The sequence below is a fragment of the Lissotriton helveticus genome, chromosome 8, assembly GCF_964261635.1.
Source record: "Lissotriton helveticus chromosome 8, aLisHel1.1, whole genome shotgun sequence".
NCBI lineage: Eukaryota > Metazoa > Chordata > Amphibia > Caudata > Salamandridae > Lissotriton > Lissotriton helveticus.
This window is the reverse complement of record NC_136069.1, coordinates 1,171,870,625-1,172,404,862: the sequence shown is the minus strand read 5'-3', so window position 1 is coordinate 1,172,404,862 and position 534,238 is coordinate 1,171,870,625. Positions and strand designations below refer to the sequence as shown.

The 534,238-nt window shown below is 44.8% G+C and overlaps 2 protein-coding genes across 3 annotated transcripts; one reads left to right on the top strand and one right to left on the bottom strand.

Annotated features, from left to right (window-relative positions):
- The first annotated feature begins 52,897 nt into the window (after positions 1-52,897).
- On the top strand, positions 52,898-425,049 carry LOC144773202 (granulocyte-macrophage colony-stimulating factor receptor subunit alpha-like). 2 transcript variants are annotated; one of them, XM_078658091.1, is made up of 14 exons: positions 52,932-53,003; positions 91,594-91,703; positions 92,313-92,436; positions 104,326-104,489; positions 182,850-182,973; positions 243,666-243,786; positions 243,882-244,063; positions 246,133-246,253; positions 246,348-246,529; positions 292,052-292,185; positions 313,526-313,676; positions 395,189-395,279; positions 416,416-416,506; positions 424,481-425,049. In XM_078658091.1, the coding sequence occupies exons 3-14, from the start codon at positions 92,343-92,345 to the stop codon at positions 424,568-424,570; spliced, it is 1,545 nt and encodes a 514-aa protein (XP_078514217.1). In that variant the 5' UTR covers positions 52,932-53,003; positions 91,594-91,703; positions 92,313-92,342; the 3' UTR covers positions 424,571-425,049. The 2 variants fall into 2 exon arrangements, with proteins under 2 accessions (XP_078514216.1, XP_078514217.1); XM_078658090.1 differs by lacking the exon at positions 91,594-91,703 and having other exon boundaries at positions 52,898-53,003.
- A 53,061-nt stretch (positions 425,050-478,110) lies between these two features.
- SLC25A6 (solute carrier family 25 member 6) lies at positions 478,111-516,445 on the bottom strand. The gene is made up of 4 exons (XM_078658089.1): positions 516,215-516,445; positions 508,390-508,876; positions 493,891-494,031; positions 478,111-478,530 (listed from the first exon to the last, which is right to left on the bottom strand). The coding sequence occupies exons 1-4, from the start codon at positions 516,323-516,325 to the stop codon at positions 478,373-478,375; spliced, it is 897 nt and encodes a 298-aa protein (XP_078514215.1). The 5' UTR covers positions 516,326-516,445; the 3' UTR covers positions 478,111-478,372.
- Between the last annotated feature and the right edge of the window lie 17,793 nt (positions 516,446-534,238).

Here is a 534,238-nt window from a genome sequence, read left to right as displayed (position 1 = left end):
AATTGCTACTTAATTAATTGGTAATTGGTAATTAATTTGTATTAATAGGTAATGCATTTTGATAATTTTTATTTGTATTTTTAATTGATTATTATTGTATTATATTAAATTGGTAATTACTTTTAATTAATTTTTTATTGGTATTAATATTTAATTTATTTTTATTAATATATGAAGCATTTACTTTCCCTACTGCTGCACTCACTGGAGTGGGGATAGTCATTTTAACCCCTACGCTATCCAACGCTTTCCCTACTGTTGCACTCTCTGGAGTGGGAATAGTAATTTGTACCCCTACTCTATCCAACACTTTCCTCACTGCTGCACTCTCTGAAGTGGGAATAGTATTTTTTACCCCTACGCTATCCAACACTTTCCCTACTGTTGCACCCTCTGGAGTGGGAATAGTAATTTTTACCCCTACGCTATCCAATGCTTTCCCTACTGTTGCACTCTCTGGAGTGGGAATAGTAATTTTTACCCCTACGCTATCCAACGCTTTCCCTACTGTTGCACTCTCTGGAGTGGGAATAGTAAGTTTTACCCTCCCGTTATCCAAAGCTTTCCCTACTTTTGCACTCTCTGGAGTGGGAATAGTAATTTTTACCCTTACGCTATCCAACGCTTTCCCTACTGTTGCACTCTCTGGAGTGGGAAGAGTAATCCCCCCCCCCCCCAAGCTATTCAACGCTTTCCCTACTGTTCACTGTCTGGAGTGGGAATAGTAATTTTTACCCCTACGCTATCCAACGCTTCACCTACTCTTGCACTCTCTGGAGTGGGAATAGTAATTTTTACCCCTACGCTATCCAACGCTTTCCCTCTGTTTCACTCACTGGAGTGGGAATAGTAATTTTTACCCCCATTCTATCCAACACTTTCCCTACTGTTGCACTCACTGGAGTGGGAATAGTAATGTTTACCCCTGCGCTATCCAACGCTTTCCCTACTGTTGCACTCACTGGAGAGGGAATAGTAATTTTTTCCCCTACGCTATCCAACGTTTACCCTACTGTTGCAGTTGCTAGAATGGTAATAGTAAATGTTACCCTCCCGCTATCCTACAGTAAAAATATTGTATTATTATTATGTTAATATATATATGTGTTAAAAAATTAAATTGTATGTTTATTTTTTAACTTAAATTAATTATTTCATACTTTTAAAGTTATTTAAGTATTTTTAAGTATGTTTTAGTTAATTATAGTTATTATTTCATTAATTTTAAATTACTTTTAAGACATTTAAAAAAAATCGATATTTTGACTAACTATATATTTTTTTCGATATTTTTGATTAGATATTTTTGTACTTACCTGTTTGTAGATAGGACTTTGATATTTTTGTTTTCTATATTTTTACTTCGATATTTTTTGTATTTTATATTTTTGTATTCTATATTTTGTCAGTGATCCTCACAAAAGACTGTCTAACTAATCAATGGCTGCTATGTTACATTGTTGAATGATCAAAATGTGATTATTACTGGCAAAAAATATATTGGCTGAGGGGCCCTTAACTATTTGTCCCAACTCTGTTTATTGATGGTACAAGGCTGCCCTCCTTCTGATAGTGTCAAAAGATAAAGCAACTTCTGTACATCTGTATGTGGTAGACCTAGGCATCTCAGGCTCCACTTGCAGTCGCCTCTTCTTGCAAAAGATAAGGCCCTGATTACGAGTTTGGCGCAGCGGCACCGGCTCAATGCCGGCTCCACTGCTGCAAACCTGCACATGGACCTCCGGCCATATTAAGAGTTGTAATATTGACAGCAATGGGAATGGCCAAAAAGTTCCAGCACGGCATGGACGGTGATGTGCATGCTGAGCTGGAATTGGGAGGAATACAGACAGGGCGGGCACATGTTGTGCCCCCATGAATGTATCCCCTTGGCAGGGTGACTTGGGGGCCCTGTAGGGCCCCCTTTGTTCCAGCACCACTAACCTTATTTATGGCGGGGCTTTGCCATGAAAACTCTGGCGGTCCAGGAACTCAAAATATGTTGAGAGGGACTGTGGACGTCCCTCCACAGCATAATGCGTTGTGGAGGGAGGGAACAACTGTTTCCTGTTGCCGTCGGCGATCCAACGTCAATAGGATTTACAAAGTCATAATTCGCAAAACGGTGGACCCCCACTCATGCGCCACCATGAGTCTGGTGGTCCCTAAGCTCGAGCCCTGCAACTTTTACTCAGTACTCTGAAGATGCTGTAGTGTAGTTCCTATATTCCCAATAGGCTCTGCGCATTGGAATAATATATCCTATAGATGGGATGTAGGACTTATGTCTGGTAGGTCTCTATTGAATATATGAGACTTAATTGTGAGTGCCAGCTAGCTCAGAGGTCACTAGAAACTTTCTCAAATTCACAAGAAGGGATTAGTTTCTGACAACCGCAAAAACATGACAACTTTGTTTCCCCAAGATAAAACTGATCTTCAGGGTAGTGGAAACAATAGATAGATATTTTACTCAGTCATTCGTGCATGCTTCGTTTCACCAGAGGTGCAGAGAAATAGAGAGACAGGCGTTTTCAATAAAAAGTATTTATTGAACAGACTAAAAGTACTCAACTGGTGCTTCTAAAATACGCCTACCCCGATGTACCTAACCTAAGTATAGTACGAGGGAAGAAGTAAGTGTGGTGTAGCATAAGTTTAGTATTCTTTTGCCAATAATCTATCCAAGATTAATCTTAGCGTCTAGTCAGCTCCGTACCTTGGTTTAGAATGAAGGAGGTCTGGTATCTCTCTTGTCTCAGGACTCGATTTCCCAACACCCCGCAAGGGGAGCTTGGAAAGACTGGAGCTGGATGTCTCAGCAAGAGAAAAGACAGTGTCTCTCTCAGTGCGTCTGCTGGAGGGTCGGCTTCCTTCGGCACTTGCTGTAGCGAGATGCGTCAGGCAAGTAGATAGTCGGACTGCTCCAAACCACCGTGCGTTTGCTTGGGCAAGTGTGGGCATATTTATACCTTGAAGGTGCCGAGTTTGACGTAAAGGTGGACATAATAACGTCATCAAAGAGTCTCAGTTCTTTGAAAACTACATGAGTTCTTGGACAAATCAATACTCAAGCAAGGGGAAGTCCCTAACTGCTGAAGCGAGTTTTCCAAGAAATCATTGTGGATTTTCGGAACTAGTGGAAGTATCCATGCCGTATTTGGACTGCCTGGGCTATGTCTAAATATGGTTATGATTTCTATGCCTATATAAGGACAAGGTGATTTATACCTATATAAGGGCATGAATCAGGAAAATTAAACTAGGGTCCTAAAAAGCTATACAACAATGCTACAGGAATGAAGCGGATGAGGGAATGTAAGACCATCAGAGCTTGCCCTCAGGTAAATCTTTTATACCTATCAATGTTATATCATGCTGCAGTTTACCGACACTGCAAGTGACCTGATTCTTCATTTAGATTGTCATTGCTCACTCACCAGTTAATTAATCCTGCTTCCATTCTTACATCTGCTCACTTATTCAATCATCCTCCAAGCACTCACTCATTCATCAAAACATTGACTGGTTCTCATATCTACACCCACGCACACCCACACACATTCACACGCACACACACACACAAACACACCAATTATGAAGAAGAAGCGCTTTCCCTTATTAAAAAAACACAGACTTGTAAGTGTTGTAAATGCTTGTACTGATCATTGTTCATTATTTAACCGTGTCAGTTGTTTTCTCGTCGCCATTAGCACACCATGAGAGACATTGTTTATCTAGGCCCACCCCACCCCACTAAACGTTAGACAAGGATATTTTTAAGCAAACTTTTTTGTTATTTGTTGAAAGTGCTTTCACTTAAGCTGCATGACGTGTTAAAGTTAAGACAAGGGGACCGATTCACAAAGGTAAGCATAGACCTGAAGTCTACGTTTAGACCTGAAGGCTAAAGGCTCGATTAACAAAGGTAAACTTACACTTCAGGTCTAAGTTGACCTTTGTGAATTGGGCCCTGAATGTCTACTGCTACCAAACCAACTAAGGAAAATGTAAACTATAGGCAGGTTTTAGGCGTTTCCTAAATTTCGTAATTGATGGTTGAGGCCGCAACTGCAGGGGAAATACATTCTGCAACCTTACTGCAGAAATTAAGAAAGCTTGATTTCCTACGGGTTGCAGACTCTTCCAGGAACCTAAAGCTGATTTATTTAAAAAGAGAAAGGGTATGCAACACATGGGGATTGATGAATAGCATAAGTTAATAGTGAAACGTTGCCTCATAATGTTGTTTTATTATTGATATACCTTTTGATCTGAACGAACAACCAAATTAAATAAAGTGTAAATGAAACTTTGCCTTATCTTCTAGTATTCTTTTTCAGCGCCTGAAAGTCCTATTTCCCTATCAAACGCTACGTCAGTTCAAAGTGGAAAAGTACATTTATTTTGCTTTAAAAAGCAGGGTAGTGGCAACGTTTTTGATGGTAAAAATTGAAGGGAAACAACCTTTACAACGCAGTCATTACATCGCACTACCTTTACAATGCAGTCATTACAACGCAACATCCTTTACATCGCATGCCATTACAATGCAGCCATTACATTGCATGTCACTACAACGCATGTCATTATAACGCAATATAAGGTAACTAATGGGGAATGGTAATTTTCACCCCTCCCTTATCCAACACTTACCCTATTGTTGCACTTACTGGAGTAGGAATAGTAATTTTTACCCCTACACTATCCAAAACTTACCCTACTGTTGCACTCACTGGAGTGGGAATAGTAATGTTTACCCCTACACTATCCAACACTTGCCCTACTGTTGCCCTAAAAGTAATATGTGTTGTAATGGTATGCGTTTTAATGGTATGCATAGTAATGGAATGCGTTGCAAATGTACTTTCTAAAAATGCTTTGTGATGGCATGTGATGTAAAATCGTGCTTTGTAATGGATGTTGCGATGTAAAAACTGCGTTGTAAAGGCATGCGTGGTAAATATTTGTGTTGTATCATCATACATTCATAATTTAAAGTTGATAGAGATGTTATCTATTAATAGCAGATACAAGGAAGGTGTAAAATAAGGATGTGGCTGCATTAGGCCTTCCATTAAAACTTCTAATTTGGGTTCTAACACGCGACAAACAAAGATCACTCTACAGGAACCCTGGCATTGGACTGAGTTTAGACAAATAATAGACCCTCATGCCCACACATCATTGTGTTCCATGAACAGCACATCAGGCCCTATTTACAGACTGGTGTATGAGTAGGCGTAACTTACTCTTGTAGTACTCCTGGATTACATATGCATTTCAGGACCAGGGGCCAGATGTAGGTAATCCAAATTTACCGATTCTAAAATACCGAATTTTACCGATTCGGTATTTTAGAATCAGTAAATGCTATGTAGAAAAAATTTCGGTAAGTATTACCGAATCGGTACGATTCGGTATTTACCGATTCGGTAATTCCCTTTCATTCCTATGGGCCTGGAGGCCCATAGGAATGAATGTGAATTACTGAATCGGTAAATACTGATTCGGTAAAATAGGGAAACATTCAAGGGTGCCAGGGTGTCACATTGACACCCTGTTGCACCCCTGAATAGTGCTTGAGTGCACATGTGGCACACATACATGCCCTAGGAACATGTTGAAAATGCACAGATTTGCATTTTCAAAGGTATTCGGTATTTACCACCAACTAATAGTTGGTGGTAAATAACGAATCCTTAAAACACATAAGCACTCTTAAAAGTGCTTCCTACATGCCATTTACCGATTCGGTAAATACGGAATCGGTAAATAATAATTCAGTAAATACCGAATCGGTAAATACCGAATCGGTATTTACCGAATCATCCCCTACATCTGATATGGCTCAATACCGTTCGGTAAGCCTGAAATTTACCGAATTTCGGGTTTACCGACCGGTAATGGGCCACCTACATCGGGCCCTAAGTACTTGAAGAGCAGGGTGCAGCATCATGTTTTTGACTTTTGCCCGTCAAGGCTGATTCATAAAGGCATGTAAGAGTGCCGAAAAGTACTCCTGTCGTACTCTTTTACATACTCTTACATGCCTTTGTGCATTGGCCCCCAAACATCTAAAATGAGATTAAAATAGGAACATTTTGGTCATATTCATAAACAGTTTGCACAAATAGAAAGGAGTGTTCTTTTTTGCACTTTTACTAATAGGGAGTTGGACATTTCTGGGCCTATTTACAAATACATGTAAAGGTATGTAAAGGAGTACTATAATTGTGCTCATAAATGCTTTTGTGAACAGGCCCTGAAATGTCCAAGCCCCTATCAGTAAAACCCCACTGTGTTTAAAATCCCTTCTAATTCTATATCACTTAGTCAGAGTCCCGGGTATAGCCGTAATGTGGTGCTGGCCTTCTTACAGCTAAATATATGTGCCAGATAACAAGAAGTGACCATGAGAAGTGCAAATGTAAGGCATTAGTCTATGCCATGGGTTTGGGCTCAATGGTGTCTCAAGTAGCTGAAGAGCTATGGCAGTGGTAAATGGTTACTTTTCACTGAAACTCAAGTGGAATATGCTGGTTTGGGCTGGAAACATAGCAGAATTTATTAACAGCTGTGCATGGACTACCTATGAGAAAAACAACACAATAAAAACATAACTGTACACAATAGAAAAAAAACGCTTCTACAGCAGGAATCACCTGTACAATTGTAACATTATAACAGTAGAACATACTAGCAACACAATACCTAGCATAATATAGCACAAAACAACACATAAAACTGGAAAACCACTATGTAATAACAGAAAAAATTAAAAATAACACAACAGAAAAGCATATCACAGCCAAATACAACAACACAATTTCAAACATAATGCAATACAGCACAAAACATCAAACCATTGCAACTTAAAAGATCACAACTCAATAATAACACACCAAATAACACAGACACACAAAAACAAACATAATAACACAAAACAAAACACACCCATGCAACATAAAAAGTGCAACGTAAAACAGCACAAATCAATAATAAGACAACAAAACAATTGAATACAATACAAAAAAACACAATGGATAAGAACAGAAGAAAAAAATAACCACACCAAATTAATATGACACAACTCTCCCTCCCGTCACCTTTTGACTATATCCTTGTTTTTGTCCCTGTCCAGTGCTCTGCTGCTTTTTGGATAGGTGTGTGCAGCACAAATACCGCACACATAGTTAAAACATATATTCATAGGAACATAAAATGCTACTACTTCTAGTACTTCTACTACAACACACGGACATTGCAACAACAAAATACAGCACTTTATCACACAACACCATAATATATCAAAAGAACACAACAAAGCATCAAAAAATCAACATACAAGAGTAGAGCATACCGAAACACAACGAAAACACAACCACATACAAAAGCATACCAACACCACAGCTACAAAATTGCATCACAATGTACAATTGCACTATTGTTTTTAGTATTGTGTTGTTAATATGTCTTTGTGCTGATATGTAATTCTGCACCTGTGTTGTTGTGCGACCGAAGGTTGCTGTGATGTGATTATTGCTGTGCTGGTATATTGTTTTATAGTGTTCTTGTGTTCTCCATTGTTTTCTATTTTGTTGGAGTGTTCAATGTTGTCATTTCTGTTTGGTGCATTTCTTACTGCTCCATTGTTGTTTCGTTGTGTGTTCATGTTTTATACTGCTGTTGTGGTATTAATGTATTGTGCTATTGCAATGTAGTTTTCTGATGCTGCAATAGCTGCAGTTTGTCTGCTTAAATATACACAAGGATAATCTGTACATGGATTGCCAAAAATCTGTTTCAGGATGCATTTGGTCATATTTCTTGGTATCTAATCATTTCTGTTTCTGGATATCTGCTTAGTTGCATCTTGGAGCTGGAGGTCAAAGGTCCAGCTCAGGCAACAGGGGTGGTTTGAGAAGAGTAAACAAAAGAGAGTCAGATAAATGTAACCATAAGAGTAACAAACCTTGACACATCCAAGTTTGTCACATAAATCTTAATGATCAGGTTTAAGTTTTATAATTTAGCTGTATGTGTTACTATGAGAATTCTTTGTGTACGTACAGTTTTGTAAATTGGGGCTTGAAAACAGAAATAGTGTGGTGTAGCAATTAGGTTGATCATGTGGATATACCGTAATCCTGGCTTCCAAATATGACCAACCTCTTTTCTTCTGGGCAAATCAGGTTATCTCAGAATGCCTCAGACCTTTAGCTGGCAAGACGCGCAGTGATCAGAAGCAGGTTGTTAGACTTGCCATCTTTTGTCGTGTTTCCCCTGTCTTTTTGCTTTCTGACCTTCCGGTTTTTACTCTGTTTTTGCTTGTTTATTGTCTCTGGGCACTTTCTCACTGCTGTTCAGTGTTAATGTGCAAGTGCTCCTGTTGTAAATTGTTGTTATGAATTGGTGATTCCATGATGGGTAATTTGATTTACTAGTCAGTCCCTAGTACAGTGCACTGTATGTGCCCAGGGTTGGTAAATCAAATGTTGCTAGTGGGCTTGCAGCACTGGTTGTGCCACCCACCCAAGCAGCTCTTCAAAGGTAACTTGGATCTGCCACCGCAGTATCTGTGTGCGGTCTAGTACTGCCATGTCGACTTGGCACGTGCACCCACTTGCCAGGCCTTAACCTTCCCTTTCCTTACACAGAAGTCACCCCTAAGGTAGGCCCAGTGTACCCCTGTGGGCAGAGTGCAGTGTATGTGAAAGGTAGGACATGCCCTGGTGTCTGTGGCATGACCTGATAGTGAACTACTGCCAATTTCGTTTTTCACTATTGCAAGGCTACCTGTTCCCATAGGTTAAAATGGGGAGTTTGATTTTAACGTTTTATAACCATAACTACTCCTGGGAACAAGGTAGGAAAATACATTTTAGTATGCTTGGACTCTGAATGCTAAAATGCATCTTTTGGTGAAGGTGATTTTTACATTCTGTGTTTGAAAATACCACTTTTAGAAAGTAGGTATTTTCTTGCTTAGCCCTCCAGTGTGCCTCTGCTGGGTTTGTGGATTGACTGTCTGGCTTTGGAGTTACAGGGGCTGGGGATGTGCCGTGGCTCCAGAGAGTCTAGATGGGTCAGGGCTGGGCTGAATAGACCTGGGCTGCATTTAGAGTAGGGGAGGAGATTTCCTTTCACCTGAATGGGCCTGGTCTGCCTCTGAAAATGCTGTCTCCACCTCCTGCCAGGAAGCTGCACCAGGGAGGACAAGACTGGTTCTGGCTGGGCACAGACTCTCTCTGCCTCTAGAGAACAAAGGATTTTAGGCTATAAAAATTGGGGTCCAAACCCCTAAACTCTAGACCTCTTTTGGCACCAAGAAGATTGCCAAGGAAGCTGTGAGGAGAGACTACCACTTTGCTGTGTGCTTTGCTGTGTTGACCTGCAATGGTTGCTTCTGTCTTGGGCGGTGAAAGGACTGGACTGAGCTTTCTGCAACTTCCTTTTTGTGAGTTTCTCCAAGGGCTTGAGGTAGAGCTTGCCCCCTGTTCAAGAAGTCTCAGGAACAGCAAAGACTTCAAGTTCTTCTTCCATCAGCACTGGGGACTGTGTGCTTTGTGCTGCAACAGAAGAAAAGCAACCAGATGCCGTATATGACGCCATTGCCAACTCTGTGTCCTGAAGGAACCACAGAGGGCACCGCTGCAATGCCGCACCGCAATCCTGGTCTCACTCACAACGCTACCTGATGCCACCACTGAGCCGCTGCTTGCACCGTGACATGTGGTGACCGCACTCTGCACCACCTTGCTTCACGCCGTTGCACTGATATCCCTGATGATGCCGCTCCTTGCACCATGGTTCGAGGGCACCTCTATTAAGTTGCACAACTCACCGTACTCATCCCGCACCGCAGCCTTCGCCTACCGATGCTGGTGCCATAGACTCCAGTTCGTCAGCCGAGGACAGCGCTTCAGCAACGAGGATGCCGCAGCTTGCACCGTGACCTGCCAGCACCGCGACGAGCACTGCATCATTTCGCACCGCAGCTCTGGTCTCACGACTCTGCTGGACGACCGTCACTGAGCGGCTACCAGCACCGATACCTGAAGTTACCGCACTCCGCACCGCTGAACTTTGCACTGCAGCCCCGACGCCTGCCAATGCCGGCGCTCCCAACTTTAACTGTGAGGAGTTCAATTTGCAACTTGTTTGACTTCAAGGGCCAGACGACTCCTGCACCGACCTCCAGAACCGATGACTGCAGACGCCGGCCTTTCGGGGCTCATCGAGAGGTCGCCGATGCCCTGCATTTCTAAAGGTACTGTTTTGCGGGTCTTCCCAACACCATAGCTGGCCCGCGACGCAGCGGTCAGCCGGAACTGTTTGGATTTGTTGTTCATGACGCTGTGATAGGCCCAGACAGAGCTTTCAACTTCAAGGAACTATATTTCAAGTCTATTTTTGATTACTGAAGATTTCTAAGTACTGTATTGTGGATTTTTTTTTATAGTTTTGTTCTTGTTTTGAGTATATACAAATATTGAATATTTTTCTAAACTGGTGTGGTGTCCTTTTGTAGTGCTTTCACTGTGTTAATGTTGGTTATGTGCAAATGCTTTACACACTACCTATAAGATAACCCTGACTGTTCGTGCCAAGTTACCAAGGGGGTGAGCAGGGGTTATTTTCTGAATGTAACTCCCTTATCCTGACTAGAAGGACAGGTCCCTACTTGGACAAGGTGAAAACCATTGCCAACTAGAGACCCCCATTTCTAACATTGGTTGTCAGCGGTGAAAATAGGATTTGCGTTTTCACTTGACTTACAGTGATTGGTGTGCACTACTACCATATCGCAGACCATTACGTATCACATACTGTTTTTTGGTGGTCTATTTTTCCTTTCCATCAGGCTTGAACTTGAACTTTACAGTACAACATGCCTGAATCAATTGCATAATCTGCTGCATCCTTGGAGGTGGCCTTGGAGGAGGAGAGGTTAGAAACCTACAATGTGAAGGAATTGAAGACGATTTGCAAAAACCTCAAAGTACAAATCAGAGGCCTCACCAGAAAAGAGGAGCTATAAATGGCACTGTCGGCCTGGGTAGCAGCCAGACATGCTAGTGAGCTGTCTGGGGATCTTGGCATGGTGGCAGAGGAGCCTATTCCAAGGATGGATGTGCTTTTGGGAGGCGAGGCACCCTTCAAACCAGACAGCAGTGGCTTGTCCCCAGAGGAGCTGGAGGACAGGCGGGAAGCGAGGAGATTTGCGATGGAACTGGAGAAGCTTAAGTTAGCCATGGAGGAGAAAAGGATGATGTTAGACCATGAGATCAGGATAAAGGAGCTAGATCAGAGTTTTAGGCCCGGCTCGGATGGTGGCAGCAATTTGTCAGGGCAGGCAGACAGAATTGTGCACATCCCCAAGATTGTAGGCAAGTAATTCAAGAAGGGGGTTGACATACAAAGGTGGTTCAGGGTTATGAGGCATCTATACAGATGAATGGGGTACCTGAGACGAATTGGGTGGCAGGATTGTGGCATCTTTTCCCAGAAGAAGCAAGGGACACTTTAGTGGCTTCGGGTAAGGGGTGTAACCTCACCTATGCTGACATGAAGGATTCCCTTCTCACCAGGTATTGGCTCACTCTGGAAAAGTACAGGAATCAATTTAGATCCAGTAAGAAAACTGATGCCAACACTTGGCTGGAATGTGTGGATTCTTTCTGCAGGTCACTGGATGGCTGGGTGAAGGGAGTAATGTGATATATTATCAGGGGCTCAACAATTTGATTGCATGGGAGCACTTGTCTTGTCTATGGTTTTCAGAGCTGCGCCAGCACTTGGTTGGCAGAAAGCTCACTGACCCCAGGGAGCTTGCTATGGAGGTGGACTGCTTTTGAGTACCAGGGTCCACAAGAAAGCGTTTGGGAGAGACTCAGCCAAAGGTGGGCAGGGTCCCCAGCAGAAAAATAGGGGGACAAGGGAAAGCACAGGAGCTCTCTAAAGGGCCCAAAACTAATACCTAGGGTAAAGGATAAAAAACAAGGGGTCTCTTCAGGAAAGCCTGCTGATACCAGCCCCCGGACGTGCTTCGCATGTAAGCAGGTGGGTCACATAAGGGTGGTCCCAAGTGCCGGAAGAGGGAGCAGCCACCCACCGGTAGACAGACCAAGGAGTTGGTTAGTGTAGCGCTTGGGGAGGAGGGGTGCCCACAGGAGGGTGGGGATCCCGCAGAAATTACCCTTGTCTTACTAGGGGACAGTGAGATGGTCCCATGAAACTAGGTGCCCCCTAACACAAAGAAATACAGCACCTGGGTGACTATCAATGGGAGAAGGGTAGAGGCTCTCAGAGATACTTCAGCCAGTGTGACCTCAGTCTGGTGTCACCTGGTCTCTGAGGAGCAGGTAGTCCCCGGGGCATTCCACCTAGTAGTTGCTGTAGACAACTCAGAGCACCAGTAAATGGTGGCGCAGGTTCCCTTTGAATGGGAGGGGGTCTCAGGTCCCTTGAGGGTGGTTGTGAGCCCTACCATGCCTGTAGATTGTCTGCTAGATAACAACCTAGAACAGTCCTTGTGGAAGGATGTTGAGCTCAGGTCTCACTTGGAGATGCTTGTGTTGCCAGAGTAGGCATGCGTGACCACTCGGTAAATGGCGGCTGGAAAGGGTGATCAGAAGGACCAGGAGCCTGAAAAAGTGGCCCAGGTTCCTGCCAAGAGAAAGGGCAAGGGGCACAGGAAACCGCCTGAAGGTTCCCACGGTCCGGGAGGAGGCTGACCTTGAGTGGGGACGCCCCGGTACCTACAGGGGAGCAGGTAGCTGAACTGGGGGACTTATCTGAGCTGACCCATTGGTAGCAAGAAGGTGGTCCCATGAGGAAGAAATTCTGCAGGGAGCAGAAAGCATGCAGAAAGCAGAAACATGGCTGGATCAGGCATCTGATCCAGACCTAGTCATCGCCCTTCCCTCTGGGTTCACTATATACAGACTCGACAGGCAAATAAAGAAAAAAGGCGGTGGAATCGGCATTATTGCCCGTGATACCTTTTCGGTAAGAACAAAAATCATCCCCCTTACTTCCTGTGAAGCTCTAGAATTTGTGATTACACTATCCCCATCCTACACCTTTAAAGGGATTCTTTTATATCGACCCCCTGGCTCCAGGAACGAATTTATTATGGATTTTAGGACTACGCTGGAAGCATCCGCCCTTGACAACTCCATCACCATTTTGGGTGATTTTAATTTTCACTTCGATATCCCAGACAACCCTGACTCCACCTTGTTCCTAGCCGACATGTCTACCTTTGGCCTCATCCCCCTGGTACATGCTCCCACACATGACGGAGGTCATATACTAGATGGCATCTTTACTAATGCCCCGGGTCTTCAAGTTACCCAAATCCTCCCCCTTACCTGGTCGGACCACCATTGTATCCTAGCCACCTTGACAGCACAGGACACACTGCTCAATAAAACCAGCACTATATCTCCTCAACCCTATCTGGCATGGGACGATATTGATGCAACTAGGTTACAAACCCTGCTGGATGACACTTCTCCCGCCCTGTCCGCCGACCCAAACACTGCTACCCTTCAATTTTACCAATGGGTCAGCTCTGCAGCCACAGCATTGGTTCAAACTAAAAAACGCTCTCGTAACCGGCAAACCCCCTCGGCCCCATGGTACTCTGAGGCACTTCGCACTCAGAAGCAACTATGCAGGCATAAAGAGAGACTATGGCGGAAAAACTATACTGATGAAACCAAACTTAGTTACAAGGAGTCAGTTGCCATTTATAAAACCATGATTTCTGAGGCAAAGAAAAAATACTACTGTGATAGGATAGAATCAGCTAAAAATTCTAATAAAACCCTTTATGAGACAACTAAACAATTAGCTGGTCTGTCCGTTGATCTTGCCCCTCCTCCCTCCCAGAAGCTTTGTGACGCACTGTCTAACTTTTTCTTTAGCAAAATTGACGACATCTATAGGGTTTTTTCCAACATTTCCCCCACCCCCTCGGCAGCCACTACCTACCACCAGAGTCATACTTTCTCCCAGTTTCACGAGGTTACCTGTTTACAGGTACAGAACACAGTGTCATCTATTAAATCAGGATCAGCTCTAGACCCTTGTCCCCTGAAGGTGCTACGACCAATTATGGAAACAGTCATCCCTGCCATAACTGAAATCTGCAACTCCATGTTCCGTTCCGGCATCTTCCCAGAGACACTGAAAAAGACCTTAATAAAACCTCTTCTTAAGAAGCCCACCCTCGATAAGGACGAGCTGAAAAACTACCGTCCTATCGCTAGTCTCCCAATGATGGCCAAAATAGCTGAGAAAATAATGAACCTCCAACTTTCGTCCTTTATCGAGGAACATAAACTCCTGGACGAATCCCAGTTCGGGTTCCGCCAATTCCACGGCACGGAGACCGCTCTGATCAAAGCGGCGGATGATATAAGAACCATTCGGGATGCCGGAGGTACAGCTGTCCTCATTTTACTGGACCTATCGGCTGCCTTTGACACGGTCGACCACACCACCTTGGTCGACCGTGTCGAGAGCATTGGGATTCAAGGCAAGGCTAGGAGTCTCCTTGCCTCCTTCCTGGCAAATAGATCCCAGGTCGTTACCATCGGACCTTTTGAATCCTCTCCCTTGTCTCTGCCATGTGGAGTTCCCCAAGGCTCATCCCTTAGTCCGACCCTCTTTAACATTTATGTGTCGGACCTTGCCAAAGTCATCAGGGCACATGGGATGAGCCTGACCTCCTATGCAGATGACACTCAATTGGTCCTCGCAGTTAAGAACGACGGCCTCAAAATAGCGAACACCTTTAACTAAGGTATGTTGGCTATCGGAAGTTGGATGGCTCAAAACTGCCTGAAATTGAACTCTGATAAGTCAGAGGTGGTAATTTTTGGCAACCTATCCCCGCAATGGTCCCCCCTTTGGTGGCCATCATCTATGGGCCAACCCCCGGACCCAACAAAAAAAGTGAGGAATTTAGGAGTCCTTTTCGACGACCATCTAAATTTTATGCCACACGCCAACCAAATCTCTTCCTCAGCCTTCCATAAACTGCGGCTTATAAAAAAAATCCTGCCTTTCCTGCCGGAAAGTGCCGGCAAAACACTGGTTAGTTCCCTTGTTTTGTCGACCCTAGATTACTGTAATGCACTGTTTCTAGGTGCCCAGGAGAGAGTGCTTTGGAAAATGCAGGCCATTCAGAATACTGCTGCTAGGCTTTTAGGGCGCATCCCCAAACATCACTCGGCCGCATCCACTATAAGACAGCTGCACTGGCTGCCAGTGAGAAAGAGAGTCATGTTTAAGTCCCTCTGCCTGGTTTACAAGGCTTTGAAAAACGTGGGACCGGCGTTCTTTGTCCAAAACCTTATTCCTTACCGTCCCTCAAGAATGCTACGTTCATCTTCCCAGCATGACTTAGTGGTACCCCGAACCAAACTCGTTTCTTGGGGGGACAGAAGATTCATGGTAGCTGCACCTAAATTGTGGAATACTTTACCAGAATCGATCAGAACTAGCCCCTCCCTCTGGATCTTCCGCAAGCACCTAAAAACATGGCTCTTCAACCAATGATCTCCTGTCTGATGAGGCTCAACACATTGCAGTAACTTTAGCGCCGAGATGCCCAAGGGCCTTCGTTCGCGCTCTATAAATGTTTTTATAAATAAATAAAATAAATAAAGAATGCCCTTCTCTGGAGGGTTTGCAGCAGCAGGCTGCAAGCCAGGCAGCTGGTGATCAATTTGGATCACATTAGATCTATTAGGAGAATGGTCTCCTGTACAGTGAGCCTAAGGTCGCTGAGCCTGGGTCAGCCTGTGTGCAGGTGGTATCACAGCGCTGCAGGACCTTCCTACTGGGTCTGGCTCATGACGTGTCTTTGTCAGGACATTTGGGGTGGGACAAGACCTTTGACAGGCTTGTCACCCACTTCTTCTGGCCCCAAATACGAAGGCAGTCAGATGGACATTGCAGGTCTTGCCAAACTTGCAAGGCAAGTGATAAGAGTGGGAGGAAGGGTAAAGCTCCTCTCCAACCTTTTCCAGTTGTTGAAACCCCTTTTGAAAGGGTCGGGATGGGCAATGTGTTGGCACTGGATCCCAAGACAGCCATGGGCAACTGGTACATCCTGGTCTTGGTGGACCATGCCACCTAGTACCTGGAGGCAATCTCTCTCAGGACAACAACAGCACCAGTGGTGGACCTGGTATTAATGGGGATCTTTTCCCGCATGGCTTTCCCCAGAGAGGTGTACGATATCCCTTTGGAAAGAGTGTGGTGTAACCTACAAGTGCACCACTCCTTACCACCAACATGGTAACGGTTTGGTGGAGAGATTCAGCCAAACCTTGAAGGGCATGATCAATGGTCTAACAGAACCTATCAGGCTTAAGTGTGATGCTCTCTTGCCATGCATACTCCTTGCCTTCAGGGAGGTACCACAGAAGTCTCTAAGGTTCAGTCCCTTTGAGCTTCTATAGGGGCACCCTGTGATAGGATCTCTTAGTTTGGTCATGGAAGGCTGGGAGGCAGCTCCCAGAAAACTCCCAGAATGTATTTAGCTACATGCTGGCCTTCAGAAACCAAAGTGCGCGCTTCAGGAAACTTGTTCAGGTGAACCTGGAAGCAAGCCAGGAGGCGATGAAGCATTCATATGACCAGAATACCACTGTGGTAGACTTTCAGCTTGGCCAAAAAGTGTGGGTCATGGCCCTAGTGGAACCTTGTGCCTTGCAGGATAAGAGGACTGGGCCTTTTGAGGTGGTGGAGCGCAAAAGTGATGTCACTTACATGGTGAATTTGCAGACTTCCAGGAACCCTTTGAAGGTCCTCCATGTGAATCACCTCAAACTGTACTTTGAGAGGTCCGAAGTGAGCATGCTCTTGGTGACAGATAATGGGGTGGAAGAGAAGAGTGAACCTCTCCCTGTCCTCTTGTCCACCAAGGAGCATGATGGGCCAGTGGAAGGGTTGATCCTCTCCCCTACACTGACCCCAGAGCAGCAGGGTGACTGTTACCAGTTGTTAGGACAGTCTGCCCAGTGTTCTCTCTGACCCCAGGTGTTACTTACCGGTGTACCCATGACATGGACACTTGTGACAGCCCTCCTGTAAAACACACGATTTACAGGTTGACTGAATGGGTCAGGGCCAGCATCAAAGAGGAGGTCTCCAAGATGTTGGTGTTAGGAGTGATAGAGCCATCCAACCGTCCTTGGGACAGCCCAGTGTCTTGGTCCCAAAGGCTGCTGCACCCGGTGCCACCCCAGAATTTCAGTTTTGCGTGGACTACCATGGGCTCAATACCCTCACCAGGAGTGAAGCACACCCCATCCCCAGAGCTGATGAGCTCATTGATCAGTTGGGGGCTGCCAAGTTCCTCAGCATGTTTCATTTGACGTCTGGGTACTGGCAGATTGCCTTAACTGATGGGGCCAAGGAGAGGGCAGCGTTCTCAACACCAGAAGGACATTAGCAGTTCCTGCCAGAAAGCTTTTGACGCCCTGAAGGCAGCCATGTGCACGGCGCCCATGCTCAAGGTACCTGACTTCTCCAAGGAATTTGTCGTGCAGACTGACGCTTCAGTGCATGGTGTGGGAGAGGTGCTCTCACAACTGAATGAAGAGGGCATAGACCAGCCTGTAGTCTTCCTTAGCAGGAGACTACTCCCTAGGGAACAGAGATGAAGTGCCATAGAAATAGAAGCTTTTGCTGTGGTCTGGCAATGAAGAAGCTGATGCCCTGTTTGGGCCTCACTTCCGAGTTCAGACAGACCACAGGCCCCTCAGAGGGTTGATGCAAATGAGGGGTGAGAACCCAAAACTGTTAAGGTGGTCCATCTCCCTACAGGGTATGGACTTTATGGTGGAACACCGCCCTGGCACAGAACACACCAACGCAGATGGTCTATCCAGGTTCTTTCGCCTTAGGGAAGAGAACTCCCAGGAGGTTGGGTAGTTCTCCCTACTTTCAGCTGGAGGGGACATATGTTAGACTTGGCATCTTTTGGCGTGTTTCCCCAGTCTTTTTGCTTTCTAACCTCCCGGTTTTTGCTTGTCTAGTGTCTCTGGGCACTTTCTCACTGCTGTTCAGTGTTAAAGTGCAAGTGATCCTGTTGTAAATTGTTGTTATGAATTGGTGATTCCATGATTGGCTATTTAATTTACTATGTTATGTTATGTTATGTTAGCAGTTTGTGTAAGCGCGACAGCTGCCCCAGCAAAGAGGCGTCCCGGCGCCCCGGCGCTATTCAGTCCCTAGTACAGTGCAGTGTGTGTGCCCAGGGCTGGTAAATCAAATGCTGCCAGTGGGCTTGCAGCACTGGTTGTGCCACCCACCCATGCAGCCCTTCAAAGGTAACTCGGATCTGCCACCACACTATCTGTGTGCTGTTTAGTCCTGCCATGTCGACTTGGCAAGTGCACCCACTTGCCAGGCCCTAACCTTCCCTTTCCTTATGGGAGTCACCCATAAGGTAGGCTCAAGGTACCCCTGTGGACAGGGAGCAGTGTATGTGAAAGGTAGGACATGCCCTAGTGTTTATGGCATGTCCTGATAGTGAACTACTGCCAATTTTGTTTTTCACTATTACAAGGTACCTGTTCCCATAGGTTAGAATCGGGAGTTTTCCTATGATATTTTATAATCATAACTAACCCTGGGAACAAGGTAGGAAAATAAAGTTTGGTATGCCTGGACTCAGAATGTTAAAATGCATCTTTTAGTGAGGGTGATCTTTACATTCTGTGTTTGAAAATACCACTTTTAGAAAGTAGGTATTTTCTTGCTTAGCCATCCAGTGTGCTTCTGCTGGGTTTGTGGACTGACTGTCTGGCTTTGGACTGACAGGGGCTGGGGGTGTGCCATGGCTTTAGAGAGTCTAGATCGGGTCAGGGCTGGGCTGAATAGACTTGGGCTGCATTTAGAGTAGGGGGAGGAGATTTCCTTTCACCTGAGTGTGTCCGGTTTGCCTCTGACAATACTGTCTCCTCTTCTGTCATATAGATATGTTTTGCCTACGGACTGTGTTAAGTTAGCATGAGCTTATTAGGAGTTTAAACGCCATTTTACCTTTCTGCTGCTTCCGCACACGGCACATATTGTTATTAGAGCTTTGAGCCTAGTAGAATATTTTGCTTCACACGACAATAATATGTTTTGCTATTGTATCAGCTTTGCTTGGTAAGCTATGTCTGTACAGTGAGTGCGGAGGCCTTCAAGGTTATTTAGTGGTTGGTGTGAGGTCTGATCTTCGCACGTTCTAGACATAACATATATGCAGCTGCAGCCAACTCTGGCTTTAGGCGCGTTTAATATTGCAATGCACCGACACACTTGATGATGCTTCGCATGCAGAGAGCTGGTGGAAGATGATGTGATCCCTTTCCACTAGGATCAGAGGTATGGGGCCACCCTGCTAAAACCCAAAGAGACCTTTTTTAGATATAAAATAATATACTAGCAAGGGAGGGTAAGATTTAGGTGCTATTTAGCCTTCTTCCCTCTAGCATTTTAACATGCTTTCTACCTTTGTATTTTATGGACTAGTAACTATGCTGATTACGTTGTTTCTTATAGTATGTTTGCTTGTATTAGCTAAGATACTGTGCTTGAGAACACTTCATTAGAAATAAACATCTCAAACGTGCTCATGTCTTCATTTACTCCTCGTTCTGGATTGATATGTTGGTATAATGAAAGAGTGTTCATGTGTTCCACAATACCTGAGGTGTTCTAAGCCCATGTTCTGGGTTGTCTAAACATTGGGAGTTTGTAGGAACCAATGAGACACTGATTGCTAGTCTGGTAGGGGATTTTGGGTACTAAGGTGAGTTTTGGCACACCCTAATTCACTGAGGTTCCAAGTCTCTAGGCACAGTTCTGTGTGAGAGCAGGATCCCTGCGACATGGCGCCCAACCGTTGGTGGTCTTATTACATGACACTTGAGTATTTATTTATTTATTTATTTATACAATTTATATAGTGCGCAAATACCCTGAGGTGTCTCGGCGCTGCTCAATTCATATGCTGGAGGGGAGCATTGACTTATTACTGATTAAAAAGCCATGTTTTTAATTGTTTCCGAAATGTCATCAAGGAAGGACTGTTTTTGATATCGAGGGGGAGGGAGTTCCACAATCTGGAAACAGCCACTGTGAAGCGTCTATCTCCCCAAGTCACTTTTTTTGTCCGCGGGATTGGGAGCAAATAGGCTGTGGATGAACGTAAGGTTCTTTTAGGAGTATATATACACAAGGCTTTTTTTAAGAATTCTGGCCCTGTGTTGTGCATGGCTTTATAGGTAATACACAGCGCCTTAAATTTGGTGCGACTTCTGACCGGAAGCCAATGAAGTTGGCGAACAATGGTGGTGATGGAGGAGAATTTTGGAGTACGGGTCAGAATCCTGGCAGCTGCGTTCTGGATTAGTTGCATCTTATTGAGGACTTGCTCTTGGGCATTTAGTAATAGACCATTACAGTAATCGATCCTGGAAAGTACCAGGGTGCATATGAGATTCTTGCCCGCGCTGGGGGGGAGAAAAGGTAAGAGTTTCTTGACCATCCTAAGAGTGTAAAAAGATGCAGAGACTACCGCATTTGCATGGCTCACAAATGATAGTTTATTATCAAATAATACCCCCAAGTTCCTGACTTTGGTGACCGGTATTGGGGGAGAGCCTAGATCAGGGGGCCACCATGCTGGGGACCAAGACGGGGTCAAGCTACCAAAGATCATGACCTCCGTCTTGTCGGAGTTTAATTTTAAGCAGTTATGATCCATCCAGGAACTAATGGCCATCATGCCTTCCTGAAAGTTGGCCGCAACTGCTCCTCCGTTGTTATGAATGGCCAGTACCAGCTGGGTATTGTCGGCGTACGATGCTAGCCCAATTCCATATGATTTAATGACCCTCGCCAAGTCCGACACATAGATGTTAAATAGTGTCGGACTTAACAAGGATCCTTGGGGAACACCGCAGGGTAGAGTAAAAACCGGAGAGTAGAAGCCACCCAGTTTAACAGACTGTTTATGGTGAGACAGAAAAGAAGTCAGAAGCGGTTAAGCTTTATCCTGGATGCCAATAGAGGCTACACGGTCAATCAAGATGGTGTGATCGACCGCGTCGAAGGCTGCAGACAAGTCCAATAGTATCAGGACTGCTGCGCCTCCTTGATCCATAATCATTCTGACTTTATCAGTGCCGTTTCTGTCCCATGACCTTTCCTGAATCCAAATTGGGTGTCATCAAGTAGATTATTCTGATCAATATAGTGAGCCAGCTGACAGTTCATAATTTATTCGAATATTTTGGACGGAAAAGGGAGAGAAGCAATTGGTCGATAACTTTTGGGTTCTGAAGGATCAAGATTTGTTTTTTTCAGTAAGGGTTTAATAATTGCTTTCTTCCAGATCGATGGATAGGAACTTGAAAGAAACATAGAGTTACAAATGTTTGTGAGACCTGGAGCTATAAGGTTAGTCACTGGTTTAAGAATCAAAGGTGGACAAGGATCAAGTGGTGATCCTGATTTAATGATTGTCATAAGTTCAGCTATCTGTGTTAGAGAGGTTAGACTGAATTCACAAAGGATTTACGAGGGGGGCTGTAGCTCTTATTGGAGCTGGTTAGTTCGGCGGCAGCCTTGGAGGAAAAATTGGAGAAGGTGTCATTGACTTTAAGCTTTAAAAAGTCCGCCAGGTCGTTACACAGTTTTTGGGAAGGTTCTATGATAGTGCAAACTGGTGGAATAGATAGCTTTGTGACAACTTGATAGAGTTCTTTAGTAGAATTTTTGGCTGACTCTTTTTGCGCAAGATAACATTTTTGTTTTTCTGTAGCTAGAAGCTTTCTATATGTGGCCAGTGCTTTTTTATAAACATCTCGGTCATTATTGTCATAACCTTTGTGCCATCGCCTTTCTAGGTTTCGGCACCGTTGCCTTTCCAGTCTAAGGGTTTCTGAGAACCAAGGGGCGGAAGGAGTGTTACGATTGGGCAACATATTTTTGGGAGGTGCTAATGTGGTAAAAGCATTGTTAAGCCAAACACTATAGTTATTAGAAGCTATGTGTGGATCTGTTGTGTCACCTGGTTGGGTGGAGGCCAGGATGGTCTGTAGGGTAGAAGCATCCATGTTCTTCCAGTCTCGAAATTGGACATGAGAACGATTTGTGATATGTGAATTTTTATAATTTCTAGTTATGATGGTAAACATTACTGCAGCGTGGTCTGTCCATGTTAATGGTTTCACTGAAGGCGGAGTAATGTGAGGGTTATTAGTAAATAGACCATCAAGGGTGTGTCCAGCCTGGTGGGTGGGAACTGTGATCAGCTGTTTAAGACCTGCTGATGAAAGGTCCGAAATTAGGGCTGAAACATCTCTTTCATTGGTGGTTTCTAAATGAAAGTTGAAATCGCCTAATATCGTGTAATCAGAATTAACTGCCATAGGTTCTAATAAAGTATTGAGGGATGCCAGGAAGGGGTACCGGAGGGTGGGTGGACGATAGAGAAGAGTTCCTTTGAAGGATTGCGAGGGAGAAAGCATAATGGAGAAATGTAATGCTTCGGCGGCCTCAAAGTCAATGGATTCTATCCTTGTTAAAAAGTTTTTTCTATATATAATAGCTATACCACCACCTCTTTTCCCTGAGGATCTGTCCTGCCTGACCACATGATATCCATCCGGAGTGGCTATACAGAAATCTGGGCCTGATGCTTGATCTGCCCAGGTTACTGTGATAAAGAGGAGATCTATATTATGATTCGTTATAAATTCAGAGATTTCATCTTTGTGTTTTATGAGAGAGCGAGCGTTGATATGAGCACAATGGGTGTGTTTGGCATCTGGATCTCCTGGGGATAGATTCTGCACTTGTTGGTAAAATGGTAGTGTCAATTTGTGTAAACAATTTGAGCATTGAGAGGATAATAAGTTAGTAAGGGAGTCTGAGTTAAAATGAGGACAGCGAGGGCTTCCCATGTGATTCCTTATGTCCCTAAGTTGAATACTTGTATAAGTTAATAACTTGCCTCCATGATGAGGTCTGGGGGGGCCAGGGTATATGGCGCTATGCGCGGTCTTAGCGCGGACGGGCGCAGACGGGCACCCCTTTGGCGCTGCTTCAGCACGCTTGCGGCGCACCCGCTGCGCGTCCGGAAGATCATGTGCAAGATATAGTCTAGCCCCTCCTCCAGCTAGACCGCAACCTCTGGTCCTGCGGGCTACGGGACTGACCCAAGATGGCGCCCTGTCCTCCACACAAACGGTAATGCAGCCGCGATGGACCGGGGCAGGGGAAGCACACCTCGCACCAGGTAAGTAAGGGAAATGTCAACTGATGTTGCAGCAGCAATTAGATTAGTGAAACAATGGTTTTAAAAATGCACGTAGGCAATAATAAAAATGAACAGTTAAGGCGATCAGTAAGCAAAGCAGAAGAGTACATAGTAGTATTGGTCATTACATTCGCGTGCCTCGCAGTCTGCCCCTCAGCGTTTTAGCAGAGCCGTAGGAGCTGCCACCACATACCACTACCGCCTCGCGCTTTGACCTGTCAGCCAAGATATAGTCTAGCCCCTCCTCCAGCTAGACCGCAACCTCTGGTCCTGCTTCTATAGGTCCTTAACCCCCTTAGCTATTGTTTCCGGTAGACCGTGGTGTCGGACAAACCTACCTATTGTTGCATAGGTCTTTTCAAGCTTGAATCTTTTCAAACGGTTTCTTTTGAATTACTACCCAGTTGTGCTACGTAGTTTTTCTTGTACCTCTTACTTGCTGTGTCACTATGGCTGCCGTTAATATTCCGCAGCATAGTGGGATTGCGGTTCACAATCATTTGCAGACTTATAATGTCCAGCTGGATGGCATGGCTGTGATCATGGTGGTGAGTGCGGAAGTAGCTTACCCATACGAGATTTTTTATTCGTGGGTGACCTTCCCGGCTGTGAATGCAAATACTAATGTTTACGACGCGTACACTCCCACTGCCATGCCACAGGAATACGTTCCCTATAGGACACAGGAAGTTCCTATTAATGCTTGGCAGCACTGAGTTTGGTTTGATGGCGCCCTACCCCACTCTTTAATAAATCCGAGGTTAGGTCCTTTGTCCATTCCAGGCACAACTTGACCTGTTTTGGCTGGATTTACACCACACCCTCAACAAGGGGCGTGCCCCCTTGCAGATTTAAGACAACTACATCTAGTCGCAATTAGCGTGATTAGGTCGTTAGTGCAGTAAATTACCCGCAATATCCCAGGCGGGGCCCCGGGTGCTGCGGCGCTTCCAGCCGGACAGGGCGGAATGAAGCTCAGGCCTGTGATGGTGAACGCATTTATGGGCAAGCGCTCCCAGAATAAGGATGATTTTCCTTTCTGGCATGCCGAGAAGTTTGACCGGTTGGAAGAAGTATTTCCTAACACGACTCCTGGTGAAAAACACAGGATTCTGACAATTAGCATGCCAAAAGACTTGGTCCCTGAAGCTGGTGACTGTGAGACTTGGGGTAAGATCTTTGCGGCAGTGTATACGAGGTGCTTCGGCACGCCGTCAATGACTGTCCTTCCAACGGTCCTTAAGCGTGTTCAAGATGAGCACGGACCTGAGGCAGCAGTTGAATTGGGTATGCGCCTATGCGGCACTTTTGACGTAGTTTCCGATCTCGTACTTGCGAATGTCAAGGGAGATACAGTGAACTTCCAGGTGTCTAATGCTTTGCAGCCTGTGCCTGATGTTGACAAACCCCGACAGTTAGCGAGAATTATTGTGGCGGCTTATAAGACCATAGGCCATGATAGTTTGGGGCTCAAGCCTTTCTCCACAAAAGAGAAAAAACAACCCCAAGGGCAGAAGTCAGAAACTGACGAACAGCCCAAGGCCAAGAAGCAACATTGAAGAAACAACAAAAACAGGGTAAACAACAACAGCAGAAACAGGAGTCTCGTCCTGCATCTCCAGTGCCTGCACCTACAGAACTTATTTATGACTTGCGCAATCGCGCGACGATAAAATCACCTGATCGTTTTCAGGTTTCTGAACAACGCTCTCCTCGTTCTTTTCAGGAATCATCGGTCTCATCGACCGGTGGTGGAGGAGGCGGCAGAGGTCGGGCGTCCAGCAGGGACGCGCCCAACCCCGCCCGAAAGACGGTAAAGGCAAGCAGGACGATTCAACACTGAAAAGACCCCAGTTTCAGAAAAAGAAAGTTGCCGCTTTAACAGCGAGATATGCCACAGATAGTGAGAATGCAGCTTCGGAATCAGACATGGGCTCTGACCCTGCTGGACAGCGCGGCGGAGATTACCATAATTCGAGAGGCCCTGCGTCCGCTACTGAAGGTGACAGCGACTCACCGTTATGTTGTTGTGGAGACAGCTGACACTAGAGTAGCTCCCCCTGATAGACTTTATGAAATAGTCCTTTTAGTTGAAGGTGACATACAATGTACCATAAAAGGGGTATTTTGGGAAAATCTTACGACTACCTATGACATTTTGTTAGCGGAAGCTGACTGGCCCCCAGCTTTTGTGCTCACAGCTCCGAGACGGGAGGAGGTAATCCTCCCTAGTTTTACGCACACTGTCTCCAAGGAGCATGCGCTGAATTTTGCAGAAGAGTGGGCTAAAGCCCTTGCGCCGGCTCTGTACCGTACACACTGTGGTTGGGATAAATTTTCCCCACACCACGAGATTCCCTTACGTTCTATGCCACAGCCTCAACCTCAATATCCCATCAGACGCTAGGCTAAGGCTTCCGTTGCGGAAATCCTTGAACAATTGGAATATCAAGGTGTAATTGAAACATGTGTGTCACCAATGAATAACCCTCTTTTTACTGTGACCAAGCCTGACGGATCATATCGTTTGGTATTGGATTACCGACATTTGAACTCGCATTGCCGTACCTGTGCAGTACAGAATACTCACGTATCTGCCTTAGTGGATAGTCTCGCGCGTAAGCAGTTTAAAACTACGCTTGACATATCCAACGTTTTTTTTGCCCACCATTTGGATGCTCTAAGTTCCCAATGGACCAGTTTTATGAGCGGCGGGAAACAAAAACAGTTCAAACATTTACCAATGGGCTATAAGAATAGTCCAGGCGTGTTTGCTGCCCGCATAGTCTCTCTCTTGGAGAGAGTAAACCCAGATGCGAGTTCGTATGTGGATGACATTTATCTTACAGACAACGAACTTTGGGTACATCTGTGTCGAGTAGACCGCATAATTTGTAGCTTTGCGGACTTCGGCTACACATTTAACCTTGCAAAGTCTCACATTGCGGAGTACACAGTGTTGTTCCTGGGCTACGAGCTCAACAATGAAGGTCGAGGATTGGCTCCTCACTTCTTGGAGAAATGCGCACAACTGCGCGCTCCGTCAATTACAGTCCTTGCTGGGATTTTTGAATTTTGGGTGAACATACATTCCTGAATATGCCCAGCGTATCAAGCCTTTGTATGCTTTGATACAACCTACTTTTACTAAATCGTGCTGGCTGACAGAACACTCAGCTATTCTGCAATCTTTGCAGGCTGATCTTCTAGAATCTAAATTCTTACTGACTCATAATAACCACACCAACCTGGTGATAAGAATCATCCCTGGGGCGGTGGGTTTCACTTACCTTACTTTTAATGAAGGAGACACAGTACCTATTGCTTACAAGTCACACTTGTACACTTCGTCTGAAATGCGGTTTTCCTCTGTGGAAATTTTTTTAACAGCAGTGCAGATGGCGATTCTTAAGGAACGTGCGCTGTATAGGGAAAACGCATGTTGGTTATTACTCCGTACCCTGCATTGGAAGCAGTTACGAAAGCCAGTGTACCAAATTCTAAAGCTTTGCACCCACGGTGGATACAATGAGCAGCATCATTGACGTCTCCGGATGTCACGTTTATTTTTGATGCCTCCTTACAGTCGCAAGAGTTTTTGCAATATGAATTCGTTCATCCTGCACCTTTGGCTATGCAGCCTTTGGAGGGTTTCCATTGTATCATTTACACTGATGGTTCAGCGAAAGTTGCGCATGGGTCCAAACACGCATACGTTTCTGCATGCGCCATTGTGGTAGGTGCCATGGTGAATGATGAATTCAAGTCCAGAGTCGTGCACACGCGGACTCTAGGGGACTGCACCGCACAATTGGCAGAGCTTCGTGCTCTGGTGCTTGCATTGGAGTACGCTGATCCTAGTGTGACAACTCTTATTGTGAGTGATTCTTACTACTGTGTCCAGTCTCACAATGAAAACCTGTTCTTTTGGATTCAAAATGATTTTCGTGATTCCAAGGGTAGCACAAAAAAAATGAAATGATCTGGGTCTGAGTGGCTGAGCTTAAAGAGCAGTTGCCACTCGTGTTTATAATTCACACTTTAGGTCATCAGCGCGTTGGAGTCCACGCTGTTGGCAATTCGTTGGCAGATGAGGGGGCGAAATCAGCAGTATCGTCATATTTAGTTGCAGCAGTTACACGGTCCAAAAGTAAGATTGATGATGGTATCTTGGCAGCTGTTGCTGTGACTGAGAAGGGAAGTAAATATGCTAAGGAGTTCTCTTCAAAGTATTCATATCACTTAAGTTCTGATAAAGTTCCTTATGTGAAAATACCTGACGATGGCGAGAGATTGATTCCCAACGCAGATCGCTGGCACACATTGCTCACAGCACCCCATAAAGGAGTTGCGTCTGCGCATGCGGTCGTTTCGGCTACAGTGGCTCAGTTACAACAGCGTTTCTGGTGGCGGGGACTGTACAAACAAACATGTGATTATGTCCTTCAATGTGACATTTGCCAGCAGATTAAGCCTTCGACTGCTGCGCGTCCGCCCCAGACACAGTTGTAATAAACCACTAGGCTGTGTTTAATTAGATCACTGCGGTCCTTTTTCTTCTGATACTGCATATAAGTATATCTTAGTAGCAGTTGATTCATGCACGCGCTTTGTGTGGGTGTGGCTGCACCGCAGTGCTGTTTCACGAACTGTCATAAGAGACTTGCGTGTCTTTGTAGGGATTTTTGCCTGTGGTACCTTCCATTCGGATCAGGGTCAGGCTTTCGCCTCTAAGGCGTATAAGGATGCCATGACTTCGTTGGGGTTCCAAGTCAAGTTTTCGTCTCCATACAGACCTGAGGGTATTAATCAATCAATCAATCAATCAATCAAGGACATTTATAGAGCGCACTACCTACCCGGAGGGTCTCAAGGCGCTTGGGGGGGGGGGGGGGGGGTGCTGCTACTGCTCGAACAGCCAGGTCTTGAGCTTCTTCCTGAAGGAGAGGTGGTCTTGGGTCAGGCGCAGGTCGGTCGGGAGGGAGTTCCAGGTCTTGGCGGCCAGGTGGGAGAAGGACCTTCCTCCTGTTGTCGTTCTTCGGATGCGGGGGACGGCGGCGAGGGCGTGGCTGGCTGATCGGAGGTGGCGTTTGGGAGCGTAGAAGTTGATGCGGTTGTTGAGGTAGCTCGGGCCTTGATCGTGTAGGGCTTTGTGTGCGTGGGTGAGGAGACGGAAGGTGATCCTTTTGTTGACGGGGAGCCAGTGCAGGTCTCTCAGATGTCCGGAGATGTGGCTGCGTCGGGGGATGTCGAGGATGAGTCTGGCTGAGGCGTTCTGGATCCGCTGGAGTCTCTTCTGGAGCTTGGCGGTGGTTCCGGCGTAGAGGGCGTTGCCGTAGTCCAGTCGGCTGGTTACGAGGGCCTGGGTGACCGTCTTCCTGGTCTCGATGGGGATCCACCGGAATGTCTTCCGTAGCATGCGCAGGATGTTGAAGCATGACGAGGAGACGGCGTTGACTTGTCTGGTCATGGAGAGGGAGGAGTCCAGGATGAAGCCCAGGTTGCGTGCGTGGTCTGTCGGTGTGGGTGCGGTGCCCAGGGCGGGGGGCCACCAGGAGTCGTCCCAGGCGGAGGGCGAGGAGCCCAGGATGAGGACTTCCGTCTTGTCTGAGTTCAGTTTCAGGCGGCTGGTCGTCATCCACTCGGCTACATCTTTCATCCCTTCGTGAAGGTTGGCTCTGGCAGCGGCGGGGTCGTTGGTCAGGGAGAGGATCAGCTGGGTGTCATCGGCGTAGGAGATGATGTTCAGGTTGTGTTGGCGTGCGATGGGCGCGAGGGGGCTCATGTAGACGTTGAAGAGGGTGGGGCTCAGCGAGGATCCTTGAGGGACACCGCAGATGACTTCGGTGGCCTCTGACTTGTCAGTGGTAGACGGACTCTCTGTGTTCTTCCGTCGAGGAAGGAGACGATCCATTCCAGTGCCTTCTCCTGAATTCCGACGTTGCTGAGGCGCTGCACTAGGGTGCGGTGGCAGACAGTGTCGAATGCCGCGGAGAGGTCTAGGAGGATGAGGGCCGCTGTTTCTCCGTTGTCCATCAGGGCTCGGATGTCATCGGTGGCAGCGATGAGGGCGGTCTCGGTGCTGTGGTTGGCTCGGAAGCCAGACTGTGAGGGGTCGAGGGATCCATTCGTCTCGAGGAAGGCGGCCAGCTGTTTGTTGACGGTCTTCTCGATGACTTTGGCTGGAAACGGGAGGAGCGAGATGGGGCGGTAATTCTTGAGTTCGGTGGGGCCCGCTGTTGGTTTCTTTAGTAGAGCGCTGAGTTCGGCGTGCTTCCAGCTCTCCGGGAAGGTGGCGGTGTCGAAGGAGGTGTTGATGATGTCTCGCAGGTGGGGTGCGATGACGGTGTCGGCCTTGTTGAAGACGTGGTGAGGGCAGGGGTCGGTTGGAGATCCGGAGTGTTGTGGAACGAATGAACCGAGATTTAAAGCAGTCTTTGACAGCTGGAGTTATAGGCACTGGCACGAACTGGCTGGCCCACCTCAATAGCGTGCAGCGTGCCCTAAATAATCTCCCTAGAAGGTCTCTGGGTGGGCGGACCCCATACGAGATGCTCTTTGGTATCAAGATGTATGTACCGGACCTTGACGGTCTAGACTTGGCGGCTGTTGCTGCCCCCTTTGACGTAGATGAACATTTCAATGTTTTACAGAATCTACAAGAGACGAGAGACAGTCTTGCAAAGGAACATTTGCCCTCCACCTCGGATAATGCGTTGCAGATCCCGGAAGTTGGCTGGCTACCCCAAGTTGGAGAACTGGTTTGGGAGAAGATCGAAAACAAGAAAGAATGTGGTCCCTCTTATCGAGCTCCAGTTCCAGTGCTTGGAGTGAAGGGCACAAGAACAGTCATTTTACCACCACTTCCAGGTCGTAAGGAAAACAGGTATATCTCCATTGACAATGTCAAGATACACAGAGTGGCCGATTCTTCTTAGTATGACTCCGGCAGTCTGATGTCCTTCGATTGTGAGAAATTCTGTTTTAGCCCCGGCTTCTAATCCGGTGCTTGAGGTTGCCTTTGAGATGCCTGCAATATCTAGTCCTTTATTGAGTACATTACCTGGTACTCAACTTGATGAAACGGACTACACTTACCCAACTGACTTATCGATGCCTGATTTACAAACTTGCTTGGCCACGGAATCCAGATTTTCATTTGACTCTCTTTCACGCACATCCAGAAAGCCTTCAAGAATTACAGTTTATGCAGGATTGTTTAAAAAACATTTTTTAATTCCCCCTTGGACTTACATTTGGATGGTGCTTTTTTCGATTTACCTTTTTATGTCAATTGGTTTTGTATTTTATTTTTTCCGTCTCTTCGATGGACACTATGTCGAGGAGAGAACATGCATTCGACATATCAATGGAATATTGGCACCCCATTCCTCATCACACAGATTGAAGAGAGACTTGGCTTTTGTTAACATTACTGCCTGGCCTGTCCTTGATGGGATTGTATGGGATGCTGTAGAATTTCAAATCCATGGCCTCACTGAGGTTATAAATGTCCCTAATGTGATTAGAGTTAACATGGGGGATGCAGTTAAACAAAATATACTTTCTGATGATTGGGATGTTCAGGCCATAGAAGCATTGTTTTCTGATTTGAAATATTATGCTGCCTTTGATGCTGAAGATTTGTATTTAGAATCTGCTAATTACGGTGATTTATATTGTTACCAACATTTTGGCAATCACTACCTGCATAAAACTACTACCAGGAAGAACACTGTAAATTATACACAATGGGAGCATTGTCCAGCTCCTATGCAAGGCAGTTCTACTTCCTTTTTGAAAAAGTTCACTTATTTTACTGATTTTGATTAGTCAAATCCCCAATGCATTTTATTTTAAAATGACCGTAAAATGACCGAAAAGTCCACATCCAAAGTTAGACTTACCGATACAACAATAAAGAAGGGGGTTCCCCTGAGGGATTTACGGATGGTCGGCAGGCAATGGGGTACAATAGTAGAGAAAAGAACAAAGGACCCTGCCGAATAAATATATGGAGGTCCTTTTAAAGGATCCTATTATTTACATCAAGAGTGACACTCTAGGGTAGGAGCCAGACACACATGAATGTCTTTCAATTCTTTTTATTCATCAGTAATTTAAATCAGTTCATTGTGATAAAGGGAATTTTTCATAAAAATTACATAATAAATATGGGTCAAGTCTACAATTTCAATAAAGGAATTAGCGGTCCCACACAAATCGTACCACATTCAAATCAAATCACATTCACTTCTACCAGTGATTGAATGTGGTACGGTTTGTGTGGGACCGCTAATTCCTCTATTGCAATTGTTGACTTGACCCATATTTATTATGTAATTTTTATGAAAACCCCATGAAAAATTCCCTTTATCACAATGAACTGATTTAAATTACTGATGAATAAAAAGAATTGAAAGACATTCATGTGTGTCTGGCTCCTACCCTAGAGTGTCACTCTTGATGTAACTAATAGGATCCTTTAAAAGGCCCTCCATATATTTATTCGGCAGGGTCCTTTGTTCTTTTCTCTACTAGACTTACCAATACTAAATTATTGTACTCGAAGTCCTTTCTATACCAGCTAGCTGTTGGAGGCTACGAGTTGTGGAGAAGGAAACAGTTGACCTTAAATCTATTTGGGGTTCTAAAAGTTGGCCGGTGCAAGGCACTGAGGCTTTGCACCGTGCATGTCTCATCCCTAATCATATGTTGTTTTTGATTTCTACAATTTCACAGACAACATACTTTGGATTGGCTACCTATAAAAAATTAAATGTTATGTTATGTTATGTTATGCGTTTTTATTTGGCGCACAGATGCTCCAGCTAAGGAGCGTCCTGGCGCCCGACAAGGCAGCTGCACAACACAACTAAACAAAAGAACAGACATATGTATACACACTAAGGAAATAAAAAGGTTTTCACCGCACGACGAAAGGAAAGCAAATCGCTCATAGCGCGAATCGCTGGGGGCAAAGAGTTCCAGAGGACAGCTGCGCGCACTCGAAACGAGCGTCCACCAGCCCTACTCCGCTTGAAGCGCGGCACCACGGCCAGTTCAAGGTCAGCAGATCTTAAGGGTCGCGCTGGAATGTAGTTGGCCATAAGGACCAAGAGGATCGTTGCTGGGGACCCCTTCAGAATCTTATAGGCGACGCAGAGGAGCTTAAACTGGATCCGCTGGGCCACCGGGAGCCAATGCAGTGACCGCAGGGTACTGGAAGTAGGACAGAATCTTGGGAGGCCTACCACCGCTCTAGCTGCGGCGTTCTGAATCCTCTGTAAGCGCCTGATCTCAGCCTGATTCAACCCGGCCAACAAGGAACTCGCATAATCCAGCCTAGAGATGACAGTAGCTTGGATCATGAGTTGCCTGGTAGGACCGTCGAAGAACTTAAGCACAGGACGGAGCCCGCGCAGGATGCCAAAGCAACATGCGGCCGTGCGTTTGGTGTGACACACAAATGAAAGGGAGGGGTCCAGCCAGACCCCGAGGTTCTTAAGCTCGGCGACTGGGATGGGAGCAGGTCCCAAATCCCCCGGCCACCATCTCTCTCCCCACAGTTCCGGCTGTCTGCCAAAAACCATGACCTCGGTCTTACTAGCGTTCAGCTGGAGACAGTTGGACGTCATCCAGCTGGCGACCGCCCGCAGCCCTTGTTGAAACCTGGGGGCATCAACTTCGGCATCCCCGCTGATCGTGACCGCTAGCTGGGTGTCATCGGCATATGACACCATGGTCATACCCTGTTGTTTGACAACCTCAGCTAGCGGCCTTACGTACAGATTAAACAACGTAGGGCTCAGCGAGGAGCCTTGGGGGACCCCCAGGTTTAACGGATGGAATTTGGACTGATAAGGTGGGACGGTCACGCTAAAGGCCCGGTTGGTTAAAAACGACCGGAACCACTCGAGAGCGATGCCGGTGACACCAGCCTCCTCTAGGCGCAGCAGAAGGATGGGATGCGAGACGGTGTCAAAGGCAGCGCTTAGATCTAATAACACAAGCGCTGCCGTTTGTCCCGCGTCAAGCACGGAGCGAAGATGCTCCACCATATAAAGCAGAGCCGTCTCCGTGCTGTGACCAGCCCTAAACCCATTCTGCGTAGCGTCGAGGATATCTGCGCGGCAGAGGTGTTCCGAGAGGACAGCATTTACGTGCGCCTCCATAACCTTAGCCGGCCACGGCAGGAGTGAAATCGGCCGATAGCTCTCCGGCTTGCTCCCGTCCAGGCTAGGTTTCTTAAGAATAGGCCGAACCATGGCTCGCTTCCACTTCTGTGGGACTTTGCCAGATGTAAGCGACAAATTGATCAGGGAACATAGCGGTGAGATATCATGTGCCGCTAGGTCCTTGAACACCTCAGGGCAGAGTGGATCCTCTGGGGACCCAGACTTCACTCTGCGAGCCAATGTGTCTAGGCTATCAGATGTTAACATAGGTAAGGCATGTAATCCCTCAGATGGTAACGGCTCAGAAGATGGATTAGCCGAGGGAGTGACTAAAGGAAAGGCCCGATAGATGGCATTCACCTTTTCCAGGAAAAACTCTGCCAATTTTTCACAGTGCTCAACGGAGCTCTGGTGTGACGTAGTGACTTTTTTGGCAGTAAGGTCTTTCAATACCTTGAAAATAGCTTTAGACGGGTTCGAGCTATTCCTAAATTGTGCAGCATAAAATGCGGCACGAGTTCTACATACCGCCCGATGGTACACCTTCACGGTCGACAGATATAGAACTTTCTTCGTGCTGTTATAGGCTTTACGCCACGCCCGCTCTGCGCGCCTACAAGAGACCTTCAGAGCCCGCAGTGAGTCGTCGTACCAGGGGCTGGCTTTACCAGCTCCAGTTTTACAGGTTACCAAAGGGATAAGGGTGTCCAAGGCCCTGGAGACCCAATTGCAGAACCTATCGTAGACCTGATCAGGCGATCCCAAGATGTCAAACGGGTCAGCCGATAGGAGGTGGAAAAACTCATCCAGCTTAAGTTTGTTCCAGCGTCGTCTTGGAACCAAGCACACCACTGGCTTAGATTGAATAGCCGCAATAGGGCAGTGGATCTGTATCAAATAATGATCAGTCCAAGCCAGAGGTGTGTAGCTGGTGACGCAGGCTTCCGTAAGATTAGTGAAAAACGGATCAAGGGTATGACCCCCTGAATGGGTGGGCTGTGTCACCAGCTGATGCAGCTGGAGCGCCTCAAGGTCTGCCAAAAAACTGGATACTGAGGGACTGATGGATTTGTCAAAATGAAAATTTAAGTCTCCAATGATGGAGAAATTGGAGCACCCCGTAGCCAATTCACTAATGGCGTCCGGTAGCGCTGCTCTAAAGGCCACTTCACTCCCCGGGGGCCGATATATCAGAAGTCCCGACAGGGTGAAGTTAGATGTAATGGCAACTTTAAACAAAGCGCTTTCGCAGCCCGGGATTTTTTGCCCATGCCACGTGCAGGAATAGCAGGATTTGACCGCGAGAGCTATTCCCCCGCCTCTTGACGTACGGTTCAAGGTGAATACTGAGTATTCCGGCGGGAAGGCCAGATTGACAATGGCCGTGTCAACATCCTGCAACCAGTTCTCTGTCACACAGAATAGATCAGGCAACTCCCCATCTAGCAGATCGAAAATGTCAAGATGGTGCTTAACAAGCGACCTAGCATTAAGATTCCATACACAAATACTAGGCAGTGGGCTAGTGGGCGCACGAGGGGCATCCCGGCAGCTCCAGCGTATGGGGGCGGACAAGGTGAAACATCCGCAACCACACGAAAACGGGCCGCATAAGGGATCCACCCGAGGTGTAGTACAGGTCAGGCAGGAACTGTTGATGGCAACCAGACTGTCTCTGGTATAGCACCGCATGATGTAAAAAAGTACGGCCAGGAAGGGGGTCAGAGCCCAGCCACGTCCAGCGCGTCCTATCGCGGACGGGCGCAGACGGGCAGGACTCTGGCACGACTCCGGCCACGCGAGGACGCGCCCGCTCCGCGATCCCGCTCCGAAAGGGAGGAGCATTTAGTAGGCGTCCCCTCACACACACATGCGCAGTCACGCGCTGTCAAAGGAAGCTGCTCTGCCCCTAACGAGTATGGCGCCCACCCCAGGAACCAAGCCCGCCAAGCGGCGGAGGGGGGCACAATTTACGGTGAGGGTCAGAGGACAGATTTTAAACTACCCACCTGTCTGCGCGCAACACAATTCTATAAACAACTAACAATTTTTAAAACGCGGTAAAAACGTGGTAAAACACGCAGCGCGCTTCAGCAGCACAGCGCTCGCTACCTTGTCAGCAGGGAAACACCAGGGACTCGCCTTTAGTAGGCGTCCCCTCACACACACATGCGCAGTCACGCGCTGTCAAAGGAAGCTGCTCTGCCCCTAACGAGTATGGCGCCCACCCCAGGAACCAAGCCCGCCAAGCGGCGGAGGGGGGCACAATTTACGGTGAGGGTCAGAGGACAGATTTTAAACTACCCACCTGTCTGCGCGCAACACAATTCTATAAACAACTAACAATTTTTAAAACGCGGTAAAAACGCGGTAAAACACGCAGCGCGCTTCAGCAGCACAGCGCTCGCTACCTTGTCTCCTTCTTTCCCTGATTTAGAAGAATATTCAGGTTGGGGTAATACTACAACATTTTCAATCAGAGAGTTGCAAACTCTGTTGCTAAATTCTTCTTTTAACATATCCAGTTTGGATCCCAATGGCTGGTTGCTTTGGCAAAGGAGTGCCGACTCGTGCCAGCATCGTTTTCTGGGTTTGGCTCAAGGCTTTACACAGGTCAGGGTGGATCCCTGTTTTGAAAGTGACCATTCTGTGACTACCTATTCTGTAGGCAAATTATGTCAGAATTGGCTCAAACATTCTACCTTGGCGTCAGTTAAACAGCATTTATCTAGACTGACTGACGATGTTGATCTGAATGATTTCATAAAAGGCCCGGCTAAAGGTAGATCTAAAAGATGGATATATGCTGTTTATAACGAATTCTGGAAAACATCCCAGATTGAGGCGGCTACCCGCCTTAGGGCTATAGATCAAGCTAATTTAGAAAAAGTGCTAGCAGTTGTAGATAATAGCATTAACACGCTTTCTTCCCGCATTTACACAGTGGATAATATTGTGTCATTTGTTGTTGATATTGTGCAAGATGAAGTGTCTGTATTGTACCATGGTCAGAATCAATTGCGTTCGATTATGCAGTTTGCATGGACCCTGAAGACGCTTAAAGCAGGAAAAGTGCCATGGCATTACATGAATACCTCTTCCCTATTTGCCCCATTTAATTTGACTGACAAGCAACGTTTACTTTCAATGAAAGATGCCTCTTTTTCCATGTTACACATTGAGCGGTTAGAGTCCTTACCGTTTTCTGTGGCAGAGCCCACTACTGCAACGTGGCTTATCCACTGATTGATAACTCTCCTGTTTCCTCTGTTCGAGTTTAAAACCTGTATGAAATACTTTTCCATTGGCAGATACGAGCCTCTTGGTAGTTCTTATCTCCATGAAGCATGGTCGCTTCCTTTTACATATAGATGCCTTAGGGAGGGCAAGGAAGTGTATTTGAATGGTGAAGAATGCACTGAAACACCGGATCCCTCATTAATGTGTAGGCATATCCAATTACACGGCTACTGTAATCAAAACGAGCCCAATTTAGCCTGTGTTTTGAAAGGTACCCCCGTGCCTGCTATCGTTCCCACATTCACATTACTGGCAAATGGGAGTTATTTACTATTAAATAACGAGGATTGCTGTGGGTTAATAAAAGGAACTGCTTATGTCGTTACCGTCAGTGAGCGTGTGGTTTGCTGTAAGAATGTAATGTATCCACCCAGGCATGGGAAACTGGATGTTTCCATCTGGCCCAAGATTCCGACCTTGAAAGCAGAGTTCAATAAGATGAGTCGCATAAGAGCTCTATTGTCCCAAAAAGAAGTTGCCCTCACATCTGCTCGTGAAACATTTGTCCTTCACGTAGCTAACACCCGCACAGAGGTGCATGCTTTATTAAATACTGACTTGCCATTGTAATTAATTCACACAATCTTTAATGCATCCTCCACAACTGGGCTGGCGCACTTTTTTAAAGTGGTTAGCAGCGGCCTTGTGACTTGGTTTCAAAGTATATTTGGGGTATTTCCTGCTTTCTTTCATTCGATCTTTTCCAGCCTATTTGGTGGATTTCCCATTCTACTGGCTCTGCTGCAGGCGTTCTTTTGCTGTTTTGTTTTATTCAAAATGGATGCACGTCCTGTGTTTCAAGAGGAGCTGTCGCTTCTGGCACTGTTTCGCAACAGAATGCTTGAGTACTATGGAGCGCTGCCGCTTGCCACCTTAAGTGCAGCTTATGGATTATCGTTTTGATTTTCCTATTTTACATGTGTCCAGCCTGTCTTTCATTGCCTGAGTTACGATTTCGACTGGGCCCTGGATTTGTGTCTCTGAAATACGGTGTCTCCTGATGTGGATTATAACCTGATCATGAGCCCCTTAGTTGCTCATGAATTGCTTTGTTCTGACAGAGGGATTATGGCCTTTGCAGCTATGCATGGAATACTGGGTCGTTGGAATGTATTCGCAGCGGCGCAAGATTTCTTGGCACACAGCTTCGTTGAGAACCCACAGAGTTGCCCTCTGATGGTGCTAGAGGCTCTGGTAATTGAAGAGCATGCATGTTCTTTCCCGTTATTAAATTGGATGGCTGATCTATTTTCGGATGAGAACAGTGACTTCCTATTGGAGGCTGTTGCTGCTTATTTTGCATATTCAATGTTATGAAGTATGTCATCACCATTTATTGGGCATTGAACATTTTTTTATTATTATTTTTTCTGACATATGACAAATTTTCTCTGCCCCAGGCCTATTGACTTTGCTAAAGCCAATGACTAAACTTTCTTGATTATGAGATTTTGTTTTTGGGTGAATTTTTTTTTTATTTTTTCACTTGTGCAAATTTGAGCTGACTGTCGTTCTTGAACTCTGCATTTCAAAATTTTCCCCTTATCTTATCTTATCTTATCCGTGCTCGGATCAAGGGAGGGTGTCATATAGATATGTTTTGCCTTCGGACTGTGTTAAGTTAGCATGAGCTTATTAGGAGTTTAAACGCCATTTTACCTTTCTGCTGCTTCTGCACACGGCACATATTGTTATTAGAGCTTTGAGCCTAGTAGAATATTTTGCTTCACACAAGAATAATATGTTTTGCTATTGTATCAGCTTTGCTTGGTAAGCTATGTCTGTACAGTGAGTGCCGAGGCCTTCAAGGTTATTTCAACACAGTGGTTGTTGTGAGGTCTGATCTTCGCACGTTCTAGACATAACATATATGCAGCTGTGGCCAACTCTGGCTATAGGCGCGTTTAATTTTGCACTGCACAGAGCATGCCGACACACTTGATGATGCTTCTCATGTAGAGAGCTGGTGGAAGATGATGTGATCCCTTTCCACTAGGATCAGAGGTATGGGGCCGCCCTGCTAAAACCCAAAGAGACCTTCTTTAGATATAAAATAATATACTGGCAAGGGAGGGTAAAATTTAGGTGCTATTTAGCCTTCTTCCCTCTAGCATTTTAACATGCTTTCTACCTTTGTATTTTATGGACTAGTAACTATGCTGATTACGTTGTTTCTTATAATATGTTTGCTTGTATTAGCTAAGATACTGCACTTGAGAACACTGCATTAGAAATAAACATTTCAAACGTGCACGTGTCTTCATTTACTCCTCGTTCTGGATTGATATGTTGGTGTAACGAAAGAGTGTTCATGTGTTCCACATTACCTGAGGTGTTCTAAGTCCATGTTCTGGGTTGTCTAAACATTGGGAGTTTGTAAGAACCAATGAGACACTGATTGCTAGTCTGGTAGGGGATTTTGGGTACTAAGGTGAGTTTTGGCACACCCTAATTCACTGAGGTTCCAAGTCTCTATGCACAGTTCTGTCTGAGAGCAGGATCCCTGCGACACCTCCTGCCAGGAAGCTGCACCAGGGAGGCCCACACTGATACTGCCTGGGAACAAACACGCTGCCTCTAGAGAACAAAGGATTTTGGGCTATAAAATGTGGGGCCCAAACCCCTAAGACTGCCAAGAAGAAGAGCCAGAGAAGCTGTGAGGAGAGACTACCACTTTGCTGTGTGCTTTGCTGTGTTGGCCTGCAGTGGCTGCTTCTGTCTTGGGCAGTGAAAGGACTGGACTGAACTTTCTGCAACTTCGTTTTTGTGAGTTTCTCCAAGGGCTTGAGGTAGAGCTTGCCACCTGTTCAAAAAGTCTTTGGAACAGCAAAGACATCAAGTTCTTCTGCCATCAGCACTGCGGAATGTGTGTTTTCTGCTGCAACAGAAGAAAAGCAACCCAACACCGTCTACGATGCCCCTGCTGACTCTGTGTCCTGAAGGCCCCGCAGAAGGCACCACCGCAATGCCGCACCACAACCTTGGTCTCACTGCCGACGCCACCTGACACTGCCACCGAGCCGCTGCTTGCACCGCACTCTGCACCGCCTCGCTTCACACCATCGCCCTGATATCCCTGATGACGCTGCTCCACGCCGATATTGATGCCGTTGCTTGCACTATGGTTCGAGGGCACCGCTTATAAGTTACACGATGCACTGTCCTCATCCCACACCACAGCCTTGGCCTACAGACGCCGGCACGGACGACTCCAGCTCATCAGCCGATGACAGTGCTGCAGCAACGACGAAGCAGCTACTTGGACTGTGACCTGTCAGCACCGCAACGAGCTCCGCATCACTTCGTACCGCAGCTCTGGAGTCACCGACGCCGCTGGACAACCGCCACCAAGCCGCTGCCTGCACTGCGACCTGAGGGCACCGCATGCCGCATCATTTCCCTTTGCACCACAGCCCCGACGCCTGCCGGCGCTCCCGACTTCAACCACAAGGAGTTCAATCTGCAACACGTGTGACTTCGACGGCCCGACGACTCCTGCACCGACCTCCGAAACTGACGCATGCGGACGCCAGCCTTTCGGGCCTCATCGAGAGGTCGCCGATGCCCTGCATTTCTAAAGGTACTGTTTGCTGGTCTTCCCGAAACCGTAGCTGGCCACGACGCCACGGTCATCCAGAACTGTTTGGATTTCTTGTTCATGACACCGTGATAGCCCCAGACGGAGCTATCGTCTTAAAGGAACTATATTTTAAGTCTATTTTTGATTACTGAAGATTTCTAAGTACTGTATTGTGGATTTTTATCATTTTGGTCTTGTTTTGAGTATATAAACATATTGTAAATTCTTCTAAATTGGTGTGGTGTCTTTTTGCAGTTCTTTCACTGTGTTTCTGTTGGTTATGTGCAAATGCTTTACAAGCAGCCTCTAAGGCAGAGGTCTTCAAACATTTTAATGCTGAGGCCCCCTTGTCAAACTTTTTTAGGCGTAAGGACCTCTTTTTGACAAAACTTTCTAGAACCTTGAACTCCTCATCATCTGCAACTATCGACAACCATAAACCCCCCGAAAGCCCACAGCAGATCATTTTTACGGTGGGGAAATAACATTAAACAGTGTTTAGCAAACCAAAAGTCAGTGAGCATGGGGGTGTAGTCATGGGTGTAGCTAAATACAAAGGGCTTAATTTATGAGTAAATGGCGTAGGGCAGCACTGTAAGTCTTCTTGCTGTGCTGCCCTAGACCAATGTGAAGGGGCTAGAATGCACCATGTTTATGAAATTTGGTGCATTCCTGTCCTTTTCCCTTGCGCTGGCGCACAAATTGCTGCGTAGCACCAACATAGACAGGATGTTTTTTGTACAGGAAGGGGCACTTTCCTTCAATCGCATTAGGCGATTGATTGAAGTGGAGAGAGCGCAGATAGTCTTTTTTTACTGCCTACTAGCCTGGCGGTTGGAGGTCTAGTTTCCATCTCGCCACCGCCATAAATCCCAACCCCTGATCGACCGCGCAGCGGGCGCGCCGCTGGCGCGCCAAAGGCGCGCCAAAGGAAAGCCCATCAGCGCCCGTCCGCGCCGGTACGCCGCCAGGCGCCACGAAATGCTGCCAGTCCCGCGTCAGTGCCCCACGGGGAACGGAACATGTTATACCCGAGAGGCCCTCCTGGCCTGCAGACAGCCACTGTCTTGCACTAATGGGATAGAACCTGGGAAATATAACAGTAAGAGGGCCAACAGGATCATTAACTGCATCAACTCTGGGTGGGCCAGGACCACACAACTCCCCTCCCTCGGCGAGCACTATCTGTGTACTCAGACAGAATTAAAACATGAGAGGAGAGACACCGAGGGTTGCGGGGAGACTGGGGAGATTAGGGGGTCAAGGCAGGTGGGTCAAACGTCCGACATCCAGGGACTGTACCTAAATGCCAGATCTATCCCTAAACATGCGACAGAAATATGGGACCTACTTGAGGAAAAAAAGCCAGACATATGCCTCTTTACGGAAACATGGCTTAGTCATGAGGCCACGCCTACACTGGCAATAGCATTCCCTGACGATTATGCGGTCACCAGATTGGATAGGCCTGACAAACGAGGGGATGGACTGGCTATTGCCATACGCCGCCCCTACTATATCAGGACACTAGATAGGGTGTCCTCTGCTAATGTGGAGCTCCTAATATTCAGAGTGGAACAGTCCCAGGTCATCGAATGGACAGGGGCCTTAGTATACCATCCCCCGGGAGGCAGCAACAAGGAATTCCTGACCGCACTCCTGGACAGACTGGTGCCGCATGTCCTGAAGGCCACGAAGTTTCTACTAATAGGTGACTTAAATCACCATTTAGAACTGTCCTCCAATTCGGATGCAGCTAGCCTTATCACCGCAATGGAATCCCTAGAGCTACTGCTAAAGGTCACCAACTCCACTCATATAGCAGGTCATACGCTAGATGCCATCTTTTCCAACGTGGGCGATCTGGCGGTCGAACCTCCCCAATCCCTTCATTGGTCCAACCACATGGCACTAAGTTTCTCTTTACCATCCTCCCACCTAGCAATACGGATGTGTAGCCGAAAAAACGTGCGGCGACCATGGGCAAGAATAACCCCACTAGCCTTTGAGCAGGCGTTTACCGCCCCCGTACTAGACACGGACGTAGATCCCAACTCCGCATGGGAAGGACTAGTTGGAGCCATTCAGGGAGCCCTAGACATTATAGCACAGCTGAAAAGAGCCACAACGCAGGAGAGGTTAGCCCCTGCCCCTCTGTATTCAGATACCGTTAGGAGGGAAAAATCTCTATGCAGGGCTTTAGAGAGGAGGTGGAGGAAAACTAAGGCGATGTCGGATATATTAACATATCGGACCTCCCACAGAGCCTACCTAAACAGCTGTAATACAGCAAGAAGGACATATATGGGTGCACGCATAATGGAGGCGGACAACTCCTCCAGGGAACTTTATAGGACCCTGAAAGAATTTACAAACACCAAGGCCAGCAATGAAGCCCCCCCCCCCACGCAGGACAGGTGTGATGACATCGCCAGGTATTTTTCCAGTAAGATCGATCTGATCTACCAATCCTTTGAGCTGACACCTCACATCCCAGAGGAGGAATATCTGCCCGGAATTAAATCACAAGAACCGGCCCGGCCCTACGTGTTGGAGGGCTTCACCAAGGTAACCAGAGAGCAAGTGGAGCCTCTATTAAGCCATGTAAAATTGGGTTTGCCATTAGATCCGGCCCCTCCAGCCGTTATGGCAGCGCTCAGTCCGGTCCTGGCAGAGGCTCTGGCCAAGATATATATCATCTCACTTGAGGGGGCGTGCTTCCCCAATGAATGGAAGAGCGCACGGGTAAAGCCACTCCTGAAAAAAGTGGCAGTAGACCCGAATGACCTACAGAATTATAGGCCAATCTCTCTTCTCCCTTTCTGCTCGAAGGTACTTGAGACGTTGGTAAACTAACAACTTTCCAACTACCTGGAACAGCATAACCTCCTGGACCCCTCCCAATCGGGATTTCGTGCATTACACAGCACGGAATCTGCACTGTTGGAGGTGACAGACACTCTGAGGATGACCCTGGATAGTGGGACCCCAGTAATCCTAGTCCTCCTCGATCTGTCAGCGGCGTTTGACACCATCTCACACACAAGGCTGCTAGGCAGATTGAGGGGGATAGGAGTGCAGGGTAGGGCACTCAAATGGATCCAGAGTTTCCTTTCAGGGCGTACCCAGAGTATCCAGCTAGATATGTTCATATCACAAACTGTCATGGTAGACAAGGGTGTACCACAGGGATTGGTGCTACGTCCGACCCTGTTTAATGTATACTTAACCCCGCTGTCCGACATCATCAGGGGCCATGGTTTTCATACCATATCATATGCGGACGACACGCAGCTAATCGTCCCGATTGGGGAGGATGTCATCTCCACCCATTCAAGTTTCAGAAGCTGCGTGTCTAGCATTGCCACCTGGATGAGAAAAAAATATCTACAGCTAAACTCATCTGAAACCGAAATACTGCTGTTCGGGAAGGCAGAGGACATTTGGTCCTCAGAATGGTGGCCCACTGAACTTGGGAACGCTCCCGCACCCAGGAGCTGTGCGAAGAACTTGGGCATCAAGATAGACAATAGACTGTCCATGGAGGAACAGGTCAAGTCGGTTTCAGGGGCCTGCTTCGGCACCATGAGAATGCTTAGAAAGGTCTTTCCATGGATTCCTTTGTCTGCAAGGAAGACCCTCATTCAGTCACTCCTGGTGAGCCGGTTGGATAATGAAAATTCGCTGCTGGTAGGAGCAAGGGAGGACCTGCTATCTTGACTTCGGGTAGTGCAGAACAACGCTGCCCGGCTTGCTCTCAACAAACCGTCAAGAACTCCATCAGCTCCTCTGCTGCACCAACTACACTGGCTCCCGGTGAGGAAGAGAGCTATCTTTAAGATGCTCTGCATAACCTTCAGATCTCTACTGGGAAAGGGACCGGCCTACCTCAGGAACAAGATCAGATGGCATCGGCCGGCCAGACAAATGAGATCCAGCAACTCCAACTTTCTGTGTACCCAGAAAATACGGAAGGCACGTATGGGAGGCAGAGCTTTCTCCTACCTGGCAGCTAACTACTGGAACACGCTCCCACAAAACCTCAGGGCCTGCAGGGACCTAACCCATTTTAAAAAACTGCTGAAGACATGGCTCTTTTAAACTCACCCCCTCCTACCTTTCTCCTACAAAGCGCCGAGAGATCCTTCCGGGGATGATTAGTTTGCGCTCTACAAATCCACAAATAAATAAATAAAACAAACCCGAGAGGCGTTTTCCTCTTTCTATGTGAGCTGCAAAATGCAGCACACATGTAAAGAGGAAAGAACGAGGAGAAATGAAACCATTTCTCCTCGTTACGCATTTGCTGGGGAGACGTCCGTTTTTTTAGCTACCCCAGGTTTATTTGATTTTGTAAATACGGGGCTGCATCCAAATCCATGGGTGTTGCATGGGACCCCAATGCAAAGCCCAAAGAACACCTCCTTGATGCAGAGTAAGGCAACGCAGTGACTTGTGCTGCTATGTCGTACTCCATATCTATGTGGCCATGCAAAGCCATGCAGGGTGACTTTGCACTGCCTCATAGGTGTGGTTGAGATGCTTGCACCGCTGAAGCGTCAAAACAAGTGATGCTATGGTGATGTAAGCCTCTCATAAATAAGCCCCAAAATATTCTGTATGTTTTTTAGATTTTTCACCATCAGTTATCTACATATAAAATAAATGAGCAGTGTAATGAAAAATACATGTAAATAGTTGAAATTCAGTGGGAAATGCACTTTAGTACATTATGAAACCTCTTTAGTTAATGCATTGCAGAGGTCTGTGTGTAACCAGAGAGCCACAGAATTAAATCTTGATTGGTGCAGTGGAGAATAGTGACGTGTATTTTTAGTGCTACGAAGTCACAGCCTATGACAGAAAGCATTGTGAATATGTAAGTCAATATTTTATACTTGGATTACACACAGTGTAAGATAGAGTGCTGCAATACGTGCAAATAGTTTTACAATAAAATAGTGCTTCCAAAATGTAGATTTTAGTAATACCAGAGCGTATGTAATGCAATTTTTTTACATAACTGTCCTTTCAACACTTTTTTAGGGGTACTAAGGGCTGTGTTAATGCAGTGAAAATTAAAACCAAAGACTTCACAGCCCCGTTATTAACTCTATGCACTACCACTCAAAAAAAACAAATCTTTGTCATCACAAAGCTTGTAGTGATTTGAGCAATTAAAGACAGTACCGGCTCCCAAGCACCCTTCACACTTGCAGATTAACTAATAGGCACATTTTCATTTTATTCAGGCAAGCAGACACCCTGGCACAAAACTTTTCACAGCACAGGAGACTCAATTGATGAAACTTCAGCTGATAACGATCTAAATCAGACACCCAGAATAGCTGTCTTTTTCCATAACAAAAGAAACATTGTGGATTGCAAGCACAAGTGAAGCTGGGGGAACGCACTACTTACTTCCCAGGACACAACGGTCAAGCCCCATAGATTGAAGACTTCGGCTCTAAGATAAGCCTGGCTGCTCTTGCCAAGCTACCAAAAGGGTGAGCAGGGGTTATTTTTTGAGTATAACTCCCTTATCCTGACTAGAAGGAAGGGTCCCTAATTGGACAAGTTGCACACCATTGCCAACTAGAGACCCCATTTCTAACACAGGTCTGTTACGAAGTGTCTTATAAACAGATTAACATGTCCATGATCATTAGTTGTCGGCTTTCAAGAAGACCACAGATGTATGGTTATATCATCTCAAACTTCCCTACCATCACCTTCCTGAACATGTATGATGAGAATCCAGGAGCAGCATGAGAATCCCACTACACTTGTCAGCAGGATTGATATAAAGTTTAAATAGGGCATTACTAGCACTTGTCAGTTCTGTACTTATAATGTTGATTGGACAGTGGTAGGACACACATCAGCACTTCTCAACAGGAACTGCAACACCCTTTTTCAGCAGGGTTACAATGCCATTGATGGCAATGTGCCAGCATGTCTTAATAGGCCTGTCACACCTTTCAAAGAGAGAGCAACACAGCATCTCTGCTGTACAGTTAATTCTCTGTTACTGCCCAATCGAAATTGCAAGATACGATTTGTCCTAGAATTTGTTTCTTTTTTTTATTCCGGTGAAATCTCCGGCACACGACCAAGTGGGCATGAGAAATGAGGGATCACTGTGGAAATCATGCTCAGTATTCCAGATTCTCCTGGTAATTCCTCATTTCTTTTTGGTACCTCAGGGCCCAACTCATAACTGTCAGATCCTGGTCAGATTCAGAAGAGAAGTCCCCATTGAGAATAGATGTCAATTTAAGATGCTGCTCCACACCTATAAGTCCCTTCACAATTAAGGACCAGCCTACATCAACCACCGCCTGAACTTCCACCAACCCTCCAGATACCTATGCTCGGCTTCCTTCTCCCTCGCACACACACCCTGCTGCCGCCGAAGCAACAGTGGAGGACACTCCTTCTACTACCTCACGGCAAAAGCCTGGAACAACCTTCCCCTCACTTACGGACCTCTGCCTCTCTTCTGGAATTCAGGAAAGGGCTCAAGACCCGGCTGTTCAACAGAACCCTATATTCTCAGAGCCTATATACCCTTGCGGGTGAGTAGCCGGGCTCTATAAATCTTGTTTGATTGATTGATTGATCCTGACCGCCAGAGTTACCAATACCTCTGGTATCAGTAACTTGGAGGGTGCTAAATATCGGCTTATTATTTTCAGGCCCGCTCCTGCTGAGTGTCTTAGTGAATAAGTACAGCACTTTCAGCAGGGTTCAAATACCGGGATAACAATAACAATTCTTAAAAAAGGTTATTCTACTTTTTATGACACAATATCAGCACTTGTTGGCAGTCACAGCAGAGAGCCCTAGTAATGAATGAGCATAGTCTAAACTGCTCATCTCTCATAACTAAGATCAGATCATGCACTGTTTTGCAATGTCCAAAGCATACACTGCTGTACAGAAAGCCGTCCCATGATAGTGCTCTCAATCAAGGACCTTTTATGCCTTCTCTCATGCTTGATAAGTAAATTACTGACACTGTCCAAACCAGCCATTCAGAGGCAATATCAAATTAAGAAATCTCCATACTTACAAATAGTACTGTTCTTTATCATCTGATCGTGCTGAGGCAGCCTTAACCACAAGTCAGGTGAGCCACGTACTTGACTTTGCCTCCTCTGGACAACTTGTGCCTGCTGAAGAATGTGTCATCAATCTTGCCTAGACAGTCTGTTGGGATTAAGTGCCTGCCGCGGAGATCTGCATGGTCCTCGAACTTTAATATGGAAAATGTCAGCTGTTATGCCTTCTCCTCCCATTTCTTATAATGGCTGCTGCAGTGAAGTTGTATAGATTTCTCAGCAGAGCTAAAATAAATGTAAAGGGGCAGTAATACCATTTGGCACATTGGGCCCGGTTGCAAACTACACATGCAAAACTAGCATTATCATTTGGTAACACTCTGCCAGTACTGTACAATTATGAATTAATTCCTCAGCGATGGGGAATGGTTGCAGACTTCGTTTCACCAGGTGAAAAGCTGCATCGTTTTCCAGGTTGTGGGCAGATTTATTGATATTTTAGGCACCATGACTGGAAGCAGGCCGTAAGTTTGGATCGTTGTGGGTGGGGTTGGAGAGAGGCGTGTTGAGAGGGTATCGGGGAGGAGAGAAATGGGCCCTGCCATTGGAGAGCATATGTACCCGTTGCCAAAAACAACTCATCGGGGACAAGACTGTGGGCCCGATTCACAGAACTAACTTAAGACAAAATCCTAAACGTACTACGATTTTGGTATTCACAGAAGGCACTTACTCATTTTGGTATTCACAGAAGGCACTTACTCATTGATGAGTAAGTGCCTTCTGTGAATACCAAAATTAGTAAGTGCCTTCTGTGAATACCAAAATGAGTAAGTGCACTTACTCATGTTGGTATTCACAGAAGGCACTTACTCATCTATGAGTAAGTGCCTTATGTGAATACCAAAATGAGTAAGTGCCTTCTGTGAATACCAAAGTTAGTAAATGCTAGTAAGTTTAGGATTTTGTCTTAAGTTAGTTCTGTGAATCACGCCCAGAGCCTTTGCTGCAGCTGCAGCCCAAAGCCTCAACTAACTTAATGATTTTCCGGCCGGTAAAATCGAGTCCACTGTTTTCGTGACTGGGCAGAGCGGTATTCCCCATAGCAAATCCGCTCCACCCACCTTTTACTCTGGCCCATAATTGTCTCCAGGTCATGATGTCAGGACTACATTTTGCATTAAGCAGGGCAGGCACATCTCAACAGGGTGCTAGGCCGGTAATCAGACAGCAAAGGCACTTTTCAGTGGCGCTATCATTATTTTCATGGAAGAGTGCAGCGCTAGAGAGAGAGCATGGGAGAAAAAGGCAGGAGAGGAAATTCCACCGGTGAGAAATAAAAAAGCACAAACATGAAAGGGAGGAGAGATGGATATAGAAGGAGATAGAGGGGAAACGGGGAGTGAAGAAGGCCAGGGGAGGGAATGAGTGATGAGAAAGAAAGACGGCCTAAAAAGCAAATTATGAGGGAGAGACAGGTGGAGAAATAGGGGCCATACTTAGGTCCATCTCCCCAAAATACTTCCAAATACACTCGTAAGCACTAAATATTGCACTCAAGTTCCTAAAAAATGTAATCTGTTTTTTTACGTTCTTTTGAGGTTTGATCTTGTCACAGCCCCACCACAATTTCACAATGTGTGACTGGCTAAGGCACACCCTTGCTGAGAAGTGTTGGCACGGTGCCAGAAACAGCAGAGCAGATCCTCCAGGGAGTATTGGTCGTTTTTAAGAACGATACTGTAGGTGTTTTGAGAAGTGTTGATCTTCTGAGATAGGTATTATGTGATGTGCTCCTAAAGTTAATTTTAACTTGGTTGACTCATAGCATAAATATTCAGCTTCAGCCCACCTTCAATGTCTTCACCCATTTCTAGGAAGTAAATATGATCCATTTCCGGTACAGGCAAGAGGGTCCAATGCGCTGGCTGGTGCAGAAAAGAGGAACCAATCAGGCTCTGCATGTGTGTCTGTCCAATCAAGGTTGATTGCTTAGGCTCCATAATTAGACTCTCGAATCTCCAGCAGACCGGTAATGACTGTCCATGACAACTTTGGGAGTCCCAGTGTGCATTAAAACTGCAAACTTGGACATCAGTGCTGAAAGCAAGTGAAACCTCTAGGGAAAATTATGGGGTAAATGAGGAATTACCGAGGGAATTGGACATGTAACTACAAATTCCCGGTGTAGAGAGCCATCAGGGCTCCCATATACTTTGTTGCCATGTGTATGCACGCCTCGGGCGGGCTTTTCCCGGGGTGATAAATAAATGACGGGAGACCGATCGTGGTCTTTCCTGCGCACCTATACAACTGAGCGCTGCGCGTAGGCCCCATCCCCCGCCAGAGCAGGCGCTACACCCAGTCCCTCCTTATTTCTTAGTGGACCCTCAGGGTTGAACCTGCAATCCAACAGAAACAACATTTACTGGAGTCACCAATGCCTATAGAATTTGTAACTTCAGGGAAGGATTACCAGGCCCATAGCTGCCAGGTTAACAGCTTACCTATGTGTAACACTTCCATATTCTCAGTGTGCTGATGTGTGACATTTCATTGCCTTATGTGTGACACTTTGACTGACACTTCATCTCATGTAGAACAAAGCAGTCATGACCATGTGGAATACACAATACAGACACATCCAACGTTTGTGCACAATAGTGATAAATAAACAGATTTAACCCTTGGGATTCTTTGATCAACCCCCGAATTGTATAAATTCTAAGCATACAAGATTCGGGATTTTGGGAGGAGCTTCGCGGGCATCCAAGATGGTCGTGTGAGCAGAGGGCTCCCGAGACCCGCGCCGCCCTTCGTACATATCCTTACAACATCCTGATTTTGAAGATGGGCTTTTGAGGACGAACTCTTGCTGATCCCGACGCTCTTTGACGAATTGAAATCGGACGTTGGTATCCACTTTTATGCTGTCTTAAACTTTGTGGCCCGCCCCGAGGCCAGACCGGGGGCTCGGCCACTTTGCCAGCCGGGGAGTAGTTGAATAACATCGGCCGGAGGGGTCTCCCCTCTAGCGGTCTCCTGCCTGACTTTCGGTTTCGTTTTCCTACTCCCGGCAATGATTGGCTGAAACGCAGCTTGGATCTACCCTGGGCCCGGCCAGGTGCTTTCACACCGTGGTGTGTCTTCCTGGCGCTTTGCCATCTACTCAGCACTATTGGCATACTTCGATTTTGGCCGATTTCACTGTTTTTGACCACATCCAGGCCGGCCATTTTCACCAGGTCTGCGTTCTTCCCGGGATGTGCTGGCCCGTCATCTGTCTCAGAATCTGCCCCTTTGCGAGCGGTATTTTTGCATTTGGGATGCATCATCCCAAATGCAAAAATCGCAATTTTAGAAATCGCTAAATTGCGATTATTTGCATTTAAGTAATCTCAAATTGAGATTCCTTAAATGCAATGCATGAAAGTTTTTAAAATAGCGAATTCGCTAATAGGGCGCGCAAAGTACAACTTCATGGTAATATGCAAAAACTTTGAAAAATGCACTAAAGTGCATTTTTCAAAGTTTCATGTTGCAACATATGTGCACATATCAATTTCAGGGGTGCAACAGGGTGTCCTTTGGACACCCCTGCACCCTTGAAATCGCAATCTCAATTTGCGAATCGCTAATTGCAATTCGCAAATTGAGATTGTCTTCCCATTCATTCCTATGGGCCTCTAGGCCCATAGGAATGAGTGGGGAGGTATTCCTTAATTGCGACTCACAATTCATTTGCGACTCGCAATTAAGGAATTCTAAGAAATCACTATTTTTTAAGTGATTTCTTGATGCATTCCATTTTGCTATTCCTTAATAGCGAATCTGTATTTTTCGCTAATAAGGAATCGCAAATTGGGTTGTTGATGCATCTGGGGGTAGGCCCCTGGGCCAGAGGCCACTTTGCCCGTGATTTAAAACGTCTCTGAGCTAAATGTGAACATGGATGTGAATTTTAGTAGCATGAACATTACTTTCTAAAACACAGTAGCTACCTTGCTTAATTATACATCTTAAGAGGCCTTTTCACTGGCCAGTCTCCTGAGAAACAGCTTCCAGTTTACAAGGGGGGTGCTACTGCACCTGTCGCACTGCTACTTCCAGGGCCACTGGATTGCATTTGAACTGACCAGCAGTGGGGAGCTTCTCAGCTGTGAACCAATGAGCGTATACGTAGGATCCCCATTCCAGCAAAGCAGAGATCATCGGCAGACACGTGTGAGGGTCCTGTCGCTGTGTTGAAGCTGCATGCTGCCTGCTTCCACACAAATAGGACCAACGCCTTTCTGAGGCTCCGCCCCTCTGCCCTGCTGCAGCTGGTGACTTTGCCTGTGTGGAGGGCTCCGATGGACTGGAGTCTAGATACTGGGGCACAGAGACCGAAGAAGCTCTATTTATTCCTTCGCTTCACAGAGACTGGCCGAGGCCTGCCCTATATTGACCGTAAAGTGCAGATCTAATGGATGGTGATCCTGCCTGGTGAGCACACTCCCTCTCTGTGTTCACTGTGGTCCTGCAACTTTAAGTATCGGCGAAAAAGCCTGCCAGTGCCTGGTGTCTTAGAGAAGAATCCTAACTTTTTAAGATAAATTAGGATAGTGCCAAACAGAGCTTCAGTCATATTGAAAAGTATCACATTTTTGAATCACCCTGTTATGTTGCTTTCCATTCATTACCAGTGTAAGGCACATTGCTTTCCCTTTGATACATCTGGCATTAGCCAAGACTGTTTAACTTTTTAAGATAAATTGGGATAGTGTCAAACAGAACTTCAGCCATATTGAAAAGTATACATTTTTTTAATCACCCTGTTATGTTGCTTTGCGTTGATTACCAGTGTAAGGCACATTGCTTTCCCTTTGATAAATCTGGCATTAGCCAAGACTGTTTGATTTTATTAAAATTATATATGTAATATACTAACGTATAGGAGCTTTGAGCCATCCCTCTTCGTCCTTTGGTCTATTGTTCTGTGGGTCACCATTTTTCTTCAACCCATTACAGCATGTAACAAGGTGCGTTAGTACAGCCCACTTCAACCATTGGCTAACTTCACTGTGAGTGACGGCATTCTTCTCTTTCACAAGGAGCACATCCTCACACAACACCCCCCTCCCCCACACCAAGTATCAGGGGCTACTATAGTAATGTATACTTTTTTTTAGACCAAAAAGTATTTTTACTTTTGGACAGTTTTGTAAATATATGGTGAGGGCTGGGCAGTTTCCCCAACAATAAAGTTCTACAAAAGCCATGACAAAATAAAACTAGCTTTGACAGAGCCAGAATGCTTAAAGTTTAGGCTAGGCCTATTGTCTTTGCCAGTGTTTGCTTTAATTGTTCTGCTGATCTCAGCAGGCTCTCAATATGGGAGGGTCTATAAAGATATTCCACAATGTGGCACGTAACTTTCAGGAAGCTGTGGAAATGAGTCATTGGAGAAGTGATTCTAGCTCAGATCTCACTATACTCTCTGTTAAAGGAATAACACAACATGCGTGAAGCGTAGCGCTAGGTCAGTGTTGCAGGTAAGGTTTCACTATTAATCTGATTTTTTTGCTACAGTACGATTAGATTTTATTTAACAACGTTTTCTTGAATTATGAGAATATTACAATTAAGTGCTGCTTTGCTTCATATGCAGACTGCTAAAGGCGCCGATTAGTGTTATGAGCGTAAATCAGCAGAGTAAAGGCGATTTATTGCTGCTACTTGCACCAGCCACGTCAATTTTCTGAAAAAGTGCTGAAAGGTCTAATTCTTGTTTTGTATATATAAAAAAGTCCTAAATCATGAAAGTGTTGTGTAAAACCGAAAGTGGTGAATTAAACTGTCAGGGCTATATATACATTAGTGAGCAATAATCAGGCGCACTGCAAGCACGTCATTGTTTCTCTGGTAGACTGCAAGCACTGCATTACACGTTGATCACTGACTGGCTGCATGTACCAAGCTGTGTGTTTCGACAGAACTTTCCCGGCAAGTCACCTCACTAACTTGCCGCGTGACGTCCTACTCCCTCAGGTGTCTTCTGGAAGTTCCGGACGCAGGAAACTGCACTACCCAATTCTGGCGGTGCTCTCACAGCATGAGAGCAGTGCCAGGATTGGATAGAGCAGGCTCTCTCAGCGTTCCTAAGAGCACTGGAGGCCTGCACTTTCTACCACCCAGCTGTCTTAAACAACTAGGTTAGAGAAGTTTAAAATGTGCATGTCTGGCTGGCTTTACCAAGAAGGCCAACCAAGTAGACATGTGCATTATAAAGCACACTTCTCCCTGCTGCTGTCACTTAGCAGTACTGGCCTGCCCTGTCCAGACACTAAGGGGCCCATTAGGATGGCTGGTGGACTTCCGTCCGCCCGCAACCCTAACGGTGCTGGGACCGGCCGCCAGTGGTGCGGCGGTCCCGACCTGGCGATTAGGATGCCACCGCAAACATGCCGGTGGCATCCTCCATTCCCAGCATTGTGGCGGGCGGTGCTCACAGCACCGCCCGCCACAATGCTGGGAATGCACTGCGTGCATTGTCATGCACAAGGTGACAAGCACCGCGAGGTGCCTGCCACCATGTCCATGACAATGCAGGTCGTACCATAGGTACCTCCATGTCCAACCCCCCCTAACCCAATAGTTGGCGCCCTAACCCAATAGTTGGCGATCCGTCCTACATCCTAATGACCCCCCTAGTTCGAGACAGGTTGTTGAAAAATAAAATGGTAATAAATAGACTTTATTACCATTTTACTTTTCAGCACTGGGGCTTGTGAGGCGAGCCATTCCTGCTTTCAAAGCAACAGCAGTTTGTGCAACTGTTCTATAGTGTCTTGGCGAAGAAAATGCTAAGTATTTAGATCTGTCTGAGCACCAAGCAGTAACCTTTTAAGAGTTCAGAACATGGACGCACAATATTTAGTCGAAATTGAACTAGGTTAACACACTGCCCTCCCTCATACCTCTGTAGAGGCTACCAATAAGAACACAGTCTTCAGCAAATCCAATAGGTCTGGCTTTAATGTGGTAACCTTTGCAAACACAGGCATGCAGAAATGCTGTATATGTTTACAAGATTGAAGCTTAACTTATTGTCCTTGCTAATGCTTGTTTTATTATTTATAGAGCTCAAACACCGTCTCTCATTGACATGCCGCATCACATTTTCTCTTACACATGCATACACACAGCACTGTCAAACACACAATGCTTTTAGTTAGAAATAGAGTTTCTGGTCGGCAGAGGTAGTTACCGTGTCCATGCAGGAACCACAATCCTAGTCAGGGTGAGTCAGACATACACCCTAAATTAACCTGTGCTCACCTTCTGGTAGCTGGGCACCAAGCAGTCAGGATTAACTTAAGAGGCAATGTATTTCTGAAACACTTCAAACAGTAAAACAGTGAGAACACCACACAAAAAAGATATCACACCTGGTTAGACAATCAGAGCTTAATTTAATTATCAAAACCAGACCAGATTGACAAAATGTCAATTAGTACAACCAGAGTTATACATTTTTAAACAATAAACTGAAATGTAGTACTTAAAAGCGTAAAGCACCAACAGGGGCTATCTGGTTGCGCTAGACCAGGTCAAATACAAATGTTCATGCCGACCGCGATGGAGCACTAATGGGACTCCGGGACCTGCCTTGGCCCGCTGAAAACAGTACCATGGTTTGGTGTTGCGTTGCCGACGAGATGTGAGGGGCAGTCGAAGGTGATGCATCAGCGTTGATACTGAGGATGTAGGCAATATGTTTGTTCCGAGCCGTGCAAATCGGAGCTGCGTCATCATCAAACCCCTCTGATGTAGGCGATGCATCATCGTTGAGCTGCGCAGCCTGTGATGCGATGTCTTCGCTCCTGGCAGCCAGTGGTGGCTTCCCAGCTAAGGCGGAGGTATGTCGCCCCACTGCCAGGTGCTGCAAAGAAAGGAAAAAATAAAATTATAATAACGGAATGTTATTTTCATTTTATTTTTTCCTCCTGCTGCGGCAGGGCATGAGGGGGCAGGGCGGAGATGCAGGGGAGGAGTGGTAGACACTCCTGTGCGCAATGACTGTTTAGTCGGCTCTCTTGGGCCGCCCAAAACAGTCATGCGCACTCTTCTTGTCTCCTTGCAGGCTGCATTGCAGGAACATGCCCACCCATACAGCCCCTAGCTGAGCGCTGTGTCACGGTGCTCAGACCAATCACAACGCTACATTGGAACGTTGTGATTGGTTTAGGGGTGGGAGCCTGGCTGCCTACTTCCTGTTCCGACCTGGAGTCGGACACAGGTAGCAGGAGACAAACACGGGGTACCCAGCGGCGGCAAGGCAAGTTGAACTCCTTTCTTTATTTTTTTGAAGAACATCCTGTGAGCATCCCGCCTGGTCCCCACCTACCCCCCCCCCCCCCCCCCACCACCCGCGAGCCATGCCAGCTGCCCCTGCTGGGAGCAACGGTGTTACATCAGTGTAGAGGGAGATGCACCTTGTCCGAGTCATGTAACAATGGTGGATTTTGGAGGCTGCAGCACTTTAGACCCACATCCAAGGGCCCAGGATTGGAATGGCACCAATTTGACACGGTAAGACTCTCAAATGACAGAGTCCAGGTGCTGTTGGTGAGTTGAACAAAATGTTTGGTGTCCCTGAGAATTCCAACAGGAGGCAAGCAGACAAGCCCTTTGAGTCAATTTGGTTGAGGGTTGGAAGGATGCAGTCCCAGTCCTTCTCCCTCACAGGCAAGAGGGCAGCAGGCAGCAGGTCAGCAGCACATCAGTGCAGGAGTCCAGCAGAGTAGCAGTCCAGCAGTGTGGCAAAGTGGCAGTCCATGTAACAGCACAGCAGTCCTTCTTCCTGGCAGAGTATCGACAGGTCCAGAAGTGTACTGAGTTGGTGGTGTCAGGAGTCCAGTACTTATACCCAGTTGTGCCTAAGAAGAGGAGGAGACTCCAAAGAATTTCAGACCCCCTGCCCTTTCTGCCATGGCTCCAGACTCACTACAGGGGGTATGCAGCCCTTTGTGTGAGATCAGGACACAGCCCTGTCAGGTTTGTCAGCTCCTCCCTTCCATTCTGCTCAGGATGCCCTTCAGGATGTTGACCACCCATCAGTTATACCTAAGCTCTCTTTGTGTGTGCCTGTCTGGAGGGAATGCACAAAGCCTAGCTGTCACCCACCCAGACATGTATTCAGAGACAGGCAGAAGGCACCACATGACTGAATTAAGAAAATGCCAACTTTCTAAAAGTGGAATTTCAGAATTACAACTCTGACTTCACCATTAGTTAGGATTTTAAATTGTGATTCCAGAGACACCAAACTTGAGGGTCCCATCTCTTCACAACAGGAAATTAAACTTATAAGATATAATAAGGTAATCCCAAAATTAACCTATGGGAGAGAAAGGCCTTGCAGTGGTGAAAAACACATGTAGGAGTTTTTCAATACCAGGACATGTAAAACGAAAAAGAACAACCCCTACCTTTTAAATAAACTGCACCGTGCCATTGGGCTGTCTAGGGCCTACCTTAGGGATGACTTATATGTATTAAAAAGTAGGGTTTGAGCATGGCAAGAGGGTTGACTTGCCAGGTCGATATGGCACTTTAAAAACCGCACACACAGGCTGTGCAGTATTAGGCATGAAACATGTTTAAAGTACTACTTAAGTGTGTGGCACAATCAGTGTGGGCTGACATTTCATTACCGAAACCTGAAAGTGAATTGTTATCACAATGGATTTTAAAACCAGTTGAAGGCCACACACAAGTGTGGCAATTGTGTGGCCTGCAACCATTCAATCAAAGGTACGGAATTCAGCCACCATGGTGTTAAGTGGAAACATTCTGTTTTTTCAAATTGTAAGACCAGAAATGTAATATACGCCATACTATGTCCCTGTATGAAAGTGTACATAGGGAAGACGAATCAACAAGCCAAAACTAGGATTACGCAGCACAGATTGAGGACCAAAAACAAGGTCGCTACTGCCCCAATGGTAGAACATTTTATTGAGAAAGCACATGGGGAGAACGACTTCAAGTGGGCAATTTTAGCTACCATTAATGCAGCAAAACGTCCATTGGATATTGAAAAAGCATTGCTCCAGAAAGAGGCATATTTAATTTTGAAGTTTAATAGTGCCCAAACTGGAGTGAATAATATGTCAGAAGTAACCAGAATATAAAGAAACCTTAGAGGTCTGTACAATTCAACCAACTGCGTTTCCCAGAAAGCATTTTGTTTGATTGAATTGCCGCCAGACTACGTTTCCCAGTATTCATGAAAAAGTCATATAAAAGCCAAGCCCCTCCCTAAAGATGTCTGCCACGACATCGAGTAGCCGGTAGTTAGATACGAAGTGCAGCCCAAGCATAATGATACATTTAGGTAATGATTAGATTAAAATCTAAGTGAACTAAAGTTGCTGCATAAAAATATGCGATTTGTTCATAGTAATGTTCCTTCGTTGTTGTAGGAACAGCAATCAAAAAGACAGTAGAGGTAACCAGAGGCAGCGCTACCCGTCAATATGGTTTAACGTGGTACGCACTTTTTTTTTGTTTGACCGCAAGCCCTCTGAAACAATGTTGCGAGGCAGTATTTAGTAAACGAAGCTCTTTCCCCAGTAGATTTTAGAAGAACGCTGTGACAGAAACGCTCTAGGCGCGAAGGGGACACCGTCTTGAAAAGAAAAAAAGATGTGAGGTATGCGCTTTTTTAAACTTTAAATGCTATGAACATGAAACATTGTCGTGAAGGGGTTTTAAATAAAGCTTTTTCCTCTTCAGGTAATACATATGCTGGGCCACAACCTATTAAGAGAACTGGATGAGTTAAGACATCTCTTTTCCATATATAAGGCGCCACAAAACTGTAATTAAATACATGGATATATATTTACGTCGACCAAGCGACCAGAATAGGTAGGACTCAGTTAAATAATGTGATCATAAAGATGAAGAGTCCTATATAAATATCACTGATAATATTCTCTGTTTTTCAACAGAGACTCCTTGATTAAAAGGAAATCCAGAGCGTAGCCTGGGATTAAATCTATGAGGAAGAAACAATTGCACCTCTTCAGGTACAAGAGAGAGTAGAATGTAGAGTTAGTGGAAATGTGTTAAAAAGAATGAAGCCCCATCTTAAAATGTTATACAGCTTGTACAGAAAATCAGAAAGCCCTGATGAGAATCCAGGCATTGATTTCCTATGATTCAAAACGCGGATTTAAAACCTTACATTTCTAGTTGATGTAGCATGCGATCAATGCTCTTGTGCTCATATGGATGTATAGACATTTTGTCATAAAAAGTCTAGGAGACTGATTTTTCCACTGCAATCTGTGAACAAGTGTATGAGTATTTGTTTATATATTTCTTTGTGTAAAATTGTGTACTGCGATGTAGTATGTAGAGTATGCCTTAATGGATATATGGATTTCAATTTTTTTTCGTAATTCTTTTTGAAATTATTTATATATGTATTGTTAAAAACTGTGGACTATTTCCCTTTTCATACATAAATAATTTAATAAAGATATAAACGTATGAAGTAAAAGGTAAAAATAAAATACTGGTACAAACAAGAAGAAATGTGTTTGGCCATGAAGCATAAACTATAAGAGCTTGCAAATAAAGTGAGGTTCAGGCAATTATTTTTTCATTTATGTATACGGCCTCCCTAGTCCTCGTCCCTAAGGGCCAAACTCCTCAATTCCTTCAAGCAGGCCTATTGGAAGCATTTAATTTACAGGCCATGGGCACATGTAGTGCACTTTACAAAGGACTTATAAGTACATTAAACATGCAAATTGTGGATACAGTGTTCCCATGTTTTGAGTAGAGAGCACATGCACTTTACCACTGGTCTGCAGTGGTAAAGTGCCCAGAGTCCTAAAGCCTGCAAAAACATGCCAGCAAAACATGAGGTCGAAAGGCAAAAAAGTCAGGGGAAACAACGCCAAGGATGCCAGGTCTAAACCTCTTACATACACAAGCAAATGATAACAGTATGGTAATGGTATTGAGGGTAACAGTGGAAGAAGTGGTGATGCTAGTGGTGGTTATAGTAAGAGTGAGAAAGGTTGATAGGATGGTAGTGATAATGGAGGTAGTGGTGGTGTTGGTGGCAATGGTGGAAGGGATATGGTGGTGGTGATGGAGTGATAATAGTGGGGGTAGAAATGGTGGTGATGGTGATGCAGTAATGCTGGTAACAATGAAGTACTATATTGTCAATATCTTAAAAGGTTATGCATTGATACTGTATAATCTTTTGAAAACATATCCCTCAGACCTTGCTGGTCTGCATCAAAGCCAATCTTGTAATCTTGCGTGGGTTGCTGTTGCTGAGGCTTGTTGGGTCCAATCCGGATTCTGGATTCTGACAAGTACTATATTGTCAATATCTTAAAAGGTTATGCATTGATTCTGTATAATCCTTTGAAAAACATGACCATGCAGGGTGGCTGTTGGACATGCTGTGTCCAAAATGAGCAGTCTGGCAAGCAAAGCAGAGGAGTTGCCAAGTACAGGCAAAGCATAACAGAAGCCAAGGGCTCTATGAGCAATTTTAACAAGGATGGCAGGGTAGAATAGGAGCTGGAATCATTGCACTGCAGTGAGGCGATGAAAATAAGGGCAGAGCAGAAGTCTGGACTGCCATGACCCACAGTAACAAAGAGGGAAGGTAGGTGTAGGACTTGAAATCTCGCAAGACATTGGAAATGCTGGATGTCAATTTTGATGTTAAGCCATCCTTACATGTAAACACAAAAAAGCAATTGGGCTCCCATCTTAAGATCAGGCTCACACCTCAGTCCTGACAAAGGCTTGAAAAAGCCATGGCACGAAAAAAGAGGAAAATACAGAAAAGGAATTATTTCTGTGTGCAATGCACGTATGAGGTAAAGAACTGCTTGTGTGACAATTGAGTAAAATATAGCATCATGGATTTTAAAGGAACCGCTTCCTAGGAGAAGGAGTGAAAAATCTTATAGCAAATAGCATCACAGTCAGAGAGAAATACCCCCCTGGGATGATCCAAGATGTAATTGACAATGTTCCAAACCAATGGATGAAGGGGGTTACACAAAGCTCACTCTCTATATATTGGAAACAATAGGTCTTGCAGAGGGCTTTACTGCCAAGGCAGACCTGAAAAGGTGTTTGAACGATCAGCAGCTTGAATAACATGCTTTAATACAGGTTTCTCCCCCCACAATACTGTAGAAACAATTAAACAAAATGCAATGCTCCTTTCTCAACTGAATCAGGTGTCCTATAATGAGTGAAGAGCAAGAGCAATACCTTTTTTTCCCAAGCATCTGTGGCCCCTTCTGTTATACAACAGTGCTTCTGGGGGGCAGAAAACAGATGCAAATGCCCTTCGCACCCCCCTGACTCTGTGTGTAATGTGGCCACTGGATGTGGCAAGGGAGTCCCATGGACACCCTAAATCATCCCTCTACAGGTGGGTATAGTCACTCACTGAACTCACCTGCAGTGGGACCTCTGACCCCTTTGAAAGTGCAGACCAGGTGCCGCCTGCACAATGAACAATGGTGTGGCTGCACGACTGCTTCAAGCAAATGATTGAAGCAGGAGAACATTCACGGCTGCCCTGGGGGCCGTGCATTGAATGTAATAGGGTGCACTGTCCCTGTTTGCACCATGCATACCTGTTTAACAGTGTCATCCTGTCAATCAGGAAATAGTGTGCTTGTCACATAATACGGGCACTTGAGTTTCCACACACTCAGAATACATCAGGAGAACTAAGTCCAAAGTCAAGGAACGCTTGGCATGAAGTTGAAGCTCACATAATAACGAGACCAAACAGTTGGCAGCCTGTTACCGTTAGAAGTAAGTTGTGATTTATTTGAAATATATTTTGATAAAATCATAATTTGTGTCACTGGCTTTCATCAAGTCATCTTGTCTGCAGATTTAACAGTGACAATTCTCAATATTATATGCTATCCTAACATCGGATCACTGACTAAATATCGACGGACACAATATAGACTACCCAAAATATCGACGGACAAAATATCGAATTCCTATCTACAAACAGGTAAGTACCAAAATATCGAGTCCAAAATATCGTTTATATATATATATACATTGTAAAAATATCGAATTTGTAAAAAATAATGTAAAATAAAAAAATTATTAAAAATTAATAGCTAAAATATACTTAAAAATACTTAAATGACCTTAAAATTATTAAATAATGAATTTAACTTATAAAAAAATCATATCTGTTAAAACATATATATATATAAACATAATATTAATAAAAAATACACAATATTATTACCGTAGGATAGCGTAGGGGCAAAAATTACTATTCCCACTCCAGAGAGTGCAATAGTAGGGAAAGCGTTGGATAGCGTAGGGATAAAAATTACTATTCCCACTCCAGAGAGTGCAACACTAGGGAAAGCGTTGGATAGCGTAAGGGTAAAAATTACTATTCCCACTCCAGAGAGTGCAACAGTAGGGAAAGCGTTGGATAGCGTAGGTGTAAAAATTACTATTCCCACTCCAGTGAGTGCAACAGTAAGGAAAGCGTTGGATAGCGTAGGGGTAAAAACTACTATTCCCACTCCAGAGAGTGCAACAGTAGGGAAAGCGTTGGATAGCGTAGGGGTAAAAATTACTATTCCCACTCCAGAGAGTGCAACAGTAGGGAAGGCGTTGGATAGCGTAGGGGTAAAAATTACTATTCCCACTCCAGTGAGTGCAACAGTAGGGAAAGCGTTGGATAGCGTAGGGGTAAAAATTACTATTCCCACTCCAGTGAGTGCAACCGTAGGGAAAGCGTTGGATAGCGTAGGGGTAAAAATTACTATTCCCACTCCAGTGAGTGCAACAGTAGGGAAGGCGTTGGATAGCGTAGGGGTAAAAATTACTATCCCCACTCCAGTGAGTGCAACAGTAGAGAAAGCGTAGGATAGCGTAGGGGTAAAAATTACTATTCCCACTCCAGAGAGTACAACATTAGGGAAGGCGTTGGATAGCGTAGGGGTAAAAATTACTATTCCCACTCCAGAGAGTGCAACAGAAGGGAAGGCGTTGGATAGCGTAGGGGTAAAAATGACTATTCCCACTCCAGTGAGTGCAACAGTAGGGATAGCATTGGATAGCGTAGGGGTAAAAATTACTATTCCCACTCCAGAGAGGGCAACAGTAGGGAAAGCGTTGGATAGCATAGGGGTAAATTTTACTATCCTCACTCTAGTGAAAATAAATTAATGTAAATCACATAATTATAAATTAATCAATTAATACATTTTAATTAGCAATTAAGAATTAATTAATTACCAATTAAAAATTAATTAACAATTTATTAAAAATAAATACCAATTAATTATTTAACATGTTTAAATAATTATAATTAAATTACTTCCCACCCTATTCCCCTATAAACCCACAACCCGCTACTAAAAATAAAATAAAATTATCCACATAATTATCAATTAATCAATTAATAAAAATTAATTATCAATTAACAATTAATTAATTACCAATTCAAAATTAATTGACAATTTATTAAAAATAAATACAAATTCATTCATTAACATGTTTAATTAATTATAATTAAATTACTTCCCACCCTATTCCCCTATAAACCCACAACCCGCTACTACAAATAAAATAATATTATTCACATAATTATCAATTAATCAATTAATAAAACATAATTATTAACTAACAATTAATGAATTACCATTTAAAAATTAATTGACAATATATTCAAAATAAATACCAATTAATTAACATATTTAATTAATTATAATTAAATTACTTCCCACCCTATTCCCCTTTAAACCCACAACCCGCTACAGAAAATAAAATAATATTATTCACATAATTATCAATTAATCAACAATAAAATTAATTACCAATTAGCAATTAATTAATTATCAATTAAAAATGAATTAACAATGTATTCAAAATAAATGCCAATTAATTAATTAACATATTTAATTTATTATAATTAAATTACGTCCCACCCTATTCCCCTATAAACCCACAACCCGCTACAGAATTAAATTACGCAAAAATTAAATAACATAAAATGAATTACTTACAATAAATTACAAATAAATATATACTTTTCACACATATACTAACATACAAAACACTTAAAAAAATTCGATATTATTTAAAAGTTGATATTTATAATGACCTATATTATGTACTTCGATATTTTGACTGTCTATATTTTTAAATTCGACATTACAGTACTTACCTTCAAAACGATATTTTGGATGTCTTTTTTGGACTCGATATTTAGGTTACTCGATATTTTGGAATCGATATTTAGACCGTTTACCCTAACATCACTAGCAAGTCTGCCTGGCTAATGCTCAACAGTGCAAAAATAAACTCCCTAAATCCTTCCCTTGATATCTGGTGGAGTTTCCAGTCTTGACAGATTTCTACTTTGTTGTGTCAGTACAAAGCCCTTTTTGAGATCACACAGGGTGTCAAGATACACAGACTAGCCCACAGGCTGTCATTCAGAAAGAGAAAGATCCCTGCCCGGGAATCGAAAGGCTATCGATGAGTAGGACACAAGCCCATGCCCACGATAACATAATGTGTCAGTAGCACATGGTTTGAAAATCAGATGGGAGCTATGCCCACAGAGATGCTTGGTGTTATTGTGGAAAATTGGATGTCAAGTGCACTGCATGGAGTCAGTGCAGAGGACACATAACCCTACTAAGGGTCAAACAGGTTGTCAGTGCAAAGGAGACGGTGGTATTCCAGGGATGTCCAGGTTACAATGAATGTCACTAGAGACGATATAGGTCCTGATAATTGCCACTCTCAGTGCCTATGAATTATCACACAACTGCTCAAGTTAACTCAGGAGTTCAATCAAGAGGATGCCAAGCCAGCCCTCATGGGGGTCTGTGAGGACACATAGATCAGTTGAGGATGACACAATGTGTGTGTGAGGATGATGCAGAGCCCTAATGAGGAACACACAGGGAGTTGGTGGGACGTAGGTAGGAGCGCCATTGCGGTACTGAGATAATACATTTATAACTAAAAAAACAGGCGGGAGCAAGAGGATTATTTATTGTCCACATCTCCTAAATCTGTCAAATGGTGACATTCCATGTACCGTGCTGAAGCGGGATCTTTCCTTAAGTCGCCAACTTCCTGGTTTTAAGGTTCTCATTTTCTGGATGCAAAGACCCTCACCCAATTAGGTGGCATTCTTCATCATCTGATCGTGGTCCACATTGGGAGGGATGAGCAATTCCCAATGGGCTCCAGAGTGGATCTCCTTTTGCAGAACTTTTTGAGAAATAGGGAGCCAAAGGTTGAGGTTCCTTCAGACCTTTATGTTTTAGATAGGTGTCAATTTGTGATTAAAATTACCATTGGTTAGTTTTGAATAGGTTTTTATTGTTAATTTACAATATTGAGAGTAAGATTAAAAGCAGAGGACGGATTTGCAGGAAATTATAAATAATCCCAAATGTCCATAATTAGGAATTAGTTGGCATGTTTCTGCCTTCTGACAATGGGTCATCGGCAGTCCTCATGACCACCAAATTTACCTTAATCCAAATCTCTTGGGTCTTCAAAATAGTGTTTATGTTAGGTAAAATGTCATGAAATTATATTTGAAACTTCCTAAACATGAATGTCAATTGGAACATTTCCCTGTTTTGTAAGAAATATCTGTCACCACTTGTGGACACAGCAAACGCATGCCTGTGGAGAAGTGTGGCTCAATGGTTAGAGCAGGCAGACCTCGATGCAGAGCTCTGGCCAGGGTTCGATTCCTGCCTCGGCGGGTCTCGGGCTCATTAATTCCCCAGACCGGATATTCTCGCCTCAGCGCCTATTCTGATCATGGGTCCCGCGCTGCAACTCTGGGCAATAGCAGCTTGCTTAGTCTCCACAACGGCCCCCACAACGCGAGGGATGCCTGGTCTGCACCATGGGGGTGCCCAGGAGTGGACACTTCACAGGGAAAGCCAGGAAGGGTTCCCTTGTGGTATTCGTACAAGCGCCGGGAAACCCACTGCGGGTAGCTGTGCGCTATACAATTACAAAAACATTTACATTTACATGCTTCAATACATTTGTGAGAATCCAATCAAGGACCTAGTGAACAAGCTTGTATGAGAGTGGAGGATCTGCTTACCTTAACACTGAGGGTCTTGGGCACCATGGGGAGTAAGACCCCGGTGTCCTCATGGTCACATTCTATAAAGAAGGAAAACCGTGCCGCTTCCTGGAACCTCTTTGTGGCTGATTAACTTTCTCGTGCTTGTTTATCATTTCCCCGACTCAATAGGCAGCTTATCTTGTGTTTATGGCCAAACCTATACGGCAAGTGAAAATAATTAACAGATGTGAACCTTTTCTCAGACACACTGGGTTTCTAGGTGGATTTATAAGTCCCTGTAGAAGGAGCTGATGATGCAGAATCCATAATATTGATATTCATACATTTGTTAACATTGCCTTTTTGTATATGCCTCCAGACCTTCAGTAAGCATCACAGAAATGTAAACATATTTGGATGTTTCTTTCCATCTCCTTCACCTTGACTATGTTTAAGATCTGAACAAAGCCTGGGCTTTCCTGTAGTCACTAGATAGAGTTGAGAGTATCTCTTCCCCACTGACTGACTAGATAGAGTTGAGAGTATCTCTTCCCCACTAGGGCATTCGTATAGGCTGTTGGTTGCATATTGCAGTATTTTGCCAATCTAAATATCACTGCCCCTAGAGTGTATGCACTGCTATACAAATTCCAATAACTTTAGACTTTGTCAATGCTTGTTTTCATGTTTCCTATTCACATCTTGAGGCCATGAAGCCATACAGCCAGTACAGAAAAGGGGCGTGGACATTTCTAACAGAAGCACTGTATTCACAGTTTGACATCGTTCTTCTGTGTCCATTGCTTGCACCCCTCCCTCCAAAGAACTACTGACTTTAGTGAGAGCTTGTGGACTGGTGCTTTAATGATCTTGCATCAGAGAGCTAAGCTCACCGAGCTAGTGACCTGCAGAGTTTGTCGCGCTGCCCCTCGCCAATTGAGAGGTAAGACTGAGCACTCCTTGGCCACTACTTGGCATGGGAAGGGACGCCGTGAGCTGATGGGTGATGGGACGAGAGACCAAAACTGATCCATGAGGCTAGGGACCCTCAGAAATCCGAGGAGAGACAAAAGCAGGACTGAATACAAGTTTGTAATGGGGAGATCCGAATCCATCTAGGGCACTCTACTCCATTAAATCAGTTCCTTAAGGACAAACCCAAGACAAGGTTAGTCCTCCCAACAAACACCCTCAGGACGAAACCTCGCCAGTTTCAAGGAAATGCCTGATTTAAAAAATGTCCTACACAAGGACGCAGTATAAGAAGCCTCCCCTATGCAAGTAAAACATGCTGCACTCCAAGATATGCCCCCAAAAGTGACCTGAGTGCCGCCTCTTCCTTAGAAATCCTACATGCATTCTTTATGAATGGGTGCCGGGCTGCCTCTCCAATATACTTTCTATTTGAGGTCATCTGTACGGGGCTGTGTGTCAAGCACACTCAGGTTTTCAGGAGCAGCAGTGGGTGGCAAGGGTGCTCACTAATCTAGTCATTTTTTATGCACTTATTTATCAAGACACTTAATCATCCAGTCACTTTCCAACCCATTTTTACATTCATCCATGCACTCACCTATTCATTGAACCATGTTTTTATACACCCCTTTACTCATTCATACACTCACTTGCCCATTTATCTTATCACTCATTCTTCTATGCACTCATCCATCCATTCATCAATCCATGCCCTCATTCATCCATTTATTCTTTTATCTATTTACACACACATATTGAGCAATCCACGAAGAAGCTCTTTCACATATATGATAGCAAAACCTATGACTTTATTAAAGATTTTCCTCATATAATGCTTCACCCCACAATGTTTTTGTTGCTAAGCGCTGCAGATAGCCGATTCGTGATTATTAATGGGACTTAGAGCTGAGGTAGAGTTTGGCGGACAAAAGTGGTGCACAAGCATACAAATGTGATGGAGGACCCTATTCAACACACTCTTCGTCTGTTAGTACTATTGTAAGTTGGGCAGCCATCAGCTTTCCACCAGTGGTGCCCCTATTCGCTCCATCAACACGAAGCTTACTCAAATGGCCTGATGGAGTATGGCCGTCAGAGTAAGGTACAACACTGGCCACCCTATTTAGGGCGGACGGTCTAATGTCCTTTTTTTCTGTCCATCACCACTGGGAAAACCAGGCAGTCACGAACAGAAAAACTAAAATAACTACCACACACACACACACACCCAACAACATACTCCCTGAATGTGATGGGCATTAGTTATTTGTTTTTCAAAAATAAACTCCTAGTTTGAGAGTTTGTTTTTGAAAAACAAAATGTTTGGAGGGCAGCGGTCAAAACGGATGGCAGCCATACAGCAGACTTTTGGTAACTTCAGGGAAGCTATTTGTGGCAGCGGTACCTCTGAAGGTATAGAGCTCATCACTGGACCAGTGGTAATCTCTAACTTTAGCAGTCCTGTGTCTGGCAGGTCACCCTTGGCACTACCTGGGAACTATCTGTATGAGGGAACCACGCAGTCCGGCTCCCACTGTAGTTTGCTTTGGCGCATCCAAAGGACTAATACTAATTGCATTTTTATAAAACAAAAACACCAAATGGTGGTTTTTAAGAATTGTATATATATCACTCTATTTTAACTACTTCTTTTATACTGATCGGTCTTTTGTTTTGGTTTTTATTAATCACACAAATAAAGTGTCATTGTCATCGTCAGTCCTGTGTCTGTCAGGGTATCAGGCATAATCTCCTCTTCCTCCTCCTCCTCTTCCTCCCTGACAAACAAGGATAAAACCACCAAGCCCTTAATGAGTCCTAAAGTTTCCTGACTGACTGGGGGCGGACAGAGTCAGAGTGCTCAGTCAGCCTTCTCAGGGTCGGGCAGTGCTGTACACTGGCAGGACACTGTGCTGCTGCATCATCAGAATACAAAATAGAAAAAAGGCTCTGAGGTGGTTGCAAGAGCGAGCAACATGGAGAGGAGAGAGACACACAAGGATGACAGCTGGAAAATACATGCACTTGAGGAGTGCTTATGCTAGAAGTCACAAGAGGAAGCAGCGGGGGGAAATCAGATAGATGGGAGTGATCAACACAGTGCAGAAGGTAGAGAGGCACACAAGGGAGACAGCTGGAAAACACATGCGCTTTTGTGGAGTCCTTAAGGGAAAAGAAAAAAAGTAGTTCCCTGAAAGAGAGCAGTGAAAGGACACAAGTAAAAACACAAGGTGGACAAGCAAACTATTGAATAAGAAACAAGCAACTGAGTGTGACAATGAGCCAACCAATGGTAAACAACGCGCTGGATTTAAGCCCACAGTAAGATCTTGGTAAACTGACAATTGGTGTTTTGCAACCATACAGCTTGCTGTCTGGTAGACTCGCCCTAAAAATAGCCAAATGCCATTTCCTTAATTTAAAGCCACTAGCTCATGCAGCTTTTACATATTACCGTTAGGTTCTTTTTCTTCCAAGTACAGCATGTAAGCCTTTACAATATGACCAACACCTTTCCAAAAGTTGATCAGCAGATCGGAGTAAAAATATGTAGGTGTTAAGGCACCTCCCCGAGTGTTTTCACATAACATTAATTAAGAACTTGTGTAAAAGCTAACCGATACATAGACGCCAAAAGCTAACCCATACATAGACGCCACTGTTGAAAAGATAGTTATGTGAATGAATGAATATATATATATATATATATATATATATATATATATAATTTTTTTTTAGCTATAACCACAACAAACAAGTTCCTCAAACTGTTTGAATTTACAAGATTAAAGTAGGGAGGGGAACTATTCGTGTATTTTATTTGGAAAGCACCTCATGGTGCAGAGTAGGGCATAGGAGTAGATTTTAGAGCATGTGATATCTTATATAGAGAAATCCCCTACAAGACCACAAGTGAAGTTTAGATTGTAAATATTTGCTGTGTGAAAGTCAAATGAAGAAATTGCAACTAGAATACATGAGTATTATGTAGAGTGGCTTTAATTATGCCTGACAAGGAAATACCTGCTAGAGAGAGTGATAGAGGTCCGTAAACAGGGCTTCATGGTGCAAACACTTAATTGACTATATATCACCGTCCCAAAGGCAGAGAGTGAACCGGGCAGACTAGTCCAGTAGGGCATTTATACAATAACATGTACAAATTCAGATGTTCTTGACCAGGCATTAGAAGTCCCCTTCAAATTACTTTTAAATTCTAAAACCATCCACACACCTTTTCAATCCCTTTCTGATTAACTGCAAAGGCAAGAAAATGGAGCACATTGATTTACTATAGGTATCCGACAGCACTATTTACTTCACAACACTAAAGATTTTCCCACTGCAAAAGGGTGTCCTTTCCTTAGTGCACAAAGACCTTTGCTGTCTGCTTTGTGGCGCTTGTGTAGAGAGGGCGTACTCAGGTGGATCAGCTCAAATACTTGTACGTTTTGACGCAAGCCCAGTCTACTAAGATAGCCAGACATGGATTTCCATCGAAATCGAATGCTTTCTTGAAGAAAGGGGAACTGTGTTTATTTCTCAAAAATACATGCATTGCGTGTGTGCTGCAGTAGGATGTATGACGTTACAATGCATACTTTTACAACGCATTCCATTACAACGCATGCCATTACAACAAATTTTCTAAAAACTACCATTATAGCGCATTCCATTACAACTCATACTACCTTTACAACGCATATCATTACATCGCATACCATTACATTGCATGTATGGTAAGTATTGGATAGTATAGGGGTAAAAATTACTATTCTAACTCCAGGGGGTGCAACAGTAGTGTACTATGCGTTGAGATGGTATGCGTTGTAATGGTATGTGTTGTAACGGCTGCGTTGTAATGACATGCGTTGTGATGGTATGCGTTGTAATGGTATGCGTTGTAATGGCATGCGATGTAAGGGATCTTGTGTTGTAAAAGTTTCGTTGTAATGGTAGTGCGTTGTAAAGGTTGTTTCCCGCTGCGGTACACATCACAAATCCAATGTGTAGTATTTGTCTGAGTTTGTCTTGGCATAGAAATTTGTACTGGAAGAGAATGTTTCCGCATGTTCCCGGGAACCCAAAGCAGCTCTGGAATTGTTGCCCGACCAGCCGCCTGGGGGGGGGGAGGTGCGGGGTGCAAGTGTGAGGCACAGCTGCATTTGTTACTGGGGGTCGAGATTGCAGCACCGCTGTAAAACCAACAAAACCAGCCCCCACCACTGCAAAGCCGGCAATACTCCCAGTCACAATTAGGCAATCATACTTCCTTAAAAGCCCCAAGAGAATATATCCATGGTTATCCATTTTTGTTTTAACTGGATATCGCAGTGTGGCTATTGAGAGACTCCTCCTTGCCTATATCCGCGAAAACTCTTAGTGCATGACTGGACAGGTTTGCGTTGAAATCTCTCACCATAACTACATTTTGGAAATTTTCCAAATCAGCAATCTCAAATATATATGTAAATACAGGTTTAACCAAGGGAGTATATGATGCACTGGGGGAATGTATATGTTCACCAAGATCAGAGAATAATCGCTTGCCTCCTGGCCACAACCCCACAAGATCTTCTCACATTGAGCTAAGTTCGAGGGGTGAGTACAGCAACTGTAAGTCCAGATGTAATTGGTAATCAATAAGATTGCTATTCCACCGCTCGCATGACCCTCCAATAGGGAGTTACGGGGCAGCGTAGCACATAATAATTATTAAACTGTAAATCCACAGCCAGCCATTATTCCTGAATGCATATCAGCATTAAGGTTTTTCAACAGATCTGATTTTTTACAATCATGAGAAAAGTGCAATCCACTGTTAACTTCATTCAGATGACGGGATTCCCAGGTGACAATTATTGTTGAGGGAACCTACTAACTAATTCCAGTGTCTAGCATCTTCATCACAAGATGCCCTCCTAGCTTTGCCCCTCCCCTACTAAAGACACAATATATTTTACCTCCCCCAACAGCAGTTTTTCTAATATTATACTCCTCAATCTCATCACAGTACTTGTGACCCTAGGCATTCTGTGGCCAATGATGTAGCATTCTTTTTCCCAGAATATAGGGAACAAATTCAATACCCCAACAGAGGAAATAATCACAGTTTTGCTAAATCAAATTTGCAACTATATTGTCAGTGAAAGTAACTCTTGATCTAATCCCCAAAACTGAATGTAACATTTGGACTAAATGTAGATACCTACTGCGCCCCATTTTTGAAAATTCAATATCAGACAGACAATATAAAAAAAACGGTCTTTGCAATGACATTACCTGATTATCAGAGAAAAAATAATACAATCTAAAATATTTGATACATCGGAAACATTGACGACATTTTGCAGACAAGGATGTTTTTAGAGATTTCAATCGTTTTAACATTCATATTATCGAAGAACACCTTGGTTTATGGATTAAGCATGCTGGAAGAAATCATGTATTTACTTCTGCTGGAAGAGCTCCAGAAATCCAAAGTCGTGGGAAGAATAGGTCCATCCTGACACTCCCCAACCGTCAGGACAGCAATGGTTAAGTCTTGGCAATCCTGGGAAAACAGTGATAGAATAGAATCACTTTATTCCATTTTCACCTGAGAAGCCTCTGGTGTCCCGAAATGGGGTGCACCATAGTTTCCTCTTCCGCTTTTTTGTATCATTCGCCGTTTTTTCAATGACCGCCTTTTCCCCAGTGTTATGCCAGGGACTTCGATTATAGTAATTTTTGGATCCTGTTTTGTTCCCTTTTTGATGGAAAATTGGAAACAAGTCACAGTTGGGCCCTGGATTATCTCTGGCACCATCTATAGAGGGTGCATAATCTCATATTTCAGCAAATAGATTTTCTAGAGTATAAATCTCAGAACCCTCTCACTTATCGGAATGCTTTTCTTTACTTTTCACTTCGTAGGGCTTGCCAACTTGTATCTCTAGCCTTCGAGTGAGGTATTTCCACTTGATCTAGGAAAACCACATTATAACAGTAAGGTTGAAATAAATGATAAAATCCTCTCCAAACATTGCAACTCTTCTGAGTACTGCACATAGTTACCAGGGAGATTACAGGAAGCATGTACATCAATGTCAGAAGTATCACATAGCTCAGAAGGTGTGAATGATTTTAAACTGGGGGTACTACTGAAAAATGTGATTGACTTTTTGGTGAATTGAATGAGTAATATATGGCTGATCAGGATTTTGAACAAATGCAGATTTATTATTGAAGTCATTGTCAATATCTGGTAATGTTTAGTCTGGAATAGAGTCGATAATGGCCCCGCAAACAGACATTGCGGTTTCAGTGACTAGAGACTGCTTATTTAATGCCAACTTTTTAGGTTTATACACTCTCAGGTTTGTATGACTTCTGAAGGCTGCTGGACAAAGATTGGCAATAAAATAGCCCCTGATCCTTCCTGCAATTTTGAGAAATAAGCTGGAATGGGTGCAATTCATTTTAAAACATTTAAATGGGATGCTTGTTTCAGAGAGGATTAGACTTTGTCATCCTGGTTGAAATTAATCTACATACACTAATAATAACTATGGGTCTCGGAAAACTCAAAAGCTCTACATTCAAAACAAGTCCGGTCCACTACATGAAACGTTAGGACCCATCACTACGTGGTATGGATACCCATCAGCTACGTATTCTGGATCGCCCTGTTGGTCATCATTTGGGCCAATCTCACCAAGTGGTACGTCCACAACGTGCCATCAGTGCACACAGAAAATAGTAACTGAATAAGCAGTGCACAACGAAAAATACGTGATAGTGAATTTTAAAAATAGGATAGTGGGTGCAGAATATACTTTAATCAGGCGCAGTCCACTTCCAAAATTAAAAAGGAACAAAAGTGCAAAATATCAGTAGTTTCAACAAATATCTACTGCATGTATGGTAAGGTCGACATGTTTCTGCAGTTATTGATACTATTTGTATCACCTGCTTCTTCAGGACCAAATTTATATTTTGCTACTGCTTAGAACAAGTGTGTGTGTGCATAATAAACATAATCATACGATATCACCTGAAACGGTATTCTCATTGCTCCTGATTAGTAGAAGCTGATGTGTACAGGCAAGAAGAATCATATATAGACGGAACATGTAAAGAAAACAGAGAGCAGGGAAAACGCATTAGTTAGGGTTAACCATCATGAGTTTCAACATTTGGTATTTTTCATGTACTTGTATGTTCCAAATACATAACCCAACCACTTTTGATTTGAATAAGTCTCTCACTCACCTAGAATGTGAGAAACCGGCGCCACACCTCGCCTGGCCACAGCTCAGGAAGAATGGGGGCACCGCTCTATTAGAAAAAATTAGTAAATAAATAAATAAACCACAGAAACCGGTCAGAGGAGCCTCAAAAGCGACCATCTAATCCCAGTTAAAAGACCAAACATATGATATACTGGTCAACAACAATACCCATAGCATATAGCTTCAATAATCTTGCCAACATGCCTACTGGGTGTTGTGCCTTCAGACGAGCTTAGCACAGGACAAAGAACAGTCCATTCAGAAAGTATCAGCAATCGTTTCGCTCCATCACTATTAAAGACAGCCCAGTACAGTTAAAACCCCATCCGGAGTTCAATTAGAAAGGGTGCTTTCTTCCGCGGTTGGTACGCGGCATAATGTGAGTAAAGAGTGGCTAAAAACCTACCTATCCGTTGATACCCCAAATCTGGCATCGGCACTGTACGGGGAGGCATCGCAACTTGTTTGTTGGTTCTACTTGAAGATGCGGAAATGCCGTCTTCCTGGTCACTGAGCCATTGCGCATGTGCAGTCACGCGATTCCCTCGAACTAAAAGTTTGATGGGAAATGTAGTATTAAGGCTCGTGAACCGAAAGATCAGTGTTGGCTTTTGTTAAATATAGAATAAACCCGCATATTGGTAAAGATTATTTACCAGATGGTAAGAAGTCGAGTTTATCCGTGAACGAGGCTATTTTGGATATAAACCCAAAAATAGAAAAATACCATTCCCTGCGTGAAACTGGGTCATGGCCTCGATATAGATCAAAAAAACGACAAACATGTCTAGGACCACTAGTTATTATGACACTCAATTACCAGTAATATCAATGTCCAGATTTCATTAAGGAACTCAAATGAAATCAGTGTAGTGCACCATCAGATGGCAATAGGTATTCGAACAGATTTAAACAAGCATTATTAAGATGATCTTGTAAGGTTATATCGTATTAGCCACTGTGGTATAGGGTGTATAGGCAAATGTGAAATCTATAGACCCTGTATTTCTCAAAGCCCGTAAGCAATTTCTCTTTATTCCTAAGGGTTGTGAATGCATTGGAGTGCTAGTGTGGTCCACATCTCCACAGAAATTCACACCCTATCAGCTCAAAGTGAAGACAAGGTACTGGGGGTCAAATAGTGAACACACTACAGTGTCGTCCAGGGAATGTCCTCGTTGAGGCCATTTTTGTCTGTGTTAAGACGATACACCCATTTTCGTTCCAGTTTGAAAAGGTGTTTCGTAATATCCGTAATATGCGGGGGAATCCATGGCTTCTCCAGCACTGTCCAGGAAAAGTCCGTGTGTGCATGTCCTACCTCTAAGAAATGGTTCGTGAGGCGGGTGGATTGTTTTTTGCACCGGATCATGCTTTTGTGCTCCGATATCCTGACTTTTATTTTTCTTGTCGTCATCCCGACATATTGCAAGGAACAAGGACATCTGATGAGATAGATCAGATTAGAACTGTTGCAATTGGTGAACTGCTTCTGTTCCCAGCGTCTAGAAGTCCCTATGTCGATACTCGTGGAGTGGATCGTTTGAGTACAGGCAGCGCAATTTCCACAGGGGTGGTAACCCTCAACAGGTGGCAGATCCCATAAGGTACCCACTTGATGAGTTTTCTTCGGTCCTGGTCTAGTATGCACTAGACGGTCTTTCAAGCTTGGTCCTCTCTTGTATGCAAACAATGGTATGGGAAGATTGTGCGGACCAGTGTTGAGGATCTTCCAGTGCTGTTTCACTATTTTCTTGATTGCGTTAGATCTTGTATTGAAGGTGTTTACAAACGCTATCCTCTCGTTCTTTGGTTTAGTTCCGGCCACCTCTAATAGTGATTCGCGGTTGTTGTTTGATGCTCTCTTTTTAGAGTCTCGAATCAGTTTTCTTGGATACTTCTTGTCACGAAGGCATTGTTCAGGTTCTTTTGCATGTTTATGAAACCCCTCTTTGGTACTGCAATTACGTTGAATACGCAAAAACTGACCAAAGGGCAAATTGTCCCGAAGTGCCTTTGGATGGCAGCTATCGTATCGGAGCAATGAATTACGCGCCATCGGTTTTTTATACAGTTCCGAGGTCTGGAGGTAGATTGTCCAGCATGGGCAGTGTTTTTGCCACGTCCCTAGCTAATCTTTATGTTCACAAATTTGAAGAAGATTGTGTATTATCACCTACCAATCCCCATTTGTCATCGATAAGGGTTTGGAAACGCTACATAGATGACATCCTTGTAGTATGGCGGGGGACACAGAGTGATTTGAAGGCCTTTCATCTATGGCTGAACGAGCAGAATAGGTTCCTACGTTTCACGATTGAGTTCTCAGAAACGACCTTGGCATTTCTAGATCTCCGGATCATGGCCATAGGAGGAGGTTTGATATCGGAACTGTATAAAAAACCGATGGCGCGAACAATGCCTTCGTGACAAGAAGTATCCAAGAAAACTGATTCGAGACTCTAAAAAGAGAGCATCAAACAACAACCGCGAATCACTATTAGAGGTGGCCGGCCCTAAATCAAAGAACGAGAGGATAGCGTTTGTAAACACCTTCAATACAAGATCTAACGCAATCAAGAAAATAGTGAAACAGCACTGGAAGATCCTCAACACTGGTCCGCACAATCTTCCCATACCATTGTTTGCATACAAGAGAGGACCAAGCTTGAAAGACCGTCTAGTGCATACTAGACCAGGACCGAAGAAAACTCATCAAGTGGGTACCTTATGGGATCTGCCACCTGTTGAGGGTCACCACCCTTGTGGAAATTGCGCTGCCTGTACTCAAACGATCCACTCCACAAGTATCGACATAGGGACTTCTAGACGCTGGGAACAGAAGCAGTTCACCAATTGCAACAGTTCTAATCTGATCTATCTCATCAGATGTCCTTGTTCCTTGCAATATGTCGGGATGACGACAAGAAAAATAAAAGTCAGGATATCGGAGCACAAAAGCACGATCCGGTGCAAAAAACAATCCATCCGCCTCACGAACCATTTCTTAGAGGTAGGACATGCACACACGGACTTTTCCTGGACAGTGCTGGAGAAGCCTTGGATTCCCCCGCATATTACGGATATTACGAAACACCTTTTCAAACTGGAACAAAAATGGGTGTATCGTCTTAACACAGACAAAAATGGCCTCAACGAGGACATTCCCTGGACGACACTGTAGTGTGTTCACTATTTGACCCCCAGTACCTTGTCTTCACTTTGAGCTGATAGGGTGTGAATTTCTGTGGAGATGTGGACCACACTAGCACTCCAATGCATTCACAACCCTTAGGAATAAAGAGAAATTGCTTACGGGCTTTGAGAAATACAGGGTCTATAGATTTCACATTTGCCTATACACCCTATACCACAGTGGCTAATACGATATAACCTTACAAGATCATCTTAATAATGCTTGTTTAAATCTGTTCGAATACCTATTGCCATCTGATGGTGCACTACACTGATTTCGTTTGAGTTCCTTAATGAAATCTGGACATTGATATTACTGGTAATTGAGTGTCATAATAACTAGTGGTCCTAGACATGTTTGTCGTTTTTTTTATCTATATCGAGGCCATGACCCAGTTTCACGCAGGGAATGGTATTTTTCTATTTTTGCGTTTATATCCAAAATAGCCTTGTTCACGGATAAACTCGACTTCTTACCATCTGGTAAATAATCTTTACCAATATGCGGGTTTATTCTATATTTAACAAAAGCCAACACTGATCTTTCGGTTCACGAGCCTTAATACTACATTTCCCATCAAACTTTTAGTTCGAGGGAATCGCGTGACTGCACATGCGCAATGGCTCCGTGACCAGGAAGACGGCATTTCCGCATCTTCAAGTAGAACCAACAAACAAGTTGCGATGCCTCCCCGTACAGTGCAGATGCCAGATTTGGGGTATCGACGGATAGGTAGGTTTTTAGCCACTCTTTACTCACATTATGCCGCGTACCAACCGCGGAAGAAAGCACCCTTTCTAATTGAACTCCGGATGGGGTTTTAACTGTACTGGGCTGTCTTTAATAGTGATGGAGCGAAACGATTGCTGATACTTTCTGAATGGACTGTTCTTTGTCCTGTGCTAAGCTCGTCTGAAGGCACAACACCCAGTAGGCATGTTGGCAAGATTATTGAAGCTATATGCTATGGGTATTGTTGTTGACCAGTATATCAAATGTTTGGTCTTTTAACTGGGATTAGATGGTCGCTTTTGAGGCTCCTCCGACCGGTTTCTGTGGTTTATTTATTTATTTACTAATTTTTTCTAATAGAGCGGTGCCCCCATTCTTCCTGAGCTGTGGCCAGGCGAGGTGTGGCGCCGGTTTCTCACATTCTAGGTGAGTGAGAGACTTATTCAAATCAAAAGTGGTTGGGTTATGTATTTGGAACATACAAGTACATGAAAAATACCAAATGTTGAAACTCATGATGGTTAACCCTAACTAATGCGTTTTCCCTGCTCTCTGTTTTCTTTACATGTTCCGTCTATATATGATTCTTCTTGCCTGTACACATCAGCTTCTACTAATCAGGAGCAATGAGAATACCGTTTCAGGTGATATCGTATGATTTTTTTTGTAAATATTTTTTTATTGCAGCAAGATCAGAAAATCATACAGCATGTTCAAACATCTCTCCTTGGGTCTCATTTGGTGTGTCACCCCTCACCCCAGTGTTACACAGCCATTCAGCTCATAACCCGGAGGTTGAGCTGCAAAATCACGGTGGGAATAACAATTTCACTGGAGCGCTCTGTTCATGCTCATAGCCACCAAGCGGATGAGGAATGACATGGCTGCTATTGGTCCTAACAGTCCCTTCTCCCTGTCCCAAGTCCAGGTAAACCAGGAGTCTCTTTTCACCCAACTCGAACAAACCCCCCCCCTTCCCCCGCAACACCCTCAACCCCAACTACCCCTCCACCCTCGTCCAGGCCCACCCCTAATTGCCCTCCCACCCCCGCCCAGGCCCCCCTCCCCCCCAGGCGTGCCAGAGTGTTACCTAATCATATTCTCAATCCCCTCCATAAGACCAGATCCGGAACTTAGCACCAGGATTTATCAGTGACCATTCGTAAGTCTTCACAATGGAACTCAAAGGCAGGGAAGCAGCAAATCAGGTCTAGACCGTCCCCCCGTCTGATGGGCGCTCCGCCGGAGCCGGACTACGTTCCGGGGAGTCCTCCTCCTCCATGTCCATGAGTGTGAGTCCCAGGACCATCCCCTCCCACGCCCTGGCTCTCTCCAGTGCTGTGTCGTTGCCTGCCCTGAGCGCGGCCCGCAGGCGAACCTCACCCTCACATCTAGCCCATTTATGCAGCTCAGTCCTCCAGCGCCCTAACACGGGGCCCCGGGACGCCTTCCATTGGGACGTGATGGCTCGCTTCGCCAGGATGAGCCCCAAGTCCAGAAACTTGCTAGTGACTTTGTTTTTTGATGTGTGTGGGAACCAGTGTAGTATGCAATGCGCCATGGTGAGTTGCAGGTCCCTTTCCGTCACCTCCCGTAGAACCTCCACTACTTCCTCCCAAAATGGCCCCAGCTCGGGACAGGACCAGAACATGTGTTGGAAGTCGGCGGGATCTGCCGTGCAACGCGGGCAGGATGCCGGGTGGGCCGGGAAGTATTTATGCAATTTATCAGGGGTCAGGTAGGCCCTATGCAGGACATAAAAGTGCACCAGCTGGAACCTCGCGTTGCGTGTGCTATTTCGGGCCCCCTCCAGTATACCCTTCCATGCCTCCACGGGGATCTCAGTCGCCAAATCAGCCTCCCATTTCGCCTTCAAGGCCATCAGTGGAGCGACGGATTCCGAGACCATGCGACGAGACAGGCACGCGACAGCCCTGACCGTCCCCGTCATCATCACGATGTACTGGCAGGCCAGGGACAATGGTGGCTCCGACATGCCCGCTCCCCAGTGTTTGCGGATCGCCGCCGTTAGAGCCGCATGAAGGAGGAAGTCCCCGCCCGCCAACCCAAAGCGGTCCTGGAGGAGATCAAAGGGCAACATCGCCCCGTTTTCGTACAGGTCACCCATGGATGACAGCCCCTGCTGATCCCATCCGTCTAGCCCGCGCCACGAGCCCCCGTGCGGAAGTGCCCCGCAGAGGCCAAGGGGGATCTCAGGTGCGTACGGAATCACAATACCGCATCTCCGGCGATATCTGTTCCAGCATTTTCGGGCCGTCGCAAACTCCTGAGTGAGGTGGAAATCTCCCATCGGTAGTCCCAGGACGATCCGAGACAGCACCTGGACCGGACCCGCCGGTTCTCCCGATCCGTCTGTCCCTCTCCTGGCCCGTGCTACCCATTGCGTCAGCCACTGCAGCTGCGCCGCCAAGTAGTAGAGCTCGTAGTCCGGCACTGCCAGTCCGCCATCTGCTCTAGGGCGGAGGAGTGTGGCGTGGGCCACCCTGCGTCAGCCCGCCCCCCACAGAAAGCCGATGATCATCGATCGCAGCCGCCGAAATTAGCTCGCCGGGATCCAGATCGGGAGGGTCCCGAAGAAGTAAAGCAAACGCGGTAAGGTCACCATCTTGAGCAGCGCCACCCTCCCCATGAGCGATAACGGGAGCGTGCCCCAAAAGTCGAAGTTCCCTTTAGCATGCCTGATCGCCGACCCGATATTCCCCTCAAGGATATCAGCCCTGTCGTGGAAGATCGTGGTGCCAAGGTATCGTAGGCCTCTCTCTACCCAAGTCACGCCCTCCGTTTCCTGCGGGCACACTCTCCGCGGGCGAGTCGGGAATAGGTGGACAGGTGATATCGTATGATTATGTTTATTATGCACACACGCACTTGTTCTAAGCAGTAGCAAAATATAAATTTGGTCCTGAAGAAGCAGGTGATACAAATAGTATCAATAACTGCAGAAACATGTCGACCTTACCATACATGCAGTAGATATTTGTTGAAACTACTGATATTTTGCACTTTTGTTCCTTTTAGGTCTCGCCTGTCGATGCGCATGCGCATCGAGCAAGCGAGACTATAGGGGCTCATCCAGACTTTATCTAACTTGCAAGGAATCGTGGCGATTCCTTGCAGTGCCCGTGACTTTTAAGCTCAATGCGCATGTGCATTGAGCTTAAAAGCGCGTGCACATGCCCCCAGCCGCCTGCCTTGCCTACTCTCTCTCACAGCCTCCCCCAGCTCCGCCCCCTCACTACTTGATTGCACGGCCGCTAGGCCGTGCCTCCCCTACTCTCCTCCCCCCTCCTCCTCTCCTCCCCTGCCTGCCTGCCGCTAGGCCGTGCCTCCCCTACTCTCCTCCCCCCTCCTCCTCCTACTGCCGTGTCGCACCTCTCCCCTCTCCGCCCCCTCCCCTGCCAGCCGTGTTACGGTGAAAGGCTTGTTTGTTTATTTTACCCGCCGTGTCTCTGCTGCTTCCCCCTGTCCTGTCTCTCCTCCTCTCCCTCTCTATACCCTCCCCCTCCCCCCCACCACTCCCATCAAGTCCCTCTGGCCCTTCCCTCCTCCCCGGACCCCTCCTCCCCTGCCCCCTCCTCCCCTGCCCCCTCCACCCTTTCTTGTTGTTACTACGTAAATGGTAGTCTGCCAGCACCGCCCATCCTAGGAACTCCAGCACAAGCTTCTCCTGCCTCCGCCCAGAACTGTAACCAAACACTCAGCACAAGCTTTTCCCAATTCAACTTCAGACCGCCCTCCGCTTCACTGCCCAGAACTGTGTCGGAAGTGCGGGTCGGTTTGTGGCATATTCACCTTCCACCTCTAGCAGTCGCAGCACTTCTTACAGAATTCTGCGAAGTCGCTAATGCATCCAGGTGTTTCTTTTTCTGCTCTTACCTGCACGTTTGTACAAAGTAGGCATAGGACAATTTGGTTTGTATCCAGGTGTTTATTTACGTTGACAACTTCCTGCCGCAGATCTTTCAGTACGTAAAGGAAAGCCCCTTAACCCTAGTTATCGTAAAATGCATATCTCGCCCACCCAGACCTCTCTGCTATTGGTAAGGCGCGTGTCAGGGTTCTCTTTGAGCTCTCTAAAACAAAACATGATAACATGCGCCCAACATAAACAAAGTCTACATGCTTTAACAAACAGGACTCAGGGATCCGGGGTCACACATACTCCAGCTGCCTTTTGTCTCCGGCCAGCATGCGTTTGTGGGGGCGGGGCGATAACCTCCTGTTATCTCACTGGCTGTGTCTTATAAAACATATACACGCACATTAACATTTAGAAACACCTGGTAGGGGCGTAAAACAAGGGATTTTTCATTTGCATGGACCGGCAAGCAGAGTCAGGAATAGAAGGGGTCGAATCAACAGAGAAATCGACACCATGTTTGGCTAAAAGGAATGTCTCTTTCACAAATAGAAAAGACCGTCACTCCTGCTTAGAAAATCGCCTCCAAGCAGTTTAGCCTTGCCTTGTCTGTGTTTTGAGCAAAACAAGTGTCAGCCCTACTTCGTGACTTTTGCACGTCGTAAGTACGAAACCTGTAATCTTCAATGTTTAACGATGTTTTTATTAATTAGCCTCACCAAACCCATCTGCACACAATTGGGACTTGCCATTGTTTTGACCCTTCGCGCAGCCCCATCTCTTCCTTCCAGTTGCTTATTGTCAACTTTTTAAAGTTTAGAAAGTATTCTTTCCAGGTGACTATTTGTCTGCCCACTCTTATTGGGTGGGTGGATGTACAGCCATTTCTCCAACAACCCTTACTTTTTAAATATATTAAAATAAATATTCAGTCTTTCTTTGTAGTGCTGCTTAAGCGGGGCGGACATACGCGGAGATGCAGCTAAATAGGCTCTGCCTCCTGGTTCGAGTTAGTCACTTTTAGCATCCGTCAGATTTGTCCGACTATCTGAAAACAGATTTCTACCAGCAGAAACCCTCAACATCAGACTTGTAATTTCATATCCAGCCGGAAGAAGCCTATTTCTCTTTTTTAATTTGAGATTTCTTTGGGTTTTCCTCCTCTCTCAACGCCACCTCTATTTTAACAACCCCCCACACACACACTTCTTCCTGCATTCCTCCTCCTCTTCTCAGCTCTCTCGCCCCTGCCTCTCCTCTATTTCACTGTGTGCTCTGTGTCTCGACTGCCTTCCCCGCCCATGCCCAGCCTCTTTCATCTTCCCCTCCCACACCGCCTCCCCTCTGCCCATTAATCCATTACCAGCAGCCGGTCCAAGAGAAGCTACTGTCTCCGGAGCTTGGCCGGGAGGGGTGCTGCTGTGCCCGGACCTCCCAGAGCAGCCACTGCACCCCCTCACCATCGACTAACCCTCCCTCTCCTCACCCGCCTCCTGCCGGGGTTATTGGTGGAGAGCCTTCATCCACCGCCTTTGTGCGCTGGGCGGACGCCGCCCCTTTTCTTATCTCTCCTGCAGCAAGCTACCTGATGACTCCAGGGGCCGGAGAGATCTTCAGTGCCACCCTCCCCCACCGGCACCATCCATCATCTTAGCTAGAAAGAGCAGAGAAACCACTGCCCTGCGGCACTTTCCACAACTTCCAGGTTAGAATTGAATCTTGTAGCAGGCGACCACCTACGTTAAAACAATTTATAGAGTACCTACAGAATGGTATCTTAAGGCGCCGAGAGCGGAAGTTAACATTAAAGCACGTTGGTGCTTCGTGGGCCACCGCTGGATGGCAAGTTGGGCCGGATTCCAATCTGCGGTTGCAGCAGCACATCCGCACTTCATTCTTCAAAGCCACACCATTTTGAAAGGTTTTTCAAAAAACTATTCTGATGTGAGACCCCCTCCCACACACACACACGCAACCACTGTTGTTTGTTGATGATCCCCCCAAAACACTTACTTCTGGCTAGGGGCCTGACAGAACACATGCAAGTACAGTTTATTTATATGCCCCCTTATTTAACATATCTCTTGGTGTTGAGTTGAGACACATCAGCCCAATGCTGCTGTTACCCAGGGGTCACTTGTAAAGGACAGGAGGGCCGCTTAGCTCCCTTTGTTAGTTTTTGGAGGGCAGTGTGATGACCCACTTTGTGGGATAGTTCAGAGTCAGGTAGCCTGCACTTCTGCCACGGTCTCACTAATTCAGAACGCATTTTTTTTTTACTGCCTCATTAGTTAACCGCCCCACCTCCACTTTGTTGTCTAGTTGGCAGACTCAGCTGAGAGGCCAACAACTGAATGGGTGCATGCAATAGGTCTCGGAGCATTTGAGTTAGAGCTTTTAGATTTGTTTATGGCTTTTTTTCTTTGTAATTCTTTAGCATTGCCTACAGGAAACAAAAATGCTAAAGATAAAAAAAAAAAACCATAAACAATTCTAAAAGCACAAACTCTAATGCTGCGAGACCTATTGCATTTCCAATGCCACCTCCAGCCACATTTAAAATTACATACTAATATACACATAAGACAGAAGTAATACAAAGGGGACATGTGACACCTTTTGTTACAAACAACACATTACTTAATTATTATTAACATATACACACACTCTTAACATCACCCTCACACAACAAAACTATCACACTCTTTCACACCCGCTCAGTAACGCTAAAACAACATCTCCCTCATACACCATCACACACCTTCAGCCTCACACACACTTACTCACCCTCACACTAACACACTCACACACTCTCTTACGCAAATAACTTCACTCATCCTCCCCCCCTCACACCCCCTAACACTCTACGCGATTGCAGCCTGGAATCCCTGATAACTTTTCTTGTATCCGTGGCTGGCATTCAGTCATCCCAACGTAAACTGGTGCATTTGTCTTTTCTTAGCTGAAAATAATTTTCTATATTTCTATTGCATGATTGATTGAAATACTTTATCGGACAATCGTTCACATTCTAGATAGACAACTTGTACATCACACCCCTCGATGCATTTCGGGTTCGCGCCTTGTCCTTCCTCAAATGGTAAATACTTTTAGGGATGAAAAGGCGCCGGGTCCTGCTGCGTTGTTTTCATTTATATTTCAGACTCGTGCTGTCAATGTCTCAACTACGCTTAAACACACAGGACGAACAATGACAGTTTATTAAATGTATAATTCTGTTTTTATCAGCTCTGAAGTAGCCTCCCTACCGAGCGAGTGCTATTTAATAACAATAAATACAACACATAAGCTCAAAATATTTTTTGTAAAATGTACCTATCGCATTTCATTCTTTTTCACATATAAGAAGATAATTGGGCTTTTCACGGGCAATCAGTAAGACGCTACCTCACCCTCACTGACACTCACTCACACTCAATCACTCTCACCCTCACTCACCAGCAACGCCTCACCCTCAACGCCTCACCCTCAAATCCTCACTCACCCTCACTCTCACTCATCCTCAATCACCCTCAACATCACACACTCACTCACCCTCACTCACCCTCAACACCTCACCCTCACTCACCCTCAACTCCTCACTCACCCTCATTCTCACTCATCCTCACTCAACCACCCTCAACTTCACTGACCCTCAACGCCTCACCCAACACCTCACCTTCACTCACCATCAACATCTCACCCTCACTCACCCACAAAACATCAGCCTCAACACCTCACCCTCAATCACTCACCCTCAACAATTCACCCACACTCACCCTCCCTCACCCTCAATTCCTCACCCACACCCTCAACACTTCACCCTAAACACCTCACTCATCCTCAACGCCTCCCCCTCCCCCTCACTCACCCTCACCCTCACTCACCCTCAACACCTCACCATCACTAACACTCAACACCTCACCCTCACTAACTCACACTCAATCACCCTCAACACCTCACCCTCAACACCTCACCCTCAACACCTCACCCTCAACACCTCACCTTCAAAACCTCAACCTCAACAACTCACCCTCAACACCTCACCCTCACTCACTCTCACTCACCCTCACTCACCCTCACTCACACTCACTCACACTCAGTCACCCTCACTCACCCTCACTCACCCTCACTCACCCTCACTCACCCTCAACTCCTCACTCACCCTCACTCATCCTCACTCACCCTCAACACCTCACCCTCACCATCACCCACCCTCAACCCCTCATCCTAACTCGCAATAACCCTCCCTCACCCTCACCCTCACTCACTCTCACTCTCACTCACCCTCAACACCTCACTCACCCTCAACACCTCACTCACACTCAACTCCTCACTCACCCCCACCCTCACTCACCCTCAACACCTCACCCTCACACAGTGCAATAGGTCTCGTAGGATTTTTAGTTACAGCTTTTACAATTGTTTATTGCTTTTTTGATTTGTAATTCTTTAGCATTGGCAAAAAAAAAAAAAATGCAAAAGATTTACAACAAAAAACCCATAAACAATTCTAAATGCACTAACTCTAATGCTGCGAGACCTATTGCATTTCCAATGCTTGTTTAATTTTGGAAGTGGACTGCGCCTGATTAAAGTATATTCTGCACCCACTATCCTATTTTTAAAATTCACTATCACGTATTTTTCTTTGTGCACTGCTTATTCAGTTACTATTTTCTGTGTGCACTGATGGCACGTTGTGGACGTACCACTTGGTGAGATTGGCCCAAATGATGACCAACAGGGCGATCCAGAATACGTAGCTGATGGGTATCCATACCACGTAGTGATGGGTCCTGACGTTTCATGTAGTGGACCGGACTTGTTTTGAATGTAGAGCTTTTGAGTTTTCCGAGACCCATAGTTATTATTAGTGTATGTAGTGCTTTGTAAGGGATTATAACTGTGCTCAGGTCTTTAAATATTTCCCTTGGACCCTATTCCCTCCGTCTGTATTGTGAAATTAATCTACCACAGCAGAGCTTTTATGCAGCCATTGTGAGATCAGAAGAATAGTTAAAAAAAATTGTTCAACAAGTAATTCGATTGATTCTTCAAGTTAAGGGGAAAATAGCATGACTTGACAGAATGTCACAAGCGCACCCAGAGTCGTCTTCCGAAACCCACTCGCTGGAACTAATGCCACTCCATAACACAAAAGCCCTCCATCCCCAACCTCTTTCTCGCTTTGGCTCACCTGTAGCTTTTGCTATAGAAAGAACCTGCGCCTCACCGGATAATCGGAATCTAGGCTTTCAGAACAGGAAAAAGCACTAAGCCAGTCCATGCCCCTGATGATCTTGTGTCCCAGGCCACTTCCTAGACTATGAATTTAACTCCCAGACTCCTATACAGGCTTCTCGAACTTCACTCCATTGCACCATGCAAAGAGCACAATTCTTCATCACTCCACCTCTTCACTCTCCACATGTGATAAGTGGTGTAACGCAAAATGATGGGGCTCCCCTACAGAATGTGATGAGGGATTCCTGCGTCTCCCAGATCGCACAGACATTCATTGGTCTTGGGCTCAATGGTGGTCCCCTGAACAGTTGGGCGCCCCTAAGCTGTAGTGGGCTGCTCAGGAAACTAGAGTGACTTCCTCAAGAATGTAACTATTCTTATTCCATGCCATTGCACTCATTACTTAAGGCATGCAATGGCATGGCTTAGAGGGTGAGGAGGGCCCCACCAAAACAAAGAAACCCTGGGGGGTTCAGAACCCCGGGGGCTGCAGGGGGCCTCTGTTGCGCCCCTGCACCTGATAGAGCAGCATAAAGGGGGGGGGGGGTGGAGACCACAATTTGGTGTTTATTCAGGTGGGGAAAAGACTTCTTATGACATAACAGTCAAGTCACAGACAACCAAGCTAACCTGAGAGCAAATAACTGTACCTGCTGTCCACAACCATGTTCAGACCATGACTTTCCTGTAGCTTTTCAACTCCTCTTTCAAGCTCTTCAGGCGTAATGGCTGCAAATTCTACCACTGCTGCTACCTCTTGCTCAACCAGGTGTGAAGGCACAGACTTTAAAAGTGCATACTTGCAAATTTTTACTAAAATAAAACATAACACTTCAGGCTTAAAGTTCAGCCACTTTGCCCACAACAGGAGGGAGGGAACAAGCATACCCTGTAGCTAATGGATAGCGGAGATCCTTTGGTCTGAAAAGTGGCACAGCAGCGCACCAATAATAATAATAGGGTAGAAGGAGCACCTGTACGACAAGTCACATCAGCACCTAGGCTGACCACTTCCCTGCAAGGTCGGACTGGCCGTACCAGGCACTGGGCATTTCCCCGTGAGGCTCGAAGGGTGGGGAGCCGGTTTTGTCTGTTGTGGCTGGTTTTGTGGCAGTGCAACAGTTTTAAAAGCGCTGCAAAGTTCCTTGTATATCCAACAGTTATCAAGCAACAATAAAAGTGTCACGATAACTCTGGTGATTAATGTACCTGCTGGAGCGTGATTGGAGTTTTGTCTAGTGGCAGTTTTGACTCATCTAAAGTAGTGTAGAGGGTTAATATGCCTGCTGCAAAGAAGGTGCACCATACATAGCAAAGAACAGTATCTTATGTGCATAGCTGAGTGGGTTACTGCTTTTGTCACATAGATTATTTTGTTACTGGGCAGTTGATAAGTTACAATCGTAATTTGGCACAGTGAGCTATAAACTGCCACGAAAGAGCTGCATGCAAACTGCATGGTACAGATTAGAAAGTTATGTTTTTCCCACTCTTTCATTATATTAAGGTGGCTAAAAAAAGGTTTGTTTGGGTAGAAATAAATTCTCATTATTAAAGTCAACCCTGACCACTGTGTTATGTTCCGAATCCTGAGTTTGAGCTTCTCCAGATCAAACACTCTCACAAAATGACTACCACCATGGATGACATGTATATCCTACAACTTGTAGTCCCCTTTGCCTTATGTAACATTTTCTATACACTGATTTACACATGTATGTTTCATTGTCTCTGTATGTGTGAGTGATGTAAAGTGCTCCAACACCCTAAACTGGTATGGGAGGTGCTGTAAAACAAATTAAATACATGTGACAGAGGGGCTATAGAGAGATGAGAGGCACTGTTGGAGGGTTATAGTGAGGGAATCATTGAAGACCCCCAATCAAGATTGTCGCATCCCGGTGCACAGTAAGGTCCTCATTTACTATGCTTTAAAAGCTAATAAAATTGAATATGTAAAGACAAATATGCTGTAGAATACACAATTTTCCCCCAAATTTTCTTGGTGGAAAAACCCCCAAAGACTCCCTTTGTAGTGGTCAGGCTTGCTCGCTGCAGTCGCTATGCACCGTACAGGAGCGGGTCTCATCAAATTTACCAGCGCTGCTTGAGGTTCCCAGCCCGCCCTGCTTCCATGCATAAGAGCCACCATGTCTTTGCTGGCCACAGTCAAGCCTCAAAGCCATTGAGCCTAACTCTCTGAAGTGTGGCGAGTCCTCCGCCCCACCAGCTGATGCCAATGCTGCATGTGATCGGGGCTCAATTCAGCATCCTAGTCCAGCAATGTTTCTCTATTGTCTGACCTCGTCTCCTGAACAGCACCCCAAAGGCTTGCCAAAGTAACTCGGCTTCAAGCAAAGCTGGAGAGATTTCCCAAAGGTGTACCATAGTAAAAACAATGAATGTTGTGGGATTGAAAATTGGCACAACTTCCCAAATGTAGGGCCTGATTACGATGTTGCATGGACCAACACCGACAGGCTATCCGTGGCCGTCCGCCCAACATCCAGAGCAGCGGTCCGACCGCCAGATTATGGTGCTGGCAGTCCGAGATCTGCGGTTGGAGGGCAAGACCGCTGTCTCTGACAGGATCGGAGATCCCATCGGGGTAGCGGTTGGACTAGTAATCCCTGAATGGAGGCACCGCCATCGGCATTACAATGTCCAAGCAGGTGCCCTGTACCCCTTGGGCCTCCGCTATAGAGCCAGGGGGGCACAGGTAGTGCATTCCCAAACACCCATGCACCCTGTGCCAGGCACCACATGTTGCCCGGCACACAGTGCAGCAATGTTTGTTAACATGCCTTTTGCAATTGGGGCTTGTACTGCTGCCCTTTTCTCGGCTGCAGCAAAAGCCTCAATGGCAAAAGGCATGTTTCTGACTGCCTACATGGCAGTTGGCTCGTATTTCGACCGGCAGGACCACAGCCTGCCTGGTGGCCGGTCCCAATCCCGCAACGGTGGTGGTTGGAGGCTCATCCGACTGCCATTGTAATAAGGCCCTTAGTTTCAAGTTGTCAGATATTCTGGAACCTCTGGTCGCCTGTTAAAGATGTGGGCACCAGGGGTATACAGGGATATGGCTATTCAATAATGGCTGGTGATGCTTGAGGGTTCAATCAAATGGGTACCACACAGTACACAATGGTGTCAGTGAAGTTAACTCGATGATAGTTTTATTCCTGACAGTCAAGATTTTCCCGTACCAGGCAGACCCTTGGGCAACCCACAGAACTAGAAGGACTTTAGGCTCAGGGTCTTTTTCACAGATTTCTTTCTGGCTCTCCCTTGAATCAGCAATGTAATTTCCATTTGGTTACGTTCAAATGTGGCCATAGTCTGTTGAACTGATGTCATCAGAGTAGGAGCAGTGCCTGTGGTCCTTGATGTTCAGCCTCTCTAGTTCATGAAGCATTTGACCTCAGGTGTGCATGCACATTCTCTCCACTCGCCTGTGGAGTCTTTAGAGGAGTCTAGTGTCACTTTAGGAAAACAACCATGAGTGGACAGTCTTAGACTGCACATTGCAGGTATTAGCAAATTGGGGCCCAACAAAAGCAGGTCAATGGTGCCAGCATTGATCTAGGTACCATACCCAATGCTGTCCAATTTGAATTGGCAGTGGTGCAACCAATCTTTTTGGAAGGTCCTACCCTCTCTCTCCTTTAAATACTAGGTGAGCCTCCTGCACACTTCAGAGAGTGACTGGTGACACAGTCACTCTCTGGATGCATGCTGAATGATCTGGGCATAAGTTCATACTCAAGCTGTGTGCATCTGTGACCAAAATCTGAGCACACATTCATTAAAGGAAAGCCCTGGGTAACTGAATCCAAATACACAGGTGTTTCCCATTCTCCTTCCATATGTTACTGAGATGCGCAGCAACGGTAATACAGCACATGTTTGGGTTTATTGGCTCAAGCTAGAAATAAGGCACCTTTTGATAGTCCCCCATTTCAGTTGCAGAAAAAAAAGATAATTTGTCACAAAATAAATATGTATTAATGTAATCACCTGGCTGATGGAGCAAGGACATATACTTGAAAAAAATTATTTGTATTCCAATAGTTTTCATATCCTTGGTTTCTGCTTTCCATGTTACATCAAGCACTTTTTAGGGAAGCAGTAATAAATGCACTCCAGTACGGGCTTGGAGTAAATTCACGCAAGGCCACTCACAAATACTTCAATATACTCCAGTAGAAAAAATGGAGGCAGGGACCTAAAATAATACCCAATAAGAACTAATGTTAAAATAATTAAATCATTTCAATATGTAAAATACACATATATTTTAATGTTAAGAAATTAAATAGAATTAATAATTAATTATTGTATTATTTTAAAATTGTAATTACTGAGTTTAACACAATTAAATATTATTTAAATGAATTAAAATCATAACATTTGAATTAAATTTAATAAATAAAAATGAAAATGTTAGTGAGGCTGGGATGGATTTAAAATTATTGTTCAAAGAATATTGTTTATAAAAGAAAATGTTTTAATCCAATTAATTACTTATTTAGTGCACATTTATTTTGATATGTTATGTGTTGTAGCATTTTATTTTGGTAGTGCTATTTTAATAATGAATATTTTGAATTGATTTATATTTACATTGAAATATTGTTAATAATTTTAATATAAGCTTTAATATATTTTCTATACTTTACAGAGAAAGATCTCAGCCAAGGCGGCAGAAATCTCTACTTATGTGTGAAACATTTCTAGTAACTGCTCTTGTTGTAGAAGGCTACACTCCCTGACTTTTGTGGATGGAAATATGTGAGTCTTCCCCTAGGTGTAAATTTGCACTTGGATAAAGTGTCTGTCAAAAATTTGTAAACCTACATCAGCGATATTTGAAAATAGTATATAGCAAAAAAGTGTAAACGTACAAAAGTGTAGTAGTAGATTTACACAACAGTAAATCTACACATGTAAATTTACCTTTATGAATCGTGCCCTAAATGTCCTCAATCTTTTCACGACTATGAAACTTACGTCCTTTGATTATATATGATACTAAATTGTCCAATGGCTACTGCAAGTTGGGGTTTGGTGCTATACACATGCCTTAAATAAAAAAAATAAAAACATGTTTTTGCACCACTGTCATTCACTAAGTGACAAAGTGAATGTGAACAAGATACTGCTTCTTCACTTTCAGAACCATGATAAAAATCTCACAGGCAGTTAGTAGCATCTCTGCCGCACTTGTGATATTTATATCAAACGATTTCCACCTGCAAAATCAAGATGGATATGTTTAGAGTGTCTAGAGTGTGAAGTCATGAAACAATAAGTTTGGATTGATCTGGTTCTCCATGATTTTTTATGCTAAATATGGGACTAAACAGCTAACTCAATGGCATTTTTGTTTTTGTTTTTCAGAGGTGAACAATCTTAATCGGCTTGAAAAAGATGGACACGATTTTTATCATTATGGGCTCTTTGAAGGTGGTCTGGTTGACATTGCTTTTTACTTCTACATATGTTCGGACTCAAAAAAAAGCATGTAGGTACATAATAAGATAAACAATTTACAATTCCATGAACAATGTGGAAAAATGTTGGAAATGTCTCAAATGGTTTATTAGGTCTAAACTTCCCTATCTATGTTTATGTTTATGTTTTTTGCATTTATAAAGCGCAGCTGTTACCAAAAGAGGTGTCCTGGCGCTTGGGTAAAGTACCTACTGATAAATACTAGAAGAGAGAGCCGAATCCTTTGGTTTGCACCTAATTTATGAAAAGCCAGGTTTTTAAGGCCTTTCTAAAGGCCATTAAATTAGTCTGGTGTCTTAGTTGAGAAGAAAGGGAGTTCCAGGCGGTAGCTGCATTGGCGATGAAGCTTCTACCGCCCCAATTGGCCTTTTTTTAATCCGATGGGTGCCCACCAGTTTAGCCTCGGAGGAGCGGAGAGTTCTTTTAGGTATATACCAATTAAAATATTGCTTCAGAAATCTTGGTCCTACGCCCTGCAGTGCCTTAAAAACTAGACACAAGGCCTTGAATTTGGTCCGCTTCCTCATGGGTAGCCAATGTAGGCCTTTGATTACACCGCTAATCAATGCATGCTTAGGTGTTCCTGAGAGGAGTCTAGCGGCTGCATTCTGCAAGATCTGCAGCTTATTCATTAGGCCTTCTTGTAACTTGAGGTAGAGGCTGTTACAGTAATCCAGTTTGGACAACACTAATGCTGTAACTACTGTTTGTTGTGCTTCTTTTAGAATTAGAGGCATGATTTTTTTGCAAGCTCTAAGGGTAAACGCAGTCGAGGATGCTTTTGAGTTGACTTGGCCCTTGAAGCTGAGAGTGTCGTCTATCCAAATGCCTAGGTTCTTCACTTTCCTAGTTGGGACTGGCAGTTGTCCTAGTGCATTCGGCCAGCAGTTAGGTGACCAAAACACTGGGTTATTCCCAAATAATATAACCTCAGTCTTCCTGGAGTTTAACTTCAAACAGTTGTTAGCCATCCAATTACCTGTAGCGTACATGCAGTCATGGAATTTGGCAGCTGTGTCATGCAGTCTCTCTGGTTCAATGGCAACAACGATTTGAATATCGTCGGCGTAAGATGTTAAACTGAAGCCGTAGGATTCGATAAGTGGCAGAAGGGAGGAGACATACACATTAAATAGAGTCGGGCTCAGTGAAGATCCCTGCGGGACTCCACATGGCAGTGAGAAGGCCTCTGCCTTATATTTATCAAGTTTGACTGTTTGAATTCTTTCCGAGAGAAACAATTTTATGAGTTTTAGGGCAGTGCCTTTTATTCCTTTCCCTCTAATCGGTCAATCATTATTGTGTGGTGTACCGTATCAAATGCGGCCGATAAGTCCAACATAATGAGGGCTGCCCGACCTCCTTGATCCAGAGTAGCTCTGATTTCCTCCATGGACTTAATGAGGGCCGTCTCGGTGCTGTGGCCTTCTCTAAAGCTGTGTTAGGTGGGGTCCAGAGCCTGAGTCTGATTAAGGAACTGGTTAATTTGGTTATTCATGTTCTTTTTTATTAATTTGGCTGGGAGGGGGAGTCTGGATATGGGCCTAAAATTGTTTGGGTCATCTGGGTTTAGATTGGATTTTTTCAACAGGGGCAGTATAGCGGCCCGCTTCCATTCCCTGGGGAAGTACCCTTCGTTGTATATTAGGTTAAAAATGGACGTGAGTTTACTCGCCACTGTATGACCAGCTAGTTTTAGCACTTCTATCGGACAGGGGTCATAGGGGGAGCCTGATTTAGTTTTCGCCAACAATTTGTATGTGTCCCCTTCCGCAAGAGGACTAAAGAAGGTAAGTTCAGGTTTGGCATTTATATTTGGGGTTATACTGGAGCTGGCACCCTGTTTGACTGAAATTTCCTTAGGTAGGTCTGAGAATGTAGAAAAAATTATGTTGACCTTGTCATAAAAACATTTGGCTATTCTATTGCATAGATCTTGGCTTGCCGGAATAGCTGGGGCTTTGGGATGAGCCAGGTCATTTACAGTTTTGAACAGTGTTTTGGAAGAGTTTTTTGCCTCGTGTATTTTCTCCGTATAGTATGTTTTGTTTCGTATTTTGTAACAGTTGTTTGTATTGTGCTTGGCTTATTTTGTATTCTTTTTTATCTTTGTCGTTATAACCCTTCCTCCAGTTTCTTTCCAGCTGTTTACATGCAAGTTTCTGGTCTTTGAGCTCCTGTGAGTACCAGGGCGCAGATGGACGTGTTCTGTGGTGGCGAACTGTTTTTAATGGGGCCAACTTCTTCCCTGCGCCTTTTAGCCAGTTAAAATAAGTTTTAGTGGCCTGATCCAGATCGGTTGGAATGGGGGAGTCTGAGATTGTGAGGAAATCATGAAGGTCCTCTTAGTCTACTATGTTTTTCCATGCTCTCGCTTCAACATATTAATTAGAGGGTTTGTTGACCGAACGATGCGGCATAGTGAGTTTAAAAAGTACTGCTAGATGGTCTGACCACGTAAGAGGAAGTGCTTTTGTAAAGGCGAGTAGGGGGTTGTTAGAAAAAATACCATCCAGAGTGTGCCCCGCTGAGTGTGGGGGTACATTGACCCGTTGTTCCAGGTTGCCACCTGACATAAGGTCCATCAGATTGATTGTGTCTGGGTCCTGGTCTGCCTCAAGGTGAAAGTTAAGATCGCCTAGTATTGTAAATAAAGGAGTGTTTAGCCCAATCTCTAAAATGTCGCCTACTTGGGCAATAAACGGTTTTCGAGGGCCTGGAGGTCTGTAAATAAGGGAGCCTCTAAAGGAGTCCTTTGGGAGATCTGAAGACAGAACTCCAGTGCTTCACAACCCTCGTTTTTTAGTGGGCTAAATGATGATATAATAGAGTTGTGGTGTATCACTGCTAATCCACCTCCTTTTTTTTATTTCTGCTAAGTGAATAACATGTATCTGGAGGTGTCGCTTTCACTAAATCAGGACCTGAGGCTTCGTCTGTCCATGTCTCTGTAATAAAGGCTAGCTTGATATCTTCGCTTTCTAAGAAGGCGGCACACTCTATGCTATGCTTGACCAGTGATCTCGCGTTGATCAGGACACAGTTCCACACGGTGTCCTGCTTGGAGATGCCCTTCTTCCTAGTCAGCCCTGCCACCGGGAGCGATGTCAACTCAGGGATTTTGACGTTACATCCTGAGCAGATCTCTGAAGAGTGGTGGCGCCCGTGTTCAGGTAAATAGATTTTGCAAGATTCCGCGAGTCTAATTGGTTGTAGAGCCCTCAGCTCATCACTAGAGTATGTAAGCTGAGAGGCAATCTCTGATGTCAACCGAGCAGGGGGGCTGGCGCTGAGCGCGGTGCAAGCGCGAACGGGCGCAGACGGGCTTGCCTTTGGCGCGCCGGTGGCGCGCGTCCGCTGCACGCTCGCTTCATTCTCCACTTAAATGGGGTCTCGGGCACAAAGACTAGCCCGCTGAACCCAATCCTCCCCAAGATGGCAGCGAATCCCGCGAGGGAGTCAGTGACTACTGTGCAAATGCGCTATATTTTAAAAAATCCTATTCGATCATTAAAATGCCACAAATGCCTCAGGGTTGATAAAAATAAACAGTTGTGCAAATGCGCTATTTTTAAAAATCCTACTCGATCTTCAAAATGCCACAAATGCCTGAGGGTTACTGAAGATAAACAGTTAATGCAATTCTTATAAAGCAAAGCGTAGCGCCCGTCTTTCCCGGCTGTGCCTCAGGAGGACTTTACCTGGCACGCTCGCTCCTGTGCCCCATTAAGTAGAGTCTCGGGCACAAAGACTAGCCCGCTGAACCCAATCCTCCCCAAGATGGCGGCGAATCCCGCGAGGGAGTCAGTGACTACTGTGCAAATGCGCTATATTTTAAGAAATCCTATTCGATCATTAAAATGCCACAAATGCCTGAGGGTTGATAAAAATAAACAGTTGTGCAAATGCGCTATTTTTAAAAATCCTACTCGATCTTCAAAATGCCACAAATGCCTGAGGGTTGCTGAAGATAAACAGTTAATGCAATTCTTATAAAGCAAAGCGTAGCGCTCGTCTCTCCCGGCTGTGCCTCAGGAGGACTTTACCATCGAAAATATATTACTATCGGAAATATATTCCAAAGCTTTTATTTGATTAGTTGCACAGCATTATGGGTTGGTTATTGGCATCAGTTATATATCCTTTTGAAGATTCCCTTGAATCCACTTTAAATTATGCTGACAATATTAATGTATCTAAATACATTTGTTTTGGGCTAACTCGGTCAGCTAAGACTTGATGTGTTGAATTTTTCACTACCCACCTGATAAAATTAGTTTTTTATTAAGTACACATAGATATCACATGATATGAACAATAAAGAAAGGATAAGCCAAGATTGGCCTATTGAATGATAGCCAATTAGGATCATGGATAACTCCCTCTCATCCTGGGGTCTGCATAGATCTGCAGATGACAGGAAGGATGCAACAGATGGCAATTGACCACATTCCCAGTCTTTTTGCATTTCCCTATCACACTCTGTTCTCAATAGATCCAAGGAGGCATGGAAAGCCAGTTCGACCTCAGACGGTCATCCTTTTATCCACTGCTTATATCTTCGCTCTCTGGAGACCCTGCAAGGTGGGGAAAAACTGAGAAAGCACTTACTGAGTGATGTCTTAACAAACAACTTTATTGTTTCTCAACATAACTTACCAGTAGTGGAAAATCACACTTTGAATCGAGTATTCATACTCAGGATATTATTAATGATTAGGGCTCCCGGTTTTATGGTATTTTTTTTTACATTTCTGTCTGTATTTATCCTTTTGCTCAATTCATCCACTTTCTGCCATATTTATTTTGTGCTTAGTGTAAAAAATGAAGGTGCAATGGATATGATTCCACATTTATTTGACCAATAAATGTTTACTCATCTTTAAACGTCAAATGAGTTGTAGCCATTTACAGTACAATACAGTCATCTGAAATAAATTGCATTGTAGAACAGCTTAAACAGTTTTATTTCTGCAGTCATGTAAGCTTCATTAGGAAAACATTTTTTTTACTCCCTCGCCTATCAGTATGTACAGCTATTAACTTAGCATACATGATTGACAGTAATGAAAATCGTCAAAAAAAACTATTTTCAGTATTTTTCCATATTTAGAAAATAAATACAGACAGGAAAATAGATTGTGTCCTGTCTGTATTAAACTGTAAAAATGCAAACCTGAAAACCTTATTAACCTCTTCGATGCTGATGACGGAACCGCTCCGTCATCAGCCGCGGTGGCGCTGTGCTGATGACGTAGCGGTTCCGTCATGGCCCGCCCGACGCGCCTGCGTGGCGCTGATTTCGCGCCTGCGCGGCACGTTCTATTGAGCGTGCGGCGCTATGACGTTACCCGCTTAGTCATCAGCACAGCTCACCCAAAGCTGGTGACGGAGCGGTTCCGTCACCAGCGTGTGAGCGCCGCGCGGCCCCCCCCGCCCCCTTAGCGCTGCGGCGGAATAGCCGCCGCAGCGAAGGTGTTAATGATTGGTGGGGTAGAGCCCTCTGGAAGCATAGACACAGAGCAGTTAAAACATTATGGGCCTGATTACTATGTCGGATGGACTTTAGTTTGCCTGACACTGTCTCGGTCCTGGGACCGACCGACCTCCATTCGGCAGTCCTGACCGGCTCATTACAAAGCAACCGAACACTGTTCGGTCGCATGCTCCCTTTTTTCAATGGGATCTTGTGTTACGGCCGTAAACCGGCAGTAACACAAGCTCCTATTGGGAAAAGGGAGGTGCAGTTCATTCCTGCACCCCGTGGCAGGCACTGCAAGGTGCTTGCCACAGGGTGCAGGGATCAACAAGGAGGCCCCATGCTGCAAGCATAAGGGGGCCCTGCTGGGGGCCCCCAAGCACGCTTTCCAACATGGTTTTCATGTCAGACGGGCTGGCATGGAAACCATGCATCATAATCTCAAGGGCAGAAAAGCCCGCCCTTGAGATTACTGGCCAGCTTCCGAATGGCCAACGGGTTCCTAGAGCCTGTCGGAAGCCAGTTGGAATGACTGGCCAGTTTAATTTACGACTGTCTAGATTCTAATTAGGCGGTTGGAAAGGAAACCACGGGCCAATTACGATTGGCCCAGAAGGCTCCAACCATTTGTCAGAGCCGTAACGGGCTGCATCGTAATCAACCCCTAAATAGTATGCCATCCTTTACTCGGGGTACCCTTTAATTAAGGACTACTTGGGTCCTTGGGACAATGAGGGGCGTGGTAAGGGAAGATAAACTGAAAAATGCATAAGGTTGCAATGACCATCTCATATATAAGAAGGGATAGCTAAAGAACATTTCAGGATTTGAAAGGGTTGCTTGTCAGTGTTAGAGGTCCACGCAATGAAGAAAAGTTTTGAGCAGCAAACTACAAATCAAAACAAATATCGATTGATCTGAACCATGTTTACTTGAAAGACTGTAGTGATAATACTGTAAAACATATTCAGAAAAGGAAAACAATCTTTTTCAAAGACCAAAAAACGTCAGCTCCACAAGGCCCAGCAATATAATGAAAATATATGAAAAAAAATAAATGACCAAGACACCACCAAGAGGAAGCAGGAGAAATTCAACATTTTAAATAGACCAGAAATCATCCAGTTAAATGATGCTTGTTCACTCTCCCAATGTGGCTAAAATTGGCTTATAAAAAAATGTTTGATATCAAAAGTGCTCCTGAAAAGGAGACCTTTTGATGTGCCTTCTTTCCCAGGGACTGAGATTTAGATGGCTGTATCACCCAATCCCAGACTACTATCTGTATAGGACCATGCAACTATCTGATTTAAAGATGATTACCTAACAAAGATCTTTCACCCCATTGTAATGGACAAGCGGACTGACAGCCCTGAAGAGTGAAACAGTGCTGAGGACACATCTGTGGGACATTGAGGCCATTGCAACAAAAATTGAAAGGCCTGAACTGCAAATGGCTGACTGCAGCTGAACGGGCAGTCAGTGATCCCAGCTGGGCCAGGCAAGAGTGATGCAGCATGGCGGCTAGTTAAATATATTTAGGCGCCAAGAGGAAGGCTGTAGTGGTGTGTGAGCTCAACCTTATAGGCGAGTTGATAAATGTAACTTTGAATAGTCACCCTTCTGATCCCCAGGTGTCACAGAAACGTCACTAGGAACCTTGATCATTAAATACTTAAAATGGGAAAGGTGACACCTGGGATGTGGTGCTAACGGTCATCCATTTTGTGGCTATCCATGTCTGAATCAGGGACCTTGCAGGTAGGAGATACATCTACTCGTCTGGTATCTGTGACGCCCATATTAATTTTAACACACAAACCTATATTTCAAACACACATTGGGTACTCCTAGGCTGACTTTATGTACAAAATACCCAGTGTTATATATAGGAATGCACTAGTACCTTAGCCTTGCTGCACATGAAGTTTGGGGGCATATGTACAAAGCATTTTTGCGGTCGGAAACGGCCCCATTCACAGAATCAGGCTGTTTGCAACCATAATAATGCTTTTTTAAATCTACAAAAGCACGAATTGCAAGTCGGTAACACTTTACTGCAACGCAATTTGTGTTAGCGATTCGGTTTTTTGAACTGGTGTGTTTTGGGTGCTTTTTCCAAATACAATATCGCGGTGGTATTTATGAATGTTTTACAGATGGATTACGGTGGTAAAACATTCATATTTTAACAACACCTCAAAGGAGGTGGTAACCATTCGCAAAGGACCCCTTCCCCTTTGTGAATGTTAAGACAACGGATCCACTGCCCTACTCTTAAAAAATGAAACTTAAACTTTTCACTTTATTTTTTTCAACGCATCCCGTTTTCCTTTAAGGAACCAGGCTGCATTTAAAAAATAAAAAGACTGCTTTATTATAAACCAATCACAGACATGGTTGTCTGTTGACGCTAGTAGGCCACCATCCCTGTGATGGCTGCAATTCCTAATCGGTTACAAACTGCAACCTACCTCATTAATATTCATGAGGTAGGTCGACTTCAAACCCACTAGGAATCGCTATGTTAAACTTGTATGTTTTTGTACATTAGGAATCCAGTAAGAATCAAAAGTAGGAAATCACAATCCCTGAATTCTGTACATATAGCCCTTGGAATGTTATATCACTCAACAAGGTGAAGGTTGAGAAGAAAGACTCCATCTTGTTGAGGTCTACTCTTCACACATACCCTGTTATGGATAGGTTCACACTCACATCCCAAATAACAGACACTGTCATAGGTGCAGTGGCATAGAGGTAGTTTGGGTTCCACTTTACAAACTGTAATACAAGCAGTGGGAGAGGTTAGATTGTTAAGTTGGGGAGAGGTACACGACTAGTATTGGGTTAGCCCTATGAGGACAATGACACCTCACTGCTATTATTTTCTTATTTAATCAGTTTAATCAGAGTGAGGAAGTCATGGGACTGGTTTGAGGAGGTAAGTTCAGAGGTGATGAGATAGAAATGCAAAAAATCCTAATGTTAAAACAGGCCTTTTTCAGATGAACTTCTAATTTGTGATGAGTTCCAACATGACAAAGACCACATCAATGTGTAGATATTCAATAATGACAGAAGAGAATGCAAGCTGCTTGGGGAGCATAGAGAAGAGGCATGTCTTTAGGTCCTTCCTACAGAAAAGGAGAGTCCAACGGGGATATCTCCAAGAGAACTACATTTTCTTCAGGAGTGGCATTTTTCACGAACAGCAGTCAGGGAATGATAATTTGGCCCACACTGAGCATGATCTTTTGCAAAGCACAGGGATTATGGCAGGAATATAGTGTGATATGGATTTTGGATGGGAGTGAGGTGTCTTTAATAGTTTTGTGTATACACTTAATGGTAATGACATTACATTCTTTCAACGGTTACATAGGTACCACAAAAGTATGTGTTAGGAATGAGCATTGTAATGTGATTTGCAACCCTGATCTCAGCAGGTCCAATCCCCTTGACCAGTTTAGGAGGACACTATCAGAATTACTATTATCCATCAGTATAGCCTACAAGACTTATGGAGGGAACGCACAACCGAATAGGACAATTCCTTCTACTCCCCATTCAATAAACGATTCACCAGTTTTTTGGGGGGTCATGATACCGGCTAAAGAGTGGGTTTTTTGTGTGGTTTGGGAATTGGACTACTAAAAAAGGGCAATATCTGACCCCTCTCTCTTGAAAATGGAGTTTGCAGTGACTTCACATGCTCATAAAATCTGAACACTGGCTCCTGAACACAGGACTCCGGTGAGAAGATTTGTGCATCCAACTATGAGATTTAACAGAGGATTTTATTAGAGTAAAACACCTCAGTGAGATACATGCACGTGCCACCTAAAAGATGGAAAGGAGGCACGTCTCATTGCACGAGAGAAAAGGAGGCGATAAGCACAGTAAAATAGACTCAAACTACAGCTAGTGAGGCCAGGAGACCAATTCTGTAAATATGTGTCTGTATACTAGCCCCACCATTATAAGGAAGTCCTGACCAATGGAGAGGTATCCTCAACCGTCCCCCGCAGCCACCCGTTCTCCAGCAAGTCATTGCCATGGGGCTATAAAACCACAAGAACGACACACTCATGACCTCTCACGCCTTCTTCACTGAATAAATATAGGAGCTAATTGATGCCCATGTTACTCCTCAATTTCTGTGGAGAACTGAGTACTTCGTGGGAGGGGCCAAGAATCCTTGGGTCTCTCGTGAAAGCAAGAAAAAGGGAAGAAACAGTGACTTGCAAGTTTTTGTTCTTCAATTACAAATGCCAACAACGAGTCATGAAACCAGCGGAACCAGATGGCGCCGTCTCACTTGAAGACACGTGCCAAGAAGAACTGGGCCTAGCCTTCCGTCTCAAGTCAGTGAGGCAAAGTTCTGTGACCTGACAGGAATTTGAGAATGTACCAAGTTCTGTCTGAAGAACAAGGTGCAATATCTGTGAACTCAGTCCCTGCCTGCTGAAAAGTCCAGCCTTATTCATTCTCTGGCCCTGTCCCTTCAGTTACAAAGATATAAAGAATTTGTGTGTTGAATATATTTCATTACTGGCAAATGGGTGATTTTGTGTTCTGCTTTTTCTTCTACAATGTCTTGCAGGAATGGAATGTATTCACCTGTACAAATATATATGGTCCTACAGTTCTAAGCTTAGAAAACTGTTGTAATATGTGTATTTCAGGTATATATATATGTCCTCTTTAATTATTGTAAACCCTTGGTATAGTCCATCCTGACTTTTGTCTCCCACGAACCCCCTCACCCCCATGCTTCCCGCCTCTTGTGGTGCAACCCAACATCCCATTGTCCGTTGGTATGCGGGTTAGAGTGCTGGTCGTGCTGAAATGAACAGCTGTGGGATAACGGAAGCTGTCACCTAATAAGCACTTTAGGGCGATTATATTTTGAATTCTGGACTAATTTACAATAATAGCACTCATATGTTGTTTGCGCCGCACCCACCAAAAGGAGCAGAGCCAGCACACTGCTACAGCATGGGCTTCACATCACAGGGTCACCTTCCTAATACCAGGGTCCCTTCCTAATACCGATTCTCAGTGGTATGTATGAATGTTTTGCAACCAAATTACAGGTGCAAAGGATACATTTTTTACCGACACCTCAAGGATGGTGGTAACCGTTCGAAAATGGGAAGGGATCCCTATGGGACCACCTTTCTGTTCGTGAACGTTATTATAAATATTTTTTAACAGCAGGCAGTTGTAAAAGGGGCATCTGCCTACTCTTATAAAATGAAACTTAAACATTTCATTTTATTTTGTGAAATGCATCCCATTTTTCTTTAAGTAAAACGGGCTGCATCTAAAAAAAAGAGATTGCTTTATTAACCTCTTGGGTGGCCATGACAAGCTCAGCTCGTCATGCAGCACGGTGGCCCTGTGCTGAAGATGAGCTGAGCTCGTCATGACCGTTACGGAACGCCCACGCGGGGATAATTCCCCTGCTGTGCTGGGCGTTCCATTGGAACGGGCGTGGTCATGACGAGCTCAGCTCGTCATCAGCACAGCGCCACCGTGCTGCATGACGAGCCGAGCTCGTCATCAGCACCGCGGCACTGCATGCGGCCCCCCTCCCCCCGCGGGGGAATTAGCCCAGCGGCGAAGGGGTTAAAAAGCAATCACAGACATGGTGGTCTGCTGACCCCAGCATGCCAACATCTTTGTGATGGCAGCAGTTCCTAATGGGTTGCAAATTGCCACCTACCTAATTAAAATTCAAGAGGTAGGTTGATTGCGACCCCATCACGAATCACAAAATGAAACTCAATGGATTTCATACAATAGGAATTGCGATTTCCTAATTGCGAGCGGTGCGCAAAGAATCGCAATCTCTAAAATGTGTACACATAGCCCTATGACCCATACATATTGCTAGAAAATTGTAAGATCTCCAGAGGGTGGTACGAGCCATCCCTACATTAGAAACACTAGCAATGTTAAGGTTTCATATAAGACTGTGTTGTAAGGGGGGGGGGGGTAAATGGCAAAATGTAATTTTATCATGAACTTTGAAAATCCCAACTCTGGGGCTGAACCTGCCTAAAAGGGGGAAGAACAATTCAATGTTAACTCCACTATTGTGAGGCAGATGAAATTCACTACACAGGGTAACAAATGAACAAAGCTTGCATCTAACTTCTACCAATACTGAACAATGAGGATTTATTTCCTCCACATACATTAATCTCGACGCAGCGCCACCCAGAGGCATACCTTTGGGTAAGAGCAAGAATTGTCTAGCAACAAAGTTGTTTGCTTACTTTGTTATCCTGTTCTTGTACTATTTGTACTACGTATGCACCTTTATTGTTCAAGTCACATAGTCTGAATTACCAATCGCACTTTGTTTGCAGTACAGCATTGTTAAAAAACAAAAATTATAATATCTTTCAGGTATCGAGCACCTGCCACAACCTACAAACCTCCAAGTATCAGTATCAAAACCTGGACAGTACACCCTGACCTGGGACTGCGACTTTGGTGAAGAGCCACAGAAAAAACCCGACTATCGAGTTGAAGTTAAAAAGAACCCAGGGTCAGCTTGGGCGGCAAGACTGGTAAATTGTTTACAAACGTTCTTATGCTATATAGCTACCACTAGAACAACAATAAAACAAAGGAGGCTTTCCTAAGTGTTATACCAATTTTTCTCCTGCATGTGAAAATGTGCTTCTTCTTCAGTACATTTTCCAGCCATTAAATATAACAAAATAGATATAACAAAATAGTAGTAGGCATACAGATGTAAGTAAACCGAGTGAGGCTTGGGTCGTGTCTCAGGAGGTTCTGGCTGTTTGAACCTCCTGTTGATAGACACGAAGTAGGACCACCTTGTGAGATTTGTGTTTTCACGTGAGAATTGAGTTTGATGCTAGGAGACTTCGATTGGATCTTAATAATCCCTCTTTCAACCTCCAAGAAGCACAGAATGGACTGGGACAGTAGTCCAACCATCACCTGGGAACGTCTGAGGTGTACTGCAGGATGTGGGTCTAGAGATAGAAACCAAAATGACCAAGACAATCAGCATACCCCATCTGTTAGTGATACAGAGGAAGAGGCCCTACAACAACTCCCTCATGTTCTCCTCTTAAATGACTATCCTAGCCCCACAAGGAAGAAGCACCGCTCTTGTCCTTTGGCCCCTAGCTGACATAATCAACATTAATAAACATGTCCTCAACATCCAATAGACCACCTACATTTCTGAGAAGAATTGTAATTGGTGTTTGAAGTGTATAAGCCAAATTGGGCAGATGTGAATCATTTCATAAGGAAGGTGGTGCCTAGTGAAGTAAGAGACCGATTGGTGGATAAAAGTGACTGCCACAACGAGGTCTGATGAATCAATAAAACAGACTTTGTAAGCGCAACACTGTCACCTCTAGGAATATCTGGGTACTGTGTCTGCATGGAAGAGCCCGGTCTTGAGTCTCTTTCTGAAGTTGGATGAGGTTGCTTTAGCAGCAGATAAGGACACATTGGTGAATGCAGAAATAGAAGTGTGTCAGGACAGGAGCGAATGGACAAAGATCTCCAATTGTAAGCAAAAGAAGGAGAATAATCAGCGGATCACTTAGACAGGATTAAGGCTGTATTCTACACAGGTATCAAAGAGATTGGCCTGTAACTACTAGATTCTGAGGGATTGAGGCAGGCGAGCAACACCCATTGGACTCAAAGGGCTTCACCCCCCCCTTGCCCCCCCCTCGCCCCCCCTCCCCCCGTCGTGTGTGGCAGCCCGGGCTGAGACAGCTTCCCGGGCGCACACACAGCCGCACCCGAGCACTTCACAGGTCTTTAAATACCATTTTCATGTTAATTAGGCTTTGTCGTTGTTTCACCCCTTCTAAGAGCACCTGCAGCACCATTCTGCCTATTGCTTAAAGTTCCAGCCCCACCTGAAATATTTTCTTTGACCCCCCCCCCCCCTCCCGAAATTTGGCTCAAGTTGCGCCTCTGGGTTGAGGTTTAAATTACTTCATTAGAGGCTTCTTTACTGACACCTGCTGGTTGGACAGGGCCAATCATACCATAAAGGAGCTATTCAAGATAGAGAAATGATTGCTGGTACACAAGCCTTAGAGATATTTAGGGAAAAGTAATTTAGATATCCAAAGGTGAATCTGATTCCTGTCCCAATTGCATCCCTATGGTTGCTCTATGTTTAATCCTATCTTTACCAGTCTGTTGATATATCATTATAATTCGGTCAGAGATTTCCTAGGAAGAGTGATTTTTGTTATGCTAATGACTTTGGTGCTGTTTAACTAATCTTCCTGAAGCGTTCCAAAAAATGGTCCTCCAGCTCAGTTCCTTCCTGCAAAGTTTCAGCAGGGCTGAGAACAAGGGAAGGTCCCAAAGCATATTTTTCCCATGCAATTTCTTAGGAAAGTCATCCATTTAACCTGGTCATACCCATTTTTTGACTGATGCTGATGGTTACTGACTCTGAAGTGTTCTGGGCTCTGCGAACCAGGCCCAATCCCAGTTCTCTTTCCTCTAAAGGTATATGGTAATTGGTATAGTTCTGATTGGCAAAGACAACCTACGTTGAAGTCCCTAGTATAATGTATGGAATGTAGGTTTAGAGACTCAAGTGGACATAATACATTTAAGAGTGCACTTCTGTAGTGTCTGGTGTCATTTTAAAGCCAGGCCTGCCTTGCAGACTGATTTTAAAATAACACTATGACCAAATTCGACCTTGGAATTAAAAGTACTTCTAAAGTCAAAAATGACCTTTTAATTGCTTATAAATCACCCCTAACATCTGCTCAAGGTGCCCCAAGGGTAGGATACATTGTAGCAAAAAGCACCCACTTCCTTGATCCCCTGCCAGATGTGAGCCCCTTCCTAATCAGATTAGGAGAGGGGCTGGAAGGGGAGTGTAGTCGGTTGTTTGCCAAACCTCTGGGTTGGGTTATACAGACACACATACCACTGAACGTTTTTCTCCATTTCAATTTTTCAGAGAATACTACCTTATGATTCAAGAATATGCCACACTTCACTGGAAGTGGTAATAGCAGGGGAAGCAAGCCTTACTCCAATTTTATTGGGGTACCCATCCCCATCCTTCAAGCACAGAATGGAGGATAAATATGGCAGAGCTGCAGGAGTACATAAGATCACTGCCTGAAACATCATAAGAAGGACTGTCCTGCGGACCTTTGGCCTGCACTCTAAAAAACTGCACCTGCTGCACTCATAAAGCACCACCAAGAAAATACTGTGCCTGACTCTAAAGTAAAAGGAGTGGGCTCCCTTATCAGCAACCGGCACGAAAGTGCTGGAAGTCAACTGCAAAAGTCAAAGAGAGGATTATCACCGCTGACCAGTTGCAACTGGATTTTCCTGCACTGCACAGGTGTATTATGGTAAATTGAGTCTCTGCCCCCAGGAGGAAATCCAGAGTCCCTGAACCCTTGGCCAGAGCTATTTGACCCACAAATCTCCCCAAGGATCTCTCCACAAGGAAGACTTGTGGAAAAAGAAACATTCTGCAAAGTTTTGCTGAAAAGCTCCAGGAAGACACCCACTCAACGTCGAGAGTCAAGTCGCCACAGTCGACTTGCGAATCGGCCTGACAGCACTGGTTTGCCCTGCTGAGAGCCCTGGAGGTTCTCGTCATTGACATTGAGGAGAAAGACTTCCAAAGGCTCACCGAGGCATCATGCTGAAGCAGACTGCCATCGTTGATTTGAACTTCAGATCAAACCAGAGGATCCAGCTATGAGCCCAACCAGAGACAAAAAAACAAAGAAAAAGACTAAATCCATAGGTGAACTTTTGACCGGGACCAAGCCTTTTGACTTTGTTCTTGTCCCACGTGACCAGATAGCTGTGAGTGGAGCTTTATGCTTTTTGCCGCTAGAATGCACAATTTATTAATTTAATCTTTTAAAATTCATATCTCATGTTCACTACATCGGAATTTTGTTGTTTTGGTGTCATTTTGAAGATTACAATATCCTCTATCTATATACATTGGTGATGGATTTTGAGTGTGTTGTGTCTTTTATCTATTTACTGTTATGATGGTATTACATTCTTTATACATACCTGTCTCCTAAGTTAAGTCTGAATGCTCGTTTGCTAAGCTACCAAGGGTTGAGCAAGGATTAATACACTGAGTCTTGAATGGACCCATTAGTAATTGTTGTGAATACCCTAACCTACTAATAACCCACTTTCCTATATTTGGTTCACAGTGGTTGTAGGAAAGTAGGATCTGCTTCTTATGGTTACCCCCACTTTTTGCTTGATGTGATGCTGTGTTTGACTAGTCCTACTGGGATCCTGCTAATCAGGACCCCAATCTATCTGCTTTCACCCTAAATTGTTGTGTTCAGTACTTAGGTACATCCCAGATTGGAAACTGGGGTACCCTTGTCAGTCCCTAGTATATGGTACCCATGTACCCAGTGCATAGGTACCCCAGAGGTCTCCCATGGGCTGCAGCATGTATTATGCCACCCATGAGAGACCATTCAAAATGGAACTACAGGCCTGGCATTGCAGCCTGTGTAAGTTGGTGCACACACCACTTACTAAATATATAGGTTTACTATATCTAAGGGTCACTGCATTTAAAACCTATAAGTCACCCCTATAGCAGGCCTTTACCATCCTGAAGGCAGGGTGCTTGGTTCTAAATGAGAGGGTGCCCCTGCATGAGCAAGACACCCCAGCAGCCTATGGAGTCATTTCTCTTGGGTTCTCAATTGCGCTATGACCATCTCAAAAACAGCTGCAACGAATCCTATCATGTTTGGTATCAAACATGTTGGAATCATACTCCCGCTATGATTCCAAGCAGTGGAAGAGCCCTCCAATAGGCTCCCAGTGTTCCCAGTACTAGCCTTCTAAAACCCGGACAAGAATCCACTTTTGGATTATTTCGAACACTTTCTCCTCTTCCAGCAGTGGCACTTTCCTGAAGTCCTGCCCTGGGTTCGACAACGGTTTCTGACGTCACTTCACACCTATGCACCCGGCTTCCCTGACATAGGTAATTTGCGTACCACAGTATCCATGGGTGGGGTGGCTCTCCAACCTTCTGTCTTCCACATGGTTCCTTCAGGGTCCACTAGGAAGGGTTACTAATCTTTAAAATTCCAACTGTGACTTACACATAGAATTGTACGGAGCATACTGTTGTGTTCACACACTGCACATGCTCTCCGTGGGTCCCTATCTACTTACCTTGGGTAGTTCTGTGGGTCCCCAGCAATTCTATGTTCCCTTGATATTGTCTTGACTCGAGTCGTGGTTCTTATACCACTTTCTTAGTATATGGTTTGGTCACCCCTGGGGCCCACTGTGTATTAGTGCTTTGTCCTGTGATTTCTTTGCTAAGGTATTGTGTGCTTTGTGTCTATCTCCCTGTGGGAGGTACTGTAAGATACTAGATAGTGTTATATAATAAATACATATTTTTATTTAATCTATACTATAAGATCGCATTCTTGTAAAACAAGCTGCTTTACATTCCTTCAATACTAAGCCTGAAGGCTGCTCTCCACAGCTACCACTTGTATAGCTTACTGAGGTTGTCTGAGACCTCCAAAATCACCATAAGAGTTCTCTGGACAGTTGCAAGTAGCCCACTTACATTGGTGGACATCATATAATAGGCCAGCTTCTCACAGTGGTGGGATCCAGAACTTGTTTTTACTAACACCATTCAGTATCTAGGTTAAGCAATTTAAAATCCTGTAAATTTACCTGGTGCAACAATTGGTTTTGATTTATAATTCGGACTAATAGTAACTGATTCATTTTTTTATTTTTTTATAAATTACTCTGACCTCTGACTCTTACTCTGAAAATGTTTTTTGTGACTCAAAAGTTTGATCTAGCTGTCCTACCCACTCTCCAAGTAGAGGAACTTAGGGACCTGTGTAGAGATAGGGTATAGCCAGCACCCTCCAATTCGAGGAAGACAGTGCTGATAAAGGCCCTTGCAGCCTGGGCACCACAGCCTTGATGGCCCAGCTTGAGTATCAACACTCTGCCTTAGAGGAGGCTCCAGAGATTAAAGTACAGGAGAGGGGATGACCCCTTAGACCTCACTGATGAGGAAGTTAAACACCTCTACACACACACACACAGTAACCAGAGCCTTGTCTAGAGCTAGTGGGGGAAGAGTATCTACTAGAAATTAGTCAGATATGTTTCTTAGGGAGAGAGAGCAAGGGGCACAGCTAGTTTATATAGCCCTAGAAGCAGAGAAGTCGGTCCTGCATAAGAAGAAGTGGTCATGTGAGGAGAGGCAAACCACAAGGGGTGAAAGAGAGGAGGATGGTGGCAACAAAGGGGAGACAGAAGTGTCCAGAGGTGGTGGGTTGACCCAAGGCTACCCAAATGGATTTTTCATAGGTACCAGGAGAAGGATGACATGGAGAAAGGGCTGACAGCTTTTTAGGGGGCCCCCAAGGTGAGGAGAGTGAGTTCTCAATATTGGGGTTAACTCTTGTGAGAAATGATTCCGGTAGCAGGGAAATATAGGCTTTTGATCTTAGAGGGATAGGAGGCTTATAGAGAGAGAGGAGGATTAATCATATCCTCACATGAAGCAGAGCTTGACCAGAAGGTTTGGTCTAACCCCTGAACAATACAGGATGAAGTTTGGGGTCACCCAGAAAGTTAGTACCCAATACTGGGTTGAATCTATAGACATATCCATCAAGGCACGAGAGAGCTGGTTACAGGGTAACATGGTAAGTACCTATGAGGAGCTGTACAATTATATCATGAAAGAGCAAATATTAGCCAATTGCCCCATAAAGAAGTTACACCTGTATTTAGTTGAATCTAAGCTGTCTAGTCCCAGGGAATTGGGAGAGACAGCTGAGGAGTGGGTTTGCACCAGATTGACTAAGAAGACCCAGGGAAGTGAATGGAAGAATGGAGGACAGGTCCCTTCCAGGGAAAAGCCCAGCATAACTAAGATAAAAATCAGAAAGAGTCCTGTAAAAGTTCCCAAACACCAGCCCTGGGAAGGGGTTTCCAGAGGCGAGCTCCTTACAAGGGGAAGGGAAAGCAGGGAAGGTCATTTGACCATACAAAGGCAGGGTTACGTCTTGACTGCCTGCAGCCAAAACACACAAAAGAGGAGATAAAGTCTTCAGAAATAAGCCCCCCACAGATGGGCAGTCCAAGGGGTTTGCTAGCGTAGGGGTGGGGGTAGAAGATGGCCCAGAGATGGGTGAAGTGTATGCAGAGCTGACCTTAGTTTCTGTGGGTGGGACTGGAAGTTGCAACCCAGGTAGCCTTACCTCCAAGTATGGAAAAGTACAGGTAAAGGCCTAAGATCAACAAGACTGAGGCTGAGGCTCTGAGGGGTACACGAGCCAGTGTGTCCATGGTGTTGGAACCTACCTGATGTATTTCACTAGGTCACCTATGCAGACAACAGAGTCAAGCTTCATGCCATGACAATGGTGAGCTTGGAATGGGGAGGTATGACTGTCCCTAAGAAGGTAATTATGTCTCCTGCTCTCCCATTGTAGTGTCTACTGGGAAATTATCTTGAAGCTCCTGAGAGGTCAAGGGTGGAAAGGCAGGTCCATGGTCAGATGCTAGATCTCTCTGGGTGGATTTGTGCTGTGATGAGGGGACAGGCTGCACATCAAGGGACTAATGGACACTTGGACCCTGGAACAATGGCCCAAGCCTCCAAGAGCAAGAGAAAGGGCAAAGGGTGACCCAGCCCAAGCAGCTCTAGAGGTCCAACCCTGACAAGGGAGAATCTGGCTTCAGAAGGAGGGACTCCACCCCAGAAGGATTTGCCAGACTTGTCAGAGTTGCAAGCAGCCAGTGGACCCACCAGAGAGGAGCTGTGCAAGGGACAAAGATATTTCCCAACTCTTGAGGGCTTAAAGCAAACTGCCTCTAGGCAAGAGAAGGGTGATGTCTGTCATTTCCACAGAGTCAATTGGGAGGATGGGGTTGTCTATACTGAGGCCAGGGTCCCCCACAGGTATAGAGAGTTCCTCCTCATATTGGCTCATGACATCCCCTTAGCTGGACATTTTGGACAGACCTGGAAAGGGCTCATTAATCATTTAAATTGGCCCCTTACATCTGACAAGGAGTTTTGCAGCTCCTGTGTCACCGTTCAAGCCAGTGGCAATACAGGGGACAGTCCAAAGGCTCTTTGATGCCTTTTTCAGTGTTTGGACTCCCTTTGAGAGGGTGGACATTGACATTTTTGGTCCCCCAGACCCGCCAACTGTCTCTGAGAACAGGAGTATCTTGGTGGCAGTAGACAATGCCACCAGGTACCCAGAAGAACTACTGTTGTGAAACTAGGGGCTTGGTGCCTTGACTGATTCCGGACACCCCCGCAGGGTATGTTGGCCTCTAGACCAACTAGCTCACAGTGCCACTGTAAGCCCTCCCCTAACCTTACCAGGGAGCGAATGGTTTCTTGCAACCAGTGAGCATGACAACCCTGACCCCTCAGGGATTGTGGAAACAGTACAGAACCTTTCGCTCAGTCACTCATGCTTATTTATTCTCAAGGAAGTATACAAAGTATACACTGTGGGACATTTTTCAATATGATTACTGGACCAACGTTATTCCTGCATAAAATACGTATGCTGCAATGATCAATAGACAGAAGCAGATACAAGTGATTACAAGCACCAAAAGCGTAAATAGTACATATAGTTCTACCATAGTGCTAAGAAAGTGCATATATTCAGATATATAAAACAAGACAGTAATCAAGCGAACTCCTACTATGTAAACCTACTCTGAGTGTACTTAGAGTGTATGTAGGTGTAGAGCCAAGAATTTCCCCTAGGGATGGTTCAACCCCATCACCTGATGCGAGTGAATATAGGAGCACATCATGGTCACCAACTGGACACCCCTCACGGAGATATCGGACCACTACGTGGAGAAATCTCAGCATGCAGGGACCCTCTGTGTTAGCTGAAGTGCATCCTCTGCTACTGGGATGCTAATTATTTATAGTAGAAAGCAGCCTTGAGATGTACGTGTTGATTAGCAATGTTATGGATATACAGAAAGCCCTGTCGACCCGTGGATGAAGATAGGATGACATTTGTACATCAAGCGTAAAGAGGCCTAGTACATTATGTTTGAGGCATCATGATAATGTTGTGCCAAGGTAGATGTGTAAACAAAGTAGTTTCATAGAAACTAATCCAACATTGTTGTGCATGCAAATGTGTGCACAAGTTCAGAGCCGAAATGTTATTGTGAGGGCAAAGTAAGAAATAAGCTGCTTCGCTACATGGGCCTAACCCAGGAATATGGATCACTGACATAATATCGACAGTCAAAATATCGACTCACCAAAATATCGAGGTAAAAATATAGAATGACAAAATATCGACTTCCTATCTACAAACAGGTAAGTACAAAAATATCGACTCCAAAATATCGATAGGAAAAAATATAGACAGTCAAAATATCTATTTTTTTAAATATCTTAAAAGTGATTTTAAAGTACTATAATAATAAATATAATTAATTAAAACATACATAAAATACTTAAATAAACTTAAAATTAATAAATAATTTTTGTAAATATATATATATATCTATATATACATATTATTAACAAAACATATACAATATTTTTTCCGTTGGATAGCGAGAGGCTTAAATTTACTATTCCCACTCCAGTGAGAGCAATAGTTGGGAAAGCGTTGGATAGCGTAGGGATAAACATTACTATTCCCACTCCAAAGTGTGCAACAGTAGGGAAAGCGTTGGATAGTGTAGGGGTTAAAATTACTATTCCCACTCCAAAGATTGCAACAGTAGGGAAAGCGTTGGATAGCGTAGGGGTAAAAATTACTATTAGTACAAAGGAAGGAACCGGTGTGGACAGTTTTTTACGGGGTCCAGAGTATGTGTCCAGATAACTTGTAACCAAAGAAGGATACTGAGTTCCCCGGGGATCAAAAGGAGGTATGGGAGAATGGAGACAGAACTAAACTATAGTCAGGGAACTGGGAGTTCCCTTGTTGGAACTAAGGGACCTCACACACCCAGTAATCTAGGTGTCATGCTTCATCATTGGTCCCCTGCTCCTCGTCAGACTGGCGCTGCAATGTCTGACGGGCGCCGTAGGCGCGCTTTGTTGGAGATCTTTTGTTCCAGCCAATAGTTTGTATGCGTGTGAGGGGTCTGGTGGTGGTGTAGTCGTGAAGGGAAAGTGAGGTTTAAAAGAAGGTGAGACAGTCCACAACGGATTTTATTCGGGTGGCTGACTCCCTTATTAAAAGGGTGAGAGGGGAGAGAGAAACTGTTTGATTGACAGCGGACTGACTCAACCCTCTAGAAGGTCGACATGTTTCATGCCTGTATGGCAATTCTTCAGGACCTCAAAACAAATGTACTACACAGTGAAAAATAATAAGGAAATATTAAAAAGATACAACCTCACTGGGTCAATCTGGGAGCAAGCCAACAGGTCCTACTCTATGGGGGAACCTGGAAGAAATATATACAGGGATACCACTTTAACATTAGGTGGATACAATCCATATTAAACCTAGGATCCAAAAAAGTGCTCCATAGCCCATACACCAATGATCTATGAGGTCTAAATCCCAATAACACAGTGATAGGCATGATTAAATTAGCATGTCCATTCAATGAATTTGTGGCAGTGTGATGAAGGATTAAACCGATCATAATTGAACGAAAATTAATTAAAAACAGAAGAAGAGGTATTCACAACACTCAGTGATGTTTGACTGGTTTAAATGAGCTTACCCTACAATATAACCCTGGAGGGCCACTGTCAAAATTCTGCGACATATTCTTACAACCCATAGTGAGGAAGATACCATCTTTCCTCCAGGACACTAGGGATGTCCTCCGCCTGATCGAATCCATCGAGGGCAGAGGGAATGTGGACCTCCTCCTGACTTTGGATGTGGAGGCCTTATATACAAACATTCCACAACAGGCCACCCTTGACGCAGTTGAGCAAACTCTCCGGCTGGAGGAGTGGAGCTCACCAACACCCATTTCCTTCATAATGGCATGTGCCAGCATTGCATTAACAGAGAACTTTTTCCAATATGGGTCCCAACTGTACCATCAGATCCAGGGGACCTCGATGGGTTCGACCTTTGCTCCCAGCCTAGCCTGTATCTACATGGCCACCTTTGAGAGTAATCATATTTACTCAGCAAACAACCCCTACATCCAGAACATCACGATGTGGCGTAGGTATATTGACGATATCCTGGTCCTTTGGCATGGTGACCGAGAGAGCTGTGAAGCTTTCTGTTTATGGATCAACCGTCAAAATCAATTCCTCAAATTCACAGCCACAATCTCAGACAATAAGATACCTTTCCTTGATCTCACTATCAGTCTAACTCAGGTGGGACTGAGCACCTCCCTATACAGGAAAGAGACGGATAGAAATAGCTTGTTGCTCTTTGGGAGTAATCACCCAAGATCCTTACGAGAAAACCTCCCTTTCGGACAGTTTCTGAGAATCAGAAGGAACTGTACCTCAGTCTCTGATTACAAGAAAGAGTCTAGGATGCTTCAACACAAATTGCAAGATAGAGGCTATCCGTCTAGACTGGTTAACAATTCACGTAAAAGAGCCTTAAACAATCCTAGAGAGGCCTTGTTGGAGACACGCCCCAAAGAGCACGAAGATGTCATCACGTGTGTAACATGCTTTACAAAGAATTCAAATGCCTTGAAGAAAACAATCAACCAACATTGGGGGTTGCTGAACACGGGGGATCTGGCTATACCACGCCCTCGTTTTGCATTTAAACGCACAGCTAATTTAAAAGATTCCCTGATCCACACACGCCCCAAAAAACAGACTACCACCAACAGCCAGACTACCTTGTGGAAACTTCCACCGGTGGTTGGTCATTATCCCTGTGGCGGCTGTGTTGTATGCCCACAAACAACACAGTGCAAAGAGATCAAACTTTCTGAGACGTTCACCTGGCACTTGAACAAGCACACGAATTGTAACAGCTCACGATGCATCTATCTCCTGACTTGCCCATGCGGCAGTCAGTACATAGGCATGACGATGAGACAAATAAAACTGAGAATTATGGAACATAAGAGCAACATCCGGTGCTCTAAAACCCATACCAGATTGTATGAACATTACGTGCAACATGGCCACCAAGCTGATAGTATTAAGTGGGTGGTCCTTGAGTCCCATACTTCTATCACTAACCAGGCTCTTTTCAGAATTGAACAACGTTGGATACATCGTCTACAGTTAGATACCCGGGGGCTTAATGATTCTGTACCCTGGGCATCACTGGCGAGATGAGTCTTCCCATGACTAGAGATGTTCCCCCTCCAACCTAGTCATTCTCTGTCTTGAAAATGATTTACCGCCACCTTGGTTGGCTAGCTATTCTACACAGATAGTCATTACAGATGTCAGCCTGAATGACGATTGAGGGGAGTTGACCATAGCCCTTCATCATAACATCCAGACATATGAGAACATGACAGGGTAACGTCACAATATACGGCAAATATAGAACACCAGTGTGAACTAGGTCACAACTTAGCCCCATTGAGTTATGCGGCCTTTGGCTACTCAGCAACTCTCCCCGTCTACATCCAACATACATCTGTAGGTTGAAACCCCATTGCCCCATTCCAACCTATCCTCCTTCGAGACACAAGTGTCCTCATCCGTATAGGTCTCAGTCCTTACTGATTACAGGGCATCATAGGTCACTGGTCTACAACTTTATATTCTTCCACGCATTGATTTTCAGACCATGAGATCACTATGTAGAGAGGGGTATATTTCCACCCTCCTACCTTCCTGCAATGTAAATTTGTATTAGATTAATGATGTCATGTTACATTAAGGAGTGGCTAGTGATCTCTTCATCAAGCAAACTGGTCGGTGTAATCACAGCCTCCTGCCTCGAGCTTTGGTATCATTCCCGACTGCTAGATTGCCTGAGACAGTCCTTCCCTGTCCACTCACTAACCCCTATAAGATGGCCGCCACAATAGGGAAGTCATGTCCCTCTACAGTTGCCTGACGCACGCTCAAGCCACTGCGCATGCGCAGCCGAGGATGTCTTGGCCACGCCCACCATGAGAGCGCGACGCGGCAAAGTCGCGGTTCAACAGCATATAGCCCTGCCGATCCCGCTGGGACGGTACCAGCTGTTTCGCGCTACCGGTCGGAGCGCCATTCGTGGGGGGTAGGTCTTTCCACCTCTGCTGTTCGACGCCAAGGTAAGAGCGTGTGTGTGTGTGTGTGTAACCTTGTGGAGCGTCATGATTGGGACATGGTGCTTGCGTGATTGGTCTTACCTCTGAGAGCGTAATCTCGGGTCTCCCCACCGCTCTATGACCAATGGATATTTACTTGAAACATGTCGACCTTCTAGAGGGTTGAGTCAGTCCGCTGTCAATCAAACAGTTTCTCTCTCCCCTCTCACCCTTTTAATAAGGGAGTCAGCCACCCGAATAAAATCCGTTGTGGACTGTCTCACCTTCTTTTAAACCTCACTTTCCCTTCACGACTACACCACCACCAGACCCCTCACACGCATACAAACTATTGGCTGGAACAAAAGATCTCCAACAAAGCGCGCCTACGGCGCCCGTCAGACATTGCAGCGCCAGTCTGACGAGGAGCAGGGGACCAATGATGAAGCATGACACCTAGATTACTGGATGTGTGAGGTCCCTTAGTTCCAACAAGGGAACTCCCAGTTCCCTGACTATAGTTTAGTTCTGTCTCCATTCTCCCATACCTCCTTTTGATCCCCGGGGAACTCAGTATCCTTCTTTGGTTAAAAATTACTATTCCCACTCCAAAGAATGCAACAGTAAGGAAAGCGTTGGATAGCGTAGGGGTTAAAATTACTATTCCATCTCCAGCGAGTGCAACAGTAGGGAAAGTGTTGGATAGCATAGGGGTAAAAATTACTATTCCAACTCCAACGAGTGCAACAGTAGGGAAAGCGTTGGATAGCGTAGGGGTAAAAATTACTATTCCCACTCCAGCGAGTGCAACAGTAGGGAAAGCGTTGGATAGCGGAGGGGTAAAAATTACTATTCCAACTCCAGCAAGTGCAACAGTAGGAAAAGCGTTGGATAGCGTAGGGGTAAAAATTACTATTCCAACTCCAGCGAGTGCAACAGTAGGGAAAACGTTGGATAGCGTAGGGGTAAAAAGGACTATTCCCACTCCAGAGAGTGCAACATTAGGGAAAGCGTTGGATAGCGTAGGGGTAAAAATTACTATTCCAACTCCAGCGAGTGCATCAGCAAGGTAAGCGTTGGATAGCGTAGGGTAAAAATTACTATTCCCACTCCAGAGAGTGCAACAGTAGGGAAAGCGTTGGATAGCGTAGGGGTAAAAATTACTATTCCCACTCCAGCAAGTGCATCAGTAGGGTAAGCGTTGGATAGCGTAGGGGTAAAAATAACTATTCCCACTCCAGAGAGTGCAACAGTAGGGAAAGCGTTGGATAGCGTAGGGGTAAAAATTACTATTCCCACTCCAGCAAGTGCAACAGTAGGGAAAGCATTGGATAGCGTAGGGGTAAAATTTACTATTCCAACTCCAGAGAGTGCAACAGTAGGGAAATCGTTGGATAGCGTAGGGGTAAAAATTACTATTCCAACTCCAGCAAATGCAACAGTAGGGAAAGCGTTGGATAGCGTAGGGGTAAAAATTACTATTCCCACTCCAGCGAGTACAACAGTAGGGAAAGCATTGGATAGCGTAGGGGTAAATTTTAATATCCCCACTGTAGTGAAAATAAATTAATATAAATCACATAATTATAAATTAAACAATTTTTAAATTTTAATTACCAATTAAGAATTAATTTATTACCAATTAAAATTAATAACCAATTTATTTAAAAAAAATACCAATTACTTAATTATCATGTTTAATTAATTATATTAAATTACTTCCCACCCTATTCCCCCATAAACCAACAACCCGCTACTAAAAATAAAATAATATTATTCACATAATTATCAATTAATCATCAATTAATAAAAAATAATTATCAATTGAAAATTAATTATTTACCAATTAAAAATTATTTGACAATTTATTCTAAATAAATACCAATCAATTAATTAATTAACATATTTAATTAATTAAAATTAAATTACTTCCCACCCTATTCCCCTATAAACCCACAACCCGCTACAGAAAAAAAAATATTATTCACATAAATGTCAATTAAACAATTAATTAAAATTAATTATCAATTACAAATTAATTACCAAATAATTCAAAATAATTACCAATTAATTAATTAACATAATTAATTATCAATTACAAATAAAATAATTACCAAATAATTCAAAATAATTACCAATTAATTAATTAACATATTTAATTAATTATAATTAAATTACTTCCCACCCTATTCCCCTATAAACCCACAACCCGCTACAGAAAATAAATTACTAAAATTAAAATATTTATCAATTAATCAATTAAAATCAATTACCAATTTTATTTTAATTAATTACCAATTAATAATTAATTTACAATTAATTCTAAATAAATACCAATAAATAAATTAACATATTTAATTAATTATAATTAAATTACTTCCCACCCTATTCCCCTATAAACCCACAACCCGCTACAGAATTATATTACACAAAAAATAAAAATTAATATTAACTTACCTAAAATTCGATATTTTTGTTGTCTATATTATGTCTAGTCGATATTATGTCCATTCTATAATTTTGATTCAATATTATGTCCATTCTATTCGATATTAAAATTTTCTAGTCGATATTTTGGTAGTCTATATTATGTCTAGTCGATATTATGTCTATTCTATATTTTTGACTCGATATTATGTCTAGTCGATCAAAAAACCTCGATATTTTGACTGGTTACCCAGGAATATAACACTCACTACTCATACTAAGGGTCAATATATAAAAGCTATCTAAAAAGCCAGCACATCATAGGGAAATAAACTTTAAAGAGGTTCAAAACTATTCTTAAAATCATCTAGAAGCATGCTTCCCTTTAAAATATCCATATAAAAGCCTGAAGTCATTATACTATTTGAAATCCCAAGCACTCACAACATTGTTATGCATGCAAATGTGTGCAAAAGTTTGCAGCCAAAATGTTATTGTGACGACAATGTAAGAAATAAGCTGCTTCGCTACATGGGCCTAACCTGGGAATATAAGAGTAACCCTCAGGGTGGTCACTGTTCCCACAGTGGCCAGATCCCTACTTGGCATCTTCACCAGGGTGGTCTTCCCAAAGGAGGTAGTCTCAGATAAGGGGTCTAATTTTGTGTTTGCCTACCTGAAGGCGATGTGGGAAATATGTGGTGTCACCTGCAAGTTCACCACCCCGTATCATCCCCAGGTTTGGTAGAAAGATTCAATAAGTCCCTGAAGAGCATAATCATGGGCTGATCTGACAAGCTCAGGAGGAGATGGGATGTTATTCTCCCAAGCCTGCTGTTTACTTACAGAGAGGTGCCACCAAAGGGGGTTAGTTTTAGCCTCTTTAAGTTACTGTTTGACCACCCTGTAAGAGGGCCATTGATATGTGGTTAGAGAAGATTAGGAGAATTCTCTCAAGGAGCAAAAACTGAATGTGCTAAAATATGTGCTAAGCCTGCGATCCCACATGGCAGAGTACATGAAGAGGGGAAGCAGCAACTTGGAGGCCATCCAGGAGGTTATTAAGCCCTGGTATAGCCAGAAGGCTACCTGCTATGGCAGAGTATCATTCTACAACAGTTGAGGTGGGGTTTGGAGCCTGGGACTCCCAGGGTCCTCCAGGACAAAAGTACCGGGCCCTACCCCATTCTGGAGAACAAGGACGAAGTCGCCTTCTTAGTAGACCATGGCACCCAAAGAGTCCCCACGGGGTACATCATGTCAACAGATTGAAACCCTTCCAAGACAGGACAGACATGACCATGTTGATGGTCACAGATGAAGGAGAGGAAGAGGAAAGAGAGCCTCTGCCAGATCTCCTCTCAACCAATGCACAAGATTGGTCAGTAGAGGGAGTAGTACTCTCTCCCAAGTTGACAGGCCAGCAGCAGAAGGACTGCAAACATGCTGGAGAAGTTGCTGGGCTGATCGCCCTGACTCTTTGACTCACCACTTGGTGTGTCCATGACATTGACACTGGTGACAGCCTACTTGTCAAACACAGACTGTACAGGTTGCCAGAAACTGGTCCCCGGAAGCTTGTTTTCCTTTCCTGTGAAAGAATTGGCTTGGTAGTTTGGTCTGCCCTGTTCCCATGATGCACTGGGCCAGGGACAGACTAATTTGCATATAGCCAGGTTCTGAACTGGGATGGTGCAGTGAGTGAGCTAAAAAACGGTGATGGATCAAGCCCTGATCTGTTGACTGGGTAGGAGTGTTCTGCATTAATTCGGAATACTCTGTCCATCATCACCCCCTTTACTGTATCATTTTGGCCACCATAAGCGTGGAAGGGTATACTCGGATGCGAGTCCCTTGCTCACTGCACCATCAGGATTCAAGCAAGCCGGGCCGAAGACGGCTGTAATGCCAGAAACTGGTCCCCGGAAGCTTGTTTTCCTTTCCTGTGAAAGAATTGGCTTGGTAGTTTGGTCTGCCCTGTTCCCATGATGCACTGGGCCAGGGACAGACTAATTTGCATATAGCCAGGTTCTGAACTGGGATGGTGCAGTGAGCTAAAAAACGGTGATGGATCAAGCCCTGATCTGTTGACTGGGTAGGAGTGTTCTGCATTAATTCGGAATACTCTGTCCATCACCACCCCCTTAACTGTATCATTTTGGCCACCATAAGCGTGGAAGGGTATACTCGGATGCAAGTCCCTTGCTCACTGCACCATCAGGATTCAAGCAAGCCGGGCCGAAGACGGCTGTAATGCCAGAAACTGGTCCCCGGAAGCTTGTTTTCCTTTCCTGTGAAAGAATTGGCTTGGTAGTTTGGTCTGCCCTGTTCCCATGATGCACTGGGCCAGGGACAGACTAATTTGCATATAGCCAGGTTCTGAACTGGGATGGTGCAGTGAGCTAAAAAACGGTGATGGATCAAGCCCTGATCTGTTGACTGGGTAGGAGTGTTCTGCATTAATTCGGAATACTCTGTCCATCACCACCCCCTTTACTGTATCATTTTGGCCACCATAAGCGTGGAAGGGTATACTCGGATGCGAGTCCCTTGCCCACTGCACCATCAGGATTCAAGCAAGCCGGGCCGAAGACGGCTGTAATGCCAGAAACTGGTCCCCGGAAGCTTGTTTTCCTTTCCTGTGAAAGAATTGGCTTGGTAGTTTGGTCTGCCCTGTTCCCATGATGCACTGGGCCAGGGACAGACTAATTTGCATATAGCCAGGTTCTGAACTGGGATGGTGCAGTGAGCTAAAAAACGGTGATGGATCAAGCCCTGATCTGTTGACTGGGTAGGAGTGTTCTGCAATAATTCGGAATACTCTGTCCATCACCACCCCCTTTACTGTATCATTTTGGCCACCATAAGCGTGGAAGGGTATACTCGGATGCGAGTCCCTTGCTCACTGCACCATCAGGATTCAAGCAAGCCGGGCCGAAGACGGCTGTAATGCCAGAAACTGGTCCCCGGAAGCTTGTTTTCCTTTCCTGTGAAAGAATTGGCTTGGTAGTTTGGTCTGCCCTGTTCCCATGATGCACTGGGCCAGGGACAGACTAATTTGCATATAGCCAGGTTCTGAACTGGGATGGTGCAGTGAGCTAAAAAACAGTGATGGATCAAGCCCTGATCTGTTGACTGGGTAGGAGTGTTCTGCATTAATTCGGAATACTCTGTCCATCACCACCCCCCTTTACTGTATCATTTTGGCCACCATAAGCGTGGAAGGGTATACTCGGATGCGAGTCCCTTGCTCACTGCACCATCAGGATTCAAGCAAGACGGCTGTAATGCCAGAAACTGGTCCCCGGAAGCTTGTTTTCCTTTCCTGTGAAAGAATTGGCTTGGTAGTTTGGTCTGCCCTGTTCCCATGATGCACTGGGCCAGGGACAGACTAATTTGCATATAGCCAGGTTCTGAACTGGGATGGTGAAGTGAGCTAAAAAACGGTGATGGATCAAGCCCTGATCTGTTGACTGGGTAGGAGTGTTCTGCATTAATTCGGAATACTCTGTCCATCACCACCCCCTTTACTGTATCATTTTGGCCACCATAAGCGTGGAAGGGTATACTCGGATGCGAGTCCCTTGCTCACTGCACCATCAGGATTCAAGCAAGCCGGGCCGAAGACGGCTGTAATGCCAGAAACTGGTCCCCGGAAGCTTGTTTTCCTTTCCTGTGAAAGAATTGGCTTGGTAGTTTGGTCTGCCCTGTTCCCATGATGCACTGGGCCAGGGACAGACTAATTTGCATATAGCCAGGTTCTGAACTGGGATGGTGCAGTGAGCTAAAAAACGGTGATGGATCAAGCCCTGATCTGTTGACTGGGTAGGAGTGTTCTGCATTAATTCGGAATACTCTGTCCATCACCACCCCCTTTACTGTACAGGTTGTCTGACCAGGTCAAAATCAGCATTAAGGCTGAAGTAACCAAGATACTTGACTTGGGGTTGAGTCCTCTGACATTCCATTGGTCAGTCCAGTGGTACTGGTGCTCAAGCCTAATCCTCAAGAGGGAAAGAAAGAATTAAAGTTTTTTGTGTACTACATAGGTTTGAAGTCAGATTCGGGCCTGTAGAGTACCTTAGTACATTTGATTTACCCTCAGGTTACTGGCAGATTGCCCTATGCCCAGGAGCATGGGAGAGGTCAGTATTTTGTTGATGAACAGAGTCCTGTCGATATTGGAAACTTTAAGTTCCACCTCTGAGGAAAACCTGGTCCACCAGAGAGAAGTGCTTTGGGCCTTGCAGCAGCTGGGCCTGACTATCACCTCATGCAAATGCCAGATAGAGCAAGGATCAGTGGTGTACCTGGGCCACCTGGTAGGTGGAGGACATGTACAACCTCTCCAGCCCAATATCCAGACCACCCTGGATTGGGAAGCTCCTACAACCCAGACCCAGATCAGGGAGTTTCTTGGCCTGATTGGGTACTACACAAGGCTTATGCAGAACTATGGGACCACTGTGGCCCCCTGACTGTGCTTACATCAAAGAAACAGCCCAACAAAATAATTTCAACCATAGAGTTTCAGCAGGTCTTTAAGACTCTGAAGAAGGCTATGTATTCAGCACCAGTCCTACTGGCCCTTAAATACAATAAGTCATTTATTGTCCAGAGAGATGCTTCAGAGGAAGAGATTGGACAGTATTGACACAAGTAAATAAAGAAGGCCAAGATCAACCAGTTGCCTATATCAGCAGGCGACTCCTCCCTAGAGAGCAGCAATGGAGTGCCATTGAGGAGGAAATTTGACTTTAGAATTAAAAGTACCTCCAAAGTTACCTTTTTATGACAAATGAGTCACCCATGAGGTATGACCTAGGTGCTCAAAGGATAGGGTGCAGTCATAAAAAGCTGAGACAATATAAAAGATGTTTTATATGCCCTTATAAGGAAAAACAGCCAAATCATGTTTCCCTATTTAGTGCTGCTTACCCAATTGTCTAACATGGGAAGGCTTTATTAAACTTAAAAAATCCTAACTTTTGATCTAAGCTAGCTAGACATATCATTTAAAGTATCTGAATAATAATTACAAGAAATCCAACAATATGTCAAAGTTGAATTTACTATAAATTTTATAGGTAAGCAGTTTTAGAACTTACTATCCTGAAGTTACCTAAAGCAGCCCTGTAGCAGCCTCTTTCTGACTGGTCAGCCTTTGCCAGCCTGAGCCAGTCTGCTCCCTAAGTATGTGTGAAGAGGCCTGAGGCTGAAACAATATTGCCATTTGGTGGGAGATTTGTTTCCTGGAGAAGCCAAGAAGAGGAAGGGGGCTTGGGAGGTAAGCATGACTTTAAAGGCAGGAGAACAGATGTATAGGTCCAGGCCAGTGCCAACTTCCGTGATCCCCGGCCAGATGGCAGCCCCCCGCCAAATTAGATTAGGAGAGGGGCCGGAAAGGGAGTATAGTGAGTTGTTGGCCACACCTCTGGGTTGAGTTACACAGTCACACACATCACAGAAAGATTTTCTACAATTTGATTTTTGGGAGAATATTGCCTTCTGGGTCAAAAATATGCCACACTTCATAGAAAGTGGTTGTAGCAGGGGGAGGCAGCCTTATACCCATTGGTTGGGGTGTTCCCACTTCTGCAAACCCAGAATGGAATATAAATATGGCAGAGCTAAAGGAGCTCTTCAGATCACTGCCTGGAGCATCATAAGAAGAAGGACTGTCTTGCTGGACCCCTAGACTGCACCATAGAAGTCCTGAACTCTGAAAGACTGCACCTGCTGTACTCATAAGGCTCCATCAAGAAAGGACTGCGCCTGACTCAAAGGAAAAGGAGTGGACTCCCTGATCAGCACCAGGTATAAAAGTGCTGGAAGAAGTCATTGTAAAAGTGAAAAGAGGGGACTAACACAGCTGACCAGTTGCAACTGGATTTTCCTGGACTGCACAGGAGCATTGTGGGAAATTGAGTGTTACTAGGAATACAGAACAATATGGGTATCAGGTCAGGCAGTGTTTCATTTTTATATCTATTTTTTTTTTAGATTTTTATATAGTGCAAACTAGACCTGAACATATCAGGTATCAGAGTGCTTTACATGAGCCCCAGTTTCATTACGGATGGACACATTCATTTTTGTTAGGCACAGGGAGATTAAGGGGTCCATTAGGATGGCGGGTGGATTGCCCCCGCCATGCAGGCGGTAGCCACCGCCGGCCTGGCGGGGGCAATCCGCCCGCCATCCTGACACAAAACACCCCCCGCCATATTAGGATGGCATGTTTGGCCGCGGCGGACGGAAAGACCGTCCGCCGCTTTTCCGCCCCAGTCGCCTTGCGGCCGGGGCGGAAAAGGGTTTATATGGTGGCGGTGTCTATTAGACACCGCCGGCCATATTAGGATAGACATTTGTGAATGCCTTTCCGTGGCGGCAATGCCGCCACGGAAAGGCATGCGGAGTCCCCCTGCGGGGGCCCGTTGCGGGCCCCCAGGGACTCCATGGGCATGGGGGGTGCACATGGGGGGTACCTACGGTACCCCCCTGCATTTCAATGCACAACATGACAGGCACCTCGCGGTGCCTGTCATGTTGTGCATTGAAATGCACAACGTCCATTTTTTGCAATGTGTCGGGCGGTGCTTTCAGCACCGCCCGCTGCAATGCTACAAATGCGGGTGCATCATAATAGGTAGGACGGGACCCCTGCCCTTATGGCGGGTGGTCCCATACACCGGTAGGATGACGGGCGGACAAAGTCCGCCCGTCATCCTAATGGACCCCTAAGTGTTTTAAAGTGGGACTCTGATGTATTGTTGTGTTCGCACATGCTTTTATGATTGGAAAAATCGAATAAAGCTTTATGAACTGGAACTGATTAAGTGATTTGCCCAGAATCACAGGATGTTGAGCGTTGTTGCCGAGAGTCGAACCCAGTTCCCCAGCTCCGAGGTTGACTGCTCTAGTCGTAACGCTACATCCTCTTCCTAATCTATGGCTGTAGTCCACATCTGCATAGCGGCAGCCTGGTTCATTCTGGTCCTCCCTACATTTTAGAAATGGTTAGCACAACTACTCTCAATATATAACCTAGATAGTAACCTATATCTTCGAAAAGGCAAGAACACAAGAAAAAAAGTGTGAACAGATTTGGGCCCTCCTACAGAATTGGGTGGAAAGATGATCTCTCGATCACATGGAATAGACAATATTGTCTCCCTAGGGCCATTTTAAGGTTCTCTGAAATTAAGTTGAATGAATTCTGTCTTTTTTTACAATATGCAAAACACTATATGCACTTTATTTTTAGGATTTTTATTATATGATGTTACAATGGTTTTTTTCCCCAGAAAAGACTGATATATCGATGGATCATGTAAATGTGATATGTTCTGATTTTACTTGTATTTAACTATTCTCAGCTTGTGGTTATAAAGGATATTAGAATAAAAAATATTTTGAAAAATTGAACTCTTCATAAGGAAAATCTTTGGAAAAAGAAATTTTCTGCAAAGTTTTAAAGAAAACTGCCTGCAGGATGAAGCCAGCTCGACGTTGAGAGTGAAGCCTCCGTCATCGACTTGCGATTTGACTCAACAGCGCTGGTTTGTCCCTCAGGTGCTCCTCGCCGTGGACGTCGAGGACAAAGACTTTCAAAGGCTCACTCAGGCATCGAACTGCTGCAGGCTGCTGTTGTCAAAAGCTGCCTGCAGGATGAAGCCAGCTCGACGTTGAGAGTGAAGCCTCCGGAGTGGAGGAGTGTGGCTCAATGGTTAGAGAGGCAGACCCTGATGCAGAGGTCTGGCCAGGGACCAGGGTTCGATTCCCGCCTCGGCGGGGTATCGGGCTCAATTTCCTCGGACCTGTTAATTCTCGCCTCGGTGCCTATTCTAATCACAGGCCCCATGCTGCAACTCTGGGCAATAGCTTGCTTAGCCTCCACACCGGCCCCAACAGCGCTAAGGATGCCTGGCTTCACCCTGGGGGTGCCCAGGAGTGGACACTTCACAGGGAAAGCCAGGAGGGGTTCCACAGCGGTATGAGTATCAGCGCCAGGAAGCCGAATAGGCGACACCGCAAGGTGACCGTCTGGTGACAGTGCTCTCTATAAGTACCATGACATTTACATTTACATTCAATTCGAACTCTGGATCCAGCAGGCCTGAGGACCCGCCCACAAGCCTATCGACGAGACAAAAGAACCAAGAAAATGTCTGAAGGTAAACTATTGACCGGGACCTAGCCTCCAGCCTGTCTATCCAGCGCTTCATCGTGGTCGGCCTAAAACTTTGACTTTGTTCCAATCTGCGTGGCCAGATAGCCACAAGTGGTGCTTTATGCTTTTTGGCTGTAGAACGCACAATGTTTTATTTTAATCTTTAATAATTCTTATCTCTGGTTTGCTACATTGGATTTTTATAGTGTTTGTATCATTTTACATATAGAAATATTCTCTATTTTCATAAATTTGTTTTGGATTTTAATTGTGTCTTGCCTTTTACTAATTTACTGTTTTCGTGGTATTAAATGCTTTACACATTCCTGTCTCCTAGGTTGAGCCTGGCTGCTCATTTGCTAACCTATGAAGGGTTGAACAAGGCTTAATTTCCTGAGACTTGACTAGATCTATTAGTAATTGTGGTATTATTACTAGCTGAGCGTGAATACCCGCAACTATTTATAAGTCACTATCCTACATTTTCACATTGGTATCTTCTGAAGCAATACAGAAATACATGGCTGACCAGGATTACAACAAATATGACTCAGAAAAGGGGGTGGTGATGAACAGAGTGCCTGAATTAAGCAGACCACTCTTACCCAGTCCAAAGATCAGGGCTTGATCCATCACCGTTTTTTAGCTCACTGCACCATCCCAGCTCAGAACTTGGCTATATGCAAATTAGTCTGTTCCTGTGCCAGTGCATGATGGGAACAGGTCAAACCAAACTACCAAGCCAATTCTTATACTGGGAAGGAAACAAGCTACCGGGGACCGGTTTCTGGCATTTCAGCCTCGTCGGCCCGGCTTGCTTGAATCCTGATGGTGCAATGAGCAAGGGACTCACATCTGAGTATACCCTTCCACGCTTATGGTGGACAAAATTATTCAGAAAAGGGGGTGGTGATGAACAGAGTGCCTGAATTAAGCAGACCACTCTTACCCAGTCCAAAGATCAGGGCTTGATCCATCACCGTTTTTTAGCTCACTGCACCATCCCAGCTCAGAACTTGGCTATATGCAAATTAGTCTGTTCCTGTGCCAGTGCATGATGGGAACAGGTCAAACCAAACTACCAAGCCAATTCTTATACTGGGAAGGAAACAAGCTACCGGGGACCGGTTTCTGGCATTTCAGCCTCGTCGGCCCGGCTTGCTTGAATCCTGATGGTGCAATGAGCAAGGGACTCACATCTGAGTATACCCTTCCACGCTTATGGTGGACAAAATGATTCAGAAAAGGGGGTGGTGATGAACAGAGTGCCTGAATTAAGCAGACCACTCTTACCCAGTCCAAAGATCAGGGCTTGATCCATCACCGTTTTTTAGCTCACTGCACCATCCCAGCTCAGAACTTGGCTATATGCAAATTAGTCTGTTCCTGTGCCAGTGCATGATGGGAACAGGTCAAACCAAACTACCAAGCCAATTCTTATACTGGGAAGGAAACAAGCTACCGGGGACCGGTTTCTGGCATTTCAGCCTCGTCGGCCCGGCTTGCTTGAATCCTGATGGTGCAATGAGCAAGGGACTCACATCTGAGTATACCATTCCACGCTTATGGTGGACAAAATGATTCAGAAAAGGGGGTGGTGATGAACAGAGTGCCTGAATTAAGCAGACCACTCTTACCCAGTCCAAAGATCAGGGCTTGATCCATCACCGTTTTTTAGCTCACTGCACCATCCCAGCTCAGAACTTGGCTATATGCAAATTAGTCTGTTCCTGTGCCAGTGCATGATGGGAACAGGTCAAACCAAACTACCAAGCCAATTCTTATACTGGGAAGGAAACAAGCTACCGGGGACCGGTTTCTGGCATTTCAGCCTCGTCGGCCCGGCTTGCTTGAATCCTGATGGTGCAATGAGCAAGGGACTCACATCTGAGTATACCCTTCCACGCTTATGGTGGACAAAATGATTCAGAAAAGGGGGTGGTGATGAACAGAGTGCTTGAATTAAGCAGACCACTCTTACCCAGTCCAAAGATCAGGGCTTGATCCATCACCGTTTTTTAGCTCACTGCACCATCCCAGCTCAGAACTTGGCTATATGCAAATTAGTCTGTTCCTGTGCCAGTGCATGATGGGAACAGGTCAAACCAAACTACCAAGCCAATTCTTATACTGGGAAGGAAACAAGCTACCGGGGACCGGTTTCTGGCATTTCAGCCTCGTCGGCCCGGCTTGCTTGAATCCTGATGGTGCAATGAGCAAGGGACTCACATCTGAGTATACCCTTCCACGCTTATGGTGGACAAAATGATTCAGAAAAGGGGGTGGTGATGAACAGAGTGCCTGAATTAAGCAGACCACTCTTACCCAGTCCAAAGATCAGGGCTTGATCCATCACCGTTTTTTAGCTCACTGCACCATCCCAGCTCAGAACTTGGCTATATGCAAATTAGTCTGTTCCTGTGCCAGTGCATGATGGGAACAGGTCAAACCAAACTACCAAGCCAATTCTTATACTGGGAAGGAAACAAGCTACCGGGGACCGGTTTCTGGCATTTCAGCCTCGTCGGCCCGGCTTGCTTGAATCCTGATGGTGCAATGAGCAAGGGACTCACATCTGAGTATGCCCTTCCACGCTTATGGTGGACAAAATGATTCAGAAAAGGGGGTGGTGATGAACAGAGTGCCTGAATTAAGCAGACCACTCTTACCCAGTCCAAAGATCAGGGCTTGATCCATCACCGTTTTTTAGCTCATTGCACCATCCCAGCTCAGAACTTGGCTATATGCAAATTAGTCTGTTCCTGTGCCAGTGCATGATGGGAACAGGTCAAACCAAACTACCAAGCCAATTCTTATACTGGGAAGGAAACAAGCTACCGGGGACCGGTTTCTGGCATTTCAGCCTCGTCGGCCCGGCTTGCTTGAATCCTGATGGTGCAATGAGCAAGGGACTCACATCTGAGTATACCCTTCCACGCTTATGGTGGACAAAATGATTCAGAAAAGGGGGTGGTGATGAACAGAGTGCCTGAATTAAGCAGACCACTCTTACCTAGTCCAAAGATCAGGGCTTGATCCATCACCGTTTTTTAGCTCACTGCACCATCCCAGCTCAGAACTTGGCTATATGCAAATTAGTCTGTTCCTGTGCCAGTGCATGATGGGAACAGGTCAAACCAAACTACCAAGCCAATTCTTATACTGGGAAGGAAACAAGCTACCGGAAGCGTAGAAGGGTATACTCGGATGCGAGTCCCTTGCTCACTGCTCCATCAGGATTCAAGCAAGCCGGGCCGAAGAGGCTGAAATGCCAGAAACCGGTCCCCGGTAGCTTGTCTCCTTTCTGGTGAAGAATTGGCTTTGTAGTTTGGTCTGCCCTGTTCCCATGATGCACTGGGCCATGGACAGACTAATTTGCATATAGCCAGGTTCTGAGCTGGGATGGGGCAGTGAGATAAATAACGGTGATGGATCAAGCCCTGATCTTTGGACTGGGTAAGAGTGGTCTGCTTAATTCAGACACTCTGTTCATCACCACCCCCTTTTCTGTATCGTTTTTGGCCACTATAGGTGTGGCAGGGTATACTCAGACATGAGTCCCTTTCTCACTGCTCCATCAGGATTCAAGCAAGCCGGGCCGAAGAGGTTGAAATGCCAGAAACCGGTCCCCGGTAGCTTGTCTCCTTTCTGGTGAAGAATTGGCTTTGTAGTTTGGTCTGCCCTGTTCCCATGATGCACTGGGCCAGGGACAGACTAATTTGCATATAGCCAGGTTCTGAGCGGGGATGGGGCAGTGAGATAAATAACGGTGATGGATCAAGCCCTGATCTTTGGACTGGGTAAGAGTGGTCTGCTTAATTCAGACACTCTGTTCATCACCACCCCCTTTTCTGTATCGTACAACAAATATGACAGGAAGCTAGATCTTTACCCAGGAGGCTTAATTTTTGTGGCTAAGTGTAATCTGATCAGTGGTTTTTGAGAAATTAATATTAAAAATATGTTGATCTCTGGATGACAAGACAAATTAAAAAAATAGAGTGATCTGCTTAGTCGAGATGTCTCTTTTCCCATCGGCCATCTCAGTCCCGCAAGACTAGGACTGAGCGATTTCATTGGCTGGCTGCAAGCCAAACAGAGATGTTGCGGCCATCATTACAGGACAAAGGTATTTGGTCCCCATGTCCTGAAACAGCAAACAAATTATGATTTAAAGAGGAGGGTGGTGGTACCTGGAATCCTGTACAGTTATGGGTAAGTCCTTGGGGGAAACCCCTCCCAAAAAAAGTTAATTTTTGCCTGGTGGAATTCGCTGTACTCCCTCTTGGGGCAAGTGTGTGCCTCCATGTGGTCCTGCAGGACTCACACAATATCACATAAGGCGGGTCTGTGGTGGATCCCCCTGGAGAACTACGGGACCAGTGAAAAGCAAAAAACAAAAAACAACGTGTGGAAAAACTGTTTGAATTCTAAACCCCTGTAGACAGCCAGGCCCTGTTATGTGGCTAATTGCCACTCTGCACAGCTTATATCCTATGCCAAACCCTTTGCAGACAGCTAAACCCTTGTGGGCAACCAAGCACACACCGATTGGAACACTCCTTCTGCACACAGCTTTTTCAGCCTGTGCACAAACCCTCACAGAGATCCCACTCCCTCCACACAACCAAGCCTCCTTAGGTGGTCAAGCTTCTTCTATGGACAATCATCACCCTGTACCAAACCACTTGCAGATAGTATGCCCCTCATGGGCAAACAACTGTACACAGGTGTGAGAACCGCTGCTTTCTTTGCTCTGTGCACAATCCCTTACGGAAAACCACCTCCATCTAGACACTCGTGTCCTTGACTGGCAAAACCTCTATGAAGCACAGCCTTTGCTATGTTCTGAACCCTTTGTGGACAGCCAAACCCTTGTGAGCAACCAAGGGTTGGTGAGATCCCGGTGTGTGCAGCCTTTGCCCCATGCACAACCCCTCATAGAAAGTCCACTTCCTACAGACACCAAGACTCCGTAGGAGGTCAGACCTCTACAATGCACCGCTTTCGCTTTGTGGTTAGTCAGCATCTGTGCTCAACTAAGCACACATGGGTGGTCAAGCCCCTCAGTGCATGGTGTTTACCCTTTGCTCGACCCCTTTACGGAGAGCCCTCTCCCTCCAGATACACAAATTCCCCTAGGTGACCATCCTGCTACTAAGCACAGCCTTGGCCCTATATGGAAAACTTCAAGGATGTCCAACCTGAGGAGGAGCTTGGCGGGCATCCGTGATGGCCGCGTGAGCACAGCGCTCTCCGGACCCCCGCCACTCCTGGCATGATATCCTGAACATATCCTGATTCTTCACGAGGATTTATGTAGAGGACGCTGGGCTGATCTTCCTGGGACTTTTGGAATTTGATTTGGACCCGGGGCGCCGAAGTTACGGCGATTCGAACTTTCGGGGTCCGCCCTCGCGGTGCGCCCGGGACTGGGTGAGGCTCTCTGGCCGTCTCGGAGTTGAACAACAGCGGCAGGGGGATTGGACTTGTGGGTCCCCCTCTTAAGTTTCGGTTTCGATTCGGCCTCAGACTGAGACATCTGGCTGGGGAGTCTGGCCTGGGCTGGGTCCGGCGCAGGAGACGGCTGTCGGGCCTTTGGCTGGCTTATTCTCCTTTCAGGCTGGTCCTCTCCTAGTGGTACCCTTGCAGCTGCCTTTTGGTCCCGACGCCCTGCTTTCCTGTGGCCATTTCCATCGGGTCGAGTGAGTCTCCTGGTGACGCGGTTTCCGACATGGCGGGCAGAGGGGACCGAGAGACACGGAAGACCAAGACGCCCCTGCGTGGGGGCCCGGTCCAGTCTAACGTTATGGACCGCTACACCCATGCGAAGGGGTCCCCCGGAGCTGCCCTGCCTGGCCCAAGTGCGGTTGACCACAGTGTGGACGCGTCACTGGAACCGTCCTTGCAGGACATCATGGGCGCCATTTCTGGCATGAAGGAAACGATAGGCCAACAATATGAAGCTTTGGCCCACAAAATCGACACCGTGGCCATTGATGTTTCCTTGATTCGGGCCGACCTATCTATAACCAATGAGAAGGTGAAGTCATTGGATCTCAAGTCATCCAGCCTCACGGCAGACGTCTCGGAGATACAGACGGAGATTGGCAACCTCCGTAGGGTGAACGATTTCATGACCCGGCGCTTGGAGGACTTTGAGAACAGGGCACGTCGCTGTAATGTGCGTGTGGTTGGCGTTCCGGAGAATCCAGAACCGCACTCTGTTGATCTCCTGGTCGAGGACCTGATCCAGAACTACCTCTCTCCGTCTGGGCTGAGTAAATTCTTCGCCGTGGAGCGTGCCCATCGTGTTCCGGGAGGCCAGGGTAAGCCGGGCGCCCCGCCGAGGCCTATTGTTGCGAAACTCTTCCACTATAGGGATCGGGACGCTATCCTGCAGGCATCACGTGTGAAGGGCCCGGTGGCCTTTGAGAATGCCACGGTGAACTTTTATCCGGACTTTTCTCAACAGGTGCAGAAACAGCGTATGGGCTTCCGTGAAGTTAAGAAGCGTCTCCGGGACATGGGATTGCGCTACGCTATGCTTTTTCCGACCAGGCTGCGAGTTGAGTACAATGACCGAACCTTTTTCTTTGATCGGCCTGATTCTGTGAATGACTGGCTGGACTCTCTGCCGGACCGACCTCCTGTGGCTGAGTCCGCCGCCCACCCGGGTGGTGCTGAGGGTGGTGTAGAGAGCTGAACTGTTGGTCTATGCCCGGGTCCTCGTGTAAAATAACTTCTTCTGGGATTCTATGCCTCAGTGCCTCTATTGTCTATGTGTTTTCCTTGTTATTTGTTTTGTGGGGGTGGCGGGTGGGCCAGAGCCTTTCCTCCTCCGGGGTCTTTTTGTAGAATGGGGGTTCTTGGGCGACAGGCACACTGCATGTTGGGGTGGCTTTTTAGCTTCTTGCAGGGGTGCAGGGTGGGGGGTGTTTCCTTTATTGTTGGGGGGTGGGTGGATGGGAAGTTTGATGTTTGTGTGTTGTGTTCTCAAGGCGATACTATCTTGCTAAAGATGTTTTTGATGTCATGCTCATTGGAGGGGGGGTGCGGCGTTGCTGTGTGGGATGGGGGGTAGCGGGTTGAGGTTTATTTCGTGGAATGTTAATGGTCTGGGGGATCGTATTAAGCGGGGTGTGGTGTTGCGATGTCTCCGACGTTTGTCTCCAGATATTGTTTTTCTACAGGAGGCTCATTTGGTGGGCAATACCTGTCGTGCAATGAATAGGTGGGGCTATCGCCTCGCCGCGCATTCGGGGTTTACCACGGGTTCTAGGGGGGTGGGTATCCTTGTTCGGGCTTCCCTCCCCCTAGCTATTGATGATGTGATCCTTGATGATCGGGGACGTTATGCCGTCCTCGTGGGTTGCTATGAGGGTCGGACCCTTTCCTTGTTTGCCGTTTATGTGCCCCCCGGTCTACAGACCTCTACCTTTTCCGATTTGGGCCGTGTGTTGTTGAACCTCCCAGATAGTACTCTCTTCATAGCAGGTGACTTTAATTCGGTGTTTTCCGGTCTACATGATCGTCACCCCCCTAGGGACACCCCTTTGGCCCAACAGTGGCTGGGTGGGTTTCTGGATACGTTCGGCCTGGTGGATTGCTGGAGGCTCATGCATCCTACTCAGCTTCAATACACTTTCCACTCTGGGGCCCATGGGAGTCTGTCTAGACTGGATTATTTCCTGATGCCTGCGGCGCAGTCGCCGGCGGTTCGTGAGATTAGACACCTCCCCCGGGGCATCTCTGATCATTCTCCGCTCTGGCTTTGTTTTGAGGTGGGAGTGGAGGCGGCGGGCCGGGTGGCTCCTGTCAACCCTTGGTATCTCACCTCCCCCGAGACCCGCAATCTCTTGATTAAGTCTTTGGACAATTATTTTTTAGACAACGAGGGTTCCGTCTCCTCTGCGGTATCCCTGTGGGAGGCCTTTAAGACGGTGATTCGTGGGCAGGCCCTTTCCCTTATTACTGAATCCAAAAAGGCGAGGAATCGGGAGGTGGTGGACCTTGAGAGGGAGATTGCTGAGATAGAGGCTGACCTAGAATTGGATGTTACATCTGATAAACTCCACGCCCTGGGTCTGAAACAATTTGCTTATAAGTCTTTGGTCACAGATGCGGCTAAACTGATGTTTCGGGAGCAACAGGGTCGTTTGTATGATGTGGGGGACAAAGCGGGTAAATTACTGGCATGGTTGGATAAGAAGGAGAGGGCGAATCGTGTGGTGCCTGTGATTCAAACTTTGAACGGTGTGAGAGTGACAGACCCGGTTGGAATAGTTGAATGTTTTGCGGATTATTTTCGTGTGGTTTATACCCCTGTGTCTGAACGGGATGTTGATGACTCTCGCCTTTTGTTGCGTGATATAGCTCTGCCCAGTGTTTCCGATTTGGACCGAGTCTCTTTGGAGTCCCCTTTTACTACGGACGAGATAGCGACGGCCATTCACTCACTCCGTTCGGGCAAAGCTTTGGGCCCGAATGGATTGCCAATTGAATTGTACAAGCTACGTCCTGACAGGGTGGCACCCTATCTTCGTACCATGTTTTTGGAATCCCGCGAACGGGGTATTCTCCCATATGATCAGCGTCTGGCTACGATAGTTGTTATTCCCAAAGAAGGTAAACCTCGGGACCTTTGTTCGTCTTACAGGCCCATTTCCCTGTTGAATGTTGAACCCAAGGTCCTGGCTAAGCTCCTGGCTACCCGCCTCTTGACGGTCATTAGTGGCTTGGTTCATCCGGATCAATCCGGATTTATCCCGCATCGCAACACGGCTCTTAACCTACGTCGTCTCCACGGCGCTGTTGCGAGGGCGGGGCTTCTGACGGAGCCGGCAATTTTGGCTTCACTAGACGCCTCGATGGCCTTTGACACGGTAGAGTGGCCCTATCTTTGGGCAGCTCTTGAGAAATTTGGTTTTGGGCCTGAGTTTATTGGTTGGGTGAAGTTGTTATACGTTGAACCCTTGGCACAGGTAGTGGTAAACGGTCGGGTTTCTGCCCCCTTCTGTCTTGGTAGGGGGACCCATCAGGGGTGCCCCTTGTCTCCGTTGCTTTTCGCGCTTGCTCTGGAACCGTTGGCTGCGTGGCTTCGATGGGAACCTTCACTCAAAGGGATCCGTTGGTCACCGGATTTTGAAGACCGCGTCTCGCTTTACGCGGATGACATTCTTCTGTATCTTACTTCCCCGCGTAAATCTTTAAATGTCTTATTTGACGTTCTTACTTCGTTTGGTGCTAATTCGGGTCTGGTTATTAATTGGGCTAAGTCCTGTGTGTATGTTCTCTCGGGTGTTTTGCCCCCTTTACCGGACAGGTTTCCTATCCAGGTTGTCCAATCTGGCTTCAAATATTTGGGGATCTTTATTACGCTGGACTCCTCACTCCGGTTCGAGCGTAACCTCCTCCCCGCGCTTCTTCGACTGCGACTGGATGTGGCCCGTTGGCGTAAGCTACCCCTGTCTCCTCTGGGCAGGGCTGCCCTTTTTAAAATGATGTCTTTGCCGCGATTCCTCTACGCGCTTCAAAATTCTTATGACGACATTCCCGCTACCTATTTCCGAGAGATTGAGAGTCTTCAGAGGCAGCTGATCTGGGACGGGCGTCCACGTATTGCCCTTGCGAAACTTACCATCCCTTGGTATGACGGGGGCATGGCGCTCCCCGATATCAAGAGATATTATTGGGCTGCCCAGCTGTCTGCCATTAACCACGCAATGTATTCCCCGGGTCGAGATCCGGCCTTTGAGATGGATAGACTCCAGCTGCCGGGGAGGGATTTTAATAAAGCGCTTTATTCCAGATCGGCCGGGCGCCATCTTGTGGGCCCGGCCAGGACCGCTGTCAATGTGTGGCGCGCCGCGAATGTGAGTTTGGGATGGGAGACCCGACTGACAATGGCGACTAGGCTTTATGCTTCTGAACGTTTGGGGTGTCTCTGGTCTACTAAGGGCTTTGACCGCTGGGATATGATTGGTATATGTAAGGTGGGTGACGTCTGTGTGGAGGGTAGAGTGAAGTCTTTCCAGGCCCTTAAGGCAGAATATGACTTGAGTGATAGGGAATTTTTTCGGTATTTGCAGGTCCGGCATGCCCTGGCCTCAGTTCTGACTCCTGATGTGACCCTGCCCGAGTCCTCCCCCCTTGAGGATCGCATACTGGATGGACACCTGCCTGATAGCACTATCTCCCTTATTTACAAGAAACTGATTAATAATCGCGCTGACTTATTGGTCCGACTTAGGGAGGTTTGGGTCGGTGACGGATTGGACTTGGATGACGAGGATTGGCAGTCGGCACTCTCTTCTCCGAAAGAGGTCGCCATCCCCGCCCGTCTCCGTTTGGTTCAACTTAAGATCCTCCACCGGGTGTATGTAACTGGTCCGCGTCTGGTTGTGATGGGTTTTTCCCCAGATGGCTTATGCAAGCGTGGTTGTGGGATGAGTGCTACATTTCTGCATATTCTTTGGGAGTGCCCGGTGGTAGCAGCCTATTGGATTGATGTGCTTGCGGTGATGACTGATGTGACTGGTATTACCCTGCGGCCTGAGGCCCGACGATGCCTGTTGAACGTGTGGGAACCCACCGACTATTCTGTGGCCCAGACCAGATGGGCGACCTTGGGATACATGGTCGCGAAGCGGGACATTGCGCAACTTTGGGGCGCATCCCGACCGCCCGAGGTCTCGGTGTGGGAGGATAACATGGACTGGTCCATGTTCCGAGAGAAGACCGTCTATGTGGCTAGGGGCAGACCCAGGGCGTGGACGAAGATTTGGGGTCAGTGGAATGCATATCGTGGAGATATTTGTACCCCTCCCTTGGTTGACACTCCCGATGTTACCTTATCTCCCTAGGCTGACGTTCCCGAATTTTTCTCATGTTGTTTTAGGATTTTCCTGCCCTCCCCGCTGGCCCCCCCCCCCGGCCTTGCCGAGTCCCATTGATTTGCTTTTGTCTTCCTGATTAGTGGCCTTCCCCTCCGCCTTCTGGGCTGACTGGATTAATGTGCATTCGCCTTGTTTAGAGTTTGTTGTTTTTATGATTAATACAGAAATTTTTTATGTCCTGTCCTTTGCTTTGAGCAATAATTGGTATATGATTTGTGCCTGGCCACAAAAGTGATCGTTTGCTTCTTATGTTGTGCGTTGCTATTAGCGGCCAGCCCGTGTGGTTGTGGGCCCATCTTTGTAATTTTTATTTGATTGCTCAATAAAAGTCTTTAACAACAAAAAAAAAAAACAAAAAAAAAAAAGGATGTCCAACCTCTTGTGAGCAACCAACTAGACACAGGTAGGCAAGACCCTCCTGTGCAGGACTCCCTTCTATGCACAACTCCTCCTGGAGAGCCTATTTCTTCCAGACACCTAAGCTTCCTTGGGAGGCCAAACCCCTAGCATGCACAGCTTTTGCCATGATCTGACTCCTTTGCAGCTTGCCAGCCCCTTGTGGACAGCCAAACACACATGGGTGGGAAAGCTCCTGGTGCACACAGTGTACACCCTCTGTACAACCCCTCACAGAGAGCCTTTTCTCTCCAGACACTCAAGTCTTCCTAAGTGGGTAAAGCTCTACTCTGCACAGCTTTTGCTATGGTCCAAACCCTCTGTAGACAGCCAAATCCTTGCGGGCAACCAAACTCACACAGGTGGGAAAGCTCCTTCTGCTCATGATCTTCACCCTATACATAATCCCATATGGAAAGCCCATTTTCCCTTGACACTCAAGCGTTCTTAGGAGGCAAAACCCCTAGTATGCATGGCTTTCGCTCTGTTCTGAAACCTTTGTGGCTAGCCAGTTCCTTGTGGGCAACCAATCGCACACATGTGGGTAAACACCTGGTGCAAACAGTGTACACCCTCTGCACAACCCCTAATGAAAAGCCTACTCTCTCCAGACACTCAAACCTTCTAAGGTTTGACATACGGTTTTCCTCTGTTCCAAACCCTTTTCAGACAGCCAACCCCTTGTGGGCAACCAATCACACATGGGTGGGCAAGCACCTTCTGTGTATGGTCTTCACTGTGTGCACAACCCCTAGTGGGGAAGCCACTCCCTTCAGTCACCTGAGCCTAATTAGATGGCCAAGTCTCTACTATGACCAGCCTTTGCACTGTTTGTGAAAATCTCTGCTTGGGACAAATGGCATAAATGTTTTCACCAAAGCGCATTTCACTGTGATCACATTGCCACCATTTCATGCTCTCAAATTTGCCTTCTGACTTACAACTATTAAGCTTGAAAACCTCCATCAGGATGAGGATGAGAGCTATAGCCAGACAGAACACGCATGCCCTGCTCCGAAGAAGCAGCACACCAGCGCATAGCCTGCTTGATCGACCATGCCCACGTGACCTGCACAGCAAGAAGGATTCGCATTTGCCACCACACTGCTCAAGGTTAGTGCGGGGAGGAGCGACACAAAGCCACACTTAGCGGTGGCTTCGCCACGTGTACCAGCGCCACAGGTGAGAAGGGAAGGACATGCCAAGGAATCCTGTTACTAGACAGCTGGACACGTGGGACTGTCCTCTCACCTCAAGCAAACAAAAAAAGATAGCAGTATGACAATAAAGGCATACTAGGTACTAGAAAAAAGAATAAGTGCAGAAAAGGAATAAGTGCAACCAGAAAAGAGGGCAAAATGGGCTGCAGGTACAAAGCAGGGGGACACATTCGCCAGACACGAGGATAAAGCAGGGCAGCAAGGAGCAGGCCCTTCATCCCCACGCAGAAAGGCAACAGCTCCACTTTTCTGTAGATCCAGGGGCAGCCAAGAATCATGAGAAATCTATCCCAAGCCAGCGCCACTGGACCGCCCGCAGGCATTCCACCTCCCCCACCTCAGCATCATGGCCACACAGCCATATCACCCCTCCTACCGTTTAGTGAGCTTGCTGACCCCGCAATGTTGACCCCTCGCTGGAGTCCGAGGATTAACTGTCTGGACCATTATTTCTAAGAAACAAGGGAAACCGGTGGCACGGTCAAGAGGTCGCTGCTCATGTGCTACAGATGAGGGGAACTGTATGACCTATTTGACACACTCCCAAATACGGGGGACAGTGATGATTATGATGCAGCAGTGGCGATGCTAATCGACTCTTCAACCCTCATTATAATCCCGATTTCGAGACATTCAAGCTTCGCCAAGCCAAACAATCTGATACAGAATCGGTAGCTGTCTTCTATGCCCGCTTAAGGAAGCTAGCAAGCACCTGTACATTTCTCGATCAGCGAGAAGAGATTCGAGCAAAACTTATTCAGGGGTGCCGGTCTGTACTGCTGTGCCAGCTGATCCTGCGACAGCCAGGTATGTCTTTAGATGACATACTCATATTAGTGAGGTCCTACGAACTATCGAACACCAGGGTCGATGGGATGGAAGCAGCCCTGCAGAGATACCCAGCTGTATCTGGGGCACTCCGGACCACAGACATCAAAGAAGAGAGGGAGGATGTCATCCAGAGGCACCCCAGTGCAACTCGACCAGGTCAGAAAGCGCCCAGGCGCGGACCCTGCAGAAACTGCGGCACGGAGCACTTGCCAACCACTCCCTGTTACGTGAGAGGGAAGACCTGCTCTCTGTGCGGCTATCAAAACCACTTTGCAAAGGTCTGCAGGAGTGGGAGGTCCTGAACCAATACAACGAGGCCGCGCAGAGTGTCAGCAGTGGTCAAACAACTGGCCCTCAATGACCCACTGGCACAGGAAGACGTCACCCTGCCTGGCACCAGTTTTGTCAGGGAAGCGGAAGACAAAGACATATTCTTGGTCTCCTTCATCAGCAGGGATGATTGACACGGCTGACCATCTCCCATGTGCTCAATCCTCGTGGCAGGCTCTGCAGTAAAGGCGCTCATTGACAACGGAACATCTGTCAATGTCATGGATCTTGACCAGTACGAGCACCTCTCACCTCGCCCTCTATGGAAAAAATCTACACGTACAGCGGGACTGGGCCACTCCCCCATGCAAGGGATGATCGAGGTTGAAGTGGCCAGTGAGGGACACTGTATCCCGGCAAGATCCCATGTGACAGAGGGGAAAAAAGGCACACTCCTCAGCTGCCACATTGCGTAACATCTGGAACTGGTCTTCTTCGCCAATCAAGTGCATGACTCTCATGGGGACTCCATCCTCTGCGAATACCCGATGTTGTTCGAGGGCCTCGGACGACTCAAGGGCAAGAAGTTCAAGCTGCACATCGACTCCTTGGTCCGTCCGACAGCCCTGAGACACAGAAGAGTGCCTTTCCACCTGCACCCGCATGTCGAAGAAGAGTTGCAGAAGTTAGAAAATCTGGAGGTCACTGGCCCAACCCAATGGATGTTACCGTTGGTCATTGCCCCCAAACCCAAACAGCAGGGGCCATCAGGCTGTGCGTTGGCATGCACCTCCCCAACCAGGAAGTGAAAAGGGAGCGCCATCTGACGCCCATGATAGATGACCTTGAGGCGGAACTCAGTGGAGCGAAGTGGTTCTCCAAGCTCGACTTAAATGCCGGATACCACCAGCTCGAACTCACCCCGGAGAGCAGGGACATCACCACCTTCTCCACACACGTGGGGCTGAGAAGATACAAATGGCTGAGCTTCGGAGTGTCATCGTCCGCTGAAGTTTTCCAAAACACAATTCGTGAGACACTGTCCGGCCTGCAGGGAGTCATACACCTCAGCTATGACATTCTCATCTTCTTGGGGATCTTAGAGGAGCATCACATGCACCTACATAATGCACTCCAAAGCCTCGCCGACAACGGCATCACCCTCAACAAGGCAAAGTGCTCTTTCTACCAGGAGTCAGTCAACTTCTTCAACTACATTTTCTCCATTGAAGGGCTACAAGTCGACCCAAAGAAGGCCGCTGCCATCCGCTCACCGCAAGTGCCCACATCCCCCACGAGGTCTGCAGTTTTCAGGGGATGGCCACGTACTGCAGCCGGTTCATGACGAACCTCGCCTCATTGTCGGAACCCCTGAGAGCTCTCACAAAGAACGGGAACCGTGGAACTGGGCTGCAAAGGCCAACGCATCCTTCCAGGTGGTCAAAGAAGCACTAAGGGACAAGTCTGTGATGGCGTACTTCCACCCAAGATGCCGCACCGAGGTGATCATCGTTGCCAGCCTAGTCGGGCTCGGTGCTGTCCTCCTTCAAGGAACTCCAGCAAGGATTGGGCACCAGTGGCGTATGCCAGCAGAGCGCTGTCAGGAACCGAAACACGGTACGCACAGATCGAGAGGGAGGCTCTTGCCATCAAGAGGGCCTGCCAACACTTTCATCTGTATCTCTTTGGACCTGATTTCCAAGTGGTGACCACAAACTATTGATCCCTCTGTTTGCAGGAATGTCACGGTTAGCTCCTCCCAGATTTTGCGAGATGGGCCGTGAAACTTCTGGCATATCTGAAGAACCGGGCCTTATGGGCCTGACGGCACAGGGCACGCCTTAAATCTCCGAGTTCACCTGCCTTGTCGAACAGAGACACAAGACACTCTGTTAGGCGTAGAGAACCAGGTTTATTAGCTGCAGCTAAGCACAATTGTCCCAGAAGTACAGATTAGGTTCTTAGGAGACTGCCACTTTTACTCCGTGGCGCACAATCTTTTATAACACACATATTTACAACGTATGCTCCCAATACATACAAGGCTAGCCAATAGGAAAAGTTGGAAAACAAGCTATCAAGTGTCCCAAATACGCCCTTCTTTCAGACCCTGTGTGTCACCCCTCCCCACAGGTTAATCATTGCTAGTGCCTGTAATCCAATTTGCAGGTGGCAGGACGTATTTGTGTGCCTCAACGGATAGTTGTGTAACAAGAGAATACAAGGAGAGAATAGCTAAGGCCAGTCGGATAAGATAAAGTAAAGTCATTATACTTTTATTCGACACATGTATCATAAAAAGTACAAACATACAATACAAACATAATTATAAAACAGTTCATTATTTACAAAAATACATCTAAGAGTTATGTGGAAAAATTGACTTGATGAGCATTTTTTAAAATCTTAGTCCTAATAATCCAGGCACATGATAAAAACTTTGCAACCCCACAAACAACAACCATAGAAGAGGTGTCAGAGCTAAGAATACGCAAAGCTAATTTATAATCTCTAATACCAAGATTCTTTAGCACTGGTTTTAACCATTTCTTCCTAGGTAGGATGTATGCCTTACAGGCAAAAAGAAAGTGGCCCAATGATTCCTTGGGATTTATACAACCTGGACACATTGTATCCTCTTCCCTCCTATTGTTCCATCTAGATGTAACAGTTTTGAGGGGCAATGTTCCATGTCTAAATTTAAGATATAAAGTCCTTTCTCGAGGGATCTGAATAAAATCCAAAAACAATTCCAATTTTAGGGTACATTTATGGGACAAAAAGGTCTCAGTCAAATGTCCCCAATTTGGGTTCTGTAGCGCCTTGGCCTCTATCCAATCCCAATATAATTTTTTCACCACTTGTTTTGGTGGAGGTGATTGGGATACCCAAGCGTCGCTTAAACCCACACTTACTACAAGATTTTTTAAAGCATTTAGCCACTTTATTTTGCCTGCAGTGTTTAATTTTAGCATTTCATCCAACACTAGGGCATAATTACCTAATTCGGGGGTCCTCCTCAAACGGACCCAATATAAAAGGGGACGGAGCTGAAGGAAGTCCCGAATAGACTTTCTGCCTAGGTCTAAGAATAAAGGTTTGAGTGGGGTAGAGGATGGAAGCGACACCAAGTCCCTCATAAACTTATTCTCTGATCGGACGTGGTCATTGGTATTCTCGTTGCCCCACAGTTCCGAGCCATAAACAGCTGCGGCAATTGCTTTTCCCTCATAAACTGATAAGGCAGGTGCAACTGGCCTACTTACAGAGAGACGTTGGTTTTTTAAAATAGTGCCGGAAACCCTTTTAAGATTTAAAACCATTTTACATATATGGGGTTCCCATTTCAAATGATTATTAATCCTAACACCCAGGTAATCAAACTCATCGACCACCTCTAAAGGAGATCCATTCAAGGACAAATGGATATTCCTGTATTTCTTCTTGGCGGTCATAACCATTAGTTTAGTTTTAGTTGTGTTTATTGTAAGTCCCCGTTCCTGACAAAAAACACTAAACTGATCAAGAAGGGTTTGAAGGCCTGTGGGGGTTTTAGATAAGAGAAGGGTGTCGTCGGCAAAGAGGAGGGATGGCGTTTTCTCCCCGGCCACGATGGGGGCGTCGGCCGCTGTCTCATTCAGATGTTTCACCACCCCATTTATAAAAAGGGAGAATAAAGTAGGGGCCATCACACACCCCTGCCGCACCCCTCTATTAACAGGTATACTCTTAGTGAGTTGTCCCTGTGTCCCCCATCGTATCTTCGCATAAGTACCCTCATGGAGTTTAATGATAAGATTAAGCAGATAAGAAGGGAACCCCATATCCCGTAGAACACTCCAAAGTTTAACACGGGGTATTACGTCAAAAGCAGTTTTAAGGTCAATAAAAGCCAGGTAAAGGCTCCCTCTGGCTATTGACACTGTTTTCCAAAAAACTGCACAAAATCTGAAAACTTGATCAATGGCCCCAACATTGCTTCTGAATCCAGCTTGGAAGTGGGACAAAATATTTTCTTCCATAAGCCAGCCCTCAATCCTATTTACAATTACCCTACCAACTACTTTTTGAATAACATCAATTAAACTAATTGGTCTGTAGTTGGCAGGGTCCTCTCTCTCACCCTTTTTAAAAACAGTAACAACTTCAGCACCCTTCCATGAATCCGGTACTTGCTGGCCTAACTGAATGAGGTTCAAAACATTTACAATAAAAACAGCCCAAACCAATGGGTTAGACTTCAATAAATCACCCGGTATTCCGTCCGGTCCAGGTGCCTTACCCGGTTTTATTTTAAGGATGGCCTCCTGTACCTCACGAGGCGAAAACAATACGTCTATAGAGTCCTCATACTGATGGGCCAAACAATTGGTACCTATTAAAGGGGATGCTGGCGCAGCTTCTAAGGAGCCTACGCCGTATAGATTCGAGAAGTGGGAATACCATTGGGACTCAGTTATATGGTTTGGAATAGGCTCAGCGCCTCGTCTATCGATGACGTTGATCAGTTTCCAAAATACCATGGCATTTTTCCCAAGAGCCGCTTCTTTTAAAGCCTGCCAATGTTCCTCTTCCCAATCTTTTTTAGCTTTCCTAATACTAATGCGATAGTCATTTCTAGCTAATCTAGCGGCTGGGGCATCCTTGTTTTTAATAGCTAGCGAGATTTCTTTTCTTTTCCCTCTACAGGAGGCAGTATACCAGGGGTTCCCCTTTTTTCCATGCATTTTGACAAGTGGCATCCCTTGTTTTTTTTTAGAAAAAAACATACTGATCTCCCCTATTAGGTCTTTATACTTAGTTGCCAGCACTGACCCCTGATGCTGAGATGAAATTTCATTCATTGGCACCAGGGCGGATGAAGCAGCCGAAACTAGAACCCTGATATTCTCAAGTGTCTCCTCATTGCACCTAACCACATCCCATTTAATCCTACGATTACAGTTAGAAGGGACTAGGTCTTTAGTAATCAACTCATTTTGAACCTCCTCACCAATATTATCTCCCCAGAACATACCCATGCAGAGGGGATTATGGTCGCTATCAATCCTCTGTCTGACCTCCATATCAACCAGATTGGCCCATGACCATACATCCAAAAGGATGTAGTCAATCCTAGACGGGCAGCCAATTCGATTGAAGGTCATGGCGCCCATGCGATCAGATGTAGTGCGGCCATTTAAGGCACATAGGTCATATGCAGACACCAGGGCATTCAACTGAATGGCTCGAGCCGACCACTTCTTGATTGGGGCCAAAGATAAGGATGGAATTGACTGGTTTCCTAACTTGTTAAAAGAGCCCAAGAATTCATCCTCATCAAGAGGCTCAAATGTACAATTAAAATCACCTCCCACTAATACTGAGGATTTAGAGGGGAGGGCTGAAAGCCTGTTGTCTAACAGCTCCAATGTTGGAGACAGTTGTCCCCCTGGGAGCCCCCTGGCATAAATACAAAAAATTTCAAAAGCATTCCTGGCTGACTGCCTTTTAACAGTTATATGGAGAATATCCTTACAGGGGACATAATTAACAGTAGTCTTACAGTTCAAAGTTATCCTGATCCATATAATTAAACCCCCCGATGGGCGCCCCCTCCCAGACTGCGTAGCAGGGACAAAGAATGTAGAATAGCCCTGTTTATGTTCTGGCTCTAAACGTAGAATAGCCCTGTTTATGTTCTGGCTCTAAAAGTAAAGAGAGAATAGGGAGAGCCAAACAGTCAGTCGAGACAGGGATCAATCAGCCAAGACATGCCTTAGTGGACTCGGCCAGACCCTGACATCGGTTTCGTAAACAAGGGCAGGGGGTTACTTTTTAACAGAAAAGACACGTAGCAGCTGGAAAAGGCAAAAACAATCCGTTCAGCGTGCTGCCTGAGTGAGGGCAACACAAAATGGCGACGGGACACAAAATGGCGGCCGAATAAGGGACGAAGTCGAAAACCAAAGAACCTCAGACCCTCCTTTTGCCATTACTCAGGCAAAACACAAAGGACTCAAGTTAGTCTGAGTCGATGTCAATGGCCATGAGGTAGTCGAGCTGTTGCTGCAACATCATTTTAATGTTCTCTGTTTTCTGTGACACAGGCCTTGGGACACACATGGTGGCACAAAGACCGCAAATGGAAGGGCCACACTGTAAACAAAGACAACAAGAGAGAATGATGGCCAAAACCATTCCAAGGAAGGTTAATATCTTCCATCCCCATGTGGATAGTAGTCCCCAAAACCATCCCATCACAGACCAATCTCCTGTGTCCTCGTGAATCGACTCGGAAATTACGTGCAACTTAGAGATGGCTTGGTATACCGTATGGGGCATTATCAGGAATATAAATGCAGCAACTAGACCCGATCAATTTACAGACTCCTCCGCGATCTGCCAGAACAATATCTAGAACCATCCGGGTCTGAAAAGTCATTAGGCGGTCCGCCTGAAGTTCGGCTGTTAGATTACTCAAGGCTCCAGAAGTCACATTTATGGTAGCCTCAACAACACGAACTAACTGTCTAATGTTTCTGCTATTGGCCATTGGGCCCCAGAAAAGAAGGAACCCTTTGAAAAAGTCCCCTCCCTCTTGTCCTGCTGTGTCTTTGGAATCGATAACCCCTCTGCCATATCTATTTCTGTGATGACCTGAAGGAGCAGTGTATGTTGGAGGGAGAAGAAAAGCCACATACCACGTTCCTCAAAAGTTGGTGTGGAGCCACGTGTAAGCTCTGTCGTGGCAGACAAAGTATGTGCCCTGAGATGGTACTAATGGTGAAGAAATCTGGGATGAATAGATGTATGTACGGGAACAAACACTCTTTTCCTGTTGGTTTTTAGTGTTTTGACCATTTATCTGTAAACACAAATTGCCTCGATGAGGTATGGTCCAAATTGGTGCGGATCTCTTTCGTCTAGCCTTATCTGTGAGGCTAGTAACGTAACGAGTCACATTCCAACCATCATACGCTCGTTTCTCATCAACAGGAATCTTACCACTTTCGGCAACTCTAGCCATAGCCACTATTCCCTTTATCACAGAACTATGATTAAAATCTGTTCCACCACCATATGGACCAACAAGAGGATGTCGAAGTTGATTCTGGTATGCATTGGAGAACAAAGCCAAATAGGCCCAAGCGGAACCTTCATAAGAAAACGGAAGGACTAAATATGGCATCCCTTTCTCTGTGTTATGGGGCATGAGTCCACAAACCCAACAGTCAGTAGTATTGACTGCCAGTTGATGCTGATGCAACAGCTGGATGAATGAATTGTTAAAGTATTCTGTTCTCCAAATTTGTTCGTGCTCTGGGAGTGTATGGAACTGATGCGGGGAGGCATTAGTGGAAAAAGGCAAAGAAACAGTAGTAGGAACAGGTGCTTGCTGCATAGTGTGAACAACCCAACCCACACAAGCCAATAAAATACATGAACATATTAAAATGCACAAGGTTACGCCACATGGACTAAAGAACAGTTTCTTATATTTACTTTTCATTTCTTGCTTTTTATCATTCTTTTCCAATTCAATATCCATCCTCTAAGGCGTTGCTCACGGTAATCTTCCTAGATCACTTAGATGTGATTATTAGCCGTCCTATGACACTGCAAGTCCTGCAGACCTACTGCCACTACTTAGGTCACAGCCTAAGACTCCTACTGTGACCCTGCAACTTGATGGATGGTAAAAAGAACGTCTCTTAAAAGTCTAACCAGAAAAAGTTTAATTGTTCTTAACCAGTCTAGGTCTCAGGTTGTACCGGGTCTTGTCAGGTACCGTTTGCTCTCGAAACAAAGTCTCTGGGTTTGTTGTGTTCAATCGCAGATGTGATGGTACAGCTTCTTGCAACACATCGTCATCTTCTTTTTCAGACCTCGTCCAATCCAGACGTGCACTACTGAAAGGTACCAACCAAGGGACCCTTTCGCCCTCACTATCACCTACACCCTTGCGGACCCACTGGTCAAAAGGCAAAGGCAAAGGTACCCTTTTGCAGTGCACGCCATGGATCCAGTTCTTCTTTCCGGCGACCTTTACTGCTGTACATGTCACCAGAAGAACTTGCCGAGGCGGCCCCCAGCGAGGTTCCAGGTTCTTCTTTCGCTGAAAATTCTTCAGACAGACCCAGTATCCAGGTTGGATGGAGTGGCCTGAGTCTGCGGAGGCCTCCGGCAAAGTGTTTCGAACCTGCTGGTGAAGAACACGCAATTTAGTGGTGAGATCATGCAAGTAGTCAATCAACATAGGATACGGAATATTGGAGTACTTTTTAGGTCGAGGGACTCCCCAGACGTTAGCTGGGCGCCCAAAAACAACCTCGTATGGGCTGAGTCCCAACCGAGAGTGTACAGCTGTTCTCGTAGATAGGAGTGCCAAAGGTAAAGCATCGGGCCAAGCAAGACCCGTGCTGGCCTGAATCTTTGCCAGTTTGAGCTTGAGAGTGAAATTATAGCACTCTACCAAGCCTGCTGACTGAGGGTGGTTTGCCGCATGGAATTTCTGCCTAATACCAAGACCCGCACACACCTTCTGCATAATTTGGCCTACAAATTCACTTCCATTGTCACTACAGACAATTTGCGGCAAACCGAACCTCGGGAAGAATTCCTTCAAGAGGGCTTTGGCAGTGGACAAAGCAGTATTATCCTTTAGGGGGTAGGCCTCTATCCATCTGGAAAAGGCACACACCACCACCAGAACATACTTAAGGTTGTTGCAACGTTCCATATGAATGTAATCGATTTGTAATACCTCAAAAGGATGCGTAGGGGGAGCACAATGACCTGCCGGAGTTGGGGTTCCCTTTCCTGGATTATGCATCAAACAAACACATTTTCACCACATTTTCCGCACATTTAGGGATACCTTCATTCTGCCATACTGGAGCCAGAAGTTTGCATATCCCTTTCGCACTGATGTGGGCTGGACCATGCGCCATAGTAACTACAGGCAATACATAGGCGTCTGGTAACAGCCAACGCTGGTGTTCTGACAATTCCGTCCAACATTCTGTCGCGTCCAACATTCCCGAACTTTCTCTCCACTTACTCAATTCCTTCTCTGTAGCCTCTTCTTGAATCATTCTCACACTTTCTATTGTGTCCTCACACATCCCTCCTTCTCTGACCCATCTTGCAGGGCCTGCAACATACATGCGACTTGTAGCATCTCTCGCCGTTTCTTTCGCTACCTCATCCGCAAAAGCATTCCCGCGACCCACATCATCAGTGATCCTTTTATGTGCACTACACTTCACAATTGCTATCTGGGTAGGCAAAGCAAGTGATTCGAGAAGGTCAGTTACCAACTGACCATGCTGTATCTTAGTCCCATGGGAAGTAAAGAATCCTCTTTCCTTCCACAGGCGGCCGAAACTATGAGCCACGCCAAAGGCGTACTGGCTATCGGTGTAAACATTCACTCTCTTTCCTTCAGCCAACACACACGCTCTCGTCAGGGCAATTAGCTCAGCTGCTTGGGCTGAATTCTGTCTAATGCATGCTGTCTCCACTACTGTATACAAGGTGGTAACAGCATAGGGTGAAGTCGTCTCGCCATTGGGAAGTTTGAAACAAGATCCATCCACCCATAAGATCCCATCCGGGTACACGAGTGGTGTATCTTTTAAATCTATTCTGCCTTTCGTTTCCTCCTCTGCACGGAGAAAACAATCATGTTGTTCTTGGGTGTCTTTCCCTTCTGGAATGGGTAACAGTGTTACTGGATTCAAAGTATTACATCGCTTGATGTGTATATGACTAGCCAAGAGCGTCAGCTCGTACCCAGACAAGCGGGCACTCGTGAGATGTTGTGTTTTTGTTCTGTTCAAAAGAGTATGCACTGCATGTGGTACCATAACAACAAGAGTGTTATCCAGTACCAATCCAGCAGATTGACGAATGGAGATCACTGCTGCTGTTGTAGCTTTGAGACAACTAGGCAATGCCTTGGCTACTGGATCCAATGTAGCCGAAAAATAGGCACATGGCCGCTGTTTGTCTCCAAATTGTTGCGTTAAAACTGACAACGCACAACCTTTTCTTTCATGAACATAGAGTGTGAAAGGCTTACTGTAATCCGGAGTACCTAACACAGGGGCAGAACACAAGGCAGTTCGTAAGTTAGAAAAACTCTTCTGACATTTGTCAGTCCAAGGAAGAGGTTGAGGTGTGTCTTTCAGAGTAAGTGCCAGCAGAGGTTTAGCCAACAAAGAAACATTTGGAATCCACTGTCTACAATAAGAGGTAATGCCCAGAAAAGCACGCACCTCCCTTTGTGTGGATGGTACAGACATTTGTGCGATTGCTTGAATACGTTCTGGGGTCAATCCCCTTCCCTCCTTCGACAAGAGATGACCTAAATAGGTAACCTCTTGGCGGCAATATTTTAGTTTTAGAGGGTGACACCTTGTGATGCAGATCAGACAAATGATGCAACAACGAAACAGTCACATTCTTACAAACATCCTCTGAATCAGCAGCAACCAACAAATCATCCACATACTGACTAAGAGTGGCACCTGGGGGCAAAGTAAAAGCATCAACCTGGGGGGCGCTAGAGGGCGCACTGCGGAATGGCTGGCTCCTAAGGCAGCTCCGCCGGACGGGTGCTCAATGTGATCGCTATTGCGCGCTAAATGCATGTGTGCAACCCCAGCGAACACTGATTCTGCCATCGGAAAGCAGCGTGACCAAGATGTGATGGTCTGCGCAGGTTGAGGACGTGAGACCGATCACGAAAACGAACTTAGGACACTCGCTGCCGGTAAGCGCCCAAGATGGCGGCTCCCAGACGCGACGGCTCTATGCGACTTAGGAGCGGACTGTCGGTCCTGGAGCGGAGATGAGAAAGACAACGACACTATTGGCATTGCGCGATACTGGTGAGCGCTGTGGGATGTGTGTCCGTGAGCTTTACATCCCCATCATGCATCTTGAATACAATGCGCCTTTACTGGCTCCAGGAGGGCTGACGGACAAGATGGCGACCGACATGGCTGCTAACGAACCCTGCGAACTTCGGTGATGAGGGAGACGAGTATGCTCCCCTCCCATATATGCTCTTCTGTTTTTGTTTGCGGCTACTGCAAGACCTCGATAGCACGTTGTAAGCTCGAAACTGCCTGCTGACCGGCCTCGTTGCTCCACTGGGCTTCGGGAGATACGGTTTGAATTACGCGACAAAAGGGCGGACGGCATCACCCGTTACGGCGCAGGTACGTCCATCGATGCGAAGTGGAGTTGAGCAGCCTGCATATAACGGCACTCGTCGAGCGCCTGTGTGGGAGTGATGTGATTGTGCATACTTGCAGGGACACAACGCAGCTATATCTACTGGGGCCCCCCTCATCACACGAGCGCGACACCACTGCTGGATGCCAGACGATTTATCCTGCAGCATAAGAAGTGCCCAAGAGTACCAGAGGTGCAGGGGTGTGCCCAGACGCTACTTAAAAGGTGACACAGACGCCGATACTTTCTTGCTCTTGCAATTCTGCACACCGCATTGAGAAAATGGGAAAGCCAGAAAAGCAACAGACAAAGCTGCACTTTTCATCAACAAGGCAAAACAAAAACGCGACGGCGCATTCCGACACCGAACTGGACAATACACAAGCAGAAGGAGGTGGCATGGAAGCAGTTCTGCGAGCCATACAGAACAGCCTTCAAGAGATGAACGGTAAGCTAGATCATCTTACACAAAGAGTGGACAACATGGCGGCCAAACTCGACAAGCATGGAGAACGCCTGGTGGAAGCGGAATACAGGATATCGGCAGTCGAGGATGAATCCAAATCGACCACAAAGGCTTGCACTAAAATGGGGAAGGTGCTGGAAGAACTTCGCGCCAAGGCGGAAGATTTGGAAGCCAGGTCCCGCCGCAATAATGTACGGATCGCGGGCGTACCGGAATCCACAAATGTGGGCAAGATGGAGACGTATGTGGAGGACCTGTTATCGACCTTGTTTGGCAGGGAGGCGTTATCGACGGTTTTCTTGGTGGAACGCGCTCATCGCTCTCTTGCCCCATGTCCCAAACCAGGTGCGCAGCCGCGTCCGATAGTGGCCCGCCTGCTCAATTACAGGGACAGAGACACTGTTTTAAGGTTGGCACGCGAAAAAGGTGAAATACAACATCAAGGTAACAAGCTGGAATTGTACCCAGACCATACTATGGCGGTGCAGCTGGCAAGAAAGGAATACAATCCAGCGAAGAAGAAACTACGAGACCTCGGCATTGAATATGCCATGCTTTACCCTGCAAAACTCAAGGTACTCCACGAAGGCCGCTCCACGATACTCCTCACACCGCAAGCTGCACACGAGTATATTAAAAATGTCGCTCGCAGGCGCAGAGAAAGTAGTGGCGGAGGACACGTCAGGATTCGGACTGAGGAGCATTTGCCGCCTGCGAGTGAATTGTACAGTTGCCCTGCCGTCCTGGTAAGATGTAGCATGCCACTTCCTTGCCGTCATGACTTTATCTTTATTACAGCTACGTGCGATGTGGCATACATATGCGTATGCAGGTGGTAGGGGCGGGAAGTTATGACTCTAATGACTACCACTGCTATATGGGTGAACTTTGGGCTCACCATCTGAACTGCATTTGCTAAACCTAGTACTAAACGGGTGGGTGGTGACGTCTTAATGCTTTGTGTTGGATGCATAGCTGTCGCTGCACGATGTGCTGCAACTCGAAATATAAAGGTTACCAGTGACTGATGCATACGTGAGAGACATGGACTTGGGTTTATGGCATGTTCTGAAGTATCTATTGATCGTACAAGTTAACGTTCACTGTACTCCCATTATTGAGCAGCGTGCTTTGTCTACATATCTATCATGCTCAACCCGCCCGACAGATGTGTGATCTGCACTATGTTACCTTAACCACCAATGTGCGGTGCCCTACTGTCGGGACGGACATGCCGTTGCGCAGAGCAGTTATCCTGCAATTGTTACATGCTAATGGTATCATTTCTTTATATTGCATGACTGATTTGAGCATTTGTCCACATCCATTATGTGGATGCAGACGTGTGTACCGGGCGGACCCCCCCATACGGGTGCTCCCCGACAATTGTTTACACCAATGTTTGGTATGTTGCTGGGGATGGCTTTGGCAAGGTTGGGATGCTGAAGTGGGTGGGGGGAGGCGGGGGGATTTTTGGGGTGTTGTATTACGACTTGTGCACTTGAGAAACATTGCGGACTCCTGGCCTACTATCTGACACATAGACATGGAACGACCTAGAAATGATACTCCATGCTTTGATGCGCTGTGTGCGATGAGATTATATGTCATACCTACCTATTGTAACGCAATTCGCTGACAAATTACAGCCAACACATTTACATTTTTTAACCTGGAACATTAGGGGGCTGAAAGACCCTAAAAAAATGTGTCAGATTTTCGCCTACTTAAATAGACAGCACATTGACGTAGCGCTGTTCCAGGAAACTCACGCAGCGGCTGCTACGACTGTTACGATTGGCCGGAGGTGGGCTGAGGCAGCACATGCCTCAAACTATTCTACGTACTCCAGAGGCGTCCTTATTCTAGTAAAAAAAGGCGTTCACTTTCATATAGACCAAATTCTCAAGGATGATGAGGGTCGCTATGTAATTATGGTGGGAATGCTGCGTAATCAGCGTTTGGCAGTGGTGAACACATATGGCCCTAATGTCGATGAACCTGTTTTTTATACCAAACTATGTCGACTCCTCTCAGATCTACATGATACCCACCTGCTGTGGGGGGGGGGGACTTTAATATCACCTTGCAAGATGGACTGGATAGATGAAACCACACGGTAAAACCACACAAACATGCTCTGGCTGTGCTGCGAGACACCATCTCGGATCTCCAACTTACTGATCTGTGGAGGGCTAGGTACCCTGATAGAACTGAGGCTACCCATATCACTGTTGGTCGCGCCTAGACTACTGGCTGGGGACGGGTGATATTGCACTCTGGACCACTGCAATCAAACATCTGCCCCGCACCCTCTCAGATCATAACCCAGTACTACTGACATTATGCATACCACACTACTCCCCACCTCCTTTCACTTGGCGATTTAACGCCTGAGCGTTGCTGGACTCAGTTTACACTGACACCTTATACACGGCCATTACAGATTATTTTACACTCAATTCTCCGACAACTGATGACCCAGGGCTCCTCTGGGAGGCATTTAAGGCCAAGATAAGGGGGACTTGCATCAGTACCACTGCTGGTATCCTTAAAGACATCAGACAACAACTCAGTACTCGAGAAACAAAACTAGGTGTTCTAGAACAACGGTATGCTATCACACAAGACTCTAAAATACTGGGTGATATAAAAAACGACGCTGCTAGAACACCAATCATATGCTAAGGACGAGCTTAAATACATCTCGAAAAGATACACAGCAAGGGCCTATCGGGAGGGTGGGCGCCCGGGGAAAACTCTCGCACATAGGATATGTAATGAACGAACAGCACAATTCATTCGGACAATCAGAGATTCTAATGACACCCCCAAACATGATATGAAAGGTATAATGGGCGAATTCATGCATACATATGGTCAGCTGTACATGTCGCGTCCCAAGGCCAATGCGGAGGATAATATGGACTACCAAGCTGATGTGGAGATTGCGTGGCTCTCTGATGCTCATAGAGCCTATCTTTCCCAACCTGTCACGGTGGAAGAAGTGACAGATGTCATAAAAGCACTACCAAATGGTAAAGCGCCGGGCCCGGACGGGTTTACGGGAGAGTTCTATAAAGCCTTTGTAGACCTCCTGGCTCCGCACTTAGTGAGGATGTTCAGGGAAGCTCACGAAAAACAAATCTTCCCGCCCACGCTGCGAGAGGCCATGCTAATCGCGCTACTTAAACCTGATAAAAACTCAGAATACTGTGATTCTTACAGGCCCCTTTCCCTCATAAACGTGAACACTAAGATCATTGCTAGTTTGCTAGCTGCATGCCTTAAACCACTAATGCCGCTCCTGATCAGACCTGATCAAGCAGGTTTTATACCGGACGGATCCACGATGCATAACACTAGAACTTTATTTGCATTATCACACTATCTGGTCCCCGATACCAAAGCTGCGGCGGTCTTCCTAGACGCGGCCAAGGCTTTCGACACGATCGAATGGCCATACCTGCAGGCTGTTCTGGGCCGGATGGGTTTTCCCACCGTTTTCATAAAATGGAGATCAATGCTATATAATGCCCTAACTGCCCGTATAAACATTAACAAATATTTTTCGGAACCTATCACGTTTGCCCGAGGCACAAGGCAGGGCTGTCCCCTATCCCCATTACTATTCGCACTGGTGCTGGAGCCCCCGGCTTGTAAGATTCGACAACATCATCATTACTCGTCGCTCCAATTCCCGAACCGCCCATTGCACATTTCGCTATATGCGGATGACATGGTGGTATATGTGCGAGATCCTGCCCAAAACCTCAACCCACTAATTCGTGAGTACAATAAATTTGGCCAACATTCGGGACTAAAAATTAACTGGTCCAAATCCCAAATTATCCCACTCACTGACAGCACTACTCCTTTTACTATGGATTACCCACTAGAGTGGCAAGTGGAACCAACACGGTATTTGGGTGTCTGGTTCCATAGAGAACCAGAGGTTGTCATACGCACGAACTATGGCAGGGTCATTAGTACATTAGATGACAAAATCAAACGGTGGAACAAGCTACCGCTGTCGCTGTCAGACAGGATTGCGATAGTGAAGATGGTGCTTCTTCCCAAATTTCTTTATCTATTTAACAACGTACCCATTAGACCCCCAATGGAAGTCTTTCGCAACATTAAAAAATTGACACTGAATCTAATTTGGGCAGGTAAATAGGCCAGACTCGATTTACAAACATTGACTCTGCCGTTTGAACAAGGTGGGTTCAAAGTCCCGGATTTTTTCCTTTACTACTTGTGTGCACAGGCACAATTTGCACACTACTGGTACCACGAAGTACCATTCATGACACATGTAGCGATAGAGGAGGGCAATGCGCTTCCTATACCACTGTCAGCCATTTTGCCCCATAAGAGATCTCCATTGCATGCCCAGGACATCAACACGATAGATACTACCAACGAGGCTTGGTCCCTACTAGGTAAGATGGCGAATAAACTACCGCTCTATGCAGCTGCCCTTCCTCTGCACCATCATCCAGCGTTGTCAGTCACGCAAGAGCAAGTGGGCATGGATCTACGCAAGCAAGCTGGTATAGACAAAATGGGTGACCTGTAACAAGAGGGACAGTTTAGGACACTAGACTCTCTCACTTACATAAGCAATCCTACCCTACTTTTTAAGTTCACGTATTACCGCCTCCAGAGGGCGATTAGGGAATTGTACCCTTCATATCCTGAAGAACCACAGCAATTATCCTCCTTGCAATTTCTGATCACGGAACCCACAGCGCGTAACATAGTTTCTAAACTTTATGCTAAAATGCAAGGAGACATAGCGCGTACCACCGACAAAGCAATGGCGAGGTGGAATGCAGAACTGTCTGATCCACTAACGCCAGAGGAATGGGCTACTACCTGTTCCTTAACTAGTCTATTAACGCCAAATGGTAATCTTAGAATAATCCATTATAAATATTTGCACCAAATGTATTATACGCCTCGACGCCTCTGTGGATATGGGTTGAGCGAGGACGCCCGGTGCAAACGCTGTAAGGCGGATGATGCTGGCTTTCTCCATCTAGCATGGCACTGCTCACCAGTAACCAAGTATTGGACTGAAGTGACCCGGATGCTGAGTGTTATGCTGGATACTCCCATTGAATGTACCATATGCACATGTTTGCTTGGGTTGGTGCCTACATTGAGAGCACAGAAACGTAAATTTTGTGTCATAGCGCTTTTACTTGCTAAGCGCAGGGTTTCCATGGGTTGGAATGGATCTGGTCCCCCGAACACAAGACACTGGATTACGGACCTCATTTATTGCAAAGACACGCTACTGACCTACGAAGAGGAATTACCGGCTAGATCAAGGCCAAAGGACTATTGGCTGTATCTTGTTGAATACTTACAAACGAATCAGTTAAATTAACGAGCGTGGATTGGATTCTTAATTTGTAGCACAGATGGGTCGTTTTACTCACAGGTTATACTGAAGGGAAGATGAAAGTTGTTGTGCACTGGTCCTTGTTTTATTTACTTACTGGTTGCAGAATGCAAATGAAAAATGTGATGTTATTGTTTTTCACCAATTGATGCTAGAACTTGTATAATATGCTACTATCATATAAGAGTCAAATGCTGCAAACGTGCTCTGCCGCCCGGCCCCCGGGATGTGGGCTGAATGGCTGTGTGAATTTTTTGTGATCACTCTCCCCAATCTTTGACTTCTTATGCAATGTGTTGTAAGTTACCAACTGCTTTAATCACAATAAAAAAAAAAGCATCAAGCTGAGATTTCAAAGCCTGACTATAAATCGAGGGACTCTCACAATAACCTTGGGGTGCACGTTTGAACCGGAAACTTCGGTCTCCGAGAGAGAAGCCAAAAAGATCTCTACTCTCCTCAGCAATAGGAATGCTGAAGAAAGCGTTTTTGAGATCGATAACTGAGAACCAGGCAGCTGAAGCAGGTATCACTGTGAGCAAGGCAGTGATATCTGGGACGACAGGAAACTGGGGTATAACAATCTTGTTAACCTCCCGAAGATCGATCACAAATCGATATACAGGAGGCTGAGAAGAATCAGTGCGTTTAAGAACAGGACTATTGCAAACATTTCCTCTTGTTTCTTCAACCACACCCTTCTGAACTAAATCATAGATTATAGTCAACAGAGCTCTTTCGCCATCGCTGGAAATTTTATACTGAGGAATGCGTGGTAATTTAACATTAGGCTTGACAGTAACCACGTAAGGTGGAATTTGGAGCAGACCAACATCATTCGGACCTGTAGCCCAAAGCGTAGCAGGAAGGGAATGCAATTTGGGTGGGAGTTGGTCCTTAGACAAATACATAGGAGAAACCAATTTCTCACCTAAAGTAAGATGTACACCAGAGGGGGAACAGTGCAATGTTGCATGAAGACGTTTCAATAAGTCCAAACCCAGCAAATACTCGCTGCAACCAGTCGTTAAAATAAGCGGGGCCTCCAAATCATAAGGACCAATTGAGATAGGCAAAGGGCAAGAAACCGGGTTACGGACTGGGGCGCCAGAAAATCCTACAGAAACGTTTGTTAAGCCAGACAAAGGTGCCCCAGGGAGTTTGGAGTGAATGATAGAACTTCTCATTGCACCAGTATCCAAATGAAATGGCTCTGAAACACCCAATGCAACAACTTCAACATAAGGCCCATTCTGATCCACTGGAACTGATACGACTCCCTTGCTTTGTCCATGGCTGTCCTAGCTAGTGTGAAAATCCTGATTCTCACTTTCAACACAATAGTCGTCATATTGTGCAGACTGAGTATTCTGCTGATCAAAATAATTCATAGAGTTCTGAGGGGGAAAGGAACGCTGTGTCTGAGACAACGCACCTCGCCCCCTACCCCTAGGTGCTGACTGAAAACCACCACGGCCTCGTGGCCCTGGCAATCCACCATTATGCTGCAATAAAACCGGACAGCTATTCTTAAAATGACCTTCCTCTTTACAATAGGCACATTGATTAGGACCTAGCAAAGGTCACGGAACAAAGGGTTCAGCGTTCTGTAACAACCTCTGAAACTGGGGAGGCTGTTGAAATTGGCGCTGAGTAGAACGAGGGGGATAAGCCTGTTGCAAAAGTCGCAGGCGAATACCCCATAGCCGGACCTACAGGGTGGAGAGCAGAGGAATACAGAGTAGGGATAGGTCTGCCAAGTGCACAGGTTAGCCAGCACCATGCGAATACGGTTTTCTGGACAGGATGGGGTCTCTGTGCCGACGAGAACAGTGCCTAACCAATGGAGGAGCCAGGAGACGTAAGGGGAGGGGTGGGAGTTGGGTGGGGACAGGGACAAGTTATGAGGCGACAATGTAATGCTAACGCAACACGAACACTGAAGTAATGAAAGATAGTCAATTATTGGACTTACTGTAAAACTGAGAAAGTTTACATGTCAAATAGCCGAAAGTTACAAGGGGAAAAACGAGAAAAGACTGTTTGATGCTACCATGTATAAATGTAACATGTGATACTTGATGCAGTCGCGAATAAAGAGTGTTGCAAAAGAACCTTTGTTTTTAATTCTTTAGTCTTTTTCTCGAGTTTATCCTTTTCCTCCTTATCCCTATTCTCGTAATACTGGGCAATGGCTAATATCTGGGCAGACGAAGAAACAGCCCACCCATCTCTCGGAGTCTTTCAATTTATGAGATAATTCCGGAAGTAAATTAAATATAAATTTATCCACGAATCTTGACCACTGTGGTCGATGAACATCTCCTCGAAACGGGTAAAGAAATCGGAGACACTCTCATCTTTCTTCTGTTGACACGCAGCTAACTTATCCCAGTTAACACGTAAGGCAGGCATCATCGTTTTCATTAAAGTGATGATCCTACCGGGCAATTCTGTAATCAAAGCATCGGGTTTAGCACCTCCTACTTGTACTGCATCCGCGGCAGTTATAGCAGCCCAATTACCACCTAAAGCTTGGTCGTGGTCTTCCCTACGAATCCGAGCCCATAACGCTTGTGGGACTACATTTCCCATCAGCATATCAATATCGGCCAAATTCATGATACACGCATCAACAGTCTGGGACACCTCTTTATAATACCCAGCAGGATTTTTACGAGGGTCTGGTAAAGACTATTTAAGCGCCAAAACTTCAGATCGTTTCCAGGGGACATGTACCCATATACGCTGGAAATGAGCAGGGACACCCAGAATATTGCCTGCCTGTGGAACAGCATCTCTCCATACTGGAGGAACTTCTCTCATAGGATAATGTTTCACCTTCTGTCTAGCTGTAGGATCAGGTTCAAGAAAAGCCTGAGAAGAAAATAAAGACCTGAAAGTGACAAGTGTCATGACGGCGTCCTCAACCTCAGAACCCACAATTAATCCTTTATCAAATTTAGCCTGTACGTCTAACAGACCCTGGGGAGCTAAACCCAAATCCATATCCTCGCATCCTTTGACAAGGGTGTCACACATAACATTAAAAACATATCTCTGTCTGGGCGCATCCCACTGGTGAAAGGTGCTGATGATATCATGCACACTATACTGTGGACCACTCATGATCCATTTGTGAGCAAGATGGTCCAACACAATTCGCTCGTCGGGACCTGGGAGTTGACTACGGGATTGCCTTCGAGAAAGAGCAGGAGTCAGGTTAAAAGACCCAAAGAGGGGGGAGAAAAGGCCAGGAACAGTATCGACCAATCGTTTACGAGCTGTGGGAGAATCTGACAGTAGAACGGGAGACAAGGCATTAAGCAAAGCAGGAGAAGGACTGTCAGTTACAAGAGGAACCGGGAGTAAAGGAGACTGAGGTACAGGAGTCCGAGGGACAAGAGTCGGTGGCAAAGGAGGCGTGGGTGGCAAGACTGGAAGGGGCAATTGTGGAAGAACCGGAATCACTGGATGAACGACAGGTGGCTGGACAAGTGGTAACAATGGGGGTGCATTAGCACCTTGTACATAGGGCGGAGGCAATCTCAACAAATGGGACATTAAGGGATCTTCGTCAAGATCCTTACTCTGAGGAGAAGTAGGCAACACAGGGTAACATCTATCTATTGCCATACGATGCTGTCTTTCTGAGACTTCAATCGCCTGATCAATCTTATTATCTTTAAACTGCTGGGCAGCCTGTATAATCGTCATATCTTTCTCTTTCTTATCTCTTTTTGCCTGCTTAACTTTTCTCTGTTTGGCTTCCTTACGCCAGAGGCGGGAAGAGTCAAACAGTGCCGGCCGGGCTTTTCTTATCTGGTGGAGAAGTGTGGCTCACTGGTTAGAGGAGGCAGACCTGGAAGCAGAGGTCAGCCCGGGACCAGGGTTCAATTCCCGGCTCGGCGGGGTCTTGAGTCCTAAAATGTCCATGGACTCGACAATTCTCGCTCCGGTGCCTACTCGATTCACGGGTTCACACTCTGCAACTCTGGGCAATAGCTTGCTTAATCTCCACAACGGCCCCTCGCGGCGGGATGCCTGGCTTTCACCTTGCGGATACCCTGCCGGGGTTATCTCACAGGGGAATACCAGGACGGGTTCCCTAAGCAAGTGCTTAGAAACCGCTTGGTGATTTGCGCTATATAAATTCCTGTACATTTACATTTACATTTACATTTACATTTCTTTTGAACAAAATTGCTTCTAGATTGTCTAATATGTCAGGCTCAAAGCCACCATTTTGTGGCCACTTCAGAACACCATCTTTCTTTGTGTATCGGATCCATGCCTCATTAAAAGCAATGGGGCCAACACCATGTTTCGAAGAGAGCTCATAAGTGGGAGATCCAACCGGAGGAATTGGACAAGAGTCCTCCAGCCGGGAATCCCTGTTGCAATCGAGACAACAAAACTTCCTAAACTTGCTAAGACCAGGCATCTTTAATTCACTGGTCTACTTACAAACTTCAAGGGGTTAGAGCAAATACTCAGCACAAACGTACTCACCCCTTGGCTTCGGCTATTGCAATGGTCGAATAACAAACCCAAAAACAAAACAAAGAAGTGGGCGCTACCCACGAATACTTAACTAAGTGTTCTCTCACGCCAACAGAGGTCCGTCTAACGTCTCGCAATACCAGTCGAAACCAAAGGGGCCAAGGCAGGGCGGCAGTCAGGGCAGCAGTCGCCAACAGCCGTCGGAAAGGAGTAGCTGCGCTGCAAAAGACCTTCGGTCCACTTCGACATGCAGGGGTCGCTTGACGCGGTTCGCGAATCCTCCGGAATTTTCTTGCGAGGCTCCTCACGACCCTTGGGCTGAACCGCTACCGCTGAAGCCGCCCCACATTGGGCGCCAGTTGAAGAACCGGGCCTTATGGGCCTGAAGGCGCAGGGCACGCCTTAAATCTCCGAGTTCACCTGCCTTGTCGGACAAAGACACGAGACACTCTGTTAGGCGTAGAAAACCAGGTTTATTAGCTGCAGCTAAGCACAGTTGTCCCAGAAGTACAGAGTAGGCTCTTAGGAGACTGCCACTTTTACTCCGTGGTGCACAATCTTTTATAACACACATATTTACAACGTATACTCCCAATACATACAAGGCTAGCCAATAGGAAAAGTTGGAAAACAAGCTATCAAGTGGCCAAAATACGCTCTTCTTTCAGACCCTGTGTGTCACCCCTCCCACAGGTTAATCAGTGTTAGTGCCTGTAATCCAATTTGCAGGTGGCAGGATGTATTTGTGTGCCTCAAAGGATAGTTGTGTAACAAGAGAATACAAGGAGAGAATAGCTAAGGCCAGTCGGATAAGATAAAGTAAAGAGAGAATAGGGAGAGCCAAACAGTCAGTCGAGACAGGTATCAATCAGCCTAGACATGGCTTAGTGGACTCGGCCAGACCCTGACATCGGTTTCGTAAACAAGGGCAGGGGGTTACTTTTTAACAGAAAAGACACATAGCAGCAGGAAAAGGCATGCCCCAAAGCACTGACACTGGAGGAGATAGGTGTTGCGACAACCCTGGAGGAAAATCTGGTAAAGGCAAAGGAAGCGCTAGCTCACTGGGGGTGGCAACAATTCCTGGATGGTGCTTATGAATTGAACAGGGAGGATCAAGCAACCAGACAACAGCTGTGGAGAGCCCGCAGCGAACTCAGCAAAGGCCCCCATGGGGTAGTGCTGAGAGGTCAAGCCATCGTCGGCCCATGCAGACTGCAGCAGCAAGTGGTTAACCTTGCGCATGAGGGGCACCAGGAGATAGCCAAGATGAAGTCCCGGTTCCGCTGCAAAGTGTGGTTCTCCGTGATGGATGTGATGGTGGATGAAACAATTTGCGGATGCCACTCCTGTACTATCACAGTAGGAGACTCAGCACCCACTCCAGTCCTCATGGAAGAGCCATGTTGAAAGCCATGGTCAAATGTCAGTATTGACTTTGGATGTTTCCCCGATGGCCCCAGCACCATTGTACTGATAGACTCTCACTAAAAATTCCCAATTGTGGAAGTCATCTCATCCACAGCATTCTCGCAGGTCAAGGCTGTCCTCAAGCGGACCTTCACAATGATGGGCATGCTGGATGAGATAAAGTCTGACAACGAGCTCCCGTTTCAAGGGAAAGAATTCCAAGACTACCTGGTGGCCCTCACCGCCCGACACCGCAAGAAAACTCTGAAGTAGCCTCAGGCCAACGGAGAGGTAAAGGGCTTCATGCAGACTCTGCATAGGGCATTGCGGATCAGAGTGGAAAGAGGAGAAGATGCAGACGAAAACCTCCACCAGTTCCTAAATGCATGCCGCCAGACCCCACACAGCACCACCCGCTGTGCCCCATCACATGTGTTTTTCTGACACGCTCCGCAAGACAGCATACCAACAGACCCCACCTGGCGCCCTGATGACCTGGACTGTGAGGCCTCTCAGGCAAGGTGGAAGACTACCAACCAAAAAGCAAGCCTGGCACGGAGAGCCCACCATCCTCAGTGAGTGTGGGTGACCATGTCGTCGGTAAGGACAGACACCCGGGTTGTAAGTCTTGGTCGCCCTCTGAAGTCACAGACATGCAAGGGACCATGGTCTCGGCCCGGAGGGGCTTGCATGTAATAACCTGATATGTCTCCTGGTTCAAGAAGGTAGAGGGGCCCGAAGCGAGTGAGGAAGAGATTCTGATCAGTGCATGGAAGAGGAAGAGTTTGCGAACCCCACACCTGCCCCTGTCGTCAGCAGGGACCACCACCTAACAGTGAGAACGGACAATGCCATCCCAACTGAGGGTTCTCCTCGTTCAGCTCAAGGCAACACACCCCTCTCAGACACACCCTGCCTGGGCACGGCCAAGTTCCAGCTCCCGGAGCCAGACGTATGGTCTTCGGCCGAAACCAGCCCCCAGACAGAGTCTCAGAGACTTTGTTTGCTGCATGCCAGGAGGAAAATAAATTGCTGAGCAAGGAAGACGTAAGCAGCTAAAGAAAAGGAGGGATGTAGTGAGGGAGCCATCCGGCCCTCACTATACTTTGTTGCACTTGTAACACTCTGGAAGGCAGGCACGACCGAATGAGATAATTAAACGGGCGCATGACCGCTCGGGGTCTTGGCCCACACCATATTCTTTGTGTGCGGTGTCCCATATTATTGCAGTGAAGGCTTGGACTCTCAGTGTGCCGCAAGGCAAGCCTCTCCGCACCCGGCATGCTACAGAAAGGTGGAAGTCCAATATTGCAGCACTGCTGCAAACTTGGCACCCAGTAACACAACCTGCCTCAAGTTCACAAAACCAGCCCAACACCATTCTAGCCTCCCGGGGAAACACTGGGTGCCTGGTACAACCAGTCTGACCATGGCCAGACAGTAGGACACTCTTCTGAACTTCTCCATGTCCAATCCTCAATGGCAGAATGGATGAACCTTAACTGCCTTAAGCGTAACACAAGTAAAACTGGGGTTTTCATAGTAGGCAAGCAACCACAGTTGTAGGGCCCACATTGGTGGCCTGGCCTGTTGGGAAGGCCTCCCACTCCGCAGAAGATGGGGAGGAGTTTAGGCATCTGGATAGACAGTAATTTATCATTAGACTCACAAATTAAGGCAGTGGCAGCCAGTTGTTTTGGGATGTTCTGAAGACTTAACAAAATTCTCTGAAGCTTCTCCCCTTCCATCCAGAGGACAGTTATTCAGGCTCTTAATATTTCTCATCAGGATTATTTTAACATTTTCTACCTTGGTATTACCAATGCCTCCAGGAAGAAACTTCAACTTATTCCTCTTGCTGCAGTGTGAATGCTTGAAAATCTACCTAAATCTCATTCGATATCCAATAAGTTACGGATCCTCCACTAGCTTCCTACAGTGAAACGTATTCGGTTTAAAGCTCTGTGTGTCATTCATCGAGATTTGAACAGTACTGGACCTCCACCCTCATATCTCTCATACTGACTTATCTCCCTATTAGACCTCTCTGATCCTCTGTTCTCAATTTGGCGACTATAACACACTTTAAATTGCCAAGACAGGGAGGCTGTTCCTTCCATTTTCTTAGGCCCAAACTTTGGAATAAGCGTCCACCTCACATACAATCCAGAACTAACTTTGTGACTTTCCACAAACACCTTAGGACCTGGTTGTTTTAGTTACTGCTGTAGTTTCTCTCTTAGCTTTACATCGTGTGCTGGGAAGCCCCTGATGGGGCAGCCATGTGTGATATAAATCATCATAACACACCATAACATAACATGTTCTAATGTCCCTGGGGTGGAGGCTTCATATTTTACCAAGTGGCTAGTGGTTTGTGATATGACATAACCCTACCCTCAGAACGTTGCCACATTTCTGTTTAGCCCTCTTTGGCTGCAACTCAAGTCTTGTTACTGCAAATAGTCTGAGAATATTGTAACCTATTTTGAGGTGTTTCAAGATGGTAGGACCAAAGGGCCTGGCCACTGTCGGGAACTTCCCCAACCCTCCAGTGATCTCTTCTCGGAGCTTCTTTGTAATTCACTGAGAGACACTTCACACATAACAGAGAAGGGGAAATTAAGTTCTGCCACTGGAAGAGAATGATCTTTCCAGAACCAGCCTGGTGGCTTTTCAGGCTCAAACAGAGATGAACAACGTTTCAATAAGATGTCTCTGTGGCATAATTACTAAAACATTCAGCAATGATATTTGACAAATATCACAAGGGTGTAGGGTGTTTCTAGCTTTTCCCAAACCCACAAAATGACTTTTATTTCCAACCATGGGTTTACAAAGAGACAGAGCTACTACAGCCTATATGATAGCACTTTGCATCGTGTCACTAAAGAGACACTCTAAATCCATAGTTTGCATGTATCACTGGTTTACTTTGACCTGTGTTGCCTGTTGCTTTTAGCAAGAGCAGTTCAACCCTGAATTGGCAATCCTTAAGTCATTCTTTGAAACTCATTTGAGCTGCTGTACACTGTAACCCATATAGAAAATCTGATCTTTATGCAACTGGTTCCTTTTGCACCATATTACTCCAGCTTTAATGAAGAGTATGACTGCCTATTAGCAATAACCACTATTACCAAAGTTTAAGGAGCAGAGTACATGCACTAAAAGGTGTTTAGCCTCTAGGTGCTTAGAGTCAAATATGCTTGTGCATCCAGTGAGAAAAAACAGGCGCTCACATAAAAAGATAGGACTGTCCTATCTATTTTTATGTGCGGAGACTCCACGGTTGTAAAGATACTTGTAGTAGCGCGTGCTTGGTTTTTGTAGGAATGTTCATCGGTGCAGAACCTCACTGTATGAGTGCTCTGTACTGAGCGTTGGGTCGGGACAGTTGGTGGTTGTAGACGCCGCAACTGCTTTGCCCGTGATGGTTCAGCTGCTCAGAATAACCTACTATAGTACTTACCAGTTCCAATGCCCTGGTGTATTCCATCATTACGATAGAGTTTTTCTGGCGACGAGTGCTGGCCATCAACACGGACCTATCATCACATGGCATGGGGTATAATTTCAGGGGTGTTTTAAGGTGCGACAGCCTGCCCCCCCCCCCAATGCATTCTTGGCTTGGTGGTTGGGTCTGGGAGGCTTGTATTGGGTCTACTAAGTCTGTGTTCCTTTTTCTTGACATACTGATTTTTAACTTGTTACTTTTTTGGATCAGAAACTTAAATATATATATCACAATGGCGGTCGGACGAGCGTCTGACCGCCATCATATAGGGCAGGTGTGCGACTGACTACATGTTGGTGGTTCTACCTGCCAGATTACAATGCGACCGCCATGCAGGCGGTCACGAAACTGCTCTTTTGCATTGTGGCTTGTGCTGTGGCCTTAGAAAAGAGCTGCAGTGGAAAAAGGCAATTTACAAACATCCATGCACTGTGTGCCAAAACCAAGTGGTGCTTGGCACACGGTGCATGGATGGATGTTGGGGAGGCACCACATGTGCCCCCCTGGGACCATAGCGGGAGACCATAGGGGCCCTGCTAGGGCCCCCCAAAGTCCAATTCTGTCTCCCTTTACATGGCAGTCAGACCACCATGTAAAGGCAGAGAGAAGAGGGACATCGTAATTCCTACGGTGGTGCCTCCACAAGCACCGCCCCCAGTGTAGGGATTATGGTTGGACCGACCTCTGATGGGCTCCTTCAGCCTGTCTGAGGCATTGATCGGTCGCTCCATCGACTGCGGTCTGACCGACCGTATCGTAAAGCGGCGGTCGGACCACTATGCTGGATGTCGGTGAGCCAACCAACATTGTAATAAGTCCCATAGTCACTAGTTTACCAAAAGAGTACTAAACTAGTACCCATAGTAGTACTCTTGAATGGATGTGGGTTTAAATCTTTTTGGAATTCACAAACATTGGCAGTAATAGGACTGAAAAGCTGCCCCAGTCTCAGGTTTCCAGGCATACTACTGGCAATCAAACACCTAAAATGGGATGGGATGAATTACAGGAAATAGCCTAACCACTGGCAACCGCTCCGGGTAATTTCAGCCCTTTGTTTTTCACACACTGTGCCACTTTAGGCAGAGGGCCTGAAATAGGGTTTTGCAGATGTAGTAAAGGCAGACAGGGTGGCAGAAGACTTTGTTAGCCACCCTGCGGTATTAGAACAGACTTTCCTGATGAACCTCCTTCGACTGAGGTGATGACGGGGGGCCTGATTCACAGAACTAACTTAAGCCAAAATCCTAAACTTACTACCATTTTGGTATTCACGGAAGGCACTTACTCATTTTTGTATTTACAGAAGGCACTTACTCATTTTGGTATTCACAGAAGTTAGGAGTCCTAACTTTAGGACTCCTAAATGCCTTCTGTGAATACCGAAAGTCTTAAAGTTAGGATTTTTCTCAGTTTAGGAGTAGTAAAGTTAGAACTCCTAATTGGAGGACTCCTAAACTGAGAAAAAAAATCCTAACTTTAAGACTTTTGGTATTCACAGAAGGCATTTAGGAGTCCTAAAGTTATGAGTCCTAACTTTACTACTCCAAAACTGAGAAAAATCCTAACTTTAAGACTTTCGGTATTCACAGAAAGTATTTAGGAGTCCTAAAGTTAGGTACTACTCCTAAACTGAGAAAAATCCTAACTTTAAGACTTTTGGCATTCACAGAAGGCATTTAGGAGTCCGCTTCATTACCTGCCACTGATGAAGAGCAATTCATATGCTCGAAACGTGTTTGGCTGCTATCAGGTATGGAGGAAAGGTGGTAACCTGCCACTGTTGCTGCCGGCTGTGGTGTGCTGCAACCCCTTTCTGTGTGATTTTCCTACCGAGGCACCCCTCATCTTTCTGACATTTAGCGGCAGGTCCGGCCGCAGGGAAGTCCCCCCGCTGAACAATAGCGGATCCTGGATGCCCAGCAAACGCGGTCATCACTCGGAGGAAAGGGGGCCTCGCAGCAGGAGTATATTGGCTACATGACAGTGTTGTCCACTCCCCTTCACCCACTTGGGAAGTCATTGGTTTTTAGATTTTAGATTTTTCCACTTGGTGCGCACGAAGCAGCAGTACCCGCTGGGATTTTAATGAAATCCGGAGTCCTGGCACCTATTTCATGGACTATAAGTACCAAGATGCTATGCGCCCATATGGGCGGGACTTTTACAAATAAAATGGTGATTTCAAACAACTGCTGCTTCCGCTTCATTACCTGCCACTGATGAAGAGCAATTCATATGCTCGAAACGCATTTGGCTGCTATCAGGTATGGAGGTGCGGTGGTAACCTGCCACTGTTGCTGCCGGCTGTGGTGTGCTGCAACCCCTTTCTGTGTGATTTCCCTACCGAGGCACTCCTCATCTTTCTGACGATTAGCGGCAGGTCTGGCCGCAGGGACGTCCTGCCGCTGAGCAATAGGGGATCCTGGATGCCCGCAAATGCGGTCATCAAGGGGCGGAATGCCTTGAAACGCGTCGGACATGGTTATTAAATGAAGGAGGGCAAAGTTTGCAAGCTTTACAAGGCACGAAAACCGGATGGTTGGCAGTGCGTCGTGTGACCTCTTGGAGCTCAAGGGCTTTGTTTGTTTGAACAATACATATAAACATATACACATATATGTATGCATGTTTGTATAAGTATATATTTATATATAACATTACATTTTAGTGAGATTTATTTCATTGCCATTATATCAATGGCATATATCAAAATATTTAACAATTACTACTTTAAACTATATATGTGCCATGTGGGGAGTGAAAGAGCCAAAGACTCTATTTACTAGCATCACCCAGGGTCCCAGGAGGCGGTCCTTGCAAGCAGCAGCAGCTGTGCTCCTCAAGCAGTTCTATAAAGCTCGAGTACTCGTACCGCCACGCGGGAGTGAAACAGCCAGGGACTTCATTTGCCAGCATCATCCAGGTCCTACAGCCAGGGACTTCATTTACTTTACCAGCATCGCCCAGGGCCCGATGATGCAGTCCTTGCAAGGACCAGCAGCTGTGTCCATCAAAAGTGCTATATAGCCTGAGCACCACTCACGCGGGATGCGTGCAGGCTTTGCCCGGGACAAGGGCATGTCCGTCCTGCGCCCATCAGAGCCAGGAGGAAGAAGGGTGGGGGCATCTCACTTGGCCCTGTGATGCATGGTCACAGGGCTTTAAGTGGGATGAAACAACTGGGGGGTCTCTCAAAGGGGCGTGGCCAATGTAAATAAGGTCATGGCTTAAAAACACGTAAGCTAAAAATCTGTGTTTAGCATAGTGTGCCGCCGATTTGTATTTTTCTGTTTCTGTCATTGCATCCAGATATATGATGCAACAAGTAACATACCTACAACAAGTCAGGACTATTGGCTTTGCCAATAGTTTTTAGTTCCATAAGATAAATAAGCAGCAACTATGGACTGTATATAATATTGAAAAGCTTCCACTTAAAGCCCTGGTGACACCACAACAATGTTGCTGCTCCTGAGTTTAAAAAAGAGAAGGGAAATCCAGAGAGAAAACTACTCTCTTTAAAGGATTTCCCTCCCCTACAATGCTCAGCTGGCATGACATCATGCCGTAACTTCTCCACTAGTGAGAAGTGTGCAGTGTGAGCAGTGCACATCGATGTGCCTGCTATCATTGCAGTCAGGAAAAAATTGATCACCTGTGCCAGGGCACAAAACAGACCCCGCTAGAGACCCGTTTCGAGACCCTCTTTAAAAAACTGCCGGTGCTCAGCACCAGTGAGTCCCGGGCCACTTAAACACTGCCTGGTCATACATTTATTTAAGCCTGTGAAGGCAATGATATTGCTGATTATCTTCCTAGCCCGCCTGACGTGCACTGCCTGTGGAGAGACTGCTCATAGGTGTGTCGGTTCATCATGTTTGGACTTGGTTCTGGGCTTCGTTTTGGGGCCAGCCCCTGGGGTTTCAGAGAGCGGGGCTATTCCGAACTCACTGAGTTGTTTTCGTCCAGCATTGCCTTGCACACTCACTGCTCCTGTTGTTGAAGAGGCCCTGCCCTTTGGTTACGTTACTACGTTGGTTTATAAGCATTGTTATCTGTGTGTTTATGGGCCTGACCCAAGTGCAGAATGGCAATCTAGAGGCTGATCCCCATAGAGTGCATCCATCTACCTTAATATTTGCTGTAACACAATCCTTTTTTTGGAGCTAGGGCCCCACAGGATATCCAGGTATGGGCAAGTGGAAAGCAGCAAAGTTTCTAGTGGGGAAGAAAAACAAAAGCAGCAACTTTTACCCAGAGCCAATAACTGTGCTGTACCTTGCAATGGTTTTTCATTGTATACCAGTTATACAGTAATTCATTTGGTAAAATATAAAGAGTGAAACATAGGTATTAAGAAAACCTATGTATTGCTGAAATGGGAACAAAATATGGAGTTTAAAAGCAGTGGTTATTTGCACATCTCTGAATGGATGTATGACGTTACGACGCATACTTTTACAACGCCTACCTTTACAACGCAATTTTTACAACGCAGGATCCGTTACAACGAATGTCTTTACAACGCATGTTTTTACATCGCAGATGCCTTTACAACGCATGCCATTACAACGTAAGTATAGGTAAGTATATAATATTTATTTTATATGTAATTAATTAAAATTAATATAATTTAATTTAATTTAATTTTAATTTTACTTTAATTTTCTTTTCTTTTTAAATATATATATATATATTTCTTTTAATAATTTAGGTGTTTTAAAATAATGGGTGTAAAAGTAGGGTAAGTGCTGGATAGTGTAGGGGTAAAAATTACTATTCTAACTCCAGGGGGTGTAATAGTAGGGTAAGTGCTGGATAGTGTAGGGGTAAAAATTACTATTCTAACTCCAGGGGGGTGAAATAGTAGGGTAAGTGCTGGATAGTGTAGGGGTAAAAATTACTATTCTAACTCCAGGGGGGTGAAATAGTAGGGTAAGTGCTGGATAGTGTAGGGGTAAAAATTACTATTCTAACTCCAGAGGGGGTGAAATAGTAGGGTAAGTGCTGGATAGTGTAGGGGTAAAAATTACTATTCTAACTCCAGGGGGGTGAAATAGTAGGGTAAGTGCTGGATAGTGTAGGGGTAAAAATTACTATTCTAACTCCAGGGGGGTGTAATAGTAGGGTAAGTGCTGGATAGTGTAGGGGTAAAAATTACTATTCTAACTCCAGGGGGGTGAAATAGTAGGGTAAGTGCTGGATAGTGTAGGGGTAAAAATTACTATTCTATCTCCAGGGGGGTGAAATAGTAGGGTAAGTGCTGGATAGTGTAGGGGTAAAAATTACTATTCTAACACCAGGGGGGTGAAATAGTAGGGTAAGTGCTGGATAGTGTAGGGGTAAAAATTACTATTCTAACTCCAGGGGGGTGAAATAGTAGGGTAAGTGCTGGATAGTGTAGGGGTAAAAATGACTATTCTAACTCCGGGGGGTGAAATAGTAGGGTAAGTGCTGGATAGTGTAGGGGTAAAAATATTAATTAATAATAGAATTACTTACATTATTTTTTTAAATAAATAATATTTTATTTATAAATATATTAATTAATTAATATTTATTTATTTTAAAAAAAAGTAATTAAATAACATTTTTAATATAATTATATACTTACCAATACTTACGTTGTAATGGCATGCGTTGTAAAGGCATCTGCGATGTAAAAAAATGCGTTGTAAAGACATTCGTTGTAATGGATCCTGCGTTGTAAAAGTTGCGTTGTAAAGGTGGTTCGTCGTAAAAGTTGTGTTGTAAAGGTTGTATACCCTCTGAATTTGTGGGTAGCCATACTAGCATCTGAATTAGGGGGCATTTTTCAAAACCTCTTCTTTTTTACACACTGTCTAGTATTCTGTGTTTCCCTAAGTCTCCCCATAAAAATGGTACCTCACTCGTGAGGGTAGGCCTAGTGCCCATGACAAAAATTGGTCAAAACGCAACATGGACAAATCACATTTTTCCACTGAAAACTGACCCTTTCTTTACAATGTGCCTAGCTGTGGATTTTGAGCCCTAGCTCTACCGTCACCTGGATAAACCTAGCAAAAACGGTACTTTTTAAAAAAAAACTAGACACCCAGGAAACTCCAGGATAGGGTGACTTGTGTGGCTCTCACCAGGTTCTGTTACCCAGATTCCCTTGCAAACCACAAACTTTATTAAAAAAATAATAATAATTTCCTCACATTTCCGTGATGGAAAGTTCTGGAATCTGCAGGGAGCCAGAAACCTCCTCCCATCCAGAATTACACCACGTTTTCTGATAAAAATGGTACCTCACTTGTGTGGGTAGGCCTATTACCCGCAACAGGAAACAGCCCAAAACGCAATGTGGACACATCATTTTTTCCAGTAAAAACGGACCCTTTTTTCGTAATGTGCCACCTGTGGATTTCGGACCCTGAGCAGGCACACAGGGAAACCTAGAAAATCTATAAATAAACTAGACACCCAGGGGAGTCCAGGATGGGGGGACTTGTGTGGCTTTAACTAGGTTTTGTCATACTGAATCCCTTGCAAAACACACACTTTGTAAAAAAAAACATTTTCCTCATATTTCTGTGATGAGAAGTTCTGGAATCTACACAGAGCCACAAACTCCCACTCACCCAACATTCTCCCAAGTCTCTCAATAAAAATGGTACCACACATGTGTGGGTAGACCTATTGCTCGTGACAGGAAACCGCCCAAAACGCAACATGGACACATCACATTATTCCACAGAAAACTGACCCTTTTTTTGCAATGTGCCTAGCTGTGCGTTTTGGGGCCTAGCTCAGCCGGTACCTGAGGAAACCTAGCAAACCTGTACATTTTTTTAAACTAGATACTCAGATGAATCCAGGATGGGGTGACATGTGTGGCTCTAAATAGGTTATGTTACCCAGAATCCCTTACAAACCTCAAACTATGTCCAAAAAATCACAATTTTCCTCACATTTCTGTGATAGAAAGTTCTGGAATCTGAATTGAGCCACAACATTACACCCACCCAGCATTCCCCCCGAGTCTCCTGCTAAAAATGGCACATCACTTGTGTGGGTGGGCCTAGTGCCCGCGACAGGAAATGGCCCAAAACACAACATGGACACATCACATTTTTCCACATACAACTGACCCTTTTTTTGCAATGTGCCTAGCTGTGTATTTTGGGGCCTAGCTCAGCCGGTACCTATGGAAACCTAGCAAACCTGCACATTTTTTAAAACTAGACACCCAGGGAAATCCAGGTTAGGGTGACTTGTGTGGCTCTCACCAGGTTCTTTTACCCAGAATCCCTTGCAAACCTCAAACTTTGTCAAAATAAATACATTTTCCTCAAATTCCTGTGATGGAAAGTTCTGAAATCTATAGGGAGCCACAAACCTCCTCCCACCCAGCACCCCCTCATGTTTTACGATACAGTTGGTATTCCACTTGTGTGGGCAGGCCTATTGCCCGAAATAGGAAACTGCACAAAAGGTAATGTGGACACATCATTTTTCCACTGAAATCTGACCCTTTTTTGCAATGTGCCTAGCTGTGGATTTGGACCCTAGCTCAGCCAGCACGCAGGAAAACCTAAAAAACCTGTATATTTTTTACATTTAGACACCCAGGGGGATCCAGGATGGGGTGCCTTGTGTGGCTCTAACTAGGTTCAGTTATCCAGAATCCCTTGCAAACCTCAAAGTTTGTAAAAAAAAAGAAAATGTCCTCACATTTCGGTGATCGAAAGCCAAGCACCATCCATGTACACCGCCAGCCCAGTGACAGTCCACGCACACCACCAGCCAAGCGACAGTCCACATACACCTCCAAACATGTGCCATCCATGCAGACTGCTAGCCAAGGGACAATCCACGCACACTGCCAGCCAAGCGCTAGTCCACACACCCTGATAGCTAAGCTCAAATCCACACACATCACTAGCAGAATGCAGGCTCACACAAAGCCAGCCAAATGCCAGTGCACACAGACCATTAGTCGAAATCCAGTTCTCAAATGCACACACACAGAAACTTTAGCTAGTGTCTAGCTGTTTTCTGGCCCCTTGGGGGACAGATGAGCCTACAAATATCACTGTTCTGCCCCTAAGGGAAGACAGAAGCAGCCAAAATGGGTTCACAAAAAAAGGGGAGCAACCCTTGCCTAAGGGCCTGCTCTTGGACATGCCCATAAACATATCTCTGGTTCCTAGTGGGCTTTCTGCCCCCCCCCCCGGAGTGGGAAGAAAGACTGGGGCTATTTTTGGGGGGAGGGGGCATTGGCATCTCCCAATGTGGGCAATCCCCAGCTCTCTTTTATTAAAAAATAAATTCCTGGTGTATAGTGAGCTTTCTGCCCCCACCTGGGCAGATTGGGAGTAATAAACCCCATCTGCCCCCTCAAGGCGGACACAAAGAATACAGTCCCTTTTTTGTGTGGGGGTAGGAAGCATTGGCTTGCCTATTTTGGGCTGCCCCCACCTCTACAAATTAAAAAAATTAATCCCTGGTGCCTGATGGGCTTTCTGCCTCCCCAGTGGGATAGTTCAGGGCTAGTAGCTTCAACTGCCCACCAGTCAGAAAGACTTCTGTTGTTATAATTGTGGGTGGGGACATGGCCTTGCCCATTGTAGGCAGCCCCCATCCCTCTTTAATAATAACAAAAATAAACCTGGTGTTTAGTGGGCTCTCTGCCCCCCACAGGGGGTAGATCGGGGGTAAGAACCCCATCTGCCTCTGGGGGGCAGAAAGACTTGATGGCCGTCGCCGCGGTGCGGTCACTGCCGTGAATGATCCACAGGTTGTTGGATGCAGCCGTGGTGAATGCCGGCGTCCCAGATCCTACTGCCGGTGCCAGAAGCCCTCCCCGCCCATCTCCACATTGTTCCCTATTCAGAGTAACAATTCTCCCAAGGATCGGATTTACACCGCCCACGGGTCCTGCAGACGGCAACAAGCAGAGCCGTGAGAAAGTTTTTACTGGAAGCACTCAACGGACCCTCAAATACTACGCCCGAAGAATTCAAACTCATCATTTTGCATTACTCTAAAGCCCCTGCGATGCTGGCAGCTTCGCAACTCGACACCTCCATCCAAGAGGCGACCGTAACCCAGGCAAAACTATTATTGAAGTCCTGAAGATGATCCCCTTTATTAATTGAGCGAGGGATCGAAACGTCCGTCGACACCTATGAGTGGCCATACATGAAAACAATTTGTATTTTAAGTTGTATGTACTACTCCAGGCGATACTGTCAAACTCTCGATTCACAACAGTACCCTGCCTGCTCCTTTCCTTTGCCTGAGACACCCCTTTCACTCTTTTCTATCCTTCCTTTTTTCCCCCCTGGTACGGCACAGGATTGTGTCTTACTGCAATGCTGTAGAAATGTATTGTAACCGATTATCTTTTATCTTTTGTTAAATAAATTCCCTGTCCGGCTGGACAAGGAAGTTAAATATATAGCAGCCTATTGTGTTCTATATAATATTTGCTTTTTATTGTCACGAATGCTAAGGACCTTTGTCTCCTAAAATGTTAGGGTTGAGGGCATGCAATGGCCATACCCCTATGGACCACACTGCGTCCCATTCTTTCAATCTCCCTGGTGCCGTTAGTAGGATAGACTACATAATGCTAGCCCTTCCAACTTGGCACAAGGTAGTCGATATGAGGGTGTTCCCTAGATCTAACAGCATCCATGACGCTCTACATTGCTCCCTGAACATTCTCATTAGCCTGCCTGAGCTGATTTTCTCTTCACTTGCCATAGATCTGATACACTCTAATGATGGGATGAGCTTTAAATGGAAACAAGCATTATAAATGCAATAGGGCTCGCATTAGGAAAGTTTGAGCTATTGGTCTTATAAATGTTTTTTTTTTATTTATGTGTTATTTTTTCAATTAGTTAAATTAACAGCTTTGTCATTTACAATGCCAATAGTGATAACTTTCGCAAATGTGACACCTATAGCATTTGTAATGCAACATGTTTTGTATTTACGTGACTTGGATGTATCTAATCTACCAGTTTCTATAAATTTGATTGAAAGTAATCCGATGTCAGTAAACATTCAACCCTTGTAATAAGTGTTGCAGCTAAAAACGTTCAATGACTTGTTTCCTCGTGCAAGGGACTGCTATAGCTATGTGTGCTTTTTGAGATACAAATGTTTTTTTGCTTGTGAACAATTTGTTTTATTCTATGTTAACGAGGGTTCGCAGCTTCCTCAACAATAACGTTTTATCAAAACAAACGTGGCAAATCCAACATTGGCAAGCCAAAAGGATGCTAACCAATGCCATACCTAATATTGACTTTGTCGAAGCTTTTTTTTTTTAATGAAATTTTTTTTTTACATGAAACTGCACCTGCTTAAGTTTTCTGTTTTTTGACGTATCTCGCTCCTAGGGCTAAAAATATAAACAAAATGCAGCATTTCTTAATAATTGCATATTCCTTGCTGATAGACTGATGGGGCATTGATTTTATTTTTATATCATGTAAAAATTGCTTCCATGCCTGCAAGTACACATATGACCGATTCGAAGGAAGATTATAACCTTCCTTTACAAATGGAAATGTTTATATTGGCTCCTGAGCACATATGTAATATAATTGCAAGGCATCGAGGGTGGTCGGGTCTCTTATTTCATCACGAGAGAATGATCGTATTTAAAAAAAAAAAAAAAAAAGTATTTCTCCTGCTTGTATGGCAATTGACGAGATGTGCAAGTGCTTACAACCCAGTGCACCTTGTTTCATTTTTATATTTCTTGAAGGACATACCATAATCGATAGGTTGGATTTAGCTGATCCTGTTTGAGTTCAACTTTTGAGGTTTTGTTTTTACTTAGAAGTAAGAGGCTAATTATGGATTTGGTGAAAAATGTGTGTTTACTTTTCGAATGCACCTACAAGGTTGAAATTATGCTAATCACGGTCTACATATGCCAGATTGTTCACTAACCTGATAGTTTTTCATAGTCTTTGCCAGTGCCCTCCCAGTTAATGTAGGAGTCCGACTGTCAAGAGCGCATGAAAGGGCTTGTGTTGTGTGACACATTTGTCATTCATGTTTTAAATACGAGTTGTGCTTGATTTTGCTGCTAACGGGAGTGCATGGGGGGTCGCACTGAAAAACGTAAAACCTGTTGCTTCTGTTGATGATCCAGCTCTCTCCTGCAGAGACTATTAAATCCACTACCAACAGTAAACAAAAAGTAACGCGTGCATACTAAAACAAGTCACCAGAAGTCACGAGAAGAGAAATGCAATCTAAAGTAGATGCATAAAAGGAGACACGGCCGGCGGCCGTGAAACTGAAAGTACGGCCGGCCGGCCGTGAATAATTAGGGGAGGAGCGCATGCTGAGAAGCTGCCTTTGATGTGGTAATGCGAGGCAGGCAGGCAGGCGGCTGGTGGCATTGTGCACGCGCTTTTTAGGGCTTGCACTTGCGCAATGGCCTAAAAAGCACATGCACTTGGTGAAATCGCCAGTGGAATCGTGCTTGTTTAAACGCTGTTTAAGCCCCAATAGAGCTTCGCCAGCTGTGCGCACAGCAGACGAGCCCTAAAAAGTGACCCCCCCACCCCCCACCGTGATCTTAGAGGTAAGATTAACAGCTCGCTACTGAAAGCCACTACCAAGCTTACATTCCACAGAAAGTAGATTGCGTGCAATGCCAGTGATACACAATACACTATCTGTTACACTGGGTAAGTGTTTTACATCCAGTCACACTAACACAGGCAGTGCTCCTAAACCTACTCGCATCAAGATTGCAGTAGGGTGAAATCTGAATAGTGGGAGGGCATATACCTGCCATTAGAGTTTTAGGTAACAATATAAGCAGATTCAATGAAAAGTTTAGAACAACTGGCACACCCTGCTCTGGGAAGACTTTCAAGAGGCCGTAGTCAAAAAGGTCTCCATGAAATTTTGGCGACTGGTAGCCAATAAAGGGTAAAGCTCTAGAACTCGCCTAACTAATTCCATTCACCTGGAGACCTGGCATAAATACTTGACAGATCTCTAAGGTCCCACTCCAGTCAAGAGCTTTGGTGAAGAAATCCCACGGATTGCTTCATCTGCCCCTTCATCCTGCTCAATCATTATAGGCATAAGCGAGACAGTGAAGGCAATTAGGTCCATATCCACAGGTAAAGCTGCTGGGCCAGATAGAGTTCCGGGGGACTTGTTCCTATCCAATAGTGAGTGCTGGGCCAGATATATAAACCCACTAACCACCCTTATACTAGCCAGGATGGAAATCTTGCAAAGCTGGAAGGGGGTGTAAATTGTCCCTGTACACAAGATAGGCCAAAGACACTCCCCCGAAACCTATAAACCTATAAGTCCTAATGTAATCCAAAATGTATCCTGTACCAGCTTGAGCAATGGATAAAAGAATATGGGGCTTTGTCTTACCTACAAGTGGCGTTTAGAAGCCAGACGAGCACTATCGTCCAGGTCGTCAGGTTCACAGCTATATATTGGAAGACTGCCTTACTTGAAAGATTGCACCTAGATCTGGTTTTTGTGGGCCTGAAACCCCCTTTTGACTTGGTTCCTCGCCCCAAAACTGTGGGAGGTCTTAAAAGGCAGCTGGATGGTAGCAGACCTCGTATATATTATTAGGCGCCTACACCAGGATACTTAGGCACAGGTCCGCTGGGACCTAGGGGTGAATTAACAGATCAGATAGTAATCCATAAGGGCCAATACCACGGGTGCATCCTCGCCCCCTCTTTGTTCTCCCTATACTTAAATGATGTGGTTGCCTATTTGGAAGTGTATGACTAATGCACCCAAGTTGGCGGGTAGGAAGATCCCCCTCATCTTATTTGCTGATGATAGGCTCCTAATCTCTAAGACCCCAAGAGGTTTACAAACACTGGTTAATAGATTTGGGGCCTTCTGTGCCGAAAGAGGGCTGGTGATCAATCAAGTCAAAACTACATTTATGACCATCAACCCACAAAGGTCCTTCACTGGCTCTATGACTCTTCATGGTGTCCCATTAGAAAAAGTAACAGATTTTAATTACCTAGGATTAACGCTATCCAAAAATATGTCCTGGACCACTCAGGTTAAAAAGCACCCTAAACCAAACACATCACACCACAGACATTCTTAGACCATATAGATCTTCCAAAATCAAGCATGCCTCACCTGTTATAAAACATTACATGGCCAAGGCAGAGACTAGCATGCTCTATTGGGCAGGGATTTGGGGATGCAGAAGCATAACTGAATTCAGTACAGCTGAAAACAACTTCCTGCGTACAATAGTTAATCTTCCTAAGAGACCACACTAGTGCACTTGTTATGAGAATTGGGCCTTGAGCCTGTAGCTTCCAAACGCCCAGATACGGCCTCTTCTCTTTTGGCATAGTCATACGTACACTTGCAATAATTGAATATTATCATGCCCTTAAGGACATAATGGCCGTAGACAAATCCTGCACTGTTAAATGTCTATGGTAATGGAAAGAACGCCTGACAGAACTAGACTTGGGTGAATATTGGCATGATGGTTCTCCACCCCTTTGAAGGGTAGCACTGAAGGGCTCTTCTCGGAAATAGAAGTGGGAGAAAGATATGCTTAGGGTGAACTGTGGTTCTCTCACCAATGCATGCAGAAATTGAGCCCCTCCTTGAATATTTGTTTGCCCCAGGAGCCAGAAATCTATTTCTCAAGTTGTGATATGGTATTCTTCCCCTGTAATCTTTTACATCAAAATGGCATTCCAACATCAGTGCAAACTCGACGAGCCCCGGTATAACTCCAAGCAGAGGAGACCTTACTGCACTTTAATTTTTTATGCCCAGGTTAAATTAGCCCTAGGAAAAATTGGACTTTTTCGATATGCAAACAGATGGGATGCAGGCAGGCTTCTATGCACTGAAGCCAGGGAATCTGTTGTAGTGTTGTGGCCAAATATCTTCAAGGGAGCTGGGCAATTAGGGCTAAAGCTATGAACTAATGCATGTTTGTTCTCTTTCATTTTTTCAAATCCCTATTTTGTATGTGTTTGATTTCAAGGTTTTAATTTTTTCTTCTTTTATTTTGGTGGATGTAAATTCTAATTCTAAGTGAGGATTTTCGGGCTCAACATAACTGTAAACATCATATTTTAATCTGTTTTTTAAATATGTATGTCTAGTATGAATTTTACTCTTGCACGAGCTTCTCCTTCTAGGAATAGTAAGCTGCATAGACGCTTGTCCATTAACGCACTTACGGTATTGCATAGAACTACTCTTCCACTTCGATGCCCCACATCCCCATGGGAAAAGAAACTTACTGACACACTCACCCATAATATTCACTCATGGGAGCGGGCTGTTATCCAAATGACGATAATGACGAAACACCACCGTTGCCAACAGACAAAACCTTATAGGCCTGTTTACTTATTGAGATATGTGGTTTACTGAATGTAAGTGCTGCAAACAACTTTACGCCGCCGAACCTCAGGTTTGTCGACCATACAGCTGTGTTCACCTGACAATATTTTATATGGTTATTGATCCACGCGGCTGGCCCCGAGGGGTTGTAAGCTGGAAGCTGTGTAAGACGCTTTTTGTACAATAAAGGTCTTTAAAAAAAAAAAATAGTATGAATTTTACTCTTTGTTGTGTTACTGCCTGTGGTGAAACACCTGATTTTATGTTTTTACAACCGAATAAAATAATTTTGATATTTATGTTAAGAAACTATATTTTTGTATGTTTTTTAATGATATTAGTGTGAAACGAAATTTTTTTGTGATATTTTTGTACTTACCTGTATAAGAATAGGGAAATAATATTTTTGTAACTAATATTCTTGACTCAATATTTTTGTTACACAATATTGTTGATTAACATATTGGGTCAATGATTCCATGAAAGCAGTCAGATCAAATGGTTGAATTATCCAATCACACACTTTCCCGTATTTTTATTCTCTTATAGGTGACATCTAAGCATATGAGTGATAATGAATCATTATGTAAAGGTCTGTCATTCAGAGTGAAACCTGTAATCCGTGGTAAATGTTCAGGAAACTATTCAGAAGAAATTCATTATATTCCAGAAGGTAAGATGGGCGCAGGTCGATTAACACCCCAATTCAAGTATTGCCACTTTTTAAATGAGTACTGCTACTCTTAATGGTGCTTATGCCGGGAGTCTAAAGATAAAGACTGAGGGCCAGATGTATCAAGTCTTTTTCCTATTCGCAAATTTGCCGATTCTCAGAATCGGCCTGTTTGCGAATGGGAGAAAGCCTTTTGGGATAGATCATCCCAAAAGGCCATAGCAAAATAAGCAATCGCAAAATTTACGATTCCCTATTTTGCGAAAGCATTTAAGGAATCGCAAATTGCGATTCCTTAAATACAATTCTGGGAGCACCCACAATTTGTGATTGGCCCTTAAGGAATCGCAAATTACCACCAACTTCAAGTTGGATGTAATTTGCCATTTCCTGGGAAAATGCACTTTTTTGCATTTTTCAAAGTGCCATGTGGCGCACATATGTTTGCCACATGTGCACACATGCATATTTCAGGGGTGCAACAGGGTGCCCTTTTGGCATCCTTGCAGCCTTGAAATTACATTCTCAATTTGCGAGTACCTATTAGGTACTCGCAAATTGCCAATGTCTTCCCATTAATTCCTATGAACCTCTGGGCCCATAGGAATGAATGGGAATGTATTCCATGATTGCAAATCAAAATTTGCGATTCACAATTAAGGAATATGTAGGAATCGTAATTATTATTGCAAAACCTACATACAATGTATTTTGCGAGTCCTTAATAGCGAATCGGTAAGATTCGCTATTTAAGACCTGCAAAATACAATGGCGATTCATCTGCCCCTGAATTTAGAAAATCTACAAAAAAACAACATGAAATGGTTTTGTCTTGAAGCATGTCTTACTGTTAGACCAGAAGCCCAGAAATATATGCAGTTATAAATATCAGTAGGCATTTATCAAGCAGTCTTTAGGTCTCGCTTATTGACAGCTTTAGCTGTTTGGAGGAGAGGTCATGTCATCAAAACCACACAACATACACATCCATACAGATACAGAGAAGGGCTCTTGGACAGGCCATTTCAGCGACCAACTACTGCGGTTCAGCTTGCTTTAGTCCTTCGCTGACAGGGTTGTCTATCAACCTTGGGATCATCGCACAGGGTTTTGAGATGTGAAGTAGTTTTAAAAATAGTCCACACACCTACATTGGCATTTATTTATTTATTTTCAATATATATATTTTTATTTGGAAGACCCTTACTCTCTTTAAATAGTGCAGTCCCTCTTTCCTACATTCCTTTCTGGCTCACAGTGATGCCCCCATGCACGTTCCTTGTTCATTTTGTTTCTAGTATTATTTTTTTTATTTAATTTTTTATTTCTAAGGTCACAACAGTTCCAAGTGCTACTGAGCAGCCTGCTTCATCATTAAGTGCTCAATGCACTTTTTAAGTTTATCATTTAGACTTGTCAGTCACCCAAATAAGAATGTTAAAAGAAAAGAAAATGGCCTTTATGTGTCATTAGCCATATGTATGCACACGACAAATGCATATTTGTACGCACATGTCGGTCATCTTACAATGGTACCCATGATCGGTGCTACATAGGCTGTGACGCGGTGCAGCCATTTTATTTACTCTTTCATTCCAACATGTGCGAGGTAAACAAAACAAATACAGAGCCAATGCAATGAAGCAGTGGTAAAGCCAATAAGTCGCACTCATCTTCTAAAGGCAAGACCTATGGACTTTGGCAATGATTGTTTAGAATGGTACCCATGTACTTATCCACTTTTATTGAATCCTCCAACTGTCTCGATCCCTCACAGTCAAGATTTCGCCCCAGATACAGTACCGAATCGGTCCTGGTCAATGTGATTGACAACATTTGCATGCAGGCGGACACCGGCCGAGCAGTAATTCTCATACTGCTCGACCTGTCCGCCGCATTCGACACTATCTCACATCAGATTCTGTTAGAAAGACTAGAATCGATAGGCATCCAGGACACTGCTTTAGCCTGGATGAGGGACTTTCTCAAAGGAAGAACCCAAACAGTGCACCTCCGACCCTTCTGATCAAAAACCACCCAGTGACTAAAGGAGTACCGCAGGGCTCTTGTCTTAGCCCGTCACTATTCAATATTTATGTGACCCCAGTAGCAGCTCTCCTCAGGAAGATTGGGTTTACTCCCATTTCCTACGCAGATGACACGCAGCTCCTCCTCACCTTTGATAAAGACACCCCCAACATCAAAAGCATTTTTTCAGAAGGCATGCGAACCATAACATTATGGATGAGCAGCAATTTCTTGCAGTTCAATGCAGGGAAAACTGAAATAATGCTTTTCAAGGATGCAGTCTCCAGCAGGTGGCCGGAAGAAATGGGCCCGGCACCATCTCCTAAGCCAGTTGTCAAAAACCTAGGAGTCCTAATAGACAGCAAACTCAATCTTGATGAGCACACAGCCACAACCAAACGAGCTTGCTTCCACGCACTCAGCCTGTTTCGCTGAGTCTTTCATTTCCTTCCCACCTCCACCCGCAAAACCTTGGTCCATGCCCTACTGCTCTGTCGACTAGATTTCAGTAATGCCCTACTGTTCTCTGCCAAAGAATCTGCCCTTAACAGCTTACAGGTGGTGCAGAACACAGCAGCCCGCCTGGTAACCAGTGCACCTCATCGCGCCCCGTCACTGCCCTTGCTTCGCAAGCTGCACTGGTTACCCATCCGCAAAAGAATCCAGTTCAAAATCTGCTGCCTAGTGTTCAAGGGCCTCAACCAGCTGGGTCCCATTTATCTGACCAACAAACTGTCCAGACACTCATCATCGCGCACTCTCCGCTCCAATGGGAAAGGTCTTCTGGATACCCCTCGCATCATGCGAACAAGATTGGGAGGTAAATCATTCTCCTATCTAGCACCTCAATTCTGGAACCAGCTTCCACTGGACATTCGCCTTTGTACCAACTATTTAAGCTTTTGAAAAAAATTAAAAACCTCACTCTTCTAAACTCCCACTGCCTCACCTGTATGCGCCCTCAGCGCGGAGATACCCCATGTGGGGTGATTCAGGCGCTTTACAAATGACATAAATAAATAAATAAAATACATGTATATTTCAACATATAGTCATAGCAGATTTTGTCACTTTCTTCCTTAATATTGCTAGATCATCACTTCTTGTCCAAGGTATTCCACAGCCTCCAATGCCACATGTCTTGGAGGAAGGCTCTTTCTTCTTCTGTAGGCATGCAGTAGCTCGCTTAGCTACCCCCAGGCAATGCCAAAGCACAGCTCTATCATTTTGTGTAATCCCTCTCCTGCCCTGTGGTCACAGTGCTGGCAATTCTATTCTTGCATATTCTGAAAAGGATATCCCAGAATAATCTTTACAGCTGCTATAACTTTCCAAGATAGAATCAATCCAGGGCAGGCATACCATACTGAGATGGGGGTCGCCATTCTGTCCCAATCCTGACTGATGGCTAAAATTAGGGAATATTTGATTTAGCGTTGTGCAAACATAATACTAGTATTGCAGCAATTTATAATGAATCTCTTTATTTTGGGTATTGATCGTGCTGTTAACCATGTCTTTAGGAAAGGTCTCCCAGTCCTTGCGTGAAATACTTCTCCAAGACATTGCTCCTATTTTAAATCAAATGCCCAAGGGAATGTCTGTCGCGCATCCCACAGGCCCATTATTGTGCTTGGATATCACGCCATTGGGTCTGGAGATGGAGGAAAATAAATTCTCAAATTGTGTTTTTTTCCCTGGTCATTGTTGCCCGTAAATGATGGTGCTGTGACACCCACAGAAGCTACCCTTAAACCTCAGAAGAACTGGTAGAGTACCCACAGGTAAATTAGGATCTACTGTAAGCTCTGCAAAATGATTCTTACCCTGATAATGACCCTCTAAAATTTCTTCTATGGGTGGGTCGCAATATCGTCAACAGTAATGAGCATAAAGACAGCTTATTAAGAAGTTGGTAAAAAAGAAGCTGTTGATTCAAAATAATTGATTTATTCAGCGCTATGGTTAGTTATTCAATGTATTAGCCCTACAACTGACCAACCTACTGTCTACTGCCTAACTCATGACCACATTATTGCCTTTTATCACTGCATTCACTTGCACCATGTGACCACTTTATTTCACAGAGCACCGTTTTGGTTGCTGTAGTTCCTTTTGTATATATTTGGAGATTGAGTTTCTAAATGACTTTGTATATGAAGTATAAGTGCATATTATATAGGTCACATGATATTGTATTTAAATTAGTTTTTTTCATTGGATTATTTTAGAATTATCAATTGTTTTTTAATATTAGGATAAATGAAACCTAGAAGGACCTTTGCTGTTTCCTAATAATAGATGAAGGTGCAGCATCAGTGTTGCACTTACCATTAGTCCAGCTCTTCCCCGTCTCCTATTTTAAACTCTTGTGCCCATCTACAAGGATGTGACAGTGTCCCTGCGAAAAATGTATCATATGATCCTATTTCACCAATTATCAAAAGCCTGCGTACTAAGCCCTGGGGTAAAGTCAAGGTTGAAGTGGTGGGTGTGTGGTGTGATGAATAGGAGGTAAGCCTGCTAACAGCTTCCCAGAGCTTTAATACCATAGACCTGAGGTGCTATGATACAAATCAGGTGGATGCCTATACGTTTGTAGCCATACTATATCTCAGACAAATCAGTCTATAATTTCTCGCTCCATATGGACCCATATAGTGTCTATTGGTTTCTTTCACAGACCAATCGACCAATAGACTTATTGGTAGTACAGTTTTAAATGATGTGGAAATATCCACCCTCCGTACAGCTTAAGTCAATGTAAGTTTTTTAGAAGGACTCTAGTTCCAAACCCCTTCTAGATAAACTGTGAAATAGAGTTTGTCAAAGGCCTCAAAAAACGCCTTATCAACAGTACTTGGCAAGGCCTGAAAAAATTATGTTCATTTTATCTGCGTCCATTCTTCTGAACCAGGCTAGAAAGCGAAGGGTCCATCTTCTCAGATCTCTGCATATGTCAGCTTCTAGAGAATGGTAGTTGGCCTAGAAAAGTAAGTCAATTTGTTGGAGTTGCATCTGAGTTTTCAATAGCATCTCCTCTGTCTAGAGTCAGGGTTAGCATTTCAGATTTCCCTATGTTTATTTTGTACCTCACCACTTTTTCAAAGGACATTAGTTGTAGGGGTTAGTGAAGTCTCATTTTGTAACTGTTTCCACTGGTTTTGCATCTGCTTACCCGAATACAAAAAAAACTTGATATGCAAGCAGAATACCCTGCAGCACAAGAATTCCTCATTCTGTGCAGTCGTAAATGCACGGAATGAGGAATTCTTGTAGCATTCACCAATGTTAGGGGCCGGACATGCATTTACCTTTAGAGTAATTGCAATAAGTTAATTCCATTGACTGGGACTGACTGTGCCTAAAACCAAGTTCCAATGCAGGGGAGCAAATTGCTGACTTCTGCCTCATAGCTCATCAGGAAGGCCCTGAAGGGCAGGTGCTGCACGCAGGGGTCCTTGCTGGGGAATTTATGTTATTGCTATGTTCTGTTATTATTAATATTACTTATAAGTGTGGTATTCACAGAGGGTTCTTGGCTCTAACAATAATTACTGAGAAATAAAGACCAATTTTTTTCATTGATTGAATAAGTGGGATTTAAAAAAGTCTTCTGAACCACACCAGGTCTTCATTCCAAAGATAATTCAGCAGAGAATTCAAAATGTTACAGTTACAAAGTGAACTGGAACCAGGTAAGTGAAGAACTCCTTTATTACGCCCTCCGCTATGTCACCACAAGATGTTGAGCACAGGGCACAGCACACTTCAAACTTCGCCAGTCAGGCTGCTCTTGTCAACATTCCAAGGCAGCCTCTGGCTAAACAAAAGGAATGTACCAATGGGGTAGAAGGGGAAGGGGGGGCAGGGGGAAAGGGACAAACCAACTACAAGGTTCCTAAGGGGTCCCATTATCATCAACCTGGAAAAAGAAAGGGATTACAACACATCTTCCCCCCTAAAATGCAAGGAAGAAAAATAAAAAGTTAAGTTATTTCATCACAAAGTCTTTATGCCACTTAGGTGGAACTATAGATCTTCCGATTCAGCTCCTTTGGTGGGATGTCAAGTTTTCGGGGCGAACAGAGGTCCGGGAGCTGGCATGAGGTGTGACCTCTGGGCTTGGGCTCCTCACCAGGCGGTCCATTCTCCAGTTCTTCCCATTCTCGAGGATCACAGTGTTGTTTTTAATTTCAACAATTCTTTTGGGTTCATAGAACTTGGATTCATGATCCCCTGTGAGTGTGGGATTTTTCACAGCCACCCAGTCCCCCACGACCAACCTCTGGGGCTTGACTCCATGCTTGTAGTGTACTGGTCTTTGTACTTGGCCTGATGAGAAGCTATTTTGGATTTGACACTGTCAAACGAGTGCGCTGTCTTCTCCCCACCCCCCCCAATCCAGTTAGGGAAGGATTTGGTACTACATTTCTCCTCCTGAGGGATGAGAACGGGGAGATACCCATGATAAGGTTTAGAGTTGTGTGGTACGCCCAGAGCATATCTTGCAGGGCACGTTCAACAGGTAGATGGTTGATACATGCTAGTTGTATGTTTTCTTTCACTATTCTGTTTACTCTTTTGACTAGGCCATTGGCCCGGGTACAGTATAGAGAAGTTTTTAGATGGGTAATGGCCAAACTGGACAGAAAGCTGGTCATGGCTGACAAGGTGAACTGAACCTCATTGTCCGTGACCAGGGTGGACGGGATTCCTTCATTAGCAAAAGTATTGCGCAGAAAGTTGATGAGTGATTCACTAGTGATTGGATTCAACATTTTGGTGACGACCCAGTGTGAGTGATAGTCAGTTATGATGAATGTACATCTTTTGATGACACCTCTTTTACTGATAGGGCCGATGATGTCCAATGCGAGTTTCTCCCACGGTTTGTTTGGAATAGAAACCGGGGAGAGAGGTGCCTTCTGGGTGTGCTTAGTCTTGTCACTGTTCGTGCAGATGGTGCAGTTCTTGACTTTGGTTTCGACCATCGAGTCCATGTTTGGAAACCAATAATGCTCCCTAAGTCTAGTTTTAGTAAGGCTTCTCCCTAGGTGACCCTCGTGGACAAGGTCTATTATTCTATCTCTCAACCCTTCGGGGGTATGATCTTGTTGTTTCTCCATATGTAATCGTCATGTAAGTTGATTTCGTACCCTGATTTCCCAAAGTTTGTCAAGTTCTTGACTCACCTCTTTGCGAGTATTTGACCAACCTCATAGAGTGTATTCTTTGAGAAGAGTTAGAGTATCATCTTGGTTTAGGTTCTCGACCCATTCATTCTTGTTTATCCTAGAAGAATGAACCAGTAAAATGGGAAATTCAGGAGTTTCAAAGTTTTCCACCAGTTCTAATGGTGCCCTTGACAGGAAATCAGCCGCAGTGTTGAGGTTGCCTGCAACATATTCCATTTTGAATACAAAACTTTTAAGGCCCAGGATCCATTTCGCCACTCTGGGTGTGCTGTTAGTGGCATCTTTGGGACTGAACATGTAGGTGAGGGGTTTATGGTCGGGGCAGATGGTGAACTTTATCCACCATAAGTAGAACTTGAAGTGGTGTTTTATCGCCCAGAAACAGGATAGGGCTTCTCTCTCCACTACAGAGTAGTTTCTCTCTGAGTCGTTGAGTGTGCGGGAGGCGAAGGCTACTATGCGTTCTTTTCCTACAATTACCTGAGAGAGAGTGGCACCCAGACAAACTTTGTTGCTGGCATCAGTGGTAAGAATTGTCTTATTACCAGGGTCGAAATTGCATAAGTGGGGGGCACTTAGGATACTTTTTTAATGTTATCAAATGCCACTTGGTGCTTCTCTAGCCATTGGTAAGGTGTATGGTTTTTAGTGAGTTCCCTAAGGTCATTGGAGAGGTCAGCAAAGTTCTTAACATATTTGGCCATGTATTCGGCCAGATCTAGGAAGGATAGCAGCTCTTGTTTGTTGGTTGGAGCATGAGCTTTTTCACCGGCATCAAGGAAGCTAAGTTTGGGTTTGAATCCGTCCCTCGATATGGTGTGCCCAAGGTAATCAACAGTTTCCACCCCGTTTTGGCATTTCTCTTCTTTAAGAATGAGACCTGGCTCTTTGAATCTTTCGAGAGCCGTTCTGAGAGATGAGTCTTGTTCTTCAGGTGTAGCACCATATATCAAGACATCGTCTTGGATGCACAAGGTTTTGGGCACTCCTTCCAAAATGTGCTGCATTATTTTTTTAAATACGGCTGCCGCTGAGGCGAGCCCAAATGGCTTCCTGAGGAACATGTATGACTCCAGCACAGTAGTAAAGGCAGTTAATTCTCTGGAGTAGAGGTGTAATTCTACCTGGTGGTAGGCATTTGAAAGGTCTAGTACACTAAAGCAGGTGGCTTCCCCCATGGTACTTAAAACCTTGTGGATACATGGAAATGGGTGTCTTTCAATGATGACGTTATCATTAAGGTCTCTGAGGCCGATGCATAATCTAATGTCATTCCCATGGGCTTTCTTGGCGATGACCACAGGAGCGACCCATTTAAAAAACATATTTTTATTGCAGCATCATAATGTGTACAATCAATTCACCGATCAGGCCAGCATCCTTCAGTCGCATAATACAGGCTCCTAGAAAACAAAAGTCTTACACGGCCAATAAGCTCACACCCCGGAGGTCGAGCGGCATTAGACAGGAGAGCATTAGTCGCTGATAGATGCATTAAGGCACACATATAACTGTTTCTCAGGCTGTACTCAAGGCTGCGTTTCATACCACCCGGTTCTCCTGCACCCGGCTTATCGAGCTCCTAAAAAAATCAAACAACCCCCCCCTTCTTAACTCCCCACCCCAAGCCCCTCCATCCCTTACCCCTCTACCCCCTACCCTCCTACTCCACCCCCCCACTCCCGTCTCCCCCCAGGCGTGTCAGAGTTCCACAAGAGCAAGCCAGAATCCCTCGTGGGCAGTGCAGGTCCGAGACCGACAATCAGGAGTAATCAATAGGAGACTGCAGTCATCACATGGGACGCGGGGTAATCCAAAGGAAAGAACCTGGCCGATCACCAACCTAGGCTAAGGTGCCTAAGGAGCAGGACTACTGGCGGGGGAGCCTTCGCTGTCAGAGGCCGAAAGCGTGAGTTCAAGAACCAATCGCTCCCAGGCCCGGGCCCGCTCCAGAGCAGTATCAGTACCTGCCCTAAGTGCTAGATGCAGGCGTACCTCCCCCTCACAGCGGGCCCATTTAGTGAGCTCCGCCCGCCACTTCTCCACCGTGGGACCCTTATTCGCCTTCCACTGGGATGTTATGGCTCGTTTCGCTGGAATCAGACCCAAGTCTAGGAACTTACTAGTGATTTTGTTTTTTGATGTATGTGGGAACCAGTGTAGGATGCAGTGTGCCATTGTGGGTTGCAAATCCCTCTCAGTGACCTCCCGCAGACTCTCCACTACCCCCTGCCAAAAGGAGCCCAGTGCCGGGCAGGACCAGAACATGTGCTGGAAATCGGCCACCCCTGCCGGGCAGCGCGGGCGGGCCACCGAGTGTGTCGTGGAGTACCTATGGAGCTTGTCAGGGGTCAGGTATGCTCTGTGTAGTATGTAAAAATGCACCAACCGAAACCTCGCGTTGCGCGTTCCTTTCCAGGCCCGTTCTACTATACCAGACCACGCCACCTCTGGGATCTCCGTCATTAAATCCGCCTCCCATTTCGCCTTCAGAGCTAGTAGGGGGGTCAGCGCTTCCGCAGTCATGCGTTTATAGAGGCACATAATAGCCTTAACCGTCCCTGCGGCCATTACCACGTATTGACAGCCCATGGACAGTGGCGGTCCCGTCATACCCGTCCTCCAATGTTTACGGATCGCCGCGGTCAGCGCCGCATGAAGGAGGAAGTCTCCCCCCGGAAGATCAAAGCGATCCTTTAAGAGGTCGAAAGGCAGTAGCACTCCATCATCAAACAGATCCCCAACGGTCGCTAGGCCCTGGTGCTCCCAGTTTTCTAAACGGTGCCATGTGCCCCCATGCGGGAGCGCCCGGCATAGCTTGAGCGGGATCTCTGGTGCGTATGGAGCCGCAATATGACCTCTCCGCAGATATCTATTCCAACACTTCCCAACCGTCGAGAATTCCTGGGTGAGATGGAGGTCCCCCATCGGGAGGCCCAGAATGATCCGGGATATTACCTGCACCGGCCCCGCTGGTTGCCCAGATCAGTTCTGTTCCCTCGTGGCTCTCGCTGCCCACTGTGTTAACCACTGTAGTTGGGCCGCTAGGTAGTACAGCTCGTAGTTCGGCACCGCGAGACCCCCCTCCGCCCGAGGTCTAAGAAGCATGGTATGTGCCACTCTGCGTCTACCCGAGCCCCATAAAAAATCGGTCACCATGGTCCGTAGACGACTAAAGTAGCTCGCCGGGATCCAGACCGGAAGAATTCGAAAAAGATAGAGCAATCGCGGCAGAGTTACCATCTTAAGGAGCGCCACCCTCCCCGCTAGAGACAGTGGAAGCGTACTCCAGAAGTCAAAATTCGTTTTAGTAAGTCTGATCGCCGACCCGATGTTGCCTTCTAGAATGTCTATGCTATTATGGTAGATCCGAGTACCCAGGTAGCGAAGACTCCTCTCCTCCCAGGTCACTCCTTCCGTAGAGTGCGGGCATGTTCTGCGCACGCGAGTCGGGAACAGGTAAGACTTCGCCCAGTTCACTCTGAGGCCAGACACCGTGCTCAGTGATTTAAGGAGGGATTTAGCTCCCCGCAGGGAGGCAGCAGAGTCCGCCAAAAACAGTAGGAGGTAATCAGCGTATAAGGCAATATGATGCATCTGCCCGTAGATGTCCAACCCCTGATATGCCTGCCCCAATCGGGCTCGTGCCGCTAAAGGTTCGATCGCTATGGCAAACAATAAGGGTGAGAGGGGGCACCCCTGACGAGTACCCCTCACTACGGCACAAGCCTCAGATATTACACCTCCTGTTCTGACCCTCGCCGTAGCGTTCCGATATAAAAGTGCCGTCCAATCCACAAAATCCTTGCCCAGACCCATCGCGCGCATAACATGGAAAAGGTAGGGCCATTCCAGGCTGTCAAAGGCCTTCTCCATGTCGATTGCAAACACCGCCGCCTCGTCCACCTCGTAGGTGTCAGCCTCCAGAACGTGGAGAAGCCGTCGTATATTAAGCGCGGTGTTGCGGGTCGGGATAAAGCCAGATTGGTCCACGTGGATCAGTGTGGACATGTGGGGAAGTAGACGCGCCGCCAAGATTTTGCTCAAAATTTTGTGGTCCAGGTTAAGCATGGACAGCGGGCGATACGCCGATCTGTCCCAAGGCAGCTTGCCAGGTTTCAATAGAGGGACAATTAGCGCCTCGCCAGTGGTCTTCGGTAAGCTGCCCAGTCGTTTAGCCTCGTTGTAGAGCCACGCTAGTCGGGGCGCCAGGAGGTCGACGTAGGTGTGATAGAATTCCGTCGGGAGACCATCGGAGCCTGGTGTTTTATTCCGTGCCATACTCTTGATGGCGACTCACCTCCCTCACGTCAATTTTATCCCCCAGAGGTTTTGCGTCCTCTTCTTCCAGTTCCGGCAAACCCAAACCTTCCAGGAATCTCTGTAACTCAACCTCCGACGGAAGGACCCGACTACGGTATAGCTCCGTGTAATAGTTATAGAATAGTTAATTAATTCCCTGTTGGTCGAACCGCGCCATTCCCGCATGATCTCTGAGTTCAAGAATGACCGAACTTCGGCGAGCCGGATTGGCTAACCAGGCCAAGAGCGCCCCCGTTTTATCCCGTTCCGAATGTGCACGCGTGAGGTAGGCTTTGTAGTCGAAGCACCTGAGACGCTCCACCGTCGCCGCTGCCGCTTCCCTCGCCTCAAGTAAGGCCTTCTGAATGTCCGGCTGCCCAGGTCGTTCTTTCTCCAGCGAGCGTAGCCTCTCGTCCTCTCAGCTAATGTCACTGAGCAAGGTTTTCCGCACCCCCGACACCGTTGCAATGCATCGCCCCCGCACCACTGATTTGAAGACATCCCATTCAACCGTTGCTGACCCCGCAGTCCCCGCATTGATCTGGAAATACGTCTCTATACTCGAGGCTATCGCGGTCCGGAAGACCTGATCGTCTAGCGCCTCCGGGCGAAGTTTCCAGGTGGGAATGCGTGGGCGACGCTGCGACCATCGTAGTTGCACCAGCAGCGGGTTATGGTCGGAGATCGTGCGCGTAAGGTATTCACTATGGCACACCTCACCATGTACCTCCGGGGAGCACATGAAGGCGTCTATACGGACGTGAAGTTCGTGAAGGGAGGAAAAGAAGGAGTAGTCCCTGTCTAATGGGTGGTAAGCTCTCCATGAGTCAATCAGCCCCCAACAACGTTGCCAGTCAGAACGAGCAAGCGCCAGTCTGCTCGCCGGTGCACTTAGTAAGGGGGGATGTGAGCGATCCAATGCAGTGTCAGTCACACAATTAAAGTCCCCTCCAAGAAGCAGTGGTCCCACTAAGAACGTAGCCAGTGTGCGGGACAGCAAGGAGAAGAAGGCAGGCTGTTCCACATTCGGTGCATATAGGCAACCCAACGTTAGGTCCCTCCCATCCAGTTTTCCTCTCACCACTGCATACCTACCCTCCGGGTCAATAAGCTGTTGCGTGCATGGAAAGGGTACTCCCGCCCTTATCCAGATGACCACCCCCCTAGCGTAGGCCGAGTAATCAGTGTGGTAGACTTGCCATCTCCGTTGACATGCTTTCCCCTCCTGTGCTAAGAGATGCGTTTCCTGGAGGAAGGCAATATGAATGCCCCGTCGAATTAAGTATGAGTGAATCTTGTGGCGTCTATGCATGGTATGCATCCCCCTCACATTCCGTGTGAGACATTTATAGCCTAAGTCGGGTCCCATGGCAGCCCACATTGCAGTTCACACAGTCCCCCATAGGAGTCTCTGACACGCCCAGATCCCACCCACCACCCCCCAGTAACATAACCAAACAATCCTACCCAACTCCCTCTCCCCAGGACAGACAACCTACGTGGTAACCCCATCCAAACCCAGTAAATCAAGCATAATTCAACCAGAGCAGGCTAGGCTGTATGGAACATCAATTCTATTCAGATCCGGAGCTTCCCCCCCCCCTCCCAAGTATTCAAAAAACCATCCATAACTCACCCCTCAATATCACAGTTATGATCAACAGAAGGCAGCTGCCCCCCGCCTCCCCTGCACCAGTAGGCAGGACCCTCCCCGTGTCCCAGTACCGTACATCAGCGTGTCCAATGTCCTCAGATCCGCCTCAGCCAAAGATGCCCTCTGCCGTTTGCGGGGTTACAACCGGTAAGTCCGCCTCGGAGAGGACATGTGCGCTGCTGGAGCCAGGACTCAAATCAGCATTCTTCGAGCGCTCCGAAGCATTACTGGAGGGGCTGACCTCCCCCTGGCTGATGGCCACCACCGCCATCACCGCTTTGTCCCTCTCCTGTTGCCACCCAGTTGGGGAGCCAGGCCGTCGCGTCGGTGTCAAATCAGTGGAGCTTCGTCTAGGTGTGGTCGCAGGGGGGGTGTCCCCACCAGCTTCCCCCCTGGCTTCTATCCAGTCCCAAGCCACCTGCGGTGTAAGGAAGAAGTGAGTGTTCCCTCCAGCAATGACCTTCAGTCGGGCCGGGAACAGCATAGCATAGGGCAGTTACATAGTTCTCAGCTTTCGCTTGACCGCTAGGAAGGATGATCGTTGTCGCTGGACGTCTCTGGTAAAGTCCGGGAAAATCATGACCTTACTGTTACCAATGCGCAGGTTCAGCAGACCCCTAGCCGCTTGAAGAATGTGATCACGATCCCGGTAGTGCAGCAGGCGCACCACCATTGGGCGAGGTGGCCCTCCAGCTCTAGGCGGACGCGTCGGGACTCTGTGGGCGTGCTCCAGAGCGAAAAATGGGGAGAGCCCCTCCGGTGCCACCTCCGTCCGCAACCAATTTTCCAAGAAGAACACCGCATCCTGGCCCTCCTCCCTCTCTGGGACTCCTACTATGCGGAGGTTGTTATGTCTGGAGCGCCCTTCAATGTCCTCGGCCCTGAGTTCCAGCACCCGAACTTTCTGCGCCACTTCTGCCAATGAGGCCTTCAGGGTAGCCACTTCGCCCGAAATGTCCTTTATGTTCGCTTCCGAGGTCGTTACTCGCTCCTTCAGCTTCCTGTGGTCATCCTTCAAGAGGGACAGGTCAGAACCAATGGTGTCTATTCGCTTCTCCAGGGCCTCGCGTGACGCCACAATGGCCTACATAATGTCACTCAGGGAAGGGTCCCGTGGCGGGGCTGAGCCCCCAGAGCCAAACACCGCCTCGTCTCCCGCCACGGAATGACCCGGGTCATCAAGTCTCAGTACATCAAATCCCTTCTTTTTGGCTCCCCGGACCATCTTGCGGCAGGTTTCGGAGACCGCTCCAAGCGATAGTGCTTGCCGGGTGTTCAGAAACCGCGGGCGTCGCCCACTCAGGTTCAGTGCTCCCGGCCCGTTAGCCCGCTGTCGCCACGATAGGGGAGGCACCAGTGCTGGGCTCACACCCCTCCGTCTTCCGTGGCAGGAAACACCCGCCCCACTGACAGTGGGTGCAGGGGCAAGGTCAGCGCAGGGAAGACGCTCCAACTAGGGCCCTCAGGTAGATCTCCAGGGCCAGCACGAAGCGGTCGTCTGCAGGGGTCAGCAGCAAAGCGGAGTGGACGGTCCGCAGGCAGCAGGGATCACGTTCCGGCTCAGGGAGCAGCCCTCTTCATTCCTAGGTCCTCCCCCCTGCAGGCCCACTATGGGCCTCGCCGATGCCACAGCCCAGGATGAGGAGGAAGTTGGGGTCCCGGGTCCTCGCACCACTGGGGTGCCCAAGAGAAGCAGTGAAAGCGGGCACCGCCGGCCCCCGGGCCACCAGAGCCCCAATATGCAGCTCTCCGGTGTCGTGCCAGAGTCACACGGGCGTCCCGCGAAGGCGCGCCCCAGCCTTTCTGTCATCCTCTCAGGATGATCCCCCGGGCAGCCAGCAGTCTCCAGCCACAGCCAGCGGCCGTCACGCCCCCCCCGGGACAGGGGTCACTGGTGCCCTTGCTCCAGTAGCAGGGTGATACCCACTCAGGGGAAATCTGCAGGCCCTCCAACTTCTCCGATCGGTCGTCCTGGGCAGACTCGATCACGCGGGTGCCGCCATCTTAGGGTCAGGCAGCCCGCGAATTCACCGCTCCCGGGCCGCTCCCGGGCCGCCTCAGAACCGCAATGCCAGTCAGCGCACCCCACCTCAGACAACTCGCAGGACTCTCCGCTTCAGTCCAGGTAGGTCCTGCCTCCTCCGTGAGCCCTCCGCCGTCGGCAGCCCACCTCCATCACGCAGCCCGAACTGCGACTGCGACTTCGGCCGCCATCTTAGAAGCCCACCACTCCAGCCGCTCCGCTCGGGGGAGAAAAGTTGTCTCTGGCGGTCTCGGAGCACCCAGTGCCTCCAGTCTCTCACCTAATGCTCCCCAGACCCTCCGATGTTAAGTGGAGGCCAGGGGTCCGAATTTGGGGGTCAGGATATATGCCGGAGAGGGGCGGTTGCGGAGGAGCTCCGGAGTCCCGCTTCCTCTTACATCGGCGCCCAAGACACGCCCCCTCACCACAGGAGCGACCCATGCGGTGCAATCCACCTGTTGTATAACATTTAGGGACTGTAGTCTGGCCAGTACAGCTTTAAGGGGTTCCCACATAAGGTGAGGTATAGGCCTCATTTTGTGTGCAATGGGTTTGGCATTCAGTTTCAATTTTATTCTGTGTTGGAAATTCTTAAGGAGCCCTAGATCAGAAGAGAACACATCAGGGAACTCTTTGACAAAGATTTTACCCTGGGTGGATGAGTCAATGGGAAGAACTTGCTTTGGGTTGTTAGGGTCCAACTTTATGCCTAATTCTTTTTGATGTTGCCTCGCCAACAATGTAAACTTTTCCAAGGGTGACACGGTCTTTGAATGAAATGTACGTTTTAACCATGCCCTCCAAAGGGATAGATTCTCTGGTGTAGCTGCTGGGAGAAATGTCAGGTTTTATTAATCCACTTTCTTTACAGAAGTTCATGTTGTTGAAATCAGAAATGTTCACAAAAGTAAAGGGGGAACAGGACTCCGCAAACATGTTGACTTTCTTGCCACCCAACCCAATTTTGCATTGTGGGTAATTTACTTGGTTGACAGTGCTGGAGTCTCGAACTTGGAGGATCATTTTGTAACATGACTGAATTTTGGACTCAGGAATAACCACCGCACTGTTCTGTTTACTGTGACAAACTCTAGCGAGGTGGCATTTCTTATTGCACTTCTTGCAAATAGCTGATATGGCTTGGCAATTAGGATTGTTGGCAAGGTGGTTGCTGCTACCAAAACGGTACCATTTAAGTTTGTTAGGGTTGTTGTCACGAGTAAAGTTGGGGTTTTTTGCATTTTTAATTTTGCAAATAGTGTTATCATTGATGGTACCAATAGTTTCTGATTCCACAATTTCCGACACCTGGCTTTGGGCTGAGTGGGAATATTCGGGTAGACCAGGATTGGGTCTGATCTCTTTCATGGAGAGGGTGGTATGTTCAATAGATTTAGTCAACTCAATCGTTTCTTGTAAATTAGGTTGTTTTTGCAGCAATTTTTCTTGGATTTTACCATTATTGGTGCACCTCACCATTTGGTCCCTAATAAGAAAGTCAAAATGCGATGCCTTCCCCAATGAGGAATAACAAGGAGAAATATCTTTATTTCTCCTCGTATTTCCTCTTTTCACATGTGCTCCCTTCTGCAGCACCCAGAGAAATAGGACAATGCCTCTAAAGATTATTTTTGTGCAGGAAGAGACACATTCTCCAAATTGGCATAGTTTGCTTAGAACTCTCAGGACAGCTACGTAGCTGGAAATACTCTCATGTCCTCCTTGGGCCTACAAAAGAATTTGTGGCATTCCAGCACAATGTTGATTTTGTCTCCGAACTGTATTTCCAATTTTATTAAAGATGCTTCATAAGCGTCTCCATCTTCTTCTAGGTCCAGTTCTGGTAGAGTATCAAAGACTTTCCTCCCATGGGTACCCATATTGTGAAGCAAGATGTGTGGTTTTCTTAAGGCACTGATTTCCCTCCCCAATGGTGATCAGGTATGACTCGAAGATCTTGACCCACTCTTTCCAAGGGAGGCTGAGTTCCCCACATTCATTTAGGAAAGGTGGGGGCTGGGTCATGCTTGCAGCAGCCATGTTGGGAAGAACAACACAGAGAGGAAACCCCCGGGGGAAGAGGAACTCGCCAGAAGTGGAGTCCTGGAACCGTCAGTTGTAAAGACTGAAAGAAATGATGCTAGATGCACGCAACCAAAAGGTATACAATGGATAGGTGTGCGTGTCACCGCAAATTGTTGTAGCAGGTAAGGTGAGAGAGCCCAGGAGATGACACACAAAATATTATGAAGTGTGCGTATCACTGCAGAGAGGTTAGCATCAGGGAAGAGCAAGAGTGTGTCACTGAAGAACTTGAGACACGCAAAATGGTGTGCGTGTCACCGGTGGTGTTAATAACTGGATGGGCAGCTGAGCAAAGTAATAGAAGTAAAAAAACAAGGTGTAAGCTGTGCCAGTCACCCGTGAGCACACTGGCAGAGAAACCCAGGTAACATGCATCCAGCACTGGAAGACCAAGGTTGATGAAAAACTCCTTGACAAGCTGTGCCTGTCAGCGTGGATGAGGCTGGGTGATATATATCCAGCAATGGAAGGATGAGGCAGATGAAAATACTTTGTGAAAGCTGTACTCACCACAGGGACTGAGGGGAAAGCAAGAGGGCGGTGCCGTGAAGAATGTGGAGTAGTGGTACAGGCAGGATCAAGTCTAAAGACACGCCTTGGAGTGTCACTGGAGACCAATAGAATACGTGTTTAGGCGGTCCGGAGGAGTGAAGGAAGGACGAGAAGATGATCCGGAGGGCACGGTCCTGTCACCTCAGAGGTGACAGGAACTCCGGAACAAGGAAACGGCAGAGCAGAGCAGTTGTATACTGAGAAATCACCAGTGGCAGAGTCAGAAACAGGAGCGAGGGAAGCCAAAAGGAACCGAAGTAAGAGGCTCAGTTTCACAGCTGGAAGCAAACCCGGTCTCCTACAGATCGTCCAGGAGTAATGGGATAGATAGTACCTTGACCTTGTGGGCCACAAGGTGAAAGCTTGACTCAATGTGGTGGCAGAATGCAGAAGGAAAGGAGAGCCATCCAGCTCCATTACGCAGACCAGTCGTCGCCAGTGGTACAAAGTGAACTGGAACCAGGTAAGTGAAGAACTCCTTTATTACGGCCTCTGCTATGTCACCACAAGATGTTGAGCACAGGGCACAGCACACTTCAAACTTCGCCAGTCAGGCTGCTCTTGTCAAACCAACTACAAGGTTCCTAAGGGGTCCCATTATCATCAACCTGGAAAAAGAAAGGGATTACAACAGTTACCTATGGCAACCAAAATCAATTTGACTCCAGAGCTTACTGTTCTAGTTTTAGGCATGTTTTGAAGAGACTGAGAGGCACATCTACTATTTTTTAGGACAGCAATCTAAGTTGATTTGCTGCATTGCCTAAAAGGCAGACAGCAGATATGTTCTCTATGTACAAAAATATAGAGCTTTTCTTCTCTCTCCCTGCTCTGGTGCACTTGTGACTGCCTAGAGCCAGTGGAGGCACCCATGATCCTTAGTGAAAGGGTCCTGCATCACAGGCAGAACTGTTTTAGTTTTTGTGCAGGAATGTGTCTCTTCCTGCACAAAAATAATCTTTAGAGGCATTGTCCTATTTCTCTGGGTGCTGCAGAAGGGAGCACATGTGAAAAGAGAAAATACGAGGAGAAATAAAGATATTTCTCCTTGTTATTCCTCATTGGGGAAGGCATCGCATTTTGACTCATTCCCAGGTTTACTAGCTTTAGTAAGTCTGGGAATTCACCAAAATACATGGGTGGATGTATGGGAAAACACACTCCACCCATAGAACTCCTCCAAAGTTGAAATGTAACAAAACACAGTGTAAGAGGCTGGTTTGCGTTATATTTCTTTACAAACAGCAAAAGGCAGAGCAAATTGATCCATGCATGGCTCTATAAATATTTCTGAAGCCCTTGAATTGCCCTTGCGTCACCTTGTGCAACTCAAAGACAATGCAAAGCTTTCATAAATCTGGGCCTGAGAGTTGGACCGTAGACTACAGGTTGAACTGTGCCATACAAATGTTTTGACAAGGAATTCAAGTTGTTGTGTATAAAGAAATCTGTGCATGATCACTAAGGATTTAAAAATAATCCCTTATTTAATGGCAATTAGTGGAGATGTCAGAGGATAGGGTGCTGCATGCTCTTTTAGGGGATTTTGTAATGAGACTGGCCACTGCTTCAGGAAAGTTTGATGCATAAACCATTTCCTACGTCATAAACAATCTGCTGAACATATTTATTTGGCATTTCATTCTCTTTGGTCAGTCTGAAGAGGAGCTAAAAGTCATTAGCGTATGCAAGAGGAAGCATAAATGCTGAATAATACTGGCGACAGGCTGGGCCTGTTGGAGACTCCACATTTAAGTTTTCTGGATGGTCCAATATAAAGAGGGAGGGCCTCAACATTACCCGCCCCTTCGAGAGTGCTCCTAAAAGCATCACTGTTGGGCTGTCTGATTATCTCCCCTGGAGAGTAGCACAGAAACTCTGATTTCGCTCCTCAGGTGGGAAAAATCAAGTAAATTTAGCATGTTTCAAAATTATCTGGAATATTTCAGGCACCCCCTACTTAGCTCTTGAATTAAAGTAACTCTGGGCGGTGAACTCCGCTCCGCTTGCTGAGTTTTCCGCACATCAAGTTGGCAAGCGAGGAAAATCCACCTCCCGGCAAGATTTTTCCTCGTTTGCAATTGTCAACGTCAAGTTGGCAAGCGCGAGCATGGAAAATCAACCTCCTGGTGGCATTTCTCAATGAGGGCGATCGGATTGCTCATTGCAAGTGGTCGCGTATACTCGCAACTGCTCGTGTTGAGAAACTGTCTGTTCGCATTGAGAAAACTGCCGCTTGAGTAAAAAATCTACTTGAGCAGCAGAAAGGAAGCAAAGCCCGCTTGCGCTATTCATGGTGCCATTTGTGATGGTTGCATAGTGCGGACGAACACCCGGCTCTGAAAATCACAGTGAACGACAATTATCTAATGCACTCCGCCGCTTACTGAGCTCCACGTGGCGCGGCAGAGGTTTTTTTGCGCAGAACTCCATGAACTCCGCCTCCTGAGTGGGCAGTCATTGGGGAGTTCAACTTGAGGATGACATTGTCTGCAAGGAGTTTAATTTTGTGCTTCTCTGAACCAAATGAGATTTCTCTTCTGTTAACTAACTGATGTGCATGCCATGCTGAGTTCCTATGCTGAAGGCAAATAATAGGGATTAATAAGGGCAGCTCTGACTATTTCCTCTCTGAAGTACGATATCACCTGGCACTTGTACAGTGAGGCTTATATGAGCCATAGGTGCAGGCAGTCAGCCTTCAACATCAAACTATATCTCAGATCCATTCCGATGTCTTCACAGGTCAGTTTAGGAAGACCTATATATCCCAGAACAACTGTCTTGGTAGCAGTGCACAACTATTTGTTGGGAGGCTAACTGCATTTTGTTATATATGCTTTCAAGTAATTACAGTAGTGCTACTTACTTACTACAAAATGCAATTCACAAACCTTAATGTGTAAATATATACCTTCACCTCTCCTCTCTTTTCTATGTGGAGATCTTCACACATCCAGGTTAACTTCAAAGGGCCCGATTCCAATCTTGGTCGGAAGGGCTTTGAACCAGATTCGGCTTTGCCAAAACCGATCCGGAGCCCTTGTTTCTGACTGAATCGTTCACAGTTCCGAACGAATAAGTACGATGCCTGGTAACCTTTAGCGCTGACCGAATTGGTTCCGGAAGGCATTCAGAGAGATAGAGCCTTCTGGAGCCGATTTGTACAGCTCTATGGGCTAGGTTTTCCGGGCGAGCAAGTATGATGAACGATTTGGGCAGCCTTTCCGATTCGGTTTGCCCAGAACAAAAAGGCTGCCAGAATCAGTCTTTGGGAGCCCGTAACTGGCCACCTACACCTGGGGCACTCTTAATTAGGCCCATGGGGGTATCCATGGGTCCCCTCTTCTCAACCATGCACAGTGTGGCAGACACCAAGGGGTGCCCGCCACAGGGTGCACGGTTTTCACCAGTCACCCCCTTCATCAATGCGAACCTGTGTACACGTTTGGTACACAAGCTCCCAATGAAGTCAATGTGAGTCCGACTGAATCGTATTCGGATGCATTCAAATGCACCGTACTCGTTTGGTCGGACTCCCCCGATCCGAGTCATACGGAAAGCATTCCGGAACGAGTCGTTCGGTATGCACTCCGAACGAGATCAGAATTGGACCCATAGTAGTGCATGTGGAAGGGACCAGGGCAAGTGGCTGGAAAAAGGGGCACACTTACTACTAAATGGGAGGGGTTTAGGGTGGAGTATGGAGAGTTTAGGGAGCGATAGGCACCCACCCACAAAAGAGTAACTCATTGCTATTCACCAGCTGCACTTTTAAAGTCACTATTGCTAAAAAGGACACAAAACAGTAGTGAAAATACTCCAGCTCAGAGCTAGAGTAAGTCCAGCACCACACATGGCTGACCACTTGGGGGTTATTCACAAAAGTAAACTTATGCATGCATAAATCTACATGTGCAAGTTTACTCTTACACTTTTGAGTAACTTTACTACTTTTGTCCATTCATCATTTATGAGTGGAAAGTTACTCGAATATGTAGACTTACAGGTCTTCACCACCTGAAGCAGGGGGTGGAGCCAAATTTATGAGTGCAACATTACAACAGCCAAAAGGAGCAGCAGTAAGTCCAGCACCACGAAAGGCCAACCAATTATACTGCAACTCCCTCCCATCGAAAATAATAGAGGCAGGGACTTAAAATAGAACCTAATTAGAAATATTCTTAAATTAAAATAATGTAATTCTACGTTTTAAACATATATATCAATTAATTTGAATGTTAAAAATAAATATACATATTTTACAATCACATAATATTTATTGCAAAAATATTTGAGTAACTTTTTAAATTACAATTTTTTTAATGTAATTTTGTAATGTAAGTAAATACAAATATTTTACTTTAGGTGGAATTTTTCAATAAGTCTTTATATGTAATTTAATATATTTAAATTCATTAAATATTTAATTCAAGATTGACATAATTGTGCTCTAGTACTTTTTTTGCATTACATTTAAAATAAATATATAAAAATAATGCACATTCATATCTAACATAAAACATATTTTCTATTTTTTTTCAAGTTTAATAAACCCCTTTATAATTTTCCCTATGCTTTTACCATAGGGAGATCTCTGCCCCAATTGCTCTAAGTTAAAGTTTAGAGAAAAGTTAAAAAGGCTGAGGGTCTGATTTAGATATTGGTGAATGGGAATCTCTGTCACAAATGTGACGGATATCCCGCCTGCCGTATTACAAGTACATTATATCCTGTGGCACTTGTAATACAGCGGACAATACAGTGGACAGGATATCTGTTGCGGTTGTGATGGAGTATCCCATCCACCAAGATCTAAATCAGGCACTGAGTCTGATAAATCTGTTTTCCAAAGTTGTTGTTGTGCTTATCTAGGAGTACAAGAAGCGGACGAATTGATGTTAAATTAAATACAGAGCAGCCTTGCGCACCTCTTTAAATGAATGGATGCCGTTGGTACTTGTGTTTTTTGAGCTTGAGAGTAGCATTGTTGAATATTTTTCTGTTTGCTCCCACCGGATCCTAATGCCCCAGTCAGAATGTGGTTTGATATCTAAGAACTAATTTGGCTGTCGCAGGAGACCGCCAAGTGAAAAGTGATTTCTCTCTGGCTAGCTGTGTTTCCATTGGTACAAACTGAACCCTTATATATCATCTGACGTGAGATGAGATAAAGAATATGTGAGAGTAGACATAAAATGTTTGATCTATTGCAGGTGTCATCTTGACCATGTCAGTTATATTCAGAAGTTAAGTTAAGCCTATTCTTGCCAGCATGTACTTGGTTAATTTGGATTTCTGTTAATGCTACCCAGGAGATCAGGGACTTGTTTGATGGTGACAGACATGGTGCAGAGGTTGTGTATGGCCAGGACACTACAAACCTATTTATGGAAACAAAACAATCCATAGAGGCGTTTTCCTCTTTCTATGTGTGCTGCCTTATGCATTCTCCTCATTACGCCTCACCTGGGCAAGCGTATCTTTTTGACACATTCTCAGGTTTACCAGGTTTAGTAAATCTGGCAATGCGTCAAAAGCCATGGTATGTGCATGGGAACACCCACCGCAATGCCCTTGGAACGCCTGCCTTGCGCAGACTAAGGCAATGCACTGATATGCACAACGTTGCCTTACTCCAGATTTATGAAGACATTGAAAGCCACACAATGTGGCTTTGTATGGCTTCATAAATCTTACTTAGTGGTTTGCGTCACGCATGTAGCCCTTTGCGTGGCGCAAATGTGACACGAGCCTGTCATAAATATGCCCCTAAGTTGATAACTCCCTCATGTGGTTGGTTGGTACTAACTTTGCTTATGTTTTTTCTTGCCTTAATTATTTTTGTATCAGCTTCTGTCTGTCCGTTTGCATGAGGCTGGCCATCTGGTGTTGCGATAATGCCCTTTGTTGTAGGAGGTCAATGGCTAGCAGACTTTTGGATTGTGTGATTTTCAAAATTGATGTTTGATAAATAGGCATCAGGATTTCTTTCCATGTCAAGCTGGCTGCCCAGAAATGCTAGTGAGGTGTCTAGTGCTCGTGATCTGTTACTGCTTCATGGGTTATTAATGGAAATATCTTTTTGATGTGCGGAGTTGGCCATCGCACAGTGAAATACAGTGGAATATTGGAATACAGTTTTTCTGGGTGAATCAAGCTCTCAAACATATTTTTATTGTCATTTAGGTCAATCTGATGCACATATGACAGCTCATAATTTTGCATTTAGTACAGGTTATAACAGGGGGGCATTATGCACAACACCAAATTTGCTCAAAATACTTTTCTTCATTTTCTCCCCCTTTTCAAGTTGTATCCTTGTACCTATGATATCTGTTGCAGGGGTAATCCCACTCAGGTGAAGTCGGTGAGCTTTAAAGCACCAAGATGTGTAGTGAATATATGCAGTCCATCTAGTGGAAGGGAGCTGCTGGATGTCTGTACCCTAGGAGATTTAAGTCAATAAAGTATTGTAAATTTAAACATAAACCGTAAACTTTGCAGTATGGTGCGTTATTTCCGTCCAGGATGGAGAATAAGAGGAAAGCGGGGAGGGCATGGCTCCAGGTGTGACCATGGCAGAGGGTGGGGGGGGGTCTGTATAGAGCACAAGGGTGGGGAGGTCCAAGCCTTAGGGTGTCCTGTTATCTCAATGCTCAGGTTAGTTATTTTTAATCACTTTCCGATCCTGAGCCTGCTACAGTTTCATCCGTATGGGTTTGGTGACTCTCAGGATGTTCCCAAATTTCCAGTACCTCTTTCAAGAGGTCAGCCAGGGGATGTCTACGAATACCCCATGCATCCTCCCTGGCCAATGCTCTGCCCTCTGCACCCGCCCAGTGTGTCATGTTGCATTTCCAGTCTTCTACTGAGGGGCCCCTTGCCAGTTTCCAAGCTAATGCTATTCTCCTCTTGGCCAGTACTAAGGCTAGATCCACAAATGTTGTGCCCACTTTCTGTGTGGGCGGCCTTGAGAAGAGAACCAAAATACAAATTTCGATTGTATGATCAAGCGTGCGTCCCACTGCCGCCATTGCCGACACCAAAACATCTTCCCAAAATGTATTTACTATGGCACAGTCCCATGTCATGTGTATGAAATCCACAGCTACATGGCCGCACCTCTGGCAGCTCCGTGCGTCTCCCCCTTGAACCAAGCTCTCTTATTTGTAAATTGTCGTGCTGTTTTAAGAAGTTAGATGTTGTTTTCCCAGTTGACTGGGGCTGCCCATGCTGTTGCATGAGTTAAAAAAAGATTTTCTGAATGGTTCTTATTTTTAATCTTTTCTTTTCTTTCCTGGAGAGTTGCCTAATCTTTTTTTGCCCCCTCTTCACTCTGATTTTTGAGCTGTTGTTATGGGAGATAACACCTATGTGGATAGGTGCTACCATGGCCTTGTTCAACTAGCTTGAGTCAAACATGCAAGTCTACTTAGCCTCTGATGGGAAGCACAAAGTAGTACCTATGAGAAGAAATAGAACAGACAATTTTAGCAGGGTATTCTTAACATATATGTCACATATGTATCACAACAACATAATTTGTCACACCAACACACTGACCCTGATCCTGTACACACCATCAGGACAGGCATGGTGCTATCATGCAACATAATCTATATTAATATGAGATTTGACTTTCGAAAATTACAATCCCAAATATGGGCATGCTCAAAACAACAAATATGAGCATGCTGAAATACACATGATGCACAGCACATCAAACTGGTTAAGATGAGTGCACTGCAAACAGAGTAAAACACCATCATAATTAACCGCATGCGTGCTGTGGTCATTTTTGCGCTGTGCGGCTTTTTTCGATTTACCGCGTTACATGACGAGCTGAGCTCGTCATGAGCATGCGAGCGGCGCAACTCATGACGAGCTCAGCTCGTCATGAGCATGGAAGGGGTTAAATGAGCGAACATTTCTCACCTTTTTGATATATAGCAGTTTGCCTTGTATGGACGGTGGGGTGGATATGTCCCTGTAGTCATTCACTATATACAAGAAATATGCAGTCATATAAAAAGATTAAGGGACAATATCCAACTACGGTGGTCCATTGGACCTCTGTAGTCGCAGTTGTGGTCCATGGACTGCCAGACTGGCAATTGGACCACCACAGGACCGCTGTGGCCGCCGGGGATCCATGATCCTGCTGCAGTTGCGTAGCGGTCAGAGGCTGCAATATGCCGGTGGTGCTGCTGCGGCACCGCCAACCATATTACAAGTTGCCTCACTGACATCCTCTCCACGGCGGTGAGGCTGCCATGGAAAGGATGGCAATGAGGCAACTCAGGGGCATCTGTGCATGGGGGTGCATGCAGAGGGGCATATGTTGTGCCCCTTTGTATGTTTGCACCCCCAGTTCCTGCACGGGAAGGAATGCACAACATGGTGCATTCCTTCCTGTGCAGGAACGTGCTGCGGTGGACCCACGGAGGTGCCTGTCCAAGGCTCTTCTATGAGCCTTTAAACAGGCACCGCCGTGGGACCACCGCAGCATGACCACCCGCCAACTATTCAACTGGGAATCCAGCGGGTGGTGTGCAGGGCTTTGGCTGTCCTCCCGCAGAGCACAGGCAAGGCGCTCTGCATGAGGACTGCCAAAGTAATAATAAGACCCTAAGTCATTCACTGGTCACATATTAATTATGTTACCTGTTCGTGAAGATTGTCCCCAAGTCAGGGTACTTACTACTCCAAGAGTACCATGTCACTGGAGAACGTATTAAGGGCACAGGATACTTAAGTAGTCACTTAACAAGCGGGAGACCATATCCTGTTCCTATTCAGAAAAAGTGAGAATATTCTCTCTCTCTATTTCAAACCTGGTAATTTTTTGTGATCTAGGGTGGTTGTGTTTTGGTACATGCCCTGGGAGTTGCACATTCATTATAATACTAGGGCACTCTCCCGGTCTGTATCAGGTGCACCTTTTGAAACTCAGGCCATGATGCAAACATGGACAGCGTGTCCCTTGAATAATAGGGCTCCGGAGCTACAACTTGTGAAACTGCCAGGTGCGAATATGAGTGGCTGCCAGAATAGTGTTGTTGACAGAAGTTAATATTCTATCCCTTAAATTGGTCCTGGTTCACCGATAATCTAACTGAGTGTCTATGAATTTTAGGTCTCTAAAATTATTGATTTGAGCTGATTCATCTACTTGGATGTGCTGTACGTCAGAGTCATACAGGTGGGATGTCCATTGGGCTTTTCTCTCTGCAGGCGCCCTGTTGCATGATGAGCCCTAGTGAACTGTTAGGTGATGGATCATCTGTTATTGACAAAAGTTCAAAAATAGACTGACCAGGGGAGCTCTTGCTGTAATGAAGGATGTGATCTACTGTTTCAAGCGTGTTCAGGCATGTTAACTGATTGAAATGTGGGTTGCTTTCAGCAACTTCAGTGGATTATTTACTGGGAAAGTGTTCTCTTGGTGCGCCGTAGCATTTACTACAGTTCTGTGTTCTTTTTGGTGGTAGTATCTTTAGAAGTGCAGTTTGGGAATACAAATGGGCTCCCTCTTTTGTGTGAATCTGTCCCTCCCTAACTCCCTCCTTAGCTGTCCCTTAAGCCCTCCTCACTCCACCCTAAACCCCATCTATTTTCTAGTAAATATACCCCATTTTTCAACCACTCCCCCAGTTTCCGCCCACACTTACAACTGAGTAGTAAACATACATGTGTGAAGATATCCCCACAGAAAACGTAGGAGAAGTGAAGGCGGAGATTTACACTTGTAGGTTGTAAATAGCATTTTGTAGTACTTTTAGTAGTACTACAAAGTGCAGTTTGTGAGTAGGGCCCTGACATTGCAACACCCTCCCCTTGAAAATAATGGAGGTAAGAATAAAACCCCATAGAAACTTATATTAAATGACATTTTAGAACTAGTTAAAAATATAAATAAATGCAATTTTAATGTTAAATAATCTAATAATAAAACATATGTATGATTTTATTTTACAATATTATAATAAACTTTTCTAATGTAAACATTATTGTCACAATATGTTTAATATATTAAACTGTACATTAGTTTTAATGATTTGTTCATGTAAATTAATCATTTTTTAAACCTAAAAATTATGGAGGCCCTTTAGAATGGGGGGCGGATCGCCCCCGCCGGGCTGGCGGTAGCCCCCGCCAGCCGGGCGGGGGCTATCAACCTGCCTTCCTGCCATGAATGACTCCCTGCCACATTAGGATGGCTGGGGGTCCGGGGAGGACGGAAAGACCGTCCGCCGTTTTTCCGCCAGTCGACTCGTTGACCGGGCAGAAAACGTGTTTAATATGGTGGCGGTGTCACCGCCATCCATATTATGATCATGGCGGTGAGCAGCCTTTACAAGGCGGTGTTGCAGTCATGAAAAGGCATGCGGTTTCTGCTATTGGGGGCCTGTGGCGGGCCCCGGGGTGTTGGGGTGGTGGGGGGTGCACCTGGGGGCTACCTGTGGTACCCCCCGACATTGGCATGGACAAGGTGGCAGTCACGGCGTGGTGCCTGTCACCTTGTGCATGCCAATGCACAACGTGCATTCCCAGCATTGTGGCGGGCGGTGCTGTGAGCAACACCTGCCACAATGCTCGGAATGGGGGATGCCACGGTGGCGCTAGCATCATAATTGCAGGTGGTTGACCGTTACGGCCCGCCATTGTAATGGTACCCATAATTTGTTTACTTTCCATAAGTAGGCTTTTTAATTTAATCTTCAGAAAGAAATTATTTACATTTAACTTACATGAATATTTTATACAACATATTAGTACTTTTTTTTCAAGTTTAGTAAATGTGTTATGTTCTACCATAGGTAGATCTTTGCCATCTACAATCATTGAAATGGAAAGCAGTGATTGACAAGGAAATTACTCAGCAGAAGCCACATAAGATGTGGATCTTATGCTACAGAGAACAGAGTTCTCTCTATCTGCTCTACTGATAAAAGATTGTGCGACTGCTACAGTCCATGCCGTACAGGTACTGGTGTGCATGACACGGGGGGCACATGTTGTGCCCCCCTGTGTGCATCCACATGGTGTGAGGCACAACAGGTGTTAGGGGTGTTACCGGTCGTCTTAATTAGATTCTGACTCAGAACTGGTTCAATTTACTTCTTGTGAATCAGAAGGGTTAATTTAGGTTAGTGGGCACATTTTGTTTATTATTTTAAATGTTTAATTTTAGTTAAAATCCATTTAGTAATGTTATTTTAGATAATTGCTTTTGGCAATGCTTGTTTGTTTATTAACTGAGATATGAGCAAACTCTTTGAATGTGCGCTCTCTTGAGACAGGCTCGCGCCAGCCCTCGTGCCTTGAGTCATGATGAAAGAGACTCGCGCTGGGTCTCGTGGCTGAAGCAATAAATACGTGCTTCTGCCAACGGTCAAACGCTTTGTCTCTCGTTGTGCTTGACGAGAGCTTCTGCTCCCGCGTAGGATCCTTCAGGCCTTGAAATCTCCTGTTTCCTTCACGATTAATCAAAGTCCCTTTATCCCTTCTCTTGCAATCCTGTATTATTAAGTTCCGGAAGCCCTGGCTGTCAGCGCCGCTGATTTATGGTAATTGACGAAGACGACGTGGCCAGACGCCGGTTCTTCTCCGAGGCAGCCGGGAGGTTTGTTTACCCGCTCCCTCTCTGCCGGCTGTTCGAGTCTCCTGACAGCGCAGCGCAGCGTTGCTGAAAAGGGACAGTAAGAAGTTCATTTCTTTTAAAATTGCCACGAACAATCTGACGTTCATGTTAGTGTGGCAAATGTTTATTTAAGGAAAATACTCAAGCCACTTAAAAGGGAAAATGCACGCTGAGTAAAGTAAGTCTAGAAACAAACCTTGACAAAGGCAAGTGACTCAGTAAAGTTAAGTTGGAACAATTAAACCAAAGGATTAGCGCTTGTTTAACTGAAATATTCCAAACAAGCCTTGGAAGAGACTAATGTCTGCAACTGTATAGAGCCAAACATTGTAAAGATTTAAGCGCTCTAAGAGCAGACAGTAGAGACAAAACAAGCCTTGGTAAAGGCAAAAGTGTAAAATATGCAAACTTAATTTGTATGAATAATTCTGTGATATGTTGATTTAATAACGGAGTTATGTAAGGAAGGTTAGCATATTTACAAGGTCAGCCAGGTACTATAACCATAGACAGTAGAGTGAATAGAGATAGGCTGTTATCTCTTGTCTTCCTACTGCAGAATCTCCTAACAGAAGAAGTAATTAAAGACTCAGGTATGGCCCTGCATGAAGTTTCTAAGTTCAGTTTAAACTAACCCAATTAATCAAATTAGCCTGTCTTTTCGGTAAAAGCGTAAAGTTATTCTGACATGCTATGTTTACTTGAAGGTGACAAGATTCAGTGCCAGAGTTAAAACTTCTGTAAAAGTGTGAACAAGGGCCAGACGGATTTATGGTCAGTAAGCACAATGTTTAGTTATTTATCTAAGTTAGTCAAGAAGTCAACAGCTGAGTAATTATTGTTAATATTGCACTACAGCATAGCGTGAAGGCAGCGCAGAACATTCCTTAAGAAAAGGTCCTCGGCCTGGAGCACTTCCTAGAGAGAGACACAACCGAAGATTTAATCTTGTATAATTTGTTGTGAGTCTCTCTGTCCACTTCCCCTTTCCCTGGGGGAGAAGTCAATCCAGTCAGTGTCAAAGTCCTGATTGGGTTGGTAGATCCTTGAGGGAGTTGGGAGTTCGCAGCTCGAGAGGAAACGTCAGAAGAGTCTCGCAGGACTCCTCAACAGTAGACAAAGCCAATCTTCCTAAATTTTAAAATCGTTTCCTCTTGAGTCTGCAAACTCACCCTCATGGATGCTTCACAGTTGTCACAGTTAGTCCAGAAGATGACAGTGGAAATGGAAAATTTACGTTTGGAGAATCAATCGCTTCGTCAGGAGCTAGATGAGACTAAGGCTGGATTCTCGATTTGGAGGGATTCCTCTAAGGAGAGGAAACCAGTTTTAGCGCCAGCTAGATTTGGAGCTGATGTTGTTCAGCCACATACCTCAGAAGATCGGTCCGAAAAACCGCCAGTTCAAGTTACTGTGGTTACTCCAACACCTGTCCCTTTGGCTAACCCAGAAAGGTTTTCTGGAGATAATAGCAGATTTGCAACCTTTTTTAGTCAATGCCAATTGCATTTCATGTGTAAGCCTCAAATTTTTTCTTCTGACTCTGCTAAGGTAGCATTTATAATTTCTTATCTGGGGGGGGTGGCTGCGAATTGGGCCATGCCCTTAGTAGATAATAACGACCCTTTGCTTCATAATTTGCAGAATTTCAAATTGGCCATGTCCAATTTATTCGCCAAACACACTTTAATTCAGTCTTCTGATAATGAGTTATTGAGTCTTCGTCAAGGGACCAAGGATCTTATCTCTTATATTACTACCTTTAATAGACTTTTGTCCGAAACTCATTGGCCTGAGGAGAAGAGAATTTCTTTATTTTATAGAGGTCTAAAAGATGATTTAAAAGATTCTCTTGCACACATAGTGAATTTACCTGATGGGTTTAAGGAATTTCAGGATCTAGTGGTTAGGCTTGATCACAGATTAGGTGAACGTAGAAATGAAAAAACAAGGAGTGATTTTAGAAGTCCACTAGTTAAAGTTGAGAAAAAAGAGTCAGAAGTTAAGAATGTTTTTGTTGAACCTGTTTTACCGAGTGGGTTTAAAGGGCCTTTAACCCCTGAAGAAAAAGAACGGAGACGTAAGGGCAATTTATGTTTGTACTGTGGCAAACCTGGGCACTTTGCCAAGGATTGTTCTGTAAAACCCGCAAAAAAGAAAGTTCTAGCTATTGAAACTCTTCCTATTAAGCCGTCGGAAAACTGAAATTCTCGAGGGAAGCAGAGATCGTTTCCTCGAGCAAAATTTCTTCTAAGATCTCTAAATTTGTCACCAATGTAACTACACATATTCCCAAACATTTTACTATTCGGATGGTCTTTATTTTAACTACTCTTCAAAGACATAGTATTCCTGTACTTTTGGACTCTGGGGCTACTGGGAATTTTTTCGATATTGGGTTTGCCCATAAATTGAATCTGAAATTTGTTACTAAGGAGGAACCTGAGTCTGTGAGAGCGGTGGATGGTTCAGTTTTGTCTTCTGGAATGATTCAATTTAACACTGAACCATTGACTTTAGTAGCAGATAATGGTCATACTGAGAAAGTGGTTTTTGATCTTATTGATGCACCAAATTTTGGTGTCATCTTAGGCATTCCTTGGTTGGAATTACACAATCCCAAAATTGACTGGATTAAAAGAACTGTTACCTTAGAGTCTTCTTTTTGTAAGTTACATTGTTATCAAGAGACCAAAGATCCAGTGATGCCCCTTTTTTGTGCTGCTCTAACTGCTGAAGATAATAAGCTCCCAGTTGAGTATAGAAATTTTTCTAAGGTTTTTGATCCTGTTGAAGCAACTAAATTACCACCGCACAGAATTTTTGATTGCAGAATTGATTTAGTTCCTGGTGCTATTCTACCATGTAGTAGAATTTACGCCTTAACTGAACCTGAAAATGTTTATTTAAGGAACTATTTGGATGAGCTTTTGGAATTAGGTTTCATTCGACATTCTACTTCTCCTGTTTCGTCTCCTCTTTTCTTCGTTGTGAAGAAGTCTGGGGATTTGAGGGCTTGTATTGATTACAGAGCGGTAAATAAAGCAACCATTAAGAATAGGTATCCATTGCCTTTGATTCCTGTGCTTCTTAATCAAATTAAAGGTTCTAGTGTTTACACCAAACTAGATCTTAGAGGAGCATATCATTTGATTAGAGTCAAAGAAGGTGATGAGTGGAAGACCGCTTTTCGTACGAAATTTGGTCTTTTTGAGTATACGGTTATGCCATTTGGTCTTTGCAACGCTCCAGCGGCTTTTCAATATTTTATTAATGAGGTCTTGCATGATCTGTTGGATGTCTGTTGTATCGTTTACATTGACGACATCTTAATTTATTCTAAAAATATGGAAGAGCATGTACAACATGTTCAGTTAGTATTACAGAAGTTGAGAGATCATTCTCTGTATGCTAAATTGGAAAAATGTGTTTTCAATGCTTCTCAAGTGGAATTTCTTGGCTATTGTTTATCACCAAAGGGAATTCATATGGATCCAAAGAAAGTTGAAGCAATTCTAACCTGGCCAATTCCTGCTTCAATAAAAGACACGCAGAGAATTCTTGGATTTGCTAACTTTTATAGGCGATTCATTTCTAAGTTTTCAGAAATTGTTACTCCCATTATCCAGTTATTGAAAAAAGGGAAAGTCTTCTCTTGGACTGAAGAAGCCGATCAAGCATTTTCATTGTTGAAGAAGGCTTTTACCTCTGCTCCCATTTTGGTTCATCCTGATCCTGATAGGCCTTTCTTTGTGGAAGCAGATGCTTCACAGACTGCTATTGGTGGTGTGTTGCTTCAAAAGGATCCAAATACTGGTCATTTTCATCCTATCGCCTTTTTCTCTAGGAAATTACTTTTGGCTGAGCAAAATTATACGATTGCAGAACGAGAATTGTTAGCCATTAAAGATGTGTTTCAAGAATGGAGACATCATCTCTTGGGAGCTAAACACACTATTACTGTTTATTCTGACCATAAAAATTTACAATTTTATTCCACTGTTAAGGCTTTTACTCCTAGACAAATGAGGTGGTTACAATTCTTTAGCGAATTTGACTTTTTAATTATGTATCGACCTGGAAAAAAGCAGCTGTTATCTGACACACTTTCACGGTTAGTTTGTGAAAAAGACTTAAATTCTGTTAAGGATCCCCCCCAGTATTTTGCCTCTAGAAAAAATTGCTGCTGAAATCCATTCAGAAAGTTTCTTAGATTCTGTTAAGAAGGAATTAAAGACCTTTGATGTTCATGAATGGTTATTAAAAAAGGGGAATTCCATTAGAGGTGGTTTTTTCTATCACAATGATAAATTGTTTATTCCCACAAGAGATTTACAGGATAAGGTCATGCAGTGGAATCATGATTTGGCAATTGCTGCACATCCAGGTATTAACAAAACCTTGGATTTATGTCAGCGTCATTTTTGGTGGGAAAAAATGATTCCTATAATTCAACAATTCGTGAAAGCTTGTCCAGTTTGTTCACGTCAAAAGGCTTTACATGAAGTTCCAATGGGTTTACTTCGTCCAATGACTATTCCTCCTCACCCTTGGCATACAATCAGTTTAGATTTTATTACTGATCTTCCTAAGTCTAATGGTTTTACTACAGTTCTTGTGGTGGTGGATTTGTTATCTAAAATGGGACATTTTATTCCTTTACACAAGATTCCATCTGCAACTGAATTCAGTACTGTATTTTTATCTAATATTGTGAAACTTCATGGTCTTCCCTCAAAGATTATTTCAGATAGGGGTCCTCAATTCATTTCGAAATTCTGGTCGCAACTCAGTAAACTTTTAGGAATCGAGTTAGCTCTGTCCTCTTCTTTTCATCCACAGACTGATGGACAGACTGAGAGATTGAATCAGCATGTTGAACAAGGTTTAAGATGTTTGTTACAACTTCCTCTTGCCCTTGGGATGAAGTTTTACCTTGGGCAGAATTTTCTTATAATAACACCACTCATTCGGCTTTGGGTTGTTCTCCTTTTTATTTTCTCACTGGTCAGCACCCAAGATCTATCCCTATACTCTTACCTGACGAACAATTGTCTATGCCAGCAGTTACCGATAGGTTGACACATCTGTTGGATATTCAAGATAAGGCTAGAAAGCAATGGGTCAAAAGTAAGTTAACTATGAAAAAGACTGCTGATTCTCATCGTAAACCTTCTCCTTTGTATAAGGAAGGTCAGTTAGTATGGTTATCTACTAGAAACATTCAGTTGGAGGGTCCCAGGAAGTTGAAACCCAGATATATTGGGCCTTTTGAAATTAAGAAAGTTTTGAATCCTGTGTCTGTGAAATTAGTTTTGCCTGAGGAATATGCTATTCATCCTGTTTTTCATGTTTCTCTATTGAAACCTTTTGAACCTTCTACTCGAGCTGATAACCCACCTCCGCCAGTGATTGTCGGTGATCATGTCGAGTACGAGGTTAAATCTATTCTAGATTCTAAAAGGATACGGGGTACCTTGTTTTATTTGGTTGATTGGAAGGGTTATGATCCTTCTGAGCGATCTTGGGAACCTGAGAAAAATGTTATGGTTTTTTTTTTTTTTTTTTTTGTTTCATCACTGCCCCACTTTAAAAGTGTGCGGTGAGGAAACTCGTAATATGCTGACCGGGATCCCTGGTGGTTGCCGCGATCCCAGGGCATCCTGACCACTCTGGTCTTAATAGGGAAGTCGGGAGACCTCCGTGCCCCGCGAGTCTGGCAGTCTGTGGACCTCCAGACTCATAATAACCGCCTAATAATCAATCATTCTAAATGTACTGTGCATTATTTCCTTGTTATTTTCTCTAATTATTTCTGTAGCTTCTCTTTCAGAGTAGGCCTGCTTTTTTTTTTATCGATACAAAAGAGGATGATGGACGGAGCGTTTGAGCAAATCAAACACTCACCCCCAGTCAACTGATCTGGGTTTAATCCATCACCATTCTTTAGCCCACTCAGCCACCCCAGTTCAGACATGGCCATATGCAAATCAGTCTGACCCTGTGCCTCATGGGAACAGTCCAGCCCGAACTGCCAAGCCATGTCGTCCCTGGACCGGAAACAAGCATCCTGGGACCGGTTTCGGATTCATAATCCTCATCAGCCAGGCTATCTTGAATCCAGTGGCCAAGTGAGCAAGGGACTCACGTCTGAGCATACCCTGCCAACTTAGGGCAAACAAAGCGATACAAAAGGGGATGATGGACGGAGCGTTTGAGCAAATCAAACACTCACCCCAGTCAACTGATCTGGGTTTAATCCATCACCATTCTTTAGCCCACTCAGCCACCAAAGTTCAGACATGGCCATATGCAAATCAGTCTGACCCTGTGCCTCATGGGAACAGTCCAGCCCGAACTGCCAAGCCATGTCTTCCCTGGACCGGAAAGAAGCATCCTGGGACCGGTTTCGGATTCATAATCCTCATCAGCCGGGCTATCTTGAATCCAGTTGCCAAGTGAGCAAGGGACTCACGTCTGAGCATACCCTGCCAACTTAGGGCGAACCAAGCGATACAAAAGGGGATGATGGATGGAGCGTTTGAGCAAATCAAACACTCACCCCCAGTCAACTGATCTGGGTTTAATCCATCACCATTCTTTAGCCCACTCAGCCACCCCAGTTCAGACATGGCCATATGCAATTCAGTCTGACCCTGTGCCTCATGGGAACAGTCCAGCCCGAACTGCCAAGCCATGTCTTCCCTGGACCGGAAACAAGCATCCTGGGACCGGTTTCGGATTCATAATCCTCATCAGCCAGGCTATCTTGAATCCAGTGGCCAAGTGAGCAAGGGACTCACGTCTGAGCATACCCTGCCAACTTAGGGCGAACAAAGCGATACAAAAGGGGATGATGGACGGAGCGTTTGAGCAAATCAAGCACTCACCCCCAGTCAACTGATCTGGGTTTAATCCATCACCATTCTTTAGCCCACTCAGCCACCCCAGTTCAGACATGGCCATATGCAAATCAGTCTGACCCTGTGCCTCATGGGAACAGTCCAGCCCGAACTGCCAAGCCATGTCTTCCCTGGACCGGAAACAAGCATCCTGGGACCGGTTTCGGATTCATAATCCTCATCAGCCAGGCTATCTTGAATCCAGTGGCCAAGTGAGCAAGGGACTCACGTCTGAGCATACCCTGCCAACTTAGGGCGAACAAAGCGATACAAAAGGGGATGATGGACGGAGCGTTTGAGCAAATCAAACACTCACCCCCAGTCAACTGATCTGGGTTTAATCCATTACCATTCTTTAGCCCACTCAGCCACCCCAGTTCAGACATGGCCATATGCAAATCAGTCTGACCCTGTGCCTCATGGGAACAGTCCAGCCCGAACTGCCAAGCCATGTCTTCCCTGGACCGGAAACAAGCATCCTGGGACCGGTTTCGGATTCATAATCCTCATCAGCCAGGCTATCTTGAATCCAGTGGCCAAGTGAGCAAGGAACTCACGTCTGAGCATACCCTGCCAACTTAGGGTGAACAAAGCGATACAAAAAGGGATGATGGACGGAGCGTTTGAGCAAATCAAACACTCACCCCAGTCAACTGATCTGGGTTTAATCCATCACCATTCTTTAGCCCACTCAGCCACCCCAGTTCAGACATGGCCATATGCAAATCAGTCTGACCCTGTGCCTCATGGGAACAGTCCAGCCCGAACTGCCAAGCCATGTCTTCCCTGGACCGGAAACAAGCATCCTGGGACCGGTTTCGGATTCATAATCCTCATCAGCCAGGCTATCTTGAATCCAGTGACCAAGTGAGCAAGGGACTCACGTCTGAGCATACCCTGCCAACTTAGGGCAAACAAAGCGATACAAAAGGGGATGATGGACGGAGCGTTTGAGCAAATCAAACACTCACCCCCAGTCAACTGATCTGGGTTTAATCCATCACCATTCTTTAGCCCACTCAGCCACCCCAGTTCAGACATGGCCATATGCAAATCAGTCTGACCCTGTGCCTCATGGGAACAGTCCATCCCGAACTGCCAAGCCATGTCTTCCCTGGACCGGAAACAAGCATCCTGGGACCGGTTTCGGATTCATAATCCTCATCAGCGAGGCTATCTTGAATCCAGTGGCCAAGTGAGCAAGGGACTCACGTCTGAGCATACCCTGCCAACTTAGGGCGAACAAAGCGATACAAAAGGGGATGATGGACGGAGCGTTTGAGCAAATCAAACACTCACCCCAGTCAACTGATCTGGGTTTAATCCATCACCATTCTTTAGCCCACTCAGCCACCAAAGTTCAGACATGGCCATATGCAAATCAGTCTGACCCTGTGCCTCATGGGAACAGTCCAGCCCGAACTGCCAAGCCATGTCTTCCCTGGACCGGAAAGAAGCATCCTGGGACCGGTTTCGGATTCATAATCCTCATCAGCCAGGCTATCTTGAATCCAGTTGCCAAGTGAGCAAGGGACTCACGTCTGAGCATACCCTGCCAACTTAGGGCGAACCAAGCGATGCAAAAGGGGATGATGGATGGAGCGTTTGAGCAAATCAAACACTCACCCCCAGTCAACTGATCTGGGTTTAATCCATCACCATTCTTTAGCCCACTCAGCCACCCCAGTTCAGACATGGCCATATGCAATTCAGTCTGACCCTGTGCCTCATGGGAACAGTCCAGCCCGAACTGCCAAGCCATGTCTTCCCTGGACCGGAAACAAGCATCCTGGGACCGGTTTCGGATTCATAATCCTCATCAGCCAGGCTATCTTGAATCCAGTGGCCAAGTGAGCAAGGGACTCACGTCTGAGCATACCCTGCCAACTTAGGGCGAACAAAGCGATACAAAAGGGGATGATGGACGGAGCGTTTGAGCAAATCAAGCACTCACCCCCAGTCAACTGATCTGGGTTTAATCCATCACCATTCTTTAGCCCACTCAGCCACCCCAGTTCAGACATGGCCATATGCAAATCAGTCTGACCCTGTGCCTCATGGGAACAGTCCAGCCCGAACTGCCAAGCCATGTCTTCCCTGGACCGGAAACAAGCATCCTGGGACCGGTTTCGGATTCATAATCCTTATCATCCAGGCTGTCTTGAATCCAGTGGCCAAGTGAGCAAGGGACTCACGTCTGAGCATACCCTGCCATCTTAGGGCGAAAAAGCGATACAAAAGGGGATGATGGACGGAGCGTTTGAGCAAATCAAACACTCACCCCCAGTCAACTGATCTGGGTTTAATCCATCACCATTCTTTAGCCCACTCAGCTTCCCCAGTTCAGACATGGCCATATGCAAATCAGTCTGACCCTGTCCCTCATGGCAACAGTCCAGCCCGAACTGCCAAGCCATGTCTTCCCTGGACCGGAAACAAGCATCCTGGGACCGGTTTCGGATTCATAATCCTCATCAGCCAGGCTATCTTGAATCCAGTGGCCAAGTGAGCAAGGAACTCACGTCTGAGCATACCCTGCCAACTTAGGGCGAACAAAGCGATACAAAAAGGGATGATGGACGGAGCGTTTGAGCAAATCAAACACTCACCCCAGTCAACTGATCTGGGTTTAATCCATCACCATTCTTTAGCCCACTCAGCCACCCCAGTTCAGACATGGCCATATGCAAATCAGTCTGACCCTGTGCCTCATGGGAACAGTCCAGCCCGAACTGCCAAGCCATGTCTTCCCTGGACCGGAAACAAGCATCCTGGGACCAGTTTCGGATTCATAATCCTCATCAGCCAGGCTATCTTGAATCCAGTGGCCAAGTGAGCAAGGGACTCACGTCTGAGCATACCCTGCCAACTTAGGGCAAACAAAGCGATACAAAAGGGGATGATGGACGGAGCGTTTGAGCAAATCAAACACTCACCCCCAGTCAACTGATCTGGGTTTAATCCATCACCATTCTTTAGCCCACTCAGCCACCCCAGTTCAGACATGGCCATATGCAAATCAGTCTGACCCTGTGCCTCATGGGAACAGTCCAGCCCGAACTGCCAAGCCATGTCTTCCCTGGACCGGAAACAAGCATCCTGGGACCGGTTTCGGATTCATAATCCTCATCAGCCAGGCTATCTTGAATCCAGTGGCCAAGTGAGCAAGGGACTCACGTCTGAGCATACCCTGCCAACTTAGGGCGAACAAAGCGATACAAAAGGGGATGATGGACGGAGCGTTTGAGCAAATCAAACACTCACCCCAGTCAACTGATCTGGGTTTAATCCATCACCATTCTTTAGCCCACTCAGCCACCAAAGTTCAGACATGGCCATATGCAAATCAGTCTGACCCTGTGCCTCATGGGAACAGTCCAGCCCGAACTGCCAAGCCATGTCTTCCCTGGACCGGAAAGAAGCATCCTGGGACCGGTTTCGGATTCATAATCCTCATCAGCCGGGCTATCTTGAATCCAGTTGCCAAGTGAGCAAGGGACTCACGTCAGAGCATACCCTGCCAACTTAGGGCGAACCAAGCGATACAAAAGGGGATGATGGATGGAGCGTTTGAGCAAATCAAACACTCACCCCCAGTCAACTGATCTGGGTTTAATCCATCACCATTCTTTAGCCCACTCAGCCACCCCAGTTCAGACATGGCCATATGCAATTCAGTCTGACCCTGTGCCTCATGGGAACAGTCCAGCCCGAACTGCCAAGCCATGTCTTCCCTGGACCGGAAACAAGCATCCTGGGACCGGTTTCGGATTCATAATCCTCATCAGCCAGGCTATCTTGAATCCAGTGGCCAAGTGAGCAAGGGACTCACGTCTGAGCATACCCTGCCAACTTAGGGCGAACAAAGCGATACAAAAGGGGATGATGGACGGAGCGTTTGAGCAAATCAAGCACTCACCCCCAGTCAACTGATCTGGGTTTAATCCATCACCATTCTTTAGCCCACTCAGCCACCCCAGTTCAGACATCGCCATATGCAAATCAGTCTGACCCTGTGCCTCATGGGAACAGTCCAGCCCGAACTGCCAAGCCATGTCTTCCCTGGACCGGAAACAAGCATCCTGGGACCGGTTTCGGATTCATAATCCTCATCAGCCAGGCTATCTTGAATCCAGTGGCCAAGTGAGCAAGGGACTCACGTCTGAGCATACCCTGCCAACTTAGGGCGAACAAAGCGATACAAAAGGGGATGATGGACGGAGCGTTTGAGCAAATCAAACACTCACCCCCAGTCAACTGATCTGGGTTTAATCCATCACCATTCTTTAGCCCACTCAGCCACCCCAGTTCAGACATGGCCATATGCAAATCAGTCTGACCCTGTGCCTCATGGGAACAGTCCAGCCCGAACTGCCAAGCCATGTCTTCCCTGGACCGGAAACAAGCATCCTGGGACCGGTTTCGGATTCATAATCCTCATCAGCCAGGCTATCTTGAATCCAGTGGCCAAGTGAGCAAGGAACTCACGTCTGAGCATACCCTGCCAACTTAGGGTGAACAAAGCGATACAAAAAGGGATGATGGACGGAGCGTTTGAGCAAATCAAACACTCACCCCAGTCAACTCATCTGGGTTTAATCCATCACCATTCTTTAGCCCACTCAGCCACCCCAGTTCAGACATGGCCATATGCAAATCAGTCTGACCCTGTGCCTCATGGGAACAGTCCAGCCCGAACTGCCAAGCCATGTCTTCCCTGGACCGGAAACAAGCATCCTGGGACCGGTTTCGGATTCATAATCCTCATCAGCCAGGCTATCTTGAATCCAGTGACCAAGTGAGCAAGGGACTCACGTCTGAGCATACCCTGCCAACTTAGGGCAAACAAAGCGATACAAAAGGGGATGATGGACGGAGCGTTTGAGCAAATCAAACACTCACCCCCAGTCAACTGATCTGGGTTTAATCCATCACCATTCTTTAGCCCACTCAGCCACCCCAGTTCAGACATGGCCATATGCAAATCAGTCTGACCCTGTGCCTCATGGGAACAGTCCATCCCGAACTGCCAAGCCATGTCTTCCCTGGACCGGAAACAAGCATCCTGGGACCGGTTTCGGATTCATAATCCTCATCAGCGAGGCTATCTTGAATCCAGTGGCCAAGTGAGCAAGGGACTCACGTCTGAGCATACCCTGCCAACTTAGGGCGAACAAAGCGATACAAAAGGGGATGATGGACGGAGCGTTTGAGCAAATCAAACACTCACCCCAGTCAACTGATCTGGGTTTAATCCATCACCATTCTTTAGCCCACTCAGCCACCAAAGTTCAGACATGGCCATATGCAAATCAGTCTGACCCTGTGCCTCATGGGAACAGTCCAGCCCGAACTGCCAAGCCATGTCTTCCCTGGACCGGAAAGAAGCATCCTGGGACCGGTTTCGGATTCATAATCCTCATCAGCCAGGCTATCTTGAATCCAGTTGCCAAGTGAGCAAGGGACTCACGTCTGAGCATACCCTGCCAACTTAGGGCGAACCAAGCGATGCAAAAGGGGATGATGGATGGAGCGTTTGAGCAAATCAAACACTCACCCCCAGTCAACTGATCTGGGTTTAATCCATCACCATTCTTTAGCCCACTCAGCCACCCCAGTTCAGACATGGCCATATGCAATTCAGTCTGACCCTGTGCCTCATGGGAACAGTCCAGCCCGAACTGCCAAGCCATGTCTTCCCTGGACCGGAAACAAGCATCCTGGGACCGGTTTCGGATTCATAATCCTCATCAGCCAGGCTATCTTGAATCCAGTGGCCAAGTGAGCAAGGGACTCACGTCTGAGCATACCCTGCCAACTTAGGGCGAACAAAGCGATACAAAAGGGGATGATGGACGGAGCGTTTGAGCAAATCAAGCACTCACCCCCAGTCAACTGATCTGGGTTTAATCCATCACCATTCTTTAGCCCACTCAGCCACCCCAGTTCAGACATGGCCATATGCAAATCAGTCTGACCCTGTGCCTCATGGGAACAGTCCAGCCCGAACTGCCAAGCCATGTCTTCCCTGGACCGGAAACAAGCATCCTGGGACCGGTTTCGGATTCATAATCCTTATCATCCAGGCTGTCTTGAATCCAGTGGCCAAGTGAGCAAGGGACTCACGTCTGAGCATACCCTGCCATCTTAGGGCGAAAAAGCGATACAAAAGGGGATGATGGACGGAGCGTTTGAGCAAATCAAACACTCACCCCCAGTCAACTGATCTGGGTTTAATCCATCACCATTCTTTAGCCCACTCAGCTTCCCCAGTTCAGACATGGCCATATGCAAATCAGTCTGACCCTGTCCCTCATGGCAACAGTCCAGCCCGAACTGCCAAGCCATGTCTTCCCTGGACCGGAAACAAGCATCCTGGGACCGGTTTCGGATTCATAATCCTCATCAGCCAGGCTATCTTGAATCCAGTGGCCAAGTGAGCAAGGAACTCACGTCTGAGCATACCCTGCCAACTTAGGGCGAACAAAGCGATACAAAAAGGGATGATGGACGGAGCGTTTGAGCAAATCAAACACTCACCCCAGTCAACTGATCTGGGTTTAAAGCATCACCATTCTTTAGCCCACTCAGCCACCCCAGTTCAGACATGGCCATATGCAAATCAGTCTGACCCTGTGCCTCATGGGAACAGTCCAGCCCGAACTGCCAAGCCATGTCTTCCCTGGACCGGAAACAAGCATCCTGGGACCAGTTTCGGATTCATAATCCTCATCAGCCAGGCTATCTTGAATCCAGTGGCCAAGTGAGCAAGGGACTCACGTCTGAGCATACCCTGCCAACTTAGGGCAAACAAAGCGATACAAAAGGGGATGATGGACGGAGCGTTTGAGCAAATCAAACACTCACCCCCAGTCAACTGATCTGGGTTTAATCCATCACCATTCTTTAGCCCACTCAGCCACCCCAGTTCAGACATGGCCATATGCAAATCAGTCTGACCCTGTGCCTCATGGGAACAGTCCAGCCCGAACTGCCAAGCCATGTCTTCCCTGGACCGGAAACAAGCATCCTGGGACCGGTTTCGGATTCATAATCCTCATCAGCCAGGCTATCTTGAATCCAGTGGCCAAGTGAGCAAGGGACTCACGTCTGAGCATACCCTGCCAACTTAGGGCGAACAAAGCGATACAAAAGGGGATGATGGACGGAGCGTTTGAGCAAATCAAACACTCACCCCCAGTCAACTGATCTGGGTTTAATCCATCACCATTCTTTAGCCCACTCAGCCACCCCAGTTCAGACATGCTCTCTTTGCCACTGGATTCAAGCAAGCCGGGCTGAAGACGGCTGAAATGCCAGAAACCGGTCCTCGGAAGCTTGTTTCCGGTCCAGGGAAGGCATGGCTTGGCAGTTCAGGCTGGACTGTTCCCATGAGGCACAGGGTCAGACTGATTTGCATATGGCCACGTTTGAACTGGGGTGGCAGAGTGGGCTAAAGAACGGTGATGGATTAAACCCAGATCTGTTGACTGGGTGGGAGTGTTTGATTGGTTCAGATGCTCCGTCCATCACCACCCCCTTTTGTACCGCTTTGTTCGCCATAAGTTGGCAGGGTATGCTCAGACGTGAGTCCCTTGCTCACTTTGCCACTGGATTCAAGCAAGCCGGGCTGAAGACGGCTGAAATGCCAGAAACCGGTCCTCGGAAGCTTGTTTCCGGTCCAGGGAAGGCATGGCTTGGCAGTTCGGGCTGGACTGTTCCCATGAGGCACAGGGTCAGACTGATTTGCATATGGCCATGTCTGAACGGGGGTGGATTAAACCCAGATCTGTTGACTGGGTGTGAGTGTTTGATTGGTTCAGATGCTCCGTCCATCCTCACCCCCTTTTGTACGGCTTTGTTCGCCATAAGTTGGCAGGGTATGCTCAGACGTGAGTCCCTTGCTCACTTTGCCACTGGATTCAAGCAAGCCGGGCTGAAGACTGCTGAAATGCCAGAAACCGGTCCTCGGAAGCTTGTTTCCGGTCCAGGGAAGGCATGGCTTGGCAGTTAGGGCTGGACTGTTCCCATGAGGCACAGGGTCAGACTGATTTGCATATGGCCATGTCTGAACTGGGGGGGCAGTGTGGGCTAAAGAACGGTGATGGATTAAACCCAGATCCGTTGACTGGGTGTGACTGTTTGATTGGTTCAGATGCTCCGTCCATCACCACCCCCTTTTGTACTGCTTTTCTTTTATAGCAGAGCATATATTAGGGTATATACAAAGCTTTTATTTTTTTAGACAATATGGCCACTAGAAAAAAAACACTTAAATCCATGCCTTTGCTAAGTTTTTGAAGGTGCTGTTTCACAGCATTTAAACTAGAATGAGACAACTGCCTCTGACACAATTTGCCAACACTGTATGCATTCCCAGTCATAGGTCTATATATGTTATATTTCTGGGTCCGGTCTGTTTGCTATTTGACCAGCAGCTTTAGACGAAAATCTGTGCATACATACATCGGCATCTATTGGCCCCAAGGCTACTACATCTGAAATAAACATAGTTAAATTATATATTCATTCTGCACCATCCATTTCCTTCCCTCAATTTTTTGTATACTTCAGTTTGATTTCCTAAGTAGGACGGGTATCTGGGTCCTGTGCCTACTGTGCCACTGGTTCCATTCAATGACCAATTGATGAGCCCTAATAAGAGTGAAACTGGCCTTGGGTGGCTTGTGCTCCATGGCAGTTCATGCTGGACTTTCCTATTGCAGCAGAGTCAGGAATGATTTGCATATGGATGGGTCCAAACAGATGTGGTATGGTGTATAAAATAACAATGGATTGGGAGGAGGCCTGCGTAATTACCAGTGTCTAAGATTAATTCAAGCATTCCATCCATCACGTTTTTGTATACCCAATTATTATTAGACACTGAAAGTCTTTTATGACCGCTCGAGCAATGGCAGTTTTTTGTGGCCAAACCCAAAGGAATCAAGATCATGAATGGAATACAACCGCAATGGACTTAAATTGATTGACATTCTTTAATGGACTGACATGGCCGAGGAAGATTACTCTGAAGGGTTTGTCAGAGACAGCAAGGGAAGTGGGAACTGATCTAACAACTGATCTTATAACGTAAAGGGGGACATGGAAAACTGTTAACGCGCCCCAATAATGAATTAGACAAGGAAGAGATTTCAACACCAGTCATGACTTCTGTTAATAACAAAAATTATATTGGAGAACATTTGACCTCAACAAGTAAGAAGTCCTGAGCATTAAAGCCCCCAGATTACTCCCTCAGTGGCGTAAGAAATAAAGAGCCCTCCATGTCAATACAGAATAGCGAAGAGCAAATAAGGATACCATTAAGCCCGGAAATAGTCATCTTAGGAAAGGGGCCAACAATAACGCTGGATACCTTTGCACCTGCAGTAACAACTAGAAAGAAGAAGCCAAAAGAAGATCCGCTAAAAATGCTACCTATAACACGGGCTAGGGAAGGGGAACATCCTTTACAACGCGGATTTTACTCCGCAATGCTTTCACAACCCGTCCGTTACAACGCAAGTCGTAACCACGACTTGCGCTGGAGGGCGCTAGAGGATTAAGAATAGTATATTTACTATTCCAACACCTTCCCTAGTGTCCACGGGGACTGGTGTTAGAATAGTAAATTATACTATTCTCAATCGGCGCCCCCAACGCAAGTCGTGGTAACGACTTGCGTTGTAAGGGACGCGTTGTGAAAGCACGCGTTGTAATAGAACACGTTGTAATGTCGTACATCCGCTAGGGAATGTTTAAAAAAGAAGGGGAATACAAAGGACATGCAACAGGAACAGATGTCCTTAGTGCTTCAGGTAAAACAAATGTCACCTAGACGTTTGAACTCAACCAATTTGATGGCTAGTATAATGGAGATAAAAACAGAAGGTACAATGATGAGAGAACTGGGACAGACTAACATCAGCTACGTATTAGCAAAATGGAAGAGAGTTTAAGACAGGGGTGCGCCGGGGATGGCTGAAATATGACTCTAGAGCACGATCAAAACCCAGTTTCCCAAAAAAACAGCATAGTGGGAGGCAATGAGCCCATTATACTCAAGAGTAAGGAACAAAACAATGATCAAGGAGAAAGATGTGCATTGGCAAGCTGGTGCCCAATTTTTTCTAGTTCATATTTCATTGATCATAACAGCAAAGCCTCAAAAACTATTCACAATGCATTGAATGCAATGGCCAAAGCAACTCTCCTGCACGCTGACAAACTGGACGTGTAAATAAATATACTCCAGACTGTGGCCTCTCTAATTATGGGAATTGATAGTAAGTTGGACCGTTTGAATAGCCTGATATGTAGAGCAAAAGAGGCAGTAGCTGATCCAAAAGCAGGATGCATGCCACTGTAGTCCAATTTTACAAAAATTAGAGACTCTGCCAGAAGTAATGAATTCTTTAATTGAGGGCTTGAAGAAGGAAGTAAGAGGTCAATCAAGCATAAATGGCCCATGCGGCAACAAAAAGAAAATCAGAATATGCCACGCCCAGAAAAAAGGGGCCTCTACCAAAGGCAGGCAGGCTGGCAAAACTGAAACATAGGGAACACAATTGGCCAAAACTTCCTGGAGATATCAAAAGCTGAAAGTTTCAATGGAGGCAGCCAAAGGGGGCAGCTCAGCATGATTTTAAACAAGAAATGGATTTTGAACAAGAAATTGAGCCTAAACGAAAAATGGAAGGACCCCCTCAGAACCAAAGTTAGAACCGGAAGGAATGATTAGCAGTACAAAGGGACTCTCTATGGAAAGTATACCCTTATCTAGGAAAAATAAGCAAAAAAATGAAAAAGATGACTAAGGGCAAGAAAAGCAGAGAAGGGTCCCTGTTCCACTGGCTGCAGAAAGATAGTAATGAACTAAAGGAGAAAACAGAAAACTGTATAATACAACTAAGGAGTCCAGTTACTTTAACCCACATGGGAAATGAGACTGTGCCAATCAACATTCACACAATTGAAGGTTCTCACTTGACCCAAAATGAAGGACAAGGGGTACATCAACAAATGATGGATGTATGACGTTACAACGCATACTTTTACAACGCCTACCTTTACATCGCAAGTTTTACAACGCATACCATTACAACGCATAATGCTTTTGGGCGCTGGATAGTGAATAGTTTAATTTACTATTCCAACTCCAGTCCCCGTGGATAGTAGGGAAGGTGTTGGATAGTACATTAAACCTATTCCCTATCCTAGAGCGCCCCCCAGCGCTATGCGTTGTAATAGTTTGCGTTGTAAAAGGTGCGTTGTAATGGTAGTTCGTTGTAAAAGTTTCGTTGTAAAGGCTGTATACCCCCACAAACGGAACATGAAACTGAACAAGCCCCGATAATTTATCCTAGTATGAAGAAAAAGGTGCGCGAAAAAAATTACAATGGGGACACAAACAGTGGCCGTCCAAGTAAAAATAAGCGATTTAACCACAGCAAACCAAAAACTAAGGGAATGTTAGACCCCTTAGGAAACTGAGGATAGAGCACGACTGCCCCGGAACATCCCAGTGACGATGGCCAAGTGATCCTATAGATCAACCGCGAGAAGTATTGGACAGCTGTACACTGAGAATCAGGGCTGCAAAAAAGGAGTAAAGGGCTCCACTTCTAAACAGTCTGAACAGCAGGATACTGTGTGTTAAAATGAGAAGGCAATAGTGGACCAGCAAGATCTTAAGGTAATACAGTACCCTGAGTACATCTCCCAAGGAAAATGGGACACTCTCAATAGAGGGAACGTGTTGAAGCGCAGTTCCCGCTTGCCAAGCCTAGAAAAAAATCATCTCGGGTGACATTGACGGAGAGGCATTTCTCCCTCCTGACACTGGTGATATAAATTAAACTGCAGAAATAACTTTCTTTAGGTCAGAACTGGCAAGTACCCTGGGAAGGAATAAAAAACAACTAGAAAACTGGGGAATACAGATTAGAGAAGCAGTCCTACCGAAATACCGAGCTGTTTTAATGGAAAATCCCAATGGCACAACCAACACAAGGATCAAGCAAAGGGTAGTAACATTAAGGTAAAATCAACGACCAGTTCCATCCTAAGGGGCACTAGAGAGGGGATTAGATTTAGTCAATCAAAGAGGAAAATTTGCTAATAGCAACAAGCAAAGGAGGGGGCTTTCGCCAATGCACCATGCAAGCACAGAGCTTGTCAGATTAGACATGTCTCCAAACTGCGCTTAGCTCATGTACCTAGCAAACAGGCACGGAACAACATAAAAGAAGCGACAACCACACATTTTAAAATCTGTTCATTGAATATATGAGGGTTTAATGACGGTGAAGCCAAAATGTCAGTCGTTATTGAATTAAAGAGTTTCGATCTCATCGCACTGCAAGAAACTTGGGACCTGCCTCCAACTACCTGACCTGATTTTACAGCTTATAAAGCAATGGCAACAGCCTCACAAATAGGGGGCCATGCCTCAGATGGGGTGACAATTTATGAGAAGAACGATCTGGTGGCAAATGTCACAACACTGTGTAAAGGGCATGGTGATTGCATCTTTGTTAAAATATCGATGATCAATGCTGCTAAGGCAAGATCTGAGTTCTCAACAGTCATCTAGTTTTCATTCATGTGCACACAGTTAGATAAAAAAGAGAGGTAAATATTTCCAGCTATGAAGCAGCTCACAGCACTCTATCCGGGCGATATGTGGATAGTGATGGGTGGTTTCAGTGCAAACCTTATGACCACAGGCCAAATACCCCATTTGAGGCCCTGGATGATCACATTTGGGCCATACCTGCGATATCAAAGACCTGACAAACATGGAGTTACAGTATATTTTCTAAACCAGTTGGCCCTAAGAGTGCTAAATGGGAGATCTCAAACAGATGCGCCAGCAGCCTACCTGCTAGCCTCTTGTCTCAGAATGGCCACTCTGGACTATATTTGGGGGTCAATTCCCCATTTTCAGGATATCCTAAAGTTTGCTGTGATCTCAACCTTGGCCAGCGACCATGTAATGCTCGCCTGTGAAGTTCTAGCTTTGCAATACGCTCGCCCCAAAATAAGAACCATCGGCTCTGAGGAAGAACTCGAGCCTGTAAAAAAAGTAAAGTGGTCCATGATAAATCAAATCTAGCTTGGTGCAAGGTTGAACCAGTTCCTGGATATGCTTCAACAAGAATGCAAGGACATAATGACGGCAAACCTCTGGGGGCTAGTTGTTGACCACCCGAGGGAAAACTTAAGTAGTGCAGCAACGACACCAAGTGATACAGCACCATTAAAATTTCATCAAGTAGCTAAAAGGAAGCAGAAAATCCCAACCCTATAACACAGTTTAATCAATGCAATGTGCAGGATTAGTAAGGACAAGGCTGAAAATTTACAACTATTCCTATCAGTTCCAAAATTCGCCAGGAATATAAAAAAGCCGGACATGCCCTTAAGAAAGAAGAGGAAGGTTGGAGGTGGAAAAACACACTTGAAGTGTTAAAAATCAAAGGATCAGAGAAAATTCTGGATCTGGGTGAATAAATGTTTTAAACCACACATCCAGACAAGTGTCAGAAAGATTGCCCCAGTGGCTGGTAATCTCATATTCAGGCTCTATATGGGAAACCTATGGTGGATGACTGTCAACTTAGATTCAAAGAGAAAGTAATAATGAGCTAACGAAACACCAGGAGCAAGATGGCCGACAATAGGCAAGTGGCATTAGATGAGGAGGAAGCATCTAAAATAACACCAGCCCAAGTAGCACAAGTTATTAAGTCGGTGCAAGTAGGTGGTGCACACGGCCCAAATGCCATTCCTGCTGCAGTGTATTAGAGGGCTTTGCCGAGATGGGCAGCAGTGATGGCGCCTTTGTTCCAGGAATGCTGATTAGGGGGAAGTAGTCCAGAGATGTGGAGAGGCTCATTCCTGGTTCTCATCCATAAAAAAGGTTCCCGATCAAGCCCAGGGAATTACCGATTAATCACACTGTTAGATGTGGAAGGGAAATGTTACTCCAGCATATTACATCAGGATAAATTAGGCTGGCTGGAAGAAAGAAAGTTGATCCCCTTATCCCAATCTTGTTTCCAAAAGGGCAGCCGTATCAAAGACAATTTTATTTGTATCACCCATTTGATTGAAAACACATTAGCAGGGAAGAGAAGAGATCTGTATGTAGGATACATTGATTTCCAGACCGCGTTTGATAGTGTAACACGCCCACGGCTTTGGGAAAAAGTAAACAACTGGAGTTTCCCCAAACGTTATTAAAAGCAATCATTGTCCTCTGCTCAGACACCTGAGTGAAAATAAGAGTCAGCGCCACATGGGCCTCCATGAGTAAATTGAAAAAAATAAAGGATTAAAACAAGGGTGCACTTTGGCACCTTTGTTGTTTAATATGTACCTGGTGGATCCACCGGAGTATGTAGCGTGAGAGAGGGCTTTTCCACCCAAATTTGCAAGAGCCAAAATCCAATCACTACAGTATGCAGAGGACACAGTACTGCTAGACTAAATACCAGTGGTACTGCAGAGGCCCTGTTTGGCACTGACCGCTTACTGCAGAGTAAATCTTTTGAAGGTAAACATAGGAAAAATAAAGGTGATGATAATCTCCATGCAGTGAGCAAGGAAGGGGTCTTGTCTCGTCGAGGGAGCCATAGGAGTTGGTGACCACATATAAATATCTTGGTGTCTAGCTTGATCACAGGGGATGCTTAGCCGCACTTATCACCGCCCAACAGTGGGTAGCTCTTTCTTTAGAAGGGGCCTTTAGTAAGGGGAAAAACACAATGAGTACATCAGACTTATCCTCCCTTCTCAAGGTCAAAGGCTGCAAATGTCTCCCTACTGTGGCCTATGGGGTGATGACATTCAGAGACAGAATGACAACATGGCTGGATAGAGCGTAATTATCCTGTTATCATAGAGTATTCCTGTTGCTAAAACACAGCTCACATGCTCAAATTCGTTTAGAATTTAGCAATGGTTATTAAGATCCAGGTTTGTAGCATAGTGTCTGAAAGCTACGTATGCCCAGGAGTGTACACTAAAATTCACATCTGGACATTAATAAATATTCCTGCAACAAAATGGCACAAGTTTTAATGCATGCTGTGGAGGCCCTGGAAGTACAAACAATATGGGCAAGCAGGTTGCCTATGCCCATGTTGGCTAAACTGTTGATAAAACAAACAAAGCTAATATCGGCAGAAGTTCACTGGCAGAATATCGACACCCAAAATATCCCCATACCACACTATCGAGTTATAAATATCAATGTCAAAAATATCAACATCCTATATTCATAAAGGTAAGTACGAAAATATTGAAATGAAATATTGGTCATTAATATAGTTGTACAAAATATCATTTATATAAATATATATATATTTCAACAATAACAATCCACAAGGAACTGCAAGGGTTGCCCGCAGCCTGTTTTAGAGTTCATTTTAATAAACTAGACAGTCGCGTTTCGGCCCCTGCCTTTTTCAATGTAATGCTTTTGCCAAAGGCTGATTTAAAAATCCTATTGTTCGCTCTTATTGATGAGGTATGTAATGGCCATTGAGAATGGACTGATTTTGTTCCAACGTTCGTAATAGCCACACGCAGCCATCTTTACATGGTCACTATATCCCGGTAAGTCCAGTAATCTCCCATTGTAGTGCCATTGGCTCAGTTGTAACTCAGTAGATCTTATCAATCTCATTGGATACAAGCCCAACATTGCACTCACACACATGGCATTCATGCCTCATGATACCAAGGGAGCCTTCTCTGTATCCCTCCTTCTGCCGTCTGTGGTGTATCAAGTCTCCATATCGGCAGGTGGCGGTTTTGTAACCAGCGTTTCAATTTAGCAATGTTGACTGTGTTGGCCGGTCTGATTCCTCTCTCTCGGCTGCGGCGGCTCTGGGAGCTTTCAATCAATAGTACTCCACCAATTGCCACTGTATGCTTCTGAACTCTAATGAACGTGTGCCACCATTGTGCTAGAGGCCAACATGTAAGTATATATTTCAACAATAACAATCAACAAGGATCTGCAAGGGTGCACTCAGCGGGTTTCAGAGTTAATTTTAAAGAACCAGACAGACGTGTTTCTGCTCCTGCCTTTTTTAATGCTGGTTCATCTATACTGCTTTTGCCAAAGGCTGATTTAAAAATCCCATTGTTCGCTCTAATTGGTGAGGTTTGTAATGGCCATTAGGAACAGACTGATTTTGTTCCAAAGTCCGTTATAGCCACTCGCCACCATCTTTATAATATAAAATAATACATTTTAAATATATTAAATAATAACATTAATTAATTTTTTTTATTAAATATATATTTTAACAAATATAACAAATAAACCTAATTTAAAAAAGGTAAACATACATATATAATAATTTTTATATATATATATATATATATATATATATATATATATATATATATATATATATATATATATATATATATATACTTTAAAACAAATATTAAGCTAATAATTTAAATGTATTTTATCATTTTAAAATTATGTAAAACTAGAACAAATAAATATTTATGTATATACATATACCAATAACATAACATCTATTTAAAAAACATTGTCATTAAATTAAAACATCAAACTATTTAAAGATCTTTAAACTTAGTAAAAATAATTTTCCAATTAATAAATATTAATAAATCAAAATATTATAATTTCAACTGAACAAAACATAATACCTTAAATTATAACAATACAAAATTAATTATAACATTTAATACACATACTATTCCCACTATAACTTAAACAAAACTGCGCAAACTATTAAAGTAAATATATAAACAATTTACCACTCCCTTTTAGCATAACACATATATATTAAGACTGGATAAAAATAAAATTTACAAATCTCCCTCCAATAAATGCAACAGTAGTAAAGGTGATAAATTACACATAGAAAATTCCAGTGAGTGCAACAGTAGGGAAAGTGTTGGATAGTGGAGGGGTAAAAATTACTATTCCCACTTTAGTCAGTGCAACAGTAGAGAAAGTGATGGATAGCGGAGGGGTAAAAATTACTATTCCAACTTCAGGGAGTGCAACAATAGGGAAAATGTTATCTAGCGGAGGGGTAAAAATTACTATTTCCACTCCAATGAGTGCAACAGTAGGGAACGTGTTGGATAGCGGAGGGATAAAATTACTATTTCCACTCCAATGAGTGCAACAGTAGGGAAAGTGATAAATTACACAGCAAATTCCAGTGAGTTCAACAGTAGGGAAAGTGTTGGATAGCGGAGGGGTAAAAATTACTATTCCCACTCCAGTGAGTGCAACAATAGGGAACGTATTGGACAGTAGAGGGGTAGAAATGATATTCCAACTTCAGGGAGTGCAACAATAGGGAAAATGTTGGATAGCGGAGGGGTAATAATTACTATTCCCACTTCAATTAATGCAAAGTAGGGAAAGTGTTGGATAGTGGAGGGATAACATTTACTATTCCTACTCCAGTCAGTACAACAGTAGGGAAAGTGATGGATAACAGAGCGGTAAAAATTACTATTCCCACTCCAATGAGTGCAACAGTAGGGAAAGTGTTGGATTGCGGAGGAGTAGAAATTATTATTCCAGCTCAAATAAGTGCAACAGTAGGGAAAGTGTTGGATAGCGGAGGGGTAATAATTACTATTCCCACTCCAATGAATGCAACAGTAGGGAAAGTGTTGGATAGTGGAGGGATAACATTTACTATTCCTACTCCAGTCAGTGCAACAGTAGGGAAAGTGTTGGATTGCGGAGGAGTAGAAATTATTATTCCCGCTCCAATAAGTGCAACAGTAGGGAAAGTGTTGGATAGCGGAGGGGTATAAATTAATATTCCCACTCCAATGAGTGCAATAGTAGGGAAAGTGTTGTATAGCGGAGGGATAAAATGTACTATTTCAACTCCAGTCACTGCAACAGTAGGGAAAGTGTTGGATTGTGGAGGGGTACAATTTACTATTCCCACACCAGTCGGTTCAAAATTAAAAACAAACAAAATATCAGCAGCAAAATAAAAATATTTATAAAAAAAGAAATAAAAAATATAAATATGTTAAAAATTAAAAAACAGATATATTTATGAAAAAAATAAAGAAATAAAAACATATTATAATTAAGGTTCCCTTTTTTCTGTTTTTATAGATTTTTACAGATAAATACAGACAGAAAACAATGTGTTTTCTGTCTGCATTTAAAAGTGTATAAATATAGAAACTGTGATTCTTTTAAGTGACTCTCTGTGCTGACTTTCATGAATTATAGCCCAACAGCTGAGCAGATGGTCAGCATGGGAAATAAAAAAACTGGTTGAAATTTCTTTAAATAACGGCATGTGTCAATATACATTTGTGGTATAGTGCTAGTATTTACCAGTGGATGTAATGTAATGTGATATTTGGCAGCTTAAATAGCTAAAACACGACAGACATCAAAGTATGATTGCGCGTCTCTCAGTTTCAATAAATATGGAAATATACAATTTTACACCTTCATTTATAGGCAAAACACAAAATAAATATGGATAAAAACAGATAAAATGGCCCAAAACTAAGGGGTCAATTATGATGGCGGTGAATCCGCATCCTCCGGGCCGGTGGAAGCCACCGCCGGCCCGGGGGATGCGGATTCACCGCCCCAGGCCTTGAAAACACCCACCGCCAGATTATGATGGCGGTGGGATCAGCGGCGGATGGCAGGTCCGTCCGCCACTGATCCGCGGGGTGTGTACCACAATATGGTGATGGTGTCTGCAAGACACCGCCAGCCATATTATGATGTGTGCGGAGACATGCTTTTCCGCGGTGGATATTTCGCCGTGGGAAAGCATGTGGACCTTTGCTTCTGGGGGCCCCATGCGGGCCCACAGGGTGCTGGGGGTGGGGGGTGCACATGGGGAGTACCTATGGTACCCCCCTGTATGTGCATGCACGAAGCGGCAGGCACCGCGCGGTGCCTGCCGCTCTGTGCATGCACATGCAAAGCATGCATTTTTAACTTTGCGGCGGGCGCTGCTTGAAGCAGCAACCGCCGCAATGTTAAATATACAGGATGTCACCGCCAGGGTGGCGGTCACATCCTAATTCCTATGGAGGGAACGCCGCTGCCCCTGCGGACGGTCCCTCCACCTCGGGGGTGGCGGACGGACGCAGGTCCATCCGCCATCCTAATCGACACCTAAATATGGATAAATACAGACGGAAATATATTTAAAAAAATACCATATAACCGGGAGCCCTAATTATAATGTTAAATACATGTCTCAAATACCTACAAATATCATATTAAAGAAAATAAAAACAAATTCAAACAAATAAGGGCCTCATTACAATGTTGGTCGGAAAGGCTCCGAATGGCATTCGGTTAGTTCGAATCTCATTTGGAACCCGCAATTAACAAAATTAATTATAAATTATGTATTATTAATTATGAACTTATTATTACTTAATTAAAAATAAACTACTTCCCACCCTTTACACCTATACACCCCACAACCCGCACCAAAACAAAATACACAATTACCATAATTAATTACCAGTTAATATTATTTAACAGCCAATTGACAATGAATTAAAATAAATTACTTCCCACCTTATACCCCGATAAACCCCACAACTCACACATAAAATTTACCCAATTTTTTTTTAAACATAATCAACACTATAAAATCTCAATTAAGTAAATATGAATAAATAAAAAATAATCAATAATTTATTATAATTAAAGTATTTCCCACCCTATTCCCTTATAAACTCACAACGACCTACGGAACTAAAAAAAAGCAAAATGTAATAAAAATAAAAATAAGAACTACTGAAAATTTAACACATATATTAAAAAACAAACAAAAAAATACATCACATGCATTTAAAATATATTCTAAGATGCATAACACTAATTAAAAAATAGATATGTTTAACAACTATGGGGCTCATTAGTATGGCAGGCAGACTTTGACCGCCCCCCATAGCCCCGGGAAACGGGACCGCCCGCAATGCGTGCAGCGGTCCTGCACCAACAATAGGATGTGCCTGCCACACTGGCGGGCGCATCTCGCATTTGTAACATTGCAGTGGGCGGTGCTGAAAGCCCCGCCTGCCGCAATTCCACAAATGCAAGTTGTGAGTTTCAATGCACAACTTGACAGGCACTGCACTGTGCCTGCCACATTGTACATTGCAATGCAGGGGGTACCATAGGTACCCCCATGTGCACCCCCAACCCGCCACGGAAAGGCATTCCACTACAATGATGCTAATGACTCCCTATATGTTTGCAAAAGGATATCAATGACTTCTATATTTTTGAAAACTATATTTCTTACCTTAAATTTGATATTCTTGACCTCGATAGTCTTGCTGTCAATATTTCTATGTCACGATATTTACAACTCAACATTTGTGTGAGCCGACATTTACAACTCAATATTTTGTCTGAATACCATCAGCAAACGTGATGTATAATCAGCTAAAAAACTGGGGCACAGCAGTTGGACCACAACAGTCTATGTTTCCTGGTCTCTGCCATCCTATCTTTCTTTGCCCCTTAATCTGATAATGAAGCACCAGTAAATAGTTTTGCGCTTCGGCCAAGTCCAGCTGAAGGCAAATTGTTACGGGCAGAGGAACCTCGAGGAGAAGGATAGGCAATGTCACCTTTGTACCAATTGGGAGGAATCATTGACCCATGTGCTCTGTACCTGCAGGGCACTGAATCCACTAAGAAAGCTTTGACTTCGGCCAATTTGGTGTATTTTAAACATCCTAACCTGCCAAGGAGCGGTAGAGGCATGTTTGAGAGGAAACTCTGCACAACTGGCGACCCGTTTTATGAAATGTATGAAGGCTGTAGCAGTATTGTTGGAGTCTGATCATCAACACGATATATAGACTGAGAAATCTGAGTCATTATCTAATTTTAACATCTTACAAGCATTCTTACTGAGTTTTTATTGATGAAGTATTTATGAGTGATAATGATTTTTAGCACAAATTCCCTTTTTAACTATGCTCCTTTTTCATGTATGTAACAATTGCAATGATTTTTAGTAATTGTGCGATAAATAAATAAATAAATAAATAATCAACAATAGAACCAATTTTCAGCAAAGAAACAGAAGCTATTGTCCCTGTCTGTGTAAGCAGAGGGAGGGCTGGATGTGCCTTCCCCATAGCCTTCAGCAAAGCAAGGTGATAACAGCTTCTGTATGACACTCTGTCTCGAATCTCTCATATGAAGTACTGCTCTAGCTCATAACACATGGTTCTAATTTACATATTCTGTCTGAATGTTGTTGAATATTTTCAAAATAAACAACATTTAGTGAAGCTATTCCAGATTTTCACATAGATTCTATGAAACCCTGTTTATTGTTTAAAAACAATAAGTGAGTCACAATATATCGATTTCTATGAAAAGTTTTTTTGTTTGTTTGTTTATTTTTGCATTTTCCATTACAGAACAACTCAGCAACATTGCCAGTGATATCGATATCTCATCATTTTTAGATTTCTATAAAACCATGGGGCATATTAGCAAGGGCGTTATTGCCGCTTTAGCGGCACTTTTTGCTGATTATGCAGAGATTTATTTATCGCCCAATTACCAAGCTGTCGCTCACAGCAGTAAGCGACAGCTCCCAGGTGATAGCATGTCAGCGATATTTATCGCTAATGACATGCAAAGTGGGCGTACCCAAACTGGTAGCGACTGAAAGCAGTCGCTAACAGAGCTATCCACTATTAACAATACCCACGACGCGATAAAAAACACGCTCTAACCCCGATTAGCACCAGGATTTTACACATGAAATTGAAAAACGAAAACGTGGACGGCGGCAGAACAATATCAGACAACGGGGAAATTACGGGAGAACGAGACTTTACTATAAGTGGCCAAGAGGCTTGTGTCTTTTATGAGACGGAATAAAATTCTGTATATACGCACCACTCAAGCTACAACAGTGGCGTACTTAACCAGGCCGAACGAATTGTGTGCATTTCCACGGGGAAAAAAAATGTTTTAATTGCTAAACGAAAACGTGGACCTCGGCAGCTTTACATCAGGGAGAAGAAATACAGCAATCCCTAAAGGATTTAAGACAACAACATTTTGCAGTCTTGATAAAGATGGGTAGTATTGTTTGAAAACAATTGAAACGCGTCGACGCTTTAGTTCAGGCACAATCAGAGTATTGATACGTGTATGATTAAATACTGATGCAAACAATGTATTAACTGACGTATCTAGAATTGACTATTTGATGTGCAAACTGTAATTGACAATTAGTTAGGTAATACATGTTGTGTTGTCTTCATTTATGCTGGTCACAAGTGATTGTTTGTAGGAACAAATTTCTGTATAAACTAGAGTTGGGTTTTGAGTAGGTTCTTTTATCCTGTGTCATTTCTGTTTTTAAATCATTTGTATTGTGTATTGTATTTAAATCATGCAGCAGTATGTATCATGAGCTCTAATAACAAATGCTTGTGAAAATAAAGTGTTTTTTTAACCAAGTATCCATACAGTCTGATAGGTGTATTAATGCACGCTAGGACCATTTAAGAGTGTGTCAGGGGAAATTTCAGTTTTTTTGGTCTGAAGTACCTCATTCCCCTGTCTTTGGAAAGGGGTCCCTCTCAGAATTTTTCCCAACAACCTGACTTAGCCATAATAGTCAATGGGAGTTGGATTCTATGGCTAAGTGCCCACCTGCCTATTAGCGAGATTTTCCTTAGCGATAGGATTTTTATTGCTGGAAATCTCGTGTTAAACATGGGATTTGCCGCTATCGCTGGATTTTTTATCGACGTGGAGATAAACGTTGGTAATACTGCATTATCTCCACAATAAAATCCAGCGATAGAAGGCGATAAAAAAACGTGCTAAGCGCGGTTTGCGATAATTTTCGCAAGTTGTTGCTAATATGCCCCCTTGTGCGTAATTTTTTTAAAATTATTTTTATTAACATTGCACGTACGACCAAACAATAGCAGATAATATCCGAAAAGCTTGTTAGGGAATAGCATTGGATATTACAAATTAAAGCATGTGAAGACACAAGTGGATACCCAATTCTCGTTATTACCCCCCCAATTCCTCTTTGGCCCCCCTGTATTTCAACCAAGGTCCCCAGACTTTCTTCCATTTCTTAACGCATACCCTACTCCTGTATATAGTCTCTGCAGCCCTTTGGCACCAATCAAGATCCCGCCTACACTCCTCCCATCTTGTTCGTAATTTTTAATAATCACTGGAAAGGCAATTCAATCTTGTAGAGGAAACATGAACACATTTACACAGGCCAAATTATTATTTGAAATTAACAGCCGCTTAAATAAATGTACACTTATAGTTAAGACATAAACCTAAATAAACAAGCATATATAATTTGAAAGGGGGATACCTAGAAAATATATCATGATTATGACAAGGATAGTGTGAAGTCCCAAGCGACAGAGAAAGATTTGAGAGGTAAAAGGAAAATCATGTGATGCCAAGCCAGTAATGCCAGGGGTATTTATGGAAGAAAGTAAGGTAACAATGTCAAATGCAGTGGATCATTCAAGGAGTGTGGAGGCAATTGAAAGGTAATAATATTACAACAGCTAAAAGATTGATTTGACATGAATGTTGTAGGGAAGTTAACAGATTACAGTATTTGTGTGGCACTGCTCCCTGGACCCAAGACCTACTGAACCTTTACATATTTTTAAATATTTGCATGTTTCACATATACTGTTTTTATCTGATGTTAAAACAGTAAATGTTATGTAAAGATTGCTGTATAAGTTGTAATGAGATTCTATGGCTACAATACAAATGAAATGTTACTTGCCCTGCCGGAACTGAGGATAGTTCTCGCCTAATCTGTGCCTTAGACTAGTTCAGTCCATTTTTTAATCGGACATCAGTTTTCAATCTTTTCATTTTGGTTAATTTATTTTTCATTTTAATTTCTAATTTAAATGCGTGGGCAGATGTAAAACCAACTAATCACCTGCAAAAGATTTGCTTAGAACTAGACCACTTTCTCCTATTGGGCACAAAGCTTTGCAAAACCAGAACTCTAAAAAGTATACTTCTTTATTGCTTGTTTACTTTTGATTTTAAAAAGTTTTACTGCGCCATCAAAGCAACATTTGGACCTATTCATACAAAAAATATACAACAATAACGAACCGAGAAATGACATACAATTTACATATACATATACCATTTAAATATTGCACACAAACAAGTTAATTCACGATTATGGGTGTGTAGACATCTGAGATGACAAGTTATTCTTTGTAGGCATGAATGGAACAGCAGCAGAAAATATATCTTGTGTGGTTTACAGCAAGTCTTCCATGAGATGTATGTGGGCTGCTGGTATCGAAGCACCGGACGACACTCAATATATCCTTTCACTGATGTGAGTAAGTGTTTCACCACAGCAAATTAAAATGATGTGGATATTAAACCCAACAAATCTATTAATGGCTTTTTGAAAATCTTTGGAATATCTAGGCAGAATGGACAGGTGGAAAAATGTCAAGAGTACAAAAAAGATTTCCTTGGAAGAGAAATTGCTTGCCATGTTCATGATCTGAAAATTAATCCAATGAAAGAGATGTACATTTTAATAGAAGGGCACAGCAATAAATCGAAGATCATTTTTTTTGATCAATGGTTTACGCCCTCTCAAACAGGTAAGAACGTTTTTTCCATGTAATTTGTTCTGATTGCATCACGTTCTAATACACATGTTCAACAGATGTCAGAAAGGAAAGCTCTTTTGTAAACTGACTTGAGATGTATCTTATACAAAGCTTATTTAGAATTTTAAATATGGTCTTTTTTTCACCTCAGGTCCTGAATGACATTAAATAATAAAAACATATTGTGTACGTGAAAGGATGGGTCTATACATGATGTGTTTGATGAGTCTATACAACCACATGAATATACATATAGATACAGGACTTGATCATCACCTTCTCTGATTAGGGCTTTCTACAATAAATGAATGTTTGAAATTGGACACTGAATAGATAAGACAGCTGATTTGCTCAGATAAGTACTCTGTCTCATACACCTATCTTTGAACATATTCTCTAACAACCATTTAATCCTCCTAAAACCACACATCGCAACTTTTACTGCAAATATCAACCCATAGTTTTGTGGAACCTATTCATTGTCAGTCACTCCTTCATTATGAATCGTGACTCTGACAACACTATACCTTCTCTTCCCATGACATTCCTCTTCCTGCCACCACAATTCTCAGACCTAGATGCTCCAGGAAAATCCCAGAACAGCCTGCCTTAATATTCTCCCTAATCTTACTTACATGAAACAAACCCAGTTATATGCTAATAAACAGACAATACCTTGTCTTATTCTTGCACTACTAAACCTCATATCAGCTGTCTCTATCCAAATGCCCTCTATGTCCTGATTTTGTAATGCCTGTTTTCTTTTCACCTACTTTTTAGGCCTTATCTACAAACAGTTTTTAGCTGTCTGTTGTTGAAAGATCTATTGTATGTAATGTCTAGTAAACTTTGGCTCAACCCATTGATTACCATTGTTTGGCCTTCTTGCCAATCTTATTTGCTTCTTATTTGATGGATTTCTTTGCTCTTCTTGTGTTTGTCCTTCCCCTGCAGCAAACCTTCCTTACCATGCTTTTGTTTAGATGTTTTTTATCCTTACCTCTCAGCACTCAATGTGAATACATGTATACAGCACTTTCTAACCCTCATGAGGTGCTCAGGTGCTTTGTGGATGAGTACCACGCTTCTCTTTGTGATACAGCATTAGAGCCATTTATTATTCAAATTAATTATAAGTTATCATGCAGTTTATCACACAGTGTCATATAGTTTGTAAGTAGTTTGCCATGTAATTTGTCATGCAATCTATAATGTCAACAAATTGAAAAATGTTATATCATTGTTATATAAATTCTCATGCAGCTATTTACATAACTGCATGCAGTCATGCATGGTTCATGCAGGCAGTCAAGCGTATAGCTACATTGTGGTAACAACTGTGCCAATGTAATAGTATATGCAATCATCCCAGATTTCACAAAACCCCAGGCCCTGTTGGTAGTGCTAAGCCACCAGCAAGTACAACATGGAGTCAACCAGGAGTGACAGAGTCCTGGTCCCTTATGGCAGTATGAAGCCCCCAGGAAATTCTAATTGAGTCAACACAGGAACCACAAAATGCTTTTCCCTGAGGCAGTGCTACGACACAAGGAGAGACCATGAGGTTTAGTTGAGTGAGCAAGATACATTAAGGTAGATGATCTGTGGTTTAACCAGAGGAGTACTGAATTATTAGGTGAATAGGTGGATACAGTAGTTGATTGAGGTGACATCTAATAGCATTTGTAGAAGATGTGTTAGGTTAAGTGAAGAGACAGTGAGAGAGTTAGAGAAGGTAAGCATCTATTTACTTGGTGACGTAATTGCAGACAAAGAAGTGCCATCTATTCTAGAGGGCAGGACAATGTAATGGGATGGTGCTGTAATGCAGACAATATATTGTGGGTGCACTATATATTCTTAGTGTTTGCATGTTTAATGGAATTTGGCAACATCAGGTCCCAATCAGGCTAAGAACAATGTGTAGAACAATAATGTGAAGCCAAATGAGGTATCTCCAACATTTGCACTATAAATATTGAGTTTTCTTGTAATGCATAGAAATAGTGCATAGAATCCATTGTTGCATGGGATTTGACATGTCAAACTATTCTTTGCAGGGATAGATGGAACAGAAGCAGCCAATGTCTCTTGTTTGGTTTACAACACGTCATCAATGAACTGTACATGGGCTCCTGGCGCCAACGCTCCAAAGGACACTCAATATAGTCTTTTACTGAAGTGAGTAGATGTTTCCTTACTACATTCCAAAGAAATGTGTATCTTAAACAAGGCTAAAGGCTTATTGTGTATTTGGACATCTTGTAAAATGCAGGCAAAAAGAAAACATTGAAAGATGTCACCACTACAAAAACGATTCTCTGGGAAGAGAGATTGCATGCCATATTGATGATCTGAAAATAAATCTCCTGGAAGAGACCTCTGTTTTGATTGAAGGACAGAGCAATAAAGTGAACATTCTGACTTTTCATCAAAGGTTTAAACTTTCCAAAACTGGTAAGTTCACTCCATCTCATTATAGTTACTTTCAGCCAGACCTCTTCATCCATTAGTCTGTTGTGTCATTCACATTTTTTTGCACCCACTATAGAATACGGCATGGGGCAATTGGTCAGCCCACTCAGTTACTGGCTAACTTTACTATGAGTGACAGCCTTCTGCCCTTTCGCAAGGAGTCCATCACACATAAGGTAGTTCTGTACAGTGCCCCGACTACTATGGCAATGTGTGGTTTATAAGACTAAAAAATATTTTTGCTTTCAGTCAAGTTTTTTTAACATTGACGAGTGCCTGACAGCTACACCAACTAAGGGGGTCATTATGAAGGCGGGCAATCCGCCCGCCTTCACAACTGTATTTACCCCCGCCATATTATTATGGCAAGGGGTACCGAGGCAAATGGAAAGTCCGTCCGCTGCTTTTCCGCCGGTCGGCAATCGTTACGATGGCAGGCCGGGGGGAGCTGGGGCATAATATGGTGGCGGTGCCTGGAAGGCACCGCCATCCATATGATGATGCCTGTTTTTAAAGGCCTTTCCATGGCGGCGACGCACTATTAAACCTCATATCAGCTGTCTCTATCCAAATGCCCTCCTTGTCCTGATTTTGTAAGCCTTTTTTCTTTTAACCCACTTTTTAGGCCTCATCTAGAAACAGTTTTTATCTGTCTGTTGTTGAAAGATCAATTGTATATAATATCTAGTAAACTTTGGCTCAACCCATTGATTATCATTGTTTGGCTTTCGTGCCAATCTTCTTTGCTCTTCTTGTGTTTGTCCTTCCCCTGCAGCAAACTTTCCTTACCATGCTTTTGTTTAGATGTTTTTTATCCTTACACAACTGAAATTTGGAGAATGCAACTTTTTTCTTTACCTCTCAGCACTCGATGTGAATGCATTTATACAGCACTTTCTAACCCTCATGAGGTGCTCAGATGCCTTGTGGATGCGTACCACCCCTCTCTGTGTGATACAGCATTAGTGACGTTTAATATTCAAATTAATTATAAGTTATCATGCAGTTTATCATATAGTTTGTAAGTAGTTTGCCATGTAATTTTTCATGCAATCTGTAATATCAACAAATTTAATTTTTGTATATCATTGTTATATAAATTGTAATGCAGCTATTTACATAACTGTGCAAGCAGTCATGCATGGGTCATCGAGGCAGTCAAGTGTATAGCTACATTGTAGTAACAACTGTGCCAATGTAATAGTATATGCAATCATCCCAGATTTGACAAAACCCCAGGCCATGCTGGTAGTGCTAAGCCACCAGCAAGTACAACATGGAGTAAACCAGGAGTGACAGAGTCCTAGTCCCTTATGGCAGTATCAAGACCCCAGGAAATGCTAAGTGAGTCAACACAGGAACCACAGAATGCTATCCCCTGGGGCAGTGTTACACCACAAGGAGAGACCATGAGGTTTAGTTGAGTGTGCAAGAGACGTTAAAGTAGATGATCTGTGGTTTAACCAGAGGAGTACTGAATTATTATGTGAATAGGTGGATACAGTAGTTGATTGAGGTGACATCTAATAGCATTTGTAGAAGAAGTGTTAGGTTAAGTGAAGAGACAGTGAGAGAGTAAGAGAAGGTAAGCATCTATTTACTTGGTGACGCAATTGCAGACAAAGAAGTGCTATCTATTGTAGAGGGCAGGACAATGTAATGGGATGGTGCTGAATTGCAGGCAATATATTGGGGGTGCACTATATATTCTTAGTGTTTGCATGTTTAATGGAATTTGGCAACATCAGGGCCTAATCAGGCTAATAACAATGTGTAGAACAATAATGTGAAGCCAAATGAGGTATCTCCAACATTTGCACTATAAATATCGAGTTTTCTTGTAATGCATAGAAATAGTGCATAGAATCCATTGTTGCATGGGATTTGACATGTCAAAGTATTCTTTGCAGGCATAGATGGAACAGAAGCAGCCAATGTCTCTTGTTTGGTTTACAACACATCATCAATGAACTGTACATGGGCTCCTGGCACCAAAGCTCCAAAGGACACTCAATATAGTATTTTACTGAAGTGGGGGTGCATACCCATGGTACCCCCCTGCATTCCCATGCTCAAGGTGGCAGGCACCGCGTTGTGCCTGCCACGTTGTGCATGGGAATGCCTTTTCACCATTGCGGTGGGTGCTGCTTACAGCAGCACCCGCCGCAATGTTGGAAATGTGGAATGCGACCACCAGGGGGCGGTCACATCCTAATCAGTGGTGTGCCCGTCATCCTAATCAGCCCCAATGTTTTGTACAAAAACGATGAAATCGATAGAAATACAGAGTTGATATAAATCTCTTCCGATAGGAATTTGCTCACTTTTTCTACTTTTTCTCTTCTTAATGAAGAACGTCTTCTCTTATTGATGGCTAAGGTGAAGTCTTGTTCACCGAAAGATGCATGTCCCCTGACATTTTTTATACTTTCCCTACCTGAAATTCTGGGAACCATTAAATCTCTATTAAATACTTCTTTGCTACAAAGAATGGATTATGAGATCATTTAAAGAGGCCATTGTAATTCAGCTTCAGAAAAAATAAGGTGAAGACCCTTAACGTCTGAAAAATTACTGTCCTATTTCCTGGTTGCCATTTCTCACTAAACTCTTGGAGGCTCATGTGACACAGATATTCTGCTCTCATCTTGAAACTGCTAGCTTATGAGGCTTTGCTACTAAGTGGTTTAGATCTTATTTGGATGATCACACCCAATCTTTTCAGCTGGGTGCCTTTAAGGCCACAGCTGTAAAGGTGAAATGTGGTGTTCCCCAGAATTACTCCCTATCACCTCACCTATTTAATATTTATATCAGACCACTTATATATAAGTCTTGTCTTAGTTTGTGTTTTCTCGTAATTTGATTTGTTAGGTGCTTTATAGTATTTGCTATGCATTCCAGGTAGTGGAGGCTTTTGTTATTCATGAACAGTTTTACATTTCATTGTAGCATTTCATATATTTCTTTAGTTTTTTTTAGATATTTTAGGTTTAATTTGGGTTACAAATTGTTCTATCCTTAGTTCCTGGTAGCTTTGATCATTTTTTAGTTCTAGGAATTGGTATAGGGTAGGATGAGTGTGGCTTGAAAGGCGTTGTGCCATCCTTTCACTGCACCACGGTATTTGGTACTTGGGTTGGCATCTTTGGTCAGAACGGTGAAGTCTGCCAACCCAACTGTCTTCAAAATAGCCCATTAGGGGATTTAGTTTCTGATTCCGGTTTTGATAGTAGGGGGACTCTTTCGGGAGATTGCAGTAGCAATAAAGTGACTAATACAGATACTACGTCTACTCTTTATTTCAATTTGTAAGCAAATAGGCTATTTGTTGCATATTCTACACTTAGGACCTAATTAAGAGTTTTAGTGGTGTGGAGAAGGTGGCATCACCATGCTCCCGCACTGCCAAAACTCACCGCCACCCACCAGTATGTTCATGGTCTGACGGCATTGTGGTCCAATGGCGATGCAGTTTAAAGGTTCATTTGTAAGCCTTATACTGCACCACCGAAGGACCGCCAGAGCACTTTCCTGCACAGCATAAACTGTGCAGTCCATGCCATGCAGGATTGGGGTACTTGAAGAGAGGGGGGCACAACATGTGCCTCCTGCATGCACCCCAGTGCACAGGGGCAGCACGGGTGCATGTAGGGCCCCCTTTATTTCCTCACCACTAGCAGTTTCATGGAGTGAGAACCTTCATGAGACCCCTGGTGGTGAGGAAAGTTGTAATATGGTTGGCGGTGCTGGAGGGCACCACCAACCATAATGCAGACCTCACACCGTCGTGCCACCGCCAGGGATCTCTGATCCCTGGCGTTTGCAGAGGTGTAATGGCAGTCCGACTGCTGAAGTTGAAATAGGGTTGCCGGACCACCGGTGTGGCAGTGGACAGACTGCCACTGCTGAACCACCATGAGTCTGGCAGTCTGTGGGCCGCCAGTCTCATTAACCGGCCCTTAGTGCAGATTTTTGGAGGTGTCTCCAAAAGCTTAGATTGAAGTGATAATAGCAGCTTTGTATGGGTGTGGGGGTGGATTTTTTAAAATAGTTTGTTTAATTGCCTGCTCAAGGTCAATTTTAATTTTTTGGGGGTAGTAGTAAAAAAAAATAGATTTCTTTTTGAGGTTTCAAGGGACAGTTTATTATGGTTCACAGCATAATAGTCGACCAACATCAGACCGACTGCGGCCACATCCATATATTGAGGGCAAGAAAATCAAGCATTCTGACTACATCCAGCATGATGGTAGACCATATCCATCTAAGTGACAAGGATCTCTGGCCAGGCAGTACTTCGACTACAATATATTAGGTCATGAAAATTGAAAATCCACACAGAAATAGAATCAATTCAACTTCAGAAATAACATATAAAACACCCTCCCTCCCCGAACCCACCCTCCCGAGCTTCCATTCAGACAATCAGTATTTATTAAGAATTTCTTTGTTGCCAACCCACTGACGCATGTTCCCAACATGTAGTGAGTGTGTCGGTCTGTCACTCATGTCCCCGGTAACTTTTACAATTAACCCCTTCGACGCTCATGACGAGCTCAGCTCGTCATGAGGTACACCTCTCGTACGCTCATGACGAGCTCAGCTCGTCATGAACCGCGGGTTTTTAAAAACTTCAGCGCACAGCGGCAAAATGCGCCGCACACATGGTGTTAAGGCATCTCTCTAATCTGCATGGGCTGGGTATCCTTGATGGACTGGTCATCTCCCTCTGGCTCCAAGAGCACCTGGGTCAGGGCAGCCCAGGAGAGCAGGATATCAGCTACCTTGGTACCCCTATGTGTTCTCCCTATATGTGCCTCCTCTGCTGCTGACCACTCTAATGAGTCTCCCACAAGCCTACCTTTTAAGGGGCTTCACTGCCAACCAATTTATAGCTGACCGTCTCCAAGCCACTATGAGGCCTAGCATTGTTAATCTTCTACTCAATTTCAATTAAGGGTTTGCGAAGAAACATGTTAACCAACCACACGGAAGAGCGCCACACCTAAGATATTAACTTAGCATTGCGCCTTTCCTCTTTATTTTAATCAGGGTAGGAGACCCCACAATTAAAATTATTTTTGCAAGTACTTCCAATCCTGTTTTAACTCACATAAACATCACACACTACTTATTCATCTACACTCACTAAATCTCTCACCCCCACAGCACCAAATGGCTATTTGAAAAAAGATTTCCACCAAAGTGCCCCTCATCGGGAGCCCATCAGGCATTGCAGCGCCTACCAGATGAGGAGCAGCCTGATGATGAAGCATAACACCCAACTGGGTGTGTGAGGGCATTACATTCCAAAGAAATGGATTCCCATCTCTTTGACTCTGTAGCCTACTCTTCTTTGTATATTGCTCAATTCTAGATCATTCAGGAATAGCATAACTTTAATTTTCATATTGCATCCAGCTCCAATGTCGGGCCTTGTTCACCTCCTGTAGGTGTGTCATAAAAACATCATTAATTTCTTGTTGTGTATAGACGACCCGACCCAATCGGTCTCTGACGGCCATGATAGGTTGTATCAAAGGACTCAGAGCATATCAAGCCAGCCAATAGGCAACCAGCTTTATCGCCTTCCACATACCCTCCATGCCTGCCAACTCTATGGGTATATTTCTCCAGTTGATCCCATATTTCGATTATTTATTTACGATGTCGGTCCCACTGATACCACAACCTAGGGCTAACAGTCAGCTGTTTCTCCATTGTCTCAAGGGCCTATTCCTAGCGAGTTAAGTCACCGTCCAATGTGCAGCAGATGCTGACTGTAGTAGTCAAGCAGACACCCAGCACCACCACCTTCATGGCATTCCATTCGGAATCCCTACAGCCTATGCTTTCTCAGTTAAGATCAAATTACTGTGTAAGGGTGTCCTGTAATGTGGCCTGAAACACCTGATCTTTAAGCACATCTGAACTTAACCTCCAAAATGGCATACTGGGTATCTGGCGTTCCAGGGAATAAGTTATCAGGAGTGGAGAGAGATTGGACATGTACCTAGCCAAGTATTGTGCAGGTCAATGGAACAAAAAATAGTCTAGCAAGCTATAGGTATTAACTGCTGGTGTAAAGCAAGAATAATTGAGAGTGTTTGGGTGTCACAAGCGTCAAATGTCAATTAGCCCAAGGAAGTCAGCCCCTGTGTAAGTGAAGCAGATAGATGATGTTTAGTGCCCAATCGGGGAGGAGATCTATTGAGTAGGCCATCAAGGACACAATTGAAATCCGCCGCCATGATAACATCTGTCATCTCAGGATTCAGAGCCGTTCCCAGCACCGAACCCATAAAGGCACGGTCATCTGTGTTTGGAGCATATACTTTGCTAAAGCAGATATCGTGGGTGTCAAGTGTCCCCTCCTGTACAACAAATCTTCCCTCTGCGTCTAGTTTGGCCTGAATATGGCTAAATGGAACCCTCCGGACCACCCATATTAGTGCGCCTTGTGCATCCCCCGAATAGGAGGTGGCATATACCTGACCCCTCCAACTTTTTTTCAAACATTTAAGGCAGTCGCCCCATAAGTGTGTCTCTTAGAGACAGGCCACTGCCATCCCATATCGTCGAAGGAACGTGTATACCCTGTTGCGTTTCTGGGGTCATTTAAGCCATGGACATTCCAGGTCATCGTCTTATATTTCATACATAGGCTAGCCATGTAATAAATTGGAAGGGAATATCAACCTTCCCACACATCAGTGAGGCCCAAAGTCTAATATGTTGTACACCACTATTTCTTGAAAAAAAATGTTTTTACTTTTTTAATTTGTTTCAATGTTATTTAAGTTATCAATATTGTTATATTCAATATTTTATATGTTTTCTATATTTGTAATGATTTAACAATATTTTGTTAAGCTATATTTTTGTGCTCGTTATTGTGGTATTTCTAATATTTTTAAAGGCAATTTTTTTGTTATCAATATTTTTGTATTTCCTGTTTGTGTATAAGGGGAAGTTATTTTGGTAAACAATATTTGTTGCCAATATTTTGATGAATTGATAATTAAGTTATGTTATATTAAACGGTACTTGATATAGCGCTAACAATGTGCCCCTGGACTCAGCGCAGCAGCGACAGTCAAATGGAATAGCAGTAGATCAGAATAACCAGGGCTTAAGATTTTTTTTTAAACTTGTGAAATCGGTCCTTGCACGAATTTACACGGGGAGATTATTCCAGTGTAAGGGGGCTAGATGAGAAAATCTTACATTTTTGTCTGGGCAGTGAAAGATAAGTTTCTCCTGTAAGTATTTGGGGCCTTTACTGATCAGGGATTTGTGAGTCAGACAGAGAATTTGAATAATTCTCTTTTCCTGATAGGGAGTCAGTGAAGGGCACTGAGCGAGGGGGCCAATGACACATCTGGCAGCAGTTTGCTAACCAGGCAGTGTTTTGGATAACCTGCATCTTAGAGGGAAGAGATTAGTTGGTCACTAGTATTAGAGCATTTACATTACCAAGGTGGCTGATTATTAATGCTGTAGTAAGAGTCTTTCTTGAACTCAGAGGAAGCCACTGAAAAATTCTCACATAGTTCTGAAACAGGTGCCACATGTGGACATGACCTGGTCTTTCAGCGATAGATTTTCATCCAGAAGTGTACCCAGGTTTCGAACTGTTTTGCTAGAGATGGCGTAGGGCCAAGCTAATCAGGCCACCAGTGCTCTGGCCAGTGGAGCTAATTTTGGCCAAACAGAAGGATCTCTGTTTTTCTCTGTTTAACTGAAGATAATTGAGGGACATCCAAGTGACAATTTTTCTCAAGCAGACAACAAATCTATGTTTTACATTTTCAATGTCAGGCCAAGAAGAGATAACTAATCGGGTATCTTCTGCCTAGGAAGGTGTCTAAAAACTACAGCACTAGATAGACTAGCTGGGCAAGGGGAGTTACATAAAGAGCATGGGGCTCAAGGAGGAACCTTTAGTAACCACTTGCTCAGGGAGAGAGTCTTGAATTGAAAGGTGCCAATAGAAACCATTTGGATCCTGCAAATGAGATCGTTTTTAAACTTACCAAGGGAAGTTCCCTGGATACCTATGTCATGGAAGCAATGAATCAAGATGGAATGTGAGACTGTATCACAATCTGCCGACAGGTCGAGAAGAACCAGCATTTCTGAAATTCTGGCATCCAGAGATAATCTAAGGGAGTCTACTACTTCTAATAACACGTTTACTGTACCATGGGAGGCTCTAAAACCCGATTGTGAGACATCCAAAAGATGGTGGTTGTCTAAATAAGAGAAGAGCTGTTTGTTAACGTATGACTCCAGAACTTTGCCTATCAGGAGTGGAAGAGATATAGGGTGATAGTTAGCAGGCTCCTTGGATCTGCCTTTGGCTTTTTTAGGATGGGTATAACGTGCAGCTTTTCATTCTTGAGGAACAAGAGCTAGGGTCAGTAAACAGTTGCATAGGGATGTAACAGTGGGCACAAGAAGGGTGAACTAGAGTGTCATTACATGAGGGGGACAAGGTGCTGGATATTCTGGATAAGTGCTGGATATTCCGTCATGTAACCAAATGAATGGCTCCTTCCCTTTCTTATACCATTTCCAATAGAAACAAAGAGAAAACCAAGCAGCATGGATAGTTCAATTCCAGCCAGGGCTTGAGTGTGAAAGCAATTAGAAGCAGATACCATTAAAAATAATGATCCACATAATCACAAGGGGATTTTATTACATCTGATTTGTGCCTCATTTAACAACTGATAACAAGGCATAGAATCAAATTATGTCCACTTCGGGTGAGGCTGGCTGCTTTTTGCTAGAGCCACAAGTAACTTCAGGTGAAATTGTCATTATGTTTTATCCAAAGTATGCAGTTTGTGCTCTTAACTATGGCTAGCGTCGAGTACTGCACTCAAATAATGCCTAATGCTCAGTTTGTCTCCATACAAGAAATCAATGTTTTAATTATGCTTCTTTCAATTATGAAATGTGCTGTATTATGTTTTTACTATGCTAGAATTGTTATGGTTTTAATTAACTAACCAATAAAATCACTCATTCATTCATAGTGCCAGAGATGAAGGATCGGTCTAGTCGAATTGTGGCTGTGGCAATACATTACTGGACTGCTGCTCCACACTAGGCTGTGGCTCTGATGCCCATTGTGCAGCTCCCAGCAGTGCGAATGCCATAGTAGGAACTCGAGCCACAGCCATGATGCCTATAGCCCCAACGCAAGTGTAGTAGGTGATGCAGCCATCTTGTAGTTGACTGTTCAGACACCTCAATAAAACCCCTACGTATTGTCAGCCAAAATGATGGCCTTGTTTCCCTCAACAAGATCAAATGCCATTGTGTGGCCAACATTTTAAAAGAAAGGGCTTTACGTCAGCACACTACTGTAACTGAGCTGCTTTAAAAGGTAGTAAAAGATGGGAAGGGATTGCTTTGCTTCCTTAAACCAGGCACTGGCATTTCTTGAACTTTGGGTGCTTGTCAGATGACTAAATCTTTCATAAGGTGAGTTTGCTGGCTTGAAAGAAACTGTAGGTTCTCTAACCAGAGTGAGCATGGATCCTCTGTAAACTGAATTGTACAATACTATTGTTTGAATTTACTGCTATGGGACTGCACTGCAGGTCATTGACCATCTTTGGAATCAGCACAACAGAACTCCAATAGCCCATAGTATAATTTTCACCACAACTGTATGCAGACATGCACTGTTCTCAAACCATCATGTTAAACTTGAAGAGATTCCTCTGGCAGTTTTCTGTAGAGCTCCACAATTCGGCCTGATGGAATCCAAGACACTAAGCCAAAGGCAGAACAAATAGGATACATTCAACATTTACTGCTGTGCAACATGCAAGAATTGCATGGATGTTCAAACAGTGGATCTGTTCCTAAACTTTATGGAAGATGGTATAAAAGAGTTGTTAGGAACATCCCCGTCTGATGACATAAAAATACACAATGTACAGATGAAGTACCTACGTGACTATTTTGACCCACAAAGGAACACTAATTATAAGAGGTATACCTTCAACAAAGAATTTAAAGTTTATGAATAATTCATTGAAGACCTTGTCACAAGGCTGAAGAGGTTTTTAGTTTAAGTAGTTGAAGCAATGCACTGCAGAATACAGAAAGGTTGCACATGATCTGACATGAGAAAGGACTAAAGCCAGGGTGATTTCCATACCCTTAGCATGGAAGCTGTAAAAGAAAAGCAATGCAGACAAATGCTTCGCCTGACCGTTGAGTATTGAGCCATGCACAAGGAGTGGCTTGGAACATCCCAACCAGCCAAACTGCTATTGTTGTGGTCCAGCATTTCTGCATCTGGGATTAGATCCAGTAAACCCAGCTATGCCGTATACCTGGTGCAGGTTTGTGCTTTTACCATCAAAGCCAGAAGCAAGTTAGAATCAGAGAACTCTAATGGTGATGAGATCAAGTGTATGTATACTATGGCATTTGAAAACAACACTACATTAAAGGGTCAGTCTGTGAATCTGGTATCCTTTGACTGCAGCAAGAAAAGTGTCTTGTTTTACCCTAGAATGGGAAGTTCACACAGCAAAATTTGTATTGGAAAGTGGAATCAAGTACACTATAATATGTGTCTCAGAATATGACAAAATTCAAGTTGTCTTGACTGATGTCATCAACTGTTGATAATGTAGACCTGTGTTGCCAAATCTCCAATAGCCCAACCTAGAGACGTTCAATGAAGTTATACAGTATATATGAGTTAATGTGTCATTTCCTCTAAAGAGAACTGCCATCTCTGTGCCTACAGACAATATCACTGCTCAACATACAGACCTAATAGTCATGAACTTCAACATGTGATTCAGGCTAACAACTGTCTAAATTTTCAAACCTGTTGGAAAATCAGCAGGAATTAGAGATACTGTACATCAACAAGGTTGTCAAAGAAGAGGCCTAAAACTATTGCCATTTACCATTCCATGTATAATAGCTAGGTAGAGAAGAAATAAATAGCCACAATATTGTGATGTTTGGAAACTTGTTGGAAGACCATGGTGAAGCCTTATAAGAAACATGCAATGGCCTTCAACAAGTGTGACTCACACCACATCCAGATAAACTAGAGTTTTAAAAACAGGGGCATGTTCTCATGTCATATTAGTCTAGCAAATGGTATGTAATATCATTTAAAGACAGTGGAAGTGCTCAGCAACACCTCTATTCCAGCTGATGTTGAGGAATTAAGATTTTGCCTCCTGGTGACAAGATAATGCTCCCAATATATAATAGACTTTGATTCCATGAGCCCCACAAAAATGTGAATGGCTTGAAGACTGTCAAGCACCTTTTAAGAAGATAAAACTAGATGTTGCGTGAACCTCTTCAATAAAGTGATAGTTGACTCCAGCCCAAAATACTTGGGAGCAACAGTGGCGGCACAGAAGATGACAGAATGTGAGTGACATCTGAATGTAACCTCCAACACCTCACTGGTCGACAACAAATATTCTGTCAACACAGGAATGGACTGACAAGCATGTATAATCATATTTGGTAGTGTGAAAGCCATATGACAAGTAAATTAGATGAATTTACCATTGCCAGTTAATATATAATCGTCAAAATTAGCATGATGCAATCAACATATAAAACATATTCATTCATTTAAATTTTATTCATATAAAACTGATTTTTTTTGTCCTGCGAATATTTGTAAAATATACCATACAGCCCTCGTACTGAAAAGTTGGGAGACCCCTGATATAGAATAATAGCGCTCTGCATGCTAGTATCATATGAAGCTAACGCTTGGCCAATGATAATACGTCTGATATCCTAACAACAAGAAGGCCCCAATTATTTCATTAGGGAGACTGCTCCTCGACAAATACACATATATGGCAATAAATACATTGAGCCTGATTTTGATGCGGTTAGCAAGTCCTCCTAATGGCATTTGCTCTGTCCAAATTGGATCGGGAATGTGCTTTTCCGACTGACTAGGAAAGGTTTTCAACCGACCGAGTATGATGCGAGTTAGGCGTTAGGAATATCCCAATCTGAACCTGATGGCATTTGGAAGGACTGAGCCGTACGGAGCAGAATTTTACGTCTCTACAGGTCACGTTTCTGAATGACCGAGTACGATGCTGGATTTGGACAGCCTTTCCGAGTCATGCCGTCAGACTTGAATCTGCAGTCAGAATAAGACTTTGGGGGCCTGTAGTGGGCCCACCTGCACTCAGAGCCTTACAAATCGGGCCCTTGGGGGTACCCATGGGTCCCCCGTTACAAGCCATGCTGTGTGTCAGGCACTAGGGGGTGCCCGCCACAGTGTGCCTTATTTTCCTCAGCCACCCCTTTCTTCAATGGGAGCTATGCATTCGGTCGGAACAAAGGCTCCCATTGAAGTCAGTGGGAGTCCAACCAAATAGTATCTAGAAGCATCCAGATGCATCGTACGGACTTTCCTGATCCGAGTCGGTCGGAAACCAATCCCAAACCCATTCGGTCGGGAGGATTTCCAAACTGCATCCGAATCAGGCCCTCTGTCGAAAAGACACGTTCCCGATCCGATTCATATGGAGCAAATAGTGTTAGGAGGCCGTCCAAACCGCATCGGAATCGGCCCCTCAGAATACTTCACCTCAGATGCAGACTTCTTAAAATCATCGTGGTTATTATTAATGAACCTAAAGGGGAAAATGGAGGGAGCTAAAGGGCCAACAGTGCATCCTCTCAATCTTATGATCTTCCGACAAAAAGATAGTGTTGTTTATATGTCTGAATGATAATTGGACATAATATTGGATTATTAATATCGAGCCACACGAATATCGAGTTTTTTATATCATGACACATTAATATTGTGATGCAGCAAAATCATGAATAAAATTTTTAGGTAAGTAATATTGTTTAGAAGAATATCTGTGTTTTTACTATAGTTTTGAAGAATATTTGTGTTTTTAATAACATTTACAATAAAACAAGTTGTAAAAATATTGTTTTTTAATTATCTTTCAGTTTTAGTTAATATTTTATTTGTTTATGTTATATATTGTTTGTGTAAGCGTTGTTAATATTTTTTAATTGTCTTTTTAATTTTACGTTATTTATCATTTTTTATTTATTTGTTAATAGTAATTGATAGTGTTGTAGCAGGTTGTGAGGTTTGAAGGGGTACACGGTGGGAAATTAATTAAGTAATAATTATTTATTAATTAATACTAATATTTTGATAATTAATTCTGTAAATTGTGTAATTATTATAATTTTTGTTATAATTTATGTGCATGTTGTTGGGATTGTATGGGTGTAGGGTGGGAAGTTAATTAAGTAACAAATGATTAGCAGGTAATGCATTGTTAATTTATTATTCATTATTTAATGAATCATTATTATGTAAATTGTGTAATTATTTTATTTTTTAAGTTATAATTTAGTTGCGGGTTGTTGGGTTTGTAGGAGTACAGGGTGGGAAGTTAATTAAGTAATAATCAATTACTAATTAATTATTACATTTTATTAAAATATTTAAGTAATTTATAACTATGTAAATTGTTTAATAATTATATTTTTTAGTTATAGGATACAGGTTGCTGTGTTTGTAGGTAAATAGGGTGGGAAGTTATTGAAGTAATAATTAGCAATTCATTATTCATTATTCATTATTATGTTATTGATTATTTATTATGTTAATCCTTATGCTTTTTATTTTAATTATATTTTAATTGTGTGTTGCTATGTTTGTGTGAGTATACTGTGGTAATTTATTTAAAGGATTTTTTAAATTTTATATTAATTGTTAACAACTGTAATAATTCTGTACATTGTGTAATTGTTTTTAAAATGTACATGTACATCATTTTTATATTTTTGGTCAATTAATAGCATTATTAAAATATGTTGTGTTTAAAGTGACCTATGTTCTCTACTGTTGCACAGACTGGAGTGGACCACGAATTTAACCCTCTCTCTACCTCTTACATCCCCATGTGTGTGGTCAGACCATTATATAGTCGATACGACCATCACTCTCAGCGGGCGATCTAAGGCCCCTATGATGGCCGGCGGTTCTGCACGCAAATGGAACAACTATGACTCCAAGGGATTCTTAGCAACCTTGGCTTCCACTTGTCCGATCACTTCCCCTCCTAATAATGTCAATGGGATGGACACTAACATCCGTAGCTGGCTTAAAGAGGCTAGTGATCAATTTGCCCCAATAATCAAGTTCCCCTGCACTAGACATCCTAATGCCAACCGGTGGTTCTCTGACAACCTCAAGGAAAAAAAACTTGAGATACGTCAATTGGAACGTATCTGGAGGCGGGATTACTCCCACTCATCCAGACAGAGATATGTAATAGCTCGGGGAGAATACAAATTGGCTATTCTTTCAGCTAAATCGGAGCATATCTCCGATAGAATTCTCTCAGCGACTAATAAATCCCGCGAGGTATTTAGGATCATGAATGAGCTGACTACGGACGACAGGGGCTCATTGGGGCTTCCTGCATCAAAGAGGGCCTGCGCTCGTTTCTTCCCCTGCCCCGCCCCGTTCCGACGCGGCAACCAGTGCCGTTTGAGCGGAGGGCGGGACAGGAAGAGCCAGTGACCCCACCCAGCCTCTCGCGCTGTTAGCGCTCTAGCTTTTGCATCAGGCAGGGCATTTAAGGCAGCGAGGAGCAGCGGGAGCTCGCGGAAGGGAGGACGGTGGCAGAGTCTCCCCGACCCGCTTTTACTATCGTGCTGTGAGTGCTACAGCGCTCTGCGCTCCCTACTACCTGACACCTGTTTGCGTGCTTCTGCACATTTTAATTTTTAACTGTGATTACTACTTTTAAAAATTGTGTGATATTTACTGTTAGCATTGTGTTGGTGCACCGGGGCTCATTGGGGCTTCCTGCATCAAAGAGGGCCTGCGCTCGTTTCTTCCCCTGCCCTGCCCCGTTCCGACGCGGCAACCAGTGCCGTTTGAGCGGAGGGCGGGACAGGAAGAGCCAGTGACCCCACCCAGCCTCTCGCGCTGTTAGCGCTCTAGCTTTTGCATCAGGCAGGGCATTTAAGCCCCCTCGTCGCCCAAGCGCGCAGCGGTTGCGCGCAGGGGGCGCCTTAGTCGCGCCTGAGACGAGCCAGAGAGGAGCCCGTCTGTGCCCGTCCGTGACCGAACGGGCCAGGGGCCATGACCCCTGCTCCCGTTGCACCCTCCGGTAGCGGAGTGGACAGACTAAGGTATTCTTCTAATGACCTACGCAATTTGTGGCTCCCTCCACCTAAAGGCTGCGCACAGGACTCTGGTCCATGTCCTGGAGGCCCGTTTTCCTGTAAGCACTGCCATTTTCAGTCATACTCCTGTGAACCCCCTTCTGGCACATTGTCTCTTGAGGACCTTAGTCTTAGGTCCCCTAGGGGCAACAGTATACTGTGCAATATAAGATCTCTCCCGAAGCACCACTCTGAGGTTTGGGATTTAATTCACTCTGCCCGCCCTGACTACTGTTTCTGTACGGAGACCTGGCTTAAACCCCATCTGGTTCCTGCTATCACCTTGGGTATCCCTTTGGGGTATAAGATACTTAGGCTGGACCGCCCCGTTAAGACCGGCGGCGGGGTCGCCATTATTTACAGGGACACTCTCTCCGTTACCATTCTTGACCAATGCTGTACTAGTGACATTGAAATTTTGGTTTTTAAAATTGGTTCCAAGTCACAAGCCTGCTGGAAGGGAGCATTGGTGTATCGTCCCCCGGGCCCTTGTGCCGATGCTTCGACTCTCCTTTTGGAGACACTAGCCCCACACATCAGTATAGGGACTAATTTTATACTCCTGAGAGATTTCAATGTCCACAGTGAACTGTCTGACAATGTAGAAGCTCATAACCTGCTGGCTGATTTATCTGCTCTGGGCTTCAAACAGTGCAACCAGGGTCCGACCCATCGTGCCGGTCACACCCTTGACATAATCCTGTCTAACTCGCACTCCCTGACCTGTTATCCTCCAACACAGGTGGAGTGGACCGACCATTTTGTAATTAATTTTTCTCTCCCTACTCTTACTGAGGAACACCCCCAACCTGCTCCCCTCCCGTTATGGCGCAGGCAGTGGCACAAGGTGTCCGCAGATACTTTTAAAACTGCTTTCATTCCTCCGGTTTTTCTTCCCTCTGACTCCCCTGACTTGGCCCTGTCCAAATATAATGCTGCCTTGAACACTGCGGTCAACCTTATTGCCCCTTTAAGACTCTGCAACCAGCGGTCTAACCGCAGGCAGGAACCATGGTACTCTGACTCACTGCGTGCGGAAAAAAAGGCATGCAGGAAGTTGGAGAAGACCTGGAGAAGCTCACACAATGCAGCTGATAAAGCCCGCTACCACTCGGCCCTGAGACTCTATCATAGGAATATTAGAGCTGCTCGTAAAACCCATATTGTCTCCCAACTATCTGAGGCAGGTAATGACTCCAAATTACTGTACCAGGTTCTCTGTACCTTCACTAAGCCCGTCGCTTGCGACAGCCCAGAGACACTGTCCCAAAAACTGTGTGAGGATACTGCTGGGTTTTTTGCCAATAAGATCGATGCAATCTATCGAAATATTGCCCAATCAATCTCTCTCGTTGATATCAAGGACCCCTCTCCCAGCCTTCAGCTCGGAACAGTCAGACCTGGCCCCTCTGTACTGTCCTCTATCCCTGAGATCAGTCTGGATCAAGTCAACTCTCTGATTGGGACTATCAAATCAGGCAGCCCAGTGGACCCTGTACCTGCCCGTGTCATGCACCTTATTGGGAGTGTTCTCAGTCCCACCATTCAGACGGTGATCAATCGCTCCCTTTCCGAAGGATTGGTCCCCCTGGAGTGGAAAAAGGCCATGGTCAAGCCCATCAGAAAAAACACCTCCATCCCCTGGTCGGACATGACCAACTTGAGGCCAATCTCCCTTTTACCGTTTGTCGGCAAATTGATGGAGAAACATGTCAACCACCACCTTTCCAGCTTCATTGAGCAGACCGGCTGTTTGGACCATTCTCAGTCGGGGTTCAGGCCTAGGTATAGCACCGAGACGGCCCTTCTCTCCGTCACGGATGCTATACGCATGTCCCTGGATAGGGGTTTGTCTGTGGTGTTGGTGCTGCTGGACTTGTCCGCAGCATTCGACACCATATCCCATGCCATTCTCCTAACCAGACTAAAGGAGATTGGCATTGACAAATCTGCCCTGGCGTGGTTCACCAGCTTTCTTGAAGAGCGCTCCAGAAGGTAAATATGGGTTCCTTCAGTTCCACTTCTACCCGCATCACCAGAGGAGTTCCGCAGGGCTCCTGTCTCAGCCCTACTTTGTTTAACGTATATGTCTCCTCCCTGGCTGACATCATGAGGTCTTTCGGGTTTTTGCCTATCTCTTACGCTGACGACACCCCGGAGATAAGACAGGCTTTCTCTAACGGCATGACTGCGATCGCCAGCTGGATGGCCAGGAACTTTCTCCAGTGTAATGTGGGAAAGTCGGAGGTCATGCTGTTTGGAGAGGCAAAAATCCTGTGGACCCCTGACTGGTGGCCCACAAGTCTGGGTCAGGCCCCTTCCCCTAAACAGGTGGTGAAAAACCTGGGGGTCCGTCTGGACCACGATCTCACTCTTGCTCACCATGCCAGCACCACGGCGGGATCCTGCTTTCACATTATTAGCCTCCTTCGGAAAGTGTTTCCTCTTCTCCCTGACAGCACAAGGAAGACCTTGGTCCAGGCCCTCGTACTGAGTCGCCTGGACTATTGCAATGGCCTACTTCTAGCAGCCAATGAAGGAGTGCTCAACAAACTTCAGGTTGTTCAGAATACCGCGGCACGCTTGGTGATCAATGCCCCCCCCAGAACGCCATCCTTGCCCCTTCTCAAAGTGCTCCACTGGCTCCCCATCCGGAAACGGGTGGAATTCAAGATCTGCTGTGTGGTGCACAAGAGTCTCCATAACCTAGGGCCGCACTATTTGGCCGAAAAATGTGTCCACCACCGCCCTTCCCGTAACTTGAGGTCCAGCAATCAGCTGTTATTACAGATTCCCAGACACAATAAGACCAGACAGGGAGGTCGTGCCCTCTCTATTATGGGCCCTCGTTTGTGGAATAACCTTCCCCTTCCCCTTAGACAGTGCTCGAGCCATCAAGCCTTCAGGAAACGTCTAAAGACAACTCTGTTCTAGCATGAGCGCATGTCTTGACCTGTTCACCATACAGCACCGCGCGGAGATACACCTTCGGGTGTGAGGCCGGCGTGCTACAAACCCATAAATAAATAAATAAAATAAATAGGACCCTTCCAGCCCAAACCCCGACTAAAGAGACCTGCGAGGCCTGGATACCTATGTCATGGAAGTTATGAATCAAGATGGAATGTGAGACTGTATCACAATCCGCCGACAGGTCGAGAAGAACCAGCATTTCTGAAATTCTGGCACCCTGAGATAATCTAAGGGAGTCTACTACTTCTAATAACACGTTTTCTGTACCATCGGAGGCTCTAAAACCCGATTGTGAGACATCCAAAAGATGGTGGTTGTCTAAATAAGAGAAGAGCTGTTTGTTAACGTATGACTCCAGAACTTTGCCTATCAGGAGTGGAAGAGATATAGGGTGATAGTTAGCAGGCTCCTTGGATCTGCCTTTGGCTTTTTTAGGATGGGTATAACGTGCAGCTTTTCATTCTTGAGGAACAAGAGCTAGGGTCAGTAAACAGTTGCATAGGGATGTAACAGTGGGCACAAGAAGGGTGAACTAGAGTGTCATTACATGAGGGGGACAAGGTGCTGGATATTCTGGATAAGTGCTGGATATTCCGTCATGTAACCAAATGAATGGCTCCTTCCCTTTCTAATACCATTTCCAATAGAAACAAAGAGAAAACCAAGCAGCATGGATAGTTCAATTCCAGCCAGGGCTTGAGTGTGAAAGCAATTAGAAGCAGATACCATTAAAAATAATGATCCACATAATCACAAGGGGATTTTATTACATCTGATTTGTGCCTCATTTAACAACTGATAACAAGGCATAGAATCAAATTATGTCCACTTCGGGTGAGGCTGGCTGCTTTTTGCTAGAGCCACAAGTAACTTCAGGTGAAATTTTCATTATGTTTTATCCAAAGTATGCAGTTTGTGCTCTTAACTATGGCTAGCGTCGAGTACTGCACTCAAATAATGCCTAATGCTCAGTTTGTCTCCATACAAGAAATCAACGTTTTAATTATGCTTCTTTCAATTATGAAATGTGCTGTATTATGTTTTTACTATGCTAGAATTGTTATGGTTTTAATTAACTAAACAATAAAAATCACTCATTCATTCATAGTGCCAGAGATGAAGGATCGGTCTAGTCGAATTGTGGCTGTGGCAATACATTACTGGACTGCTGCTCCACACTAGGCTGTGGCTCTGATGCCCATTGTGCAGCTCCCAGCAGTGCGAATGCCATAGTAGGAACTCGAGCCACAGCCATGATGCCTATAGCCCCAACGCAAGTGTAGTAGGTGATGCAGCCATCTTGTAGTTGACTGTTCAGACACCTCAATAAAACCCCTACGTATTGTCAGCCAAAATGATGGCCTTGTTTCCCTCAACAAGATCAAATGCCATTGTGTGGCCAACATTTTAAAAGAAAGGGCTTTACGTCAGCACACTACTGTAACTGAGCTGCTTTAAAAGGTAGTAAAAGATGGGAAGGGATTGCTTTGCTTCCTTAAACCAGGCACTGGCATTTCTTGAACTTTGGGTGCTTGTCAGATGACTAAATCTTTCATAAGGTGAGTTTGCTGGCTTGAAAGAAACTGTAGGTTCTCTAACCAGAGTGAGCATGGATCCTCTGTAAACTGAATTGTACAATACTATCGTTTGAATTTACTGCTATGGGACTGCACTGCAGGTCATTGACCATCTTTGGAATCAGCACAACAGAACTCCAATAGCCCATAGTATAATTTTCACCACAGCTGTATGCAGACATGCACTGTTCTCAAACCATCATGTTAAACTTGAAGAGATTCCTCGGGCTCCACAATTCGACATGATGGAATCCAAGACACTGGGCCAAAGGCAGAACAAATAGGATACATTCAACATTTACTGCTATGCAACATGCAAGAATTGCATGGATGTTCAAACAGTGGATCTGTTCCTAAACTTTATGGAAGATGGTATAAAAGAGTTGTTAGGAACATCCCCTTCTGATTACATAAAAATACACAATGTACAGATGAAGTACCTACGTGACTATTTTGACCCACAAAGGAACACTAATTATAAGAGGTATACCTTCAACAAAGAATTTAAAGTTTATGAATAATTCATTGAAGACCTTGTCACAAGGCTGAAGAGGTTTTTAGTTTAAGTAGTTGAAGCAATGCACTGCAGAATACAGAAAGGTTGCACATGATCTGACATGAGAAAGGACTAAAGCCAGGGTGATTTCCATACCCTTAGCATGGAAGCTGTAAAAGAAAAGCAATGCAGACAAATGCTTCGCCTGACCGTTGAGTATTGAGCCATGCACAAGGAGTGGCTTGGAACATCCCAACCAGCCAAACTGCTATTGTTGTGGTCCAGCATTTCTGCATCTGGGATTAGATCCAGTAAACCCAGCTATGCCGTATACCTGGTGCAGGTTTGTGCTTTTACCATCAAAGCCAGAAGCAAGTTAGAATCAGAGAACTCTAATGGTGATGAGATCAAGTGTATGTATACTATGGCATTTGAAAACAACACTACATTAAAGGGTCAGTCTGTGAATCTGGTATCCTTTGACTGCAGCAAGAAAAGTGTCTTGTTTTACCCTAGAATGGGAAGTTCACACAGCAAAATTTGTATTGGAAAGTGGAATCAAGTACACTATAATATGTGTCTCAGAATATGACAAAATTCAAGTTGTCTTGACTGATGTCATCAACTGTTGATAATGTAGACCTGTGTTGCCAAATCTCCAATAGCCCAACCTAGAGACGTTCAATGAAGTTATACAGTATATATGAGTTAATGTGTCATTTCCTCTAAAGAGAACTGCCATCTCTGTGCCTACAGACAATATCTCTGCTCAACATACAGACCTAATAGTCATGAACTTCAACATGTGATTCAGGCTAACAACTGTCTAAATTTTCAAACCTGTTGGAATATCAGCAGGAATTAGAGATACTGTACACCTTAATCTCTTTTTCATCGAGAAGATCATTAAAATAAAAGACTCTATCATCCCGGCCTCACAGCCGTCATTACTTCTTGACGCTGCTCTGGATAACCCTTCATCTTTCACTCTGTTTCCTATCCTAGACCCCCCTACCTTAGCGAAATTAGCCACCCGTGTAAAATCAGGTTCTCCGAACGACCATTGTCCTCCCTCGGTACTACGTGACGTTTGTCTTAAATTGCCTGAATGCATACTACCCCTTCTGAATGCATCCTTCACCTCAGGTACAGTCCCTAGCTCCTTCAAGGAAGCTATTCTCGTGCCGCTTCTTAAAAAACCAGGGGCGGACGCTGCTGAACCCTCTAATTATGACCAATATCCTTGCTGCCTTATCTGTCAAAGCTCCTTGAAGCCCATGTCACCTGGTGTCTCTCTAATTTCATCGAGAGCTCCAGCTTCCTTGAGTTTAATCAGGCCGGCTTTAGGCCGGCCCATTCGACGGAAGCTGTTATTCTGGCAGTTATGGACACCTTGAGAGGGAATGCAGATGCCAAGAGACCACAGGCCTTGGTTCTTTTGGACCTGTCTGCCGCGTTCGACACGGTGGACCATGACATCCTTCTCCACCATGTCGGACAGGCCGGCATTCAGGGCTCTGCTCTTAGGTGGGTCGAATCATTCTTGACAGGAAGATCACAAGCTGTACGTCTAGGCCCCTTCACTGCGTCAAAATCCCCCATCACTTGCGGTGTCCCCCAAGGCTCTTCACTTTCCCCGTTATTATTTAATCTCTATCTTCGCCCTTTAATTCGCTCCCTTCATAATTGGGACGTTACCGTCTTCAATTATGCCGATGATTTGCAGCTCGTCTTTCCACTCGATTCTCCTCAGGCAATTAACAACTTCCACGCCGTTATGACTTATATCCAACAATGGATGAATCTGAACCAGTTAAAACTCAACCCTGGAAAGACTGAGCTGCTCCTTCCTGGCTCCAGTGTTGCACACTGGGGCCCGCAGTTTTGGCCCCCCGACTTCGGTCCTCCACCAACACCACTCAAGGCCGTTAGGAGTCTGGGGGTGACGATCGACGCTGAATTGTCGCTTAAAGCTCAAGTGGGTGCCACGATTTCTTCGTGTATGTTCCAACTTCGAAAAATCCGGAAGATCAGGCACCTACTCCCACACGCGGCTCTGTGTCAGGTCGTCATGTCCCTTGTTCTATCGCGCCTTGATTTCTCCAATTCCCTTTACCATGCACTTCCTCGATTCCTCCTGCACCGCCTCCAGGTCGTGCAGAATCAGGCAGCCCGCCTCATCTTTAAGATCCCTAGGTGGCAATCTGCGAAGCCACTGCTCCGCAAGCTCCACTGGCTGCCAGTGAGGGAGAGGGCAGCCTTCAAGATGGGCTGTATGGTATTTAAATCCCTTCATTGCCCCTGTCCTATTTTTTTGAAATCCATCGTCACTTCGTATCTCCCAGCACGTCCCCTCCGCTCAGCTCTCCTTCACCTGCTTGTCACCACCAAATTTAAAATCAATAAATTTGGGGGTCGTCGATTTGCATTTCTTGCCCCTAAACTTTGGATCTCCTTTCCCTTGGTCATCAAATCCAGTAACTCCTTTCTTCAGTTTAGGAAACTCCTTAAGACCTTTCTGTTCACTCTTTCTGGATAACTCTTCTCTGTCTTTTATTTCATATGTCCCTCCAGCAAGCGCCAAGAAACCTTCGGGTGTTAGTGCGCTCAAAAAGTGTCATTTAACATAACATAACATAACATAACAGTAAACTTTACCCCTTCACAGTCCAACGCTTTCCCTGCTGTTGCCAGAGTGTAGTGGGAATAGTTAATTTTATCCCACCGGAATCCAACGATTTCCCTACTGTTGCACAGACTGGAGTGGGAATAGTAAATGTTACCTTTCTGGAGTCCAACACTTTGCCTACTGTTGCACAGACTGGATGGGGAAAAGTACATTTTATGCCTTCCAAGTTTAACGCTTTCCCTACTGTTGCCAGAGAGGACTGAGAATAGTTAATTTTACGTCTCCGGAGTCCAGCGCTCTCCCTACTGTTGCACGGACTGCAGAGGAAATAGTATATATTTTTTTCACAGACTTTACTACTTCTTTAATATTGTTTAAATATATGTAATAATACTATTTGTTTAATTTTATATTATCTGTGTATATATATATATATGTGTGTGTGTGGATATATGTTTTATTGTTTTATTTAATATTTTCAGTAAATGTATTTTTTATTCCTTTATTTGTTTTGGTTTATTAATTTCTTGTTTTATGTACATATATATATGTATATATATATATATATATATATATATATCAAACACACAAAGGTTAGCCCCAAGGAGAGATACCACAGGCAGATAATGTAGTTCGTTTAATATCGTTGAGCAGCCTGCATGCAGAATTTCAGCAAAACCGGCAACACCTCATAAAATGGCCAAACGCGTTTCAGGAACTCTCTTCCCTTCGTCAGTGGCGTAGGTGCAGTGAACAACAAAGCAGGGATACTTGCGCACATAATGTTTTAAAGAACCCGCCCCAGTGGGCGTGGCCATCTTCACGGCCTCCTGGTCCTCGTAGTCCGCCAAGGTTCTCCCATGTGGGTCTGCTTTGTGCACACTCGTTTATGCAATATATATACCCAAGTGGGTTGGTGACAGTCTCTGTTGAAAAGTTCTGTCCTGCTTTAGAGCTGCCCAAACACGAACAGCCTGCCTCCCAAATGCCGATTCCAGGTAGGTTTCAGCGGGGCCCGCAAACAGGCAGTGGGCGTCTCTCCGCGGCTGGCAAAGCCGCTATTTATCAAACACACAAAGGTTAGCCCCAAGGAGAGATACCACAGGCAGATAATGTAGTTCGTTTAATATCGTTGAGCAGCCTGCATGCAGAATTTTAGCAAAACCGGCAACACCTCATAAAATGGCCAAACGCGTTTCAGGAACTCTCTTCCCTTCGTCAGTGGCGTAGGTGCAGTGAACAACAAAGCAGGGATACTTGCGCACATAATGTTTTAAAGAACCCGCCCCAGTGGGCGTGGCCATCTTCACGGCCTCCTGGTCCTCGTAGTCCGCCAAGGTTCTCCCATGTGGGTCTGCTTTGTGCACACTCGTTTATGCAATATATATACCCAAGTGGGTTGGTGACAGTCTCTGTTGAAAAGTTCTGTCCTGCTTTAGAGCTGCCCAAACACGAACAGCCTGCCTCCCAAATGCCGATTCCAGGTAGGTTTCAGCGGGGCCCGCAAACAGGCAGTGGGCGTCTCTCCGCGGCTGGCAAAGCCGCTATTTATCAAACACACAAAGGTTAGCCCCAAGGAGAGATACCACAGGCAGATAATGTAGTTCGTTTAATATCGTTGAGCAGCCTGCATGCAGAATTTCAGCAAAACCGGCAACACCTCATAAAATGGCCAAACGCGTTTCAGGAACTCTCTTCCCTTCGTCAGTGGCGTAGGTGCAGTGAACAACAAAGCAGGGATACTTGCGCACATAATGTTTTAAAGAACCCGCCCCAGTGGGCGTGGCCATCTTCACGGCCTCCTGGTCCTCGTAGTCCGCCAAGGTTCTCCCATGTGGGTCTGCTTTGTGCACACTCGTTTATGCAATATATATACCCAAGTGGGTTGGTGACAGTCTCTGTTGAAAAGTTCTGTCCTGCTTTAGAGCTGCCCAAACACGAACAGCCTGCCTCCCAAATGCCGATTCCAGGTAGGTTTCAGCGGGGCCCGCAAACAGGCAGTGGGCGTCTCTCCGCGGCTGGCAAAGCCGCTATTTATCAAACACACAAAGGTTAGCCCCAAGGAGAGATACCACAGGCAGATAATGTAGTTCGTTTAATATCGTTGAGCAGCCTGCATGCAGAATTTCAGCAAAACCGGCAACACCTCATAAAATGGCCAAACGCGTTTCAGGAACTCTCTTCCCTTCGTCAGTGGCGTAGGTGCAGTGAACAACAAAGCAAGGATACTTGCGCACATAATGTTTTAAAGAACCCGCCCCAGTGGGCGTGGCCATCTTCACGGCCTCCTGGTCCTCGTAGTCCGCCAAGGTTCTCCCATGTGGGTCTGCTTTGTGCACACTCGTTTATGCAATATATATACCCAAGTGGGTTGGTGACAGTCTCTGTTGAAAAGTTCTGTCCTGCTTTAGAGCTGCCCAAACACGAACAGCCTGCCTCCCAAATGCCGATTCCAGGTAGGTTTCAGCGGGGCCCGCAAACAGGCAGTGGGCGTCTCTTCGCGGCTGGCAAAGCCGCTATTTATCAAACACACAAAGGTTAGCCCCAAGGAGAGATACCACAGGCAGATAATGTAGTTCGTTTAATATCGTTGAGCAGCCTGCATGCAGAATTTCAGCAAAACCGGCAACACCTCATAAAATGGCCAAACGCGTTTCAGGAACTCTCTTCCCTTCGTCAGTGGCGTAGGTGCAGTGAACAACAAAGCAGGGATACTTGCGCACATAATGTTTTAAAGAACCCGCCCCAGTGGGCGTGGCCATCTTCACGGCCTCCTGGTCCTCGTAGTCCGCCAAGGTTCTCCCATGTGGGTCTGCTTTGTGCACACTCGTTTATGCAATATATATACCCAAGTGGGTTGGTGACAGTCTCTGTTGAAAAGTTCTGTCCTGCTTTAGAGCTGCCCAAACACGAACAGCCTGCCTCCCAAATGCCGATTCCAGGTAGGTTTCAGCGGGGCCCGCAAACAGGCAGTGGGCGTCTCTCCGCGGCTGGCAAAGCCGCTATTTATCAAACACACAAAGGTTAGCCCCAAGGAGAGATACCACAGGCAGATAATGTAGTTCGTTTAATATCGTTGAGCAGCCTGCATGCAGAATTTCAGCAAAACCGGCAACACCTCATAAAATGGCCAAACGCGTTTCAGGAACTCTCTTCCCTTCGTCAGTGGCGTAGGTGCAGTGAACAACAAAGCAGGGATACTTGCGCACATAATGTTTTAAAGAACCCGCCCCAGTGGGCGTGGCCATCTTCACGGACTCCTGGTCCTCGTAGTCCGCCAAGGTTCTCCCATGTGGGTCTGCTTTGTGCACACTCGTTTATGCAATATATATACCCAAGTGGGTTGGTGACAGTCTCTGTTGAAAAGTTCTGTCCTGCTTTAGAGCTGCCCAAACACGAACAGCCTGCCTCCCAAATGCCGATTCCAGGTAGGTTTCAGCGGGGCCCGCAAACAGGCAGTGGGCGTCTCTCCGCGGCTGGCAAAGCCGCTATTTATCAAACACACAAAGGTTAGCCCCAAGGAGAGATACCACAGGCAGATAATGTAGTTTGTTTAATATCGTTGAGCAGCCTGCATGCAGAATTTCAGCAAAACCGGCAACACCTCATAAAATGGCCAAACGCGTTTCAGGAACTCTCTTCCCTTCGTCAGTGGTGTAGGTGCAGTGAACAACAAAGCAGGGATACTTGCGCACATAATGTTTTAAAGAACCCGCCCCAGTGGGCGTGGCCATCTTCACGGCCTCCTGGTCCTCGTAGTCCGCCAAGGTTCTCCCATGTGGGTCTGCTTTGTGCACACTCGTTTATGCAATATATATACCCAAGTGGGTTGGTGACAGTCTCTGTTGAAAAGTTCTGTCCTGCTTTAGAGCTGCCCAAACACGAACAGCCTGCCTCCCAAATGCCGATTCCAGGTAGGTTTCAGCGGGGCCCGCAAACAGGCAGTGGGCGTCTCTCCGCGGCTGGCAAAGCCGCTATTTATCAAACACACAAAGGTTAGCCCCAAGGAGAGATACCACAGGCAGATAATGTAGTTCGTTTAATATCGTTGAGCAGCCTGCATGCAGAATTTCAGCAAAACCGGCAACACCTCATAAAATGGCCAAACGCGTTTCAGGAACTCTCTTCCCTTCGTCAGTGGCGTAGGTGCAGTGAACAACAAAGCAGGGATACTTGCGCACATAATGTTTTAAAGAACCCGCCCCAGTGGGCGTGGCCATCTTCACGGCCTCCTGGTCCTCGTAGTCCGCCAAGGTTCTTCCATGTGGGTCTGCTTTGTGCACACTCGTTTATGCAATATATATACCCAAGTGGGTTGGTGACAGTCTCTGTTGAAAAGTTCTGTCCTGCTTTAGAGCTGCCCAAACACGAACAGCCTGCCTCCCAAATGCCGATTCCAGGTAGGTTTCAGCGGGGCCCGCAAACAGGCAGTGGGCGTCTCTCCGCGGCTGGCAAAGCCGCTATTTATCAAACACACAAAGGTTAGCCCCAAGGAGAGATACCACAGGCAGATAATGTAGTTCGTTTAATATCGTTGAGCAGCCTGCATGCAGAATTTCAGCAAAACCGGCAACACCTCATAAAATGGCCAAACGCGTTTCAGGAACTCTCTTCCCTTCGTCAGTGGCGTAGGTGCAGTGAACAACAAAGCAGGGATACTTGCGCACATAATGTTTTAAAGAACCCGCCCCAGTGGCCGTGGCCATCTTCACGGCCTCCTGGTCCTCGTAGTCCGCCAAGGTTCTCCCATGTGGGTCTGCTTTGTGCACACTCGTTTATGCAATATATATACCCAAGTGGGTTGGTGACAGTCTCTGTTGAAAAGTTCTGTCCTGCTTTAGAGCTGCCCAAACACGAACAGCCTGCCTCCCAAATGCCGATTCCAGGTAGGTTTCAGCGGGGCCCGCAAACAGGCAGTGGGCGTCTCTCCGCGGCTGGCAAAGCCGCTATTTATCAAACACACAAAGGTTAGCCCCAAGGAGAGATACCACAGGCAGATAATGTAGTTCGTTTGATATCGTTGAGCAGCCTGCATGCAGAATTTCAGCAAAACCGGCAACACCTCATAAAATGGCCAAACGCGTTTCAGGAACTCTCTTCCCTTCGTCAGTGGCGTAGGTGCAGTGAACAACAAAGCAGGGATACTTGCGCACATAATGTTTTAAAGAACCCGCCCCAGTGGGCGTGGCCATCTTCACGGCCTCCTGGTCCTCGTAGTCCGCCAATGTTCTCCCATGTGGGTCTGCTTTGTGCACACTCGTTTATGCAATATATATACCCAAGTGGGTTGGTGACAGTCTCTGTTGAAAAGTTCTGTCCTGCTTTAGAGCTGCCCAAACACGAACAGCCTGCCTCCCAAATGCCGATTCCAGGTAGGTTTCAGCGGGGCCCGCAAACAGGCAGTGGGCGTCTCTCCGCGGCTGGCAAAGCCGCTATTTATCAAACACACAAAGGTTAGCCCCAAGGAGAGATACCACAGGCAGATAATGTAGTTCGTTTAATATCGTTGAGCAGCCTGCATGCAGAATTTCAGCAAAACCGGCAACACCTCATAAAATGGCCAAACGCGTTTCAGGAACTCTCTTCCCTTCGTCAGTGGCGTAGGTGCAGTGAACAACAAAGCAGGGATACTTGCGCACATAATGTTTTAAAGAACCCGCCCCAGTGGGCGTGGCCATCTTCACGGCCTCCTGGTCCTCGTAGTCCGCCAAGGTTCTCCCATGTGGGTCTGCTTTGTGCACACTCGTTTATGCAATATATATACCCAAGTGGGTTGGTGACAGTCTCTGTTGAAAAGTTCTGTCCTGCTTTAGAGCTGCCCAAACACGAACAGCCTGCCTCCCAAATGCCGATTCCAGGTAGGTTTCAGCGGGGCCCGCAAACAGGCAGTGGGCGTCTCTCCGCGGCTGGCAAAGCCGCTATTTATCAAACACACAAAGGTTAGCCCCAAGGAGAGATACCACAGGCAGATAATGTAGTTCGTTTAATATCGTTGAGCAGCCTGCATGCAGAATTTCAGGAAAACCGGCAACACCTCATAAAATGGCCAAACGCGTTTCAGGAACTCTCTTCCCTTCGTCAGTGGCGTAGGTGCAGTGAACAACAAAGCAGGGATACTTGCGCACATAATGTTTTAAAGAACCCGCCCCAGTGGGCGTGGCCATCTTCACGGCCTCCTGGTCCTCGTAGTCCGCCAAGGTTCTCCCATGTGGGTCTGCTTTGTGCACACTCGTTTATGCAATATATATACCCAAGTGGGTTGGTGACAGTCTCTGTTGAAAAGTTCTGTCCTGCTTTAGAGCTGCCCAAACACGAACAGCCTGCCTCCCAAATGCCGATTCCAGGTAGGTTTCAGCGGGGCCCGCAAACAGGCAGTGGGCGTCTCTCCGCGGCTGGCAAAGCCGCTATTTATCAAACACACAAAGGTTAGCCCCAAGGAGAGATACCACAGGCAGATAATGTAGTTCGTTTAATATCGTTGAGCCCACTGGGGCGGGTTCTTTAAAACATTATGTGCGCAAGTATCCCTGCTTTGTTGTTCACTGCACCTACGCCACTGACGAAGGGAAGAGAGTTCCTGAAACGCGTTTGGCCATTTTATGAGGTGTTGCCGGTTTTGCTGAAATTCTGCATGCAGGCTGCTCAACGATATTAAACGAACTACATTATCTGCCTGTGGTATCTCTCCTTGGGGCTAACCTTTGTGTGTTTGATAAATAGCGGCTTTGCCAGCCGCGGAGAGACGCCCACTGCCTGTTTGCGGGCCCCGCTGAAACCTACCTGGAATCGGCATTTGGGAGGCAGGCTGTTCGTGTTTGGGCAGCTCTAAAGCAGGCCAGAACTTTTCAACAGAGACTGTCACCAACCCACTTGGGTATATATATTGCATAAACGAGTGTGCACAAAGCAGACCCACATGGGAGAACCTTGGCGGACTACGAGGACCAGGAGGCCGTGAAGATGGCCACGCCCACTGGGGCGGGTTCTTTAAAACATTATGTGCGCAAGTATCCCTGCTTTGTTGTTCACTGCACCTACGCCACTGACGAAGGGAAGAGAGTTCCTGAAACGCGTTTGGCCATTTTATGAGGTGTTGCCGGTTTTCCTGAAATTCTGCATGCAGGCTGCTCAACGATATTAAACGAACTACATTATCTGCCTGTGGTATCTCTCCTTGGGGCTAACCTTTGTGTGTTTGATAAATAGCGGCTTTGCCAGCCGCGGAGAGACGCCCACTGCCTGTTTGCGGGCCCCGCTGAAACCTACCTGGAATCGGCATTTGGGAGGCAGGCTGTTCGTGTTTGGGCAGCTCTAAAGCAGGACAGAACTTTTCAACAGAGACTGTCACCAACCCACTTGGGTATATATATTGCATAAACGAGTGTGCACAAAGCAGACCCACATGGGAGAACCTTGGCGGACTACGAGGACCAGGAGGCTGTGAAGATGGCCACGCCCACTGGGGCGGGTTCTTTAAAACATTATGTGCGCAAGTATCCCTGTTTTGTTGTTCACTGCACCTATGCCACTGACGAAGGGAAGAGAGTTCCTGAAACGCGTTTGGCCATTTTATGAGGTGTTGCCGGTTTTGCTGAAATTCTGCATGCAGGCTGCTCAACGATATTAAACGAACTACATTATCTGCCTGTGGTATCTCTCCTTGGGGCTAACCTTTGTGTGTTTGATAAATAGCGGCTTTGCCAGCCGCGGAGAGACGCCCACTGCCTGTTTGCGGGCCCCGCTGAAACCTACCTGGAATCGGCATTTGGGAGGCAGGCTGTTCGTGTTTGGGCAGCTCTAAAGCAGGACAGAACTTTTCAACAGAGACTGTCACCAACCCACTTGGGTATATATATTGCATAAACGAGTGTGCACAAAGCAGACCCACATGGGAGAACCTTGGCGGACTACGAGGACCAGGAGGCCGTGAAGATGGCCACGCCCACTGGGGCGGGTTCTTTAAAACATTATGTGCGCAAGTATCCCTGCTTTGTTGTTCACTGCACCTACGCCACTGACGAAGGGAAGAGAGTTCCTGAAACGCGTTTGGCCATTTTATGAGGTGTTGCCGGTTTTGCTGAAATTCTGCATGCAGGCTGCTCAACGATATTAAACGAACTACATTATCTGCCTGTGGTATCTCTCCTTGGGGCTAACCTTTGTGTGTTTGATAAATAGCGGCTTTGCCAGCCGCGGAGAGACGCCCACTGCCTGTTTGCGGGCCCCGCTGAAACCTACCTGGAATCGGCATTTGGGAGGCAGGCTGTTCGTGTTTGGGCAGCTCTAAAGCAGGACAGAACTTTTCAACAGAGACTGTCACCAACCCACTTGGGTATATATATTGCATAAACGAGTGTGCACAAAGCAGACCCACATGGGAGAACCTTGGCGGACTACGAGGACCAGGAGGCCGTGAAGGTGGCCACGCCCACTGGGGCGGGTTCTTTAAAACATTATGTGCGCAAGTATCCCTGCTTTGTTGTTCACTGCACCTACGCCACTGACGAAGGGAAGAGAGTTCCTGAAACGCGTTTGGCCATTTTATGAGGTGTTGCCGGTTTTGCTGAAATTCTGCATGCAGGCTGCTAAACGATATTAAACGAACTACATTATCTGCCTGTGGTATCTCTCCTTGGGGCTAACCTTTGTGTGTTTGATAAATAGCGGCTTTGCCAGCCGCGGAGAGACGCCCACTGCCTGTTTGCGGGCCCCGCTGAAACCTACCTGGAATCGGCATTTGGGAGGCAGGCTGTTCGTGTTTGGGCAGCTCTAAAGCAGGACAGAACTTTTCAACAGAGACTGTCACCAACCCACTTGGGTATATATATTGCATAAACGAGTGTGCACAAAGCAGACCCACATGGGAGAACCTTGGCGGACTACGAGGACCAGGAGGCCGTGAAGATGGCCACGCCCACTGGGGCGGGTTCTTTAAAACATTATGTGCGCAAGTATCCCTGCTTTGTTGTTCACTGCACCTACGCCACTGACGAAGGGAAGAGAGTTCCTGAAACGCGTTTGGCCATTTTATGAGGTGTTGCCGGTTTTGCTGAAATTCTGCATGCAGGCTGCTCAACGATATTAAACGAACTACATTATCTGCCTGTGGTATCTCTCCTTGGGGCTAACCTTTGTGTGTTTGATAAATAGCGGCTTTGCCAGCCGCGGAGAGACGCCCACTGCCTGTTTGCGGGCCCCGCTGAAACCTACCTGGAATCGGCATTTGGGAGGCAGGCTGTTCGTGTTTGGGCAGCTCTAAAGCAGGACAGAACTTTTCAACAGAGACTGTCACCAACCCACTTGGGTATATATATTGCATAAACGAGTGTGCACAAAGCAGACCCACATGGGAGAACCTTGGCGGACTACGAGGACCAGGAGGCCGTGAAGATGGCCACGCCCACTGGGGCGGGTTCTTTAAAACATTATGTGCGCAAGTATCCCTGCTTTGTTGTTCACTGCACCTACGCCACTGACGAAGGGAAGAGAGTTCCTGAAACGCGTTTGGCCATTTTATGAGGTGTTGCCGGTTTTGCTGAAATTCTGCATGCAGGCTGCTAAACTATATTAAACGAACTACATTATCTGCCTGTGGTATCTCTCCTTGGGGCTAACCTTTGTGTGTTTGATAAATAGCGGCTTTGCCAGCCGCGGAGAGACGCCCACTGCCTGTTTGCGGGCCCCGCTGAAACCTACCTGGAATCGGCATTTGGGAGGCAGGCTGTTCGTGTTTGGGCAGCTCTAAAGCAGGACAGAACTTTTCAACAGAGACTGTCACCAACCCACTTGGGTATATATATTGCATAAACGAGTGTGCACAAAGCAGACCCACATGGGAGAACCTTGGCGGACTACGAGGACCAGGAGGCCGTGAAGATGGCCACGCCCACTGGGGCGGGTTCTTTAAAACATTATGTGCGCAAGTATCCCTGCTTTGTTGTTCACTGCACCTACGCCACTGACGAAGGGAAGAGAGTTCCTGAAACGCGTTTGGCCATTTTATGAGGTGTTGCCGGTTTTGCTGAAATTCTGCATGCAGGCTGCTCAACGATATTAAACGAACTACATTATCTGCCTGTGGTATCTCTCCTTGGGGCTAACCTTTGTGTGTTTGATAAATAGCGGCTTTGCCAGCCGCGGAGAGACGCCCACTGCCTGTTTGCGGGCCCCGCTGAAACCTACCTGGAATCGGCATTTGGGAGGCAGGCTGTTCGTGTTTGGGCAGCTCTAAAGCAGGACAGAACTTTTCAACAGAGACTGTCACCAACCCACTTGGGTATATATATTGCATAAACGAGTGTGCACAAAGCAGACCCACATGGGAGAACCTTGGCGGACTACGAGGACCAGGAGGCCGTGAAGATGGCCACGCCCACTGGGGCGGGTTCTTTAAAACATTATGTGCGCAAGTATCCCTGCTTTGTTGTTCACTGCACCTACGCCACTGACGAAGGGAAGAGAGTTCCTGAAACGCGTTTGGCCATTTTATGAGGTGTTGCCGGTTTTGCTGAAATTCTGCATGCAGGCTGCTAAACTATATTAAACGAACTACATTATCTGCCTGTGGTATCTCTCCTTGGGGCTAACCTTTGTGTGTTTGATAAATAGCGGCTTTGCCAGCCGCGGAGAGACGCCCACTGCCTGTTTGCGGGCCCCGCTGAAACCTACCTGGAATCGGCATTTGGGAGGCAGGCTGTTCGTGTTTGGGCAGCTCTAAAGCAGGACAGAACTTTTCAACAGAGACTGTCACCAACCCACTTGGGTATATATATTGCATAAACGAGTGTGCACAAAGCAGACCCACATGGGAGAACCTTGGCGGACTACGAGGACCAGGAGGCCGTGAAGATGGCCACGCCCACTGGGGCGGGTTCTTTAAAACATTATGTGCGCAAGTATCCCTGCTTTGTTGTTCACTGCACCTACGCCACTGACGAAGGGAAGAGAGTTCCTGAAACGCGTTTGGCCATTTTATGAGGTGTTGCCGGTTTTGCTGAAATTCTGCATGCAGGCTGCTCAACGATATTAAACGAACTACATTATCTGCCTGTGGTATCTCTCCTTGGGGCTAACCTTCGTGTGTTTGATATATATATATATATATATATATATATATATATATATATATATATATATATATATAGATATATATATATATATATAGATATATATGCTTTTTATAGTAGTAAATCAAAAAAACAAATAATGAATATAATGTGAAATATATATACTTAATAATAGTGGTATGTTATATACATGTATATGTAAACATACACACACATGTATTTATGTGTGTATGTTTATATAAGTATATATTTGTAATAGTAAATGTTACTTAAATTCATTTAATATACATTACATTACTGTTATGTATTAAAATGTTTAATGTTTGCTATTTTAAACTGTAATTATTGAAAAACAAAAAAAGTTCTTATTGTTTAAGATATTAGTGTAAACAATTTTAAGTATAGAGGAGTGATATTTGTGTGAACAATATTATTGAAGTCGATGTTATGTCAGTGATCCAATTACTTGTATTTAAAAAACTGCTAACCAACAACAGCCTCTACAGTTATGAATCTCAGATTTTTTAATTGAAGAAATACATGTTCTGGGTGTTTGTCACATGAGGTTTAAGATACTGTTTGGAGTTGGTGAGGAGTAGAATGAAGGACAGACACGAGTGGATTTGGAAAAGAACATAATCTTAGGAGGGTGCACTTTCTTTTCCACATCACCCTAAATCAGCCATCCTCCTAACAACAGTCATGCAACAACACACATGTACCTTCACATTACAATGAATGCCAGCAACCACTGCACCCAAAGAAAAGCACTCATTGCTCATGCTTAGCCCGATGTACGTCCTAGAACTGTCAAATGATGCAAGTCTTCATCATTCTTGCTACTACTGCATTTTAGCATCCTGTTACTAGAATGGTTCTCCATCTACAGCCAATGAAACATGTTCATGCTTTGTGCAAGTGCAGCATTTACTCTAAGGACACATTTGCCCTTGATATTTCTGCTGCTTCTTCAAACTAACCATGACTCCAAGTTTAGTGAAATATTTCCAATTTTGGCTTTGCTAATTTGATAAAACCGAGGATATATGTGAGGCTGCTTATGTTTTAGAAAACAAGGATTGGCTTGCACTAGTCCATTGGGTACTGGTGTCAAGTAAACACAGCTTACTGTTGCTGTAAGGGAAGTGTGAAGGCAGCGGTAGTGCAAATGGCATTGCCTAGTTCAAAGGGATGGGGGGATAGGAGATGCCTCAAACTGTTGGCATTAAACCTGCCACCATTTAATCCATACAGTGCTATAGTGTTCAGGATCCACATCTTCTATTTTAAACGTTTTAATTGATTAGAAAACAAGGCAAACTAGTTGTTTTGTATGGATGCAAAACAGTGGCACCACATATTCCTCCGAAGCTAATATATGCCATTCTAGGCTACTGAAAGTCATTATATGACCCAGTGGCCACCTGAGGCCCTCCAAACTCTTTTTTGAGGCCAACCTGGCCAACAGCAGCAATTTTACTCCTTATGAGCCTGTGCACTGCTGTTGTGATTCTGGCTGAGAGTGAAGTCCTTTTTTTGTTATGGAACAGTAAACACTGACACTGCTGAATCAAACAAGTGACGATGTGAGCCTTTTCAAAAGACCCTTAACCCATGGCTGTTTTCCATCTTGCGTTAGACAATCCAGACCTATTTTCTCCTGTACTTTAGCATATACCCACAGTAGACATTTGGTTAGCCCTTCACTCATAACTTGAAAGCTTTGAAAACTTGGCTCTTCGGCCTGCCTTAGTGCTCACTGTCCAGTCGGTTCATTCTTTACAGGTTGGAAGCGCTGCTAGCGCCGGGGCACTTCCGTTGGAGGTAGCTGCGCGCTCTACAAGCTCCAATAATAATAATAATAACTGAATGGCTTTGGCATCTGTTATAGGGATCACTGATAGAATAGCAAAAACACAAATATCATATGGCCAGACTATTGTGTCAAAAATGTCAAATACCAAAATGTCGAGAAGGCAAGTGCAAATATCTAAGTATAGATTTACTATTCTGAACTCCACATCTGTGTACCTTGAAGATATATATATTGTGAAGGTACATATATGTGGAGTTATATATAGTAAAACTTTCCTTACCTTTAGAAACTTACCTTCACAATATTTTAGTTCTCCATATTCTTGACACAATATTTTCTCTGCACGATATTGTTTCTCAAATATTTTATCTGCACGCCCAATTATAGATCGCTGCTGTGGATTTGATGAATTTCCTCCCAATTATTGCCCTTGCCCCTGATCAAGATTTTTTTTTAGACTTGCAGTATTATTCTAAAACTGCATTTTATGGGTCAGAAAGTAGATTACTCAAAACCACCAATGACAATAAAACAACAAAAACATCTTGTTGTTAAACCATTGCATGCTCATGACAGCCCCCGGCCATCATGCGTCACGGTGGGCATGTGTGGAGGACGGCCTGGGACCGTCCCAATCCCGCCCACTTTTAAAAACGCCCTCACAGCGCGAAGATTCGCTGCGCATGCAAGGGGTTAAAGATACAGAAGATTAGTTAGTTCTTGATACAAATGCCTTGGTATTAGCTGCGAATGTTAGAATGACGTTATCTGAAGAAGTCATGCCTCATCTTTGATCTGACATGCGGAACTGCATTAGGTACTACAGCTTGATTACAGGACATTCGTGAGGCCCCATGTACCACTAATAATTATCTAGTTTACTGCAACTTTCTAGGAAAGAGATTTTAGTAACCACCTAAGGCAATCCAGCCTGCCACTGAAAAGAAATTATTCTGACTCCAGTGACCTCTAATAACGATCTACGGTAATGCACACCACCAGGACAAGATTTATTTTCATTGCAAGGATCTCCAGTGACAAACTAAGAAATTGCGGCCTTCTACAGAATATAATTTGTGCCTGCTTCCAGGGACAGTGTTTTGATTGGAATTTTTTTTTATGCAGATTTATATAGCGCGAACTCGACCCGAAGGTATCAGGGCGCTTTACATGAGCACCAGTTACGTTACACAAGGACACATTCAGGGACGGGGACATTAATGGGTCGATTCCGATCCGGTAAAAATCTCGTCCGTACGAATCGCATCCAGAGCCGTCTCCGTACGACTCGTACACACACCGTACGACTCGACGAGTACGATCCGGACCGGGGTATCAGGACGCGATTCGTACGGTCCACGTCAGGTAAGGGCGATTCGTACGGAAAATCGCATATTCACATACACACCGTATGGTGCGTACCCCCCCATGATCTTTGATTTTGGCTAAGCCAAGACAGGTAGTTTGTTGAATAGTGTCGTTCAAAAATATAATTTGTTCTGGGATCATGCAGGCTCTAAACAATGATTCTATACCTTGTACTTGCCAATCTCTTGTACCCCAAACAGTTTTTGCTTCAATATTATTGTTCCAGAAATCAAACCCAAATGTATTCATTTGCTCAAAAAATGAATCGGAATATATCAATTTTGTGTTTGTAAGCATGGTCTTCATACCTGTCTTATTTGACAATTTGAAATAAAATGTTTCTCCATTACTTGTGTTAAACCCTGAAAAGTATGAATATTTATCATAAAATGTTTTCGAGCTATCTTTTGGAGGAGTAGCACAATGTTCCCATTGGTTATAATTTAAAACATTTCTAGGTTGTGCAGATTTATGTAGATAATGGTTACCATAGTGGTTGTAGCAGAACATCTGATCATAATTAGACGAACCCTGCAAATAATCATGTTCTGTGAATTTAGCAGACATCACAAGATCAGACATCATATCATTAATACTTTCAAAGTCCCAATCAGCAGCAAATGTGCTTGGTTTTACAAAGTCACTCAATGAGATCTTGAATTGGTGTAGATACTTCAGGATTTCAACCGGACCATAGATTTCATAATCAGTTTTGTCCCATGCTACACCGCCTGGTATAGGATTGGCTGTGAAGTTCACTGAAGAAAGTTCTCTTTTCTCGATGTGTGAAGATGTGTGTGGTTTAAGGACCAAGTTGATTTTCTGGCTTGCTGTGTCCATTTTAGCATATTTTCCTTCAATGAAATGTCCCAAGCATAGTACCATGATGAGCCAAAGAATGAGGATAAATGCACCTAAGGCCACCCAAAATTCAATCCATGGAGAAATCAGATAGGTTTCTTTCAGCTGTTGAAAAAGTTCCTTTGCTTTGTCTTTAAAAGTTTTTGTTGATGGCTCTACTTCTGTTTCACTTGGATCTTCAGAAAATTCATCGAAGTTGATGAAGTAGCCGGATGCTGTTCTGTCAATTGTTCCAATTGCTTCTGTATTATTTTTTGCTTTTGGATTTTGCTTTGTTTCATTAGAAAAGTCTGTAGTTACATCATTGTAGGTTGTTGTTTCTTGATGAAAAGCTTTGATTTGGGTTTTAAGAGGTTCAAGTTCCATTGCTTTGTTGCATAGTCCTTGTTGTTTCACTGTAGATTTTCCAAATGTGATCAGTCTTTCAGTTTGAACCTCTGCATTCGTAGCAAACATTGGTGTTCTGCTACTTCTTGGGAGTCCACTTGGCCTACTGTTTGTTATCGGCCACATGATTGTGGTTTAACCAGGTCGATGGATATGACTCGGTTCTCCTTTTTACCAGCAAGGGGCGGTAGTACTACTGATCTTGTCCCGTTGATAGACAAGACAGGAACTGCTTTTCTGTAAGAAGGCCCAAATTCCTTCTTTACCGCGATCTTCTCTCTGACTAGATCCCCGACTTTTGGAATCCAGACAGGCCTTGCTGGGACAGGTGGTTTTTCTTCAGTGGTTGTTGGCTGTTGTTTCAACTTTACGTTGCTCAGGTCTTTTCTTGTTTCATTTAAGTCCTGCAAAATAGCCAAACGATCTTTGATATCAAAGTTTTTGTCTTTAACCACTGAAGTCTGACTATCAAGATCTTGGATCATCATTCTAGTCCCGAACAATAGTTCGTACGGACTGAACCCTTTCAGAGAATTCCTTGGCAGGTTATTTAGACTACGTTGGACACTTATTAAATGTTTGACCCACCCAGCTCCCGAACCTAATACCTTTTCCGTTATAGATTGCTTTATGTCTTGGTTTTTTCTTTACACCATCCCGTATCCCTCAGGAAGGAAGTGAGAAGAGTCCCGCTATGCAATGCTCATTTGGCCATGCTTCCCCATAAGCTTGACGGCTAAAGGGAATACATTAGTCAAAACGTAGCATGCTCCTAGCGTATATGCCATTATAGACTTGCAAATCTTTTTATAACAGTCCAGACGTCAGCCAAGCGCTGGGGTCTACATTATAAGTGAAAATTAGTCTTTTTATGTTAATATGACGCTTTTTTCATGATGGGTACTTTCTTATTGTTGTTGTTTATCTGGAGCGCAATGCCATGGCAATAGTCCTCCTCGCTCGCCACTGCGATCTCTATTGCAGTCTGGGCAGTTTTTTACAAAAATGTGATGATGCAGGCTCATGCCTGGCCACCAGTACACTGACTGTAATTCTTCCAGAGAATCTTTTTGCTTAAGGTGTCTGAGACCCTCACCCATATGTGCGTCTGCTATTAACAAGCCTCTCCTGTCCGTGTTTGGAATTACTCTATCCCCCACTCCAGGGATTTGAGCAAAAGGGACTGAGTTTGCATCGATTATGAATGTATAATTGAGTGGGTAATTGATCGGTAGCGCTGAGCAGTCGCCTTTTGATGACGTTTTCACCGCCAGCACAGTTTCACCGTCAATGTGTTTTACTGTACGCTTTTTTGTAGCTACAGAGGCCGGTTTAGTTGCTACCGCTGTGGCTGTCTCAGCCAATGAATTCCCTGCAACGTGAACGCCATCACGCTGATGACTCAGTGAATGTATCACATGAGTTTTTGGTAGTTCTTTCTTTAAAAGAACTAATTGTTCCCAAAGCGCTTTCTGCTTTATTGTGGCACCTGTGTCATCTTTGTAACCGTTTTGAATCCATTTCTGCAAATCGTTATTGTATGATTTGACGCAGTAATACGAATCGCACACAATAAGTGTCGGGAATTCGCGATCGGCATTATCTAGCACCATTTTTAATGCTATTATTTCAGTTTGTTGTTCTGAATTATTTTCCACTGAGTGTGTTTTTGTAAGTAGAGGTCTTAATTTACCTCCGCGCCACACTTCTTTTACAATTTCGCATGTGGCGTTGTAAGCCAGCTCTCCCCAAATTGAGGGTTGAGCATGACCGTCTGTATATATTACACAGGCGTACTGTCGTAAAGGCAGAATGTCGATTGGCAGAGGGTATTCTCTCTCATATTCTAGATATTTTAATTCTTTCATTTCCGGGTCAAAATAGTATTTTACTTTGTCTGTAGCAACAGAATTTACCCATTGTATCCATTCTGGGTTTAGTGCAGTTGTCGGTAAATTACATGGTGTTGTTAATGCCTCAAAAGCTGATTTTGCTGTTCTGACTGTAACCTGTCTACCGTCTGCTTGGTATTTTTCTTTTGCTACAGCTGTTTGAACCGCATGAACAATGTTTTCCTTAATGCTGAACCTTTTTTCAGCTTCTGTGTACAAATGTGATTTGTATGCTATTGGTACCTTCTCTCCCTCATTAGAGGTCAGGTATGTGAATCCGCATCTTCCTGGGATGACTCGAATCACAAGGTTGCGTGTGTTGTCACGTATTTGTAATTTTGTTTTAACTAACATATCTGTTTGTAAAGATCTCAAAATTTCTGTGTGTTTTTGAGTCCAATTGATTCTTTTAAAATCTGGTTTTATTAGATCATAGAGAGGTTTAATTCCCTCTGCATAATTTATAATGTAAGTTCTTCTGAAATTTAGGAAGCCTAGAATTGATTGTAAGTTTTTCAGTGTTCTAGGTGCTTGGATTACAGCACATTTCTCTAGGAAATTGTCGGCCAGGCTTTTGCCTTCACTTGATAGTTCATATCCTAAAAACAGGACTGTTAGATGGGCAATTCTTGACTTGTTAAAGTTGAATTTGTAACCCTCTGCTGCGAACCCAAGTATTATGGTGTTCACTCTCTTCAAGTGAGTATCCAAGTCATCATCTGTTAGATAGATGTCGTCGACATAAGATAATGCCTCGTCATCATATGTTTGTAGTAATTCTGTTACTCTCGCTGAGAATAGTCCTGGGCTGTTCTTGAACCCCTGGGGCAAACGACAGAATTTTTTTTGCGTGCCATTTATTGAGAACGCCGTCAAATATCTGCTCTCTGGTGCTATATTTTGACAAAAGAATCCATTAGAAATGTCTAATGTGGTTTTGTATTTTTTGTGCACTATGTTATTCATTAGTGCAGCACTATGCGAGTTTTGTACTGCAAATGTTTTGCAACATGAGTTAAGGTGTCTGTAGTCCAAAACAAGACGATATGAATTGTCTGGCTTGGAGACAGGAAACAAAGGGTTGTTCATTTGTGAGGTGCAAGTTTCAATCACCCCCTGGTATTCAAGTTGATCTAGGATCTCTTTTACCTGTTTTTTAGCTTCTTGCTTAATCGGGTACTGCCTCTGTGCAGTAGGTTGTGATTTTAACTGGATTTTGTGAGGAGGAGAGTCCTCATCCCATCCCACATGATTTTTATATAAGGCAGGGGCTTGAGCTACTGCCCACTTTCTTGCAAGTGTATATTTTTTATGAATTGGAATATGATTTGAGAAGGCAGGCATAATTATTTCCTCGCCATGAGGGCACTCCCTGACAAACTCTGGTGGCCAGTCTCTTTCAGCTAGAAGGATGTCATAGCCCTTGGAGAGATTATCCCAAAATAGACCCCTTATTTTTCCAGTCTTATCCCCCTCTATACGCAATGTTATTTCATATATTTTATGAGGTTTGCTAACTCTGGTATCTGCAGTTTCCACCTGAATGTATTCATTCGTGTCCACTGTCTCCAGATGATTCATAAGGACTTTGCGAGCTATGCTCACTTCTGCTGCGCTGTCTAGCATTGTCTGAGCCCACTCTCCGTTTTTCAGCTGTGTCCTCAGTATTCTCGGCATTGTTGATTACTTTAATACTGGCTACCTTCTTTTTTGGAAATTGTAATTTTTTATTCAGATGAGCAGGTTCTTTGTCTTTGGACTTGACGTGCTCTTCCCTGTGTTCTGATCGTCCTCTTCTTTCCGATTTCTGCGAGGAAGTCTGAAAAGATTGAGAGGGACGTGTATCAATATCTTGATATCTATCAGGTTTTTTTTATATTATCCCTATTTCTAAGGTTGTATTTTTTCACAGAGGGCTCCCTTTGGGGAGACTTGCATCCTTGATCAGGAGATCTTTCTCTCCGCCGAGGAGACCTTCCTCTGGACTGGAATCTTTTTTCTTTAGGATTGGATTGTTTATTTCCATCCCAGCTCTTTTTTTGAGTGTTTAAATTATTTTTAATAAATACCTTTTCAGGACTTTCAACTAGTTGGGGTTTCACTGGTATTCCACCCAAACTATCTCTTCCTAGTTCTTCATAGGATTTTTCTATGATTCTGGCAATTTCAGATGGTTGGTCTGCTATATTTGTCTCTTTTAACCTCTGGCGAATCGCCACATTTGCTGCTTCTCCCTTTATGTTGGCTAATAATATTGCCGAGACCTGCTTGAAATCTTTCAGTAATTTCATACCGAGAGTTAAAGCGGGTTATGGACCGTATTCATCTTGAATCTGTTTTAGCACATCTGGTATTACTGACATGGATGGTACACCATGTGTTTTTGTGTAAATGGAAGCAAAGACTGTTCCCCAAGTGTCACAGTCCTCCACATGTGGTGTGATTCCCATTGGAAGACAGATAGTCAGAATCCTATGTTTCTCAACAGGGGTGGTATCTGGAAACACCGCCTCTATTTGAGTGATTTTTTGTGCTAGCCAGAAAGGAATTTGTTCCCGTTTTGCGGGTACTTTACCTAGACAGGACTGTATGTTCTGAGGTGTAATTTTATTTGTGTTCCCCTGATGAGTGGTCAGCTGTGGAATTTTAATTGCTGGTTGGACTGTTGAAGTCCGCATTACATATTGGAATAATTGTCTATGTATTTTTATTAATTGTTTTAGCTGTGCTAAAAGATCTGGTGCAGGCATTTCTTCAATGTCTGGATGTGGTGTGTATCCGGCTAGGACCGGCCACGTTGCTCCTGGTCTACCTAGTGGACCGAGCCTGGTGATGTGATTATTATGTTTTAGGGCGCCATTAAACAAGAGCAGGTGCTCTTGGAATTTGAGTGGTATTTCCACCTCCTCGAAAGGAGTGTACTCATTAGGAGGTTCCTCTATTTTGTAATAGTGGAAGTCCTTTGTTACAGCGTTTGCTGCTGGAAAGTTTATCCATGAATAGAATACCTCTGTCTGCCGATATTCGTGTGCCTCAATTACGAATATGACTGTACCACCTCTTGGTGTCAGTCCATTTTCTATAAGTTTTAACATTATAGATTTTCTTATGTTGACCGGGATTAGTATTATATCCGGGTCATTTTGTAGCAGAGTATTGTCAGCTGCTAGGAGTTCAGTTGCTATTCTAGCTGTCTCCCTTTCTTCTTCAGTTTCTGACATACTATTGTCAAGAAGATTATTTTATTTATTTGCAGATCAGGTTTCTATGGAAACAAAGATTAGATGCACACTATTTTGGAACAGTGTATCCTTCAACGTTGAGTAAACCAAGAACCATACATAGGAGTCTCCTCCTGCGAGGTTTGGCGGATATGACCTTTCACCCACTCCAGACGTCTTTGGAGTATTATGGGAAAAAGGGGTCTGTGTGAAAAAGCACGACTGAGTTACTCTAATGTCTTGCGTTAGTTTTATCGCCTATCCAAACCGTTGGGCGCCATGTAGTGTAGTTCCTATTATCCCAATAGGCTCTGCGCATTGGAATAATATCTTCAATAGTATAGACCTAGGGCAGAGGTTAACTAGGTCTTCTACCGACGATATTAGACTTAAAGTTTTGTGTTTGCCAGCTAGCTCACAGTTCACTAGAAACTTTCTCGAATAGGCAAGGAGGATTTTAACCTCCCTGGATAGACAAGAAGGGATTTAGTTTCTGACAACCATAGAACATGACAACTTTGCCCTCCCCTAATCAAGAGTGTATCTCTAGAGTCGTGTGAAAACAAAAGACAACTTATTTTACTCAGTCAGTTCAGTGCATTCTTAGTTTCACCAGATTGTAGAGAAAAGGAAGAGACGGGCGTGTTCAATAAAAGATGTTATTTATTGATCAGTCTCTTTTCTCATACAAGAGAAATGAATCGCTATTATTGCAATACTTATAGTTAAGTAAAGTGCATACAGTAAAGACAGAATTATAAAATAATACTGTAAAAGCATTGATATGGTTTCTGAGCCATATGATACTTTAAAATGGATAAAATAGATACATACATATATACATTTGACTAATCGTACTCAACTGGTGCTTCTAACCACGCCTACCCCAGTGTACCTGACCTAAGCCTAATACGTGGGCGGGAGTAGATAAGTAGCAGTTTAAGTTAAGTTTGTTTTGCCAAGGGACTGACTCAAGAATTCTCTGCAAGGGGTTATTCAGTTCTGTACCTGAGATCTAGAATGGTTGAGGGCTGGTATCTCTTATCCCAGGTCTTGATATTCCAGCTGCCTGCGAGGGCTGCTTGGAAGCGCCGGAGCTGGATTTCTCAGCAGGAGAAAGGCAGCGTCTCGTTCTCAGCGCGTCAGGAAGGAGGGGCAGCGCCTGTGGGCTTCGCTCTCTGCTGGGCTCCTCGGCACGTCTCGCTGCTCCAATCTCGTCACCACCGCATGTGTTTGCTTAAGGCAATGTCGGTAATATTTATACCTGAAAGGTGCCGAGATTGACGTAAGGATGGACATATATACGTCAATAAGGATGTCATATGAACGGGTTCGTTCGCACATTCTTTCACTGAAGTTCTCGGTGAAATCAAAACAATGGCTATGGGAATTTCCCAGGTCGCTGTAGGTTTGATTTGTTTTGAGAACTCCGTATGCCTTATCAGGGGCTGGAGGAATATCGCTTGTTTAATTAGATGGCACGCGTTATGACCTAATCAGATAACGTGCTTCTGTGCCGTGGTGTGGCTTAATCAGATAACGGTTTTTGCACCGTTGGATGGCTGCTAGTTAATTATTAACCAAACCAGGGTTAGGAATAGGGGAATCGATACAGTACCTATAGGAATACATCACAATCGCACACAGCACTCTATTAACATTTCACTGGTTCCTTTTGCACATTACAGATAGTGACACGTTTACACCTTGATATGATTGTCTTACTTTAAAAGGGTGTTTCCAATGTGAATTGTTAAACAAGAAATTGCACATCTGCTCTCGTAGAAATAGATTCCATATCACTGATTCTTGTAAATGATAGCTGTCAATTTATTGGAACAACTTTATGTGAATATTCACTACAAGAGAGAACGAATGTACAAATATGCAGGTTTGAAAATCTATGCATGTGCCCTGTAGAGTTAAAAATAGGATGAAATGGTTTCTAACCAAACACATCTCACATCTTTTTCAGAGATACTAAACCCACCATCCAACATTACAGTGGATCTTAAGGAACAGAATCTAGTGGTGCGGTGGGAAAAACCTCGAACAAGTTATTATGCTGAAGATCACTGCTTTAAATATGAGATTTCCATAATGGAAAAGGTAAAAGTGAAATACAATCAAATTGTGCACATCTGTTGTAGGGTTCGCGTTTAACCTCTGATGGATACAAGCTGGACAGATTCACAGTAAATAGACATGCCATGTTAAATTGTGAAATGGCCCGTCTGAGAGATGCATTTTTGTCTTACATTGTGCTGTCTGTCTGGAGAGGAGATCAACATTTTCAATCCTCTGAACTGAGTGCTTCTTTGGATTGTTTTCCTAAGTGGTCTGAACGTGAAGTTCTTGGACTGAGATGTCAGACTGGGCTTCACTCTCTCCACAACACTGAAGGCAGGCCTACCTCATTTAGAGGTGAGTGGACCTCACTTATGTCAGCGAATGAGCCTACTCCAGCTCCACCGCTGACATACTCCTTCGATGGTCGATGGATGGTCCAACGGAATATGGACCTTCGAGGGTTCACATATATGGCTGTCCGCCGGATTTAGAGTGGATGGTGCTATATGTTTTTTGTTTTTTTTTGCTGTTCGTCATCACCCGGTAAAATTGGGCGGTGAGGGACAGAAAATAGGAAATGATTACCCCCCCACACAATGGGAAGCAAATCCCATGGTGTGGGGGCCATTAGTTTTATGTTTTCCAAAAACAGTGCTTTAGGAGTTGCTTTTGAAAAAAAAAAAAAAACTAAACGTTGTAAAAGTTGACAGCCGTCATGTTGGTTTGGTTGAAAAGTTTTGTTTTTACAAATATTTAAGTTGTCATTTTAAGTTTCATGCTTATGTTTATGTTTTGCACATATATTTATAATGTTTTATTCATTTATTTTTTTAAGTATTTTTGCATTGATATTAAGGTTTTCACATTTATACATTTTTTGTGTTGAGAATTACAATTTTACTTTTAATAATTACTTTATATTTAGTTCCATTAATTAATATATTCTGACTGAAATGATTTTAAAGTCTTAAACTTTTTGTGCTGCTGGTCAGTTTAGATTGAGAATATTAATTGTCATCCCTCTAAAGTTCGACATTTACCTTACTGTTGCTTAGGTTGGGCTGGGAATAGTAAATCCATAACCCACCTAAATCCAGCCCTACTGTTGCTTGATTTGGAGTAGAAATAGTAAATCTGGCCTCTCCAAAACAGAACACTTTTGCTACTCTTTCTCAGGTTAGATTGGGAATAGTACATTTGATTCTTATTGATGTACATGTTTTTATTTAAATTTGTGTTTGAGTGGGGTTATACAGTTATGTTTTTTTGTTTACATGTATTTTTATTGACTATTAGATTGGAGTTAAAATGTTAACAACTGCCCCCTCGTATCTAGGCTGCATTTAATTATATTAAAGTCTGTTGGATTTTTTTTATAGTCATATTTGTGAATAGTTTTATTTTCACCATCATAATTAGAATCTTTATTGTTCAAAAAATGCCATAAAAGCTCACATACATACAGCTCAGTTAAAAATCTTTAAGATCAATAGAAAAGTCGTTAAAACACTAATAAAAAGACCATTTATGGGGGGCGTGGCCTGGTGGTCCAACATGGCGGACACACCTTAGCGAGGCTCCCGTAGCCCTTACTGAATACTCCATTAATCCTGCCACATCGGCCCGTCTTTTATTAAATAAGACTCGGCAGCTCCTGGTGCTGTCTCACTGCAGCCATTTGGAGTTTCTAACAGGTGAGCGACATACAGCCGGCGACCTGTGGGGCTCCAGTGTGGCGAGGACGACATGCTGAAGAGGGAAACGCGTTGCCGGCAGGACCTGGCAGTCGCCCAGCGGGTAGTCCAGGTGGCACCATGTGCCCAAGAGCTGAGGCTATCTGTTGCGGCTTCTGGAGATGTGGGCCCCGCGGCCCACATTAATACCTCTACTGAGGTCTCGGTGGGCGTGTCAAGCCATGGCGTGGGAGTGGTTTGGCCACCCTGGGACCTGCATTGCAGTGGGCAGTGGACTCGCTCTTCCCTGGCCGCTGCGCCAAGTGGCTGAGTCATTTGCTGCAGCGTGATTGTGGCCGGGGAAACCCGCGTGGTAGTTGGAGGTGCACTCTACGCCCCGGGGGTGAAGCTATCCGCTGCAGTGTTGGTGCCGTGGGGCTGCGGCCTACCTTGGCACCTTCCACCGAAGTGGAGTCGGCCGCCTTGGAGCCAGCTTTGCGGTGGGCGACAAAGGTGATTCCTTCTGGACGTTGCTTCACGGTCAGTGGACCGGTTGATGGGGCGGCCCTGAATACTGATGACCCTTAAGGCCTCTGCAGCTGTGTCAGGCTGCGGCGCCCCCATCCTGTGTCCTGCGTGGTTTAGGGGGTTCTGGAGGGAGCCCTGCCTGCAACTCTGATGCTGGCCTGCAGTGGTGGGACTTCTAATGGGGGAACCTGGGCCGGACTCGCATGGATCGGTGTAGCCTAGCAGCTAATTGATCAAGGGCTGGGGGTTAAGGTGTACTGTTTCACCCCTCTAACCCAGCTCCCTCTTCACAGCATCACATCGGTGTGGGAGGGCTGCGTTTCTGCAGCCCTGCCTGGCTTGGGGGATCCCTTGTGGAGGATGAAACCTGGGCCTCTGAAGATATGAACCTCCCTAAAGCTATCCTTTGATAACCCATGGCTGTACTTATTGACCCTCTCGCTGGGGCAGTGAAGGCATGGGGATGTGTGATGGTACCCGCTAAGGGGGTTGGGGGGTACCTGGCTCACCTAAGCGGTCGGACTATGTTTCGGTGCGGCATGTGGGTGCAGTACCCTCGTGCAGCTGCTGTCCCCTGCCACCCTATTGGACTGATCGGGCTGGAGGTATCGGCCCTCAGAGGTCAAGAGGTACTAGACTGTGCTCGGATACACATCTGTGTAGTGTAGTTCCTATATTCCCAATAGGCTCTGCGCATTGGAATAATTTATCCTATAGATGTGACGTAGGACTTATGTCTACTAGGTCTCTATCGAATATATTAGACTTAATTGTGAGTGCCAGCTAGCTCAGAGGTCACTAGAAACTTTCTCGAATAAACAAGAAGGGATTAGTTTCTGACAACCGCATAAACATGACAACTTTGTTTCCCCAAGATAAAACTGATCTTCAGAGTCATGGAAACAATGATAGATATTTCACTCAGTCAATCGTGCATGCTTCGTTTCACCAGAGGTGCATAGAAATAGAGAGACGGGCGTTTTCAATAAAAAGTATTTATTGAACAGTCTTCTTTCTCATGCGGAAGAAATTAACTGCTAGAATCGTAAAACTGGCTGTAAAGTATAATGCGTACAGCAAGAAGAGTATTATAAAATAATACTGTAAAAGCATGGTATGGTTTCTAAGCCATAAAATACATACATTAATAAATAAAGACTAAAAGTACTCAACTGGTGCTTCTAAAATACGCCTACCCCGGTGTACCTAACCTAAGTCTAGAATGAGGGAAGAAGTAAGTGTGGTGTAGCATAAGTTAGTATTCTTTTTGCCAAGAATCTATCCAAGATTTCTCTTAGGGTCTAATCAGCTCCGTACCTTGTTTAGAATGAAGGAGGTCTGGTATCTCTCTGTCTCAGGACTCGATTTCCCAACACCCCGCAAGGGGAGCATGGAAACACTGGAGCTGGATTTCTCGGCAAGAGAAAAGACAGCGTCTCTCTCAGTGCGTCTGCTGGAGGGTCGGCTTCCTTCGGCACTTGCTGCAGCAGGATGCGTCGGGCAAGTAGATAGTTGAACTGCTCCAAACCACTGTGTGTTTGCTTGGGCAAGTGTGGGCATATTTAGACCTTGAAGGTGCCGAGTTTGATGTACAGTTGGACATAATAACGTCATCAAAGAGTCTCAGTTCTTTGAAAACTCCATGAGTTCTTGGACAAATCAATATTCAAGCAAGGGGAAGTCCCTAACTGCTGAAGCCGAGTTTTCCAAGAAATCGTTGTGGATTTTCGGAACTAGTGGAAGTAGCCATGCCATATTTGGACTGCATGAGCTATGTCTAAATATGGTTATGATTTCTATGCCTATATAAGGATATGGTGATTTATACCTATATAAGGGCATGAATTGGGAAAATTACACTAGGTTCCTAAAATGCTGTACAACACCCACTCCACTTTATTATGTTCAACATTACTACATTTAAGCACTAAAACATATCTAAAGCTGTGTCTACTATCCCACCCAAAAATACATAAAATGCATTTGAAAATGGTCGTACACATAAAATGAACATTTGTACAGTACGCATTTAAAAGCAATGATTTCATTGTAAGCATATAGTATGACATTTGAAATGCTAACCAAATCAATCACGAAATTACATTTATGAAATGACTCTTGGTTACAGAAGAAAAATTCGAGACCATTTTAGCAGAATATATAAACTGTTTTGGTATGTAGATAAGGTCAATATTGTTTCTCAGGAAGTATTCAAAGAATTCTTGTTCTCTAAGAATAGTTCTACTTTAAGCAGATTACTATGTGCCAAAGTTCAGTTTTGGAAAAAGTCAAATCAAATCGTAGAAAATAGAGTTCCAAAGTTTTTGAAGGTTTGTTTTTGAAAAGCGAAGGTCGAATTCAGAGTTCATAGAACGCTGTGTGCTAATTAAAAAAATTATTCTCGTTGTCTGGAGAAAACATGAAACCTTCTAAGCTAGCAAAGAAATCGTCTACCACAGTAGGTGAAAGTTGAACCACTTCATTAAGTAGATCAATTGTACACAGATGAGAAGCTTCGCCGTCAGCGTCAGGCGCATTAGCAATGTTCGCAGTAGATGGTACCTGTGTGCCTGTTGGTCCACGTATCTCACCCTCAGCTGGAATTTGCCGGTGAGACCTCAATGAATGCCGTCATCAGGATTGGTAGCCGTTGGGGGCAACACAAAGCATGAGCCGTTACCGAACCAAGCAAAGTATCAACATCCGTTGGCAGTGCTGATGGAAATGTCAGACAGATATCTAACACACATTCCTCTCCACAAAGCAGGCATCGTAGGACAGGTAAGATGCAATCTTGCCAGATTGGTCTGAACAAAAGGAACCATGTGGTATTCAGAGCTCTCAAACAAGCCAAGCCAAGAATCTGTGTTATGCGTTCACGAAACTGCATTGCCAGAAGAGCGTTCTCCATCGTAATCTGGGTATCGCTGGTGATTGGACTTGCCATATCGGAGCAGAAGGAACAAAAATAGTATCCCTCGTACGAGTCCCAAGACGAGAGGCAGGCCGCCGAACACAGAGTGCATGAAGTTTAGAAAAATGCCTAGCACTGCTTCAAAGGGTGCTAACAGTCCCGAAAAAATCGTCTTAAATACATGTACAATACCACTGGTATCAGACATGTTGAAGATACGACCTAACATTTCTGTGAAATGTATTGTGCTGTTTGTCGATAATAGGGCATGTATCTCTGCAGAGAACCCTGCAACTTGCAGATCATACGTCTCTTTGGACGAGGTCAGTGGCACATTTTTTTGTAAAAAAATGGCTTTCATTCTGCTTAAAGTATCAATTCGTATAGAAGAGATGATCAGTGAAGGTCCTAGCGGCGACTCCCCGTCTGTCTTAGTTTTAGTAAACAATACTTTCATACAACAAGTGACCCTGGCTGACACACTAACGAGATAGGCTTCCTGGCATCATTCCACAACAGCTGTGATCATTCAACATTATGTAGCTCCCATTGGAAAGCTGCCTAAAAACTGGATCTATCACTGCTGCCGGGGAACCCTGCAGGTGGCATGATAAGTTGTTTGAAGAACCATCGCAGGCTCCATGCAAAATAATGCCCTGACATAGAAGTGTACCGCTCAGTGTAGTTTTGCATTTCTTACCACTAAGAAATACCTCCTTTTCCCAACTCCAACATTTGTGTGTGTATGATAAATCACAGGTCGACTTTATGCACTCTTTACCCAACCTTTCATACAGGCCTGCTGGTATGTATTTCAAGCAATACTGAAACTGGAAAATCGTCACTGGTATCGTGATGGTGCCATGTATTATCCATTCAACGGCTGGTTTCTCAGAAACGGTTAATGGTAATCTTTCCAGTTTTTTTATGCTCAGCACCATATAGTCTGCTCCCCTCTGTGCCAAAGAGATTTGTTTATCTGTAAGGTGAAATCCAGTAAACAATGACGTGGTGTTCATTAGACGCCAAGGCACATAGCCTGAACAAAGGTTTTGTAACGTCCAGCCTAGCAGCATTACAGAACGTAATTGAAACTGTCCATGTTGTAACATGAGCAAGTCCTGTTCCATTATGTCTATGGCAGAGGATACAATGCTGTCCAAAAAATACATTCTGGATGACAGAGTTGTTAAACTATTGTCAACTACAGAGAGAGCTTTCTCTAAATTAATACAATCAATTTCTCGTATTCGTTCTGCAGTTTCCATTTGCGTGACTTTCCATGCTTCATTATAAGCAGCGTATATACCGGCGTATATGAAACGTTTATGACGTGGTTTAAGAGGCCCTTGTAAGAAGTCTCTCAAATCAACGACATCTTTAAGTAAAGTTAAGTGATGTTTTATATCCGTAAGTGTGGATTTTTGCAGCCACTCAAGGCATAGTTTTCCTACACTGTAAGTTGTTATTATCCCTGGATGTTGTCTCTGGACATATCTTGGATCTGGCCTAGTTACCGTAAACCCTTGTGTCTTGTTCAGGAATCTATCTTGACCGTTATTCGTGTCTGTGGGCCAGATTAACCATTTTTTTCCAATCAGGATTAGTTCTGTTCTGTTGTAAAATATAGTTTACATCTACCTCCTCATCTGTAGTTCCATTACTATCAGGTGTGGGATTAGGTATGGACGGTTTGTTTAAATCTTTTATCTTAGCCAGGCCAAGACAAGATGTCTGTTGAACAGGGGAAACATCCTTTACAACGCAACTTTTACCACGCAGTGCCTTTACGACGCAATTTTTACAACGCAAACCATTACAACGCATTGCGCTGGGGGCGCTCTAGGATAGGGAATAGGTTTAATTTACTATCCAACACCTTCCCTACTATCCACAGGGACTGGAGTTGGAATAGTAAATTAAACTATTCACTATCCAGCGCCCCAAAGCACTATGCGTTGTAAAGGCATGCGTTGTAAAAACAGCGTTGTAAAGGCATGCGTGGTAAAAGCATGCGTTGTAATGTCATACATCCATTGAACAGTGTCATTTAAAAATATTATTTGTTCTGGGATGATGCAGGCTCTGAATAAGGCTTCTAAACCTTGCACCTGCCAGTCTTTTGTACCCCAGACAGTTTTTGTCTCAATGTTGTCTTTCCAGAAGTCGAAACCTAATGTAGACAGCTGAGCATAAAAGGCTGCAGAATAAATTTGCTTAGTATAAGTCAACATACTTTTCATTCCTGTCTTATTAACATTTTTAAAGTAAAATGTTTCTGGATTTGTGACAATAAAACCTGAGAAGTAAGGACATTTTTCATAAAATGTTTTTGAGCTACCCTTTGGTGGCGTTGGACAATGTTCCCATTAATTATAAGTTAAAACATTTCCAGGGTTTGCAGATTTGTGCAAAAAATGATGACCAAAATTATTAATTCAATACATTTCTTCTAATCTGAGGAACCTTCTAAGTATTTATGTTTTGCAAATTTTGCTGACATTTCCAAGTCTGCCATCATGTTATTAACAGTCTCAAAGTCCCAATCATCAGAAAATGTGCTGGGTGAAACAAAGTGACTCAAGGAAACCTTAAACTGGTGTAGAATCTTCAACAGCGCCACCGGACCATAAATGTCATAATCAGTTCTGTCCCATGCTATACCACCAGGTAGGGGAATGGCTGTGATGTTTACTGATGACAGGTCTCTTTGTTCACGATGAGATGATTTGTGTGGCTTCAGGAGCAAGTTGATGTTCTTACTTGCTGTGTCCATTTTACTATATTTTCCATCTATCAGCTCTCCCAAACATAAAACAAGAATGAGCCAAAGTAGGAGAACAAGTACACCTAACACAATCCAAAATTCAACCCATGGTGAAACCAGATATGTATTTTTAAGTTGATGAAAGAGTTCTGTTATTTTTTCTTTGAAAGTTTTATTTGCTGGCGTCGTTTCAGGCTCACTGGGATCCTCAGAAAACGTATCAAAGTTGATGAAATAGCCAGAGGCAGTTCTGTCAGTTGTTGGTATTGCATCCGGATTATTTGAAATCGCTGGAGCTGCTTGGTCCCTTGACATATTAGTATAGTCAGATGCTATATCATTGTAGACTGGAGTTTCTTGACGAACTGTTATTTGGGTTTCAAGAGGCACAAGTTCCATGGCTTTGTTGCATAGTCCTTCTTTTCTTACTGCAGATTCTTCAAATGTGATGAGTCTCTCAGTTTGAACCTCTTGGATTGTAGCAAGATTTGATCTTCTCCTACATCTTTGGAGTCCACTGGGCCTACTACTTATTATTGGCAACATTATGTGGGTTTACCAGGTCGATGGACACAACCCTTTTCTCCTTTCTTCCAGCAAGGGGCGGCAGTAGCACTGACCTTGTTCCGTGGATTGCTAAGACAGGTACTGGTTTTCTGTAAGAAGGCCCAAATTCCTTCTTATCCGCGATCTTTTCTCTGACTAGAGCCCCAATCTTTGGAATCCAGACAGGTCTTGCTGGGACAGGTGTTTTTTCTTCAGTGGTCGTTGGCTTCTGTAATGTGTTGCTTAGACTTCATGTTTCATTGAAGTCCTGCAAAACAGCCAAACGGTCTTTGATATCAAAGGGTTTTTGTTCCACCACTGAAGTGTGACGATCAAGATCCTAGATAAGCATTCTAGTACCAAAAAGTATTTCATATGGAGTGATTCCACCCAGAGAACTACTTGGCAGATTGTTAAGACTACGTGGGACACTTATCAGATGTTTGACCCACCTGTCACCCGAGCCTAATACCCTAGCCGTTATAGATTGCTTTATGTCACTTTTTTTCTTTCCACTACAGAATTTCCCTCAGGATGGAATGGACTCAAAAATCGCAATTCAACATCCATGCTGGCCATGGTCTCTTTGTAAGCTCGAGAGCTAAACGCAGGACCCTGGTCGGAGTGTAGCGTTCCGATTGCGTATGTGCCGATAAAGACTCGCAAATCTTTCAGTTCGGGTGTCAGCCGAGCGCTGAGGCCACATCCAAATGAATCTTGAGCATGAATCCACTGCGACCATGATATATTTATAGTTGCCATCCCTCTGTAAGGGACCACAGTGGTCCAGGTAAACGCACGCCAGTGGTTTATCTGAAATAAGAAGGGGAGTCTGTGCAGGACGTTTCACAGTTGAAACTTTCATTCTCTGGCAGATTTCACATTCCAAAACATAGTTTTGGGTCTGTTTCCTCATGCGTGGCCACCAATATCGCTGTTTTAATAATGACACTGTGGCGGAAACACCTGCATGTGTAGAGGCAAGCCCTTCATGTGCTGTTAAGATTAGTCCTAATCTATGTTCCATGTTTGGAATTACTCTATCCCCCACTCCAGGGCTTCGAGCAAAAGGAACATTATTTGCATCAGTTATATAGGAGTACTTGAGTGGAAAGCCTTTCGGTAACGTTTTACCACTGTCTTTATTGGAAGCGGTGACAGCCTGCATTATTTTGTTGTCTGTTTTTGTTTTTGAACGAGTGATTGCAGCTACGGAAGCCATTTGCACAGCTGTCTTCGCGGCTTCATCAGCCAATGAATTCCCTGCAACGTAAACGTCATCACGCTGATGACTCAGTGTATGGATCACGTGAGTCTTTTGTAGTTCTTTCTGTAATAGAACTACTTGTTCCCAAAGCAATTTATGCTTGATTGTGCCACCTTTTGCATCTTTGAAACCATTCTGAACCCAGTTCTGCAAGTATTCATTGTAAGATTGGACGCAGTAATATGAATCGCACACTATGAGTGTGGGGAATTCGCGATCGGTATTCTCCAGCGCCATCTTGAAAGCCTGTAGTCTAGCTCGCTGAGCTATACAGTCTCCTAGAGATTGAGTTTTTGTGACCATAGGTCTAATTTTTACCATCGCGCCAGCTACCTTTAACAATCGCGCACGCAGCACTTCAGGCTTGTTTACCCCCAATTGCGGGCTGTGCTGATCCGTCTGTGTATATTATACATCCGTAATTTTCTAGAGGCAGAATCTCAGTGGGGGGAGGACATTCTTGTTCGTATTGGAGAAATTCTTGTTTTGGTTTCCTCGGTCTCGTTACTATGCGGACCTACGTGCCACTTCACCGTCTCTAGACCTCTTCGGGGCAACACTGCAGTTCGCTGACATTTTCGCGACGTGGCTTACTTTTTTCACCATCCGGACATCGGATTTTTAACCAAAACTATTTGTGCTGCTTACATTTTTTCTATAGGGCCTCAACTTCACAGTGTTTAGGTCACACCATTTATCTACTGAGCCTGTCATCCATCGTGGTTTAGAACGTGTGACAGGGCATACTGGTCTTGGCGTCACAGACAATTTTTCCAAGCTATCTCAGTGGATTTCAATGACCTTGGATTTCCTTATTTTCCTGCTCGTCTGTAATCCATATTGTTATGATCCTACATTATATTCCATCTTATACCTAACTAGGCTGGATGCACCCTGCCAGCTTTTCGCCTATATAGCCTTGAGAAAGTCACGGTACTGATCAATAGTACTGACGAAACACGTGTCGGCTGTTTCTTGTGAACTCTACTTTTATGATGGATCTTCAAATAAAGAAAATGAAAATATGAACTTTTTGCTCTTTTGTCCAGTCCAAATGTGAATACTACAGGATACTTATAGTTTGATTGTTGCTCAATTACAACATGACTTATTAGTCACTTATGCCTACATATGCTTTAGGAATGTGCTCTCTTTGACCCCTCTTTTGTAGCCATATAAGTGCCAATCTTCGATTGGCAGTAGTCTCTCTTGGTAGTGAGTGACAGCGGGACTATGTAGCACTCTGTCTTAAAAAACTTAGGATTCCATTACTAATCCAGTACTATTGTCTATTTAAAATAATCTGTGCAAGTGTGGTTTTTTTCCATTCTGGAAGCACCACTACCGATCTCCTGTGTTATAAGGGTCAAAAACGTATTCAGCGTCTGTTGCAGCAAGAGAATTAACCCATTGTATCCATCTCGGATGTAAAGTTTTTCCATTTGGAATGCTCGCTTTTGTCACTGCCTCTAAGACAGGTACAGGCGTAATGACTTTTATGTGTTTACCCTGCGCGAGGGCTCTTGCCTTTGCTACTGCAGTTTGAACCGCTGTCAGAATTTTCTCTGTAGAAGTGAATTTCATTTCAGCTTGTGTGTACAAGTGTGATTTGTAAGCTATTGGTACCTTTTCACCTTCATTAAAGGTTAGGTGTGTGAATCCGCATCTTCCTGGAATGATTCAGATTACAAGGTTGCGTACGTTTACGTTTGTCCATAAATGTGTTGTTGCTAACAAGTCTGTTTGCATTGAACGCAAAATGTCTGTGTGTTTTTGAGTCCAATTAGTTGATTTGAAATCAGGTTTGATTAATTCGCAGAGAAGTTTAACCCTTTCTGCGTAATTTAGAATGTAAGTTCTTCCGAAATTCAGGAAACCTAGAATTACCTAAGTTTTTCAGCGATTTTGGAGGTTGGAGCAGCGCACACTTTCCAAAAAAGTTGGCTGCCAGGCTTTTGCCTTCACTTGAGAGTTCGTATCCTAAGAATAGGACGTTGAGGTGGGCAATTCGTGATTTCTTAAAATTGAATTTGAACCCTTCAGATGCGATGCCTAGTATTATGGTGTTCAATCTGTTCAAGTGCCTGTCCAAATCATCGTCTGTTAGATAGATGTCATGACATAAGATAATGCCTCATCATCATACGTTTGTAGTAATTCTGTTACTCTGGCTGAAAAAAAAACAGGACTATTCTTGAATCCCTGAGGGAGACGACAAAAATGACGCTGTGTCCCCATAATTGAGAAAGCGGTCAAATACCTGCTTTGTGGTGCAATGTTTTGACAGAAGAAACTGTTAGAAATATCTAATGTGGTTTTATATTTTTTGCGCACAATGTTATTCATCAGTGCTGCACTGTGTGCATTTTGTAACAAAGGATTGTTCATGGACGAGGTGCATGTTTCAATCACCCCTTGGTATTCAAGTTGATCTAAGATCTCCCTGACCTGTTTTGTAGCTTCTTGCTTAACTGGATACTGCCTCTGGGCAGTAGGTTGAATTTTTAACTGGATCTTATGGTGAGGAGAGTCCTCATCCCATCCCACATGATTTTTATATAATGCTGGAGCCTGGGTGACAGCCCATTTTCTGGCATAGGTGTACTTTTTATGAATAGGAATATGATTGGAGAAGGCTGGCATAATGATGTCTTGGCCATGTGGCCACTCCCTGACAAATTCAGGTGGCCAGTCTTTTTCAGTCAGAAGGATGTCATAACCCTCTGATAGATTCTCCCAAAAGAGTGCTTTTATTTTTCTACTTATGTCCCCCTCTATCCGGAGTGTTACTTCATATAACTTATGGGGTACACTAACCCTGGTATCGGCAGTTTCAACTTGAATGTATTCATTCAGGTCCACTGTCTCCAGATGATCCTTCAGGATCCTGCGAGCTTTGGTAACTTCTGCTCCGCTGTCCAGCATTGTCTGGGCCCACTCCCCGTTCTTGAGTTCTGTCCTGAAGATCCTCAGCATGTCTGATTTTAAGACTTGCTACCTTCTTTTTGGTGAATTGACTTTTCTTATTTTTTGGAACGTGTTGGTCGTCTTTGGACTTCAGGCGTTCTTCCTTGTGTTCTGATCCTCCTCTTCTTCCGGATTTCTGCGAGGAAGTCTGAAAGGTACGAGAGGAACGAGTATCAGTATCTTGATATCTATCAGGTTTTCTCAAATTATCCCTATTTCTGAGGTTATATCTCTTTTCAGAGTACTCCTTTTGAGGAGACCTACCTCTGGATTGAGAACGCTTATCTTTAGGAAGTGTCGGTTTGGTGTTTTCCCACTTCTTTTTAGGAGTAGTGAGAGTGTTTTTAATATAAACTTTTTCAGGATTTTCTGTTAGTTTGGGTTTTACTGGTTTCCCACCCAAACTATCTCTACCTAGTTCGTCATAGGATTTTTCAATAATTCTTGCTAATTCATATGGTTGCTCAGTTATATCAAGTTCTTTTAGTTTTTGGCGGATTGCCACGGATGCTGCTTCACCTTTAATATTAGCTAATATTATAGCTGAGACCTGTCTGAAAACCTTCAGTAATTTCATACCTAGATTGAAAGCAGGCTCTGCCCCGTATTCATTTTGAATCTGTTTCAGGACGTCTGGTATTACCGCCATAGACGGAACACTATGATGTATTTTTTAACCGCCGGAAGACGCCGACAGCCATCTTTTGCTTCGGCGCCCGTTGATTAAATAAGCGGCCGCATTTTGACTGGCGTATTTTGAGTCTTTTCCCATGGCATTGAACCATAGAAAACGAGGCTGTGTGTGAGCATATCAGCTTGTAATCAGCGCATGTTTCCGCTTGACTTGTCGAAACAATCTAAGTCATTTATAATTATATGGGTGACTGTATTGAAACCTCTCTTGATATTACGTGTTAAATATTTTCCAGTTGATTGGTCTGGAATACACGCCACCGGTCATCTTCCGATTGAGCGCTGACAAAAGAGATTATTATTTGGTGATATTTTCAACAATTTAGAAGATACGGCACGTTTAATATTTAGATTACGTTCCCTTGGGGAGATTACATCCACAACCCGCCTTCGATTGCGTCCATGTGGAAGAACCATTACTAGAACATTGCGAGTAGTTTTTAATCGTTAGGCAAAAACTGGAATATTTTTAAGCACAGCTATATTGGATTCAGAAAAAAGTAGATATCGGTCTACTGTTATTGTGACATCGAGTACTAACATTCGAAGACAACCTTTTTTAAACAATTTGTGGCTCCTGAAGAAGGCGTTTTCTCAACGCCGAAACACGCGTCGATACTATTAATTGCCACCGTTGATATTAATTGAGTATTTTAATTTGTTTTTTTGTAATTGCGTTTTTGTAATTGTACCATGTTGAATATGAATCATGTTTTTAATATGAATGTCTAATTAAAGAAAATATAGTTTCATAATAGATTTTGTCTTATATGTTCCCTTCTTGCAATCCTGTTTCCCTAACTGTTGTTGTAATTGCCTAGGATTGATATACACATATTTCATGCCCATTTGAGCCACACAGCATAATATTCGTTGTGTGCATAATGCCATCGTGGCCGTGGACCACCTAGGTGGTCAGGCAGCGCTTCTCCTTGCAGACGTCGAAAAGGCTTTCGATTCGCTCAGCTGGACCTACCTTTTTGCATTGCTGAGTTGCCTGAATATTGGCCCTTGCCTTTTTGCATTTATTCATCTTTTATACACCAAGATTACCACGTCAGACTGTGTGGCCGACTCCACCTCGCAAAACTTTTCTATCGGGCGGGGAACCCGACAGGAGTTCCCCACTTTTCCCCTACCTCTTCGCACTTGCCATGAAGCTGCTTGCAGCTTAGGTAAGGATTGATGCTCAGGTCCATGGCTTCGAGTGGTCACAAGAGGTTTCGGACCGCATATTGCTCCATGTAGCTGATGTGCTTTTCTTTGTCACGCACCCCTATAGAACTGGCCTGCGACTACTAAGGATAATGCAACTGTTTGGCAAGACCTCCGTCTTATATATGAATATGGGTAAATCTTTCCTGTGGCCCCTACGTGGGGGTGACCAACAAGGCGGATGGATGCAGGAGGTGGTCTCTGATGGGTTTAAATATCCAGGGGTGTTTCTGTCGGCTTCCCAGTCCACTTCATGGGACAGAAATCTGGGCCCACTATGGACACAAACCAGGGAACAGGTACTCTCGTGATCACATTTACCATTATCCCCGACACTGCCCACCTGGTTCCGACAAATGAACGCAATCCTTGCCCGCTTTCTCTGGGGGGGTCGGCGGTACAACACGAGTGGTTTAAGGACTTGCTTCCAATCTACTTATTGCGGGGGTATGGCAATTCCTGATATCCAGGCATACCATGCCGCCTCACATCTCCTTATTCTTAATGGCTGGTGGTACAGGGACAGACGAGATCCGGCAAATGCGGTTGAACATTGGCTGATGGGCACCACGCCATGATGGGCACCACGCCATTACATTTGATCCTATACTCTGGCCCGACACTTAGAATGCTACCGCCTACCACCAGGACAGTGTTTCTGACCTGGAGGCGGGCAGTGTGTGGTATGGGATTGGGGGGTAGATTGACAAAGGAAACTCCCCAATGGCATAATGGCCTATTACACAGTTGTCACTGTTGTCTGGGTTCCGGGGCTGGGAGGCCATTGGGATCAACACAGTTGGGGCGGTCTTGCACGGTCAGAACTTAAAATCCTTCCAGGAACTCCAGACAGAATATGACATGCTCCACTCCCAATTGTATAGGTACCTCCAGTTCCGTCATGCCTTCTGCCCCTACATAGCCCATCAAGAAGACATACCTGACTTTAACCCCAATGAGGCCAAAGTCTTTATGGGAGAATCGGGTGACCATAAGATAACTAAGATATATTGTACACTTGTGACCAATGACCCACTACACTGAATAAAACATAGGATGTGTGGCAACTGGATTTGGGCCCCATGGATGATGATGATTGGGTGGAGGCATTGGAGTCCCCACGCAGTGCGGCTATTGCGGCATGCCTCAGACTTATTCAATTTAAATACCTCCATCTGGCCTACTTCACTAGGCATAGGCTCTGGCACGTGGGACTGATCGCTTCCCCCCATTGCGGGGTTTTAGAGGGCACTCTCATACACACGGTTTGGCAGTGCGCGGCGCTGTCGAGGTTTTGGCGAGGGGTGATCACATGCCTATGGGACATTTTGGAATGGGATATTCCACTTTTGCCTCGGCTGACCATGCTGCATATTACTGAGGGAATAGGGGGCAATAGGTACAAGCGTCATTTGCTATTTTTTGGTCTTATGCTAGCTACGAGCTATATCGCAATAGCTTGAAAGGATGTGTCCCCACCGTTAGTTTTAGCCTGGAAGAAGGGCCTAGATTTCGCAATGGGCCTGGAGATACCCATTATTAAGGCGAGGGGGTGCCATCAGCAACATCCCAAAATATAGAGGAGGTGGGCGGATCTGGAATCTGCCCCCCCCTATTTCTTGCTATTGGGGAGATGTCATGATGACATGATTGTGGGGCAGCCTGGACTATGATTATGTTTCTCTTCAATATGGGTGGCTGGGAAATGCAAGACCAGTTATAAATATATATTGATAATTTGTTTATTATTTTATATTTTTTGTAGTAGATTTAGATAATTGTTTCAACTTTACTTTAAAGTGTAGATCTATTTTAATGTTATGTTTCTATTTGATATCTTATAATGTTTTGTGTTTTATTATGTAGCACATTTAATTGTAGTGATGTGTCTTGTATTTTTAATTATAGTGATTTAATGATTACAATGGATAATAAAAAATATTATATAATATATTCATATATAGATTTATATTCATAACATGTACATTATTATTGGTGTATTTGTATTTGATTATTATATTTGTGTTTAATAGTTACATTTATTTTATAATAATTGTTAAATATTTTTACTTTTTGTTTAGATATATTTCTTAACAATACAGTGTTTAGATTCTGCAAGTTATTAAATGTGTCTTTACATTTTTTATGATATATATTTTTTACATTGATATTTTTTAAAGTTATAATGTTAAATACTTTTCAATATATATACTTACCTATGTAATGTTAACATTTTTGTCCACTTTATTTTTGGAGTCAATAATTTTGTACTTTACATAGTATGTATGTAGAATTGATAGTTTTTGTCATCGATATTTCTGTGTGATACTTTTGTATCTGAATTTTTTTGACCTCAATATTATGTCATAGACTAGTTGAAAGAGGTTAACGCACAGTTGGATGTACACACTGAGTGGAATGCAGTTTATTGAGTGCTAAAGAAATCTTCAAGCTTCCAATCTGAGTGCTAAACACATTAAGTCATGCATAACCATAACTCTTGGACAAGAGATCTCGGAAAATGAAAGACAGATAATTCAAACCTTCAAACATGTAGTCTTACAAAGATTCCCACAGCATGGCCCAGGATTATTAATGGCTTGCATTTCCCTTGTATCAAGTAAAGTGACTCAATGGCAACGCAAGTTCTTAAGTGAGATTTACAATGCCACGCAGAGCCAATTTGCAGGCAGAGAAAGTTGCTGCCTTGCGTTACTCTGTCCCGGGAAGACGTTCCTTCGGTGGAGCGTTGGTATTCCCATGCACCCACCCATGGTTTTTGTTACAGTCCCAAATGTACTAACAATATTAAACCTGAGAATGCATCAAAATGTTTCGTCTTCTTAGGGCAGGCCTAACTTGGAGAAATATGTTTATTTCTCCTAGTTTTTTTCCTCTTTCTATATGTGCTGCATTCTGCAGCACACATAGAAAGACGAAAACGCCGCACAGGATTGATCTCGTGCAGGATGGTGTCTGGTGTCCTTCCATGCACAAAAACAATCCTGCCTGCAAAACAGGCACCCTTGCACCATAGTGCAAGGTAGCAGAGAGAGGCCAGGAATGGGCCACATCCTAGCAGATTCCTGCCCTCTCCATTTGACGAGGCCTGTTAGTAAATCTGACCCTCGGGGTGTTGAGTCATTATACCTCTCCCTAAATGTGCACCAACAGAGCTCACTTTCCTTCCCAACTCTTATTGCATAATGCAGGATTTAGGAAGTCTTGCTCGCTAAGTCTGCGTTGACTCTAATGTAAATCATGGACAGGGTTCGCAAAGCAATTTGGAAGAAATGTGTACAACATTTGTAATTTATGCGAGCATTAAACAAAGTGTGTTTTGCTTGATTTTTCAAAAATGCATGATTAAATTCACACTTCATCCTAAACAGATATATAATGTGTACTCTATTTGAGACAATATGGATCTCAGCTCACATTCCGGTGTCTTTATTCAAAGTCCATTGTCAGGCACATGACATGTATAGCCAAGTTGTCTGAACGACACTTTGAAGCTTGCAAAAAAAGAGGACAATATTACTTAATACATCAGAGGTCCTCTGCCCAACTAAATGGCAACAGCAGCATCCAGAGTTGTTTTGCCCCTCAGGAGTGGCAGCAATTCACTGAATTTACACTGAGTGGATTCAGACAACTCCTTACCTAATCCATCTATTTTATGATTAATTCGCCTGAGATTCATCTGCATCTAAGAAACAGGATCCACCAGAGTCATATAAAGAGTCTTGTGCATGCAGCACCCCAGAGAGTTGGGACAAGTTACTCAATGCTTCTGTGAAAAGAGTTCTGTGCAAAAATGCATTGGGTCCTGAAAAAGACTGGGGTCTGTAATATACGAGTGAAATGCAACAAAGCACATTGACCACTTAGCAAGTGTAGACAACTTGGGGACTTTAGCTTTCATAATCTGCCTTCTAGATGTCCCTTGAACAGAGCATCTTGGCCCTAATCAGGATGCATATTTGACTGCTAATTTCCAAATTTTGGCACACTCCCTCCTTTGTTTGTTTGCCAGAAATTAATACGGATTCAAGTTATGTTGTTCATTACAAGCCCCATGATGCAGCAACCAAAGCTTGTCAGCTCATCAGCTCAAAGGAGTCCAAGCAAACAAAGGGGGTAGGTAGCATGCTATGTGACTACCAGCACCCTTACAATGAAGTGTTACTCTCTACTGAAGAACAATTATCCTGAAACACATGTCTAGAGATACACACCACTGGCTGCACCAACCCTGGTGGAAGAATTTTAATTGAAGTGTTGTCATACATCGCATTTACCATAATGCAACTTAGCGAACTGGGTGCTGGGATGTCAGGCAGTGTGCTCTTTACCCTCTTTCCTTGTAGAAATAATATGTAGAAATCTGTGGCAAAAGCATATTGACACTCCACTGTACATCTATTTGAGCATAGACCAGTGATTGTGACCCGGGAAATGCTATTCATGGTGAACACATGAGACAGAGCAGTATTGGGAAATCTGCTAATAAACGTCACATGTTTTGGATGTCCAGCTCTGTGTTGCTACATCTTATTTAGACAGTGGTGGCTGCTCCCATGCAGTATTAGTGGGGCTGGGAGGAGGGGACATGGTGTTTTTTTTTTTTTTAAAAAAGGAAAGACGAAAAAAAGAAAAGATCACTTACTGACCTGCTGCCGCCTCTCGTCTGTCCTCTCCATCTGTGTGAACCAAAAGCAGGAAGCACCCATGCTTCCCTAATCCAATTATGATGCTGCTGTCACCATGACAGCACAAATGCCAATACTGGACTGTAACTTAAAAGATTTACTTGTTACGACCAATATGAATTAAAACATAACGGTCCGTTTTTTTATAACGTCACTAGTTTATTTATTTATTTGTATATATTGTTCTCCTCAGGACCATAAATCTCTTATTTCTAAGGGAATTGGTGTCCCTTGGGAAGTCATGTAGTGTAGTCAAAAATATTCTAATTCACGAAGAGAAAGAGGCGGTGGCACTTAATTGTGCAAACGCAGGGCCCGTAGTGCCCGGTCTCCTGAGCGGCGTATCCGTGCCGGGTTGGATAGATTTCTGCCAACGTTCGTTTTCCTGAGGAGAACCCCGTAATCGGGGGGTTCGAAACGCGTCGACCTTTTCTTTGGCCCTGTGTCAATAAATAAGGCTAGAAGGACTGTGTTAGGGTACCAAGTGATTAGGTTCTAACTAGATAGGTCAATGTAATACAGTCACATTGTGGGATTTAGTAGGGTACATAAACTGTACATCTAACTGTGTTTTGTTGGCAAAAGGGCCATACGTTGTTATTAGTATTTATGTTTGATGTATGTGTATGTTTGAAAATAGGGTGAATGGACTAGTCAAAGTTTTGAATGGTTGAGTTGTACAATTGTAAATATGTATAGTGAATATATGTTATTGTAATTGTTTCTTGATTGTATATTTTGTCTATGCACAAAAAAAGTGGTTCTTAGAAACAAAAAACAAAAAAGTAATAAGAGAAGTGACTAGTGATACAAATAAATAAATAAACTAGTGACGTTATAAAAAAAACGGACGTTATGTTAATTCATATTGATCGTAACAAGTAAATCTTTTAAGTTACAGTCCAGTATTGGCATTTGTGTTGTTTATTTTTTTTATATCAGGCTTAGCCTTGCTGGGTTAGAAGTCAAGACCCTGTTTTGTTTTACCCCGTCACCATGACAGCAGCATCGTGATTGGTCAGAGTGCTATGGTTCTGCTCTCAGACAGGGGCTGGGAGACTGGGCATGTTCTTCACCTAGACTGTGCATCACAGCCCGGTGTAGAACATGTTAAGTGCGCATGACTGTTTGGTCAGCCCAAGAAGACAGGCCAAATCACCATGTGCACTTAGAAATGACCCCAACCACTCCTTCCCCTGTTTTGCGAGCAGCCCAGCTCTGCCCTGCCCTGCCGCGCCCGCAAAACTGCCTCAGCGTAGAAAAAGAATATGATAATAACATTATGTTATTATCATTTTATTTTTCCTTTTTTGAAGTGCCGGAAAGCAGTGGGGCAATGCTCCTCCGCCTTAGTGGAGGAGCCGGCCCTGCATTTAGAGCACGGAAGAAGGCAGTCTTTCTAATAGCAGAGCTATCTGCAAAAAATAGGACATCATTTGGACATTCTGGTTGCTGCCTGGAAAGACATTGGAGGGCACCCCAATCAAGGGTAGCCCCTCCAACTTTAAACCCTCTAGTGGTACTTCTGTCCAGTACCACCATTGAAATAATGTCCATTTCAGTCACAAAAAAATCTTAAAATGCACCCAAGCTCTACAATTCCCAGTGTGTGGGAGGCCTTAATCATGTCACAGATGGACTTGTCTACTTAAAAGTTGTAGCTTCAGGAATAACATGGGCGACAGAACTTTCCCCAGCCTTGGAATTCATGCAGAAGCCGTTTCAGGGAAAGATGTCTGCATGAAAGCCAGACCTCTCTGGATTTGGTGATCAGGCCATTGTAGATGAAGAAAAGGTGCTGTGCTTTTCAATGTATCTGCCACTGCAGCAGTGTGGCTGATGCAAAACCTTAAATAAGGACCATGAAATGAAACATGGGACCTGTTTATCGTTATTGCCATGAGCACATTATTAAAAAAATATATCAATGTTAGCAGACCACATTAACGTGGAATGATCTTTGTTTTTGTTTTTTTACACAAGAAAGGGTGTTAAATATTGTTATTTTTCATTTTAAAGAAGAAATAGTTTTTGCAGTGATTAAACAGGTCATGTGAAAATCCTTTAAATTAAATATTTTTCTTTTACATTTCACAGATATATAGTCCAGCATTCAATGAACAATCATTTACACTTTCAATCCATGGATTTAAAGAAGGAGGACAATACACCGTGAAAATGAGGGCAAGTGGGTTGAACTGTGGTTTCAATTCTGAGTGGGGTGAATGGAGCCGACCAATCAAATTTGGTAAGTTTCAACTCAAATCTCTGCTGTGTCTCAAAGTAGAGTACATAGGCATCAATACGCTAAAATGTCTGGGGTAGCAGAAGTGACATCACACACCCTTTGACCTTAATGACATCACAAAAAGTTACATCATATGACCTTGGATCTCTCATGCCGGTGATGTCATATGATATCTGACTACAGGAGGTAGCACACATACCCTAATGAGACTAGGGCAAACATTTGTAACATACAACAATGTATCAAAAGGGTGTCAATAGAGCGACAATATAACTAGTACCAAAAGTTACTAAAGGATAAATCCAGAAGGGGGAAAAAAAGGGAGGAAACCAAATTTTTTGCAAACAAAAATTGTATATTCACTCATTTGACAAACAGAAAGGTTGTGCTGCGTTACATTAAATGGCATGTAACCTGTTGGATACTGTGCACAAGTGTTCGTGAAGGCTTGTGACGGCGCCAGTGACAACGTGAGGTGGTATGGACAGCGACTGTGGAGGGCGCAACGGCGAGCAAGTGAACTAAAATTGTACAAATTCAAGATACCCTAACAGTCAATGAGAGTGTAATATACAATTAATTTGTGTAGGTATCCTTGAAGAGAGTGCCGGGAATTTCGCTGTGGAGTGGACGGCGTTTCGGCCTTTAGGAATGTTAGGCCATCATCAGGACCAGGTTACATTGGTTTATATCGCAGTGGTCTGGGGCCACACCGACAATGGAAAGCCAGCTCAGGGCTTTCCCTGCGGCCTTGCAGATCCTATCCAAGAGTGTAGTATGGTCAACAGTATCAATAGCCGCACTAAGGTCCAGAAGTGTAATGGCAGTTGTACCCCCTTGATCTACTCACCTTTTAGCATCCTCCACTGCTACAGGTCCATTTTCAGTAATGTGTTTGGGGCGGAAACTGATTTGAGTGTGCTGCAGGAAGGATGGGGCCTCACGATATTCAGAAAGATGCCGATTGACATATTTTCCAGCTACTTTGCTTAAAACGTGAAGAAGGGAAATTGGACAGAAATTCCCCAGTATGAGGAATCAAGATTAGGCATTTTAAGGATGGCTTGAACCATATTATGTTTCCATGGCTGAGAGACCAGCCCTTCTCCAAAGAGAGGATGGCCATCTAAAGCTAGATGGGGAAAATGATTTCTGCTCTAAGGGCAAGAATTCTAGGAGCGCAGCTTCAAGTCGGGTTCCAAATTTGATTTTACTAAAAAGTGCAACAAAGTTTTGCAAAATAAGGAGGGACGGAATTCTGAGAGACTGGATGAGATCATCTGAATACCGTTACTCGAGGGGGAGGAATTAGGAGTTTCATCCACTTCTTGAAAAGAGTGGTAAATGTCCGATATTTTGGTTTCAAAGTAGGTGACCAGAGGATTGCACCTGTCGTTGGAGGGTTCAGAAGTGTGGTCCGTTGGAGGTGGGATCCAGCAGTGCTTTAGTGATTTTAAACATCTCCCTAGGGGAGTTAGCAGCTTTGTTAATTCTTGTTTTAAATTAGGAGGCCTGGACAGATTTGATTTCTAATGGTAAGCTTTTACTGTTTCCTGGTATCTTATTTTTTTTGTGTTCCTCATAATCCTTCCTCCATTCCCTTTATGAAGTCTTGCAGTTTTTTAAGAGCTCTAAGATGAGGGGAGTACCAGGGGGCAAATTGTTTTTTTTGTTCAACTGTATTCTTGGGGATAATTTCTGGCAGTATGCCAGAGGTTCCCCTATGGAAAGAGTTACTTCCAGGATGCCAGGACCAGCATTTTGATATGGTGTCCCATACGCTAAGTATTACCTATAGTATGCCAGTGCCAGTATTTTGCCACCAGTACCTGTAACGTTAAGAACTGTTTCCAGTATGCCAGCATCAGTATTTTGCCATGGGAGGAACTATGAGCCAAGAATTACCTTCAGAATGCCAGGGACAGCTGCAGGCTCGCAAGCATAGCACCACATACTAATTGAAGTTCACTTAGATTTACTCATGCACTCATTCTCACTCACACTCTCATTCATTCTCACTCACACTCACTCAGTCATTCTAGCTCACTCTCTTTCATTTACTCTTACTCTCATTCACTTACACATTCACACTTACTCCTACTACCTCATTTTCACTCATTCATTGACACTAACTGTTGCATATTCATTAATTGTCACTCGTAATCACATTTACTCTTACTCTCACTCACGCATACATTTTTACACACTCACAATCACTCTTGCTCTCATTTACTCATTCTCACTTTTCTCATTTTTACCGGACTCCTTCATCTCACTTATACACCCGCTCATACACACACACACACACACACTGTCTCACACAAACACACACTCATCCGCATGCATGCACACATCATTAATTTCAAACCATTCTACTTTTCTTTACCGCAGGCACCAGAGAAAGTCCTGTTCTAGCCCCTGGCGCTTCTTTTTTTTATTACAAATTTAAAAAATAGGCATAACACAAGGAGTGTGTAGCCTCAGCGGCCCGGTGTTCTTGGCACTTATTTTGCCCCCTTTGAGTATGCGGTTGGAAAGGCAGTTCCAGGGGTCCCTTCACAACCCCTAAATGATGTCCATGGCAGAGTATCAACCAGAATATGCATACTCAAAAGCATGTTTACATCCAATGTTCTAAGTGGGATATAAATAGTTAAGGGCTCTAAAACGTTGCATGAGAAGCATATCTAAGAAATCCCTACAGAGGCATGCCCTGTATAACTAAGAACATAACCTAACACAAGTGAAATAGAATCCCGTGCTTGACAGATTCATAAATAGAGTCTTAGAGGGCAAGGACTACTCAAATTAAGCAAGCAACAAGTTGCATATGCAACAACTCTTATAGGATATTATTATGATTCAACAATAAAATAGTAGACAAGGTAAATGTGGTTATTCAGTTGGAATGAATAGCTCCCAAGGAGAAGCAATTTAACCCAATTATGGAAAGCTCAAGAACTAGCCATGTGTCTATAACTTTCACTATTCTAATGAGCAAAGGCCGGGGTGACCTACTGGAAGTGGAAGAACCAGAGAGTAGACTGCTTTTAAATGTATGAAATCATAGGGCCTGATTTTGAGTTTGGTGAAGAGAGTACGCAGCATCACCATGGTGGAGTACTTTACTCCCACCATGGTGAGGATACTCCGAATGCCAAATTTAGAGCTGTCCGCAGACCCAGCTGACATCTCTTGCATTTCCAAGCACTGCCTTTTGACGGACGGCTCTGTAAACATTTTCAAAAGCAAAATCCCAAAGAGGAATTTTGTTTTGAAAATAAAAAAACATTGACCACCCCTCAACTTGGGAATTTTCTCCCATGAAGGGGTGTAATGATGCATTAAAATAGTGGGCAGTAGGACCTCCAAGGTGGAGGAGGAGGAATGAGGGCGGGAAAAAGGAAGAAGCCCTCAAATTAATTATCCTGGCCATGATCATCTCCCGTCTGGACTATGGGAACTGTCTGTACGTGGGCATTCCTGCCTATGAGCTGCAGCGCCTTCAGTCCATACAGAATCAAGCCGCGCGTCTCATTTACCGGCTTCCCAAGTTCCACCGCACCACTCCTCTGCTCAAGTCACTTCATTGGCTACCCAGCTTCCTGAGATCTCTATTTAAGATGGGTTGCATGATGTTCATGGCCCGTGCTGGTACGGCTCCAGTCTATATTAACTCCATGATCTCCTCCTATGTCCCCAGCCGCAGCCTTCGCTCTTCCACCCAGGCTCTCCTTAGCGTCCCTCGGTTTCGGAGGACCAAGGTGGGCGGCATGAGGTTTTCCACCCTTGCCCCTCGTTTCTGGAATGCCCTCCACCTGTCTATTAGGTCCATGACTGTCTACTTGGATTTTCGTAAAGTCCTAAAAACTCACCTTTTCACTCAAGCTTACCCATCATAGTAACTCTCTGGTGTCCCCCCGTTGTGTCAATCCCGCATCACCAGGAAACCGCTTGGTAACAGAGCGCTTTACAAATCACTTCAACTTCAACTTCAACTTCAAGAGGAGGAGCCACGCCCGGGGAAAAGGCAGTTGTACAGAAGAAGCGAACAGAGCAGGACGTAATAAAAAGATATTGAAGAATCTGAACCCTGAGTCAGTGTCCTCTGTGGACTAGGACACTACAACTGGCGACGAGGGTGGTCACGAGCCATTCGTTGTGGGTGTGCGCCCTGTGAGTCCTGCTGCCAGGAGGTGCTGTGTGAGCGCGTGGAGCGCCTAAAAAAGGATTTGCTCAGCGCGGTTCAGGAGCCTACCCCGACCGCATTCATCTTGGCACCTCGCGGTCTGAGTGCCTACCCCGGCCCGTCTGTCTCATGGTAGGAGTGAGGGGTACCTGAGAGCCCCCCCCAACGTCGGAGCAGCGTAGAGGTCCTTCGTTTGCTGTGCGTAATAGCGATCTGCGTGCCCACCCCAGTCGCGTGCTGATGAGCCTCAGTACCTGTGGGTGAGTGTTTCCCTTCGTTTCCCGGCTGCTGGGGAGGTCCGGTTGATGGAAGGGGCGCTGCCGGTGTAAGAAAGGCCAAATCTTGTGGGGCGTGAGAGTTCGCGGCCGCCATCTTTAAGTCAGGCGCCTGCATCAATCCCCTGCGAGGGAGTCCCGGCGGCCATTTTGAAGTCAGGCGGAGTGCCTAAAAAAGCATCAAACATTGGTAAATTCAACCGGAGAAAGCCTAAAAGACATCAAGCATTGGTAAATTCAACTGAAAAGCCTGAAAATCATCAAGAATTGGTAAAGTCAACTGGAAAAGTTTCCAAATGCAGGTGGAGTGTGTTCTCTTGTGCATTAGTTAAATCAAGCCCTAGCAAGTTCAAATCAGTTACGTCCAGTGGTGACTTGGAGTGTGCTTCGTCCAGATCAACAGAAGGGGCTGTCGTCTCAGTAGGTGGTCAGACTTGATAGAAGGCCGCCTCATCACTATGTCTACTACACCACCTCCTCAAGTGGGTCCGGCGCAAGCCAATGCCGGACATATGGGGGTGCTTGGAGTGTCGTTTCTGCGTCCACCTGAACCTTTGGTCCTCGAAACAGGAGGAGGTATGGGTCTTCGATGGAAAGAGTGGCTTGAAGACTTTGAAGACTTCATGAAGGGTTCGCACGTGACGGAAGCCAGTCAACAGCTGATAGCACAACGTAATTTAATAGGAAAAGACGTCGGCCAAATGATAAAGGAATTACCTGCAGCCGATGTGGCATCTTACGCTGATGTGTGTGAAGCATTGAACCGGAAATTTCTGCACAAAAAGAATATTGATTATGAGAGATACACGTTTAACCTGGTGGCTCAAGAAAAAGAAGAGCCCATGTGTGTCTTCATCACACGCCTTAGACGATTGGCACGTTGTTGCGAGTTTGACTCTTTCTCGACCGAAGATGCCCTTCGTCTGAGAGTTATCGAAGGCTGTCAGTCCGAATCACTGCGGCGGAAACTGTTAAAGAAAAGCTACTCGCTGGATGAAATTGAGGAGATGACACAGGTGCATGATCAGGCTGAAGAACATGCCAAAAAGATGGAAGCAGGGAGAAGTGAAAAGCGGGAACAAGCCTTCAGGCTTCAATCTCGCAACACACGCAGATATTCTCTGGCAAAGCCGAGGTCATCGCGGTCCAAAATGCAACAGCAACATGTGAACCGGCGACGTTGCAGCCAGTCGAAATAACAGACGGCGTGAGCATCATCTCAAATGTTATCGATGTGGCTATGACTTTCCCCACATGGACGGGTGCCCCGCTCTGTGTCAGAAATGCAGGAAGTGTGAGGGGGAGCACCACTTCGAGACGTATGTGGAACCTCCAGGAAAGACAAACAGAGAGATCAAGAAAGGTCATCTCGACCATCGAGCACGCGTCACCTCGCCAAAGCAGTACGGGATCACAGAGAATCGTCAACGGGATCGTCCGGCTCCAGCTGCCAGTCTCGCCGAAGTTACCAATCCCGACGCGCGTCTTCCAAAGATTCGAGGTCACTGTCTCCCATCTCACAGGACAGTGATGAATATGTATGTATGGTTGCTGACCCCGACCGGCTGAAGAAATATCATCGGCTCAGCATCCAAATCGGCACGCACTGAACTAAATTTGTGATGGACAGTGGAGCCTCTTTCAACTATATACCAGTGGCGGAATATCAGAGAATGAAGCCACCTCCAAAACTAAGCCCTGCTCATGTGAGAGTCTACACCTGGATGTCCAAAAAGCCACTCCCTTGCTTGGGAAAATTCTCAACGAACCTCACGTATCAAGATCGCACAATTCCTGCCTACATCCATGTCATTAAAGGGCCAGAGGCTGACTGCCTTATGAGTCTTCCGACTGCTGAGTGACTGAGACTAGTGGACATTTTGTACAAGGTCGATGACGAACTTGATGTGGTTCAGAAATTTCCAAAGTTATTTACTGGCCTGGGAAAGATGGCTCATTGTCAGATTCGACCACACATTAACGAACAAATAACTCCAGTAGCTCAACACCATCGACGGATCCCCTTTTATCTCCAACAAGCAGTGGAACAGGAATTACAGGATCTGCTCAAAGCTGACATAATTGAAAGGACAGATGGACCTACGCCCTGGGTCTCTCCGGTAGTAGTCAGGCCGAAGAAAGGTGAACCTGACAAAGTCCGTCTGTGTGTTGATATGAGGGTGCCCAACACCGCCATTGAAAGAGAAAGACACCCCGGGCCACATATTAGTGACATGATTGATCTCAATAAAGGTTACCACCAATTGGAACTACATGAGCAGTCGTGTTACATTACAACTTTCTCAACTCACATTGGTCTCTTTAGGTACAAGAGACTCAGTTTTGGAGTGTCTTCTGTTGCTGAAATTTTTCCAGAAGCCATAAGAAAAACGATTCATCACATCCCCAATGCCCTAAACTACAGTGATGACATCCTAGTTTATGGGTCCACGACACAAGAACACGACAGCGCCTTAGAACGAGTCTGTCACGCACTAATGGAAGCCAACCTATCGTTAAATAAAGCAAAGTGTGAGTTCCATAAGTCCACATTGAAGTTCTTTGACCATATCTTCTCCCAGGTGGGAATGAGACCAGATCCAGACAAAGTGGCTCCTCTGAATGACACCCCCAGCCCTCGTGGTGCAGGAGATGTTCGCTCTTTCTTAGGGATGGTCAGCTACTGCGTCCATTATATCCAGGACTACCAGGACTATGCAACCATCAGCTATCCCCTGAGACAACTCATAAAACAAGGTCACACGTTCCAGTGGTCGATGGGATGTGAACAAGCATTCAATGAAATCTAAGCGGCTGTGGAGTCAGCCGACAACATGGCTTATTTTGATCCGAAGAAAAAGACAGAAATCACCGTTGACGCCAGTCCCGTGGGGTTGGGAGCCATTCTAGCTCAATATGACTCAGAAAGTGACCAACGATACATAATTGCCTATGCCAGCAGAAGCCTGACTGAGACGGAGAAAGCATATTCACAGCCCGAGAAAGAAAGCTTGGCTGTTGTCTGGGCCTGTGAGCATTTCCACATCTTCATATACGGAAAACATTTCACACTAATCACCAATCATCAGGCCCTCATTACGATCTTTGGCAACCCTCGAGCTAAGATGCCACCGAGAATAGAACGCTGGGGTCTTCGCCTCCAAGAATACACTTATAGAATTGTGCACAAGCCAGGAAAAGCAGAAAACCCTGCTGATTACATGTCAAGGCACCCCGAAGAGACAACCAAGTGCAGACCGTCCGTGGCCGAGGAATACGTATGCTTTGTGGTAGATCAGGCCAACCACCAGCAGTGCCGCTAGAAGCCATCTTGGATGCCACTCTTGAAGATGCCACTCTGCAAGACGTATAGCGCCGCATACAAGACAACGACTGGAGACACTTAGATGTCAACACTCCAAATAGCTCAATTGACAGACATGAACTTGCCGCTTTCAATCACATGAAGGAGGAACTGTCGGTAGCCACCAATGGTGGTCCAAAAACAATAGAAGAATTACAGAGGCAGCAGTGATAGAATCACCCTCCTTGACGCTGTAGATAACCAAAAGGATTCTATCAGTGTGAAAAAAGTGGGTATTTTATTCTTTTTGTTGCTATAAGGGGAAGGCTTAGTGTCTAAAGATAGGGAGAGAAACTCTCTTTGCGAATGGCAAAAGGAGAGCCCTATGTGCTTTTAAAATACCCCTCACACACTATGAATCCCATAGTGTCATGCTTCATCATAGGGGTCTTCCCGTCCCTCTACGGGGCGGTGCGACCTACGAACTACGCGGGAGCACTTAGTTGTTGACGATAGGCTATGTGTGATGTGAGGACAGTGGTTAGTGATGGGGGTAGGGACCTATTTAAGTGTGGTGGTGATATAAAGATAAAAATGAAAATAAAAATTCCCTGGCTAGTAGAAAAAAATATTTATTAACTTCTCTGGCTGGGAACAGTAAAAAGGGGTTTGAAGAAAGTAGAACGAAGTACGTTATCTACTTGGTCGCCACCAATGGCCTGCTCTTACGAGACAATCGAATAGTTATCCCGAAACATTTACGGCAAGGCATTATCAATTTGGCGCATGAAGGCCATCGAGGCATTGTGCCCACCAAGAGAGCACTGAGGGAACGGGTCTGGTTTCCAGTGCTAGACCAAATGGTAGAGCTCACACTGAAGGACTGTCCCCAATGTCAACTGGTCAGTCGACCTGATCCTCCCGCACCACTGCAAATGTCCCGACTGCCGGAGGGTGTGTGGCAGCATGTTGCTGTAGACTTCTTTGGGCCATTTAAATCTGGACAATATATCCTGGTCATCATGGATCAGTACTCACGCTTTCCTATCCCACAACTCATTGCGTCAACGAAAGCGTCCAGCACAATACCTGTCTTGGATGAAGTGTTCGCCGCCTGGGGCATTCCAAACATAGTGAAAACTGATAATGGCCCTCTGTTCAACAGTCAAAACTTCACGGAACTTGCCAAGCATCTCAACTTCAAGCATCGGCAAATTACACCTTTGTTGCCACAGGCCAATGGAATGGTTGAAAGATGTATGTCTACATTAAAGAAAGCCATTCAACAGGCTAAATTGTCGCGGAAAGACACTCAAATAGTTTTAAATGAAGTCTTGCGAGCTTATAAAAACATGCCTCATTCCACCACCGATAAGTGCCCCGCGACTCTAATGCTGGGCCGGCCAGTGCGCACCAGAATACCCATGATTGATTGGGATGATGGAGCAGTATCCCGAGACTCTGAACAAGATGACATAGCTGTCACTGACCAACTCAAGAAGGAGAAAATGAAGACGTATGCGGATCACCGCCGAAGAGCTGCCCCCTCCTTGATTCAAGACGGTGACTGGGTGCTAGTTAAACAAGAACAGCAAAAGAAAACAGACTGTTGTTATCATGAAACTCCACTGGTAGTCACCAAACAAAAGGGAACCATGATCACTGCTGAATCGGATGATAAGAGAATCACCAGGAATGTGGCTCACTTTCAGAAGTGCAGCCCTAAAGTTAAAGAACTGCTTACTGGTCCTGTCAATGGGGAAACGAGACCCAGTGGGACTAAAACCAGTGACCAGCCATCGAGAGTGATCCCTGATGGAAGAGAACCTGACTGTCTAGACGCCCATATCCGTCCCCGCCGAACCATTAAGAGACCGATTCGTCTGATTACAGAACTGTAACTATGTGACACATTGCTTTAGTTATATGTTGAAAGAAGAGGGGGAGATGTAATGATGCATTAAAATAGTGGGCAGTAGGACCTCCGCGGTTGAGAAGGAGGAATGAGGGCGGGATAAGGGAAGAGGAGGAGCCACACCCGGGGAAAGGGCAGTTGTACAGAGGAAGAGAACAGAGCAGGACGTAATAAAAAGATATCAAAGAATCTGAACCCTGAGTCAGTGTCCTCTGTGGCCTAGGACACTACAAGGGGTCCATTATAATGTTGTAGCAGGTTGCTAGGTTTGTAGGGGTATAGGGTGGGAAGTTAATTAAGTATAAATAATTAACAATTAACAATTAATTTACTACTGCTTATTTAATTGATTATTAATTAAGTAAATTGTGTAATATTTATAATTTTAAGGTTCCATATTAGGTGCAGGATGCTGGTTTTGTAGCGGTATAGGATGGGAAGTTAAGTAATAATGAATTAATTATTTCTCTGTTAATAATTATTTAATTGATTATTGATTATGTAAATTGTGTAACAAGTCTAATTTTTAAGTTATAGATTAGGGTTGGGCTGCTGGGTTTGTCGGGGTATATGGTGGGAAATTAAGTAATTAACAAATAATGATTTATTATTAATAATTTATTTGGTTAAAAATTATGTAAAATGTGTAATAAATATATTTTACAGATATTTATTAGGTGTGGCCCACTGGGTTTGTAGGGGTATTGTGTGGGTAGGTAATTAAGTAATAATTATTTAATAATTATTAATTTATTGATAATTATTTAATTGAATATTAACTATGTTAATTGTGTTATACTTATTTATTTTAGTTATATTTTAAGTGCGGGCTGCTAAGTTTGTGGCGGTATAGTGTGGGACGGTAATCAATTAATAAATAAATAAAATAATAAATAATTGTTTAATAATCATGTAAATTATTTAATTGTTTTTTATATAATTGTTTTTGGGTTAATGAGTAATGTTCACGTTTAGAGTTTTATATTTGTTTTATATTTTTTATAAATTAATAGGGTTATTCAAATATGTTATGTGTTTTAAGTAAAGTACTTTCCCTATTGTTGCACAGACTGGAGTGGGAATATTAAATGTAACCCCTCCAAAGTCCAATGTTTGCTAACTGCAGTGGGAATAGTAAATATTTCACCGCAAAAGTCCAGTGTTTTCTGTACTGTTGCACAGACTGGAGTGGGAATAGTAAATTTTCCCCTTTCCTAATTCAATGCTTTTCCTACTGTTTCAAAGACTGGAGAGGGAAGAATACATTTAGGGGCATATTTATATACCTTCAACGCAGTCCAGCGTAGCAAGCCACCTTGCTGTGCTGCATGAAAGGGCAGGAATGTTCTGTGTTTAACATAATACAACACAGTCCTGTCCTTTCCTTTTGCTGGCACATAGCATCTTGAGTTAGAATAGTAAATCTTATACCTTTGAAGACTAACACTTTCCCTTCTTTTGCACAGACTGGAGTGGGAATAGTAAATCTTACCTCTCCAAGACCAATGCTGTCCCTACTGTTGCACACACTGGAGTGGGAATAGTAAATTTAACCAATTTGAAAGCCTACACTTCGACTACTGTAGCATAAACTGGAGCGGGAATAGTATATCTATCATTCCCAGACATCAATACTTTTCTTAATATTGTTTAAATGTATATATTATTATCAGCCGCATATTTGTTACATTTTATATTATGTGTTTATACATTTTGTTTAAATTTATAATACTTTTAGTAAATGTTGTTTTTGAGGATTTTATAATTTTTTATATTTAAAATAATTTGGTAATTTATTTAATGATCTGATAATATTTTTTATGTTTCATATATATATATATATATATATATATATATTCACTGAAAAAACCATAGGTTATAGACCATATATAGTTAGGAATTAGCATTTAAAAAACCTTATTTTACTCACACAAAACCATTGAAATTCCATATATAGTTAGTTGCACTAACTATATATTGCGCACCCGCAATCCACTGCTGATCATGTCACATATTACATCATTCATGACATGGTCAGTGACATCACTGATGACATCACTGATGACATCTCAAATGACATCACTGATGACATCATCCAGTGACTGTGTGTTTCTGTAAAGTTTAAATATGTTTTAGATATTGAAGAATGAGTAGATGTATAACTGTCTGGACGAAGGATTTAGTAGGTGCATGACTGAATGTATGAGTGAGTGATTAAATGTGTCTCACTGAGTGCATGGGTTAGTGACTAAACTGTCTTAATTTGTGCATCATTATGTCTGTTGTTCTGTAAACTACTGCATGTGTTGATCAGTAGCTATATGATTAACTATATGGGTTATTGATTGATTGTCCAAGTATTTGTATGGGAGACTGAGTGTGTGTGTGGCTGGCTGGGAGGTGTGTGACTCTGTGCAGATCAATGTGTACTTGTATCAATGATTGTATAAGAAAGTAAGTATGTGTTACTATATGTTTGAAAATGTAAGGTGCTCTATGTTTAACTGTATAGACAAGAAAATGGAAGTGTGATTGATTCTTTACAGGACTGACTAGGTGTGTGAGTAACTCCATGGATGAGTGGCAGAGTGTGAGTGTCTGTATAGGTGTATGAGTGCATATGATAGTGTTGTAAAGATGAGTGATTGTATGTATGAATGATTGTATGGGTGAATGAGTGAATGTGTGTGTAGACGTAGGAATCAGTGAGTACGTATGTAGTAACTAGTATTGGTGTGTCAATGGTTTCAAAAATTATACTCTGTATTTAACACTGGGTGAAACAGAGGTTATATTAAAATGTGAGGAGATGCATTGTATTGTCACATGAATGATATCATCAGTGATGTGGTCATTGATGTCAAATGAGATGTCATCAGTGATGTCATCAGTGATGTCATTTGAGATGTCATCAGTGATGTCATCAGTGATGTCACTGACCATGTCATGAATGATGTAATATGTGACATGATCAGCAGTGGATTGCGGGTGCGCAATATATAGTTAGTGCAACTAACTATATATGGAATTTCAATGGTTTTGTGTGAGTAAAATAAGGTTTTTTAAATGCTAATTCCTAACTATATATGGTCTATAACCTATGGTTTTTTCAGTGAATTTTCAAGGTTTTGTAAATGCTAATTCCTAACTATATATGGTCTATAACCTATGGTTTTTTCAGTGAATTTCAATGTTTTTTTAATAGCAAATATCATAAGCTGTCGAATGTCAAGTACGTGGTAAGTGAAAACATTTTCGTGTTTATGCACACTGATCTGCTTTGAATGGTGCCCCCCCCCCTCATTTCTATTAGGAGTACTCTCTCTTTGCAGATAGTGAAAGGTAGTTAACGCAGGCCTTTGCCCCCGTTGTAATCCGTCGTGCCTGCTTCTCTCTCCATTTGATTGATTGTTATCCAAGTATTTACTGTTTTAGAATTAGTTCTCTTTGGTTCATTCTCTATTTACAAACAAACACAGAGTCGCAATACTCTGTTTAGTCTTTGCAGATAACGAAAAATCGTGTAAAAAAAAAGAAAAGGAATCGAGCAAAATCAGTAGGCCACTAATGGGATCTCTTTTTGACCTCGCTAAAATAGAAACATTAGGAACAACCCCTCATGACAAATACAAAACTAGTGAGATGAACTGAACTCCACACAATGATGGCTGCAAAACAGCTCGGCTCCGCCACCCACCCCGCCCAAAATAACGATAAAGAGCGGCTGCCATGATTGGTTGCGGAATGGCCACAACGGAGCTACGAAATGGTGCTGCTCTCATGCTAACCCCAGCTTCGGTCTGAAACATCCAGAAACACTGTAGACTACCAATTCGATCAGTTCCGGTAGCGCCCCAATGTAACCCGGTAGAGAAGAACTAGCCCTCCCCTCTTTGACTGATGGTTCTTGTTGCCTGTCCCTTCTGTTGTCATTTAACAGAACTATTTAGCCTGCTGAAAGGGGTTGTGTTTCGACCGCTGGTTGGTGGAGACATTTTGACTATATTCTGGACCTGCGTTGTCGCGTAATGCGTCATATGACGCGCCGCGTTAGCGCATCCGGAAGTCATCCGGGGCGCGCAGCGCGTAACGTAAGCATAACAAGTCATGTGACTTGTTAATAAAACTTTTCATTGGTTCATTTTACTTTTCTTATTCTAATGATGAAAGCCTTGGTCATATCACCTAAAAATTACGCTTTTAATTACTTCCGAACATTATTTTCTCTTAAATATATGTTATAATGTTCCAGGCTAATGTACTTTCCCGGAAATTTTACAACTGTCCTGCAAGTAAAATATATTCTTTTTTCGAGAAAAAGAGCGTTTCTTCGTCCCATGACGGAGCCGTTGAGCAAAAGAGGGTCGACCTGCTGTCTTAGTCGCCGATACGCCTGAATATGAGATTCTTATCGATCACTTTATGTTGCAGGAATAGAAAACACAACAGCCCTTGACCATTTATCTTTACTGCGTTCCTTCGTATTATACCTTTTACCCTTCATGTAATTGGTCTGCTTTATTTCACTTGCCTTTTAATGATTCTAAAACAGTGACTATTATTAAAAACTTTACCAATGTATACACTACTACCATGTTTTCTTTTAAAAACCTTTATTGTGAAAATTTCATTATACAAATACGAGCCTATAACCACGTGGGCCTGCCACGGAGCAAACTGTAATCGTATATGATGAATAGACATTTACACTGTAGAGGAACGTAACGGGCGGGCCATTAGGTTGCAAAAACTAAGGTGTCTAACAGTTACGGAATCGGTGGACGTACATTTTATAATTAAAATACGACAGGGCCAGTTACAATAAAATTATCTAGATATACATTTGCGGGCAAGTACCATGGGTGACGTTAATTCGAATTTTCAACAGTACAGTAATCAATAACACATCAGAACTTAATATCAATAGGGATGTCGAAATATTCAATCAATTCTCGTCCCCGCCCGCCATGTGCTTCAAAACTGCATACGTATCTCGTGATTTCAAGGTTCTGCAACCAGTACACAACAAGGAGTTACGAGTCCCATTTATTCCGGCGCCATTTTGGGCGAGGACGGGCAGGTCCAGGATATAGTCAAAATGTCTCTACCAACCATCGACTATGATGATGTTCATATGCTGTATTTATTAGAGTAACACTCATCTGCCCACATGAAATTAATTTACCACAATCTAAACATGTCATTTTAATCTTTCCAAAGTTCTTCTAAATATTTGGGACCGTTTCCCTTGCCTCTGAAGCTCTCAGTGCCACTTCTTTGATGAATGTACTAGCAGGTCAGGGGTTCTCCTCCAAATCTCTCTTTTATGCAGCACTATAATTAATTGGTGCCACCTCTCCATATGACGATGCATGGTATAGTTACCACAACTATATATTTTTTCGGTTCCTCTGGAGAGTTCATCGTGGCAGATGAAGCGTGTAACATACCGGGCATTTACCTTTTTTTGCATGTACAGGAAAGGAAAAAAAAATCGAGCGTTCGAGTTCTTAGGTGTCCCAGGGCCATTTTAGTGGACCAGGCCCAAATCCAAAGAACAGCTATCTCACAGGCTAATGGGGCGACCCACGCCGAGTTTCAGCATTGTAGGATGACCACACAAGTACAGCAACTTGCTAGACATCACCTCGGTGCCATCCGGATCTCGGCGCCCCACTGCAGATGAAGTGCCTCTCAACTATGAAACCACCACGGTGACATCCGGATCTTGGCGCGTTGTGCTGCCTTCGGCCTATTCGCACATCGGTCCGCTACTGACGCCATCTCACAGGCTAATGGGGTGACCCACGCCGAGTTTCAGCATTGTAGGATGACCACACCAACTTGCTAGACATCACCTCGGTGCCATCCGAATCTTGGCATCTCAACGCCTAGTGGTATCTTCCATACAGAAAATATTGTTACGCTGCCTTTGGCCCCATTCGCACATCAGTCCGCAACTTAGACATCACCTCGATGCCATCCGGATCTTGGCATCTCAGCGCCTTGTGGTGTCAGTCAGAAAATATTGTTGCGCTGCCTTTGGCCCCATTCGCACATCAGTCCGCTACTGACACCATCTCACAGGCCAATAGGGCGCCCCACGTCGACTTTTACCATTGTACGATGGCCACACCAGTGGCACAACTTGCTAGACATCACCTCGGTGCCATCCGAATCTTGGCATCTCAACGCCTAGTGGTATCTTCCATACAGAAAATCTTGTTACGCTACCTTTGGCCCCATTCGCACATCGGTCCGCAACTTAGACATCACCTCGGTGCCATCCGGATCTTGGCATCTCAGCGCCTTGTGGTGTATTCTCTTCAGAAAATATTGTTGAGCTGCCTTTGGCCCCATTCGCACATCGGTCCGCAACTTACACATCACCTCGGTGCCATCCGGATCTTGGCATCTCAGCGCCTTGTGGTGTCTTCTACTCCGAAAATATAGTAGAAAATATTGTTGCGCTGCCTTTGGCCCCATTCACACATCAGTCCGCTACTGACACCATCTCACAGGCCAACAGGGCGCCCCACGCCGACTTTTACCATTGTACGATGGCCACACCAGTGCCACAACTTGCTAGACACCACCTCGGTGCCATCCGGATCTTGGCATCTCAGCGCCTTGTGGTGTCTTCAAATCAGAAAATATTGTTGCGCTGCCTTTGGCCCCATTCGCACATCGGTCCGCTACTGACGCCATCTCACAGGCCAACGGGGCGCCCCACGCCGACTTTCAGCATTGTAGGATGGCCACACCAGTGCGGCAACTTACTAGACACCACCTCGGTGCCATCCGGATCTTGGCGCGTTGTGCTGCCTTCGGCCTATTCGCACATCGGTCCGCTACTGACGCAAACTCACAGGCCAACGGGGCGCCCCACGCCGACTTTCAGCATTGTTGGATAGCCACACCAGTGCGGCAACTTACTAGACACCACCTCGGTGCCATCCGGATCTTGGCGCGTTGTGCTGCCTTCGGCCTATTCGCACATCGGTCCGCTACTGACGCAAACTCACAGGCCAACGGGGCGCCCCACGCCGACTTTCAGCATTGTAGGATGGCCACACCAGTGCTGCAACTTGCTGGACACCACCTCGGTGCCATCCGGATCTTGGCGCGTTGTGTTGCCTTCGGCCTATTCGCACATCGGTCCGCTACTGACGCCGCCTCACGTGCCAACGTATTTTCTCCGCATTTTATACCCTATGCCGCATAACAGGTCATGTGACTTGTTTATAAAACTTTTCATTGGTTCATTTTACTTTTGGTTTCCTAATGATGGAAGGCATGATCATGTGACCTAAAAACAACACTTTTCATAGGATGAAAACTTTTTTTTTTTCCCAAACGATGAAAGCCCCACCTTGTTTCTGGATGTTTCAGACTGAAGCTGGCGTCAGCATGAAAGCACCACCATCTCGTGGCTCCGTCGTGGTCATTCCGCGAGCAATCATGGCAGCCGCTCCCCACCAGAAGCCTGCAGGAGTCGGAGCCCCCAAAACTTTTGATGAATTCTCAAGGCGGAGGGGACGCTTTCGAGAATGGGGTCCAAGACCTAGCAGACAAGCGTCCGATTTCCAAGGTGTCCCAGGGCCATTTCAGTGGACCAGGCCCAAAAAGGAAACAGCCTGCCGCCATTTTGAGAGTCCTGTGACAGCCGCCTATCGCTGCACCGCAAGAGTGGGCGCAACTCAGCTGAATTGCGGCTTTTGACACAGTGGACCAAAAACGGACGGAATGGCAACTGAAACGGTAAAGGGGCGCCCCACTACAACAGATGACACTCCACCTGGAGAGGCCCGTTCACGCCGCCTCCCCCGGGGCGCTCCACGCCGTTATTCGGAGCAGCATTGTAGGATACCAAAACCAGTGCGGCAACTTACTGGACATCACCTTGGTGCCATCGTTCTGCTGCCTTGGAACTATTCGCGCAACAGTTTGCTACTGATGACCCACCCCCCGCGACGCCCCATGCCGTTATTTGCTGGGTGGCAACTTACTAGACATCACTTTCGTGTCATCTAGATTTCGGCGCGTTCTGCTGCCTTGGAACTATTCGCACAACAGTTTGCTACTGATGACCCACCCCCCGCGACGCCCCACGCCGGAAATCTGGACGTTGTGCTGCGTTGGGACTATTCGCACAGCCGACCGCTACTTCGTTGTTTTTCTCTAAAAATGTTTATATGTTATTACTATTTTTGTTTTCTTGTATATATTTATAAATTATTAAAGTTTTATAATCTTACTACTTTGTCGGAGTGCTATATATTTTTAATGTGACACATAATTGTAAAAACTTTGATGTACAAAGAGTCATCCCTGGAATCTTCCGCTTCAGGCTCGGTCCCCTCCCCAATCACAATACAGGATGGTTTTCAGATAATAGCAACGCTTCTGCTGTGACGGATCTCATCGAGTGTGGGCCTTGATCTACTATAACTCCTTTGAAGAGGGGTGATTCTTTACAGCTGTGGCCATAAACTACATCTGCAGGGCTAGCTGATACCCTAGGACCAGCCTGGACAATCGGACACAGAGGAAAAGGAGTGTCAGAGGGTGCGGTAGTGAATAGGGCGAAAGGGAGGTGTCGGGCGGGCACAGGGTGTGATTCTCAGGGAACAGCAGCGCAGATGGGGGAGGTTTATTACCCATGCATAAGACAGAGAGCGGGGGTGACCACTGCCTGGGGGAGATGCTTGCGAGGGTGGGGAGCCATGCTAAGGATCGACAGCGTGCACAGAGTGGGTCTGGTCAAGGCATCTAAAATGGCTGCCGTGCACGACAAAAGTGTGGCATTTGAAAAAAGACAAGATGGCGCAGACAATGTTTTTCAACACTTCCTGATTTCCTTCGAATCGAACGTTAACAGACGTTGGGGCATATTACCAAAGTTAAGCGATATTTATCCCTAACGATGCTTAGCAACGATTTTTTTACCGTCAGAAATTATCGCAGATAAACCTTGCTATTATCAAGGTTTATCGGAAATACGATAAAAAACGACCGCAATGCATTAATATCGCTGAAAACTCAGCGATATTCATGCATTACCGAGCTAATGCTCTTAGCCATGTTATCCACCTCCCATTGGATAACATGGCTAAGAACTGCTCAGGGCAGGTGGTAGCTTTTGGAGATATTCGCCCTTATCTCGAATATTTCCAAAAGTTGATAATAGGAGATAGCGATGTTAGCGACTGTTTCCAGTCGCTAACATCTTGGCATGCCCACTTTGCATGTCATTAGTGATAAATATCACTCACATGCAAAGTGGGGCCCAAGATGGTCGCTATCTTCTACTAGCCGTCGCTAACTGGTGTTAGCAACAGCTAGGTAATACACATATAATTTTATCTCCGCGAAGCGGAGCGCTGTTACAGATATATATCTTGTTTCTGAACGTTAATTTCTCAAAATGCACTGAAGCACATATATTGAGACCTAGCAAAGGCACATCGGGCTACCAGTCCCTACAATTTTGCCAAGTTTCGTGCAAATCCATTCAGCTGTTTGATCCTACCGAGAGACAAGATGGCGGCCGCTACGGACTGTTTGGAATGTTGACAGACGCCGGAGAACCAATCAGCTTCGCTTCACAAAGCTCCGTTGCGCGAAAAGTACGCGTAGCGGAGCGCTGCCCAGTCCGCTGTTACAGATATATACCTTTTTTTGAACATTAATTTCTCAAAATCCACTGAAGCACATATATTGAGATCTAGCAAAGGCACATCGGGCTACCAGTCCCTACAATTTTGCCAAGTTTCGTGCAAATCCATTCAGCTGTTCGATTATTATTATGTTTATTTTTTTTTGCCCCGCGGGGCCCTTTTAAAACCTCCACATCAAACCTAGGGGGTGAGCGACAATGTACTATGCCCCCTTATGGTCATTTGCCCCTTCGCTTTGGCCTCCTCTTGTCTCTCGATCCTACCGAGAGACAAGATGGCGGCCGCTACGGACTGTTTGGAATGTTGACAGACGCCGGAGAACCAATCAGCTTCGCTTCACAAAGCTCCGTTGCGCGAAAAGTACGCGTAGCGGAGCGCTGCCCAGTCCGCTGCTACAGATATATATCTTTTTTTGAACATTAATTTCTCAAAATCCACTGAAGCACATATATTGAGACCTACAAAAGGCACATCGGGCTACCAGTCCCTACAATTTTGCCAAGTTTCGTGCAAATCCATTCAGCCGTTCGGGCTAAAAGTGAGGCCAACCGCCCTATGGAAATTAACATGGGAAAAACGCGTTTTGGGACCCCCCTTTTTTCTCGGCCCCCCCTTGACGAACCCCCCCAAAATTTTCAGGGGCTGCTCAGAAACAAAATGTGCCATTTTCCTGAAAATTTCAGCCAATTCCGTCCACAAACGCCAAAGTTATTAGACATAGAATTTTCAAAAAACCCATAGAGAAAAAATCCTAACTATATATACCTACTGGCGACCGCCAGTAGGTAATATACATATATTTATACACACACACAAAAGCATATACATATTTGTATATGTATGCTTTTTATATGTATGCTTTTTATAGGACTAAATTGAAAAACATAACCTAAAACATTTAATATAATTTGAAATGTATATTTTCAATAATAGTGTTACAATATATATAAACATACACACACACATATGTCTGTGTGTTTATAAAAGTATATATAGCATTAAATATTATCTACACTTATGTAATTCATATTATATCAATGATATACATTTAAATATTGTATTTTTACTATTTGAAACTATATATATATATATATATATATATATATATATATATATATATATATATATATATATATATATATATATATATATATACTCAAAACAAAAGCCAAACTGTAGCCCCAGGGCCGAACAAACGACTCCGATGTGAGGCAGTTGAAATTTTAATGAGCAAAGCTAAGCAGAAGCAAAAAACTGACGCGTTTCGGGCGGGTGCCCTTGATCACAGTCAAATGTTAACCCATCATGCCTGAACTTTTTAAAGTGCTAGTACACACCATGTGATAACAATAGAGATGGAGAAAATACTACTACGTATCATTGGCATAGCTGTGAGAAAGGATGGATTACAATCAAAATACACAATGTAAGTCTCCTAAAAACCAATTGATAAATGAATAAGTTCATTAATGTGTAGTGACAAGATTGTTTCTGCATGAATGCTTATAAAATGGTAAAATACAAATATGTATATTTTTAAGATTTGGACAACTATCAGCTTGCAAGGTGAATACATACTAACTTCCATAAAACTCAATACGGAAAAAACATATGTAAACAAAATGTTGTTACGGAGCACACTCAATATATAACAAAGGAGTATTGTTTTGAACAAATGTTCTAATAAACTCTAAACACCTATACAATATAAATGATATATCATGTGCAAAAAATGCCAATAAATACTATACATGTATTAAAAACCATATACCATATTTACAATCTTGTGGGGACATCTAATATTGATGGCAACCCCAAATTGGTGATGATGTTGAGGGGACATCTAAACATGATGGGAACCCCAACATTCTCAAACATATTTCCTACGTCTGGTAATTAGTCTCCAAATTTCTAAATGTGTGCCCAACATCTAATAATTGAAATGAGAAAAGAAAAAGAGTTTTTCTATATAAATCTATTTTTTTTATATAGTCCAATATATATATATATTAGCTGCACCCGGCCATGCGTTGCTGTGGCTCAGTCTGGTTAAATGGAAGAGAAAGAAAAGAGTAAGCGCACGTTTCTAATATGTTTAATTTCACAATGCTTGTGGGTATACAATATGTTTTTGTCCATCCTAATATATTAGGACTATTGTCTATATGTGTCCCTTGTATTTGTTGCGCATCAACCAAATGGATAGGGTCTGTTCGGGTTGCAAAGTGAACCAACTCCTCCCCCCTCCCTCCACCCACTTCCTGGTCTGCCATCCTGACACCAACTGTCCATCCTAATATATGTAGACTATTGTCTATATGCGTCCCTTGTATATGTTGCGCAGCAACCAAATCGATAGGGTCTGTTCGGCCTTTCGTTTAAAAACATGCGCGTATTGGACACGCACGTATTCGAAACCAACGTTGTGTATATATAAACACGCTCTAATGTTGCAAAGTGAACCAACTCCTCCCCCCTCCCTCCACCCACTTCCCGGTCTGCCATCCTGACACCAACTGTCCATCCTAATATATGTAAACTATTGTCTCTATGCGTCCTTTCTTAATGTTGCCAAGTGAACCAACTCCTCCCCCCTCCCTCCACCCACTTCCCGGTCTGCCATCCTGACACCAACTGTCCATCCTAATATATGTAGACTATTGTCTCTATGTGTCTATTGTAGTTGTTGCGCAGCAACCCAATCAATAGGGTCTGTGCTTCCTTTAGATTAAAAACACGCGCGTATTTGACACTCGCGTATTCAAATCCAACGTTGTGTATATATAAACACGCGCTTATTCGAATTCAACGTTGTGTCCAAATTTCAAATCAATCGGTGAAGAACTTTTGTGATGTTGCCGGATTGTTTGACTTATGCTCATTGTTGGTGTGTTTCATTTTGGCCATTGTTTGTCTATACTTGTGCTGTACTTGATTGTACATGTGTGCCATTGTGCCCATCTCCCTCGTCCTCCCACTCCCTGCTTCTTCCTCTTCCTGCTGGTGTTGTTTCTATAATTTTGCTCTTCCACACATAAATACATGTAAAGAACAAATGAGAAAACGTCCTTGATTCTTTTATGTTTCAAAACTTATCTCTATTAGTTTCTTTTTAATTTTCCATATAAACAGTTTTTTCCTATTCAACGACACATCGAAGTCAGCAGAGCAACGTATTCTATCAACACACTTTATAGAACATTCTACAATACGTGCAGGTTAAAAGTTCATCAATTTTTTTAAACCTAACGATATTTTTTGCAACATTTTCTCAAACATTTAACGGCACGTGCAGGTTAAAAGTTCTTGATTGTTTTAAGTTCGAACAGTGCCTTCCAAATGCAAGCAGCAGTTGTGGTTAAGTTGAGCAAATTGTATCCTATAATATGTACTCCACGCTCAAACGTCTTTTTCTTAACCAATCACACATATGCTTTTCCACAAAACGAATGTGCACCCTACTTTTAAAAAACAATGCTTTTCATCTCCCACTCAGGTATCGTTTTGTATCTGAAAAAAAACTAGTTCTCCATCTTTAAACATATCTCTTATTCTACGAAGAAACTGCATGAGCTACAAACATCTTTCCATACCTTCAGTCATACCTTCAAAATGCTAGTGTGGATCGTAGGACATAGCTATGTTTTCTGGTGCAAGAGGTATGCAGAACAGAGACATATTGACTTAGACCTAGGTTTATAAAATGTGGACATTAAATGGTTTCCACAGAGAGGATTGAAGTCGCACCAATTGTTGCCTTTGGTTAAAACCTGTTTGCATCTCCAACACCCTGACCTCATGATTGTGCACTGTGGTGGAAACGACCTAGGCACATTGGCTGGGGTAGGTTTTGGAATGCTTACGAAGGACACCTTTGGACAATTGATGTTACTTTAGCCTGTCTTTATATATATATATATATATATATATATATATATATATATATATATATATATATATATATATTCACTGAAAAAACCATAGGTTTCAGGAGTTATATAGTTAGGAATTAGCTTTTAAAAAGCCTTTGAAATTCACTCAAAAAACTATAAGTTTTAGTGGTGTTATAGTTAGCTGGACATTTTACTCATACAAAACCATTGAAATTGCTCCTATATAGTTAGTTGTACTAACTATATTTCGCGCACCCGCAATCCACTGCTGATGATGTCACATATTAGATCATTCATGACATGGTCAGTGACATCACTGATGACATCTCAAATGACATCACTGATGACATCATCCAGTGAATGTGGTTTGCTTCGTTATTTAAATATGCATTATATATATAGCAATTTGCATTGAAGAATAAGTGGATATATATAAATAAATATTTGGATGGAGGATTTAGTAGCAGTGTAATTAACTGTTTACTTGACCAATTTATAATGTCTCACTAAATATAGTGGATAGTGACTAAACTGTGTGAATATCTGTATCACTTTGTCAGTTGTTGTGTAAACTGATTCTACAGTTGGTTACTAGCTATGTGAAAGTCTATATTAGTTATTGATTAGTTAACTGAGTATTTGTATGGGAGTGTGAAAGTGTGTGTGGTTCGGTGGGGGGTGTGTGACTGTCCAAAGATGTGTGAATAGTTGATTCAGTAGATATATGAAGTTAAAACTACATGTTCTAACAGTTGTTTGGGTGAGTGAATATCTTTATGGGTGTGGTGATGAGCAAATATATTTCTCAATGGTACAGGTCCAACAAACTAGAAAAATAAAAGGCAGTGTATGTGTCAGTTGTTGTATATAAATAAGTATACATAAGACACAATGATTGTGTGAGTGACTGTATGGATAACTGTATATTTGTAATAATGATTTTATAATTCACTAAGTATGATTACTATCTAAATGAATAGAAGAAGTGGTGTTTGTATAAGTGTTATGCTAAGTAAATATGCAAGTATGATCCATTGTTTGCATAAGTGAGTAGGATGACTTCATATGTGAATAGGATGCGTGCTGTTGTTTAATGTCGATATAGATGTATAAGTATTTTTGATAGTGTTCTATTGTTCATTGACAGCATGTATGAGTGAATCCATAGGTAAGTGATTAGATGTGTGTATACATCTATGAATCACTGAGTGGATTTTTAGATACTTGTATTGCTGTGACAATGGATTTAAATATGATACTCTGTATTTTACAAAGAGTGATGAAAAATTGTAATAGTGTATGAAAAGGTGTATGTGATTGTCACGTGGATGATGTCATCAGTGATGTCATTTGAGATGTCATCAGTGATGTCACTGACCATGTCATGAATGATCTAATATGTGACATCATCAGCAGTGGATTGCGGGTGCGCGAAATATAGTTAGTACAATTAACTATATAGGAGCAATTTCAATGGTTTTGTATGAGTAAAATGTCCAGCTAACTATAACACCACTAAAACTTATAGTTTTTTGAGTGAATTTCAAAGGTTTTTTAAAAGCTAATTCCTAACTATATAACTCCTGAAACCTATGGTTTTTTCAGTGAATTTCAAAGGTTTTTTAAATGCTAATTCCTAACTATATAAGGCCTGAACCCTATGGTTTTTTCAGTGAATTCGCAAGGTTTTTTTAAATGCTAATTCCTAACTATATAAGGCCTGAAACCTATGGTTTTTTCAGTGAATTTCAAAGGTTTTTTAAATGCTAATTCCTAACTATATAAGGCCTGAAACCTATGGTTTTTTCAGTGAATTCGCAAGGTTTTTTAAATGCTAATTCCTAACTATATAAGGCCTGAAACCTATGGTTTTTTCATTGAATTCGCAAGGTTTTTTAAATGCTAATTCTATTAGCGGATAACGTTTTTATATATTAAAACGTTTTTTAAATCTCAAATGCCTGCTTTGCTAACAGAGTTTTTAAGCACAGGCTCTTTTGTCTCTGGTGGCCATCTTGGGAGACTGCATATCAGAATTTTTTTAATGAAATATAAGAGGATTTGAGAAGTCACTCAAAATGTGCCCTAAATTTTCTTTCTTCAGCACTAATCATAATTTCTATGGCAAAATGAACCCCCTCATTTTGTTCCTTTGCAAATTAAATGTTTTAAGTGTTAACACTTTATTCCAATCAAGATGACTTCAGGTGTGCCATACTTTTGTCATAAGTAAGACTGTTAGCGCTCTAGTTGTTCTTTAGAACACTCTGGGACATTCTGTCATTGGGCTATAGTTGGGCTACATCTGGCTGATATTTGGGCTACATTTGGTTTTTTTTGTCTCTGGTGGCCATCTTTGGGCTACATTGGGCTACATTGGGCTACATTGGGCTCTAACATATATATAGCCCAATGTAGCCCAATATATATTTTTCAAAGTTAATTTTCGTAAAAACCACTGGAGCACATATCTTGAGACATAGCAAAGGCACATTGGGCTACCAGTCCCTACAATTTTGTCAAGTTTGGTGGAAAACCATTCAGCCGTTTGGGCTAAAAGTGAGTCCAACCGCCCTATGGAAATTAACATGGGGAAAACACGTTTTGGGACCCCCCTTTTATCTCGGCCCCCGCTTGACGAATCCCCCCCCAAACTTTCAGGGAAGGACCGAAGCGCCGCGAGGCAAAGTTAAGGAAAATTTCAGGAAGATTCCTCAACCGGCGCCAAAGTTATTCCCAATAGAATGTTGCGATTTCCCTATGGAAAACAATCTTAACTATATATACCTACTGGCTATCGCCAGTAGGTAATATACACATATATATATATATATATATATATATATAACGTGGTAGATTCCTTGCTGAAAGAACCGGAGAGCCACAACGGGGAATACCAGGAGGAAATTTATTATCACGGGAGCAGAGGCATGACGCGTTTCGGACTGTGCCTTCATCAGATGCCTACTCCATTACCGCACCCCCCGCCAGGCACCGCAAAAGTAGTCCCATTCGTTCTTCCATTGGTGGACGCTCAGGTGGGTGGAGTGAAGTCACGAACGGCACTGTAGTTGCGTGGGCAAACAGCAAGTACCAGCATGCACCTCTCACGGCTGCCAGGTAGGTTCCTTACATCCAAACCCTGTGTCCTTCTGTGGGCCCTGAACAGGATATGAGCGTGGGTTGCGGTGGCTGACAGGCAAGAGCTGGTGAAATGAATAGCCCCCTTGGGTCCCCAACGCTCCAACCGCATAAAGTCCAAACTCAGGTTGAGCCTGAGACAGCAGATTCAGTGATCCTAGTCCCCCCGTGTAGTCACGGGCTGCATATTGCACAGCGGCTCCTTTCTGAAACTGGATGCGGTGGGTAAATATTACCTACTGGCGGTCGCCAGTAGGTATATATAGTTAGGATTTTTTCTCTATGGGATTTTTGAAAATTCTATGTCTAATAACTTTGGCGTTTGTGGACTGAATTGGCTGAAATTTTCAGGAAAATGGCACATTTTGTTTCTGAGCAGCCCTTGAAAATTTGGGGGGGGTTCGTCAAGGGGGGGCCGAGAAAAAAGGGGGGTCCCAAAACGTGTTTTTAACATTGAGTTTTCCATAGGGCGGTTGGCCTCACTTTTAGCCCGAACGGCTGAATGGATTTGCACGAAACTTGGCAAAATTGTAGGGACTGGTAGCCCGATGTGCCTTTGCTAGGTCTCAATATATGTGCTCCAGTGGATTTTGAGAAATTAACGTTCAAAAAAAGATATATATCTGTAACAGTGGACCGGGCAGCGCTCCGGTTCGCGGACTTTTCGCGGTACGGAGCTTTGTGAAGCGAAGCTGATTGGTTCTCCGGCGTCTGTGAACATTCCAAACAGTCCGTAGCGGCCACCATCTTGTCTCTCGGTAGGATCGAGAGACAAGAGGAGGCCAAAGCGAAGGGGCAAATGACCATAAGGGGGCATAGTAGATCCTCGCTGACCCCCTAGGTTTGATGTGGAGGTTTTAAAAGGGCCACGCGGGGCAAAAAAAATAATAATAATAATAATCGAACGGCTGAATGGATTTGCACGAAACTTGGTAAAATATTAGGGACTGGTAGCCCGATGTGCCTTTGCTAGGTCTAAATATATGTGCTCCAGTGGATTTTGAGAAATTAACGTTCAAAAAAAGATATATATCTGTAACAGCGCTCCGCTTCGCGTAACGGAGGTTTGCGAAGCTGATTGGTTCTCCGGCGTCTGTAAACATTGCAAACAGTCCGTAGCGGCCGCCATCTTGTCTATCGGTAGGATCGAGAGACAAGAGGAGGCCAAAGCGAAGGGGCAAATGACCATAAGGGGGCATAGTAGATCCTCCTTGACCTCTTAGGTTTGATGTGGAGGTTTTAAAAGGGCCCCGCGGGGCAAAAAAAGAAATAATAATAATAATCGAACGGCTGAATGGATTTGCACGAAACTTTGCAAAATTGTAGGGACTGGTAGCTCGATGTGCCTTTGCTAGGTCTCAATATATGTGCTTCAGTGGATTTTGAGAAATTAACGTTCAAAAACAAGATATATATCTGTAACAGCGCTCCGCTTCGCGGAGATAAAATTATATCTGTATTACCTAGCTGTTGCTAACACCAGTTAGCGACGGCTAGTAGGAGATAGCGACCATCTTGGGCCCCACTTTGCATGTGAGTGATATTTATCACTAATGACATGCAAAGTGGGCATGCCAAGATGTTAGCGACTAGAAACAGTCGCTAACATCGCTATCTCCTATTATCAACTTTTGGAAATATTCGGGATAAGCGCGAATATCTCCAAAAGCTAGCACCTGCCCTGAGCAGTTCTTAGTTATGTTATCCAATGGGAGGTGGATAACATGGCTAAGAGCATTAGCTCGGTAATGCATGAATATCGCTGAGTTTTCAGCGATATTAATGCATTGCGGTCGGTTTTTATCGTATTTGCGATAAACCTTGATAATAGCAAGGTTTATCTGCGATAATTTCTGACGATGCTTAGCGGTAAAAAAATCGTTGCTAAGCATCGTTAGGGATAAATATCGCTTAACTTTGGTAATATGCCCCAACGTCTGTTAACGTTCGATTCGAAGGAAATCAGGAAGTGTTGAAAAACATTGTCTGCGCCATCTTGCCTTTTTTCAAATGCCACACTTTTGTCGTGCACGGCAGTCATTTTAGATGCCTTGACCAGACCCACTCTGTGCACGCTGTCGATCCTTAGCATGGCTCCCCACCCTCGCAAGCATCTCCCCCAGGCAGTGGTCACCCCCGCTCTCTGTCTTATGCATGGGTAATAAACCACCCCCCATCTGCGCTGCTCTTCCCTGAGAATCACACCCTGTGCCCGCCCGACACCTCCCTTTCGCCCTATTCACTACCGCACCCTCTGACACTCCTTTTCCTCTGTGTCCGATTGTCCAGGCCGGTCCTAGGGTATCAGCTAGCCCTGCAGATGTAGTTTATGGCCCCAGCTGTAAAGAATCACCCCTCTTCAAAGGAGTTATAGTAGATCAAGGCCCACACTTGATGAGATCCGTCACAGCAGACGCGTTCCTATTATCTGAAAACCATCCTGTATTGTGATTGGGGAGGGGACCGAGCCTGAAGCGGAAGATTCCAGGGATGACTCTTTGTACATCAAAGTTTTTACAATTATGTGTCACATTAAAAATATATAGCACTCCAACAAAGTAGTAAGATTATAAAACTTTAATAACTTATAAATATATACAAGAAAACAAAAACAGTAATAACATATAAACATTTTTAGGGAAAAACAACGAAGTAGCGGTCGGCTGTGCGAATAGTCCCAACGCAGCACAACGTCCAGATTTCTGGCGTGGGGCGTCGCGGGGGGTGGGTCATCAGTAGCAAACTGTTGTGCGAATAGTTCCAAGGCAGCAGAACGATGGCACCAAGGTGATGTCCAGTAAGTTGCCGCACTGGTTTTGGTATCCTACAATGCTGCTCCGAATAACGGCATGGGGCGCCCCGGGGGAGGCGGCGTGAACGGGCCTCTCCAGGTGGAGTCTCGTCTGTTGTAGTGGGGCGCCCCTTTACCGTTTCAGTTGCCATTCCGTCCGCTTTTGGTCCACTGTGTCAAAAGCCGCAATTCAGCTGAGTTGCGCCCACTCTTGCGGTGCAGCGATAGGCGGCTGTCACAGGACTCTCAAAATGGCGGCAGGCTGTTTCCTTTTTGGGCCTGGTCCACTGAAATGGCCCTGGGACACCTTGGAAATCGTACGCTTGTCTGCTAGGTCTTGGACCCCATTCTCGAAAGCGTCCCCTCCGCCTTGAGGATTCATCAAAAGTTTTGGGGGCCCCCGACTCCTGTAGGCTTCTGGTAGGGAGCGGCTGCCATGATTGCTCGCGGAATGACCACGACAGAGCTACGAGATGGTGGTGCTCTCATGCTGATGCCAGCTTCAGTCTGAAACATCCAGAAACAAGGTGGGGCTTTCATCGTTTGGGAAAAAAAAAAAGTTTTCATCCAATGAAAAGTGTTGTTTTTAGGTCATATGATCAAGCCTTCCATCATTAGGAAACCAAAAGTAAAATGAACCAATGAAAAGTTTTATAAACAAGTCACATGACCTGTTATGCGGCATAGGGTATAAAATGCGGAGAAAATACGTTGGCACGTGAGGCGGCGTCAGTAGCGGACCGATGTGCGAATAGGCCGAAGGCAACACAACGCGCCAAGATCCGGATGGCACCGAGGTGGTGTCCAGCAAGTTGCAGCACTGGTGTGGCCATCCTACAATGCTGAAAGTCGGCGTGGGGCGCCCCGTTGGCCTGTGAGTTGGCGTCAGTAGCGGACCGATGTGCGAATAGGCCGAAGGCAGCACAACGCGCCAAGATCCGGATGGCACCGAGGTGGTGTCTAGTAAGTTGCCGCACTGGTGTGGCCATCCTACAATGTTGAAAGTCGGCGTGGGGCGCCCCGTTGGCCTGTGAGATGGCGTCAGTAGCGGACCGATGTGCGAATGGGGCCAAAGGCAGCGCAACAATATTTTCTGACTAGAAGACACCACAAGGCGCTGAGATGCCAAGATTCGGATGGCACCGAGGTGGTGTCTAGCAAGTTGTGGTACTGGTGTGGCCATCATACAATGGTAAAAGTCGGCGTGGGGCGCCCTGTTGGCCTGTGAGATGGTGTCAGTTGCGGACCAATGTGCGAATGGGGCCAAAGGCAGCGCAACAATATTTTCTGTATGGAAGATACCACTAGGCGTTGAGATGCCAAGATCCGGATGGCACCGAGGTGATGTCTAGCAAGTTGCTGTACTGGTGTGGTCATCCTACAATGCTGAAACTCGGCGTGGGGCGCCCCATTATCCTGTGAGATGGCGTCAGTAGCGGACCGATGTGTGAATAGGCTGGAACCAGCACAAGGCGCCAAGATCCGGATGTCACCGTGGTGGTTTCATAGTTGAGAGGCACTTCATCTGCAGTGGGGCGCCGAGATCCGGATGGCACCGAGGTGATGTCTAGCAAGTTGCTGTACTGGTGTGGTCATCCTACAATGCTGAAACTCGGCGTGGGGCGCCCCATTAGCCTGTGAGATGGCGTCAGTAGCGGACCGATGTGTGAATGGGGCAAAGGTAGCGCAAGAATATTTTCTGAAGAGGAGACACCACAAGGCGCTGAGATTCGGTTACCACCGAGGTGATGTCTAGCAAGTTGCCGCACTGGTGTGGCCATCCTACAATACTGCTCCGAATAACGGCGTGGGGTGCCCGAAGGGGGGGAGGGGGAGGCGGCGTGAACGGGCCTTCCTAGGTGGAGGCTCGTCTGCTGTAGTGGGGCGCCCCTTTACCGTTTCAGTTGCCATTCAGCTGAGTTTCGGCTGCTCTTGATGCTACAGCGACAGGCGGCTGCAACAGGACTCTCAAAATGGCGGCCTGTTCTTTGGATTTGGGCCTGGTCCACTAAAATGGCCCTGGGACACCTTAGAACTCGGACGCTCGATTTTTTTTTCCTTTCCTGTACATGCAAAAAAAGGTAATTCCCGGTACGTTACACGCTTCATCTGCCACGATGAACTCTCCAGAGGAACCGAAAAAAAATATAGTTATGGTAACTATACCATGCATCGTCATATGGAGAGGTGGCACCAATTAATTATAGTGCTGCATAAAAGAGAGATTTGGAGGAGAACCCCTGACCTGCTAGTACATTCATCAAAGAAGTGGCACTGACAGCATCAGAGGCAAGGGAAACGGTCCCAAATATTTAGAAGACCTTTGGAAAGATTAAAATGACATGTTTAGATTGTGGCAAATTAATTTCATGTGGACAGATGAGTGTTACTCTAATAAATACAGCATATGAACATCATCATAGTCGATGGTTGGTAGAGACATTTTGACTATATCCTGGACCTGCCCGTCCTCGCCCAAAATGGCGCCGGAATAAATGGGACTCGTAACTCCTTGTTGTGTACTGGTTGCAGAACCTTGAAATCACGAGATACGTATGCAGTTTTGAAGCACATGGCGGGCGGGGACGAGAATTGATTGAATATTTCGACATCCCTATTGATATTAAGTTCTGATGTGTTATTGATTACTGTACTATTGAAAGTTCGAATTAACGTCACCCATGGTACTTGCCCGCAAATGTATATCTAGATAATTTTATTGTAACTGGCCCTGTCGTATTTTAATTATAAAATGTACGTCCACCGATTCCGTAACACCTTAGTTCTTGCAACCTAATGGCCCGCCCGTTACGTTCCTCTACAGTGTAAATGTCTACTCATCATATACGATTACAGTTTGCTCCGTGGCCGGCCCACGTGGTTATAGGCTCGTATTTGTATAATGAAATTTTCACAATAAAGGTTTTTAAAAGAAAACATGGTAGTAGTATATACATTGGTAAAGTTTTTAATAATAGTCACTGTTTTAGAATCATTAAAAGGCAAGTGAAATAAAGCAGACCAATTACATGAAGGGTAAAAGGTATAATACGAAGGAACGCAGTAAAGATAAATGGTCAAGGGCTGTTGTGTTTTCTACTCCTGCAACATAAAGTGATCGATAAGAATCTCATATTCAGGCGTATCGGCGACTAAGACAGCAGGTCGACCCTCTTTTGCTCAACGGCTCCGTCATGGGACGAAGAAACGCTCTTTTTCTCGAAAAAAGAATATATTTTACTTGCAGGACAGTTGTAAATTTTCCGGGAAAGTACATTAGCCTGGAACATTATAACATATATTTAAGAAAAAATAATGTTCGGAAGTAATAAAAAGCGTAATTTTTAGGTCATATGACCAAGCCTTTCATCATTAGAATAAGAAAAGTAAAATGAACCAATGAAAAGTTTTATTAACAAGTCACATGACTTGTTATGCTTACGTTACGCGCTGCGCGCCCCGGATGACTTCCGGATGCGCTAACGCGGCGCGTCATATGACGCATTACGCGACAACGCAGGTCCAGAATATAGTCAAAATGTCTCCACCAACCAGCGGTCGGAACACAACCCCTTTCAGGAGGCTAAATAGTTCTGTTAAATGACAACAGAAGGGACAGGCAACAAGAACCATCAGTCAAAGAGGGGAGGGCTAGTTCTTCTCTACCGGGTTACATTGGGGCGCTACCGGAACTGATCGAATTGGTAGTCTACAGTGTTTCTGGATGTTTCAGACTGAAGCTGGGGTTAGCATGAGAGCAGCACCATTTCGTAGCTCCGTCGTGGCCATTCCGCAACCAATCATGGCAGCCGCTCTTTATCGTTATTTTGGGCGGGGTGGGTGGCGGAGCCGAGCTGTTTTGCAGCCATCATTGTGTGGAGTTCAGTTCATCTCACTAGTTTTGTATTTGTCATGAGGGGTTGTTCCTAATGTTTCTATTTTATTGAGGTCAAAAAGAGATCCCATTAGTGGCCTACTGATTTTGCTCGATTCCTTTTCTTTTTTTTTTACACGATTTTTCGTTATCTGCAAAGACTAAACAGAGTATTGCGACTCTGTGTTTGTTTGTAAATAGAGAATGAACCAAAGAGAACCAATTCTAAAACAGTAAATACTTGGATAACAATCAATCAAAGGGAGAGAGAAGCAGGCACGACGTATTACAACGGGGGCAAAGGCCTGCGTTAACTACCCTTCACTATGTGCAAAGAGAGAGTACTCCTAATAGAAATGAGGGGGGGGGGCACCATTCAAAGCAGATCAGTGTGCATAAACACGAAAATGTTTTCACTTACCACGTACTTGACATTCGACAGCTTATGATATTTGCTATTAAAAACCATTGAAATTCACTGAAAAAACCATAGGTTATAGACCATATATAGTTAGGAATTAGCATTTACAAAACCTTGAAAATTCACTGAAAAAACCATAGGTTATAGACCATATATAGTTAGGAATTAGCATTTAAAAAACCTTATTTTACTCACACAAAACCATTGAAATTCCATATATAGTTAGTTGCACTAACTATATATCGCGCACCCGCAATCCACTGCTGATGATGTCACATATTACATCATTCATGACATGGTCAGTGATATCACTGATGACATCACTGATGACATCTCAAATGACATCACTGATGACATCACTGATGACATCTCATTTGACATCAATGACCACATCACTGATGATATCATTCATGTGACAATACAATGCATCTCCTCACATTTTAATATAACCTCTGTTTCACCCAGTGTTAAATACAGAGTATAATTTTTGAAACCATTGACACACCAATACTAGTTACTACATACGTACTCACTGATTCCTACGTCTACACACACATTCACTCATTCACCCATACAATCATTCATACATACAATCACTCATCTTTACAACACTATCATATGCACTCATACACCTATACAGACACTCACACTCTGCCACTCATCCATGGAGTTACTCACACACCTAGTCAGTCCTGTAAAGAATCAATCACACTTCCATTTTCTTGTCTATACAGTTAAACATAGAGCACCTTACATTTTCAAACATATACTAACACATACTTACTTTCTTATACAATCATTGATACAAGTACACATTGATCTGCACAGAGTCACACACCTCCCAGCCAGCCACACACACACTCAGTCTCCCATACAAATACTTGGACAATCAATCAATAACCCATATAGTTAATCATATAGCTACTGATCAACACATGCAGCAGTTTACAGAACAACAGACATAATGATGCACAAATTAAGACAGTTTAGTCACTAACCCATGCACTCAGTGAGACACATTTAATCACTCACTCATACATTCAGTCATGCACCTACTAAATCCTTCGTCCAGACACTTATACATCTACTCATTCTTCAATATGTAAAACATATTTAAACTTTACAGAAACACACAGTCACTGGATGATGTCATCAGTGATGTCATCAGTGATGTCATTTGAGATGTCATCAGTGATGTCATCAGTGATGTCACTGACCACTGAAAAAACCATAGGTTATAGACCATATATAGTTAGGAATTAGCATTTAAAAAACCTTATTTTACTCACACAAAACCATTGAAATTCCATATATAGTTAGTTGCACTAACTATATATCGCGCACCAGCAATCCACTGCTGATGATGTCACATATTACATCATTCATGACATGGTCAGTGACATCACTGATGACATCACTGATGACATCTCAAATGACATCACTGATGACATCACTGATGACATCTCAAATGACATCACTGATGACATGACTGATAACAACATCCAGTGATTTTTTGTTTCTGTAAAGTTTAAATATGTCTTACATATTGAAGAATGAGTGGATGTGTAAGTGTCTGGACGAAGGATTTAGTAGGTGCATGACTGACTGTATGAGTGAGTGATTAAATGTGTCTCACTGAGTGCATGGGTTAGTGACTAAACTGTCTTAATTTGTGCATCATTATGTCTGTTGTTCTGTAAACTGCTGCATGTGTTGATCATTAGCTATATGAGTAACTATATGGGTTATTGATTGATTGCCCAAGTATTTGCATGGGAGACTGAGTGTGTGTGTGTGGCTGGCTGGGAGGTGTGTGACTCTGTGCAGATCAATGTGTACTTGTATCAATGATTGTATAAGAGAGTAAGTATGTGTTAGTATATGGTTGAAAACGTAAGGTGCTCTATGTTTAACTGTATAGATTAGAAAATGGAAATGTGATTGAATCTTTACAGGACTGACTAGGTGTGTGAGTAACTCCATGGATGAGTGGCAGAGTGTGAGTGTCTGTATAGGTGTATGAGTGCATATGATAGTGTTGTAAAGATGAGTGATTGTATGTATGAATGATTGTATGGGTGAATGAGTGAATGTGTGTGTAGACGTAGGAATCAGTATGTAGTAACTAGTATTGGTGTGTCAATGGCTTCAAAAATTATACTCTGTATTTAACACTGGGTGTAACAGAGGTTATATTAAAATGTGAGGAGATGCATTGTATTCTCACGTGAATAATATCATCAGTGATGTGGTCATTGATGTCAAATGAGATGTCATCAGTGATGTCATCAGTGATGTCATTTGAGATGTCCTCAGTGATGTCATCAGTGATGTCACTGACCATGTCATGAATGATGTAATATGTGACATCATCAGCAGTGGATTGCGGGTGCGCGATATATAGTTAGTGCAACTAACTATATATGGAATTTCAATGGTTTTGTGTGAGTAAAATAAGGTTTTTTAAATGCTAATTCCTAACTATATATGGTCTATAACCTATGTTTTTTTCAGTGAATTTTCAAGGTTTTGTAAATGCTAATTCCTAACTATATATAGTGTATAACCTATAGTTTTTTCAGTGAATTTTCAAGGTTTTGTAAATGCTAATTCCTAACTATATATGGTCTATAACCTATGGTTTTTTCAGTGAATTTCAATGGTTTTTTAATAGCAAATATCATAAGCTGTCGAATGTCAAGTACGTGCTAAGTGAAAACATTTTCGTGTTTATGCACACTGATCTGCTTTGAATGGTGCCCCCCCCCTCATTTCTATTAGGAGTACTCTCTCTTTGCAGATAGTGAAAGGTAGTTAACGCAGGCCTTTGCCCCCGTTGTAATACGTCGTGCCTGCTTCTCTCTCCATTTGATTGATTGTTATCCAAGCATTTACTGTTTTAGAATTGGTTCTCTTTGGTTCATTCTCTATTTACAAACAAACACAGAGTCGCAATACTCTGTTTAGTCTTTGCAGATAACGAAAAATCGTATAAAAAAAAAGAAAAGGAATCGAGCAAAATCAGTAGGCCACTAATGGGATCTCTTTTTGACCTCGCTAAAATAGAAACATTAGGAACAACCCCTCATGACAAATACGAAACTAGTGAGATGAACTGAACTCCACACAATGATGGCTGCAAAACAGCTCGGCTCCGCCACCCACCCCGCCCAAAATAACGATAAAGAGCGGCTGCCATGATTGGTTGCGGAATGGCCACGACGGAGCTACGAAATGGTGGTGCTCTCATGCTAACCCCAGCTTCAGTCTGAAACATCCAGAAACACTGTAGACTACCAATTCGATCAGTTCCGGTAGCGCCCCAATGTAACCCGGTAGAGAAGAACTAGCCCTCCCCTCTTTGACTGATGGTTCTTGTTGCCTGTCCCTTCTGTTGTCATTTAACAGAACTATTTAGCCTGCTGAAAGGGGTTGTGTTCCGACCGCTGGTTGGTGGAGACATTTTGACTATATTCTGGACCTGCGTTGTCGCGTAATGCGTCATATGACGCGCCGCGTTAGCGCATCCGGAAGTCATCCGGGGCGCGACGCGCAGCGCGTAACGTAAGCATAACAAGTCATGTGACTTGTTAATAAAACTTTTCATTGGTTCGTTTTACTTTTCTTATTCTAATGATGAAAGGCTTGGTCATATGACCTAAAAATTACGCTTTTTATTACTTCCGAACATTCTTTTTTCTTAAACATATATGTTATAATGTTCCAGGCTAATGTACTTTCCCGGAAAATTTACAACTGTCCTGCAAGTAAAATATATTCTTTTTTCAAGAAAAAGAGCGTTTCTTCGTCCCATGACGGAGCCGTTGAGCAAAAGAGGGTCGACCTGCTGTCTTAGTCGCCGATACGCCTGAATATGAGATTCTTATCGATCACTTTATGTTGCAGGAGTAGAAAACACAACAGCCCTTGACCATTTATCTTTACTGCGTTCCTGCGTATTATACCTTTTACCCTTCATGTAATTGGTCTGCTTTATTTCACTTGCCTTTTAATGATTCTAAAACAGTGACTATTATTAAAAACTTTACCAATGTATATACTACTACCATGTTTTCTTTTAAAAACCTTTATTTTGAAAATTTCATTATACAAATACGAGCCTATACCCACGTGGGCCGGCCACGGAGCAAACTGTAATCGTATATGATGAGTAGACATTTACACTGTAGAGGAACGTAACGGGCGGGCCATTAGGTTGCAAGAACTAAGGTGTCTAACAGTTGCGGAATCGGTGGACGTACATTTTATAATTAAAATACGACAGGGCCAGTTACAATAAAATTATCTAGATATACATTTGCGGGCAAGTACCATGGGTGACGTTAATTCGAACTTTCAATAGTACAGTAATCAATAACACATCAGAACTTAATATCAATAGGGATGTCGAAATATTCAATCAATTCTCGTCCCCGCCCGCCATGTGCTTCAAAACTGCATACGTATCTCGTGATTTCAAGATTCTGCAACCAGTACACAACAAGGAGTTACGAGTCCCATTTATTCCGGCGCCATTTTGGGCGAGGACGGGCAGGTCCAGGATATAGTCAAAATGTCTCTACCAACCATCGACTATGATGATGTTCATATGCTGTATTTATTAGAGTAACACTCATCTGTCCACATGAAATTAATTTGCCACAATCTAAACATGTCATTTTAATCTTTCCAAAGTTCTTCTAAATATTTGGGACCGTTTCCCTTGCCTCTGATGCTGTCAGTGCCACTTCTTTGATGAATGTACTGGCAGGTCGGGGGTTCTCCTCCAAATCTCTCTTTTATGCAGCACTATAATTAATTGGTGCCACCTCTCCATATGACGATGCATGGTATAGTTACCATAACTATATTTTTTTTCGGTTCCTCTGGAGAGTACATCGTGGCAGATGAAGCGTGTAACGTACCGGGCATTTACCTTTTTTTGCATGTACAGGAAAGGAAAAAAAAATCGAGCGTCCGAGTTCTAAGGTGTCCCAGGGCCATTTTAGTGGACCAGGCCCAAATCCAAAGAACAGGCCACCATTTTGAGAGTCCTGTTGCAGCCGCCTGTCGCTGTAGCATCAAGAGCAGCCGAAACTCAGCTGAATGGCAACTGAAACGGTAAAGGGGCGCCCCACTACAGCAGACCAGCCTCCACCTAGGAAGGCCCATTCACGCCGCCTCCCCCCCCCCTCCTTCGGGCACCCCACGCCGTTATTCGGAGCAGTATTGTAGGATGGCCACACCAGTGCGGCAACTTGCTAGACATCACCTCGGTGGTAACCGAATCTCAGCGCCTTGTAGTGTCTTCTCTTCAGAAAATACTGTTGCGCTGCCTTTGGCCCCATTCGCACATCGGTCCGCTACTGACGCCATCTCACAGGCTAATGGGGCGCCCCACGCCGAGTTTCAGCATTGTAGGATGACCACACCAGTACAGCAACTTGCTAGACATCACCTCGGTGCCATCCGGATCTTGGCATCTCAACGCCTAGTGGTATCTTCCATACAGAAAATATTGTTGCGCTGCCTTTGGCCCCATTCGCACATCGGTCCGCTACTGACACCATCTCACAGGCCAACAGGGCGCCCCACGCCGACTTTTACCATTGTACGATGGCCACACCAGTGCCACAACTTGCTAGACACCACCTCGGTGCCATCCGGATCTTGGCATCTTAGCGCCTTGTGGTGTCTTCTATTCAGAAAATATTGTTGCGCTGCCTTTGGCCCCATTCGCACATCGGTCCGCTACTGACGCCATCTCACAGGCCAACAGGGCGCCCCACGCCGACTTTCAACATTGTAGGATGGCCACACCAGTGCGACAACTTGCTAGACACCACCTCGGTGCCATCCGGATCTTGGCGCGTTGTGCTGCCTTCGGCCTATTCGCACATCGGTCCGCTACTGACGCGAACTCACAGGCCAACAGGGCGCCCCACGCCGACTTTCAGCATTGTAGGATGGCCACACCAGTGCTGCAACTTGCTGGACACCACCTCGGTGCCAACCGGATCTTGGCGCGTTGTGTTGTCTTCGGCCTATTCGCACATCGGTCCGCTACTGACGCCGCCTCACGTGCCAACGTATTTTCTCCGCATTTTATACCCTATGCCGCATAACAGGTCATGTGACTTGTTTATAAAACTTTTCATTGGTTCATTTTACTTTTGGTTTCCTAATGATGGAAGGCTTGATCATATGACCTAAAAACAACACTTTTCATTGGATGAAAACTTTTTTTTTCCCCAACGATGAAAGCCCCACCTTGTTTCTGGATGTTTCAGACTGAAGCTGGCGTCACCATGAAAGCACCACCATCTCGTGGCTCCGTCGTGGTCATTCCGCGAGCAATCATGGCAGCCGCTCCCCACCAGAAGCCTGCAGGAGTCGGGGGCCCCCAAAACTTTTGATGAATCCTCAAGGCGGAGGGGACGCTTTCGAGAATGGGGTCCAAGACCTAGCAGACAAGCGTCCGATTTCCAAAGTGTCCCAGGGCCATTTCAGTGGACCAGGCCCAAAAAGGAAACAGCCTGCCGCCATTTTGAGAGTACTGTGACAGCCGCCTATCGCTGCACCGCAAGAGTGTGCGCAACTCAGCTAAATTGCGGCTTTTGACACAGTGGACCAAAAGCGGACGGAATGGCAACTGAAACGGTAAAGGGGCGCCCCACTACAACAGACGAAACTCCACCTGGAGAGGCCCGTTCACGCCGCCTCCCCCGGGGCGCCCCACGCCGTTATTCGGAGCAGCATTGTAGGATACCAAAACCAGTGCGGCAACTTACTGGACATCACCTTGGTGCCATCGTTCTGCTGCCTTGGAACTATTCGCACAACAGTTTGCTACTGATGACCCACCCCCCGCGACGCCCCACGCCGGATGCCGAAATCAGTGCGGCACCCAGGCAACATCACCTGGGTGCCGTCCAGAAATCTGGACGTTGTGCTGCGTTGGGACTATTCGCACAGCCGACTGCTACTTCGTTGTTTTTCCCTAAAAATGTTTATATGTTATTACTGTTTTTGTTTTCTTGTATATATATATAAGTTATTAAAGTTTTATAATCTTACTACTTTGTTGGAGTGCTATATATTTTTAATGTGACACATAATTGTAAAAACTTTGATGTACAAAGAGTCATCCCTGGAATCTTCCGCTTCAGGCTCGGTCCCCTCCCCAATCACAATACAGGATGGTTTTCAGATAATAGGAACGCGTCTGCTGTGACGGATCTCATCGAGTGTGGGCCTTGATCTACTATAACTCCTTTGAAGAGGGGTGATTCTTTACAGCTGGGGCCATAAACTACATCTGCAGGGCTAGCTGATACCCTAGGACCGGCCTGGACAATCGGACACAGAGGAAAAGGAGTGTCAGAGGGTGCGGTAGTGAATAGGGCGAAAGGGAGGTGTCGGGCGGGCACAGGGTGTGATTCTCAGGGAAGAGCAGCGCAGATGGGGGGTGGTTTATTACCCATGCATAAGACAGAGAGCGGGGGTGACCACTGCCTGGGGGAGATGCTTGCGAGGGTGGGGAGCCATGCTAAGGATCGACAGCTTGCAGAGAGTGGGTCTGATCAAGGCATCTAAAATGACTGCCGTGCACGACAAAAGTGTGGCATTTGAAAAAAGGCAAGATGGCGCAGACAATGTTTTTCAACACTTCCTGATTTCCTTCGAATCGAACGTTAACAGACGTTGGGGCATATTACCAAAGTTAAGCGATATTTATCCCTAACGATGCTTAGCAACGAATTTTTTACCGCTAAGCATCGTCAGAAATTATCGCAGATAAACCTTGCTATTATCAAGGTTTATCGCAAATACGATAAAAACCGACCGCAATGCATTAATATCGCTGAAAACTCAGCGATATTCATGCATTACCGAGCTAATGCTCTTAGCCATGTTATCCACCTCCCATTGGATAACATGGCTAAGAACTGCTCAGGGCAGGTGGTAGCTTTTGGAGATATTCGCGCTTATCGCAAATATTTCCAAAAGTTGGTAATAGGAGATAGCGATGTTAGCGACTGTTTCCAGTCGCTAACATCTTGGCATGCCCACTTTGCATGTCATTAGTGATAAATATCACTCACATGCAAAGTGGGGCCCAAGATGGTCGCTATCTCCTACTAGCAGTCGCTAACTGGTGTTATCAACAGCTAGGTAATACAGAGATAATTTTATCTCCGCGAAGCGGAGCGCTGTTACAGATATATATCTTTTTTTGAACGTTAATTTCTCAAAATCCACTGAAGCACATATATTGAGACCTAGCAAAGGCACATCGAGCTACCAGTCCCTACAATTTTGCCAAGTTTCGTGCAAATCCATTCAGCCGTTCGATTATTATTATTATTTTTTTTTTCGCCCCGCGGGGCCCTTTTAAAACCTCCACATCAAACCTAAGAGGTCAAGGAGGATCTACAGGTCAAGGAGGATCTACTATGCCCCCTTATGGTCATTTGCCCCTTCGCTTTGGCCTCCTCTTGTCTCTCGATCCTACCGAGAGACAAGATGGCGGCCGCTACGGACTGTTTGCAATGTTTACAGACGCCGGAGAACCAATCAGCTTCGCAAGGCTCCATAACGCGAAAAGTACGCGAAGCGGAGCGCTGTTACAGATATATATCTTTTTTTGAACGTTAATTTCTCAAAATCCACTGAAGCACATATATTGAGACCTAGCAAAGGCACATCGGGCTACCAGTCCCTACAATTTTGCCAAGTTTCGTGCAAATCCATTCAGCCGTTCGATTATTATTATTATTTTTTTTTTTGCCCCGCGGGGCCCTTTTAAAACCTCCACATCAAACCTAGAGGGTCAGGGAGGATCTACTATACCCCCTTATGGTTATTTGCCCCTTCGCTTTGGCCTCCTCTTGTCTCTCGATCCTACCGAGAGACAAGATGGCGGCCGCTCCGGACTGTTTGGAATGTTTACAGACGCCGGAGAACCAATCAGCTTCGCTTCACAAAGCTCCGTAACGCGTAAAGTCCGCGAACCGGAGCGCTGCCTGGTCCGCTGTTACAGATATATATCTTTTTTTAACGTTAATTTCTCAAAATCCACTGAAGCACATATATTGAGACCTAGCAAAGGCACATCGGGCTACCAGTCCCTACAATTTTGCCAAGTTTCGTGGAAATCCATTCAGCCGTTCGGCCTAAAAGTGAGGCCAACCGCCCTATGGAAAACTCAATGTTAAAAACACGTTTTGGGACCCCCCTTTTTTCTCGGCCCCCCCTTGACGAACCCCCCCCAAATTTCCAGGGGCTGCTCAGAAACAAAATGTTCCATTTTCCTGAAAATTTCAGCCAATTCCGTCCACAAACGCCAAAGTTATTAGACATAGAATTTTCAAAAATCCCATAGACAAAAAATCCTAACTATATATACCTACTTGCGACCGCCAGTAGGTAATATATATATATATTAATATATATATATATATATATATATATATATATATATATATATATATATATATTACCTACTGGCGGTCGCCAGTAGGTATATATAGTTAGGATTTTTTCTCTATGGGTTTTTTGAAAATTCTATGTCTAATAACTTTGGCGTTTGTGGACGGAATTGGCTGACATTTTCAGGAAAATGGCACATTTTGTTTCTGAGCAGCCCTTGAAAATTTGGGGGGGGTTCGTCCAGTGGGGGCCGAGAAAAAAGGGGGGTCCCAAAACGTGTTTTTAACATTGAGTTTTCCATAGGGCGGTTGGCCTCACTTTTAGCCCGAACGGCTGAATGGATTTGCACGAAACTTGGCAAAATTGTAGGGACTGGTAGCCCGATGTGCCTTTTGTAGGTCTCAATATATGTGCTCCAGTGGATTTTGAGAAATTAACGTTTAAAAAAAGATATATATCTGTAAGCGCGGACCAGGCAGCGCTCTGGTTCGCGGACTTTTCGCGCAACGGAGCTTTGTGAAGCGAAGCTGATTGGTTCTCCGGCGTCTGTCAACATTCCAAACAGTCCGTAGCGGCCGCCATCTTGTCTCTCGGTAGGATCGAGAGACAAGAGGAGGTCAAAACAAAGGGGGAAATAACTATAAGGGGGCATAGTAGATCCTCGCTGACCCCCTAGGTTTGATGTGGAGGTTTTAAAAGGGCCCCGCGGGGCAAAAAAAAATAATAAAAATAATAATTGAACGGCTGAATGGATTTGCACGAAACTTGGCAAAATATTAGGGACTGGTAGCCCGATGTGCCTTTGCTAGGTCTCAATATATGTGCTCCAGTGGATTTTGAGAAATTAACGTTCAAAAAAAGATATATATCTGTAACAGCGCTCCGCTTCGCGTAACGGAGGTTTGCGAAGCTGATTGGTCATTCTGTCACTGGGCTATAGTTGGGCTACATCTGGCTGATATTTGGGCTACATTTGTTTTTTTGTGTGTCTGGCGGCCATCTTTGGGCTACATTGGGCTACATTGGGCTTCATTGGGCTACATTCGGCTAATTAGCAAATAGCTCATCGCAAACTAGGAATGGTAAAGAATCGCTATTTATTCCTTAAAGTTCGCTATTTAGGAAATGCAAATAACTTTGATGATACATATGGCGGTTCATCTCTAACAAGATAAGAAGCATAGGGATACATTTATGATGACTGGCGCATCACCAGGGATGTGTTAGTCATTCTGTGCCGCTGTTCCGTCACCTATGGTGTGCTGCATTTACAATGCGGCGCATCATGGGGCAAAAACAGCACAGATGCGTGATGTATCTGTGCCGTAAAGGTGGCGCATTGCTGGAGTTGTATCGCAAGTGTGATGAAGCTCCAGCAAGGGTCGGGGGTGCCCCTGTCGCAGGGTTTCTGTTCTCACACAGAACTGTGGACAGAGGATTGGAACCTCGGCGAATGCATTGCTGGAGTTGTATCGCAAGTGTGATGAAGCTCCAGCAAGGGTCGGGGGTGCCCCTGTCGCAGGGTTTCTGTTCTCACACAGAACTGTGGACAGAGGATTGGAACCTCGGCGAATTAGGGTGTCCCAAAACTCACGTTAGTAATCAAAAACTATTTAGCAAGCTAGGTACAGTGTCACATTGGATATAACAAACTCTCAATGTTTAGACAATCCAGAATATGAACTTATAGTACCTCAGGATACGTGGAACTCATGAACAGTCGGTCGTTATAGATTTCTTAGAAACCAGAACATGGAGTTAAGAAGAACAGATGTGTATTTGAAATGTTTATTTACTAATGCCGTCTTCTCAGGCGTAGTACCTTAGATAATAAAAGTACACATATTATCAGTAGCAAAATTACCAGCATAGTTACTAGTACATAAAAAGTGAATGGTGATAGTATGTTAACATGCTGTAAATGAATAAGAGTTAGCAACACTTATAAGCAGCCGCGGGCCGTGGAGGGAGTTACGGTGAGGCAGGGAGGCGGGGAGGGGGAGAAGCAGGGTGGAGAATACAAGTACACATATTATCAGTAGCAAAATTACCAGCATAGTTACTAGTACATAAAAAGCGAATGGTGACAGTATGTTAACATGCTGTAAATGAATAAGAGTTAGCAACACTTATAAGCAGCCGCGGGCCGTGGAGGGAGTTACGGTGGGGCAGGGAGGCGGGGAGGGGGAGGGGCAAGGTAGAGAGGGCTCCACCCTGCTTCTCCCCCTCCCCGCCTCCCTGCCCCATCGTAACTCCCTCCACGGCCCGCGGCTGCTTATATCTCACCCTCCCTAATACACATATTATATTATTTGCTAAGAAGGTCTCTTTGTGTTGGTTTAGGGCGTGCCCATACTTTAGTGTCTTAGATTTGAAGGAATCACATCAGCATACACCAGCTCTCTCTTCATGTGAACCGCATCAACTGTTGTGTATGTGTGTTCGGCAAAGCAATATAAAACCCGCCTCATGCCCAGAATTGGCAGAAGTTGCACTTATGTTATGAGTATGAAGTCGTGGAGATCAGACCTCATAACAATTCTGTATCGTGTTGTTCTTGAAACTTTAGCACTCGCTGTACAGATATAGTTTAACAAGTAAAGCAGATAGTAGACCAATAACATATTATTCTCATGTAAACCACGATGAACTACTAGGTGGAAAGCTAAAGCAACAACTAAGTGTCGTGTGCAGAAGTTGCAAAAAAGGAAAAAATGGCGTTTAAACCGGTAATGAGCCCATGCTAACTTAACACGGTGTAAAGATATCCAGGACCTAGATGACACCTCCTCATGATCCGGAAACGAACTGAATAAGATAATAGAAGTGCCATCTCATGAGAGCAGATTGCAAGTTTATATGTGGACGGTCCGCAAGGTAAAGCATTAAAAACTAGGAAAATTCAATGCTAAAGAAAAATAAAACAGCCAAGTACTTTATCGAGTCTTAACCCAATAGGCAAGGTAAATAATAAAAACTTGACAAATAAGTCAATGAATTGTCAATGAAATGCTAGTACTCAGCATATCAAACATGAAAAAGGTCTATGACATAACTGTGTATGCAAAATAAGCTGCAACAGCCTCCAATAGGAAGTCACCGTCTTCATCCGAAAACAGTTCAGCCATCCAATTTAAAAGCGGAAAAGAACATACGTGCTCTCCCAGCACCGGATCCTCTATCACCATCAGAGGACAGCTCGGTGGGTTTTCAAGAAAGCTCTGTTCCAAGAAAGACTGTGCTGCCGCCAGTAAATTCCAGGGACCAAGTAGTCCATGCATCAATGCCACAGCCATAATCCTTTCGCCAGGACAAACCAACTCGTGAGTAATGATAGGAGTCATCAGCTGATTAAAGTCGACGTCAGGAGAAACCGGTCCGCAGAGACACAAATCAATGGCCCAATCGAAATCACAGGTCAGGCAGTGAAATACAGGCTGGACACAGGTGAAGTAGGAGAACCGAAAAGATAATCCATATGCCGTGCTTAATATCGCCAACGGCATTGTGCCATAATATTCTAGCATGCGATTGCGGAACAGTGTCAGCAGCTGCAGGGTCGGAGGTTGCATAGGAGGGACATCCATATTTAAAAATGTAAAAAAGCACAAGAGCGTCCGCTGGTAATGCAAGTAAAAATGCCAATCCACGAACCAGAGTGCAGAAAATACAATGAAAGGAAGCAGGGATGACTCCAAAGATTTTCTCAAATGAAGTCACGAGACCACTGGTAACAACTTTAAAAAAGTGTGCCAGGGATTTTGTGGAGGATGCGTTAAAGATAGTCGGAAACATGTTGCTGAAATTGAAAGGCAAACCTGTGTACGGGTGTTCGCTATGTGAAGTACGAAAGTTTCACGGGCCGAACTCAAGGCCACCTCTCTCTGAGACAAAAGAGCTCTTATTCTTGCCATGCCGTTGAAACGTGTCCCAAGGTTGGTATTTGTGGCCAGATTGAAAACTCCCTATGTTCATGTGTGGGAGGAAATAGAACATTTCTGCAGCAAATAACCCGTTCACTTACTGTTACGATAAAAGGAATACTTTTAATTAACTCAGAACAATCTTCATTATTGAGCATCAAATAACTACCATTTTCCAACAACTTGAACGTGGGGATGATAGCAGGAACTGGCGTGCCTTGCAACACGCAAGCCATATTTGGTCGGTGTTTGTTGCATGAATCGTGTAACTGTATGTGCCTACACATTAGTGAATGATCTGGCGTCTCAGTGCATTCCTCTCCATTCAGATAAACTTCTTGATCATCTTTGAAACATCTGTATGTGTATGGAAGCGACCAGACCTCATGAACAAAAGCACTACCTAAAGGTTCATAACGACCTATTGGTATATATTTCATACAATTTGAAAACTTATATAAAGCAAAAGGCAGCGTTATTAAACCGTGGATAAGGCATGTTGCCAAAAAACCCGCAATCCTCTGCTGATGATGTCACTGAGCATGTCATGAATGATGTAATATGTGACATCATCAGCAGTGGATTATGGGTAATGGTATCTCTAGTTTACTCCCCTATAGCTGTCTTTCTTTTAACATAAGTGTGTGTTTCCTTCCCTTATACTTACTGTTTTTGGTTCGCTTCCAGTTCGCGTACCAGCGAGCGAACTAGGAAGCGAACTAAGTGAAATAGAGGTTGGCACAGTTCCAAATATTGTACCAATTTTTTAATAACGGGGAGGTAGTTCTGAAAAGAACTTTTTTTTTTATTTTTCTGAACATTTTTTTACTGTTTTTGAATTTTTCGGAACAGTTTTATATTTTTTTGGGTTTTTCTTGGAGGGGGCAATGAAAACGATTCATTGTAAAGGGCTCAACAGGAGCAACAAAACAAAACAAGCATTTACAATGCAATAGGTTTCGCAGCATTAAAGTTTGAGTTACTGGCATTGTGAATGACAATGCTTTGCATAATTATTATTTTTTTTTTTTATTTGCAAGTGGTATATAAACATTGTTTGTGAATGGTTAGCTGTTGCTTATGCTAAGCAAAGTTGGCAGTAATATAGAGTGCTAGTCTTGCTTGTTATAAGCATGCTGATTTAAAGCGCTCTGATACCTGCGGGTAAAGTTTGCGCTATATAAAAGTGAAAAGTAATAAATACATTTTAAAAAGCCTACCTGTACCACGTCCGTTCTTATTCTGCGATGCCACATATCTTTGGGTCCCTGTACTTATTAACTGCACCCAGCTGTGGGAAACCTCCATGGCAGGAACAACGTGTTGCGGGGCAGACACGGGCAATGTCGCCACTGTCCTGTGGTAACAGTGTAGGGGCAGGAAGGCAGGCAGTTGGTAGTGCTGTGCCATAGCAGTGTAGTTCTCTGTGTATGCTGGGCATGGGGGTTGCTATTGCTGACAAGAAGTGGTGAGGAGCTGCCTGTTCGGTGTGCCTGCTTCCTGATCTTGGGCAGGCGACAGGTAAAAAAAGACCATGCTGCACCAGCGCACTCCTACTGCCCTATGTCTAGTGAACATGTCTTATTACAAACTGCAGCACTGCTGCCCAGAGATGAGATGCTGCAGGGCAGCTCAACTGTGCAGACTCACTATACACTGCAGCACTGCTGTCGATAGATGACACATTGCACCCCTTCAGCCAACAAACTGCAAGCAGAAGCTCAAGTGCCCTAAACCTACACGCTCCACCCTTGTACACTGAAATGGGCGTGTGCGAAGTGCTTGTTTACGTTATACATGTCTGTGTAACAGAGTCGGTTTGTGCGTGTGTGTTTGTACGTGTGCGCTTGGACGAGTGTTCTTGTGGGACAGAACGTTATTTGTAACTGTGTGGGAGATTTATATACGGCTACTGTCTGTGTGAGAGTGGGTGTGTGTAGGAGCGCTAGGAAGTGTGTATGAGCGATGTGTGAGTCATCGTGTGCTTGTGTATGTTTTCTACCGCCTTTTCTCTTAATGTGGATAGTTCTGAGTAACCAAGCCCCCTGTAGACCTGAACAATGTGGAATTGTTTATGTAAAAAAAAAAACGGTTTAATCCCGAAGTGTCCAGCATTGTAAAATGCGCGCGCGCTCCTGTGATACTCTGCAAGCCACTACCACCTCTGCACGGGGTTTGAAGGAGTCCATCTTTAATCCCCTAACATGTATTGCGCATGTGAGGAGGAGAGGGTTGCAGTAATGTGGCACACAAGAGACATTCTTTGGTACCTTTAGAATCCGGGGTACCCCACCACGGCAGTACAGAAGCCCTCTTTGGGAGGTTCGCCTGTTTACACAATGTGTAAAGACACACATTGGGCTACAGAGGACACATAAAAAAGAGCCACTGGAGTCCACCCCCTCCCCATCTCAGAGCCACGGGTGGTGTGTGTGGGAGAGGCTACATTGTGTCCGAGGCTGGATACATTGTATCTCGGGGGCGCGCGTCGGCCCAGCTGCCCCCGCTGCTCACCTATAAGCACTCGTCCATCTCTCGTCCATGCCCACTTGTCCCCGCGGGGTCCGGCTTGGCGCGGATCTGCCTGCTCCGAGCTCCGCTCCTCCTCCTCTGTGCTTCCCCCGATGGTTAGGAGGGCATCGCCCTCAAATTCACGCCTCTTCCTGGTGGGCGACACGCCATTGCGGTGCGTCTGGACCTGTGCTGGCGGAGAGGGAGTCTGTCCCCACGGGGTCTGACCAGGAGAAAAGGCGAAGCCGGAGTCATCGTGGCAAGGGGCACTTTTCAGGGGTGTCATCGGCGGACACTCACCCGCCATGCTATGCTCGTCTCCGAATTGAAGAGTGTGAATAAAAATCACTGAATTTAAAAAGAGTCAGACTAGCTGCAATGGTGTGATCCTGGGCAAATCGTGAATAGGTCTCGCAAAGGGGACAGATTTATTATTAAAAGCGATAGCAAAATGTCGGATTTACGGGACGGGGCAAATTCTGCCAATGGGTACTCGCTGGGGCCCCTCCCTCAGTGCCAGGTGCCGGTCAGACCCGGGGGTCCTCCGATCGCGCCTCTGCTCGCTGTGGGGTGCGGGGGCTGCGGGTTAGAAGCTGCCGCTCACACGGTCGCTTCCTCCTTTCAGGAGCAGTGCGCAGCTATTGCTTCGGCGATTTCAAAATGCCCGCCACGAATTATTAAAGGTGAGTCAATTGGCGCGTATGTTTTCGTGTCACCAGGAGCATGCGCATGCGCAGAGTGCACGCCCTTCCTTCCAAGCTGCAGCTATTCAGTTTCATTGCTTGTTCATTTCTATGAAAATGGGAACACTTAAGTCCTGATGTTGTTACTTTATTAAGTGTGAGTATATTTGTGATGAGTTTTAAAGAAATGTAGTCACAGTACAAGTAGACAAGAACAATATTGTCTATTTTATTTTATATTGCAAACGTACAAATGACACGAACAGAATGACGTAAATCGCCAAGCATATTCATTGCGTAATTAAATACCTATGTAACTTAAGCAGAGGAACATCGTTGGACAGCTCAAATATGTGAACATTAAAACGAGGATAAACAAGTCAGGTCCCGGGCCGCGCTGTGATTGGCTGACGTCACGGGGGTGTCCCGGGCCGGCAGCCAATCACAGCGCGGCCCGGGAATGACGTCACGGGGGTGTCCCGGGCCGGCAGCCAATCGCAGCGCGGCCCGGGACAAAGGGGCGGGGCTTAAAAAAAGCACCAGAAACGCCCCCGAATCGCGTTTTCGTGAGAAAGCGCGATTGACAGCCTCTGCCTCCAAATGGCTAGCCTCCATTTATGGAGCTAGCCAATTGGAAACAGAGGCTGTCCTAACCTCACTATTAAAAACAATAGATTTCGATCTGGGAGGGGCTTTGCCCCTCGCCAGGTTACGAAACCTAAAAAAGAAGTATTTATTATTTTGGGCGTTTCGGACAAACTTGCATATGATAGTCAATAGCTCTGTTGATCAGAGTGATGCTTTTTTCTCCGTAGGAAATGAATCCATCGCAAAATGCGCAGGTGTGTTTTACATCACCAAATCTCATTTGTATATTTGGCACCATCTCCCTGCCCTCTGGTCCCGTTACTTCCGGTACAACAGATCTTCTGGCCATAATAGGGAGATTATCTAGGTCGTTCCGAAACTGTGCAGCACTGTAGTTGTTAGGATGCCACCTAGTCATATGGCGATGCATTGTGTAGTTTCCGAAACTGTATTTTTTGTCGGTCCCTCTGGACAGTCTATCTTGACATATAAGGCAAGTTACGTATCTTGCATTTACTTTTTTCTGACCTTTGGGAATTTTAAAAAATTGCCAAATTAAGTTTTCTTTCCGGTGAGACGTCTTGGGCTGCTCAGGCAAAAACTGCCTCTCTTCGTGCTCGTCCTCCTGTTCCTCTTCTTCTTCTTCTTGTTGAATTACAACTTGAGCAGGTGGTCCACTCTTCCTTGGATGTGGTGGAGGTGGTGGGGAAGCACCAGCTGAAGCTACTAAAGAAGCCATTGCTCAGTGATCACAAAGGGTCTTTCTCTCACAATGATGAAAGTCAGAGTGAGGAAAGAAGGAGGGATTTTCATCATTTGGGAAAAACAAGAGTTCTCAACCAATCAAAAGTGTTCATTTTAGATTATATGACCTAGTCTTACATCATTAGGAAACCAAAAGTGAAATGAACCAATGAAAAGTGTTATTACCAAGTCACATGACTTGCTGTGTTTACGTTAAGCGCTTTGCAGGGCCTCCCGGTTTGCTTCCAGAAACCTGCGCTTTGCGACTCGCTTCGCGTACCAGTTCGCTAACGTAGCACGTCATATGACGTATCACGCGACAACGTGAAACGTCATGCGGACGGGAGGCGTCACGATGTTGTTTTCTAACGCGGCACTTGCGGTAAAGAAACGTTTACCGGCTCGCGGTCTATTTCGCGGCATCAAGGTCAGCTAACGGGAAGCTTCCCGATTCGCGAAGCGGGAACGAAGAAAAAAAAATATTTTAAAAAAAAAATTATTCATAAACATATAAAATATATTTTTGGATTTAAAGAAGAATACATTTTACAGCTACAGATATTAGCTGTTAAAAAACCAATGAAATTCACAGAAAAAACCATAGGTTATAGACCATATATAGTTAGGAATTAGCATTTACAAAACCTTGAAAATTCACTGAAAAAACCATAGGTTATAGACCATATATAGTTAGGAATTAGCATTTAGAAAACCTTATTTTACTCACACAAAACCATTGAAATTCCATATATAGTTAGTTGCACTAACTATATATCGCGCACCCGCAATCCACTGCTGATGATGTCACATATTACATCATTCATGACATGGTCAGTGACATCACTGATGACATCACTGATGACATCTCAAATGACATCACTGATGACAACATCCAGTGACTGTATGTTTCTGTAAAGTTAAAATATGTCTTAGATATTGAAGAATGAGTGGATGTATAAGTGTCTGGATGAAGGATTTAGTAGGTGCGTGACTGTCTGTATGAGTGAGTGATTAAATGTGTCTCACTGAATGCATGGGTTAGTGACTAAACTGTCTTAATTTGTGCATCATTATGTCTGTTGTGATGTAAACTGCTGCATGTGTTGATCATTAGCTATACGAGAGGCTATATGTGTTATTAATTGGTTGCCCAAGTATTTCTATGGGAGATTGAGTTTGTGTGGGGGTGGCTGGGAGGTGTGTGACTCTGTGCATAGATGTGTGAGCAGTTGATTCACTAGGTGTATGAGTTCAAGAGTGCATGTGGAAAAAGCTACATGGGCGGTTGACTGTGTGCATGAGTGTATTGATGAGTGAATGGATATCTCAATGCTACATGTCATAGTAAGTACATATGTAAAACACAGTACATGTGAGAGTTGGCATATATAAATAACTGTGCATGAGAGCCACTGAATGTGTGAGTGGCTGTATGGATCATTGTGAACTTGTATCAGGGATTGTATAAGAGAGTAAATATGTGTTAGTATATGTTTGAATAAGTAAGGTGTGTATAACTGTATAGTTGAGGAAATGGAGGTGAGATTGTTTCTTTGCATGACTGACTAGGTGTGTGAGTAACTCCATGGATGAGTGACAGTGTGTGAGTGTCTGTATACACTGAGTGTATCTAAGGTTATATTAGAGTCTGAAGAGGTTTATCGTATTAGCACAAGAATGATGTCAAATGAGATGTCATCAGTGATGTCATCAGTGATGTCATTTGAGATGTCATCAGTGATGTCATCAGTGATGTCACTGACCATGTCATGAATGATGTAATATGTGACATCATCAGCAGTGGATTGCGGGTGCGCGATATATAGTTAGTGCAACTAACTATATATGGAATTTCAATGGTTTTGTGTGAGTAAAATAAGGTTTTCTAAATGCTAATTCCTAACTATATATGGTCTATAACCTATGGTTTTTTCAGTGAATTTTCAAGGTTTTGTAAATGCTAATTCCTAACTATATATGGTCTATAACCTATGGTTTTTTCTGTGAATATATATATATACAAACTATATTTTTCTATGCGAATCAGGATATTAGCGTGAAATGATTTTTTTACTATAGTTTTGTAACTACCATTACAAGTATAGAGAAAGAATATTTTTTAAACCAGTATTTTTGACACAATATTTCTGTATCTTGATATTGTTATTTTCAATATTGTGTTAGTGATCCCAAAAAAAATCACTATGTAGCAGTAAGAGCCAGAGGAGCACACAGATGCACCTCAGGATACTTTCAAAGCAAACCAACACCTCCCTCCTGTGTGGAGGTCTGCAGGCAGTTATTTTGTGCGGCTAAAGTCCTGGCAGAGGAGATGTGACGACACAATGACAGTCTCATAGGCCATTGCATGCTAAAGACTCCTTTGAAAACAAGAGCCCAATTATGGAAGTAAACAAATTAATATTGTATTAACATATCAAAGTGACATTGATATCAAAAGGAGATTCTACATAAGCTAGTTGCTAAGCACAAAAGCTTGGCAGCTGAGGCTTTTCACTATCCCAGCTCTACCTAAAGCCATGGGAATCAAACATTATGACCATAATTAATATGCCGCAGTGGAAGGTATCAGTGGGAACAATTTTTAAACTGTGAAAGAACACTGCTCAGACAAGCTGAAAGGATATGGAGACAAAACCCATCGACAAAACACCTAGCATTACTTTGAACGACCAGGGTCTCATACAAGAAACACACCTTTAGAGGAAAAGCCTCCTTCTTCCACAACCAATTGGACCTTGCAAAGAATCGACCCAGGGAGCTCTTTAACATCGTCAAACACCAAACCACGCCTTTGACCCCTCAAGTTATAATCGCCACAAATGAACGCTGTGAAGATATTGCTAGCTTTTTCTCTGACAAAGTCGCCAAAATTGAGCAATCCTTCTTACAAGTCTACACTCTCTCCTACCTCCTCACCATCTGCAGCAACCCACCTCCGTTCACGGCAGCTCCACCACCATATCCCACTTGTGACCAAGCAACCCTTTAAAGATACTAAAGGCTACCTTAGTCAATCCAAACTGAAAAATAGCACCAACTGGGCTGACTTCAAACCCTTGACGGAATCAGAAGTCTCCAATATAATCACAACTTTAAAGCCTTCAGTCCACACCACGGGCACCCCTCCCACCCACAATGGTCAAAAATCTCAACCACATCATTGACCCGTTCTGGACACGGATCATCAACTCTTCTCTCTCCAAGGGCTGTGTTCCAATCTCTCTCCAACTAGAACAAATCACACCCATTTCTAAAAATCCCAAGGCTGACCCTAATGATTTCAACAACCTCAGACCTATCTCCAACCTCCCGTTACTAGCGAAAAACTTTACAAAAATGTGCCTTGCAACAACTTAATCAGCATATATGTAAATTCTCCCTCCTTTACACCTTCCAATCCGGTTTCAGGGAAGGCTGTAAGACTGAAACTGCCTTGCTTAATATTTTGGATGACATCAACAGATCCTTAGAGGAGGAAGATGCTTGCCTTCTTATACTGCTTGACCTATCTGCGTCTTTCGATACCGTTAATCACTCAGCCCTACTCGAATCTCTGAAGTTGCACTTTGGTATCAATGGCAATGTCCTTAAATGGTTCACATCCTTCCTACAACACCGTTCGCAACAGATCAAAATCAATTTGTGTCTATCAAAACCCACATAGCTCTCTCTTGGTGAGCCACAGGGCTCAATTCTCTCGCCCTCCCTTTTAAATCTCTTCATGGAACCCCTTACTGTCATCTTGAAGCAAGTAGGGATCAAATATCACCTTTATGCTGATGACAGTCAATTTTACTACAAAATCAAATCACCCAGTGACATTCAACATCTTAACACCACTCTGAACAAGATACATTCTTGGTTTTACTCTAATTACCTACAGCTAAACCCCAACAAAACAGAAATAATTATATTTCCCCCAGATGCAACGATCTTCCTATTCGCAAATGGATCAGTGACCTGAATGCTCTAAATTGCTCTCTCATTCCAGCCAACTCTGCTACGTCTCTGGACTTCTGCTTAGACAACAACATGTCAATGAAAGGGCACATTAAAACTCTGCTAAAGGAGCGCCATACACACTAAAACACCTCAAGAAACTTAAACCATTCATCCCCTCACATGATTTCAAGATTGTGGTTCAATCTCTGGTCCTCTCCAAACTAAACTATGGAAATACCCTTCTCACTGGGACTCCAAAATCTTACCTCGCCCCCCCTTAGATCAGTTCTAAACATCGCAGCCCGCTCAATATTGAAGTCAAATGGTTTGAACGCATTCACTCCTGCTCTCAAGATCCTCAACTGGGTTCCTATAGAAGGAAGATGTACTTACAAGTCTGCCTGTATCATCTACAAAGCCCCTGACCCTCATTCATCAAACTACTTAGAAAACAAGCTCACAAAAGCAGGGATTTCTAGATCGATGAGAAGCTCCAACACACTCTTGCACGTACCTCCCAATCTAAACAAATCATCTACTAAGTCTCGCTCTTTTTCTGGAAATGCTCTGAGCATATGGAACTCTCTACCTAGCAACCTGCGATGCAACGCCTCCTTCCCTGGCTTCAAAAGAGACATGAAACTCCTCCTCCTCAACAAATACTTTAATTCTTAGACCTCTGATCCTGGTTTACTATTCTAGTGCTCCAGACTGAACCTTATGACATAGATTGCTATTTGCTTGTTTGCTTATGCTGTCTACTGATCCTCTCAGACTGTTTATCATGGTTTCTGTTACTTTATTGTGCTGTTGTTGTGTACTACTATCTATTGAGTCTTGCCTCATTTGTTTACTGTGTTCCTGATTCTCCTGATTTGCTCACGATCATGTAAAGCACTCTGACACCTCCAGATCTAGCTAGTGCTATATAAAACTATCAAATAAATAAGAGGTCTGAGGAACCCATCATAGGAGACATGAGAGGAGCGATAGTGGTGTGTTTGTGCATATGTACATGCATTGCAAATGTGTGAACAGTGAGCAATGTCCAACAATAATGCTCACCAAAATGTGAAAAACATTGAACGACATTCCAACAATTGCAACCCCGTCCCAATTGCATAACTTGCATCACATTTTAGAACAATGATGAAGGGCCTACTGGCGTGTAGAAACAATGTCACATTGTAACAGAGAATTAATTGACGAACATCATGACCTATTGGCTGTGATGAGTGAATTTCACGTTAAAACAATATATTCCGGTGTGTAAGAACGTTGCCCACCTGCCATTAGCCTGAGGGACAGGACAGCCATCAAAGTGTGTGAGCCTGATACATGTGTTCACTGTCACAAATTGAATGAAGAGTTTATTCTGGATATCATTTCCGTCACATTCAGTTGTCTTTGTTGCTGCCGTTAAGGATCATCTTTATCTGTGTTATATCCCCCATCCTTTTATTCTAAGACATCGGTATGTTTCACCTGATTGAAAGGATTTGAAATATGGCACATAGCATCACAATGTTGAAAAACCTACAAAGGGTGTACTGTAGTTCACCTCCAGCACGATGTAGGCATCTAAGCTTCTGCTTTAGGAGACCAAAGGTATGTTCTGTTGTATTCCTGGTCAATGGTTGTGCTTGGATATATATCTCCTCACAGATACTACTGAGCTCCAGAACTGGTGTCATTATCTAAGACATGGGTGTATCTGTCATACCCACAGTGGAAGGCATACATGTATGTGAGAGAGTGCAATTTTAGTAAATGCTTATAGGTATAGTTGACTTGGCTGATAATCCTTATCAATGTGAAGAGCGCTAAAGTGATTTGTTGCGCATATTCACTCTGAGCCATGTATCTGCTTCCATGGGCCAAACAACAGTCTAAATGTCATTGATGAATGTATTGAGGTTGGACTACAACAAGTATATCCCATCGTAGTCTTGATGATGAAGGGTTTGTTGGCTGTATTCACCAACCAAGTACATTGTGGGTGATGTGTCACCATAGTATGACCAATGTTGTTCCTCCACAGGATCATGGCATTGTGGTTTGACCCAGGACTTCTTCCAGCGAATCTAAGACAAAATATCGACTACAAAAATATCGAGGTACCAAAATATCGCAAAAAAATATCAATGACAATAATATCGGGATCCTATCTTTAACAAGGTAAGTACAAAAATATCGAAAAAAATATATCGATGTCAAAAATATCGTTTTTTAGAAAATATCGTTTTTTTATTTTAATTTTTTTTAATATTAACAAAATAATATTTATACATATAATAAACATAGTTAAAAATGTATTATTATTTAAAATTAATAAATAATGTAATAAAAAATAATAATAATAAAAATATAATACAAAGTATATACTTAATTAATATTAACTCTAAAATAATTATTTAATAACTTATAAATAAATGAAAATAATAATAAATTACAAATACATTTATATACATAAAATAATAATATAAATAACAATTAATAACAATGTAAAACTAATAAAAAAAATTAAGTACATTTTGGATAGCGTACGGGTAAAAATGACTATTCCCACTCCAGAGAGTGCAACAGTAGGGAAAGTGTTGGATAGCGTAGGGGTAATAATTACTATTCCAACTCCAGAGAGTGCAACAGTAGAGAAAGTGTTGGATAGCGTAGGGGTAAAAATTACTATTCCCACTCAAGAGAGTGCAACAGTAGGGAAAGAGTTGATTGGCGTAGAGGTAAAAATTACTATTCCCACTCCAGAGAGTGCAACAGTAGGGAAAGTGTTGGATAGCATAGGGGTAACAATTACTATTCCAACTCCAAAGAGCGCAACAGTAGTGAAAGTGTTGGATAGCGTAGGGGTAAAAATTACTATTCCCACTCCAGAGAGTGCACCAGTAGGGAAAGTGTTGGATAGCGTAGGGGTAAAAATTACTATTCCCACGCCAGAGAGTGCAACAGTAGGGGAAGTGTTGGGTAGCGTAGGGGTAATAATTACTATTCCAACTCCAGAGAGTGCAACAGTAGAGAAAGTGTTGGATAGCGTAGGGGTAAAAATTACTATTCCCACTCCAGAGAGTGCAACAGTAGGGAAAGTGTTGGATAGCGTACGGGTAAAAATGACTATTCCCACTCCAGAGAGTGCAACAGTAGGGAAAGTGTTGGATAGCGTAGGGGTAATAATTACTATTCCAACTCCAAAGAGTGCAACAGTAGAGAAAATGTTGGATAGCGTAGGGGTAAAAATTACTATTCCCACTCAAGAGAGTGCAACAGTAGGGAAAGTGTTGGATAGCGTAGAAGTAAAAATTACTATTCCCACTCCAGAGAGTGCAACAGTAGGGAAAGTGTTGGATAGCATAGGGGTAACAATTACTATTCCAACTCCAGAGGGTGCAACAGTAGGGAAAGTGCTGGATAGCGTAGGGGTAACAATTACTATCCCAACTCCAAAGAGCGCATCACTAGGGAAAGTGATGGATAGCGTAGGGGTAAAAATTACTATTCCCACTCCAGAGAGCGCAACAGTAGGGAAAGTGTTGGATAGCGTAGGGGTAAAAATTACTATTCCCACTCCAGAGAGTGCAACAGTAGGTAAAGTGTTGGATAGCGTAGAGGTAAAAATTACTATTCCCACTCCAGAGAGTGCAACAGTAGGGAGAAGTGTTGGATAGCGTAGGGGTAACAATTACTATTCCAACTCCAGAGAGTGCAACAGTAGGGAAAGTGTTGGATAGCGTAGGGGTAAAAATTACTATTCCCACTCCAGAGAGTGCAACAGTAGGGAAAATGTTGGATAGCGTAGGGGTAAAAATAACATATTTATAAATAAATGTTTTATTTTAAATAATACAAATATTAACTATTTAATAGATAAAAACCATTTACAAATACCAATACATAATTATTTAAAACACGATGAGCAAAATATATGTAATTAAAAAAATTAATAAAAATACCATTTTAATAATATTTTATTAACAATTAATAATTAATTAACAATTAGATAATTAACAAAACAATTAATTAAAGAACATTACTTAATTACATTTAAATTACTTCCCACCCTATTCCCCTATAAACCCACAACCCACTACTGAACATAATTATCAATTAATCAATCAAATAAAATTAATTACCAATTAACTACAAATTATCAATTATTAAAAATGTATTTATAATTCCTACTAATTACTAATTAATTTAACATAATTAAATTACTTCCCACCCTATTACCCTATAAACCAACAACCCGCTACAGAACATAATTATCAATTAATCAATTTATTAAAATGAATTACCAATTAATTAAAAATGATTATCAATTATTAAAAATTAATTTATCATTCCTAATTAATTTAACATAATTAAATTACTTCCCACCCTATTCCCCTATAAACCCACAACCCGCTACAGAACATAATTATCAATTAATCTATTGGCTCCCTGTTGCTCAGAGAATCAAGTTTAAGTCTCTCTGTCTTTCGTTCAAAATCCTGAAACACTCTTCCCCTCAGATTCTGGAGCATCTTATTTCTTCATATGTTCCTTCACGGTCTTTGAGGTCCTCCGGACTTCACCTGGCTATAGTACCGCATTTCAAAAGGTCTAGGATTGGCGGCCGCTCCTTTAGAGTGCTTGCTGCCAAGCTATGGAACTCCCTTCCTGTTCATATCCGTGCGATTGGCGGACTTCTGGCGTTCAGGAAGGCTGCTAAAACTTTTCTTTTTCGCTTAGATTTTTAGTGTTGTGTTCTGGTTCCTGTTATTTGCTTCAGTCCGGTTTTCTGTTCTGCTAGCGCCAGGACGCCCCTTCGCTGGGGCATCTGTGCGCTCTATAAATCCGGCTAACATAACATAATATAACATAACAATTAATTAAAATTAATTACAAATTAATTACAAATAATTACCAATTAATAAAAATTAAATTATAATTCCTACTAATTAATAATTAATTTAACATAATTAAATTACTTCCCACCCTATTCCCCTATAAACCCACAAACCGCTACAGAACATAATTATCAATTAATCAAATAATTAAAATGAATTACAAATTAATTAAAAATAATTACCAATTAATAAAAATGTCTTTATAATTCCTACTAATTTATAATTAATTTAACATAATTAAATTACTTCCCACCCTATTCCCCTATGAACCCATAACCCGCTACAGTACTAAAATACAAAATTTAATTAAATCACATAAAACTAAATTAAAAACATAATAAATACATAATAATATACACAAAAATATTTTTAAAATCGATATTAGTAACATCGAAATTATTAACATCGATATTACTTACATCGATATTTTAAACTTCGATATTACTGATATCGATATTAAATATATCGATATTACTTACCTTCTATATTTTGTCCCTTCGATATTAAAACTTCGATATTAGTGTATGTCGATATTAAAATTTCGATATTTTGTCTGCATACCTCTTCCAGCACATACCGTTTGCCAATTGATTGTATGATGCTATTTGCAATTAAGGTACGCTTTTTCCTGTCTATGTGGAGCCACCAAGGGTTCATGAGTGCAGTTAATTGTCCCTTGGATGGTAGAACACTCTACTATGGCATTGAACTTTGATTTCATTGACCGTGTGGTCATCCATGGAAAATTCCATGTGCTGCCCATCCATTCTCAGCAAAGCGTCCATCACTCGGTTGTGTATTTTGCTGTTGACTGAATTCTAGCCGTGCTACCCTTTTCAGAAAATATGAATGACAGATCTCTGGAAATGGGATCTAGGGTATTCCTAGTGATGCAAGTATCTTATGTATGGTGCTCATATTGAGCCTGTATGTCCTCAGGATCTTGGACTGGCTTGCCTTGTGGGGTTCCGCCCTACTCTGTCAATCCCAGTCCTCACCCTTGCTCCTGCATCTTTTGAGGTTGTAGCTTTGTGGCCTGGTTTCCATTCCCACGCTGCATGGCTTCTTGTATGAGATCATGTATCTTGCATAGCATGATGTAGTGGCTTAGCATTGCTGCATCCCTGATGATGTCAAGCGAAGTGGAAGTCTGAGTAGCTGCACAAAATCAACCTATGAGGGCTGCACCTTTGATTGGCTGTCTCAAAAGGTCTGGTCCTGAGTAAAGGTGTGTGATTTGATTTTTTTGTTGTGCTGTAACAGTTCATATACTGTGTTTTGTACATTTGTGTGTCTCTTTGTTAGATTTGTATGTATTGTTTTCCAGCTTTTCCTTATTCTTTCCACTTTATGGAACTTTTATCACCTGCTTTTTGACAGGAGGTGTGTTGAGGTGGTACTCTCCACTGTTTTTCAATTACCTCACATACTTGTAATTGGATTTTATTTATCGCTCGTTATATTTTACATACGGTAAATATTGCATGTGATAAATGACGCATGTGGACCATAAGCATGTGCTGTTTAAGGCATGTGATTTTTTATTTGTGATCAGATAGGTTAGTAAATTCATGTGCTATTTACCCTGGCATGTGGTAATTACCACTATGCCTAACTCATGATCGAGCCTATAAACTGGGTTTTGTTGCTTTTCAAAAATACAGCATTTGGATGTCAAGCATGCTCCTTGCTTCAGTGTGAGACAGAGGGTCTAATTTACAGTTTGATGCATGGGATACTCCATTACAAACGTGATGGATATCCCGTCTGCTGTATTACAAGTGCCATAGGATATAGTGCAATTGTAATTCAGCGAACAGTATATTCGTCACGTTTGTGATGGAGTATCCCATTGACCAAAGTCTAAGGGGCTAATTAGGAGTCAGGCCTTCCATGAACTGCCATATTCGCGGGGGCACGGCAGCGGCGGTGCAGCAGTGGTCTTCCGAGCGCTCCATTACAACCAAGGTGGCTGGGCCACCCTGGGACCGCTGCAACCGCCAGGGATCAGAAATATCTGGTGGTGGTGCACCGGTTTTAAAGGCCACAATATGTTTGGCTGGACCTCCGCGGTCCCGCCGAGCATATTACGGGTTTCCTCTCTGCCGCGGTTCTACCACCATGAAAATCATGGCAGAGAGGAAACAAAGGGGGCCTTACAGGGTCATCGGGTGCATGCAAGGGGTCACATGATGTGCCCCTTGTGCCCTTGCACCCCAGTACCTTTATGGTATAGACTGCAGCATTCCATACCGTGTAGGTACTGATTTTGACGCCATTGCGGTGCCTATTTGATAGGCACAGCCATGGGAACGCCAAAGAACTGTCCGCCAGACCAGGAAAAAACTCCTAATCTGGTGGACGATTCAACCACAGGTTTGGTGGTGCTGGCGGTTCCTTTCCCACGCCAACAAATGTATAATAATGTCCTAAATTATGCACAGAGTCTTCTGTTTAACATGTTTAGTAATGTCAGCGTAATATGGCAGTTGTTTATCTTACAATGCCTTTAATCAGTAAGAGGCCTCCAACTTTAAATTACGCAGACTTCGAATAGTATTATGAATCTCCTGGCGTCAAGAATCAAAATTCACAAAGCTTGCCCGTAAATTTGAAGCCTTTTCCTCACATTCTGGGACTGTCTGTGTTTAAAGTAAACTTTCCACGCCAGCTACAGTTTTTACCAAGGGTAACTAGGCTGAGTGTGATGGTTATTAGCCTGGGAACTCAGATGCAGTAATCACACGACAAAAATACAATGTCCGTTTATAGGTATTACTTTTGAAATTATTCGTTTTTTATATTTGCATATAGGAAAGATTGATCAGTTAAAATGTTGAACAAACAACGTAATTTCCTAGCACTATATAGAGCGAGTTAAGACCTCACAAAGTATTCTTGCACTTAGAAAAATGAAACCCATAGGATGAAGTCTGTAGTGTGCAAACGTATTCAGCAGTTTAAAGTCTTCATAAGGTACCATCGAGGACTACCTCAGATGTCTCAATGTTGCTATAGTAAAAGTTTATCTGCAAAGTCACTGGGCACTTTCAATGTATATTTCCTGCGTCCTCGTTTCTCATGCAGTCTTGTTTTAAGTAGGATAGCAGTCAGTAAGTACTTCAGCAATTATGTCCAACACCCAATAGTGAACCCAACTCAAAAGTAAATTTCGAATCCATGCCACATCCAGAAGGACAGTTAGCTGGCAAAGGGAATCAGGTGGTGTATCTGGTTCTTGGGTGTGCAGAGTACCAGAAATAAGGGATCCTATGTTGGTAAAGAATTGTCATCAGACACAGTTCCAGGGTAATCACAACCTGGTTCCAGTCGAAGGTTAGTGAGCCATCTGATAGTTGGGATTGACTGTACATTTAGGTCAGCAGCAACGACTGCTGTCACTGTTTTGGTCACATCGTGTCACTGTCAAAAGATTAAGATGGAGGGTGTTGCCATGGATCTGGGGGAGCTCACTAAACAGCGGATTCTTATTGGTTCTCCCTTCATGTCTCTGTTTGCTGGTCCTCAGTGGGCCACATCTCCCATGCAAGTAGATCCTGTCATTGGTCCAAGCCTAGAGAGAACACCCCACAAATATCCTGGTCTCGGCCAAGTGTCTGCTGAGAGCATGCTGCTACACTTCCTCTGAGATTAAGACAAATAAGTACTACTTGCTCCAAAGGGCACCGAACAGGGCCAACCAAGGGATGCTAAGGTCTATCGAAAAGTTTTCCAGATTCAACAACCATAACCCTTGTCAACCTGGGCAGGGGACAGATTACTAGACACTATTTACAACACTTATCTAATAAATTCAGCTACCTACCTCTGAATTTGCATTGGGAAGCTCTCATACATACTTCTTTAAGATTCCCAGTATGAGAAAATACAACAGTAAGATACGCTTCTTACATACCAGCACATTTGTCCCAGACAGAATCCAGAAAATGATAGGTAAAGGGCACACATGTATTCTGACCATAAGTGTAAACTACAATAATACTTTGATTCACAGAATCAGTATTGAGGGAAACCCACCAGATTAGTAGATTTTCTGCTGTTCTAAGTATATGGAAGGGGTGCAAAAGGAATGCCCAAGAAGACCCTTAAGGGCGGACATTGGAATGTTGAGAACACCTGCAAACTCTGAACTTTAAGGGAAGTCGCAGGCATTCCCAAGTATTTTCCCACCTCAAATGCATGCACACCTAAAAGTAGTTCCCCAAAACGTTGCATTAAGGTCGCCAGACACGCTATTTTGCTGGTGTAGGGAGAAAGGATTTATCCACCCAAAAACATTATCAATGTGTGGAAAACAATTGTGAAAAACGAATTTATGTGAACTTTTTCTTTTTTTTTTAATGCTTTTATTGGTATTTACAGGTTACATGTAACAGATATAGCAAACGTTTTTGAATGTTATTCGCTGACCTTTGTATAAAAATAAAGAAAAGAGACATACAAACATAAAACATGAAGCATAAAACCCAGAGGGGGGGCGGTTTGTTGGGCAGGAATGTGGCCGTTGTCTGTCAGGGGTCGGTAGGCCTGAGTTTGTGGAAGAGGTGTGGCTATGGTGGTTTGAAGGTGTCCATGTGTTTGTCCAGTTTGGTCCACATTGCTCAGTCGTGGTGTCTAACTGGCATGTTTCTAAGGGTGGTGGTGTCCGCACCCCTTAGGAAGATCACCCAGTTGAGCCATCCTTTAAAGGTGCAATAGACCTGGTGTAACAGCCAGAATGTTGTCTGCGCCAGTACTGGCGATATCACATTCCTAGAAGGGGAAGCCCACAGGGTGTGAAGCTCTTGTTGTGACAGTTTTGTCTTAGTATGGATTTCCCAATAGGCCGTTTTTTTGTCATTTAGTTTGGACGCGCCAGGTCGGATCAGTTTATATAGAAGCAAGACTTGGTGGCCTGACTGGTTTATGTTCTCCATTAGTTGGAAGATAGAGGGGGTCTGTCTGTGAATCTTTGCCTTCGTTAGGGCTGTTTTGATGGCTAGAAAGTTGTAAAGTTCTACGTCAGGCAAGTTGTGTTCTTCTTTGAGGTGGTTGAAAGTGTAAGGTACTCCATAGGGGTTCTAGTTGAATTGGGACGTGGATGTCTGCGCAATTCCATGCCTTCATGTCAAGGGTTTTACCTCTGTATTTAATCTTGTGGTTCCCCCATAGTGTTTCCCATAGCTTTAAACCTATGGATTGAGGGGGTCGTGGCTAAGATGGCGGCCTGACCAGACGTGTCCTGTGCGGCTCCGATGGCCCTGAACCCCGAAATACCCTTTTAATAGAGTGATCTGCCCCTTGAAATCGCATATTTTACGGCCGGGGGCGCAGCGCTTTGCCCCAATACTCCTCACCTGACGATCTGAGCTGCGTCGCCCGCCGGACCGGTGGAGCGTACACCGGGAGCTCTCCGCGACGTGAAGCAGCGAAATGGCGGCCATGAGCATTCGGCGCCTGGAATGACTACTGCACCCTACGGCCTGGAACAGCGCGAGCGGTGGGAGGCGCGCGGCTGCCACCACCCTACAGTACAGCGGACAGACGACCCGGACTTCCCGCGAACGGCTGAAGCCGACAGCAGTGGCGCCAGTTGGAGGTCGGGCGGCTGAATCACTCGAGCCCCCGGCTTAGGGCCTAGCTTACGAAGAGGACGGCGCCGAAGGCGGTTCCCGAACTCCGAGCGGAGGTGGACCCTTCAGGGGGACGTCTGACCCCCCAGCTTGGTGGACGACGGCCGGTCTCGCCACCTGAAAATAGGCCTGTGCAGAGGTGAGCGGGACAGAAGGCGGCAGAACCAGGGAACCGGGCCTCGGCCCCGGAGAGGCCTCGGCAGCTGACCAGGGGTCCGGGACGGACGGGGCAGCTGCGCACCAGTAATCGGGCGGCCCCAAGCACTCCCGGCCTGGTGAATATTCCCGGGTCCGGCAGGACAGACGCCTATGCCCCCGGCTTGCTCGACCCTCTGGCGGAGCCCTGCAATCAAGGCCCAGGCTTCGGGCCTACTGTGAGAGTACTCCGGCGACCGCCGCCATAGCGCCCTTCCCACAGCGGAGTGATCGCCACCCGCACACCGGAGGCTCGCCCTGAGGGACATCCAACATTCACTGCTCCCCTGGGGGCCCGAGCCCGGACTCGCCCTGAGGACTATCGGACTCCTCCTCTACGGCTGACCCCTCGGTTGTCAACCCTCGCACTGGGGGCCCCTGGAAGAAAACGGCACACCCTGAGGACACAGCGCTGCAGCGGCAACCCCCCGGGCACAGCTTCCACCCGGCAGGCCGGCAGTGGGAGTTACAGACCCGAGCGTGGTGCCCCCACGACTCTGAACCCTGAACATCGGCGCAGACACCGGGGCATTTGCTCATAACTCAAGGGGGCACAGCGGCCCCGGACTGGCACTGGCCGGTTCTCAGCCCCCCCCCCCCCGGAAGGGCAGAGATACCCGACGGCCCCTAGTGACACGGGCATAACAGGTTCTCGGATTCTGACACGGGCCCACCGGCCTAGCGAACCCTGTCCCCGACAGCGCCGTGGTGACGCCCACGGCCTCCCGGATCGCCCCTCCCGGACATTGAGCGATCGCTAACCCCCGGTGCCATGGCTAACACGGGGCGCAAAGGCTCTTGTAACATTGTGGACATGCTCCACAAAAATGCTCCAAAAGGAGAGAAGGCCCAAGTGACTTCACCCCCGAAGGCGCCTGTCAGCCCCCAAGGCCAAGATGACGAGGCTGCCCCCATCACAAAAGCTTTCCTAGCCTCCCTCTTTAATACCCTGATGGACGACTTCCAAGCCCTGAAGCAGGAACTGGCGGGGAACAGCGGGAGCTCCGCCGGGATGTGGATGGCCTGGGGGAGCGTATGGCGGCGGTGGAGGAAGCGGATTAGACTCGCAGCATGGAGGTAGAACGGCTACAACAGGAGATCCTCCGTCTTCAGGAACAACAGGTAGACCTACTTGCGCACTCGGAGGATCTTGAGAACCGCTCTCAGAGGAACAACATACGGGTCCGGGGAGTCCCGTTGAAGTCCGAGGGGAACAGCGTTGTCAACTACCTGCAGGAGCTGTTCCGGGAGATCCTCGGGGAGCCCGGTGAGTTTGACATTCGTATTGACCGCGCACATAGAGTCGGAATAGCGAGACGAGCACCGGCCCCCCTCCGGACATACTGGCTTTCCTCCCCGATTTTTCACTGAAGGAACGCATTCTGAGAGAGGCCCGATCGAAGCAACCAATCTACTTCCAGGGGGACCCTGTGGCCCTCTTCCAGGGCCTATCCACCATTACTCTGCAGAAACGAAAAGCCTTCAGAGTAGCCACGAACTTTCTAAGGGACAGCGGAGTGCCATACTCCTGGGGCCACCCGTTTCGCCTCATTTTCAAGTGGAAGGGGTCACTACACCAACTCAGATCACTACGTGACACTTGTGCACTGCTGGGCGTTGAAATGCCGGAGGAGGCAGGATCCAGAGAGGCCTCCCCAGGTCAATCACAGGACGGACACACGCGACGATCCAGAGATGGGTGGCAGACGGTGCGGCGACGACGATCTCCCAGGTTTCTTCCGATGCCTGACCCCATCACGGCTGCTCAAGAACGAGAAGCGGCGGTACAGGAGGTGGCCGACAACACAGCGATCAAACTGTAAGGTGTTATTGTCAAGGGGTATGCCTTCATGCTATAGGTCTGTCTGGGGGGAAGGGCGGGGGAGCCGCTGAGTCGGCCGCTGCCACGTTACCCTCCACATTGACATTCTACGGACCTGAACTCTGTTCCAGTGGGCCCGAGACTATGAGTAGTATTTTTTTGCGGGGTTGTTATGGGGGGGGACTAGGGGGAGGATGAGGGGGTTGGGGGGGTGTTGGTTGATGTTGGGGTAGGAGATTGGGGGAAGTTGGGTTGGGGGTGGGCCGGGCTGGGGAAGGGAAAGGGTGGGAGAGAGGGTGGGTTGTCCAGTGCTCCGTTCTATTCACAATGGTCTTGGTCCCGTCCCAGTGTCCTGCACCCCTCCGGGGGTAGGGACTAGCCGGTCTGTTTCCTGTGGTCATCATGCCGCCAACAACCCTTAAGATATTGACCTTGAATGTGCGGGGTCTCCACAACCCTGTCAAGCGGCGTGCCATTTTGTCCCTCCTGGAGAACCCCCGAACAGACATATATCTACTTCAAGAATCCCATCTGGTAGCCCGCGATTGTCACAGACTCGGCTCTAGAAAGTTCCTAACTCAGCTCTTCTCCTCGGGCCCTAACAAGACCGGAGGGATAGCGATCTTATTGGCACGGACATTTAGAGGGGAGGTTCTACATAAGTGTGCTGAACAAAGGGGGCGACTGTTGGTTCCATCTACAGTCCTAACGACGGCCAGGAACACTTTCTGCACTCAGCCCTCACTGACGTCACAGTCACACCGGATAGACACATCATACTAGGGGTAGATCTCAACATGGCGTTTGACACAGTCCTGGACAGGTCAGCACAACGTGCTCCCCAAACTGGAGCGTTCTCCGCTAGCTGCACAGACCGGTTAGCAGAGCTTGACCTCCATGACCTCTGGCGTCTCACACACTCAAACGACAGAGAATACTCTTATTATTCCAATGCACACAAGACCTACGCTAGGCTGGATCATCTCTTGGTCACTGGCCCAGTCTGCGCCCTATCCACCTCGACGGAGATAGGGGTGCTCTCACTCTCAGACCATGCACCCGTCATCACCATCCTCACCTTGCCACCTGCCTCAAATCTCCCCAGGGTCTGGCGTCTTCGGGACACTCTTTTGCATAGGAAAGAAGTAGTAAAACACATTCAAGACACTATTCACGACTTCCAATTACACAACGCTAACGGTGACACGACGCGGGCAACGCAGTGGGCAGCCATGAAGGCGGTGATCCGAGGAGAATTTATAGCCCTCTCCTCGGCAGAGAATAGAGACAGACAGCACAAACGGGAGGAGCTTCCGCAGAGGGTGCGGGAGTTGGAGCGAATGCATCAACGAACAGGGGCTCCTAGAATATGGAAACAACTTAAAGTGGCCAGACACCTCTTGTCAGATCGGATCGGGCAGAATACGCAGTCCTACGGCTGCGACATGCCTATAACACGGGAGGGGACAGATGTGGCCGGTTGTTGGCAAGCAGGCTCCGAGTCATGCACCAACAACAGATAGTGAAAGAACTCTCCTGCACCGACGGGTCTGCGGTCACAGATGACGCAGAGATTGCGGAAACGTTTCGGGAATTTTATGCGACTCTTTATACCAGTGACCATCTGGACAGCCAGGCAGCGGCCGATTATCTTGACTCGGTCACCCTTCCCTCCCTGGCGCCCTCACAGGTTGAGTACCTCGACAGAGACATCCGCATTGAGGAAGTGATCTCGGCCATAGCCAAACTTAAGCCAGGGAAGGCCCCAGGGCCGGATGGCTTCACAGCCCTTTTTTACAAGACATTCTGCACAACATTGGCGCCGATTCTCACCCATCTTTTTAATACCTTCTCGGAGCCTGGTGCCATCCCCCAAGACATTCTAAGTGCATCCCTCTCAGTCATCCCAAAACCTGGGAAAGACAAAACCAAATGCGGTTCATACAGGCCCATCTCGTTACTTAACGTAGACCTCAAACTGTACACGAGCATCCTGGCGGCCCGACTGGGCCCCTACCTACCAGGACTTATAGACCCGGATCAGGCGGGATTCACACCGGACCGCCAAACAGTAGATCACACCAAGAGAGTTACACACCTCATAGAAAAGACTTCCCAAATCCCTGGAGAATGTATGTTGCTGGCGGTTGACGCCGAGAAGGCGTTCGACCGAGTTCATTGGCCGTACCTAGAGATGGTCCTGAAGAAAATCGGCATCGGGGAGAAATTCTGCACCCTCATTTTTAATTGTTACAAATTCCCTACTGCAGTGGTCCGAGTAAACGGTTATAGTTCGCGGAGCTTTGCCATCGAGAGAGGCACGAGGCAGGGATGCCCGCTGTCGCCCCTTCTCTTTGCTTTATATATGGAGCCGTTCGCTCAGGGGATAGGCCAAAACAAAACAGCGACAGGGATAAAGTTTGGTGGCTATACACACACCATTAGCCTCTACGCGGACGACGTCTTACTTACACTTGACAACCCACAGACGGCCCTACCTGCATGCATGGCGGAAATTGATACCTTTGTGGAAGTGGCCGGATTCAAAATGAATGCTGACAAATCGATGGCCCTTGACCTATCCCTGAGACCCCCTACCAAGACACACTTGCAGACCATCTTTTCCCTCCAATGGGCGGCGGACGCAGTGCCTGATCTGGGGATTCAGCTGGCCTCCACGCTCCCCACCATGACGGCAGCCAATTATAATACGCTCCAAAAGAAAATACGCGAGGAACTGGGCCGATGGAAAAGCCTCCCCCTCTCTTGGCTAGGTAGGATAGCAGCGGTCAAAATAACCATCTTACCCCAAATCCTGTACCTTTTCCGAGCACTACCGCTCCAGCCACCTACGGGATGGATTCGGCAAACACAGTCTGACCTCGCCCGCTTTATTTGGCAAGGTCGGAAGCCGAGAATGAGGAGGGCACTGACCACTTTGGCTCCTGAAGCGGGAGGTTTGGGAATACCGGACCTGCGCAAGTACTTCCAGGCAGCGCAGCTATGCTATCTGGTGGAATGGAGCAAGTGGGAATCCGAAAAACACTGGCTGTTCCAGGATCAGGCGGTGGCGGGCGCCCACTTCAGGAAATCCCCTTCCTCAGCAAGGCCGCCCGACCGGCTAATCTTTACGCTTCATTCGTCACGCGGGTTCCACTAAAAGTATGGGATGCCACCAATACTGTACATGACCTCACCACCTTTCCCTCGCCGCTTACGCCCCTAGTCGATAACCCGGACTTCACTCCGGGCATGGCCAAGGGAGCTTACGCCCATTGGCGATCGGCGGGATGTCGCTGCCTCTGTCACATCTATGGCCCGGATGGTGTGCTCCCCTTTCCGCTCTTCAGACAGGAATTCAACTTCCCCGAGACGGAGCGAATGCTCTACCTCCAAGTCCGCCACTGCACTGCACTCCAGCCGCAGGTGAGGGAAACAGCTGATAGGCACTTTCAGCCATACGAGAGATGGCTCATGTTCCGCACTTCAGACACCAAATTAATACCTGATCTTTACAAATTCCTTCAACCACAACCAGCTCATCTTAATAATCCGGGCAGAGAACGTTGACAGAGAGAGCTAGGCAGGACCCTGAGCCACAAAGAATGGGACCAAATCTCCTACAGGGCACGACACTCGGCATACCACTCCGGACTTACAGAGACGCTAACTAAGGTGACCACATACTGGTATTACACCCCAGAACGAATAAATGAGATGGACCCCAGTAAAGATAAAAACTGCTGGAGGGGATGTGAACACATAGGCACACTACTGCACATCTTGTGGGACTGCCCCCTGGCAGGGGCGGTGGGTGACATTTGAAAGTGGTGAGGCGCAAAGTGATTTGCATACAGCACCGTAGCGAGCGCAGCGAGCGTGCCCGAACCCCAAAAGGGGGGTTTGGGGGGATAACCCCCCCCAAGAAAATTTTGAAGAAAAATCGTAAATTTTCAAGCAAATTTGAGAAAGCAGGAAGTTTAATAAAGCAATTGTGAAAGTGTAGTTATTACATTAATAGATGGCATAACATAGGTAGCTGCTTATTCAGTATAACCACAGAGCTTCATACATTCCGTCCTATTACGCTCAGGTGCTGAATTCAGACTGTAAGACTTTCATGAAAATCTCAGCTCTAAGAGTAGAAGAAGTTGCATCAGGTACATGTTTTTTGCAGCAGGCACATTAACCTTCTGTGCTGCCGCCTGCTGCTATTTCACTACTGGGACCACAAACATAGGCTATCTCTGCCAGACTGCCAACGCACCTACATATATAGGCCAACAACTGATGTTTCTATTTTTTGTTTTATATAGCGAACTTGACCCGAGACATCGGGTACCAGAGCGCTGTACATGTGCACCTGTTTCGTTACATTACCATTAATGCCTAAATAAACCTTAGAATAAAGCTTAAAATCCATGCTGTGGTAAATTGGCCCAACATTGTCAGGAACGTGAAAACCATCATTTCCTCAGACCGACCAGTGCAAAAACAACATTTCTGCCGGTTGGTCAATATTGATGCAAAGTCAGAACAGGAAAGTATGAAAAATGCTGGCATGCATCTTTGGACTTATAACAAAACCCCTGAAGGACCGGCTTTTTCAATGTTTTCCACCTTATAAGAAATAGCTGTGATTAAATTGCTCCACAAATTCTGCTGCATGCTGTATCCCCATTATTACCAGTTACTCATCTATAATGTTGTGTGACATATATTAAAGCAGATTGCTATTGCTGACCATAGAGGTTTTTGCTGATTCACAAAGTATCACCCCTGTAACGTTACTCTTAAGTTTGCGACATATTCCTGACTTTCTTGGAACTCACAAAGAATTCCAGGTGTAAGGCCCAGAAGCTGAGTACTCACATGCATAAATATTTACACATTCAGTAATATAACATGCATTTTTCTAAATGCTTACGATAAATTGCATCAATGTAATTGCTATTTTGTTTTACATCTAGCCCACATGAAAACCATTTATTTAATACCACTTCTAGCAATTTCAACATGTTCCTCCCCTTTCTCACCCAGAAAACGTTTTTACTCCACTTTACTCCACTCCTTGACAGGAGTAAATCTGATTCTATTATCAAGGTGGGAAACTACCTGCAAATGGGTTCTGAATGGCCGCAAACTTGTGTTTAGTAATTTACCTCATTTTGCAAGGACCTCCACCCCTGTAAAACCATTCACTACTCAACCCTGTGAAGAAATTCACTTACATTGATAACATCATACTGATATTTACTGTGCACATGTGTGAAAACATTTACCAGTGCAAATGTATGGTTTGTGATTCACAAATTCCCACTAGTAAAACATGTCATTTACGCACATCTGGTGTGCAAACAGCTCCGTGATCCGGGCTTCTGGACGGTAGGTAAAGAGATCCTCATGATAACGGTAATGTGCAGATAATAAATTTTGTTAACTCGGCCACCAGTTTGAAGTCAGCGGTCTATACCAAGGTTCTCCATAGTTGGTCCTTGAGGGCTGGATCCATGCCAGATTTGAAAGATAACTACATTTATCTAAATGGGGATATGCTACAAAATCTGGCATGGATCCGACCTCCCAGGACTGACTTTGGAGGATCCTGGTCTATATTACAAGCTCGGTCTTGTGTCTGGCTGATGAACATAACGTTTGAAAGGGGTGAGGTTACTTCTCTGTGGTAACTATTCGCTGCTAAAATCCTCTGGGTTTCCCTGCACAGTAAACAAATGTGGTGTGGTTTGAGTGTACGTTTCTTCCTGTATCTTACCCGAGTAGGTACGGGTGGGGGTGGACTGACATTCCAGATTGTAACCTCCAAAGCCTTTGACCAAGTGAACACTAGCCACCTCGCATTCTGCTACTCTGATCGTGATTCAGAATGGCTTTACCATGGGCATAAAGTCACAAGTAACCATTCCGACATGGTAAACAAGGGGTATCTGTGAACAGATAGCTTCTTCTGGAACAAAAACTGAAAAGTACTGGTAGTGCTAATGGAAAGTTCTATTTTCTACCACTGGTTGCCTAATAGTCATTTGGTGTGCCCATAAATCAAAACAGTGTGTGGTGCTGATATACAGGACCACAGGGGATTAAGAGAGTCATCTGTAACCAGACAATTTTAACCTAATGCCAAGGATTGGTTACTAAGCACTTTGAAGATTGTCTTGCACACCCAGTCAGCTTGCCCTCATTACGCAGTCTCTCTCCCAGCATGATGGCTGTTCAATATAGACAGTGTGGGTATCTGAGGTAAGTGCCTCTACACTCTACCTTTCTAGCTCCAAGTCATTCTATTCTAGCCCTACATACATCCTGATTGACGAGAACTGGATAATTGCAGCCTCCCTGGTGACAAAGTGCATAGAAAGTGTGGGACACCAGGACAAATCACATATCATAGAAAGACACATAGACAAATCTGACTTATATCAGGTGGTGTGGCTTTCTGAGAGGCAAGAGATGCGATGAGTCTATGAGGGACAGTGTGTCCACCTTAGAATAGGTTGACGCTGGAGAATACTGAAAGCCCATCAGAGAGCAGAAGGTAGGGATGCAAGTATTGACACAGTCTCAGAGAGGGGTACTGCTACCACATTAATGTAAGACGTCACTTGCCCAAATGTCAGAGAGGGATCATAGAGAGATCTGGGCATAGAGGGACACTACTTTGGAACCACCTTCTCCGTTTATGTGGTCATTAGCACCCACTGGGGGTTATAGTACTGAGGTGGGTGTTAAATTGCTGTCGGTTTAGTGTGTGAAAATAGAATAATCATGGCATTTTGGGACACTGCACCACCTTAGGAAAAGTGGACACTGGAGTCTAGAAGCATTAACTAATATTAACCACAGATCCAGAGTTGGTGTGTGGGGGGGGGGGGTAAGACGAGCAATGTCATGTGTTCATAGATTGAACTAGAGTGACTAGGACGGAGAAGTAGGCTGACCATCAAAGGAAACACTGGAAGACAACAAGACCATGGAGCCACCTTCTACTACAATGGAACCACATGAGGGTCAGGAGTCCAGCAGGCGCTGCTTTGGCCATGCCAGTACAATAGGTACCACGAAAAAAAGGGCGAGTAGCTCAGTCACAGAAAGAGTGTTTATGTGACTTGGCGAAAGTGGTAGACTAAGCCCACGCATGGTAGCCGGTGTAGGTGAAGAAAGTAAGCTAAATAAACTCACCTAATGTTCTGCTGGAGTAGCACTATACTCACAATTCTGGCCCTTCTACAGTACAACATATCCACAAGGGTTGTAAATTTACTTCAGCACAGGGAAGGAATAACTTCCCTTACGGAGTGGTAAGAGAAGGGATCACCCTCAGATTCGGTGGGTGGGTTTGGGAAGACATTTCTGCACAGTTAACACTATTTCCGACACAGAGAAATGCCAGTATGTAGTTGTACAGAGAAAGTCTCTCCCCCCTCTGTGGGCCTCTCTCAGCTCTGTAGAACTCCACGCAACAGAAATAGGGTCTCGCAGGAAAAGTCCCATGACCTTCCCCGGAGTATGCCTGGGGCAGCCTTCCAAGCACATGTCTGGAAATGTACATTAAGTTGGAGGCGAAACACCCCGTCCATCATTTTAATACATTTTGTGAACCGAGCCCTCCTGGATCTATTATGGGCACCTCTGCTATAATGGAGACTATTCCAAAATACTCACTTTCTAGAGGGGTGTTAAAACATTTTTGCTTTTGAGCATGTTTTAGTTGCCAATGCCATTCACTCTTTAAATCAAGTGTAACGTGTTATAAATACGGATAGCACTTTTCGCAGTTTTTCTGCAGTGGCGGGTCAGCCTGTGCCAGACCAACTTCCAGGGTAAACAGCACTATGTGTGCGTATCTGGCACTGGTGGCATGTGTTTTCTTTTGCCAGGTCTGGTGGCTTAAATGACTAATTCGCCCACTGTAGAGGCATGTGTTAGACCACTGTTTAAAATCCCGGCAGGTCCACTCAGCCTTTCATCCTTCAGAGATCGATAAAACATGTATAATTGAATTGGGTAGCAATAAACATCTGTTATCCAGCGCCAAGATACCCTTGGGTAAGTGTGCGCTTTACAAATACACATGTTAAAGTAGCTATAGCATCTGAACGCGCCTCTCGTAGGCCAAAGACTCATGCCTGGCACTGGGGGGCCTGCCTGTGACAGAAGAGCTGCCTCTCAGCGGGCACAGCTTGCAGATTCCAGTGGTGATGCCATCATCGGGGTGGGGGCGGGCATGTAGTCGGCGGAGCGCAGCTGGCCAGCCGGACCCGCTGGCTCTGAATGGCACATGATGGCGTCTGTGTGTGGGCCCTGCTGGCGTGGGGTCTGTGGTCGGATGCTGAGCTGCCTCAGGGAAAGCCCCCGCTGTCACTCTGCACAACGGGAAACGAAAAGCAAGGGGGTACACACACAACACCGCACAATCAACCTACATGCTCATTACTAGCAGTTTAAACAACCTCGGCTGAGCAGGCACAGCACACGCAGCAGACGATGGCAACCCAGATCCGCACTGAAATGAGGCCCCCGACTATGAAGGAGCCAGAGCACTAAATCAATGGTACAAGGGCAGTAGTAGGCCCGGGCCGCCGCCTACTAAGACTGACGCTGAGTTTTTAAATGCACTGATCTGTGCTGTGGCCTTACCTGGTAGTGTAGTAGTAGGCGCAGTCGCAGGCAGAGCACGTGACGAGTCACGATAACAGTGACAGGCAGGCACACACAGTCAACTCAGCACAGAAACTTTCAGAAAGTCGTGGCGCCTCAGGCAGCAGGAGTCACGATCTGCGCACAAGGCGAGTCACTACAGGCTACAGAGGAGAGGAGGAGAAAGTAGCAGGGACTGACCTCACAGGCAGGCTCACAGCGCCATGGCCAATCACTGCATGGCTTCACATGAAGTCACACAGTGATTGGCCATTGCAGTGCGGCTGAGGCAGTGTGCCACACCACAATAATGGATTGCCTGCCCTGCTGTGCGGGAGGACCAGCCAATCCTGGCGCTGCATGCAGCCAGGATTGGCTAGGGGGGCACACTGACTCCTCGCCCTGGCGCCTTTCTATACCACGGGGCCCGGCTACAGCAGCACCCCTCCCCCGGCCCCTTCATCCCTCTGAGCATCTACCCTGACGCGCATGCTCGGGCTAGGTGCAGTCCGAAATTCCTCATGCGCACCTAGTACTTCCAGTCTTCCAGGCCTGCTGACGTCTGCAGAGTGCAGACTGTCACTCAGCAGACCAGCCAGCCAGCCAGCCCCACCCCCTGCGCACTGCCTATTCAATCGGGTGCGTCACGCAACCCGGATTGAAGGGCTGCATATAAAATTATATTCATTGCTGCTGCTCTTGCGACTTGCCAGGTGCGTCCAGGGGTTAGTGGGGCTACGCCCCAATGGACGCACCGCGGCTGCCCCCTGGTACAGCCGTACTGGACACAGGTGATCGACGATATTGACACACATTTTCACACCGAACTGCCTCGCTTTCCTGCCTACATCATACTAGGGCTTCCTAACCCCCTGACATACCCTCTGCGTTCACGCAGGGGACGCCAGATGGCTATCGCCCTAGGCTCTGCGATACAAAATATTATAATACACTGGCGCACTACCACAGTCCCCTCCACTACAGGTTGGCTTCATCGGTTATGGTGTGTGTTGGGGATGGAGAAGATGTCCCTTACTTTAGCCGGGGACAAGGATCAATATGACGAGCTTTGGCAGCCGTTCCGCTCACTATTGGTTACTGAATTCAGAGAACTTACATGCCCAAAGTATCTTCGCTTGTTGAGACTTACTGGATCGGAAGGGGAGGCCTCCTGAGGGGGGGGCAGGGGAACTTTACATCAAGATCTGGCAAGAAGAAGCCAGGAGAGACTGACTCAAGCACTGGACAGGGGGGCGCGGGGAGGGAAGGGCAGGGGAACTTGGGGAGTGGGAGGGGGGGTTTCCACCTGGTTGGCACTATGTAACATCCCTGGTCTGTCGACGCTGCCATGGGTTAGAAAGGTATTGGAGTGCTATGCTCACCTTCTTTTTTTTATTTAGTTTGAAAAGCTTTATTGAGTTGAAGAAAACAATGTAAAACATCAGTACAATAGCACAAATAAAGAACAATAGGAATTAAAATAATTGTGGAGAATAATGTGCCAATAAACAAGAAAGGCCCCAAAAGGGGAAAGCGCTATACAAAGAGAAAATGCTTTTATAACTTTTCATTTTGAGGGGAAGGAAGAGAGAAAGAAAGAGGGAAGAAAGGGAAAAAAAAGAAAAGGGGGGATGGAAGGGGAACAGCAATAGAAAATGTATGGTAAGAGAAATAAAGAGGTATGAAATACAGAGAAGTTCATACTAATAATAATAACCGTAATACTAAATATAACAATAGCATGTGATCAAGAGGCACTTTTAGATAAAAAGTCTGTTAAAGGGGACCAAAGTAAATCACGTTTTATCAACCATGGAATAGAAGAAGCACATGCACGATCTAGTCTATGATGATGGCAGAGCAAATTGCACCAAGCATTATAAACCACGTTTGTAGTGTCTTTCCAATTAGTTGTTATAATTTGAAAAGCGATAGCAATGCAAAGATCAATACATTTACGAGTATGGAGTGGGACATCCCAAACTGGGGCCAAACCACCCAGGAATACAGAAGAAATAACAAAGGGAACATTAGTAGATAAAATCTTATTAAGAGTAGACCAAATGTGGGACCACATAAGTTGGACCTTAGGACAAAGAAAAAACATGTGAACAAAGTCACCAGGAGTGCATGAACAGGACCAACACTTCTTAGTGTCTAACAATTTAAATTTAAACAAATCACAGGGAGTGTAAAATAATCTATTATAAAAAAAAAATAAAGGGTTTGTGTGGTACTAGCGGAACGAGGGGTGGAATGAAGTTTGGACCAAATAGAGTCCCAGGTAAGTGAGGGGAAAGTTTGATTGAGGTCCGATTCCCAGATAAGTATGCTCACCTTCTTAAGCCTTCTCCTTGCCTTTCACACGTTTATGATTGCTGTTGGCCATGTAATGTTTGCGCTGCCCGACTTGTTTCCCAGGTGCAGATTTCAAATAAAAAGATTTAAACCTAAACCTATGGATTATTAACCTGTAGATAATATGCCTGTCTGTGGGGAAATTAAACCTGACACATGACTGGAGTCTATAATGTTGAAGATAACAATTATGGGCTCCTCATTCAAATATGGTGAAGGGAGCTCAGACATTTTCATCTGCCACAGCTCAACCACAAGCATGTTACTTGAAATAAAACCTCCTTCAAGTACTGGCATGCTATGACATGACATGTTTCAAGTCTCAGGGTCCCAGGAAAAGGACTGCAGGTTTCTTTCCACCGCAGAGATGTGTAAGCCAACATGTTTTTATGAGTCGGTCACAAGCAGGTCTTTTTCTGCAGCTTCTCAACTTCATCCTGTGTGCACCTTTGTCATTTTCCTCTTTTCTAAGGACCGTATAAGTATTATAATTTGCTGAGGGTGTGTGTCTTTCTTTATTTTTGAAGGATACGCGTTCCAGTTTATGGGATGTTTCACAGTGCCTTCAAGGGAAGATAGTGTTGCACGTTTTTTTTGTCTTGGGTTTTTTATTTCAATTTAATTGAGTACTGTTTTTTTGTTTCCATTCCAAAACTTAAACACACCTTTCAAAGATATAGAGGTTATACATGACTTCATCACTGTTTTCTCATATATTTTAAAATACTGCTGTACCACATCACTATCTTTGTCCTTTGAAGAGACAGTGTATTAAGGCTTCTCTTTCACTCTGTACTAAATGTGAACTGAGGCACTTAACATGGTGCTTTCAAGTTCCTCTGGTAAAATAGAGTACCCCAATGGCTCAAATAATCCTTGTGACTCGGCTGCCTTTGAGCTAGGTGTGTACTATAGAAATAAAACCTACATACATACATATATACATACATATGTACGTATGTATGTACGTACATACATATATACATACATGCATACATACATAATACATATATACATACATATATATATATACATACATATGTGCATACATGCATACATACATACGTACGTACATACATACATTTATCTATATACATGAGGGAGCTGTGGTTGGTTGAGGGGCCATTATTCTAATGTGGTAGGCCTACTGAAGGTACATTTAGGAATCTTCTGCGATTTTTTGTTTTGACAGTGCGGGAATGCACCAAAGCCTTTGAAAGCATTTAGTGACCTCTCTTTCCATATATGGCAGACGAAAAGCCCATACTGGCCATCACGGGAGTCTCACGACCCCTGATGCAGTAATACTACATCAATAATTGCTGTACAGTAGGAAATGGGGAATTACTTTAGAAAGCTGTGATTCCACAGCATTTTTTGCAGGTTACTACTGAATCCTGGAATGCGCTGTGCAGGCTAATTCCACCGAGTTTTTACCTGCTGAAATTTTAACTTGGAAAACCCTGATGCAGTTATACCTTAGTTTTCTGAATACTAAGGACCTGATTAGGAGGGTAATCACGGTACTGGCTGAGAAATAAGGGGCATATTACCAAGGGCCTTATCGCCGCTTTAGCCGGAATTTTTCCCGCTAAAGCGGCGATAATTTCATCGCCCTATTACCTAGCTGTCGCTAACACCAGTTAGCGACAGCTAATAGGCGGTAGCGGGCATTTAGGGGCCCACTTCGCATGTCAGCGAAATTTATCGCTAATGACATGCAAAGTGGGCGTGCCAAGATGTTAGTGACTGGAAACAGTCGCTAACATCGCTATCCCCTATTACCAACTTTCGGAAATAATCGCGCTAAGCGTGAATATCTCCAAAAGCTAACACCTGCCCTGAGCAGTTATTAACCATGTTATCCAATGGAAGGTGGATAACATGGCTAAGAGCATTGTCACGATAATGCATGAATATCGCTGATTTGTCAGCGATATTCATGCATTTCGCAGGATTTTTACCGCTTTTGAGATAAACCTTGATAATATCAAAGTATCTCAGCGGTAAAAATCGTCGGAGCGCGGCGATATAATTATAGCCGCTAACCATGCATAGCGATAATTATCGCTATTGCTTGGTAATATGCCCCTAAATACGCAGATGAAAATAACGTTATTATACCGTAAAACTGCCCCGGTAGTGTGCAATTATGAGTAAACCCCATGGAATGGGGAATTACCGTGTGGGGTCAGATTTAGCAGTCGTAAAACCACACAGTATTCCCAATGCTATGGGGTTTAAGACATACGTTTACCGCCTTCTCTGAGCAATGTGCTGTGGCCTCTGTGTGGAGCTGGGGTGGAAGGAGAGGGGTGTGGGAGGTAGGGGATTAACGGGGAAAGAGATTTGGCTGCTGCTTTTTCCAGACAGGATTACCAACCCACCCAGAATAAAGGAAAGCAGAATTCCCTAAGGCAATTCCACCGGTACCGCCTGACTCATAGTCGGGGCCTAAACCGTAATTGTGTGGTACTAGGGATAAGGCTTATTGTCTGTCTTGTGAATTAACCTCTGGTAATTACATAATTACATACCTTGAATTTTGCTTTTTAAGACTACGAACACACTCCCAGATATTGCACATGCACCAATTTAGTTTTATTATTCTTTTTTGACAGGTATCCCAGGCAAAAGTCACCTGCTGACAATTTTGGGGGTAATAATTGCACCGGTCCTGATGTCACTGCTTCTACTCTACGTGTGCAAAAGGTAAATGCAATAATTTTGTAAGGCACGAAATATCACTGGGGCATCAAGGATTCCCTGTTTAAATATCGACAACAAAAATATAGTTTACAAAAATATAGTTGTACAAATATCGATTACAAAAATATAGACTCCCTATACTTAAACAGGTAAGTACAATAATAACGACTCAAAAATATAGTTGTAAAAAATATCGTTGTAAAAAATATCGACTTTAAAAAATAATATAACTTTAATTAAATAATTATATAATATTAATATTATTAACCAAATACATTTAATTACATTTATATTTTAACTATTTATAACAAATAAACTTAATTTAATTAATATACACACAATAAATGTGTACATATACATATATTTTCTTAAATACATTTTATTATTATCTTAATTTAATTTATAAACTTTAATAATTATATAAAAATAAAATAAACACATATATAAAACATTTTGAATAAAATAAAATAATCTATATTTAATTAACACATTAAAGTATTAAATAATAATAATACATACATTTAATAGCGAAATAAAAACATTAGTAGTTAAAACATTTGATAGCGAAGGGGTAAATATTACTATTCCCACTCCAGTGAGTGCAACAGTAGGGAAAGTGTTGGATAGCGTAGGGGTAAAAATTACTATTCCCACTCCAGAGGGTGCAGCAGTAGGGAAAGTGTTGGATAGCGTAGGGGTAAAAATTACTATTTCCACTCCAAAGGGTGCAACAGTAGGGAAAGCGTTGGATACCGTAGGGGTAAAAATTACTATTCCCACTCCAGAGAGTGCAACAGTAGGGAAAGCGTTGGATAGTGTAGGGGTAAAAATTACTATTCCCACTCCAAAGGGTGCAACAGTAAGGAAAGCGCTGGATAGCGTAGAGGTAAAAATTACTATTCCCACTCCAAAGGGTGCAACAGTAGGTAAAGCGTTGGATAGCGTACAGGGAAAAATTACTATTCCCACTCCAGTGAGTGCAACAGTAGGGAAAGCGCTGGATAGCGTAGGGGTAAAAATTAGTATTCCCACTCCAGAGGGTGCTACAGTAGGGAAAGCGTTGGATAGCGTAGGGGTAAAAATTACTATTCCCACTCCAGTGAGTGCAACAGTAGGGAAAGCGCTGGATAGCGTAGGGGTAAGAATTACTATTCCCACTCCAGAGGGTGCAACAGTAGGGAAAGCGTTGGATAGCGTAGGGGTAAAAATTACTATTCCCACTCCAGTGAGTGCAACAGTAGGAAAAGCGCTGGATAGCGTAGGGGTAAAAATTAGTATTCCCACTCCAGAGGGCGCAACAGTAGGGAAAGCATTGGATAGCGTCAGGGTTAAAATTACTATTCCCACTCCAGAGAGTGCAACAGTAGGGAAAGCGTTGGATAGCGTAGGGGTAAAAATTACTATTCCCACTCCAAAGGGTGCGACAGTAGGGAAAGCGTTGGATAGCGTAGGGGTAAAAATTACTATTCCCACTCCAAAGGGTGCGACAGTAGGGAAAGCGTTGGATAGCGTAGGGGTAGAAATTACTATTCCCACTCCAGAGAGTGCAATAGTAGGGAAAGCGTTGGATAGCGTAGGGGTGAAAATTACTATTCACACTCCAGAGAGTGCAACAGTAGGGAAAGCGTTGGATAGCGTAGGGGTAAAAATTAATATTCCCACTCCAGTGAGTGCAACAGTAGGGAAAGCGCAGGATAGCGCAGGGGTAAATTTAATTTCAAATATAAACATAATTAATATAAAAAGTTAAATATATTTTTTATTAACAAAGATAATATAATATAATTAATTACACATTAATTTACACTATAATATCCACCAGACACACCTAAAATTAATTACACAATTACATTTATTATTTTCTAATTAATTAATGAAAATTAATGGGTTTTTTAAATTAATTAATTAATTAATTAATTACCAGGTTTCACACCATATACACTTATAAACACCACAACACAAACCTATAATTAATTACACATTTACAATTAATAATTACTAATTAATTAATGGTAATTAATTTAAAAAGTATTTAATAATTAATCAATAAATAATTAATTACTCACCACCCTTCACACCATTTACACATATAAACTCCACAACACAAACCTAAAAATAATTAATCAATTAACATAAATAATTAATAATTGACTAATTGAAATTAATTAACAACTAATTATTAAACCATTATTAATAAATTAACACATTAATAACCAATTACTTTTATATAAAAAAAATTTAACTTTCTTTTTTCAGCAGAATAAACAATACAGTCCCCCCCCAAAATTGGCATCAGTATACATAAATACAGGTGTTCGCAGTTCACACCCCCAGCACAGCTTCAACAGTTGCAGATAGTACAGGAGACGCAAGAATTAGATCCACGGGATACAGTGCAAGTATAGAAACTGACAATAGGAACATGTGCGCAGTAGTCAGGGTATTTCCCCAACCCCTATTCTCCCTCCCCAACACCCGCCACCCCTTCCTCAGGTCCCGATTCCTCGGACGAGAACAATGCAGCACTAGTAGCATCGGAGTCAATGTCAGACGACCCCACAGCACACATTATACGCCATGCAAGCAAGTCCTCCTGTAGCCGCTCATCTCTACATGTATGTTGCATGCGTGTTTCTTCAGCCAGTGTCCATTCCCCCACATCCCGAAGCCATAACGTCATTTCAGGCGCCCTTTGTCCCATCCAGGTGATAGCCACTCGCCGTCTAGCCAGCACCAAAAGCAGCTGCAGCATCTTATAAGATAGATTCTTCTTCTTAGGTTTGGGGACCAGGGCTAAAAAGCAATGGATCAGGGTCCGGTCAAGACACAGTCCCGTGACCTTCCGGATGTGGGCTACTACTACCCTCCAGAAGTCCCCGACCAGCGGGCACTCCCAGGCTAAATGGAGAAATCCGGCTCCGACCGAACCACACCTGGGACAGGCATCCGATTTATCTGCCGCGATGCGGCGCACAGCAACTGGGGTTACGTAAGTGCGGTGCATGAAATTAAAGTGGATCAATTTGAAACGTGCGTTACACGACACTTTCTTAGTAAGCGTCCCCACCCGTTTCCGCTGTCCCGGGTCTAAGGCAACCCCTAGATCCGCCTCCCATGCCGCCCAGGACGGGGACATCGGAGGCGCCGAGTCGCATCTCATCGCTGCATATAAAAGCGTTATCAAGCGCCGTCCCGTGCCGCACGATAGCAGGATATTCAAAGTATGGGATACCTGGGGCGCCTCAGGGAACTGTGGCCACGTCGCTCTCGCTATGTCCCGTAGGCCTCCATAGTGGAGGTACTGGCCCCCAGTAAGACTGAAGGCTTCTATAGCCCTCTCCAGGGTCACGAAGGACTCATCCGGATACAAGTCTGCCAATGTGTCGCATCCGCCCTCTCGCCAGTCCCGAAACGACATGTGCTCTTCCATTAGTGTGACCGGTGCCAATATCCAAATCGGTAGCTCCCTATGAAAAGGGGACCGTCTCAGCACCCTTTCCACCACTCGTTGCCAGATTCCCGCAGTATGCCGGACAATATATGGTAGGTCGCCATCCGCTCCCCTGCCACGCATCAGAGCCACTTGTAACGCCTTTTCATCCGCGCTACCAGCCAGGAGTCGCAATTCCCAATTGTCCGCGCCCACGAACCAGCGCGCAGCTGGTATAAGTTGGGCCGCGTAATAGTATAAATCAAAGCGCGGGGCTTCCAAGCCCCCCTCCTCCCAGCGTCCGACCATCGTACGCAGCGCAACTCTGCTGCGTCTGCCTGCCCAGAGCAGGGAGGTGAGCAACGTATTGAGCTTGCTGAAAATACGAGGAGGGAGAGGACAGAGGGAATTCTGTAGGAGATACAATACTCTAGGCAGCATTACCATCTTCGAGACGGCCAACCGTCCCATGAGAGAGAGTGGAAGCGTATTCCAGAAGGATACAGATTGTTGCAGGGAACTGAGCACACGGTCGGCGTTCCGGGCCAGCAATTGTTCATCAGAGACAGCCACCTGAACACCCAAATAGCGGAAGGCCGTCATCTCCCACCGCAGTCCCAGGGGCGGGAAACCCACATTAGGGTCATCACCGCATCCCGCAAGGGGAAAGATCAGGGATTTCTCAGGGTTAAGACGCAGCCCAGAAGCTGCACCAAAGCGTTCCAGGTGGTGTAACAGGATCGGTAGTGACTCCCGTGGGGAGGTCAGATAGAACAACGCATCGTCCGCATAAAGCGAGACCAGGTGCACCACATCCCCCACCCGTATACCCCAGGATGCCATCTCCGCACGTAGTGTCACCGCAAGGGGCTCAATCGCCAGAGCGAAGAGGAGCGGTGACAGGGGGCACCCCTGACGGGTGCCCCTGCCCAACTGCCACTCCTCCGAGCGGGCCGCTCCGAGTCTGACCCTGGCCGTAGGCGCACTGTAAAGAATACGAATCCAGGCGCAGAAAAGGGGCCCCACCCCCGCCCACCGAAGCACCTCTAATAGGTACCCCCAGCTGACTGTATCAAAGGCTTTAGCCAGGTCGATCGAGACCAGGACCTGAGGATCCTCCCTATCGCGCGCCTCATGTAGAACGTGATTCAGGCGCCGGAGATTCATGGCGGTGTTGCGGCCTGGAATGAACCCGCACTGATCATGATGAACCAAGCGCGCCATATGTGGTGCCAGCCGGGTGGCCAAGATCTTAGTAAGGATTTTGGCGTCGGTATTGATTAAAGTGATCGGCCGGTAGACCGAGGGATCACAGTTATCCCCACCCGGTTTTAGGAGCATGCAGACCTCACCCTGCTGCATGGTGGGCGGAAGCGCGGCTCGCTCCAGCGCTTCATGCTAAACCTGCAGGAGACGGGGTGCGAGGGTATCCGCAAACGCCTGGTAAAACTCTGGGGGAAACCCGTCTCCACCTGGCGTCTTAGCCTTCGGTAGGGCGGCCAAGGCCACCTTGACCTCACGAAGCGTCACTGGGGCATCCATGTCCTCAGCATCCTCTTTAGAGAGGGTCTGAAGGGGCAAGTCCCGGAGGTATGGCTGATACGACGCCTCCGTCACCAGGGGGTCAGCAGTATAGACCTTCTGCAGATGTGTGCGGAGCACCGCAAGGAGGTCCCGCTCTGAGTGCACCAGGACCCCAGCGGGATTTCTCAACGCAACAATTCGCGCAGGGGCCGATTCCCTACGGAGAATCCAGGCCAGCAAACGGCCCGATTTGTCCCCCTCTCGGTGAAGGCGTTGGCGATATCGACCAAGAGTGAATCTATCTAGCCGGTCCAGGATATCATGGACGCCTTCTCGGGCCGTCCTTTCAGAGTCCACGTGCAACCCAACCGGGTCCGGGAAGGACTGGTAGTGGCTGAGGCGCTCCTCAGCACTTGCGAGGTCACGGAGCAGCTGTTTACGGACTCCATATGTCAGACCCATACAAGCGCCCCGCACGACTGCCTTGAGGGCATCCCATTTGGTCGCAAAAGGGATATCACCTACTTCCCAGTTCAGGTCCAAATAAGTACGCAGGGACGTCTCCACATGGTCCCGTCCTACCGGATCCTGCAGAAGATCCCCTGGCATCCGCCAGGTCCTTGGGTGGGAGGACCGGTCCACCCACAGTACCATGCACGTCCCGGGCGAGTGGTCGGATAAAAACCGGGCCTGATGCGTGACCGATAAGACAAGGGACGCGTCAATGTTGGCAGCAAGGACCCTGTCGAGCCTGCTATGTGTATTGTGTGTGGGGGTAAAGCAAGTGTAAAGCTTCAGTCCCGGATTGCCGAGGCGCCAGATATCAACAGCACCCAGATTATTCATCACCTCCCGGAGTCGCGTCGTCATCCTAGGTTTCGTACCCGCCCGGGGGGGATGCCTGTCCAGGAGTGGATCCAGTACGCAGTTAAAATCTCCAAACCAGAGGAGGGGGCATCTAAGTCCATCGCTATAAGGTCCTGCAGGCCGGTAAAAAAACTCGGGTCATCTATGTTAGGAGCATAAGAGTTCACTAGCAGGAAGTCCCTCCCATCAAGTTTTACTCGTATAAGAACATATCTTCCCTTGACATCAGCCTCAACATACTGGACTGCTAGTGGAACCCCTGGAGCCACCCAGATCAGGACCCCCCTAGCATAGGTAAAGAAGGAGGAATGGAACATCTGACCCCTCCATTTCTTCGCCAACTTAAGAGCACCCTCTTCATCCATATGCGTTTCTTGTAGGCATGCCACCGACACTCCATGCCGACGAAGGAAGGACAGCACCCTATGTCGCTTGGAGCAAGTACCCAGGCCACGCACGTTCCAAGTTAAAAATTTGAATCCCATAAGCTTCGGACTTGCCCATCCGGGCACCCAAGTTTAACCTCTGCAAACAGCCTCCTAGGGGCGCGAACAGTAGTACACACAATGCCAAAAACAAATACCCCCCACAACTCCCCCCAACCCCACCTTACCCGCAACCACCCAACCCCTGAGACAATCCCCCCTCCCCCACCCATGAGCAGGAATGACGTAACAAGAAAACACACCATCCCGTTCATCCCCCGCCAGCGCCATCCAGAAACAATAGGACTCAACACCCCATCAGAACCAATCCCCCCTCCCCCACCCACGAGCAAGAGGACAGCAACAACCAAAAACGCTACCCTGCCCTTCCCCTGCTAGTGCCAGGACGTGCACAGCCACCCCATACAACACACGCACCCCACACACAACCAACCAGAACCACCCACCTCCCCCCCCAACTCCCCGAGGACCCAATGTTTCAGGACAGTCTCCGGGAATGTTCATGAAAGACAGTTCCAGTGCTGGGCGACGGTACGCCATAAACTCTTGGACACCCCCTCGGCCAATAGGGTATTCATCCTCTGTTCAGCTCACCAACCAGGGTTCCCAGCACCAGGTGGAGACAGCATTGGGTAGACAAAAGCCAGGAGGGTTGACCCACCCAACCTCCCAGGGCAACAACATGTTAACAAGACAGTACCTCATATCAGAGTTCACTCAGGTCGTGTTTCGGAGAGGGCAGTTTCCGGTATCACCGGGGGAGCAGAGTGTGCATCCGGCAAATTTTCCTGCAGGGTATCCGGGACCAGGATCTCACCAGATGTAGATGCCTCAGGCGACTCTGCAGCGGCCACCGCCGTCGATGTTCCCACGAGAAGCGCCCCATCCTCTCCCACGGTGATCCGGGGCTCGGGAGAGCCCCGAGAGCCAGACCTGCGTCTCCTTCTGCCTCGCCGGCGCCGCGGGGGCTGGGTCCCCCAGGTCTCGCAGGGGCCGCCATGCTCACAGGTGGGAGGTCGTCACCTCGTATCTCGAGCCACTCCCACACTTTCCGCCGGGCACTCGAAGAAGTGAGCGCGCCCTTGGGAGAGCACCTTGAGCTTGGCCGGGTAAAGGAGCATGTATTGTAGCTTCATGTCACGTAGTTTCTGCTTGACTCCCAGGTAGGACTTCCGTTGCTCCTGCACCTGCTGAGTATAGTCAGGGTAGATGGAGATCCGACTATTTTCAATGGTGATGGACTCCATTTCTCTCGCGGCCCGTAGGATACAATCTCGATCTTTATAATTCAGGATCTTTGCAATGATGGCTCTAGGTGACTCGCCCGGGCGTGGAGGGGGAACCAGGGCCCTGTGTGCCCTCTCAATGACAAAGACACTGGATAGGCCGGTCGGGCATAGCTGGGTACGAATCCACGTCTCCAAGAAGCGTTCAGCGTTTCCCGCCTCGAGGCATTCCGGCACACCCAGGACCCTGATGTTGCTCAGACGGGCCCTGCCTTCCGCATCTTCCGCTCTTCTCTCCAGTGCACGGGTAGTGGACGTTAAGTGCGTGACCGTTTTCGGCAGGGAAGCCACTTCAGTTTGTAATTGTGCGATGTTGCCCTCCGCGTCCGAGACCTTGTCTGCCACCTTACGAAGGTCCGTCCGGAGGAGGTTCACATCGATCGACACAGTCTCGATCTGCCTCTCCAAGGCAGAGTGGGATCCCTGGATAGCCTTCAGGATCTCTGCTCGGGAAGGTTCATGCGGGTCCTCGCCCCCATCGTCTGGTCCTGTCTGTCGTGTGATTCTCTGGGACGGCAGTCTTGGGGTGGTATACTGCACGATGGTGTTGGGTTGGGAGGATTTCGCAGTCCTATCCTTGCGGGTCGTCATCCTGGGGGGCAGGTCGGGAGCCCCCTCAAGGCGCCTCAGCTAGGACTCGCGCGGTCCCACCGGGCAGGCACAGAGCCCAATGGCAGAGCGAAGGCGGGAGGACCGGGAGAGGACAATTCAGCAGGACGCACCAGGTAGATCCGGCTCAAGCAGTGACTCCCACCACCAGCAAAGGGGGAGCGTGGCAACCAGTGGTCAAGATGCACTCACCGGGGTGGGCGGGAGGGTCCCCAGCAATCCGGTCGAAAGCAGCCCACCGGCCGGTGCCTCCGCCAACCAGCGCACCCCGGGCGAGTCCCCCCAAGTCCCAGGTGCAACAGGGCGATTTTAAAGCCTCCAGGGGTAGTACAGCCCGCACTCCGCTGCCTCGCAGGGGGGGCCGCTCCGGTCGTCGGGCAAAATGGCACGCAGTCTATGGAGGGACCCCAAGGCGCCCGTGCCTCTCCGGGGTCGGCACCGCAGGCCGCCACCAGCCCCAGCGCCAGTGCAGGCTCCACGCGAAAGGGTCACTGTAGCGCTCCGCAGTAGGGACGGAGGCCACAATCCCCACAGCTGGAAGGAAACCAAAGGGGACAGTCCGCATAGGCCGCACCGGCTCCTGGTGCAGAGACGGGCCCTAGTGCCAACAGGTCCGGCTGGGCCAGCTTCAAGCTCCCGGCGATCCCACTATCTCAAGTTTCGCTCAGTGCCCCATGTACTAGGGGAATCACTCACCCGGATCTGCCCTCCGCCGCCGGGAGCCCCGGTGTCGCAGAGGATCGGCGGGGGGAGGGGCCGGCACCTCAACCCCCTACACGGGTCAGCGGGAGTCACCGGACCCCAGTTCAGCCCTCCACTCGCCTCTCAGGATGTCCGTCATAGGTCTGCAACCATCGGTGGGTCCGATGCGGACGTGGTCACCCTCGCAGCCCGGGCGCGTCCTCCGTATGCGGGCCGCATGCACCGCTACTCCCCTGCGCAGGCCCAGTCCGCGGTCTCGCGTAGAGCCAGGCAGAGTCCTCTGAGCGCCGCTTTGTTCTCCGGCGGCGCGGACGGGTCCCCAGAGGCTCTCCCGGCAATGTGGAGGTCCAAGACGGATTGGGAGAGGATCCGGATCGTCAGCACCCCTTTGGAGGGTCCAGCAAGGATCTTTTTTGGAGGATATTATGGGTCCTCGGACGGAGCTGGTGAAGCTCACGTCCTGTCGGCCATGCTGCTTGGCCACGCCCCCTTAATTTTATATAATTAAATTACTTCCCACCCTATTCCCCTATAAACCCACAACCCGCTACGGAACTAATAACACAACATTCAACTTAAAATACATTAATAACTAATACTATTCCAAAACATATAATAAAATGACAATCAATACTCTTCAAAAACACTAAAATACATAACATTATTAATAAATCGATATTTTTGTAAACTATATGTTTGTAAACGATATTTATCACAACTATATTATTGTTATCGATATTACTTACCTATCAGTCGATATTCTGGTCAAACTATATTTTTGTTGTCGATATTTCTTCCACTCGATATTTCTGCGGGGATATTTATGTAACACGATATTTCTCCGTCTATATTCCTACTCTGCACCGCATCAAGGCCCCTACAATAATGTTATAATGTCTTATCACTAGCCAGCCCTTAATTTCAATATTATGCAGCACAGATTCCACATGTATGATCACAGAGATCCCTCCTTGTTACCTACTGTGACTTTTTGCCTTATTTTATCTAAAGGCGAACTATATGGGTTGGATGTACAAAACTGTTTAGCAGTCGCAAAGCCTGGGATTTGCAAAGTCACTTGTTTTGTGACCGCAAAAGGATGTATTTTAATGTACAAAGTTTATTTTGCAAGTTGGAAATGCCTTGCCAGCTTGCAAATGTATACTTTGCAGTCTATACCATACAGCAAAGGTTAGGGGGGTTTATGAGTGGTCCCTTCTCCTTTGTGAATTGGTATACAATGTGTTATTTGTGGTGGGAAACTATTGATCTGTTACAGAAACCCAAATAGGAGTGGTAACATATTTGCAAAGTGGAAATAGAAGCTATGCCTAGCGGGCAGTTCCCATCTGAAATGTGTTGGCTGTCAGTATGGGTGGGAGCAGATAGTGGTCCTGGAGGCCGCTGCATGCTCCCTCAATGTCAAAACAATTATTTTTCAAAGGTGCCTGTGGCTACTTTAAAAACACTGGGGCAAATTTACAAGAAACTGACGCATCCGTAGAGATGTGTGAGTTTCCCTGCACCAGCCTGTGCAACCCTTGCGCCACATGGATGCACCTTATTTACAATACGGCACACCATGGTGCAAGGATTGACAGATGCGTCAGAAATTCTGACGCATCGGTTGGCGCAAAAGTCAGACATTGCTGGAGACGTGTCGCAAGCACAACGCAATTCCAGCAATACACGGGGTCCTATTCTCAATACACTGCGTCTCACCTTCCGCCTGCTTCAAGCAGGCATAGGGTTTTGGTGCAGTGGCGTCCTAGAAGTGGTGCAGATTTCACTGCATCACTTCTACAAGGCTCTCCTGTGTGGGAACGCCCGCCCTGCATACATTATACCTGACGCAGTTATAATGTGACGCAGGGCTTTACAACGTGACGCATCTCCCTAGATGCCTCACATTATAAATTGGCTGCATTGTTTATGCCGCCGCTGCCTCACAAAAGTAACGCAACAACAGCGCAAAAGTGTTGCAATGGGCTGGTAATCTGCCCCACAATCTTGCAGTCAGTGAATCAAAATGCCTGGGTGGAGGTCTGCTGTTATTCACAGGTCTCCAATCTGGGGTTCCCGCCAATTCACTGAGTCACAAGCAGACCCTTGCTTCCTAAACATTCATGAGGCAGGAGTTTTTGTGACTCCCAACAATTGGGTATTTTTCGCTGTGACCGATTAGTACACCAATTGCAGTGCAAAATGAATGTGAGTTGCAAACCTGGTTTGCAACTTAATCTTCATACATCAGGCTTATATCCTGTGTGACAGTGCACTGAGGTAATGGTGGGGTTCGAGGTTTCAGAAGATATTATTACATTCCAGCTGGCACTACATGGCCTTAAAGTTCAAGGAGCTCATAGCAAAGGGCTAAGTGTCTTATAAGCTTTACATGAGGCCAGAAACAGGGCGCTTGCAAAGGAGTAGTTCAGCATGGGGATACCCTGAAATGTGTGTATGGGTATGCTGACCATTTTATTACGAGTTTGGTGTATTCGTAAAGAGGTGAGTTTGTATGTTTAGACCCAGGCTACTATTTCCCCCGTCAAATGGGTGCTGTTGCTAGGAAGCGGATCCACCAGATTGTCTTAAGTTGTGTGTGTTGAAGTCCCCTGTTGTCAGGATCTCATGTCAGGGGACTCTGAAAATTAAGTCAGTGAGCGCCTCACAGAAGGCTGAGACCGTGTTGGTGCTTCTGTCAATTCCGTGAGTGTTTAGGTATACGTTCATTACCAGAATTGATTTAGCCATCTTGTACAATTTTCCTCCCTTAATTGTAGCTCATAAGAGCAATGGGCACTCCATGTCAACTATGGTTGTCTCAAGAGTGTAGTCATAGCTGCTTAAATTGAGAGGCCACCTGATGGGCGCCCAAAGTGATTTAGTTTAGCAGCCCTTTTGTGTAAACCATGAAAGATTGCAGGCAGACGAGGTTGCCCTCCTTGATATGTTTACAGGCTCCATCGTGGGTTAAGATCTGCCTTAGGCTCAGCGGCTGTGGACTTGTACGGCATTACGCGCATTGGAGATTTCCACTACATGACTCAGAACCATACCCTCGGGAGTGTTACACCTACTCCGCGGTCTCTGCTCTTGATACCCTTGGCAATCTCTTCCCCTGCATGTATATCGGATTGGGATTGCTCTATACCGAGCCTCTATCACCCCCTTCCACTTTACGGACTTTTGAAGGTCCTCTATTTCCCGCGGTGAGAGTGGTTTATTGTTTCTCCACCCCGGGACCATTCTTTACTGCCCATGACCTGCCTCAAATCACGATGATTGTTAATCTTCAGCACATGGATAACTGCTGATACCAAAAAATAGGAAGATTCATTCATGCTCTAACCTTCTGAGCTTTTTAAATGTATCTTTTTGTGAGCCCTTATACCACATATCCGGTGGTTGCTCTACTATTCACAGATTGCCCCAACAATATTCAAAGTATATTTTCACCCTGAAGAAGGAACCTTGTGTGTGCTTTAGTGTTCCGAAACGTGCATAGGCATTTTGTTATTTCATTTTAGTCTTTTTGTATTATTATTTAATTGTACTATTGTATTATGTATTTTCTTTTGTGCTTGATTTATTGGTGCCTTGTGAGTGTTGGTCTTTTGTATTATATGTAGTGTTCCTTATCAAACCGTCTTTTTAATTATGGGACTTTGTTTATTGTTGTTTGACAAATGTTTGAGAAAAACAAACAATCCTTTTAAATGTTATTGTCTGTGATTTTGCTACTTTTTTTATACCAATAAAATATGAATAAATAATATGTTGTAATGTTTCAAGTCTGCGGGACAACTATACGTACATCTTGGATGAATTACCAAAGATATTATATCCATAGGAGGAAGATTTTGTAATTTGCTTGTGCTTATTTCCCTGCTCTCTTCCTCCCCATTGAGATTTCAGGGACCCTCTGCTGTGTTTTTGTTGCTGTCTTAGGCCCACTACATTCCAGGCCGAGATGTGGCCTCTGAATGTATACCTTTACTGACAGTGCTGGGAGCAGCCATCTGTCTTGTCTGAAAACGTCATGGCAATCCAACCCCAATCTGAGTTTGAGTTGGAAGTCAGCTTCATTGGGCTCACCTGAATCTGTAAATTCTTCCGCCAATTAAAATCTATTGCAGTGCTTTCTTCCCATAGAATGCTTGTGCTGGATTTGCGTTTGGGTGATTGTCTACTGCTGTTCAACATGTGGGGATATTTTTCTGGTTCTACAGTGCAAATGTGAATACCCCGGTGTGTGAAGGTGTATTTTTCACCAAGTACTTTGGTTGCAAATAGCGAGGTTCTCCAGGTAACACTCGTGGACTCTATGTTTAGGGGTAAAGGGAATCTATCAAATTGGATTCTAATAATTTCTTTACACTGATAATGGAGTAAGACGATGTAGAACGCAGAGGATTTGTACCCTATTAAAGATGTAATTTTGACCTCTAGATATGTAAGATGGAGTAAAAATAAGTTTTGATGAGATACGAGAGTCGTCTTGGTTCGGGTTGAATGCCACCATTGGGGATGGTTCTATTTGTGAGTTGCTGACTCTTGAAGAGTGTGTGACTTTCGGTTCCACCACGACAGGAAAGAAGTATTTCAAGAGCAGTCTCGATTGAAGTGCATAGTGTTTGGTCCGCTGTTCGCCCTAGCTGATTGTCCCTGTGGGCTGTTTGGACTATTTGGGATCCCCTTGCCACTGACAAGCACACCTGAGGCGGTCAACGGGGGCTGGGGTGCCTGAGGCAAGAGGCCTTCGGGATAGTATCCCAATGGGGATGCCCATGTTCTCTGCTACATGGATTCCTGGTACCTCTGAGACATCACTGGCCAAGGGAGTGGTACTCCTATGGCTGAGATGATGAAGCATGTTGGCCTCTCAACAAATTGGGAACAGTTTAGTGTGAGAAGGGTCATTGTTGAGGATCCTGAATGCTGAATTTGTGGCAGAATGTAAGTCAACATTCAACAAGGAGAGTGGTACTCCCCCGCTAGGGTTGTGAGGGCGTTTGGGGCTCAGACAAATTAAGAACAGTTTTGGCTGGGAGAGTCAATATTGTGGGTCCTGCGGGCTGAGTTTAGAGTGTACACCCAACCTGCTAATCTTGTCGGGTTTTTCTTACTTTTCCTGAGCCTTTTCTTCTGCCTTCTGGTTAGGGGTTTGAGGGCCAGACTGACACTCGATAAGGGCTGAATTACAGCTTCCAATGTAGTCTCAGCATTCCCGGGGCCACGGGGTCCATGTAAGGTATGACACCTTCAGTAATTTTTACAAAAAGGGGGTGGTGATGGACAGAGTATCTGAGTTAATCAGAACACTCCTACCCAGTCAACAGATCAGGGCTTGATCCATCACCGTTTTTTAGCTCACTGCACCATCCCAGTTCAGAACCTGGCTATATGCAAATTAGTCTGTCCCTGGCCCAGTGCATCATGGGAACAGGGCAGACCAAACTGCCAAGCCAATTCTTCACTGGAATCAGAACCTGGCTATATGCAAATTAGTCTGTCCCTGGCCCAGTGCATCATGGGAACAGGGCAGACCAAACTGCCAAGCCAATTTCAGAACCTGGCTATATGCAAATGGCAAAGGGTCAGAGCTGATTTGTCTACATTCTGTCCATCAACTGTGTTTTTTGTAACCTTCAGTAATTTTGCCATCCTCTGAAGCAGTTAAGCCAGTGATGTAGTCCACCACTTTGATCTCTCCTTTTGTGGAATTATACGTTCAATGTTATCAACAAGGTTTGAAAATAATTTGTGGCGTGTGCAAATCTTAGCACTCTTGGAGAACAGGTGCAGGTCTTGGTCCTGCGAGCCTGGAGGTGAGTACTTAGCTTGGCTTCCAGGTTCATTATTTTTGAGTCCATGCTAGTTATTGCATTTGCAAGAGTTTGAATCAGATCAACCTGGAGTTCTATTGTGTGTGACTGCCAGGTTAGGCTATTTCTAGTGGTAAGGAGGGGTGAGGTAATTGACAGCAAAGTGGCCTCAATGTTGGTTTCCCCATCTGACCTAGAGTTTGTGCACAAATGTGGGTGTTCAATCACTTCTAGAACCTTCTCATCTGAATTATGCAGTAGGATGTTTGCCATGTTCCTTAGATGTGTCTCTGTATCATTAATTTGTGGTTGGCAATGTGTTGGTGAGACCATGGCATAGGCCAACCTGGGCTCATCCATGGCCATCCAAGGGGCTTGATGAACTTATGCTATCGCCTCTATGGGATGCATGGAGTTGTTAGTTGTGACTGTTTCCGACAAGGAACCCTGGAGTATAGAGGCAGATAGCTCCATTGTTGACAAGACTTCAATAATGGGAATATTACTGGTTTCCTTCCTGGGATGTAGGCCATTCGCCCGGCTCTAAGTGGATGTAAGTGGAGTGCTCACCTTCTGTATTGTGGTGCATTCTGCGGTGTGGATGGAGGCAGCTGGTGGTAGCTTATTGATATGTGGGAAATCGTCCTTGATTGTGTTTAGGCTCTCGTTTGCCATTGGTTGTAAAAAGGATTTGTAGAGCGCTGCGTTCACCGGACGGTTTCTTGGCCTCCAAGTGAGAATGCTGTCTGTTGTACACACCGTGGGCTCTAAAATTGATGTACTCCGTGTCTGTATCTTGTTTGCACTTGTTTGTGGACCTTTTCTGAGTAATGTACGCTTATGCCTTATATTGAGAAGTTTGTGCAAGAGTTTCCACATTTGTAGAAGCATGTAAAAGAACTTGGAGTACCTCTGTGGCCGCTGACTTCTCAAATGCATTTTCAAGGCTACGAGCCAGGTTGTTTGTGGCCAACATTGGTGTGGCAGTGTGGTACTTGAGCACAGCACAGCACAGCACAGCACAGAAGCTTGTAGGAAATGAACAGTAGCCTGTCACAGTCGTAGATTTTGCTGCTGCCTTCCCACAGTCCTCTAGTCATGCCGCCCAGATGGCTCTTCTGCAGACTTTATGCCAACTAACTATCCTCCTGGGTTGGGGGCATGAGCAAAGCAATGGCAGGTACAGAAAAAGCCAAAGACCAAAGAGAGATCCAATGGTGACAAAAAACGTCTCTGAAATTAAGCTTGAATGTGCAGTAAAACCAGTACAGAATCTATCATAGAGTCCATTGGAGGTTTGTTGATTTGTGTCTCGTTAGCATGGCAGGGTGATTACTGTCCACCAAATTCCCGCTAATCAATGTTTTAGCTGAGCTGGTGGAGTGGGAAGGAGCAAGGCCAGTGTTGTAGAAGGTTAGCATGCCATCAGGAAATTTAGATGCAATTAACTCCGTGGCCGGGCAAACTCACAGAGAGGGGGACACAGTAATGGAAGCCAAGGGGGCCAAAAAGCAGGGGCAGGGAGCGGAAGCACACCAGTGGCCCCCGGCTTAGCCACACTAACAACTGTAATGGCCGCTTCCACACCAAGCGTCACGGCCGCCATGCCTAACGCAGCGCAGGCTAACCTCACATACTTGCCTATACCTAAACTGCCCCCAGGGGTACCTTTTAATATACACACTCACCGCTCCTGTGGCTGACCCCTGGTGCCTCCAGTGCGCCCGTCCCTGCCAGCCCACGCTAACAAGTATGTGAAGGTTCGGCAGGAATAGTAATGCTTCTTTCTGGCGTCTCTTCCGGCTCTCCCTGCAGAAGCCTCACCCAGCATCACACATCTCATCCACCAACGTGCCCATCACAAGGGTATTAAGATTCTGGTTCCTCTTGTGGACTGCTTCACAAACAGAGAATTCTTCTCCAGCTGTATTTGGACCACTGGTTGATCCACACCACTGGTTGATCCACTTCCCATCAAGAAATCAGATGATTCAGGATTTGCAAACTGTGATTTACCTGATTCAGATCCATGTCTTTCTGACCAACTAGATGAAATCAAAACTTGATCCAGTGCAGGACATGGCAGTCTTAGAGGCCAGATTCTGAATGTGATTACAGTTGTGTTATCAAATTGCAGGAAAGAAAAGCTTCAGATGAATGTGTCTTCCCTACTGTATCAAGATCAACCCCGGCTGTAATCCAGGTTGCAGGTGCAAAATTGCAGCAACCCAGGCAGTTGGTCCAAGGGCCGGATTATATCTAGGACTAGTGGTTCACCACGTGCTACAGGTTTGGAAACTGGTCCTGCAGGGTTTCAAGGCATGCATCAGATGGAACTTTTCTGTTGGTTAGAACCTGACGTTTTCAATCAGGAACTCCTCATCTCCTTTAGATTGTTACAGTGGATGCCACAGTTGGGGTGGGTAGCCAATCTGGCGTTCAGAGAATTGCAGGCATGTTGGTCTCCCAGAGATCCGAGATACTCTTCAAATTGAAAAAAGTTGGAAGCCATCAGGAAAGCTCTTCTGAGTTTTGCGTCCCTATTGAGCAGTTCATAAGTCAGAACAGACAATATGACACCAATGCCATATATCAGCACACAGAAGTGGCCCATTCCAGGAGTTTATCAAAAATACCATCAAGATTTTCCATCAGGTCGAGCAACATGTGATATCCCTCAACATGAGATACAATAGACGCCCTGTCTGTCCTTGACCCAAGGATCAAAAAGACTCCTTTTTGCCATTCCCACTTTCCATTCATTCTGAAAGTGTTGATAAAGATGAGAACGGAAAGAGCTTTACTTATCCTGAGTCCTGGGCTAATCCTGGTGTCCTCTTCAACGTCTAATGGTGAATAAACTGGAGGGTGTATTTCAAACCCCCTTCTCTCCTCCTCTCTCTCATTCTTCTACTGGCACTCCTGCCACACTGCTGCAAGTCAACTCGGATTTTGAAAGGATAGGAAAGTATATTAAGGGTTTGTCCAAGGAACTGGATATTGCAGTACAGGCTTCTTGGGTCAATTACAGTTTGATCCCATTATTTCCATTGGAGTTCATTTCAGTGATAGTTGAGGAGTGAATCCCAAGTCAGGGGCAGAGGTCCATGTTTAATGTTCCCCACAGGACGTTTTAATGTAGGGTTATTTTAGCCATGTTTAGGCTGCATTGGGCTTCTACTGAAGCTTCTCAGGAACACTGGGCAAAAATGGAAACGTGTGAGCCCTGTGCTTTGCACCTCTTGAAGGGGTTTGTAAATTCTTGTCATTCTAGTAAGGTGCTGATTCCAATTTGGGATTTAATTCTGGTCCCGGTGGCATTACAGCTTGACGCCCTGGTGTTAGTGGGCCTTCAGTTTCATACATGGAAAGTTCTCTTTCTTGTGCTATCAGGTCTGTCTTTTAAGCTTATACACAAAAAGGGAAACTAGGCATGGAAGGACAAAAGGAGAAGAACAAGCATTGGAAATGCAATAGGTCTCACATTAGAAAAGTTGGAGCTATTGGTTTTGTATGTTGGTCTTGAAAATAGCAAAATTAATAGCTTTGTCATTTACAATGCCAATACTTTAAACTTTTTCAAATGTGACACCTATACCATTTGTAATGCAACATGTTTTGTATGTACGTGACTTAGATGTATTATTAATACAATAAACAATGGATGCCGTGGTAGGAACAGCACTTCAACCACCACATGATCAGAATTTAAGACAATATTGGCCATGTTAGAGCCAGTCAGATGTTCCCCAGTATACAGTTAATAGCTCATTGCTCTATATTAGGATTTTAACTTATAAACTCTAAGTAAAACAAGAAAAAACTATATAATACGTTGAAACCTTAACATTCAAAAGGTACAAGTTCAAAGAAAATAAAAGGCAGCAATTAGACATAATTACAATAATGTTTCCATCCCTTACGTGGAGTGCCTTTAATAGGTCCACAAACCGAATGCACTGGGTCCTCTTTAAAACTTACTGGGCAATGATACAGCCGGCGTTCCAGCGAAAGAACAAGAACATGATTGGGGCAAAGGGTATTTCAAGGGAAGAGATCCCCGCCTCTCTACTCTATGAATGACCCTTTTGTATAATGTGATAAGTAGATATTGCGGGGTTTACGTGAGAAGTGCAGAAAATAGAAATGATGAATCTTTCAGAACAAAGTAAGTAAAGTATGGGACTCGCTCTAGAAAAGTGAGACCGTCACACTATACAGTGCTATACAAATCCTGGCACTGGAGGCCAATAGGTACCTACGCCTAACTAATACTTCGGAACTTGGGGGGCATGTTTATCATTTAAGAATAAAGAACAAACAAAAAAAATGCGTAAAGTTGCGGCGCCCATTGGACCCGAAGAATAATGCAACCTTTAAACCCTCGCGCAATAGAGCCCATTAGTTATAAACATACATTAAAAGACCGGCGAATGTTTACACTAGAATAGTTACATGTGGTAGCGGTGACCCAGTCACTGCTGCGGAGGAAGCAATCACTCCAGGTTACTGAGCCTGTTCCACAATTTGTGGGCATGGCTGAAAATTACTCGTGTCTAATATGGAAGGAAGTGACCGAGGGCTATGCCTAGGATCGGCGTGTCTGCATAAAGTGCAGCCACTCATACGCCTTCCAAAAATAGACAGGTCTAATGGCACTCGATCTTCAGCTTCAAGGCTTGATCAGGGATAGTAGGTGGGGCGGCCAAACGCACGGGGTAAAGAAGTATCGAAAAGCAGTAAATGGGAATGCCATATGTCAGCTGTTAATGACACATCGCGGAAGTGGATATACACGGATTACTAATTCTAAAGTTTGGATGCAAGGGCACTATGGTCTCACGGAACATGGAAACGGTTTACAAAAATGAGGGTCTTTGAGAAGTTACAATCATTGTGCTTAAACCCATTGTACGCGATGGTGGGATGGAACGTTTTTTTTTTTACTCCAGTCGTTGAAAGAGTCTTCGTTCAGAAACCTAATGGAACACAAGTCGGATGGGGTGGGGGGCGGGGGAGAAGCCTTTGATGAGCGAGTGGGAGGGAACACCATATGGGGCACTATGGGGGAGGAGAAACGAGAGACACGGCCAGGCGGCCGTGAAAGTGAAAGTACGGCCGGCCGGCCGTGAATAATTAGGGGAGGAGAAATGCCTGAGGCAGAGCGCACAGCTTCAGATGCCTGTGGGAGGGAGGCGGCTTTGAAGTGCTCGCGCTTTTTTCACGGGCACTGCATGCAATCGCCGACGATGGTTAAGCTCTGGTTAAGCCCCTATATTCTCGCAAGCTGAATGCGCAAGCGCATTGACAGGCGAGACCTAAATTCCACTCAAGAAGCCTACTTGGATTCCCAAAGATGTTGCAATAGATACCTCACCCACTTAATAGAACCATTCTTCATCATCTGTGCTCAACCACACCCTTTTAGGATGGTACCACCAGGGTGGACTCAATCGGAATTCGAATTTCTTATATTAATTTTTATCTGGATAAAGCAGGAATCCACGAGATAAAAAAAGACTGTTGAAAATACCTGTCAGTATACCAAAAGGAACTTCATTTTTATTCTTAGGGTACTGAAGGTATAAATAAAAACAAGAGTGGGCTGGATTGGGAATTAGGGTCTAAATGGCCCCTGTCTTGTAAGCTCCCATTCATCCAGGTTTTCCTTAAAGACTTTTGCTAAAGTTGGGTCCTTCTTTCATTTCCAAGGTAGCCTCAGGGCTCACCGGAATGGGAATACCAGTACGTAATTAAAACATAATAGTACAATATAATATGAACATGTAAAGAATTAGGATGTAAAATGAGGTTAACCATATATTTTAAATGATAATGCATTTTGCCAGGACGTTTAAATGCCTGAGTGCTATGACTTGTATGAATTCAAATTCAAAACGTTATTGTTTCAAGTTAATAAAAACCATAATAATTTTGCCATATATACAGTTCTACATAAATAACACATAAAATCTTTGTGAATATAATGCATGATTGCTAATGATTTCTTAAAAGTAAAACACAAGTGCCATTGTATTATTACCACTTCAACCCATGGTAGTTATGTTCATCAAACTGAAATGTTGACGTTAGGGTTTAATATCAGTAAAGTGCCATTGTGCTACTAAATCCTATAAAATCATTTACACTTATTAACAAATTAGGTTTGGATGACCCTGACGTTAGAATGTCTTGTTGTAGTAACAGCTCATTTAAACAGTTTGTCGCATAAAATCAAAGAGTTTCATCATTTTACAGTTGATCTGAGGATCTATAGCGCTACTGCAGGTTCTGCTGCCTCTTCCATAAACATGTGCATTCTTTAAAAGGGGACATATATAGACTAGGTGATGATGTCTTCCTTTACTGCACTGCACTGTCTGTACGACTTTGGGCCGTTGTATAAATAATTTCAATATTTTCAGCAGAAACACGTTTGTTTTTTAGGTGCAAACTGAAGCAGAAGATTTGGCCTCCTGTTCCGCAACCAAAGAACAATTTGATCGATTTTCAGAAAGAACTCAATAAGGCTATGAAGGTAATAATGAATTTACTGTCATCAATTGCCGTTCACATGCAAACACAACCCATTGCCGTAATTCTGAAGCCCACACTCTAATTTCTGACATTCGCCAGAATTATTAGTTTGGCAGCTAACACCACACTTATGCAGTTTTCCTAAAATTAATTTTGGAGGGTCAAACCACACGAAATTTAGCGGGTAAAAAAGGCCCATGTAGTTACAAGGACAGACACAGAACCAAAATCTGCTTGTCATTTCCCATCCTATGGCTGCTATTTACTGTACCTGATTAACATCAGATAATACCACAACGAAGAAGTGTTGGACAAACCGTGGCCTAAAACAGGGATGTGTCCTTGCCCCCACACTGTTTAATTTATATACGGCTGACCTGGGGAAGAAGCTTCAAAATGCTAGTCTTGTAACTCCGAAAATTGGAACCAACAAACTGCAAAAAATACAGTATGCAGATGACTTGGTGGTAATGGATCACACAAAAATCGGGCTACAAAGGGGCCTAGATGCCCTCAATAACTACAATGAAAGAAATTAACTTATAATAAATGCTCAAAAAACCAAAGTAGTTATTTTTGGACACTACCCAAAAAAGGCTCTTTTGAAATGGCATGTGGGCAAAGAAATCATCGTCACAGCAAAATCCTAAGTGAAACCGGTAAAGCAACAATACATCTACATAAAATGAAGGCTAAAGCACATTCAACAATTTATGCCTTATGCAAACTAAATGAGATAATGCAAAGCCCAACAACTGTCCCGATTAGGAAAGTAATACAAGCAAAAATCAGGGCAATTGCTGGTTATGCTCAGCAGGCATTCCCGGGTAAAATGGAATTAATGTTAGACAAAGCACAATGCCAGGCCTACAAACGCATTTTCAAACTGCCCAAACACACACGCAACAGCCTAATTCGTCTAAAATTTGGTCTGAAGCAACAAAGTAAAGAATGCTTTGGAACGCATGTGAAATATTACTACCAAGTCCTAACAGCTCCAGCCGGAAGCCTAAAGAGCATGCTGAAGCCGATTTATGGGGGGGTCAATTAACCCGTGGCATCGTTACACAGAGGAAGCAGTGGAAACGCTGGGATTAGCAACGGAAAACTGGGATAGGGAATGGTAAACTATCTGGCCATCAAAAATTCAATCAATAAACAATGTTATCAACTGTCGCACCAAAGTGATCTAGCAGAACACGAAACAGGAAGAGGCTCACCTTGGCTGATAAAATTGTTTGCCGGGAGTAAAATCCAGCCATATCTGAAGCAAGCTTTGGGAAGGAAAGCACTAAAAAACATTGTATGGTGCCCCTCCCCATTAAGGAATTAAATGGAGATCTCTAGAACATAGAATCAGATGCAGAATCTGTGATTTTAAATTTGAATCTTTGCTACACTTGATTTGTTGTTGCCCCGGTATGTTGCAGTCCCGTAGGATCCTTTTAAAACAAATATGGCTCCGCAACGGGGTAAGGATAGTGAAAGAAGCAACTTCGGTTCTCTTTTCCTGTACTACACCACAGGACTTGGCCAGATTTGGGAGATACATGGCCGAGTTGCGTTTTAGGCTTATGGAATAAGAGGGGCCAGGCATCATAAAAGGCAACTTGGTCTGTTAAACAAGTATTCTCCAACAAGGCAGAACCGACATCGAACTGACAACCATTTGCAGATTTTTAAATGTATATAATATATCTTCTTACTCGGTATTTACACGGTTGTAAGTAAACCCATTGTTCTTTTATTTTACTAGAATGTCTGTTTTTTAAACAAGTGTTTCAATTTGCTTTTAAAATCACATGTAAGTTATATTGCAGATGGTTTTAAGTAACTGTGCAATACAAAATAAAATAAATATGAAAAAAAAATACCTGATTAACACTGCCCTCTGCTGTGTAGGACCTCATTGGGTGCAATAGAAACCATCCCAAAAAGTGGGCCACTGAGTCTTTGGTAATTTCACACTCACCCCGAGGAGTTAGCAGTGGCGGCTCCAACTTAAGAGGGGTGGTGAGGCAAAGGAAAGAAAATACATTTAAATAAAACACTTTTTCTGCAGGCCAGCTGCAGCGTCTCGGTCCTCTACGGCTCTTCGGTCAACTCTAGGAGCAGGAACCAGGAAGCAGACAGGCTCCCAGACTCCCCTAGCCAATCACGACACTGCGTTTCTCGGATGCTCAGATACAGTTGTAATTCCCCAAACGCTACATGCAATAACATTTTTCCATATGCAGAGCTCTCAGGTTTCCCAGGATCATGTGGATGTGGTTCCTCCTGGTACCCGTTTGTGTTGGCCAACCCATTACAAAATCATGATTAAAAGTCCTACAATGCAAATAAATCATGTAACAGATTTGCTACTCAGGCAGTGACCTTGGAAACTTGAGAGCCCTTAATTAATATTAATTTGCTTTTTACAACAATGGGGCCCGTTATGGAGGATGGGGGGGGGAATAGCCCGGTATCCTTTCTCTCCGCAGAATTAGCGGTATTATGGGCATCAGTAACTCTGAATGTATAATGAATTCCCAAATTCTATACAGGGCCAAGTGTTTCCACTGTCACACATATATTTCACCCGATAAATTCACCTGCTATCACCATGCAAAGTGTCTGGGTGAAAAACTCTGGACCTGTGCCGTTCGTGTGTGCTTGTAATCCTCCTTTGGCCGGCCCCTCTCATTACTGGCCCGATTGAGATTACTGGTCCATGTGTAATGAGGGCCATAGTTAATACAGCCCAGTGGGCACGGTCAGTAATCCAATGGCTCTTTGTGTCTGTCACATCTTGTAGTTTCACCATTATAGACAGGGTATCTATTAAGTCGTAGTGTCTGTATAGTGGTGGTGATTATCACAAAGACATGATAAATACAAGAAAGACAATGTCCTCCGAGTGAAGATTCCGGTTTTCAGATTTTCAAAATCATTGGGGAAAAGCAAACCAGACACCTTCTCAGGATGGATGGAGATAGTAACTGAGCTGAAATTCTCTATAACCAGATTAAAGACACCAAGTACATAACCTTTTATTAAGTGCCGCCTCAGAGGTGACTATAAAGGGAAACATCTTACTGTAGGTAACACCCATATATCACTGACGCAGAAGCAGCCACACCAACCTGATCAAAATGAGCTTCTGTTTCACGATAAAGTACTAGGAACTATGGGGCATATTACCAACAACTAGCGATAATTATCGCTGTGTTGGTTTAGCGGGAATATTCCTATCGCCGCCTTTCACCTGTTTGTATCGCTGAGATACCTTGCTATAAGCAAGGTTTATCTCAGGAGCGATAAAAAACAGGCGAAATGCGTGAATATCGCTGTCAATACAGTGACATTCAGGCATTACCGTGACAATGCTCTTAGCCATGTTATCCACCTCTCATTGGATAACATTGCTAAGAACTGGTCAGGGAAGGCGTTAGCTTTTGGAGATATTCGCGCTTAGCGCGAATATTTCCAAAACTACGCCTGTGTTGATCATAGGCGATAGCGATTGAAGCGACTGTTTTCAGTCGCTGACATTTTGGCACGCCCACTTTGCATGTCATTAGCGATAATTATCGCTGACATGCAAAGTGGGCCCCTAAATGCCCGCTATCGCCTACAAGCTGTCGCTAACTGGTGTTAGCGACAGCTTGGTAATAGGGCGATAAAATTATCGCTGCATTAGCGGGAAAAAGTCCCGCTAAAGCGGCGATAATGGCCCTTGGTAATATGCCCCTATATTAGGCCTGATGCAGGAATACCAATAAGTCATGAAACCCTGGGTGTCAGTACTTCATGTGTGTGGGAATACCAGACCATTATGAGATATCCCTTGGGAAAAGAGGAAAACATGTGAGGATCAGTGGTTGGATGGAAATTACCAAATTATAGCCTCCATTTTCAAATTGTTTCTCCAACGAGCATTTTCCTAGCTATCTGCAAGTGAAATGTCCAGAGGTGGAAATATCACTGATGTATTGTTAAATAAGCACCATTTATGAGGGAGAATTCCTATTTCGCATTTAAAGATATGTGTTACCCTGGAACACAAATTGGCTCACTTTGAACACCAATTTATTCAAGTCAAGGGAGGGAAATCCGTTTTTCAGGGGGGGTACCGGAGGGAACGCTCCCAAAAAGTTGTGAAGATGTAGAGAACATGTTTCGCATTAAATGGAAATGCTTTCCTTGTGGAGAAAATAAACAAGAGCATTTTTAAATGTGAACTTGCTACATTTTTGCATATGTAAATATTTACACATGAATAATCTTGGAAATCTGCATCTGTCACAGCTTTTTCTGGCTATTTTTGGAATTGCTTGTGACTTCCAAGAAAATTGGAAATTTGCTCCAAATGTAGAAGTAACCCTATGAGAACACATTTCTAAGTTGGCAGGTCTGTAGTGAAACAGACCCAAAGGATAAAATTCACTTCAGCTCCAATTCGAGCAAAAAAGGTGAAATCTACGGATGGTAGATTTCCACCTGTGATTTGAATGGATTTCCTCCTTTTTGGGATTCACAGATTCACAAGAAGTACCCAGGTTGTAGATTTCTAAGGACCTCTTAAGTTCTTACTCTTGCCATTCTAGGGAAATTTATGGCAAAATGTGCACTTCCTTTTTTCATCAACATGGAAAATATTTACTTACTGGCGGTAGTGTTACCCAACACGCCCTAAAAATATGGTAGCGTTTGGGACACTTATCCACTCTATTTATACCGCTATACTAGCCTTTCTCAAAACTGAAGTTAAGTGTTTGAATTAGGTGGAAAAACTAATTCGAAATAATTGTGACTATCCAAAACAAAAACTAATGGCTTTCAGGTTTTTGACAGTATCTCAAAAGGCCAGCACCCTTGAAACAGTATTTTTCCCTCCTGTTTTTAGGTCAAACCTATAAGACAGTACGGGCTGTCTGTTAACTTAAATACCAATTGTCAGCTTACAGTGGACATGGAAGCACCCACTGCTTACCATTGATTGGCTTTATTGTACGTGTGTCCTTCCGCTCCTCACTTTTGAAGCACTACTTTATTTTTGGATAAACAGTCTACGAAAGTGCATGTGTTTCTAGCTGTCTCCCTCGAATACTGCTCTTCTCCCCTCTACCACATTCCGTATAGCTCCCTCTGGCCTTTGTTTTCCTTCCTGCCCTCCTCTGTGTTATTCTCTCCTCAGTGTGCTTCACCCGTCTGTTGCTTTCTCACCCGTGCACTTCCCCCCAACAACTCAATGTTCCTTTCGACCATGTACTTCTCGTTTCCACCCTGCACTCCTCTCTTTCGCCCATGTTGGTTGCCCCCCGCATTGCTTTCCCCACCCATGACCTCCATGTTCCTTTCTCTCTCCCCACCCTCCATGTTGCTTTTGCCTCTCTGTGTTGTTTCACCGTCCCTGTATTGCTTCTTTCCCCACCACCACCCTCTGTGTTGATTCCTGCCGTGCATCGAAAAGAAGAAAAAAAAACTTTTGTGCTACATTTTTATTTAATGATCTAACTCAGATTGGTAAATAAAAAGAAAAACAGTGCCCATTTCATTTTGTAGGCATGCGCAAGTTTGTTGCGCGCGCCTAAACAATGAGATGCTAGTCGCTTTGTATCATCTTTTTTATCATATTTTTGCCATGCTGCACAGCATCGGGAATGCTGTACAGCCTCTCTAAAAACAAATGGCGAAGCCAATAAATCCGCATTGTGAGACCTATTAGTTTTGCTAATGCTTGTTTAGAGGACACTTCAGATGACTCTGCCAACTTGGCTAATTTTCTGCACTAGTAAATCGACCTGGCAATCAGAAATTTACACATTCTGATTCTGTAAAATAGGATTTGGAACTTCCTCTCTAAATGTTACTTTTTGCAACTGTAACTTAGGGCCAGATGTAGGTAGCTAAATACCGGTCGGTAACGGCCGAAAATCGGTGATTTTCCTGTTACCGACCGATATTTAGCCCTTTCTAATGTAGGAGGCTGGTTTTAAGGATTCGGTAATTTACCGATTCCTTATTTTAAGGAATCGGTAAAATACTGATTCCTTATTTTAAGGAATCGGTAAATTACCGAATCCTTAAAACTTATGTAGGTAGCACTCAAGTGAGTGCATTTTTGCTTTAAGGATTCGTTATTTACCACCAACTACAAGTTGGTGGTAAATACCGAATACCTTTAAAAAAAGCAATTTGCTTTTTTCAAGATGCCATGTGGCAGACATACATGCCCTTAGGGCATGTATGTGCGCCACATGTGCACACATGCACGATTCAGGGGTGCAACAGGGTGTCAATGTGACACCCTACCACCCTTGAATATGCTCCTGCTATTACCGATTCGGTAAATACTGAATCGGTAATAGTGAATGGCTTCCCATTCATTCCTATGGGCCTCCAGGCCCATAGGAATGAATAGGAAGGTATTTCTTATTACCGAATCGGTATTACCGAATCATTTTACCGATTTATTACCTACATCATATTTACCGATTCCTAAATACCGAATCGGTAAAATTCAGTATTTAGGAATCGGTAAAATTAGATTACCTACATCTAGCCCTTAGACTCATGCCTGCAAAATGTTTTTCGAATCAGGACCTAACCTAATTCAAAGGCAGGTTGCTGTTGCCAGGGTAGGTTAAACTTGTAGAACGTGAATTTGACCTATTACATCCCAAACACTGATTCACAGAATCCATAAAGCACAATATTTGTACCCCTCATTCCACTAGAGATGATATTGTCTATGTTGTTGGAATTTCCTGCTTATTATAAAGTCAGTAGAGGAACGGGGGGTGGCTATTCCAGGAGAAGTGGCCCTTAGAATATTGGGTTAACCCACAAAGTTGTAGGTATTTAAAAACATTTCCCATATCTTTTCCCACTTTGTTGCTCACTTCAGTACAGTCCTGAAAAGGTTTGGATGAAGTATGCAAATGATATGAAAAAGTACTTCAAACAGCTCCATATTTTCAAAGGGAATAGGAAAGGGCTTTCCTCCAAATGGAAAAATGTTTTATGAGTAAAGAAATGAAGAAAATAGGTAAATTTGCAAAAGCGCATTTCCGTCATGCTTACTCCAACAGACAATCTTTAAATGTAAGTGCAGGGGAGAAGGATAATAACATAAATCTATGAGAAAATGCTGATTTTTGAGACATAATCATTGAATGTCTTCGTGTAATTCCCAAAAAAGGAAATCCTTGCAAATCTTTGCTGCATGCTTTCATCTTTCTTTTAATATGTTACCCCATTAGATTCAAAGGTGAAAATACAATAATATCAGTACCACACAGTATGTAGCGAGGTGGATTCCAGGTGAAAAGGAAGTTATGCTGTTAGCATTGACAAGCAAAAGACACACATTTGTTTTTCTTTTGTTTTCTCGCCCTAAGTGTGCTGGGTAAGCCCAGACTGGGTCCTGGGCTTACTGTGTCACTGGATTCGAGCTAGCCTGGCTGATGAGGGGTGTTACCCCGTAACCAGTCCCAGGATGCTGGTTTCCGGTCCAGGGAGAGCCTGGCTTGGCAGTTCAGGCTAGACTGCTCCCATGAGGTGCACGATCAAGACTGATTTGCATATGGCTGGGTCTAAGCTGGGGTGGCACCGTGAGCAAAAGAACGATTGAATTAACCCAGATCTCTTGACTGTGGGTGATAGTTTGGTTTGTTCTACATTACATCCATCATTTGTATCATTTGTGTGTCTTTTGCTTTGATAACATTGACAAAGCAAAAATTCAAGAAGGTATCCACCTCTGAATTATGCTCACAATTTGAAAATGTGCCCTTCAAAATGACTAGTCTTTTAATTTAGTTTACCAGTTTTATAATTTATGTAACTTATTCAACAATAAAATGAGGAAATTGTAATTTTAGGCTGAAACAATGCTTCAATAAACTGTGATTTCCTCGAGAATTCCTGTAACCATGAAGATAAAATTGATGATTTGACCAAATTAAGGTCGATTTTTTTTATATTTCAGGTTAGCCAGAAGGATATCTTTGAATACTATGGAGAAGATGAAAATGAAGACATTACTAGAGTTGAGTTTGAAAAAGTACCACTCAATTAGAGAAAACAAAATGACCCTGCAGTCATAGTCTGAAAAAATGTGTTCTGTTTCACAATTTTCCAGTATTGCACCAAGGTTCCTGCACCAGAAAGCTTTGTATTTCTCATCAAGTACCTCTAAGCAAAGATATATTTTACTCAATAATTAGGCTGTGGTAATGCCAGTGAGAACAACATCTTCAAAAGACTCTGGCATGATACACAACGTTGAATCTTGAAGAGCATTCAGGATTCTAGTTCAATCAAACTATGTGACAATTTCAGCATCCTTACAGACTTTGCTTATTTCTTTATTGTTGGTCAATCGTATTGTAGTGGAGCTTTTGTATAGTAATTCATACTCCTGAGGAGGCCGCAAACCACTCCAGTGTTAATCAGTTCTTCCTTTTGGAAATGTATGGTTGGAAACCTGGTGGATGTGGTAAGTCAAACACACAAAAGGTGATGTGGCCCAGAGTAATTACTAGTGACTAAGATTAATTCAAGTATTCAATCCATCACTTTTCTGCATATTTAATTGGCTGTGGTACGGCCTATAAGGGAGATGCTGACTAACGCGTATGAGTTTTTATGGCATGCTCCAAAGATGATGCGGCTTGCGGTGTTGCACATATGCCTGAAGAGTATGAGGGAACAGGCACAGCTTCACTTGATATTTACCGTGTTTTATACATCACAGTCTGCATCTTGTGCTTGCAATGAGTTGAACAGCCAGGTCTTTCATTGGCTTCTGAAATCGGGGATTATTGTCAACACACCTTATTCATGAGATAATTGACTTTTAGAGTTTGAAACTCATGACAGAGAAGGAGGGTGTACCAGCTCAGGTCTTTTTGAATGGAGAGATAATCAATATGAGGACAGAGATATCTTGTGTGGGGCGATAGGCCTGGAGTTTTTGTCGACAGGAGAGTTATCCAGTCCCATGGATTGCTCGTGAGCCAGGCATATTGTTTTAAAGATGATCCTTCCCGATATGGGAAACCAGTGTAGGGAAAAGAGGCTAGGTGCGATGTGGATCCACATCCGTAATTTGAGCAATAGTCTGCCAGCTGTGTTTTGGATTCTCTGTAATTTCCAGTTAACATAGGTGTTCCAAGATAGCATCAATCAACATAGTCAATCTCATCATGTGTAACCTATATTTAGCCACTTAGACTAGTTGTGGTACAAGTGTTAGTTTTAAATCCATGGTCACTCCTAAGTTCTTCACTCCAGGCGATTATAGACGTAGGGGTCTCAGTTGTGGGGGTAGAATGCAGCACACGTGGAAAGAGGAAATAACAAGGAAAAGTAAAGATATTTCTCCTCGTCGCGCTTCACTTGGGAAGGTGTAGCATGTTGAGACATTCCAAGGTTTACATACCTTTGTGAATCTGGGAATGTGCCAAAATCCATGGGTGGATTCATGGGAATACCCATGCTCCTCCCATGGAACGCCTCCCAAGTTGAAATATAACATAACGCAGCGCAAGCAGCTGCCATGCATTACATTTCTTTACAAAGCCACGCAAATATCACTGGAGCCTTTGTGTTGTCGTTGCGTGACTCAAGGACAACGCAAAGGCTTCATGAATATAGACCCCAGTGGTCAATTCTTAGCATTTCCTATTGTACATACATCAAGGTTAGCCCACGTGCATTTAATTTTTTTTCACCAAAATAGAGCACATGCAAAAATAAATCACAGAGAAAAATGTTTTTCTTGCTGAAGGTTTAGTATTTAGAAAGGGGTCTAGTTAAAAAACTGGCTGTTGAATATACTTTTTTCACTGTGATAATTTGCTTTGTAGGTAGAAAAAGACCAGTGTGATTTAAAATGTAGTGTCTTTGGACCTAATTAACTAGAATTTCTGTGAGTAACTGTTACTTGTGCCTCTCTCGGGTGCAACTTACCCTTAAAGTTCCAGGAGGAAGACTCAATTACTCATGGAAACAAGTTATGTAAATTTGACCCTTCTTATTTCTGCTTCAAATCTCATGTATTTCTGCTTCATGCTTCATGAATTTTTGTCTTGAGTAGTGGTTCTAAGACTATTGGCAGGAGCCAATTTCAGTAACCATTTTCGTGCACAGAGCCAGGCAATGATATTGATGCTACTAACTACACAGACAGACTAGACAGAGATGTGTGTACCTGTACTCGTAAACAATGCTCGAGTGACAATCACTTAACAAATTCCTGAGGCTCCACCCCAATTTCTCTTCGGTTTGTCCCACGCATCATACCTCACCTGAAAGCAACCAAAAAAGCATTCCTTTGTAAGTGCCACTTTGTCAGAAGATACGATGAATGCTAATGAAGATGCAGGAGACAGGTTGGCACCCACGGTGGTGGTCATTTAGAGGTGAGTGGAAGAGGGTCATCTGCACAAAATCGTGAGGTGCCTTGTGAACCCAACTCATGGGTTCTCCAAGAGGCGTGGCGGTTCAGGGTAGGTAAATATACAAAACTGTCCTTCACTTGGCTTGTGGTTTGCCTGTCATGCACAATGTGATGGGAGGAATATTTTTATACAAGTCTAACCACTGGCAATCGCTCGAAGTACCATTCAATCCACTGTTCTTTTGCTCACCATGCCACCTCAGTTTGGATTCAGTCATAGACAAATCAGTCTTGACCCTGCTCCAATAGGAACAGTTCAACCTGAATTGCTAATCCAGGTCCTCTCAGAACCATAATGCATGCAACCCAAGACCGGTTTCACCCGGATAGAGGCTCTTCAGTCAGGTGTAGCTTGGTTCCAGTAGCACAGTGAGCATTTATTTCCATCTTATGCCGCCAGCATCAAGCACCAGACGCTCCCTACACCTTTATCACATTGTTGCAGGATCTTTTCATCACTGATTTTCCCCTTTGTCACTATTTTTTCTGGCTTTTACTTTTGCCTTCTTTCTTTTGTGTCACATGCTCTGCGTGAAAATAAAATAAGTGCATGTACCTAAAAATGGGTGCCGTTTGGCCCTACCTGCAATCAGCAACCCTGATATTCAGCAGTGTAGCAGAAGACTCCTAAGAAATAAAATCCCTCTCCCTGCACTTATTTTACAAATGAAGCACAAGGTGTAAGGGACTCACTACACCCAACCATAGTGCTCTTTCACTACTTTAATAGGGGTCAGAAGGGCCCACTTTCATTGCTTACATTAGAGCCAATGGCTTCCTTGCTGTGCCACTGGAAAATGTATCTGAGTCCTGCTCCAATCTTATTTTATTTATTTTATTTCCAACAAGGGGTTGTGACCCAGCCCCCCAAATAAAAGCATTCTTGGCTTGGTACTTGGGTCTGGGGATCTGAGTCGGTTTGCTATGTATGTGTTGAATATTCTCATTGTGTGCCAAGAATAAAAGACAAAACAGAGAGAGAGAGAGAGCGAGAGAGTGAGAGAGAGAGAGAGATATTGAGACATCTAGTGGCTGAATTTCAAAATGTGACACCAAATAGCCTAGAATCAATATGGGCTTCCTAGCTTTCCCACATTATGTGATCCTAGGCAAACATTGAGCCACCTTTTTCTTTATTATCACATATGAGAGCACATTTAAAGACTTGAATTCCAAATGTGCGCTGTACAAGCACCTCTTTTGTTTGATTTATTAGACTATAATGTTGATCCATCTATATTAAGAATCTATGCCATATTTAGGGTTTACAAGACTACTGACTTGCCTTTTAGGTCACTAGAGTCATTCTTCTTGGGGGGCAAGCCATTAATGTTTCTTGGTTCATGCACATACAAAGGTGGCAGTGGTTAAACAGATCAGCTTGCACATCACAAATTCAGAGTAAATAAGGAAACAGTAAAAGTAATGTGTGCTCAGACAAAAAAACACTGTGCCACTCACCTAGTGTTGAAAACCTTCAATTATACATAATACAATAGTGTATCCAGAGCACCACACAATCAGAGTATCTTTGTCTGGCAGCATTTGAGGTCCAAAGGCTTTATTTTCAAGACATTAAGGATTTAGTAACAGACTGGCAGGAGGCGATTCAGAGCCCTAGAGAGGTTGCAATGCGCTCCAGATTTCGTCTTGTGCAGCTTAAGATCCTTCATTGCACGTATTATCCGCGCACTCACCTGTTCTCCTGGGGCAGGGCACTCACGGCGCTATGCATAAGGGGATGCAGGGAGGAAGGGACCTTTATACAAATATTGTGGAGCGGTCCTGAGGTGTCCTGGTTTTGGAGGGGAGTCACGGAGATTATGTCAGAGGTGGTGGGAAAGTCTGTGCCACTAGACCCGAAATGGTTTCTTAAATGATCAGAGGTGAGGCAGACTGGTCCAGATACGTGGGACTATGGTTGGCTTTGTCGGCGGGCGTGGCGAAGACAATATTGCAAGGAATTGGGGTCGCCCTCACCCCCGCAGGTGGAGGAATGGAAACGGGATCTTGATTGGTGCCAGAGGACAGTGGAAACAGTGTATAAAAGTAGGGAATGTGCCAAAAAATGGAAAAAAGTGTGGTCGCCGTGGTGGAGGTATAGAGGTCTGGGTGTGGGGGATTAGCGATGTGATGGGGTTAGTACACCAGATAAATCTGTATTTGAATGAGTTGTCTCCAGTTCTCTGTATTTGTTACCTGATGTACTTGTGGCAATTGCTAATGTATGGCATGGTATCTCGAGCTTGTTAATAAAAAGAGATTAAAAAAAAGGATTTAGTAACACATAAATTGGAGTACAAAAATGAAAAACCCTGTCAATGCTGAAGGTCAAAAGAATTTATTTTCAAGATTTTAAGGATTAAGTAACAAACAAGTTGAAATCCAAAGATTGAACAGGGGACATGTGTTTATACACTGTTAAATACAAGTAGCTACATATAGTGACAATTGTTTATTTATTTCTTATTTGCCATTCACTTAGTCAAAAAGAACAAGTGTAAAAAGAAAAGAAAATATGGAAAAGAAAACTTCACGTGTGAGAAGCCAAGGATAAAGTTTGAAAGAATGACCGGATGAACCAAAGCAGGCCTTTAGCGTGACCCCCAAAAACAAACAATTTCCCAATAATGAGTGTTTAGAGTAATAAGAAGCAAAGACCTAAAGCCTTCATGGTTAAATTCAGGAAGATACCAAAGGGAACATGCACCAGGGTAACCCGAAAAGACAGTCCTAATCAAGAAAAACTCAGAAATGATGACCCAATTCTGTGAATTCAAATACAATAACAAATATATACCTTAATGGTCTCAATAGGAAAGGAGCAAATCTACTCCAATAACGTCTGATATAGAAAGTCGAGAAATCCTGACAGCCCCGAGGACGAAAGAAAAAATATTCAATCAATACCTATGTCAAAAAACTAAGCAATGTGGTCCAAACATGCTCATGGTAAAACGTGTCAAGTACACTGGAAGGAGAAGAGACAACAACTATAAACATCCAAAAGAAATTATTACATTTTTGACACAGCCTATACTTTCCAGGAAGAAATATAACAAAGTAACTGGCAAAAAAACATGTGTCAGTGACGGTATGCAACGATTAACGCTTATTTATAACAGTATGGGTTTAAAATTCAGGCACACAACCAAATTCCACCATACTGCAAGTAAGTAGAACCACCCCAAAGTTCAGAGAGCAGGCTGCTGTGTAGAAGGCTATGATAAGCTTGTACTACAAAAATCACAGTAGCTACTAAAATTTAAGAAAAAACATTGTAAAATTCATATATGGCGCCGTACCAGCCCTCTTAATTCGCTCACATGTCACTTCACACGTATAAGTTAACAGCAAAGCTTACTGACATTGTCGGATATCCGGTCAGTTTTGACACGTGTGGAGTGCAGTCAAATCCTGGCCTTCTAAAAGAGGCAATGGTTCATGGACAGTGAAAAAGTCCCGACGCAAACAGTCGCCATAAAAAAACTGAGCGCCATATTGATCGCATCTGTTCACAGAGATTATGCGGATTCTAAATAAATTGAACCCTACTGTATTCAAATTCAATGGTAAATAATAATAATGGCTAGTTGTGAAATATCAATAAACTGGCCCCTTGTACATATTGTTAGAAAAATAATATGCTAGAAAGTAAGGAAAAGAAATATTGAAAACCTCATCAGTTTAGGAGAGAAAAGAGAGTTCATTCACCAACTAAAATCGTGTTTGGATAATAACATTATGATTGCATCTAATTAAACATAATAATCAGACATAAAGTATTTTGACCACAAACATTTTGCTCTGTTTTGTCATTCAGAGTGAACCCAATCTCAGCAAGCACAAACAGCTCATGTATTAACAACAACACCAATACCACAATTGTAAAATTATATGGCATTCTAGAGCAGAAAATCAACATTTTCACCTAGCACGGAAATTGTCACAAGCAGATAGTCATGACATAAGGTGGACGCATGAAAAAAAGAAATACTCTAGTGTTGTTGAAAACACGAGTAGCTCTCTCCATGCATGTATAAAAGACGATGGGGCATATTAGCAAGAACCTCGTTAAAATTATCGCCGTTTTAGCGGCAGGAAACTGCATTATAGAATTCCAATAGAAGCCCAGGTTAGATGTGCAGGACATCTAACCTGGGCTTCTATTGGAATTCTATAACGCATATTAGCAAGCCCATTATCGCTGTTTTAGTGGCAGTTTCCTGCCGCTAAAATGGCGATAATTTTAACGAGGTTCTTGCTAATATGCCCCAACATCTATACAAAGTTTGTAAAAGATAATACAAACACAATTTAGTTTGTCAAAAGGTATCCGTTAGTCATTTAGAAATGCAAACAGCTTGCTGTCCGTCTTCAATCCGAAATCAACAGCCCTAAATATGGTAATTTCGCATGTTTCTAGTTTTCTCAAAGGTTGTTTCCTATCACCACCTCTTGGATGTTCTAGTGCCACCTCCAGACCGTGAAATCTCACTAGCGATAACTCAGTAGACCTGTGTCAGGTGTTAAAGTGTACAGCAGGAGGGTAATTCTTGTTACAATTCCTAATAGCACGGATGTGCTCTTGAATTCTCTCTTTCATGGGCCCAATGGGGCTTCCAATATATATGTGTTCACGTACAACAAAATACACAATATACTTCAAATTTAGTATTACAATTTATAAAGGCCTCTATATTATATTTAACAGAGGTCTTATACCGAAAACCTTTGATCTTCTCTAATGAATACTGACACACATTGCAATGTCCACATTTAAAAAAGCCTTTAGGTTTTAGAGGTAGCCAGCCTAAACTGGTATTCCTCCTTTTGGGATTGTAGAAGCTAGGGCACAGTATGTTGCTTAAACGCCTACCTCTCTTGTAAATGATCACAGGTTTATCAGAGACATGTTTATTAAGAGTAGAATTAACCCAGAGTCTGTGTCAATGTTTACAAATGATGTTATAGAACACGTGGCTCAAAGTATTGTAGGTGTGTGATCACATACACCCTGTCCTTGTTCTTGGCTGTTCTAGTGTTGGTCCTCAATCGTTTGTCGCCATTAGCTTTTAATAACCATTGTTTGGCGGCACTAATGATATTAGATGGATACCCTCTTGCTAAAAACCTCTTCTCAGCCATGTCAATTTCCGATACAAAAACCTCATCCTCACTGCAGTTCCCATCATGCTCTTCAGTATTTCGTTAAACCGCTCAACCAAACCATAGGTTTGTGTCTGTAGTATGCTGTGTAGAAGTGGTATGTCACACCAGCTTGCTCCTATATCTCTCCCATTTAAGAAACATGAAGTCTGTCAGAAAATACCATCCTTGGAAATCTGACCCTAGCAAAGATCCCTAGGAGAGCTCTTGGTACCACCTTTACAGTCATGCTCCTCAGAGGTACAACTTCAGGGTACCTGGGGGTGTAATCTACCACAACCAAGATATAAAGATATACCTGTTGCCAGACTGGAGGTGGGGGTTTGAAGGACCAACCATGCTTATTCCCACCCACTCAAATGGAACACCTACAACTAGTGGAGGCAATACTGGTGTCTTAGCCCTTCCTCCTGTCTTACCACTCATCTGGCAAGAGGGACAGTTTCCACAGAACCTCTCTGCATATCTGTGCATCCCTGGCCAGTAAAACACGGGGTCCAACCAAGGAGGCAGGCACAGGTGCTCCAGAGCAGGTGGTCTTGGTTTCCCTGGGTGATGTCCTCTCACCCGACAGGGAGACTAGCAGGTCTAGGTCCCTAGTCCTGGTCACAGGCAGAAGTCTTGCATAGCTTCCCCTCTTCACACAGCCCATATGGCTGCTTGGCAGATGAAAAATTATTGGGGTCTCAATTTCCGCTGCTTATAGTCCATTTCCAAATATGATTTAAGGTCTGGGTTTTTGAAGAGATATGTTAGGGTCCTATTTCTTTTGAAGTATACATTTTTCCTCTCTCTCTTCCTCTTGAAAGGCTGTCACAGCAGGAGAGACTCAAAAGTTGAGTCTCCCAACAGAGGCTATAGGAATGACTAGAGTTTTCACCTGGATGTTAGCCACAGTGACATCAAAAGGTTAATTTGGGCTCCCAGCCCTACTATTTATAATTCTCTTATTAGCCCCATCTCCGTCCTGATATGTGTACAGGCCTCTTCCTTATGACCTCTCACTGAATCACAGAGCACTATTGAAAGTGTCATAAACACCCTTTGTCACATTTGGGTTCTCAGAAACCTGAGCTGTGCTACTGACAATCAGTGGCGGATCCTCCACTATGGTGGAGGAGCGTCACCCCACTGCTTTTGAGCAGTGTAAAGGAAAGGAAATATAAAATGATAATAACTTTCAGTTACTATCATTTTATGTTTCATTGGAGGGCGGATCGGGCGGGTGGGTGGATGGGGCTGCTCTGCTCTCAGAGTAGGGCATGAGAGGAGTGGTTTGACCACTCCTAAGTGCGTAATGACTGTTTGGTCGGCCCCCTCGGGCCGCCCAAGTCAGTCATGCGCACTTTCCCTGTTCTCCATGCAGGCTGCATTACAGCCTGGGTGGAGAACAACCCCAAGCCCCCATACCCGGGTTGAGCGTCGAACCAGGATGCTCAAAACCTTTCACAACGCTGCATTGCAGCATTGTGATTGGTCAGGGGGCATGGGTGCTTACCAATCACAATGCTAGATTGCAGCGTTGTGATTGGTCAGGGAAAATAGGAGCAAGGAGCAGAGACACGGGACCCAGCGGCAAGGTAAGTGTGTTTTTTAGTGGAGTTTTTTCCATTGCACAACCCCGCGTTCCCCCTCACTCCCCTTCCCGCGCCCACCCCGTCAACCGCAAGTAATGCCGGCCGCTTTTGATCCCATTCTAGAAACATAAATGTACTCTTGTCTAAGCAAGCAGAAAATGCGTTTGAGGGCACAAAAGAGGGGGGAACATTCCCCAAATTGAAGGCACTCCAGGGAAAAAGGTCTCCCCACGGTGAGTAGTAACTTTTCGAGAAAGAAAATAATTTTTTTAAAGGGTCTGAAGTGAAAACGTATTTTTATATCCTATTTCCTTAAGCAGAAAAGAATGCCTGCTCCATTTTGGTATGTGGTAATACTTATTTATGCATGCACGCATAACTTGGAATCTGCTACAATCAGGAGGACTTCAGGAATTTGCTGTGAACTGATTACACATCCAGCCTTTTGTTTCAAATGTGGAAGTAACAACATGAGAGCAAATGTCCAACTTTCTGTGAATCGTGCCGGATTATAATTTCCATGGCTTTCAATTACTTGGAAATCTAAAATACATTCAAAATACTAATGTAATAGCCGATGCTAATAGCTGTACTATCAATAACGATATAAAATGATAAAATGATCAAATATATAGATACAATATGTATTTTCATTTAATCTCCTTCAGTCAGAAGCATAAAAACAAAATAACGAAATGAGTAGTCTTCCCGTACCTAAATAGCCCTTTGATACCTAACTGATTGCACGTCATTCCTTAGCTAGAATTGTAGCCTTGCTCGCAACAAACTTTCAAAAATAGCTGATTTTTTTTTTTGCAGAACCATGCTTGTTCAGCTGGAAAGTCTTCTACAACATCCAAATAAAACATAACTTCCGAACTCAACTGTGGTGTCTCCATGCTGTCAGCACATCTGTGATCACATAAAAAGTGCAAAGATAACAAATAAGACCCCATCACGATTATCATATTTAATCAAATTCCTCCACATCCTAGGTTTCAAAATTATGCAGAAGTACAAAAATCTCTGATAACTCACGTCGTAAAATTGAAGGCTATCATATCTGAAACAGACATGTATAAACCATTGCACATTAAAATAATTAATTAACAATGTGAATATAACTTCTGCAATTTCTCGTTTATATGTTAGAACTTTTGGGTCTGGAAGAGATGTTTTGACTTTATTTAAGCCATCAATTCAAAGTGGCAGTGAGGAAAAGCCGCACAAAATATTCAAGCCTTGTAGACACAGCTTTATTGCAGACTTGCCGAACAGACTGTATTCAGGTTAATCACTTTGATTTAACTTTAGATCTGATGCACAGTACTAGGCAGATCTATATGATGTTGCGGATGGACAGAGGGTCTTGTTTGGAGATTGTGGGAAGATGATGTGGTCTAAGTCTGAAAAGCAGGATGTGTAGATTTTGTAAGGCGGTTTTAGAACACTTCACTATATAATTTTTGCATCCAAATTTATCATCATACAGATAGAAGCTCTTATCTCCCCTTTTTGTAAAAGGTGGAAGGGGCTCCTGCGGAACATAGGATATGATTTGTGTTTTTTTCTAATGCTAATTTACATGGAGACACTTTGAAAGCTGTACTGTGTATTTTTATCGCCTTACAGGCTTGTAGGTAAAAAATGAGGGGAAGAACTAATTGGCATTAAGATTTTGAGCAAACGGCACAGTTATGACGGGACGGGATGGTGTCGGGGAAGTAAACAGAGGACAGGATAGTTAAATTAAATAAAAAAAATAATTAAACCACTTACCTTGCGTTCGCCGCATCGCTGAGTCAGATATAATGTATGCAGGGTGGGTATCTCCCTGCAAAAAAACTGCTCAGAGAAGTGTTGCTGAGACATCTATGAGATTTCACTGCAAAATGTCTAGGACACCACCGCGTCAAATCCTTACGCCTGCCTCACAGCAGGCGTAAGACTGATGCAGGCTCTTTAACATGGGTCTTGCCTTAGGATTCCTTATGTATCTGTCAATCCTTGCTGCATGGAGCACCGTACACTAAATTTGGCGCATCCATGGTGTCTCAAGGAGGGCGCACTGAAAAGTGTTGCATCAGTGTTTTACCGCAGCAATGCAACACTTTTTTATAAACAAGGCCCTGTATTTCCAACAGTAAATGCCCCCCAGCAAACCCTTCTTGACTCTCGGGTTAGATGCTGAGAAGAAGTCTAAAGCTTAACGCTAGGAAGAGAAGGCAATGCAGCACAATTATCAAAGTATGATTGTTCAACCATGGTTGTGTGTAGCCAACACTTTCAATGATATCTCATTTACATAATACAAGTAAAAACTAGTAAAAAATATGTAAAAACAATATCAGATGTAATGTGGTAATCGCCCAATAAACTGGTAAACTAACATCATGAATGGTGGAAACCAATAAATAGTTAAAGCAGATGTTCCTATAATGTGCAATAAAGAAATCCAGGCCCCTTGCTAAACACATTAGCTAATGTTCACTAAGCTTTTATGTTTGTGAAGCTTGGAATCCACCAGGAACAAAAAGCCGCAGATCCAGGTACTATTTAGTGTGGATGCACAAACACAAGGCTCTCAGCAGCTAATTTTCATAAACCTTAAAATTGATACTATCAAAAATTGAGGATCGCAATCTTCCCACCAAAAAGGTTTACTTTTTGTCTCTTTGATATGGCTTATGGGTTGAGCTCCAAAGAAGCTATGGTACTCTAGAGAAGACAGACTTCTCCTGCACCGTAAGGGCCGAGAGTGATTCTCTAATGGGAGTACGTCCTCCCGAACTAAACACTATTCCACAGAAAGTACCCCACAGTTTTGCAAACCCCGTTTTCAGGTTCTCTCACACTACCTCTAGTTAGCTAGATATGGGAAGGTTTTTAGAAGCATCCTAGTTGTTGCTCACTAGATTGTGAGGAAGGAAACAATTCCTTTTGTTTATGTTACCCTCACACCCTCTAGTAGTGTCAAGCTTCATCATTGGGTCACCCTGACTCCTAAAGGTCAGGGTGGACACAACCATTTTCCAAGGAACAGATCACCCTGAGAAAAAACAATCTACAGTTTGATGCCTCTAGTGTAGGGGGGCATGTATGGTTACCAAACTGAAAAAACAGGGAGAACTTGGCGGTGTGGCACAGCTGGACAGTGTGTAGTTTCCTCTTTATGTTATAATCCTGCTATCATCTCATCTCATACCACTAATGAATTGACCATGAGCCTCTCCACACTTCAGCTAAAGCTGTTAGTATCAAAACCCACCCACATTAAAGGCCACTTACTTGACCCTGTTTTTTGCAACTGCACCGATCTTACATCAGGAGAACCTACCCGCTTCCCTGGTCTGACCACTTTCTGATTCCCTTGACCTGGGAAATCCCGGACTACACTCTTCCCTCCAATTCAACCTCACGCCGGGAACGCAACTGGTCCAAGCTTCCCAGAGAACTATGGATCTCAGCCCTTGAAACTTCCAGACCTAACAGGGAGCCTAACCTTATCTTAGCCAATGAGAAATGTAATGGCTGGATCCAGAGCTCCTTAGACGATGTGCTCCTCATGAGGCACACCCACAAAATATGTAGAGCAAAGACGTCCCCTTGGTACTACCCTAACTTACAGGAGCTCAAACAACACTGCAAAAGGTTAGAGAAGTAATTGAGAAAGACCTGTGCAGTTTCTAGCAAATTCGAATATAGGGCGGCAATAAAAACCTATAAATGCAAAATTAAAATCGCTCAAGCTGCCTTTTATGAGGAAAAAATCAATGCAGCTTTTAACTCTCCCAAGGTAATCTTTTGGATTGCCAAAACCCTTTCAAAACTGCCCCAAAAGCAAACGACCACGAACATTGCTCTATCCACCTTTAACAACCTGGTGGAGTTCTTCCACCAGAAAATACCAAATATATACTCCACCTTTACTCCTAACCAGTCAGAATTAACTGTGGCCTCCACTAATTGTACAGGACACAGAACTCAAGCCACATTGGGGCTACTCCCCCCCCCCGGACCTTGTAACTATAGGCTCCATCATGCACCGGGTAAAGTTGGGCTCCCCCTTAGACCCAGCGCCCCGTCCTTGTTACCAGTCACTGCAAATGTCCCACCGACTGTTCTTGACCTGCTGAATGCCTCCATTTCCTCAGGAGTGCCCCCCACCCCCAGCATGGAAATGCGCTATGGTAAAGGCTCTCTTAAAAAAGCCCAATCTTGACCAGAACAACCTGATCAACTACCGCCCCATCTCCCTCCTTCCCTGGCTGAGTAAGATTGTGGAAAAATACGTCAACTCAGTGCTGGTAGCTGTGGCGGCTGGTGACATTTGAAAGTGGTGAGGCGTAAAATTAGTGGTGGAGCACACCGCGGCAAGCGAGCCCGAATGACCTCAGGAGGGTTCGGGGGTGTTCTCCCCCGAGCAAATTTTTAAAAATAAGTGGGCAAAAGGTGCATTCTCAAGCAAATTTGAGAACACATGCACTTTACTCTTCACAGTCAAAACGAGGTGAGGGTTGGCCTAAACTAATTAATAATTAGTCTTGACCAATGCTCTCCTCCTTTTTGACTGTGAAGAGTAAAGTGCATGTGGTTATGTTAGCCAGGCTGAGGGACCCTTCTTCTTCCTGAAGGGGCGCACGCTTCAACAACAGTGTCTAACTATCCTGTAAATTTGGCACAGCACTGAATCAGTTAATTGCCTCTGAACAAGACAATATTTCCAGCCGTCCTCTTTGGAACTCAAGTGTGGACTGCAAAGCAGGAGAGAGGGGAGCGCCTGAAACATGAAACTACAATGTGCCTCTGGTGTATGGAGATGCATATACAAACACATTCCACTGAGGATGCTATATTCCCTCTTTTCAGTACCAGCAACCCCAAACTACACTTAGTGTGGGGGTGGGGAGTGGGGGGGGAGTCGGGTAATGGAAGGAGAATGTAGGGTCTAAGGATTCGTTCATGAAGGCCAAGGAGAGCCATGTATACCTACTTGAGTGGCTTCTTGAGCGGCACTGCGCTTGTGATGCCAATCTCCTTCCCTGCCTCCGCATGGAAGAGTAGGGATGCTGATTGCTAGGATACTAATTACTGAAACAAAATCGGAAAGAGTGCAGCGGTACTGATTGGGCCATTTCATTTTATCCGCTCCAGCCTGCTCACTGTCTGTCATGTTGGTAATTGTGGGTGCAGGATTCTGGAATGTGATACAAGGAAATGGAGCCATTTCAGGGCGATGAGGCATCTGAGTTGTTTACAGAAACCTCATCCAACAGCCTCTGCGATGTCAAAGAAGTTTCCATTTAACACCGAGGCACCCAAATATAGAAATGTATCTAAATCGGCATCATGAAAACATCCCAAATTTCCGGAGCCCTTAACACATGCACATCAACCTTCCACAGCTCTAAGAGTTTCCAAATTCCAAACACTAATGTAGAACCACAGCTTGGCTACGGAGGTGCGCGCCATCTTGGCCTGTATCAAGTGGATGAGGGTGAGTATGACAAAGGCTGGCGAAGTCGTGTCATAGTGTAGCTGTACGTGTGGCTGAGTGCCAAGCTCTGGGGCAGTATCACAGGAGCACGTGTATCCATTGCCACCAAGTGTCCTAGAGTTAACTTCACAGATGCATCTACACACCAGACCTGTCAACATGCAAATGTTTCATTCCTTTCTGATCCCTCAATAAAGTTTAACCAATGGCCTCTTAAATGGGAGAAAGGCATTTTGTGTGTGAGTGTGTGTAGGTGAACATGATTGGGTATGTGTGTGCATGTGTACATGTGTGTATGTGTGTGTGTTTGCATGTTGCGTGTGTGCGTGTGCCAAATGTTAAGGCTTAATGGAGTTCAGTTTTAAGAAAGTCTTTGAAGATTGTTACTTTTTTTGGCAGTACATCTTTCACAGACTTTCAACATGGGTTGTTTGATAGGCCTTGTATTTCGTTCACAGGATATCAACCGCAAATCAGGTTATCTTTCACGAAATCTCAAAATCATTACTGCGATTATAGCACATTCTTAATGCTTTTAAGATTACATTTCCTTAAATTTGAAAATCCTTCCATTAGGACCATGCTACTGAACAACCGTGGCATAAATAATCTTTTTCTGTTAATTTCCCAGCAACAGTTCACATATCCCAGGTAACAAGAAATATCCTAGAACCACAAGTCTGTGGAACCGAGCATGCATACAAGTACACATATATTCATTCTAGGTTTACACACACACGAAAGTCGCGGCTCGCAATACTCGTGGGGGTGGGGGCCGGGGAAGTTTAGAATTAAAATATAATAAAAGAAAACTTACTGGTACCGCCGCCTCTGCTCGATTGCTCCTGGGCCCGGGTCCCGCGCTCTTCAACAAACAGGAACAGCCGCGACGTCACTGCCAACCCCTCTACTGACGCTGCTCCAGCAGCGCCAGGATTGGCTTGAGGGCAGGGATACTCCCTGGCCATTAGGAGACCGGGGGCTGCAGCATGAAGCAACCCTCAGTCTCTTAAGGGGAAGGCTAGTGCGCATGTTCGGGATGATCGTAAAAATTACCAGCCCAAAAAAGAACATGCGCACTATTGCTGTGACTGTTTAGTGCACTGCTGTCACTCAACTCCCTGAGTGCTGCCGCAGCCCTGCCCCGCCCAGCATTAGTGGGGCAACACCCCAGCACCCCCAATGGATGCATCGCAACTGGCTGGTAGAGTTTCTAGAAACTAAAAACATGTTCCATCTTTCAGAGACCAGCTTCCGTCCCCAACATGGGACCCAAACCGCCCTCCTTGCATTAATGGAGGAGGCAAGGAGGATCTAGGATCATGGAGGGTCTGCGGCAATCATTCTTCTCGACCTCAGTGCCGCATTTCATACTGTAAACCACGACATGTTGATTCTGAGACTTGGGAACCTGGGTGTGTCAGGCAATGCCATCGCTTGGATACAATCCTTCCTAGGTGAACGTTCCTTCCAGGTCTCTGAAGGCGATGTTGCCTCCAAACGGAAGCCCCTCAGCTGTGGTGTGCCTCAGGGCTCTTTCTTGAGCCCCACACTATTCAATATTTACATGAGTCCCTTGGCAGAGATTGTCCGTCTATTTGGCATAAAAATCATTACCTACGCCGATAGCTCGTGGTGGCATTAAACCACTCCAAAAAGTCACCAAGCAACCTAGAAAGTTGTCTTGTGGAGGTTGCAAAATGGATGGAATTCTCTTGCCTAAAGCTCAATGGGGACAAAACCAAGCTTATGCTTCTCGGGAACTCCCCTCATTTAACTCGGAGCAACTCAGGTCGAAATGCCTTAGCCCCGCTCCAATCCCCAAAGACCAGATCAAAAGCTTTGGCATACGGCTGGACAGCTCCCTGAGTTTTAACTACCAAGCGGCAAAACTCTCAGCCTGCCGCTACGGCTTGCTGAGGATGTTACGTAAAATACTCCCCCTTCTCCCATATCAAGCTGAAAAATTAATGGTACGAGGTCTTATCCTATCTCACCTGGATTATGGGAATGCCCTGTACCTTGGGGCCCCGCAATCCACCATACACAAGCTCCAGATAATCCAAAACTGCGCAGCCTGCACACTCTGCCAGACCCCCCATTGACAGTCCGCAGCTCCCGCACTAAGGAGCCTCCACTGGCTTCGGGTCAGGGAGAGAATCCAATTCAAAGCCATGTGCATTGCACACAAGACTTTCTGGAAGACGGGCTCTCTAATCAGCGGGTCCATGATAACTCCCTACCAGCCCAACAGGCACCTCCGCTCAGCATCCTCCTCCCCCAACCTAATACCCAGAATAAAGAGAGCTAGATGCCGCGGACTTTCTTTCTCCTACAACTCCACCAAGCTTTGGAATTCTCTTCCCCTACGCATGCGGACGGAGCCCAATCTCCTACCCTTTTGCAAACTTTTAAAATTCCCACTTTTTAACAACTGCCTCAAAACCGCTGAGTCCTTTCTTCTGTCTGCATCTGTCTACAGCGCTGGGATGCCTCAGGGTAGCTATCGCGCTATGTAAATGTTTTTTCATTTCATTTCCCTCCTTGCTCACCCAGTGTGAATTTGCTGTGTGCTACATGGAATGTTGGAGTGTTGATGCGTATTGGAATGTTGGGTGTCTGTGAGGTGAAGTGTGACAGTTGGAGAATGGGCTGAGCAGCAGGCAGGCTGCTCCTGGTGGGGCTGCTTTGCAAGAACGTATCTACTTGTAACTTACTTCAATAAATCTACTTAATCTACATCCTACCTGCGTGGACCTTATTACTACATTATTTTGGTGATGAGTTGGTGACTACCTACGTGCTACAACAAGATTTCAGGGACCAGGCGGAAAAAAAGGAGGACCTAAAGATGGAGCAAACTGCAGAGCCTACAGATGCTGGCAACACAAGGTACAAGAAGAAGTATCCACAGGAAATTAAAAACGACAAACAAAATACAAGGGTGTTCTACACAGAACAACAAAGACGTCTACAAGAAAGAAAGAAGTTCTTCACAGAAAAACAAAGTCTACAAGAAACATGTAAAGATGAAGCACTACGCCTCTCAGCCCCACCAGTGTCATCACCATCTGACAGCCCTAGCCCAGGCATGCTGTGCTCATCTACATTAATCATTTTGGACTTTGGAGTAACCAGTTCTGCTTGAGCCCTTAAGCCCATCAACTTACAAAATTAATTTGGGTAATGTATATACTTTTCCTGCCACACACGCTGCATGACTCTAAGGCTACCATTCAAGTCAACAAGAAAGGAAATGTGTGCTCTTTGAAAATTCTCTCGCACAGCTGTGCTTCCAAATGAATATGAATCATTTCTACACGATTGAAGTTACATGTGTGTGGAATTCTACACACTTCGCCGATGCCTATGCGTTTCCTCAAGATAAGGTCTTGCTCCACAAGTTGGCAACAAGCTGTCTTGTCCTCTTTCCTGACAAAGCAACAAAGTTTGTGGTGTTTATTTTATGCCTACGTTTATGTTTGCAACGACTGGAGAGCGGCACATGACACATTTATAGCATTGTGTTTTTATCAGTCTACATGGTGTTTTACAAAACAACTGGATTTCTCTCAAGTAGGTTTGCAAATTTGGCATCGCCACCGGCAAGCGGAGGAGGCTAATATATATGTAACGTCTCAATCTGTGGTGAGTTACTCTATATTATTGGTTCTCCTAACCTATTACTACATTATGACTGATCAGTGGCAGTTATACAGTTTATTTGGCTGTTTAAAAGTGTGCATGCATTTTACATCATGCTTGAAGCTACGCGGATCACCACGAGAATCCTTCTGTGACAACACGCCTCTTCATTCCTTGTCACGTGAAGCCATCAGTGTCATCCCATTTGCTAGGCAGCTTCGCAAGTTGCCCTTAGACGCTTTACAACAGGAACGTGCTGGTAGCCACCCGTCACAGAGCATTGTATGTGCTGCCATTTTTGGGGCGTATGATGAAGTAAGGTGCTAATGATTGGCACCGATGACAGGCACGGTCGCGTCTTTGCCACTTTCCGTGTGGTGAAGGAGAGTGTACAACACAACAGTGCCAACGAGAGGCACGGTCGCATCCTTGCCACTTTCCGTGTGGTAAAGGAGAGTGTACAACACGACGGTGGTGACAAGAGGCACGGTCGCATCTTTGCAGCTGGCTGTGTGGTGAAGGGAAGTGTACAACGCAACCAACCCAAGTGGTAGGCAACTCGCTTTTGGTAAACTTCTGATCCATGATTCCTGTGTCTTTTTGTCGCTATTTTACGCTCTATGGCGATTTACACGTCTCTGGCCTGGCTTCTTGCGACTTGGTCGCAGCCCTACACAGCAGCATACGATGGGCTGCAAAGCAATTGTCTACCTGTTTTATTTTCCTGTTTTATTTGTAGAGATGAGGTATACATCTCCATGCTCAATGAACAATTACATTTGTGCTCCTTGTAATGTTGTTTAACTTGACATTGTAGGCAATGCATTTATAGTATTTGCCACATTCTTGCTTGGGTCAGTACGCCTTCGGAAATGACTCTGTATCTTGGCAAAACATTTCTGGAGTACAGTTTGAGTAGCAGTACTTGTTTTCTCTCATCGTAGCACCAAGTTTTTGCTATTACTTTGCTTTTACGCCATTTGTACAACTCACATTCGGTATCTTCTTATGGGTGTCAGTCCCATTTGCATTAGCTTTCGCCCTTATGCTGGGGGTAGGTCATGGGTTTCAGTCCCATTTACATTATCTACCACCCTTATGTCAGGGGTAGGTCATGGGTGTCAGTCCCATTTACATTATCTAACCACCCTTATGTCAGAGGTAGGTCATGGGTTTTAGTCCCATCTTCACGTACTAGTGGTACATTATTATCCTTACACAGGGTGTGTCTTATGGGGTGTTAGTCCCAAATCTGCTAGTGGTTACCCTCACTCGAGGGTTGTCCATAATGGGTGTCATTCCCATCTTCTACATTATCTATCCACGGTTGGGGTACAGCTTATTTTTGACTCCACTCTTAGACTTTGCTGTTAGTAATACCCTACTTTATGCTTATTTTATATTACATTGTCAAATTTGAAAACGCAACGTTATTCTAATAGACTTTGCTGTTATGTACTCGCAATGTTATGCTTATATTATATTACATTCTCAATGTGAAAATGGTGGAGGAGGAGTAATACTTCCTGTATTTTCTTCTCATCTTCTCTGTTTTCTTGTTTGTTCAGTTCTCCTTGTGATGTCCTATCTTCTTTTTATCCTTGTAATCTGGACTTTATATGGTTGTTATTCTTCCTTTTTCCATAGTCTTTCTCTCTTTGTAGTGTGATCCTTTTTCTACTATGTTTTAGAGGAGATCCTTCCTTCTCCATTTCATGTGCCTGGGTGTAAGGCTAGTGTTTAATTTGTGTTGTGCTATGTCTTTCCTTCTTGCATGCCTGTCTGGCCAGTGGGTGTGTTGGGGAAAGTCTTTGGTGCCTTTACGTCAATCTTGTTCACGTTGTTTCTTATGCCTTCCATTTGTATTCCATTCTGTTGATATTTATAGAAGGGGAGGATAGGTTACATCAATCAGTTTATAATTATCCAGTGATTTCTCTTCTTTTACTCCCACCTATCTGTCTGCTCTCTCTTCTTTTGTTCACTTCTTTGCTTATTTTCAGCTGATCTTGTGTTCCTCTCATTAATTTCCGTTTCTTGGTTCACATTGTTTTGTCTTCTTTCAGGCAACAACATTTATGCTTCTGTTATATAAGAAGGGGGGATATGTAGTATCCTGTTCATGTTATAATCCCTGCTCAGCCAGTGTGAATGTGCTGTGTGCTGCATGGAATGTTGGAGTGATGATTCATATTGGAATGTTGGTTGGCTGTGAGGTCAAGTGTGACAGTTGGAGAATGGGCTGAGCAGCAAGCAGGCTGCTCCTTTTGGGGTGGCTTCACAAGAACTTATCTACTTGTAACAGACTTCAATAAATCTACTTAATCTACATCCTACCTGAGTGGACCTCATTACTACACAGTGCTTTGGATATTTTGGTCAACTCAGGATGCTTGTGATTAACTGCTTTCAGGATTTCAATGCATATTTTCCTACAAATCGTTGAAACAAAATCAAGTCTAAATGATTTCTCTACTGCAATTCAGACTGACCTTCACTAGTTGGTCCCCCATCTAATATCACACTGTGTTAGACTTGTCTTTATAAATTCGTAGGTTGTTCTAAGAAAATCTGGCTTCAAAATGTGCCAGAAGAACCTGAGATGGAATGGATGACATCGGAACCTTTTGACATCACCACCTGAATTTGATCTTAGTGACATTGCAGGCGGCAAACAGAATGCAAAGAAAAGATAGAAATGAGAGCCTTCAGGTGCTTGGGACTAGCCAGAGTCCTAGCAGAAGTTCCTGCAATGTGTGCCCTTCTTTCCACCTCAGCCATGCTGTAAAGCGGGTACCTAACATGCAAGGGCAGAGGTTTGTGTATTTTCCTCCAGCACCAGCCAAACACTCAGACAGAACAGAGGGAATAACCAGGGGGCCGGGGGGGCAGGGGGGGAGGCGAAAGCTTCTTCAGGATTCAAATCCGATGGGTAGAACAAGCCTGGATTTTATTGGAAAAGTATATTTACGCCCTCGTAAACAGACCACCTTTTAAGAAAAACAAGGTAATGAAAACAATGTAGAGGCGGCATGTAATCTCTTAAAATCTGAAAGAAACTTCCCCCAACCTAATTAATCTCTTCTAAATGTCTAATGTCCTGGCTGCTAAAATATTTTTAAACAACAGAAAACATTACATCAGCAAAACCTCTTGACGCCCATAATCCAGGGTATTCTTCAAAGTGGACTCCCTTGATATCCACACTTTAACACTGCCAAACCCTTCACGTCCACACACCATTACATGGTGGTTTTATATATGCATGTATTTAATACAGGTCGTACCTGAAACCATGATAATAGATGACTGCGGACTGCATCCACAAACGCACCGGTAACAATACAAAATGGACCTAGTAACATCACAAACCAGTTCTGCCAATACCCGACTGCGGCACTATTTTTTTATTTTTACGTGTTTTATTGCATCTTTGTCAACAAAGAAATAAACAAACAAAGGACCAAGTCGTACAATGTGATCTGATTCCAAAGAAGTAGGATTTAACAAACCAATAATATTTGACTCGCGATATGTAAAGTTACATAATGTACACTTGTACAAAAAGTAAGGAAATAGGTCAAAAGAAAGAGAAAAGAACAAAAAGGAATAACAAAGTCATGGACCCAACACTCTGCCATCCCCAACTCAATCTGCCATCTCAAGCCTGTGTCTCTGAGGAAACCATAACATAGTGGATGGGTTCATCAGGGTACAATACAGGGTTTAATATAATGCTACATGATCTGCTTACATATTTGTGGAGTATGTCAGGTGGCAGAGACATGGAGACACCGATGTTGCCCCGTAGGCATTGTTCGTATTGTATCAACATCCTGGGACTTAAATTGTTCTACTAAATCAACCCACATTGGGCGAGGTTTCGCTAGCGGCAAAATGGCTGTGCTTTAAGTGAGCTTTGCCGGCAGAGCGGAACAATTCTTCAGCATCCGTCAGCATTGAGGAGGAAGAATTGTGCAGCAGGCATGCCCTTGTTACACATCACCCGAGAGCCTGCATCGCTAATTTCTGTTCACCCAGGTGCCGTAGCACACTGGAACACCGAAGCCTGCCGGTCCAGGTAGGATGCCACAGAGCCCGCGTGGAGACTGCGGCCCACAGGGTAGAAACTGTCTGCGTTCCCCTGCTGATGGATCTGAACTCCTGAATTTGGAACCTACTCCCTATATTCGACTCGTGAGGCTTCTGCTGCCCGGCTCCAGACACCGTTGCCGCCTGTAACTGGACGCGTGCGGCTCTGGGCTGGGCTGAAGACTTGCCCCCCAGTGGAACCACCTGGAATCACACGCGGGCTTGGAGGTCGGGCCTGATCTAGGCCGGGAAAACCGCGACCAGTGTAGCTAAAGAGAGGCAGAGCCAAGTGCTGACTGTGCTGCGGTACCGAGGACCCAGCGCGACAACCAAGTAAGTGCTGGTGGAGGGGAAAGATGCGTAACAGGGTTTGGTGAGCCGCCGGGGACGAGTAGTACAACATACCCAAGCCTTGACAGTCACAAGCATCACCGGCATTATGTGGACCCTCGCTCTATCCCGGCATTAGCCTGGCTTGGCTGCCTGATGTGCTCCTCACGCCATTGTCCCCACCCAGCAGTAACACTGCCGTAGTTCGTCTGGGAAAATTGCAGGCAGCCAACACTCTCATCCTGACGCACAGGAGTAAACACCTCCCCGCTAGTGCCCCTGGACCGTGCGGGCCCGGCAGACCTATGCTGCGAACTCGCTCCATACCGCTAGTCTGATCTGCTTGCGACAGGGCTGGTTCTGCTGCGGGTGCGGGAAGATTTGCTGGGTGGATCCCTCGCTTGCCTGGATGGAGTTCGCCGAATTGACACTGCCCCTTACCCACTCTTGCTGTATGTGCATGTGAGCTGTTGATCACAGTGGTGCGCGTGATCGGACTGGAAGACACACACAACCTCACCCCTGTCTGACATCACCGCGCTTTGCCCCTACTGACTCTCCCAGTGTGGGGACCTGCCCTCCTAGAAACTGCTGTAATGGGGAGGCTGATGCAAAGCAACCTAAGCTCACATTTGAAGGCCGCAGAACTGGCAGGGCAACAACATACGCTCACTACTTCTCAAAGTCAAATCCAGTCTAAAGACTATTGATTCCAAGATTGACAATTTGACAATCCGCCTCGACCGACCAGGTCAAACAACGGGTGGACTCTCATGATACCTGCATCATGCAGCTGGAGGCGAAGGTCTCTGACGCAGATGACACAGGTGCGGAAAACTGACAATGACTTTTAAAAATGGACACGGTGCTGGAGATTAGCAGCGCAAAAAATTAAGATCTTGAATCCTGCTCCTGCAGGAATAACATTTGCATTGTAGGTCTCCCTGAGTCCACTGCCACTGAGAAAATGAAGACTTATTTGGAATCTATGTTGCGTGAACTTTTTGGCACGGCTTATCAGAGCTCTTCAACGTTAAGCGGGTGACACAGATCGCTCCACCCACGACTACCGCTGGGGGCTCCCGCATGACCAATAATAGCCCACCTGCTGAACTACCGCAACCGAGACTCCATCCTCCAGAAAGCAAGAGAAATGGGGGAGGTCAGGCATCAAGGCAACACACTCTCCTTTTATCCGGGCTTCACATTGACTATGCAAGCTGCCCGGAGAGACTTCCTCCTTACTAAGCGGATACTCCAACAACTGAACACTACATACGCTCTCATGTATCCTGCCAAGCTACTCATCAACTCTGGCAGAAAGTCCTGTGTTTTTCACTGACCCGAAGGCTGCTCTAGAATTTGTAAAAGTCTCTCCCCCATGATCAACAGACACCTTCCGAAGATAGCCCTCCATGGACAATGGTTGACTTTGCAAGTGAGCAACAGCGGCTCACCTGAGTTCCTACCTGCGCTACGCCTAAAACAAGCATAGCTCAATATCATAACTCTCTACTGTTATCTTGCCTACATTCAAATGCTTGTAGTAACCATACATACTTCCCTTCATGCTGGGAACTGTCGCGCTCTGCCACCCTGCCTCCAGGCATGGGGAGGTTTGGTTGAGCGCACATACCCCATTGGAATAATTCCTGTGTCACGTTGGTATTTACCAAGTTAGGGTCCGCTGAGAGGGGGGTGGTTTGATTCTCAACCATGTTGAGGGGTTGGAGTGGGAGGGGGAGGGAGAGATTGCCCCAAGAGGGTATGATGATGTAGATTCACACCCCAGTGCCTTGTTATGTTGTGACACCTGTTCTAATTTGCAAACTTACTGAGGAAGCTGCATGCCTCCTCTTATATAACAGAATTGCAGGACGACGCTGCAGGACAAACCACTTCCCCCAGCGAAATCACCACTAGAATTTCTTCATTTTATTCCCAACTCTACACCGCTGGAGCCGTGCCACCCCCGGAAGTTAATGAGCAGTATTTTGACACTATTGGGCTGCTATGGCTCAGTAATGAGCATCAGGGGTATGTAGACGAACCATTCACTACTGAAGAGATTTCACAGGTAATCTGTGGTTTTCTGGGCGATAAAGCACCTGGGTCAGATCGATTGACTGCCGCATTTTATAAAGAATACGCGCCTATCTTTATTCCTCATCTCGCATCTAGGGCAGATGGATGAGGCTGTCAGGAAAATCCTATGAAGTTTCGATGGTGTCAAATATGCCCTGTGCAAGAGAGAGAACTGTATAAATTTGAAGCGGGCATTACGGGACACCACACTTGGGTACTTTATGAGAAAATGACATTATTTATCATGGAAAACACAGTTTAGGTCCACCTCCCATTGTGCATGTAAGGGTCTTAGGGGCATATTACCAACAAGTAGCGATAATTATCGCTAAATAGGCTTAGCGATGATTTTTTTATCGCTGCCTATCGCTGTATATGTTAGCGGAGAAAACATGCTATTAGCAACATTTTTCTCCATTGTGCTAAAATATCCAGCGATAGCGGAGAAATGCGTGAATATCGCTGAGAATACAGCGATATTCACGCATTAGCGACAAAATGCTCTTAGCCATGTTATCCACCTCCCATTGGATAACATGGCTCAGAATTGGTCTGGGCAGGTGTTAGTATGTGCAGATATTCGCGCTTAGCGCAAATATTTCTATCGCAATGCCTGCCTTGCTAATAGGAAATAGCGACGTTAGCGACTGCTTTCAGTCGCTAACTGGTTGGGTACGCCCACTTTGCATGTCATTAGCGATAAACATCGCTGACATGCAAAGCGGGCCCCAAACCGCTCGCTATCGCCTAAACGTTGTCGCTAACATCAGTTAGCGACAGCTTGCTAACAGGGCGATAGAATTATCGCCGCTTAGCGGCCGAAAACGGCCGCTAAAGCGGCGATAATTGCTTATCGCCCTGCTTGATAATATGCCCCTAAGGGCCAGATGTAGGTAAATATCATTTACCGATTCTAAAATACCGAATTTTACTGATTCTGTATTTTAGAATCGGTAAATGGTATGTAGCTAATGATTCGGTACATTTTACCGAATCGGTAAAATTCGGTAAATACCGATTCGATATTTACCGATTCGGTATTCCCCATTCATTCCTTTGGGCCTGGAGGCCCATAGGAATGAATGAGAATTACCAATTCGGTAATACCGAATTGGTAATAGGGGGTAGACTTACAAGGGTGGCAGGGTGTTACATTGACACCCTGTTGCACCCCTGAATAGTGCATGGGTGCACATGTGGCACACATACATGCTCTAAAGGTATGTATGTCTGCCACAGGGCACTGTTAAAAAAGCACAAAATTGCTTTTTAAACGGTTTTCGTTATTTACCACCAATTTGTAGTTGGTGGTAAATAACGAATTCTTAAATGTGAAAAGCACTCACTTGAGTGCTTCCTACATTAAGGATTCGGTAATTTACCGATTCCTTAAGTTACTGATTCGGTAAAATACCGAATACTTCAATAATGCCACCTACATTCCAAATGCCAAATACCGGTCGGTAATGGCCGAAATTCTGTAATTTCGGCCGTTACCGACCGGTATTGGGCGACCTACATCTGGCCCTTAGAGAGCTATGTACATAAGTGTGCAGCCCTCTGTAGAGCCACTTGACTAAGTCTCTATAAGTGTCCATTTCATAAATGGCTTGAAACAGTGTATGTAGGTCAGGTTCAGACCTTGTGGGTGACCAGTGGGTATGGACATAGTGCAGTATGTTGGTGTGTGTCAGAACAATGAGAATTAGGATGCCCATGAAGCTATGTAAAGTCATGGTGGATCATCAGTGCTCTTTCAGCAATTAATCTCCTACCATTACGATCCTCTGAGCCTCCAGTAGAAGTATTCTAGTCAATGTGAGGATGCCCACTGGTGTAGGAAATACTAGGAGCGTAATGCGGGGAGTGTTCGAATAACGGAGAGTGCATCTTTAGTATATAACGGCATTGTGAAACAGGAGTGGGAGTTGAGGGGGGTCGCATCACTCCTGGTAACAACAGTCTATGAAGGACACCTCTTTCAACATATGTAGAATATAACCAGCTTCATTCAGGTGGAATCCTGCTAACATTAGGACAGCCATTGTAGCTGCTCAGCCAAATAATAGGCCTTAATGTCGGATGCTCCCATCTGCCCTCCCCCGAAGGCAACTGCAACTTGTGTAGGTTATCTCAATGTCTACCTGTACCCCAAATGAAGTCAGTCAGCATGGAATCCAATTTTCTGAAAATAGTCACGGGTACAACAACAGGTAGATTGACAAAGTAATATAATAGATGGGGCAGCATAACCATTTTAGACAATGCTATTCTGACTGTGACCGACAGGGGCAGTGTAATCCAGAATTAGATATGGGACTTTAACGATGTGATGGCCTTCAACATATTACTGTCTATCAGGTCTATCAGGTCTGTGGGTAACGAGAAATATAGATGCCCAGGTACCGTAATGTGAAACTTTTAACTGGTATAGACTGCGTGCCCAATAGCAGTGTGTCCTGAGGCTCAGTGTTCTGGAATGAGAATGCATAAGACTAAATATAATTTAACCTGGAGACCAGATATAGCACCAAATGAGTGGAGTATATTGGAGATAGGGTCAAAATTCCATACCCAGATCGCAAGCATAGATTATCATATCATCTGCTTACATGAAATTTGCATGGATCAGATGTCCTTGTGGAATGCCCCAGGTCCTGGCCATCTGCCTAAGCTTCTGTGCTACGGGTTCCATTACCAGGATAAACAATAAAGGTGAAAAGGGACATTCCTGCCTGGTTCCTCGTGCAATCAACTACAGTGACGAAATATGCCTCCCATTTTAGCTCCCGCTGTTGGGTTAGTGTAGAGGAGTTTGACCCACTTGAAAAAGGTGGGAGGAATATTAAATTTAAGAAGTGTCGAGAACATGTAGTCCCATCCCAAGGTATCAAATGCCTGCTGGAGATATAGGGAAAGGCAACCCACCAAGGGGTGATGATCTTGAGCCACCTCCATAACCTTGTAGAGTCTCCTTATTTTCAAAGAGGTACTCCGCTGCGGAACAAATCCACATTAGTCAATGCGGATCAAATCGGGGAACATGGGAAGTGTTTTTCCCGTCCCTTACCTAATATTTTATACTCTGTGGTTAAAAGCGAAAGGGGTCCGTAGGAAGAAAGTTCTTCTGGATTGCACCTGGTTTAAGTAAGGATGTGACCAGAGCTTGGCATGTAGTAGGTAGTAAGGAGCCAGTTGAAAGGTAGGCATTCTAAAGTCGTTCTAACTGAGGAATTATTCAGGAGACAAACATGGAATAAAATGTAATGAACAAACCATCTACCCCAGGCGTCTTATCATGTGCTATGTCCCCTATTGCATGACGTAGTTCGCTTGGCGTCAGAGAGGCTCCCAACTTTTCCCTGTGTACGGCTGTTACTTGCAGCAACCATAGATCATGTAAGAAAGTGTTCATATCCTCAGAGGGCCAGGAGTTAAGAGTAGCATAGAGCTCAGCATAGTAGTCATGGAAGGCTTAATTGCTCTCCAACAGAGTAGTGCTGTGGTCAGTGGAGGGTGTTATTACAGAAAGGATGGGCATCGGAGATGGTATTGGCCTTATCATGCGGGTTAACGGTGCACTTACAGGTGATCCAAGAGCTTAGCATATTTGATTCTGGCATCTTGTAGGGCTTCTGCACGTTTATCATCATGTACCGCTGCATGTTTGAGGAGTTCAGTGTGATTGAGATTTAGCAAAACAGACTGACGGGCTCCAGTAGTTGCAGCAATGAACACTCTTCTAATCAAAACTTTAGATGCCTCCCATTCTATGACTGGTGATGACTGCCAGTGTGTCTGTAGGAAAATAGGATCTGATTCTTATGGTTACCCAACCTTTTTTGCTTAATGTGATGCTATGTTTGACTAGTCTGACTGGGATCTTGGTAATCAGGACCCTAGTCTATCTGCTTTCTCCCTAAACTGTTATGTTATGTACTTAGGTGCACCCCAGATTGTTTGCTGGGGTACCCTTGTCAGTCCATAGTATATGGTACCCATAGGTACCCCAGAGGTCTCCCATGGGCTGCAGCATGTATTATGCCACCCATGAGAGACCATTCAAGATGGAACTACAGGCCTGCCATTGCAGCCTGTGTAAGTTAGTACATGCACCACTTAAGTTATAGGTTCACTATATCTAAGGGTCACTGCACTTAAAACCTCTGTCACCCCTATAGCAGGACTTTACAATCCTGAAGGCAGGGTGCTTGGTTCTAAGTGAGAGGATGCCCCTGCATGAGCAGGACGCCCCTGCAGCCTACGGAGTCCATTCTCCTGGGTAGTCAGTAAAGCAGCCAAATACTAATAATACTAATATATAGGGACATTACACGACTGTGTGATGACCATCTTGAAAACAGCTGCAACAAACCCTATTGTGTTTGGTGTCAAACATGTAGGGAGGTATGATTCCACCCACTAGGAGCTCCCTCTGTGGGGCTCTCGGTGTTCCCAGTACCAGCCTTCTAGCTCCGGACTGCACAAAATGGTTGCTGCCAACCAGAGACACATTTCTGCCTTCCTGCTGCTGAGCCAAGCTCGAGCAGAGGAAGGCAGGACAATAGGCATCCTGTCACAAGGAGGTGTTACTACCTCTCAGACAGGATTTATTGTATTAAGGCTGGGTGGATGTGCTTGCCAGTGCCTGAAAGTCTGCTTGAGGGGCACATTTAGTGCCCCTATGCATAGTCCAGTTCAAACCAGTCCTGAAAGCCGTTGGCTCCCGCTCTGTCACAAAACGGGACAAAGGAAATGGGAGTAACCGCCCCCCTGTCCAGAACCTCTCCTGGGAGGGCCCCCTGAATCTTCCCAAACCCTCTACAATGGTTACTAAATGGCTTACCTGGCTACCGAACCTTATATTCTTCGTGGACACGAATCAGAACTGAAACCACTGCACTTCGACCGTCTGTGCACTCTGGACTTCGTTTGACTTCGTTGGAGCCTGACTTCATCTTCCTCTCAGTCTGCTGCATCGTCTTTGCCTGTACACCATACAGGATCATTGCAGGATCTGTGGAGCATCCAAGACACCTGGAGATAATCTCCTTTGGAGTGAAGGAGTCACTCCTCTACATTCGTAGGCACCACAACACTGCTAACTGGTCTGCTGATCTCAAGCTCCTGTGGACTACGAAGGGTTCAACAACACAGGGAATAGTTCTCCCCGGCCCATGATGCCCGAGCTGCCCTCTCACCAAGTTTCAGGTCAGAATCCCTAGTGGGAGCTGCAATAACTGAATCCCTTGCAACACATACTTTTGCAGTTGCATATGCTTGTAGCCAACTCTGCGACAAGTGCATTGGACTCCACATAGCTCCAACCTCTGGCAACTTCTTGCACCAAAATCTTCAGCCACATCACCCCGTGGGCACCGTGGCCTGCTCCTTTTGGTGAGCTGCTGGAGTTCCTCTTGTGAACCCTGAGCATCCTGCCTGTGGGTCTAATGGAGGGTCATCTTTGATTTCCTTGGGCTCCCCTGATTTCTCGGGACCTGCCATGACTCTCCAGCTTGTGGTGAGTCCCCTGGACCTTGCTGGTCCGAATCGTACATTGTCTTGACTTCCTGTGTGGGTTGCATTTGCCAAGGCTTGTTGGTGCTCCCACCAGACACCGACCCCTCAGCTCATGACATCCTTCATGGCACAGCTCATATCCGGCTCCTGGTTGTCCTCAGCATTGCCTAGTCCTCACAGCTGCAGAGTCAAGGTAACCATCAACTATCCTGTAGCACCCAACATCGGTGGGCATTCGTCTACCGAGTCCCTGGTCACTCCCAAGTGATCCATACTCTGTCCCTTGTGCTTTCAGGTACTATCCATCAAGAATCCATGTTTGGATTCCTCCAGACACATTCTCCTCTTCCAGCAGTGGCACTTTCCTGAAGTCCTCCATTGAGTTCAACGGCGGTTTCTGACACCACTTCACACTTATGCTCCCAGTTCCTTGGGATAGGTAACTTGGGTACCTCAGTATCCACAGGTGGAGTGGCTCTCCAACCTTCTGTCTTCCATGGGATTTCTTCAGGGTCCACTGGGAATGGTCCCTAATCTTTAAACTTCCAATTGTGACTTAAACACAGACTTGTACGGAGCACGCAGTCGTGTTCACACACTGCACACGCACTCCATGGGGATTCTTTCTACTCATCTTGGGTGGTCCCTTGGGGTGCCAGCAATTCTACGTCCTCTCGACATTGTCCTGGCTCTAGTCGTGGTTCTTATACAACTTTCTTAATATATGGTTTGGTCCCCCCTGGGGCCCACTGTGTATTAGTGCTATTTACTGTGATTTCTTTGTTAAAGTATTGTGTGTTTGGTGTATATCTCCGTGTGGGAGGTACTGTAACGTACTAAGTAGTGTTATATAATAAATACATATTTTTATAACTACAGCTACCACTTGGATAGGTTTCTAAGGTTGTTTGAGACCTCCCAAATCACCATTAGGGTTGTCTGGACTGGTGCAAGGTGTCCACTTACATCAGTGGACATCATATACCAGGCCAGCTTTTCATGGTGTCTTTAAAAACAATGTCTGCAAAAAGGAGTGGTTGCATGCATCATGTAGGAATAGGGTTTGGGACCCAGCTCCATGTCATGTCTAACTCAAGGAGGTTGGATTCGGATAGCATTTTAAGTAGATAAGTAGCGTGTGTAATTTTCTCCTGCAGCAACAAAGGGCTGAGAATGTGATCTAGACGAGCATGCAATTTGTGCAGAGGAGAGTTAAAGGAATATTCTTGCATACCGATATTGCGAGCATGCGAAGCATCAATCAAAGACCAACCCTGGACCCAAATCGCTCATGGCCTTTGCTTGCCTGACAGAGCCAGCACTCAGCAAAGGAGGATGGGGGCGAACCAGATCTATGTCCAAACCGCATTGAGGCCCGCTACGATAAGCCATGGAAGGTCTGACCATTCCGCCAGCGCAGAGGACAAACATGCTAGGAAGACGTCGTGGTTGGTATTCAGGGCATACACACTACCCAACACTAAAACTTCACCATCCAGCTTCCCTTAGTCAAAGACATAACTACCATTGGCATCAATGTTAGTGTCACTGACTTGAAATAGCACATCAGTTCCCAACCAGACAGCTTCCCCCGGGAGAAAGCCGAGTACGTAGTGGCAAATAATTGACCCCTCCGTTTCATTCAGATTTTAATTGCTTCTAAGGCTTCTGAAATGCATTTCCTGCAAGTATACTTGTTAGAAATGGGGATCTCTGGTTGGCTAAGGCTTGCGCCAAAGCCAGGCAGAGACCACCTTTCTAGTTAGGGCGAGGGAGTTACACGCCAAAGATAACCCTTGCTCACCCCCCTGGTAGCTTGGCACGAGCAGTCAGGCTTATCCTGGTGGCGATGTGTAAAGTATTTGCGCAACACACACAGCAACAACATACTAGGCACACCACAAAAGGAACTCCACACAAGGTTATATATAAAAAATAGCCTTTGTATTATCATAAAACACATTAGATGGTGTTCACACAATACACACTGTGCCAACTGGCACCGGGCAATATTTACAAGGGATTATATACGCATGACAGGGCCACATGGGACACTGTCAGAATCATCACTTGGTAAAAATAGTAAAAGTAAGAACATATCATACACGTAGACCAGTAATTACTGGCAAACACTATACTCAGCATCATCCGGTTACATAAGTCATATTACACACTGTATCACATCAGGCGAGAAATATATTCTGCACCAACCTCATAAGCCTAAACATAGTAGACCATAATCTCCTAAACCTCACTCGCATTGGGAAATAAACATACTAACATAAACCGCAGAAGGGAATTACTCATACCTAAACCACATTAGGAGATAAAAATAAAACATAACACAGTAGGTAAAACCTCATAATCATGAAATCACACCTAGAAGCATAAATCAGGTTGCGTAAATCATACTACCTACATTACATTTCCTAGCACCCTATTATCACACTAGTGCCTGGCGCCCTATAAACCTAATAGTCCCCCCAGGCCAACTGGCCATCACCAAGGGGCTCAAATGCCCTCTGTCCAAAAGTCAGGGCACGCTGCCAAAGCAGCAGGATTCAGGGGTGCGCCATCTGTGCAGGCCTAAACGTAGCAGCTAGCACTAAGTGCTGCCCAGCTGTGAAGACAAGGGGAGCAAAGGAGTGCGTCTTACTCCTAACTTGAGCATGTCCCCTGAAGAAAAGAATAACCTAAACGTTGCAGCTGCCCATTACTTGCTGGGCAGCTGGGAATATAAAAATGAGGCATGGGCTCTCAATGGCCCTTAAAACAAATTATGCCCCACGTGGGAGCCACACGGGGCTCTGTAGATAAATCATGCCAAAAGTTGGAGCCACCTAGGCTCTAAAAACAATTATGCCACAGTTGGAGCCACGCACAGGCTCTAAAAATACACATGTCTCCAAAAACGTGGCAGCTGCCCTCTAGCGCTGCGAGGCCCTAGGGCAGTTATGCGCTATACAAATGCAATTTTTCATTTCATTTCATTTCATCAAGCGGGGCAGCTGTGAATGAAGATCGGGGCTTGGCACTACGGTGCCCTCTGGTCCACACGGGGCTTGTAATTAATTGTGTCCCCATCGTTGGAGTGGCCCGCTCTCTGGCGGGACCACTCAGCACCACTGCCCTCACAGTGCCGCGGTCTGCACTAACAAAGCACCTAGCCTCCCCCCTCAGCCGTCTCAACTCACCGGCTCTGGGGGCACAGGCAGCAGTCTTCTCTTGGCGGTGGCAGCAGGCGGGGCTCTCTCGCTCCTGAGAGTCTCGCGGGTGATCCGCTGCACCGCTCTTCACCTGGGGCCCCTACTTGGGACCAGGGACTTTTCTATGGAACCCGCGAGGTTCCTTCCGTACTCCCTCTCCGATGCTGGGGCTCCCCACAGCTCACGGGATTCCCACATTGGTCCACAACTTTGGCGCCTCTTCCGGCCCAGCCGCAGGCCCCGCCCACGTCACAGGCAGATTTGCCTGACTTCCGGGTGGCCGCGGCTGGGCAGCAGCAATCTCGTCAGGCGGCAATGAGGGGTAGGCGTTAAAAAAAAAAGGTGGAAGCGAGGTGGGCACCCACTAGGGCGACCAATGCGGGGTGTGTACCCGCATCAATAATTATAAAAATAAGCAGCATAAGAGCGGGGTGGGCACCCGCGAGTCCCGGGAATTGCAGGGGAATCCCTAATTAAAGCAACCACGGCATCCCAGCGGGGTGGGCACCCGTGAAAGAAAGAAAAATGCGGGGTGGGCACCCGCCGCTTTAGGCATCACGGGGGAATCCCCAAGGTGGGGGTTCCTTCCCAGAGGGGCTGCAGCTCAGCGCCGCGCAGACCTCAGGCTCTCCCTCTCCTGGGGGAAAACAAATCAGAAGCTTGCCCAGTGCGCAGAAAGGCTGCAGAAAGTCTTGAAGATCATGCAGGGCCACAAGGAGGCAAAAGGGTCCAAGAAGGTACTTCAGGTCCAGGGACAAGACAGGGCCCAGGGAGGCAAGCGCTCATGACAGCCCCTCCTTGGGCTCCAGCAACAGCACACCCCTTGCAGATTCGAGTCCAAGAACAATTTCATGGGGTCACAGCCCCTATATATATATATATATATATATATATATACAGCATTTTCCTTTGTGTGAAAGTGTAGGGCACGGGAGAACCAGATACAACTGGTTCAGGGGAGCTTTGGAGCACTTTGTTTTGCTCAGCTCCTCTCTTCTTTTCACAGGACAGGCCAGGGACATCAGACGCACCACAGGGGGTGGAGTCAGCATTGTGGAGGGGAGGCACAGCCCTATTCAGGTCCCAGGTGCAACTCCTCCCTCCCATCTACATGCAGATCTCCCTATTCACCACTGGGCAGACTCATCCTGGCTCCTGGAGCACCCCACATCATCCAGCACCTGTGACTCACAAGCCAGACATGCAATTCACATCATGTAGGCAGACACACAGCACACAAAAATGCCAACTTCTAAGTGTGGCATTTCTAAAATAACCACAATAAATCTGCGCACACTATTGCGTAGCATTTATTCACACGAGTTCGCACATACTAAACTCAACTCTGTACTCCCCTCATACCAGGAATTACCATGGACACACATATCCCCCATGCAATCCTATGGGAGGGCAGGCCAATCTCACCACGCACTCAGAGAGCGCACACACTTTACACTGGGTCACAGTGCTAAAGTGCACAGAGGCCTAAAATCACTACCACCATGTCAGAGCTTAAGGCAAAAAGTTCAGAGGTGAACCTGCCAAAAAGGGCCAAGTCCAACAATACTTTATTAGCCTTGCAGTGATTAAGTTGGGCGAGAATTCTAAGACGCTTGTGGACAGACCCCATAGTCCTCACATTCCATGTTAGTATGAATGGACAGGGTTTCAACGTATGTGGTAGGAAAATGTCGCCTGCAACTGGTGTGCATTAGTGTGTAGCTACAGAGTGCGTAGGACGGTGCCACAGGTAGGGGTTAACCCTGAACCCCTGAATACAGACACAAGGTCAAAACAACAACAATGGGCCTGTATACACATCAACAGTGTATGCAGAGCCATTTCTCTTTATCTTTACCTTCCGAGAGGTTGGTGATATGGTCTTACACAATATATTACAAATGAATAAGAACAATCAGGAGTATTTATTTGTTCTTCTTTTAATTCTGAACAGTTGCCCAGTCAACACGTTCTTCATCTGGGGAAGTTCCCCAATACTTCTTCAAGGCTTATAGGCAAATGAAAATCGTGGTCTCTCTCTCTCTGCCGGTTGTACTTCCATACCGGCTGCGTAGGTAAGCAGAAGATGAAATTGTGTCAGGTAGGGAAGTGAGGACCATGTGGTGGAGCCGAGAGTTGGAGCTTCACTTCGTGTGGTGTGCCTTGTTAGGGGGCACAGCGGTCGAAAACATACAGCGCACTCGCTGCTCCATAGCTACAGATATCGCCACAGGCTCCCCCTGTCCGAATCTGAACCGGGCTATACCATGGGGCATGCTGCCATAGGGTAAACACATGTAGGCTGAACCACTTCAAGAATCACCAGCTGTATACCTATCAAAATGAAAATAATACTTAAGCCACTGTTTGAATTTCTGGGCTTTGTTCCAAGGAGATCACTTATGTTGCAATTTTCTGAATATCATTTACTATAACTTGGTGTCAGTAATCAACCTTTAATGATTTATAGAGCTCAATCCTATCTACTATGTAACAGAGAACTGCACATGGCGGGTGCAGCATAAGTCACTAGAAAGGGCGTAGTGAAATATAATAGGGCACTCCAGTCTAGTAGGTGATTCAAGAGGGTTTTGGACTGGAGGCAGTAGATTATTGGAGAGGTGTAAGGGTGTGGCAAGATGCTGTGCTAAGATAAGCAGAGTTGTTTGCTTTTGGAAGAAGGAAGGGGCTAATAGGATCTTGGGGTATTGTAGGAGAAAGTTTACTGTATTGTTTTTATGGTTTCGAGTATTTCTGCTCCAGGAATTGTGGTTGTTGTCACAGATCCTTATCCTGGAGGCTACGTACGGTGGGATCTTTGTGTGACGTGGTTTAAAAATAATGCAGCTCAGCTTGAAGTCATTGTGAGCTCACAAGGGGAGTCAGTGGACTTCTATGAAAACCGGTGTGATCCTGTTGAGCACCTGGAGACCCATGATCAGGTGGACTGCTGCATGCAAGAATCCTTTCAGAGGGCTCAGGTGGGATTCGGGGGTGTTGTTAGCAGGAAGTTGCCTTTCTCAAGGTGTGAGAAGACCAGAACTTCTACAGCAGATATGATGTTTTCTTCCGGAAGAAAGAACTTCATCACCTGTACCAGTGATAGGTCAGACCATGCAGGTTTCATTGTCTGATCGATATTAGTCTTGAAGCTCAAGGAAGTGTTAATGTGGAAGTGACTTGCCACATTTGGCTCAGTTGAGGTCCAACGCTATCTAGATTCTCTGATGAAAGGCTGTCTTAAATGTATTGCCTTTTGGTCTGGAGTACAATGAGGATGAAAGGAGTTTTGTTTGATACGAGGTAAGCCTCAAACATCCAGGCATAGATGGTGGCAAAGCAGTGATGGAGCACGGGGCTCAATTTGTCCCTTACTCATCGACAAGAACCTCATCATGCATTTTTCTCTCAGGTCAATGGATCTTTGTTGTCAGCTGAGACGTCAAAATAAATCTCAACATTTACTATATACATTTTAATTACGTTTAGTCAATAAAGAGAGTTGAGTTAAAGTGTTTTATTGTATCCCTTTTTGCATTTCATTCGTTTATTAAAGTCTTTTCTTCAGTAATCAGCACTAAAGGTTAATCAATCAATAAATCAATAATTAATAAAAAAATGAATCAATTCAGCACAGATAAGCAGGGACATGGTAATTATAAGAAGCATGTTTCATTAAGAAACATCCCTATTCTAAACTAAAGTTAAGATAAATGAAAAAGGCATTGTAGGTGTCAGTCCAGAAACCATAAAGAGTTCTGTCAGAAGTAATTGAGTGTAAGCATAAAGCTTTAACAGAATAAGCTGGAAAATATTCTCAGCTCCAAAAACAGCAGAACAAGAAATAAACTAAGACCTCTCATAAAGAGATGTCCAGAAAACTCAGTACAGAGTCTCCTCTCAGAGTCGGGGAAAAGGGTATCAGTCTTCTCTGCATCAAAGGATGGAAGAATCACATCTGCAGCTCATCTTCCAAACTTGCTAGGAACATGCACTAATATAAACACACAATTTTCTCAATTGAAACATTTTTGTTCTTTCTTCTTCGTGTCGCCCAAAAGGCTCTCAGCATGCTTTTGGGAAGAGGTCTACTCCCCATCTTCTGACCAGAGAACAATCATCTTTCAATCATGTGTCCTTGAATTTTGCAGGCCCATCCTTTCTTGTTTGTATATGGTCTTCCCAAGAATCATCTTCACTATCGTCCACATGTTTTGTGGAATGAACCTCACGATCAGTCATCTAATACACCAATAATCATTAATTAAACAGTAGTTTTCAAAGTTGCAAAGTCTGCAGCACCATCTACTGCTACGCTGTGAAACACCAACTGCTCCTTGGACAGCTTGAAAACCAACACATTCCATTCCACTAACATTCCCGCCAAATAATTAATTCTGAACTTTCGTGTGCCAACTTTGTCTGTGTGAGCATACATTTCTCCTTCAATCTTTTTTTATGACTGTATTTTATTAGTTCTCATGATAAACAACGTAAGAAAACACATGGAAATAAACAACCGGAGAGTGCTATGGTTCGGGTCCACGTCATAGGAAGGTAGAGTAACAGGTGCACTAGAACTCCAACAAGGGAACTACATCAAGTATGTATGCTGTGGCATCATTACAGAAATAGGGCGATACAAAAGGGGGTGATGGACGGAGAGTTTGAGCAAATCAAACACTCACCCCCAGTCAACTGATCTGGGTTTAATCCATCACCAATCTTTAGCTCACTCAGCCACCCCAGTTCAGACATGGCTATATGCAAATCAGTCTGACCCTGTGCCTCCTGGGAACAGTCCAGCTGGAACTGCCAAGCCATGTCTTCCCTGGACCGGAAACAAGCATCCTGGGACCGGTTTCGGATTCATAATCCTCATCAGCCAGGCTATCTTGAATCCAGTGGCCAAGTGAGCAAGGGACTCGCGTCTGAGAATACCCTGCCACACTTAGGGCGAACAAAGCGATGCAAAAGGGGATGATGGGCGGAGCGTTTATTGCAAAATGAAATTGAAGGATCAGACAAGACATTCCTCATGGAATTGATGCATTACGCATTATTTCACAGTTATTTGCAATGGAAGGAGGATTTTTTTGAGCAATGCAGCGGGACTTCAATGGGTTTTGCGGGGGCTCCGTCCTACGCAAATACCTTTATGGCTAAATTTGAAAGATCACATTCTTAACAACCCAAATTGGCAAGAAGGACTGATAATATTCAAAAGGTACATTGATGATATTTTTATTTTGTGGAAAGGAGCAAGAGCTAAATTGGAAGATAATATTCATGTCTTGAATCAACAACATGAAAGGATAAAGTTCACACACCAAATTGACCACAAAGAATTAGCTTTCTTGAATATAAAAATCACTATTGAAAACAAAGAACTCTGTACCAATGTATATATCAAAAAAACAGACAGGAATAGTTGCTTACATTATGACAGTTTATCACCATTCTCTCAAAAAACATTCACCATTTTCGCAATTCATTCGGAAAAAAGAATCACATCCAATCCCAATGATGTTTCGACCACTATCAATAACTAAATCCAAAAGTATTTAAGACGTGGTTACCCGAAATCGATACTTGAAGAATCCAAAAGTAGTGATGACAATAAACAGAGATTTACTTAAGACCAAAGAAAGAACAGAATCAAAACTCAGTGTGTGTTGTAAAACACTCAGTACAAGCGAAACAAATAACTAAGATAATGAGAAAACATTGGTCATTGATCACCCAAGAACCAGACCTTCAACCATTATTCTCTGATCGCATAACAATCGCGTACAACAGATCAAGAAATAATAAAGAGCTACTGAAGAGAGGAGAAACAAAGATTAAGTCTGATACTTACAAAGGAATGCAGAAATGTGAGAATTGCATACATTGCAATAACGTCATCACAGGTCGGACATTTACTCACCCTATGACTGGGAAACAGATTCCATTACTACATTCCAGCACATGTGATACCAAAAAAGTTATATATGGTATAAAATGCCCATGTGGAAAACTCTATGTAGGTCAGACAGAACGTAAAATTAAAATAAGAATTACCGAACATAAGAGTAACATCAGACAAAAGAATCAAAAATCCACAATAGCTATGCATTGGACGGAAGAAAGACATAACATTTCTCAACTTCGGTTTACCATATTAGAAGTGATTAAACCTCAGCAAGATACGGACATTCATAAAAAAAGACTTAGAACTGAATATTATTGGATTCGGAAGATGGGTAGTCATCAGCCGCAAGGATTAAATGACAGGATAGAACTATCATGTTTTTTGTAATTATCAACTGGAAATGCTTTTGAGATTCTGTACATAGCATGGGTCTGACATGGACTGTAAGAAAATACCCCAAACCAAGATGACCGACACCATCATGATATCATTGCAAGCAGTGTACCTGTTATCGTTATTCAGCGACATGGTCTCTAGAATTATTGTGATAACTCTCAATCTTACCATTCCTTGTACTTATGAGTAATTTGCACACTCGATGAAGTACTCAAATTTTGTGCCTTTTATTTGTTTAAATACACACAGCTAACACTTACTGACTTTATATTGGCTTTATGACACACAGGAGTGTTGATACTATATTTTACTATTTTTATTAATATATACACTAGCCGTCCTCGGCTGTTGTGTTTAACCGCGATCACGTGATACCGCTGTGGTCCAATCACAACTTCGGTTAAAAGTGAGCATATGTCGTAGGCTCATAGCGCGATTGAGTGGTTGAGAAACCGAAGCTCACTTCAGTTACACTTCCGTAAGTACAAACGAAGACGATCTCATTGTTTGACTGTATACAATGTATAGTTCTCAACGATTTAAGGCAGGACACAATGTTTGATCAGATATTAGTTTTCCTTGTTATATAACTCAGAGATAAACTTCGATCAACAGAATGTTTGCAACTTAAGATTTCTGGTTCAATTTGGGTAGTTGCGATACATGCATGTATTATTAGAATCCTCAACACAGACAGTGTACTGTGACACATTAATGCGTTATTTGACTCATTTAGCGATGTTTCGTTTTTGAGTTTCATGCTTTGATTTATTACTTGTTTATGAGGCTGGCTCAAAAAATCCTTGTTTTTTCTATATACAGACCCCTGATGAAGGGTCCCATATAACCTGAAATGCATTGGGTATATGTGGAGTGATGAAGTAAACCGCACCAACCATACTATGAAGTATATGAAAATATGATTATGATCAAATAAGAAAATAAAGAATACCCACAAACACAAGAAAATGCCATTGTGAATTATTGGACATAGAACAATTTGAGGAAGACCTAACGGTCAAAGTATAATTGTGCACACGACCACAAAGGGTGGAATTCTCCACCTTTCCTTGTAAGTTATTTCAAAACAGTGTTCTTAGACAAAACACTTTGGGAGTAGTTGCACAGAAATTATAACGGATGAAGTAAATGCATCAAATCAACAAAACGTGTGCACCAACGGACCTAGTAATATAGACAGCCTTTAAACCATTGTTTAGTTCTGGATTCATAGTTCAGTGACCCTTTCATACGAATAAGGCTATCTAGTGGCTGGCTGATCCAGTCTGAGAAAGCCCTGTATGCCTCATTTGGGTCTTTAGCCAAACTAGGGCACACAGTGGCCAGGCGTGCGTGGAATAAAACCCAGTGAAGCCTGTTCCAAGGGAGTTTGAGGGAGGACGTCTGGTCAGGTGGGGGTAATATCTTGGAGACTTGGGACCAAATAGTGGTCAGACCAACCCATAGGGATGGGAGCAGAGACTGTCAAAGAAGGTATGTTTGTGAAAACTGGGTCCAGCAGGTGGCCGGCCACAATTGCACTTACTTCAAGTTGGTAATTGGAATCACATTGTGGGCCTACATGCCCCGAAATGCATCAGGGAATGTGTACTTTACATTCGCCCACTGGGGGCAGGCATGAGTTTGAATAATGTTTGGAACTGAAGCAATGTGAGCGTCAGCTGTGTGGTTTTGGCAGCCCAGGAAGAAGAGACCGAAGGTCTCGAAACACGTTGGCGAATCATAATTTTAAATTGATGTGAGGAGCGGCTTGCATTGTAATGCCAGAAGGCTGGATGCTGTTGAGTGCCTTCTTGCTACGCAAGGGTCATTGTTTAAAAAATATATATCCATATCCACAAGCGCTTATATTTGAGTAAACGCTTAACAGGAATGTTAAACTCATGTTGTGATAAATGAGTAGGTGAAGAGTTAGTAGTGAGAACTGGCAGAAGTATATGTGATGCTATCCCTAAATGTAGTACGATGGGAATGCCTACCCTCAAGAACTTTTTATATGGATTATAAAGCTATCCATTGCATGGCATCTAAAGTATGTGATTGAGTAACAAGAAAGGGGGGGGGGGGGGTGAACAGCTCATCACCTAGGAGTGGTTTCATTGCCAAGTTTGCATAGCTAAAGTCGGCATTTAACATAATAGGGCCATTTATAGCATCACCGACACAAGCAATATGCTTCACTCCTCACCTACTACCACTCAGAAGGGCCAGCGGTCACATGTGTGGAAAAAGCAAACACCAGTGCTACTATGGAAGGCTTTAGTTAACAAGAGTAGCTCCCAGAAACATTTTTTACAGACCGTGGTGTCCACTCAATACAGAAGGACATCAGATTTCTCTTCCAACCACAGGGATTAAATACATCCATTCCATCTGCCTTGTACGATCTTCAGTGTAATGGTTAATTCGAGCAGTTAAATCTTTACTTGAAAGTCAGGGTACATGCTGCTCGTTTTTTTATATATATTATTGGCATTTAATAATCAGCATTACACACATAATTCATTTCACATTCATTGAAATTCCCAGTGACCCTTCTGATTTGCCCTCCCCAGCTGGTCATCTGGCCTCTTGTTCATATCTCCTCTTGCCACGCAACTTTCTGCCGCGCTATACAGATCTAGCTTTAACAGATCCTCATCTATTATAACAGTCAAATATCCCACCCGCCTCCCGCCTCCCCCCCTGCTGCAGACTTACCCGCCAGTATGCCTCTTGCCGTATGTGTGGTCTGGGCCTCACTCTTTTCAGTCTTAACTGTGGGCCGTACTCCTATAAACCACCATGTCCATGGATGCTAGGGTGCTACGATCTCATGTCGCCCTTTCCCTCCCTTCTTGGCCTTGGCTATCGGGGCTGGCCGTACGAGATCTAGTCTGTGGCATGCTGGGTGCAGACTCCTTGTCTACATTCTTCAGGTCGTCTACCAACACACCCCAGGCCTGTGCCCTCTCCAATCGTCCTATGCCTCGTTTTGCATTCTGAAGCAGTATTCTATGTTCGCAGCTCGCCCACTCCTCTAGTTCCTGTTTTCCCCTGGATCTGTCGGGGCCTTCCACTTGCTTGTTAGTTCACGTTTTGCTAGTATATATGCTAGGTCTTGGAACCTGACCATGACCTTGGTTTTAGCGGAGTGGGGGAATAGGTTGAGCAGCACATGACTGGGGGTGCATGGGCTCTCCTTCTCTGCGACACGCGCGGTCTCCATAACCACTTCCTGCCAGCACCCTTCTAACTGTGGGCAGCTCCACATCATGTGAATGTTGCTAGCTCTTATCTCCTGGCAGCGAGGGCAACTCGCATCCTCTCGATGGAAATAGCGATTAATTCGGTCAGGTGTAATATAGGCCCTATGCAGGGTATAAAAACTAATTAATTGGAATCATGCGTTACGAGATACCTTGGTGGCTCAGGGAAGCGTATTTTCCCAATCCCTATCAGCTATAGGAATCCCCAGGTCCGCCTCCCATTTATCTTTCAGTCCCCCCCAGCAGCCCTGTGGAGTCCCGCCGAATGGCTCGATAGAGGCACGATACCGCCTTGATTACACCTCCTGCTAGACTTATGTATTCGCATGTAGAGTGCTTAGGTGGTTCTATTGTCCCCTGACCCCAGTGTCTGTGCATAGCTCCAGTAACCTCCCGATATAGTTAAAAGTGTCCCTGTGGAATGTCCCAATTTGCTTGGAAGGCCACAAATGTAAGAAGTTCCCCATCTCCGTATAAGTCCCCCATCTTAGGAACTCCTGCTTGTGCCCATTCCTCTAATCCCCTCTAGTGACGACCCCCCCATGTGGGAGCACCTCCAGTAACGCCAAGGACATCTCTGGGGAGTAAGGACGTTTGGTTTTGGTCTTCTGAAGACACCTGGCCCAGTAATTCCTTATTACTCTGTGCGCCAAAGAGCTTACTGTTTGCGGTTTAATGGTGCCCATTAATGTGCTCAGGACATCCGCCCTATTCGGGGTGAATGGGGCTTCCTTCTGTCCGGATCTAGACTACCTGCCACCCACTGTGTGAAGCGTTGGAGCAGTCCTGCCAGATAATAATTCTCCATATCTGGCACCGCTAGTCCTCCCTCTGCTTGTGACCTTCTCAACGTAGTCAAAGTGCATGATAGTGAATGCACACCTTCCCTTTTCAAATTCGATTAATTCTGAGCTTTAACTGCCTTAACTGCGTGCAAAACAGCACCGTGACCGTCCCTTTTCACAGCTTCACAAAGATGCTTCGAAGAGGGCACCTTGCGTGCCCCCAACTGCTGCACTGCTGAAATGAGGAAACTTTCCTCCAAACTGACCCATATTTATCCAAGTAATCCATAGTGTTCCATGATAATCTCATACAGTGATCAATGTACTCCCAATCTTTTTAAAGACACTCCAGAGACGGCCAGATGATGCTTGAATGTTTATTACGCATTTTCATTTATCATATGTCGCCTTAAGCTTGAACATAGATATGTGCTTTTAACATTCCTTCGAGCCAACGTAGTAACAACCCAATGCATTTCGAACTCTTATAAATTCTTCCTCAGGGGTACTGAAATGAATTGAAAAAAGACTGTACAAGCAATAGTTAAAAAAATTAAATAAAAAACAAGCCTATATTAACTGTGCATAATTCCATGAACAAAAAAGATTTGTACCAAGCATTGTCCCACCCTTCCCTGTGCTCCCCTAATAAACTCACGTGTTGCAATAATCTGCCAATATATGCAAACCACTAATGCCTGGGAAGTTTATAGGCATTAGTGGTTTGGATATATTGGCAGATTATTGCAACACGTGAGTTTATTAGGGGAGCACAGGGAAGGGTGGGACAATGCTTGGTACAAATCTTTTTTGTTCATGGAATTATGCACAGTTAATATAGGCTTGTGTTTTTTATTTAATTTTTTTAACTATTGCTTATACAGTCTTTTTTCAATTCATTTCAGTACCCCTGAGGAAGAACTTATAAGAGTTCGAAATGCATTGGGTTGTTACTACGTTGGCTCGAAGGAATGTTAAAAGCACATATCTATGTTCAAGCTTAAGGCGACATATGATAAATGAAAATGCTTAATAAACATTCAAGCATCATCTGGCCGTCTCTGGAGTGTCTTTAAAAAGATTGGGAGTACATTGATCACTGTATGAGATCATGGAACACTATGGATTACTTGGATAAATATGAGTCAGTTTGGAGGAAAGTTTCCTCATTTCAGCAGTGCAGCAGTTGGGGGCACGCAAGGTGCCCTCTTCGAAGCACCTTCTCAACGTAGCCAATGCCACTCTGTGCCTGCTGGGTCCCCAAATAAAAGTAGCAATAAGAGTTGAGGGAGCGAAACCACGCCCTGGGGATCCACACAGAGAGTGGAGAAAAAATATAGCAATCGGGGCAACGTCACCATTTACATCTTGCTAGTTGTTAGTGATGAGACCGAGACTGATCTTACAGAATCATACCCCCAATGCCTTTGGAATGGTGGTCACTTTATTACTTAGAGACAAGTAATCAAGCTCAAGAGTTTGCTCTTCATGACTAAGGAAACCTCTGCCTTGTGATGACAATAGCCAAGAAGAGGAAAGATGAAAACTGGACATTCGTCGATGACAATCAGCTACCGTCCAAAAAGTGACACTACTCCAGAGCACAACAGTTTGGAGTATGAGGGTGGTCAGACAAAAATAAACTTTCTTGGTCCTTACTTCAGTAACTCCTAAGAGACTGAAGATGCTGTTACATGGACATCCTTTCACATCACGGAAGCAAACGAAATAGCACGTGCATCTGAGGGGGGAGAAGAACCAAAAACAAAAGGGAGAAAAAAACAAAACATAAAAGCTAACTGGGGAACAGTAACATTAAATTCACCATTTAAGGTACTAAATCAATTCTAAGCCTGATGTAGAATGGAAGATCTCCACCATAAGTTGTTAAGAGGGTGAAAGTGTGTCTTCTCCACAAGCCCCCACTTCACCTTCAGCCACACCACCGAACTCCACTGGACCGACCATCGCTGCATCCACTTCACCTCCCAGAAACCCACCACCGCACACAGATACCCCGTCAAAGCTGGAGCAAAATCACCGAATATCAGCTAAACACCACCCACGCCCGAAGCCCACCCGCCAACCCCACCGACACCCGCAACCTTAGACATTGGATCGACAACTGCGCCAACACTCGCCCAATCAAGAAACCCTCCAACAGACACTAACAAAGCCAGCTGGTTCACCGCAGACCTACAGGCCTCCAAGCAAACCTGCCATACACTAGAGAAGAAATGGCACTGCAAACAGACAGCTACGCAGCCCACAAGAACACCATCCGCAGACACCATCACTTCCTCAGATCCGCCAAAAGGGTCTCCTTCAAGGACAGACTGACACACACAACAGCAAAGAGCTCTTCAACATCGCGAAGGAACTCTCCAACCCCAGCTCCAACATCGACATCCCAAGACCTGTGCGACTCCCTCACCACCTTCTTCCACCTCAATATCACAGACATCCACGCCAGCTTCAACAACCTGACCGCCACCAACACCTCAGGCCCCGCGGCCACCACCCACATCGATACCCTGCACACCTGGACCAACATAAAACGCCAACGACACTATCAAAATCATGAACACCATCCACTCCGGCTCCCCCTCTGACCCATGCCCACACCACATCTTCAACAAAGCCAGCACCACCATTGCACTCCATCTCCGCAAGGCCATCAACATCTCCTTCAAGACAGACCTTCCTAGAGAGCTGGAAGCATGCAGAGATCAATGCCTTACTGAAGAAACCCAAGGCAGATCCGAGGGACCTCAAGAACTTCCACCCCCATCTCCCTGCTCCCGTTCAGGTCCGAGAAGACAAGTCAACAGTCAGCTGACCAGCCACCTCGAGGAGAACAAAATCAAGGACCCATCCCAGGCCCTCATCACCGATACCGACCACATCAAGGCCCTACTGGACAACGGCAAAAACGCGGCCCTCATCCTCCTGGACCCATCGACAGCCTTCGACACTCTGCCACCGCACCCTACACACGCCTCCACAAAGCAGGTATCAGAGGCAAGGCTCTGGAATGGACCACCTCCTTCCTCTGACAGAACCCAGAGCGTCCGCCTCTCCCCTTTCTGTTCCGAAGCCTCGAAGATCTGCGGCGTACCCCAAGGATCATTCTTCAGCCCGACGCTGTTCAACATGTACATGGCACCGCTCGCCCACGTCACCCGACTGACCAACCTCAACATCATCTCCTACGCAGACGACACCCAGCTGATCCTCTCCCTCACCAAGGACCCCCTCACTGCCAAAACCAACCTCCAGGAAGGCATGAAAGCAGTCGCCAAGTGTATGAAGAACAGCAGTCTGAAGCTGAACTCGGACAAGACAGAGGTCCTCATCCTTGGCTCTAAACCCCCCCCCCCCCCCTCAGCCTGGGACGACTCCTGGTGGCAGTCTGCACTGGAAGCATGCACCAACACCCACCAACCACACACGCAACCTGGGGTTCATCCTCAACTCACCACTCTCCATGACCAAGCAAGTCAACACCATCTCATCCTCCTGCTTCAACACCCTCTGTATGCTCCGCAAGATCTACAGGTGGATCCCCACCTACACAAGACGGTCACCCAGGAGCCTCTGCCAAACTCCTGAAACTACTACAACGCATACAGAATGCCTCTGCTCGCCTGATCCTAGACATCCCACGCCACAGCCACACCACACCAGAGACCTGCACTGGCTCCCCGTCAACAAGAGTATCACCTTCAAGCTCCTCACACACACATACAAGGCGCTCCACAACACTGGACGGGCATACCTCAGACGATTCACCTTCTACACCCCAAACTGGCAACTCCCCAACGCCGACCTCGCCACTGTCCCCCGCATCTGAAGAGCGACCACCGGCTGCAGATCGTTCTCCCACCTCGCCGCCAAGACCTGGAACACCCTCCTACGGCCGATCCAGGACCTACTAAACTTCAGGAGGTTTCTCAAGACCTGGCTATTTGAGCAGTAGCAGCCCAGCGCCTTGAGACCCCACGGGCGAGTAGTGCACTTTACAAATGTATTGATTGAATGTGTGAGATGGATAGCTGAAAGACACTGAACATGACCCATGCAACACTCCTTCAAGAGTATGTGCCCCCTTAAACAACTTGGGGTGTTAGGCACAAGTTATGGAAGCCTGCAGTCAGCTGCAAAGCGCCTGTCCGTCAAAACTACAACAAAATGCATATTAATTCTTTAGTTATGCCGTCAATTTGGAGGACAAGCATATTTCAGAAAAGAGAACAAGTAGTGACATCTGTGTGGGTAGGTCCAGGCATACACAGTGGCTTCTGTGGTTGTTGTTTTTTACAGCTATTTGAAGAGTTTCCAGTCCTTTTAGAAGGCAAATACCATCACAGGCATATAAAAGAAAGGGTATGCTAAGGAATAGTTTAGTCCAAGCATGCTCATTACGATCCGCTGCAACATTTACAGTAGCAACTTAATTCCCTCTAAATTAAGTGGCACAGAGACCAAAGCTAAGCAGTGCATGCGCCCACATATGTATTTCCATAACCTCTTACCCACCACACGTCTTCATTAAAGCCATATTTAAATAAATAAATAAAAAACACCTTTAAAGGGTGCCCTCGAGTAGCTACACCACTAGTCAACGTATAGTGCTACCATTTACTTCATCTCGCTTCCTACAAAATAAAGCTTGATCTAAAAGGGCAAATTTGGATGAAAACTCCTTTATTCACTGCACCCTTCTCTGCCTAACTTACCTGGGTTTCAAAACCACAAGAAGCACCCCTTGCTGCTTCCAGTTTGGTCATCTCATCTGCTTTGTATTGAACTGGAAAGGAAATGCTCTACTTCCAACTGGTCCACCATGCAACACTGAATCCAGGACCGTTTACTTAATGAGATAAAAACAAGAATTTGTCCTGGAAGAACAAAGTCTCCTACATGTTTAGGTCGAGGACTGCGTCGCACTGCGTAAAAGTGTGGGCAGAGCTCCGAGATTTAATGTTTTAGTTAGGGGGCTTGAACCCGGCTCTTCTCCATTGGCTGGCCTCGTAAATGCTGGCCAGCCATTGGAGGAGAGGGGCATCACTCCGTTTAAGCCATGTCTTTTTTTGATTCGGGGGCATGTTTTTTAGGTTCTTTCTATCTGTGACGTCTTTAGTCACTCAAACCTAAACAACACCACCCAGTCTGAAAAGGACGGGGCTTCTGCCTCTCGAGGACACAAACTTTGTGCTATCGAGGCTGGTTTGATTAAGCGTGGTTACGAGTGCTTCTTCGAAAACACAGGGTATCTCTTTCACACGATTTAAAGCCAGCAATTAAGCCACGATATAACGTGCTGTATGCCAGAGTAGTTTTAAAGCGTTACAAATGTGCACTTAGATTAAGTGACAGAGCGAGACAGGCCGGCCTGGGTGAGGATGTGTGACAGCTGAAAGTTGGCTCTTACCCGGAGCAGCCTGGGGGTCAGGGAGGACGTCTTCAAGGCACTGTCCATGGTTGCCTTTGAGCCGATACTCACTGATCCCAGAATCACAGCGCTTAGACGCAACATTCCCAAAGACGCCGTAGGGCTTAGTGATGCGTACTGTTTAAAGTGTTGGAGCTGGGCAGACTCCACAGCACAACGTGCCTCGCCATTTACGCTTCCCTCCATGTCCATGGCCCCCGCTTACACGCTGACCCGCTATCGGTCTCAGCACAAGTCCTATGAATATCTGAATTACTGGAGACTCCGGGGCCTCTGATCACATTCTGCAGGGCGCCCCTGCCCAATTGGTATTTTGCTGCTTCTGTCACTGCTTCCAGATATATTATACAAGTAACATCATATCTACAACAAGCCAGGACTGTTGGCTAGAACGCACCGAGAGGACCCGGCCCACTTAAAAGCCCTGAATGCCGCCATAGGTGCTGTGCTCTCAGCTACGCAGAGTAGAGCTCTGTTCATCTAAGGCTCGCCCTCTGAACCGTAGCTTTTCTAAGGCCCCATGCTCCCTTCTGCACTGCAGGCATGCTCTGCAGCTCGCCTCGGTCTCATACAGAGGCTGAATGCTGCCCGATCTCTGCACTCTGCATGTGGGTATATGTTGAGATTTTACTCCCCTGTGTGTGTAACACCAATGCCCTGATCCCCACCGCGGTGCCCTACCAGGAGGTTCTATGCTCCCTGGTGTGTTGCACAGATGCCAGGAGCTCTGTGGTGCACAGCAAGAGGGCTTGGTGTGTTCGCACAGATGCCGTGATTTCTCTAGGTGTGCTGCAAGGGTGCCATTTGTGTTACTTAACTACGAGTACTGCAGAAGTGAGATTTATTTTTTCACACAGGGTGAGGGCAAACCTGGAGAGCCCGGTATGGACCCGTGACCATCTCAGCACCTGCTTTTTGTAACGCACCGAAAGGACCCGGCCCACTTAACAGCCCTGAATGCAGTCATAGGCGCTGTGCTCTCAGCTACGCCGCATAGAGCTCTGTTCATCTAAGGCTCGCCCTCTGAACTGTGGATTTTCTTTTCACACCATTTAAAGCCAGCAATTAAGTCACGATATAACGTGCTGTATGCCAGTCGTTTTAAAGCGTTACAAATGTGCAAGCACTATGCATACAACTAGGCTACGGCATACAACTAGGCTACGGGTGCATCAGGTAACAACATAACATTGCATGCTTTAAAAGTAGCAAACTAAAGTGCACTTAACCTACGCCCAATGTTACGTATTTAGAAATGATTATGCGGGATACTACTACTACTACAACAAAGCACTGCAATAGTCGGTGATATTTTGCCTAATGGAACTGACTGCTACACTGCACATTTGTTAATGCAGCACTAGAGCACAGCTCTACAGGGACCTCTAGTGGCGGACTGCAACCCGGTTCAGCCAGCGCTAGACCACAGCTCTACAGGGACCTCTAGCGACAGACTGCGACACTGCAGCCAGCGCCGAAGCCTGACTTATAACGAATGGCCTCTAGTACTGCACTCTAGTAAACCCATGGCAGGTTCCAAGTGACAGTGAGCCTGTAAATTAAAACCTGTGTATACATAACAATAAAAACCCACAAAAATGCAACGATATCACTTGGGTTAAAGATGTAACGCGCCGGAAATAAACAGTAACGACGCTGTGCTAGGCGAAAACAAGGCAAGGAACCAGATTGAATGTTACAGACCACTTTAACGAAAACTTGACACAAAGATAAACAAGCATTGGCAAAACCAATAGGTTTTGCTTACACTAATTCTATTGCGTTTGTTAATGTTTTTGAATATATATTGCATAGCAGTTGAGTATAGACCACTGCTTCTTAGGAGACGAAGCTCTTCAGCCTATTGCAGTGGTTCCTGAGGTCAGTCTCCAGGTGAAAAGGCCTATCAGGGATGCTTCAGATCTCTAGCAGGAGGACAAAGAATGAAAGGGTGTCAGTGTAAAGGACACCAGGCAAAGTGGCAGCAGGGGAGTTCCAAAGCATGGTGTTTTGAAGATGCATAGATCTCAGGTCAAGCCATTTGGGTCTAGGTGGGTGGACCAACACGCCATCAAGGGAGGCCTACCTTAGGTGGCACAAGCACATCAGTTTCCAAAGGTAGGATTTAACATCGCCCTACAATGCCTCGTTTGTGCTTGCTCTCCTGCCCCCTCGTTGTTTGGGCTCGCTCTCCTGCCCCTTCGATGGTTGTGCTTGTTTTGTTAGAGTTCTCCATCCTGGTGTTAGAGGAACAAAAATCTGAAAGCATTCAGGTTCAGGAAAGAAACTTTAGGATAACCACAAGCTTTGAGCTGCAGCACACAAGTCTCATGTGAAAGTCAGGCATTTAGACTAACGTCAAATCAAACATTACATGTGCAAACACTGTCGCACTCAGCAATGCAGTCTTGAAAGAACTTGTTCAGTTTGAAAACATTTGGGCAGGGCAAAAGAAAGCAATTGAAGGACAGTCTTTGGCAATATTCAAAGACTGGGAACAAGAGAGGCTGAATTTGGGAGGTACACTTAGTATAACCACAAAGTACATCTTATTATCAGGCCTAAAGGAATAATAGGCCGGATTTATTGCAACATGCAGTATTCTTGACCCACCACTCCTAACGATTCATCCTTTGGTTCCAGACTGGAATCTTGCAAGCAAACTTGATAACTTGCGCTGGCAAACAATTTGCTAGCGCTTTGCAGACTTCGAACATGCCAGTTCCATTTGTCCATATGGTTGGGTGATTCAATGGTAAGATCAGCTGATGAAACAACGAGTCTTCTGAAACAACGAGTCTTCTGAAACAAGCACTGAAAAAGGCAATAGTTCTCGCTTTTGAGACACATTGACTTTGAAAATGGCTGCTAGCCAGCCAAAGGAATCTGGGCACTATGACGAAAAGAAAAAAAGAAAAGCTGCGGTACAGCATTAGTCACGTGATTTTGTAGGCTTGTGCAACATGCATGCGTGTCCAAACAAAATGAGCAATCATTTTTATATTTCATTGTGGTGGGGCAAGCAACACAGGGGCTTGGGGAGGAGAAATTATAGGTGTGAGAGATTGCACAGGGGGGAGCAACAGTGTGAGGCAGCAATGTAGAGTGAACAGGGTAGTGGGGAAGCACATGGGCAAACGGAGTGCATGTGTGGGGAGGAGAAGCAATGGCCAAGAGTGTGGGGAAAACACAATATGGATGGCAGGGGTAGGGAAAGAAACATGCAACTTCCATTTCTCCATGTAATTCCTCTTCCCTACATTGTAACCACACACATTCTCATGGAGTGCTTACAGAGAAAGAAATAAGTTCCCTGAAAAAAAGCAATGGAACCAGGCACTCAAACATATTGTGAATAGGGAATGATCCACGGCAGGGGCAAAAAACAAAAAAGTGTGACTGAAAAGCCAACCTGAAGCAGAACAATGAGTAACCATAAAGTCAAACAAAGGTAAGCAATGGACCAGTTCTGAGCCCCTGCATGCTCTTGGTAAGCCCACAATGTCTTGCCACAGACAGCATATGCTTAGTCCAGTAAGTCCTACATAGAAATCGCCAATAAGGCAGCATAGGTCAAATGTTCCATTTGGTCCTATTACTTCCCCCCTTCCAATAAAAGGGTGACCAACATTTACTCGGTTGGGTGTTCCCCAAATAGAAGTGGCAGGGGAGTTGAAGGGTGTGAAAGTGGCAACTATATTTATATGTTAGAGAGTAGTGACTAAACTTCAGGGAAGACACCTACATTTCCATGCTTCTGGAACACCGAGGATAGAAGTACTTCTGTATTATATAGCCAACAATTAACCCCCAGGAAGAGTCTGTGACGTTCAGGAATCATACTTTAGTGCATCAGTCAGGAGGATTTTCGGTTATGGGCTGAAAGAGTGGAAGCAGAGTAAGTACTTATCTTCCAAATACCAGAATACAGCATAACCTATACAAGAACTGACAAAACTAACGAATCCTGAGTGATCACATCACTGAAGAGCTCAAGGGCAGAAGCAACACAGGGTCCATGGTTAGTCACTTTGTCAGGATAAGTAGCAAGTGAAGTATGGGAAGATAAAAAAAGAATTTGTTCTCTTTACACATACACTACAGCAACAACCATGTAGTCGAAACTGAGGCCATTGGATGAAAGAGTAATCCAAATGTTCCTACTACATTTACAAAAACGTGTGTAGTTTGCATCAGGTTTTAGATTCTAGAACGTTTGAGACAGTCAAGTTTCTTTTATTGTTTAGCAGAATGCCCAAACTTAGGGCACATTAAATATTCAGCTGTGCAAAACGATACAGTGCTAGTTTGCAAGACAAGAGGACATAATCTACATAATTGTACACTTTTCAACTACAACTTAGTGGCCAGCAAACATGGGTTGAACGTCTTTGTTAAGAAGACTGAACATCTCTCAAAGCTCAAATGGTCCATTATGGAAGAGGAGCTCTACATGAATGGCTTAACTAAACTGCATTTAAATGACTTTTTTAAACTCGTCGTACAGCACAAGCACGAAGGCTCCACCCATGCCTCGGAGGACGTTGGACCATGCCCCTTTGAAGAACGCTTTTCCACCCTCATCTCTGAGAATCTTCCTCCAGCAGTCGATTGTTCCAGTGTACATAATATCGGCTGAAAAAGTAAACAAAGTTAGCCATTAGTAGTCTGTACTACAACCAGATCAAAATTACAATTATACTAGAACACAAAATGTACATTATCGCTTTATGCAAGACATTTAAAATACCTACCCACACTACCTCAATGCAAACATTTCACGGTAAACCCCATTTCAATTTATGAGGGACACAGCACTATTGGGTGATCTCTAAAGACCAGAAATGAACAAATCCCCAACAAACCATACAAGCTCTGAAAGTGTAGTCTACAGCACAGTACACGGAGCTTTATAGGATGAGAATGGGTAAGGGCTCCTTTTGGTTACTCAGTTATACCCATTTAGACATGCTACACTAGTGTGCAGATGCATTCTCATAAAAAAAGCATTGGCAAAGCCAAGAGATCTGGGCTTAATTGGGACAATGCATACAATGATTTCTTTACGTATAGTATGCATCTATGATAAATATGTATGCTCGACATCACATGTCCCATTCAGTTCTAAGGTGCAAAATGCAATCACTCCATAGGAAGCGGAATGATACACTAATTGTGTATCTTTCCAATAACAGGCCAGTGAGTCTGGACTAGTCTGACAACGCCTCAAGCCAAAGGCCGAAAGAGGCTGATCAAAATAAGCCTAAGAGCGAAGGAAGCTTACCCAAAGTCCATTCAATTTATTTTGTAATAACAGGTCTTTAAAATGGCAATACAGACAACTGAGTCACACCTAAATGGCTGTGTTCTTGCGACGCTTAGGCTATTCTAAGAAAACAAACTTTTGTAGTGTAGCTGCTGGAAATTGTGATTTCAGCAGGAGGGCGGACAAGATTCTGGTTTCAATAACGGCAAGGGTGAGAAAACAAAAGCAAATGGAGTATCTACCTTTAACCACTGGCAGTAGCTACAAATGGAATGCAGACAAACTATAGCTGCACTTAAGCTACTGAAATATTGGGCTACGGGGCCACAACTGAAGTGGGCATGGGGAATATTCTGAAGATCATGGCCTCCATAATCATTTGAGGTTATAACTTGTATACTTAAGTGACAAAAGGTAACGTTGACCTTTTTCAGAGAGGAAACCTGGCATCAATCTTGCATCCCATCCACAGAGATACCTTTGTGGATAAGGGTGGAAGGCAGCAAACCAGTCTGCCAGCGATTTTACAGCAATCCACCCAAACCTCATACTCTAAAACGGTGTTTTACCATATGCTAACATTTATGATCTACTGCTCCTACCAATAAAGTAAGAATTACAGCGATGATTATTAACCAGAATGGTAACTAAATGGGCTGAAGGGTAAGTGTGCAACATACCCAAGTCATATTTCATCAAAAAACCCAAGCCAATTGGCCTAAAAGGTACCCATGTTCCAATTAACCGATTTACAGCTTGGTTATTCAGTATTATATAGTCAGTTGCAGCCACATGCATACATTTGTGTAATTAACACCAACATCTACCTTACATGCCTTCGGCCACAAATCCAGCTACCTTGCCCCACACCCCAATCACCCGTTCTTTTGCAACTTCTCCTGCCACCCCCCAATATATGATGCAGGGTGAGCCAGCTTGTGATCCGCTCATTTATTTGTGATAGGACAGTAAAAGGTCCCCAGTTAGGATTATAGAAGTACACAGAAGCCACCACTGCGTACTTCCCATTTTCTCTGATACAGACCTAGGCAAGTCACTTTCACATGCAAAACAGATCACCAGCTTGGATTTGTAGAACACTGCATAGAGTGGGGAAAATCTCTCGTCTGTGTTAATGTGAGCAACAGAAAATGTCATTTAAGTGCTTAAAAATGATCCACTCATGGAGCAATAAACCGGGTTTTTAATTCCAGGCCAAAACTTCTATCAGACACCGCGATGCAAATTGACCCAGGCCTGGATTGCAGGTAACATTTTCCAAAGCTATTAAAAGTGGTTACAACCGGGGAAAAAAAAAAAAGAATTTGGATTACATTATGTACACCCATCAGCGGCCAGTGGAGAGGTGGAAAGCAATCTGATGCAAGGTCAGGACAAATTAGTGCATCTTTGCGCGTGTCGATGAGATCACGAGGTGCGTTACTATTTGAGATGATAGCAAATTGACTAGACATTGCCAGTGAGAGCAAAGGACCTTCCTGATAAGTCATCAGTCCTCATCCCCTACTGGGGAAGCTATATACTTTCAGCATGCCCCTATACTTAGTATGTGGACTAGGAGGAGTACATGGTTATGGTATGTTTGAGGTCAACAAGGTTGCTGCAATGTGGTACTTCACATGTGGTCATCAAGGGTTTGGGGTCCCCAGTAATTTGGAAACAATAAAGTGGCGATATTGCTCCACGGTATACCTCATGCTCCTCCATGATGTGCGGTAGGAAAGGCTATGGCTCAAAGGGCATTTGTTTGGGTTCTGTGTTTATAATTCGACTGCTGGTAGTACTCTTGAAAAGCGGCGGGACTCAACCAGTCATTTCTTTTTTAAATGTTCGTTGCCAAGTTTCAGACTGCAACCAAGGAATGTTCATGCTCTGAAAATTGTAGTCATGTAAAGCAATTGCTTATATGACTGGCTTAAAGCCCGTCTCCTCCTGCTACAGGAAAATCCCCTCTGAAAAATGTGACTGATGTGTGAGGTACGACTACCTCCCCATCCAGTTGCAAAGTTAACGGGGGTTTAATAATAGGGCGTATTGGCAAGTCATGCACACTGGACACAGTCTAGTTTTGGCACCTTAGAGGATGACGTCTTATGTAATATGAGCGGTTCCAACACAGACAGCCTTACTATAGTTCATTGGTTGGAGGCTTTAACATGGTGTTAGGCTGAAGTAGTCTACAGTCCTATGGCCAGTACCCATGGCAGTTCAGTACTTCATGATCACACATTCCTAAAACCTAACTGATTTACGTTGGAGCTTGAATACAGAAACCAAGTGCTCCCTTTACTCATCAGGAATTGGCTACAGTGATACCCTAGGAGATAGTAAAGCTAGTTAACCGATTATGCACCAAGACCACCTTCCTGTGGAGGGATTTTCAGGTGCACTCTTCCCATTATCCATTAAGAGTATGTACTGCCAGGGTCTGCTCAGCTTCAGCTGGTTACATAAATACGTTTTTCAATAGGCAGTCTAGATAAATCTAGAGCAATGACGTGGTAAACTAATGGTCCAGAAGTAGGTCCATCAATGCTGAAGTCGCTACGGGAGCTCTTGAAGAGTGGAGTGCTAAAACCATTTGAAATCAGATGCGAGGAAGCCAGGGATAAAATGTGACTGGCTGACATGACTAATAGACAGATTAAATTGGGTGTCTAGGAAGGAGACGGAGTTCCTTGAGTACGCGATGGCCGGTCCACACACCCAAGGAGACTGGCAAAGTAGGGAACTGTAAAAGCTTGTGAAGAGCAGAATTTTCTCCACGAAGAGTTAAGATTAACAGTATGCTCAAATCGGGAATAATCAGGAATATTTTAATTCTGTTATTATTCATTCAACTATACACCAAGGAAATCTTTTACGGACGAGAACCTCTGTAGTTTGGGCTGTATGAAATGCGTTACTTACCTGTAACAGCAGTTATCCAGTATTGGTGTCTTTCATAGATTCACATGCCTGAATCATTCCCAGTCGTCGAGATGGGAGCCCCGGTAATAAAAAAGTAATGTCCTATAGACATACATAGAGAAAAGTAGGCCTAAAGGTCTTGCCTTAGTAGCCTGTGTCCTTTTGTAAAAAGGACGAAATTCCTGAAGGTAGCCAATCAGCTACCACCTCCCTCTAGAACCTTCCTGCCAGGAGCCTCAGTCTAGATTTTCGTACGCACCAAGCTAGGTAGACGTAATATATGTCCTGAAGTGAGAGATGAGTCCTTCCTGGGGAGGTGGGAGGGTTGCATGTGAATCTATGAAAGACACCAATACTGGATAACTGCTGTTTTAGGTAAGTAACGCATTTCTTATCCAGTATTATGGGTGTCTTTCATAGATTCACATGCCTGAATCAGAATAGCAAGCAATACATTATGCACATTTGCGATGGAACATAAGGATTAGTTTGATATAAAGATATCATGCGACCATATACCATCAGTAATACAATGCATAAAGTAAATAAATGTGCATACCATTGCAGGACGGTGGGAAGAAGGAGGGCTCATCTCACTGGAATAGATGGCGAAGTACAGCCTGGCCCACAGCTGCATCCTGCATCAGTTCCGTATCCAGGCAGTAGTGCCTGGTAAATGTATGCAGCGATTTCCAGGTCGCTGCTCTGCAAATGTCCAGAATCGGTACTCCAGCGAATAGTGCTGCCGATGTGGACACAGCCCTTGTGGAATGCGTTCTGACTGTGGAAAGTAATGGACGTCCGGCTTGGTCATGGCAAAAGGCAATTGCCGCTGATATCCATCGGGAAATGCTTTGTTTAGAGAGTGGCATGCCTTTTCTAGGTCTGCTGAAGGCTATGAAAAGTGGATTTGTTTTTCTGAAATTTTTTGTTCTGTCCAGATAAAATTTAGACATCTCTTGAGGTCTAAAGAATGGAGAGATCTTTCAGCCACAGTACTTGGGTTCGGGAAGAATGAGCGAAGTACAAGTGGTTCATTGAGATGAAAGTCCGAGGGGACTTTAGGAACGAATCGAAGATTAGTTCGTAAAATGACTCTGTCCTCTCTGAATTGCATGAAAGGATATTGTATAGAAAGCGCTTGTAACTCACTGACCCTTCTTGCTGATGTTAAGGCCAAAAGAAGTGCAGTTTTCCAAGAGATGTATTTGAGATCAGCCCTATGTATGGGCTCAAATGGATGTTTCATCAATTGGTTGAGTACTATATTAAGGTGCCATGTTGGTGGTATACGTCTTGGCCTGGGAAAAGATCTCTAGAGTCCTTTAAGGAATTGCTTTATCAGCCTGTTGGACCATAGTGAGGGACCTCTTGAAGTCCTTGTGAAGCGTGAGATTGCTGCTAGATGAACTCTAATGGAGGCATGTGCAAGCCCTGTTTGTGCCAGATGTAGCAAATAAGGTAGTATTTGCTCTGGCGTGATTCTGAAAGGATGGATATTGTTGTCTGAAAACCAAAGACAAAAGCGTTTCCATTTCAAGGAATAAGTTTTGTTTGTACTGACAGCTCTTGCCTTAGCTAGGACATCCTTGCACTCCTGCGGGATATTTAGGTGACAGAATTCTCTGTACTCAGGAGCCATGCCAATAATCTGAGAGATTTCAGATTCGGGTGGAGTATTTGGCCTCTGGACATTGAGAGAAGAGTTGGATGTTGACGTAGTTGGATTGATGGTTGAACAGAAAGGCGACGGAGGTCCGTGAACCAATGTTGTCTCGGCCAGTATGGGGCAATGAGGATCAAGGTGCAGTGTTCCATTTTCATTTTCCAAATGACTCTGGTTATCATGGGAAATGGCGGAAAGGCGTACGCAAACACGTTGCGCCATGCGATGGAAAATGCATTTCCTAGTGACCTCGGTTGGGGATGCCAGCTTGCGAAGCTGTGGCATTTGGCGTTCTCCCTGGTGGCAAAGAGGTCTATGTGCGGTTTCTCCCATGTCGAGAAGATGTCGTTGAGAACTTGTTGGTCCAGTTCCCATTCGTGGGACAGTGACCTCTGTCTGCTGAGAGCGTCTGCTTTTATGTTGTCTTTTCCTGGGACATACTCTGCTGTCAATGTGATGTTGTTGAGCAGTAGCCAGTTCCAGATTGTTTGCGATTCGAGACAGCGTCAGAGAACGCGTCCCTCCCTGCTTGTTCAAGTAGTGCATTGTGGTTGTGTTGTCCGTGCGCACAAGCACTGCTGAGTTTTTGATGCGAGGGAGGAATGCCTGAAGAGAATGAAGAACTGCACTCAGTTCTAGGAGGTTGATGTGTAGGGATTTTTCTCTGTCCATTTGCCACTGATTTGCAGATCCTGAAGAACTGCACCCCAGCCCTCCAGAGAAGCGTCTGTTATGACGTGTGGAGTTGCTGGTATCAAGAACGTTAGACCTTTGGATAAGTTCTTGTTCGTCGTCCACCACAGCAAAGCCTCGGTTATTTGTCGAGTGATAACTATGTGATCCTCGAAAGAGCCTATACATTGAGTCCACTGTTTGTTCAGAGCCTCCTGAAGGGGGCGCATTCTGAGCCGACAGTGAGGGATGAGAAGTATGCAAGAAGACATCATCCCTAGAAGGGATTTGAAAGTTCGGACTTTGATGGACTTTTTTGAAGACACTGCGGTAGCCAGAGCCATCAGTTTGTGTTTTCTTTCTTGAGAAAGAAAGGCTTTGGAAGAAATGGTGTTTAGAGTTGCCCCCAGGAATGTTATAATTCTGGTGGGTTGTAAGGTTGATTTCTGGTAGTTGAGAGTTAAACCTAGGTGCTGGAAAATATCGAGACAGGCGGTTGAAGACAGCTGCGCGTCTGTGAGAGATGGTGCTTTCACCAGCCAGTCGTCTAGGTATGGGAAGACCTGGTGATTCTGCTGTCTGAGAAAAGCTGCCACTGGAGCCAGGCATTTCGTAAAAATGCGTGGCGCTGATTTGAGGCCAAATGGTAGGACACAGAATTGGTAGTGTTGACCTGCCACTTCGAAGCGAAGATATTTTTTGTGGCGATTGTGAATCGGGATATGGAAATATGAGTCTTGCAGGTCCAAAGACGTCATATAGTCTCCTTCCTCTAAGGATCCTAAGATTTCCTGGATCGTCACCATTCGAAATGATTGCTCTTTAGGAAGGCATTGAGTGCCCTGAGATCGAGAATGGGCCTCCATTTCTTCTTTTTCTGCTGAATTAAAAAGAAGCGGGAATAAAATCCCTTCCCTTTCTGGGCGGATGGAACTCGTTCTATCGCTCCCTTCTTCAGCATTGAAGAGATTTCTTGTAGAAGCAAACGAAGGTGCTTGTGTGGAAGTTTGCGAGGAGGAGTTAACGGTGGGATTGAGTTGAATTCCAATGTGTGACCGTGCTGGATTAATTGGAGAACCCACCGATCCGTCGTTATCGATCTCCAGTTGTGGAGGAAATGTGTCAGTTTTCCTCCAATCTTGAGAGGACACGACGGTGTGGGGAGTGTCAGCTGGAATAGGTCATTGTCTTCCTCCGGTCGTTTTCCTCTGGGATTTGCCCCTGAAGTTAGATCTCTCATAGGAGGTCTGACGACCTTGTTGTTGCTGTCTCTGCTGATATTGTGAGCGATTTTGGTTGTAGGAGTAAGAGGATCTTCCTTGATATGATCCTCTGTATGTGGGCTGACCTCGTCCTCTGTTCCCTCGAAAGGACTGAGTTTTGAATTGTAAAGTCCCTAGAGCTCTTGCAGTGTCAGTGTCTTTCTTGATCGTCTGCAAGGCTTCATCTATCTTTGCTCCAAATAGATGTTGTCCGTCATAGGGCATGTCCAAAACTTTGGTTTGGACCTCTTGACGGAAGGACGTCGCTTTTAGCCATCCTTGTCTGCGCAAAACAGCTGCTCCCGCTAGCTGTCTAAAGCCCGTCATTGCGACATCCACAGCTGAATCTATGATCTCCGATGCGGACATCTGTCCTTCTTTAAGGAGTGACTGGACTTCATTCTGTAAATCTTCGGGTACATCCGCCAGATACGGAACGATATCTTCCCATAATTGTCTATTGTATCTGCCTAGCAGAGCAATGGCATTGGCCACCTATACCGTCATGGCTGACGTTGCGGAGAAGCGTTTGCCGATGCCATCTAATTTTCTACCCTCTTTGTCTGGTGGCGCTGACAGTGGAGAGGATGGATTTCTGGAATTCTTTTGAGCGGCTTGGGCGACTACTGAATCCGGCTTGGGATGTGTATTTAGGCAAATAGGTGCAGATGTTGGTGCCTTATACTTTGTCTAGTCTAGGCACCACTATTGATACAGAAGCAGGCTTTTGCATGAGTTGCTGACCTTGTTCCCAGATGTAATCTATTATGGGAATTTACCTCGCTGATTTCTTAATAGGATCTTTAAAATCAGAGAAAACAGTTTCCTTTGATTCCATGGTCATGTGGAATCTAATGGCTGCTCTCTCAATTAAATTGTGGAATCCGCCGATATCCACTGGTGGAGAGTCTGAAGTGTTAGGTTCCGACGTGGCTGGTGAATGAGCGACGTAATCCTCGCCGTCTCTGTTATGTGAAAGGTCGTCTCTAACCTCTCCTTCAGGAACATCTTCTTCTTCCTCAGAAGATTGAATGTTATGCACCATGTCACTTTCCTGCGGTATAACCAAAGGTGGTGGTCTTGATCTTGGGGATTGGTGCGGTCTGGATGACTCGTGAGGCTTCTCCTTGGCAGAGGCCGCTGGTGATTCTGGGAATTGTTTTTTGTAGTCTGTGATTAAGAATTGTAAGTCAGAGACTATTTCAGCCGGCAGGCAGATCGGAGTAACTCGTGTCTGTTCTTGGATCTGCGTAGTTTCTTCCGTAAAGATGACATCACCGTCATCGTCAGTACTCTGGCATTTGACATTGAGTTCTGACGGACTGGTAGCCTGTTCAAATTGGTCGTCATCAGATTCATCAGTTTGCAATAAGCAGGCTGGAGGCAGTTTCTGAACCCTACTGGGCGATGTCAATTCTGGTGTAATAGGTAGTTTGGTGATCATTTTTGATGGGATCAACTCAGCTTTTTTCCATGGCGTCGACGATGTCGTCGTCGACGATGAGGTCGTCGACGGTGTCGTCAACGGTAATGACGACGATCGTTTGTCGACGAGTCTTTCGTCGTCGGCGATGTGATCGTCGACGGCGTGGTCGTCAGCGGAATCTTCGCCGCCGATGTTCTCGTAGACGATGCACTTTTAGATGTCGGCGCTGCTTTCGTCGTCGGTGGCGGCTTTGGCGTCGACGGTACCCTAGTCGACAACATGCCGGACGTCGACGGACTCTTAGTCGACGGTGAAGGCGTCGTCGTCTTTTGTTTTATCATCGTCGTCGACGAAGCTTTAACAAATGACTGCTGCTTATTAATGAGTACAATCGACGACAGTGGCTTACCCATCGTCGACGATTGGGTGGTCGTCGTCGTTGAAGCAAAGGCGGACGACGCCATCGTCGTCGAAACTGTCGTCGATGTGGAGACATGTGGTTTTTCTTGAGGAAAACGTCGACGCGGTCGTCGACGAAGACTGCGATGGCTTTTTGAAAGTTGTCGGCTCCTTCACAGACGTGTCTGATCTTACCTCAGAAGACTTGGTAGTAGTCTTTTTGTGAGGGACGTCTGAATGGCTAGGGGAAGCCTCCCATGGCCGTTTCAAGGACAGTTTGGAAGAAACTGAAGCCATTTCACTGCCCTCCGAGGACAGAACATCATCTCTGGTCTTGAGTCTGTTTAGCCAGAGGAGCAGTCTTCCTTCTCTATCTTTGAGAGTTTTAGTAGAAAAAGTTCTACAAATCCTACATTCCTTGACAGAATGATCCGGATAAAGACAGTAGAAACAAGTCTCATGCTTGTCATCAATGTGCAGTCTCTTCTTGCCACAAGACGAGCAGGCTCTAAATAGTCCTTTCTTCGGTTGTTCAGCCATAGTAGAAGTAAAAATTCCAAGTTGTCAGTTGAAAAAGTGAGAAATTCAAGAAACCTGAGGAGAGCTCAGGTGGGGACTCCCTAGCACAACGTGCGGTAGAAAATCTGAGAGACTGAGGCTCCTGGCAGGAAGGTTCTAGAGGGAGGTGGTAGCTGATTGGCTACCTTCAGGAATTTGGTCCTTTTTACAAAAGGACACAGATAGGCTACTAAGGCAAGACCTTTAGGCCTACTTTTCTCTATGTATGTCTATAGGACATTACTTTTTTATTACCGGGGCTCCCATCTCGACGACGGGGAATGATTCAGGCATGTGAATCTATGAAAGACACACATAATACTGGATAACCCTCACTCCGTGCTTAATCGTACCACATTAAAGAATATAGTCCCATGGATATAGCAAGACTGTAGATATAGTTTCAAAGTGTATACAGGTTTACATGTGTACCATTTATTCCATGTACAGAGCTTTTTCATCAATTTAGAGAATTGTAAGGCCGATCTGGTCTGGTGATTCAGCAGAATCAAAATGGATGTATTGTCCTCAAACTAGGATGGGCCAGAGTTGGAGGGACTAATGACTGAGGGGGGTTATATAGTGCCTGGTCTGCAGATGCATTGCCAAGTGACACTCACTGTGTGAAATGCAAGTTTAAACCAACAAAACCTGCATGTTCGTATCGAGTGTTTTGTAGGGGCAGAAGGTGTGCTGCCAGTTCAGACTACTCATAAATCCATAAGGTCAAACATTACTCCAGCTGTGTGCAACTGATAGCTGTATAATTCAGACATCACCTATCGCACTTCAATTAAAATGGAGACTAAATTAAATACCTTCAGTAAGTAATACCATCTCCCTGCACAGTCATCAATTTCCTTCCATGTGACCATCTGGATCCTGTCACTTTCTCTACTAACAGCTCTCAAACGCCGCCACGCGGCTTTATGCAGCCTCAGCTGCAATTCTGAAATCAGGATTACGGTGGCAGAAATGTCAGGCACCAATTACCACGTTGGCATCAGTTCCCCTCTGCACACCTTAATGTGGCATAGGAAACTGTACCAGGAACTGAGATTGTCTCAACAAGAGTGACAATGACAATTGCATACCTCGGAATGTAATTAATCACAGCACCCAGTCAAAGGAAGGTGGGGTGAGCAATCAGCAGAAAGATGCAGTATCCACTAGAAACTGAGCTATCAAAAGTAAGTAAACTTTCTTCTGAGGAATAACTCTTCATAAAGATTCCTCGCCTTAATAGCGAGCCCAAAAGCAATACTCTTCAGGACAAGGAACTGAGAAGTGCCCAATAACCAGAAAAGCCGTGCAACACTGGCCTGACTGTCAGTCATGGTGTGCTTTGGCTGTGCGGAATCAATGTTTAGCTAAAGTATGTAAAGATGAGCAAATGGCCACTCAGCAGATGTGAGCTACCAGAAAACCAAGCACAATAGAAGCAACTGTGGCTTGGTTAGTGTGAAAACAAGCATCATGTAGGTGGTCTTTCTTGGCTAAGGGAGGGTAGATTTAATTACAAAATGTAACCCACTATGAAATAGTGCGCTTGGTCACCTCTTTGTCCTTATTGGAAGGAATGGTCCTCTGCAACCAAACAAGCCATCTGCCACCCCTCCCCCTACACACAAGGCCATTGCCCCCTACCAATCCAGGTGGCAAATACATTGCAATGGTGCTCTGGTGAAAGGCAAAGTAGCAATTGGCTTTTAATCTCATGGAAAGAGTACGGGACGTCAATATGGATCAACCACGTCAGAGGTGAATAAAAGTGCCTCCTCAGGCTGAGAACGCCAGATGTTGACCCCAGCAGAACATGCCCCAAGATGGCTTACTAACTGAAGCAGACTCCTTGAACTAATGTCCCTTAAGGCAGTGGATACAATTTTGGATAGTCCGTGCAGACCTTTAGAGCCGATGTCGGCAGTATGAGTCAAAGTGAGGCAGGACTTCTGTTGTAGGTCTAGTTTTTTTGTTTAGCCCTCCTTCCTATTGGTTACTGAGCACGCTCCAGCCATGGAATGTTAAGATGTTTATAAGTGACGTCACCACTAGGTTATCGGCTTTTTTTCCGTGACTCTGCGTAGTCACCAGTCCTTCCAACAAGCCCTTATATTTGTGAATAAACATACGAGTAAATAATACTGGTGTCCATAATTATATTCTTTATCACTACAACTTCCTTGAAGCTCAAGAGGAAACTGCTAAGGAAAAGGTAGAAGTGGGGTGTAGGAAGGTAGGATCCTTCTGCATGGTTACCCCCACTTTTTGCCCGGTGCAATGCTGGTTTGACTAATCTGACTGGCATCTTGCTAATCAGGACCCCAGTCTATCCTGCTTTCTCCCTACAATGCTGTGTTCAGTACCTGGGTACATCCCAGATTGGATGCTGGAGAACCCTTATTAGTCCCTAGTATATGGTACTATGGTACCCAAGGCATAGGTACCACAGGTCTCCCATGGGCTAATGCATTATTGTATCGTAATTGCATGTATATAGTGCTTACTACCTCGGACGAGGCTTCAAAGCACTACTCTGGGACCCATAAAGGATTAGTGTTGAATTAGTACAGAGAAATATGAAAGTAATTTAAGTGGTGGATAGGTTAGTCAGTGTTTTGGATTCGGAAGGTAAGAGGAAAAAAGGTTTCTATTTATATAGCGCCGGTTACCCCAGATGGGTTGTTGAAGCGTTTTTTGTTGGTGTAGTAGGCTACTGAAACCCATAAAGGATTAGTGTTGAAATTAGTATAGTGCAATATGAAGTCATTTGAGTGGTGGATAGGTTATTCAGTTATTTGGATAGAGAAGGGTAGGCGGCAGGATAGAAGAGGTTTGTATTTACATAGCACTTGCTACCCCGGCTGGGGTTTAGAAGCGCTTTTTCGGCAAGTAGCACGCTACTCTGGAACCCATAGGATTAGTGTTGAAATAGTATAGTGAAATATGGGAGACCATTCAATATGGAACTATAGGCCCGCCATTGCAGCCCTTGTAAGCTGGTGCTAGCACCACTTACTAAAGATATAGGCTTCCTATATCTTTGGTCACTGCACTTAAAAACTATAAGTCACCCCTATAGCAGGCCTTCGCAATCCTGAAGGCAGGGTGCTTGGTTCTGAGTGAGAGGGTGGCCCTGCATGAGCAGGCCACCCCTGCAGCCTACGGAGTCCATTCTCCCGGGTAGTCAGTGAAGCAGCCGTATACTATAAAGAGGTACACCGCATAATTATGTGATGACCATCTCGAAAACAGCTCCAACGAATGCCATCATGTTTAGTATCAAACAAGTTAGAATCATACCCCCAACACCATAAACTGTGTGGGAGGTATGATTCCAAGCATTGTAAGAGCCCTCAGTTAAGCTCTGTGTTCCCGGTGACAGCCTGCTTGACCCAGACAGCACAAAATGGTCGCTGCCGACCAGAGACTCTATTCTGCCGTCCTGCTGCTAAGCTAGAGTAGGGGGAAGGTAGATTAGGCATCCTATCACAGGGAGGTGTGCCCACCTCCCAGGCAGGATTTAGTGTACTGGCGCCACTCGGTCTGCATGAGGGGCACATTTGGTGTCCCCGAGCTTAGTCCAGTTCAAACCAGTCCTGGGAGCCATTGGCCCCCGCTCTGGTGCGAACCTGAACAAAGTACATGGAAGTAACCGCCCTGTCTAGAGCCTCCCTTGGCAGGGTCCCTAGAATCTTCCCAACCCTTTCCTAGGGTACTCAAGGGCTTACCTGGGTGGAGGTCCCTAGATTAATCATGGGATAAGGCTCAGATCAGACACCACTGCCCTTCTACCATCTGGACACTCTGAACTTCATTGGACTTAAGTTTGGGCCTTACTTAATAACCCTTCCAGTCTGCTGCATCTTCTGTGCATCATACAGTAACCTTCCAAAGGCTGTGAAGCATCAAAGACACCTGAAGAAATCTCCCTTGGAGTGAAGGAGTCACTCCCCTGTATTAGCAGGCACCGTAACCAAGTCGACCAGTCTGCAGATCATGAGCTCCTCCGGACGCCGTGGGCTCTAACACAGGTGGTGGTTTTTCACAACTCCAGAGGCCTGCCCTTTCACCAAGTTTGAGGCCAGTATCCCTTGTGGGGGTTGCAAAACCTGAACCCCTGTGCACCATATCGAACTTGCAGTTGCAAAGTCTTGTTGGCTCCTTTGCAAGAATATCTTCGCGCTCCAAGCAGCCCCAACCTAGAGCACCTCCAGTGACCAGAATCTTCAGCCACACATCATGTGCATTGTTGCCTGCATCTTTTGGTGACATGCTGGCGGTCCTCTCGAGACTCCTGTGCCTACGGCCTGTGGGTCCACTTGAGGGTCACACTGGTTTCATTTGGGCTGCCCGGAGATCTCACGCCTGCCCCATCTCCCCTGCTTGTGGCGAGTTTCCCTGGCCTTTGCCGGTCCCGCCGTTGTTCCTTCTTGGATACCTGCATTGCTTGCCTTTGCCAAGGCTTGTTGGTGCTCCTGCCCCTCAGCACTTGACATCCTTCGTGGGACAGCTCATGCACAGCTCCTGGTCCTCATAGCTGCAGTCAAAGTCATCCATTCTGCAACATTCAACATCGGAGGGCATTTGTCTTCAAAGTCTCCTGGTCACTCCCAAGTGAGACTGTCACCTCTACTTGCAGGTAACGAATCACAAATCCATCCTCTGATTCCATCGGACACTTCTTCCTGCGACAGTGGCACTTTCCTGGAGCCCTCCATTGGTGTTGACAGCAGGTTCCGACACCGCTTCACCTGGCTTCCCTGGTGTAGGTATCAGGGGTAGTAGGGTATCCACGGGTGGGGTGGCTATCCAATCTTCTGTCTTCCACAGGGTTGCTTCAGGGTTCACTGGGAAGTGTCCTTAACCTTTAACAATCCAACCGCACATAAGAGTTGTACGGAGCATGCAGTCATGTTTCCACACACTATGAGGGGTCCCCATCTACTCACCTAGGGTAGTTCCTTGGGGTCCCAGCACCTCAACATCCTCTTGATCCTTATAACACTTTCAGTATATGTTTGCCCCCCACCATGGGGTCCACTGTGTATTACGTGCCATTTACTGTGTCTCTGCTCAAGTATTGATTGCATTATGTACATTTGTGCTGGCGATATTAGAACGTACTAGAGAATATTATAGAATGAATACATATTTATAAATACCTTGTGTGGTTCTTTCACTTAATCTATACACGAGACTGTATTCTAGTAAAATTAAGCTGCTTCACACTCCTTCTGGACTAAGCCCGAAGGCTGCGCTCAGCAGCTACCACTTACGAGAGCTTACTACGGTTGTCTAAGACCTCTTACATCACCATAAGGGTTGTCTGAACTGGTGCAAGCTGTCCACTTCCGTATTTTTGCAAGTTTAACCTGAAATCAATAAAGAATTACAGGGTCTGGGTGCACTTACCATGTGCTAGAGACTGGATAGGCAAGTTAAGTATATCAATTAGGAGTATGCCAATTCAAACAGGTTTAAAAGAAAGAGCCTAGGCGCTTTACTACAGGTTAGCGGGGGTAATGTGTACAGGTTAGCAGGGGTAAAGTGTACAAAGACCTAAAGCAAGCACAAATATAGGGTCCACAATAGGCGAAAAATCTGAAGTAACGACAAAGAAAAGATGCATTTCCTACAGATATTTTCAACTTAAAAAGGCTACAGTGATAACCCACAGCAACCCCAAAAACAATAAATACACGTACTGGGATTCGTAGCAAAGAGTCTTCTCATGATTTCTGAAGTACTTGGAGAATCCAGGGTTACAGAAGGGGGGGCGCGCTAAACGAATCATTAAACGTTTTCAGCTTACCTCCTTTACGACCAGACTGCATCATCATACGACGCCTCACAGTATCAAATGGATAGGACATCACACCAGCTACCGCAGTCACGGACTGTGCAATCATCCAGCTAATCATAATGTGAGTATTCCTAGGATCAGGGAGCATACCTGCAAATAAATAACAGACAACAAGTGTTATATGTACCATTTCACAAGCTGGCATTTCTGCATGTAGCTTTTGAGCTCAGATATAGCAAGGGAAAGGCACAATGTATTTTAATACATTGTGATCAAGTTGTAGGATTTAATTAGGTTATACAATATAGTATTTAAAACCGCTTCGGCTGTGTTGCCGGAATAATCTTTTGCCGCCCCCCCCAAAAAAAATCCTACATACTCGGGCGGGGCTTTTGGTCAAAGGGCTTCATGAACTGATCATTTAAACGGTCATTTACATGTTGCTTTTGTCCACCATAGCATACTGCATGTGGCAATAGATACGGCCCCTTTTACCCATTGGCTGCCTTCAATTGGAGTGGCTGTGAGCATGGTTCTTATCCACAAAAACAGTTACACTCTTCAGTGACAAAGCGGCTTTAAAAGTGTGCTTTATTTAATTTCATTATTTTGTATATTAACTTTAAATGCCAACTATTCATTATACCTGCACTTTTCATACTCAATTTATTTTTATCTCCTTTTAAAAGTTATGAAGTGTTTAAATAACATTGTAGCTGTGTGTGATTGGAGTAGTGTGTTGTGTAGTGATGTATTCTGGAATCCTCACAAGTAAGTGAAATGTTTGTTTAATAAAATACAAATAAAGCCCATGAAAAAGCCACATCAGTGAAAAATTTTCAAATACGGCAACCACATTTAGATTGGATGGTAAACTAATAACCATTGCATAGCCTGAAAATGCCAGTCCAATTGGCTTAGTCAATGCTAGTTTTCCCTTGGATTCATTCTGGATTAAGAATTATATATTCCGGACCAGATGATTCTAATCCACACAAATGCCACAGATTCTTCTGATGAACAGCAGACTATAGTTAGCACTTAGCTATTCAATAACCCCCCAAAAGAAAACAGTGCATTAGAAGTGCCAATGCCTTGTTCTACTCCACTTGCATCTCCCTTGCCTAAAATGCTCCGAATGTGATTAAGACTATTAAAGCTCCAATTAATCACGCATGTTGTAGCCTTCCCATCACCTGAGCTGAGGCACTTGGACTTTCAAATTGTTTCCCAATTGGTGGTACTTAAACCTCCAGTAGGCTTTTGCCATTTCATGTTTAGCACTCCCAAATTATCTTTCGTCTGAATTTAAGCTAGATTCATGAACGAAAAAAAATCGGCTCGCAAAGGGCCAGATTCTCAGAACCTGGCCCTTTGCGAGCGCAATTTTTGCATTTGGGATTCATCATCCCAAATGCAAAAATCGCTATTTGCGAAATCGCATATTTGCGAGGAATTGCATTTAAGGAATCTCTAATTGAGATTCCTTAAATGCAATTCATTAAACTTTTAAAATATGCGAATTCGCAATTTCCGGCCGCTATTTACCACAAAGTCTGACTTTGTGGTAAACAGTGCATTTTTTTAAGTGGTATGTTACACACACTCGTCCTTTGGACATGTGTGTGCGCAACAGGCTACATTTCCATTTTTGGGGTGCTACAGGGTGTCCTTTGGACACCCCTGGCATCCTTGAAATCGCATTCTTATTTGCAATTTAGCAAATTACTAATCGCAAATAAGGAATAACTGTAGGCCCATAGGAATGAATGGGAAGTTATTCCTTATTTGCGAGTAGCAATTTGCTAAATCGCAAATAAGGATGATGTAGGAATCGCAATATTTTTTGCTATTCCTACATGAATCCCGTTTTGCAAGTCCTTAATAGCTATTCCTTAATAATCGCTATTAAGGACTCGCAAAACGGGACTATGATGAATCTAGCTGCTAGTTCCTTTCTCACAACTATTACGGTCACTAAACCTGGCTCGCCTCTAGAACCCTGCCAAGTACATGCATCTTGAGTTAGCCTCTCCCATTCTGTTAGAGCGGTGAGACGTCTCTTGCTTCCGGCCCCATTCCTGCTACCTGGAAATAGCCTATGGTGATCACTTTGCTCAAAAATACCATATGCTGATCCCTTACTGCGGAGCAACTTTAGATTGTTCTTACTTTCACACTTCCTGTTAGAATCATGAGAAGAAAAGTCAATACACAGATGTCTTCTAGAGAAACGGCTATCCCTAGACTTAAAAAGTAGGTCTAGCCATGGATATGAAACCGGTCCCAGGATGCTGGTTTCCGGTCCAGGGAAGACATGGCTTGGCAGTTCGTGCTGGACTATTCCCATGAGGCACAGGGTCAGACTGATTTGCATGTGGCCATGTCTGAACTGGGGTGGCAGAGTGGGCTAAAGAACGGCGATTGATTAAACCCAGATCTGTTGACTGGGTGAGTGTGTTTGGTTCAGATGCTCCGTCCATCACCACCCCCTTTTGTACCACTGAATTGTAGTGAGCAGGCAAAGAGTAGGCCAGAACATTTCTAGAGGTTTTCTCCCACCAAGAAACATTGAAAAGAAGGGGGTGGCATTCCATGGAGGGGCGCATGGGTGAAGCAAATCCCCATCCGCAAACATTGGCAGGCAGCAATTTGCACCAAAGGCCTATTTTTCTTGGAGGCGAGCATAACTAGGAGAAAGGTTTATTTTTTCCAACTTTGTATGTGAGCTGAACAATGCAGCACGCACAGTGGGAAAATCCTTAAAGTATAGTGCTTGTACTAAAGGCACCCCTTCTAGTACAAAACCTTTGCTTCAGAGAATGGACAACCTTGCACCACGGCGCAAATTTGTGCATGCATTGGGGCATGGTTGATTGCCAAAAGTGAGTGCATGCTACGGGAAAAAAAACGCATTCTTATTTGGCGCATTTTCCCTCTGACGGAAGGCACTGCAGTGCAGCATTGCGATGCACCAGATAGAAAATCCGGGCTTTAATCTCAGCGCACTACTTGTCTGACTCACTACCTTTCACTCACAAATGCCTACACACAAGGCACACTCACAGGAACACTCACTTGCAAACACACAAACATACAAAAAAAATATGTAAAAATGTTTTTACTTGCTACAGTTGCCAGCAAAGGTCCCATTCCAGCTAAACGTGCTCTATATATTAGACTAATAGGGATTAATAGATTATTCACTATTCGTATAATGGAAGACAATCCAGAACCAGGAGCCCCATGTGTTCTTGGCACTAACTGCCACCTCCGAGGCCAGGGGTCGTAACTGTAGTGCCAGAGGTCGCAAAAGGCAAGTCAGGGGCCACAGCCGACTCCTCTAGTGACCCATAAATGAGGTCGATGGTATTAAGGGGTGCTAACAGCCTTTTTGCCCACGCTTTCAGGGCACGAATGTGTGTTATTTAATCCCTTCATTATGAACCTGTAGATGAGGCCCACAACTACAGAGGGTAAAGTTATAAGACACACACACTAGGGGACACACAACAACATCTCCCTGTAACCGGTATGATCACCAGAGGGCGGGAGGACACTTACTGCATCGTTCTCATTTCTCTACTATATGACATGGATAGGCTGAGGCTACTGTCCTGGAATGTCAGGGGCTTCAACGATCAGCGTAAAATTAGGAAAGTCATGTTGTACCTCACTAGACATAACAGCACAAAAAACAAACAGAGGGTAAAGCAGCATCGAGGAAAGATTTGAGTACTACCAAACTAAGTTCCTTAATATAACTTGGGCGATAGAGCCAATGTCTGAAATCTGATATAAGACTGTAAAAGCTATTCTAGCACCTTGGAACAAGATATTTAAGATACTACCTCCTTCAGGTAGTATCCAATCCATGTTACTAACCCGTTATTGAAAACCAATTTTGTTTCCAAAGTAAAAGCACTTTCTGAACATCAAATTCTATTGAGCGTTTTTACCCAAACTTCTAACATGGCCTTCCTCCTGAAGTCTGGATTGATTGTTGGTGCTACCCTGGACTAAACTTTGCGTATCTATTTGGAGAGCACTAGTACTGTTGCCCTGGTACACCAGTTAAACGACTACCAATACAGGATACACACAAGTAACAAATAACTGCCAATCTCCACAAAAAAAAATTACATTGGGACCTACACTAATTTGTTCCATTCATCTACAGAGGGTTTATCAACCAGGCCAGCCCAAATGATGATCTTCCACTCCATCACACCAGCTGCCTTCATACTCACCAGTAATCTGCTCTCCAGGAAATACAAACTATCACAAGCAAGCGTTTTATACCACTGATATGGGATTGGCTCATGCATGCACAGCAACTTAAAGTGGATTATTCAGTTCTAGAAAACTATTAAAATATTTGACTTCTGTAAAATATAGCATCCCCATGCAAAGATCACAGCAAGATAGTGGGCTTCTTTCCCAAGATATTCTCACGCCATAACCAAGCTGCATCTTTGGCACAAGCAAACTATTTCACTGCCCCTAAAATGAAGTAGTTAACCTCTTGCAAACTGAATCCATCATCTGCTGGAATTGTAGGTCCACACACCGTGAACTAACAATTAAGATAAAGAGATTAAATATGGATGCCAAAAAACTAAGCTTCAATAAAATTAGAATGCATTAAAAACAGATACTGATCAAGTGGATCGAACAATTCTGCAAGATTCCAATAACTAGGAACACATGGCTAGGTGTTTAAAACATTTGAAAAGATCCAAGATAGCTTTAATTTGTTAAAATGCACCGCCAGTCTGAAGACGTACAACAAAATATTTTATACAACTGTAACACCAACATTTCAAGAGCAACTAGACTGGAGGACCGTATTAGGTAAATTGCTACTATCACTGTACTCCCAGCTGCTCACTGCAAATGAAAAGCTCCCGAGTCCAAGGCAACCAGATGGATAAAAGTTAAACTGTATAGTAACCATATGTAGGTGGTAAATGAACAAAAATAGTGCCAAAACTCAAGCCAAATACAGCCGAGAAGTAGCATAGAACTATCAGATAAATTCCAACAGGAATATTCGCAAGCACAGTTATGGACGTGGGGCTTCAATGGAGAAAGGGGGGAGGGGGGGTGTAACATGCAGAGTGGTTCCATCGGTCATCCTTGGCCTGCCTTGACAGTCTATCAAGGACATGTTCAAGAGCAGGAATACAATGGAACAAAAATCAGGGATAATATACACTGCTTTCCTGGACTGACTCCAAAAACAGTAGTTCATCCTGGTATACTTCAACGCCTTGCATCTGTACCAGGGACAGATGACTGAGAAGCAGGCCCTAAATACTGGAGGATGGTGTAGCCACTGTTTATAGAGCTGAAAGATTACACATTACAATGAGGGGATATTTATTCAGTGCAAGAGTTCTTTATTTCATGGGCCAAGTCTTTGAAACAGCCTACTGACTGGGGGGTTCTAAGGCTAATCAAACTTCTCTATAATGGAAACCCAAGACCAGTTTTTAATGCAACCCAAGTAAACAACCCTAACATGCCCTCAACATATTGCAAACATGAAAGAAAAATATGCAATGCCTTAGATGGTGTAGCATGAAATGGTTTGGCAAACAGCGATTTACGTCACAGGAGACAGATCAGTATCTTAGCCTTATTAGCAGAGGACAAACCCTCAATACACCTGAAGAGTCAAAGACTGGAAACTTCAGATGGAGGTGGTGTACTGGGAGACACTGCCCCATCTTGCAGATGTGATAATTCAGCCTTGATTTTTCCAGTTAGCGCTTCCAGGACTGGTCCAGAATGGGGAGCTCGGGTGGGAGAGTTTGAGGGAATCTTTATTGGATGGTCAAACAATGATAATGCTATAGGATCCAACACATGGCACTGTACTTTCACAATTGATCTAATTTTAATGGAAATAGATTATAAAAATATGAATAAATTTTGACCTTTTACTGGCAGGATTTTACAAAGCCATTTTTTTTTCTTACGTCAGTAGTGTAAAGCCGTATAGCCATCATTAAATGAAAGCCATTGTTTCCTGTTGCGGTTGGTGGTGGGAGTGTGAGCCATGCAGCCTTTCGCCGCAGACTCCGTATCCCGTGCTCCTCCTGACTTCCGAACACGCTAAATAGCACAATGTAGTCCCGTGGCGCGGGATGTACCCCGGAAAAGCCTGGGCCAGAGCACAAAGGAGGCCGGGCTGCCCCCCTCCACTAACTATACAAGTAGGAAGACCAAGGAAGGGCAAGACCACAACCCACTGGCCTTCAGAGGAGGTAACAAGAACTTTAGATTAGTTTCTTGCCAAAGCACACCACTGCTACAGCCAAAGACATTGCTTGCACAGAAAGAAGAATCTCGATGAGTCCAGGGATAGGGAGCTGCTATCAGTACAGAAGTACAACCCAAGATGTAAATCCTAATCCTCCCTTACCTAACTTGCCTGTGTATCCCAATTCAGTGTCAAGTTGCACTGCATCCTCTGCCTCAGTATGGGATCATGTCTGTAAAAGAAAGGTCTCGCTAAAACCTCTTTCCCTAGCAATGCTAGGACCTTGAAAGTCTAAGATAACCCCGCCAACTCTGTCAACCATGCCTACACCAGTCACCCAGGCCCAGATAAATGACATGCAACTGAAGACACGAATTGGAACGATCGTTATGACAACATTTCTGTTATTACTCCAAATTCTTCAATGCCTAGAATACATTGAGAATGCAATCAAAGTGCTAATAGCCAAAAAAAAACCTTTGCCACCCATGAGGAAATGAGACATGGCTATTATCCTCAAAAGGTCCAACTCCAGGCTTGTACACAGCAGTTTCAGAGGGGGTAGATAATACGTCGGACCACAATGGCCCTAGCCATTCTGTCTCTGTCACTGCCACCAGTCAAACAAAGGGGAGGTCGTCTAGGAGGCCAGCCGCTTACATAAGGCAGTGTGGGAGGTCTGCCACTGCACCCCATGCACAGACATTAAGGTCATCAGAACACCATTGTGCTGCGTATTGCAAAAGGTTTGCAAAGCAACGTAGTCGCTGGTCTGGTAGTCCAGTTCTCCCATGTCAGTGTCCAATTTCAGTAGATCCAGTTTGACCCTGCTGAGTTTACCCGCCCACAACAGCAACACCAGGAGACTATCTAGTCTGGTGAAGTTACAGTGGAATTTCATACATAGCATTTTGCACGGCATAGAGAAAGCAGGGCAAGAGAACCATCAGGGCAAGAGAACCATTCTGCTGTGCGCAACTATGCCCATCATAGACAGTGGCAGAAGGACCCAGAAATTAATAGTCAACCAGGCCTCCAAGGATTCTACCCATATTGAGAGGATGTCTGGCTAACGGAGAACTTGCTATCTGTAGCCCCAAACAAACAAAAAGGCCCTTTTCTCATTGAAGCTCAGTCACTGAGATCCGTCTGTCATGCCAGAGCTGCCAGCAGGAACAGCACTATCTTCGGTTTATAGATTCAGAGGCCGGACACTACTCTGAAATTCAGACAGGTTGAGGCCTAGTTTGGAACCTTGTTCTGGTGCCTTCATTCCTATTGGCTTCTGGTTTCTCTGTGTAGTAGTCTTTACTGAGGAATGGATACACTACTTCCTGACTAAATTTCCCCTCAACCCAGGAGACCTAAACATGTGAATTTCTCAGGAACATCAGAGAGTAGTGGGGAGGAAGAAGAACATTGCAGAGAGGACGAAGAATATTTAGACGCATTCTTTTACACAGAGAATCCAACTAGGTCTAGTGAACAACTGATATACAAGCACTACTGTTACTGTTCATTTTTGTATAAAACTATAGGCCTTTGGATCTAGATACGAGTAGTGGCAAAGATAGCAAGAGGCCACAGTCTATTGAGGGGGTTTCTTACTTTTACCAATAGGTGTTTGACAAACTGTTTTCATGTGTATTCTTTGATGTGATGAAGTGGTATGTATGTATCTCTCTTTTGCCTCTTAATCTCAATTTGAATTTGACATGTTTATGTAATGAAATGTTATAATTAAATGCTGTAATTTTACCTTTTTCAAAGAGCTCTTTCTTTGAAAATTTTAAATTGTGTTGTAAAGCGCTAACGATTTTTTTTATGTACACGTTTATTAAAATTAGACTGAACGTCCCAATTTTGTTGTGGAAATTTATATTTACTTAGTGTATTGTACCGGTATTCCCTGCCTAAGTGTGAATGTTAACCTATCGTGGTATGAAAGGATAGTGAGTGTATACCCAGGGATTCCTAATTGACTGACTGTCAAAATATACCAGGAACTGTTCCCCTTCAAGAAAAAGAAGCATGTAGTCCTGCCATCATCTATCAGATAGTAATGCATTGCCTCAAAAAGCTGTAAGGAACCATCTGAGAAGCACAAGTCTAAGATACTATCACACAGACCATAGACTACATCTAAAAGACATAATTGAGACATCCTTAAAAATGCTAGTATTTAAAAATACCACAATTTGTCTTGGAGAAAGTATGTCAAAGCTTAATCTACTTTACAGAATATCATGTACCGCTCTTGCAACATGCATCAGATGGAGACATGGATACTGACCGAACCCTCAACCAACTGGAAGACTAATTCAGACTAAACTTCCTACTTCAAGATTGTCAGTTGATAAAAAAAAAAACATCTTCCATAATGTCAGTTATGGGTGCAGCAAAGATGAACCTCTCCACGGTAGTTCCTCATTCCAAAACATGCAATTTTTGAAATATTACAGCACAAACGGACCGTAAAATCTTTTGCCGTTGGCTTCAGGTTAAACACTGAAATTGAGGGGTTCCATACCCCAGCTTCAGAAATCTAACACCTTCAGACTCTCCAGAGCAAGGACTCCATGCCCAATCCCCTCCCAAACCGACACCCCACGAGCTGTTCCCCATCCGCACTTTAGTGTGGCTGCCGCTTACAACATACTCCATCCAACCTTTTCGATTCTACTCAAGAAGGTACTTGAAAGCTATGTAGTTAAATTTTCAACAGTGCAGAGATTTTAAGAGGGCATTGTAGTATTAGCCCAGTAGGGAGGGTCGCTATTTTTTATTTTACAGAGTTTTATATATCGTGAACTTGACCCCAATTCGTGGAGTGAGGCGACTGTAGTGTTGATCCCTAAACCAGGGAAAGACCCGACTGAGTGTGAATCCTACTGCCCGATCTCACTACCTAATAAGGACTACAACATTTTTGCTACCATTTTGTGTAAACGGTTGGGGGAGTAGCAGACTTCATTATACATCAAGACCAAAAAGGTTTTGTAAAAGGGCTTCAACTAGCGGACCTCACGTATGACCTAGTGGGGGACATTGAATCGCTTCTGCCTTCTCTCTCCCTTTGGCTGCTCTTACCCTTGATGCGACCAAAGCATTGGCTAGGCTGAATTGGGAGTATCTGGCCGTAGTAATGAAAAAATTTAATTTAGGTGACCGATTCCGTCGTGTAATAGAAGTTCTATACAAAGTACCAACAGCCAGATTACTTGTTAACAGTGCACTGACAGAGGTCTTTAAGATCACAAGGGATACAAGGCAGGGTTGTCTGCTGCTCCCACTCTGAGTTACCTAGGGATCAATATTATACAGGAGGTAGGGAAAATCCCCGAATACAACCTGTATTGGGTGTTTAAAGCCTGCCAGAAACAGTTTAAGGCTTGGGCACTCCTCCCCTTATCCATCTTGGGGAGGACAAATTTAGTGAAGATGTCCATCTTGCCCAAATATACATTCCTCTTTAACTCCATTCCTATGGCCTTTGATCCCAAGCAATTAGATAAGTGTCAACGGGAGATCAATTCGTTCATTTGGAAATATAGAGCCACTAGACTGGCGTGGAAGAAGCTTAGGTGGAGGAGGGAAAAAGGAGGGTTGGCATTACCGGACCTTTTATATTATGCTTGGGCATTTCAGTTCTCGCACTCAAGAACGTTGTTAAAAAATCCTGCCACCACTCCAGGGGTGAAATGTTTAGGGCCATGCTAGAAGGGGCCAATTTACCAGCTGAGGTTTTTTTTGTTTTTTTAATTAAAAATTCTTTTCTCACTGACTAAAAGTTAGATAATAATTAGAAAGAAAATAGGACTTAGTTATTTTTCTAATTTGGCACCAATATGGGAATCGCCAGGCACTCCATCTTGCCTGCAGGATAATCGCCAGGCACTCCATCTTGCCTACAGGATAGTTTGGCCATTGTCCTTAAAGATGCTGGAATTATGAAGTGGGGAGAGTTGCTGACTGGGGGTGCACTGCTGCCTGGGGATGAGCTACGGGGGAGGGGGGGGGGGGGAAGAAAGTGTGGGTTCCGGCTTATCCAGATTTAAATATATCCAGTTAAATAGCTGGGCGCAGGCACAGCTTAGACTGGGGTCTTCACTGGGGAAAGAAAGTAACCTGTAGGAACTTCTCGTAGCAAAGCCAGGGGGTAGTAAAGAAGTCTCATTGTGGTATTGGTCAATCCTGGAGGAGGTTGATGGCGACTTTAAACTCCCCGATGAGTTATGGATAACAGAGTTGGATTCCCAGTGTGAGCAACTTTGAATAGATTCATTCACTCGGTTACATAAACTAGTGAAACTTGCATGGTTGAAGCGAAATCACCTCATCGCGCATACTTCTCACCTTTAAGGCTATCAAAATTCCAGCCAGGGAAATGAAAAGCATCTTGTATCGCGCTACTAAGCCCGAAGGCATCAAGGCGCCTAACAGGAAAACCATAAGAACAAAAAAAGAACACAGTAACTACGGGTACGCCCTTGCAAACAACCATGTTTTCAGTGCTTTCCAAAAAAGCAGAACAGAAGACTGAGATTTAATTTCACATGGAAGGGTATTCCATACCTTAGGGGCAATTGAAGGAAAAGCCCTACTGCCCCATTTATTCCTACGGAAGCGAGGAACAACCAGCAGGTTCTTTGAGGAGGAGCGCAAGTCTCTGCCCGATACATAGGGTAGCAGCAGTTGAACACCCCCCGGCCCCCTACCAGAGAGTGCACTATAGGTCAGGCAGAGCGTTTTGAAGATGATCCTCGATTCAATAGGAAGCCAGTGTAAGGCCTTCCTGGCTGCTGTTGCGGACGCTAATCTGGGAGCGTCCAGAACTAATCTCGCTGCCGCATTTTGGGCAGTCTGAAGACGCTGTATCAGGCTCTTATTCATGCCGGTGTATAAGGAGTTACAGTAATTAAGTCGCGAAGCGACAAGTGCTACCACCACTTGCTTCCGCGCCCGAGGAGACAGGTAATGTTTTATTTTTCGGAGAATTTTAATAATACCCCAGCAGGTAGCAACAGTTCTGTTGACTTGCAGAGTCATGGAGAGGGCGGGATCAATCAATACTCCCAAGTTCCGTGCCGACTCCGTAGGAGTAGGACAGGTCCCCAATGAGGGCGGCCACCATTCAGGTGACCAGATGTTATTGTTTGGGCCGAACACCAAGATCTCAGTCTTCTCACCGTTCAACTTTAGTGAATTGTAGATCATCCACTGGGACACTGCTTCCATGCAGTTCCTAAAGTTGAACGGTGACTAGTTACCCAGATGGGAGAGGGACACCAAGATCTGTGTGTCGTCAGCATACGAGACTACCGCCATCCCAAAAGATCTAACCAGCCTGGCAAGCGGGGTCACAGATGTTAAACAGGGTCGGACTTAATGCCGACCCCTGTGGGACCCCACATGGCACAGGAAGGGATGGAGATAGGAACTCTCCCATCTTAACCCTCTGGTCCAAAAAGGAGGCCAGCAGACTCAAAGCCGCCCCTATCTCCCTCAGGCGAGATGTTAAAACCGAAAGGGATAGGGTATCAAAGGCGGCTGTCAGGTCCAAGAGGACCAGGACGGTGGTATGTCCCTGGTCTACCTCCATACGGATGTTATTCAGAACGACCGTAAGGGCTGACTCAGTGCTAGGATGCCTCCTGAAGCAGTGTTGAGATTGATCTAGGAGATCAGAGGGAAATCCTTTAACAAATGCGGTTTGCTGGGAGCGTCAGATGTCCACGTTTAGAGACTGCCCCCCCCCCCCCAATCAGGCGTTTCTGGGAAAAGGTGAGGACATGTTGGATTCCATTCTTAATGCTTCCCTGTGCATCAGTCTCCAATTGATTATTTTTGGTATCGACGAAAACGTCTGGCCATGCAAGATCTTTTTTATTCTAGGCCATCCTATTGGCAAGAAGACAAATTTGTACATTTTGGGTAGATGTCACCGCACCACCACACTCCGGCTGGTTGACGTCCCTGTACAAAACCTCCGGAGTGGACTTGGCCAGGACCTGTTGTAAGACAAAACTAGCATTTTGGGACTTATTGGTTCATTGGACCTAGGATTTCCAGGTTCCCCCCCCCCCCGGGTCCTATGATTATGCTCCATGGACCACTGTTACGGGTTTCCCAGTTAGAAAATATGGTCCAGCAGGTTTAATGTAACCTTGGTGGAGTTATATGAGAAACCCCTCACCTCTGGAGGCTTCTTCTGCCAAATACTAACTCGTGTCTTAGTGTGAGAAGTTAAAAAGATCTTCTGGACTCACCCAGGTGAGACGCAAGTTGGTCAGTGCTACTATATGAGGGTCGAGGCAGGAGGCAAATTAGGACAAAAATAAATAAATCATGTACCGCTCTTGCAACATGCATCAGATGAAGACATGGATACTGACCGAACCCTCAACCAACCAGAAGACTAATTCAGACTAAACTTCCTACTTCAAGATGGTCAGTTGATAAAAAAACATCTTCCATAATGTCATAGTTAAGGGTGCAGCAAAGCTGAACCTCTCCACAGTAGTTACTCATTCCAAAACATGCAATTTTTTTAATATTACAGCACAAACTGCCCGTAAAATCTTTTGCCGTTGGCTTCAGGTTAAACACTGAAATTGAGGGGTTCCATACCCCAGCTTCAGAAATCGTAACACCTTCAGACTCTCCAGAGCAAGGACTCCATGCCCAATCCCCTCCCAAACCCACACCTGTTCCCCAGCCGGACTTTAGTGTTTCTGCCGCTTATAACATACTCCATTCAACCTTTGATTCTACTCGAGAAGGTACTTAAAAGCTATGTAGTTAAATTTGCAGCCAGTGCAGAGATTTAAGAGGGCATTGTAGTATTAGCCCAGTAGGGAGGGTCTCTATTTTTTATTTTACAGAGTTTTATATCTCGTGAACTTGACCCGAATCTGGTATTCGAGCGCTTTACACGACACCAGTTGCATTACATGAGGACACATTCTTTTTATTGGTTTGGCACGGGAAGACTAAAGGTCAGATGTAGGTGGCCCAATAACAGTCGGTAACGGCCGAAATTACCGAAATTACCGAATTTCGGCCGTTACCAACCGGTATTGGGTTTTTGAGATGTAGGTGGCATTTAAGGATTCGGTATTTTACCTAATTCTTAACATACCGATTCGGTAAACTACAGAATCCAGGAAGCACTCAAGTGCATTCCTCAGTTAAGGATTTGTTATTTACCACCAACTAGAAGTTGGTGGTAAATTGGTACATAATGAAAACCTTTGAAAAAGCATTTTTTTTGCTTTTCCAAAAGTGCCATGTTGCAGACATACATGCCCTAAGGGCATGTATGTCTGCAACATGTGCACCCATGCACAATTGAGGGGTGCAACAGGGTGTCACAGTGAGACCCTGCCACCCTTCAATGTTTCCCCCAATTACCGAATCTGTATTTACCGATTCAGTAATGGACATTCATTTCTATAGACCTCCAGGTCCATAGGAATGAATGGCAATTACAGAATCGGTAAATACAGATTCAGTAATTACCGAAACGTACCGATTCTGTAATTTTTAAGAAAAAAATTACCTACATCCCATTTGCTTGTTCTTAAATACCGAATCTGTGATTCGGTGTTTAAGAATCAGTAATCTGAGATTACCTACATCTGGCCCCAAGTGATTTGCCCAGAATCACAGGATGTCCAGCGTCATAGCCAAGACTCGAACCCAGTCCCCTAGATTCGAAGTGGGCCGCCCTAGCAGTTAGGCCAACTCCTCTCCCCAAATCTTTGCGTTTACAGAAGTGGCAAAAATGTGCACAAGATATTCTCAGAGACTAGAGAGATTACGAAATAGTCCTGGAGAGCCTCATGGTGCCAGTTACATCAGTGCATCGGAAGATTACATAGCCTACTGCAATAGATAGCCATTACGATTGGGCCTCAAACTGGACCAGAGACCAAAAATTATTATTATATTTCTTCCCAGCACATTTTCCACCGTGATTGATGAAGAGATGCACCGTTTGAAGCCAGACAATGAAATTATTGGCGGTGAAAAGAAAAGATGCTCTATAAAAAAAAAAAAAAAAAATTGTTACCACACCTCTATAGCAGGAGCAGGATGGAAGAAACGCCAAAACATTGTCTCCCATCCTTTCCCTTTGTGGAGGTTTTGCTGTGGTTGAAATCATCTCAAATCATCTTGCAAAGTAGATGTGAACCAAAAAGGACATTTTAATGTCAGATGATCTGGTAGACACTTACCTTTTGCTGTATCGTAAACGCCAAAGTAGGCAGCTCTGTAGATTATGATGCCCTGCACAGACACATTGAAACCTTGATACAAGCCGCGTAGCCCATCCGACTTCGTGATTTTCACAAGACAGTCAGCGAGCCCTTTGAATTGTCGGTCAGCCCCAGCTTTACCAACATCAGCACCTAAACGTGTTCTGGCAAAATCCAAAGGGTAAACAAAACACAGAGATGTGGCTCCTGCTGCTCCACCAGAAGCCAGGTTTCCAGCAAAATACTTCCAGAACTGTGTATGCTTGTCTATTCCTCCCAAGAAGATCTGCTTGTACTTATCCTTGAAGGCGAAGTTGAGCGCCTGCGTGGGGAAATATCGGATAACATTTGCCAGATTCCCACGCCAGAAAGAAACGAAGCCTTGTTCTTTAGGGATACGGACAACACAGTCAATGATACCTTTGTACTGTTTATCGACAGCAATTTGCTGGCTGGCATGTTGTACCTAGAAAGACAAAAATCATGTTTCACCAATAAATAAAAATGTAGGCAACACAGGTCTAGTAGCATAACAAACATGCATTAGCAAAGCCAATAGGTCTAGGCTACGCAAAGTTTTGCGTAGTGAATTGTTTTCGCCATATTGTACAGCAGCGTGGCTCCACAGACCGTGGAGGGAAGAGGGTTAACATGGACAATGGGAGGAGACAGGATGGGAAGGGAGAGCCGACGAGGAAGATAGCTGAAAAAGACTCACTGTAATAGGGTACTTCAACACAAAGAAAAAAGTAGTGCCTCGGGAAAATAAACAACGGGCAGTGGAGGGACAATGCATCCATGCTCCAGAGGGAGACAAACACGAAGAGGGAAGCCTACAGCAGCTGACCAATAAGAAGCTAGAAATTAAGAGTGAAAATAAAGCCAACCAATGGTAAGCTTCTATGTCCACTGTCAGAAAATAATATGTCTCGAGACAGCTCATGCATGATCTTAGGAAGACTAAAAAATAATTGTGGTTATCCCCAAAATCACCAACATTCTGGATTTACCAGATAAAAGCATCAAATTTAAATTAATGGCCACAGATTATCATGCATTATTCGTGGTACACAAAGAATTAGATCAGTGCACGACAGGGGTCCAGTAACTCAGCACTTGTGGGCATTACTAGTTTAAGCTTCAAGCACAGATCTAGGATGTTCCATGCCAGCAGCTGAGAGCAGTCATCAACATAACATGCACAAGACAGCTGAAAGTTTTTGTGTACATTTAATTTGAATTGGATAACTGGGGTATTCTAGGCACACACCTCACCCTTTAAAGCACAGCACTACAATTAAAAGAAGCAACAACAAAAAAATAAAGAAGAGGGGTGGCCCAAGCAAAGTGTGGGTGGCAGATTTAATAGACCAAGGGGGTGGGGGTGGACCAATAATTCTAGGAGGGGAAAAGAAAAGCACCCATGTGATCTGTTTTAGCAGAATTGTTCTTTGCAAAGTTGTGTATTATTCAAGAATTATACAAGCAAATAAATGCATGGGCTTAAATTATCAGCCCAAATTTGAGGGGGGGTGTTTTAAGAGTTATCCTTCTCAGTAATTTACAGCGCTCAAAAGTAGGTGTGTGACGCAAGTGCGAGGTATTGTTTTTCTTGCCTCCCATCTAGTGAGACAGTGGGTTACCTTGATTCCTGGGTACACCCTTGTTCCCCAACATTAATATTGATAATATGATAATGATAAGCTGTAAACCGTTAGTCCCTGGATGTGAGGAAATTAGTGGTGCAACCAATCCCCAATTCTGTGCAATAAACCATTTCGACTGTACCATATGTGCTCTTTGAAATTATCCTATCAGGACAGGACTTACATGGTTTGTCCTGAAGTTTACGGTTTGCATCTATAACTATTAATGTGCATAAGAATAGATTTGCAAAATGATGATTGACGGAATGCTGAACAGTGTCAAACATTCAACCCCAGTCGAGTCGGAGGCTAAATCCATCGGGTTTTTTTTTGCATGTCACACCATTCCAGTTTGGATTCAGCTATATGCAAATCAGTCTTGACACTGCTCCCCATGGGCACAACCCCGCCCGGACTGCCAGGTCAGGTCCTCCCCGGACACAAGCATCCTGGGACCAGTTTAGGGTATCCCCAAGTCAGGCTAGCTTCAACCCATAGGCGTAGCGAGCACTGGACCCACGCCTGCTACACAGGGCCAACACTGCAACACAAAGATGAAGGACAGAATGCTGAACAGTGTGAAACATTCACCCACAGTCCAGTCTGGATTCGAGCTAGCCTGGCTGATGAGAAAATTTTATTTGGAGCCACCTACTGTTGATTGCTAATCAGTTCAGGGGGTGGGATGGTTCTGGGGCAAGGGTTCCATAAAGAGGGCCAAGCCCATCGCTGCCAGAGAAAAGTGATAGTTCAGTGCGTAGCCATTGTGGGGTGGGTCCGATATGCCCGGCAGTATAAAGGAGAGTTGGGAAAGGTGCAGGGCCAGAAAGTAGAGCTCCCCCAGCTGCAGGCCCCCAGCACGCTATCAGTTTGGCTGTGGCTAGTTGGGCCGAAAGGACCCCCACGTGAAGGCACGAATCTGGGAGTCAATGAGGCGTAACGTGGCCAGTGATAGAGAGCATGCTGAGTGTGCATGTGAAACACGGCAAGTGACCATACATACCATACCGCCTGTGCCCTACCCCACATAGAGAAACCCAATAGGGACCATTTAGCAAAGTCCCATTTTATCTACGTGATGAATTGGGTCAGGTTGTCTGACCATTTCGGTCAGGCCCCTATTGACCAGGGTGCACAGATATTTCAGCCTGGAGGATTTACAACATAACGGAAATACATGGATCGCTGAGATCTTGGTACAGGTCGACAGTGGGAGGGCTTCGCTCTTGTCCCAGTTCACCTTCACAGTTGACCTGGGCTGTTGGGCAATCCCACAGCAATTGTACCTTGGAGATGTCCCCCAGTCCGAACAGTTTCATGGTTGCAAAAAGGTGCCGCAACTCAATGAGGTTGAAGGCCATGTCAGTGTCCAGAGATAGTGCCACTGCTCCCTCCGGGAGGTCTCGAGCAGTCCAAAGGGTATGCACCAAGGTATTTAAATTGTTCCTGGAGGAACAGCAGGGCACAAAACCAACTTGTTAACTGTGTATGAGGGAGGGGAGGACAGCTTTAAATGCAACGCAGTATGCTCGTATTTTTATATCACAATTTAGGAGAGAGATTGGTTGGTAGCTGCCACATAGTAACGGGTCCATTCCAGGCATGGGAAGAATCCGGCATGACAATTTTCAGGAAGATACTGTAGCACATAGCAGCAGAGTTGCTCGGTACACCACGTTCCCCACCAGTGCCGGTTACGATTGATGAATACTGAGTCATCCAACCCCATCCACCTCACGGCCAGGAGTACTATGATTGGGAGTATAGGTGTGAGAAGTTGACCTGATAGGTGATGTTTCCAATTCTGGAACCACCTATTATCAGACCAAACAATCCCTTATGGTGTCAGGTTGTAAGTCAACCTTGTTAGACGAGCTATCCTAGGGGTAGCATGGACTAAGCAGCCTAAAGGCTTAACTTAAGAGGTCGTGTTAAGCGAGCTGTTTTACCACATACAATCCTGTAATATCAAATGAAAGGACACCACACAAGTATATATTATAAAAATATATGTATTTATTACTAAAAACAATCCCCAGTATTCTTTATGAATAAAGGGGCACAAGCGTTAAATCAAAAGCACAGTTTAAACATACAAAGTTGCACAATTATGGATGAGGGCGGGGGGCCACTCAAACCATATACTAAACAAGTGGTATAAGAGATACCAATCGAACAGTGGTTAGGCCTAGGGCCTAGGGAATCGCTGGGAGCAGTCGGGACAAGCAATGCTGAAGTCGGGAGAGGCCCACGGGATTCGGGAGCAGTGCGGAAAGCGCACGAATGCACCAATGTTAACCAATGGTGCGTAAAAGTTGTAAAGTTTAAGGACACTTCCGCTGAACCTAGAGGAACAAAACTTAAGACAGACCCTAGAGATGTGTACCAGTGGGGGAACACCGGCGGAGCAAAGTTACCTCACCCACAGGAAGTGGGTGCACAGGGTCGAAGTTGAGTCGGGTTTCATCACGCAGGCTCTTGGTGCTTGAAGCTGAAAGGGCTGCAGGCGGGGTGAAAGAGAAGTGTCCGGTGGAGTCCAAGGGTGGACTCGAGTCAAAAAGTACCTGAAAGCAGAGGGGACAGAGTCTGGGTCACTCAGCAGTGACCAGGGTGGAACCAGGACGGAACCAGGCAATGTCGGGCGCAATCAGGTGGTCGTCTAGGAGCTTCTCTCCGCTGTCACGTGGGCTCTGGGGCATCTGCGACGTCCAGGAGCGGGTCACGATCTGTCCCACGAGGGCTCTCACCGTCGGCGCAGTCGGCTTCAAGTTTGGAGCAAACACTTGGCAAGAGCAATCCACGCGGAATCAGGAGATTGCTTCTCACTCGAACCAGGAGGGTCAGAGTGGGGGCTCCTTTTCAGGGGAGCTGGTGCAGATCTGGAGCAACCAGATGCACAGGTCGAATTTCAAAGTTCGTCGGTACAGGGGCCACTAGCCGGCTGGCAAGTGACCGGGCCAACGCGTTGAGCCAAATGGAGCAGAAGGACCCCACGCAGCACTCGTCGAGTGTGGAGGGCTGAACCTCGGTGCAAGAGTGGCTCAGGGTTGGGGCTTCTCAAACCCCAGTGTACAGCTTCGAGGGTCACTCGTGGGCTGCACGGTCAGCGTCTCGTGGTCAATTCAAGATGGCATGCCCCACGCTTCCGGTCGCCTCCACGGGTCTCAGCTCTGCAGGGACTGTGGATCGGGCTGTTGGAAGGCAGGCAAGCTTGATCTCGTCGATCTCTGTCGCTCGAGTTCCGGCGGGAACTGCGACAAAGCAGACGTCGATGGCTGGATGGTGCCTGTTTGCACAGGGTGGTCACTCCTTGACCACAAGGGAGATTCTTCGGGCTTCTACGTCGAGTAGGATGTCGAAGGGTCCAGAATTTCGTTTCTTATGTTTCTTCAGGATAATCTGAAGTGCATTGGCACTGCTCCCAGTCTTATACTAATTTTGGGGGCTGGATTACCTGCTAGGTCCCCTCCTATGGGTGGGACCCAGGAAGTGGGTGGATACACCCCCTTCCTTTGATCCATGCCGCCCTGGCACGAGGGCTGGAGTGCCCCAGAACCGGTTTGGCCGGATTATGCAAGGGGCAGCCTTGTGCGCCCCAGGCAGTGTCTGGTTTCTTTCAAACCTCCCTGCTACAATCCACTATCTCCTGTCTGGAGGGTGGTAACACCCCCCTGCGACAGGAAACCCTTTGTCCAGGCCCCATTTGGCTGAGTTTCGGTCAGCTTCAGGGGGTCAGACTCTTGTCTGTGGCAGAGGCATCCATTTTGTGGATCTAAGGTCCTTTTAGAAATTAACCGCATTTAAGTAAAGTAACATGTCTTACCCCTCTAGAGGGGTGGAATGCTATCCCCGTCGCCAGAACTGGCGAGGGGATAGTATTCCAAATCGTATGACACCTTACACGACATGTTTTGATAAAGCCAAACCAGAGTTGCTATATAACCGCGAGGATTATAAGGCACTTAAGAGTATATGGTATGGCATTATCCTGAAACAGCTTAGGGAGTTGTTCCCGACAGCTGCAGACCGGCTCAGCTCATGCTAGAGCTCCATCTCACATTAAACCATGCACTCTGCCTCCAGGATTGATGAGGCCTTCCATAGGAGTGGCTCACAGGTTTATATGTGTCCAGATATAGGTATACTATATCTAAGTAAGGGGTGATTACACCACCTTACCCCAGCTGAGTGATCAGCCAGTTGTGTCAATTTAAGAACCAGCCAGGGGTGGCAAAAGATATGCTGCAGCCCCTGGTAGGCCTTGGTGCCCCTATGCCCTGGGCACCTATAGTGCATTATACAGGGGCTGACAAGGAGTCCATTTCCAATTGTGGTATGTACCTAGGGTACATGGAATCCATTTTACAGAGAGAGCAGATGGCCTGGGGCCCTGATTAGCAGGGAACCAGGTCAACTAAGTCAAAAAACCAGCTAAACACAGGCAAAAAATCTGGGGTAACCATAGTCAGGTAGCCACCTTCCTACAATAGGTATAAGATCATGCAAACAGAATGACGAGGCCAAGAAGTTCTTTTAGTATATGAAAAACAGAAAAGCATGCCCGTCGATTTTGCACGGACATATCGAGTGGTGTAAGAATTACAAAAGAAAATTCATGCACGTTTAGTAAATCAATTGTGGGGAGAAAAAAATTCAGCAAAAACTGCCAAGTATTGGGCCTGTAAGCAGCGGATACAAGCATCTAAAATCCTCATCGACTAATTATCGAAGTTGTATTATATGTTTCAAAACACTTCACTTACTCGAATTTGTTTATAATCGAGTTTCATTATATGCTCACCCTACGGAAAAGCAACTTGCTCAATTAGACTTATGTAAGGCTGTTGCCATGCCAGACCAGCATGGCCGTCCAATTAGGGATTTCTTTTCCCTCCCTTCAATTTAATAGGATTGTTGTCTTAAACCTATGGCATCACCCTCACTCGGGATCCGATAGGTTGACAGGTATGCACTGAAGTTCACGATTATCTTAAGGCGCATCTCTTCCAAACATGTGGTCCAGTAGAATCGAGACTACCCGCAGGCCGATAAGGGTCTGGAAGAGATAGATGGAAGAAGTACTGCCATCTGCCCGTGGGAGGAAAAATGACTTTTTTGGTCGCGGATACATTTCTGAGCAGGGTCAAGAGGGGGGGGGGGGAGAGAGACGCTGCAGGCAGACATTTTGCAACACGGCACTCTGAGCTCTGACGCAAACAGAAAGGTGCACTGCGCACCAGGTGTGACGAGTAACAGTTACCATTCCCAACAAATTCACGTGATACTGTCTCCATTAGGTTCTTTCCCCTTTTAAAAACATTTCTTTCCGCACTTTTGTATTACTAAACCTCACTGCCATGTAACTAGTAATCTCCACGAACCACTTTTATACCCCACCAGCGCGCACACACACGGGGTTAGCAATCGAATGCGCGATGATCGCCCACCCGGCAGCACCATAGGGGGAGGAGACATTTTTAAGTCTTCTATTGACCTACATTGACTAGGCAATGAATAATCACCCAGTGAGCAAGGGTAAAGAGAGAACTGGCAAGTATGTACTTCATTATTCATAAATGAATGAGCCGCAGGGTAAGCCCGGGCTGTCACAAGACCCTGCGCGAGGGCGCCGCGCCAGTGCGGGGTAGCCCGGACCCACACTGGGCGGTGATGCGCTGCTCTAGGGGGCACTGCGGCATCCTGCGGGCGCGCGGCTGAAGGGCGCCCCGCACTTAACGCCAGCGTTGCGTAACGCGTCCCAAAAACACGGCCAGCGCATGACGCACAAATGCAGCCCAAACCATCGGGTCAGACTGACCTTTCCCCACCGACGCTCCCACCCCATGCTCACGCGGGTTGCGACGCACACCTGCTGGTCTTGGGTCCTGCACAAGGGGGTGGTCCCGGGTAAGCAAGGAGAGCCTAACCAGCGACCCCCACCGAGACTCAGCCCCTAGAGGTGTAACTGCCGAATCCCAGACCCGTGGCCAGGTAGACGTTTCCCCACTGGAGCCCCCAACTCCTGCTCGCGCAGGCTGTGACGCACACCAGGCCTTAGGTCGTGCAAAGACCGTCGGGTTAAGAGGAGGCGTTTGTCACGGTGTAAAACCCCAACGACTGCCTAACTACCCACCCCGCCTCAGCCCCAAAATGTGTACCTGCAGCAGCAGCTTCACCCTCTCGATGGGGGCCACGGCCGTCTTGGATATGGCGGCGGCGACGCCACCGGCCAGAAAATCCTTAGCGAATGAAAGCGCCTGGTCAGCCATGGCGGCGGGGATGCACTGGACGGCTGGATGCGCGGGTCAAAGGGAGGGCGAGCTTGCCTCGGCCCGCGGTGCTCGGATGGTGCACAGGCGTCACTGCAGCTCGATAAAAGGAGTTCACGCTGCAGGCACGACAGTTAAATCCAGAGGCTTCAAGCCCCACCCTTCGTCGTCCATTGGTCGCTCCGAGGGCAGCGCCCCCGCCTTGTTAAATCCCGCAGAATTAAGAGGCTGGATCCTGTGACTGAGCCTGGAAGAGAATTCGAGGGCAGCCGGGCAGGATTGGGAGAATTGGGTACCAAATTCAACGTTTCATGCTTTTTGTTTCTCTTTTCTTTTCTGGATAATAAGCAGAGACAAAGTTATTGAATTTAAAAGTATCACTGCATGCAGACCAGCAGCAATACACAGCACTGCAGCAGCTTTAGTTCCCGTTCCCAATCAATTAATCAGTTATTTGTGCAGCGCACTACTCACCCGTGAAGGTCACAAGGCCAGGTCTTGGCTGCGATGTAGGAGAAGGAGGCCCCCCTATCGCTCTGCGGATGCTTGGGATTTCGGACGGGGCAAGATTGACTGAACGGAGGCTTCACTTGGGTGTGTAGAAGGAGATTCTTTCGTTGAGGTCTTGGGGTCCGATGTTATGGAGGGATTTGTAGGTGTGGGTGAGAAGTTTGAAGGCCACTCTCTTTTCTACAGGGAGCCATTGGAGTTCTCGTAGGTACTGGGTGATGTGTTGTTGTGGAATGCCAAGGACGAGTCTAGCTGCAGCGTTCTCGATGGTCTGGAATTTGAGGAGTAGGGATTTGTTTATTCTGGCGTAGAGGGCGTCCCCGTAGTCCAGTCTGCTGGTTATGGCTCATGGAGCGCAACAGTGCTCTTTCATTGTAGGGGTGCATTATAAACATGATTATTTCGCACCTACATTTATTTATTTGTCGTGTTAACCTGTGACAGTAGAATGTGTACTGTAATAATGTGAAACGTGATGTGCTAGGTATATTTTTCATATAAACGTGGAAAAATTAGTGTTGCAATACATGCATGTTTAGCTGAATACATTAACGTGTAGATTTGTGCTAACTGCTTGCGCATACTCACACATCTGATGTGTTCATGTAACCTGACGATTTAGAAATGCTAAGTAAATGAGCTCATTCATATGTAAACTTGTGAGGCCTATGTGTTTTTTTTATGTTGTCCGATTTCTGTAGCGTGAAATATAGTCTCCCTGGTGCTCTTTATTCATGGAGGTCATGTTTGAATTTCATGTGCATGTTGGATTTGTTCTTTTCTCACCTTTCTGTTGCAGGTGGAGAAACCCGTCCTTGTTAATTAGAATAAAGCTTTTGTTTAAGGAGTTAGGCTTAGGGGAGGAATGAATAGATTTACTCAAGAAAGCGCTGATAATGTGGGACAGTGTTCTTTCTCACTGGAGAAGGCCTAGGAATCAAGGTAATTGAGCAAGGAGGAGTATCGAAACTAACTGGAAATTCACCTATGAGGAGTGCCCAGCAGGATTAGGTGATCGGAAGAAGAGCAGTGGGAGTGATCAGAGATTTTGCTGTTTAAATTAGGGACCGTGCCCTGGTGGTTGAGTTAGGAGAAGAGAGGAGATCAATGTGGGGAGAACGAGCATCTTAGAACGAGCTCTGAAGCCTTTGGCTACTGGACCCATACAACGTGAGTGTACTTCTTCAGAAGTCTTTAAGCTCTAACACCTTTTTCCTGATTTGCCTGGAGAATACTAAGTAGTGGTAGAGTAGGGACAGACTAATGCTTTCTACCTACGAACCCCAATGAAGACCTATCTAGATGTGGGGGCACTTATTTCCTGCGTTCTGGTCTTGGAATTTGTCATTCTCTTCTTGTTTCAGAAGTTGAATTTCGGTTGTAGGTTTGGCTTTGTATTATTTCCAATGTATTTTTACAACCTCGTCTTGCGGTGCTTGTATGTCCAGTTATTTATGGCTTTGTTATAAACCTCCTAAACTTGAAAACCTGGAGTCTGTGATTCTTAGGAGTCCTGATTCTTTGTGCTGGTGGTTCCAACAGAATGAGTTATTTTTCCCCTCTACGCATCTAAGCAGAGAAAAAGGTCCATCGACCAAGAGGGTTCCGGAGTAAATCATAAGAGGGAACCTGGCTCCTTCATGAGTGCGTGGGTGATGATATTTCTGGATTCGGGGGGATCCATTTGAAAGTATTGCGGAGGATGCACAGGGTGTTGAAACACAAGGAAGACGGTGTTGATCTTACAGTTCATGGTAAGTGAGGAGTCGAGTAGGGTGCTGAGGTTCCAAGCGTGGTCCATGGGGGTGGGGGGGAACTGAGGGTGAGGGGATACCAGGTGTTGTCCCATGAAGAAGGGGTGGATCAGTGTAAGAGGTCTTCCATTTCTCTGAGTTGAGTTTTAGGCAGCTTTTGCTCATCCAGGAGGCTTCATCTTTCATTCTTTCCTGGAACATATGCTGAGAGGATCCTGTTTACTGTTGTGTCACAGCACCTGCTGCCACGGACCCCACAATGCCAACCACAAGGAGTTTCAGCTGTAGAGTTAGCGTTCATGGAAAAAACAATAAGTATTTGAGATAAACAAGTTCTGCGGTCAGAGACAGTATGGCCTAATGAAAATCTTTTTGGGTGATGCTAATATAATAGGGTATTTGGATCTTGTATGTTTCCCACTGAAGTACTGGGTTTTTCAGAACCGGTACTGAACCGGTAACCCAGCGGTGCCAGGGACAACACCCTAAGACTTCGGGTCCTTCCTGTTCCAGACTACAGAAACACAGAGTCTTCTAGGTGAAGTCAAAGATCGAGTTTATTGGCTGCAACCAAGTAACAGGCGTCCTAGAAGTAAACACGGTGTATATTCTCAGGAGACTGCTCAAATTTACAAATCCAGCCTTCTCTTTTTATACAAAATATTATGCTTTAGGCAAACATTCTTTGTTTTACAGTTGATCATTCACATATTTTCACTACAAAGAAAAAGCAGAGTCATGATGACAATCTCACATTTCAGTTTGTTCAGCCCACAATCAATTACCCGGCAAGGCCCAGTATTTCCATCAGATATCGACGAAACCCCAATAAAAACGGGCTCCTCCTCCTCGTAAAGCAAGTCATAAAGAAGGAAACAGGGGCAGGTGTGTGTAAGATTAGGAAGGGTTTGTGTGTGGTGAAGGGTTTATGGCATGTTGTGCCCTGATACTTTCTCGACCGGCCACTGGGAGAGGAACTGCCCAAACAGGTTCGGCCTTGGGCAGTGGAGTCAGCTTGCCCAGGTCGCAGAGAAGTCAGCAAAGGTGTACATGTCCTTCAGAACCATGTTTTGGCCTTAGTCACCGGCCTATGTGAGGGCAATCATAAAATGGGTGCTATTCACAAAATGGAACCCAAGGGTTCAGAACGAAAACTACGTTTTCAGGGTGAAATCGTCACTCGAATATGACGAAAATGCTTGTGCATAGTATACTGGCCATTTTCGGTCTGCTGATATCAAAATCGTCATGATATGACGATGTTTATAATATAGGTCCAAAATGTTCAGTACCACAGACCCTCCTTTTGCCCTTACATAGGCAATAACCTATACTCATGCTAATCTGAGTCCAGGTCTATATTCATAAAGTCATTGAGATGTTGCTGTAGCATCATCCTATTACTTAGCTTGTCCCTCGATACAGGTTTCCTTACACATGATGTAGCACAGAGGCCACATAGTGCAGGAGCACACTGTACGCACAGACAGAACAGGAAAAGAATGGCTAAGCTTATCCCAATGACCATCAGAATTTTCCATCCCCAGGCGGATATCAGTTCCCAGAACCATCCCATCAACGACCAATCTCCTTTATCCACATGAATAGATTCGGAAATCTTATGTAGTTTGGAAATGGCCTGGTACACTGTTGGAGCGTTATCTGGAATGAAAACACAGCAACTCGATTGGATCACTCTACATACCCCACCTCGGTCTGCAAGGATGACGTCTAACGCGACCCTGTTCTGAAGGGTCATAAGACGATCCGACTGGAGCTCAGCAGTCAAGTTACTAAGGGTACCGGCAGTTTCATCTACGGTTGATTCAACCACCCTCGTCAATTGCCTTATGTTCCTGCTGTTAGCCATGGGTCCCCAAAATGGCAGAAAACCCTTAAAGAAGTCTCCCAATTCTTGTCCTGCAGTGTCTTCTTCACTGAAGACACCTCTAACTATCCTTGCCTTGTGATAATCTGCCGCAGCGGTGTAGGTGGGAGGCAACAGGAACGAAACAAAACATGTGCCCGAAAAGTCAGGGGGCAACCATGTATAGGCTCTGTCATGGCAGATGAAATAGGTACCCTTAGCTGCTAAGAACGAAGGGGAAGTCTGAGACGCAAAAACGTACGTTTCAGTGCAGGTACTCTTCCCTAACTGAGCTCTGGGATTCTTGCCATTACCTTGCAGACATAGGTGACCCTGATGGGGTACAATCCAAATCGGGGAATATCTCTTAGCTTGCTGTTTCTCACTCAGGGTAACTCCATATCCGGTCACGTTCCATCCTATGTATACTAGTGTCTCATCTCTCGGGATAGTCTCATAGGAAATATCTTCCCTAATCATATCTACTATACCCTTAACTAGAGCACTATTCTTAGGATTATCTTCCACAGAATGTAGGGGGTAGACTTTGTGTGCGTAGATGAACATTGTTCTGTGTGCCCACACGGAACCATTATGGCTGAAAGGCAGGACCAGATAAGGGATACCTTTATCCGTTGTGTGAGGCATAAGACCACACACCCAACAGTTAGTCGTGTTCATTACTAGTTGGTGTTGGTGCAAAAGCTGAACGAAGGAGTTATTAATAAACTCTAATCTCCTAGCGGATTCATGTTCAGGAAAAGGGTGGAAAGAATGCGAGGAAACAGTAGGAGGAGGTATGGGCGATGTAGTGGGTGCAAATGTCACTCGAAAAGAGAATAAAACATATCCTATTAAAAACATCATAACACTGAACAACATGAAAATGCATAGTATCAAAAAACGTTTCTTGGTCATCATTCTGCAAATTGTAGTCTTAAAGTTCATTTGTTTGGCAGGTCTCTCCATCTCGAAAAACTCCATCCTCTCTAAAATGCTGCTCGCGATGGTAGGGTGTTCTATGCTAAGGGATGCTTCTGTCAGTCCAGGGCAACTCCCTTAGACCAACCTGAACTGTCGACCTAACGTCTTCAGCTGCACCCCAAAGACTTGGGCAACCGCGACCCTACAGCTGAACCCGGATGGTGGTTCGAAAAACAAAAATAAAAAAGTTTCTCAGATGAGAGAGCTGCACTTTCAAAACTTAGGCAACGAAAAGGAAGATTTTATTAGTTCATCGTTCTCGGCCTCCGATTATAGCGTTTCTTTCCAGGTACTGTCTGGTCCCGGAACAAGAGTTCAGGTTCTGTAATGTCCAATCGAATTGACGGTGGCACAGCTTCTTGCAAAAGATTGTCACTTTCTTGTTCGGAAATTGTTCCTTTTATGCGTGCATCACTGAAAGGTAGAAAACGAGGCACAGTTTCAGTCTCAGAGTCAGCTACACCCTCCTGGACCCACTGGTCGTACGGCAGAGGCAAAGGGACCTTCTTGCAGTGTACGCCATGGATCCAGTTCTTCTTTCCTTCCACTCGAACGGCTGATCTTGTTGAGAGAAGAACTAGGTGAGGGCCGGTCCACCGGGGCTGGTCATTCTTTGCTCGCTGGAAATTCTTGACCAGCACCCAGGATCCAGGATCGATATGATGTCCTGGAGCTTCAGAGACCTGAGGCAGAGTATCGTGAACCTGTTGGTGTAAAACACGCAATTTAGCCGTCAATTCGTACAAATAGTCAAGCAGTACAGGGTGTTCGATTTCACTGAATTTTGTCGGCCTTGGCACTCCCCATATGTTGGCCGGACGGCCGAACACAATTTCATACGGACTAAGTCCCACTCGCGAATGCAGAGTCATTCTTGTTGATAGGAGTGCCAAAGGCAGAGCATCAGGCCATTTAAGACCAGAGCTCGCTTGGATTTTGGCCAATTTTAGTTTTAACGTGCCATTGTAGCACTCTACTAGTCCAGCTGATTGGGGGTGATTTGCAGCGTGGAATTTCTGTTGGATGCCTAGCCCTTCGCATACTTTCTTCATCACTCGACCCACAAATTCACTCCTATTGTCACTCCAGACCATTCTCGGCATTCCAAACCTAGGGAAGAACTCTTTGGCAAGGGCTTTAGCTGTGGACAAGGCAGTGTTGTCCTTTAAGGGATATGCTTCTACCCATCTTGAAAAGGCACAAACAACAACGAGTACGTATTTCAAATTGTTGCACCTTTCCATGTGGATGAAATCTAGCTGCAAAACCTCGAACGGATACGTTGGAGGCGCAAAATGACCAGCTGGGGTTGGGGTTCCCCTACCAGGATTGTATTTCAGACACACCATGCAATTCTTGACCACATTCTCTGCACACTTAGGAATTCCAGCATTTTGCCATACTGGAGCCAACAACTTACAAATCCCTTTCACACTGATGTGAGCCATTCCATGGGCCATTGTAACCACTGCAAGCACATACGCATCGGGTAACAAATATCGCTGATGCTCTGACAATTCAACCCAACAACCATTGGCATCCAATTTACCCGTACTTTCTCTCCACACACTCAATTCTTTCTATGTAGCTTCAGCTTGAATAGACTTCACACTCTCTATCGTGTCTTCACACATTCCCACGTCACCAATCCATCTTGCAGGGCCCGCAACATACATTCGACTCATCACATCCCTTGCTGTTTCTTTTGCGACTTCATCAGCAAATGCATTTCCACGACAAACATCATCAGTCACCTTCTTGTGTGCACTGCATTTTACAATCGCAACTTGCAATGGCAAAGTAAGCGATTCAAGGAGCTCATTCACCAATTGACCATGCTGAATCTTAGTTCCATGCGAAGTCAGGAACCCACGTTCTTTCCACAATTGTCCAAAACTATGGGCCACACCAAACGCATACTGGCTGTCGGTATATATGGTCACTTTCATTCCTTTCGACAACACACACGCTCTCGTAAGTGCAATCAACTCTGCTGCTTGAGCTCAATTATGTGGGATACGTGCAGCTTCAACAATCGTATGCAAAGTCGTAACAGCATAGGCCGCAGTCGTATCACCATTCGGAAGCTTGAAGCATGAACCATCCACCCATAAGGTACCATCACTCTTCACAAGAGGAGTGTCACTAAGATCTATTCTCCCTTTCGTTTCTTCTTCTGTTCTGAGAAAACAATCATGGTGTTCAGAAGTATCTAACTCTGCTACACTCGGCAACAACGTAGCTGGGTTAAGCGTGTTGCATCTTTTTATGTGCACATGACTCGCTAACAGTGTCAACTCGTAGCCTGACAACCGAGCACTAGTTAAGTGCTGTGTCTTGGTTCTGTTTAACAACGTGTCCACTGCATGTGGAACCATCACAACCAATGTATTATTCATGACTAAACCAGCAGACTGTCGAATAGAAACAGCTGCTGCCGCTGTGGCTCTTAAACAACTCGGCAACGCTTTAGCTACCGGATCTAAGGTCGATGAAAAATACGCGCATGGACGCTGCCTGTTCCCAAACAACTGTGTCAACACTGACAATGCACAACCTTCTTTCTCATGGACATACAATGTAAAGGGTTTACTGTAGTCGGGGGTACCCAACACAGGAGCCGAACATAATGCATTGCGCAATTCGGAAAAACTTTTCTGACACTCTTCAGACCATGGGAGGGGATTCGGTGTATCTTTACAAGTTAATGCCACCAAAGGTTTGGCCAACAAAGAAAAATTCGGTATCCATTGTCTGCAATATGATGTAATACCCAAGAAAGCACGCACTTCTCTCTGTGTCCTAGGCACGCTCAATTTTGCTATTGCCTGAATTCTTTCTGGGGTCAGTTTCCTTCCCTCCTTCGATAAGAGATTACCTAAGTAGGTCACTTCTCGTCGACAATATTGCAATTTGGAAAGAGACACTTTGTGATGTAAATCAGACAAATGACGCAACAACGACAACGTGGCTTCTTTACATATTTTCTCAGTATCTGCAGCAACAAGTAAATCATCAACGTACTGAATAAGGGTAGCGCCATCAGGTAAAACAATTGTGTCAAGCTGTGCTTTTAAAGCTTGACTATATATCGATGGACTTTCACAGTAGCCCTGGGGAGCGCGTTTGAAGCGGAAGCTTCGACCTCCCAAACTGAAGCTGAAAATATCCCGACTCTCCTCGGCAATCGGGATGCTGAAGAAAGCATTCTTCAAGTCAATCACCGAGAACCAAGTCGCAAAAGCTGGAATCATAGTCAATAGGGCAGTGATATCAGGGACAACTGGAAATTGTGGCACAACGATTTTATTCACCTCTCTAAGATCAATCACAAATCTGTAAACGGGTGGCTGGGAAGGGTCAGTACGCTTCAGAACAGGCAGAACGGGACTATTGCAAACGTTGCCTCTTGTCTCTTCAATTACATCTTTTTCAATCAAATCATAAATGATCGCTAGCAACGCTTTTTCACCTTCACTAGAGATTTTATATTGGGGAATGCGTGGCATTTTAACATTGGCTTTCAATGTCACAACATATGGCGGTATTTCCAAAAGACCCACATCATTAGGACCAGTAGCCCAAAGAACTTCAGGAAGAGACGACAACTCTGTCGGAAGTTTATCCTTCGACAAATACATTGGGGAGACTACTTTCTTACCTAGTGTAAGTTGTACTCCCGAAGGAGAACAATACAACGTTGCATACAATCTCTTCAACAAATCTAATCCTAACAAGTTTTCACCACAACCTGTTGTCAGAATAAGGGGTGCTTCTAATTCACAAGGTCCAACAGAAAGGGACATAGGACTAGAAATCGGGTTCCTAACCGGGGCGCCAGAAAAACCTACTGAAACATTCATTTTGCCAGACAAAGGTGCGCCAGGGAGTTTAGAGTGCATAATAGAACTCTTTGTAGCACCAGTATCCAACAGAAAAGGCTCTGACACACCTGATGTAATCACCTCAACATTAGGTCCACTCTGATCTACTGGAACTGAAACAACTCCCTCTCTTTGTCTATGGCTGTCCTAGCAATCATTACCTTCCATATTCTCATCTTCTGCATAGTAGTCATCAGCATAGTACTGAGGCGTCCTACCAGACGCGTTATTCTGCTGATCAAAACTATTCATTGAATTCTGAGGTGGAAATGAGCGTGTGTTCTGGGGGAAATTTCCACGTCCTCTACCTCTAGGCGCTTGTGGAATACCTCGGCCTCGTGCGCTAGAAACACCATTCATTCGCTGTAGCAGAGCAGGGCAACTACTTTTAAAATGGCTCTCCTCTTTACAATATGCACACTGATTAGGGCCTACAGGAAAGCGTTGTTGAGGATATTCGGTCCTTTGCGTGTTTCTCTGAAACTGCTGAGGCTGCTGATAGTTACTCTGACCACCACGAGGCGGGTACGCCTGCTGCAAAAGAACCTTTGTTTTTAACTCTCTCGTTTTCTTGTCTGCTCTATCCTTCTCATCTTTATCTCGATTTTCGTAGTACTGGGCAGTAGCCAATATCTGTGCTGAAGAGGAAACGGCCCACGAGCTTTCTGAATCTTTTAACTTCTTACACAACTCGGGAAGCAAATTATGCACGAACTTGTCAACGAACAACCGTTGACCACCTTCTGTACTCATATCTTGACCACTGTGGTCGATAAACGTTTCTTCGAACCTGGTGAAGAAATCAGACACTGTTTCATCTTTCTTCTGCTTACACGCAGACAACTTGTCCCAATTCACTCGCATCGCAGGCATTAAAGTCTTCATGTAAGTAATGATCCTACCAGGGAGGTCTGCCACTAAAGGTTCTGGTTTAGCACCACCAACTTGTCGGTCATTCGCAGCACTAATATTAGCCCATGAGTCACCTAACTCTTGATCATGATCCGCATGACGAATTTTTCCCCACAAAGGCTGTGGAACGACATTTCCAAACAACATGTCTATATCCGCTAAATTCATAATGCAAGAGCCTGCAGTCTGTGACAGTTCCTTGTAGTATCCTGCAGGATTTTTACGGGGGTCAGGCAAAGTCTGCTTAAGGGCCAATACTTCAGCTCGTTTCCAAGGCACATGTACAAAAACACGCTGAAAGTGTGCTGGCATAACTGGGGGGTTATTATTTGGACCAGCAGGTACTTCTTCCTTCCATACCGGAGGAACCTCTCTCATGGGATATTGTCTCGCTTTCTTTTTAACGGAGGAATCATGTTCAAATAATGACCGGGAAACACCCTCATTCCTAAACGACAATAATGTCGCAACTGCTTTCTTAACATCTGAACCCACAATTGTGCCTTTCCCAAACTCGTACCGTACATGACATAACTCAGGCGGATTGGGCTCTAAATCATTTTCCTCTAAATCCTCACAAAGGAAAGTACACATTTTCTCAAAAACGTATCTCTGTTTTGGTGCTTCCCACTGATGGAAGACATCCATAACAGAATCTAGTTCATACCTTATGGGGTCTGTAACCCATTTGTGTGCCAAATAATTCAATGTTTCCTGCTCTCTAGAGTCGGGCAGTTGGCTACGCAACTGTTTGCTCGTTGAAACAGGGGTCAGGCTTGCTGCCCCAAAAAGAGGATACAGAAGACTAGTAACAGTGTTAGTCATTCTCTGCCGAACAGAAGGAGAAGTCGACGAAAGAACATGAGTAAAAGCAGAGTGAGGCAAGTCAGATGCAGATGCAGATGCAGACGCAGTAACAGTAGGAATATCAGAAGAGGTAGTCGATGCAGTAGGCAAAGTTGTAAGAAGTACAGGAGGAGCAGGTAGCAAAGTCAGCGGCCCTTGAGGATGCTGAGCCGTAGCAGTAGGAGCCAGCTGAAGAGGAGCTGGCGGTTGTGGAAGAACCTGGGGCACCACAACCGGAGGTTGCACAACTAAAGGTTGCGGAGGTGCTGTAGCCGTCTGCGCATAGGGGGGTGGCGAACTCAATAAATGCGACATTAGGGGATCTTTTTCAAGTTCTTTTGCTGCATCTTGCTGAAGAGGCGGCAAAACTGGATAACATTTATCGATTACCATTTTACGTTGCTTGTGCAACTGCTCACTCGCTTGTTCTTCCTCATCATCTTTATATTGCATAGCAGCTTGCATTATCGAAATACCCTTTTCTCTTTTATTCTTTTTAGCTAATTTAATTTCTTTCTGTTTGGCTTCCTTTCTATTAAGGCGGAATGAGCCAAACATCGCCGGCCGGGCTTTCTTCTTAAAAAGTCTAACCTCTAGATTATCTAATATCTCTGTGTCAAAACTACATATTGGGGCCATTTTAAAACACCATCTTTTCTGGTGTATCGGATCCATACTTCATTATATGCGATGGGGCCTACGCCATGTTTCACATATAGTTCATAGGTTGGAGTTCCAATCGGAGGAACCGGACACGAGTCCTCCAATTGGGAATCCCTTTTACAACCAAGACAAAACAAATTTCCAAGTCTGCTAAGACCAGGCATCTTCGCTCACTAGTCTAGCTTCAAACTTCAAAGGATTATCGATTACGATAGTCTTGTGAATACACGAGTCCTTCGGCTTTGGTACTTGCAAGTTCCAAATCAAAGATCCCAAGGGGATACCCAAAACTAAGAACCAACTAAGGACTGGGAGACGCTCCACTTATACTTAACTGAGGTATCGATGACTGCAGCAGAAGACTCGTCTATCGTTTCGCTCTACCAATCATCAAGGGTCCAAAACAGGGCGATAGTCAGGGCAGCAGTCCTTAGTAGCCGTCGGGAAGCGGGGAACCTCGCAGCAAAGACTTTCAGACCACGTCGACATGCAGGAGTCGATGAAGTGGCGGCCTTCCTCCAGAATTTTCACACGAAGCTCCTCACGAACCTCTGGCTTGGACCGGTACCGCCCCACGTTGGGCGCCAACTGAAGTACTGGGTTTTTCAGAACCGGTACTGAACCGGTAACCCAGCGGTGCCAGGGACAACACCCTAAGACTTCGGGTCCTTCCTGTTCCAGACTACAGAAACACAGAGTCTTCTAGGTGAAGTCAAAGATCGAGTTTATTGGCTGCAACCAAGTAACAGGCGTCCTAGAAGTACAACACGGTGTATATTCTCAGGAGACTGCTCAAATTTACAAAGCCAGCCTTCTCTTTTTATACAAAATATTATGCTTTAGGCAAACATTCTTTGTTTTACAGTTGATCATTCACATATTTTCACTACAAAGAAAAAGCAGAGTCATGATGACAATCCCACATTTCAGTTTGTTCAGCCCACAATCAATTACCTGGCAAGGCCCAGTATTTCCATCAGATATCGACGAAACCCCAATAAAAACGGGCGCCTCCTCCTCGTAAAGCAAGTCATAAAGAAGGAAACAGGGGCAGGTGTGTGTAAGATTAGGAAGGGTTTGTGTGTGGTGAAGGGTTTATGGCATGTTGTGCCTTGATACTATCTCGACCGGCCACTGGGAGAGGAACTGCCCAAACAGGTTCGGCCTTGGGCAGTGAATTCAGCTTGCCCAGGTCGCAGAGAAGTCAGCAAAGGTGTACGTGTCCTTCAGAATCATGTTTTGGCCTTAGTCACCGGCCTATGTGAGGGCAATCACAAAATGGCTGCTATTCACAAAATGGAACCCAAGGGTTCAGAACGAAAACTACGTTTTCAGGGTGAAATCGTCACTCGAATATGACGAAAATGCTTGTGCATAGTATACTGGCCATTTTCGGTCTGCTGATATCAAAATCGTCATGATATGACGATGTTTATAATATAGGTCCAAAATTTTCAGTACCACACCTCGCATGAAAGAAAAAAAATCAATAGATCCCTTAAGAAAGGATCTTTAGGGGGCACATCCTAGAACGTTTTGAAAAAATTAAACCAAACGTTTCTTTTGCAACACATTTCCCCAAAGATATTAGTAATTCAAGGTTTTACAGATAGTTCTGAAACGGTGCTCCCAGAGCTGTCCAGTCATATAGTCTAGCTTAGTAACCAGAACATTTATCTTTCCAGTCACAAATCGTGAGAGTGCTATTTGGCAACACTGAATGCAATAAAATACAAATATCCTTGCCACATCAGACGCAATGGTTGATACTGATAGTGCTGCACAAGTAGCCAGAGATATTCGTATTAACACAATGTTCCATTTGCCAAACAGTCTGTCAAAGTGTTCACCAGCTGACACTACCGGCAAGTCACGAGCAGAGGGGCAGGTAACAGGCCTCCACAGGGGAGAGTGACTGGACTCATCCTCATTAGCGCAGTGAGTGCCAGGGAGGCCAACCGCTCAGAATAGAGAGGTTGGGTTAAGGAACTTGAGCCAGACGTTCCAATCAGTGCAGAGACGCATTGACACCTAACTATAGGTACAGTAGGAATACAGGGTGTCTCTTCCCTGATTCCTAGTATCACTTTCTTATATTTTCACACCACTGTCCTGACAAAGCGTTCCTGGATCCATTAGGGACCATCTCGAAGCGCGAAACATGTTAACCTAACCTCACCTTTTCACTTACTCACATGGATTTTTGAGAGCAGCAAGAAGACACTCATCCCTCTGCTACATTTGCTTGAAGGAGTTGCTCCTCATCCTTTTTATTTTAACCTTACCTTCAGGACCACTGAATAAAACTTGGTTTTTGGGAATGGCAAAGGTAATTTTAACTCACTCACTCACTCACTTCCCTAGGTCCACACACCTACATGCACCACTGTGGCGTCTCCTTAAAAGATCTCTGATAAAGAGCCCTCTCGCGGGGTCCGTGGAGGACAGCAGCGCCACCTCCATGAGGAGCAACGCCCGATGATGAAGCATGACACTCGCAAGGGTGTGTGAGGGCACTACATCTAAAAGGAGAAATTCCCCCACCTTCATCCGCACCCAACTGCATAGAGACACCACAACTACACTATTATCAACCACAATAGGTTGTCTTTCCCTCCTTCCCTATCTCAATGTAGCAGATATGAGCACAGAGACGCCATTAACATTTGCGCGCTTCACAAACAATTCAGTATCAATATGCGTTGGCTGCTTATTGCTGTGGCTGTATTTTTTTGATTGTGCTGTTAAGGGTATCATGACTTACTACTGTTATACATTAGTCTTCCCTTAAAGATCTTACAAAGTTCAGCATCAACTTTAACCCTTCCATTACATACAGAAGCACAAAGCTGATTTGCCTAACTCAATAAATCACATATTGCAGGTGGGCTTCCACATTACTACAATAAAAAGAATGCACTTGAAATGGCTTAATGTAATGACAGTACACACTAGAATGCCTCATGCACAAACAGAACAGATATATGGGGTTTCAACTAGATTATGTAAACTTCAAAGTGGTTTAATTGTACATTTTAAAACCAACACAAAATATCTCTTCAGAGAGGTCTAACAATCACCTTGTCCGGTAAACAACATTTACAACGCAACTTTTACCACGCAGTGCCTTTACAACGCAACTTTTACAACGCAAACCATTACAACGCATTGCGCTGGGGGGCGCTCTAGTATAGGGAATAGGTTTAATGTACTATCCAACACCTTCCCTACTATCCACGGGGACTGGAGTTGGAATAGTAAATTAAACAATTCACTATCCAGCGCCTAAAAGCACTATGCGTTGTAAAGGTATGCGTTGTAAAACTTGCGATGTAAAGGTAGGCGTTGTAAAAGTATGCGTTGTAACGTCATACATCCCCTTGCCCACAACTAGTGTACAATAATCCAAGATTCTACCAGGAGCTCTCAAAGTAAATCTGATTTTTGGTTATTATTTCGACTGGACAACAGTGGTTCCACCCACATAATTCTGGTCAACATAAAATACACCTTCACAGAGGAGCATTCTCTGGTAGCGGTGTTGGCAGTCCCAAGAACAGAAACAGATAAAGCTATTTGTACCTAAAATATACTAATGTTTAGTAGTGTTGTCTATGTCCAAACTGCATTTGCACAGCTCTAATACATTTTGTAGGGTGTTTATCCCTCCCATGTCTTACTTCCAGTCCACTCAGTGTCGCTCTCTGCCTGTCATTTTTTCACCACTTTATCACTCATTCCATCTCTTATTCTTTTAATGTCTTTGCCACATTTTTTTTCACCAACATCTCTGTCTCAGTCTTTCTCTCATATTCACTGCTGTCTTTTCATCTCATTACTATTTACCCCCGGTCTTCCTCTCATCTCCAGATTGTCTATCATAATTACATTTATCTTTACTAGTTTTACTTCATTTTTGTCTATTTCTTCCTGTTTTCTGTTCATCTTCAAATGTACCCCTCTTCCATTCTTTGACCTATGATGCTGCTACTTTTACTCTTTTCTTTGTCTCTTCTATGTTTGCCTGTATTGATACACATTTAATTTGTTTTCCTATCTCTTAAAGTTTACCTCTAACCACAAATTCTACAACTTTTATTTTTTCATCCCTCCCTGTTACCCCTTCTATCTCTCCCAGTTTCCCATCCACCTCATACCTTATTCTCACCTAGTTTCTTGTAAACTGCACACTTGAACTCTCAGCTCTGTCTCACATCGCCTTTAACTTTCATCTTCACTGTTGCCTTGATCTACATATCTTTAGTTTTCCTCTCCCCTCTAGCTTTATTCTTATCATTTGCTTGCTGTAGGAAATCGGGTTACTGATTGATGGTGGTGAAATCCTACTCAAGCAGCAACCACAGTTTTTGTCAGGGTGGAACATAATAAAATCCCAAATTAACCTGTGCTTAACTCTCTGGTAGCTTGGCACAAAAGCAGTCCGGCTTAACTTACAGGCAATGTGTAAAGCATTTATAAAGCACACAAATCATAATGAAGTGAAGACGCAAGAAAAATCCCACACCAGTTTAGAAGATATAGAGTCATATCTAATCAATTATTTGGCCCCAAAACGACAAAAATCCAATTAGTAGTACCGGTGAAATGCTACCTAAAACATTTAGATTAAAATAGTGCTTCAAAAGACAAAGCACCAACTGTGGTTATCTAGCCACGCCGGACCGGGACAGAGTCACAAGTTTCAAGCCGACTGCAACTGAGTGCGTACCAGATACAGGGACCAATATTACCATGTTTTAGGGAGAGATCACAAGCACTTTAGCACTGGTTAGCAGTGGTAAAGTTTGCAGAGTCCTAAGGGCAGCTAAAACTGAACGATTGAAGGTAAAAAGGTGGGGGTAAACCATGGCAAGGATGGCGGGTCCAACACTTCTATAGGTCAGTGTCATTATAGCCTCCAGCTATAACACTCTATTATTTTCTTTCTGCAGCTCTCGCAGTTCACCACCTACTTCCACTTCTTTCACTCATTTTCTGACCACTGTCTCTTCTGATTTCTTTCCATTCTACTGCACTCCTTCATGTTCCAGTTTTTGTCTTTGTGATACAGGCTGTGAAGATACTCGAGTAGAAGGTAACCGCTGCGTTTCACCTAGATAATCTTTTCGTTTGGAATGTAGTAATTGGGCAAGAAACACGCTTTTAATAATCGTTGTTGTTTCAATAGGGTTCACGCTGATCCTAATATAAAGAGTAAAGAAATCTGGAAAAAGATACAGGTACGCCTCTTGATGGGGTCATAAGCGGCGGGGGAAACAGAACAATCCTTGTTTGGGTTTGTAGAAGGGGGGATTGGGGGGCAGCCGTGCCGCGAGGTCTGCCCCCGGGCGGATTTGGGAGGTGTGGGAGGCGAGACTGGGAGCGGCCATTTTGTCATTTTGGGCTGCCTGGGAATAGCCCAAAGGCAGCCCAATCTTCAATTTCCCAGCCCAATTATAAAAGGGGGGTGCCCGCGTTTCCCAGCCACCATTTTAGGTATTGAGACCTGGTGGCTGGGAGCGAGCATAGTAATTTTGTCTGGCGTGTACTTTGCGTTTGGTTAGCATTTCATTAGCGTTTTCATTGGCGTTATAGAAGTGGTGCCAAGCGTGATGGATGCCCAGGGTGATTTTCGGGTTCTGGATGCCATCCGCCTGCTGAGCGAGGCGGGCGAATGGACCTCCTTGTGGGCCCGAAAGAAGCGACCCGCCCGCCGAGGCGCGCCGCGGCTGGAGTGGCGGCGGCGATCCTTGCCTGCTCGCCGCCATGGAAGTCCGCGAGATTGCAGGTGGGCCCCGGGGGCCGCGCCGATGCCAGAAGCTCGGCCCGCGGTGTGACGGGTGGGGCGAGGGAGGCGGAGCGGCCGCTGCGGCGCGCTGCCAAAGGCGCCTCACCGGGGGGGGCGGCGAGTTTCAAAAAAGAAGGCCGAGCGGAGCGCGGGAGCATGCCGCGAGCCGCGCGCGCCCTGGGGAATGAGCCGGGGCAGCGCGGTGACGCACAGGATCTCCCCAGCAAGTCTGGGGGATCCTGCAAAGAGGCAGGGACTTGGCAGGCCCTCAGACAAAAGGGAAGAAGGGGGCGGGAGGGCGGGGACAAGGGGTAGAGACCCAGACAAGCACAGGGGTTGCCCCCCCAGGAATGGGTAGGGGGGCAGGGGGACCCAGAGGAGTGGAGGGCCTGCAGAGGGGGGGGCAGGTAGGGGGCCTTCAGCGGAGGGTTAGAGGGGGGAGTCCCTCCCCAGCCAGGCAGGGGGCTGGTTTAGAGGGGGGAGGGGTAGAAAGGAGGTCAGAATAGGGGCAGGAGGGGTGCGCAGGGGGGAGCGGGGCAGGGGGGTCGGGGGGAGGTGGAAGGGGGGCGGGGCCACGTAGATCACCTGGCGGGTGGTGGGGCAGTGGGGGGGATGGGGAGGTCTGGGGGGTGGAGGGAGGACCTGGGTCGTAGAGGGTGGATCTCCCCATTATTGATAGTCAGTGGGTGGCGACAGGGATGGGGA

Coding starts and splice junctions, on each gene's coding strand:
- LOC144773202 (XM_078658090.1), top strand. CDS start 92,343: ATGGACACGATTTTTATCATTATGGGCTCTTTGAAGGTGGTCTGGTTG. Junction 104,490..182,849: donor CAGCTTGGGCGGCAAGACTG/GTAAATTGTTTA, acceptor ATTCTCTTATAG/GTGACATCTAAGCATATGAG. Junction 246,254..246,347: donor CAATATAGTCTTTTACTGAA/GTGAGTAGATGT, acceptor TGTAAAATGCAG/GCAAAAAGAAAACATTGAAA.
- SLC25A6 (XM_078658089.1), bottom strand. CDS start 516,325: ATGGCTGACCAGGCGCTTTCATTCGCTAAGGATTTTCTGGCCGGTGGC. Junction 494,032..508,389: donor CGTTTACGATACAGCAAAAG/GTAAGTGTCTAC, acceptor ATTTATTTGCAG/GTATGCTCCCTGATCCTAGG. Junction 478,531..493,890: donor GCAGTCTGGTCGTAAAGGAG/GTAAGCTGAAAA, acceptor TTACTTTTTCAG/CCGATATTATGTACACTGGA.